The sequence below is a fragment of the Geotrypetes seraphini genome, chromosome 2 (genome assembly GCF_902459505.1).
Source record: "Geotrypetes seraphini chromosome 2, aGeoSer1.1, whole genome shotgun sequence".
NCBI lineage: Eukaryota > Metazoa > Chordata > Amphibia > Gymnophiona > Dermophiidae > Geotrypetes > Geotrypetes seraphini.
The window spans coordinates 208,792,568-209,344,577 of record NC_047085.1 but is presented as its reverse complement, the minus strand read 5'-3'; the positions used below and the strand labels follow the sequence as shown (position 1 = coordinate 209,344,577).

At 43.5% G+C, this 552,010-nt stretch overlaps 4 protein-coding genes across 7 annotated transcripts; 1 reads left to right on the top strand and 3 right to left on the bottom strand.

The window, feature by feature from the left end:
- Positions 1–7,706: 7,706 nt before the first annotated feature.
- LOC117355794 (tubulin beta-2B chain) lies at positions 7,707–17,896 on the bottom strand. Its single transcript, XM_033934836.1, has 4 exons — positions 17,774–17,896; positions 16,550–16,658; positions 16,125–16,235; positions 7,707–8,971 (listed from the first exon to the last, which is right to left on the bottom strand). The coding sequence occupies exons 1-4, from the start codon at positions 17,828–17,830 to the stop codon at positions 7,911–7,913; spliced, it is 1,338 nt and encodes a 445-aa protein (XP_033790727.1). The 5' UTR covers positions 17,831–17,896; the 3' UTR covers positions 7,707–7,910.
- Positions 17,897–34,281: 16,385 nt separating this feature from the next.
- On the bottom strand, positions 34,282–124,491 carry LOC117355791 (adrenocortical dysplasia protein homolog). 4 transcript variants are annotated; one of them, XM_033934832.1, is made up of 12 exons: positions 124,353–124,491; positions 115,601–115,722; positions 102,729–102,819; positions 79,852–79,931; positions 71,378–71,422; positions 66,824–66,867; positions 58,336–58,520; positions 55,145–55,217; positions 43,829–43,915; positions 41,237–41,329; positions 38,758–38,898; positions 34,282–35,623 (listed from the first exon to the last, which is right to left on the bottom strand). In XM_033934832.1, the coding sequence occupies exons 2-12, from the start codon at positions 115,711–115,713 to the stop codon at positions 34,818–34,820; spliced, it is 1,758 nt and encodes a 585-aa protein (XP_033790723.1). In that variant the 5' UTR covers positions 115,714–115,722; positions 124,353–124,491; the 3' UTR covers positions 34,282–34,817. The 4 variants fall into 4 exon arrangements, with proteins under 4 accessions (XP_033790723.1, XP_033790720.1, XP_033790722.1 ...); XM_033934829.1 differs by lacking the exon at positions 124,353–124,491 and adding an exon at positions 124,170–124,325; XM_033934831.1 differs by lacking the exons at positions 41,237–41,329; positions 124,353–124,491 and adding an exon at positions 124,170–124,324.
- A 193-nt stretch (positions 124,492–124,684) lies between these two features.
- On the top strand, positions 124,685–142,116 carry PSMG4 (proteasome assembly chaperone 4). Its single transcript, XM_033934834.1, has 3 exons — positions 124,685–124,890; positions 135,473–135,548; positions 141,900–142,116. Exons 1-3 carry the CDS (start codon positions 124,717–124,719, stop codon positions 142,019–142,021), a joined length of 372 nt encoding a protein of 123 aa, XP_033790725.1. The 5' UTR covers positions 124,685–124,716; the 3' UTR covers positions 142,022–142,116.
- A 21,266-nt stretch (positions 142,117–163,382) lies between these two features.
- Positions 163,383–494,712, bottom strand: SLC22A23 (solute carrier family 22 member 23). Its single transcript, XM_033934828.1, has 10 exons — positions 493,864–494,712; positions 426,891–426,994; positions 411,356–411,510; positions 257,312–257,480; positions 232,309–232,436; positions 211,672–211,774; positions 201,400–201,635; positions 186,260–186,292; positions 181,161–181,284; positions 163,383–163,974 (listed from the first exon to the last, which is right to left on the bottom strand). Exons 1-10 carry the CDS (start codon positions 494,323–494,325, stop codon positions 163,617–163,619), a joined length of 1,872 nt encoding a protein of 623 aa, XP_033790719.1. The 5' UTR covers positions 494,326–494,712; the 3' UTR covers positions 163,383–163,616.
- Between the last annotated feature and the right edge of the window lie 57,298 nt (positions 494,713–552,010).

Sequence of the window (552,010 nt, the reverse complement as noted above, 5' to 3'; positions counted from 1 at the left end):
GACTTCTGTTCACTTATTTCTTTTACATTTCCCCCCCTCCTCCATCCACCATTCTAGGCAATTTATAACATATACTGCATCTTTTATCCCTTTTTGTCTCCTCCTCCATCCCATATTCTGTCTCCCTCCTTCCTCTTCCCTTCAACTCCTATCTGCATGTAGCAGTGGTGTACCAAGGGCGGGACGGGGGGTACAGACCGCCCTGGGTGCCAGCCCTAGGGGAGTACACAGCTGGCCAGGTCCGGAACCTCCTGCACTGCTCTAAACGGCACCTGCACCTCAGTGCGGCTGCCGTACTTATTCCCAAGCAGAGTCGGCAGCCGCACTGAAGTGCAGGAAGGTCCCGCGATGACTGCGTTTGCCGCCTCTGCTCTGGAAGACGTAAGTGATGTCAGAGGGGGTGGACCAGCAGCCGCAGTCATCATGGGACCTTGTCGCAACTCCCTGCGTCTGCCGGCCCACTCCCTCCGACATCACTTACGTCTTCCAAAGCAGAAACAGTCATCATGGGACCTTGTTGGTTTGGAGGGAGAGAGGAGCATAGAAGGGTGGTGGAGGGAGAGAAAGGGGGTCAGGGTGATATGAAAGGTTGGTGGAAGGAGAGAAAGGGGGCAGATGCTGATGGAACTGGTGTTCAGGGAAAGAGGAGAGAGACATAAGGGGGAAGGATACTGGATGAAATTGGGTTGGAGGGAAAGAAAAGGGGCAGATGCTGATGGAAGTGGGGGGAAAGAGGAGAGAATGAAATGCCAGACCATGGGGGTGTGGGAGAGGGAAAGAGAGGAAAGAGATGCCAGACCATTGGAGGAGGGAAGGGAAGAAGATGGATGCCAGACCAATGGGGGTGAAAGGAGAGATGGAAGGGGGAGGCATAAAGTTTCTGGGAGGGGAATAGAAAGAGAGAAGATGCCATATAGAAGGGGCAGAGAGAGGGTAGACAGTGGATGAAAGGAAGATAATGACAAGAAGATGAGGAAAGCAAAAACCAGAAAAGACAAGGTAGAATAAAAATTCTATTTATTTATTTTTATTCCTTAGGGGAGATGTATCACTGTTTCTGTGGTGTTACATTGTGTGCAGAGTCCATCTTCTTGGTGGTTCAATTTAACCTTTGTCTACATATTTCTATTTCCCCCCCACCCCCTTTTACAAAACTGTAGAGCGTTTTTTTAGCGTCAGCCATGGTGGTAACAACTCTGATGCTCAGAATTCTATGAGAGTCTGAGCTGTTACCACCATGGCTAAAAACCACATTACAGTTTTGTAAAAGGGAGAGGGGGTAGTTTGTGATTACATATTCCATACTAGGCGAAGGTGTTTTCTGTGTTCTGTGTGTTCGAAAGACATGGTTTTCAGTTAGGATTGACTGTGTAGGATTGATCTGTACTAGTCTTGCTTGTTTAGTTTTACAGTGGGTTTATTGATGTACTGCTCACTGCAGTATGTATGTAAGACACTGCCTTTTCCTAGGTACACTCTTGTGTGACGTGTGGATTGTTACTAAAAAATCATGTTTTTCATAAAGATGGGGAAGGGTGTGTGTCAAAAAATTATGGGCCCCGGGTGTCACATATGCTAGGTACGCCACTGGCATGCAGTACTTCTCAGACGGGAGCTATGCACGTCTCTCCTTATCACAATAATGCTGAAGGCAACATCTGTGGCTGTGCTGGACTCACATATGTAGTCATGCCTGGCAGCAAACATTCCTATCAGGGAGAGCTTTCTAAGCCACTGCAATTTACTTATTTATATTTCTGTCCCATCCTCCCAACAGCTTAGAACAGGTTACAAAAGGACATTCACAATGTAGGAGAATGATGTGAAGTTAAAGACAGGGATTACAGAGGACAAAAGAACTATAAAAGGAAGAGAGGATACCGATAGAAGCATACAAGGAAACAGTTTCTTAACTATATAGGGACTAGAGCAGTGGTCTCAAACTCGCGGCCCGCCAGGTACTATTTCTGAGGCCCTCTGTATTATAAAGAATAATTCTTTATGGAAAACTTGTGCCTTAAGTATTCGGGGGTCGCGTTCTGGAACGTTGCCCGCCTCACTGCTGTAACCTCACGTAAGCGCTTTCCTGCATCTGTACACGGTTGTCCTCTCCACTCCACCTCACAATCATATACAGGCACAGGAAAGCGCTTGCGTTATGTTACAGCAGTGAGGCGGGCAACGTTCCAGAACGTAAGGTAACCATAGAAGGCAGTGCAGCTTGTGCGTGTGTCCGGTGCTGGAGGAGGTGAGAGCTGAAGGCGGTTGCGGACCACTGGACACTTAAGGCACAAGTTTTCCATAAAGGCCTCAAAATAGTTGGTCCAAAATCTTGTCTCTTGCAGTTGATACTTTGATAGTTTTTCACTTTTTACATGTTGCACTGCTTTCAGCTGTGTATAGCTGAAATTATCAGTAGCAATTAAGGAAAGATTTCTAAAGTATAGTTTATAAATATTTCCTTAATTGCTTCTGATAATTTCAGATAATCCACATTTTGGATTTGTAGGTACTTACCTCATGCAAAGTTGTCATTTCTTTAATAAGACATTAACCACGTATTTTTTCTGCGGCCCAAGTACCTACAAATCCAAAATGTGGCCCTGCAAAGGGTTTGAGTTTGAGACCACTGGACTAGAGGATACAGACAGTAGCTTTCAAAGGGGTCAATTTACAAGGAGTCAGTACCTTTCCATGTGAGTTCATCTTTAGCAAGTGGCTTGCTCAACTTTCCCTGGATCAGAGCAGTGGATGGAAGGGATGACTTTAGTAATTTGGGTGGATACAGGACAGCTTGGACCAATGCAAGGCACTGTGTGGAGACAGATGCATCAGGATACAGAGATGGTGTATGTGTGTGGCAGAGGCATCCCAAGACACTTCTTATGCTTTCCCAGTAATAGCATCAGCAACTAAACACAATTTTTGCGTCTGTATGTACCGAAGAGGATATACACAACATACCGGAAGCCGACAGGCTATATGCAGGAAACGAAGATGGGAAACTGACTGGGTTGATGGTCAGTCTAGAAGAGCTATGCAGGCAGATTGATAGGCTTAAAAGCAATAAATCCCCTGGACCGGATGGCATTCATCTGAGGCTAATCAAGGAACTGAAAGGGGTTATAGCTGAACTGCTTCAACTAATAACCAATCTGTCGATCAAATCGGGAAGGATTCCGGAAGACTGGAAAGTGGCGAATGTTATACCGATCATCAAGAAAGGTTCGAGGGAAGATCCGGGAAACTACAGACCAGTGAGTCTGACCTCCATAACAGGAAAGATGGTAGAGGCGCTGATAAAGGACTGCATCATTCACCATCTTGATGGACACAATCTGATGAGGACCAGCCAGCACGGCTTCAGCAAAGGAAGATCTTGCTTGACGAACTTGCTGCACTTCTGTGAGGGAGTTAACAGGCAAATAGACAAGGGTGACCCGGTCGACATTGTACATCTGGATTTTCAGAAGGCGTTTGACAAGGTCCCGCATGAACGACTACTTTGAAAACTTGCGAGCCATGGAATCGAGGGTGAAATACTCACATGGATTCAAAACTGGTTGGCGGATAGGAAACAGAGAGTGGGGGTAAATAGATAATACTCGGACTGGAAAAGCGTCACGAGTGGAGTGCCGCAGGGTTTGGTGCTTGGACCCATGCTCTTCAACATATTTATAAATGACCTGGAAATTGATACAACAAGCGAGGTGATTAAATTTGCAGACAATACAAAGTTATTCAGAGTAGTGAAGACACAGAAGGACTGTGAAGACCTGCAACGTGACATAAACACGCTCAAGAAATGGGCCGCGACATGGCAAATGAGGTTTAACGTGGATAAGTGTAAGGTGATGCATGTTGGTAACAAAAATCTTATACACAAAAACAGGATGTCCAGTGCAGTACTCAGAGAGACCCCTAGAAAAGAGACTTGGGAGTACTGGTCAACAAGTCGATGAATCCATCTGCGCAATGTGTGGCGGTGGTGAAAAGGGCGAACAGAATGCTAGGAATGATTAAGAAGGGGGATCATGAACAGATCAGAGAAGGTTATCATGCCGCTGTACCATGCCATGATACGCCCCCCACCTAGAATACTGCATCCAGCACTGGTCGTCGTACTTGAAGAAGGACATGGTACTACTCGGAAGGGTCTAGAGAAGAGCGACTAAAATGGTTAAGGGGCTGGATGAGTTGTAGTACAGTGAGAGATTAGAGAAAATGGGCCTCTTCTCCCTTGAAAAGAGGAGACTGAGAGGGGACATGATTGAAACGTTCAAGATAATGAAGGGAATAGACTTAGTAGATAAAGACAGGTTGTTCACCCTCTCCAAGGTAGAGAGAACGAGAGGGCACTCTCTAAAATTAAAAGGGGATAGATTCCGTACAAATGTAAGGAAGTTCTTATTCATCCAGAGAGTGGTGGAAAACTGAAACGCTCTTCCAGAGGCTGTTATAGGGGAAACACCCTCCAGGGATTCAAGACAAAGTTAGACAAGTTCCTGCTAAACCAGAATGTAAGTAGGTAAGGCTAGACTCATTTAGGGCACTGGTCTTTGACCTAAGGGCCACCGCGGTAGCGGACTGCTGGGCATGATGGACTACTGGTCTGACCCAGCAGTGGCAATTCTTATGTTCTTAGCCCACACCCATTCTGCAGAAAGTCTGTTACCTGGAAATCTTCAGCACCTGTTGGTCAGCATGTGGCCCCTCATGTTCTGCCAGCTCTCCCCAGTCCTGAAGTTCTTACTCTTTCAAGCACCTATACAACCACCTCCTGCCTGGTTCTACTTATCTCCCCACCACAATTAAATAGCAAATCAGTTCAGTGGCAAACCCTGTTTTCCTGAAAATAAGCCCTACCCCAAAAATAAGCCCTAGGTAAGACTGACCCACAAAATTCCCCCCCCCCCCCGAATGTCCCCAAAACTCCCTGACTCCATCCTTGACAGTAGTGCTGCCTGATTTGCTGAAAACATCAGACTCATTGATTCAGCAAACTCCCCCCCCCTTCTGCTTTGGGAGGCCTCTGAGCAGGGGTATGTCAGTCGCATTGTGGGGTTCTGCTGCACAGGGGGATGGGAGGGAAAGAGGGATAGAAAGATGCTGCCAAAGGGATGGGTGAGAGGGGAGGAAAGATGCTGCACTTGGGGGAAGAAAGGAGAGAGGAAGAATTGGGGTGGAGAGGAAGGAAGAGATGATCATGTACATACCCCGAAAATAAGACCTAGTGCATTTTTTGGGCCCAAAATTAATATACGACAGTCTTATTTTTGTGGAAACATGGTAATAAGGGGGTACGGACTGCCCCGAGCACCAAGTCAGTGGGAGCGCTAACCTCGCCACCACGCTCGTCCCATCCCTCCCCCCGCCACCCCTGTATTATCTTTGCTAGTGCAAGCAACTTCTGCCTGTTTCTAACACCAGCCTGGTTCCCCTCTGAATCACTTCCGGATCATGGGGCCTGGAAGTGACGTCAGAGGGAAATCCAACATTGGCACAAGGAGCATGCTGCAGAAGCCACTCGTGCTGGTGAAGATTTAGAGGTACAGGGGGGTGGGGAGGGAAAGCACAAGTGTGGAATATGGGGGCAGGAAGAAGCGGGGGTGGGGGAGGGTGCACCACCGCCCTGGGCACCTCCTACCCTTACTACGATACTGCATCAGCTTTCTGCTTTAGATGGTGTCACTCGTGGTATGAGCCAGGAAATCTCACTAGTGAGTGTAGTTCGTGGGGATGCAATCAAATAGCTTACAGTGTATAGGGGATCAGAACAAGATGGGAGGGATGGGTAAGATAGGCTGTGCTCTTAGGGATGAGACAGAGATTCTGTTCTGCAGTAGAAAATGACACGGGGACAAATTTTTCCCCACCCTTGCAGGAACTCAATTTTCCCATCCCATCCCCGTGAATGTTGTCACTGTCCCTGCCCCATCCTGTAAACTCTGCCTTAACCATACCAGCCTCGAGCACTTATGATTTTAAAGTGTTTGAAGCTTGTGCAGATGAGGATGGAGCTTAGGCATTGGTGGAATGAGGCATTATGACATCACCGTCTGAGCTCTAGAATGTTGCTACTTATGATTTTAAAGTGTTTGAGGCTTGTGCAGATGAGGATGGAGCTTAGGCATTGGTGGAAAAGGCAATATGACATCATAGTCTGAGCTCTAGAATGCTGCTACTTATGATTTTAAAGTGTTTGAGGCTTCTGCAGATGAGGATGGAGCTTAGGCATTGGTGGAATGAGGCATTATGACATCACCGTCTGAGCTCTAGAATGTTGCTACTTATGATTTTAAAGTGTTTGAGGCTTGTGCAGATGAGGATGGAGCTTAGGCATTGGTGGAATGAGGCATTATGACATCACCGTCTGAGCTCTAGAATGTTGCTACTTATGATTTTAAAGTGTTTGAGGCTTGTGCAGATGAGGATGGAGCTTGCAGGAATGGGGCAGGGACAGGAAAAGAACTCGCGGGGATGGGAAAATTTGTCCCCGCGGGGATGGGGGAAAAATTTGTCCCCGTGTCATTCTCTATTCTGCAGCTCTTATGTGTCCTTTGGAATTGAAGACAGGATGTTGCTAAGGACACTGGTCACAAACTGGGGTTAGTTCCCAAAAATTAGGAACATCTAACAGGCTTCAATAGAAGTTTCAGAATGGAGCATTTTCTATGGAATAAAAATTGCATAAAGACAAGATGACACTATATGAAGCTGAAAGGATGGAGTTTATAAAAGAAATACAAGAAAATTATATATATTCTTTTCCGAGGTGATTATATTCACCTACAGCAGACTTCCTGCAGCAGTGATAGGCACCAAAACAGTGGCAAAATTCAAACATGCTTGACACAGAGGGATCTATTTTATGGCATCTTTTTCATATCAAGTTATAACATTTTGGAATACTCTTCCAACGGTGTCCTTCTTGCAATGGGAGATTTTTGTATTACATATAGAAAGGTTAATTTGTAATTGTTCAGGATATTTGGTCCTTATCCTTTTTTTTTTTTGTAATCTGCATCAATGCCATTGGGCAACGTAACAGAATATACATTTTTTTTTATATTGTATTCTAATCTAATCTTCTATTTGTGAGTCACACATACTTATTCAGGCTCTAGGTTTCAGAGAGGGGTTGAAAGGGGATCAGGAGGAGGGAATAAAAGGGGGCCTTGAAAGGGGGGGGGCAAGAGGGGGGCGAGAAGTCTCAGTTGTCTAGAAGCTTCATCTAGAGAAAGAGGTGGAAAGGTTCATTTCTGAGAAGTCATGTAGGTTCAGCTGTCAAAGAGGAAGGTTTTCAGAAGAGTTAGAAAAGCTCCATCTCAAATATAAATGGGCAGACCAGATGGATCAAGAGGTCTCTTATCTTCCCATGTTCTACATGACACTCTTGTCAATATTCTATAAAGCCTATAAGCTACATGTATGCCTGTGTACGAAATGTGTGCTTGACTGACAATTAATAAATAGGGCCCAGTTCAAAGTGAGGTAACCTTTTTTGGTAAAACTTCCTCCCATCCCACACCAGCACAGAGCTACATATTAGGCATGCAAAAGATATGGAACAAACCAGTAGTAAATAAGTCAAAAACACACAAGTTCCAACACAGACTTTTTTTTTTTTTATGACTTTATCCATGAAAACAGAACACCTAAAAGCTGTCATTTTCATTTTCGTTATTATCAAAATGTGAACATTATTTAACTTAAAAAATATTTCAGACAATGACTTTTACTCTGATGGCAGTTAAGTTACAAAATGGTGACATGAGCAGTATTGGGGAGCACTGACAGTATAAAATGGTAGGGAAACAACATGCTTCAGAACAACTTTGAACAGACGTGGTGGCAGTATTGGAACTGTGCCTTTTTTTTTTTTTTTTCACTACAGATTCTATTGACTTTTAAGCCTCGTCATCACCTTCCTCTTCTTCAAATTCCCCTTGCTCATCGGCAGTAGCGTCTTGATATTGCTGGTACTCTGAGACAAGATCATTCATGTTGCTTTCAGCCTCGGTGAACTCCATTTCATCCATCCCCTCGCCGGTGTACCAGTGCAAGAAAGCTTTACGTCGGAACATGGCCGTGAACTGCTCGGAAATTCTCCTGAACAGCTCCTGGATGGCTGTGCTGTTGCCAATAAAGGTGGCTGACATTTTGAGGCCTCGCGGTGGAATGTCACAGACGGCGGTCTTCACGTTGTTAGGGATCCATTCCACAAAGTAGCTGCTGTTTTTGTTCTGAACGTTGAGCATCTGTTCATCGACCTCCTTCATGGACATTCTGCCACGGAACATGGCTGCCACAGTCAGGTAGCGGCCATGGCGTGGGTCACAGGCAGCCATCATGTTCTTGGCGTCAAACATTTGCTGTGTCAGTTCTGGCACCGTTAAAGCACGGTACTGCTGACTGCCACGGCTGGTAAGTGGTGCAAAGCCTGGCATGAAAAAGTGTAGACGCGGGAAAGGCACCATGTTGACGGCCAACTTTCGAAGATCAGCATTCAGCTGGCCAGGAAAGCGAAGACATGTTGTTACGCCACTCATGGTGGCTGAGACCAAATGATTGAGGTCCCCATAGGTTGGTGTAGTGAGTTTTAGTGTGCGGAAGCAGATGTCATACAGGGCTTCATTGTCAATACAGTAGGTTTCATCGGTGTTTTCCACAAGCTGGTGGACGGAGAGGGTAGCATTGTATGGCTCAACAACGGTGTCTGACACCTTAGGAGATGGCATTACACTGAATGTATTCATGATACGATCTGGGTACTCTTCCCTGATTTTACTGATGAGGAGAGTTCCCATCCCAGAGCCAGTGCCACCACCCAGTGAATGGGTCAGTTGGAAACCCTGTAGACAGTCACAGCTTTCAGATTCTTTCCTCACCACATCAAGGACTGAGTCCACCAGCTCAGCTCCTTCTGTATAGTGGCCTTTGGCCCAGTTATTTCCAGCACCACTCTGACCTACAAAAACACAAATTTGAAATATACCGCATTACAACAATGACTACTAAACAATGTTCCTTCAGAGCAATGTTCAGTATTTATTTACAATTCTTTTTTTTACAAAATCCTTGAGGTTTTATTACATTTCCATTTAAATGACAATAATCAAGTTGATCTGCTGTTGAGCTATGCAGTGAAAATAAATTGCCCAGTGGAAGCAATTACAGTAAAATGTATTGCCCAAAAGCTGAGACCAAAATATACTTTGAATGTCACTATTCCCTTATGTAACAATAATATTACTGTAATCTCATAGCTCATTAAACTGCTAGTCTACTTTCTATAACTGTTCTGGAAAATGCAAAAGAGAAAAAGAATTGTTTCATTCTACATTAATTGTGGTATCTCAGTTACTCAACTAGAAATAAAGGGGGCAGATTCTATGTACATGACACACATTTCCATGTGCAAAACTGCATGTTATCCTGAGATGTGCATGCAAATAAATTGGCTAATGAGCCAATTAGCACCAGTAATTGAGTTCTATCAATTATTGGCATTAATTTGCACCATTTTGAATTTGTCCACACATCTTGCTACACACTATTCTATAAAGATCTGTGTGCAAATTTTATAGTGTGCAACTCAAAAGGGGGGGTGGCTATAGGAGGGGCTTCAGTAGGTCAGGAGTGTTCACTAAGGATACACGCAGTATTACAGAATACTGGGGATCTGTACCTTATGTGACAGGATTTCCATCCAATTCAATCTTTCGATTTATATACAGGATCATCCTCTAAACCAGTGGTTCCCAACCCTAGCTAGTCAGATTTTTGGGATAGCCCTAATGAATATGCATGCGAGAGATTTGCATATAATGGAAGAGACAGGCATGCAAATCTGCTCCATGCATATTCATTAGGGCTGTCCTGAAAACCGGTTGGTGGTCCTCCAGGACAGGGTTGGGAACCTCTGCTCTAAACAATAGAGGCTCGACTTGGTTTACATGATAAGGAGAGGTTGTTCTGATTCCTCAGATGAAATTACTTGGGTAACAGTTTTTGAAAAAGAAAAGTCTTTAGATATTTTCTAAAGGCATAAAGAGAAAAAGTGGTTCTGATCTCAACTGGTGGTTCATTCCAGATAGAAGTAAAGATATATACAAAGGAACGAGAAACATAACCTAAAACCTTTATTCCCTTAGTTGAAGGAAAAGAAAGTTTATACAGTTGAGAAGTTCTTGGTCTTGTAGTTCATAAAGAATTAAGAGAAATCCTCTTGACCAAAGTTTGGCATGGAAATCGGTTCTAAGTGCTATTCTATAAATCGGTGGTTCCCAACCCTATACTGGGGAATCACCAGCCAATTAGATGTTCAGGATAGCCCTAATGAATATGCATGAGAGAGATTTGCATATAATGGAGGTGACAGGCATGCAAATCTGCTCCATGCATATTCATTAGGGCTATCCTGAACATCTAATTGGCTGGTGATTCCCCAGTATAGGGTTGGGAACCACCGATTTATAGAATAGCACTTAGAACCGATTTCCATGCCAAACTTTGGTCAAGAGGATTTCTCTTAATTCTTTATGAACTACAAGACCAAGAACTTCTCAACTGTATACACTTCCCCCTCCCCATTCGCGGTTTTGGCACTCGCGATTTCACATAATTGTGATTTTTGGGGGGGAAGGGGGGAACCCCCCTCATAATTTTGCCTTCCCCCCGGCATCCCAGCCTTACCTTGTGGTCTAGTGGGCTTTTGGGGCAGGAGCGATCTTCCTATGCTCCTGCCCCATGTAGATCACCAATAGGAAATGGCTGCCGTGAGCTCCCCTCGTAGTCTCGAGAGACTACGGGAACTCACAGCAGTCATTTCCTATTGGCGATCTGCACGGGGCAGGAGCAAAGGAAGATCGCTACTGCCCCGAAAGCCTGCTTGACCACCAGGTAAGGCCGGGATGCTGGGGGGGGGGAGGCAGGGGTGGGTCAGAGCTGGACCAGAAGATATTTGCGGTATTTCCCTATTTGCAGTCCGGCTCTGCCCCTATCCCCCACGAATAACGAGGGAGAAGTGTAAACTTTCTTTTCCTTCAACTAAGGGAATAAAGGTTATGTTTCCCGAGTTTTACTGTCAGCCTGACCCCTACGCTGCTCGTCTGCAAAAGCATCTAAGCAGCACCTTTGATACAGCCAGCCGACCATGATTTCAGTCTCCTCCCTCTTCCTCGCCAAGGAAGCCATGCCATAAGATGGAGGGACATGCTACCAGCATACTGTAAGCTCATAATAGGCAGGCTGAGGCTGCATGTCAAAAAGCAATGCTGTAGCACACCCAACATTGGCAAGCCTGCCACGCTGCAGAGCCAGTGTCTGAGGTCAGAGACAAGGGCGATTACTGTAACACACAAAGCAGGTGAGCACTGAGCCAGTGTCACCATTAAACAATAGCTCCCAGCCTGAAATTTCAATATGACGTGTTCTCTACCCCAACAGATTTTGAAATGAATGTACTATAATAACAGGCTACTAGCAGAATCAGAGGACTGATGTCGGAAAGCCCACTATAATGTAGGAAAGGGGCTTATGAATGTGAAGGGTGTGGGAAGAGGCTCTTAGTGGCAACAGGGAATAGGCACGGGCCTCTGCCTTACTGTACAAGTACACCATCTCTTATAATAATAATAACAGTTTTTATACCGCAGTACCGTTAAGTTCTATGCAGTTTACAAAAGATTAGTGAAGTACAAGTTGAGTTGACGTACAAGTTGAGTTAACTTAAGGGATGTGGGAACAATAGGGAGAAAGGGCAGGAACACCGTTAGAGAGGGGAAAGAGAGAAGTGGGTCAGCTGTCTAGGTATTTCAGGAATAGGTGAGTTTTGAATACCTCATAAGTGGTGGGCAATAGGAGTTGTTCTAGGTCTTTACCCCATAGAGCTGCTTGATGTGAGAGAAGATGCTCATGGTGTTTTTTTAGTTTGCATCCTCTAATCGGGGGAGAAACGAAATTCAAGTGGGAGCTTCTCTTGTATATGTTGGCTGAGAAGGAGAAGAGGTTAGTGATGTATTTAGGGGTTAGACTGTAAAAAACTTTAAAACAGAGGCAGGCGAACTTAAACTTTACACGAGCTTCCATCGGCAGCCAGTGTAGCTGTTTGAAGTATGGCGTCACGTGATCGAACTTCTTTAGACCGAAGATTAGTCTGACCGCAGTGTTTTGCATTAGTTGTAAGCTGAACTAACCACTTTGAATGATAGGATTGAAGTTCCCTTTTGAAGAAGAAAAGCCTTCAGATTAATTCTCTCCCAACCTGCACTCTTAGCCCTCTGACTTTTCGGTGTAACTGGAAAAAAATTGTTACAAGGCTGTTTGTAGCTAACAGAGGTTATGAATTTCCATTTTGGATAATATAATTTTGATACCACGTAGTACAGTACTCTCAGCGAACCTTAGGCCTTATTATTCTGGTCTTTTCACTGTGTGACTGTGACTGTAAGTACCAGCAAGATGAAAGCTTGTAATCCCAAGAGCTCAGTGTAAAAAGTCTCTTTTTGAATTATCCTTTCACTAGAATTACTGTCCTTTGAATCTTTGTTTTTTTCCTGCCTTATTTTTGTACTGTGATTGGGACTCTTGTACACAAGGAAACATCCTAAAAATTACATGTTAGGGCCCATTGGAACCTCTTCTTCATTTTTGTAAGGGGTCGCAAGATTTTAGAGGCCGAAAGATAGTCAATTCAGAGCAGCAACTGCAAGAGATCCACCAGTGTACTTTTTAACATGGTGCCATTTCTATATGATACTGACAGAATATATGAGGGGGGGTGCTGAAAAGTTCTCAGCCCAACCAACCAATTTCCTAAATTTATTTATTTATAAAATTTCTATTCCACTTATAATCTAAGTGGATTATAATTTATGTAAATTACATTATTTTAAGGCACTTTTAGACACTTCCCTGAGTGTTATTTTGCCACTGTAGCCGAAGAGTGTTATTTCGTTAAGTGCCAGTCTGCAGAAACAAAATTCTGTGTTTTTGAAATTGCTTCAGATCATTGATCGAACCATATTCATGTCATTCTCTTCTTGGCTGGATTGAGAACTTTTCAGCACCCCCTTGGAGGCTAATTTTCAAAACACATAGACTTGCAAAGTTACATATGTTACTATGTAACATTGTAAGTCTAAGCGCTTTGGAAATGAGCACTTGGATTTACTTGCATTATTTACTTCTGAGATGGTGGTTTGTATAATTGTGTTGCTAGTTTCACAGGTTTGACCAGTGCAAATTAAACTTGTATGGAAGAATTTTCTAAGGGATTCAACAGAGGTAAACTGGTGTTAGGCCAGGGAGAAGTTACTTTTGAAAACTGTTCTGGCCCTCCGTAAGTGGAAAACTGTCCTTAAGACATTATTAAGATGAACTTGGGAAAATCCACTGTTTATTTCTAGAATGAGTAGCATAAAATCTTGCCAGGTACTTGGACCTGGATTGGCCACTGTTGGAAACAAGATATTGGTCATGATGGACCTTCAATCTGTCACAGTAGGGCAGTGCTTAGGGGCCGAGGGGCTCAGTGTGGCCCCTGCTATATACCCTATTCCTCTTAAATCTCAGTGCTTGCTTGCTGCTACTTTACCCTCTACATCTGTAAATGACATGAAATAAGAACTCCTTGCTGTCAATAACCCACCAAGATTTTGAAACAGAAATTCCTCAGGAAGGTTCTTTAAAAATCAGATTTCAAACTTCAATACTTATACAAAAGTACTCAAAAGCCTACGAAGGGCTGCTGAAAAGTTCTCAGCCCAACCAACAAAGTCTCCAGCGAGGGCTATACACTTTGTCCAGCGATTTTCTACCTTTTTCATTCTATATTTTTCTTACTGAAACAAAAAAGTGGAAAATCACTGGTCTGTGTTTAGGCCTTGATGGAGACTGACCCAACTTTGTTGGTTGGGCTGAGAACTTTTCAGTGGCCCCTCATACAAGCAGAGAAAACTTAACAGAAAATTACCCTCCCCATAAATAGCCTTTACAGTGCTGAGAAAAAGCTTGTGAACCACCTGAGATGACAAGAGAGTTGAAACAGTCAGGAATGGAAAAAAAAAAAATGATCCAAGGTTGTCAAGGGTGATATGACAAACTGATCCACAGTTATAGAAAATGTTAGATAAAGTTACTGTTTCTGAATGAAGGTTCATGTACTTTTCCACATTATGAGACATAGGGCTCCTTTTACTAAGGTGCACTAGGGCTTTAATGCGCAGAATAGCACATGCTAGACCTTAACACCAGCATTGATCTGGCGTTAGTTCTAGAGGCATAGCGCACGGTAATTTCCATCGTGCGCTAAAAACGCTAGCGCACCTTAGTAAAAGGAGCCCTTACCGTTGAATCTTTTTTTTATTTATTCTAAGTTTAATATATTCTCTTTGTCTAACCTATTTAGCCAGTGGGATTAATGTATTTTTCAGGGTTTAGATTAAGATCTAATTGTGTTTTAAGTATACATTATGATATTGGCCCTTTTAGAAAGTTCACAATGGTTTTCTTGGCAATGCATGCTTTGTTACTCTTTTATTCTAGCTCCACATTCCAGCATATTATTTGTATAAACTGGAATATATTTTACTTAGGGCCTGATTTGCTAATAATTTTCCCATAGATAAAGAACAGGAGAAAAGCCATCATAAATCAGACCTCTAGTATCGTCAGTCGTCTCTTCCATGCTTTATTCCTCACAAGCACCACAGTGCCAAATGCAGGAGTCACATGAGGGGAGAGATGACAAAGACCTTAAATATTTATAAAGGTATAAATAACATACAAAACGTAATCATTCTTTAGGGGAAAGAATGTTGTAAATCAGGAATTCCCAAACTTGTCCTGGGGGAGCCCAAGCTGGTCAAGTTTTCAGGATTTCTACAATTAATACGCACAAGAGAGATTTGTATACTAAGGAGGCAAGAGTATGTAAATCAATCTCTTGAATACTGTGGATATCCTGAAAACCTGGCTGGCTGGGGTTTCCCCAGGACAGGTTTGGGCATCACTGTTTTAAGGCAAAGGGAGATTGAAAGGGAGTAAGCCAGGGGTGTCAAAGTCCCTCCTCGAGGGCTGCAATCCAGTTGGGTTTTCAGGATTTCCCCCCAATGAATATGCATGAGATCTATTTGCATGCACTGCTTTCATTGTATGCTAATAGATCTCATGCATATTCATCGGGGAAATCCTGAAAACCTGACTGGATTGCAGCCCTCGAGGAGGGACTTTGACACCCCTGGAGTAAGTGCAGGAGTACGAAGGAAGCGTCTATTCAAGAAGAAGTGAATGCATGGAATGGTTTCCTAAAGGAGCCGGTGGAGGCCAGCACACTATGTGAAGTGAAGAAAGTATGAAATGCACATAGAGGATTCTTGGCTGCACAGAAATGAGTACAAAACTATAGAACAAGCATGATTTGTAGTATTGAAACAGAAGAGAAAGCTGCACAGACTAGATAAACCTTACACTTTTACACTTAAAACCCATCCTAGAAGACATATGCACAGCTGTTGGCGGCTGTTATAGTGCACAGATCCTTGTGATTTGGAGGGGGAGGGGCAAGGAATGAGGGAGATTCTCAGGTTGAGAATATTTTCACAGCTTCAGGGTTCTAGATCAGTGGTTGCCCAACCCTGTCCTGGAGGACCACCAGCCCAGTTTGGGTTGAATATGCATGAGAGGTGACAGGCATGCAAATCTGCCCCCATGCATATTCATTAGAGCTATCCTGAAAACCTGACTGCCTGGTGGTCCTCCAGGACAGGGTTAGGAACCACTGTAGATCATGCCTATCCTGAGGTGTAGAATTCTTTATCAGAAACTAAATCTACGTACATCTGTTAAGGGGCAGGCTACATTCTTACTGCTAAGTAGCTGCAATGTTCCTGAAATGCATCTTTTCACCTTTTTTTGTTGTAATAACCGTAAGTTTAAAAAATCCTCTCCCTTGAAACTCATTTGGTGAATAAACACTATAAGATAGTGTTAGATGGAGATGCAAAAATAATACACAATTCAGACTCATGGTGGTTGAACAAATCCAGGAATAGGGAGAATAATTTTGTGGTGGGGCATGTTGAAAGAAAATGAAACGTGCTACCCTTTGGAAGACATACCAAACACGTAGTTGTCGGGTCTAAAGATTTGGCCAAATGGTCCAGATCTGACTGAGTCCATCGTTCCGGGTTCCAAATCGACCAGGATTGCACGTGGTACGAATTTATTACCTGTGGAAGGAAGGGGAAAGTAAAGCTGTTGTAAAGCTTCAGCCAGCATTTAAACAAGAGGAGCAGTGTGTGGAAAGCAACTTCCTCACCAGAACACAATCATTCAGCTCAGGGAAACCAGAAAGCCAGTCAACCACTACAGCCAAAGACCATGTTGTATAACCCTTCCCAATGATTTTTTTTTTTTTTATTGTTCGTAGGAAAACTGTCTTTTCAAATACAGATCACAGACATACACACAGAATTACACTCCTGTTACAGAAGGCAGATTAGGAAGCGAGAGTTGAACGTCAAAAAAATAATCATGAAATTACCAGTAGCTTCATTATAGTAGACGTTGATTCGTTCTAATTGCAGATCACTGTCTCCATGATAGCTACCAGTGGGATCAATGCCGTGCTCATCGCTAATAACCTCCCAAAACTACAAAAGCAAGAGGGAGAGAAGGTGCCGTTACCCAATATGCACATCAATCCCCATTCCAGATGCACAGGAGCAAAAATGTCTGTCTCTGACATAGCCTACAACTGAAAATTCCCATTCATTCACATAGTGTGTGGAAGGGGGAGGAGGGAGGGGAAGACATTTTATCAAAGGCATTGAAAATAATGTTACATTTGTAAAGTGGAATTAACTGTGTTAGAGAAAGGCTGGTGAAATGAAGTAGGTGAGGCTAGCCAGGCTAGGGGGAACAAGAGATTCTACATGTCTGATATCTGCTAGAGAAATGCTAAATTCACCATTTTGCTATTTAGAAAGCCTTTACTATAATTGGTGTTTTTTGATTATTTACAGTATTTATTACAAAACATTTTAAAATTTGTAACAGCAAAGCATAATGTATTCAATAGGAAAACATGAAGTATTAAAAACCATTATCCACATTCAGCAGCTCATCCATGGCTATATCCCCCCTTTCCCCTCCTCTGATCTCTATGTCACTAGTCATAAGATGACCCTCCCCGGAGCAATTTCTTTCTAGTACCAGTAGACCTACACCTTTCTCTAATATCACTGTGAAATATCCAGTGTCCCTCTAAAACTGGTGCAAAGAAACCCCCATGCTTAACTGTATATACAAAGTCTACTGGTTTAAAGCCATTTAAACCCCCCCCCCCCCTATCTATATGATATTTCATTTTAGGAGGGGGGGATAAGACATAAAATCCAGACAGTACAGATTTAAAACACGATTGTCCTGGGAGCAATCATAAACACAAAAATCGTCTTTGATCATGCGAAAACATTTTAAGTAAAACAAACAAACAAACAACACACCCAACCCAAAACGTGCAACTACTGTATCTTGTTCATAGTTAGGTGAATCTTCAGTAAAGCCCATTATTGAACAATAGCACGGCGTCTCTTCTATCACAGTGAACCATTCAGACAATCATCAAAGAGATTTTGGCAGTCTGCAAAGGACACGCTGGAAAAGGCTTGCTTTTTGGCCACCTATCTTCTATCCTACACACTAGATAGATGAATAGTTAGATAGGTGGGTAGATAACAAGAATAGCCATCATTCCATTTTTCACCTTGGCTCCAATCTGGTTTCCGCACTGGCCAGCCTGGATGTGCACAATTTCACGCATGATTCCTTTGCCGAGCGATGCCACTTGCTACCCACAAATGCCAATCCTGCCGGCGCCCCGCTCCTAGCTGCAGGTCTCCCGATGCCACTGCCGCAGTGAACCCCCCGGGTTTATAGCGGAGTGGGCGCGACTGTGCCTCTGAACTGTCACTCACCCCCGGGCTCGGGTGATGTAATACGAGAAGGAAGAGCCTATCGGCGTGCAGGGGAGGCGGGCGCAGTGTGCTGCATCGTCTATCTCCACTCAAGACCAAAGGGGGAGGGGCGTGCGCCGTTTAGGGAAAGAGGTACTGAGGATGGGAAATTAGAGTATCTTCAGCAGAAAATTAAGTGTTAAAAAACAGAAGGGGAGGAAAGCACGGAAAGATCAGAATTCCAGCACATGTCTTCCTCTGCCGCATTTCTGTAGTACTGGCGAACCATGGCATGCAAAGATATCCTTCTCCCGATTCATTCTACAACCTTCGTGGTTCTTTGTATTCATTCATGGTCTAAAAGTAAACTGTCAAAGGAACCTGCAACTTGTATTTTTTTCACAAAAAAAAAAGCAAGTCTATCAAAATGATCTGCACTGTGGATTTGAAATGTGCACGTTTGATTTACACATTATTCAGGATATTCAGTAAATAATAGAAGAGAACTATGTCCCTATGTCGGGTTCTGCAGAGTGGAGGGGAAGGAGAGGATGCCTGATGAACTCTTTCCCCTTTGCTTTGTAGGATAATGTGAGTTTCATCTAACCTTAGCCTTCAAACCTGACAGCATTGACATGGGATAGAAAGGCTAAGTCAGTATATAGATCCTACTGTCTGTAAGAATGAATGAAATAGTCCAGCCAAATCGGACTTGATGGCATTAACAAGAAACAATCGACCTAGTTGATTGATGGTATCCATTTTCAAATCCCTTTTATGCAATAAACATATATCAAGTGTAAACCATAAATAAATAACTGGCTTTTTCTAAGAACTGGGTTAACATTTAGGGGTGCTTTGAAGATACCCCAGCCAGGGCCCCTCCACTAATTGTCCTTTACCCTTACCCTTAATCCAACCCTATACAGGTCCTCTTTCGCCCCCCAGAGACTGCCCCATTCCTTTCATGCATTTCTTGCACCCTCCCCTCATCACTATAAATTATATTCTAGAGCAGATGTAAAATGAACACGATTTGCTTCTTGGAAAGCAGTGTTTGCTAGGACTGCAAATTGTCAGTTTCCTTATGTGTCTCAGGCCTTTAAAGTGTTCCCAGGAGCCATGTTTTCTGGCACTTTGCCCCCACAGGAGAATGAAACAAAGCCAAGCTCTCAGGAAAATGAGTCTTAACATAAAATTAAAATATAGTTGTGTGACATCAAGTCAGTATTCACAGAGGGACCCTGGTAACAACCATAGGCAGTTGGCAACTCAGGAGGCTAAAGTGGGGCAGGCAGAGATAAGACAGGCCAGTTGAAACATTAAGGCATGGGTGTACATAAGAACATAAGAAACGCCTTTGCCAGATCAGACCTTAGGTCCATCTATTCCGGTGACCCACACACACGGAGGCCAAGCCAGGTGCTCCCAGATGGAGACCCTGATCACCCGTATCCCTCAATGTGATTTGCAAGGAGGTGTGCATCCAACTTACACTTGAAACCCAGAATGGTAGTCTCCGTCACCACCTCCTCCGGGAGAGCATTCCAAGCGTCCACCACTCGTTGTATGAAACAGAACTTCCTGACATTTGTCCTGAGCCTGCTGCCCTTCAGCTTTAGTTCATGACCTCTTGTCCTTTTCACTTTTGACAATGTGAACAATGATGATTCTTGCTCTATTTTGTCGAATCCTTTCAGTATTTTAAACGTCTCAATCATATCCCCTCAGTCTCCTCCTCTCGAGGATGAACAATCCCAGTCTTCCGAGTCATTCTTTGTAGCTCAAATTTTCCATACCTTTTACTAACTTCGTGGCTCGCCTCTGCACCCTTTCCAGGAGGGTTATATCCTTTTTTAGGTATGGAGACCAGTGCTGGACACAGTACTCCAAGTGTGGTCTGACCATTGCTCTGTAAAGCGGCATTATAACGTCCGTCAATCTACTCGTGATCCCCTTCTTTATCATGCCCAAAATTCTGTTTGCTTTCTTTGCCGCTGTTGCGCATTGAGTTGACGGTTTCAGGTTCCTGTCTATCAGTACCTCCAGATCTCTTTGTTGTTCAGTTTTGGCCAATGTTACACCTAACATTTTATATTCATGTTCCTTATTTTTCTTACCCAGGTGCATCACCTTGCATTTGTCTATGTTAAACTTCATCTGCCACTTTTCCACCCATTCCTCCTCTCAAAGTCCCTCCTTGAGGGCCGCAATCCAGTTGGGTTTTCAGGATTTCCCCAATGAATATGCATGAGATCTATCTGCATGCACTGCTTTCAATGCATATTCATTGGGGAAATCCTGAAAACCCAACCGGATTGTGGCCCTCAAGGAGGGACTTTGAGATCCCTGCTCCAGAACAATCCCTCCACCTTGAAACAGCATGTAAATGATCCTTCACTTCCTTCCAAAGCTATGGAATCTAATACCTCAGCACATCAGACCATTGGAAAGCCTAATGATCTTCAGGAAAGCAGTGAAACCTATCTCTTCTGATGACCCACTACAGTCTTTGAACTTATATATACTGTATATAGACTAGTAATTGACCATATTCATATCTACATAAGCATACAAACAAATCTGCAAATGACAACCATAACCGATAGTCATGATTAAAAATGCTTTCTGGGTAGTCTTGTTGATTTGGACCTGCATTGTGCAGCATCTGTCTAGCGTTACTCCTAGGAGTTTGAGAGTGGACTGTATTGGGTATTTGGTGGCATTTATTTCTAGTTCTGTGATGGATGGGCTTTTGTCCTTTTCGAGCAGTAGAAATTTTGTTTTGTCTGAGTTTTAGCTTCAATTTGTGGTCTACCATCCATTTTTCCACTGCTTCTAGTGTTTTTTTCAGTTTTTCTGTTGAGGTGGGGTCTGGAAAATCGAAGGGTAGGAGTATGGTGATGTCGTCTGCATAGCTGAACGATGTTACATTTAGATTATCTAGGGTGGTCCCTAGGGAGGATATAAAGAGGTTGAACAGCGTAGGCGAGAGTGGTGAACCTTGTGGAACTCCACAGGGGTTGGACCAGGGTTCTGATTTAAGATCATTTGTCTTTACTCTGTATGTTCTTGATTTAAGGAATCCTTGGAACCAGTACCCTGCCTGAGATCCCTATGGCTTCAAGTATCTGTAGTAGAATGGTGTGGTCAACCAGGTCAAATGCAGCGGAGAGATCAAGTTGAATTATTAACATCCTTCTGCCTTTGCTAAGGTGCTGTCAGGCTATATCTAGTAAGGTTACTAGATATAGCCCGACTACTTCAGGGCTATATCTAGTAACTGACTACTTCAGTTGGGATGGAGTATGAGATCTGAGTATGACAGTGCTTTTAGTGAACATAGAGATGTGCCACAGAAGTCAGGAGCAGAAAGGAAACAGAAAATGACGGCAAAGACCAAATGACCTCCGACGACCAATTTCAACAAACTCCTTCCTCTTTCTTGGCGATCCGCTGTGCTTGTCCCATGCTTCCTTAAATTCAGATATAGTTCTTGCTCCACCACCTTCCCTGGGCAGCTGTTCCAAGCATCTCCCACTTTCTGTAAAATAGGCCAAATTTTTGCTCCAATGTAACTAAAACACAATTCATAAAGCTTTTTAGATCAAATATTTTTTAATCATGGAAAAGCTAGCATCACTCTTCTAGTAACAAGTTTTCCAAAGGTTTTGCTACCGATAAATCCCTTCAAAATAAACATAAATATAATTTCCCACTATCATGTAGGAAATTTGAGAAATACGATGGTATCTTTAATTGACTATAACAAGTTTTAATGCACAAAGTATCTAATATGCTGTGATAGTTCACCGTAGCTAAAAGTGTTTTCCCGCTTATTTTCATTTGTACTCTATGTCTAGTGCATCTCATTGCAGTATCCAACAATAGTTAGCACTGATAGATGCTAGTTGCCCTATTTTTTTTTTCACAGTGGCAATGTCCTGGTGAAACCTTTCACTGTGTTCGTGGCTGACTGCACCAAGATTTGCAGCGAAGAAGTCCAAGTGTGAATGTAGAAAATGCATCTTCAGTGAAATGTGGCACTTCATGATTTTGTATGCTCTAAGAGGTTTGTCAACCAGTTGAATATAGTTTTGTGGTCTACAACTGCCAAGAAAATTCTCAATGACATCCTTGAATGCTTTCCAGTTGATTTTCTCTGGCCCGACTAACAGATCTTCAAATCTCTCATCATTGATGATGTGTCTGATCTGTGGACCGACAAAAATGTCTTCCTTAATCTTGGTATCAGTTATGTTTGGAAACATCTGTCTTAGATAAAGAAAACCTTTGCCTTCCTTGTTCATCACTTTTACAAAATTTAATCAGCCCAAGTTTTATGTGAAGGGGAGGCAAAAATATCTTTGTCGGGTCAACAAGTGGTTCATGTACCATATTTTTCTGTCTTGGAACCAAATTCTTACAAAGTAGCCAGGTCTTTTGAATGTAATGCAACTTCTTAGCATGGCTGTCCCATTCACAAATAAAACAACAGTGCTTGATATATTCAAGCTGCATTCCAAATAGCAGAGCTACTACTTTAAGATCACCGCAGATGTTTCAGTTGAACTTTGTATGCAAACTGCTTTTATATAGCCTTTTCAGGCAGCATCCATCAAGTCTTAGCATCCAGTTTAACCAATTCCTAATCCACAACTGAACTTTGCCACCTATCCCTCAATTCTTTAATTTTCTCAGGAGCCTCTGAGGAACTTTGTCAAAAGCTTTCTGTCTAAATAAACTACATCAACCGGCTGGCTCACCTTTATCCTCATGTTTATTCACACCTTCAAAGAAGTCCAGCAAATTGGTGAGGCAAGATCTTCCTCAGCTGAACCCATGCTCTGTCCCATTAAATCATGTTTGTCTACGTGTTCCACAATTTTATTTTTTATAATTGTTTCCATTATTTTGCCCAGCTCTGAAGTCAGGCTTACCGGTCTGTAATTTCCCGGATCTCCCCTGGAACCCTTTTTAAAAATCAGCATAACATTGACCACTCTCAGCAGGTCACCAATTTCATGTTTGAGTTCTTTTAGTATCCTGGGATGTATACCATCTAGTCCAGGTGATTTATCTCTTTTTAACTTCTCGATTTGGCTTAGTACATCTTCCAGATTTACTGAGATTTCTTTCAGTTCCTCCGCATCATCACCATTGAAAACCATTTCTGTTTCAGGTAGATCTCTTACATCTTCTGTAAAGACCAAAGCAAAGAATTCATTCAGTCTCTCCGCTATGGCCTTATTCTCCCTGAGTGTTCCTTTTGCTCCTTGATCATCCAATGGTCCCACGGATTCTCTCACTGGTTTTCTGTTTCTGATGTACCTAAAAAAAATTATTATGAGTGTTTGCCTCTTTGGCATTTTCTCTTCATATTCTTTCTTAGCTTTCTTTATCATTCTTCTTAGCTTTCTTTATCAATGCTTTGCTTCTAACTTGCCAGTGCTTATGTCTCTTCTTATTTTCTTCATTTGGTTCCTTTTTCCATTCTTAAAGGATGTTTTTTTGGCTCTAATAGTCTATTTTACTTCACCTTTTAACCATGCTGGCTCTCGTTTCCTCTTTTTTTCCACCTTTGTTAATACATGTAATACATCTGGTCTGGGCTTCCATGATGGTATTTTTAAATAACATCCACACCTGGTTTACAGTCCTTTGCAACTGATCCTTTTAGCTTATTTTCAACCATTTTTCTCATTTTCTCATAGTTGCCCTTTTGAAAATTAAATGCTGCTAAAGTAGATAAGAGGCTATTAAAGTACCACGGGGCTTACTGTGGATTTGAACCCACCACCTTGGGAAGATGCAAGAAGCAGCCTTAACCACTCCTTTGGAGTTCGACAGATCAAGGCATACAAACATGAAAAAATTCAAGCAGAATGTACAACAACAGAGGACGTTACAGAGGATATCAGAGGGATGTGGATTAGAGAATGACACGGTGACATAATTCATCACCGTTACCGTCCCCGCGGATAACCGCGGGAAATAATCCCATGTCATTTTTTAGTGTCTATTTCAGCCTCAGTCCTTCTACACCAGCATTCTTCAAAGCAAAGCTTGAGGGTCAGTGGTTTTAGCCATTCATACTCTGATTCTTCCCTCTCTCCTTAAAGAATGACATGAAGATGGTTTACCGCGGTTATCCGCGGAGACGGGGACAGTGATGAATTTTGTTACCGTTTCATTCTCTAATGTGGATCAATACAGGGTACCGTACAGAGGCGGGTACAGAGGTCCCCACAGGGGCAGGGGGAAAACCAACCCCTATTACAAGGATTGATGAATGAGATACTGGTCATCAATTTATCTTCTCACTCATTATCAGCAACACAGATTAACGTTTTACAAAAAGGTTTATCTTTTGTTCCCACCAGCCGATATGATGCATTTCAGACACGTATTGACCTTTATAAATTCAAAAGAAAGTTACATATTCACCATTTTTTCAATAAAGACCAGTTAATTAATACATATACAGACTCATCTATTCTCAAGAAGAAGTCCAAATGGATCCCTCCAGGTATATGTGACCCAGTCATTACCACTTTTTATGAATGTGTTCTCAGAGATGTAACTAATATGGAAAAGAATCATAAATATGTAAAACATAAACAGAATATGGACCATCTAGAAATTAGAGCTATTGATGAACTCAAGAAAAATGCAGACATAGTTATTAAACCTGCAGATAAGGGAGGTGGGATAGTAATTATGGACAGAAAGAAGTATATTAAAGAGATTTATAGACAGATCACAGATGTTACATTCTACATGCCGCTAGATAATGACCCTACGCCTCATTTAATGGATGAAATAAAAGAATTGGTTGAGACAGCGCACAGTACAGGATATATTACTTTAAAAGAAAAACAGTTCTTAACTAACGAACACCCTGTTATACCAACCATATACATTTTACCCAAAATTCATAAAACACTTGTAGATCCCCCAGGAAGGCCAATCATATCAGCTAATGGTTCAGTCTTAGAACCCTTATCGGATTTTACAGATTTTTTTTCTCCGTCCACATGTACCTTTGATAACTTCATATGTCCGCGATTCAGCCCATATGATCAATATTCTAGATAAGTTCGATGGAGACCTTGAAGAAGTAATTCTCGTGACCCTTGACATCGAATCAATTTACATGAATATTCCCCAGATGGAGGCAATAAGCGTCATTGAAAGAACATTGGCTAACAGAAATACCTCTGAACGCTGAGCAAGGGACATCGACGCCTTCTTGAAAGCTCAAGGTTTGAAAAATAATAAAACATGCGAAATGACACCAGCGTAAGATTTTAAAAATTATAATTAAGATTTATTTAGGTATTGTTTCTATTTTTCCATTATGAGATCAAAAGAATAAAGCAAAGCATAATTGCTTGCATTAACAGTTGCGCTAATGGGAGATCATTATAGTTACCAAATGCTGGCCTTCTGATAACGAGCTCACCTCAGGATCTCATGACCTTCTATTATATACTTTTGGCTCAATGACATCATCAGGTTGACAACCAATAACAATTCACAAAGGAGGTGTTTCAAATTAGACAAAAACAAAAGTTTCAGAAAAGTACATTTGTTTGCTTATAGTCGTTTCTGAATATAAATCATAATTTTCACAAAAGTATATTAAGAGAAATTATTTGTTAAAAAGATGCTGAAAAGTTCTCAGCCCTTCCATGCTGAAAATTGGTCAGCTTGCTTGTCAGCTAAGTTTCATCCACAGTTCCACACACAGTGCTGAAAAGTTGTCAGCCTGAAGGAGGAGGGGCTGGTCTCCCCCTGAGCTGACAGCTTCACACAAAAGCCTGCCTATGTTAGAGCAGGAGTCTCTGACTTAATTACTTCCAGATGTTGCTTTAGGATTTCTTTAGGTTGCAAAGATATATAATGTTTTTCAAAACCCATTCCTTTGTTCAATACACAGCCATACACACACTCCAGTCATATTTGCTTGGCCAAGCTTCCATACATTCATAATTTTCATTCAAAACTATATTTAATTCCTGTTATATCTCAGTTTGGGACACGTTACTAACTTGTCTAAAGCAAGCACATGTGGTATTAACACCACGATGCTGAGAACAAAGACCTGGAAACCAAAATGGATTCCAAAAACTGAGAAGATATAACAAAGACAGAGAACCAAAATGGATTCCTCTGGTTTCCTTCATGATCTGGCCCAACAGCAAAGTACATAAAAAATATTATTATACTTTCCCTTATATTAATCTGTAGTGTGTTTTTCTCTGGCTTTAGCTACATTTATATTTAGATTTTTTATTCACCTTTTTTCGTACGCTTCCATTGGGTGTGGCCTTAACTAACACATATGCTTGTATCTAACTTAAAGTACCCAGAATCATACGAAAAACAGGCACTTTTGTAGAAAAACTCCACAAAAATACTGCACTATCATGTTCTGACATCCATTCCATTACCGTCCCATAAACATCACCCTGTAGGGATATTTCCGTATTCACACCTGTGGGTTAGGCCTCTCTGATGTTATCAAAGCCTGAACCATTCTCAAGAAATCTTTCTGCCGAACAAGAGATTTTTCCAAGCATGAATTACAAGAAGAAAGAAGTACACAGCTTTGCTGTTTCTGCCTGATGCATTATGGGTATGTACCAGAATGTTGCTATACAAGGACATTCATATGTGCTTTAATAATGGGACAGTGTGAATCTTGAATAAATTTTCCTGTTCTTATCTGTCTAACGGCCCTGGGTCTTCCAGCCTATATGATACTTTCCACAGAAAGGCTATTCATCCAAGTTTTGTTTCTGGATTGGTCCGAGAGGTCATTTGATGAGATACAAGAAAGATGGCTAATTAATTAATTAGTTAGTCTGTGATAAGGTCCGGGGAAGCTCAGATCTGCTCACAGATGTTCTAAATGTAAACTTTTTCTTTCAATAATTAGACCTGTAAGATACCTCGTGTGACTCTCTTCCTAAGAGAGAGAAATTCAGACATTTAAAACGGCTCTGAACTCAGCACGGAACGGGACTTGTTTGCGGATGATTTATAGCCTCATCAAGGATTGTCAACACGTGTACCTTTAACAACCGGATTCCTGACGTCTACCAAAGCTACCAAGAAGTTTTCCCTTCCACCTAATTTCGCCTGAGCGACTGACCCTAAGGTGAGAATACGGGATTTACAATCTTATCAGCTGGGTTAGATAAGGATCACTTGTGATAAAGGATACGGGTTGAAAAGCTCCATTGGTGATAATATAATTACACTGCACAACAATTTTTTGGTTAAGTCTTGATTCCTGAAAAGTTTTTGGTGATTATGACAGGTACCAACTTGGTATGCTCAAATATGGTTTTGGTTTTACTGCATCACGTAAGAACTATGAGAAATAGACATTTTTATGTTTACTGACAATAAAATATATAGTCAAGTTTACGTTTCGCACAAGCGACTAAATGAAACAGAATTAAAAGTGTTTTGCTCCCGAGTTTCTTTTATATTCAGTGTCTGGTGCATCACGTTGTAGCATCCAACAATAGTCGGCAAGCATTGACGGATTCCAATTGCCCTGGTATCGTTTCTCCATCGTAGCTATGTCTTGATGAAACCTTTCACCGTGCTCGTCACTCACAGCACCGAGATTTGCGGGGAAGAAGTCCAAGTGTGAATGGAGGAAATGAATCTTGAGTGACATATTGCACTTCATTCTCTTGTATGCTTTGAGAAGTTTGTCTACCAGCTGAATGTAGTTTGGGGCTCTGTAATTGCCCAGAAAATTGTCAACAACGTCTTTCAAGGCTTTCCAGCCAATTTTTTCCGGCCCAACTAACAGATCTTCAAATCGCTTGTCACTCATAACATGTCTGATCTGGGGGCCAACAAAAATACCCTCTTTGATCTTGGCATCAGTTATTCTTGGGAACATCTGTCTTAAATAACGAAAACCTTCCCCTTCCTTGTTCATTGCTTTCACAAAATTCTTCATGAGTCCCAGTTTAATGTGAAGAGGAGGCAAAAATATCTTTGTCGGGTCAACAAGCGATTCATGTGCTACATTTTTCTGTCCTGGAACTAACTTTTTACGGAGTGGCCAGTTCTTTCTAGAATAGTGCGACTCTCTGTCTCGGCTGTCCCATTCGCAGATGAAACAGCAGTACTTTGTATAGCCAAGCTGCAGTCCTAGTAACAGAGCAACGACTTTGAGGTCTCCACAGATATTCCAGTTATACCTAGTATACTGGACATACTTTAGTAACATTTCCATATTCTCATATGTTTCTTTCATATGTGCTGCATAGCCAACAGGTACTGAAGGATAAACGTTGCCATTGTGCAACAGAACAGCTTTCAGGCTTAACATTGACGAATCAATGAAAAGACGCCACTCTTCCGGGTTGTGATCACAACCAAAGACCGAGAACAATCCTTCAATGTCACAACAGAAACAGAGACTGTCGACTTGTGCAAAAAATTTGGTTATATCATGATGCCGGTCTCGAAACACAGAAATTTTCGTACCTGGTGATAGCAAACACCATTCCTGCAGTCTCGAACCTAGCAGCTCAGCTTTTGCTTTTGACAGACCCAAATCTCTGACCAAATCGTTCAATTCGGACTGTGTTATCAGATGTGGATCGCCTGATGAGGATGGTTCAAAATCCGGGTCAATGTCACTGTTAGAACCCTGCACTGCAGTTTCTTCATCTGGTTCGTCTAAGGTCCAATCCTCTGGTGGTTTCGGAACTGGAAGACTGTCATCATGTGGCATGGGTCTCATTGCTGAAGGCAGATTAGGATATTCAATTGACTTCTTGTTTTTGGCAGAGAAACCAGACACATTAGTCAAACAGAAATAACAGTCCGTCACATGGTCTTTCTGTTCTCGCCATATCATCGGAACAGCAAATGGCATCGTCTTTCGAGTACCTCTGAGCCAGGCTCTCAGACTAACAGCACATGTCGCACAGCAAATGTGAGGCGCCCATTGCTTGTCTTGATCACCTATTTTGCAGCCAAAATACAGATGATAGGCTTTCTTTACAAGGGCAGTCATCGAACGTCTCTGAGGCGTAAGTGTATATTCCCCACAGATATAGCAGAATGTGTCGCGGCTGTTACGACACCGACGAGACATATTGCCCGACACCAAAACGTCTATAGCATCAAGCTTACTTACTGTTATATTGCTACAGCTACTATACTACTATACTTTACTATACTGATACTATATACACACACGGACTATCTATATTAACCAAATGAGCAGGATCGGTGTATGGAAGCCACCATTATAGCATGGTGAGACAGTGCAAGCTCGTTCAGACCTGCCCAGACATGCCCAGGATGTCATCTTCCATAAAACAGCTTCCAACCTGGCTAGATTTTATGCATGGACATACCCAGGCGGCACAAACCGTTGTTGATAAGACACTTATGGGAGAAAAAATTGTTTGCATCCAAATATAAGAAAAAATCACGACAAAATTGAAGATTTCTCTGAAATGGTACGTGATGGGTAATTTTTGATGTAATATTCATGATCAGCACCCAAAATTCTATAAGAAACACCCAGCAGTGTTCAGGAAGCAAAAACTTTGTTGTGCAGTGTTATTTGCTAATCAGGGATTATTATTATAAGGAATTGTTTAGTGTGTATTAACAAGTAAAATTACTCAATTGTATAACAATTAGATTGTGATAATTATGTACTGAGTTTCATTTGTGTAATCAGATATTTTGAGAACAATACTTAGATTTTGCAGCTGGCTTGTGAATTATATTTTTCTATTTTCATAATAAAGATATTTCTCATTAGCCTGGGTTTTGTGTTGTATAATTAGACCATGATATTTGGACTTGGATAAGAGGTTATGGTTTTCCCTAGACAACTTAACAGAGACGTAACATGTTTATAATACTGCTAAGTGAACCATAAATCCTACTACAGATTTTGGGGGCTCGTCCGGGATATTATAATAATTATAAATTATTAATTTCAGCAGCAATTGTAACACCCAGAATGTGGTTTACATCATTATTTGCCCTTGCAAACTCCTTTATGTTGGAAAAACCAAGAGGAAAATCAAAACAAGAATCATCGAACATAGGAGCTGCATTCTAAGAGAGATCTTGACAGCACCTTTGGTACAACATTGGAGAGAATTAGCTCATACCATTGATGAATTACGCTTCATTGTTTTCAAGACCTTCAAAAACAGCTGGAGAGGTGGTGATATTGATAATATCTTGTTGCAAGCAGAACAACGTACTATCTTTGAACTTGACACTACTACATCTGCAGGTTTAAATTTAGAAATAGATTATCGCTCCTTCTTATGATATAGTTCTTTGATTATCTTTTTTTATGATACAGTTTTTGGGTTATGCTGATACATTAATTTGATTATATCTCAATTCATCACACTTTTCTTTTTGTAATTTTTATATGATGTTGTTGTTTTCATAATATGTGATTTGAATTTTAAGCAGTTTTATTATAATGTGCTGTGCATTGCTTGCTGTTTTGGATGCTTCACATCTCAGTTTTTTATGAGACCCAACTTTAATATTTTTATGTAGCCATAAGCATTCGTATGCATCATTTTTTTACTTGGTGCTCTGGTTAACATATGTCTTCTCAGGCTATAATGTTAAATCCAGTTTTATATAGACCAATATCCTTTGTTTTTAGACCACATTTAGGTTGATTCAACACTTATATTTATTTTTCTGTAAACCTTTTATGGATTCTAGATGTCATAAGATTCAACACTTATATTTATTTTTCTGTAAGCCTTTTATGGATTCTAGATGTCATAAGTTTTCTTTCTTTCTTTTTAGGTTTTTCCATTAGTTTGGTTAAGGACACGCCCACATGCACGCTGATTGGCCATCATGCCTGCCTTTCAACCCAGTACCCTATGAGACACTCTTTGGTATGCTTAGCCCCTTCCCCCCTCCTCTTTTTTATGCAGTTTTGCAGCCTCTTTTTACTAGACCAATGTCCTTTGTTTTTAGACCACATTTAGGTCGATTAAACACTTATTATATTTATTTTTCTGTAAGTCTTTTATGGATTCTAGATGTCATAAGTTTTCTTTCTTCTTTTTACATTTTTTCAGCCCCTCATAGCCTTCCATTAATTTGGTTAAGGACACACCCACATGCATGCTGATTGGCCATCATGCCAGCCTTTCAATCCAGTATCCTATGAGACACTCTTTGGTACGCTTAGCCCCCCCCCTCCTCCTTTTTTATGCTAGCTCAAATTCACAGCAGCTTTGCAGCCTCTTTTTACTGCTTCCTTGAAACGCTTTACTTTTTGCAGCAATCCTCGGCGAACACAATATACAGGCACTTTGGTAAGTTCTTTTAATGCCCCTACTTTTCTAGTCTGGCTGTTTAACATATTTTTTTTACGCTGGTTTATTGCAATTTTTTTATTATGGTCAAGCATCAAGTACGTTTTGTAATATCCATTCAGTGGGCTATGTATTCAGTGGGCTATATATTCCGGTTGGAAAGATTTTTAAATCCGCATCATCACAACTTTATGTGCCCATAATACTTGTTCAGATCTCTATGGCTATTTCATATTCATTCTGTAAGGTCATATGATTTGTTAACCATTGAGGTTGCCCCCTTTTTCTACTTATGTGCCTTTTAACATTGATCCAGTTCGTGACATAGCACTGGATGGCTCCTCAGTTAAGTTTCTTGCTTATAGGTTTGGTGCTCATGGTTTAATATTCTTTTATCAGACACTTCCTTTTATATTATATGCCTGGTTTAGGGAATCCAGGTCTCTGCAATCCATAGCACATTCCCCCTTTTTTACCTTTTTTTTTTTACTTTGTTTCACTTTTATTCTTCATTTTAATTTTTATATTGATTTTAACATATTTTATTATTACGTAGTATTGCATATGCTTTGTTTATTTATATGATCCTGTTTAATGTCATACTCATCAGCAACCATTTTATATTTAATCTTTTTATTGGGTGTTAGGTTCTCATTTCGTATGGTCTATTATTGGTTTTTTTATTGGTTTATGGTCATAAGTTCACATCAAGTTGTATCTTTATGTTTTTCAATATAGTTACTTATCTTCATTTTTTATGGTATGTCCCAACCTTTTTCACCATGGTAGGTACCTCTTTTTTACCAAACTCCTATGGGTACTTATTCTTTAATTTCTCACTTTTCCATTTTGTGTCACGTTCTTTTGTCACTAATTTCTTATAGTGTTTTATTGTTTAATGTTATCATTTTCCTTATATTATTTTTTAACTTACCTTAATGTTTATCTTACTTTGCATGTTTCCTTACTATTTCACATACCCTCTTTCTTGTCATTCACGTCACTTGACCACAAGCCTTAGTAGCTTGGCATAATAACACCATCTTGTTACTTTCCACTTTTTATAAGAGTTTACAAGAGTTTTTAATATTTTCTGTATTGTATTTGTATTTATTAGGACCCCTGACAAAGGTTTGTCCGAAACACGGACCGTGTCGGATCCCTTGATTGGTAAAAGGGTTTTATTTTACTTATTTGCATTTTAATTTTGGTACAATAAATTTTTGCCTGCATCTTGTACACAGTCTGCAGTTTTGTTTGTTTCTCATTTTTAAATAACATCCACACCTGGTTTACAGTCCTTTGCAACTGATCCTTTTAGCTTATTTTCAACCATTTTTCTCATTTTATCATAGTTGCCCTTTTGAAAATTAAATGCTGCTAAAGTAGATAAGAGGCTATTAAAGTACCACAGGGCTTACTGTGGATTTGAACCCACCACCTTGGGAAGATGCAAGAAGCAGCCTTAACCACTGAGCCACGTCAGCCACTAAACACTGATCTAGTCTATTCTAAAAGGCTAGCTAGATCTCTTCTTGTGTTATCCATACCATCCATTGTATCTACTCTATTTAAAATTGTGATATCATTGACAAAGAAGCAAATTGCAAAGGAACAGAAATAAAAGCAGCAAAGAAACAAAAAAAAAACCCAACATATGTCAACCATAAGGAGGGAGGAGGTGGAAAGGAATTCCCAGGAAAGGCCATCTGCTACTCTCCACAGTTTTGGTAATATTTTTGGGTGAGACAAAACCATAGCTACACATATTGGGGGGTTAGTTAGCAATACTAGTAATCAAAATGTTGGGGTAATTATCTCACAAAAATTTCCATAGTGTATATCCGCTGTTTATTATCCCCATCCATTGTAAAAATTCACAATCTTTAGTAACATGCTTATAATTAGTAGAATAAATTCCTGGTACCACAAATGAACCTAGTGTTTTAATTTCTCTAAGTAATGTGGAAGGTTAGATCCCAAAGTTGTATTTCCATTTCCCAGAGCCCTATACAACAATTATACAGGCCAAAAAAAACAAAACTTGGTGCCTTGGGTTTTTGACATAAAAACAATGGAAGCCAGATACCAAGAAAGATGGGATGCACAAATGATGGCAGACTATTGTTAGAATCTTATGTGGGATTGTCCTTGTGTGTTGAACGACTGGAAAGTTTGTATCATATTTCATACCAAAAGCACAAGTTTAAGTAGATTTTCATGTTGTTTACTTTTCTTTTCTTTTTTAATGTTTTCTTCATGCTTAAAAGGTATTAATTTAAACACTACATTAAAATATCCTGATTTTTTAATGGGCGAGCAGAACGAAGAGTGGTGTATGGCACATGTTCTGTATCTCAAAACCTAGAGCTGATAGAATAAAACTGGTGCCATTTTTGGAATCAGCAGGTCAAACATACCCAGAAACAGGTCTAACATTTGAGGCACCAAAATGAGTGTTGGCCAATGTTACAAATTTGCAAAATTGGGAACTTGATAGAATATGTAGGCCCTTTTTTCTTCTTTTTTTATCTGAACACTTTGTTTCCTATTCAAGAATTCCTTTTGAAATTTGTAATGTAAAATTGCATAAATTAAAACAAAGGGCTTTTCTAGGAGGAAAAAGAGATGGAAGTGTCCTGACATGAAAAGACAGGTTTATAAGCAAGACAAAATGATACCCAGAGAGTCTACAGAGAAAGATATGACTGCTGAGCTCTAGAGAAAAAAAAAATAAACTATGATAGCCACATACAACACTAGCCCAAAAGGACCTGCGTACTAGTTTCAAAAACTTTGCTGCACATTTTTAGCCAGGGCTCCATTAGATGTCAACCTAATCATGAAGTGTCCCTGGAGAACAAACTTCTCACAGCATTTGTATACCCTACTGGCATAAGAACTTCCTATTAAATACCTATAACTTAAATTCCTATAACTTAGCAAATAAGAAATCTGTAACCATATATTTTTTTATTGTCTTCCCAAAAGACAAGATTTAGAGATCATCATTATTTGTACCTTTTCTTCACAGTTTATCATAGAAGTGACTGATACAAAGAGCACGCAGAATAAAAGTTCCATTGACTTCAGTGTCCAAGTACACAACTAAGGATATATATGAACTTTAATGGAAAATGTTCCCCTGATGTATTACCAATGTTACCTTTCTGAAGTCAATTTGCAGAATGAATGAAGTAAGGAAATTTCAAATTATAGGTCTTAATTTCATTTTGCATGTTGCTTCTATTTATATACCTGAAAGGCCTGCTAAAGTAAAAGCTACAACCATCCTCAGAAATCAACGATTTGCTTCCTACTAAACCTACCAGCTGAATTCTACTTTAGAAAAAACTGGTACTTATTATAATTTTATTCCTCCTTACCATGCATTTGCTTATGTGTAAACTTGATTATGTGGGCTGTTACCCACAAATCCTTGGTCTTTATTTATGAGTGTATTAGCCCCTTATGCCTGACAGCTTGCTTTTTATTTGGAATTTAGGGCTTTATCGGTTTTATTTTTATAGCTCGTCGCATCTGTTATCTCCATCTCTGTTGCTTTATTACTCCTTTGTTGTCTCCGACAGCTTAAAAATTGTAGGATGGGTTTCTGTAACACTGGTCTCTCTTTTACTTTGCTCTTTACATTCTTGCTGGATGCCTTGTGGCTCCTGTTCTGGCTCACTGTTCCTAGCTTTTCTTCTGCCTTAGGGAAAGCATCCTCTGTCAAGTGTTTTCTCTTGATTGCTCGTTTCACCTTTTTACTAGCTACTAAATATGTCTCCTCTTTACTTCCAGAAAAGTCACTGGTGGAGGCATTAGTTTTCATCTTAGAAGACAAGGTGGATGAATTTAATGGTGCTTTTCTGCTATTATATATCCGCTTTTCCAAGTAGTACTCAAAGTAGTCCACCTTGGGGAGATTGTAGGGTACTAAGGATACAGAAGATTTGACATATTCTAAACTGAAAGATTTTAGAACATAAGGCATTCTACGGTCAGGTTCACAGGTTTGGTCCACACTGATTGGAGACTTGCACATGTCGTCACTTGCTTCTGGAGCCATGGATTTGTAAGCATAATTACTAGAGGGAGAAAACAAAGACTGAGATTCATTTTCTACTGCATCTTGAGGCGATGATCTTAAAGGTGACTGCTCTTCACAAAATGTCTCAAGAGGCAACAAATTATCTGGGGTGCTACTGTCTGGCAATGCATGGTCCATTTCTTCTGCATGCTCGATGTAGTGCTCTGTTTTCAAGCTCTGATCACATGCTGCAGACACCTGAGTTTCTAGGGGCAACAGAGAAGCAATATGAAAACCAAATCACACGTTATGAACAATGTTAAAACACAACACAGACAAGAAAGGATTAAGTACTTACCTTGATACTGTATATACTCGAATATAAACTGAAATTTTTGGGCCCAAAAATGGGGGTCTCAGTTTATATTTGAGCTTTGAGCTTTCTTGCTTCCTCCCTCTCTCCGAAGATTACATCTCTCCCCCCCCCTTGATAACCAGCACTTCTGTACCTACCATCTCCCTACCCAGTAACCTGCACTTGTTTTCATCCTTGTCCAATGGCTACTTCAGTGATATCACCTCCCCAACCGATGACTGTCCCCGCCCCCGGTCGACCAGCACTGCTCTTTCTGGTCTGAAGCTGAGGCCAATGCTCTGTGTTGAGCTGGAGTGAGGCCTTGTACATTTGCGCATGATCAAGACCTGCCAGTTCCCATGCTCTCTGAGAATCTCAGAAAGGAAAGGAACCAGCAGAGGCCTTGAGCATTTGCAGATACGCAAGGCCCCACTCCGGCTCAACACACAGTATTGGCCTCAGCTTTAGACCGGAAAACAACTGTGCTGGTAGAACAATGCCAGCCGGCCAGGTGGAGGGACAGATATCATTGGGTGGCGAGGTGGTAGTACTGAAGTGGCTGTCGGGCAAGGGTGAAAACAAGCCCATTGCTACAAATTTTCTTTAGCAAGTTAAAGGATTCATTTAAAGAAGGAAGGATTTGCATAATCTGAACTGTTATTCTCAACATATACCATTACAACTTGTATATGCTCAAATTAAACCTCGGCACAGCTTGAAAACACGTTTGTTAATAAGACAGCTGTTAACCAGCAACACAAATCATAACTTCCACAGAGGATTTGATAAGTTTTTCCTTTTTAGAGTATAACCTATGCTCCACTGAGAAGGCACTTACTCCACTGGCATTTAGTTGAAGGATCTAGCATTGGCTCCCTGGCTGCCTGTAGCCAAATGTTGTATAGTCAAGGGCCCAATGATAGTGTTCAAATCCTTGCACGACATGGCACCGGGTACTTGACAGCTAAGCTTCTTCCATACATGCTGAACAGATCCCTCCGCTTCCAGAATGAAATACACCTCAAAATGCCCCCTGGTCATGCCCTTCAACTGCAAATAGAGAATGACACGGTGGCTGTTACCGGCAGCTAGTTGCGGGTAACCCGCCAAAACGGTGAGGGGAGAAAAAGTGCTCACTGCGGGTACGGGAACAAGGCCATCCACCACCTTGTGGAGCGATGAATGGCCTTGTCCCCGCAGTTAAGGGAAGGAACGCGCGCGGTCACCAATCGCGCGCGGCCCCCTCCCTCCTTCCTACCTACCTGAATCTATCTCTCTCCCTCCCCCTTACCTTCGCAGCGCGTTTTGAGTAACTTTCACAAAACCGTAGGAGCCTGCAAGCAGTAGAATGCGTGTGTGGTTGCATCAGAAGAGATGCTTCCGCCCACACACGCACGCTACTGTTTGCAGGCTCTGACGGCTTTGTGAAAGTTACTCAAAATGTGCCACGAAGGTAAAGGGGAGGGAGGGAGATAGATAGATAGATTCAGGTAGGTAGGAAGGAGGGAGGGGGCCATGCGAGGGGTGCGGAGGGGCAGTGAGGTGGTGAGAGGGAAGGGTGGTGGAGGAAAGGAAAAGATGCTGAAGGGGAGGTGGATAGGAACATATGCTGAAAGGAAATGGGGAAGACAGAGTGGGGAGAAGACGCTGAAAAGATATGGGGAAGACAGAGTGGGGAGAAGACGTTGAAAGGACATCGGGAAGACAGAGCGGGGAGAAGATGCTGAAAGGAAATGGGGAAGAGAGACTGGGAGAAGACATTGAAGGGAAATGGGGAAGAGAGAGTGGGGAGAAGACGCTGAAGGGAAATTGGGAACAAGAGTGGGGAGAAGACGTTGAACAGAAATGGGGATGACAGAGTGGGCAGAAGACGCTGAAGGGAATGGGGATGACAGAGTGGGGAGAAGACGCTGGAAGGGAAGAAGACAGAGATGCCAGACTATGGGGGAGCGGAGGGTAGAAGATGGATGCCAGACCAATTGGGAAGGGTGAAGGGAGAGGCACAGTAACAGAGCAAATGGAAGACGCAGAGAGAAGACTGACAGTGGATGGAAGGAATTGAATGAGAAAATGAGGGAAGCAGAAACCAGACATCAAAGGTAGAAAAAAAAATTCTATTTATTTATTTTCTTTTTTTGCTTTAGGATAAAGTAGTATATTAGTTGTGTTTATAAAAATTTATAAACAAAGCCCTGCCAGTTGAACATCTCTTTCTCTAGTTCAGCAGCCAGAACTTTGATTTATAAGGAAGGAATAAGCTAAATATTGCAGTACTGAGGCTTGTATGGATGCTTCAGGGATGTGGCAGTAACAGTGGTTGTGGGGACAGGGCGGGAACAGTGGTTGTGGGGATGGGGCGGGGACAGGGACAGTGCCGTGGGGACGGGATGGGGCGGGGACAAATTTTTTCCCCGTGTCATTCTCTAGCTGCAAACTACTAAATGACATTTCTACTTCCACTTCATACCAAGCCACTGGAATCAACTGCACCCACAGATCAGATCCCTTGAAGGACTCCTCAACTTTAGAAAAGCAATAAAAACATACCTCTTCACCTAACTCCCCTGCCCATGACTGATAAATTAGAAAGAAATGTATATTGGTACCAAATCCCGGTCGGTATGTGTCATGTTGGGAAAATCTTGTATTGAAAAATCTTGCATTGTAACTATGGTAAATTTAACCTGTAAACTGTCTGTGTGTCAAGTTAGAATAAAACTTGTATTGGAAAACTTGCACTGTAAGGATAATTATAGCAAATTGTAACCTGTAAACTGTATGCTATGTATATTAGTATTAGACCTCTAGTATGTGTCAAATTAGGATAAAATCTTGTATCATAAACTTGTACAGTAATTATGGCAAATTCAGTGCAAATCTTAACCTGTTAACTGTATATTATATATGTTTAACCTGTAACCCGCTCTGAGCTCTTTGGGAAAAACAGGATAGAAAATGAATTAAATAAATAACATAAAATAAACAAACTTCATATTTGTTCTTCCCAACATAAACATTGGTTGCCCCACATTTAGAAGAGCATACCTGCAGAAGATGAAGCGATGCTGTGACACTGGAATGAGAGCTCATCCCAAGGCAATAGCTCAGGCTGTGTTTTACTCTCGCTCCCCTGTTCTTCATGGAGAAGTGAGGAGATTGAGCTCTGTGCTGCTACTGAATCTTTACCTATCAACAGGAACAAAAAAATCCACTGAATGCAATTCACAAATCACCAATGCACATACTAACAAAGCTGTTTCTCAATATTTGTGAATAGAAGAAGAAAGGATACTCAAAGGAGTAGGGAGGAAAGAGAGAAGATACGGGGGGGGGGAAGGAAAGATGCCAAGGGGCTCATTTTCAAAATACTTAGACACACAAAGTACCATACAAACCTATAGCATTTTGTTTGTCTAAGTGTTTTGAAAATGAGCCTCTAAATGTAGTTAGAAACATTTTAAACAGCAACTATATAAGGTTAAAATTTGCCATACTATACCAACAGTAAAAATTAAAATGTATTTTATGTGATGTCAATTTAGTATTTTATAAACCAGGCTACAGACTTTTAAAAAGTAAAAAAAAACATACAAGCAGGCTTCATGATCCAGAAAATAAGCTTGGTTGTTGGTTTCACAGAAGGGTCTGACATCAAAATTAAAATGTATAGGGAAGGCGATGAAATTTGGAAGAATAGAAAAACAGAAGGCAAGTTTTACTTAACTTTAACAAAGTAATCATTTGAATATAATAATGACTTAAAGTATTAACTAATACAAAAGGAAATTTAATACAGATTGTGTGGCTTTTTGACATCAGAACACTCAACCTTAAGTCTTATTTTCTATCATGCTGAAAATAACCCTTATTCTCTGTACAGTGTGAGCTAACTTTAAAGGGATGGTCTCATTTCTTTTTCTATTTTATATGCCAGGGCTGTCTGGCTTCAGTCCTCAAGGTACAAATAGGCCTGATTTTCTAAATGTGCACAATTCTTCTTGTGGTGTATAACAAATATGCACAAGTCATGTGCTCATGGACAAATCTATAAGCCACTGGATATATTTTTGGTAGTAGCATGATTTTTAGACTAGGTTACTTGCAAGTGATATAGACAGATAAGGTGGTTTAGGATCACTGCTCCTCCCCTCATTCAACTGCAAGACCAACGGACACATTCCCAAGCTAAGTCTGAGTTTATATCTTTGGAGCTGGCTGGGGGGTTCTCGGAGCGGTTTTTTCCTGGTTTATTTTGCACTTGTGTGATTGATAATTTAAATAACACTGCTGAAGTGTCCACACTTTAATTTGAGCACACATGAGGTATCCCATGATGGTGTGCTGGTAGAGGTTTGTTAACCTTTACATCTGTGTAACGCGCTGGAGAATTTTCTCCCTTCGCTGACCTCTCACACTGAGGATACCCCGTTTCACAACAATTTTTATGATTTAATTTATATCACAGTTTTGTGGTGTTTTACCCAAGAGCTTTGTTACCAGGTTGAACTTTTCAGAGAACCTATTGACTTTTTACTGCCTCTTATTCTGTGTGTCATTTGAAGTATCTCTGGCAGTTTTCTTTTGGAGAAACTGTTTTGTGTGCGTGTTACAAATGCACAATATATGACCCATAAAAAAAAGTCCCCCCATCCCACTGATGATGACCCTTCCCAATGAATCCTCCTACCCATGCTAGCGAAAATCAACAGCAAGAATAGCTATTCCCCCCTGCCATTTGCCCCCTCCTTGCGTGAGACAAAAATGTCAGGAAGGAAGCCCACTCCGGTGGCAGGAGGGAGTGAGCATCCCTCCTGCCAATTTTCTTTTACATGTGGAGAGGGGGAGACACCACGGCAGGCATTCCTCATGTCATTTTCGCTGCCACGGGGATTGGGGGGGTCGGTTCCCGATGGAGGTTCATCAAGAAGGGCCATCATCGGTGGGGGGGGGGTGCTTTTTACTTTTTTTTTCTAATGGGGCAGATATTGTGCATATGTAACATGCACAGCATCTATGCCCATTTCAAAAAAAAGGGTTAAACAGGTAAGTGACTGATCTTGACCAGTCGCTTTTTTTGGTACACTAAATGCAATCACTTTTTTTTAGTGCACCGGGAAGCCATGTTAGAGCATCAATTGCTCTACTAGTTTACATGACATTTTAATATTAATGAACTTATTTGCATGGTCAGATTGGAGAATGAGCAATTGTGCAGAAAATCACGTGGTTAGCCGTTTTCTGCATCAGGTAGGCAATGTGATCGTTGCTAAAGCTGTCAAAATAGGTTTAGCGACAATCACTGGCTTTAGTGCATCTGGGCCTTGGACTCTGTAGCAAGTTTGAAATCTGCTTAAGGAGCTTCAGTCTGCATGGCTCCGGAAGAAAGACCTGGCCCAAAGCTTGTCAAACGAAACTCCCAGGTATTCCAGGCACTGGGCAACACCAGCTGGCTCTTTTTGAAGCTGATGATCCATCCCAAGTCCTGGAGGAGTTGGACCACTTTCAAAACTGCCAGTTCACCTACCTCCTTGGACGAGGCCTTGATTAGCCAATTGTCCAAATATGGGTGCAACAGGATTTCTGCCTTGCAGAGGTGTGCTGCCAAAATCACCATCACCTAGGTAAAAGTGCAAGGTGCAATCACAAGATTGAAGGACAGCACCAAGAACTAGAAATGAGGCTCCAACACATGAAACGGCAAGTACCTCCTGAGGGTATAGGAATGTGGAGGTAGGCCTCCGTCAAATCAAGGGATGCAAGAAACTCCCCCTGTGTCACTGCCGCTATTACTGACCTGTCCCCATGCGGAAATGCGACACTTTCAGTGCAGCACTGACCGATTTAAGGTCCAGAATTGGCCTCCAGTCATCTGAGTCTTTCTTCAGTACAAAGAAGTATAAGGAGTATCTGCCCAAACCCAATTCAAGTTTCAGGTTTATTTAAAATTTGTTAATATCGCTTATAATATTTCTAAGCGATGTACATGATAAAAACAGGGATACAATATTATAAATTGAAACAGACAAAATCAGATGAGGACTAACCTGATACAAGAGGGACAGGAGTAGAATTACAATAATTATAGGAAAGAAATAAATAGGTTAGCAAAGAAAATGTCTGGAGCCTCCTGTAATTTCGAAAGAATTATTCTATTTCCTTGAAGAATGAGGAGTTTTGAGCAGAGATTTAGTCCTCAAAGGCATCTTTGTACAAAAAAAGACTTCAGGGAGCTCTTGAATCTATTAAGATTTGGTTCTCCTCTAAGGAAAGACAGCAAAGTGTTCCATAGCTTTGGTGCGTATATTGAAACTATACTTCTCCTCCATATTCGCTGTGATAGGGGATTAACAGAACCGCAAATACAGAGAAACCGCAAATAACTTTTTCATATGTTAATCCCTGTTTTCTATTAAAAACCATCGTGATTATGGTGAAACCGCGAATAACATGGTTGGAGACCTAGCCTGTTCCTGAAGGAGAGGCAAAATATGGTGAAGAAAGTGCTGAGACTCAGCGATTTTCTCTGTAAACGCTTGGAATCAGCAATTTCTCTATGCAAGCTGATGTAATTTGAGGGGAGGAGCCAGCAAGCTAAACACCATGAATAATCGAAACTGCGAATGCTGAATCCGCAAATACGGAGGGAGAAGTGTATCTCATTTCTTCTGGTATTAATAATTTTTAAGGAGGGAATTGTGAATAAATTTTGATCTATGGACCGCAAGGTCCTAAAGGGAGTATAGGGGATTAATAATTTGTCAAGGAATGCTGGTAGATTTGACTGTTGAATTTTGAAACAAAGGAGTATAATTTTATATGTTATTCAATGCTGAATTGGCAATCAGTGGGCATTTCGCAGAAGAGGCGTTACATGGTTGAATTTTTTTGAATTTGTGATAATTTTTATGGAAGCATTCTGGATTTACTGTAATCGTCTTACTTGTTTCTGAGTAGCAGTTTTACACAGTAATCCAGTTTAGAAATGATAAGGGAATGAATGAGGGTTTTAAGGCCTCCTTTTACTAAGGTGTGCTAGTGATTTTAACGCACGCACAAAATTACCGTGCGCTAGCAAAAATACTACTGCCTGCTTAAAAGGAGTTGGTAGTGGCTAGCGCGCACGGCAATTTAGCGTGCGCTATTGCGCGCAATAAGGCCCTAGCACACCTTTGTAAAAGGAGTCCTAGGTGGGGCCTAAGGCTGCTATTGTGCAGCGGAGGCCCGGGGAGTAGGAGGAAAGTCCTGCTCCCGAACATCGGCGTAGGAGCAGGAGGGTCCGGGCACCCCTCCTGCTCCTGAAGATGGGAGGATTGTCGGAAGGAGCAGGAGGGACCGGGCACCCCTCCTGCTCCCATCTATTTTCAAGGTACCGGGGTGGGCCGACCAGAGGTAGGCCGGGGGGTGGGAGGCCTAGGAGCAGGAGGGACTAAGCACCGCTCCTGCTCCCAACCTTTTGGTGCCAGGGACGAGGGCCATGCCGGGAGGGGGGAGAGGGCTGGTGCCCAATCTCTCTTACCTGCTCGCCAGACTCTCCTGCTCTCTGCCGCCGTTCCCCGCAGTGCAGGCCCGCTTTAAAACCACAGGCTTGCACTACAGGGAACGGCAGCAGAGAGCAGGAGAGTCCGGGAGCAGGCAAGAGAGATCTGGGCTGAGCCCTGACAGCAGTGACAGGATGTTGTTTCTCCTGTCACTACTGTCAGGGTGTGCGCATGAGCGGGGATCGCTCTGGCCATAGGTAGGGGGCGTGTTAATGATCGTCCCCATCTGCATGCAGGCCTTTACTGAATTTTTCAGCTGGCATGCAAACGGAACGTGCATGGTTTGGAGGTTTAGTGAATTTGGGCCCTAGGGAGGAATTCATGAAAGGGTGTTAAGCACAATCTCATTAGCATATGCTGACTTCTAAAGGCTCCCATTGTATTCCTATGGGCGTCTTTAGCGGTTAATGCGTGCTAATGTTCTTAATGCCCTTTCATGAATTCCCCCTGAATTGCCTTCTGATTCGGTTAACATTGGTTTATTTTTTATCTTAAACTCTTATCAGAAATGAAAATTTTTACAAATCAGATGGAGTTCTGTACACGTTTTAAACTTCTGACACCTTATTTATACTCACAAGGAAACTCTTTTTCTATGTACATCTTTTCCACATGCGACTCAGTAGATCTGCCATGCTCATTCATTACAAAGTCATCTTTCCATTCTAAAACAGAAAAACATTTTAATTCCATTTTCCTTTTATCAACTATGTTTGGATATATTTGTCATTGGTATATCTTCATATCACAAATAATTTTAATAATTCAACACTCCTTTATTAAATACCTAGGGATTTACTTTGGTCGCTCAATTCAAGAAACCATTAATAAAAATACTGAGGTTTTATTTAAATCATTGAAAGACTTATAAGAATAGCCTTACTGGGTCAGACCAATGGTCCATCAAGCCCAGTAGCCCATTCTCATGGTGGCCAATCCAGGTCACTAGTACCTGGCCAAAACCCATGGAGTAGCAATATTCCATGCTACCGATCCAGTGCAAGCAATGGCTTCCCCCATTGTCCAAACCTTTTTTAAAACCACTTATGCTATCTGCTCTTACCACAACCTCTGGCAATGCGTTCCAGAGCTTAACTATTCTCTGAGTGAAAAAAAATTTCCTCCTATTGGTTTTAAAAGTATTTCCCTGTAACTTCATCGAGTGTCCCCTAATCTTTGTACTTTTTGACGGAGTGAAAAATCGATCCACTTGCACCCGTTCAACTCCACTCAGGATTTTGTAGACTTTAATCATCTCCCCTCAGCTGTTTCTTTTCCAAGCTGAAGAGCCCTAACCTTTTTAGTCTTTCCTCATACGAGAGGAGTTCCATCCCCTTTACCATCTTGGTTGCTCTTTTTTGAACCTTTTCTAGTGCCTCTATATCTTTCTTGAGAGACAGAAACCAGAAATGAATGCAATACTCCAGATGAGGTCGCACCATGGAACAATACAGGGGCATTATAACATTCTTAGTCTTGTTAACCATCCCTTTTTTAATAATTCCTAGCATCCTGCTTGCTTTTTTAGCCGCCGCCGCACACTGGGCAGAAGGTTTCATCGTATTGTCTACGATGACACCCAGATCCTTTTCTTGGGGGCTAACCCCCAAGGTGAACCCTAGCATCCGTTAACTGTGATTAGGGTTATTCTTCCCAATGTGCATCACTTTGCATTTGTCCACAATAAATTTCATCTGCCACTTGGACGCTCAGTCTTCCAATTTCCTAAGGTCTGCGTGCAATTTTTCACAATCTGCATGTGTTTTAATAACTTTGAACAGTTTAGTGTCATCTGCTGGAAACAGATGCTGAGGATTCACCGCAGCACAGCCGCACTTCAGAGCAAGCTAATTTTTTTAAATTTGTTGCTGCTGTGTTGATTATATGGAAGAACTGCTTGCATTGTTCTGTTTTGATTTTTACAGGCTTCGGGATTTTTTTATCTAAAGGTTTGTATATTTACACAGCATATATTCAAGAACCAGAAAAATATATTATAGAAGTTAGCTTGGGAGTTTTTTTGGCCCATGAAGCCCATCTGAGGCCTTTTTCTCCCTACATTTGGATTGTTAGTTAGGGTTTGAAGCTTTTGTGGTGCTAAAGAAGTTTGTTTTGTTAGGCAACAGTTTCATCTTTTCTTTATATATGAGTAAAATTGTATTAACTGTTGTAATCACCCATTATTATTCTCTAAAAATATTTCTTCATCTGTCTGCTCATTTTGACCCTACCTTTATAGTCCTTCCCTTCACACAAGGAATTTCTATCTATATGGATTCCACACTGCTATCTATGTCATGCAGAATGTTAATTTTGATTCAATTCCATTTTTAACATATAGTGCAACCCCCCTCTAATTTGATCTACTCTATCTTTGCGATATAATTTGTACCCAGGTAATACAGTTTCCCATTGATTGTCCTCCTTTCACCAGGTTTCTGAGATGCCTATTATCACTCAGTGCTATATACTCTAAGGGGCTCATAATCAAAACAAAACTACATCTAAAAACCCGCCCAAGGCGGCACTTGGATGAACTAAAAGACAGTTCATCCAAGTGCCAATAATCGAAACAGGGTTTTAGATGTATCTAGAGACTTTTTTAGGCCTATGAATTCCGTTGTGTGCCCAGAGTGAAAGGGGCGTTTTTGAAGGAGTGGTGAGGGCAGGAGGTGGGCGGAATGTGGGCCGACCTACACTTAGTCATACTGCAGGGATAATCAAAAGTTTTACAAGGCTGCCTGGATGGAACTTATATGTTGTGACTTAGACGATGTAAACCCCTTATACCTCAAGGGAATTTAATTATCCAAAGTGATATACTTAAATATGTTCTACTAACTCACTTTGTTATTCAAAACAATATCATATCAATCAATCAAATAACTGAAGTTATTTAGTGAACACTCAGACCCACAGCTGAGGTCTCAGTGAAAAATTCACGGAGCAGCTGTTAGAGAGACCATCATCGTTGTTCACAGTCTCACCCTCCATACAACAGCTAAATAACTGCACAAAGATGGTAAAACAAAACCAACTTAGCTTTGAATGGAGTGGGTAATCGATATAGCTGCTCCGGTTTCCTTTTTATTCAAGTAACTGCATTCATTACAATTGCCGACCCCCCTACCCAGGTTTCGCCAACTGGCTTCTTCAGGAGGGGTACTATGAATGTAAAACAACCACATTAACACTAAGACACTTCAGTTATCACTACTGTAATTTTACACAATAATCACAATTAACTGCCACACCATTCACACTCAGACCTACCGGCATAACGCACTCCACACTACTCACAGACACTAGAGCTTTTGACGACGAATTTCCATCAGCAGGCCCACAATATATACTCCTCCCTTTCAATTACGTCATACTGACATCACTACAATCTAACCAATTAAACCTGCTCCTTCTATAAATGGAACCATTCGATTTCGTTATTTAACCCTTTTGGGGTCAAAGTGTGCCACTGGAAGATGAATTTTTGTTCCAAATATAGTAGACACTGAGTCACATCCCCTGTTTTTTTATGTGTCCTAGCTATAACTGTATATTTAACATCTTCAATTGAATGCTGCTGTTCAAGCCAATGGTTCACAAGAGGAGCCGACACTCGATTACATCTAATATCACTTAGATGTTCGGCGATTCGAGTTTTAATGGCCCGCCGAGTATGCCCGATATTAGGCCGTAATCTGGGCCAAATTCTTAAACAGCAGGCCCCCGGTCAACAGAATTATGGGGGTCCTCATGTAAGCTGTGCCCATTGTGTATATTGCTCTCATGTCCTCAATACTGACCAAGTACTCATTCCACAATCAGGAGGTAAGAAATTCTACTTAAGAACTAATACTAATTGTCTGTCCACTGCAGTGGTGTATTGTATAATATGCCCCTGCGGGCTTTATTATATCGGGCATACTCGGCGGGCCATTAAAACTCGAATCGCCGAACATCTAAGTAATATTAGATGTAATCGAGTGTCGGCTCCTCCTGTGAACCATTGGCTTGAACAGCAGCATTCAATTGAAGATGTTAAATATACAGTTATAGCTAGGACACATAAAAAAACAGGGGATGTGACTCAGTGTCTACTATATTTGGAACAAAAATTCATCTTCCAGTGGCACACTTTGACCCCAAAAGGGTTAAATAACGAAATCGAATGGTTCCATTTATAGAAGGAGCAGGTTTAATTGGTTAGATTGTAGTGATGTCAGTATGACGTAATTGAAAGGGAGGAGTATATATAGTGGGCCTGCTGATGGAAATTCGTCGTCAAAAGCTCTAGTGTCTGTGAGTAGTGTGGAGTGCGTTATGCCGGTAGGTCTGAGTGTGAATGGTGTGGCAGTTAATTGTGATTATTGTGTAAAATTACAGTAGTGATAACTGAAGTGTCTTAGTGTTAATGTGGTTGTTTTACATTCATAGTACCCCTCCTGAAGAAGCCAGTTGGCGAAACCTGGGTAGGGGGGTCGGCAATTGTAATGAATGCAGTTACTTGAATAAAAAGGAAACCGGAGCAGCTATATCGATTACCCACTCCATTCAAAGCTAAGTTGGTTTTGTTTTACCATCTTTGTGCAGTTATTTAGCTGTTGTATGGAGGGTGAGACTGTGAACAACGATGATGGTCTCTCTAACAGCTGCTCCGTGAATTTTTCACTGAGACCTCAGCTGTGGGTCTGAGTGTTCACTAAATAACTTCAGTTATTTGATTGATTGATATGATATTGTTTTGAATAACAAAGTGAGTTAGTAGAACATATTAGACGATGTAAAACCAGGTCTAAGGGCTGGATTCTGTATAGGACACCCGGTCTCAACTTAGAAATCAACTCTATCATCTACCCTTTGCAAACCACCCTAAAACTTCTAGGTATGACTATTGACAGAGGCTGCACTATGCAACCACAAATTAACAAAACAATACAGAAATCCTTAGTAGTTATGAGAAACCTTAGACAAGTCCGAAAATTCTTCGAAAAAACACAATTTCAGCTCCTAGTACAATCTCTAATCCTAAGTATCCTAGACTATTGCAACATCCTCTACCTCCCCTGCCCTGCAATAATGATTAAACAACTACAGACAATTCAGAATACAGCTCTGAGACTCTTTACTCATTGAAAAAACTTGACCACATTACTGAGGAATTCATCAATTCTCATTGGCTTCCAATCCAGGAAAGAATACAATTTAAATTCTACTGTATACTATTTAAAACTATAAATGGGGACAGCCCAATCTACCTAAACGACCGCCTCATCCAAACCACCTCTACCAGGCATAGAAAAACACCCCCCCTTTCACTTACCCCCCAATTAAAGAAGTAAAATGGAAAAAACTATATGACTGCCTACTAGCCACTCAAGCAGCAAAAATAGACAACCAAATCTCCAACCTATTGACAACTACCCCATTCTACAAGATGTTCAGAAAGGAAATAAAAACTATACTCTTCAAGAAATCCCTTAATAAAGCTTAATACCATGAATACCCCCTTCTTACCATCCCCTCCCTAACCCCAGATCCTACTTATTCCTCTCTTGGAAACCATCTCTTATCTAACGTTGTAACCCTTCTTCCATAACTCTTTTTGTAATCCGCTTTGAACCGAAAGGTAATGGCGGAATAGAAATCTGTAATGTAATATAAAAGCCAACTAAATGGCTTTTGAGATTCGCACTAGAGGTCTGCATGGGAACAGAGATTGCGGGAATCCCGTGGGGATCTCCCTAGGTCAACGTAACTTCCACGGGGACCCCTCCCAGGCCCATGGGACTCCCACAGGGACCCTTCCAAGGCTGACGGGACTCTCACGGGGATGGACCCGGGCTTCCTATTCCGAGGCCTATCTAATTTCTGGTCCGGGTCCATCACCGAGCTGAGCCACAGAGTACCGACGAATCAGCAGCAACAGTCTCTATCACATAGGCAGTGATCTCAGCACGTAGGCACACAGACTCTGTGTGCCTACATGCTGAGCTCCAAGCCTATGTGACAGAGACTGTTGCTGATTCGTGGGGAGGTGTTACGTGCAGGCGGACAGAGTCCTCCTCCTCCCCCCCCACCTGGAACAAACCCGAATTACCTAACTTCGCCAGTCACACACAGTGTGCAGGGCCTGGTTCTGCTGCACGAGCCGCAATCTGTGGCTCAGAGCTGAGCGGGGATTGGTCGGTGGAAGCTCAGGGCTGCTGAGCCGAAGTTCAAAAACCCAGCAAGGAGCTGCAACCCGGGCTCTTGGACTGCAGCAAGTGAGGATGAAAACTGCTCTGCCGCTACCAGAATGATCCAGCTTTCTGAAGCCCCGTGAGCTTGGATGGATATGCTCTGTCTACCAAAACTTGCCATTTCTTTCCCTCACTCTGGCTCTCTTATTCTACTTCTTCTTATTTCCTAGTCTGTCACTATTTCTATCATTTTTCTCTCCCATCATTCAGCATTTCCCCCTCTCTCTCTGCTTCCCTTCTGTGTAGCATTTGTTCTTTCTCTCTCTTTTCTCTCCAGCATCTTCCCTCTCCTCCATTTCCATCCAGCATCTGTCCTTGCTCTCTCTCTCCTTTCCATCCAGTATCTGCCCCTAGCCTTCTTTCCATCCAGCATCAGCCCCTCTCTCTCTCCTGCTTCTGCCCAGCATCTGATCTGTCTCTTCTCTTCCTCCTTTCTGCCCGTCACCCCATCCATCATCCACCCTTCTCTATCCCCCTTCCATCCAGCATCTACCCATCTTTCTCTCCCCCCTTTCAGCCCAGCATCTGCATTTCTCTTTCTCTCTCTTCTACTCAATGTCTGCCCCATCTTTCTCTTTCCTCCCTTCCATCCGCATCCTCCCCCTCTCCTCCCTTCCATTCAATGTCCTCCTCCCCTCTCCTTTTCTTTACATCCATCATCTGTCTTTTTCTCTCTCCCCAGGTATTCCAGCTTTCCTGTCATCTTTCCCCTTTCATTCAGTGTGTCTGATCCCTCCCCCTTTCTATTTACAGTCTGTCTCCTCTCACCTCCTACATCCAGTATCTAACTCCCTCCCACCTGACACCTCAGCTGCCACCAGACTGATGCGAAGCCTTCCCTCCGATGTCAGCTCTGACTTCGGGGGAAGACTTCCGGGTTGGCTACATATGGCGTGCAGCAGGCTGCCTCCAACCCCTACTGTTATCTGGACTCGAATGAAGGGGTGGGAGGGAGTACATTTTTGGACACAGAAGGCATGAACTTGGAAGAGAGGATGGATGAAGGGAGGGAAAGAGTTGTTGAAGCGCAGAAGGGAATGTGTTTTTGGACACAGAAGACATGAACTGGGGAGAGAGGAAGGGAGGGAAAGAGATACTGAGGTGGGGGAGGGAATAGAAATGGAGAATTGGGTGTGGGTGTGTCAGTGAGCAGGAAAGAGAGATGGTTGTGTACACACTGGGAATGGAAGAAAAAGGAGAATTTTTGGTCATAGGGAGGTAGTGAAGTACAGATGAAAGGGAAGAGAAAGATGAGAGTGAGAAATGTGGTGGAAAGGGAACAGTGGGACAGATTGAAAGGTATGCAAGAGGGAGGAATGTTGGACATAGTGGTGAAGGGAATGGAAGGAAAGATGTGGCATGGTGCTGGAGAGGGGTGATAGAATAGAAGGAGAAATGTTAAGCATGGGGCTGGTGGGCAGGCACGAAAGATGAGAAAGGGATAAATGCTGGACCATGGTAGGAGGAACCAATGGACAGCAACAGAAGAATTTACAGAAGATGGGAAAGCGGAATAAAGAAACTGGGACCAACTTGATGGAAAAATAAGTTTCCAGACAACAAAGGTAAAAAACGGAATTAGCTTTGGGAATTGTATGTTCAAATGATTTTTATTGTTCCAACAGAAAACAAAACAAGACAATCAGTATCTTATTCCAAGAAAGAACAATGCAACAACCCCCCCCCTTCCCAACCCTCCCCACCCCCGGAGTCCAATGCCATAACAAACACTGAGAGTTCGAAATCTTCCTAAATATTTAAGAGTCTACTACGGGCATGTGGAGTGAGATCCTGCCAGAAACATTCCCAGGTCTGGCGAAATCTACGACCCGGACCACGATCCAGATCTCCCACCAATCTCCGCTCTAGCGTTGCATGGATTATCATCAGGGATCTCCATTGAGCATAAGTCGGGGGAGTAGTAGACAGCCAGTTGGTGAGAATGGCTTTCTTCCCCATCAAGAGTACTCTGGTTATAAATGCGGACATTCCCTTGGGTTTAGGCGTGGCAATATTGTAAAATCCAAATAATGCTCTCGGTTGCGGAAGCCAACGCCTCCCCCAAAGCAGCGTAACATAATGTCCCAGGTGACTCCAAAACTGGAAAATTTTAGGGCAAGCCCAAAGCATGTGACCCAAAGAAGCATGAGCATGATCACATTTTGGGCACAAGTGAGACGGGGTAATCCCCATTCGGGCTGCTCGCTCTGGCGGGATATAGAGTCTCATAACAATTTTCAATTGCATTTCCCAGTGGGTGATATTAGGAGATACCTTTTGAATATGTTTCAAGACCCGTTGTAGCTGATGAGCCATAAGTGCACACTGAAGGTCTTCTGCCCACGTTGTCGCCAAGATGTTCAAGTTAGGGCCAGGTTGACAGTCCCGGACCCCCACAATATGAAAGCGAAGAGGAATTCTCTGTTGCGCAGAAAGGCTAAAAAGTTCCGAGAGTGCCTCTCTATTATCCTCATGCCTCTCTATTATCCTCAGTGGTAGAGCTTGTACATAATGGCGAATCTGGTAATAAGCATTGGGAATTGTATATAGCAGATGTCTTTGTATTGTGTTCAAAAGAAAAGGAAATGCATTTCTGGTTTTATTTCTACAGTGTTGAAGTACTTGCTGACCCTTGCTGTGGCTGGTGGGGATCTCCAAGCACTGCCAGCAGAGGACCTCCTCTAGAGACGGCCAGAACTCCCCTCCACCAAGCACAGCATCCATGAGCCACTGAGATGCCAGCATCTGTGACTCAGGGATGCGACTGCTGCCTGCCAAGCTTGGCAAAAGGGACCTCTGGCCAACTGCAGAGGAAGTACTCAGCTGAAAGCTTGGGGGTCCTCATCAGCTAAGTATTTCTATTTTATATTTACATTAAAGGCTCTGGTAGAAACCCGTTTACAAAGTATGTATTCTTCCCAATTAATATTTCTAAATTAATAAAGTGTCTTTGCTTATTTGTAAATGGGTCTCTATAACAGCCTTTAATTCAGTAGCATAATTAAATGAAATAACTATTTCTGAAGTTTATAGGGACGGGTGGGGATGGAGGGGATTCCTCGCGGGGACAAAGGGATTCCTCGCGGGGGCGGAGGGATTCCTCGCGGGGACGGGTGGGATTTCTGTCCCTGCGCAACTCTCTAATTCGCACATGGGCGTCCTATATAGAATTGCCTAACACCACGATTCTCTAACTGGTGTCTATGTCATAAGCGCTGGTTAAAGAATCAGTTTGCTGCTGAGCTGATCGTGGCAAGGGAATCTACCTGCTGCTAAACTGATCCCCCTAAGGGATCTGGCTAATCGAAGTCTTAGGCCACTCCTAGCACATTAGAAAATAACACGGGGACCGTTTACCGCAGTAAACCATGGTCACTGCAGTAAATCCGCAGGAATGGGGACAAGACCTTTCACCACCCCGCCAATCAGGGCCTTAGACTCCTCCCCGGTGCATCCCACGATACACCAGGAAGGGGCAGGCCCGCTATTCAGTGGAAGCAGCATCCCTCTGGCTGGCCAACTGAATAAAAAAAAAAAGGTACTGTGGGATCTGGGTGGGCTTGGGGGGGGAGAAGGGGTCAGGGAGCATGCCTTTCGGTAGGAGGGGCATTAGCAGGAGGGACTGGGCATCCCTCCTGCTGATGATCTTAGGGGGGGTGGAGGGGTACCGGCAGGAGCAACTGGGCATCCCTTCTGTCAGTGGATGTCTCAGTGAGGTGGTGGCAGGAGGAATTGGGCACTCCTCCTGCCGTGGACATTCGGGGGTGGGGGTGGGGGGGCCAGCTTCGAAGGTTCCAGCAGGAGGGTCTGTGCATCCCTCCAGCCGGTGGATGTCTTGGCGAGGTGGTGGCAGGAGGAATTGGGCACTCCTGCCGTGGACATTTGGGGGGGGCTGGCTTCTGCAGTTCCAGCAGGAGGTCCAAAAGGTCTTGTTCTGGGCGTTTGGGACTTGGACAAATTTTTGGTCAAGAATGCAGTATAAAGATAAACATAGTGGCGGTCTGGGCGATTAAATGCCTGGACGTACAGGTAGACAATTTTTGACCCCCCTCCATTTTGTATGTACTTTTCAAAATAGACATTTTGCCGCTGCTGACTTTGAGCAACTAGCACCCTACATGCAAATCGGATTTAGATGTTTCTTTTGATTATGCACCTCCACCTTTCCTATTTTATTTTTTAGGCTTTTAGCATTTGTATACAGACACAAATTTACTCTGCCTTCCTCTTAAACCCTCCTGGCTTTCTTTCACCATTATTGAAACCTCTCTGCTGGGACTCCCTAAATATCCTGTTTCAATAGTATCCTTCAAGGAACCTCACACCGAACCATTTGCTCCTGGACAACTGTCGGCTTTCTCCCACATCTCAGTTTAAAAACTGCTCTATCTCTTTTTTAAACGCTAGCACCAGCAGAAGGTATTTTTCCATATATATATGCAGTGAGTACATCTTTCTTGAAATGTGGGTAAAAGACATACAGTCTGCAAACCATCCTAACATCCTTCTATCTTTCTTGTGGTTGGAACAATTCTTCCTATTCATATTTGCTGCCCTCTGGTAACATCTATTGACAACCTTCTTGGGATATCCTTTTTACCTAAAACTATGTCTCATTTCATGTGATCTCTTTCTATATGTTTCTGGTTCAGTATACAAAGATTTCAGTCCCAGAAACTGGCTGTAGGGGAGGTTTGTTTTTAGTGACTTAATATGATAGCAACTTGTTTATATCTGTCTGCTTTCTATAAATGACAGTAAAGTCTAGAAATGGAATACTGGCAGAATCACATTTCATTTGAAATTTAAGGTTGCTGTTTAACTGGTTGAGCCAAAGTGAGAATTCATAAATTTCATCTACAATACTACTTGTAAATGCCTGGCCGAGAAAAGTTAATCAATACAAGAGGAAGATGCATGGGGAACCGAGTAAAACGTGAAACTCCTAGACCTACATCTGGAGTACCATTAGTTATAAAAAAAAAAAATTTCCTGCTGTAAATCCTGTACCACTCACATGTCTTCCAATAATCCTTCATTCAGCCTCCAAAATTAACTTTTTATCAAACTGCGACCCTCTACAAATCACAGGACAAAAGCGAGAGCCTTTGAACATAACAAATGGCCTAAATATTTACTTCATCACACACACTAGCAGCAGAAAACATCATCCAGGTGGCACAGATGTGGGAAACACTTTATGTGTGCAGCTCACTGCTCTGGAAAGAGCTAAATTTTGAGGGCTAGTTACCTCAAATTATTCAGAGTCAACTGGTGACACCATCTACATGTCTGGAGTGAGTAGTTCTCTTCCTTGGAGAAAACTAAGTTCCTTGTAGGCTACATTATTCTTTTGTTTGACTGACAAAAAAAAAAATATCAAAAGATAAGGATGTACTGAGCTTTCAGAACTCCATCTGAAGACCATACACTGCCTCAAAAGTTCACCTATATCCTTATCCTTGGATAACTCTTATATGGGTCCAAAAGGTGTATCACAGATTACAAAGAATTGTCTGTTAAGAGATTTTTAAATTATTTTACCTGCATGACAGTATCCCTTTAATAAAGCATTCACTCATCATGTCCAACAAAAAGCTTGCATGGAGCAGCTCGGTGCTACAGTGAAGGATACAGCATGTGTGTCACACTTACCAGGAAGGTTATTAAGAGTCACCACCTCCTCAGCAGGAATGGTCAACAAATTGAGGGGTACAGAAAAGATGACCTGCAAAGAGAATATGGGGAAAAGTTTTCACCATGTTAGCCATGGAAAGGAAAAGCATGACCAATATAGCACAATGACCCTAAAGACTTGCTGGTATCTTTGCCTACTTACAGACACTCCTTTTTTTTACCTTTACCTACACTAGATGCCGACTGAATTTCAAAATAAAGTGCCAAAACTAGCCCAGAATCCTTTTTTTCTACCCAGCTTCGGTTTCACTTGAAAGGCTATGGCCATGGTTTTGATTTTAGTTGAAACGGAATGTATGTTTTTGGTGGAAGCTGAAAATTTGTGCTTTGTCCTGTTTCTCTCCCTGCCTCCTAACAGGAATTGTCTCTCCCCCTACCTCGCTCACCTGAAAATGCCCTTCTCAGGCCTATTTTACAATCCCTGGCAGTCTAGGAGTGTAGTCAGGGAAGGAGTGATCCCCAGTCGCTTCTGCCCATGCTGGTTCTTCTCTCAAAATGACTGCCATGACTTCTCATAGTAACTTTGTGAGACTGTTGCCAAGAGGTCATGGCAGCTATTTTGAGAGCAGAGCTGACATAGGCAAAAGCAATTGGGGCTCGTACCTGCCCTGACTATACCACTAACCCACCAATGATTTTAAGATAATTGGGGAGGGGGTACTTTTTACATTCTTTTTTTGTGCAATGTAATTACAAGTGATGCATTTATAATTTTGAATATTAATTATATGGTAAACAGAGTGCTCTAAATAAATACTTTTCAGACAAAAGTTTAGCAGGAATTTGTCTGTAAATTCGGAATGATAAAACTCCTTAGGAATTAAGCTCTCTGTGGAGATATGACATCAGCTGTTACTCCAAATATGGCACAAAGTCAACAACTGTAAAAAGACTGTGACTTTTAGTTTCAGTTTTCATGTATGCAGAGGCTATTTTGCTTGCAGGTAAAATATGGTCCTCCATTATTTAAATTATTATATATATTCTGGCTTGAAAAGGAGATTATGTACTTACCCTAGTAAGGTCTTTTCCAGTAGATAGGCGAGATATTCTAGACAGTAGGGCTATTTCCCTTTAGTCGCATGCTACAGACCCCGCCAAGCCTCCTAAGGGCGCCTAACAGCCTGTGCTCGACCCCTGACTAACAGAAGGTGAGACCACATTAGGGACAGCCCTGAGTTCCAAAGAAAACTATGCAGGCTGGCCAACAGGTACCCAGAGGGATTAGCCTATCTGCTATAGACCTAAGTCTGTGAATTCTGAAGAGGGCAGAGCTTTAAAAATCGCTCCAAGCACTAAATTTACTCAAAAAGGGAATGAAATTACATTGAATTAAAACAATAAAATGAGGAGAGCAGAACACACACACAAACTGCATACACGTGTGCAGAAGGAAAGAACTGAAGGTGAAGCTAGAGAGCCCAGTGAAGTACAACAGAGGCAGAGTTTAGAGAATGACACGGTGGCTGTTACCCGCGGCTAGCTGCGCTGAAATGGTGGGGGGAGGGGGAAGTGCTCACCGCAGGCACGGGGACAAGGCCATCCACCGTTGAGCGGTGAATGGCCTTGTCCCCGCAGTTAAGGGAGGGAATGCGTGTGGTCACTGATCGCGCGCAGCCCCCCTCCCTCCTTCTTACCTACCGAATCTATCTCCTTCCCTCCCCCTTCCCTTCACGTTAGTAAAATAACTTGCTGAAGCCGGACGAGCCTGCCTGCAGTCGCATGTGTGTGGGCGGAAGCTTCTCCTCTGACGCAACTTCCGGTTGCATCAGAGGAGAAGCTTCCGCCTACACATACGCGATTGCAGGCAGGCTCGGCCGGCTTTAGCAAGTTACTTTACTAACGCGCCGCAAAGGTAAAGGGGAGGGAGGGAGATTATCGGGCCACATGAGGGGTGTTTAAGAGTGGTGAGGTGGCGAGAGGGAAGGGTGTTGGTGGGGAGAAGACGCTGAAGGGAAAAAAATGGGGAAGGCAGAGTGGGGAGAAGATACTGAAGGGAAAAAATGGAGAAGACAGAGTGGGGAGAAGACGCTGAAGGGAAAAAATGGAGAAGACAGAGTGGGTAGAAGACGCTGAAGGGAAAAAATGGAGAAGACAGAGTGGGGAGAAGACGCTGAAGGGAAAAAATGGAGAAGGCAGAGTGGGGAGAAGACGCTGAATGGAAAAAATGTGGAAGACAGAGTAGGCAGAAGACGCTGAAGGGAAAAAATGGAGAAGACAGAGAGGGCAGAAGATGCTGAAGGGAAATGGGGAAGACAAAGTAGGGAGAAGAAGCTGAAGGGAAATGGGGAACAGAGAGTAGGGAGAAAACGCAGGAAGGGAAGAAGACAGAGATGCCAGATTATGGGGGCAGCGGAGGGAAGAAGATGGGTGCCAGATCAATTTGTGGGGGGGGGGGGTGAAGGGAGAGGCACATTAACAGAGCAAATGGAAGACCCTGAGAAAAAACAGACAGTGGATGGAAGGAATTGAATGAGAAGATGAAGAAAGCAGAAACCAGACAACAAAGGTAGAAAAAAAAATTCTATTTATTTCCTTTTTTTTTTTGCTTTAAGATAAAGTAATATATTAGTTGCGTTGCTAAAAATTTATAAACAAAGCCCTGCCAGCTGAACATCTTTCTCTAGTTCAGCAGCCAGAACTTTGATTTATAAGGAAGGAATAAGCTAAATATTTCAGTACTGAGGCTTGTATGGATGCTGAGGGGATAGTAGTCTCGGGGACAGTGGTTGTGGGGATGGGGACGGGGCAGGGACAGTGGTCACGGGGATGGGGTGGTGACAGGGACGGTGGTTGCAGGGACAGGGCAGTGATGGGGACAAATTTTTTCCCAGTGTTATTCTCTAGCAGAGTGAAAAATCTCGAGTGGATTCCTTCTGGAACAGCACGTGGTTATGGGGGAATAACCCTACTGTCTAGAATGTCTTCCCTATTGCACTGGAAAGCTACTTATGTAATGGAGGATTAAGTGACTTGCCCAGGGTCATAAGGAGCAGCTCTGGGATTTGATCCCCACAACATTTGAATGGAGAGGCTGCTGCTCTACCATAGGCCACGCCTCACCTACATATAGCGTCTGTGGATGAGAAGGCAAGTCATAAAATCAGCTTCTCACATATTAACATAAGTGAAAAAATTGAAATTCAAACCTGGCTTTTTTTCCCATGAGCCTTCCGTCCTGCTGTTCTCAGACTTGCAGCTGGCTGTAATGCTCTTCTGCTGGTGGTTGGTTGTTCATCTCTTTCATGTATACTAAGGCACTCAAGCACTGTACTCTTTAATAAAGAAATGTTTTCTTCATTCATAACTTTCAAAAACCGATTAAGATGCCCATCTAATTTTTATAAAAGAAATAAGGAGAGAAAATAAATCATTCAACTTTGGAAAAGTTTATATACTTTTCTGGATCTCCTACCACATGAATTTGTACCTCCTCCTAGCTGCGAAAGTTCAGTTTAATGTCTATTCTTTATACTCTTGTTTGAATGGCACTCAAATCTTTTTCACATATAACTCCCAAGCAATGTCAATCAGAGCTTGATTTTGTAACATATTGCCTAAGTGATATTTTTAAAATCAACATGTGCACTTATGAAGATCCAGTCCCTGACACACACAAATGCAGATATACAAATTTAGATTTTCTCTGAAAAATGCAACTTTACAGATATACTCTAAGGTCTGGATTCTGTAAACTGCGTCCTGATTATAGGCAGCTGTAGGCGTCCTACAGCTGTCTAATCAAAAATGCACCCCAGGCAGACCGCCTATCTTGAAGGCAGCTTAGGGAGGCCAGCGGGAGAGGCTTACAATGTAGGCCAGCAAAATGCTGGCCTACATTGTAAGTAGACACAGCTGCTCTACTTATCGCGGCAAGGGATCTCCTGCTGGTAGGCCCCCCCCACCTATCGCCAGCAGGAAGGTGCACAACCCCTCCTGCTGGTAGGCCCCCCCCACCTCCCGACGATCGCTGGCAGAAGGGAGCCCAACCCCTCCTGCTGATAGGCCCTCCTGGCTGGCTGGGATGGCCCATGTACTTAAGGCCCTCCTACAGGAGGGGCCTTAGGTGCCTGGGCCAATCAGGCCTTAGGATCCTGTGGAGAGGGGCGGCCTGCCTCATTTCGACAGAGGTGGGCCTGCTGGATGGATGGTGGGAAGACCCGTCTGTCCAACTTTTTAAGGTTAGTGGTGGTGGGGGTCCGATGGGGGTGTGTTAGCGGGGGAGGGGGCCTACCGGCAGGAGGGGTTAGGCTTCTTCCTGCCGGCGATCATTCAGGGGGGAGGGGGCCTACTGGCAGAAGGGGTTGGGATTCCTTCTGCCGGCGATCGTTCGGGGGTGGGGGGCCTATCGGCAGGAGGGGTTGGCCTTCCTCCAGCCGTGATTGTTTTGGGGGGGGATTGGGGCTGCTATTCTTATCGCAGCAGGGAGTACCCTTGCCGCGATAAGTGTAGCAGCCATGTCTACAGTAACCCGGTTCTGTAACTGGTGTCTGTAACATGGACACAAATTGTATAAAAAAATGATTAACACCTTCTATGAACATTCTTTTTAGGAAGGGTTTAAAAAGTTTGGATAATTTCCTAAAACAGAAGTCCATACGAAATTAATAAAATGGCTTTGGGAAATCCATGGCTTATTCCTAGGATATAACATTAAATGTGAATCAAAAAATGTTCAAAGTATATCTTGAATTATTATAAAATAATTTATAGAGTGCTCAGTGTGAAATCTTATTCAAAACCAACAGGTTAATAGAATGAAGATGTAATGACATTCCATCATTGCACTCACCTACCTACCAGCCCTATCTGATTGATTATTTATAAATTATTCAAGCTGAATGATAATGAAGATAAATACTTAGCTGGATATTGTTGATATATATGTATCTTCACCATAAGGCATGTTCTTAGATTCAGCTCATTAATGCTGGAGGTAGTATAATGAAGTCTTTTTTATATATAACTCGTTGGTTTAGTAGAAAATGTGAAAAAAGTGAGTCTCCAATCCACCGTTAAAAATAGTACATTTCAGCATAAAGCTAAAACTCCTTGTAGTGAAAGCAATCCAACATTTCCTCAACACCGATCGTGTTTCACTATGTTTTGCGTCATCAGGAGGAAATAACTGAAAAAAATAATAAAAATATATAACAGTTCTCAACCAACGAGTTATATATAAAAAAGACTTCATTATACTACCTCCAGCATTAATGAGCTGAATCTAAGAACATGCCTTATGGTGAAGATACATATATATCAACAATATCCAGCTAAGTATTTATCTTCATTATCATTCAGCTTGAATAATTTATAAATAATCAATCAGATAGGGCTGGTAGGTAGGTGAGTGCAATGATGGAATGTCATTACATCTTCATTCTATTAACCTGTTGGTTTTGAATAAGATTTCACACTGAGCACTCTATAAATTATTTTATAATAATTCAAGATATACTTTGAACATTTTTTGATTCACATTTAATGTTATATTATTTACTAGGTGAATTATAAAAGATTTTTTCTCCAATTGATTTAATTTTTGTTATTCCTAGGATAAACAACATAAAATCTGTTTTACTCTTTGGGATCGTGCCAGATACTTGTGACCTGGGTTGGCCACTGTTGGAAACAGGACATGGGGCTTAATAAACCTTTCATCTTTCCCAATATGGCAACTCGTATGTTCTTATGCAGTTAAAGACCGACCAAATTTCAGTTTCAGTGTCTAAACTGGCCCAAAATCTGGAATTGGCTATGCCCCCATTCTGTACTGGCCTCTCAACCAGGTCTTTGAAGGTAGTCCCAAGGAGGGCCTATGAATGGGAGGAGGAAGGAGTTTGTGGTGGGGGGGAGGGGAGGGGAGGGGAGGGGATGGGTTGAGTGACAGTTTTGGCTTCAGCTGGAACTGAGCAGGGAATTTTGGCTGCAAATTTGGTGTTGTCCAAAATGAAAAGTGCTGGTTTCAGTCACTTTCTATATACGGTTGCTCAGTTTAATAAAAACCTCTTTCTGTGTTTAAAATAGGCTTTCTACATGGTTAATGTACAGCACTGTGTATGACTTTCAGCGCTATAGAAATGATAAATAGTAGTAGCAACAATCCAAATAAACCAAAGCAAGTAGAATAGAACATGTGAACACTCAATCCCAACAATACTACTTGGAATAAAACAAAATAAGTATACACCAATGTAACACACCAGACACCAATGATAAAAGTGAGGAGAAAAATGCTTCAGAACCCCATTGTCTCCTAAATCAAATGGTAGACAGCACAAGGGGTAATCACTGGCATTAAAAAAACCCTCATTCGATTAAATAAATTCAGTGGCTGGACAATAATAATAGATTTGTGCAATGCAAACAACTACAGAGCAAAATCATAACAAAGAGAAAATGCTCATCTGTAGCAGATCTCACACACCATTGCACAAAGCGCACAGTTACTTACTGTAACAGATGTTATCCAGGGACAGAAGGCAAATATGGGTGACGTCATCCACGGAGCTCCAGTACGGACAGCTGATAAAGCGCTCTTGCACTTTAAGAACTTTAAAAAGTTTGCGACTGACTGTACCACACATGCCGAGTGCCTTCCTGCCCGACGTAGGCGTGCGCTCCTCAGTTCAGATAGCCAGCTAAGAAGCCAACCAGGGGAGGTGGGTGAGTTGTGAGAATATCTGCCTTATGTCCCTGGATAACACCTGTTACGGTAAGCAACTATGCTTTATCCCAGGACAAGCAGGCAGCATATTCTCACATGTAGGTGACCTCCAAGCTAACCAGAAATGGGATGGTGGGAGAGTTGGCTATTGGGAAAATAAATTTTGTACATTTCTCCCTCCGTATTCGCAGTTTCAGCATTCACGGTTTTGATTATTCACAGTTTTTAGCTTGCTGGTTCCTCCCCCCCAAAGTAGAAACATAGAAAGATGATGGCAGAAAAGGGCCACAGCCCATCAAGTCTGCCCACTCTACTGACCCACCCCATTAAGTCTGAGTGCTGATGACTTAGTTCCTTTGCTCGACCCTCGTAGGGATCCCACGTGGATGTCCCATCTATTCTTAAAGTCGAGCACGCTGGTGACCTTGATCACCTGCCTCGGAAGTTTGTTCCAATGATCCACCACCCTTTCCGTGAAGAAGTACTTCCTGGTGTCACCACTAAATTTCCCTCCTCTGAGTTTAAGCGGGTGCCCCCTTGTGACCGAGGGTCCCATGGGAAAGAATATGTCGTTTTCCACCTCGACACGACCTGTGACGTATTTAAATGTCTCAATCATGTCACCCCTTTCCCTGCGCTCCTCTAGAGTATAGAGCTGCAATTTGCCCAGTCTTTCTTCGTATGAGAGACCCTTGAGTCCGGAGACCATTCTAGTGGCCATCCGCCGGACCGACTCGGCTCGAAGCACATCTTTACGGTAATGCGGCCTCCAGAATTGCACACAGTATTCCACATGAGGTCTCACCATGGATCTGTAAAGTGGCATTATGACTTCAGGTTTGCGGCTGACGAAGCTTCTCTTGATACATCCCATCATTTGCCTTGCCTTGGATGAGGCCTTCTCTACTTGTTTGGCAGCCTTCATGTCTGCACTGATGATAACTCCCAAGTCCCGTTCTTCTGAAGTCCTAGCTAGTGCTACTCCATTCAAGGTGTATGTTCTGTATGGATTTCTACTGCCGAGATGCATGACCTTACACTTCTTAGCGTTGAAGCCCAGCTGCCATGTCGAGGACCAGTTTTCCAACGTGATCAGATCTTGAGATTGCTTTCACTTACTATATTACACAGTTTGGCGTCGTCAGCGAACAGCGCTACTTTACCCTGAAGCCCCCGGGTCAAGTCCCCTATGAATATGTTGAAAAGGGATGGTCCCAGGACTGATCCCTGTGGCACTCCGCTAGTCACCTCCGATGTCTCAGAGAGGGTGCCGTTGACCACCACCCTCTGAAGTCTTCCACTCAGCCAATCATTGACCCATGCAGTTAGTTTCTCACCCAACCCCATCGATTTCATCTTGTTTAATAGTCTACGGTGCGGAACACTGTCAAAAGCTTTACTGAAATCCAAGTACACTATGTCTAGAGACTCTCCCGAGTCTAGCTTTCCTGTCACCCAGTTAAAGAAGCTGATAAGATTGGATTGGCATGACCTGCCTCTAGTGAATCCATGTTGACAGGGATCCCTCAGATTTCCCTCATCCAATATCGTGTCTAATTTACCTTTAAGTAGAGTTTCCATGAGTTTACACACTATTGATGTGAGACTCACTGGCCTGTAATTCACAGCCTCTGCTCTGCAACCCTTTTTGTGCAGAGGAACAACGTTGGCTGTTTTCCAGTCTAGGGGGACTCTCCCCGTACCTAGGGAGAGATTGAAGAGCATGGCTAACGGTTTTGCCAGAACATCGCATAGCTCTCTGAGCACTCTTGGGTGCAAATTATCCGGTCCCATAGCTTTGTTCACCTTGAGTCTTGACAGTTCTCTGTAAACATCAGTTGGTGTGAACTCAAAATTCTGAAATGGGTCTTCCATGCTTTGCTTTGCTTCCAGCCGTGGCCCGTGCCCTGATGCCTCGCAGGTGAAGACTGAACAGAAGTAATCATTCAGTAGTTTGGCCTTATCAGAATCTGTTTCCACATAGTTCCCTTCTGGCGTTCTAAGGCGTACTATCCCGTTTGTGTTCTTTTTCCTGTCGCTAATGTACCTGAAGAAGTACATCAGCTTGCATAGAGAAATCGCTGATTCCAAGCGTTTACAGAGAAAATCGCTGATTCCCAGCACTTTATTCACTGTGTTTTGCCTGTCCTTCAGGAACAGGCCAAATCTCCCACCATGTTATTCGCGGTTTTACCATATTCATGATGGTTTTTAATAGAAATCAGTAAATAACATAAGAAAAAGTTATTTGCGATTTTTCTGTATTTGCGGTTCTGTTAATCCCCTATCACAGCGAATACGGAGGGAGAAGTGTTATACTGTTTGGCTGAAATGTCCATCCTGTCTGGAATAGGATTCCAGACAGTAATGAGAAGTAAAGGTATGAACCGAGGCCCAAGTAGCAGCTTTGCATATTTCATCTATAGGCGTAGAAAAGCTACTGAAGCTGCCATAGCTCGAACCTTGTGGGCTGTGACTCGACCCTCCAGTTGCAGCCCAGCCTCAGCATAACAAAATGAGATGCAAGCAGCCAACCATTTGGAAATTGTCCCCTTGGAAACAGGGCTACTGGGCTTGATGGACCATTGGTCTGACCCACGAAGGCTATTCTTATGTTCTTAAAGGAGACAAAAAGTTGTGGAGAAGATCTATATGATTTGAGTCATTTGCAAATAGTAAGCCAATGTTTGCTTGCAGTCCAGAGTATGAAGAGCTGTTTCTCCAGGGTGAGAATGAGGTTTGGGAAAAAATACTGGAAGTACAATCGATTGATTGAGATGAAATTCAGTCACTACTTTAGATGTTGGATGGGTGCGGAGTACTACCTTATCATGATGGATTTTCAGAAGGGAGGTGCTGAGAGCTGAAGTTTGATGCTCTCAGTGGGTAATTTGGAGGAAATCGATACCAATTGAGGGTGTAAATCACCCAGACTATTCATAGAACCCACTGGTCTGAGGTTACAAGAGGTCACTTTCTTGGAAAAAATTTAGCCTCCCTCCTATAGCAGGTCATCTGGGATAGATACCTTTCTGCTGGAGCCAGTCAAAAGCTCATCACCTGCTTAGATTGGGAAGTGGCTGGGGAAATAGGAGAAAATTCCTGTGCTATTCACACGAATACAGGGGCAGGAAGAAAAAAAAAATCACCTTGAAGAAAAAAACACTTGCTACTGCAAGTAAAGACATTTCCTCATAGCTCAATGGAAAATAAACAAAAATGCTGATAAAAGCAAAACTTGACTCAGGCAAGCAGGAAGGCACTCAAGTATGCATGGTGCAAGCTTACCAAAGACTTCTAGAAGCTACGGGGCTCTGTTAGGAGATATCACCCACTTGTGAGTTATCCTATATCCTGCTTGTGCACAAAGAAAACTATTTTTTCATTTAAATAATGATCTACTCTTTTTAGAGAGTGCAATGCACTAAAATATCTTTATATATAAAACCCTAAGCGCGCATGCGCTTTTGAAACATCGTGATTCCTGGCGCCGTGAGGTGTGCTTCTGTGGAAGTATTCTACTTGACACCTCATGGCGCATGCGGTGGCTGGAGGCGCATGAGTGTGCAGCTCTTTCAATGGCGGTCGGCTTCAGGCGCATGCGGCTGTGTTTGGCGGTTTGTCGGTCCCCTATTAGTTGTGCCTAGAGGACCGGCAGGAGAATAGCGGTTTTTCAACAGCGGCGTTGCGCCTAGAGGACTGGCAGGAGAGTGGCGGTTGCGGTGGCGGTTTCACAACAGCGGCACTGGCAGTTTGTCCCCTGTTAGTAGCGGCAGGAGAGTGTCCGACAGAGGGCTCCGTTTTGAACTGCCAGCTCCCTTGCCGGAATTATTTTTCAGTTTACAGGTGCCGCGGTGGCTCCTCTCACAAGCCGCACCTGCGTCAGAGAAGACTTCCGATGCAGGCGGGGATTGTTAGAGGAGACGCCACGGCACTTTTAAACTTAAAAATAACTCCGGCAAGGGAGCCAGCCAGACCGCGGGAAGAGTAGGGGGGATGGAGAAATCCTGCTGCTGCACAGGGAAATGGAGGGAGAGGGAATGCTGTGGCTGCTGCACAGGGAAGTGGGGGGGAGGGAATAAAATGCTGCTGCACAGGGAAATGGAAGGCGAGGGAATGCTGCGGTTGCTGCACAGGGAAGTGGGGGGGTAAGGAAAAAAATGTTGCTGAACAGGGAAATGAAGGGGGAGGGAATGCTGCTTCGGCTTTTGCACAGGGAAGTGGGGGGAGGGAAAAAATGCTGCTGTACAAGGAAACGGAGGGGGAGGGAAATGGAATGCTGCTTTGGCTTCTGCACAGGGAAGTGGGGGGGAGGGAAAAAAATGCTGCACAGGGAAATGGAGGGAGAGGGAATGCTGCGGCTGCTGCACAGGGAAGTAGGGAGGGAGACAGAAAGGAAGAAAGACACAGGGGCAGGGAGAGAGACAGAAAGACAGACAGACAAATGGGGCCAGGGAGTGAGACAGACAGAAAGAAAGACAGCGGGAGAGAGACAGAAAGAAAAAGACAGACATATATTCTAGCACCCGTTAATGTAACGGGCTTAAAAACTAGTAGTTTTATAAGAAATTTGCACAACGTTTGTGGATGTGAATGCATGCATTCCCCCACTCCAATTCTGTGTGCAATCCGAGCACTTGCTTTCAATGGCTGCCGTTCTTCTCATTCCTACCCATCAAGCTACAGGTGTACTTAGTGGTCCAATCTGGTTTTGGTCCTAGGACTCTCTCCTCTAGGTAGCCCATAACTATGCCTGCTTCCAAGCTACCAATAGTTTTGTGGCTTTCACATTTGATGTTTGTCACTCTTTCCTCAGCTGTTCTGGATATCTCTGAATCTGAGGATCTCTTCTCTAGGCCACCCATGGATCAAGCTGTGGACAAGCTGATGAATGACTTTGATTATAAGTTCCTTCCAGCTTCTTATTCAAGTTCATGAGCAGCCCAGTGGGTAAATATCTGACATAGTACCTGAGCAACCTGTATTCTTCATGCAAAGTTCTTCCATGTGATCCCTACAATGTTAAAAAAAAAAAAAATCCTATTTATCTGAAAGAAATTTAAACTAGGGTCAGCATGCCACTTGGAAATAATATACAGAATTCAAAGATTTAAAAAAGAAATGTAATTAGCTTATTTAATTACTAGTATACCACTCTGAAGAATGCATGAAGACATTTATCAATCTGCATTTCAAGTTTTATTTTTTGACTTCTTATGTTCTGTACAGTTCTGCGGTCACTTTTTAAATTATTGTAAGAAAGAAATACCTTATAAGAAACTGGCAGCGTCGGCAGCAATCTAGATAGGCTGCTTCGCGGCCTGGGCCATTCCTCTGCCACGTTGCTGATGATGTCATCAGTGATGCAGCAGAGGAACGACCCAGGCCGCAAAGCAGCATGTCTAGATTGCTGCCGACACTGCCGGTTTGTTATAAGGTACATTTATTTCTGTCTTGCGGTTCGGATGGGAGGAAGAGATGGGTCGGCGGGGGGGGGAGGGGGAAGTGCGGTGGCAGCGGGGGAGATAGAAAGATGATACACGAGGAGATGGGAGGGAGGGATAGAAACTGCAAGGGATGGAAGGGAAGGATAGAAAGATAGTGCACAAGGGGATGGGTAAGAGGGGAGGAAAGATGCTGCACATGTGGGAGAGAGAAAGGAAATAGGAAGAATTGGGGTAGAGGAGAGGAAGGAAGAGATGATCATTGTACATAAAAAAATAAGATCCCCGAAAATAAGACATAGTGCCTTTTTTGGGCCTAAAATTAATAATAATAACTTTATTTTTTCTATACTGCCACAATCTTACGACTTCTGGGCGGTTTACACTGAAGAGAGCTGGACAGTCAGGGAATTACAGAATACAAATAGTATAAATACACATATTTCTCAAAGTAATCAGTATGGTGATTAGTTTTAAAATGGTATCTGATTAGGAGATAAATCTGTTGAACAGTGCTGTCTTAATTTCTTTCCAAAATGCGCCATAGGTCAACCTGGCTCTGTTGTTGTAATTGCCTAGCCAGGTCTGCTATTTACTAGCTTGAAACTTAAAAGTTCTGTCCAGAAAGGACCTGTATTTGCAATAAGTGATCCTTGGATAGGCAAAAAGATTACAATTTCTGGTTGTCCTAGTGGGGATGTGTAGCTTGAAATGTGGTAAAAGATAGGTAGGGGCCATTCCCCACACCAGTTTAAAGAAAATGCAAGAGAACTTGAACATTATTTGTGCCTCCATTGGCAACCAGTGTAGCAGTTTGTAGTAGGGACTAACATGCTCGCTTTTCTTTAATCCGAATATTAAGTGAACAGCTGTGTTCTGTACTATTCTTAATTTTCTCACTGTTTTTTTTTAGGTATACCCAAGTAAATGATTTTGCAATAATCCAATATGGATAGAACCAATGATTGAACCAGTAGTCTAAAAGATAGAGGGTCGAAATATTTTTTAATGGTCTTTAATTTCCAAGTTCGTGTGTTCGTTCATGATCAAGTGGGTGTCTAATGTGACTCCTAATATTTTTATGGCTTTTGATATTAGGTAATCGTGACCATTTAGGTGTAATGATGTTCTGGTAATTTTATCCTTTGGGCTTGCCAAGAAAATGTCTTATTTTTGGGGAAACACGGTATTTAGGTGCCACCCCTGAAAGGACTCTTAATTGGTTTAATCTTACTTGGTTAGTATTATACTACATTTCTCTTTGGGAAAATATCTGTGAGTTAACGTGAAAGACATATAATCTGTAAAGTATTAAATAAACTGCTCAAGAGTCTTTTTCAATAAATAACTAGGGCAAAAATCCCAAATACATGATGAAGAAAAATATTTTATTAAATAGAATTTAGCTATAGATACTGAAGGCAAGTTGAAAGAGGATCAAATTCTGTCAGCTAGTATTACCTCACCAGAACATAATAAATCAGTGTAGTATTGGTACTAGGCTTTCATGCAGTGACAGGGCTTGGTTTAGCCAGCAGCTCAAGTATAGTACTGTCTGTGGGCTTTCCCCTGTCACAATTGTTATTAAATTGGTATTTGTATTGTGTTTTATTGTCACAGTTACTCGCCCCTGAAGCAGCTTTATTATGCCAAACATGTTGGACATTGTTGCTGGGAACGCTCTGAATAAATATGAATTTATTTTCATATTGTCTACTGTTTCTTCTGTACCTCATTACATTTGCATTGTGCATCAAATCCAGTCTGTAGTGATAGAGATCATGATTCACATCAACAATATATTGGGGGGACAATTCTATACCTTTGCACCTATAATTAGGTGCTCAAAGGTCATCTGGTAAGAGTATTTTTTTCATAAAGAAACAAACGCCTACATTCCTTTTTAGAATACTAGCTTAAAAATGCACTTAGGCACAATACAATACACCACGCGTACGGTTTATGTAAATGCTTGTGCTTAACATAGCATAACATAACATAACAATGTGCTTATTAACCGCATAACTGTAAGTTCAACGCGGTGTACAAAAGTTATTAACAGTGAACTTAATCTAGGAAACAGAATAGATTAGTTAATCCAGGTATTTAGAAAAAAGACTGTGTTCTAAAATGTGTATAAGAATGAGCTGTAAGCAACAATGATCAAAATTCTTTGTCGTAAAGAAGCTGCCTAGAATGCTAAAGTGTGATTGAGAAGTTTCTTACTTTTGCAACCTTGTACTTGGGGGGGGGGGGGGAACTAAACAAGGTGTGGGTTTTCCTGCTATGTTTATGTGAGGCTATAGAAAATCTATTAGCCAGGTAGAGAGGGGCTGTATCATTGTAAAGCCTTATAGCAAAAACATTCTACCCCTGTGTATGTCCACCTTGCAAATACGTGCTATGCAATATGTGAGTATTTACAGAGTACCACTCTAGTGTATATGAACACACATGTGTACATGCTGGTATTCCATAGTTTCACACACACATTCAGTGTCAAAAACAACTTCTTTATAAAAACTGCCCTGTTAGTAGGCTTGCTCTTACATACCATTATTTTTGTGACTTGACATGACAACTTGTTAAATATTTTTAAGCATAAAATAGAAAAATTAAACAAGTGACCCATAATTCTATACCAAAAAATGTAACAGATGAAATTATACTTTATTTTATGATCAGTAACTATACAACAGCACAGTTTATGGGATTTTCTATTAAAGTTACTGCACTTGAGAGAAAAGAACATTTACGGCCTCTTTTACAAACATAAGAACATAAGCAATGCCTCCGCTGGGTCAGACCTGAGGTCCATCGTGCCCAGCAGTCCGCTCATTTGGCGGCCTAATAGGTCCAGGACTTTGTGCAGTAATCCTTTATCTATATCCCTCTATCCCCTTTTCCAGCAGGAAATTGTCCAATCCTTTCTTGAACCCCAGTACCGTACTCTGATCTATTACTTCTTCTGGAAGCGCATTCCAGGTGTCCACCATACGTTGGGTAAAGAAGAACTTCCTAGCATTCGTTTTGAATCTGTCCCCTTTCAATTTTTCCGAATGCACTCTTGTTCTTTTATTTTTCGAAAGTTTGAAGAATTTGTCCCTCTCTACTCTCTCTATGCCCTTCATGATCTTATAAGTCTCTATCATATCCCCTCTAAGTCTCCTCTTCTCCAGGGAAAAGAGACCCAGTTTCTCCAGTCTCTCAGCATATGAGAGGTTTTCCATCCCTTTTATCAGACGTGTCGCTCTTCTCTGAACCCTCTCGAGTAACGCCATATCCTTCTTAAGGTACGGCGACCAATATTGGACGCAGTATTCCAGATGCGGGCGCACCATCGCCCGATACAATGGCAGAATAACTTCTTTCGTCCTAGTCGTAATACCCTTCTTGATTATACCTAGCAACAGCCCTGAAGCCCTCTATGGACTTCAGGGCTGTTAGCGCAGCGGGGCCACTAGTGCAGCTTTGTAAAAGAGGCTGTAAATGTTCTTTTCTCTCAAGTGCGGTAACTTTAATAGAAAATCCCATAAATTGTGCTGTTGTATAGTTATTGATCATAAAATCTATATATATAAATCGGAGGTATGTATGTGTGTATGTGCCGCGATCACGCAAAAACGGCTTGACCGATTTGAACGAAACTTGGTATGCAGATCCCTCACTACCTGGGGTGATATGTTCTGGGGGTCTCGCGGCCCACAACTCTATGTTGCTTGCTCAAGGGTGGGTTCACCCAAGAATTTATATGTTCTTGCTCCAGGAGGTGAAACTAAAATTGTTGTTTATAATCACATTTTGCGTTAGTTGTATTGTATTCATTTTGTCAAATATTTCACATTATAATTTGAATATTGTACTTTTTATTAAGCTGTAAAAAAATAATTTCATTCACCACTATAAAGTATCTTTATTTGAATCCATTTACGGTGTTATTGCTATAATTAAATACCCATGCAACGCCGGGGCATCAGCTAGTAAAGTATAATTTCATCTGTTACATTTTTTGGTATAGAATTATGGGTCATTTGTAAAAGAGGCTGTTAATAGCTTTGAAAACTGGGATTGAGTACTTACTGCCAGAGTGTCCTTATCTTCTTTTTCACTTCAGTATGCCTGTTACTAAAATGACATAATTTCTCTTCTCAGCAAAATAGCACAAATGTTTTAAAGAACATATAACATTAAACTTAAGAAAAAAAACTAAAATTAAAAAGAATATAAACCTAGACTTAACTTTTTACCACAGTTTACAAATATGGACTGATGCAAATATGGACAAATTTTCTCTGAATCTTGCAGTCAGCCCCAAAACTTATGAAACAGTAGCTTGAGAACTCTCTTGTTTTTCCTGCACCCCACCTTTGTCATGGTGAAGTTCAAAAGCAGAGCCTTCCCTCAGAACATCTGCAGCTCTTTTAGAATCTGCTTTATTAATGATTTACCATTTTGTGTATATGAGAAAAGAAAGTTAAATCAGGCTCATGAAATGCCACTGCACATTGCTGGCAGAAGTCAACAGTCCCCAACCCCCAAATTTGCTGTGAGCAGTGTCACAATGCCTCCATGTTAGGTAAAGTAAAGAGGGAATCACCTCAGGTACAGCTATCACCATAGCCTGGGTCTTCACCCAGTCTCTCTTTCTTTCTCTCATATCTTCCCATTCCCATCTTTACCTAGTCTCTCTCTCTCTTATCCATCTCCATGCCTTCAAGTACCCAGCAAGCTTGATGCATCTCCAGATCTCAGTTCCTTCTTCCCCTTCCCATGTTGCTGTCTACTACAGCCGTTGCTACCACTGTCAAAGAAACAGGGGCCATTCTGCAGCCTGAACCACTTGGCTGTCAATCAGTTTGGGTACATGACATGGGAACTATCATGGAATCCCCAGCAATCCTCAAAAATGCAATTTAAAGTCACCCCCCAATGACAGTACAATAGCCTGTACTCACAGTTACTAATGGTGCTGTGACTGCTTTAACTGGGACTCCAGCTGAAGCACAGAGAAGACTGCTGCCTTAGACAAGCAAAAAAGTGGCTCCAAAAGCTTGTATCTTTGGGCTGCCAGTCAAACCATTAAATGTGACTGAGACCTCAAACCCCCTAACACCATGTGTATCGGGGGGTGGGGGGGGGGAGGTAAATGGTACCCAGTAAAACCCTCAGGATTGATACGGGGCCACACAGCCTGCGCTCAATCTTTGGATAACCATGAGCGAGCTCTACCATGAGGGGAATGTTAGTGCAAGCTGGCTAGGCAGGCCCCTCTAAGGGTTGCCCTGCTAGCTACAAACTCAATCCAGAGAGTCTGTGTCTTCTCGCAGTCAGAGCTGTCCTAGGATCACTGGGAACCTCTGCAGCACTGAAAGCCTCACAATCTGGATAAAGTACCAGAAAATAATAAAAATGATCTCAGAGCAAATCAGAAAACCACCTTCCAACTCGTGTGTAGAAGTAACAACTTAGGAGGAGCTGGAACTGAAGAAAATTTAACTCCTTATACACAAAATTGCGGGTGGGGATACATAACCCACATAACCCTTTGCACCAGAAATCACAATTTTGTTTCAGTCTAGCTGTTTTGACACCATTTGAAAACATTACTAAAGAGAGAAATACAGCTGGAACAAAAAAAATTTTAATTAAAAAAAAAAAAGACTGTTTTAAATCAATATGTACCTGTAACGGAAGCCAATGAAGTTCAACAAATAGGGGCGAAACATGGTCAACCTTTTTCTTCCTGAAAATTAATAGTGCAGCTGTGTTCTGAACAAACAGTAACTTTTTCATGGTTACACAGTACAAGTACTTTAACCAAAATGCTTGAGACCAAAGACATTTCGGATTTTAGAATTTTTTGGATTTTGAAATGTATTGTCACCAATGGCCGTGATGCTTCTTATTCATCACCTGCTTCAGCCCTGCAGGCTTCTCTCTGCTGCCTCCTGCCTTGCTGGCATCACTTCCTCTTTCCTTCCTTGCTCGACGCAACAGAGAAGCATGTGGGGCCACAGTAGGCAACGAATATGAATTGCTGCAGCCATTGGCAACACCTCAGAGGTACACCAAGCGCAGAGTGGTCTTAAAGTGACTTTGGGGCCAGGTTCACTTTTGATGCTAAAGGTAAGCTTTTTGGTACAAATTAGTAATGCAAAAGTGTTACAAAAAAATTTCATGTTTGGAGCTTTTTGGTTTTAAGAATTTCAGATAAAAGGATCCTTTATCAGTAACAGTAAACCCCCTCCCAGTAAAAGGAGTTGCAATGCTAAAATTGTGGCTTGAACCAGAAGTGTAAAATGCTTAGCATAAAACAGAGCAAACGGATCTCAACAGCTTCATTTTAAAAAAGCACTTCTTAACCATATTATTCACTTGGGATTCAAATGTTAGTAAGGAGTCCAATATGACTCCTAAAACTTTAGTGATAAAAAGTAGATGACAGCAGATAAAGATCTATACTTTCTCAGTCCAACCAGTCTGCCCTTACCTGAAGCAGCAGTGCAGGTCCTGACAACCTCTCTCCCTCCATTCCCAAAGCAGTAGAGCTGGTCCTGACAACCTCCTCCCTCCCTTCCTCTGTTCCCTAAGCAGCAGAATCGGTCCTGACAACCTCTCTCCCTCTGGTCAGCCCCGGCAGGGCCATTCCTCTGCCGCATCACTTCTGACAGGGCTGGCCAGAAGCTGCTTGTTTACCGGTGCTGTGGCTACATCGTTGGGTGAGTGAGGGAGGAGGAATGGAGGGAGGGAGATGGTGGCTGCCACGATGCTTTGGGAGTGGGAGGGAGGGAGATTTGTGGCTGATGCTGATGCCTCTGGGGCTGGAGGGAGGGAGGGGAAATTATTGGGTCAAGAACACCACTTTGGATGTTGTCTTAGGAGCGTGGGAGACAAATAAATATTTTTGCCGGTTGGTTGAGAGTGCTGTTTAATTGAATGCCAGTTAGCTGAGATTCTACTGTATATCATGCTTGTTTAATGCTATGGTGCTGTGAAAGAGCATTCCTAATCACAGGATTTTTGTGTTGGCAGGATTTAATTGTACTAAATTACAACTGGACCAGTTTTCAAATTTAGAAACAGTTTAAAAGTTTCGAATGTAAAGCATCTGCATCTGGAAACAACTCCCATGGAACAAAAATATTGTTAGCTTAAGAGTATAGGTATTCACCCTTATCTAATTTCACAAAATTCAATGTGCACATAAAGATGTTGAACCAAATGGGTGACAAAAGCAAGTCTTGGGAACTCCGCAACTGGGGTTCCAAAATTGAGAAAAGGTCTCAACTTTTACCAAATAAGACCAATTTTTCAAAAAAATATCTCAAATCAATCAAATACAGTTCCATCAATCCTAACATCTCCAAGAAAATTCAAAATAGTATGATCTACTATGTCAAAAGCTGCCAAAAAATCAAAATGTAGAAGATATGGCTTTCTTCCTACAATTTCCATTGTTTTAGTTGTTAGAGCAAGTAGTAAAGACTCTGTATTGTATAAACTTTGAAGACCATATTGAAAAGACTTTAATATAGAATGCTTATCAATCAACAGCCTAAGTCAGGGCTGACTAGCCCCAGGAATGTTCATACCTGCTTCTTAGATTGTGGCACTGGTACTTGTGTGATCACTTCCACCTTTCAAACCTAGGGCTTCACCTACTTTTTCTCAACAGATTACCACAGGTAATGGACTTCTTGGTCTCCCAGGAAGCATTTCTTAAAATTCGCCTTATGTTCTAGGTTATCCAGGAACACTTCCACCTGGATTAGGCAGGACCGCCAGTCCTAACTGTAAATGATGATATTGTTCAGATAGGCAACTGCCTAACTGCTATGTGACTTTAACCCTTTCAGGACCAAGGGACATATTTGTCCCATAACTTTAAAATCCTATAAATTTTGATTGGGATAGTCTACAGTTCTAAATTTGATATGTACGGATTCCATATGATACTGCCTTTATGTAAACAAACTGGTTCCGACATTCATTCATTAGCGTCGTTGCCAGATTGACGAGAAGATTCACTTGCCACACTGTCCATAAGCCAGAAGTGTGATTTTTTTTAAAAAAAATAATGATATTTCACAAAAAAAATCAATTTTTTGGCATCTGCAAGCCCTTTTTACCATAAAAATGTCGTCAAAACCACAAAAATTGGCCTACGATCCTTATGGTCCTGAAAGGGTTAAGAGGTGGTCAATGATGCACTGAAATACTATTTGTGCTCTATGAAGGCCAAAGGTAGCATTGTAAACTGGCATTGTTGGAGAAGACTGACTGCTTTGCCCTCCAACAAAGACTGCAGTCAGAGCAGCACCATCTGAACTGCTCAGAGTTCCAGTCTGTTGAGAGACCACTTTTGTTGTAATGGAGTCCATTGGCCTTATACTGGGTGACCATGCAATGAGCTACCCAGCCAAACAAGCTGACATTCTTTGTCAAGGTGACCCAGGAATCAATCCGAAGTGGGATCCCTTTTGCCAGAGACTGTGGATGGAGCCCCAGGGTGGCTTCTGCTGGAGCATCCATTGTGGCTGCCGCTATCTAGGGGAGTGGAACTTTCAGGGAGTCTCTCTGAGATGATCGAGACAGCAAAGCATCCTAGAAGGGGCGCATGTGTGCCTTTGCCCAGAGCACTACCTCTATCATGGCCACCATTGACCCAAGGACTTGAAGGTAATGCCACACAGCAGGCTCTGGTTTGATCAACAGGTCTGTAATCTGACACAAAGCTTCTGTTTCCAGAAGAAAGTCTTGGTCTTCTGTCATGTTGAATAAGACCCCCAGATATTCCAGAGACTGTGTCAGAACAAGGTGGCTCTATCAAAAGTTCACAACCCACCCCAGACTCTACAGTGTCTTCACAACTGCTGCTACTGCTTTTTCTCCTTCTGCTTGGGATGGTGTTCCCAACTATGTGTGCACCTGCCAACCTGCTCCGCGAAGATGAGTGGCCACTACCACCATAACCTTGGTGAAAGTTTGGGGTGCTGTTGCTAGTCCTAAGGGAAGTGATGAGAATTGATAGTGATTCTTCAATACATGGAATTTGAGGAATTTCCTGTGGTCCGGAAAGATGGGGATGTGAAAGTACACTTCCGTCAAATCTAAAGTGGCCAAGAACACTCCTGGCTCCACTGCTGCAATGATGGACCAAACAGACTCCACTTGAAACCGAGGTATTCTCAGGGCCATGTTGATATGTTTGATATCCAGGATGGGCCTCCACTCCTCTGAGCAAGACAAAGTATATGGAGTATCTGCCGAAGCCCACGTTGTCTGAAGGAACTGGTTCTATGACTTGGATCTAATAACCTCCGTAGTATTGTTCAGATTCCTTTTGCTTTCTCTGGCCAACCTGCCACCGAATCCATGAACCAGTCGGAGAAAGAGTGCGAGAACTCTATCTTGTAACTCTCTGATGTCAAAGACTCAGCGGTTGGATGTTATCTGTTCCCAAGCCTCCAGATAATCCAAGAGCCAATTTCCAATCTTCAAATGGATGTCGGGCTAGCGTCATTGTGGCTTTTTACATTACATTACATTAGTGATTTCTATTCCACTTGTGCCTTGCGGTTCTAAGCGGATTACAAATTAGAAGACTGGACATTTCCAGTAGCGTTGCAGTACATAGAATCAGGAAAGTGTCAAGTTACAATTGTTAGTCTGGGCATTTCCAGAAGAAATTGAAAGCAAATAGTAGATAGTGATAGGTTGTTGTGATGAATAGAAATAGTAAAGTCAGGATTCTGAAGTATTGCTATGGTGGTGATGGTGGTGGTCTGGCACTGCAGAGCAAGAACTTGAACCTTGGTTCCTCCGTGTCCCGGAGAATTTCTGTCTGGAGCTTGGAAAGGCTCCCTTGGTAAAGGCTCCTGTGGAAAACTGGCGAGAGCACCTGGAGCCACGAAAGGTCCCTCAGCTCTGGCCTCTAGCTGCTCGGGAGTCTGCTGTTTGGCAAAGATCTTGGTCGGCGATCATGCACACTGGCCATAAGATCATTCAGGCCCTTGTCAAACAGCATCTGTCTCCTGAAAGGCAGCCTGCTCAATGTCACTTTAGAAGATGAATCACCAGCTCACTGCCTGATCCAGAGCATACACCGGGCGGCAATTGGAAATGCTGAGACTTTCCCCATGACTCTGATAATGTCATAGTGCATCCACTACATAGTCTATATGTCCGCCATCACAAGCTGAGACAAGGGCTTAGGGTCCGGCAAGCTCTCATTTCTAAGCCTAGAATGACAAGTGCATGCAATGAAGGAGGTTGCAGCTGTAGCCTTAACTCCTAAGGCTAAAGCCTCAAACTGCTCCCAGAGGACCATATCCACTCTGTGGTCTTGTGAATCCTTTAGAACTCCTCCTCCTTTACTTGGCAGGGAAGTGTGTTTGGTCTCCTGGGCTACCAAGGAGTCCACCTTTGGCATAGCAAACATTTGCTGAAATTCCTGATCCATGGGATACAGTTTAGCCATGGTTTTAGCTACCCGCAGGGAGCTTTCAGGGCTCTGTGACTAGGATCCTCATATCCAGGTGCCATGGAAAAGATGTGGGTTGAGCCTGGACCCCGCTTAGCAGAGAACACTGGGAAGATGGAGGTTTGTGGATGATTTTAAATTCTCTGAGGGACTCTATAATCTCTAATAAAGCAGAAGACTTAAAAAGTCAGCAAATGGAGGGATCTTCTTCCTGATCTATAGCTGATATCTCATGGTCTTCTGAATGGGAAGCTGTTTCTCCCAGCAGGGAAGCTTCTCTTTGTGAAAGTAAAGGGATCAAATCTGACTTCTTACCGTCTGAGTCCCTGCCCAATGGACTATCATAGTACTCCGCTTTCAGGGAGGAAGTGCTGGGTCTCCAGCGAGGACTGCACACTAATCTATTTGCCTGTGGACCTGACTGGTGTATCTCTGCCTTGTGTATAAGCCTGGCAGAGAAGATTAATGAACTCTGGGGTAAAAGACTGAGAGGGAAAGTCTTTTTGTCTCTTAGGGTGGAGCAAATGCCTTTTCTTGGGCTACGAAGCTTCTATGCCCTTATGGTGGGCACAGCTGCTGTCCCGGAGTCCTAGGTTTTTCATTCCACCTGATGGGATCATCTGCCTTTCTCCAGCACTAGAGGCCTTTGAAGGGGCTAAGCTTGAAGCTCCCATCCCTCCATCCCGTGCTGCGTGGCACATGGTGCATGAATATTCTTCAGCTGCTCATTGAGCGCAAATATGGCATGATATATGGGTATTAGTGCCTGGGGACTCCATTCCTATCAATTTTGAAGCAAAACGAAGTGTTTTACAAAAGTTGGAGAATTTAGAAAAAAAAAGAAAAGAAAAAATTGGGAAATTCAAAATGGCTGTCATGGCAATGTTTTGGCGCTAAAAAATGGCTTTAAAACGCATCAGGGCTAACAAAAATAGGATTTTAGAGGGGAGGAAACAAAGCCCTAGCTGCATAAACATTCAACAGTTTTTCAGAACCCCCCTGATTTTACCATAGGCTCTCACAGCCTGTACGCATAGACCATGTGCTGGGGAAAGGGTGCTGCAGCCTGCTTTAACTCCCTGAAAAAATAGCTGGATCTGGAGGGATTTTCTGCCTCAAGCAGCCGGTCAGCTGTCACACCAAGGACTTTAGGCTGCTAGTTGGACCTTAGTCAGACTAAGCCTTCACTCCCAGGTTGCAACAAACACTGAAAGAATGGGAGGGGAATGGGGCAAACCACAGCTGGTACCCGAAGAACGCTATTGATGCCTAACAGCCTGCACTCAAGCTCCTGACCGAGTCTAGGAAGGGAGCAAATACTGAGGGCCTGAAACCCTAAGCTCCACAAATTTTTAGCAGGCTGGCTGTACAGGTCCTTGAAGAATTCCCCTGCCAACTGCTCCTTTCCAGGTAGGCACAGCAGTTGCTTGAGCCACGTAAAAACTGCAAACCATCCAACCATCCCCCTCCCCCTGAAATAAACAGCAAAATAATAAAGAAGGGGAGCAGATCAGCACAACACCTTCATGCTTGCCTGCACAAGGAAGAACTGAAGGCGGCAGCAAGACTGGGGAGGAGGAGAAGCTGAAAAGCTGTGGTTGACATCTTTTTCAGAATGCTCGTGAGCAAGCATAGACAACACTATCATTCAGCATACCATCCCTACTGCAATGGAAATTAGGATTTATACAAACAGAGTTAAGGATTGCTTTGTACTTATTTGTTCAAGTGACTGCTCACTGCTATGTAGAACCCATATATTTTTATTACTTGCTGAATATTTGCTTCAGATAAATAGTTCTGTCTTTGAATTCAAATAAATCATAAGAAAAATCCCCACACATCACATTCAAAAGGTCCTCTTTGTTTTACCATGATATATAAATTTACTCTCTAGCCTGCCCTTGTCTTGCTTTATAAATTATTATCATGCACTAGGGTTTCATGTACTTACTAAGCCTCAAGACATCAGTAGTTGCATGATTCCTGAGCCATACGCTGCCTTGTATTTGTTGAAAAGCAAACAAATGCACGAATCAACTATTGTTGAAAAAGTCGGCCTCTCTCTTACCAGTTAAACAAGTCTGTGCTGTCTGTTTCCATTGGTAACACAACAAAATGTTGAATGCGAAGATAAAAGTCACAGTTTTTCTGGAAGAAAAATTGGGTTTTGATTTTCTTGTTCAATAAATATTTACAAGTGAAGACTGTCCAACCCTGCACCCTCACACTACCTTTCCATAGTTTCTTTATACAGTAATTATATGATTTTAAATTTGGCAGAAAACTGTGTTTGTTGCCAAGATATTGCCTCTAGAATTGGCTATTACCTGCAAGATTGGAATTCTGCAATATGCCTATGGTCTTTCATGTGATATGCACTCTGAGAAAAGCAAATAACCTCCTTTATCTAGTACTGTAGAATACAATTGGTAAAATGAGGCAAAAAACATTTAGTATAACTGGGTTTTAAAAAGTTGGTTAAGTTCCCACAGGAAAAATCCCTAAAGTTATTAAGGCAGACATGGGGAAATAGATTGCTTATTTCTTGGGGTAAACAGCAAAGGATCTTGCATTTTTTTTGATCCTAAATAACCAAAAAGGTAAGTGTGATGTCCAAATCAACAGTATATCTTTCATAGTATGGCACTTTTACTAAGGCAAGTTACCTCTTTTTTGTTTCTTTTTTAGATCCTGCCACATATTTGTTATCTATATTTGGCTTAATGGGCCAAACAGTACAAACAATATAGCAGCACATACTAAAAGAATAAAAGTATAACTGCAAATGGTGACATTTATTCAAACTTGTTAATTTCCTTTCTTTGAATCTTGCTAAACTATGGGTTGTGACCCTTTCATGCCAGCAGATGGAGACAGAGACACTGAACTGTTCCAATGAAGTAACTGTAGCACAGCAGGCCCCAGAGCTTTGGCTTTAACACCCTCCCAGTGAAACCCAACCCGGACCTCAGGGCTCAGCAGATAATTCCAAACCCTCATCCCGAGGACTCATCAGGTCCCTGTGTCTGAGGTGTGGGTTTTTTTTTTTTAACTATTTGTCCAGACACTCTGAGGGAATAAAGAGAGCCAAAAAGAAATTCACAATTTATTTTTTTTCAGTGGCTATGGAGGGTGGGAGGGGGTGAATCTTACTAACTCCTTCCCTCACTGCAGGGACCTATACCAGGCATCGCAGCGAGCTACAGTTCATGAATTAAATTCTGGAGCAATGGAAGCTCACAGCACTCCTGGTACAACTAGAGCAAGGAACATGGTCCAACCCCAGGAGCTGATGGCCCAAAGACCTATGGGAAGGGGGTGTGGTCAGGCCTACCCCATCCTAAAGTATCACCTTAACCTCACCATCTGCTAGAGGTAGAAAAAAACTGAAGGATTCCACTAGCCTCCACCAGTCCTTATACTAGTGATGTTACTGGAACAGTTCAGTATTTCTTCCTCCATCTGCTTGCTTGTAGGAAAGGGTCACAACCCAAAAATATGGGCTGATGACAAGGAAAGTATATCCATCCTCTAACTGAAAACCTAACTGAATGTCAATGTTTTTAGTTGCTTATTAAATTTCCCAAGATACTTCTCACTCCTCAGTTCCTTTAGCAATCACTCTGCCACATAGACACAATATTAGGGAGAAAAGTTCTATCTTGACATTCAAATCTCATATTTTACTACTGGGATCCTGTATACCTTTAACCTTGTTGGTAATACTCCAGCTCCTGAATATTCAATTTTTATTTTTTTTTAATAAATCTTTATTCATTTCTAAAACTTTCAACTTTAGAGTTTAAAGTTCTTATGCTTTCAGGTGGACTTCCTGGGACACCAGGCCGCACAGTGGTACAAATTAATATCTGGATTTATAAATAAAAAACCAAAAAATGGTCTTCAAGACATTTGGAGCATTGAGATCAAGCATCAAATTACGGTGTCTCAATGGCCACGAATTTGGTCTTGGAGGATGAGATGTACAGTGTCTGCATCTATGAGACAAACTTGTTTTTTTCTGTTACATAAACATAGAAACATAGAAAAATGACGACAGAAAAGGGCCAAAGCCCATCAAGTCTGCCCACTCCAGTGACCCTTCCCCCATGAGTTTGCTCACCAACCTCCTGTCCTTAACTCATTAGAGATCCCACATGAATATCCCATTTATTTTTGAAATCTGCCACGCTGTTGGCCTCAATCACTTGCCGTGGGAGTTCATTCCAATGATCGACCACCCTCTCAGTGAAGAAATACTTTCTGGAGTCACCATGAAATTTCCCTCCCCTGATTTTCAGCAGATGCCCTCTGGTGGACGAAGGTCCCATAAGACGAAAGATATCCTCTTCCACCTCGATACGACCCGTGATATATTTAAATGTCTCAATCATATCCCCTCTCTCTCTTCGTTCTTCAAGTGAGTACAGCTGCAATTTATTCAGCCTTACTTCGTACGGAAGATCCTTGAGCCCCGAGACCATCCTGGTGGCCATCCGCTGAACTGACTCAACTCTCAGCACATCTTTCCGGTAATGTGGTCTCCAGAATTGAACACAATATTCCAAATGAGGTCTCACCATGGACCTGTACAGTGGCATTATGACCTCTGGCATCCTGCTGATAAAACCTCTACGGATACAACCCATCATTTGCCTTGCCTTGGAGGAAGCCTTTTCCACTTGATTGGCAGTTTTCATGTCATCACTAATGATTACTCCTAAATCCCGTTCTTCCGTAGTTCTAACTAAGGTCTCACCATTTAACGTGTAAGTCCTGCACAGATTTCTTTTACCCAGGTGCATCACTTTGCATTTTTTAGCATTGAAGTTGAGCTGCCAAGTCGATGACCATTGTTCTAATAGTAGTAGGTCCTGCGTCATACTGTCAGTGCTTTTACCTACTATGTTGCACAGTTTGGCGTCATCGGCGAACAATGATATTTTTCCTCTGAGCCCTTGGGTCATATCACTTATGAATATGTTGAATAGGATTGGACCCAAGACCGAGCCCTGTGGCACTCCACTGGTCACATCTGATGTTTTGGATGGGGTACTATTTACCATCACCCTCTGAAATCTACCGCTCAGCCAATCCTTAACCCATGCAGCTAGTGTTTCCCCTAATCCTAGCGATTTCAACTTGTTCAATAACCTGCGGTGTGGGACGCTATCAAAAGCTTTGCTGAAGTCCAAATACACTACGTCCAGGGACTCCCCGGCATCCAGTTGTCTTGTTACCCAGTCGAAGAAGCTAATCAGATTTGATTGGCAGGACCTGCCCTTGGTAAAACCATGTTGATGGGGATCACGTAGATTTTCTTCATCCAGGATTGTATCAAGTTTCTGTTTGATCAGTGTTTCCATGAGTTTGCATACTATGGATGTGAGACTTACCGGTCTGTAATTTGCCGTCTCTGTCCTGCAGCCCTTTTTGTGGAGCGGAATAACGTTAGCTGTTTTCCAGTCCAAGGGGACTCTTCCCGTGCTTAGGGAGAGATTGAAGAGCACAGACAATGGTTCTGCCAGGACTTCTCTCAACTCTCTGAGCACCCTGGGGTGTAGGTTGTCTGGTCCCATGGCTTTGTTCACTTTGAGTCTTGAGAGTTCGCAGTAGACGCTACTGGGCGTAAACTCGAAGTCTTGAAACGGGTCTTTCTGGCTTTCCCTTGTCTGTAAAAGTGGACCGGATCCCGGCGCCTCACAGGTGAAAACCGAGCAGAAGTATTCATTTAGTAGTTCGGCCTTAGTGGAATCCGATTCTGCATAATTCCCGTCCAATTTCCTGAGTCGTTCTATCCCATCTTTGTTTCTTTTCCTGTCACTAATTTACCTAAAGAAGGATTTATCCTCTTTCTTAATGTTCCGCGCTAGATTCTCCTCTATTCGGAGCTTGGCCTCTCTGACTGCCTTCTTGACAGCTTTAGACCTGTCCTGATAGTCTTCTTTCGCCTCCTGCTTTCCTAAATGTTTGTAGGCGATAAATGCTTTTTTCTTCTCCTTAACGAGGTCCGAAATTTCAGTACTGAACCACTGGGGCCTCTTGTTTCTCCGACTTTTGCTGACCGTTTTTACATAGCGATTTGTTGCTTCATGCAGGGTGGATTTCAGAGTTGTCCACATATTCTCCACGTTGTCGGTTTGTGCTTGGTTTTGCAGCTCCCGATGGACAAAATCTCCCATGCGTTCGAAGTCTGTGTCTTTAAAGTTGAGGACTCTCGTCACTGTATTCGATCTAGAGAAACCCCATCTGAGGTTAAGCCATACCATGTTATGGTCGCTGGAGGCCAGCGTATCTCCTACCAATACTTCTGTGACGCTGTCTCCTTGGTGAGTACCAGGTCCAGTATCGCCTGGTTTCTAATGGGCTCCCGTACCATTTGTTTGAGTTGTGCAACCTTTATGGAGGTTAATATTCTTCTGCTGCCAGAGGTAGTTGCAGAGAGTGTGTTCCAATCTGCATCGGGCATGTTGAAGTCTCCTAGCAGAACTGTGTCCCCGCGCAAAGTGATGTTCTCTATATCCTCGATCAGTTCTATGTCCTTGTCTTCCTGTTGTCTAGGAGGTCTATATACCACACCAAGGTATAAGCATTTTTCGTTCCCTCTGGCCAGGTTCACCCAGAGGGATTCCCCAGAGTATTTAACATCTGTGATTCTGGTAGTCTTGATGTTTTCTTTAATGTATAGTGCTACCCCTCCTCCTAACTTACCCTCTCTGTCTCGACGAAGCAAGTTGTAGCCTGGTATAACCATATCCCACCCGTGCGAGTCCGTGAACCAAGTCTCAGATATTGCCACCACATCTAGGTCTGCGCTCATTATTTCAGTCTCCAATTCCAGAATTTTGTTGCCCAAACTGTGTGCATTAACATACATTGCCTTCCATACCTTATTGTTGTTAAGTCCCTGTGAAGAGATTCCCTTCTGATTTAGTGTGACTCCCATTTTATCGTGTATAGTATGGGTACTTACCTTGGACTCACAAGTTGTGGCTCGCCACCTCAGGATAGTTTCTTACTGCTCTGGAATGTGAGTGGATACCCTCCCCCAACTTACCTAGTTTAAAGCATTTTGGACCCCTGTTCGTTTACATAAATTAGATAGCTCTAAGTCTGATAGATGTTGGCATTGCAATCTCAAAGCTGGGACTCTAGATCATCTATTATTCTATTGTCCATTTATTTTGGATTTCTGGAAATCAATATGGGGCCAAATAGTTTATTGGAGAATCCGGTGGCCCTATCATATGATACTATTTTATTTGGCATGTCAATGAGGGCAAAGAGTCAAATATCCTCAAAAAACAATAAGCTCTTGCTAATTATGACTGGAGTCGCCATTCAACAAATTACATTTAATTGGAAGAATTGGAGTAGATTAAACTTTAATTTCTGGTGGAACTCTTTGTGTCATATATATAAGATGGAAAAAATATTAGCCATAATGAAAGGACATTTTAATAAATTCAAGGATGTTTGGGAACATCTTTCCCTTAAATATACAATTGCAAATGAGAGGGTGGGGGTGGGGGGTTTCTGATCTTATATTAATTGTTTGGATTAGTAGAAAAGAATATATTATATGATATACGTGATTACATATGATATGGTAAGGGGGATACATTTCATTAATTTAAGATGATTGTAACAGAAATTCAAGTGATGTTTGTAAGTTTAAATGTTATTTCTGATTACACTTGTTATAAGTTGTAAAAATGAATAAAGAATTTAAAACTTTCAACAAGTGTAACACAAGATACAATCATTTTATACTTTAACATCACTTAATATACCATCAAATTCTAACTCACAACAAATATCACCCTCCCTTATACCCAACAATTGTTCTCAAGCATTAGAAATCATAAAAATATTCCCTCCCCCCTCCCTCCCCTGGACGTGCATGAACAAAGGGAGAAAATAATATTAATTCTGTACAATATTTTGTTAATGGCTCCCAAACTTCCCTAAATTTCCTAAAATGCTCCTGCTGTATAGCTATTACCCATTCCATTTAAAAAAATTGGCATAACGAATTCCACCAAAAATTATAATTCAACCTATCCCAATTTTTCATATTTTGCTGTATGGCAATCTCTGTCATGATGAGCAAAAGTTTATTATTATTAGAAGAGATTTGACTCTTGGCTCTCATGGAAATCCCAAATAATACAGTGTAATATGATAATGCCACTGGATTTTCCAATAGATTATTCCCTTGGCTCCAAATGGATTTCCAAAAACTAAGAGGTCCTTTTATCAAGCCGCGCTAGCAGGGTTAGCACCTCGGACATTTCATCACGCGCTAACCCCTGCGGCCGGCTAAAAAACTAACGCCTGCTCAATGCAGGCATTAGCGTCTAGTGCGGCAGGCGGTTTAACGCACGATATTACGTGCATTAAACCCCTACCGCGGCTTGATAAAAGGACCCCTAAGTATCAATGGACAATAGAATAGTAAATGATCTAACATCCCAGCTTCAAGATGACAGTGCCAGCATCTATTAGAATTAGAGCTATCTAATTTCTGTGAACAAACTGGGGTCCAAACTGTTAAATTATTCACACATTTTAGGGTTTTCCATGTATCTACTAGTATTCTATTGCACAGTTCTTCAACCGCCGGTCTGCAGAAAATTCCTGCCGGTCCGCGTAGGACCGGCGAGATCAACATCTTCAATTTCCTGCCAGTCTGCGCAGGACTGGCAAGATCGAGGAGCTGTAGTTCGCGCAGGGCCGGAGAGATAATGGGGAGCCTCAGACAGTGTGCTTTCTCCCCTCCCAGCGGCTCTCCTTACTTACAAGCGCAGTGATTCAGGAAGGAAGCCTAGGAGCTTTTGCTGAGTCAGGCCGCCTCTGATGATGCAACTTCCGTTTTCCTCAGAGGCGGTGCGACCCAATAAAGGACCCGAGGCTGCCTTACTGAATCGCAGCGCTGGCAAGTAAGGAGAGTTGCTGGGAGGGGAGAAAGCTGCTGGGCATGGTGAAAAAAAAAGGGACAGCTGCTACTGGACCTGGAGAGGGATAAGGAGAGATGCTGCTGGAAGGGGAGGAGGGAAAGGAGTCTGGGAAGCTGCTGGACAAGGGGAAAAAGGCACTCTCTGGCCCTCTTTTCTAGCCCCTGCAGACGACGTGTTCAGTATAGCTGGTCCCGATCTTTTCCTCACTCCGGTTGTTGTTAGCGAAAACGCAGGTAGACATGTCGGCGACAGTGGGGGACGATCATAGAGCACACATGTCTTCACAGCAACGGCCACCCTCACTCCCCCACTCACTCACTGTTTTTCTAAAGGAAGCACAGATAACGTTGACACTCAGTGCCAAACGCTGCAGTCTGGTCCCACTGGAAACATCCAGCCATTTCCACTCTCTCCGCCTCCTTGGACCCAGCCATTCACAAGCCTTGCATCATTCTGAAGCGGAGACCAGGTACAATAAAGAGAGAAAAAAAAAATCAGCGGTAGCAGGAAGGCCAAGCTAGTACCACTCAATACCCGCAGCATCCTCACAGAACCCCAAAAAAATGAAGGTACGTGACAGGGGTATTCGTAAGAATTCTCTGCTACCGTAGGCTGTATTACCAGCTCCGCCCACCTTCATCAACCCTTCCCTTACGTCAGTCACATACCTAGTAGGCTGGAACTTCCTTCTTATGTAGAATTTTCCTATCAGAAAGCTCATTTAAATGAGAAGGAAAAATCAAAACAAACAAATCTATGTTTCATGACAGTTAGAAAGCCAAAGACAGTTGAAACTTCCATTCCTTTTAGTTAAATTAATACTTTAAAAAGATTAACACCTAAATTCTTCTTTAAATCTCCAATGTCCAGAGAAAATTAGTTAATAAAAAATTCAACTATAACTGACAGAATTATCCATTTATTCCATTGGTGTTTCTTGTTGGGACAAAAACTTCTTTAACTTTTCAGGGTCATCAAATTGGTAAAATTTATCTTTATGAGTAACCCTCATTAGAGCAGGGTAGTACAGCCCATATTTTGCCCCTATATCCTTCAATTTTTGTAGAAATTATTTTCGAAGCTGCACTGTTTCATGTGTAAAGTCTGGGACAACTAGCAATTTTCTGGGATACAATCGTAATAGTCAATATATGTGGATTCTATACGTATTGTAGAATATAGTTATTAGCAGGGACTCATTCAAGCTGCATCCAACAGAAGCATTGACGTCACTTAGAACATATAGAAAATCAAAATAATAATAATCATAACAATAACACGGAGAAAAATAAACCTCAATTGTGAGAGGTTGGGACTACACAAGTACCCAGCCCTCAACACATCATCACGGGTTTATAAAAAAACTCCGTATACATTTATATAAATAGGATTTTCATTCATTCATAGTCACTTTTTTTCAAACACTTTTTTTTAATATATATATATATAGCAACTGTGAGTATGTCAAAGATTCGTGATAAGAACCCCAAGCTTAACTAAATAAGTGATGAAGGCTACAGCTCCGTTTCATTTGTGCAAGAGTTTTCGGAGGCACAGAATGCAAAAAATCGCAATTAAGGAAGAAATACACTCATCTGAAAAGATGAAAATTCCAGAGAGGCTTTCAGCTTCTAATCCTCTGAAAGTTGAAAGCCTCTCTGGAATTTTCATCTTTTCAGAGCCTTTCTTGCACGTTTTCAAGCAATTGCTGAGTGCCCTAAATGCAAGTTCTCGGAAGCGGGTTTGGGCCATATGATTTGGACTTGCCCTTTCATTACTGCCTTTTGGACCCACATCCTCACTTTTGCACAGCAGATCTGGTGGATTAGGATCCATCGCTCTCCTCTGTTTCTTTTTGGTGAAATTCCTAATTATCATCCTCGGCGGAAGGGTGCATGTACCTTTCTTAAGTGGACTGTGGTAATCGTTTTAAAATGCATACTTTTGAAATGACTGGATGTGGATGTCCTGGACTTATCTCTCTGGAGGACTCGTATGATTACACTCTTGATGTGGGAACGTAGGGATATTGAGGACATTTCAACAGGTGTGGGAGCCCTTCTGGACTACTATGACACCTCTGGCCCGGAGGTGAACTCATGATATCTTTCAGTTCGTATGGTTTTTTTTTGGCATTCTATCCCTTTCCTGTTGATTTCATTCCTGTATGGAGTCCCCCTGAGGGAGGAAGGGGGGAAGATGGGGTGTATGCTTGTATTTGATGATAGTTGATGTTTGGTTTAAATTTTTGAGCTTTCATTTACCTGTAAGGATTTCATGTACCTTTGCTGTACTGAGCTCAATAAAAATCTTTTGAACATAAAGAAATGACAATTTTGCATGAGGTAAAACTCTCTTTATAGTTTATAAATCTTTCTTTTTGTCTAAGTCTTAATAATAATATTGTAATTTATAGCTAAAGAGACATATGATCAAGAAACTGTTTTATTTTACTTTTGTGATTATGATAAACATACCGAGGACCTCAAAATAGTACCTGGTGGGCCGCATGTGGCCCCTGGGCCACAAGTTTTAGACCACTGGTATAGAGGCAACCAGACCAAAAAGAGTAGTTGAAACCATTCATGTCCCAGGTAGACACAGATGGGTAGTGAAAGGGAAAATTGTAAAGTAAAATGAAAACAAGGTTCTTGTTAAACAGAATAATGTTATAGGAAAAAAACAGGAATATATCCTAGTAAGGAGAGAAACTCATTACTATGGGCTGTAGAATGCAAATGGAAAGAAACAGTGGCGGACTGGGGGCAAAGCCACATGTGAAGAGTGCTCCCCTTAAGGGTTGTGTGAGAGCTCTGGTATGTCTTGTAAAATGAAAAAAGCCAGTGCAAGTAATGCAAAGGAGAAGTAGTGCTTCTCAAGAAATATGTTGGAAAAAGGGAAACCAGCAAAAGTCATTAAATAGTGAATGGGGGATAGAAATTACTGAATGCCTCCGTAAGGAAAAAATCAAAGAAAGGAATATGCAAATTTATGTGCAAAATCCGGTCATAGCCTCTACTGAAATAAAGAGTGGAGTACTGAGAACAGAAACTTGAGGACCAAGTAAGATATAGGGCTTTTTCCTACTTAAAGGAAGGAAAGAAGAGAGCTACTATGAATCTGGTTGTGAATAGTGAAGTACAGCAAGAAAAAACATGTGTCCCCCCCCCCCTTTTTTTTTTAAGTAGACATGAGAGTAGAAAAGAACTAGACCAGGGCTGCCCAAGTCCGGTCCTCGAGATCTACTGGCAGGCCAGGTTTTCAGGATATCCACAATGAACATGCATGAGAGAGATTTGCATACCAAGAAGGCAGTGCAGAGAAATCTCTCTCATGCATATTCATTGTGGATATCCTGAAAACCTGGCCTGCCAGTAGATCTCGAGGATCGGACTTGGGCAGCCCTGAACTAGACAGTAAAGGCAAAGACTTTTGGATGTGAACTCATGTGTCAAAGGTACTTATTAGGATTGACATGTAAAGCACAGTTACTTACCGCAACAGGTGTTATTCCAGGGACAGCAGGCAGATATTCTCACATGTGGGTGACATCATCCATGGTGAGGCAAGACTTCCCTTGGCTGAACTCATGTTGAGGGGGAGTGGGTGGTGCAGTGGTTAAAGCTACAGCCTCAGCAACCTGGGGTTGTGTGTTCAAACCCACACTGTTCCTTGTGACCCTGGGCAAGTCACTTAATCCCCCTATTGCCCCAGGTACATTAAATAGATTGTGAGCCCACTGGGACAGACAGAGAAAAATGCTTGAGTACCTGAATAAATTAATGTAAAACGTTCTGAGCTCCTTTGGGAGAACGGTATAGAAAATTGAATGAATGAATAAAGATTTTTAGAGCATTCGCAATTGCCCGCACTGCGCATGTGTGAGTGCCTTCCCACCTGACGTGGTACTTCATTTCCGTAAGCAAGCTAAGACGCCAACTAGGGGAGGTAGGTGGGTTGTGAGAAAATCTGCCTGCTGTCCCTGGATAACACCTGTTACGATTAACACCCATTACGGTAAGTAACTTTGCTTTATCCCAGTACAAGCAGGCAGCATATTCTCACAACCCATCCACCTCCATCTCATGATTGTCCCAATTGAACTTTAGAATGAACTTCCCTCCTCACTTCATCTGGAAGACTCCTTTCTGAAATTTAAGGCTTTAAGGTGACACTCACTTATTTACATAATGCCTGGGGGAAGGGTCAACTGTGGTGTGACAAAGTGTGATGGGGGAAGGGTTAAAAGATGTGCTATGTAACGTATAAGGAATTCTTACTGATTTGTAAACATGAAAACCCCCCAGAATGGCAGGCTGGCAATTCACTCTAATAACTGTACTATAACTCAAGCAGGGTTAACTTAAATAACAGGAGTAACCAAACACTTATCCAAAAGAGAACAAGGTATAAGGTGCATAGAATACCATGCCAGCTCCAATCCATAAATGGCTGTTATGCCCTCCAGAGGCAATCTCGCGAGTCATGTTTGGCAGCCATTTTTGCTATGGAGACAGCATGGGCAGACGTATATGGGGATCATGCCTGCCCCAGCTCACTACTAGACTACCAGGGATGTACAGTAGGCTCAGGGAGAGGGGCTTCTTCTGCTTGGCAGGAGGGAGAAGGGACCGGGGTGAGAGAGGGTAGGTCTGAATATAAAACAGAGATGCAATTTTTGATGCCTTTTTTGTCCATAAAATCTGTTTATATTTGAGTACATATGGTATGCGCTATATCTGTATCTATACATATATAAGGCCTTGATAAATTTTTATTGAATCTAAGAGCCAGACCAAAAACTTAAAAACCAGCAAACAAGATCTCTCTCACTTTGCCTTTCCCACCCCTTCAACACTGTCCAAAATGGTTTTTTTTTTTTTTTTTTTTTTTGGGGGGGGGGTTGGGCAATGGAGGGGGGTTTTTGGGGGGTGAATACCCTCCGAGGTCAGTAGTAGCTCTTTCAGAAACTGATTTACTAAGGCTCATTTCCTATTTTTGTGTTCGTCAGTAAAGAAACTTTAGTAAATCAGGCCCCGATGCTCAAAGCAAACTGGGCTTGCAACTTTTCATTTAGACTGATTTTAGCCAGCCTAATGAAACATTAAAGACTTTCACTGCATTTACCGTGTATGGAAGCAGCTACCAGAAGTCCCATTTATTTATTTATTACATAGCTTATATACCATTTTATCTTATATTCTAGGCAGTGTACAGAAAACATTGATAATAAACACACTAAATATACAAATCTAACAAATTATAATAATAATAATAAGGGCTGTTACACTGGAGAATGGAGGCACAACGCACCCTTCAAAAACCTGGCCACATCTGGAAGTGTGGCTATGGTGCTCTTATTAATCCTAAGCCCAAAACTGAAGATCTCCGCAATCTGAACTTTCTGGAAGCCAACCAGTAGGCCTTTTTCAGACCTTCCTGCAGAAAGGCGGGCACCACAGAGATTGGTGCCTAGCTTGGGTCCTTACTCCTCTGAGCGCACCAAGTTTGGAAGTACTTCCAGGCTTTCAATATGCTGCTATAGTCACTTCTTCCTACATCTTAGCAGGGTGGAGACCACTCTATCCAAATAGCCTTTACGCGCTAGCACCATGCGCTCAAGAGTCATGCCATAAGACCAAAGTGTTCTGGATCCTGCAGGGTAATTGTACCTTGCATGAGCAGCCGAGGATGACAGGGAAGTTTGAGGTTCGATAGCATCCTCTAACTAAAATTTTAAGATTCTCTATGGCATCTACCACCTCATCCACCTTGCTTCTGCCCCTCTACCCCATCTACCTTGCCTCTACCCCTCCCCATAGAATCCACCACCCCATCTGCCTTGCTTCATCCCCTCCCCTCAACATAACATAAAAGCCTTCTTCTATACAGTAAAGATCCATGCATCTTCCTGCAGTCTTCTACCCCCTTCCCATGGCACAAGCACATACCCCTTATCTACCTTTTTCCCAGCCCCCCATCCAATTTTTCCCAGCCTACCCCAAACACTCTATCTAGCTTTTTGCCAGAATACTCCCCCATCCCCTTCTGCCTACCTGCACACACAACACTGCATGGTGAGAGAGGAACTGCACAGCTGCACATTGGGCTGCTTCTTCCTGTTCTGCTGTCTTGGGCCCAACTGTTCCTTTGAGCCATGCAGGTCTCCATACAGCTTAAAGCAGGGGTGTCCAATGTCGGTCCTCGAGGGCCGCAATCCAGTCGGGTTTTCAGGATTTCCCCAATGAATATGTATGAGATCTATTAGCATACAATGAAAGCAGTGCATGCAAATAGATCTCATGCATATTCATTGGGGAAATCCTGAAAACCCGACTGGATTGCGGCCCTCGAGGACCGACATTGGACACCCCTGGCTTAAAGGAACTGCTGGGGACCAAGATGACAGAAAAGGTGAAAACAGCCTAATGTGTGACTATGCAGTTTCTCTTTCTTGCCACGCTACAGTGGTTTGTGTGTATAAGTAGGTGGAGAGAGAGGGAGGGAAGCAGTCAGCAAGAAATGAAGCATATTCAACAGACTGCACCAAATTCTGCACAGATTCAGGAAAAAATATTTCAATTCAATTCAGCCTATTGAATCGATTTTTTGATTCGATCCGATTTTCCTGCACAATTGGGTGTTTCTTTCCAAACATCCTGATGAGTTTATTTTATAGCCTCTTTGCCCTCTCCTACCCACACTGGTGCTGTGGTGTAAACAAAATAAACAAACAAAAAAGACTTTTCCTCTCTCTGTTAAATCCTAGCTCACGTTCACCAGTTCTGGCAAGATACAAATATCAAATCTGACACACTGTAATCACAAAACAGAAAATAAAATTATTTATTTTACCTTTTGTTGTCTGGTCATTTTTCAAATCATGTTGGTCCCAGGCTCTGCAACAAACGTCTTCTGATAACTTGCTTGCCAGGGTCCCATGCCCATTTGTTGTTTTCTTCTTTCTCCATGGTAACCATCCATCTTCCATTTCTGTCCTCCCCTTTAATTTCCCTTCCCTGGAGGTCTGGCATCTTTCCTTTTTTCCACCTCTATTCCCGTAGCTGCAGTCATGGACCGCCACCATCCCCAGATCCACCATCTCTCCAAGAACCCTTTCATCCAGCATCTCTCCCTCCTTCCCCACCAGCTCTCCCTTTCTCTCTCTAACTACCCTCCTATCTAGTATCTCTATCCTCTCCACACCATCCCTTGTGTCCAACTTCTCTCACTTTCTGTTCCTTCCCTCCCTAAATCCCATTGTCCACCATCTCTCTCCCTCTCCTGTTTTTAGATCCATTATTTTTTCTATCCCTCCCCATCTCCCCTCTCCATGATCTCCCCCAAGTCCATCTCCCCCCTCCATTATCCATCTTCCCCCTCCACCAAGTTCATTTCTCCCATCCATCTTCTCCACATCTTTCCCTCTCCAGTCCACCAAACTCCCCGAAGTCCATCTCCCCTCCATGATCTCCCTCAAGTCCATGTCCCCCCCTCCACCAAGTTCATTTCTCCCATCCATCTTCTCCCCATCTCTCCTCCAGTCCACCAACTCCCCCATGTCCAACTCCCCTCTCCCTCCATCTCCCTTTATTTTGACGTTACATCATGTTGCCGGTGGCAGTAGTTATTTAGCGATCCACTCCTGCCACCACTCCTTGCGTCTTCTTTCCACTGCGGCCCACCCTCAATGAAAACTTCCTGTTTCTGCTTGGGCGGCCAAATGGAGAGAAGACGCCTAGAGTAGCGGCAGGGTAGTGAATTGCATTCGCTACCACCACTTTTGCCTGGCCAGGGAGGAGAGGAGAAATACTAATGCCCGGGAAAGCAAAAGGCTTGCTGCCGCCAATCTGCACGCAGAGACCTGTTTGGGATTTCCCTCTGCCACCAGAGTCCTTGCTTCGATGTAACTTCTGGTTTTGCAAAACCGGAAGTTACATCAGAAGCAAGGACTCCGGTGGCAAATGGAAAGCCCGAACAGGTCTCTAGCAAGGGGACTGACGAATTGGTAAGTCCGATTTTCTTCAAAAACAAATCGATTTGAATCGATTAACCCAAAGTGAATCAGTGACTCGATTCGAATCGGGCAGCACTAGTCTGCAGAGGAGGGGAGTTCTGCACACAGTAGCACAGAATTCTTCTAGGAGTAACACAAACATATATAGCCTCTTGGGCTATTCAGGCAACACAAACTCGTTACAATTTCTTCACAACTATACAGGGTTCTTCCCTGGGGGATTAACAGTGACACTTTTCTCTCTGCTTAAATGACACTATATAGTTCTGTAGTTCCCAACTCAGATAGATTTTACTTTCATCAACCAGTGAACAAGCAACTGCAGTGGAAGAACTCACATCTGCAGAACAATGACAGCAGGAAGGCTCTTGTGATAGACAATGAGATTGGAATGTTCTAAAAGCTTGCCTGTACCAGAATAACTGGTGACATGTCAAAACTGTGTGGGGCATTGGCGCACTGACAATTGCACACCGATAATCCCGCGCAGGAGTACTGCACGTCGTATTTAAAGTGTTCCTGTTAGCGTTTAGAAGGTGTGTGTGTGGGGGAACCCCCTACTAAACTAACGCGCTCATGTTGGGGGGGTGTATGTGTGTGAACCCCCCCACTACAATGGAAACTGCCGATTACCTGGAAACTGAAGGAAAACGGCAGTTACAGTGTAATGGGGGGGGGAGTTCGCACCCCCACACCACCCCTAAGGAAGTGCGAACACTTGTCAGTTTAGTGGGGGGTACCCCCCAGACCACCCACTCACAGCGGTAACAGGAACACTTTGAACGTGGCGCGCCAATGTTCCATGCGCTTTCATTACGGAACCGAATAACTAATTATTTCTCCAGGGTTTTCACTCCCTCTTGGGTTCTTGGACAAAGATGTTGCTCAGCTAGGTTCTGATGAAACCACCAAATTTCTAGATTAGATTCTTCTGAATGGTCAGGATTTAACAATTGATATCTCTGTGCGCTGACAAGAAAGAGAACAGTTTTTCTTAACCTTTGTTCTCCCATACAGGTTTCTCTTTCCCTTTCTCATTCTAAACCAGCGGTCTCAAACTCAAACCCTTTGCAGGGCCACATTTTGGATTTGTAGGTACTTGGAGGGCCTTAGAAAAAATAGTTAATGTCTTATTAAAGAAATGACAATTTTGCATGAGGTAAAACTCTTTATAGTTTATAAATCTTTCCTTTTGGCTAAGTCTTAATAACAATATTGTAATTTATAGCTAAAGAGACATATGATCAAGAAAATGTTTTATTTTACTTTTGTGATTATGATAAACATACCGAGGGCCTCAAAATAGTACCTGGTGGGCCGCATATGGCCTCCGGGCCGCGTGTTTGAGATCACTTTTCTAAACCAAAATAAGCTCTTGCTCCTTTTGTATATGTTTTTCTGTCATCTGCTGGTAGAACAAGGTAATTATCTCCCCCCCCCCCCGTCCTTAACCCTTTCAGGACCATAAGGATCGTAGGCCAATTTTTGTGGTTTTGACGACATTTTTATGGTAAAAAGGGCTTGCAGATGCCAAAAAATTGATTTTTTTTGTGAAATATCATTATTTTTATTTAAAAAAATCACACTTCTGGCTTATGGACAGTGTGGCAAGTGAATCTTCTCGTCAATCTAGCAACGACGCTAATGAATGAATGTCGGAACCAGTTTGTTTACATAAAGGCAGTATCATATGGAATCCGTACATATCAAATTTAGAACTGTAGACTATCCCAATCAAAATTTATAGGATTTTAAAGTTATGGGACAAATATGTCCCTTGGTCCTGAAAGGGTTAATGAACCAGCAATCACACAAATAACCCTTAGGCAATGAATATTGTATCTCTAGGACAAGAACAGTAAACTGTTCTTAAAATGGGTGCATTCCTTGTGCAGTTCACATATCTAAACAACCTAGCTTGTCATGTGGAGCAAACAAAATAATCATACATGGCAAATCTAGCTAATTACATATTCTAACAGGAGATAACCTACATTCATTTAGCCTGCTCAGTTTACTTCCTGTTAGAATAGCAATATACCAAACACTATAGTATATGCTGCAGTGTTTGTAAGTAAACACAGGCAAACTTCACCTCTACCACTACTATATCTGCTGCCCTACAGTCCTCTTCTTAAGGAGGTAACAAGCCATTCTCAGATGACTAAAATACAGTACCTTTCTAGGAATTATATGATGCTTAAAGTTATTTTGGCATCTGTATAGAAATATGATGGCAGATAAAGTTCAAAAGCCCTATCCAGTCTGCCCATCCACAACATCCACCATCTCCTCCTTTCCCTAAGAGATCCCACGTGTCTGTCCCACACTTTCTTGAACTCAGACAGTCTTTGTCTCCACCACCTCTACCGGGAGACTATTCCATGCATCTACCACCCTTTCTGTTAAAAAAAAAAAAAAAGTACTGTAAAACCTTGGATTGCAAGTAACTTGGTTTGCAAGTGTTTTGTAAGACAAGCAAAACATTTTATTAAATTTTAACTTGATATACAAGCAATGTCTTCCAATACAAGTACATACAGTATACATGCATCACATCATCACAACTGAGCCAATGGTTCTTCTCTCTCTGACACTGCAAGAGTATAGTGACTGTTCTAAACGAGCAAAGTCTTGCAATATGAGTACAAACAGTATACATACATCACAACTGAGCCAATGGTTCTTCTCTCTCTGACGCTACAAAAGTGTAGTGACTGTTCTAAACGAGCGAGGTCTTGCAATACAAGTTGGACGCACATCTTCTTGCAGGACACATTGAGGGATACGAGTGACTAATGTATTCGCCAGGGTATGCCTGGCTGAGCCTCCGCGTGTGCGGATCACCAGACTGGATGGACCCCAGGTCTGATCCAGTGCAGGCATTTCTTATGTTCTTAATTTTGGGGTTGTGAAACGAATCATCCGAGTTTCCATTATTTCCTATGGGGAAATTCGCTTTGATATACGAGCACTTTGGATTACAAGCATGCTTCTGGAACTTATTATGCTCACAAACCAAGGTTTTACTGTATTTTCTTAGATTACTCATCAGCCTATCATTTCTTAACTTCATCCTATGCCCTCTCACTCTGGAGTCTTTTTTCAACTGAGAGAGACTTGCCTCATGTGTATTTATGCCATATAGGTATTTAAACATCTCTATCATATCTTCCCTCTCCCACCTTTCCTCCAAAGTATACATATTGAGATCTTTTAAGTCTGTTCCCGTACACCTTATGATGTAGACCACCAACCATTTTAGTTGCCTTCCTTCTGAATGAATCCATCCTATTTATATCATCCTGTAATTTCCAGAAATGTACACAATATTCTAAATGGGGTCTCATCAGAGTCTTATACAGGGGCATCAATACCTCCTTTTTCCTACTGGCCATTCCTCCCCTGTACACCCAAGCATCCATCTAACTTTCACCGTTACCTTTTCAACCTGTTTGACCACCTTAAGATCATTGCATACTATCACACCCAAGTCCTGTCCTCTTCACCCTGTAAATTGTACCCGTTCCCTTGAGTTTTTGCAACCCAAATGCATGACCTTGCATTTCTTAGAATTAAATCTTAGCTGCCAAATTTCAAACCATACCTCAAGTTTCACTAGGTCCTTTCTCATGTTTTTTACACCTTCAAGAGTGTCTATTCTATTGAAGATTTTGGTATCATCTGCAAAGAGGCAAATCTTACCAGTCAGTGATATCATTTACAAAAATGTTAAAAAGAACATACCCAAAAACCAAACCTTAAGGCACACCACTGGTAAACATTCCTTTTCTCAGTGATCTCCATTGACCAGTACTCTCTGTCTCCTTCCACTCAACCAGTTCCTGACCCAGTCCATCACTTTGGGGCCCATACCAAGGGCACTCAGTTTATTTATTAGACGCCTGTGGAACACTGTCAAAGACTTTGCTAAAATCTAAATACACCATATGTAGCGCACACCCTCTATCCAATTCTCTGGTCAACCAGTCAAAGAAATTAATCAGATTTGTCTGACAAGACCTGCCTCTAGTGAATCCATTTTGCCTCAGGTCCTGTAATCCACTAGTTTCCAAAAACATCACTATTCTCTGAAGTCTTTATAAATGCTCCCCCCTCCCAAAAATAAAAAAAATAAAAAAAAATCCCACATGTTAAATATCTAATTGCCAAGCATTTAGCATCATTAAATAAGAAAATAAATAAATTTACCATACTTGCCCTATATTTTCCCTATTTTACCATATTAAAGGATGAAATTATGACATTTCACAAACACTATTTAGTTAAAAGTACTGTTTATGTTTATATTTGCTTTTTAAATCTGCTTTATTCCCTACAGAGGATTCAGAGCAAGATAACAATAAGAAAACTAACCAATATACCTTAAAGTACTGTAAATGAGGTTTGCCGCGGTTGAATCACAGTTTGATGTGGAGCCCTTGCAGACTATTTCCTGAACACTGTATCCTAGCACAGACTCTGGCTCTTGAATAGGGCCTGCTCACTTTCAGCTTTATAGCATGTTGGGTCACTTGTTGAAACTACTGGATCAGGAGCTGCTATGGCGTTGCCTTTAACTGGACATTAGTGAAGCAGATGCCCTAGTGCTGCTTTGGGAGTGTTGGACTGTGCTCTCAGCCGTTTGAGATGAATGGGCTATCTTAAACCCTATGCACTGGGGCCTCTGGAGTCATGTTTTGTGCAGCGAGGGGTCTTACAGTTGCCCCTATTTTCAGCTTCTACTGAAGCGGGGTCCCACTGGGTCTTTTCCTTATAGTTGCATGGCATTTTACCACCAGATTTGGACTGCCTGGAATGGACAGGGGTTCTCAGCTATGTTTGCCAGGCTTGGAGAGCGAGAGATTGCAACATTTTACATCTTTCTAACCAGCTGGTAGATCTTTGGTAAGCTTATGGGTGCCATCCTACTGGGGCTAATAGACAGGCCCCGTTGGCAGTTCAAGTTGCCTTAAATGAGAGACTCCATCAATGTATGGCTAAAGCTATGGTGTATTAGCAATATAAACTCTATATTCATGGGAATAAGTGTTGGCATTTATTACCTCGGTTAATATCTCTTAAATAGAGCTGAAAGAAAATAACAGCTCTGCAGTTAGAGGGTTCACATCTGGTTACACAGGATGCGGAGATTTGTCGGTCGTTTTGTGATTATTATACTCAGTTGTTTGATGCGGAGATTTGTTGGTCGTTTTGTGATTATTGTACTCAGTTGTTTGTCCCGCAGTCTGAGTCGGGACTACCGGAAGATTTATATCTACACACCCTGGACCTACCACGATTGAGAATGTGGCATTCAGAGCTTTTGAATGCCTCGGTATCGGAGGATGAGGTGGATCTGGCTATTAGACAGAGCCCCACCTTGAAGGCTCCTGGTGTGGATGGATTCTGCTTAGAAGTCTAGGCCCCTTCATTTTATTTCAGAAAGCTCTGAAAACTTTCTTGTTTACTAAACACTTTGGAAACTAAGCTATTCTAGATTACATTCTTCTTCTATATTTATGTACTATACTTACATTATTGTAAACCGAGCCGAGCACCTTTTTGGTTGAAGATCCGATCTATAAAATTAAGTTTTAGTTTAACTTATGAAGGCAGACATTGCCCCTCCATTACTGCCATGTTTAACATTATGGTTAATGCGGAGGCTATGCCGGAATATCTCAATGTAGCTCAAATCATAGTCCTATCCAAACCAGGGTAAGATCCATCCAAACTAGAATCCTATTGTCCTATATCGTTGCTTAATTGTGAAGTTAAATTGCTAGCGAAGGTCCTGGTGAATCACATGGCACGAGTGCTCCCTGATGTTCTCCATGAGGCCAAGGTTGGGTTTGAAACAAGGCCAATCAGTGGAGAAAAATCTCAGGAAGATATTGCTCTCACTGGAGTTCTGTACATGTGCTTGTAAGTCATCTCTGCTTATCAGTTTTGATGCCAAAAAGGCTTTCAACAGGGTATGCTGGGATTTTTTATAAGCAACCTTTCACAGACATTGTTTTGAAGGACGTTTTATATCGGCTATATGTGCCCTTTATGCATCATCGATGGCATTGCTCTTGGTAAATGGTTGTAAGTCCTCTCAGTTCACGATCTCCAGGGGTACAAGGCAAGGATGCCCGCTCTCACCTTTATTGTTTCTTTTGTCCCTTGCTCCAAAATATTCATCTCAACCCTGATATTAAGGGGATTTCTGCTTTAAGGCAGCTGCTTTTGCAGATTATCTTCTTGTTCATATTATGGATCCCCAGCACTCCTTAGCTGCTTTGATGGAGATGCAGTGTGAATATGGTGATTCTGCTAGATTCAGCTTGAATTTGAGCAAATTGGAGGATCTGCCCTCTTAGCTGGGGCTGAAGGCTACAAGGGGGGAATCGTTCCCTTTATGCTGGGCAAATGACACCTTTCGCTACCTTGGAATTCAACTCACGGCTTCCGCAAGCCATCTTTACTCGGTTAATGTTCAGGAGTTGTTACATCACACTTTGAACCAGGTGGAGAGATGGAAAGACCTGCCCCTTACTTTACTTGGCAGAATAGCCCTTATCTGTATGGTAATCTTCCCACAATGGCTCTATATTTTACGAGTTTTGCCGTTGCAGCTCTTAAATAGAGATTTGAGGGCTTTAAATCGAATGCTGTCACATTATGATATCATTATCTAGTGGGTAAGTGGAGGAAGGAGGGACTAGGTATTCCAAATTTTGGGATGTATAACACTGTTTGTCTCCTCCAGCATCTGAAAGACTGGTTATTCGGGGAACAATAGTATACCCCCACAGCCCGTGAAGCTATCTTTTATGCTCCTTATTCTTTACATGCTCTGCTCCATCTCTCTGGAGAAACTCTGCCGAAGGACTTTCGAGGCAGTGTGTTTCTGACTTCTATGTGGGCGGTCTGGGATATCTTGGTTAGATGCTTGGGTGGGGACCCAAAGTTCACTAATCAATTACCATTCTCCAGGAATCCCAAGTTCAAGCCTGGGATGGATAACGCTAGCTTCGGCCACTTGCAAGAGCGGGGCATATCACCGGTGGAACATCTTCTGAGTGCTTGTGGCCCCTAGATGCATTATGGGAACAACTGGGACATTACTGGGGAGACACTTTTGCATACTGTCAAGCAAAACATTATATTTTGTCTCTACCACAAGAGAAACTTTACTATCCCACGAGACGCTGTCTCTGAGACTTTTTTGCCCAGGTTGAAGTATCGCAAACCTCAGTGGCATTACATAAAGCAATGCTTCAATTTGAGCTCTGTTAAAGACTCTCAACTCATACAAGATGGCTGGTTGATGGAGCTCCATGTAGGTTTGGATCAATGGCATATATCACAGAACATTGGAGGCCTTCCTAGTTTGATCCGGGGAGACGTGTTACAAGAATGCTATGCTTGTGTACTGTATAAGGGCTATTTTACTCAGGTCCAGCTCCACAAAATTGGGGGCATTGATCTCCCCCCTTATGTTTCAAATGTGGTAGAGCACCGAATACATTTTGCATTCACTGTGGGACTGCTGGCATATTCAGGTCTTTTGGAGGGTGGGGGGAGGTTTTCTAGGTGTGACCTTCACTGTTTATTTTGTGTTTATTTTGAGGGTATTATGCTTGGAGAGGGGAAGGAATCCCCAGGGGGGGGGAATATAGAAGGAAAGAAGGACAGAGTAGGAGGGATTGAGGTGAGTGGGAAGATGGGGAAGCAGTGGGTATATTGATATCTGTTGTAATTTCTTTTCTGCTTTTTGGTGGAATTCTGCCTTGATACTTTAATTTTTTGGGGGGGCCCTAACTGTACCTCTACTCTGTGCAAATTCTAATAAAAAATGGTTGAACATAAAGTACTGTAAACGAGGTTATGTGCATAACAGGAAGCCACCTCATTCTTTAACATGGAAAAAGCACAAACTTGCAGCCTACACCCAATAGAACATGACTAGCAACTCACCAGGTCTTCTTCAGCTCTGAATTGTACTGTAAATTCTTTCAAAATAATAATGTTGCCTTTAATGTCTGTGAATGCAAAATGTTCTTCTTCCCTACATAGAAAAGCAAACAAATACAAATTATTTAAACATCATTAACCATAAAAAGAAGTTTCTTACTTAGAGCAAGTGTTCTCCAAAGATAGTAGGACAAATATTCTTACTACTGGGTGACATCAGTGTCTTTCTCAGAAGGTTTTGCCAGTGACTCCCCATGCATGTGTGCGTCTTCCCACCTGTCATCATTGTAAGGGACCAGCTCAGTTTAATGTAAATAGTTTAGATTGTAAACAATTTTTATTGACATGAAAAAAATACACGCAGAAGTGAATACAGCAACAACAAATGCCAGCACAGAAAAAAACCCAGATACAATGTCTGCATAAGCAAAGACAACCGAACACAAACATGTCAAATATACCTACCCAAAAAATACCCAACCACCCCAAGTTCCTTCCACCCTCAAACCTTCCCCACCAGCACCCCCCGCCCCCCCACACCCCCCCATGAAGTGGAATGTAAATAGTTTAAAGAACACATCTCCAAGGGGAGGTGGGTAAGGTAGTACTTGGAGAACACCTGCTGCAGGTAAGCAATTTTGTTTTCTCTGAGGACAAGAGGGTGTAATCTTATTACTGAAAATCCTATTATCAAGCTACCTTGGAGAAAAAAAAAAAAGGAAATCAAAGCTTGCAACAGGCAAGGTCCATAACTTGAAACATGTAAATAACATGTTTTCTTTTCTTTTTTTAAGACAGCCTGGAATTGAAAACAAAGGTGCCAAAGGGTGAGGTGGGGTGGAGTTGGATTTTAGACTCCAATTAGATTTTGAGGTCTGGCTGTTACACTTGGAGTCCTGTTCTAAAGGATAATGAGATGTGAATGGATGCACTGAGGTCCTCATTGCAGCTCTGCAAACATTTTCTGAGGCTGATGTCAGGTAGGCTTCTAACACAGCCATGACATTGTAAGCCATATCATGACCTTCCAGAGTCAGACCAACTTGGCCATAAGTGAAGGAAATGCAACCTGCTAGTCAGTTCAAAAAGTGTTCCTTCATACTGCCTGTGCTAGCTCCAATTGGCTGCTGCAGGAAGTCACAGCCATTCTGACTGAGGAAGATGGCATGGGCAGGAGTAAGAGGGGATCGCTCCTGCCCTGACTCTCCACTAGACCTCAGGGCTATAAGGTAGATCAGAGAAGCCTACAAGATTGAGATTCCTGACTTGTATGGAAATGTCAGGGGGAGGATATTATGCAACTGTTACCCACCACCAACGCATCAAAGTACCTCCTGGATGGGAAGGCCAAACTAGGAGCAGGTCAGGAGAGTGACTTGATGGTATTTCTTTGTGATTAGGTCAGCAGCCTACTCCACATTGTCACCAAAAAGATTTTCACTTTAGCACAGAATGCCCAGTTTCTTCTGTACTGCTGGTTTGAGGACTGAAGTACCCAGGCAAGTCTGCACATCCCAATCCCTATGGCAAAGATTCTGAATGCTATAGTGAAGGCATTTAGGTTGCCCAGACCATGTACCCTCCAGACTCCCACTCTTTGGCTACTAGCTTATGGAGCTCCTCAGCTTCTCCCAGTGTCTGCAAACTCTGACACACTGTGCACAATTTTCTACAAATGCATGCTCATTAAGAGCTGATAAAAAAGCTATGCAGGAAATAGTATTCTGAAACATTTTCCTCTCAAAAGATTCTTAGGTCTGTACAGTGGGAGTAGAAAGGAGGGATAGACCTAGGCACCTGTATGCCAAGGGGTTGGAGGTAAGGGGGTAAGAAAGAATGAGCTGGGTGTCTATGTGTTGCAGGAGTTGGAAGGAGGAAAAAACAGCTGGTGTCTGATCCTGCAGTAGTAGTGGTACTGGTGGTGATGGGGATGAAGCAGGAAGGAACAGAGCCAATTGTCTGTGTTTGGGTGCAGTAGCTGAGGAGGTATGTTCAGGAGGAAGGAAGAGAAGGCTTGAGAGATATATGAATGGATTCAGTTTGCGGGGATGACCGTTAGAAGACAGCTATAAGGGTGTATGCTTTTGGAAGAGTTTGGAAGTGGTGACAAGAGAAAAAGCTGAGTGCTGGAGGAGGACATTTTGAGAGAGTGCTCTGGGAGGGTGCTAGGGGTTGGGGCAATAGGAGCCATGGGGAATGTGTATATGACAGAAGCAGGAATAGAGAAAGAATTGGTGGGGGACAGAAAGAGAGAGAGAGAATTGGGGGAGGAATTGTTCACATTGGAAAGTCAGCTTACATGAATCAGAAGCAGCTCATGAGGAGCATTATTACTGAGGAGATTCTCAAACAGCCAAGCTGGTAGATCAATTTACAATTTTTAAGTCTGATTCCTTTTTTTTTTTGGTGGGGGAGGAGGAGGCTATTCCAGACTTGGGGGAGGGATTGTGAGTCTAGTGGTCCTGAATGCTAGGGTTTTGTATCTAGACCCTCAACTTGATTGCAGAATGCTGTCAATCATCTTTTGAACTCTGCCTCCTTTCCAGGGAGCTGCTCCTGCCCTCTCAGTTTGTACAAAAGCAATCAAGTAGGACTGTAATGATAGACATAACCAGAAGGAGGGGAACAGGGAAAATTCCCTGAAACTACAATTCTATTCTACTCTGTAACCAATAAATACATTAACATTATAATATTCAAGTAATTAAGCAAAACAGATACAAAAACTGTGTGCAACCAGCACTAATCTTATATAGACCTCATTGCTACTCGCACGTTCTACTATCAATCAGAGACTTAAACTATATTTTACTTTCTTGAGCGTTTTCCTTTTTTCCCTTCATATCCTCTCAGTCCATCTGAGAGACAGAGAATTCACCAAATTCAGAATGATTTTAAGGCAAAAGGCAGGTGAAGTCCACGCACAGGGTGGAGATTCAGGACCACTAGACACATCTACAAGAAAGAAGATTATCGAGTAAGAATCTAATCTTTCTTTCTAATGCAATGTGTCTAGTGATCCCTGAAATATAGGGCAGGCCCGCTGAATTTACCTTCCAAACGGAGGATTCAAAAGCAGCGTCTTTCCTGGCTGCTATGTCTACCCTATATAACCTGATAAAGGTATGTATGAGAGGTAAGGAGTCAAACAGCCTACACTCAAGCTCCTGTTAAATTAGGGATGTGAGCAGCTAAGTAGAGAATGGCTCTTGAGCTCAAAATATACAAAAGCCGGCTGACTAGCTAAGTGTCCCCGAAGGCTGATCCTGCTAGCAGCAGACTTCTGCAGCGCAAGTCTGGGCACCGAGTTGCTGATCTAACACTTAAAATCGCAGAACACAGCAGAAATTCTTCTGGGCAACTTACTTAAAGAAAAAAACCCTGAGGGGGCAAAAGCAGCTCCCTGGAAAGGAGGTGGAGTTCAAAAGATGATTGACAGCATTTTGCAAGCAACTTGCAGGTTCAGATGCAAAACCCTAGCATTCAGGACCACTAGACACATGACAATGACAATGAGCATGTTATGAATGTGTGACTTATCAATGTGCATAAATAATTCTAGTTCTACCAAGTCTGGCTTCTAGATCCTAAGAAAATTTGTAAACCTACCCTTCACATGTGGTGGTGGAATAAAAAACCAAAAATGTTGCTGAGTACTGGGAATAATTACATGATCTGTTTCCCACATTACATTCTTCATTGTTCTCCCCAGAAATTTTTTCCAGCCGGGTGGCATGAAAAAGTAGCAAGGTCGGTTGGGATGGGGAAATTTGGTGGTGGGGAACATTAACCCCCTTCTTTTACTAAGGTACGCTAGCTTTTTTAGCGCGCGCAGAATATTAGCTCGTGCAAACCCCCACGCTACGCAGGAAGACTAACGCCAGCTCAATGCTAATGTTAGTGTCTAGCACGCATGGCAATTCTGCGCACACTAAGCGCATGCTAAAACCGGTATTGCAGCTTAGTAAAAGGAGCCTTAAATGTGTACTATTTTTATTAGTTAATTATTATTATTTTCAGAATATTTTTACTAAATTAAAGAAATATCCAATTCTAGAAGGGAATAATTAGATATTTGCCCTCTTTCAAATGATAGAGGTTTAAAAAAGGGAAATGCGTTAATGAAGTCATTAGGTTCAATCTAGCCATTTATTTCTGCATGAATTTAAACAAAACAAAAAAAAAGAGATAAATATAGCTCATCCAGTCATATAAGAAATGGCTCTACAGCACCTCTAATAATGTTTTGATCACTAGGTTCCTTCCTGAGGTCTCATTGAGGATATGAAATAGATACGATCCCTACTTCCAGACCTCTTCCACATAATTTATGGAGAGGTGTAACTGAGCCTTGAAGGAGACCTGCGTGATTGATCTTTATCTGCTACTTTTTTATTTTGCTGTACTGCAAATTGAGAGCTAGGGCAAAACAGTTTACGTAAAGATGCAGGTAATAATTAGCAATGCAGTGTTCTCCCCAGGGTCTTTTAGCTGGGCGCTCCGCCCGGCTAATTTAGATGACCGCCCGGCTAGCAGCAGCGGAAATAAATAAAGATGATTTAATTCCTCTGGAAAATCCTGAGAAACCAATGTTTGGACCAGAATTTCACTAATATTAAGCGGCAATACCGTGAAAACCGCGCTTGACAGATTGATGCAGCAAGTGAGTAATTTAGCGCTGAGAAAGAGCCAGCACACCCCTCCCGCTCAAGTTGTAGGCACGCGACCGGGCAGAACCTGCTACTTGTCTGACACCACTGTACGACCACACAGGTGTTGCTTCTGTTCCGGAAGTCACTTGGCCGTTCAGGTTCTCCTCAGTGGGTTTGTGTTAAAGTCCAGGCAGAAATGGACTTGTGGTCTCTGTGTTCGGGTTCCGTAACATCTGTGGTTAATACCGGCAACAATACTGAGGAGAGATGAGTAAACTGATGAAACTTTCAAGGGCATTGGAGGCTCTTCCCGGAGCCGCAGGGCTCCGACACCGCAGGAGGCTTTGGGCCGACTGCGGGACACCGAGGAAACATTGGCCAAGAAACAGGAATGAATACTTGGGAAAAAGATTGAGCAGGAGCTGGCAACAGCCCGGAAGCACGACACGAAGAACAAATGAGGTAAGGGACTCTCTGCCCTCTCTCTAACTGGCCTTTGTTTGGGGGTGGGGGTTCAGAGCTTTCAGTGAGTTTGGCAAAAAGGGCTGTTTTCAGTGTAAACCCATAGCTTGCCCTGACCTTTCCAAAATACGGTAGTCGCCTAAAATTTGTGTGGAGCATGTCTGAGGGGCAGCTGTTACTCTATCATAAGCTGATTGCCCTCTCATTTAATCGAGTGATGCCTGCTACTTTTGGGGTACATTGCAGCACGAGGGCCGGAGATTAAGTACTTTTTAATTTGGTGCATACATTTTTTGACATTATCAGATTGCCAGAAACTTCTCTTCTCTTCCTTCCCCCCCCCGGGACGTAACTTCCGGTTTCGGAGGGAAGAGAAGAGAAGCCGGTACGCACACGTTAGAGCCCCGGAGGGAAGCTTACAACTTGCTGCTTTTACTTGCTTCGGGCCTTCCTCGCTGCCGGGTCCTGCCTTCGCGGAAACAGAAAGTAGGCAGGACCCGGCAAAGAGGAAGGCCCGAAGCAAGTAAAAGCAGCAAGTGGTAAGCTTCCCTCCGTCGCTGACCTATGGAAGATAGGTCAGCTTGCAACTTGCCTAGTGACTCTGCCAACGGGTGTGTGAGCTAGGAGGGATGGGAAGAGAAATGTTGCTGCTGCTGCACCCACTTTTTTGGGGGGTGAGGGGAAGAGAAAAGCTGCTGCACCCAATTGGGGGGGGGGAGAGAAAAGCTGCTACTGCATCCAATTGGGGCGAGAGTGGGGATAAGGAAGACCAGGGAAGGGAGAGGAAGAGACAAAAGATGCCAAGACCATGGGAGGGAGGGAAAGGAAAGGAGCTACCAGACTATGGGGGGAGAGATGTCAGTGCATATAGGGGGAGGGGGAGGAGGGAGATGCCAGGGCATGGGGGGAGAGAAGGGAAGGAGATAGAGATGCCAGACCATGGGGTGGAATGGGAAGGAAGGAAGGAAAGGAGAAGAGAGAGATGCCAGAGCATAGGGGAGGGGGTGAAGCTGAAATGAATCATGTACAAAGGAGAGAAAGGGCACAGGATATACAGTTTATTGAAGGGACATAGAAAGAGGGAAGATGCCATATGGAACAGAGAGAGGGCGGACACTGGATGAAAAGGGGCAGAGAGAGGATGGACAGTAGATGGAAGGGGGAGAGAGAGAGAGAGGGCAGAGACTGAGTGGAAGGGGCAAAGAGAGGACAGATGTTGCATGGAAGGGAGTGAGGACAAACGCCGAATAGAAAGAAGAGAACGAAGAGAAGATGATTAAAGCAGAAACAAAAAAAGGTAGAAAGTTTTTTGTTGTTTTACACAGAATCAAGTAGTATTGTAACTGTATTGATTATCTCTCCCCCTTGCCCCCCATGCCATCACACCAATTTCTCCACTTCCCCGATTCTTTCCCTACCCCCTAAGCCACCACACTGATTCCTCCCTGCTGCTTCTACAAGCCAAGCCAAGCACGTACAAGCGCCGGACTCACAGGACTTCACCTCCAACATCAATTTTGACATCGGAGAGGAAGTTCTAGGCCAGCCAATCGCTGCCTGGCTGGCCTGGAACTTCCTCTCTGGCACGCAACATCCAGAGCGTCATAGACTTGGCTTTAAACTGAGAAGAAGGGGAAAGCCGATAGTCGACCTGACCTCGACACATCGGACATCAGTACCTGACAAAGATACTGAACTGGGACATTGTAAAAGAGGACTCGGGTCTGAGGGTGTATGGGTTGAAAAAGGACCTAAAGACGCATTGCAGGGATCGAGGGCACAAATGGACCAGGTAAGCGGGACCAATACAGAACAACAGGAAACAGAGGGGCAAAGTCATTGTGAAAAAGAGCCCAGGACTGAGTGGGAATTAGGAGAGCAGGAGGCGCAGGGGAAACAGGCAGAGGACGTCACACACACACAACAGGAGGAGGACGAAGCTCAGGGGCTGGCAAACCATGAGGGAAACTGCAGGAATACCAAAGCACAAGGGAAACAAAGAGAGAGGACAAAAAACTGGGTCTTAAACTGCCTATACACAAATGCTAGGAGCCTGAGGGCCAAAATGGGAGAACTGGAAATCACAGCCAGCAATAAGGACCTAGACATAATTGGAGTCACAGAAATGTGGTGGACCGAGGACAATCAATGGGATGTGGCCATACCAGGGTACAAACTATACAGGAGAGACAGGACACATAAAAAGGGTGGAGGAATAGCGCTGTACATAAAAGACTCCATACCATCAGCCAGGACGGAAACAACAGTACGGGCGGATGGCCTGGAATCACTATGGGTTAAGCTACAGGGAGGAGCAGGAGCAGACATTAAACTGGGTCTGTACTACCGCCCACCTGGACAACCGGAAGAAATCGACCAGGAGATGGAGGCTGAACTGAAACAGGTATGCAGAAGCGGAAATGTGGTGGTGATGGGGGACTTCAACCATCCTGGGATAGACTGGAGTATTGGGCACTCAAACTGCGCAAGAGAGACAAAATTCATAGAAGTCACGAGGGACTGTTTCATGGAGCAGCTGGTCACGGAACCAACACGGGGCGATGCCACTCTTGACCTAATCTTTAACGGACTAGGGGGGCCAGCAAAGGAGGTGGCGGTATTACCCCCACTAGGTAACAGCGATCACAACATGATCCAGTGCAAGCTTGAAATTGGATCATCAAAGGGGAAAAGAACCACAACGACGGCACTCAACTTCAAAAAAGGAAATTATGATGCCATGAGAAAAATGGTGGGAAAGAAGCTCAAAGGCAACATAGGGAAGACGGAAACCGTAGAAAAAGCCTGGACCTTACTCAAGGAGACTGTGCACGAAGCACAAAGCATATGCATCCCCAAGTTCAGAAAAGGGTGCAAAAAAAATAGAACAAAAAACCCAGTGTGGATAACAAGTGCAGTGAAGAAGGCGATAAGCGACAAGAAAGCATCGTTCAGAAAATGGAAAAAAGACCAAACAGAGGAGAACCAAAAAAGGCACAAAGAACACCAGAAAGAGTGTCACCGAGTGATTAGAAAAGCAAAAAGAGAATACGAAGAGAGACTGGCAAAGGAAGCAACAAACTTCAAGTCGTTCTTCAGATACGTGAAGGGGAAGCAACCGGCGAGAGAAGAAGTGGGACCATTGGACGATGGAGACCGAAAGGGAGTTGTAAAAGAAGAGAAAGAGATAGCTGACAGGTTAAATGAGTTCTTCACGTCAGTCTTCACGATGGAGAATATAACCAACATTCCAGAACCCGAGGAGATCGTAATAGGAGACCAAGAGGATAAGCTGGTCAATTTAGAGGTAAGCCAAGAGGATGTACTCAAGCAGATTGACAGACTAAAGAGCGACAAATCGCCGGGTCCGGATGGCATTCACCCAAGGGTACTCAAGGAACTAAAAGACGTAATAGCGGAGCCACTTCGACAGATATGCAACCTATCCTTAAAAACCGGAGAGATCCCGGAGGATTGGAAAATAGCAAATGTCATGCCCATCTTCAAAAAGGGCGCAAGGGGGGACCCGGGAAACTACAGGCCGGTGAGCCTGACCTCAGTCCCGGGAAAGATGATGGAGGCACTGATTAAAGACGGCATCTGTGAGCACATCGAAAAAAATGGGCAGCTAAAACCAAGTCAACACGGCTTCTGTAAGGGTAGGTCATGCCTCACAAACTTATTGTACTTCTTTGAGGGAGTGAACAGCCAGGTGGATAAAGGGGAATCTATAGACATCATTTACCTTGACTTCCAAAAAGCCTTCGACAAGGTGCCACACGAGAGACTGCTTAAAAAGATATGGAACCACGGGGTACAAGGGGAGGTCCACCGATGGATCAAAAACTGGCTGTCAAACAGGAAGCAGTGGGTTGGCGTAAAGGGCCACTACTCAGACTGGAAAGGGGTCACGAGCGGAGTTCCGCAGGGGTCGGTGCTGGGACCGCTCTTGTTCAATATCTACATAAATGACCTAGAGGCGGGAACTAAGTGTGAAGTCATTAAATTTGCAGATGACACCAAACTATACAGCAGGGCTCAAACCAAGGAAGACTGCGAGGATCTCCAAAAGGATCTAACGCAGCTGGAAAAGTGGGCCGAAAAATGGCAGATGAGCTTCAACGTGGGGAAATGCAAGGTCATGCACGTGGGGAAAAAGAACCCGATGTTCACATACAAAATGGGGGGAACACCACTAGGGGTTAGTAACCTGGAGAGAGACCTGGGAGTGATGGTAGACGCAACACTGAAGGCATCGGCGCAATGCGCCACAGCCTCTAGGAAAGCAAACAGAATGCTGGGTATCATTAAGAAGGGTATTACAACCAGGACGAAGGAAGTTATCATGCCGCTGTATCGTGCAATGGTACGGCCGCATCTGGAGTACTGTGTCCAGTACTGGTCGCCGTACCTCAAGAAAGACATGGCGGTACTTGAGGGAGTACAAAGAAGAGCAACCAAACTGATAAGGGGAATGGAAAATCTCCCATATACCGACAGATTGAAGCAGTTGGGACTTTTCTCCCTGGAGAAGCGAAGACTTAGAGGAGACATGATAGAAACCTTCAAGATCCTGAAGGGCATAGAAAAAGTAGACAGGGACAGATTTTTCAAATTAAGGGGCACCACAAGCACAAGGGGGCATTGGGGGAAATTGAAAGGGGACAGGTTTAGAACAAACGCTAGGAAGTACTTTTTCACTCAGAGGGTGGTAGATACATGGAACGCGCTCCCAGAGGCTGTTGTAGACAAGAAAACACTAAATGGTTTCAAAGAAGGTTTGGATAGATTCCTAGAAGAAAAAGGGATTGGGGGGTATAGATAGGTATAGACCATTGCTCAGTCAATGGGCCTGATGGGCCGCCGCGGGAGCGGACCGCTGAGCAGGATGGACCTATGGTCTGCCTCAGCGGAGGCAACTTCTTATGTTCTTATGTTCTTATGTTAGAATTGGGGAAGTAGAGAAATCAGTGCAATGGCTTGGGGGGGACAGGGGAAGAGAGAAAGAAAGACAGGCATGGGAAGAGAGAAAGAAAGGCAGAAATAAAGGGGGGCAGGGGGAGAGAGAAAGACAGGCAGGCAGGGGGGCAGAGAGAAATAGAGACAGAAAGAAAAGGGGAGGGGCAGAAAGAAAGAAATATTGAATTTACAGTCAGAATAAGGAAATGCAACCAGAGATTCATGAAATCACCAGACAAAAAGTTAGAAAAAATTATTTTATTTTCAATTTAGTGATCAAAACGTGTCCATTTTGAGAATTTATATCTGCTGTCTATATTTTGCACCATGGCCCCATCTTACTAAACCGCAATAGCAGTTTTTAGCACAGGGAGCCTATAAGCATTGAGAGCAGCACAGGGCATTCAGCGCATCTCCCTGCGCTAAAAACCGCTATTGCGGTTTAATAAAAAGGGAGGGGGTATATTTGTCTATTTTTGCATAGTTGTTCCTGAGGTGACATTGCTTAAAGTCATCTGCCTTGACCTCTTTGAAAACACATGGAATATAAATAATTAATAACATTTTCTCTGCATACAGTGTGCTTTGTGTTTTTAAAAAAATTATTGTTGGTAGATCATTTTGACTTGGTCATTTTAAAAGTAGCTCGCAAGCCCAAAAAGTGTGGACACCCCTGCTGTAGAGCCATTTCTTGTATGACTGGATGAGCTTTATTTATCTTTTTATTTTAGTTGTTTAAATTCATGCAGAAATAAATGGCTAGACTGAACCTAATGACTACATTAACGCCTTTCCCTTTTTTAAACCTCTATACCATTTGAAAGAGGGCAAATATCTAATTATTCCCTTCTAGAATTGGATACTTCTTAATTTAGTAAAAATATTCTGGCACAAGTGTCAAACCTTAAAAAAGGAAGTCATATTGAGCACTGGAAAATAATAATTAACTAATAAAAATAGTACACATTTAGGGCTCCTTTTACTAAGTTGCGATAGTGGTTTTAGCGTGCGCTTGGCGCGTGCAGAATTGCCACACTCACTAGACGCTAACGCCAGCATTGAGCTGGCGTTAGTTTTCCCGCATTTCCCCAATTGGGTGCAGCAGCATTTCTCTTTCCCCCTCACCCCAATTGGGTGCAGCAGCAGCATGTCTCTTCCCCCTCCCCCTCAACTGGGTGCAGCAGCATATCTATTCCGCCTCCCCCCCCCGATTGGGTGCAGCAGCATTTCTCTTCCCCCTCCCCCCATTGGGTACAGTAGCAGCATCAGCATTTCTCTTCCCCCCCCAATTGGGTACAGCAGCAGCATTTCTCTTCCCCCTCCACCCCTAATTGGGTGTAGCAGCATGTCTCTCCCCCCTCCCCTCCCCCTGATTGGGTGCAGCAGCATTTCTCTTCCCATCCCCCCATCTCACATACTCGGCAGATTCGCTACAGACAAAGGCAAGTTGTAAGTTTCCCTCCGTTGCTGACTTATTTCCCAAAGGTCAGCGACGGAGGGAAGCTTACAACTTGCTGCTCTTGCTTGCTTCGGGTCTTCCTCGCTGACGGGTCCTGCCTTCGCGGAAACAGAAAGTAGGCAAGATCCGGCAGCGAGAAAGGTCTGAAGTAAGCAAGAGCAGCAAGTTGTAAGCTTCCCTCCGTGGCTAGCCTATCTCCCGCATGCTCCGGGGCTCTAATGGTATCACTGTCCGTGCCGGCTTCCCTTCTGTTCTCTACCCCCCCCCTCCCCGGTACCTAACTTCCGGTTTCGGAGGGAAGCCGGTAAGCGCCTGATTCAAGTCACTTGCTGGGTTTTGTTTTGGGGTTTGTTTGTTTTTTAAAGTCAGGCGGGAGTCTGTCGGCGGCTCTTCAGACTGTGCGTTAAGCAGTGGCAGCAGCAGGATTCGCAGCAGATGACAACTGGGCGGGCATCTAAATTAACCGGGTGGAGCACCTAGCTAAAAAGTGCTGGGGAGAACACTGTTCTTGGTGCGAGAGGATATTGCATCCCCTGATGGGCAGACCATGGTTATAGGATTACTTCCTACTTCACCAGTGTGATGCTCTCCTTTAAGGAGACCCCATTTCTCCAAGACAGCATGACAGATTGCAGGTGGGATTTCTCTACAACGTCCCTATAGGTCTCCTCTGTGTAACTCTCTGTCTTCCTCAGCTCCTCCAAGACTAGCCTCAAAAGAACAGACTCATTCTCTGAGAGCTAGGAGCTCTTTGCATTGCAAAGTGGGAGATAATCATACGTGTGATATTGTTGCAATGTTTGTTTTCTGCCTATAGCTAATGAACTGAGGCTTCTCCCAATATTTTGACTATTAAAAAAAGCTTAGTATATCAGGGTCTCAGATTGGTATGCATAATAAAATTAGACAAGATTTTCTTCAGGCTCTTTATGTTCAAATATATTTTATTGAGCTCATCAAGAAAACCAAGCAGATATACAAGACAAAATGCATACAAGCTCAACTTTTTACATTACAAAACCCCCTCCCCCACACCTCTCCCCCCCTTTCAAGTAACCCCCCTGCCCCCCAAACGATCCCCTCTAAACCTCCCCCCCCCGGTCCTCCTTCCAAGTACAACATAAGCAAAGATATAATACAAAAAGAGACAGGCATTCCAACAGTAACATGATGATACAGAAAAACTCTTCAGGCTCTTTATTTTTATACTATTATTTAGTAAGGTCACTGCAAAACAGTTCCAGAGGAATATCACTTCCTCGTACTACAAAGAGTATAGAGCCGAGTATGTGAAGAAATATACCCCATTCTTACTTTGTTATACTTAAAACTAACCAACTTACTCTTCAAATCGCTGCTTGGCTTCTTGTGTAATAATAGCTTGTATGTAGTACCTCCTGTCTGAAACATGCACCACAGCTGTTGGACACTGCAAGTCTTCAACAATGTTCTGCATTTTGACAAACTGTGGATACAAAAAATAAAATTAGCCCTAGATCTTTCCAACTCTTATATATGTAAACTACAGATCCCATGAGTTCAGCAGAACTGCTTCCCTATGTATCTATTTTTTGGTGTTTAGAATACATTTATTGGATATTTGCCTGGCATTTCCATCACAGCACTTTGGGCTTCCCACTAGGTCAGAACTGGTGTTTATTAAAGCTACAGCATTACTTATATCTTTAAAATGGAAAGGTTTATGGCCATTCAGAAGGAATATTATAAAAAATTTATGGAAGTTTGGGAACCATTAACTAAATATTGTAAAGATTGATTTATTTGTATAACTGAGGAAAACATGCACATCCAGGGAGGGGGGTATATTTGTCATTTGTTAAGAAGTATAGAAGGGTTGATTACAAATATTTTTGAGATGTTGGTTAATGGGAAGTGGGTGGGAGAAAATAAGTTGTTTTTATTCTATTAAGTATATTGTGCTGTAATGATAATATTTTATGTAAATGCATCATCTTTTGTGCATAATTGAAGTTTTAAAAATGAATAAAGAATCTTAAAAAAAATAAAAAAAAGCTACAGCATTACTGAAGGCTCCTTTTACTAAGCCGCATTAGAGCTTTAATGCGTGGAATAGCGCGCACTAAATTGCCGCCCGCGCTAGACCTTAACGCCAGCATTGAACTGGCGTTAGTTCTAGCCGCGTAGCGTGGGTTTAGCATGCGCTAAAATGCTGCGTGCGCTAAAAACGCTAACATGGCTTAGTAAAAGGAGCCTTGAGTCTTCATGTAGTTTCTCCCCCCCCATCACTATTTTAAACATTTTCCCCATCCACTTACAAATCACAGCAACAATCATCAGCCAAGAGACTACACAGTCATCTCCAGCATCCAGTATGTAGGTCCTCCAGTATCCAGTACCTGGAGTCTGGCCTACAGAAGTAAGGTTTGAGAATCAAACTCAAAATTTCATGGTAGTGGATATAAATCCAACAAGCCATCAGGAGAGTGCTAACACAAGCATTTTAATATGGAAATTAATGTGCAAGGAAAAATTAGGTTCTTGTCTCGATAATTTTCTTTGTAGTAGAAGGGCAAAGGATTCCAGGTGATAGGTTATCTCCCTCTTTCCATGAACTGTTTGCAGAAGGATGTAAATCACATCTTTCATCTCCACCTCCTTCCCCAGTAGTGGACTGTACTACCACCTTCAGTTTGTACCAAAGCAGTTGATCACCGCCTTTCAGCGCTACAGAAATGATAAACAGTAGTAGTAGCAGCACTGTAACTAAAAAAAATACGGAGGGGTATGGGGAACATCCCCAACAAATCAATGCTGTTCAATAAACAAATAATAAATAATATTAATAATAACATCAAAGACTTAGCTGGAATGAACAACTCACCTGTCTACATGCAACCAGTACTAACACAAATGGAAGACTGAAAGTCTCATCCTATTCAAAGTTGCCTGTGATTTTCCTTGGGGGGGGGGGGTTACTCCCCTGATATACTGTTTTCTTTTCCAGCTAGCAGAGAAAATTCCCCAGCTCTGGATATACACATCTGTCCAAGTCAGAAAGCAGGCAAAGTAACTGATAAGGTGAGGCATCTTTCTACTCTAAAGAGAATTATCAATTTAAAAACCTAATTTTCCCTTGTAGTGCAAAGGATTGCAGATGATAGGTGACATACCAAAGCAGTCTTGTGTCTAGGGTGAGACAGATGAGCCTGCCCTTAAAACCGAGGACCCAAATGTAATGTCAGCTGGAGATGCTACATCCACTCTGTAAACTTTACAAAGGTATGAAGAGAGACCATGTAGCTGCCCTATAAATCTCTTCAGACAAGATCGCCCTGGCCTTCACCCATGAGGAAGCCTCACTTTTAGTGAGGTAGAGAGGTAGTTGTTTGCCACAGCCAATGTACATCTAATAAGTCACCATTCAAATCCATCTAAAAACTCATTGGTTTCTTCCAGGTAGTGGAGAAGAACTCTCCGTACAACCAGCAATTTCAACACTTTATCCTGTTTTTTTGAGCCCATGGACTGGAATGCTGACAGACAGACTTCCTGAATGACATGGAAGGCCGAAACAACCTTCAGTAAGAACGAAGGAACTATGCGTAAAGCAATTTCCTGCTGCAGTAACTTTAAGAAACTGTTCTCCACATGAGAGTGTTTATAACTCCAAAACTCTTCTTGCAGAAGCGACTGCTACCAGAACACTGTTTCAACAGAAGATCTAGCAGCAACACCTCCTGTAGAGGCTGGTATGGAGCTTTACTGAGCCCCTTCAACACAATGATAAAGTTCCATGATGAGAAAGGCATACGCACTGTAGGACGCAGTCTGAGTGCCCCCTTTAGGAATCTGGACACATCTGGAGGAGCTGCCAGAGAATCCTTTTCCACTTGAGGTCTAAAACATGAGAGACCTGCCACTTGTACCTTAAGAGAGCCAACTGACCACGGAAATCTGGGCTCACAAGGGTTCTATTTTCTCTGTCTTGCACCATTGCGAAAACATCTTCTGAGCCTTGGCCTAGACTGCGACCATTGCTGACTTCTTAGCTCCAAGAAGGGTAGAAACAACTACTTCCAAGTATCCTTTCTTCACTAAGACTTTGTGCTCAAGAGCCATGCTGTAAACTCAAAGTGTTCCCGATCCTCCATGGGAACTGGACCCTGAGTAGATTCGAATGAACTGGTAACTTGAAGCTCTTGTCCTTCTGTAGACAAACTAGATCTGCATACTGTGGATGACACAGCCAATCCAGAGCCACTAGGACCACTAGTCTTGGGCAATTTGCCATTCTGCAGATGATTCAGCCTATCATGGACCACAGAGGGAACACACACAATGTCCTTTCCTCTGGTCAAGGTTAAACCAGAGTGCCCAGTCCGGCACTTTCAGGCTCGAAGTATCAGCTATAGAAGCGACCTATTTTCTTTTAAGTAGCTGAGACCATAAGATTATTGGTTGTATCCAATGCTGAACAAAGTGGTCGAATGCCTTCTTGGATCATTACAACTCTTCTGGGTTCAAGACCTGCTGGCCAAGATAGTACATTCTCTTCTCCCACTACCTGAGCTGCTGAGAGCGCCAGTAGATGGGCGTCTGTCCAACAGAATAACATCTGGCCCTCCAGACATAACAGAGCACTCCTGGTGCCTCCCTGCCAGCTTACATAAGCTACTGCCATGGCAATGTCCGAGAACACTTGGATTGCCTATCCTTCCAGGGAGGCTAGAATTTCTCCCAAAGCAACTGCTGCAATGACTAACCACACAGTCTCCATGCGTAAGCAAGGTATTCTCAATGCCGCATTTACTGACTTCAGATCCAGAGTTAGACTCGCCATCTGAGCCTTTCTTGGTTACTATGAATTATATAGAGTATCTGCCTAAGCCCAATTCTTCACTGGGTACGGGCTCTATGGCTCGAATATTGAAGAGCCTTTTTACCGTCATCCATACCCTGACTGCTTTTTCTGGTTGTCCAGCAGCAGAATCTACAAAGGGTCTGGCAGAGATCGACAGAACTTGATCTTGTAACCTTCTCAAATAATATTCAGCACCTAATGGTCCAGGCAGATGAGCCCAAGCCTCCTGGTAAGTCGACAACCATCCTATCTGTGAAGGCATGACTAGAGACTTGGCGACATTCAGCTTTCTTGGAGGATGTTGAAGTGAGATGCAGAGGCCTGAGGCTTTCTGGTACCACTAAACCTCTGTCTCGACCCTTAATATGGTCTCTGAGTAGAGGAACTTCCATAGTATTGAAGAGATCTCCAGGATACTTGAAACTTACCCCAAGGAGATTCCTAAAGGGTCTTGAGGTCTGCTATCTGACAAGGCTTTAGGGTAATGATCTGCTACACTGGCCATAAGAGCATCCAGTCCCTCACCAAAGAGCTTCTGCCCTTAAAAAGAAGCCTGCTCAATATGGATTTAGAAGCTGAATCCCTCACCCACTGTCTGATCCAGAGCATTCTGTAGGCGGAAATCAAATAAGTAGCTTTGCTTAGGACTTTAATTATATAGAGAGCATCTCTACACTTGAATAGGACTACCAAATTCACATCTTTATCACACAAACTAATACTCATAAATTATTAATGAAGATGCTCAGTGCAAGCTCATTTACCATGGATATGGGCAGTGGACTGGCAATGATAGTTTATAACATTATTGCAGCCTTCCTTTCCTCCACCTTCAACAATGATATAAAGAAATATAGAAAAAATTATGTCAGAAAATTTTCACTTATCTTTAAGCTATTCAAAGCTCTCTCAGTACGTTTTTTTACAATATTCCAGATGAATGAAATGTATCCATAGTGCCCCATGAAAATATTATCGTGTACATAAAATCATGCCATTGTTTTTTCTTTTCTTCTTTATTTAAATCATAAAATCCCAAATATTTATTCAGTCATACCAAATCCAATCTGCAATTTTAAATCCAGCAATCCAATTGATGTAAATCACTTTACTCTTCCTCTATGCGATACTGTGTTTCACTGCTTACCCGCTGGGGTCTTCCCTCTGTCGCATCACTGATGGGTATAACACAGTGGGAGAGTCGGTGGGGTTCCGGTGCACAAAGGGATGGGAGAGAGGATTAGGTATAATACGGTGGGAGGATCAGTGATGTTCCAGTGAACAATGTCACTGATTAAAAAAATAAAAATATCTCTGAAATGGTCCTGCACAGCAGGTTCTCTTAATAAATTAGGAGATAGTCTTTCTAGGACACAGCCCTTAGCACTGCAACATACAGAGAGGCTTAAGAATTACCCCCACCTTTTATAAAACCATAGTGTGGTTTTTAGCACCGGCCATGGCGGTAACAGTTCCAACACTGATAGAATTCCTTTGAGCATTAGAGCTGTTACTCCTGCGGCCGGTGCTAAAATGGTTTTGTAAAAGGGGGGGGGGGTTGTCTTTTGAATAATTGGTTGGTGCTTTCAGTGTGTGTTGTATTGTACTATACAGTTATATGGGCATCAAGCATATTAGAGGTCATGTTAGGCTAATATCTGTTTTCAGATTACTATACTGTCAGTATACCCATGGCTGATTATTTGACATCTTATTCTCATGACTCAATTGTGTTACATAGTAACATAGTAGATGACGGCAGATAAAGACCCGAATGGTCCATCCAGTCTGCCCAACCTGATTCAATTTAGATTTTTTTAATTTTTTCTTCTTAGCTATTTCTGGGCAAGAATTCAAAGCTCTACCCGGTACAGTGCTTGGGTTCCAACTGCCGAAATCTCTGTTAAAACCTACTCCATCCCATTTAAACCCTCCCAGCCATTGAAGCCCTCTCCAGCCCATCCTCTCCCAAATGGCCATATACAGACACAGACTGTGCAAGTCTGCCCAGTACTGGCCTTAGTTCAATATTTAATATTATTTTCTGATTCTAGATCCTCTGTGTTCATCCCACGCTTCTTTGAACTCAGTCAGCGTTTTCCTCTCCGCCACCTTTCTCAGGAGCACATTCCAGGCATCCACAACCCTCTCCGTAAAGTAGAATTTCCTAACATTGCTCTTGAATCTACCACCCCTCAACCTCAAATTATGTCCTCTGGTTTTACCATTTTCCTTTCTCTGGAAAAGATTTTGCTCTACGTTAATACCCTTCAAGTATTTGAACGTTTGAATCATATCTCCCCTGTCCCTCCTTTCCTCTAGGGTTTACATATTCAGGGCTTCCAGTCTCTCCTTATACGTCTCCCGGCGCAAGCCTCCTATCATTTTCATTGCCCTCCTCTGGACCGCTTCAGATTACTACCTCCATCACAAAATCAGATTTTTTTCTTAACTTGTACCTTTGCTAGGCTTGATAGGTTTTTGGTTTTTTAAAAAAAATAGAACTGAGAGATATAAAGAACACGATGAAAACATGTTCTGTCCCAACTTGTGTCCTTGCACTTTAGAATTTTCCTTCCTATATACAGCAAAAACGTTTGCTAATTTTTGGATCACTCATGCATTTAGTTTTTGGATCCTTATGATACATATTGTTTTTGTAGTTACCTGATATACTCAGATTTATCTGTCATCTCCTTTGCTTCCATATCACTTGTCCTGTGAACTCAGATTTTCTATTCAAATCAAATCTTTTGATAATCCCTTTGGTCTCTCATAATACAGCTTTTAGCTGCATAGCCCCCTCTTTCTGGAACTCACCACTTCCTGATTTTCACTTACCCCCTCCTTTTACAAAACCACAAAAGTGTTTTCTAGTATCAATTGGCATGCTGAATGCTGTGCGCAGCTCTAACACTCATGGGAACTCTTATCTTCACTTTTCAAAACTGTAGCATGGTTTTTAGAGCCGGCCGAGGCAGTAACAGCTCTGACGCTCATAGGAATTCTATAAGCGTCAGATCTGTTACTGCCGTGGCTGGCAATAAAAACTGTGCTACGGTTTTGTAAAGTGTGTGTGTGTGGGGGGGGGGGGTTTATAAGCATTAAAACAGCGCACAGCATTCAACACACTGGCCAGAACTAAAATCTGTTTTCGTGGTTTTGTAAAAGGGTGTCTGTGTGTGTGTTAATGTCCCTCTCAAGTTCTATTTTGCACTAAAGATCTGGCTTTTCTCACAAGAGCTGCTCTCCCATACCTGCTTCTTCCCTAGGGTTCTTCTTGTCCTTTTCCCAAGCTTCCCAAAAACTGATTTTCCCTACTTCTGCTTTTTCAGAACTCTGGTTACTTTTAGTTCCCTAGGGATTACATCATGTGCTCTCTGTTGCTCATTTCATTTTTCACAACTCTGAATATTTTATTATGCTATCACCCCCTCCATCCCGTCTTCCCCAGCCTGATTTTTTTTTTTTTTTAAATCTTGTGGGTTTTTTTCTATACATTTATTGTTCTGTAAACTGTCAAGATGTTCCCATGATGCTATGGTGGTCTAACAAGGATACAAAATAAATAGTCTCCTAGGGTAGCAGCAAAAAGCAGCTGCAGCTGGTTACCATATGGCTCACAAAAAAGGAGGACGGTTTGAGAAATCCGGGTTTTACTTCCATTGAAAGCAATGGAAGTAAGGACAGATTGAGATATCTGAGTTCTATTTCCATTGCTTTTAATAGAAATAAAACCCAGATGTCTCAATCTATCATTCTTTTTCTGGAGCCATATGGTAACCCTACCCACATTCATATCAACTCACAAAAACATCTGTGCATGCATTTTAAATGGAGAGAAAATGGGTAGGAGTACCCATTTATCTGCACAAATGACTAATTATCCTCATTATTAAGAAACATGGCTTCATATTTTAAAAGGTCCTGTTTAATTACAGTGGTGCCTCGCATAACGAACGCCTCGCACAACGAACGCTGCACACAACGAACTTCATGTCTTGATTCACACAACGAACTTCGTTTCACACAACGAACTTCACACAACGAACTTCGTTTCACACAACGAACTTCGTTTCACACAACGAACTTCGTTTCACACAACGAAGTCGCCCGAGCTGCCGATGTATTGCATCCTTCCGCGCAGGCACTGCAGGCAGTCGTTAGTCACTGCGCTTAACTGCCCTCTCTCACTGTATACAGTCGTCCTTTTAAGATAAACTCAATATTTTTTATATATCATGGCTTCTAAAAAAAGCAGGAAGGTGATTTCTGTTGAAATGACACAGGAAATAATTAGAAGGAGTGAATGTGGGGTAAAACAGTGTGACCTCGTCAAAGAGTTTGGCCTCAGCAAGACCACCATTTTCACCATTTTGACAAATTTATCTTTTTTTATGTCATCTTAGCATATTTTATGCTGCAGAACGAATTATTTTTTTTAACATGTATTTTTATGGGAAAACGCGTTTCACATAACGAACTTTTCGCATAACAAACTTGCTCCTGGAACGAATTAAGTTCGTTGTGTGAGGCACCACTGGTACATATCTTTTCAAAGTATCAGGTTCTGAAGGTAGAGGTTGCTGGCTGAGGGCACCAGTGTCCTTACACCAAGCTCTGTGTAGAAGTTTCAAACAAGGTACTGCAGCCTGCATTACGAGGCAGGATAAGCCCAGATTAAGAATTTATTAAAGATGGATACACCTCACAACTTCATTGTAACATGGCTCAATCAACATAGAGGTTTGGTCATGGTACTACTGGTGAAAGAAAAGGGAATAATAATTGCTTTAATTGACCCGTGTTACTTCCGTTTATTTATTTATTAAATGGGAGACTACTACTACTTATCACTTATATAACGCTGAAAGGCGTACGCAGCTGTACATTTTGACATTTATAGACAGCCCCTGCTCGGAAGAGCTTACAATCTAATTTGGACAGAGACGACATATAAAGAGTTGGGGATGCAGAACTCAAGGTGACAGGAGTTAGGAGTTGAGGAAAGCTTTTAATCGGGCGTTGAACACTGCAAGAGACGGAGCCCGCTGTAGGCTCAAACTTACTTCCACCACCTGGGCGGGGACAGCTTTCTGCTTTCCGTCCACCGCCGCTTCATAATTGCCTAAAAGCTCCACGACCCAGGGGCGCGCGAAGCACGAGTCCACCGCCGACATAACAACAAAGCTACCTCCCCCTTGCCCGCCAGAACTCTTGACGTCACCTGACGTCCGAACGTTAGTACTTACATCACAGGCAGCGACTTGGCGTTTGGAAGGGGGTGGGCGCCATCTTGTGTCGTGTAGCGCGTTTCACCGCCACTTAGTTAAATCATGTCCGGGGTTTTGTTTCGGGTTATCCCTCTCCTGCTTCCCCTTTTGCAGTCTTAACGGTGGGCTGGTGGTGATTTTATTTTCTTCCTTGATAGTTCACGTAATGTATCTTTCCGAATTCAGCTGCAGCGTTAACTCCATCTTCTGCCGCTCTTCCGAGTCTCGCGCAGCCTTTGCACAGCGCGCCCGTTGTACTTCCTCCTGGGAGCGGCGAAAACTGAAAGTGAAGGCCGCCCGCACGTGACTTGTAGCGTAGCTTCCCGAAGGCGTGCGTGTGAGGATGGAGGGGTGCGCTGCCGCAGTTCTTCCAGCCGTCTCTCTGCACAATTTCTCCGAGAAGATTTCCGAGCAGCAAGTTCACTTCCACGTTATGGGCATGGCAGATTGCTTCTTACTATGGATTGGGACTGCACCGACACTCTCTAATCTCGCTGTGGCTATGTGTAACAGATTTGTAAGTTGCCTCAGTCGTTCTGTAGTGTGGGTCGAACATGCGAACTAAAGGGTACAAAAACATAAAGCGGGGGGTGTTTTTTTTTTTTTTTTAGCGTTTTAACAATTTATTTCTTGATTAACGTCTGGAACCTAACTTCAGGACAAAAAATATATGCGACTTATGGAAAGCATGCTAGTGATGTTATAAAGGAAAATTAGTTCCTTGCATTGGCTGCAAAAATATAAAGGAAGGATTTGCAGCAAAATGTCTTAAACCCGGGCATGTTCTTACGTGTTGGATACGTTGGCAAAGGGTTTTCAAAGCTGGTCTTGACAACTGCACAGGTTCACATTAACACTATATTGGGTCGTACCAGGGACCTCCTTCTCTACCATTATTTCACATCTCATAGCAGAAAAGTGTAGAGTCTAGCTGTGAGTTTGGTACCAGTGTGATATCTTAGTGAAACCGTTGACTGTGTTCCATATGGGTGTCTAATAAAGAAACTGAGCGCACCATGAGATGGACCCCAAAGTATGGTTACTATATTTTTTCCACAGAGAAACTAGGACAGATGGCTGCCTGTTCTATATTCTTTACATGTGAGTGACATCATCCACAGAGCCCCGTCGCGGATAGCTTTTCAAGCAAACTTGATTGAAGATCTCAAATTTTGCTAATGCTATACCACACATGCGTGTGCCTTCCTGCTCCACTAGAGGGCGCGTCCCCTCCTCTAGGTCTTCAGTTCTTAGTTTTCCACGGAGCCAGAAAGCCCTGTCTCTCTTCTCTGCGTTTTTTTCTACGTGCCTTTCTTGCACCGCAGCTTCTTATTTTTACTTTGTTCGGGAGTCGCTGTGCTCTTCTTTTTGTTTTCCCTAGTTACCGTGTTTTCGGCGAATTGGGGGCTTCCGGTTTGCCTTGGCTGCCTGGCGTGGCCGCGGCCCTCTTTTTGACTTATGTCCCGGCCCTTGATCGGGTTTTAAAAGCGCACTCAGTGCGGTCGGGTGATTTCAGTCACTGACCCGCACTGCTGGTGCAACTTGTGCCTTGGAGTCGACCATCCTACGGGCTCTTGCCCTTGTTGCTCTACACTCCAACCTCGGGCTCTCAGGAGGTGTCGAATGCGGATTGCGGAGCTCTTCGCTATGGAGACTGATCTGCCTGCGGGCCCGGTCTTGGCCTTGGGAAAATCTCCCTCGACCTCGAAGACCTCAATGGCCCCGGCCTCAAAATCCTCCACTGCAGGTAGGTCTTCTCTTCCGTCTTCAGGGTCGGTTCAGCTACCTAAGAAGCCCTTCTCGGAGTCTCTGACTGTCCAGGCGGTAACTGCCTCGACAAAACCGCCTACTAAGGCCTCCAAGCGTGCCTCCACCATAAGGGAATACTCTTCCTTGAGGTCGCTCCCGGTGGAGCGCACTTCCGCACCTGTAGGGCCGAATATGGTCTCGGTGCTGATGTTTGAGGATATGCTTTAAGGCTATCATCTCCTCGCAGCTCTCCTCTGCTTTGGCTCGGCTTGCCACGTCCTCGACCTTGCTTGCAACGGAAAAGCCTGAGCATTGCCTCGAGGGTTCTTGGGGCATCTGTCTCGGCGTCTGTCCTTTCTGACTTTCCCCGCTTCCTTCGCAGTGGGAGCCCCCGCCACTCGGCCTCGTTCGAGACATCGGTCGAGGCGTCTTGCTCCCTCGTCCCGGAGACCTGCTAAGAAGCCCCAGGATTCCTCCCCGAGGCGGGGTAGATTGCCGGACCCTCGTACTACGGGGGTCCATTAAAGCCTCGGACCTGGTGTTGTCTGATCCGAGTCTCCGGCGGTCGCCGGTGTGGTCTCGCACTCCTTCACATGGGGCACCGGCGTCGGGAGCTTCTGCCTCTTTTTCCCGCCACTTGTCATCTTCCCGGGACCTGCGAGGGGGCTTCGTTGGTCCTTGGTGCCTCGGACCCCTGCGGGGACCTCTAAGCACAAGATGTCTTCGACTCCCCCGTTCTTTCAGCGGGGCTTCTTCGACGTCTGTGCTTCAACGTCTGTGCTTCCAGGCGGCCAAACAGAACCCATGGCTAGCCCAAATTGTGCTCGAGGCCCCCACCTACCTCGACTTCAGAAAACTACTCAAAACTCATTTATTCCAAGGACAGAATCCCTAATCCCCCATCTTTCACTTCTCTCACCCCTTCCACCAATGATCTGAACTCTCCTCTTAATCCTTATTGTTCACTCCCAACCTGCTAACTCCAGTGACTTGTACATTCCCTTCATGCTTACCTCAACGACTTCGTTGCTTGTAAATCAGATTAATTGATGTGAACCGCCTAGAACTCCCTGGGTATTGCGGTATACAAAAATAAAGTTATTGTTATTATTATTATTGTTGACATTGACATGCCTGCGAAGTACTCCCGAGAGGCTTCCCCCTCTTTTTCTGCTGCCTTGCAGTCTCGCTCGCCTTTCTCCCTTGAGGGTCAGTCTAAGAGAAAGTCCTCTTCTTTCACCAGATTTGTCCTGGACATGGGGAAGACGTTGAATTTGGACCTCCAGTCGGATTCCCGCTGTACCAAAGAATATTTGGAGGAGATGGAACTTCCCAATCCTCCTAAGGAGTCCTTGCAGCTCCCCTTGAATCTGGTGTTACAACAAACTTTTTTCCGCAACCTGGAGATTCCGTATGCTATCCCAGCCATTCTGTCTAAAATGGAGTCTCGGTACCGGACGGTCCCCTGTAAGGGGTTTGAGAAGGCTCAACTTTCCCACCAGTCTTTGGTTGTGGAGTCTTCCCTCAAGAAGTCTCACCCTTCTAAGGTCTATGCGATTGTCCCGGCCGGGAGGGCAGGACTATGGATAAGTTTGGCAGGCGCCTGTACCAAAATTCTCTGAAGGCTAACAGGGTCCTTAATTACAACTTTACTTTCATGTCCTATCTTAAGCAGTGCATTAAATAAATCTCTGCCATCCTTTCAGGATGACTTGCCGGTCCACCGCCATGTGGATTTCCTTTGGCTTCTGGATACCCTTTCGCAGCTTCGGCTTTACATGTTCCAGGCTTCGTATGATGCGTTTGAACTTTATTCTAGGGTCTCTGCCTTCGCTGTAGCCATGCGTCGCTTGGCATGGATACGCATAGTTGATATGGACCCGAACCTGCAGGAGTGGTTGGCGAATCTTCCGTGCTTGGGCAACAAACTCTTTGATGACTCCATCAAGGCGGCCACCAAGCGCTTCTCGGAGCACGAGCGCTTCTTTGCCTCCCTGGTTCGGGCCAAGGCGAAGCCTGCTCCTCCCAAATCGTATAGGTTGCCTCCTTGGCGCTATCCACAGAAATCGACGCCGGCGTTTTCTAGACCTCTGAGGGCTCCGCCGAAGCCGCAGACCCCGGCTGCGGCCAAGCCGGCGCCATCCTTTTGACTGTCTGGGCGGGAGGGGGCTGGCCTCAAGCCTTCTCCTCTGCCTATCGGGGGCCGTCTCAGCGCTTTCTTTCACCGCTGGGCTCTGATCACTGCGGACAAATAGGTCCTCTCCCTCATCAGGGAAGGGTATTCGCTCCATTTCCAGTCCTCACCTCCGGACACACCCCCATAGAGTATCCTTCGAGCGGTGCGCAGCTTCCCCTGTTTCTCCGGGAGGCTCGGGCCTTCCTTCGCCTGCGGGCGGTGGAGGAGGTCCCCTGTAAGCGGGGCTCCGGGTTTTACTCCCGGTACTTTCTGGTTCCCAAAAGACCGGGGACCTTCGCCCCATTTTGGATCTCCAGGGGCTGAACAAGTTTCTGGTCAAGGAGAAGTTCCGCATGCTCTCTCTTCCCACTTTATATCCCTTGATGAAGAGGGGGATTGATTGTGTTCACTGGACCTGTAGGAGGCTTACACTCATGTGCTGATTCACCCGCCTTTCGATGCTTCTTTCGCTTTTGGGTGGGGGACCTTCATCTGCAATATCGGGTCCTCCCGTTCGGGCTCGCTTCGTCCCCACGGGTCTTCACGAAATGCCTCGTGGTGATGGCGGTGGCCCTGAGGTCTCGAGGTCTTCAGGTGTTCCCATATCTCGACGACTGGCTGATCAAGGCACCATCGAGAGAGGGGATTATCTCAGCAACCCGTCAGACTATTATCTTCCTTCAGCGTCGGGTTCGAGGTAAACTTCCCAAAGTCCCAGTTGTGTCCCTCCCAGTCCCTAGTTTATTGGAGCCGTGCTGAACACGGTTCGCCTCTGGTCATTTCTGCCTCAGTCTCGGCAAGCCGCCCTCGTTCGGCTCAGTCAACAGGTCTCCCTGAGGGCTTCGGTCTCAGCCAGGCAGATGATGATCCTCTTGGGACACATGGCCTCCACCATTCATGTGACGCCCTTTGCCAGATTGCACCTCCGGGTGCCTCAGTGGACTCTGGCATCTCAGTGTATGCAGGATCGGGATCCCGTATCTCAGCACATTGCGGTGACTCCCTCCTTGAGACGCTTGCTCCGTTGGTGGACCGACTCTTTCAATCTTTCCAGAGGTTTACTCTTTCTCGTGCCTCCGCCTCGGCATACGCCTGGGGGGCTCATCTCAACGGCCTTCGGACTGAGGGTCCATGGTTGGATGTGGACCATCACTGCCACATCAACCTGTTGGAGCTCCGGGCGATGGTGGCTTCCGTCACTTGCTGCAGGATCAAATGGTCCTGGTGCATACGGACAGGTGGTGGTGTATTATGTGAACAAGCAAGGGGGTACGGGTTCCCTGTCGCTTTGCAAGGAAGTGCTTCGGCTTTGGGAGTGGGCGATACGCCACAACGTCTTCCTTCGCGTGGTCTACATCTAGGGCGAGCAAAACTGCCTGGCGGACAGGTTATGTCGCCTCCTTCAGCCACACGAGTGGTTGCTCCATTCCTCAAATCTGCGTCAGGTGTTTGCTTGGTGGGGGACTCCACAGATAGATCTGTTCGCTTCGTCCCTCAATCACAAGTTGCCTCGCTTTTGTTCCAGGATCTACTCCCCAGATTGTCTCGAGGTGGATGCTTTCCTTCTGGATTGGACGGGCAGGTATCTCTATGCGTTCCCTCCTTTTCCTCTGATTCTGAAAACTCTCGTGCACCTCTGATCGACTCGCGCTGCTATGATTTTAATAGCACCTCGGTGGCCCAGGCAGCCATGGTTCTCCCTTCTTCTCCAGCTCAGTGTCCGGGAACCTCTTCTGCCTGTATTTCCGTCTCTGCTGTCTCAGAGTCGGGGTTCGCTGCTGCACCCCAATCTGCAGTCTCTGCACTTGACGGCTTAGTTCCTTTCCACCTGACTTCCTCCCGGGGGCTTTCTCAGTCGGTGTGCGATGTTCTAGAAGCTTTTAGGAAAGCTTCCACTAGGCAGTGTTATTCTCAGAAGTGGTCTAGATTCGCCACATGGTATGTTTCCCAATGCGTTGAGCCTTTGTCTGCCTCTTTGTCCTCAGTGATGGAGTACTTGCTTCATTTGTCTCGGTCTGGGCTTAAGACGACTTCTATTAGAGTTCATCTCAGTGCAATTGCTGCCTTTCATCGGCTGCTCGATGGGAAGTTGCTCTCGGTCCATCCGCTGATTTCTCGCTTCCTGAGGGGCCTCTTGAATGTTCATCCTCCTCTCAAGCCTCCCACGGTGGTTTGCAACCTTAATGTGGTTCTTGCTCAATTAATGAAACCTTCATTTGAACCCCTGGATAGGGCCCATCTGAAGTTCCTTACTTGGAAGGTGGTGATCCTGATTGCTCTCACGTCTGCTCGCAGGGTCAGTGAGCTACAGGCTCTGGTTGTGGACCTGCCTTTTACTGTCTTTCATCATGACAAGGTGGTCCTGCGTACTCATTCTAAGTTCTTGCCTAAGGTGGTTTCGGGTTTCCACCTTAATCAGTCTGTTGTCCTTCCGGTGTTTTTCCTAAGCCCCATTCTCACCCTGGGGAAGTGGCACTTCACACTCTTGACTATAAACGGGCGTTGGCTTTCTATCTTCATCGCACCCAGTCTCATCCATCAACTTTTCTTGTCCTTTGATCCTAATCGGTTGGGGCGTCCTGTTTCCAAGCGCACCTTGTACAACTGGTTAGCTGCTTGTATTTCCTTCTGCTACGCTCGGGCTGGTCTCTCGCTGCACGGTCGGGTCACGGGGCATAAGGTCCAAGCGATGGCGGCGTCTGTTGCTTTTCTCAGGTCCACGCCTATTGAGGAGATCTGCAAGGCCGCCACTTGGTCTTCGGATCATACCTTCACCTCTCACTATTGTCTGGATGCTTTTCCCAGACATGACGGCCAATTTGGTCAGACAGTTTTGCGTAATCTGTTTTCATAAATTGCCAACTTTCCCTCCGTCCCTTTTTGGTTAGCTTGGAGGTCACCTACATGAAGAAAATATGCTGCCTGCTTGTCCTGGGATAAAGCACAGTTACTTACCGTAACAGGTGTTATCCAGAGACAGCAGGCAGATATTCTTGCAACCCTCCCACCTCCCCGGGTTGGCTTCTTTGCTAGCTATCTGAACTGAAGACCATGAGGAGGGGACGCACCCTCTAGTGCAGGGGTGTCAAAGTCCCTCCTCGAGGGCCGGAATCCAGTCGGGTTTTCTGGATTTCCCCAATGAATATGCATTGAAAGCAGTGCATGCAAATAGATCTCATGCAGATTCATTGGGGAAATCCTGAAAACCCGACTGGATTCTGGCCCTCGAGGACCGACTTTGACACCTGTGCTCTAGTGGAATGCATGTGTTGTATAGCATTAGCAAACTTTGATATCTTCAATCAAGTTTGCTTGTAAAGCTGTCCGCGACGGGGCTCCATGGATGATGTCACCCACATGTAGAGAATATCTGCCTTCTGTCCCTGGATAACACCTGTTACGGTAAGTAACTGCTTTTCTGACCTCCAGGCGCCGTCTGGAGGGCCTTCGAGCATGTGCAGATGTATGTGATGTCATTCATATATGCTCGGAGGCCCTCCAGACATGGCTGGGAGGTCGGAGCTTTCCAAAATCCAGATAAACTACAGGGTTTTGGAAAGTCCATTTGGGCACACAGACAGTTCTCTTTTAGAGTGAAGAGTCTGGGACTGGTTTTCCTGAGTCTTGAACTAAGTTTTCTCCTTAATAAAATGCTGAATTATGTTTAATTGCAGACCTGACTTATCTCATGTTCTAGCCTGCCTACACTGAGTGGGCATTTTAGCCTCATGGTTCTCTCAGCAAACACAATATTGTATTCAACCCTCCTGGACATGTAACAGAAAGACTGCAGGGCTTAGATAAGTGACCTGCTAGTGTGACCGATGATTGTTAAGAAAAGTAACACGTGAGAAGTTTTTCTAGCGTTCAGTTGTATAGCCAGAAAAGTGTATAAATATCACTGTAACTCCTGGTTTCGGGACTTTTGAAGCTGCCACTTGGGGGTTCAGGAGTCTGCATATGCTGAATAAAACATCTGTGCTTTCTTCAAGTTTCTAAGTTTTGTTGTGGCTGACCAAAGTGACCTTTCAAGAAGACATGTCTGGGTTTTCCCAGATGGCTGGTAACCCTACTCCAAAGTAAGCTCTTTGGGTTAGGGAACTGGTTGAGTAGAAGGCAACAGAGGGTAGTAGTCAATGGAGATATCTCTGAGGAAAGGGATGTTACCAGTGGTGTGCCTTGTTTGGTTCTTGGACCTGTTTTTTAAAACATTATTGTAAGCAATGTTGCTGTGGGGTAAGATTTGCTTCTTTGCGGAAGATGCCAAAATCTGTAATAGACACCCCTGATGGTGTGAATAACACCTGAGGAAGGACCTGGTGAAATTTGAAGAACGGTCTGAGATTTGAAAGCTAAGATTTAATGCTAAGAAATGTAAGATCATGCATTTTGGCTTCAAAAACCTGAGGGAACAGTACAGTTTAGGGGGTTAAGAACTTTTGTGCACAAAAGAGGAGCGGGATTTGGCTGTGAGAGTATTTGATTTAAAGGTAGCCAAACGGGTTGAAAAGAAGACAGTGAAAGCTAGAAGGATGCTAGGGTGCATAGGGAGAGGTATGGCCAGTAGGAAAAAAGATATTGAGGCCCCTGGTGAGACCTCATTTAGAATATTATGTACAATTCTGGACAACTAATCTTCAAAAAGATATAAACAGGATATAGTCGGTCCAGAGGAATGCTACTAAAATGGTTGGTGTTCTTCATCATAAGATGTATCGGGATAGGCTTACAGATCTCAATATGTATACTTTAGAGGGGAGATATGATAGACATTTAAATACATGCGTTCATGAATACATGAGGCAAATTTTTCATTTGAAAGAAGCTTTGGAATGAGAGGGCATAGGATGAAGTTAAGAGGTGATAGGCTCAGGAGTAATCTAAGGAAATACTTTTTTACAGAAAGGGTGGTAGATTCGTGGAATAGGGTGGTGGAGACTGAGTTCAAGAAAGCATGGGGGACAGACACATTGGAGATCTCTTAGGGAAAAGAGGAAATAGTGGATGCTGTAGATAAGCCATTTGGTCTTTATCTGCCTTTGTTTCTATGTAATAGTTTGCAATACATAATAGGGCAAATAACCTGCACTGAAACTTTCCTTCACTTAGTATGTGTACAGGTCCATTTGTACCAGTGAATTTGTCCATTCCAGCCCAAATTTTCAAAGGGATGTTTTATGAGACTATCTTTGCCAGAGATACACAAATCCAATTCATAGTTACCAGATGCTAAAGAAAAAGATCTTGGTATCATCGAAGACAGAACGCTGAAATCTTCTGCCCAAAGTGCGTTGGTAGCCACAAAAGCAAACAGGATGCTAGGAATTGTTAGAAAAGGGATGGTAAATAAGACCAAGAATGTTATGTCTTTATCACGCCATGGTGTGATCTCATCTTGAGCTTTGTGTTCAATTCTGGATGCCGTATCTCCAAAGATATAGCAGAATTAGAAAAGGTTCAAGGAAGAGCAACCAAAATGTTAAAAGGGGTTGGAACTTCTATCATATGAGGAAAGACTAAAGAGGTTAGGGATGTTCAGCTTGAAAAAGATGGCTGAGGGGAAGATACAATTGAAGTTTACAAAATCCTGAGTGGTTTAGAACGGGTACAAATAAATGTTAGATTGCACCGGTTCCAGTATAAAAACCCCTGGGGTACTCCACTATTCATCTTCCTCCATTGAGAGAAATGGCCATTTAACTCTACCCTCTCTTGTTTTTCTCTATTTTAACTACTTAATCCACAACAGAACATTGCCTCATATCTCATGGTTTTTAAATTTCTTCACAAACCTCTCATGAAGGGCTTTGTGAAAAGCTTTCTGAAAATCTAGATATACCTTTAGAGAAGCACCAAAGGTTTGGTCGTTCTGAGTCATGGCCCTTTTTGTATAGAAAAAAACAACTATAAAATATAAGATTTATTTGTCTTTATAAAACGTAAGCATATCGTATTACTGCCAATGTATTAAGATCTCAAAAGATTTCTCAGTTTGGAATGAATGAGTGGAATGGAAGAGAATATTCTTTCTATGCCAGCAGAAGCTACTTCTGTTAAAAGTGAAATCATTATTTCAACAGTCTCTACATCCAAGTGCTTAAGTGGCCTCCACTAGTTCACTGGTGTGACTTTCTTTAAAACATCAGCAAACATTTTTTGAATGGTTTCTCCTTGGCTTAGTTTATTATAGTTTGCATTACAGATGGATGATTTCTGGATACCCATGTCATAGCTAACACCTCTTTTCAGTATTTAAGGTTTGACCTTGATACCAGATATTGACAATATTTGCAAGAAAATGAGCTGGAGATGGTCTTGTACTATTCATTTTTCTAATGCTTGTAATTTAATTCTGTCATTGTGCAGTTCTCTTTTTAAGTATTCAATTCCTTCCAAATTTCAAAGCATCAATAATAAAACAGCTATTTTTTGTATTTTGTTTAAAGCTTCAGAAATAAGTCTTGGGATTCTTAGCATATCTTCAGCATTTATTTTAAGCCAAAGGTTGAGGATTTTTGCTTTAACAATATCGATTTTATCTCAATTTTGTTCACAAACTCATCAGAATAGGCAAGTTCCTGATATACTGTTCAAAACTGTCCACTACAGAGTTCCGTCTAACATCTGGTGGGAGTGTTAGCTTGGTTTCACCCATTCTTTTCAAAGCTGCTGCAGCAAAATTGTTACAGACGTATTTAGCAATTTCAACACCATTGGTCTTTATTTCTGAGGCACTGAAGTCTTTGGCTAGGAGGTACAGCAAATGAGCAACTGCAACCATATGTTATTAACGTGGTATTCTCTTCCTCATTTAAATTTCATCTCATCTTGGATGCTTTTGCGGCTACTTCCTTTAAATATTCTGCTGTGTGTGTGGTATCAATTGTTTCTACAAGAAAGACATTCCCTCCTTCTGTTAAGCATACAACAGGATCATTGTGGACATTATTCCACTCATCAAAACTTAGGTTAACAATTTTACCTTCTAGACCTGTTGCACATTGCTCTATTTCTCCATCATACACTTTATTCAGCAGTTGCTCTGTGTGGACATGTAGAAAGCTTTGACAAGTAATATTTGAGCACTTATTTTGTTACAGTGATTTTTTTTTTTTTTTAAATGCTTCTGCAGTACCTGTGAGTAGATAGGATCTCATGATTGTTTGTTTTACAGGATCCAGTACCAGTGTCCACATTACTGCTTGGGGACACATCTGATACCACTTCAAGCTCTTTTGCCCAGAGATTGGGTATGTTCTTGTGATGTATTAATTGCATTTTTTAAATTGAGAGGTCCTATTTTGTATGCATTTTATAAACAAAGTAGGGAACCCTAAGGGCTCCTTTTACGAAGTTGCTTTAGCAGCTTTAGCACGCGCGATGTTTAATCACACGGTACCGTGCTAGCTGAAAAACTACTGCCTGCTCTAGAGGAGGCGGTAGTGGCTAGCGCGTCCAGCGGTTTAGCGCTTGCTATTACATGCTTTAAACGGCTAATGCGCCTTCGTAAAAGGAGCCCTAAGTCTCTACAGCTGTTTCAAGCTTAATTCATCAGAACTATTGCATCAGTTTTCTTTCCCTTTTTTTATTTGTGTGTGTACACAGCATTATTCACTGATCATAATTATTTCACATGTTTTCAATGACTTGGGTTTCCCCCTTACAAGAACATCCATATTTTCTGCAGTTTTCTTATCTGCTGCTGTGAACATCGATTAGAGGATTACACATGGGCCCAATATTTCATATGAATCTGGCCATCATTTGGATGAGAAGAGAGCAAATTAATATGCTCTGGAGGGTGGTAGTTAAAAGAAAATGCCAATTATGAATTGTAAACCATTTTTCTGTTGATTTGAAAGTGAGCAAGAGTGGGTGCCTCCAAACAACTCAGTAAAAAATGCCCAACCTTTATCTATCCTTAATAACCGACAGATGTCATAGACCTCAGTGGCGACACTTTTCACATGGGATTCATCCACTAGCTCTCCTGCCTCCCCATAGGTTCATATTTTCAATTTATTAACTAGAAAACAATTTTTGGAGGAATTTTTATTCCTAAATTTTGCAATACTCGGATTTTATAACTCATCAAATGTATTCCACATTTAATAATCAGTACTTATCTGCATATTTATCTCCACCATGGACCTGCTGCCTTTTTGACCATGTTTCGCTATCCTGCTTTAGGGTGCAGTTCTATGGAGAAAATTGCTATTAGCATAAAAAAAGCAACCTTTCACAAAAAATCTTCATACAACAATCGCTATGGCCTAGAATCACCTCGGATATCTCAATCCATCATCGTATGTTTTTTCAAAAAAGGCAATCCCAAACTAATCCCTCCTTAGAGGTCACATGACTTGAGGGAACCAATGAAAGTGCTGATATCACTGATATCACAGTAGTGGAGTCCAATCCAACTCTAAATTTAATCCATTAGGGTAGTTTCAAGTTTATTTAAAATTTAATTTGACTGCTTATCACATTTTCTAAGCAGTGTACAATTGTATCTAGGACAAATATCTATCACTGTTCTTTATAATTAAGCAAATCTTCCACAGAACCACCTTCTTCCATCTCAACATGGTCAATAATACTCCAACAGATATCCTCAACTGAATGTTTATTCACCCATTGGGATTTGAACAGAGCACCCAGGTTTTTGGTGATTATGCATGATTTATGTTCATTCAATCTTATTTTAATCAGCCTGGATGATCTTTTCATATAAACTAGGTTACAAGGGCATGTAATATGTAAACAGTGCTATCACAATTAGTATTAGATTGAATGTCCTCTACAGCAAGAGCACACCATTGGCATCTGCCACATTTTGAATATCTGTCAAATATTCAATAGTGTCCAAATAATCCAATCACTTTTAGGTCAAAATCTCATCCATGGTCTTGCCTCTCTTAAATGCAATAATAGGAAAAATAGGAAGTTGTTGAAAACAATCATGCACTGTTAAGATTTGCCAATACTTTAAAATTAGAGTAGTGACTGCTGTTTGGTTTTGGTTCTGCCTGATCTTTCTCAATCTTTTTCTGAATTATGCTGCACATACTTCAATAACAGATCTCTCTGTGCAAATAAGCCATTTTGATAACTGAAGTTGGATAATTTTTGCTTTAAAAGTATCTCTCACAGTTGAGCCTGAAATTCAAAATCCATATCATTAGAACAAATGCTTCTAATACAGAGAAATTGATTGATTAAATGGAAAATTGTTCCTAGCTACCGTTTTGTGAAACCATGTTAAACCAATGTCTGATACAGATCAAGCCCGTCTAATACAAAGAAATTGATTGATTAAATGAACAACAAAAAAGGTCTGTCACTGTAAATTGCAGCTTAGATAACGTGTTAATCTAACATATACCGTATTTTTTGCCCTATAAGACGCACCTGACCATAAGATGCACCCAAGATTTAGAGGAGGAAAATCTTCTGAACCAATTTCTCCCTGCCAGGCTCTGCAACCTATCGCCCCTCTGGTGGTCTAGAGGTGGGCTGGAGGCAGGCAGGGTCCCCCTTATCTTAACTCCTCCAGCGGTCCAGCGCTGTAGGGCAAGAACTTTCAACTTCCTGCCCTTCCCTCCGGCTTTCTTCCCAGTGGCAGCAGCAGTCGGAGCGGCAGGAAGGCAGGCGTGAGTTTTTTGTTTCCTGCCTTGTCCTGTGCTGCTCTGTGAATGGTGGCCCAGCGCTGTAGGGCAGGAGCTTTCAGCTTTCAGCCTCCTGCCCTTCTATCCTGCTTTCTCCCGAGTGGCAAGCAGGCAGGTGCGAGTTTTTCACTTCTTGCCTTCTGCGCCGCTCTGTGAATGGCTGCCTCCGTTCTTGAGAACTGGTGCAGCCATTCACAGAGTGGCGTGGGACAAGGCAGGAGGCTGAAAGCTCCTGCCCTACAGTACCGGACCGCCAGAGGGAATTAAGGTAGGGGAGAGGGGGTTAGTTAATATTCGCTCCATAATGTGCTCCCTTATTTCTACCCACTTTTTGGTGGAAAAAAGTACATCTTATAGAGCTAAAAATGAGTAGTATCCTGAAAATATTATGATATTGCTATTACCTGTGGTTAAAAAAAGTAAGTCTAAATTTACTCAGTGATTCCAAAATAGTATGATTGGTGGAGATTCTTGTGAATCTTTGGAACAAAGTACAATATATTCTAGGGGTGTTTGGATATAATGTGCAAAGAGAGCGCTTTGCATTGGATGTAATTATATTGGACAGGAATGCTCCCCTAACAATACCCCAAAACTGCAAAAATGTGAGCAAATCAACTTCCAGAGTTACTGAAGGCAGTGTGTTCAGCTCATTAACCTGACTGGCGGCACAAAGTTTGCAGGCTGCAGCATGGAGAAGCTGGATTCTGGTCTGGAACACCCCGATAAGTTGCACCCAGATCAAACTCTCCCCCCCAGTTATGCCATTATGTTCACATGAGGTCACAAAAATATTGGGAGTGCTTAGGCACCCACAGAGCTGGCACCAATGATTGCAATCCTCAAACAGTTGGCTGAAATGCTCTTCAAATCTATTAATTCTCAGACACTTTAATTTCAATCTTGCCTGCTTGATATACCGTATTTTCGCGGATATAACGCGCACCATTGTAAAACGCGCACAGGGGTATAGCGCGCAGAAATCACGATGATATGTACAAAAACTTTTCTATACCGCGCTCAGGAATATAACGCGCATGCTGCCCGACTCTCCTCTGGCCACCCCGACTCTCCTTTCGCCCTCCCCGACTCTCCTCTGGTTGCCCCGACTCACCCTGACTTTCGGTGCACTGCCCCGACTCTCCTCTGGTTGCCCCGACTCACCGTTCACCCGCCCTGACTTTCGGTGCACTGCCCCGCCTCTCCGTGCCTGTCCCCCTTGAAGATCTGCCTGTCCCCCCTTGAAGTCCTGTCCCCATCCTGAAAGCCTGATGCCCCCCCTCGACGTCCGATTCTTCTCCCCCCTCGGCAGGACCACTCGCACCCCCACCCCGAAGGACCGCCGACTCCCCGACAATATTGGGCCAGGAGGGAGCCCAAATCCTCCTGGCCACGGCGACCCCCTAACCCCACCCCGCACTACATTACGGGCAGGAGGGATCCCAGGCCCTCCTGCCCTCGACGCAAACCCCTCCCCCCAACGACCGCCCCCCCCCCCAAGAACCTCCGCCCGTCCCCCAGCCGACCCGCGACCCCCCTGGCCGACCCCCACGACACCCCCACCCGCCTTCCCCGTACTTTGTGTAGTTGGGCCAGAAGGGAGCCCAAACCCTCCTGGCCACGGCGACCCCCTAACCCCACCCCGCACTACATTACGGGCAGGAGGGATCCCAGGCCCTCCTGCCCTCGACGCAAACCCCCCTCCACCCCAGCCGACCCGCGACCCCCCTGGCCGACCCCCCCACCCCCCTTCCCCGTACCTTTGGAAGTTGGCCGGACAGACGGGAGCCAAACCCGCCTGTCCGGCAAGCAGCCAACGAAGGAATGAGGCCGGATTGGCCCATCCGTCCTAAAGCTCCGCCTACTGGTGGGGCCTAAGGCGCGTGGGCCAATCAGAATAGGCCCTGGAGCCTTAGGTCCCACCTGGGGGCGCGGCCTGAGACACATGGTCGGGTTTGGCCCATGTGCCTCAGGCCGCGCCCCCAGGTGGGACCTAAGGCTCCAGGGCCTATTCTGATTTTCCCACGCGCCTTAGGCCCCACCAGTAGGCGGAGCTTTAGGACGGATGGGCCAATCCGGCCTCATTCCTTCGTTGGCTGCCTGCCGGACAGGCGGGTTTGGCTCCCGTCTGTCCGGCCAACTTCCAAAGGTACGGGGAAGGGGGGTGGGGGGGTCGTGGGGGTCGGCCAGGGGGGTCGCGGGTCGGCTGGGGTGGAGGGGGGTTTGCGTCGAGGGCAGGAGGGCCTGGGATCCCTCCTGCCCGTAATGTAGTGCGGGGTGGGGTTAGGGGGTCGCCGTGGCCAGGAGGGTTTGGGCTCCCTTCTGGCCCAACTACACAAAGTACGGGGAAGGCGGGTGGGGGTGTCGTGGGGGTCGGCCAGGGGGGTCGCGGGTCGGCTGGGGGACGGGCGGAGGTTCTTGGGGGAGGGGGTTTGCGTCGAGGGCAGGAGGGCCTGGGATCCCTCCTGCCCGTAATGTAGTGCGGGGTGGGGTTAGGGGGTCGCCGTGGCCAGGAGGGGTTGGGCTCCCTCCTGGCCCGATATTGTTGGGGAGTCGGCGGTCCTTCGGGGTGAGGGTGCGAGTGGTCCTGCCGGGGGGGGGGATGTATCGGACGTCGGGGAGTCGGCCGGGCAAGAGGGCTTGGGCTCCCTCTTGCTCCGATCGTGGATGCGGGTGCGGGTGGGAGCGCGTGCGAGCGGTCGTTCGGGGTGGGGGTGCGAGCGGTCCTGCTGGGGGGGTGAATCGGGCGTCGGGCGGGGTGGGAACTATGTTTAAAAACTTTTGTATACCGCGCTCAGGCATATAACGCGCGAGGGGTATGCGCGGTACGTAAAATCACGTATAACGCGCGCGTTATATCCGCGAAAATACGGTAATTACTGCAAACAATCTCTTAAGTGTGATTACTCGGGTGTCTCATTAATGGAATTTTCTACTGTTGACAGACCCAAATAAAGTGAGTTTCTAAAATATGTAGAAGTGTTGTAGAATCAATATTAGCATTACTGTAATTTTTAATGTTTAATACTTAGTCTGACAAGCAGGTCCAGGCAGTTTACAAAAATAGTAGTATGTATAAGCTTTAAATCTTTTGGTGTCACTCAGAGCTTTCTCATTCATACTGCATCCCTTTATATGCAAAAGGTTAGAGACCACAGACTGAAACAGAGAATCCTATCTCTGCTGTTTGTTTCTCTAATCTATTAATTCTCAGACACTTAAATTCTCTAGCTTTCAAAATAGACATTTTCTAGCTCTCCTTATTTTCTAACCTAGATCTCTCCCACATGACCCTTTCCCTACCCGTATGGCAAGCCACACTCTCAACCTTATCCTTATTCATTGCTCAGAACCCCATACCATCTCTATCTGTGCTGCTACTTTCTTGGTCAGATCACCTGATTAGTGCTACACTTCTTCCTCTTGCCATGTGGTCTACTGCACCCCAGTTTTTTATTTGTTCCATGCCCACCACCCTAGCCCCTACAGTCCCAGTGGTTTAACTTGTGCCTCTATGGATGAACTTTTACAATTACTCTGCCTTCTTTTGACCCATTCCCACTAACCAGGAATACTGTTCTGTATTTGTGGCCCAGATTGGCTTGTTTTGCGAGAGGATGCTGGGCTTGATGGACCTTTGGTGTTATCCAGCATGGCTCTCACATAGCTTTCCAATTTAGTTACCTTTTACAAAGCAGGAATAAAAAACAGTAGTGTTATAAGCAGTTCAGATGTTTAGACACATCTGTGCATAGTGTTACAGTAGCATGTATTCCTTTTCAGTTAAAGAGGCAATGGAATTGTTGAGATATACCAGTAAGTGCACCCAGTCATGGAAGCCCATAGCATATTTACTGTTTTCTCCATAAGAAGGATTTGATCTGAAGAGTAAAATGGAAACATTTTAAACCATGACTGTCTTATCTTTTTTAGCCAAGAAGACAAAAAAACAAGTTTTTGTCAGCTACAATCTTCCACTTGCAGATGGTAACTTCATACTACTCGTTGAAAATAGAATCAAGAAAGAAATGGAATCTTTTCCTGAGAAGTTTTGATAATTTTTGCACTCCGAAAGACATTCATATTATATCTCTTTTTAATAAAATGATAAAAATACGGTATACTTTTTTCTGTTAAGGGCAATGCTTTACTTTTTTGATTCTCTGTAATATTATGCATAAGATGTTCCAGCATGTTGAGCAGGGCAAAGCAGCGCCTGATCCTTAAGCACTGTAAGCAAGTTTGTATTTTTACAAAAAAACTTTCAGACTATCCACAATAAATATGCATTTACAAAAACAGTGTCTCATGCATTTTCATTGTGGATAGCTTGAAATCCTGGGTTGCACTACTTAAGAACCAAAGGGATCATAAGAACAGCCATATTGGGTCAGACCAATGGTCCATTGAGCCCAGTACCCTATTTCCACAAGAGCCTAGCCAGGGACCTTTTACTAAAGCTTAGTTTGTGCATTAATTTTGTTAGTACGAACTAAGCTTTAGTAAAAGGGCCTAAGATACTTAACATTGCCATAAAACATTGGTGCAGGTGTACATTTCACACTTTGATTACTAAGGAGCTTATGTTGACAGAATTCCACTTTTCATTATAAAACCTCTTCTATCACTTCCCTTTGAAAGCACTTAATCACTAACATCTAAGTGTGGAGTACAAGCATTAGTCTCAGATACTAAGTTTTGCTTTGTATCTCAAGGATCAATCCTTAATTATCTCTGTGAATCTGAAAAGACATACTGAAGTAAATTGACATTTCAAATAGTAGCAAATCCCTAGGTCCTAATGGTGTTAATTTTGAATAATGAACTCATATGAACTTAAACCTTGTACTAATAACCTACTATAAAAATCTAAGGCCTGGAACTTAGTAGACAATATAATAATAATAACTTTATTTTGTATACCGCCATACCCAGGGAGTGCTAGGTGGTTCACATCAGTTAATTAAGGTTACAAACAATGAAGTCTTTTTAGAGTTAACAGTTTAGGAATGTACAGGTCATTGAGGTTGGCAGGAATATACATTTTAGGAATGTACAGGTCATTGAAGTTGGCAGAAATATACATGAGTGTACAGGAGGAAGGTAATATTTATTTACAGGAAAAAATAGGAAAAAAATACAGGTCCTTGAAGTTAACGGGTTAGAGTACAATAAGAAGGAGTAGGTGGAGATTCACGTGCATTGATGGGAGTTGAAGAAGTATAAGAGGGTGTGTTAAGGGTTCTGTCCGTGGAATAAGTGCGTTTTGAGTTTTTTCCTGAAGTCAAGGTAGGTGGGGGCGTCGAGCACAATTTGGGCTAGCCATAGGTTCAGTTTAGCCGCTTGGAAGGAGAAGGTTTTGTCAAGGAACCTTTTGAAATGACATAGTTTTAGGGAGGGGAAGGCGAACAGATGGATTCTGTGGGGGTTCTTATTGTTGTAATTTAGGTTGAAGTGTGGGTTGAGGTAGCTTGGGGCTATACCAAATACTGTTTTGTAGCAGAGGCATGTGAATTTGAATGGAAGTAGGTGAGAAGTGGTCTAGTGATAGAACTGCCTGAGGTTGTAGGATTGAATCTCAGTGCTGCTTTTTGTGACCCTGGCCAGAAGTTTTGCTACCAAAGGTCTAATTAATGAATATCCTTTTAAATGGCAATCAAATGGCAGTAAAAATATTACTGGACATATTCTACATTAATCATAACCAAAATATTATAGACAAAGTTAAGAAACTCTATTTCAAATGGAAACCTAAATGGCTCTCTCAGTGGAGCAGAATTGAAACAATATGTCCATTGTTCCTTTGGCATTATATATGCTTAATATGATACCAATATTTTAAGTCACATTAGAGAATGACACGGGGAAAAAATCTGTCCCCATCACAGCCATTCCCTTCCCCGCCCTGCCCCGCTGCATCCATAGAAGCCTCAGTACTGCAATATTTAGCTTATTCCTTCCTTATAAATCAAAGCTCTGGTTGCTGAACTGGAGAAAGATGGTCAGCTGACAGGGCTTTGTTTATACATTTTTATCAACACAACTAATATACTACTTCTTTAGCACTCTCCAGACCAGTAGAGGTTAACTTTACGAATGGGTATATATCTAATCATGACCAGCAGGTGGAGACTGAAAACAAAACTTTGGGACAGTATATCCTAGCCCCTCCTCTCTATTTCCCTCAGTCTTCTTTCAGTCTCCAGCAGGTGTTGATGTGATCTGTACCCATCTCCCTTGGTAGGGCTGTTGGAATTTGTTTATGGGGTTTATTGTCCCTGTTTTTGGCCGGACGGAGCTTGGGCGGACTCTGTTTGGGGGTTCGTCCGACCTCGGGGGTGTCAAACCCGGCGGGTCACGAGCGGGGTCCCTCCCCCCACTTCCTCCACCTCCCCACATTTTTTTAGAGGAGCCTCAGCAGTAAGCCTTGCCCCCTAAATCAAGCAAGGCATATTGCTTCGAGAGCCTGTGGAGTCTGTTCTGTAAAAAAAAAAAAAAAAAATCCTGAGGTAGTGCTGGTCTGAAGGGTTGTTTCCCTTTAAGAAAACTGTATTTTACTGTATTTTTTCATGTAACCGGCACTTTTTTCTAGCTAGGTCGCGTATGGAGCAATTGTGCCCTTCTCCGGGGGAGTAGGACACAAATTTAGTCCAGCCGCGAGGCACTCGCGGCCGGCCTGAACTCGGCTGTTTGGGTCGGTGAGGTGGTGGAGCTCCGTCGGCAGCGGCTGCAGGCGCCCAGAGCTCCCCGCCGATGGTGCCTCGCGAGTCGGCAGGGAACGGTGGGGAAGCCCGGTCTTCTCCGTCCGCCCACGGAGGGAATCCCCGAGCCGCCGACGGTCGGGTTTTAGAGGATTCCCTCTCAGCTGATTTTTTGACAGCTGATGCCGGCTTGCCTGCTTTAGCGGCTGAGACTATTCAGGTTTCTCAGCCGCTTCAGGCTATGGAGGGAGTTTTTTTGGCGGGAAAACCGCCATCTTCTCTGTCTGGCCCCTCCATTTTGTCTTCCACCTCAGGTGACCTTCCCCCTGTTTTGACTATGCAGGGGCAAGGTTCTGCTGGGTCCCCTGCTGCGGCTGGGGGTCCCGGTTGCGCCCAGGGGGTTTCGGGGGATGGGGTTTCCTCCGCGCTCCCTGCGGCTTTGCCTCTCTCGTCTGACGTGACGTCCCCTCCGCCGCCTCCCTTGTCCAAGCGTCCGCGGGTGTAGTGGGACGAGAATTTGTGGTCGGAGGAACGTGTCGGTCTGGAGGAGGACCTGGACCCTTCGGAGGAATTCCAGGACCCTCTGGAGGGGACGGAAGCTGGCGGCGGGTTGTCGGATTTCCCGTTCTCCAGTGACGAGGCGTCCGTTGTGCGCCTTTTTCAGAAAGATGAGCTGCCTGACCTTATTCAGCAGGTTTCTTCGGTTTGGCGTTTTGAGGACGCGCCGCCGGGGACTCCGCGTGTGGGGGACCCCCTGTTACGGGGGATCCGTTCCGTTTCCCGCTCTTTTCCTATGCATCAGGATATTCGGGATATTATTCTGGAGCAGTGGAAAACGCCGGAGACGCCGTTTCGGCTGGCGCGCAGCATGGCTCGCCTGTATCCCATTCCTGAAGGGGATCGGGCTACGTTAGCTTCGCCAGTCGTGGATGCGGTGGTCTCGGCACTTTCCTAGCGGCATACCGTGCCTGTTGAGGGCGGTTCTGCCTTGCGGGACTCTGAGGAGCGCAAATTGGAGAACATCCTTAAGCAAAATTTTCAGGTCTCTGCCTTTGGGGTCCAGGCGGCTATTTGTGGGGGACTGGTCGCTCGCGCCGTGTTTCGGTGGGCGGAGCGGGTCTTGGATCGAGAGTCTGACGACTGGTCTCTGGTGGATCAGGAGGTAGCGAAGATTGAGATGGCGGCCTCATTCCTCTCAGATGCTCTCTATGACTTGGTGCGGATCTCGGCTAAGTCTATGGCTTTTGGCGTGGCCGCAAGGCGTGTGTTGTGGCTGCGCGCTTGGGCGGCGGATGCTGCGTCCTAAACTAAGCTTACTAAATTTCCCTTTCGGGGGTCGTTTTTATTTGGAGAGGACTTGGATAAGTTGATTCAGACTCTGTCGGACTCGAAAGTTCCCCGTCTGCCGGAGGACCGTGCCCGCCCGGCGTCTCGGGGGGGTGCGGCCCGGGGGCGTTTGCGGGAATTTCGCAAGTATCGCCCTGGGCGTGGGGGCTGCTTCTTTCCAGTCTCCGGGGTTTTCCCGGGGTCGGTTCTTCCAGCGCATGCAGCCTTTTCGGGGGGCCCGTCGGGGGGCAGGGAATCCCTCCGCCGGTTCCCCCGCTTCCCGTCCTGCGCAATGACTCCTTGCCGGCGCCCCCTTTGGTTCCGGTGGGGGGCCCGGCTGCGCAAATTTTTCCCCAAATGGGCCGAGATCACGTCCGATCAGTGGGTCCTTGAGGTGGTGCGGGACGGTTACGCTCTGGAGTTCACCCGCTCTCTGCCGGACCTTTTTCTCGCTTCTCCATGTCAGACTCCATGGAAGACGCAGGCTTTTCGTCAGATCCTTTGTGGTGGCCATAAAGGAGGGGACCTTTCGGCCCATCCTGGATTTGAAAGGGATCAACAGAGCTCTCAAGATTCCGTTTTTCCGCATGGAAACGCTGCGGTCGGTCATTCTGGCGGTTCAGCCGGGGGAGTTTCTTACGTCTCTCGAGCTGACGGAGGCCTACTTGCAGGTTCCAATTCGGGCCTCTCATCAGCGCTTCCTTCGCTTTGCGATCTTGGGGCGGCACTTTCAGTTCTGTGCGCTTCCCTTTGGTCTGGCCACGGCTCCTCGGACGTTCACTAAGGTAATGGTGGTCGTCGCAGCAGCCTTGCGGTCGGTGGGCATCCTGGTTCACCCCTACCTGGACGACTGGTTGATTCGGGCAAAGTCGTTGCAGGAGAGCTCCCGGGTTACGGCTCGGGTGGTGGAGTTTCTCCGGTCGCTGGGCTGGGTGGTCAACCTTTCCAAGAGTCGGTTGGTCCCGGCTCAGCGTCTGGAGTGCCTTGGGGTTATGTTCGACACCTCCTTGGGGTAGGTCTTCCTTCCAGAGGCCCGGGTGAGCAAATTGCAATCTCAGATTCGCCTGCTTTTGGCGTCCCGGGGTCCTCGGGCGCAGGATTTCCTCCAAGTCCTGGGGTCAATGGCGGCGTCCCTGGACGTGGTGAGGTGGGCGCGGGCCCACATGCGTCCTCTTCAGTATGCTCTGCTCCGGAGGTGGTCTCCCCGGAGGCAAGATTTGGATGTTCCGGTTCCCCTGCGAGGCTTGGCGCGCTGCAGTCTGCGCTGGTGGCTCCGGACCCCTCACCTGGTTCAGGGGGTGGGTCTGGATCTCCCGCGGTGGACGGTGCTCCTTACGGATGTGAGTCTCCTCGGTTGGGGGGCTCAGTTTATGGGCCACTCAGCTCGGGGCACCTGGTCCGCGGAGGAGGCCTCCTGGTCGATCAACGTGTTGGAGACCAGAGCGGTCAGGCTGGCGCTGTTAGCTTTCCACTCCCTTTTGCTGGGCAAGTCGGTCAGAGTCCTGTCGGATAATGCCACGGCGGTGGCTTATGTCAATCGTCAGGGGGGCACCAAGAGCACTCCTGTGGCGCAGGAGGCGGCTCGGCTCATGGTTTGGGCGGAGTCCCCTCTGCTGGACCTCTCGGCCTCTCATATAGCCGGAGTAGAAAATGTTCAGGCAGACTTCCTCAGTCGGCACTTTCTAGATCCAGGAGAGTGGTGTCTCGGCGCCGAGGCGTTTCAGTTGATAGTGCAGGCTTGGGGGCAGCCCCTGATGGACCTGATGGCCACGGGTGGCAATGCCAAAGTGCCCCGCTTCTTCAGTCGTCGCGGGGACGGTCTGGCCGAGGGTCTGGATGCTCTGGTCCAGCAGTGGCCAACGGAGGGGCTGTTGTATGTGTTCCCTCCTTGGCCGCTGGTGGGCAGAGTACTTCTTCGCATTGTTCACCATCCGAGTTTGGTGGTGCTGGTGGCGCCGGATTGGCCTCGCCGTCCGTGGTATGCGGATCTGGTGAGGCACCGGGTGACGGATCCTCTTCCTCTGCCTCTCTCGGACGACCTTCTGATGCAGGGTCCCATTCCCATGTTCGACCCGTCTCCCTTCTGTCTTACGGCGTGGCTCTTGAAAGGGGTCGCCTTAGCAAGAAGGGATATTCAGACAAGGTGATCTCTACACTGTTGGGGTCCCGGAGGCTTTCTACCTCTCGGGCTTATGTGCGGGTTTGGCGTCTATTTGAGGAATGGTGTCGGGCGCGGGGAGTGACCTCTTTTCGCGCTTCTCTGCCTATCATTCTAGAGTTCTTGCAGGATGGCCTGGATAGAGGCCTGGCTTGGTCTTCTCTCCGGGTTCACCTTGCGGCCCTGTCGGCCTTTCGAGGGTTGGTGTCAGGTCAGCGTTTATCGGCTCTTCCTGATGTGATTCGATTTTTGCGGGCGGCCAAGTTGCTTAGGCCTCCCCTACGGCCCTCGGTTCCCTCTTGGGATCTTATTCTGGTTCTCTCTGTTTTGGTGCGTCCGCCTTTCGAGCCCTTGGACGACTGTTCTTTGATGGACCTTACTTTGAAGGCGGTCTTTTTGGTGGCCATTACGTCTGCTAGGCGTGTTTCTGAGCTACAGGCTTTCTCTTGTAGGGCTCCCTTCTTGGAGTTTTCTAGGGAGCGGGTCGTCTTGCGGCCTGTTCCTTCCTTTCTGCCGAAGGTTGTTTCTCCTTTTCATGTCAATCAATCGGTGGTTCTCCCGGTCTTGGGTGGTCGGGAGGGCTCTTCTGAGCAACGGCAGCTGCGCAAGTTGGATGTCGGTCGGGTCCTTCGCTCTTATGTGCAGCGGACCCAGGAATTCCGGAAGTCCGATCATCTCTTTGTCCTCCTGGCTGGTCCTCGTCGGGGAGCTGGCGCTTCTAAGGCTACTATTGCGCGCTGGATCAAGGAGACGATTGCTTCCGCTTATCTTCTGAAACAGCAGCCTGTTCCGGAGTTTCTCAAGGCTCATTCCACTCGGGGTCAGGCGGCTTCTTGGGCTGAGTCGTCGCTCGTGCCTCCAGTGGATATTTGTAAGGCTGCGGTTTGGTCCTCCTTGCATTCCTTTGTTCGTCATTATCGGGTTGATGTGCAGGCGCGTCGGGACGCGGTGTTCGGTGAGCGTGTACTGGTATCGGCCCTTCGGGGGTCCCGCCCGTGAGAGGGACTGCTTTGGTACGTCCCATTCGTAAAGTTAACCTCTACTGGTCTGGAGAGTGCTAAAGAAGGAGAAATTAGGTTCTTACCTGCTAATTTACTTTCTTTTAGCTTCTCCAGACCAGTAGAGGTCCCCACCCTGTCTGTTGTTGTTGTTGTTGGGGCTGTTGCGCGGGCAGTTTTTGGTTTTTGCTGCGGGTTCTAGTATTTTTCTAGGGCCGGGGAGAATTGAAGAACAGCGGCTGTGGCTCGGCTGGCTTAGCTGGCGAGCTGTGGGGACATTCTTCCTTCGGGAATTTCTCCTCTGCATTTTCCAACAGCATTTTTGGGTATGTTATTTGTTACTCCTTTCGGAGTATTGTGTTTTCTCTCTGTTTTTTGTCCAGTTCTTGGTTCTGCTTGGCTATTCGGCAGACTGAGGGAAATAGAGAGGAGGGGCTAGGATATACTGTCCCAAAGTTTTGTTTTCAGTCTCCACCTGCTGGTCATGATTAGATATATACCCATTCGTAAAGTTAACCTCTACTGGTCTGGAGAAGCTAAAATAAAGTAAATTAGCAGGTAAGAACCTAATTTCTCCTTTTTCCTAAAGAAAAAGAAAATAAATAGAATTTTTTTTTTCTACCTTTGTTGTCTGGTTTCTGCTTTCCTCATCTTCTCATTCAATTCCTTCCATTCACTGTCTGTCTTCTCTCTGTGCCTTCCATTTGCTCTGTTACTGTGTCTCTCCCTTTACTCCACCCCCAGTTGGGCTGGCACCCATCTTCTTCCCTCTGCTCCCCCATAGTCTGGCATCTCTGTCTTCTTCCCTTCCAGCATCTCCTCCACACTCTTCCCCATTTCCCTTCAGTGTCATTTCCCTACTCTCTTTTCCCCATTTCCCAGCGTCTTCTCTCTTTCTTCCCCAGTTTCCTTTAGGCGGCTTCAGCTTCTTCTCTCCATCCCCCCAGCACCCTTCGCGCAGTCCAGCAGCTCCCTCCCACCGGCCAACTGTATATCTCCCTCCCTCCCTTTCCCTTTTGTGGTGAAACTGGCGATTTCTATAAGGCTATGTGTGCTGTATTACAGCCGGAGCATTGAAGTCGCGTTGTGTTGCCTGCTGGAAAAGTCTCCTCCGATGCAACCGGAAACAGGAAGTTGCATCAGAGGAGACTTTTCCAGCAGGCAATGCATCGTGACTTCAAGGCTCCGGCTGTAATACAGCACATAGCCTTATAGAAATCGTCAGTTTCGCCACAAGCGAAGGTAAGGGAAAGGGCAGGAGGGAGCTGTTGGACTGCAAAGGGTGCTGGGGATGGGGGGATGTAGAGGAGAAGGTACAGTTTTGGCACAAGAGAGAGTAAGGGAGGGAGGGATGGAGATGCACAGCCGGCAGGAGAGAGGGGACTGCTGGACTGCACACTTGTTAATCGCGCATGCTCACCATTCACTGCTTCACAGGAAGGTGAATGGCCTTGTCCCCGATCTCAAGGTGACCTTTTTTTTGGTCACCATTTTGGCGGGTTACCCACAGCTAGCCGCGTGTAACAACCACCATGTCATTCTCTAGTCACATTTCTATAAAGAGATTAATAAATTATCATTTATTTGGAATGATAAAACACCAAGGATTGCACTAACAAAATTATACCTGCCCAAGAATCAAGGAGGAGTAAATTTCTAAACTTTTACCAATAGCATGAGTCATTCATTTTGGCTCAAGTATGAGATGGAAAATACATAGAAACATAGAAAAAAAGCTGCAGAAAAGGGCTATAGCCCACCAAGTCTGCCCATTCCAAGTATCTCCCCCCCTGAATTTACTCCCTTAAAGATCCCACGTGAGTATCCCATTTTTTCTTAAAATCTGTCACGCTGCTGGCCTTTATCACCTGGAACGGGAGTCTGTTCCAATGAGAAAAAAGCAGCAGAAAAGGGCTATAGCCCACCAAGTCTGCCCATTCCAAGTATCCCCTCCCCTGAATTTACTCCCTTAAAGATCCCACGTGAGTATCCCATTTTCTCTTAAAATCCGTCACGCTGCTGGCCTCTATCACCTGGAGTGGGAGTCTTCCAATGATCCACTACTCTTTCGGTGAAGAAGTACTTCCTGGAGTCGCCATGAAACTTCCCTCCCCTGATTTTCAGCGGATGCCCTCTGGTGGTCGAGGGTCCCATGAGCCAGAAGATATCATCTGACTTGATGCGTCCCGTGATGTACTTATACATTTCAATCATATCTCCCCGTTCTCCTCTTTCCTCAAGTGAATACAGCCGCAATTTCCTGGTGGCCATCCGCTGAACCGACTCGATCCTCAGCACTGTCCAGGAAATCAGCACGCAAGTGTAATATCAAGTTTCAAGTTTATTAAAAATTTGTTTGACCGCTTAATCCAACTTCTAAGCGGTTAACATAATAAAATTACACAAAAACATATTAAAACAGGGAAGACAAATTGTTTTTTACACCTAAGCAGCAACAGGACCAGCCACCACTACCGAGAGCCCTTTGCCTTTGACTGTCTGCCAAGTCTCTTCCCTGAAGAAGCCCTTTCTGGAAACGTCAATCGCTCCTCCTAAACTTACTTGCTCCACTTCATCACTGACGCTGAAACCGTGGATTGAAGACAAAGTTTTATTTTATTTTTCTTTCCAGCTTATGATTTATCTTTAATCTTATCTATTGTTTTGCCTTTTGTCTTTGTTTTGTTCTATTTCTATCATTTAAATTTCTCCAGAATTCTACTGTTCAACGGCTCCCCCTTCTGCTTCTATTCCTTTCTCTCCTCTCTTCTACCTTCCAAAGTATTTAGATCAATGCTGTCTTGTTAAAATGTTTATTTTATTTTTATTTTTCCTCTAACTCTACTTTTCACTTCTCTATTACCCTCCAGGTACTTTAGTTAGATTGTGAGCCTTCGGGACAGTAAGGGAATTTTTCAAGTACCTTTCTTATTTCTAATCTTAATGTATATTTTCTGTAAACCGCTTAGAACCTAACGGATGTAGCGGTATATAAGAAATAAATTACATTACATTACATTACAAATGACTTACTCAAAACATACTGCAACAGTAGGGCAGATGGGGAGGAACTACAATAAGTATAGGATAGATAAGTCATAAAGGCTAAAACAGTAGGTTAGGTAAAAAATTGAAAAGAAAGAAGAGTGGCAATTTAACAAAAGGCGTCTCGGAATAGAAATGTTTTTAATGCTATTTTAAATTGTTTTATATCTAATTCGTTGCGGAGATTTATAGGCAGTAGATTCCAAAGTGAAGGGGCAGTGACAGCAAAGTTGTTGGTATGTAAAGTATTTATTGATTTTAATGATGGTATAACTAAAAGATTTTGAGAAGTGGAACGTAGGGATTTAGTTGTTACATACGGGATTAAAAGACTGTTAATGAAATCAGGTTGGTTATTCATTTTAGTGGTAAATGTTAAAAATATAATTTTATAATTGATTCTGTATTCGATTGGCAGCCAATGAGCATCAACTAAAAGTGGGGTGACATGATCATATTTCTTTGCCCCGCTAATGATTTTAATAGCGGTATTTTGAATGATCTGTAATCGCCTTATCTCCTTTTTTGTGATTCCCTTATATCAGGCAACAGCAGTTCGATGAGATGGATGACAGGTATGCATAGTAAGCCACTGTGGTAGAATTGTTAAGGTCCCAGAATCTGCTCCTGGTAGAAGGCAGGCTGAAGAAAAAGGAAGATGGATTGAGACAAATTAAGAGTTGATTGGTGAGTTTTAGGCTGTGTTTTACAAAGATGCGCTAAATCCACACATGCTGTAACTACTAATGCATTCATAGGATAACATGCATGTGTTAACCTTTAGCACATACTAACAGTGCCTAAATGGTGCCTAAACGGTGCCACTTCAGCGTGCGGTAAAACTTGGAAGAATATGTCACATACCAATCTCAGAATAACAGCTAGAATGAACAGAAGCAAAAAAACTTCCTTTTTTATAATAAGGATGCCTATCAATTATGATTCTAAAATGATTTACCTTTAGCTCTATAAGGAAAAGCACTGCTTCCATCTTCCCAGCATCAAAGGAGAACCAAAAAGTGCACAAAGAACACCAGGAGTGTCACCGAGTGGTTAGAAAAGCAAAAAGAGAATACGAAGAGACTGGCAGAGGAAGCAACAAACTTCAAATCGTTCTTCAGATATGTCAAGGGGAAGCAACCAGCAAGAGAGGAAGTGGGACCTTTGGATGATGGAGACAGAAAGGGAGTGGTAAAAGAAGAGAAAGAGATAGTTGACAAGTTAAATGAGTTCTTCACGTCAGTCTTCACGAGGGAAGATACAACCAACATTCTGGAACCCGAGGAGATCGTAAAAGGTGACCAAGATGATAAGCTGGTCAATTTAGAGGTAAGCCAAGAGGATGTACTCAAGCAGATAGACAGACTAAAGAGCGACAAATTGCCAGGTCCGGACGGCATTCACCCAAGGGTACTCAATGAACTAAAAAACAAAATAGTGGAGCCACTTCGACAAATATGCAACCTATCCTTAAAAACCGGAGAGATCCTGGAGGACTGGAAAATAGCAAATGTCACGCCCATCTTCAAGAAGGGCTCAAGGGGCGACCCAGGAAACTACAGGCCGGTGAGCCTGACCTCAGTCCCGGGAAAGATGATGGAGGCACTGATTAAGGACAGCATCTGTGAACACATCGAAAACAATGGGCAGCTAAAACCGAGTCAGCATGGCTTCTGCAAGGGTAGGTCATGCCTCACAAACTTATTGTACTTCTTTGAGGGGGGGTAAACAGCCAGGTGGATAAAGGGGAATCTATAGACATCATTTACCTTGACTTCCAAAAAGCCTTAGACAAGGTACCACATGAGAGACTGCTTAAGAAGATATGGAACCACGGGGTGCAAGGGGAGGTCCACCGATGGATCAAAAACTGGCTGGCGAACAGGAAACAGAGGGTTGGCGTAAAGGGCCATTACTCAGACTGGAAAGGGGTCACGAGAGGAGTTCCGCAGAGGTCGGTGCTGGGACCGCTCCTGTTCAATATCTACATAAACGACCTAGAGGCGGGAACCAAGTGTGAGGTCATTAAATTTGCAGATGACACCAAACTATACAGCAGGGCTCAAACCATGGAAGACTGCGAAGATCTTCAAAAGGATCTAACGACGCTGGAAAAGTGGTCCGAAAAATGGCAAATGAGCTTCAACATAGGGAAATGCAAAGTCAAGCACGTGGGGAAAAAGAACCCGATGTTCACTTACAAAATGGGGGGATCATCACTAGGGGTCAGTAACCTGGAGAGAGACCTGGGAGTGATGGTAGACGCAACACTGAAGGCGTCGGCGCAGTGCGCCACGGCCTCAAGGAAAGCAAACAAAATGTTGGGTATCATTAAGAAGGGTATCACGACCAGGACGAGGGAAGTCATCATGCCGCTGTATCGTGCAATGGTGCGGCCGTATCTGGAGTACTGTGTCCAATACTGGTCGCCGTACCTCAAGAAGGACATGGCAGTACTTGAGGGATTCCAGAGAAGAGCAACTAAACTGGTAAAAGGTATGGAAAATCTCCCATATGCCGACAGATTGAAGCAGTTAGGACTTTTCTCCCTGGAAAAGCGGAGACTTAGAGGAGACATGATAGAAACCTTCAAGATCCTGAAGGGCATAGAAAAAGTAGGACAGATTTTTCAAATTATGGGGGAACACAAGTACAAGGCGGCACTTGGAGAAATTGAAAGGGGACAGGTTTAGAACAAACGCTATGAAGTTCTTTTTCACTCAGAGAGTGGTGGATACATGGAACGCACTTCCAGAGGCTGTGGTAGACAGGACCACATTAAATGGTTTCAAAGAAGGTTTGGATAGATTCTTAGAAGAAAAAGGGATTGAGGGGTATAGATAGGTATAGACCACTACTCAGGCAATGGGCCTGATGGGCCACCATGGTAGCGGACCGCTGGGCAGGATAGACCTATGGTCTGCCTCAGCGGGGCAACTTCTTATGTTCTTATCATAGGTTCCACATATTCATGTTACTTGCATATCCATTTAAACAGCATGGGGGGGGTTTCAGCCAAGACTCCTGGAACCAAATTTTATCATCACTAATTCTCAGACCTGCTAATGACCCTGTGGAATGGAGAGTTGTGGCAGATATCAGGGGGACAAAAAGTTAATGGAGAATCACCATAAGTAATAACACAGAATGGGAGTCCAAAAGAAGAAATTAGTTCTGTCTGAGCTTTTATCTAATAAAGACACCTAAGTAGCTAGCAATATATCATTCTCACCTAGATTTGTTCCTGGAAAGATGAAAAAGGTTAGACAAACATCAAAATTGCAAATTACTCTAGCTGCTAATGGTCCTATGAAATGGAGAGTTGTGGCAGATATAGGAATGAAAAGGTTAAAAGATAATCAAGAAAAGTAAAGTCTTAGAAATAAGCATTAACACAGGAGTCCTAAAAGAGAAAACACTGCTCTGATTAATCTTATACTAAGCATGCCTAAGTAGCATCTGATGTCATAGGCACCGTTTGGACTTCCCACCAGAAAACTTACAAATCTGATTGAGCGTGCTTTAGGTGTGGTTTGGGCAAACACAGCTGCACTGACTGACTTTTAATCAATTCCTTCACTTCTCAAAGCTTTTACTAGAAGCCATTTGTCATCTGCTTAGTCTGTAGAGGCTCTGTTACCAAATTCTAAATGAAGTTCCCTCTATAACTCTATGCCTCAAGGCACTTCTTTTATCTTCCATATGTCAGGGGTTCAAGTCTTGAGTGCAGTTAGCAAATATTTGATATTCATATTTCTACTTTCAAACTCTAGCCATTCCTTTGCTTAAACATATTTGAGTTGATCTTTAAAATGATCTGCAGCAATTCTCAGATGTTTAAAGCAGCCTGTTCTTTCTCATCTAACCCCCCTCCCCCACCCCAACACACACTCCTCAAGCATGAAACCACAAACAGCCAAGCTGAATATACCAACAGGAATGTCTCTAGGATACATCTCAAAAACATGTACCTTCCTTCAATACCTGTCAAAGCCCTCTGAAGTTTTAAGTAAACTGTTATACCTGTTACCCTGTGCGGATATTGCATAGAAGGAAATCCATTCCTACCACAATGTAGCAGAGAGAAGATGAATGTATCTGATGCACCTGTGCCTGCAAACTGCAGAATGCTGATGAAAACCAGCAGTCCACCACTTATGAGAGCTATTAGGATGTTGTTAAAATGAGTGAAGGGGAGGGTAGGATTTGAACTGGGGAGCTTCAGAAAATGGACAAGGTGCAACAAGGCACATTAACCTGGTAAGCCACAAATGGCATCTTTCTGTCAGAGAAGTTTCCTCCCATGACAGTGTAGGATGTCCTAGCTATGAGAAGGAGAAAATAAGTTTGCCTGGAAAGGGAAATGTGCTGATAAAAACGGCAAAGTCCACCATCTAGACCAGTGATTCCCAACCCTGTCCTGGAGGAACACCAGGCCAATCGGGTTTTCAGGCTAGCCCTAATGAATATGCATGAGAGAGATTTGCATGTGATGGAAGTGATAGGCATGCAAATTTGCTTCATGCATATTCATTAGGGCTAGCCTGAAAACCCAATTGGCCTGGTGTTCCTCCAGGACAGGGTTGGGAACCACTGATCTAGACCACAGGTGTCAAAGTCGGTCCTCGAGGGCCAGAATCCAGTCGGGTTTTCAGGATTTCCCCAATGAATCTGCATGAGATCTATTTGCATGCACTGCTTTCAATGCATATTCATTGGGGAAATCCTGAAAACCCGACTGGATTCCGGCCCTCGAGGAGGGACTTTGACACCCCTGATCTAGACCAAGGATCTCAAAGTCCCTCCTTGAGGGTCGCAATCCAGTCGGGTTTTCAGGATTTCCCCAATGAATATGCATTGAAAGCCAGATGTCTACATTTTGATTACTTACTACTCTGAGGGGAAGTTTGCCCTTGGTGTTTAATCCAAATATTTTCATTTTGTTAAATATTTCATAAAATCAAAATGTATCTAAGAGTTTTTCATTTTGTTAAATAAGATAATACCATGGGAATTTTGTGCAAAATGTAAAGCTGCTACATACTATTTTAAAAATGCTACAAATTTTGCATATTTATCAAAACTATAATACAACAAAGTTATTTGTAACAGATGTCTTCCACAATCCTCATGATTACCAACTACAAAAGTGTGCCATGTCATCAAGGCAGAAGAACCCTCCCAGAGGTCAAACTAGCACGCATGGCCTTTCTGACCTACAGCACTCCCATCAGTTTAAAGTTTGGAATGCACACCCTAGGAATTGAGTGGGATTGTATGTCTGATCATATTTCCTCCTACAACTGCTAGCCTTCTGTGGCCAGTTCACCTGTCCCTCATTTAATTCCACTCCAGATTTTCACTGTAGGTAGAGAATGACATGGGGACAAATTTGTCCCCATCTGATCTATCTCCATCCCCATCCCTGCAAGCACTGTCGTCACCTGCACAAGCCTCTAACACTTTAAAATCATAAGTGTTCGAGGCTTGTGCAAATGAGGACAGAGCTTGCAGGGATGGGGCAGTCACAGGGACGAAATGGAGATGGATCCTGTGGGGACAAGGACAAATTTGCCCCCATGTCGCTGTTTATATTTATTAAAATTTGATAGCCTGCAGAACTAAAACATATATTCAATAAAAAAGGAACTCCATAACATTTAGGAAAGACCTATGCAATCATACATGAGAGAAAAAGCGGCATGCTTTCTCAAACAACACACCATAAGAATTACATTGATATCTTCTTAATAAATATGCTCATTTTGAAGAATGTCTGACCCAAAAGCAGAGTGAAAAAAGTAAGTCTTTAATAGTATCTTGAAAGCTTTAAAGTTCAGTTCAAGACAAATATTATTAGGAAGTTGGTTCCAAGAACTCGGCGCCAGATTTAAAAAAGTGCTTTACGTCTGGTGCATTCTCAATTTGTTCTTTTGGGTGATGGCTTTCCTTGTGAGCTTGTACTGGTGCCCAAAATTCTGCACTGTTCTCAAAACTCTTGTGACAAAAGCATGGGACTTTGGGCACTCTACAGCATACAATGACAGTTGCACAATGCAAGAAGCTGACAGCATGGACTCCTTAATTGCTCTTCAATAGGACACAATTGCGTTGGATCATGTCTCCCATGCACCCCCCCCCCCAGATTATGAAACCTGCCTCCTCATAAAAAAAGAAGTATGTTTTGTGCAAATTCTGTATTGTGCAGTTGCATAGAATTCTACCAGGAGTAAGAGACTGGATACTCCAGTAAAAGAAAGTTTTCTCCAAGAACTCTATATGACAGAAGGGTACTAAGATTCCCCTGAGGACCAGGAAAAGCAGTTTTAATGCACACACAAAAAAAAGGACTAGTGTTGGCAACAGATTTTTTTTTAATTTCTGTACATTTACAGTACAAATAATTTTCAGTAGATTGAACATATGTAACATCATGCAAATATTTAACTTAAGACATTTTCAGTACTTGATTTAAGAGTCTGTGCTATGGATAAGCACCACCACGTTAATCAAAGACAGCCATTAACATACGATTGTTTAAGACTTCACTAAATACACTTGCAAGGGAGGGGCTATTCTTGATCTCCCTCCCCCCAGGACATAACACACCAAACTCTTCATTGTCTTCATCACTGGTTATTTGTTTGCTTACAGAATACAGTTTTAAAAAAATGAGACTTGTTCTCAGAATTCATGAAGATAACAAAGGAGTCCAGTAAAATTCCCCCCTCCCCCCTACACAAATTACACATATCAGCAGCCTTTGGGCTGGTTTTATACATTTGTTACAGGTGTCCCTGGACATTCACAAAGTTCATATAATGGCACTTCTGCTTCCAATTTGGTGACAGTTTGATTCTAGGCAGTGGCAACAAGAAAAATACTTTTTCTTCAGCTAAGCCCCTTCATGACCCTCCTCCCCCCCCCCCCCCCAATAATAAGTATTAGGAAAAAACCCTAAACAGTTGCACGCTGACTTCTAATATTTCGGTGCTTGTTTACTTCTGTGCTTGTTGCTCAACTTTTGCATTTAATTTTTAATGGTTTGCATTGATGTAGATTTACTGGTTTTTAATGGTTTGCAAAGTCCTGCTATTTTCACATTTCTGTTTCAATTTTTAAAAGACAACAATAACAAAAAAAAACCAAACCACACCACATGAAATTAATATGACATAAATCATGTCCATGGGAGATTAAAATAGTATGTTTCTGGAGCCAATAGTGTGGCTGGCAGGTAATTAATAGCTGAGAGGAGCCCTTTCTATACAAAGTTATGCAGGGCAGGCTTAGTATCTCAAGCTGTGTGTTTATTCACATCCTGCAGCTTTGCAATACTTTGCACGACCTGTCGATTGCCTTTTGCCATCTGTACATGGTTTCTGCAGCAGCAAAACTGAACAAGAGATTAACAGACCGAGATTTTCTGCACGCCACACAGTGTAAAAAACACAGACATGTTTATAAACTGTAAACTGATCTATCGTCAGGAGAGTATGTCAAACGTACGTTTGCTATAGAAAGCAGCACAGGGAATACACAATCGGGCCAAGTTAAAAAAAAACCTGTCAAAGGGTGTTATTTCATATAATGTGCTACAGATGATGTGGTTATGGCTTCTAAACCCAATTCAGAACAAATACAGAATACAGCAGGGTTTTCCCAAACCTGTCCTGGGGACCACCTCATAGCCAGTCAAGTTTTTAGGATATCCACAATGAATACATATGAGACAAGTCTGTATATGCTGGATATCCTTAAAACCTGATTATACAGGTTTGGGAAGCTCTTTACGCCTCTTCCAACTTGGAGACCTTTTTACAGCATCACTTGGCATACATCAGTGTCTAAGCTAGGCTAAAGGCAGCAAGAACATAAGGAAAGAACATCGCATGGTATCTTTTATATAGTGAACGTTAAGAGCAAACTTTTTTTTTTTTCTATTCAACCCACTTTATTATTCTAACAAGATCAGAGGAACCACATCATCGTTTCCAAAATCCAAGGCACAATATGCAATTGTTCACATATTTAGCGCAATGAACATAAGTGGTATCCAACAGGCGCTGGCTGGGCAACAGGTTGTGCTGTTAGAGTGGACACAATGACAACTCTACCTTGTGATGCATCAGCAAATCTTCCAGAACCCAGACTTCAAGAAAACGTCTGTCCTAGATGCCCATCTAGGACAGACATAAGCCCAGCTGTGTATCGCACCACATCTTAGCTGCTTCAGACTGCACGCTTCTTTCTTACTGTGAACATCAAGGCTACAGTGGGATTTCACTACCAGGCTGACTGGGAATGTGCAACTTCAAATAAATCTTACAAAACAGGGAAGGGTATTCTACAAGTTTGGCACGTGAATATTAAAACGCTTGTAAAGAAAAGAATATTCCTATCTACAGTCAGGACAACGTAATACAAGAAAAATTTGGTTCTATCCTTTTATTTTTTTTTTCAATCAACACAATCCAGACTACAATAGAGCAGAAGAAGTTTTACTAAGTTAAACTGGAACTGCCACTTTATTTTCAAGTGTTTGCTCAAGTAATCCAGGAGTCCCTCTCCTTGCCTTATACGTTTGTGCAGTTTAATCCCAAATATACAGGGTGCCTACCAAACACTCCTTGATTTTAAATGGTTACAAAAGCAAAACTTGTTGGAATATGTTTATAAATAATATGACAGCAAATACAAGTCCCAAAAAGCACAGTTAGCAAGATCTTACACAATCGCTTGCACTTTCACCCTTATAAGCTGCAATTGGTGCAGAAGTTACAAGCTTCAGACAATGCAACGTGACAAAATGACTAGCCCCCAAGATCACCGGACATTACTGTTTGTGACTTTTTGCTTTGGGGGGTACGTGAAAGACCGTGTACGTACCTCCACTACCTGCAGGAACAGATCACTGAAGCTATAAACGCGATCACGCCGGATATGCTTCGGAGAGTCTGGTCCAAGCTCGATTATCGCATCGATGTTTGCCGAGTAACAGGTGGGAGCGCACATTGAGTATATGTAATCAACAGATACCATATGAAACTTTACGAGTTGATGAAACTGTAGCCTCAAAGGTGAAAGAATATTCCAATAAATTTTGGTTTTGTAACCATTTAAAATCAAGGAGTGTTTTTGTGGGCACCCTGTACATTTTTGTTCCATACAAGTCACTGTACAATGCTATATGCCGATACAGTGGTGCCTCGCATAACGGCCGCCTCGCACAGCGGACGCTGCGCACAACGAACTTTATGTCGTGATCCGTATAACGTACTTCGTTTCACACAACGAAGTCGCCCGAGCTGCATCCTTCCGGGGTTCCTACGGGGTTGGATCGCAGCGGGGTTGGTCGAGGGTAGTCTCCTTCTCCTTACCTGCCCTGTCGCAGCACACAGCCGAACGGAAATCTTCCCGATGTCAGCGCTGACGTCGGAGGGAGGGCTTAAGCAAAGCCCTCCCTTCCTCCGACGTCAGCGCTGACATCAGGAAGACTTCCGGTCGGCTGTGTGCGGCTGCGGCAGGGCAGGTAGGAAGAAGGCAATGGCGAACGAAAGAGGGGGGAGGGGGCGGTCCGCCCCGAAGAATGTGCACAGCTGGTCAGGTCCCCCGATCGACCGACAACAGGCCCGGCCGACAAACCTCCCTGCCCTGTAGCCGCGAATCTAAATTACCTCTTACAGCAGCTTCAATAATCCAGCTGCTGTAAGAAGGTAATTTAGATTCGCGGCTACAGGACAGGGAGATTTGTCCGACCGGGCCTGTTCTGTTGTCGGTCGGGTGCAAAAGCGCCACAAAGGTGGAGGCAGGGAGGGAGGAAAGGTGGAGTGGAGAAGAAAAGACGCTTAAGGGGGGAGAAGGCCGCTGAAAGCACATGTTGGAGCAGGGGATGAGAGGGAGGGAGAGAAGGGGAAATATTGGACAAGGGCAGAAGGGATGCTAAATCATAGGGTGACAGGCAGAGAGAACAACAGGAAAAAGAGTGGAAGCAATCTTGAACCCTGAGGGTGAGGGCAGAGAGAGGTGGTGAGATGATTGATCATGGGGAGAGGGACAAAAGGGAATAGAGATGGGATAGGAAGATAGTGGAAGTAAAAGGACAGGGAGATGTATGTTTTTAGATGTATCTAAATAAAAATAATAACAAAAAATTTATCTTTTTTATGTCATCTTAGCATATTTTATGCTGCAGAACGAATTATTTTTTTTTACATGTATTCCTATGGGAAAACGCGTTTCACATAACGAACGTTTCACATAACAAACTTGCTCCTGGAACCAATTAAGTTCGTTGTGTGAGGCACCACTGTACTATCCTTTACGGGAGCTCTGACCATATCAATGCGATATCACTAGTTCCTTGTTCTGTTTCATATACTTGAACTCAAGATTAAGGAAGCGAGAAAATATTACACTACCATCATGGAATCAACCACTAGCAAGCCAACTACTTTTTTTTTTTTTTCATTCCTGCTTCAGTTTTTATACATTTTAAATAAAATATCAGGAACAGCACGCTAAACTGATCCCTCCTTTAAGTGAACTGTGGTTTAAATGTTGCATTATTTTCAAGTTTTAAAAGATCACTTAAAAAAAGGGTACATGAGATTATCAGAAAAGAAAAATCAACTCTGTACTATTGTTCGTAAAAGGAAAAACACTACCACGTGGTTCAAAACAATTTCAGAATAACCTCCCTGGTGCTATAGATTTTGAGGACCGTAAGGTCCTTAGTCACAAATGTATTCACACTTACATTTGGCTTAATGCTTTGAGGAGTTTTGTGTAAGGAATGATTACTATGGGTGCAGGTGTTCTATCTATTAAAAAGTGAATGCTCCTCTTTCTATTAAGAAATAGAATCCTTCCATTATACAGACTGTTGCAGAAATCATGACTCTCTTTAGGCATCATTATTAATCCTGCTTCCCATCTGGAAGAACTGTGGTTTCCATCTCATGTAGTGATACTTCCTGGCAAGCTGAGGAACCCAGAACAAAGTGTTCTTGGCTGGACTATACCACAGCAGATCAGGTGAACTGTACATTTCACTGTATAGCTAAATTCTTTTCTTTTTCCCATCAAGAGAGTTCGTATTATTCTTAACAAAACAAGGAGCTAAACAAAGTGCTAAACCATTAATGCAAGGAGAACATTGAAAAAAGCTTATCTTCACTTATTTGTCTCCTTACATTTTTCTTCCCTAGGACTTTTTTTTTTTTTTGTAACATTCTCCAAACAACTTTTCATACCAGTCAAAGTCTCCTATAGTAAAACTGGCTTAGCAGCATGGTTGAATTCTCCCCTTTCTTTCCATCCCATTTCCTATCACCAGTCTGCAAATTTGTGCAAAAATTAAAAAACAAAACAAAAAACCAACCCCAAACCCTGAAAATGTTTCTTCCGAGTCCCTGCTCTGTTATGCAGACTTCATCCCGTTGGCTGTCACATTCTCTAATACACCATCATTCATGGCCGCAGAGTCATGTAGGCCTGAGTAATCTTTGAGTTCTGAACTGGTTAGTAAAAGAGGCTGTTCCCCTTTCTTATGGGACAACAAAGGCTGTCTGGTATAGTTTTCACCATCGAGAATGGTCTCAGGCAGGTTCTGATTTCTGCTTTCAGGCAGGAGGAGGATGCAAATGATGCAGATGAGAGTACAGCAGGCAAAAATTACGTGGTGCAGGAAGTAACCTTTCTGGTTGTGGAGTTCCATAATAGGTGCCGTCAGCATGCCAAAGCCTGCACTGGCTAGAACAAGGCCCAAGCCGCCTCCCCTAAAACAAGAAAGATAAGATCATTAACTCAACAATATTCAAGGTAATGTTATATTGTGTTATCTAGCCTTCAAGATTCAGTAGCCCAGGACATGGTCCCTAGAACAGATTGAAGGGGGGGAGAATTCATAGCGACAGTAACATTTCTAGCACATTTCAATTTCTTTCATATTTCAGCCTTCCATAAACAAGTCAAGCTCTGCGCTGTAGTAATCAAATAAAGAATCTTGTGCAGCCCTTTAGTCAGCCAGTAGGTGGTGCTTGGTCAGTATTTTACTATTCTTGTCTCTTCACCTTCAGAAGATCTTATCAGTTCCAAACAGAAAGCAACTCATGTCTTTTCCCAGACAGGATACAAATAAGTAGGGCTGTACATTGATTAAAATTTTTAATTGTGTGATAACTCGTAAAAAGTACCCCTTCACACTTCCTCCTATATAATGCAATATAAAACCGGGATGAGACAACCTTGGCTGGAAGACAGAGTGGAACGGAGAGCTCTCAGGCTTCCCTCGAGGCAGTCAGCCTCTCTCCAGAGTGGAGATTGCCGTAACAGCCACTCCCCTGATTGTTATCGGAGAGGAATGAAGCAGCAATGTCTGAGAGCTGCGAGGAAAGTGAAAACCTCGCAGTACACAGGATCTCCACCAACTCAGCATTGTTTTTGCCAACAAGCGAAGACTTGGGATTGACTGGTGACTTGCAGGAATTATCCTCAGCTAATTTGCCTTCAGGTACTGTGAATACTAAAGATTTTGAAATAGCTTTTTCCATTTTTCCCTTGAAGAAACCCCCCAGTAATTGACTTGAACTCAATAAGGGAAGCTATTTCCACATTGCAAACTTCCCTTGGAACTCCAATTCAGAAATTAGCCTCTCATTGTTCTGGATTATTATTGGAAACTTCTAAGTTACAACAGAAAGTGGGAAAACTAGAAACTAAAGTTCTGGACCAAGAAAAAAACTAGAAGTTTTAGGAGCACAAAATCAGCTCCTAATGAAAGATAATGGATATATTAATAATAAACTTGAGATATTGGAGAATGCAACAAGGAGACAGAATCTTAGATTAGTTAATTTTCCTAAACCATCTACAGCGTCTGCTCTTGACCTGTTCAAGAGATATTTCTCTGAGGTATTAAAAGTGCCTGAATCTTCTAACCCTCCTATCTCAAAGATTTATTAGCTCTCTTTGGGAAAGAAGAAATCAACAGAGAAGCAATGTGGTCCAGTAACAGATGTTCTAGATTTAACAGATATATTGGAAAAATCAGATATAGAACCAGTAAAAACTGCTACTTTGTTTGTTCAATTAGCATTAGATTCAGATAGGGAATGGCTATTAAAGATGTTCTTTAAAATAAAAGATAAACTGTTTGAGTCAAAAAATCAGAATGTATCCAGATGTGTCCAGAACTACACAGAAAAAAGGAAGCAGTTCCTATTATTACAACCTCAAGTCTTAAAACAGGGTGCATCTTTTGTTTTAAGATTTCCCTGTAAGTGTTTGGTTAATTTTCAAAGGGATAGATACATTTTCTTCGAATCTTTGCAGCTGTCTAGATTTATTGTAAGTAAAGAGGTGATTTCGTCTAGTACACCTGTTATCATACAAGAATGAAGCTTGTAATGGATAAACTAGGCTGCCTTCAGGATACCTTTTTCCTTTAATTATTGAAAATAATTTTCTCCGTTATATCTTGGGTGCTGTTTCCCCCCCTATATAGAGGAATACCTAACAGTATAAGCAAACAACTTTGTATTACTGTTTTTGTAAATTTCCTTTATATTTTTATTTTGCTTAACTGTTTTTTTTTCTGTAAATGATTGTTTTTGATCATGTTAAACTGAAATCTCAATAAAGAAATAATTGAAACAAAAATGTAAGCAGGGCATAGCAGCCCATGGAAAAATCTATGAGAACTGCTCTGCATGCTAGACATTACCTAGTAATATAATTTGAGCCATAGTAGACCAACGAGATCACCAACCACCAAGAAGACAATGAGTTTAACCTTGTGACTACTATGGTATAAACTCATATCTATGAATCAAAACATATTCCACTCTTCAGCCATACTAAAATGTTAGTTGAAATACTGCTCTTCTGTTTGCATGTCACATGTCATTCATTCTGCTGCCACTAGGAGGCATACTTTATCCATAGTAGTTTAGGTTCTGCTTAGCAATGAATCATCGTTAGAGCTCATTTTGAACTGCAAAATTAAAAAAACTGCATGTACTTGAATTAAATAGGGTAGTTGCCTTCTACATGATGTAACATCTATTATTACAATATACATTTTAAAAGCTCTATTTTATATATTTCTATTAAATATACACATTTGTTAAATAAGAAAATGCTACAATATGTTTTTAAACTACAAAATTTTGTTTCATGATTAATTTTATTTTTATCTTAATTTTAAACTCTTTTTATTGAAGGAACATGAGAAAACAAACAAACACTGCAGAATCAAAACTGTTCCAATAAACTCCACAGCCCATGGGGGGTCTAGGCTCTAAAGACCCCCACGTTACAAAACATTCCCCCTCCCTCACAAACTCCCCCCCCAACCCAAGTTAACTATCATGAAAGAACATCCACAGGTAGGTGTGAACACGATTATAACTTATTCAAAACTTGGCTGTGACTTCTCGGAGCCAAAATATTCAAATATGGAGTCCAAACATTTAAGAAGTCTTTACAGTTCTCGCTTCCCACTTCATCAACTCATGTAACTTGTTTCTCCAGTGTTTCATACTTAATTTTAATCCAAGTAACCTTTCCAAAATATGAAAGTCTTGAATTACATGAATACTAAAATTCTTTAAAGAACTTTTAAAAACTGCAAGTTCATTGTAACTCATAATATACCAATCTGATACAAGAGAGTGAGATCAGTTGGCCTGTTCAGTTGTTATTTTGGTCCATACTCATAATATATCCTGGTTACAGGCCATATACTGTAAACTTGACTACCTGTAGGATCATTGTTTTATTTATTTTAGTTATTTATTTATTGCCTATTAATTGTCAAAGTGGTTTACATTCAGGCACTCAGTCATTTGTCCCTGTCTGTCCCGGTGGGCTCATAATCTATCTAATTTAACTGAGGCAATGGAGGATTGAGTGACTTGCCCACAAGGAGCAGCGCGGGGTTTGAATCCACCTCAGGGTACCGAGGCTATAGCTCTAACTACTAGGCTACTCCTTCCTTTTTGATTGTCCTTTGAGGACAGATAAGCACACAAGTTCCACATTTACGCTGGCTTTAATCAAACTGTGGACTGGTGAGGTAAATGATCTGACACGTGTAGGAACTGAATGAGCATTGGAGCATTTACCTTGCCAGCCTATGGTAAAAACCTCTACTCAGTGGCCAAGGTGGTGGCACCCCTCCCTTCCCTGATCGCGCCTGCCGTGTGCCCCCCCACTCCATCTCCGAACCCGCCTGCTGTGCACGCCCCCCTTTCCCTTCTCTTAAACCTCAAGTTGAAGTTGTTGCTCGCAGCGGTCAAGAACGTGCTTCTTGCGATCCCTGGAAGTGATGTCAGCGGGAGCGTTGATGGGGTCGCAAAGAACATGTGGTTGACCGCCACGAACAATTTCAACTAGAGGTACAAGGGAAGGGGACTGCGCATGTAGAGGGAAGGGGGGAGCGGAGAGGAGGAGGGGGACTGACGCCCCCACCAACATGGCACCCAGGGCGGGGTGTCCCCTCCTTACTACGCCACTGCCTCTACTGTAGTTTGATAAAAGGAGCTCTTAATTCCACACTCAGGCCTCCCGTGTCTTATGAACAAACTTTGCAATCTGAACAACTACTAAAATTAATCTTGTCCTAACATCTAGAGCTGTGCCAAAGAATGGGAATACACATTAAGAGGCCCTTTTACTAACCTGCAGTAAGCATTAGCATGCGGTAATGCACTACCACAAGCACACTCGGGCATCCTACAGCAGTTTTGGAATTACACTTCTCCCTCCGAATCTGCGGTTTCAGTATCCGTGGATTTGGTTATTCGCAATTTTTTTTTACAAAAAACTTATTTTCATTTTTTGGCTATTATTAAGCTGTCCAAGCCTTCCTGGAACCTTACCTGGTGGTCTAGTGGTGAAGCGGGGCAGGAGTGATCTTCCTATGCTCCTGCGCCATGCAGAGCCGTCATCAGAATGTCTGCCGTGAGTTCCCGTTGTAGTCTCGAGACTACAACGGGAACTTATGGCAGCCATTCTGATGATGGCTCTGCACGGGGCAGTTGCATAGGAAGATCGCTCCTGCCCCACTTCACCGCTAGACCACCAGGTAAGGTTCTGGGGACGCATGAGGGAGGTGGGTCAGAGCTAGCTGAGAAGTTATTCGCGATTTTTCACACTTTGCGGTCCGGCTCTGCACCTAACCCCCGTGAATACCGAGGGAGAAGTGTACAGTGTGCACTACCCAAAAGCTAAAAAAAAAAAAAAAAGTTTTTAGCACTGCTGCATGCTGATTAGGGCATGAGCCCTTATCACCTACAAAATAGGTGGCAGCAAGAGCTCACATACTAATGGCCACTTGCTAATGGGGAAATTAGCACATGGCTATCATCAGAAAAATCTGCCTTTTATCAGCAGCTAAAAGTGGCCTCAGCGTTTGGGAAAGACCTGCCTCAGGGCTGCTGCAAACCACTTTTTAGCACTTCTTAAAGGGTCCTTAAGTTTGGCATGATCCTTCCCCCTCTGTAAATTCTCCAACTCTGATCATGCAGTCAGAGAGGATGTTCTTGCTTCCCAACATCGGCTCTCCATCAGAGTGGAAGCTGAAATAGTCATGCTAGCTGCCCTATACATATATTATGAGGTCCTTCTGGCTTCCAGGAGAGACTCCGCTAGATCATCTTACAGTTTTAAGTGGCAGGGTTTGCTCTGCATGAGACAGTAAGGCCCTAGGATGCCTTTTTCATGCCTCCCACAACTGCTTGAGTATCTTCTACATCTCTCAATCAGGTTTAAAATTAACTCCATCAGTGTTCACCTTAGTGCTTATCACCACCACAAAGAAAGCAAACCCATCTTTGTACAATCTTTAGTTCACTTTATACTGGGCTTGCTTCTAATGTTATTTAATTTCTCTATTATATCTTGCTTAATCACAAAGTTCCAAGTGGGTTATAATAAAAGATAATACAATATCAAAAAAAATTTACAAACCCTTAAATACATCTTAAATATAATCATAATATACAAGCCTCTCTTCTTGTCACCCATTGTCTTGGGTTCTAGCTCATCTGCTGAAAACTCCCTTTGAGCCACTAAACTCATGTGACCTACAGTACCTACACTCTGGAAGGTCTTATTTTTTTTTATTATAGTTACATAGTAACATAGTAGATGACGGCAGATAAAGACCCGAATGGTCCATCCAGTCTGCCCAACCTGATTCAATTTAAATTTTTTCTTCTTAGCTATTTCTGGGCAAGAATCCAAAGCTCTACCCGGTACTGTGCTTAGGTTCCAACTGCCGAAATCTCCATTAAAACTTACTCCATCCCATCTAAACCCTCCCAGCCATTGAAGCCCTCTCCAGCCCATCCTCCCCCAAATGGCCATATACAGACACAGACCGTGCAAGTCTGCCCAGTAATGGCCTTAGTTCAATATTTACTATTATTTTCTGATTCTAGATCCTCTGTGTTCACCCCACGCTTCTTTTAACTCAGTCACCATTTTCCTCTCCACCACCTCTCTCAGGAGCGCATTCCAGACGTCCACCACCCTCTCCGTAAAGTAGAATTTCCTAACATTGCTCTTCCACCCCTCAACCTCAAATTACTTCGATACACAGTGCTAGTAATGTCAGGCCTTCATGATTGATTCTCCCTATGCAAAGTTTTTCAACCGTGCACACGTCCAGTTGCTTCTTATGTGTGTGTGGGGGGGAGGGGTAAACTTTCAATCTTTGTCAGCTGTCCTACCAACATTTTTCAATGGGCCAAATTCCCACTATAGTGAACATGTCTTACAAATTTTAGACTTCAAGAGAGCCTTAACCATCTATTTGGAGCAGATGAAAGTTCTTAGAAAGTCTATCCAACTTTTTGCTTCTTTTGATTCAAGTAAACCTGGGTTAGCTACTTATGAACACACATTAACCAACTGGCTAGCCAAATAAATTACCTTCACTTATGCCTGAGCTTAGCGGGTCATGTCAAGGCTCACAATGGCAAAGCCTTGGCTGCATCAGTAAACCCACTTAAAATTGGCCATCTGTAAAGCTGCAACCTGGATATCACGCCATATATTCACGTCTCAGTTTTGATCAATCTGTTCTGCAAAATCTGAAGTATAGATAGAATCCATCGCCATCCCCTTTTAGGGTCCATTTTCTTTTAGGCTGCTTTTGTAAAAACCAAACCTGAAAAAGGCTTGTTACCACCAGAAACTATATCAGTGTCTGCCCACTGGCAGTATTTTTTCCATTCCCCCGTCCACTCCCCTTTTGTTTCATGAAAGACAACCTGTAGTGATAAGATTTGACATCATGTTTGTTCTAAAAGAAAACTCAAGCTACTTACCTGTAGCAGGCATTCTCCATGGAGAGTTAGAGTTAAATTCTCACAGCCTCTCTCACTTTCCTTAAGAACTGTTTCTAATACAGTAAAACCTTGAATTGCAAGTAACTTGGTTTACAAGTGTTTTGTAAGACAAGCAAAACATTTTATTACATTTTAACTTAATATACAAGCAAGGTTTTGCAATACAAGTTCATACAGTATACACACATCACAACTGAGCCGAAGGTTCTTCTCTCTCTGACACTGCAAGAGTGTAGTGACTATTCTAAACGAGCAAAGTCTTGCAATACGAGTACATGCAGTATACATGCATCACATCATCACACTGAGCTGATGGTTCTCTTTCTGACACTGCAGGAGTGTAGTGACTGTTCTAAGTGAGCAAGATCTTGCAATACAAGTGCGTATAGTATTTTGTATTAAAGTTTTTGGGTTGTGGAACGAATCGTCTGAGTTTTCATTATTTCCTATGGGGAAATTCACTGATATACAAGTGCTTTGGATTACAAGCATGCTTCTGGAACTAATTATGCTCGCAAACCAAGGTTTTACTTTATAAGCTATTTAAGAACTGAGGGGACCCTGCAAGGCAAGTGGTGCACATGGTGTCAGGTCAAAAGCGCGCCGGGACAAAGGCACGAGCAGACAACTGAGTGCAGCGTGGAGGTGCGCGCCGAAGAAAAAGACTGTTTTTAGGGGCTACGGTTGGGGGGGAGAGAACCCTCCCACTTTACTTAATACAGATCGCGACGCGTTGTGGGGGCGTTGTGGGGTTGTAATCCCCCACATTTTACTGAAAACTTAACTTTTTCCCTGTTTTTAGGGAAAAAGTTACGTTTTCACTAAAATGTGGGGGGTTACAACCCCCTAAACCCCCCACAATGCCGCCGCGATATGTATTAAGTAAAGTGGGGGGGCTCCCCAACAAAACCCCCCGTCGTAGCCCCTAAAAACAGTCTTTTTCTTCGGCGCGCGCCTTTGTCTTCCATGTTACTGTCTATGAACCAGTGCACATACACAGTGACATCTCAAAAAATTCTAGAAGCTGTTCTAAGTTGTGGAAATTTTTTTTTCTAGCACAAGCCTCGTCAGGGTGCAATTCACTTCTAATGACTTGAATCAAGCCGTCCTTGGAGAATACAAGATACAAGTCACCTGGATTTCCCCATGTTGCTACTCCATGACCTGCACTGCCAGTAGCTTGTACTTTTCTTTAGCAATGCAATATTTCAAATGGCAAAACTGTAACCAATTTGGATTATAGTTAAAGGCAGACCAATAGCTGGTAAAGACTGGATTTCAGTTTGAGATTAAGAAATACCAGTTTCTCTTTTTTCATCCCTAGGGCTGGGGGTGGGCACCATGGGGGGGAGGGGGAAATTTGGTATTTCTTTAACTCAAATTGAAAGCTATCTGGCTGAGTCTGGCAGCAACCAGGCTGCATTTCCCTATAATCCAAGTCATTCACTGTTTTTATCATAAGAACACGTATGCCTCTTTCCCCACCCATGATACCCTCAAGATTTTTTTAAAAAAACCTTCTTGGTGGTTATCAGCTATGGCAAATCTCAAATGTACTTACTGTATACACTCGCATATAAGCCAATCCAAGTATAAGCATACTGGTAATTCTTTCTCCCCTGCAATGTCCTGCATTTCTCCCTTTTCCTATCTTACCTCTCCCCCCCTCACCCTGCATGACCATTACTTCTCTCTCCACCCCCCCTCTTGTTCCTTCCCCTCCCACCGCAGCAACAGGAATCTCTCTCTTGTTTTCTTCCCTTCCCCCCATGACCAGCACTTCTCTCTTTCTCCCCCACTCCCCCCCAGAGATGACAGGCATTTCCTTCCCTCCCACTGTGGTGATTGGCAATTTGGTGTCTCTCTCCCCTTCCCAGGCAGCTGGGTCATCTGGTCTCTGATTTAACAGCTGTGACAACGGTGGTGGGAAGGGGGTGGTTTGAGAGACTGGATGGCCTGGCTGCCTGAATGGGTGAGGGAGTCACTAGATTACTGGTCTGGCTGCCTGAATGGGTGAGGGAGTCACTAGATTACTGGTCTGGCTGCCTGAATGGGTGAGGGAGTCACTAGATTAGTGGTCATCAGGGTTGAGGGGTGGGGGTGGGTGAGGCAAGAAGCAAAGCTCAGTTTTCTAGCTCAACTATAAGCCGAGATCCTAATTTTGAGGCTTTTTTTTTTTTAAGCCCTAGATCAATGTTTTTCAACCTTTTTACACCCGTGGACCGGCAGAAATAAAAGAATTATTTTGTGGACCGGCAAACTACTAGGACTAAAATTTAAAAACCCCGTTTCCGCCCCATCTCCGTGAGCTCGGTCACCTCAATAACTATAGGAAAATATAGTGCGAAATATAGACAGCAGATATAAATTCTCAAAACTGACACGTTTTGATCACTAAATTGAAAATAAAATTATTTTTCCTACCTTTGCTGTCTGGTGATTGATTTCATGAGTCTCTGGTTGCGTTTCCTTCTGTCTGTGTATCCTTTCTTTCATTTCTTTCTTTCTGCACTCAGGCCCAAGAATTGTCCCTTTCTATTCCCTCCCTCTTTCCTTCCTATGTCCTTAGTTCCCCCAGTGCTTCCTTCTTAAGTCCTTAGTGCCCCTTCCTATGTCTTTAGTGCCCTCCCGTGCCTCCTTCCCATGTCTTTAGTGCCCCCAGTGCCTCCTTCCCAAGTCCTTAGTGCCCCTTCCTATGTCTTTAGTGTCCCCAGTGCCTCCTTCCCATGTCTTTAGTGCCCCCTTCCCAAGTTCTTAGTGCCCCCAGTGCCTCCTTCCCATGTCCTTAGTGCCCTTTCCTATGTCTTTAGTGCCCCCAGTGCCTCCTTCCCATGTCCTTAGTGCCCCTTCCTATGTCTTTAGTGCCCTCCTGTGCCTCCTTCCCATGTCTTTAGTGCCCCCAGTGCCTCCTTCCCAAGTCCTTAGTGCCCCTTCCTATGTCTTTAGTGCCCTCCCGTGCCTCCTTCCCATGTCTTTAGTGCCCCCAGTGCCTCCTTCCCAAGTCCTTAGTGCCCCTTCCTATGTCTTTAGTGTCCCCAGTGCCTCCTTCCCATGTCTTTAGTGCCCCCTTCCCAAGTTCTTAGTGCCCCCAGTGCCTCCTTCCCATGTCCTTAGTGCCCTTTCCTATGTCTTTAGTGCCCCCAGTGCCTCCTTCCCATGTCCTTACTGCCCCTTCCTATGTCTTTAGTGCCCCCAGTGCCTCCTTCCCATGTCTTTAGTGCCCCCAGTGCCTCCTTCCCATGTCTTTAGTGCCCCTTCCTGTCTTCCACTAGATTCCAGAAACTATCCTCTGTTTTAAAAGTGTTTTCATTAATTCAGCTTATAGTTGAATATATATGGTATCTTTTAACATTTAAGTAGCTTATTTTAGGCACTTAGCCACTATTTTTTGAGATGGGCATCTGAAAACCATATTAACTTCACTACCGGAAGCAAACCTAAATTATAAGAGAACCTTGGATGTATAAATAATAATCCAAGCGAAGACATTCATGGAAATTTTTGAACGAGTGAAGCCCAAGGTTTCAATACCTGCTCTCATCTGTCCACTGTTTTGAGTTTCATTTTCCTCTTGACCTTCTTCTGCAGTTATCCCTAAATTAGAGCAGGCCAAAAAACCCTGCAAGTCTGTTTCTAAATGAAGTCCTTTATTTGTTGTGGGAACAGGTTTAGCAAAAGCAAACAAAGGTGGAATAAAGTACAGTTACTCACCTTTAGCAGGGGTTATCCGAGGACAGCAGGCATTCTTACATGTGAGGTGACATCATCCGTGGAGTCCTGACAGACAGTCAAAAAAGCATGCTGTCACTTTAAAACCATCCGTACTGTGCATGCACTGGTGCCTTCCTGCCCAATGTTGGCTCACGGGGCCATCAGATTAATACAAAAGCTAAGAAGCCAACAAACAAAAAGTATGAATCGAGGACCAAGTGGCTGCTTTACAGATGTCTTCAATGGGAGTGGAATGTAGATGAGTTACTAAGTCACCATTGCTTGAATTTTGTGTGTAGTGACATGTCCTTTAAGCATTAGCAAAGTCCAAGCATAGCAAAATGAGATATAGTCCGCCAGTTATATGGAGATGGTTCTCTTGGTGACAGGAGTCCCAAATCTGTTGGGATCGAATGACAGGAATAGTTGAGTGAAAGTTTTGTGAGGTTGGCTTTGATCCAAGTAATAAGCCAGAACACATTTAAATCTAATGTGTGGAATGCAGCTTCACCAAGGTGAGAATGTGGTCTTGGAAAGAAGACAGAGAGAAATATAGGCTGGTTTGGATGAAATTTTGAAACAACCTCTGGGAGGAACTTCAGATGAATTACCCTATTGTGTTAGAATATTGTATACGGTTGATCTGACACAAGCGTTTGAAGTACTAGTACCAATTTTAGCAAAGGTACAGTCAGTTTAAAAAGCAGTGGTACTAACTTTGTAAAAAGGTAAATTATACAGTATGAACCCTGGTGGCATAGGTCCATGAGGCACTGGTAGCGTCGGTACCAATCTAAGCAAAGGTCGAGTCGACCACTGAGGTGTTAGAAACTTTTAATGCCTAAGGATGCCTTATAACTAATACCCACTCTGAAAAGACAGTTGTGAGGAGAGATGATAGGTTAAGTCTTTCTTGAAGACTGTTCTGATAAGCTTGAGCGTATAGACATAAGAACATAAGAATAGCCTTACTGGGTCAGACCAGTGGTCATCTAACCCAGTATCCTATCCTCACAGTGGCCAATACAAGTCAAAAGTACCTGGCAAAAACCCAAATAGTAGCAAGATTCCATGCTACCGATCTAAGTCAAGCAGTGGCTTCCCCCATGTCTGCCTCAATAGCATATTATGGACTTTTCCTCCAGGAAATTGTCCAAATATTTTTTTAAACCAGCTATGTTAATTGCTCTTACCACATCCTCTGGCATGCGTTCCAGAGCATAACTATTCATCTATTCAATAGGAGTGAAAAAATATTTCCTCCTATTGGTTCTAAAAGTATCTCCCTGTAATTTTATTGAGTGTCCCTAGTCTTTATAATTTTTGATGGAGTAAAAAATGGATCCATTTGTATCCGTTCTACACCACTCAGGATTTTGTAGACTTCAATCATTATCTCCCCTCAGCCATCTCTTCCAAGATGAAGAGCCCTAACCTCTTTAGTCTTTCCTCATACAAGAGGAGTTCCATCCCCGTTTATCATCTTGGTCGCTCTTCTTTGAACATTTTCTAGATTTGCCATATCTTGTTTGAGATAAGGTGACCAGAATAGAGTGCAATACTCAAGGCAAAGTTGCACCATGGAGTGATATAGAGGAATTATAACATTCTTAGTCTTGTAAACCATCCCTTTTCTAATAATTCCTAGCATCTTGTTTGCTTTTTTGGCTGCTGTTGCACATTGGTGGGAAGGTTTCAGCGTATTGTTTACAATGACACCCAGATCTTTTTCTTGGGTACTGACCCTCAAGGTGAACCCTAGGATCTGGTAACTATGATTTGGGTTATTATTTCCAATGTGCACCACTTTGCATTTGTCCACATTAAATTTCATCTGCCATTTGGACACCCAGTCTTCCAGTTTCCTAAGGTCTGCCTGCAATTTTTCAGTCTGAATGCATTTTAACAACTTTGAACTGTTTAATTTCATATGCAAATTTAATCACCTCACTCGCTGTTCCAATTTCCAGATAATTTATAAATAACATAAAAATATAACATAAAATTATATTTGTAAAACACAATACACTGTGGAGTTTAACGTGGTTAACAAAAAAATCAAATAGAGACCAAACATAAATGGTGTTGATACAAATACAAACTGCCTAGAAGCAGGACAAGATCTGCAAAAGTTATATTTGTGGCAATTAATGTGAAGATCCACATAGGTATACAGCCTAAGTTGCAGTAGAGTTATAGATAGAGGTACCCAAATGCAGGGAGCAAGAGAGGGGTAGGACATAGTGAATACTAGATGAATCTGAGCATGGAGCATTTACAGTTGTCTGAGGGTGGGGCATGAGGGATATGCGGAGAGAGCACAAGGTCTAATGCTCTGCTAGAAACTTATTGAACAGGTAGGTTTTTCAAGCTTTATCTAAAATGCATGTAGGATGAAGAGGACATTATGACAGAGAATAGTTCCCGACTTAGATGAGCTGCTTGGTAGAATAACAGTTTTGTAACGTAGGCTGTTTTTAAAAAGATGGCGTACAATAAGTATCTAAGATGCTCCAGCACTTAATAAAGGATGGTAAGTGATTATGTTTTAAAGCTATAATTTCTTATTTCCTGTATGCATATAAAGTATTCCACCATTTAAAAAAGGAGACATTGATTTATTCTTCCAATGAAGAACAATAATATGCAAAGCCAAAGCTATCATAAGATCAAATAATCTGAAATAAGAGGATGCAATATCAATATTAGGATTGGATGATTGTAGTATAATAGCTTCATATGATAATGGATCAGATATGGAAAATACAGTGGCGATAGTATCCCAGATTGGAGACCAATATTGCAATAAATTATTACAGTAAAAAAATCATATGCAATAATGTACCTATGGAATTATTGCATGACCAACAAATATCAGAAGTTTTTCGTGGAAGCTTAGCAAGTTTCCCCAATTTTTAATCAGCGTGTCATTGAGAACATTGTGAATTTGGATTTTTAGGCACTCTTTAGGCCAGTCCTCATAATCTAGGCACTCCATTAATTGTGCCCTTGACTCTTCTTCTGACTCAGTGTTGATATGAAGATCTTGGCTAATCTGGTGGATAAAAGTAGTGAAAGAAATATTCTTTGGAAGAGACCATCTGCGTTGCATTGGAGAAGGGTTTGAAGATATACCATATGATTGGTGGGAAAATGTGAAGTTTTTCTACTAAAGCAACAAGTCCGATGATCATGGCCTATCTACGATGATCGGGGATGAGAGCATTGGGAGGAGCATCTAGATGAATGCCTGGAATGTGTCAAAGAGCATCTCAATGTTGTGGCCTCAATGCTTGATAACGTGCCAAGTGAGAGAGGTCAATGATGAGGTGACCTGGAGTGGCACCACACTCGATGTGTAAGCACATCAGAAGGTGCTGTGGAGAAGGCTGGTAGCGAGCCTGATATAAGATGCACCAATGAAGGTTGTACCATGTTAGAAAGCTCTTGCTGCAGTAGCCACTTGAGTTGGTCCTGAACCAATGGCACTGATACTGACTTTGTCAGTGGTGCAGAAGGCGTTGAAGTCTCTGGACGTCGAGATCTGGGTGAGACCAGAGGTAAAAATCTACATCGAGGAGAAAACAGTTGAAGTGAAGGAGAACGGGCATCTCGACATCGACACTTGAGATGCGTTGAGGTGGAAGAATGAGAAGATTCAGACGGAGTTGGCTGTAACCCATGTCTGTACTTCTTTGCCTTTTTCTTAACATTGGAGGATGGTGGTAGCGATGTGGAGGATGAGTATGGTGGACCATGGAGAGGACTGACATGTTCCAGTGCCGAGGGAGACAGTGCAGAGTCGATGCAGCTGTTGATGCTGGGATATAGTGAGCATCAGAATCAGAATTCCCAGGCATATTCGATGCTTTCGATGTTGCGCTGAAAAGCTTCTCATATCGAAGGTTCCTTGATTTTAATGTTCGGGTTTGTAAACAGGTGCAAAGATTATAGGTAATGTCCCGGTGTTTGGCCCCAAGGCAATGAATACACTAAGGCCCAGATTCTCTAAAAGTGCGTCCCGATTTTAGGCAGCTGTAGGCGTCCTACAGCTGTCTAATCAGCCAATCGGGATGCACGTTTTTAAAAAAAAAAAATGCTCCCCAGGCAGGCCGCCTATATTGAAGGCGATAGCCCCTGATTCTGTATAGGACGCCCGGGAGAGGCGTCCTATTCAGAATCGGCCTAAACTAAACCCCGATTCTGTAACCGGCGTCCATGTTACAGACGCGGGTTAGAGAATCGGGTTAGATTAGACACAGCCCGCTACACTTATCGCGGCAAGGGATCTCTCTGCCGCTATAAGTATAGCGGGCCGCGGCCTGTCCGATCGGATGCCCCCCCCCCGACAATACCGACCGCCCCCCCCCGACACTACCAACCGCCCCCCCCCCAACATTACCGATCTCCCTCCCACCCCGACACTACCGATGCTGGCAGGAGAGTGCCCAATCCCTCCTGCCCGAAGACAGCGCACCCCCCTCCTGCCCGAAGACGGCGCACCCCTCCTGCCCGAAGACGGCGCACCCCTCCTGCCCGAAGACTGCACACCACCCCCCCGGCGCTAACAACCCCCAAAGTAACCTGTTCTTCGGGCCAGACGGTTCTTTCCCGTCTAGCCGGTAAGCCCGCCTCGTCGAAATGAGGCGGGCTCGCCCCTTCCCGGCCCATCCCACCGAAGCCTAAGGCCTGATTGGCCCAGGCTCTAGAAGCCTGGACCAATCAGGCCTTAGGCATAGCGGGTCCGCCCATCCCCACTAAGTCTAAGGTCTGATTGGCCAAGTGGGGATGGGCGGACCCGCTATGCCTAAGGCCTGATTGGTCCAGGCTTCTAGAGCCTGGGCCAATCAGGCCTTAGGCTTCGGCGGGATGGGCCGGGAAGGGGCGAGCCCGCCTCATTTCGACGAGGCGGGCTTACCGGCTAGACGGGAAAGAACCGTCTGGCCCGAAGAACAGGTTACTTTGGGGGTTGTTAGCGCCGGGGGGGGGGGGGGTGTGCAGTCTTCGGGCAGGAGGGGTGCGCCGTCTTCGGGCAGGAGGGGTGCGCCGTCTTCGGGCAGGAGGGGGGTGCGCTGTCTTTGGGCAGGAGGGATTGGGCACTCTCCTGCCAGCATCGGTAGTGTCGGGGTGGGAGGGAGATCGGTAATGTCGGGGGGGGGCATCCGATCGGACAGGCCGCGGCCCGCTATACTTATAGCGGCAGAGAGATCCCTTGCCGCGATAAGTATAGCAGCTGCGTCTACTTACAATGTAGACCAGCATTTTGCTGGCCTACATTTTTAAGGTTTCTTCCTCTACTAGGGAGACGCGTAGGGCCACCTAGGTTCGCCTAAGGCCCTTAGGCGAGCTTAGGCGTCTTGCGGGTCTCCCTAGGCTCCCGGAGGTGCCTTCAGGCCTGCCTGGGGAGCATTTTTTTTTTTTAAACGTGCATCCCGATTGGCTGATTAGACAGCTGTAAGACGCCTACAGCTGCCTAAAATCGGGACGCACTTTTTGAGAATCAGGGCCTAAGAGTATGGGTTGGTGGCTAAATGAATCAGTTACGCTGAGAGCACTTCTTGAACCCGCTAGACGGTTTTGACATCAATAGAAACACAGCTGACAAGAGGTCAAAGGACTCAATTGTGAGGGAGCTCGAGTAAGAGTAGCTGAAAATCGTTGATGCTCCCGGGCGTGGGGAAAGGTCCCTGGAGGGACAGAAGGCCCGAAAAATGGAAACATTTAAAAATAAACAAAACCTTTCAGGAATGAGAAAAGAGAATAAAAATTAGGGAAAATATTCCAGGAAGGCATAAAAAAAAGTAAAAAAAACTAAGGCACACAATGAAGCAACTTCTTAGCTATGCAGAAAACTAAGAGCTGATGGTCCTGCGAGCTGACATTGGGCAGGAAGGCACTAGCACATGCGCGGTGCGGGAGTTCTTAAAGTTTTTAAGTGACAGTACACTATTTGAGTGTCCGTGCCAGGACTCCATGGATAACGTCACTCCATGTGAGAATATGCTGCCTGCTTGTCCTCGGATAACTGGATTTTTCCCTGTTAATCACAGGCACAGGTGCTTGCACTACATTATAGGCAGCCTGTGGAAAGACCATATGGTACAATGGTGGCATGCTCAAAATGTAAACATCCTGCTTCAGCTGCAAGTTCTGAATAGCCTTCCAAAGTGCAAGAGACTCCTGGGATGATTTCCACTTGGTATGCTGGAAACAATTACCCAACTAATGAGTGAAAACAATGTTAAGAGTTGATCTGGCAGATAAATAACTGTCAAAATTTAAAGACTTTATGGTTTAACCTTGTAAAAGTCAGCTCCCCAACACCTGAGAGAGAGAACTAAGGCAGCAAAAAGGAAAAAAAAAAAAAAAAAAGGTCGAGTCACCCATGTTGCAAAGCCCTCTGCACAAAAATAACTTTGGACTTTTTAGTCTCAATCTGCTCTTTTGTAGTTCCAAGCCCAGTCAGAACTAGGACTGGGTTCGGATACTATAAGTTTTTATCACTGTCTCCTGAGGATTTCTCTCCCCCAAACCTTTTTTTCCTAAGTCCACCCATCCTAGTGACTGATGTCCCTCAGCCAGGGAACACAAAACACAGCTCTGTCTGAAACCCATGGACTGGCCACTAGGTGCCACCACTGAGTGATGGCTGATATTCCCTGCTTATCCTCTTCCCACCACCATTACCACATGCTTTGACTGCAAATCAAACCAGGTGGAACAACACTTCTTGAACCACAAAGTAGGCCCATAAAATAACAACTTCTTGTTTTCCTGTTTTAAGCTTTTACTGATTTTCTATAAAACCTATAGTAAAGCACATTATAATAAAATATTCAGTTCTGAAGGCTCTGACCAAACCTCCCTCAAAACAATGGCAAAGTAGGCATCCTTACCTGATAACTGTTGGTGTAATTTCAGCACAGAAGAAAACACTTAGACTTCCTACTGCATGTGATGCAAACATCCCCACAATGGAGAAGGCTGTGGAGAATTTATCCTTTACACTGTCACTCATACCTAAGAATAACCAAGAGAATATACCATGATATAATAACTTACTAAAGACTGGCAAAATTCTGGTCATTGTGTAGCAAGTTCTGAGATCTGTAGAAATCCAAACATGCAATCTCATGCATTTTCTCTCTCCATTTCTGTAGAAGAGGTTGACAGTTTACAGTTCAACAAAACCATGTTTAGTGTATTGACTTCATACAGAACCAGTGCTTCCATTAGCCAAACCAGGCAATTGCTTACAGTGATGAGATTAAAGGAGAATCAAAAGTCAGTAAGCAGTCCAGGCAGGTATGTTAAACATCCCCCCCTAATTTGTAACAAATGGAACAGCTAAAGCTCAACTGACATACTAGCAGCTAAAGGATATGTGCAGCCTTCAAACATATGCAAACTGAAGGTCTACTGCAGTGTCTCTCAAACTGTGCGCCAACGCACAGTAGTGTGCCCCGAAGAGATTCTAGGTGTGCCATAAGAGATTCCAGAATTTTACTTTATTTTTTAAAATTCCCTTTATAAGTATACACTAGAATAGATGAGATGTACGTCATGTATGCAAGAACCTGTCAATATTATGAGCGTCTTTGTGCGTAAGGATACAACCACCCAGACAAGCATCGTTCTTTGACATGATTGGTCTACTGTTTCAATGCCCACTGATGCAGACTTCCTTTATGGAGTGGGTGGGGATATGGCAGGTCTTCAGTGTGCATTTGAACTGAGGCCCTATGCTTTCTTTTTTAGCTACTGGTCTGCCAGGTAAACTATGGCCATTCCATCTTCTTTGGCACTGATACAATGGCAAGGAAGAGGGGAAGGAGAAAGGAGAGCTATTGGACTACGAGATGAGAGAATAGGGTATCCTGGACTATGAGAGAGATCCTGGATTGAAAGCGGTGGGGGTAGGGAAGGGGGGATTTCTAGTCCTTGGGGGGATGGGAAGGTGCTTGACTATGGGAGGTGGGGGTGGGATGCAAGATTAAAGGTTCATCTAGGGCGCCTATTACCCTTGCACTGGCTCTGACTTGATAACATGCAAGTATGGCATGTTATCAAGGAATAAATTATTACCTTGCAGCAGTACATTACAATAATCTAGTCCCAGTGGCATAGCCATGAGTGAGCTCAGGCCTACTTGCTTTGGGCTCAGAGTCACCCAGCAGCAATGAACGCCATCTTTGTAGCTGGCAGAGATCCCAAGCCCTGCCAGCTGAAGACATTTTCTGCTGAATCCTAGGGCATTCTTAACACTTTGTCAGTCAGAGATTGTGCTCCTAGCCGCCAGCACAATCTATGCATGTATAGTTCATGCATGAGAAAGAGCAGGTGCAGCTGGGCCACCAACTGCCATGGCATTCAAAAAGCCCAGTGGAGAATGTCTTCAGTTGACAGGGCTTGGGGGATCTCTGTAAGCCAAAGTAGAAATTGTTTACCTGGGGGGTGGGGCTTGGAAAGAAGGATGATCAAAGATAAAATGTGTGTGCTACTCATCCCATCCCTACTCCCCCAGGAATTGCTCTCTGGCTATACCATTGATCTAGTCTACTTATTATTAAGTAAAGAATAAGGGCTAGATTCTCAAAAAAATGCATAAAAAAACTGACGGGATACTGTTGCAGCCATTATAGTAGCAATTTTAAAAAAGCGAATCATTCTCCAAAAAATTCTCATGTAAATGAGGTTGGCAGAGAGTAGCAAAGACTCGCTAAATTTGCACATGCCCATCGTTGCTGATAGTGATGGGCACATGCGCAGAATAAACATTAAAAAACTCAACAGCGGGAGAAATGCCCAATCTCTCCATCCACCAACCAACACAACCTTAAACAACCTCGGCAATCAGCCTTAGGATCCTCCCCGGTGGATCACAGGATGGGGAGGGGAAGGTCCGCCATTTTGATGAGGCAGGCCAGAGGGAGCAGGAATCCCTCTGGCCAGCCATCTGAAAGTAAGGGAAGGGGAAGAAGGAAGTGATCATCAAAGGCACGGGGGGGGGGGGGGGAGAGGGGTGTTGCATGGCAGCAGGAGAGCGTGGGTATGCCTTATTTATGGCACAATTAGATTATGCAAATACAATACTGGATGGATTAATGAAGGCAAAATCTGTTAAGTCGCATACTGCAAAATACCGCAATATGGATGCTAAATGCTGGATAAGAGTCTATTGTAGTTGGAAAAAAATACAACATTTATTACTTCTAATACAGTAGTTTATCTGCTAGCTTAATGACTCAAAATTCACAAGTTTGACCTGTTAAGAAAAAACTCAGTGTGGGTAAGCTAGAGTACTACCAAATAGCAAAACTGTTCAGCAACAGCATAAAAGGGAAAGACAGAAGAAAATTCAGTCACTAAGCAGGGGCTTTTCCTTCCCAGATGGAGGAGAGTGTGGTATAGTGGTTAGAGCTATAGCCTCAGCGCCCTGAGGCTGTGGGTGCTCCTTGTGAACCTGGGCAAGTCACTTAATCCTCCACTGCCCCAGGTACATTAGATACGACTGTGAGCCCACTGGGAAAGAGGGAAAATGCTCGAGTACCTAATTTGTAACCCGTTCTGAGCTCCTTTGGGAGGACGGGCTAAAAAATCAAATCAAATCAATAAGAACATAAGAACTGCCGCTGCTGGGTCAGACCAGTGGTGCCCAGCAGTCCGCTCACGTTGGCGGCCCTTAGGTCAAAGACCAGTGTCTTATTTGAGTCTGGCCTTACCTGTATACGTTCTGGTTCAGCAGGAACTTGTCTAACTTTGTCTTGAATCCCTGGAGGGTGTTTTCCCTTATAACAGCCTCCGGAAGAGCATTCCAGTTTTCCACCACTCTCTGGATGAAGAAGAACTTCCTTATGTTTGTACGGAATCTATCCCCTTTTAACTTTAGTGAGTGCCCTCTCGTTCTCCCTACTTTGGAGAGGGTGAATAATCTCTCTTTCTCTACTAAGTCAACTCCCTTCAATATCTTGAATGTTTCGATCATGTCCCCTCTCAGTCTCCTCTTTTCAAGGGAGAAGAGGCCCAGTTTCTCTAATCTCTCACTGTACGGCAACTCCTCCAGCCCCTTAACCATTTTTTCTGGTTCCCACTGTAAAGAGTGCAGTCCGCCACTCAGGAAGAGACTTCAGACTGCAAGGGATCTGGCATAGTCGTCTCAATTTGGAACCCTCCACTCCAAGGTCAGCTGTGCCTGCCTGCCAGTATGCCAAAAATGGAGCAGTAAGAGCAGTGCATCTCCTGGGATCACTGAACTTGTAAAGTGCTGTCTGTCCCTACACCCACCAATTCCTTTAATCTACCATCCATGCTGCTTTCACTTGGGTAGGACAGGAGGTGGGAAGAGAAAGGTACGATGGAAAGAAGGGGAGGAAGATATGGAGAAAAGGAAGGAAAACATAACAGTTGTCATACTGGAACAGACTGACGGTCCATCAAGCCCAGTATCCTATTTCCAACAGTGGCTAATCCAGGTCACAAGTACCTGGCAAGATCCCAAGGAGTAAAACAGATTTTATGCTGCTTATTCTATGAATAAGCACTGGATTTCCCTGAGCCATCTCAATAATGGCTTATGGACTTTTGTTTTAGAAAATTATCCAAACCTTGTTCTTTTAGGCTTCTGCGGCTGACATCATGATTGTTGTCTGGGTCTTGCTGCATCTGGGTAGGTAGAACCAAAGTTTCAGTCATCATGCTGTGGATTTCTTCAAGTATACTGTGAGGGCTGCAGTTTGTGGGTAAACCCACTATATATAAAGACAAAGAACAGACCTCAAAGCATACCCTGAAGAAAGCCACAGCATGATGACTGAAACTTTGGTTCTACCTACCCAGATGTGGCAAGACCCAAGAAACAGCAACAATTATCCAAACCTTTTTAAAACCCTGCTAAGTTAACTGCTTTCACTGCATTCTTCAGAAACAAAACCCAGAGTTTAATTACAAATTGAGTGAAAAATATGTTCTTCGGTTGGTTTAAAATCTGATACTTAGTAACTTCATTGCATGTCCCCTAGTCCTAGTATTTTTGGAGAGAATAAACAAGTGATTTGTATCTACCCTTTCCACTCATTAATTTATAGATCACTATCATATCTCCTCTGAGCTGTCTCTTCTCCAAGCTGAAGAGCCCTAACCACTTTAGCCTTTCCTCATAGGGAAGTCGTGTCATCCTTTTCATCGCCTTTCTTTGTACCTTTTCTAATTCCGCTATCTTTTTTGAGAAAGGGCAACCAGAATTGCATAGTATTTGAGGTGCAGATATACTATAGAGCAGTGTTTCTCAACATGCGGTATGCGTACTCCTGGGGGTATGCGGAATGGTCGCGGAGAATATTCCTTGCCAGCCTGTCCAAGCCACGTTGCCGCCAACGGGAATTCCTTCTTGCTGCCCATCTCCCCTTCTCCCTCCCAAAGCTGACCCAGAGGAAAGCCTTCTAGGTCAGCTGGGGGGGGGGGGGGGAGGAGAGAGGTTCCCAGTTACCCCCTTGCCGCACTCGCTCCTTCAGTGGCTTGTTTGGGAAACGAGCAGCCAGCAGCGGTTCACATGGCTTCGATGGCTGGGCAGGCAAGGAATATTCTCCGCAGAAGCCAAGCTGCGTACCCACAGCAAGCGGCCCGCATACCCCTGTGTTGAGAAACACTGAGCTACAGTGACGTGAACAGGTGCATGCCAAAAACACAGTTCAAGGCCCTTTGGGCAATCACAAACTCTGCCTGTCTGTACTTGTGACGTTCTATGATGTGATGTGATGAGAACATTGAAGTGGCAAGATGCAACACACAAACATTTGGTAGGTAAGCATGTTATATACTTGTAGATATATATATATATACAACATAAAATGTAATTAAATAGTTGCTTATTAAGGAATAAAAGAATATAGGACAAGGTTTTCTTCCATCATTACTACTCCAAATACAATAGATCAGCATTCTCACCAGCATATTTTCCCTTCAAACAATGCTTGCTGTGACCACAAATTACTCCTACCTGACTCTGGATTTTGACTGTATTTTCCAATCACTGGGTCCCGAAGTAAATAAAAAAATAAAGTGAGAGAGAGAAAAAAAAAAAGATGTTAATAAAGCAAAAATTACATTCAAAAATATAATTTATTTATCAGCAAAGACCTTGTGAAGAGGATGTGTCTTTTGGAAATACTAACATAACATGCAGCTTCCAATTCTGATTACATTTTGGGTACAGGATTCTAATATGACTGCAATACTCAGACAAAAATAAAGCAGCAATCTCCGACACCTGAAATTACTGCTCAGGGGAATAGGTAGAAATAAATAAATAAAAAAAAAATTGTATCTTTTTTTAAACTAGCTCAATACCATTTCAGTACATTTTTTACTGTATCTTCTTTGGGTCAAAAAAATGTATTAAGTTAGTTCAATAAAAAGATACCATTTTATCTTCTTTTTTTTGTTTTATTTCTGTTTCTTACCTTTAAAAAGTGGACTAACACATATCATTCCAACTTGCTCAAGAGAACCATACTTCTCTGTGTAACAACAAACTACAATCCAGCCATGCTATGCTATAGTTCTGAGAGAATGAGTGATTGGGACTGTGTTAGAAGACTCTTTTTCAAAGTGCCTTGGTCTTTACCATTATTGCACAAATCTTCAAGAAAACAGACTACTATCAATTTGGAGCTCCTAAGAGCTCTGGCTCCAGAAGTCCTCAATATACCTAGAGTAAGGCAAAGACAAATCTGGAGAGGAAAGACCACTCAAGACGGCCTTAAGATTCTCCATATATTTGCTTGCTTATGTCCTTAACTTATAGGCCCAGAGATAAAGGGAAGGAATAGTGGAACTAAATTCAGTATAGCTCACTTTGCAAGAAAGTTATAGAACAGAACATTAAGGGGGCAGGAATTTCTAACAGAGCACTTATAATGCTTAAAGAAAAGCACCTATTTTATAAAGAAAATAGGTGCCTTTATAAAATAGGCCTTTACAATAACAGGTGATCTAAGGGGACAATTCAATAAATGGGTATCTACTAAGAGCCCATTCTATAAAGAAAGAGAGGTGCCTACATGCCTTCAGAGAATATTAGCTAACCGTCAAAGCACACATCTACCCTGTTTCCCCGATGGTAAGACACTGTCTTATTTTTTTTGGAAGGCCAAAATATGCTCTAGGGCTTATTTTCGGGGGGATGCCTTATTTACCCATGAAGAAGACTACAGTACACAGTTATTGTTGAAAAAAAACAGAATTTTATTACCTGTATATGGTACAGTATAATGGTAATACCGGTAGTTGTCATTACAAACCAGCATAACCAGACAATGTCTCCGACTCTCCAGTCGCCCGCCCCGACTCTCCTCTGGCCACCCCGACTCTTCTTTCGCCCGCCCCGACTCTCCTCTCCCCCTTGAAGTCCTGTCCCCACCCTGAAAGCCTGATGCCCCCCCCGACATCCGATTCATCCCCCCCCGCAGGACCGCTCGCACCCCCACCCCGAAGGACCGCTCACACGCACCCCCACCCTGAAGGACCGCTCGCACCTCCACAGCCTCCCGACCCCCCCCATCATGTAGAAGCTCCTACCGGTGTCCTGCTGCTTCCCCTCTTGCCCCGCCGACTCCCCGACACGATCGGGGCAAAAGGGAGCCCAAGCCCTCTTGCCCCGCCGACTCCCCAACTCCCCGACAATATCGGGCCAGGAGGGAGCCCAAGTCCTCCTGGCCCTGGCGACCCCCCCCTAGTTGTTCGGGCCAGGAGGGAGCCTAAATCCTCCTGGCCACGGCGACCCCCTAACCCCACCCCGCACTACATTACGGGCAGGAGGGATCCCAGGCCCTCCTGCCCTCGACGCAAACCCCCCTCCCCCCAACGACCGCCCCCCCCAAGAACCTCCGACGCCCCCCAGCCGACCCGACCCCCCTGGCCGACCCCCACGACACCCTCACCCCCCTTCCCCATACCTTTCTGTAGTTGGCCGGACAGACGGGAGCCAAACCCGCCTGTCCGGCAGGCAGCCAACGACGGAATGAGGCCGGATTGGCCCATCCGTCCCAAAGCTCCGCCTACTGATGGGGCCTAAGGCGCCTGGGCCAATCAGAATAGGCCCGGGAGCCTTAGGTCCCTCTTGGGGGCAGGGCCTGAGGCACATGGTCGGGTTGGGCCAACTACAGAAAGGTAAGGGGAAGGGGGTTGGGGGTGTCGTGGGGGTCGGCCAGGGGGGGTCGCAGGTCGGCTGGGGGGGCGGTCGTTGGGGGGAGGGGGGTTTGCGTCGAGGGCAGGAGGGCCTGGGATCCCTCCTGCCTGTAATGTAGTGCAGGGTGGGGTTAGGGGGTCGCCTTGGCCAGGAGGGTTTGGGCTCCCTCCTGGCCCGAACAACTAGCGGGGGGGGGGGGGGGGTGTCACCAGGGCCAGGAGGACTTGGGCTCCCTCCTGGCCCGATATTGTCGGGGAGTTGGGAAATCGACGGGGCAAGAGGGCTTGGGCTTCTTTTTGCCCCGATCGTGTCAGGGAGTCGGGGGGGCAAGAGGGCTTGAGCTCCCTCTTGCCCCGATCGTGTCGGGGGTGCCAAGGTTGGCTGGGGCAAGAGGGCTTGAGCTCCCTCTTGCCCCGATCGTGTCGGGGAGTCGGCGGTCCTTCGGGGTGGGGGTGCGGGTGTGTGCGAGCGGTCCTGCGGGGGGTGAATCGGACGTCGGGGGGGGGGAACTATGTAAAAAAAATTTTGTAGGGAGGGATGAGGGAAGCTGCCTGTGTTTCCTGGCACGGAGTCACGTGCGCGCGCTGCAGTCCTGTCACTTCCTCCTCTTCACTTCATGACAAGGCGTGGCACGCAGCCATGGAGGCAAATACGGTAGACGGAGGGACCACACGGAGTCACCCACCGTACCACCCAATTCGGGTAAGCGCAGGTATCGGTGGGTGGCTTATTTGCGGGGGGGTGCCTTATTTTACATTTTTTCCTAAAAAGGGGGGGCTTTCTTATTTGATGGCCCTGCCTTATCATCGGGGAAACACGGTATTATAATTTATTTATTCCATTTTCTATACTGTTTTCCCAGGGAGCTCAGAACGGTTTACATAAATGTATTCAAGTACTCAAGCATTTATCCCTGTCTGTCCTGGTGGGCTCACAATCTGTCTAATGTACCTGAGGCAATGGGGGGATTAGGTGACTTGCCCAGGGTAACAAGGAGCAGCGTGAGGTTTGAACCCACAACCTCAGGGTGCTGAGGCTGTAGCTTTAACCACTGCACCACACTCTCCCCATAAGGCAAATGCGCTTATGGCCAACATAGAGCTGGTGTATGTGCACCTAAGTTCTGGAAATACGCACATAATATACAGTACTAGTCTTTAAGCCAGTTACATTAACGGGTGCTAGAATATATGTCTGTCTGTCTTTCTTTCTGTCTCTCTACCTCCTGCTGTATTTATCTCTGGCCCCCTTTCCCTGTCTGTCTTTCTGTTCCTCTTCCTGCTCCTGTGTCTTTCTTCCTTTCTTTCTGTCTCCCTCCCACTGTCTGTCTGTCATTCTTTCAATCTGTCTCTCTCCCTGCTCCCTATGTAGCATTCCCTCCTCCTCCATTTCTCTGTGCAGCAGCATTTCCCTCCCCCACCCCATTTCCCTGTGCAGCAGCAGCATTCCCTCCCCCTCTATTTCCCTGTGCAGCAGCATTTCCCTCCCACCACCCCACTTCCCTGTGCAGCAGCAACAGCATTTCCCTCCCCCCACTTCCCTGTACAGCAGCTGCAGCAGCATTCCCTCCCCTTCCATTTCCCTGGGGGGGGGGTTTGAAAAGTTGCAGTGGCGGTGCTGAGAGGGGGGGTTGAAAAGGTACGGTGGCGGTACTGAGAGGCGGAGGGGAGGGGTGTTTTGAAAAGGTGCGGAAGGAGGGTGTTTTACAATGCTAAGAGGGGGTTCAAATTTTGTGTCTTCACTACACTCACTGTGGTCAAGGAGATCCCCTCCTCCAGAATAGACACACTGATGTCAATATTGAGCTCCAGTGAGCCATCAACCGGAGAAATTGCCACATGAGGAGATGGTGAGGGTGTCGCTCATTCACTGAAAGAGAGGGCACAGCAGGAAAAATGGCACTACCGGTCGAAGTTTATTTTTAAGTTTAAAGGTGCTGCGGTGGCTCCTCTCACGATCGCCGCCTGCATCGGAAGCCTTCTCTGCTGCAGGTGCTGCTCGTGAGAGGAACCGCTGCAGCACCTTTAAACTTAAAAATAAACTTTAGCCGGTAGTGCCGTTTTTCTGGATGGAGGTCTGGAGAACAGGGAGGCCAGTGCTTTCCAATTTGTCTGGCGGCCACTGGCAAAGCTAACACGCATGCGCACTCCTACCTGCCGGGGACCTACTGATCACAGAAAATGGAACACGCAGGTAAGAGTGCGCATGCGCGCTTAGGATTTTATTATAGTAGATTCTCCAAGTTACATTTGAGTCACATCCATGCTCTGCCCAGACTTCACCTCCGTACATGCCTACCTGAAAAATATATCTTACATGGTATGCATGTGCATTTGAAGAATAGTGCTTAGGCAGAATTTTAGCTTGCATGTGCACATGTTCAAGTTCCTTTATTTCTTGATGTAGGGCCTACAGAAGCAGTTTGCAACTTCAATCATAATCCAATCAGACTAAAATCAATAGGGGGAAAGAATCACAATCATATTAAAGAGGAAGAAAAAAGACATTTATGTAAGAGTATGTATGTATAATATTAGTGTAATCTGAAAAACAATCAAATTACTCTGTGTATACGTGTATATTTTATGTAACATATGTCACAATTCTACTGGTACAAAAAAAGAGGGTAGAAAGATGTCAAAACCAACCGTTACATTTATTTAAAATATAGTTTATAACATTGAAATAGTCCTAGGTCTTAAAAAGACAATATGAAGTCCCAACCAGGATCCGGGTTTCGGCAACTAGAGTTGCCTTCCTCAGGGGACAATAAGTAAGCAATGTGGATGCGATTAGTAAAGTTGCCTTGGGTGTGTAGATGTCTCTAATTCAGCTTACCATATTGTCCCCTGAGGAAGGCAACTCTAGCAGCCAAAACCCGAATCCTGGTTGGGACTTCATATTGTCTTTTTAAGACCTAGGACTATTTCAATGTTATAACCTATGTTTTAAATAAATGTAACGGTTGGTTTTGACATCTCTCTAGCCTCTTTTTTTTGTACTGTTCTATTTTCGAGGCCAGCCCCCTCCTTCTGTTGTCCTCTCACAATTCTATCCACCTACCTCTCCAAGAAGGCCTATGTGGCCATGTTGCACTTTTACACACTTGCACACACTTTCACAGTCTCACAAGAGCCCGTTTCTGCCTGTGCAACATGCTTTATGAGGTACAAGCAGATGAAACTCGATAAGATTACCCCCCACAGTGATTTACCCTGTGACCTATATCCCACTAAAGAGTGAGAACTCTCTCACTGCAGAGTGACTAGGCATGCTCAAATCATCTGAAATATTTTATATTCCTCCTACCCAGTGCTGTATTTAAATTAGTCAAACTCAAACAAAAACGAAAGATAGCTATAGGCATGCAAGCTGAATGCCCAAATACACTTTTGCCATCTCTGCGCACAGCTATTGGCTGCTATATCTTTTAAGAAGCTAAAGTCTCTCCAGGGAAATTATACATGACTTAACACCCCACCCCCTTCCCATCACACCTAGTGTTCATGGCAATTTAAAGGCCAGCTGAAAAATAAAAGCAAGCTCATAGTTTGGGAAAGACTGGATTTAAGATACCAGTCTCACCCTTTTAACAAATATACCACAGTTCTTTAATATCAGGGATTATCTATTCCTACCAAGCCAAAAGTTGACATATCGGTCTGCACAGGCACCTGCACATGGTGAAGAAACACGCAGTAATGAGTGTCTTGATAGGCTAACCAAGGCCAGGAGGGTGATTGGATGAGAGTACAAGGCATCTAGATGGGGACCAGTGGTGTATGAATTGTGTGCCCCTGTAAGTAGTGTGATGTAGAGGATGACACGGGGACATATTTTTCCCCGTCCCCGCGGGAACTCATTTTCCCATCCCTGCGAGGTCTTTTCCTATCCCTGCCCCATTCCTGCAAGCTTTGTCCTCATCTGCACAAGCTTCAAAACACTTTAAAATCATAAGTGCCCGAGGCTTGTGCGGTTAAAGCAGAACTTAAGGGAATGGGGCAAGGACAGGGACAAAACTCACAGGGACGGGGAAATTGAGTTCCTGCGGGGGCGGGGAAAAATTTGTCCCCGTGTTATTTTCTAGTGTGATGTTTAAGTGTGTGGTAGAGCTGAGAAGCTGCCTGAAGGATTCTAGGGAAAGACTTATAGGTGACTAGGTGAAAGTGAGAAGATATATAATGGGGACATTAATAGAGGTTAGGGGGTATGATACAGGAAATGCATAGCTGAAAAATTTCCATTCAACATGGTGACTGAACTATAGTGAAGTGCTGCCACTGTGCTTTTAGCATGGCTAGTTGTATAGCAGTGGTCTCAAACTCGCAGCCCCCAGGTACTATTTTGAGGCCCTCAGTATGTTTATCATAATCACAAAAGTAAAATAAAAGTTTCTTGCTCATATGTCTCTTTAGCTATAAATGACAATATTATTATTAATACTTAATCAAAAGGAAAGATTTATAAACTATAAAGAGTTTTACCTCATGCAAAATTGTTAATTCTTTAATAAGACATTAACTATTTTTTTTGCGGCCCTCCATGTACCTCCAAATTCAAAATGTGGCCCTGCAAAGGGTTTGAGTTTGAGACCACTGTTGTAGAGGTAACAGAACTGAATGTACATGAAGTATGGAAACCGCACTAGCACTGTTAAGAAATTAAATTAACTTTTCTGATTAGCTGCTAAATAAATAATTTTTAGGGCTACCTTTTTCTCAACCCTTCCCCTAACTCAGGGGTGTCAAAGTCCCTCCTCGAGGGCCGCAATCCAATTAGGTTTTCAGGATTTCCCCAATGAATATGCATGAGCTCTATTGGCATACAATGAAAGCAAATAGATCTCATGCATATTCATTGGGGAAATCCTGAAAACCCGACTGGAATGCGGCCCTCGAGGAGGGACTTTGACACCCCTGCCCTAACTCAACCCACAATTATACAGACACTGGCTGAAATTTAAAGTTATTTAACTGGCCAGAAATGTTACTACCGTATTTTCGCGGATATAACGCGCGCGTTATACGCGTTTTTATCTACTGCGCATACCCCCCGCGTGTTATATGCCTGAGCGCGGTATACAAAAGTTTTTAAACATAGTTCCCACCCCGCCCGACGCCCGATTCACCCCCCCAGCAGGACCGCTCGCACCCCCACCCCGAACGACCGCTCGCACGCGCTCCCACCCGCACCCGCATCCACGATCGGAGCAAGAGGGAGCCCAAGCCCTCTTGCCCGGCCGACTCCCCGACGTCCGATACATCCCCCCCCGGCAGGACCACTCGCACCCCCACCCCGAAGGACCGCCGACTTCCCGACAATATCGGGCCAGAAGGGAGCCCAAACCCTCCTGGCCACGGCGACCCCCTAACCCCACCCCGCACTACATTACGGGCAGGAGGGATCCCAGGCCCTCCTGCCCTCGACGCAAACCCCCCCCCCCCCCCCCCAACGACCGCCCCCCCCAAGAACCTCCGACCGTCCCCCCAGCCGACCCGCGACCCCCCTGGCCGACCCCCACCCCCCTTCCCCGTACCTTTGGTAGTTGGCCGGACAGACAGGAGCCAAACCCGCCTGTCCGGCAGGCAGCCAACGAAGGAATGAGGCCGGATTGGCCCATCCGTCCTAAAGCTCCGCCTACTGGCGGGGCCTAAGGCGCGTGGGCCAATCAGAATAGGCCCTGGAGCCTTAGGTCCCACCTGGGGGCGCGGCCTGAGGCACATGGGCCCAACCCGACCATGTGCCTCAGGCCGCGCCCCCAGGTGGGACCTAAGGCTCCAGGGCCTATTCAGATTGGCCCACGCGCCTTAGGCCCCGCCAGTAGGCGGAGCTTTAGGACGGATGGGCCAATCCGGCCTCATTCCTTCGTTGGCTGCCTGCCGGACAGGCGGGTTTGGCTCTCGTCTGTCCGGCCAACTACCAAAGGTACGGGGAAGGGGGGTGGGGGGTCGTGGGGGTCGGCCAGGGGGGTTGCGGGTCGGCTGGGGGGGCGGTCGGAGGTTCTTGGGGGGGGGCGGTCGTTGGGGGGGGGGGGGGTTTGCGTCGAGGGCAGGAGGGCCTGGGATCCCTCCTGCCCGTAATGTAGTGCGGGGTGGGGTTAGGGGGTCGCCGTGGCCAGGAGGGTTTGGGCTCCCTTCTGGCCCAACTACACAAAGGTACGGGGAAGGCGGGTGGGGGTGTCGTGGGGGTCGGCCAGGGGGGTCGCGGGTCGGCTGGGGGACGGGCGGAGGTTCTTGGGGGGGGGGGCGGTCCTTGGGGGGGGGGGGTTTGGGTCGAGGGCAGGAGGGCCTGGGATCCCTCCTGCCCGTAATGTAGTGCGGGGTGGGGTTAGGGGGTCGCCGTGGCCAGGAGGGTTTGGGCTCCCTCCTGGCCCGATATTGTTGGGGAGTCGGCGGTCCTTCGGGGTGGGGGTGCGAGTGGTCCTGCCGGGGGGGGGGGGGGAATGTATCGGACGGGGGGGGGGCATCAGGCTTTCAGGATGGGGACAGACCTTCAAGGGGGGACAGGACTTCAAGGGGGGACAGTGCACGGAAAGTCAGGGGGGTGAACGGAGAGTCGGGACAGCGCACGGAAAGTCAGGGCGGGCGAAAGGAGCGTCGGGCATCATGCGCGGTATACCCGTGAGCGCGGTATACAAAAGTTTTTGTACATATCATCGTGATTTCTGCGCGCTATACCCGTGTGCGCGTTTTACACGGGTGCGCGTTATATCCGCGAAAATACGGTACTACTAATAATAATTTCTGCAGTGCTATCAGACATACGCAGCGTTGTACAGAGTTACAAAGATGAAAACAGTCCCTGCTCAAAAGAGCTTACAATCTAAACAGCCAAGACAAACAGGATGTCATGGATACAGTTAAAGGGAACGGTTAACCAGCTGACTGGGATGGTGGGCAGAGGAGTAGGGTAAAGGCCAGAAATGGCCACAAACTTGTTAAACTGCCAATATTCAATGTGAGATAGTCAGTTATCTCCTGAATATTCCCGATTAGTGGCTAAAAGTTAATCGGCTATCTTGCATGATAACCAGTCAAGATTAGTGGCCAAATTGGTCTGCATAAATAACAGGCCTATGTTTGGCCATTATTAACTTAACCGGGCAGTTAATGCCAGCCAACCTCCTTCCCCCTCCCCGGATATTCAATGCCAATCACTGGAAACAGTCTAGCATTGAATATCTGTGATCAGTGCAGACTATGGGAATTAACTAAGCTCCCTTCTGTAGTCGGAATATCAGCCCCACAGTATCTTACCATTTAGTGGTTTAAATACCAGCATAAGTTTTGGAAATATATAGATAAGCAAATTATGCATCTGCCAGATCCTGGCAAATACATGATTTGCTTTGCAGCTGTAAAATAGAGAGATGCATGGGAATGGGAATTGTGGGAATCCTATGGGATTCCTGTGAGGATGGAAGAAGTGATGACTCAGAATGAGGTCTGGAATGCCCAGAGAGCAAGCCGGAACACCAGACTGAGGCCTGGAACACTAATTGGTTGAATAGTGAATATCATCCAAAAAACACAGGCGGCTGTTGGGGTTGGGAGGAAACAGAAGGCTGCAAGCAAGTAAAAAATAGCATGGACTCCTGCAGGTTGTGATAATATGGCTTGTGGGCTTGAAAGCAGTTGGGAGAACAGCCCTAACAAGCTTTTCAGAACCAGGAGTAACCCTCAACACCAGATGGCAAACAGGGTTTCTTCTCTACCCAAAAGGAAAAATTATGTTCTTACCTGCTAATTTTCTTTCCTTTAGATGCAGCAGATGAATACAGTGGGATAGCACACATCTACCAGCAGGTGGAGATAGAGGAGGTGGAGATAGAGGAGCACCTGCAAATCAGTTCTCTATCTCCAGCAAGTGGATGGATGCCATTCCTCTAGCTCCTGGCTTGTGTTGCTAGAAAAGCTCTCTTCTCTTGTTGCTTGTGTTTCAATGGAGTCTAGGGATGTTTGGCTGAGTGGTGCAAACTTTAGGGGCTACACCTGGGCCCCCCAAGGTCCATTCCCCACCCATGGATTGAAGGGGTTCATTTGGTCCCAATTTTTTCTTTCCTAATAAAAAAGGGGGGGGAGGAACAATTCTGGCGCTACAGTTTCTGTGCTGTCAATTCTAAGCAGGCTGCAGCTACCATCAGTGTTTGGGACGGCTAGCCGGGTGCACGTGAGTACAGTGCTTTTCTTTCAGTGTTGAGTTTGGGTGTATTTTTAGTCACGAAGCAGGGAGCATGGTGCGCATGGTGGCTGAGGCTGTAAAATGGTGGGAAGCGCCCCTGTAATTAGAGTAAACCATGCAGGGGGATGTGGCTACTAATTTACATATGAAGCTGGAGTTCTTTAGACTTGCCTTTTTATCTGACTAAGGAGGGCACAGTGATAATGGAAGCTCCATACTATTAGAAAGTCATGCTCTCCCAGTGACTATGGGCTAGATTCACTGAGCAAACCGATCATGTACTGATCGGTTTGTGATCCCTTTGTGACTTGATTTTACTTCGGCTCGATTCACCTACCTCTCTGCCGACCATTCTCTGATCTGCGCATGCAAATGAGGGGAACGGCATGCAAAGTAGGCAGGGACGCGATTCACTAACCAAAACCCTGCAACACCAACTGGGCTGGCCGATCACAAACAAGCGACTGCTGAGGACCAGTCGCTCAAGCCTTTTCCGACTGCCCTGCCTTCTGCCGCCCTGCTCTTTGCCCTGTTTTTCTGCTCTCTGCCCTGAAACTCCTGCTTTCAGCCCTGCTTCCTGCTTTCAAACTCTCCCGCCTGCCATGATCTCCCGCTACCCTGATCTCCTGCCTGCCCCGACTCTCCCACCCTTCACCGCAGTGCGAGCCCATGGTTTTAACCTGCAGGCTTAAAGCGGGTTAAAACCACGGGCTCCAAAAAAGTTTTTAAAAAATTCTCTGCTGGGCCCGGAGGTCCAGCACATGCGCAGACCATCTACAGATGCTAGTTTTTCTGATCATGGCACTGACTCTCTGCAGGGTTTATTTTATTCTTTTCTAGTATTTGATATCATGCCTCACTAACATAAGAACATAAGAATTGCCTCTGTCGGTTCAGACCGGAGGTCCATCGTGCCCGGCAGTCCGCTCACGCGGTGGCCCCTCAGGTCCAGGACCTGAAAGTGCTCCTACCCTAAAACTCACATACGCTTTTCGCTTTTGTCCTGTAGAGTAACCTTCTATCTATACCCTGCAATCCCCTTCGCTTCCAGGAAGTCATCCAGTCCCTTTTTGAAACCCAGTATTGTACTCTGTCCTATTACCTCCTTTGGAAGCGTGTTCCAGGTGTCCACCACCCTCTGAGTGAAGAAAAACTTCCTTGCATTCGTTTTGAATCTGTCACCTCTCAGTTTTTCTGGATGACCTCTTGTTTTTGTTGTCCCCGCTAGTCTGAAGAATCGGTCCCTCTCCACTCTCTCTATGCCTTTCATGATTTTATACGTCTGTATCATGTCTCCTCTCAGTCTCCACTTTTCCAGGGTAAAGAGCCCCAGTTTGTCTAACCTTTCGGCATATGAAAGGTTCTCCATTCCTTTTATCATCCTAGTTGCTCTCCTCTGGACCCTCTCAAGTATCGCCATGTCTTTCTTAAGGTACGGTGACCAGTAATGGACACAGTATTCCAGATGTGGTCGCACCATTGCTCGATACAATGGCAGGATAACCTCCTTCGTTCTGGTAGTGATACCTTTTCTGATAATGCCCAGCATTCTGTTCGCTTTCTTTGAGGCCACTGCACATTGCGCCGCTGGCTTCATTGTTGTATCCACCAATACCCCCAGGTCTTTTTCTAGGGTGCCTTTCCCCATCACCCTTCCTCCCATCGTATAGCTGTACATGGGGTTCCCTTTCCCCATGTGCAAGACCTTACATTTCTCCACATTGAAGCTCATCTGCCATCTTTTTGCCCACTCACACAGTTTGTTCAGGTTGCTATACAGTTCTTTGCATTCCTCAACAGTTTTGACCCTGTTGGAGAGTTTTGTATCGTCCGCGAACTTGATAACTTCGCACTTCATGCCCGTTTCCAGATCGTTAATGAATATATTGAACAGCAGCGGTCCCAGCACTGACCCCTGCGGGACACCACTCGTGACCCCTTTCCAGTCAGAGTAGTGTCCTTTTACTACTACCCTCTGCTTCCTATCCGCCAGCCAATTTTGGATCCATCTGTGGACGTCCCCTTCCACCCCGTGGTTCCACCGTTTCTTCAGCAGGCGCTCATAGGGTACCTTGTCAAAGGCTTTTTGGAAATCCAGATAAACTATGTCAATGGGGTTACCTTGGTCCAAATGTTTGCTTATCCCCTCAAAGAAATGTAGTAGATTCGTTTGGCACGATCGTCCTTTATAGAAACCGTGCTGGCTTGTTCTCATCAGTTTATTTTTTTCTATATGCTCATTGATACCTTCCCTGATCAGTGATTCGACCATCTTCCCCGGAACTGAGGTCAAGCTCACCGGTCTATAGTTCCCCGGGTCGCCTCTTGATCCTTTTTTGAAGATTGGTGTAACATTTGCTATCCTCCAATCTTCCGGGATTATCCCTGTTTTCAAGGATAGGTTGCAAATATGCCTGAGTAACTCCGCTATTTCATCTCTGAGCTCTTTCAGTATTCTCGGGTGGATCCCATCTGGGCCAGGAGATTTGTCAATTTTTAATCTATCTATCTGCCTTAGAACGTCTTCAAGGCTTACCTCCATGCATGATAATATACCCTCATGATCCCCCTTGAAATATGTTATAGTTATGATCTACAAAGCACAATTTCCTCACTGCCACAGTGGCAGCACTGCTTCCGCCTTCAGCTGCATTAGGGTTTGGAAACCCTGTGGCTCCAGGCACTCTTTTATGCAAATTAATTTGCATGTGCATTTATTTGCATTTGGATGGACAGACAGAGAAGACAGACAGACACACCTCAATAAGTATTTAGAAAATCCCAAACCAGATTGGCTTATTCTAGAGAGTCACTTTATCTCCCCATTATGTCTAGATCATTTATTGAGAATCAAGATGCCTAGATTATATAAGGACAATAATAGACATTAAAATATAATAGACATTAAAATTCATTGACAACTTAACTTCTATTCCAGTACAACAATCCATGTGTCAATCTCTATGGTTAAACTTCCAAGATTCAAATTGGCGAGTCTAAGATCCTCTGGAAACATTGGCTGTGGGCAGGCATACGTACATTAGATGATATTCTATCAAATGGAAAAATGCTTGATTTTTCATGACTGCAACAATCATTCGGTATCTCCAAGTCTCAAGCATATAAGTGGTTGCAGTTGAAGCAGGCCATTCAGAAGGGGTTCCCTGAGTGGCGTAATTTTAATTTAAAAAAATCAGTATAGTTTGCCGGGCCTAAGCTTCCAGACAGACAGGCTTTCCTAGGGCATCAGGCCGCCAAGTGGTATAAATTAATATCTGAGTTTTTGAACAAGAAACCTAAAACTGGTCTAAAAGACATTGGAGCATTGAGATAAAGCAGCAGATTTCTGCTACTCAATGGCCACGGATTTGGACTTGGAGGATGAGATATAGAGTGTCAGCAGCTATGAGACAAACATGGTATTTTTTGTTACATAGAAGTTTCTGGACCCCTGTTCGTTTGCAGAAATTAGATAGTTCTAAACTAATAGATGCTGGCACTGTCATCTTGAAATAGAGACACTGGATCATCTGTTGTTCTATTGTCCTTTGGTACTCAATTTTTGGAGGTCGATATGGGGGACAGATTAATACCATACTTGAGTCTTTGATTCCATTGACATATGATGTAGTCATAAGTGGGATGATATTACATATTAAACCCCCATTGGACAGATATAAATGTTGGCTTTTCCTTATTATGACCGGGATAGCCATGCAAATGGTTATTTGCAATTGTAAAAATTGGGATCGCCTTAGTTTTACTTTTTGGTGGGCGAATTTATGCTTATGTTATAAGTATGAGAAGATGAACGCTGGCATGCTGGGGCATAATAAGTTATTTAAATTAGTTTGGGGTCCATTAACGACTTTTGTGGCTTCGTTATAGTTGTCTTTTATCTTTATTTTCTGTTGTTTTAGCACACATCCAGGGGAGGGAGGGTATTTCTTTTGTTTGGTTTTATTCCCTGACTGAAAACGTTGGAAGGGAAAGGGTTTTTTTTTATCCTTTCTGTATTGTTACTGATTGAGTATAAGTGCTTATTATGATTATTAATACATGTATGTATATTGTTTAGTACTTCTTGTTAGCTTTGAAAACTTAATAAATATAAAAAAAAAGAAAATCCCAAACCATTTGAGAGGACTGGGCTTTGTTCCACCAGTAGCATGATCTCCCTAGTGTGCTTGTATAAAAAAACATTTTTAGAAAAGTTCGATTTTAGAAAAGTTCTTGTTTCTAAAAATAAAGCACCTATCCATAAGAGTGTGAATTCAGATTTCATGCAACGTTCAAACAGTACATGTTTAACCATCTCTGGTGTGATGCTCAATTTCAGGATTCAGTGGGGGCGGGGAGGGGAGTTGTTCCAGCAGCTCCTCTTGACTCTTTGTGTGGTGTCCTTGGTAGCTAAAACTGTAAGTGTCATCCCTTTGTGCTTTGTTTCACATAAGAAACTGACCATTTGACAATTAGAGAGCCGTTTCAGCAGCCACCTGAATTTCCAAAACAACTGCAAATGCTTCAAAAAACTTCTCCTGTCCTATTTCATCATGCGCAGCAGTAACTGTAGTGTATAAGGTCCACAAACAGGACCTTATAACACAATACCTGCTACATCAGATAAACGGCAGACTCTATATCTGCATATTTATCTCAGGTTTGTTGCAGGTGTTCAGAACATCTGGCTGCTCTTGTAAAGCATAGAAGACAATCTAACTTGGCTAAGCCATAGTGCTTGGACCTGCCCAATCACTGCCTCCACTTACGGTTGAGAAGGCCAAGCTGCAGCAGTGACGCCAGAGCTGTGAGAATCATGAAGAGCAGAAGTCCTCCCCTCCGCCCCAGGAACCCAACCACGGGACACATGGCAAGGCAGGATGCCAATGTGATCCCTGCCATGGTGTAGTAGTCGGCGTAGAAATTGTGCAGAATCGTCATGATCTTCATTTCAGGGTCCATCATACTCCTGGCAAAGCAGTGATGTATCCCAAAGCCGGTCAGCCTGTATGACACACAATTTAAGCATCCATGTCAGTATCTGGAGGTTAAATCCAAATCAACTCATACCACAGTTCACATGAGAGAAAAGAACTAGAGAATGACAAGGTAGCAGTTACCCACAGTTAGCCGTGGGTAACCTGCTGAAATGGTGGTGGGGAGGGAGGGGGGGGAAGTGCTCACTGTGGAGCGGTGAATGGCCTTGTCCCCGCAGTTAAGGGAGGGAAGGCGCGCGGTCACCGATCGCGCATGGCCCTCTCCCTCCCTATGGCCAAATCTATCTCCCTCCCTCCCTCCCACCTTTGCGGCGCTTTAGTAAAGAAACTTGCTGAAGCTGGCGAAGCCTGCCTGCCATCGCGTGTGTGTTTGGGCGGAAGCTTCTCTGATGCAACCGGAAGTTGCATCAGAGGAGAAGCTTCCGCCCAAACACAAACGCGATGGCAGGCAGGCTTCGCCGGCTTCAAAAAGTTTATTTACTAAAGCCCCACAAAGGTAAGGGGGAGGGAGGGAGATAGATTTGGCCATAAGGAGGAAGCTTCTCTGACGCAACCGGAAGTTGCGTCAGAGGAGAAGCTTCTGCCCACACACACGCGACTGCAGGCACAGGTAGGCTTCGCCGGCTTCAGTAAGTTTCTTTACTAAAGCGCCGCGAAGGTATGGGGGAGGGAGATAAATTTGGTCGTAGGGAGGTGACCATGTGCCTTCCCTCCCTTAAGTTTCTTTATTAACGCGCCGCGAAGGTAAGGGGGAGGAAGGGAGATTCTCGGTCTGCTGAAGGGCGGTGAGGTGGCAAGAGGGAAGGGTGGATGCTGCGGGGATGGGGACGGGGCGGTAAAGAGGACGGTTGTCTGGTGACGGGGCACTGATGGGGACAGATTTTTTTCCCGTGTCATTCTCTAGAAAGAACCTAAAAGTAGTAACAAAGACTAAAAGAAATCTTCTTCTTCTAGGTATGCCTAATGCTAGACTCTTTGAATACTCAAAGGTAATGAGGAGTTTAGAAATCAAGGTGCTCATAGATCACAAGAAAATGTATGAGGGTAAATCAAAAAGTAAAGGCAAAATACATTTAATGGCTTTAATAGAAGCAACTGTGAACAATTGAACATATATCACTTTTCCATTTGTTGTATTGTTCATTTGTTGTATTGTTGTGTTGTTCCATTTGTTGTATTGTTCAACTAGCTTCTGCATTCCTGCAGAGAAGTTTTTCGGCTGCTCCCGAAGCCAGGTGAGCACCACTTCCTTTATTTCATCATGCTTCATCTTGTGCTCTCTGGGTCACAGTGATAGACCCATGTCTCATTGATGGTGACAATTCTCTCCAGAACACTCCGATCCTCTTCATACTGTCTCAAGAACGGGTTCACAACCTCTACATGCTGTTGCATGTGCAGATCAGTAAGCTGTTTGGGAACCCATTTGTGAACAGACTTTCCTGTATCCCAAGTCATCATGCATTATGGCACATGCAGATCCATAGCTGATATCCAAATTTGCAGCCGAAACACCGCTATTCCTCACTCTTCTCTAATCAAGGCATCCACCCTGTCAATGTGCTCGTGTGCGTAATGTTGATGGGCGACCACAATCTGTGGCATTGTAAGGGTGGTGGTCCACCCCAGATGCCATCTTGGTGAGGGTGTAAGCCCCCGTCTGCCTCTCCACCCCCTGCCCCTTCCCCCTTACCTCTGTAATGTTCCTGGCGTGAGTAGCAGCCCCCAACAGCTCTTCCTCTGATGTCACTTCCTGGACCTTCACCTAGGAAGTGATGTCAGAGGAAGAGCCAATGCTGGCACAACAGCAGCTTGGGGGTTGCTGCTCATGCCAGGAATGTTACAAAGGTATGGGGAAGGGAAGCAGTGTGCAGCAGGAAGGGGCAGGGAAGGAGTGTGTGGAGTGTGTGTGGGGGGGGGAGGCAGAGAAGAGGGCAGGGGAGGTGCGCCTCTCACCCTTGCTACGCCACTGACCAGAATGACCTTTAGTGGTTACACCTGTTCTTCCCGCTTTAAACTTTTTACCCACTCATAAACCTTTTGTTGATTTATGGTGCTATGTCCATAGTCAATATCCAACGGTGAATTTCTATAGGTTTCACTCCCTCTGCCCAAAGAAAGTGAACTACTGCACGTTGTTCTTCGATAAAGCAATCTTAAAATGGAGTGGTCCATGTTTCTGACCTTGTGGCTGCCACACGACTAAAGGTCGAGTGCTGCACTGTGTGTAGATGAACTATCCAACAGGCAATGAACAAGTACATATGTTGCATTTCGCTAATTCTGTTCCGGTTATTGTGAAATTTAACAATTGCCTTTAATTTTTGATTTGCCCTCGTATTTATAGTTTATTATTTATATTCTGCTTTTATTCAAAGCAGATTACAACATTACATACATAATTACATACAATAGAAATTTCACATCATTCAAACATTTTTAATTTAGGAAACAAGAGAGAGATGAAAAAAAAAGGACTACATTCATTTCTAATATGAGCTTGTCCATATGGCTTGCTCTTGATAAACAAAGGTTTGTGTGTGAGAAATAAACGTGATAGGATTTAATTGAGATGCAAGCCAAAAGTTACTATTACTTTTATATAACAAAGTTGAGCACATTACTTCTAGGATAGTTTAATTACATTTTTCAGTCCTATAAAACTTCTATATTCTTATGAATTTTATACACAGTTTGTCACTGTGAGAATTATGTTCAATAATTATTTTTAAAAGGTATATGCCTGGCATTCACATCCAAAATTTAGTTTACTTCCATTGTATGTAAACTTGTAACCCGTTCTGGGCTCTTCTGGAAGGACTAAATAAATAAATAAATAAAGGTAAAAAAATACTTTGATAATGTCATAACCACCTCACCTTTGGCTTGGGCCCCATCTGCTTTAATGGGTGGCGAGAATACCAAGCCCTGACAGCTGAAGAGGTCTCCTCGGGGAGTTCCTCCTGTGCTTTCGAGCAGCATTTAAGTCAGCAGGGGTGCTTTGGCCTCTGATGCTAGCTTTCGCATGCATGCTCAGTTCAACGACTGCACTGAGTGCCAGCCATCAGCAGCTGAAGTATGCAGCACAGGTGGGATTCGCAGATGTGTCAGTTGCAGTGGGGGAGAGGGGGGGGGAGAATACCTGCTCGTCCTTCCCCAGTCCACCTTTGCCCCTCCCAGATGCACTTCAGGCTATGTCCCTGCTTTGATGTATATTCAGACATGGCTCTATACTAACCCCCTGTTTTACTAAGGTGTGCTATGCGTTTTAGCGCACACTAAATATACACACACGCTAACGTGTCCATAGACTAACATGCAAGTGTTAGCATTTAGCGAATGGTTAGCACGCACTAATATTTAGCGCATGCTAAACACTTAGCGCACCTTTGTAAAAGGAGCCCTAAGACAATTAAAAACCAAATACTTATATTAATTTACAATCCTGTGTCAAAAATAGACTTGCTTCCTAGAAATAACTAAATGACTAGCTTTGATTATAAACCTCACAGTCGTAGCCTAGAGAGATGATCTAGGAATCCTACGTTCTTATTGGCCGACACCCAACTTTTTATTTTCTTTAGAGACCCACTGACTCATTATTAAGCACATTAAAAGCAAAGAGCATTCAACATGGGAGAGTTTGAAAACTTTGTTAATTAATGTATTGCATTATTTCACTCTGAAGTTACAATTTCTAAAGATATAAATCAGCAAAACAAAAAAGGAAAATAAGATGCTGTTCAAAACATTTTTTGACTGGCTTTCAAAGGCCAGAACCTTCTTCCTCCGGTCAGGACAATAAACAAAAGACCACAATATCAGAATATGCAAGTTAAACTTAAAAGCATTCAAATGGGAAAGGTTGGGCGGGGAGTTCTTTTCATTACATTACATTAGAGATTTCTATTCCGCCATTGCCTTGCGGTTCAAGGCGGATTACAAAAGAATAACAAAAAATGTATTACAAGAAAAAGATATCTGGTAATTTCTAGAGGAGATAAAGAGTAGATGAGGTTGCTTTGGAGAAATCGGGAAAGTTTTGGGATGTGGTATTGGGAAGGAAATTTTTAGTTAATAAGAAATAGAAAGAATATTTTCTGTTGCTGATACCCTTGTGGGTTTATCCTCCACTGGAATGTGTGGTAAATTCCAGAACATGCTCTCCCTTCCACTCAGTCAGCAGTCAGACTTCCTGATTCACATGGAATGCCAACACCGCCTTTGACAGAAAACAGGGAACCATATGCAGAGACACTCCCGCCTCCATAATTCTGAGGAATGGCTCTCTGCATAACAAGGCCTGGAGCTCTGAAACTCTTCTAGCTGAAATGATGACTACCAGAAAGACCATTTTTACCGTGAGGTCCGTCAGCATGGCATTCTGCAAAGGCTTGTATAGGGCCTTACTCAGGGCTCTCAACGCGATGTTAAGGTTCCATGATGGACAAATAGACGCACTGTCTGACATAACCGCACTGCTCCCTTCAAGGACCTGGAAATGTCAGGGTGAGAGGCTAGTGAACCTCTTTCCAAACGAGCATGAAAACAGAAAAGACTGGCCACCTGAACCTTTAAGGATCTGACTGCCATGCCCTTTTCTAGGCCTTCTTAATGAAAAGATAGGATCGCAGCAATTGGAGCTCTCACCAGCTCCTATTTGTTGCAATGAACACCAGAGTTGAAATGATTTCCAGGTCTTCATGTAAGCCACTACTGTTGCTGGCTTCTTGGAGCAAAGTAGGGTAGCTATACCCACCTTCAAGTATCCTTTTCGTACTAGGGATGCATGCTCAAGAGCCATGCCATAAGCCTAAAGCGTTCCAGATTATCTAAGGCGATTAAGCCCTGTGTGAGCAGCGTCAGAAAGAGAGGAAGTCTCAGACTCTGATCTCTTTGAAGCTGAATTAGATCTCCATGCATGATCCTCTACAGCTATGAGGATCACCAGCCCTCAATGCATCGATATTCTTCAAATTACTTGACCTGGTAGGCCAAAATATCCCTGGTAGGCCAAGTTTCTACTAGAGAAACCACACTGCCGTTTCCCCACTCACACTTTTGACTGAAGTATCGTTCAGTCTTGTCATTGTGGGGTAACGCCGACAGGTTGAATGTCAGATGTCTCCAGTGCTGAACAATCCTGTTGAATGCTACTCAAGACAGGGACCACTCTCCCGGGTCCATCATCTGTTGACTGAGAAAGTTGGCCTGAATATTGTTTACTCTCGCTACATGCGCTGCTGAGATGGCTAGCAGATGGTTCTCTGCCTACCGAAATAACAGCTGGACCTCCAGTTTTAACGGCGCACTCTTGGTGCCTCTTTTTTTTTTTTTAGTTCAATAAGTTTTTATTATAATTTGAATAATACATTATCCAATAACAAAAGGAAAAAAAGAGAATCAACAATCAAAGTACATGATGCATCATACATAAATTCTTTTTAAGCCCACTAAAAAGGGGGGGCAGGGTACTTATACAACAAGAAAAAGTAAAAGAAAAGATACAGGAAAAATTCTCAGCTCGTCTTCGCGAACCTTGTGCCATTCCTTACTATTTTAGGAATACATTCCTCCTCAAAATCTTAGGAATGAAACAATGCAAATAAAGTAAAGTAATACTATTTCTGCTCTCAAGCGACTAAAAATTGTTGCAATTGAATGGGATCCCAAAAGACATATTCAACGTCATGTAACTTAACTAAGCATTTACAGGGAAACTTGGTGCCTCTTTGTCTGTTGATATAAGCCACTTTTGTGGCATTGTCTGAGAAGTCTCTAATTGCTTTCCCTTCCAGGGTCTCTTGAAAGGCTCATAACGTAATTTGAATGGCTCTCAGCTCCAATTTGTTGATGGATTATGTTCTCTGCGAAGGCTTCCAGTGAGCATTGAGCCAGATGACCCTCGCAATGACCTCCCCAGTCATAAAGACTGGCATCTGTAGTCAGGATTATGCATGTTGCTCTGCATAGAGGCAATCCTTTGGACAGCATTTCCAGCCCCAGCCAACATCACAAACTTTGACGGGCTTCCTCTGTTCACTCCAAAGGCAACTGAAAGGAGTCCATCTGGTGACCAGCGGTACAATATTGTGTTCTGGAGAGGTTGGAAATGAGCTTTCACCCACAGTACCACCTCTTCTGTCACTACCATAGATCCCAACAACTGCAGGTAATGCCACTCTGTTGGGGCTGGCATCACTAGAATATCTAAAATCTAACACCTCAGCTTATGTTTGTGAGCCTCTGGAAGAAAGACACGATCCTCTGCTGTGTTGAATACAATCCCCAAGTACTCTAGAGATCCAGATGACTCTTTTGGAACTTGATGATAAAGCCTAGTTCCTACAAGAGGTGGACAACTTGCACCACTGCCCTGTGGCCCTCTGCCTGGGATGGAGCCCCGATAAGCCAGTTGTTCAGGTACAGATGAACCTGAATCCCGACTCTGCAAATGTGCTGTACCACTACCATTACTTTGGTAAATATGTGTGGCACTGTTGCAAGTCCAAATGGGAGCACTGAGAACTGAAAATGTTTCTCTTACACATCGAGTCTGAGAAACCTTCTGTGAACCAGAAAAATGGGAATATGCCAGAGAGGCTAAATAGTCCCCCAGAGCAATCGAGGCAATAACCGATCTTACTGTCTCCATATGGAACTTGGGCATTTTAAGGCTGCATTAACAGACTTGAGATCCAGAACTGGCCTCCAATCATCTGACTCTTTCTTTGGCACGATGAAATATATAGAGTATCTGCCCTAGTCTGATTCGGCCTCCGGGACTTCTATTGCCTGGATCTGCAGCAGTTATTGCACTGTTGCTCGTACCCTGGCTGCTTTCTCTGGCCTTCCCACTGGGGAGTCTATGAAAAAATCTTGAGGTGGCTGAAAATATTTGAGCTTGTATTCCTCTCAAATTATGTCTTCTCCCAGGCAGAGGTCCTAACAAACAGAAACCTTTGGGCTCCAAGCTTCAAACTAAAAATGACAGGAAAACTCTAAAAATAATAAAGCCGCAGAGCAGATCAGAAACACATCTGAGCAACTTGCTTGCAGAAGAAAAACTGAGGGGGCAGGAGCAAGCCTACTTGGAAGGAGGCAGAGTAGAAAGATGAGTGATATAATTTTGCAAGCACCTTGTGGGTTCAAATGCAGAACCCTAGCATTCATGACTACTAGACACATTACAATAGAACATCATCAAATACTTTTGATCTTTTCTCGATCTTAAGCTTCTCTCCTGTAATCAGAACTAATTCAGTACAAGGGAGCAAATCATAATCAACAAACCATAGCAATCTGGTCTTAAGATTGTTAAGCTTTAGAAAATTCTTCTGTGTCCACTTATTCAAATCTTCTATAATACTCTGTATAATATAATGTGAAGTATCCTCAAAATAATCTTTTATCAAACAAAGCAGAAAAATGATATCTGCAAAAGAGAATACATGAACTTGAGAAAAGAAAATTTTATACCCAGGGTTTTCAAACAAATATTAAACAAAGACAGATTAATGGAGAGCCCAGCAGTACTCCACAAAAACCACTCGAATAAGATTTAAGCAATTAGACATATTGCAATAAATCTGTTCTTTTTTTGCTTTTACATTACATTAGATAAAAGAACTTGACCTTTACCGTATTTGATACTTTTTAGACATCCCTTTGTTCTTTTTACTTTCTACTGGTTTGTCTATTTTTTTATGCATAGATCTTTAAAGTTTTCCTAATATATTTCAGTATCAGTTTTAGGGAGGAATTCATCAAGGGGCGCTAACCGATTTAGTGTGCACTAAACGCTAATATGGCCATAGGAATATAATGGGTGTCTTAGCATTTAGTGTATGCTAAATCAGTTAGCGCCTTTTGATGAATCCCCCCCTCTCTCCCCTTAGTGTACATAAAAGTTTTCTATTTACATAATTTGAGGGGGTTTTTAACAGTGGAAGTCATGTATATATTATGTCTCACAGTTGATTCAGTCAAAGACCAGGAGAAAACCTCCACATTTCGACCAAAGACAAACTAACCAAAGTGGAGATGTTCAATATTGTTGTTGAGCAATTTTATTTCACAATTATGAAAAAATCTGTGCGATTTTAAGGTTGCATTAACAGACTTGAGATCCAGAAATGACCTCCAATCATCCGACTCTTTCTTTGGTACGATGAAGTATATAGAGCAGGGGTGCCCAAATGGTCGATTGCAAAGGCAACGTGAGTCGATCGCGTTGCCTTTGCGATTTTGTTCTTCCTGCCTCCCCGAGCCAGGCCAGGCAGGTACAAGCGCCGGACCCATAAGCCTTCATCTCCGACATCAATTTGACGTCAGAGAGGAAGTTCTGGGCCAGCCAATATGCCTGGCTGGCCTGGAACTTCCTCTCCGATGTCAGAATTGACGTTGGAGGTGAAGGCTTGTGGGTCCAGCACTTGTATGTGCCAGGCCTGGCTCGGGGAAGCAGGGAGAAATTGGCATGGTGGCTTGGGGGGGGGGGCAGGGGGAGAGAAAAAAGACAGGCAGGCAGGGGGAGAGAGAAAGACAGAAATAAAGAGGGGGCAGGGGGAGAGAAAGAAAGGCAGGCAGGGGGAGAAAGGAAGACAGAAATAAAGAGGGGGCAGGGGAAGAGAGAAAGAAAGACAGAAAGAAAGGGGGGGGCAGAAAGAAAGGCAGAAAGAAAGAAATATTGGATTTACAGTCAGAAGAAGGAAGTGCAACCAGAGACTCATGAAATCACCAGACAAAAAGGTAGGATAAATGATTTTATTTTCAATTTAGTGATCAAAATGTGTCCGTTTTGAGAATTGATATCTGTTGTCTATATTTTGCACTATGGACCCCTTTTACTAAAAAGTGATAGTGTTTTTTAGCGCAGGGAGCCAATGAGCATTGGAGCTGCGAGGGGCATTCAGTGCAGCTCCCTGCGCTAAAAAACGCTATCAAGGTTTAGTAAAAGGGGAGAGGGTATATTTGTCTATTTTTGCATAGTTGTTACTGAGGTGACATTGCATATTTTAAAGTCATCTGCCTTGACCTCTGAAAAAAAGCCTCGAATATAAATGAGAATTAACATTTTCTCTGCGTACAGTGTGCTTTGTGTTTTTTAAAATCTTATCGTTGGTAGATCATTTTGACTTGGTCATTTTAAATATAGCTCGCAAGCCAAAAAAGTGTGGGCACCCCTGATATAGAGTATCTGCCCGAGCCTGATTCGGCCTCCGGGATGTCTTCTATTGCCCGGATCTGCAGCAGGTGTTGAACAGATATCTGTTTCATTTTTGTGTGTGCAGAGGTCTTCAAGGATTTTCTGAAAGCATCTATAGTGCTCTGCAGAGTTTTCTATCGATTATATGCTACATCTTACAAGGGATATTACATTAGTGAAGAGACTCCTGAGGCAGGCCATATTGGCCGAAACATGTGCATATGTCGATCCATCACATAGGTTTTTCATAATTGTGAAATAAAACTGCACACCAACATTATTGAACATTTCCACTGTAGTTTGTTTGCCACAGTTGATTCATACATCAATTTCTTCAGTAACTGACTTGATTAAAAAAATGAGGTCCATCTAAGAAGGTAACGATACTGTATATTTTTTTGACATGAAACCATGAATTTTATTATAGTTTTGATTTCTTTAAAATAATCTGCACCCTATTTTGAAATAAATAAATGTTGTTTGTCCTTTCAGTGTCTGCATATTTGGTTGTCACTACATAAAACCACTATTTAGAGGGAAAACAACAATAACCAAAATAGGAAATCCTCACTGAAAATATTTTGAAACTGCAAATTGTATACCAGTGAAAATCTTATTATATAAAAGAAAAATAAATTTAGTGAAAAAATGAGGAGGGACAAACAGTGAACAATGGCCTATGATTTAAAATAATGCTCAAACCACCCCCATAACACTAATGAAAACTATTTAGTACCGAATCTAACACCCTTTCCTGGGAAGCCAGGACACCCTTCATATTTCTGTACCTACAAATTTAATAAAAGCTTTTTTTATGCTGACAGGAATGTTGGACTTACGAGTTTACACACAGTACTACGATGTTCTTCCACAGGTTCCTGGTACCCACCACTTTCACAATGCAGACCTTCTTGGGTCTTCTGGCTAGCTCCTTCTCCAGTTCTGAAACGAGAACAGGTATCACTATGCAGGTAGGACCACTAACAGCCAGGCAAGAGTACTACTACATTTACTACAAAGGAAGATGAAATCCAGCATGTAATGTTCTTTAAGCATCACATAGTTCTTAAAAAACATTTAACTGATATCAGTTCAAACCATGTGTTTGAGGAAGGGCTGTGGCTCACTGGTTGGGCTGCTGCACCCAGAGGTTGCGAGATCAAATCCTAGTACTGCTTCTTGTGACCCTGGGCAAGTCACTTAATCCTCCAGTGCCCACCACTTTGAATATCAGCCGTGAAATGCCAAAGCGACAAAAAGGCAGTATACGTCCTCATTCCCTTTCCCTTAAGGTCTCCATCAAACTTCCTGGATGCACATTCCCAGGCAGAAACTGCTGCTGAAAGGATAGAGAATGACATAGGGAGGAAGACAGAGCCTGCAGGGACAGGGAGGGAATAGAGCCTGGGGTCACGGGAACAAACTGTGCATCTGTGTCATTCTCTAAAAGCTGGAGACTAGCCTTAAACAGGCTGTTGCAACTAGATGGAACAGCATCAATATGTAAAAATTTAACACAACTTAGACAATTGGTACCTGAATTCAATGATATAAAAAAAACCGAGGAAACTGTCAAGGATAAAGGCCAGGGCAGAGAAGCTTGCATTTTGGAGATGAATGCATAGATGGTATTGTTGAGAGCGTTTCAGCTTCCTGGACCATGGGATGATTTTCCAAGGGTTGCTGAGCAGGGATGGTGTGCATTCATCAAAGAAGGGAATAAGTGTCTTCATCAACAGTTTGGTTAATCTACTGAAGAGGGCTTTAAACTAGAATCGTTGAGGTAGGGTGATCGAAGTCCCCAGGTGAATATAAGCCCTCAGGTAAGTGAATCACTAAATACTTCTACACAAATGGGAAAATGGGACAATGTCTGGAAAGCAGTATACCATATACTAATGTTCAAAGTATGGGACATGCATTTGGGTTGCAAAAACCCGAGTGAACGGTACAATTTAGAGGGTGAAGAACTTTTGTGCACAAAGTGCAGCAGGATTTGGGTGTGATAGTATGCGATGACCTTAACATGGACAAACAGGTTGAAAAAGCAATGGTGAAAACTAGAAGGATGCTAGGGTGCAAAGGGAGAGGTATGGCCAGTAGGAAAAAGGAGGTATTGATGCCCCTGTATAAAACTCTGGCGAGACCTCATTTAGAATACTGTGTACTATTCAGAGACTGCGCCTTCAAAAAAAGATATAAACGGGATGGAGTTGGTTCAGAGGAAGGCTACTAAATTGGTCGTGTTCTTCATGGGGACAGACAAATAAAGGTGGGATGGGGAGATATGATAGAGACATTTAAATCTCAAAATCACAGCAATGTTATTAGCCAAGTGGTAGAGATACCCACTGAAGCACATTTACAAATAGTGAAAAAGCAGCCTCAACTGCATTCAACCCACTGGGCTGCCGTCTGACATTGAATGCAGTTGAGCTTTTTTTCTCCACTATTTCTAAATGCGCTTCAGTGGGTATCTTCACCACTTGGCTAATAACATTGCTGTGATTTTGAAACTGAATTTTTGTTATTAAATTATTTTTCTTGAGAGACATTTAAATACCTATATGATATAAATGCGCATGAGGCGAGTCTCTTTCAATTGAATGAATGATGGAGACAAAGACTGTGTCTGAGTTCAAGATAGCATAGGACAGGCACGTGGGATCTCTTAGGGAAAGGAGGGGATAAATGGATGCCATGGATGAGCAGACTGGATGGGACATTTGGCTTTTATCTGCCATTATGTTTTTATGTTTCTTTGTTTTTGGATTTAAATGAACTACTGTTAATGACATTTGTGTCTTGTCTGCCTTGGATGTAGCAACAAGTCTTGCCTGCTGATCAGATTCCAACCACCTGCAACATCCTTCTATCACTGCTCAAGCATCTTATTGTTGCTACAACAGATTCATCTTTCGTTGCTGGCATCAAGGAGCATTACTAATATTTAATAGACACATATTTTCTGGTTTATCCCCTAAACTGTATTGGTTCTTTTCTACACCCATGTCAAAGACAATCCAATTATCTTCCCAGGAAAACACAAGTAACTGAATCTTTTGTAAATTTGTACCAAAACCAGATCTAAATGGAAGACTATTTGAGATTTACAAACTAGAGTTGAACAGAATATTGTCCCTGTTTATACTTTAATAAAAAGATTTAAATATAAAACATGTGTTTGAGACTTGTCCAGATCAGGACAGAACCCACAGGAGTGGGGCAGAGCCGGGATAGGGGACAGAGCCCACGGGGACAAACTTTGCGCCATGTCATTCTCTAAGATTCAGAACTGTATTCATTACTAAGCAGAAACAGACCTTTTCCAGGGAAAGGAACTTGGGACATGGTATTACAGTGTTACATTTAGTAATCCAAATTAGAGACAAACAGGATTTCTGAGATCTTATGGCATATCTTTAAAAAAAAAAATGAAACGCTGCTTTGTGAACATGTTTGAGGAAAAAGTGGAACAGGTCTATATCAATCTTAAGACAGAAGAGGTTGTGTGTGTCTGTTTTTAAACCAAAATGCTATACAGCTTTAAAAAAAAAAAAAAAAATCTGTTCTTTTCAAGAGAGAACATTTTTTGTTACTAGACAGTGTCCTTGGGAGTTTGATTAGGGTTACTGTACATGCATTTTTCTTTTCAGAAAAGAAAAATTACAAAGGAAATCTTTCACAGTGCATTCCCAAGCTCCTGCTATTTCAGGAACTTAGTGAAAGCTAATCTTGTTTGCAGCTAAACAGCTAGATTTTGATATTTCAGTAGAAGATCCCAAATCAGGTTCAGAATGCATGCTATGACATCTACTGCAAAAAGGTCCTCCTCTTCCAACATCACCACTTCTCACACCTTGTTCAGACAGCAGAGAATCAGCATATTCACTTCCAACGTGGCAGAAACATGGGACTGAAAAGTGAATGTCAAATCTAGCTATGTTTTCAGCTGAAGGGTAAAGGGTCATGGATTTGATATACAATAATGCCTTTCTGTGGGTACAAACATAGAAACATAGAAAGATGACGGCAGAAAAGGGCTACAGCCCATCAAATCTGCCCACTCTACTGACCCACACCATTAAGTCTGAGTGCTGATGACTTAGTTCCTTAGCTCGACCCTCGTAGGGATCCCACGTGGATGTCCCATTTATTCTTAAAGTCGAGCACGCTGGTGGCCTTGATCACCTGCACTGGAAGTTTGTTCCAGTGATCCACCACCCTTTCTGTGAAGAAGTACTTCCTGGTGTCACCATTAAATTTCCCTCCTCTGAGTTTGAGCGGGTGCCCCCTTGTGACCGAGGGTCCTTTGGGAAAGAAGATGTCGTCTTCCACCTCGACACGTCCTGTGACGTATTTAAATGTCTCAATCATGTCACCCCTTTCCCTGCGCTCCTCTAGAGTATAGAGCTGCAATTTGCTCAGTCTTTCTTCGTATGAGAGACCCTTGAGTCCGGAGACCATTCTAGTGGCCATCCGCTGGACCGACTCGGCTCGAAGCACATCTTTACGGTAATGTGGCCTCCAGAATTGCACACAGTACTCCAGATGAGGTCTCACCATGGTTCTGTAAAGTGGCATTATGACTTCAGGCTTGCGGCTGACGAAGCTTCTCTTGATACATCCCATCATTTGCCTTGCCTTGGATGAGGCCTTCTCTACTTGTTTGGCAGCCTTCATGTCTGCATTGATGATTACTCCCAAGTCCCGTTCTTCTGAAGTCCTAGCTAGTGCTTCTCCATTCAAGGTGTATGTACAACCAAAGCAGTTTACATATATTATACGCAGGTACTTTCTCCGTCCCCAGTGGGCTCACAAGTTTTGAACATTTTCCTAAATCTGTCTGGTCACATTCTGACTAGATTTAGGGTTTCTATTCATGCCAATGCGGTTTCCTACCTACATTGAGCCATATAGCACTGAAAATAATTGTTAGTCTTAACCTACTCTGAACTCAACAGGGGATGCCCCAAAGCTGACTGAATATATTTAGCTTTAAGCCAGTCACCCTTTGAAGCCACATCCAGCAGAATAGGGAACCCTGCTGCGGAATGTGGGCTTCCTTTAAATGCTCTACTGACATTGGGTACAGATAAGTATAGTTTTGAATGGTATGTTTTTGAAACAAATATAAAAAAAAAACACAGCAGCAAGAATGTGAGAGTTTGTCATGGCAAAAGGGCACTACTTCATTGTGAATTTGAAACCAGTTTTTGTTTGATTATTTCATTGTGGTAAACCTGGAATTTTATTATGTATTGTTGAAATTGAGTGGAATTTTTTTTCCTGACCAAAGATAACTGTGAGCCTATTCAGACAGTGTACACTGCAAACATATAACTCCTTTTTGACTGAGTTCTTTCTGTTATTATTAATTTTAATTTGGTTTTTTTTTCTCTGGATTCCACATTGAATATTGGTTTGATATTATTAAAATTTCAGGTAATTGGAATCACCCATTATTATTGTATTACCCAGTCTGTTAGTTTCCTTAATTTCTGCATCAGTCTGTTCTGACCAGGCGGATGGTAATATAGTTTCAAGTTTCTCAAGTTTTATTTATTTATTTTAGTTTTATTTGGATCATCTGCTATATTTTTGTCCGTTTATATTTTGGAAGTCAATTTGGGGACAAATAAATTTAGTTTTGGATTCAAATGTTCCACTATCATATGAGGCTATAATTTGTGGAACAATATTACATGCGAAACCCACTCTAGCTAAATATAAGAGTCGTCTATTTATGATCATGACTGGTATAGCCATTCAATTGATAACGAATAACTGGAAGAACCATGACAGAATAAGTTATACTTTTTGGTGGGTGAACGTGTGCACCACATACAGATATGAAAGAATTAATGCAGAGCATAGGGGATTTAGTGGTGTATTTAATAAAGTTTGGAGCCCATTGACCAAATTTGTAAAATTATAATAATGTATATTTATCTTATCTTTCCTTTTTTTTTTTCATTTACCTTTACACATCCATGGGGGGTGGGGGGTTGGAGGGAGGGGAATAAATATTGTTGGGGACATTTGGGTAACTTTATTCTTTATTTATACTATATATTATGTTATATTATGTTATTATTATATGTAGGATAACTGAAAATCTTGAATGATATATATGTTACCTGTACAGATATTAGTGTAATGCATATAATACCTACTGTTTGTTCCTTTGTATGACACTGTTTTAGATTAAAAATCAATAAAGATTAAAAAAAATAATAAAATTTGATTAAACGCTTATTAAAATTTAAAATTTGATTAAACGCTTAGTAAAATTTCTAAGCAATATACATCGATTAAAATGGGGGGGGGGGAAGACACCAAATTTAAAAAATGTACATGTCTGAACATTCACCAAAACTAGACTGACTACAGACAAATTGGAAAAGAGGGGGGGGGGGACTATAATTTTAGAATAAAGGAGACATTTAAGGGATGAACAAAAGGAGGATTGAGGAAAAGAATTAGGGTGCCTTGATGGTTAGGCAAGTAAACTTAGTGGTACTAACGCTGGTCCACCCCATATGTCTTTTTTTTTCCACCCTCATAGGGGGTTCCTGTGTCTTAGACAGCTGCTCCTTTTGCTCCCTTCTCTCCCCTCCTAGTTATGGTTCCAGCAACTTTAGTCTCAACCCAATCTATTTCACCTTCACTCCCTTGCCTCTGTGCTTTATTCACCTCATCACACAATTATAGAAAGGTACAAGTTCCTTTGGGAGGACGGACTGTAAAACTAACTAACTAATTATGATTGATGGGCTTTAAGTCAGATAAACTCTACCACTTTTCTTGGGGCCCTGAGGAGAAGCAGAATTCAATTTAGCTCTTGAAGGAGCAAACTGATCTGGTTTCCAGGGCACCACTGATAATATACAAATGTATGCAAATATAATCTGATAAAATAGTCAGTGTAGATACACAGAAAACCAGCTCTGTTTCAAATCTAAAGCCTACAGTTGACCATCCCTGCTTTATATGGCTGAAGAAAGAAAAGCCATGTGCAGGAGAAGAAATTATTTAATGATATGGCTCAAAGTATGCAGGAAAGGGAGATGCACTTTCTGAAATTTCACCATGCAACATTTTCTATGTAGTCAATTCACAGCTCAGTAGAGTAGAAAGCTGAGCTTACCCAATGAGCTAATCATTTCCTCTATTCTCCTCTACTGCAGCTGGCTCCTTACAGTCTGATTTTAGGATAAGCAATGAATATTCATCAAATATGTTTAACACACATTTGGTCAAAGAACCTAGTTAATTTGCATATTGCTTTTTCTGGAAAGCCAGCCCATTCCTCAGTTCTCAAGAACTAAATTTTGCTTGTTCCATCCTAGTTAAACTGAAACACACGCCACTTTGTAGTCATCTCCCAGGTTCAGCCTTTTCCAGGTATAAATTTTCATAGAGAGAATTAAGGAACGGAGAGAGAACCTCTACAAAATATCAAATTAAGCCAATATGAGTAGATAGTAGACATGCATCAACAGGGACTTTTATTGATTTCTGACAGTGAACAACTGACCACACAGCCTGTGATTCAGCACTTATCAACGAAACCAGGGTGGAAAAAACAAGAGGAAGGCAACAATATTGTGCAGCTCCTCAGAATCGATCATAAATGATACAGTTGTGATCAACTTATCTTCCAGAACATTATCTGATGTGGAGATTAATGTTTTGGGTAAAGGTTTTTCTTTTGTGCCCTCCGTTCATTTTGATCAATTCCAATTAAAAATTGATATTGAGAGGTTAATCAGATCTCTGCAACTAAAGATCTTTTTTGGCGATAGTTCAATTTCCATTGATTGTTGCAGAGTTTTTGACAAATCTACATGGTACCCACCAAGGTCCACTGGATCCAATATTGGGTGTGTTTAAGAACATAATTTTTTATGAAGTTAAGAAATTGTATTTTTCATATCATATTAATAATCTAACAAAATCAGAGTTTAAGTTTCAAGTTTATTTAAAATTTGTTATTCCACTTATCAAATTTCTAAGTGGCATACAATGATAAAAACATAAAATTTATGGGGTGTACAGACTGGTATCAATACTAAACATATGGTTACATTAATAGACTAACAATATCATACAGTAGGTTAGGGGGTGGAAATATAATAATGAATAGGATAGAAAGACAGGCTTTATCTTTATGGAATCTGACCTTAATAAATTTTCCAATGACCTGTTCTTGGCCAGATCCAAAGGCCTCTATTCTATCCTCATCCTTCTCGATCTGTCTGCCACCTTTGATACTGTTGATCATTGCCTACTCCTTAATATGCTGCCCTTGTTGGGATTCCAGGGTTTTGTCTTCTCCTGGTTTTCTTTCTATCTCTGGTTATCTCTCCCATCGCACCTTCAGTGTATGCAATGGTGGTTCCTCCTCCACAGCCTTCCCACTATTGATTGGTGTACCTCAAGGCTCTGTCCTGGGACCATTCCTTTTCTCAATCTACACTTGCTCACTTGGAGCATTGATCTCCTCTCACGACTTCCACTATCACCTCTATGCTGATGACTTCCAGATCTACCTCTCTGTGCCCAATATCTCTACTGAATCCCAGACCAGAGTCTCTGCCTGCCTGTCTGACATTGCTGCCTGGATGTCTCACTGCCATCTAAAACTGAATATGGCTAAAACAGAGCTGCTCATCTTCCTGCCTAAACCCACCTCTCCGCTTCCCTCATTCTCCATCTCTGTGAACAACACTCTCATCCTTCCTGATTTCTCTGCTCATAATCTCAGGGTCATCTTTGACTCCTTTCTTTCCTTCATCGCCCAGATACAACATATCGCTAAAACCTGAAATCTGACCCTTCCTCTCTGAGCACACTACCACGCCCTTATCTCCTCATGCTTAGACCACTGCAACTCGCTACTCTTAGGCCTTCCGCTTAGCCATCTTGCTCCCCTCCAATCCATCCAGAATTCGGCTGAACGACTCATATTCCAGGAGAGTCACTTCATTGGCTTCCCATCAATTTCCAAATACAATTCAAACTCCTCTTACTGACCTACAAATTCACTCACTCAGCTGCCCCTCACTATCTCTCCACTTATCTCCTTCTATGATTCTCTGTCCCCTTCCCCCATGAGCTCCACTCAGCTGGTAAGTTTTTCCTTTCTGTGCCCTTCTCTTTGGTTGCCAGCTTCAGACTCCGTCCCTTCTGCCTTGCTGTGCCGTATGCTTGGAACAAGCTGTCCAAATCCCTACGGCGGGCTCCATCTCTGGCAGTGTTCAAGGCCCAGTTAAAAGCCCACCTCTTTGAAAGTGCTTTCGACTTCTAATTCCTTTCATCTTGGGTTCTGTATCCCCAACACTATATGTCATGTCTGTCCATCCAAGTTAGATTGTAAGCTTTTCTGAGCAGGGACCATGTATAAATGTCAAAATATAGTGCTGCATATGCCTTTCAGCACTATAGAAGTGATAAATAGTAGTAGTAGTATCTGCAATCATCTACTATGTTAGGTTAACTCTCCCTTATGCCATGCAACATCTCATCTCTCCTCTCTCTTCCACCCCCAGCAGTCAAGTATCTCTCTTCTCCCCCCACCCACCAAGCTGCATGGCCCCATTTTTCCCCCTTTCCTCACCACCATGACCCTGTCTCACTCCTCAACCCAACAATTCAGCATGGTCTCATCTCCCCCTGACCACTATCATTTTGTATTACCCTGTCTCCCTTTCCTCTCCCCTTTGGTTGATGGGATGCTGCTTCACCCAGTCTGCACTTGAATGATTGCAAACGAAGGGACACTCTCCTATGTGCTCTGCCATTGATCCTGACAGTTTAAAAAAAAAAAGTGGTAACAGAGCTTGATGTCACTTCCTGTTTCTAGGACCAGCAGGCTCAGCAGCTCTGTGCACAGGAAATGTTCTGCCCCCCTCCCCCCCATGATAAGTTATTTGGTTCAGCAATCCGGATATTGCTCAGGCGACACAGAAGAGGCGAATAGAATTTCTCCTTTATAAGCCCAGAGCTTTGACCCTGGGTGCAACCTTCATTTTGAAATTTCCAGCAAAATTCTGTGTTTCACTACAAGGAAAACACTTTTTAGTTTTTGAACCAAAGCAATTGTTAGAATTTATATCGGCAAAGGAAAAGGGGGGGGGGGGGAAGTGGTGATTGGTCCAATAGCTCTTCCAGCAGTTTAAGTTCAGGTTATTGGGGGGTTTCCATCATTGTTTCCTGAGCTGTTCTTATAATTAATATGTATATTTTCTTTTATTATTATTCTAATACTTGGATCCATATCTTTAAGTTAGTGGACTAAATAATGTATACCGTATATAGTCAAATATAAGTCGATCTGAATATAAGTCGGGACACCCATTTTTCCCCTCAAAAAGGAGGAAATATGGTTGACTCGAATATAAGTTGGGCAGCTTAATATTGAAGTGTCCTGCCCTGCCAGATTCTGCACTCAGCCCCCCTCCCTGCCAAGTTCTGCATCCAGCCCCCTTCCCTCCCTGCCTTGCGCTCAGTCCCATTCCCTACCAGGCTGTGAACCAAGCCCCCCTCCCTGCCAGGCTCTGAACACTGTCCCACCTTTCTTCCTTGTACCCTCTTCTCCCTAAAAAGAGCCAACCTCATCAGTGATGTCACAATGGCTTGATTGTCCCATATTCCCCTCTGCCCTCTAACCCAGCCAGCAGATTAACCATTCCCCTTAACTTAAACCACCTAGTGGTAGGCCAGGACAGGAGGGATCCCTCCCGTCTCCTGGCCCGGCCGACACTAATCCCGCACTGAAATCTTGAAGACTGTAAAGGTAGTAAACAACCGGGCTGGCATGCAAGAGCGAGCTTTTTGTGCTCCCGGCCGGCCCTGCACTGCTCCTTGATAGGCTGCCGCGAGAACTTGTGACAGCCTATCAAGGAGCGGTGCAGGGCAGGCTGGGAGCATGAAAAGCTTGCTCCTGCATGCGGCCCCGGTGTGCTGCTGGCTACTACCTTTACAATCTTGAGGATTTCAGTGTGAGATACATGCTGGACCACCAGGGAACAGGTATGCGAGGGAGGGTGGTAATTATTACTATCAGCCGGGGCAGGAGATGGGAGGGATGCCTCCTGTCCCGGCCTAAAGCAGGCCTGCAGGAAGTCCGGGAGGGTTTCGGGTGGTCACTGGAGAATAACCCGAATATAAACCGGGACCCCCATTTTTGGGCCCCAAAATCCCAGTTTATATTCGAGTATATACGGTGCTATTTCTTCTCCTTCATTTACTGTTGTAAGTGATGTTAGGTTTATTAATTTCTTTGGATTAATGGTGTAAATCTGTATTCAAGTATTGAAGTGCTTGTTTAATAATTTGAAAAATTGAATAAATAAATAATTAAAAAAAGGAAATGTTCTGCTCCCCCCCTTTCAGTGTAGATTGATTAAAGTAGCATCCCAGCAACCATATGAGTAAACAAGGAGGGGTGACAAAGAAAAGGCAGAGAGAAAGGACATTACAGAACGGTGTTGGTGGGTGGGGAGACAAAGCATGCTGGATTGTGTGTGTGTGTGTGTGGGGGGGGGGTGTGGAAGAGAATGAAGTGATGCAGCTATTAATCATGTAATTAATGCGATAAATTTGCAGCCTTACTAAGTCAAAAGTAGCACCGGATCTGAAAGCCATGAAAGTAGCTCAACACAGCTGTACTAGAGAAACAAAGAAAACAGCTGCAAAAGCACAAAACTGTACTGTATATAACATAATTAGTGGTTTCAACAGCTCCAAGATAGATAGCTGTTCTTAAACACAATTTTCTTTTCAAGTTTCTTTACATTTTTAATAGCAAACAATTCAAGTGCTACAATTTATTTGCAAGTTTTATAAACTCATTGTATTGTCTACTATTTTGCACCCATTAATTATTATAACATAAAAGTATTATTTTGTTACTCCCCCCACTATGCATTTATAAATGTATTGCTCTATTTATCTGTGCAGAAGTTACACATGCCCTTAGGTATAATTACTACACAGACTGTCCCTGGGAGAGAGACTCTCAGCTACTGCTTAATGGTAAGGGAATAGGACTTGATATACAGCCTTTCTGTGGTCACAATCAAAGCAGTATATATATATTACTAGTCTTTAAGCCCGTTACATTAACGAGTGCTAGAATAGATGTGTCTGTCTGTCTGTGTTTCTTTCTCTCTCTCTCTCCTTGGCCGCTGTGTCCTTCTGTCTCCCCCCCTCGAGCAAAGCTGTCTGCCCTCAGCACACCCCTCCTACCAAAGCAGCCCCCTTTCTCTCTCCCTGACTGTCTCTCCATGGCCCTCCTTCTGTATTCCCTCCAGAGTAAAGCTGTCTGCCCCCCAGCACACACCTACCCCCAAAGCAGCCCCCTTTCCCTCTCCCTGACTGTCTCTTCATGGCCCCTTCTGTCTTCCCCCTAGAGCAAAGCTGTCTGTCCCCAGCACACCTCCCCCTCCAAAGTAGCCCCCTTTCCCTCTCCCTAACAGTCTCTCCATGGCCCTTTCTGTCTTCCCCCCCAGAGCAAAGCTGTATGTCCCCAGAACACCTCTCCCCCCAAAGCAGCCCCCTTTCACTCTCCCTGTCTCTCCATGGCCCCTTCTGTCTTCACCCCAGAGCAAAGCTGTCTGTCCCCAGCACACCCTCCCCCCAAAGCAGCCCTTTTCCCTCTCCCCCTGTATTGTTCCCGTTCTTACCCTCCCTCCATCCCGGCGTCTTCTGGCCTGCTCCTCTTCAAAGCAGCCTGCGATTGTGGCCAGCTTTAGCGAACCTCGCAGGCCACTCTCCAACTCGGTAGCACGTTCCCTCTGATGTGATCCCGTGCATCAGAGGGAACGTGCTACTGAAGTTGAAGAGCGGCCACGATCGCAGGCTGCTTTGAAGAGGAGGATCAGCAGCGGTGGCGGTTGGTGAGTGAGGGCGGGAGGGGGGAAGCTCCAGTGTGTTCCCTGCCGAGGACGCGGGCAGGGAGAGAGCTTGCCTGCGCTTCCTCCAGCAGTTGGTGAGTGAGGGCGGGAGGAGGGAAGTGGCCAGAGTGATCCCTGCCACTGCGTTCTAAAATAGAATATAGCCACGGATCACAACTCACAGCAGCAGGGATCATGCCGTTTTAAAAGTGCATGCGTGGGTAAGGTTTTATTATATAGGATATGCAGGTACTTATTTTGTGCCTGGGGCAATGGAGGGTTAAATGACTTGCCCAGTCACAAGGTGACACCTACTTTCTAGATTAATATTAACCCACACCAAAGGGCATTCCAATCTGTGACACTGCACTGGCTGTACTAAATAAATTGGGAAAAGATATAAATGGGGAAGAAAAATCCTAGCTAGTTGCAAATGAGCATAGTACCAATACAGGCTCGTTCCAACTGAGCCATACGATCAAGAAAGCAAGACAATTGTCGAATTAAAAAATAAACCCTGAAACAAAACATGAGCAGGCAAGAACTATAACATTCTTTGAGAGTAATTTTATAAGGAAATGTCTTGTTTTAGGCATTTCAGAACTGTTAGCTAAATGCTTCTTTAAAATGAAAAAGAAATAAACTCATGTCCATTCTATAAAACCAAACAATCTAGACTACTGCAATGCCTTATATCAAGGTTTTCTTGCAGCAGTTCAAGAACATTGCACTTAAATTCATTATGAGGACAAGAGCCCAAAAATATGACCACAACATCATAATTCAAAGAATACCACTGGCTAACAGTTTCTGCCATTGAATACTATTCAAAATCTTAATACTAATACACAAATTTTCATTACTCTAGCCTACCTTTATTTTATCACCACTGCTGATCCAATACCTCTCACCTAGAGCATTACCGGTAATACCTTCAGAGCAAAATCTTCTTGTGGTTCTATCTTTCTGAGAAACTTCACTGGACAGTACAAGGGTTTCTGTATTTAGGGAAATCATTCCATTACTGTTGAATAATCTCCCTTTACACTGGCACTTGGAATCATATCAGAAATTCAAGGTGACTCTTAAAACATATTTCTTTAATCAGAATTTTTCCGAGTTAGTATACCCCACCCCCCAACTCAATTTGTAAGCAGTTCCTTGGTGGAGACTTGTGCCCGCCTCTTCTTTCATGAGCTTGCTTTTCACAAATTTTTCTTTAGATTTAGGGACTGACAGAAGGTTAACAGGATGGAGCTAGGAATCTCAGCAATTTGTCCTCTTGAGAACAGTGGTTGTAGGTCTTAGGATTTTCTTAGTTTTTCCACTATAAGATGGATTCTAAAGTTTTCAGTTCTTTGTACTGCTTGAAGTAGACGCCTCCAATTAGGTAAAGTTCTTCCAAGTCTCCAATTTGCTTCCTTCTGCCATACAATAACAAATTTCCAACTTTTGTGTGACTATTATTATTATTATTTTTTTCATTTTTAGAACTGTTCTCGTCTCCATCACTTCCTTTGCAACCTCTACTTCTAATTGCAGACTCTGGTGTCATTCCCTTTTGATCTTCACAACATGACCTCTTGTTTTATGATGTTTTGCAAAGTTCAATATACTGTATCTAGATCAGGGGTGTCAAACTCAAATCACATAAGGAGCCGAAATCTAAAACACAAGCTAAATCGTGAGCCGGATTTTTTATTAAGATACTTACCCCCTCCTTTGCTGACGCACAGCGTGGGCTGGGCTGGATTAACCAATAGACCCAGTAGGCACGTGCCTAGGGCCTGAAAAAGTCAGGGGGGCCCAATGAAGGAGGGCATCAACATTGTTTTTTTTCCAAACGGCGATGGGCCCCTCCAGCATCAATCGGCAATGCGGCCCCCCAAAACAATGGCCGATCAGGGACTTCCTTAGACTCCTCCCTAAGGAAGTCTCTGATTGACTGAAGTGTCCCAGGCCCCTCCAAAGGGAGGAGCCTGAGGTGCCTCAGCCAATCAGGGCCAAAGGCCTCTCCCCGTGCATCAGATGATGCACTGGGGTGGGGCCTAAGGCCGCTATTGGGAGGTGGCCAGCCTGAGAGTAGGAGTAGGAGGACTTTCCTCCTGCTCCCTGAGATTTTGGAGCGGCGTAGGAGCAGGAGGGTCCGGGCACCCCTCCTGCTCCCGAAGATGTTCGGAGCCTCCAAGGAGCAGGAAGGATCAGGCACCCCCAACTGCTCCCAACTATTTTAAAGCCCCACCCCTACCCCCTGACTGCCTGGACCGGGGGTGTGTGTGTGTGTACTCAGCAATAATAGAAACACCCATGGGGGGGGTGTAAGGCTCCATACAAATTACAGAAAGCTTTGCAGAGATTTTAAATGAAATCCTCCATTTCCTTAGTAGAAAATCAGGCAGCTCTCTGCTCCCTCCCTGCTCTCTGCTGCAATTCTCCTGCCGAAAAAAGCTCTCTGCTTGCCGCCCTTGCCTGCAGCGCGAGCCCGTGGTTTTAACCCGCTTTAAACCCATGGGTTAAAACTATAGGCTCGCACTGCAGGGGAGGGCGGCAGGAAGCAGGAGAGTCGGGATGAGTAAAAAAAAAGACAGCAAACGCATGCGCAGACCATCTATGGGCAAAGTAGATGGTCTGCGCATGTGTTGGAATTGCTCTCCAGCGATCTGTGTCGTCGGTGAGGGGCGTGCCTCCGATCGCCCCCATTTGCATGAAGATAGTTGGTGAATCAGTCGGCCTGCCTCGGATTGCCCACGGATCAGATAAGATCGGTGGGCTTGGTGAGTCTAGGCCCATGCCAGAGTTTTTCTGACGGTTAGGATCCCACCCCTCCCTTGTTCAGTTCATAAGCAGTTCTTTGGCAGGGATTTGAACCATTCTCTTTGTTTTGATCTTCTGTTTGGAGCTTATTTTCACAAATTTTTGCTTTAGATTTGGTGGTTGTCCCTTGAAAGTCCATTTAACATATGAAACGCAGTCATCTGTAAATTTCTTACAAACCCTTAGCACAGCTTTGAAGAGATACGGATGGCATGCTTCTAGGATATGAAGAATTACACACAGGTATAGCAAATAATGAAAGATAACATGTGTTTCTTTCAAACAAATTTTGACCACCATAAACCCAATGTAATTTTGTGTTTGCTTTGGAAATAAGAACACTCCATCCATAACCAAACTCAGGAGTTGCCAGAACAAACACACTTTGTGTGCTGATAAGGCTGAAGGCAGGGCTCAGTCACAACCCAGTCCAGTTTTGGGGATATCCACACTGAATATGCATGTTATTGATTTGCATACACATTTATTTAATCCATATTCATTGTGGGCATCCTGAACACCTGACTGGCTAGGCGTCCTAAGCACTGATTTAAGAACCAGTTATTTAAGGACATGCAAAAGAGCAAAGGCATAATTTTGTTTTTCAGGTTGAAAAAAAAAAAAACCACCACTCAATAATTCTAATGCCCACCCTCATCAGGACCAATGTTTACCCCTTTAATCATACATTTATCAATATTTCACAGCAGTTCATACAAATGCAAACAAAGGTGGCTGAAATCACGGGAGTGTCTTCTTGCTTTGGGGCAGTCTGCCATGCAACAGAAAACATTTAGCACTTTCAGAGCCAGATATTTCTGTTTTACTATATCTCATTATTAACACAAAGTAGATGCCATTAATTTTATTTTATTTACTGAATATACATAATAATAATAATAATAATAATTTTATTTTTTATATACCGCCATACCCGGTGAGTTCTAGGCGGTTTACATCAATTAGAATAGGATCTACGTTTTCAAGCAGATTTACAAACAAATAAACAATTAAGAAACAAGTTAATTACATCAATTTACTTCGGTTTACATCAATTAGAATAGGATCTACGTTTTTCAAGCAGATTTACAAACAAATAAACAATTAAGTAACAAGTAAAAACCGAAATTGACAGAGGATGGAGGGAGGTTGTTGAAGAAAGGGAAGAGAAAAGCTATAAAGGGAGGAAAGAGCTGGGGGGGGAGGAAGGGGGGAGGAGAAATGAGAGCGGGTGGGGCCGCTAGGGGTCTTGTTTGGTGAATAGGTAAGTTTTGAGAGATTTTCTGAAGTCAAAGTAGGAGGGGGCCTCGAGTATCATTTGGGCCAGCCATGTGTTGAGCTTGGCTGCTTGGTAGGCGAAGGTTTTGTCTATGAATCTTTTATAGTGACAGAGTTTTAGCGAGGGGAAGGCGAACAGTTGAGTTCTACGGGATTTCTTGTTTATGTGATAGAGGTTAAAGTGTGGGTTGATATAGCTTGGTGTAGAACCATTAACCGATTTGTAGCAGAAGCATGCGAATTTAAGCAGGACTCTTGAATCGAATGGCAGCCAGTGTAGTTGGTGGTAGAAGGGGGTGACATGTTCCCATTTCTTTAGGCCGAAGATGAGACGCACGGCAGTGTTTTGGATTATTTTTAATCTCCTGGTGGTTTTCTTCGTGGCGTTTAGGTATATGATGTTGCAGTAGTCAAGAATGCTGAGGATAGACGATTGTACCAGTAGGCGGAACATAAGAACATAAGAAGCGCCATCTCCGGATCAGACCTTCGGTCCATCAAGTCCGGCGATCCGCACACGCGGAGGCCCTGCTAGGTATTCACCTGGCTTATTTTATAGCCAACCATATCTTTATATGCCTCTCTCAAGGAGATATGCATCTAGTTTGCTTTTGAAGCCTAGGACTGTCGATTCCGCAATAATCTCCCCTGGGAGAGTATTCCAGATGTCAACCACTCTCTGTGTGAAGCAGAACTTCCTGACATTAGTCCTGAACTTGCCCCCCCTTAGCTTCATTTCATGTCCTCTTGTCCGTGTCAAATTGGACATTGTAAATAATCTTCTCTGCTCTATATTGTCAAGCGGTGTCGTCAAAGTATTTTTTTATTGTGCGTAGTTTCCATAGTACGGAGAAGCTTTTCTTGACCAAGTGGTCAGTGTGGTTTTCTAAGGATAACTTTTTGTCCAGAGTGACTCCCAGAATTTTTAGGGTGGGTTCAAGAGGGAAAGTAATTCCTTTCAACTGAATAGAAGTGTTTTTGATTTTGTCATTGGGGGAGACTAGGAAGAATTTTGTTTTGTCGGGATTGAGTTTTAGTCTGAACGAGAGCATCCATAGTTCAATCTGGTTAAGAATATTTGTGATGTGGTTAAGTAGTTCTTGTGAGAAATTGGTTAGAGGGATGGCTATTGTGATATCATCTGCATATATGAAGAATTTGAGCTTGAGGTTGTGTAGGAGGTTACCTAGGGAGGCCAGGTAGATATTGAACAGGGTGGGTGACAGGGGGGAGCCCTGAGGGACCCCACAGGTGTTGTCCCAGCTGTATGAGAACGCATTGTTTTTGAAAACCTTGTAGGATCTATTTCTTAGGAACCCCTGGAACCAGTTGAAGACCTGATCAAAGATGCCGATGTGTGCCAGGCATTCTAGGAGAATAGTGTGGTCGACCAGGTCAAAGGCACTACTCAGGTCCAGTTGTATAATCAGGGCACTTGAGCCTTGGCTGAAGAGCGTGTGGAGGTGGTCAAGGAGGGAGGCTATGATGGTTTCGGTGCTGTGATCTGCGCGGAAACCTGATTGATTGTCACTTAGGATGTTGAATTTTTCTAGATATACTGCGAGTTCCGCCTTTACCAACCCTTCTGCTATTTTGGTAAATAAGGGGATGCTTGCGATCGGTCTGTAGTTGGATGGGGAATCTGGTGGTTCTTTCATATTTTTTATAATTGGGGTAATCATAATATGACCTTGCTCAGACGGGAAGTTTCCTGTGGATATAAGGGAGTTAACCCATGTCATCATATTTGCTTTGAAGTGGAGCTTTCATAATGTTCGGAGGGCATGTGTCCAATTTGCAGAAGGTGTGTGAGTATTTGTTGTAATAGGTATTAAAGGTGTGCCAGTCGATTGTTTTAAATTGTTTCCAGCTTAGGTCTGTTCTAATTCCTGGGTCAGGGTTAGATAAATCCGGGTCTGGGAGAATTGGGAACTGCTCGAGGGGGTTGGGTATGGTGGGTAGAGTGGACCTTAGTTTTTGAATTTTGGTGTTAAAGTAGTCTGCAAGTGAATTTGAAGTTAGCGTTGATTCTTCGTGTGTGTTTGTGAAGGTCTCGATGTTGTAAAGGTCATTGACCAGTTTGAAAAGGTTACTATTGTTGGTTTTAGTGTTGCCGATTTTGTGGGAGTAGAAATTTTTCCTTTTTTCATTAGTGAGGTTTTTGTAATTTTTTAGTTTTTGTCTCCAGGCCAATCTGTGTTCTAGGGTTCCTGATTTTTGCCATAGTCTTTCTGCTTTTCTGAGGTCCTTCTTAACTAGCAGCAGTTCTGAATCAAACCAGCCCTCTTTTTCTAATCTAATTCTGCGGGTTTTGAAGGGGGCTATCTCGTTTAGAGTATTGGTACTATTTTTGATCCAGGTGCTCATGAGTTGTTCTGTTTCTTCAGTTGGATTAGTGTTGATTTCGAAGTGGGACCAAAATTCCGTAGGGTCAATTTTTCCTCTGGTGGTGTGGGTTTTGGTGATTCTAGTTTTACTATTTTTGGGGGGTTTGTGTTGGCATCCTATGGTGAAGCTGTATAGACGGTGGTCAGACCATAAAGAGTCTTGTTTCCAGTAGAAGGTGGGGTTGATCTGTTCCTTGGTGGAGAGAGTCACCAGGTCTAGTTGATGACCTCTTTGATGGGTTTTGATAGGGGGGTGTTTGTCGTAGCCTAGTTGAGTGAGCAGTGACCAGAAATCCGAGATTTCTGATTGGTCAATTTGCTCGAGATGGATGTTAATGTCTCCGCATAGAAGGTTGTAAGGACTAGTTAAAGAGTTGGTTAGTAGCGTTTTCGCAAAGTCCTCTTTGGACATGGTCCATTTTTTTTGGAGGGATGTAGAATAGGTCATGGTTAGTGCGGAGGGCAGTGGTTTTGATGTTAGAGAGATGGTTAGAATTTCTGCATTGGGCGAAGATATTGTGTTGAGAGTGGTGCAGTTTAGTTGGTCCTGGAAGATTATTGCCAGGCCTCCTCCTCTTCCCCAAGTTTTGGCTAGTGAGAGGATCTTGAATCCTGGGGGAGGACAATCTTTAATGATGATATCTTTGTCAGATAGCAACCAGGTTTCAGCAAGGAGGATGAAGTCGGGGTTTGTTTCGATCAGCCAATCTTTGATCAGAGTCGATTTGTTCCTCATTGATCTGATGTTTAAGTAAAAACCGCGTAAGATCTGTTGGTTGGGGTGGTTGATTGGGGAGTAGTGGGTGTATGTCACTCTTAAGAACTCAAAGCAACTTATAATTATCAAAGGAACACAAAAGTTTTTATCATCTCTACCACCACATCTTACTCACAACAACCAAAACCCCCCACCAGCCATCCCACTCCAGCTCCAAACTGTTCAAGGAGGACAAAACACACCAGTTTCTGATCTGTTTCTGGACAGCTAATATATCTGTCATTATCCTAATTTCCCTGCAGTGAGTTGCACCATAACGGAACGGCTGCTGAGAAAGCCCTTCCACGAGTCAGCTGTAAGCTCACCTTGGAATCACTTGTCTCCTATAAATTACTTTCAAGATATATACTACTACTTAATCATTTCTATAGTGCTCCTAGATGTATACAGTGCTGTACATTAAACATTTAAGAGACTGTCCCTGCTCAGCAGAGCTTACAATCTAATCAAGCAAGCAGGACAAGGAGATATAGTTTCTCAGAGAGAGAATGATGAAAACAGGCATGGGATCTTTATAAGTGAGTGGGAGTTATGAATTAATAGCTATCTCAAAAAAAGTGGGCTTTTAGCCTAGACTGGAAAACTACCAGAGATGGAACTTGACGTACAGACTCAGGCAGTCTGTTTCAGGCATAAGGCACAGCAAAAGCGAAGGGACGTAGCCTGGAACTGGCAGTATAGGAGAGGGGTACAGATAGGAGAGACTTACCCGATGAGTGGGGTTCCCAAGGAGGAGTACAGGGAGAGATAAGAGAGGAGAGATATTATGGAGCTGCAGAGTGAATGCACTCGTAAGGAGCTAAGAAAGCACCGTCCTCTATGCTTTCACTGAATGGGTCCACGCCACAGTACCGTTACTGTGTATTATCTGGATTTACTGATTATTCAGCATGATTTTTAATTGTGAAGACTTTAGGATCTATCTATTGACCTGTATCATTTTCAATAAACATTTACATCAAGATAGTCGACTCCACAGTTCTTGTCCTTTGCTTTGGTTTTTCCTGTGGGCCAACTGGTGAATTTCTTTGACGCCCAGCATGGTATCAAATAGTCCAGCATTTCTTGCAGTGAAGCAACAATTCATATTACATACAGTACAAGCAAAATACAGCCCAAGTGTATCACTATTCTAACTTGATGAAGCGATATTAGGAAAGCTCTTACTGTACTTTTACTACAAGCAAATTAGGTGCTGGAATGATTTTACAGAATATTCTGTGTTTAACGTTAAAGCTATCAATCTCATATCCACAGTCAAGAAGCTAAAAAGCAGATCAATGGCTGGCATGCAGATAAACATAGAGAAGTGCTCACCAGGCAACAATCCCTTTATGTCACTTTCAGTGTTTATCCTGTTTTTGCACACTACATGAAGAATCAGCTTCTTGGATGCCTCATACTGCTGTGTCGCCATCAGCCACCTCAGAGATTCTGGAAATATGCTATAGAAAACAACAAATACATATTAGCAGGTATCCTGCCATAGCAGTTACTAAAAGCCCAGTATTTCCGGTCCAACTTTTCAAAAGAGGTTCTTTAGTTTATATAGCAAATTCTTGTTGCTGGTAGTGGCTATTAACACAATGCAGCACAAAACTGTATGTAAAAAGATGATTAAGCTGGGAGGTCAAACATATGGAACTAGTGTTTTTGCCCGTTACATTAACGGGTGCTAGTAAAGCCTCCTTCCCTCACATGTCCCCTATTTTAAGACCCAGCTCCAAACACATTTTTAACCCCCCAGCCCCCTTCTCCCATCTGTTCCCTTTCAGCCCGAGCCCCCTTTTCTCACCAGCAGCATTTCCCTCCCCACTCCACTTTCCTGTCCAGCAGCACCTCTTCCCTGCTTCCCCTGTCCCTCTTCTCTGCTCTGCCAAACACACCTCAACACCAGAGCCTGCACCAGTTCAACCCCAACCCCCTCCCTGGCCACTGCACTGAATCTTTGGGCAGGCTGCCCGTCCCCAACCCTTTACCCTGATGGTGGACCCTCCACACACTCACACTTGGTCCACCATCCTCACAGGTCTATCCTCTCTCCGTGTGGGTTTTTTGCTTGTTCATTATTTTGTTGCGTTTCGTTAAGCAGCTAAGGAGGAAGCGTTGAAGTTGCCAGTGTGCAGCTGCCTATTTCGGGAGTTGGTCATCCTGCCCTGCTCACACAATGTCTGCCTTCCGTGCTCCCGCACCATCGCATTGCAGACCCCAGATGCCCGGCCAGACAAAGTTCATTTTTTAGTTCAAAGCTGACGCTGCATCTCCTCTCGCGATCCCCGCCAGAGTCGGAAGTCTTCTCCAACTCTGGTGAGGTTCGATAGAGGAGCCACGACAGCGGCTTTCAACTAAAAAATGAACTTTGTCTGGCCGGAGCTGGCAAGCCCGCATGCACACTCTGCCGGCCACGGAACTACAGTTCAGGCAACACGGCGGAAAGAGTGCGCATGCGCGCTTAGTGTTTTATTATAAGAGATATCCAAAGCACACACTCCACAAAAAAAAGACTAAAAATGAGTTATCACACATATGGCCCATGGTGGCAGTTAGCTTAGCAGGGTTTAAAAAAAGGTTTGGATAATTTCTTAAAACAAAAGTTCCTAAGTCATTATTAAGATGGACTTTGGAAAATCCATTGCTTATTCCTAGGATAAGCGGCATAAAATGTTTTACTCTTTGGGATTTTTTTTTTTTTTTTAATAATTCTTTATTCATTTTCACAAATTACATTAAGTGTTAATATTTTCATTCACAGTAACAATAAATACATCACTTATAAACAATCATTGGTATATTACACAGTACTCTTTGGGATCTTGCCAGCTACTTGTGACCTGGGTTTGCCACGGTTGGAAACAGGATACTGGGCTTGATGGACTTCAGTCTGTCCCAGCTGGCAACTCTTATGTTTTGCTATAAAGAGTTACTTGATCCCGATTATGGTGGCAGGTGATAAAGGAGCATGAGCCAAGAATGAGCTAAGCTTACCTCCAGCCTGAAAGGCATGAAGGTAAGTGGGTCACTGCAGGGCCTGTAAACCCACACTAGACTAGTCTCCTGACTGCGCTTCTTTACTATCTGCTGTCATTACCATAATCAGGACTAGGACTGGCCCACATAAGAAATTTGCAAGGGTTCATGAGAAGGTGGCCTGGGAATGAGGAAACAGGGTCTTGGGTCCTTGGAGGCTGCCACACCCATTCACTTGCCACAGAGCATGAGCAATTCTCAAGTCAGGGAGGGATGCTTTACGGATACTGATGATTTCATGCCTCGCTCTGAAAAAACATAATACTAATGTACACCGGATTCTGTGAAGCTCTTGGAGATACAGGGCGGCAATCATAGTACCTATATATTAAACAATAAATGTAGCTGCTGCACTTTGTACAAGTTGCATTGCTTTTATAGAAGCATCAGGTAAATTATAAAAACACAGCATTACATTAATCAAATCCAGAAATAACTAATACTTGTAGAACTGCCCAAAATCCATGTAATACTAAACTAAGGATGCCAACTGGATCCAGATTTGCAGGACAGGGTTGATCCAGTCCTGGGTTTACCCTAGTGCAGGGGTAGGCAATTCCGGTCCTCGAGAGCTGGAGCCAGGTCAGGTTTTCAGGATATCCACAATAAATATGCATGAGATAGATTTACATCTCAAGGAGGCAGTGCATGCAAATACATCTCATACATATTCACTGTGGATATCCTGAAAACCTGACCTGGCTCCGGCTCTTGAGGGCCAGAATTGCCTACCCCTGCCCTAGTGCATGCCAGGGACTTGTAATCTTGCTTTTCTTAGGGACTGCAACAGGGAAATCGGTGTCAGGTCAAAAGCGCGCCGGGACAAAGGCGCGCGCAGACAATTGAGCGCAGGGCGGAGGTGCGCGCCGCAGAAAATTACTGTTTTTAGGGCTCCGACGGGGGGTGCACCCCCCCACTTTACTTAATAGAGATCGCGCCGCGTTGTGGGGGGTTTGGAGGGTTGTAACCCCCCACATTTTACAGAAAACTTCACTTTTTCCCTGTTTTCCCGCCTTTGTCTTTCGCGGGGTGTCTATGAACCAGGAAATCAGAACTACAAATCCCTGCATGCAAGAGTAAACACAGGACTGGATCAACCCTGTCCTTCGAATCTGGATCCATTTGGCAGCCTTATACTAAACACAAACATAATTTTCACAACAATCCAATTTAAAAAATATGCCGATTGTGCAATGCTCAAATGAGCTCACGTAAAGAGGAATCCAGAACTCCCAGATTCAGTATCTCATCCTGAACTTTCCAATCTGCACTCATAGCATAAGGAAACTCCTTCAAAAGAACAACATGAGCAGAGAAAGACAGAGCAGTTTTGTTGCTCTTTGAAGCATAACTTGTTAATAGCTTAATTCAGGGGTTCTTAACCTAGTCCTTGGGACAAATCCAGCCAGCCAGGTTTTCAGGATACTCAATGAATATGAATAAAGCAGATCTGCATACAAGGGAGGCAGTCCGTGCAAAGTTCTCTCATGCATATTTAGTGCGGATATGTTGAAAGCCAGACAGACTTGACATGTCCTAGGGACCGGGTTGAGAATCCCTGGTTTAATGGGATAGACGTTTGCTAAGCTATATGCAGAAAACTATAGTGAACAGGGCCAATTCAAGCACTCCCAGCCCCAGAAGGCCTAAGGATCAGAAACTGGGCTCAGGAATCAAAAGGGCTCAAATTTCATAACAGAAGCTTTATAGAAGCTAATCACAACATAAAATGTGAAAGGCTTTATTTTTTTTTAGGAAAATGGACTGGCTTAAATGTGAACCAATTTTCTTGTACATTAAGTCTCAATTAGTACTCTGCTGCACTGAACAAACAAAAAATTATGCTTTTATAAATGTGGCTACGCACAAGATTCTTACAATCCTGTCCTCCTCTCCTTCATACATTCACTTTTAAATTATACCAAAGCACAAGAGAAGCTCAATTAGTTGATGCTGGGTCATTTGCCAAATAGCACAGTTACTTACCGTAACAGGTGTTATCCAGGGACAGCAGGCAGATATTCTTAACACATGGGTGACGTCACCGACGGAGCCCCGGTACGGACCTTTTTAACTAGAAAGTTCTAGTTGGCCGCACCGCACATGCGCGAGTGCCTTCCCGCCCGACGGAGGAGAGCGTGGTCCCCAGTTAAGATAAGCCAGCTAAGAAGCCAACCCGGGGAGGAGGGTGGGACGTAAGAATATCTGCCTGCTGTCCCTGGATAACACCTGTTACGGTAAGTAACTGTGCTTTATCCCAGGACAAGCAGGCAGCATATTCTTAACGCATGGGTGACCTCCAAGCTAACAGAGAGGGAGGAGGGATGGTTGGCCATTAGGAAAATAAATTTTGTAACACAGATTGGCCGAAGTATCCATCTCGTCTGGAGAAGGCATCCAGACAGTAGTGAGTAGTGAACGTGTGAACTGAGGACCAAGTGGCAGCCTTGCAGATTTCCTCGATGGGCGTGGAACGGAGGAAAGCCACAGTAGCAGCCATAGCTCTGACCCTGTGGGCCGTGACAGCACCTTCCAGTGAGAGACCGGCCCGAGCATAACAGAACGCAATACAGGCAGCAAGCCAATTGGAAAGCGTCTGTTTAGAGACAGGACGACCTAGACGGTTAGGATCGAAGGTCAGAAAGAGCTGAGGGGACGAGCGGTTGGCCCTGGTACGGTCAAGGTAGTATGCAAGGGCATGCTTACAATCCAGCGTGTGCAACGCCTGTTCCCCAGGATGAGAATGGGGTTTAGGGAAAAAGACAGGCAACACAATGGACTGGTTGAGGTGAAAAGCCGAGACCACCTTGGGAAGGAATTTAGGATGGGTACGCAGAACCACCTTGTCATGGTGAAAAACAGTGAACGGTGGATCGGCGACCAGTGCATGCAGCTCACTAACCCTCCTGGCAGAGGTGATGGCAATGAGGAAAAGCACCTTCCATGTTAGAAGTTTGAGCAAAGTTGTGGCAAGAGGCTCAAAAGGGGGTTTCATGAGGGCTGATAAACCACATTCAGGTCCCAGACGACAGGAGGAGGCTTCAGAGGTTGTTTGACATTGAAGAGGCCTCTCATGAACCGGGAAACCAGTGGATGAGCCGTGAGAGGTTTTCCGAGGATAGGCTCATGAAACGCAGTGATGGCACTGAGGTGGACTCTGATTGAGGTAGACTTGAGGCCAGCGTCGGACAGAGAGAGCAAATAGTCCAGTACAGTTTCCACCGCTAATGAGGTAGGATCGTGATGACGCAGTAGACACCAAGAGGAGAACCTGGTCCACTTCTGATGGTAACATTGGAGGGTGGCCGGTTTCCTGGAGGCATCCAAAATGCGACGGACAGGCTGAGACAGACTCTCTGGAGAGGTCAGCCCGAGAGAAACCAAGCTGTCAGGTGGAGCGAAGACAGATTGGGATGCAGTAGAGACTGACGTTGCTGCGTAAGTAGAGTAGGAAACACAGGAAGAGGAATGGGCTCCCTGGAGCTGAGCTGAAGCAGGAGGGAGAACCAGTGTTGGCGAGGCCACCGAGGAGCGATGAGAATCATGGTGGCCCTGTCCCTGCGGAGTTTGGATAATGTCCGCAACATCAGAGGTAGTGGAGGAAAGGCATAGAGGAACCGATCCGTCCAGTCGAGCAGGAATGCATCTGGGGTCAGACGATGAGGAGAGAAGAGTCTGGAACAGAACTGGGGTAGCTGATGGCTGTGAGGCGCTGCAAAGAGGTCCACCTGCGGAGTGCCCCAGCGAGCAAAGATGGAGTAGAGTGTTGAAGGGTTCAGAGTCCACTCGTGAGGTTGAAGGATGCGGCTGAGATTGTCGGCCAGGGAGTTCTGTTCGCCCTGGATATAGACAGCCTTGAGGAAGAGATTGCGGGCCGTGGCCCAGGTCCAGATGCTGAGAGCCTCCTGACAAAGGAGGCGAGATCCGGTGCCGCCTTGCTTGTTTATGTAGTACATGGCGACTTGATTGTCTGTGCACAGGAGAAGGACCTGAGGGCAGAGAAGGTGCTGGAAGGTCTTGAGAGCATAGAACATGGCTCTGAGTTCCAGGAAATTGATGTGATGTTGACGCTCCTGAGGGGTCCAGAGTCCCTGGGTGCGTAGATCTCCCAGGTGAGCTCCCCACACATAGGGGGAGGCATCCGTGGTTATGATCATGGAGTGAGGGGGTAGATGAAAGAGTAGACCCCTGGAAAAATTTGAGGAGTTCAACCACCATTGAAGAGATTGCTGAAGAGACGATGTCACAGAGATGGGATGAGAAAGAAGATCCGTGGTCTGTGACCATTGGTTGGCAAGAGTCCATTGAGGTGTCCTGAGGTGGAGTCGCACCAGAGGAAGCACATGGACCGTCGAGGCCATGTGGCCCAGGAGGACCATCATCTGTCGGGCAGGAATGGAATGATGAAGGAGCACCTGACGACAGAGGTGGAGCAGGGTCCGTTGACGGTCGGAGGGGAGAAATGCCCTCATTAGTGTGGTGTCGAGAACTGCTCCAATGAACTGAAGTCGCTGTGTGGGAAGCAGATGCGACTTGGGGTAGTTGATCTCGAACCCCAGGAGATGGAGGAAAGAGATGGTGTGATGAGTGGCTTGTAGCACCAGTGGAGACGTAGGTGCTTTCACCAACCAATCGTCCAAGTAGGGGAACACCTGGAGGTTGTGAGACCTGAGGAAGGCCGCCACCACAATAAGGCACTTGGTGAACACCCTGGGCGATGAAGCGAGGCCAAAAGGTAGCACTTTGTACTGATAGTGACGGTGCTGTATCTGAAACCGTAGGTAGCGATGTGAAGTCGGATTGATTGGGATGTGAGTGTAGGCCTCTTGGAGGTCCAGGGAACATAGCCAGTCGTGTTGAGAGAGAAGAGGGTAAAGCGTGGAAAGGGAGAGCATTCTGAACTTCTCCTTGACCAGACACTTGTTGAGGTCCCTGAGATCGAGGATGGGACGAAGGTCTCCTGTCTTCTTGGGAACCAGGAAGTAGCGGGAGTAGAATCCCTGACCCCTGTGGTCCGGAGGCACCTCTTCGATGGCATTGAGAAGAAGGAGGGATTGGACCTCCCTCAGGAGGAGGGGGGTTTGGGAGGAGTGAGAAGCAGACTCTACGGGAGGATTGTCTGGTGGAAGAGTCTGGAAGTTGAGAGAGTAGCCGTGGCGAATGATGTTGAGGACCCATTGGTCTGATGTGATGACCTCCCAACGGCTGAGGAAGATTTGGAGGCGACCTCCGATAGGCTGAGGAAGAGGCAATGATGATGGGAGACTGGCTATGCCCTGGAGGAAAAAGTCAAAAGGGCTGAGATGGTTTTGACGGAGGGAGAGGCTTGGCAGGTTGGTGAGACTGTGAGCGAGCCTGAGATTGATGCTGTTGACGAGGTCGGCGAGGCTGCTGTTGAGGCGGGTTGAGAGGTCTGGCCGAGAACCTGTGCTGGTATGAAGACTGCTGTCTGTAGGTGCGAGCAGGTGGAGTCTTCTTTTTAGGTTTAATCAGAGTGTCCCACCTGGTCTCATGTGCTGAGAGTTTCTAGGTTGTTGAGTCCAGGGACTCTCCGAAGAATTCATCACCCAGACAAGGTGAGTTAGCCAGGCGGTCCTGGTGGTTAATGTCCAGGTCAGAGACTCTCAGCCATGCCAAACGTCGCATAGCCACCGCCAGGGCAGATGCGCGAGAGGTCAGCTCAAATGAGTCGTAGATGGAGCGAACCATGAATTTCCTGAGTTGGAGGAGGCTGGAAATATGTTGCTGGAAAAGAGGGACCTTACGTTCAGGAAGGTATTTCTGTAAGGAGGAGAGCTGTTGCACCAGATGCTTCATGTAGAAGGAGAAGTGGAAGGTGTAGTTGTTGGCTCTATTGGCTAACATGGCATTTTGGAAAAGGCGCTTACCAAATTTATCCATGGTTTTTCCCTCTCTGCCAGGAGGGGTGGAGGCATATACACTGGAACCCTGAGATTTTTTCAAAGTAGATTCCACCAGGAGGGACTCGTGGGGCAATTGAGGTTTATCAAACCCTGGGATTGGAATAACCCGGTACAAGCTATCCAATTTACGAGGGGCTCCAGGAACCGTGAGGGGAGCTTCCCAGTTTTTATAGAAAGTTTCCCGTAAGATGTCGTGGACGGGCAACTTCAGAAATTCTTTGGGAGGTTGCTCAAAGTCTAGGGCATCGAGGAAAGCCTGAGACTTTTTAGAGTCGGACTCCAAGGGAATGGAAAGAGCTGCTGACATCTCCCTAAGGAATTTGGAGAAAGAGGATTGCTCTGGTTTGGAGACGGTGTCGGTCATGGAGGGTTCTTCATCGGTTGATGAAGCGTCCTCCTCGGTACCGTGAGGGGAGTCTTCCCACAAATCTGGGTCCCTAACGTCGGGGTGCGTACGTTTGGACATCGGTGTGGAGGGCTCGGCATGGCGGGTCTTTGAAAGAGATTTGCCTGAGCGCACCGAGGCGGTACCGGGTGAGGAAGACCGATGTCGTTCCTGGGACCGGACAGGATCGGCAGCATCACAGGTACATACTGTAGGTGTTTCTGCCAAGAGCACCAGCATGGAAGTATTAATTGGTACCGAGGGGGTCGACACCGATGGGACAGTGTGAGGCTCGGACCGGTCCTGTACCGGAAGGTGCGGTGCCAGCAACGCCGGCAACAGTTGTTGGAGCTGTTGTTGCAGCTGCTCCTGTAACTGTGTTTGGAGTATGGCCGCGATGCGGTCGTCCAGGGGAGGCACCGGTACCGCTTTTTTCTTCTTCGGTACCATAGGTGCCGCTCTACGCTCCGGCGATGAGGAGGCCGATGATGAGGCACTCACCGAGATCGGAGCGGAGCATTTGTGGGGCCGGTGCGGCGCCGGGAGGGCCGGTGTCGCAACCGTGGCCGGAGGGCGCTCAAGGGAAGTGGAAGGCTTCTTAGCCGGCTTACCTGGGCCCAACGACCCCGAGGAAGGGTCCGGTTTTGTCGATGTCGTCGGTGCCGACTTTTGTGGTGCCGTCGACGTCGCAGCCGGTTCCATGGCAGATCTGGTACCAAACAGAATATTTTGCTGGATCTGCAGATTTTTCAAAGTACGCTTTTTAAGCGTAGCACAGCGGGTGCAGGTGTCAGCCCGATGCTCTGGACCCAAGCACTGGAGGCACCAATTGTGTGGGTCGGTGAGGGAGGTCGGGCGTGCACACCGCTGGCACTTCTTAAAACCCGGTTGAGGGGGCATGAAGGGAAACACGGCCTCCGCAAAATTGAATCCGGAGGCCTGTATGATGGCAACAGGCCCCGCCGGGGCTGGCCTGAAAAAATAAAGAAAACTCGATGAGTTTTTTTTTTTGAAAACAAAAATAAAGGGAATCCGATAAGAAAAAAGGAAAAAAGTGAGAAAATACGCGAGCGGGAAGGCAAAAAGTAGTTTTTCAACGGCCGTTGAAAACACATGCGTCTTCTTTGCTCCGCGGAAAAGAAGAAACTGGGGACCACGCTCTCCTCCGTCGGGCGGGAAGGCACTCGCGCATGCGCGGTGCGGCCAACTAGAACTTTCTAGTTAAAAAGGTCCGTACCGGGGCTCCGTCGGTGACGTCACCCATGCGTTAAGAATATGCTGCCTGCTTGTCCTGGGATAAAAAATACTACTGTCAAGTGTGCAGCAGTTTCTCAGCGACATTGAACTCTAAATGAAAAAGAGCAATTCATCGCCACTCCCTATTGAGAATTATGGAAGAGCTTCATCAAGCATACATAGGAAGTCACTGTTCTGTTGACCAAGAGATGTTGACCAAGAGATGTTGACCAAGCCAAACAGGTATCTGGTTAACCTAGGAATATGCAAACTGGTGCTCCTCAGATCTCTGGTAATCATAACATTTTGTATTTTTAGTCCAACTTTCCAGTTTTAGCTCAAGGTGGTTTACAAAAATAAGTCTCTGCCTAAAAGATTACTCAATCTAAATCAAGGGTTTTCAGTCCAGTTCTTGGGATACTTCTAGCTAGTCAGATTTTCAGGATGCCCACAGTGAATATGCATGTGACTTAAGGGCTAGAAAGAGTGGGACTTGGGTATGATTTATGTAATGATCTTAACGTGGCCAAACAGGTTGAAAAGGTAACGGCGAAAGCTAGAGGGATACTAGGGAGAGCAGAGGTATGGCCTGTAGGAAAAAGGAGGTATTGATGAGACTGGTGAGACCTCATTTGGAATATTGTATACAATTCTGGAGGCCGTACTTTCAAAAAAGATCTAAAAAGGATGGAGTCTGTCCAGAGGAAGGCTACTAAAATGGTGTGGTCTTCGTCGTAAGGCATATGGGGACAGACAAAGATCTCAATCTGTACACTTTAGAGGAAAGGTGGGAGAGGGGAGATAGAGAGAGAGAGAGACATTTAAATTCCTACGAAAAAGCACATGAGTCGAATCTCTTTCATTTGAAAGGAAGCTTTGGAATAAGAGGGCATAGGATGAATTTAAGAGGTTCAGGAGTAATCTAAGGAAATACTTTTTTACAGAAAGGGTGGTAGATGTATGGAACAGTCTCCCGGAAGAGGTGGTGGACGACAGAGACTGTATCTGATTGCAAGAAAGCCCGGGATAGTTATGTGGGCAGACTGGATGGGCCATTTGGCCTTTATCTGCCATCACGTTTCTATGCATATTCATTATGAGTATCCTGAAAACCTGACTTGCTGGATGTCCCAAACAGGGCTGTGGAGTCAATATATGGACTCATACCAAAACCTTCAACTCCTCTACTTTTTCACTGTCCAATTCCAGCTCCATCTGATATTAGGCTTTACATTTTTTTGTTCTGGATCTAAAATGCTGGTAAATATAACTTTAGATCCATGACAAAGGTGTGTACAGTATATTTAAGTATAAAATTATAAATTTACCATATAATGTTTTGTTATTTTGAAGCTGGGGGTCAAAGTCAGTATTCCACCCAAAATTGCATCTGACTCCAATCCACAGCTCTGGCCCTAGATTGAGAGCCCCTGGTCCAGGTGGATACCTCAGGCAATGGGAGATAAAATGACTTACCAGGGTACAAAGTGTGGATTCTGAACACAGTTTTTTTTCTGTTTTGCAGCCCCACTACACTTGCCACTAGGCTAAATCTTTCCAAACCTGCTGTTCAATGATCCCATGAATCAACTGAAGCGACACAGTGCAGTTCTCCTGATTTTTCCTGGTGACCCCTCAACAGATAAAATGTGCTTAAACTGGCTTTCCAGGCCACGCAAATCTCTTGTGGATATCAAAAAGAAAGCCACAAGGATGTAAAATCTGTCCCTGGATTGGTATGCAACAATAAGTATGCTGTTAGCTTAAAATCACGATCCTCACAAACTATTTTCTATGTTAATTTTATTTTTTTAAAAACCTCCTGTCATAGAAACATAGAAAAATGATGGCAGATAAGGGCTACAGCCCATCAAGTCTGCCCATATCATTGACCCCCTTTTAAGTCTACTGGCCCCCTTAACTCTACTGACCTTAAGAACATAAGAACATAAGCAATGCCTCTGCCAGGTCAGACCCGAGGTCCATCGCGCCCAGCAGTCCGCTCACGCGGCGGCCCAACAGGTCCAGGACCTGTGCAGTAAACCTCTATCTATACCCCTCTATCTCCTTTTCCAACAGGAAATTGTCCAATCCTTTCTTAAACCCCAGTACCGTACTCTGCCCTATTACGTCCTCTGGAAGCGCATTCCAGGTATCCACCACCCGCAGAGTAAAGAAAAACTTCCTAGCATTTGTTTTGAATCTATCCCCTTCCAATTTTTCCGAATGCCCTCTTGTTCTTTTATGTTTTGAAAATTTGAAGAATCTATCTCTCTCTACTTTCTCTATGCCCTTCATGATCTTGTAGGTTTCTATCATGTCTCCTCTGAGTCTCCGCTTTTCCAGGGAGAAGAGCTCCAGCCTCTCCAATCTTTCAGTGTATGAAAGGTTTTCCATGCCCTTAATCATTCGTGTCGCTCTCCTCTGGACCCTCTCAAGTATTGCCATATCCTTCTTAAGGTACGGTGACCAATACTGAACACAGTACTCCAGGTGCGGGCGCACCATTGCCCGATACAACGGCAGGATGACTTCTTTTGTTCTGGTCATAATACCATTTTTAATAATACCCAACATTCTGTTTGCCTTCTTCGCGGCTGCTGCGCATTGCGCCGTTGACTTCATTGTTGTATCCACCAGTACACCCAAATCTCTTTCAAGGTTACTTCCCTCTAATACTAATCCCCCCATTTGGTAGCTGAACATCGGGTTCTTTCTCCCCATATGCATGACCTTGCATTTCCCTACATTGAATTTCATCTGCCATTTATTCGCCCACTCCTCCAGTTTGTTTAGGTCCATTTGTAGGTCCTCACACTCTTCCGTAGTTCTAACCCTTCTACAGAGTTTAGTGTCGTCCGCAAATTTTATAACTTCACATTTCGTCCCCGTTTCCAAGTCATTTATAAATATATTGAACAGCAGCGGTCCAAGTACAGACCCCTGCGGAACTCCGCTCGTGACTTTCCTCCAGCCCGAGTAGTGACCCTTCACTCCAACCCTCTATCTCCTGCCTGCCAACCAGTGTTTGATCCATCTGTGTACGTCCCCTTCCACCCCGTGGAATACCTTCTCTATTAAGTCTATATCCTAGCGACCCTATTTATTGGTATGACTCCCGCAGTGATCCCACATAGGTATCCCATTTATTCTTGAAGTCTGGGATACTGCGGGCCTCGATCACCTGTACTGGAAGCTTGTTCCAATGCTCTATCACTCATTCCGTGAAGAAGTACTTCCTGACGTCTCCACGAAACTTCCCTCCCCTGAGTTTGAGCGGATGTCCTCTTGTGTTCGAGGGTCCTTTGAGAAGAAAGATACCATCTTCCACCTCGACCCGTCCCGTGATGTACTTAAATGTCTCAATCATGTCTCCCCTCTCCCTACGCTCCTCGAGAGTATAGAGCTGCAATTTGTTCAGTCTCTCTTCGTACGAGAGACCCTTTAGCCCAGAGACCATCCTGGTGGCCATCCACTGAACCGACTCAATGTGGAAGAAATTACAGAACACTGAAATAACTCTGAATGATACTGTTTTAGAACAGTCTGACTATATATTGGAGTTTTCACAAAAGCATTCAGTATTTATACATTTACAGTATAAGATGGCTCCTTTGCATTATATACCTGTTTCAAGGTTTTATTAAAAAATTTGATTAATCGCTTATTAACATTCTAGTTGATGTATAATACAATTAAATTGAGGGGATCAAAATAAAAATAATTAACGAGAAACCAAAACACGAACAAGACCCACAGACAAACGGAAGAGAAGAGGGTAGAGGGTGAAATACAATATTTTAGAAAAGAAAACAGTTAAGGATAACAACCTGTTTAATTACGTATACATTTAAAATAATTGTTTTAATGTGCCTGTTTTTATTTTCATTTATAGTTTTCTCATACTAAAGGCCCCCAAAGTGTTGACACTTTAATGCAACATACTATGTCACGGTTTGTATTGCACTCTGCTGAAATTGTCTATTGCTTATGTTTGACTTATTTTTGTTGTACAACGCACTGAGTGAACTCCTTCAAAATGGCGATAAATCCTAATAAATAAATAAATTATATGTATATCTTAATTTATTTTCATTAAAATGAAACTGTTAGTTGTAGTTTATACTATATTCTTATTTATATGAGCATCTTAATTATAGTTTGTATTATGGACACCTTGCCCTTAAATCTCACTCTTTTGGGCAGTCTACCCTTGGAATCTCTGGTTTATATCGGAGGCAAGAATGTGAAAATGACTTACCCAACTTCCCTGGTTCCACTGCACAACAAAGTTTTTGCTTCCTGAACACTGCTGGGTGTTTCTTATAGAATTTTGGGTGCTGATCATGAATATTACATCAAAAATTACCCATCACGTACCATTTCAGAGAAATCTTCAATTTTGTCGTGATTTTTTCTTATATTTGGATGCAAACAATTTTTTCTCCCATAAGTGTCTTATCAACAACGGTTTGTGCCGCCTAGGTATGTCCATGCATAAAATCTAGCCAGGTTGGAAGCTGTTTTATGGAAGATGACATCCTGGGCATGTCTGGGCAGGTCTGAACGAGCTTGCGCTGTCTCACCATGCTATAATGGTGGCTTCCATACACCGATCCTGCTCATTTGGTTAATATAGATAGTCCGTGTGTGTATATAGTATCAGTATAGTAAAGTATAGTAGTATAGTAGCTGTAGCAATATAACAGTAAGTAAGCTTGATGCTATAGACGTTTTGGTGTCGGGCAATATGTCTCGTCGGTGTCGTAACAGCCGCGACACATTCTGCTATATCTGTGGGGAATATACACTTACGCCTCAGAGACGTTCGATGACTGCCCTTGTAAAGAAAGCCTATCATCTGTATTTTGGCTGCAAAATAGGTGATCAAGACAAGCAATGGGCGCCTCACATTTGCTGTGCGACATGTGCTGTTAGTCTGAGAGCCTGGCTCAGAGGTACTCGAAAGACGATGCCATTTGCTGTTCCGATGATATGGCGAGAACAGAAAGACCATGTGACGGACTGTTATTTCTGTTTGACTAATGTGTCTGGTTTCTCTGCCAAAAACAAGAAGTCAATTGAATATCCTAATCTGCCTTCAGCAATGAGACCCATGCCACATGATGACAGTCTTCCAGTTCCGAAACCACCAGAGGATTGGACCTTAGACGAACCAGATGAAGAAACTGCAGTGCAGGGTTCTAACAGTGACATTGACCCGGATTTTGAACCATCCTCATCAGGCGATCCACATCTGATAACACAGTCCGAATTGAACGATTTGGTCAGAGATTTGGGTCTGTCAAAAGCAAAAGCTGAGCTGCTAGGTTCGAGACTGCAGGAATGGTGTTTGCTATCACCAGGTACGAAAATTTCTGTGTTTCGAGACCGGCATCATGATATAACCAAATTTTTTGCACAAGTCGACAGTCTCTGTTTCTGTTGTGACATTGAAGGATTGTTCTCGGTCTTTGGTTGTGATCACAACCCGGAAGAGTGGCGTCTTTTCATTGATTCGTCAATGTTAAGCCTGAAAGCTGTTCTGTTGCACAATGGCAACGTTTATCCTTCAGTACCTGTTGGCTATGCAGCACATATGAAAGAAACATATGAGAATATGGAAATGTTACTAAAGTATGTCCAGTATACCAGGTATAACTGGAATATCTGTGGAGACCTCAAAGTCATTGCTCTGTTACTAGGACTGCAGCTTGGCTATACAAAGTACTGCTGTTTCATCTGCGAATGGGACAGCCGAGACAGAGAGTCGCACTATTCTAGAAAGAACTGGCCACTCCGTAAAAAGTTAGTTCCAGGACAGAAAAATGTAGCACATGAATCGCTTGTTGACCCGACAAAGATATTTTTGCCTCCTCTTCACATTAAACTGGGACTCATGAAGAATTTTGTGAAAGCAATGAACAAGGAAGGGGAAGGTTTTCGTTATTTAAGACAGATGTTCCCAAGAATAACTGATGCCAAGATCAAAGAGGGTATTTTTGTTGGCCCCCAGATCAGACATGTTATGAGTGACAAGCGATTTGAAGATCTGTTAGTTGGGCCGGAAAAAATTGGCTGGAAAGCCTTGAAAGACGTTGTTGACAATTTTCTGGGCAATTACAGAGCCCCAAACTACATTCAGCTGGTAGACAAACTTCTCAAAGCATACAAGAGAATGAAGTGCAATATGTCACTCAAGATTCATTTCCTCCATTCACACTTGGACTTCTTCCCCGCAAATCTCGGTGCTGTGAGTGACGAGCACGGTGAAAGGTTTCATCAAGACATAGCTACGATGGAGAAACAATACCAGGGCAATTGGAATCCGTCAATGCTTGCCGACTATTGTTGGATGCTACAACGTGATGCACCAGACACTGAATATAAAAGAAACTCGGGAGCAAAACACTTTTAATTCTGTTTCATTTAGTCGCTTGTGCGAAACGTAAACTTGACTATATATTTTATTGTCAGTAAACATAAAAATGTCTATTTCTCATAGTTCTTACGTGATGCAGTAAAACCAAAACCATATTTGAGCATACCAAGTTGGTACCTGTCATAATCACCAAAAACTTTTCAGGAATCAAGACTTAACCAAAAAATTGTTGTGCAGTGTTCTCAGCCCACCGCTGCTGAACTGCCAAGTTACCCAGCTTCAGGAGGGAGACTTTTTGGTCAGTCCTGTTTTTGAACTTATATTCCAAGTCAGTGTTCTATTTGTAGGTTCGGATGCTACCAACTGAAATCAGCAGTTGGGGGGGAGGTCCCCATAATGTACCAGGATAGGGTTGCAGAAATCCAGGACTGGCTCAGAATTTCCCTCTTGCAACTCGGTAACTTGACAGCTCTCACCTCTAACCACTAACCCTCTCCATTCAAAAAATGCGCTTACATAGTTCCTATGCTCACTCACAAACTATTACTAGTATAATATACTCACAGCTAGTTCTTTGCATGTCTCCTTGCGACTTCTGAAGTGAAATGATGGTAGGATATGGAGTCCCTGGTGGGGGAGGGGAGCCCACAAATATATATTTGCCTAGGGCTCAATATAGTGTTACTCTAGCCCGAAAATGAGGCACACTATTATTAAAAAGGAAGGTATCACCAGTGGCCCCTCCCCTCCCCCATCTGTCCTTCCCCGCCCCTTCCTGCCGCGTGCCCCTTCCATCATGCCTTTTAAATGTTTGTGGCACGAGCAGCAACCTCAACCTGCTGCTCGCGCTGGCTCTTCCTCTGATGTCACTTCCTGGGCGCAGGTCCAGGATGTGACATCAGAAGAAGAGCCGACGCTGGTGTGAGCAGCAGGTTGGGGCAAGGAAAGCGGGGTGCGTCCAGTACTAGGGGGAGGGGGCGGAGAGGAGGATGGGTGCTGGCACCCCCACCATGAGGGCGTCCAGGGCGAACTTACTACGTCACTGGGTATCACCAAGTACCACATGCACATGGTTCTGAATGGCTGGGAGGAACTAAACTGGAATGTGCAAAACATCACTATTTGCTCAGCAACTAGGCTCACCCATTGTGGCTCGGATTTGCTTCCTTAAAAGAAAGGGAGACAAGTCTTACCAAAAAAGGGGTCCTCAACTGTGATATTTCCTCCTATCCTGGGTGATCCATATAACTTAAGGGTACTATTCTAGCATCAGAGGCTTGGATACTTTTCTCATCTTTTTTTAAACTCTCTTTTACTGCTAAATACCAATTCTCAAATCTCATTTACCAGATCTCATTATTTAATACAATATCTTACTCATAAAAGCTGCAAAGAAAATATTTTCATTTATTTAACAAATCTTTTACATAATCATTATACCATATTCTATAAATAATTCAAATATCCACTGAACATTATTTATTTAACATTATCTATAAATACTTTTCTATAGAAATAGTGTTCCCTTCCTAATTATAACAACTAAGATAATTGTCCTGTGAAACATTCAGTTCTCACAGTACAGTGGTACCTTGGTTTACAAGCATAATTCATTCCAGAAGCATGCTCATAATCCAAAGAAATCGTATAGCAAAGCAAATTTCCCCATAGGCAATAAAGGAAACGCAGACGATTCGTTCCACAACCCAAAAGGTTTACTATGGTGGCCCAGGGTTGGGTACCTGCCTGGATGATGCCTGGGTGCCGCAGCCCCTTCAGCCAGGGTGACTTCCTTCAGGTGGCCTCGGGGTCCCCATACAGCTGCCCTCCTGCTTCAGGACAATGCCTCTGCCGTCTGCCAGCTCAGGCTCAGGTCCCACTGCCGGGCTCTCAGCTCCCGAATTAAGCCGTCCCAATAAAGATCACGTACGCACGTGTCATGTGTATGCACGCACGTCGATGAGCATGGCACAGCGCTCATCAACATTGTGTGTGCTTAAACGTGACGTGCACGGATGCGATCGTTTATCGGGACGGCTTAATTCGGGAGCTGAGAGCTCATTTATCGGGATAGCGCTCGTTTTGCGAGGTAAGATTTGTGAGAGTTTTGCTCGTCTTGCAAAACACTCGCAAACCGAGGTTTGATTGTATTTCAAACTACAATCTTCTTCTTTGCATCTCCTTAAATTCAAAACATACCAATGACGGTGTATAGCTTGATGAATTTGCTGTGCTTGTTTAGAGTATGGTAATGCACATGTTATCCTGTTATCTCAGCTCCTGATGACACCTAGAAGGTGAAATACAGTCTTGTGTTGAGCTGGACAATTACAAGTCAATTGAAACATTCATTTTGCCACCAGTGGATTTTGGAAACGAGATAGCTAGCATTCAATTACAACATCTTACAGCAAACAAGATACTTGAATTTAAGGCGATACAAAGGAGAAGATTGTGGTTTGAAATACTGTGCGAACTGAATATATCACAGGACAATTATTATAATTAGGAAGGGGGCTATTTCTATTGTTACGTGGATATTTGAATTATTTATAGAGTATGGTGTAATGATTATGTAAAAGATTTGTTAGATAAATGAGAATATTTTCTATACAGTTTTTTTGAGTAAGATATAGTAATATATATAGAAGCTGATTTGAATTGATTTTCCACAATAGTTTGTTGTATTGGTACCCCATCATTTAATACAAAGGAGAAGCCAAAATAGAAAAATTTCATCCCGAAAAAACAACAACAAAAAAAAAAGCAGCTGTAGCAGAAGTCACAAACCAAGCCAAGTGCCCTGCTACTAATAGCCAAATCCTTTTACAGATAAAAAAATATATCCTGTTATTTCTCTTCCTGGATTAAGTGAGATTATTTAAAAACCAGTTCTCTTTGTTTTAGGATTAAATACGTGGCCGTTATTATGTATAGTTACTGAGCAGAAAGTTCTTAAGGAAGAGTTGACACACAGCAAACTTGGAAACCCCTCAAAGGTTGATAAAAGGGACATTTGGAAAGCTGATTTTTTTTTTCCTTTGTCATTTCTACAGGGCTGAGTGTAATTTTTTTTCCAAAACTCTCCTAAAATCACCGAAACATATGTCTGTGAAATGTTTCAGGGCAAAGTTAGACAAATGAATAAGTGTCTAAAAGGTGCCTAAACTGACCAGATGACTACTGGAGATATACAAGTGTGACCCCCCTCCCCCACACACTCCCCACCTCCCACCTCCAAAGATGTGAATGAAATGGTATACACCTGCTCATATGATAGCTTCAGATGTTATGGTTAGTCCTAGTAGAGCATCAAGGAGGTTCCTGGAGTAGACTGGCATGCAGTGTAGGTAACCACAGAGATGGGGACAAGGAATCCCTCTAACCATTTTGCCTGGCACGGACACTGGGCTCACTAGTCTATAATTTCCCATTCAATAGAGCAGTGGTTCCCAAACCTTTTCAGTTCAAGGCACCCTTAGTATGTCAGTTAGGTATTTATTGTGTCTTGGGGGCACTCTCCTTCTCCCTTCCCTCTACAGTTTGGTATCTCTCTCCTCTCCTTCTCCTCCCCTCCCCTGTGGTCTACCATCTCTCTCCTCTACCTTCCCTTCCCTGGTCTAGCATCTGTCTTTCCTTCTTCTTCCTTCCCTGATTTGGCGGTTTCCTCACTTTACCCTCCCCCTCCAAATTGGGTGGCATTTCTCCCCCCTCCTCCCCGCAGTATCCGGTACCTCTCTCTCTCTTCCCTACACTGCAGCTTGTGATCTTCAGGCCACCGGCAGCTTAAACACACTGGCTTTCCCCTCTGCTTCAACTTCCTGTCCCTATAGAGGCAGGATGCTGCAGCAGAGGGAAAGCTTCCCATGTCTTCGAAGGCAGCACATTTAAGCTGTTAGTAGCCCATGGGGAAGGGAAGTAGGATGCCAGACTGGCAGCTTGTTTGTCTTCCTCCATGGCACCCCAGGACGCCACGGCACAGTTTGGGAAACAATGCAATAGAGAGCATCCACCAGCACTGGAGTTGGGGGTGTATATGAAGTGGAGGGTCTGGTGTATTGAAGTGCAATGTATGGAGAACGGGAGAAGAGATGGTGAGTTTGGGAGCCCTAAGAGACAAATATGGCTTAACTAACTAAAATTTCCTGAACTGTCTGCAGCTAAGGCATTAAATTAGGGAAGAGAAGAGTCTGAGAAGTTAGCACACACACAAGACCGTTTTTGAGGAGATATATTTGAAGCAGAGGAAAAGTAACAGTATGCTATTATTTATGGGGCTTTGATTTAGACTCTCATGGAATAATCCAAAATAAAGATCTGGGAAGGGAGGGGGTTGTCTGGGATGAGAAAACACTGGCAGAGTGTGCAAAGCCACAGCTAATATGTTGGAAAACAGATACAGTGGTGCCTCACACAACGAACTTAATTCGTTCCAGGAGCAAGTTTGTTATGCGAAAAGTTCGTTATGTGAAACGCGTTAAGCGCAGTGACTAACGACTGCCTGCAGTGCCTGCGCGGAAGGATGCAATACATCGGCAGCGATCGTGGAAGCTCGGGCAACTTCGTTGTGTGAAACGAAGTTCGTTGTATGAATGATGACATGAAGTTCGTTGTGTGCAGCGTTCGCTGTGCGAGGCGTTCTTTATGCGAGGCACCACTGTACTTAGAAAACACATTACACTGGACAGAATAGTTAGTGGTTTAAAGAAGAGCTGGGACAAACTGAAAAAGGTATGGGCTGGGCATTTAAGGGGGGGCATCCAGTGGTGAAAAAGCTCTGAAGGTAAGTGATCCTCTTTATTGAGGAAGTGACTATGGTAGGTAAGGTCAACCTGAAACACCATCTTCTGAATGTGATGGCTGAAGATCAGCATTTTCCTGTAGAGAAGTACCGTATTTTCACGCAGATAACGCGCACCCGTGTATAACGCGCACACGGGTATAGCGCGCAGAAACCACGATATTATGTATAAAAACTTTTGTATACCGCGCTCACGGGTATAACGCGCATGCTGCCCGACTGTCCTTTCGCCCGCCCCGACTCTCCTCTGGCCACCCCGACTCTCCTTTCGCCCTCCCCGACTCTCCGTGCGCTGTCCCGACTCTCCGTTTACCCGCCCTGCCCTGCCCCCCCCCCCGGCAGGACCACTCGCACCCCCACCCCGAAGGACCGCCGACTCCCCGACAATATCGGGCCAGAAGGGAGCCCAAACCCTCCTGGCCACGGCGACCCCCTACCCCCACCCCGCACTACATTACGGGCAGGAGGGATCCCAGGCCCTCCTGCCCTCGACGCAAACCCCCCTCCCTCCAACGACCGCCCCCCCCCCAAGAACCTCCGACCGCCCCCTCATAAATGCTTTTATTAGAAGCTTATGGCTTGCCCACTAAATATCCTCCCTTCTGGAAGACACAGCAGAGAGTCTAATAAGAGCCCACGAGATACAAAAGTTTTTCTATATAGTTCCCACCCCGCCCGACGCCCGATTCACCCCCCCCAGCAGAACCGCTCGCACCCCCACCCCGAACGACCGCTCGCACGCGCTCCCACCCGCACCCGCGATCGGAGCAAGAGGGAGCCCAAGCCCTCTTGCCCGGCCGACTCCCCGACAATATCGGGCCAGGAGGGAGCCCAAACCCTCCTGGCCACGGCGACCCCCTACCCCCACCCCGCACTACATTACGGGCAGGAGGGATCCCAGGCCCTCCTGCCCTCGACGCAAACCCCCCTCCCTCCAACGACCGCCCCCCCCAAGAACCTCCGACCGCCCCCCCCAGCCGACCCGCGACCCCCCTGGCCGACCCCCACGACACCCCCACCCCCCTTCCCCGTACCTTTGGTAGTTGGCCGGACAGATGGGAGCCAAATCCGCCTGTCCGGCAGGCAGCCAACGACGGAATGAGGCCGGATTGGCCCATCCGTCCCAAAGCTCCGCCTACTGGTGGGCCTAAGGCGCGTGGGCCAATCAGAATAGGCCCTGGAGCCTTAGGTCCCACCTGGGGGCGCGGCCTGAGGCACATGGTCGGGTATAGTATTCAAGGGTTGTTGAGAGTTGATTATGTGGATCCCCCTGAGTTTCACTTGGGAAGAGAACATTCGGTTGATAGACAAAATCACGCGCCGACAACTGAGTGCAAGGTTGACAGCGCGCCGAAGAAAAGCACTATTTTAAAGGGTTCCGACGGGGGGTGTTGGTGGGAAACCCCCCTATTTTACTTAACAGACATCGCGCTGGCGTTGTGGGGGGTTTGGGGGGTTGTAACCCCCCTCATTATACTTGAAACCAAACTTTTTGCCTGTTTTTTAGGGAAAAAGTTCAGTTTTAAGTATGAGGGGGGTTACAACCCCCCAAGCCCCCCACAAAGCCAGCGCGATGTCTGTTAAGTAAAGTGTGGGGGGGGTTCCCCCCCCACACACCCCGTCGGAGCCCTTTAAAATAGTGCTTTTCTTCGGCACGCCATCAACCTTGCGCTCAGTTGTCTGCGCGCCGTTGTCTTGCGTGATTTAGTCTCGTCACCGAACATTCTCCTGTTAAGATGGTGGAAAAGAAGTGGGGAAGCTTTATAGGATATCTACAAAATGTATAAAATCAGTGTAATTAGACATTGAAAGCTCCACACTTTCTACAAAATACAGGGGCATTTTTAAAAGTGATTTACAAAAAGAGATGCCTTATAGATTGGAAAATGGGGGCAAATGGCGGAATGATTCATGAGTGATGGAGGGTAGACATGGGGAGTGAGGTTGGATCTCATTTCAGTATATGTTTAATTTATGTGCATTTGTAGAATTGAGTTCAATTTGCTTGGAGGTGGGAGATGGGGGCTAGGAGTATGGGGAGAGAATATTTAAACAGAGGGACTAGTTAGCTGTATGCACTTGCATATTTCTGAAGGAGCTTTTATTTAGAAAGAAAAAACCCCCCAGAAGGCTGAATCATCTGAGCAATACATGTAGATGTTATGTACTTATAATAGCTATTGATTCAATAAAATGTTAATGAAACAGAAAATCGCTCTGCCTTCCTCCAAACCATGAATTTCCTCAAAGGGGCAGTAATTACGCACAGCTGCATCAATTGTCTTTACACATTTGATCGGAAAACAAAGAACCATTTTTAAAATGCAAACCTTTTTTTGCAAAAAAAAAAAAAAAAAAGTCCAAAATTCCAGTGCTAAACGTGGTAATTTTCAAACCAGAAAAACATCTACCTTTTGGCTAAAAACTATTTAGATGTTTTTGTGCTCAGTGCATCTTTCTTTAAGGGCTGATTTTAAACAAAAAACATCCAAGGAAAAAACACAAAAACAAGCCACTGGGACAGCTGGAGACCAACTGACTTATTTGACTGCACACACAGACAACACACAGCAGAGCAGAGGGGCAGCTGGGAGGGGGGGCACTGCAGTCGATTTCACATACAAGGTCCCAGGGGTTCATAGACAACCCCGCGAAAGACAAAGGTGCGCGCCGACAACTGAGCGCAAGATGGAGGCGCGCGCCGAAGAAAATTACAGTTTTTAGGAGCTCCGACGGGGGGTTTTGTTGGGGAGCCCCCCCCAGTTTACTTAATAGAGATCGCGCCGGCGTTGTGGAGGGTTTGGGGGATTGTAACCCTCCACATTTTACTGTAAACTTAACTTTTTCCCTAAAAACAGGGAAAAAGTGAAGTTTTCAGTAAAATGTGGGGGGTTACAACCCCCAAACCCCCCACAACGCCCCCACAACACGGCGCGGTCTCTATTAAGTGGGGGGGTTCCCCCCCACGCCACCCCGTCGTAGCCCTAAAAACACTAATTTTCTGCGGCGCGCACCTCCGCGCTCAATTGTCTGTGCGCACCTTTGTCCCGGCGCGCTTTTGACCTGACACCGGTCCCAGGTACAAATCACATCATAAAGCCCTATATAGTATGGTGAGCCCTGCAAGAATAGCAAAAATATGCTGTACCAAGTATACATTACATTGGTGTCTTCTATCCCGCCAAAACCTTACACTACTAAAATAACCTGCAGGTTGTCACCCACATGTTTGTTCAGTAGGTATCTTGTGGTTTTTGGAGTGCTCACACTTTTCACCACACGCACACGAGTTAGAGTGGGATATGGGCCTAGGTCCCCTTCTCTATAGTCCACTGCACCAACCCATTAGACTACTTCAGGGACCTCCTTGTTACTCTAAGAAGAATGATCGTTATATCTGCAGCTGTTGTAGAGCTTGTATGTACTGTCACTTTTATCTGGTTAAGGAGTTGGGAGGGGGGGGATCATGCCTTCAATCCATCCAGTGATTATTTGATCAGTTTGGGCTAGGGGTACCAGAAGTCCGGGAACCGGACATGTCCTCTTCTTAGAGGATTGTCCTGGTGTCCGGAGAGATTTCCAAAACCTGGCAGTTTTGTCCGGGTTTTGGAAGTCTCCGCGCTCAGGGCTCTATCTGGAGGCCCTCTGCGAATGCGCAGACGTCAACATGATGACATCACATGTGCATGCATGTGATGTCATTGCGTCAATGTTCTCGCATGCAGAGGCCCTCCAGACCTCGGGGAAAGAGACAGGAGGTTTGGCTGGGAGCGGGGCTAGGAGTGGAGTGGGGCAGAGTTGAAGGTGGAATGGGGCGGGGCCAGATGTCCTCTTTTTTTAAAGAGGATATTTGGCAAACCTAGTTTGGGCACCTTTTTGGCACTTCATCGTTATTGAAACGAGTCCAGCTCAAAAATCCTACTTTTTGTCCTAGAAGTTTTTACAATGTTCCATCATCACAGAAAAATATCCAAATCATAAGCCTAACCTAGTCCCACCCAAGACATGCCTCCAACACCCCCCCTTGAGTATTAGACAAATTGTGGAGAAAAACATCTTAAAAATGAGTTTCAAAAGTAGCAAGTTGGATGATTTTTGTGAAAAAAATGTCCATCTGCCGCTTTATGCCATTTTTGGGGGGGACTTTTGTTTCAGAAATGAGCCCCTTAATGTCACTTAAGCCAGGAAGAGAATTAAGAGGACATATTGTTACTTTGTTAATGCCCCACCAGTGACTAGAAAGGAATTCGTGTTCAGGGCATTCGGCTTTCTGATTGGCGACCTGGACTTCTGCTGAAATTGCTATCTCCCGTCAAAGAAGCTCAAATAGAAAAACAGTTTGTTCAATCATTGCTTCTTTTAAGAAAATGATTTTTAAAGAGAAAATGCACATTAAATTCTGTCTGGTCTGGAGATTTGAGTGTTCCAACAGTGAGCTTTTGGTCTTTCTTCAACGTCATAAATGCTAGAAAAAAAGGCAGACGCATTTCTCCTGATAGCAAGACTTTTTGCCGCTGATCTGTTTTTTCCCCAGACTTCAGAGCAGACTAGCACATTATACATACCACCAGTAAGGTAACATCAGAATGAAAGGACAGATGATGATGGCCTGGAGAACTTGCCAGTCCCTGCAGAGAGCAGCCAGGCCTGGCATGAGGAACTGCCCCGCCATTGCAATGAAGCTCGCTACCATCGTGACCATGAATCTGGATCCAGGAGGACAGAGCTCTATTCCTGAAACAAATCCATACAAAAAGCCAGGGTTAATGAACTGCAAGGAAACTTTTATTAGCGGTAAAGAAGAACGCTATCTTGTCTGTCGGTCTGTTTTAGTGTCGATCAAATTTTTCAACACACAGTAGGGATCAGTGTCCAGAAATTCTTAATTTGTTATATTAAAAGACCAGCATCCACAATTTAGTCGTCTTATTTTTTTAATGATTTTTTTCATCTCATTTGGGAAAACACATTTGAATTCACTGCTTTAACATGTTTACTACCGTATTTTCACTCATATACCGCGCACCCGTGTAAAACGCACACACGGGTATAGCGCGCGGGAAACTGTAATTTATGTAAATAAATTTTTATATACCGCGCACGCCGCCCCGACTCTCCTTTCGCCCGCCCCGACTCTCCTCTGGCCAGCCCGACTCTCCTTTAGCCCGCCCCGACTCTCCTCTCCCCCTTGAAGTCCTGTCCCCCCTTGAAGTCCTGTCCCCACCCTGAAAGTCTGATGCACCCCCCGACGTCCGATTCACCCCCCCGCAGGACCGCTCGCACCCCCACCCCAAAGGACTGCTCGCGCTCGCACCCGCACCCCCACCCCCACCCCGAAGGACCGCTCGCACCCCCACAGCCTCCCCCCTCCATCATGTAGAAGCTGCCTACCGTCGTCCTGCTGCTTCCTCTGCCGGCGGTCCTGCCCCGTCTCTTAGCCCTGTGTCTACGCTGCTTCCTCTTCCGGCGGTCCCGCCCTTTCTCTGACGTCAGAGAAAGGGCGGGACCGCTGGAAGAGGAAGCAGCGTAGACGCAGGGCTAAGAGACGGGGCAGGACCGCTGGCAGAGGAAGCAGCAGGACGACGGTAGGCAGCTTCTACATGATGGGGGGGGGGGAGGCTGTGTGGATGCGAGCGGTCCTTCGGGGTGGGGGTGCGGGTTCGAGCGCGAGTGGTCCTTTGGGGTGGGGGTACGAGCGGTCCTGCGGGGTGAATAGGACGTCAGGGGGGGGGAACTATGTAAAAAAAAAAAAAGGGGATAACGACCTCACGAATATAACGCGAATGGTTATACTCGGTTTGTAAAAATTGTGTATAACGCACGCGTTATATGCGTGAAAATACGGTAATCTTTACAATTTATTTTTCTATTTTTTTTTGAATGGCAAAGTTATTTAAAATGCCATAAATCTATCTTGTGGATTTCTTTTTAAGAAGTGCTATTAAACCAAGTTGATTTTGCTAACATGCTGCTTATACTGTACCTATCTTCAAAACTGCTGTATGCATTTACAGTGTATTTTACAGCAGGTATCAGAGTTCTGTATAAGTGATAGATCATTAAGAAATGTTTAAGAGCACATAAAAGTAATACACAGTAATTTTGTAAGGAGGTGCCTAGGTTAATAAGACAGGAAGGTGACTATTTTATAGAAGCTATTTTATTTTATAGCTTATTTTAAGAAATTGGAAAAACTGATAGGTTGAACTACACATTCTGGTGGGAATCCCTGTGTTATACATATAAAATGGAGCGTTGCATGGTTGTACAACAGGGACGATTTAAGAATTTTATGGATGTTTGGGAGCCATTGGCTAAATACTGTAAAGAGAAATAATTAATTTTATTTTATAGACAAGTAAACATACACATTAGAGAATGACACAGTGACAAAATTCATCACCGTTCCCGTCCCCGCGGACAACCGCGGGAAATAATCCCATGTAATTTTCTAGTATCTATTTCAACCTCAGTCCTTCGACACCAGCATTCTTCAAAGCAAAGCTTGCAGGTCAGTGGTTGTGCCCAATTATACTCTGATTCTTCCCTCTCTCCTTAAAGAATGACATGAAGATGGTTTCCCGCGGTTATCCGCGGGGACGGGAACGGTGATGAATTTTGTCACCGTGTCATTCTCTAATACACATCCTGGGGGAGGAGGGGGGGGGTAAGGGAAGGGAGTGGAATTGGAATTGATCCGGGGATTTTATGAATAGTTTGATGAAGGTTTTGATATATTTGTTTATTAACTGGGGGGGGGGGTAGGATTTCTTTGTGCAGTACTATTTGTAAGTTTGTTGCGCTTATTATATAATGTACAAAAATGTAAATCATTTATTGCGCATTTGTAGTTTGAAAATCAATAAGGAATTAAAAAATAAAGAAATACAGAGTCCATTTACACATAAACGTTGTGTTTGTTTTTAATGGTAAAAAGTATTAGGGAAAGGTCAAATTTTAGATTTAGGTTTCAGTCCCAAACAACCTTCAAAAAAAGTAAACTCAATTTTTGGCTTAATATGTTTTGAAATGATTTGTATAGCACATATCAGATGTGTGCAGCACCACAGAAAGACATAAGTGTGTGTAAGAGTTTCAATAAAATAGTAAATCACTTTCCTCTTTCCTTTCTCTCTGAGTATAACAAATGGATATGAAAAATATATTCTTATTTCTCCTTCTTTGGACTTGTTCAATTTTTCTATTTGATTCAGATTAAAAAGATTGCTAAAAATGTTTGAAGATGTAATAAAATGACAATGTTTTTGTTCTCTGCCACACAAGGATAGTTTAGTTAAAACTGTGCAATGATGTGAATAATAGAAGTGCAAGCACATGCCTCATACCATTCCAAGGCCATAACGGGACAGTTCCATGAACTGCTATGGTGTCAACTACCATACTAATGACAAAGAGACCATTGAACAAAACAATATTGCTACCCTCTCTGAATTATCTGCTAAATGTACACAATTTCATCTCCCCTCCCTTGAAGAATTAAAATCAATAATCAGGACAATCAACAGTAAAGGTATGCAAAATGAAATTATTCCTCCTTTTTTTCTTAAACAACATTTCGACTTTTTCGGACCTTTAATACTTTTTATGATCAAGGAAAGTCTACAATATAACACTATGCCATTGGCCTGGAAAACATCTATTATCTATCCCATTATCAAGGATCACAAACTAAGCATCGAAGATAAAACAAATTATAGACCAATTGCTAATATCCCATTTCTCGCAAAAATAATTGAGAAAATTGTTTTTACTCAGATATCAAATTATATAGAGCAAACAAACATCTTACACCCCAATCAAACTGGTTTTAGGCAAAATCATTCCACCGAACATTCCCTGATAGGTATGACATCTTCAATACTCTATCATCTGGACCACCACTCTTCTGTACTTTTGATCTCATTAGACCTGTCGGCAGCATTTGATACAATAGATCATAACCTATTATTAAATAGATTAGAATCTATTGGTATCTCCGAACAAGTTCTTCAATGGTTTAGGTCATACTTGGACAATCGAACTTCTATAGTTTCCTTTAACGATACTGTTTCTGCAAGTTTTTCTAATACTTACGGTATTCCCCAAGGTTCTATTTTATCCCCTCTTCTCTTCAATATTTTTCTTTCACCCCTTTTGACTCTTTGTCAATCTATCGGTTTTACAGTATTCGCATATGCTGACGATGTTCAACTTTTACATCCTATCGACCCCAATAATCAATTTGATATCATTACTATCAATGACAAACTTGAACAGATTCATTTATGGTTGGACAACAATAGACTCTCTTTAAACATTAATAAAACCAACACGTTACTCTTCCCTTGGAAAGAAAATCATAAAATATCTGTTCCTATTAAAATCCAAGGAGTAACGCTCAAACAAATTAATAAAATTCGGATCTTAGGCGTCATCCTTGATGAAAACTTAACATATCATGACCACATCAGTTATGTGGTAAAAGCCTCTTTTTACAGACTACGTCAAATCCGTTCTATTTCAAAATTTCTCTGTGCAAAATCTTTAAATACATTAATTCATTCATTAATTATTGCAAAAATTGATTATTGTAATGCTTTATTCAAAGGAATGGCCCAAAAAGAAGTCAGAAGATTACAGATCATACAAAATACTTCAATTAAATTAATTACTGGGGCCAAAAAATTTGACCATGTAACCCCATTATTACAAAAAGCACATTGGCTACCAGTGGGACATCGAATTTTATACAAGTTATCTTTACTCACCTTTAAATCTTTATCATCCAAAACTCCATCATTCATTTATAAAGTTCTAATTCCATACACTTCTCAAAAAACCTTACGATCTAATCAACAACTTTTATTAGTTGTTCCCTCTCTCAAAATCATAAATACCAGAAGACAGTATATTTTCTCAGTTACAGCACCACAAACATGGAATTCTCTCCCACTTTATTTAAGGGAGGAAAAAAACCTCGACAAATTCAAAAGCCAACTTAAAAGTTTTCTTTTTATAGACGCTTTTAATCCTTAATTTAATTGCTATTTACTCTGTACAACTCCCTTTTACTTCAGTCAGCTACATATTTATTTTGTTTTCCCATCCATTCTGTGTATTTACCCTTATTTACCCCTTCTTTCCTATTATAAATTGTATTTCTTCCCCCTCTTTCCCAATGTTTCCTGTCCAGATTTGTCTGGTTTGTTTTAAATTGATTTTAATATTTTATTATATTATTGTTAATTTTTATTATGTATTTTCTGTAAATGTAAATCGCTTAGTAGTTACGATAGGCGATTAATCAAATATTGAATAAACCTTGAAACCTTGAAACCTTGAATGACAAAAGGAGAGCCTACAGAAATAGAAATGGTAAAATCCCATGCACTGCCAACAACTTACCCACAAGAGTAAGGGTGTATTAAAACTTAAAGTAAGTTAAAAAAAACAACAAATAATATATACACAAACCCACAAAAACATGTTTTCAGTTTGGACTGGAAAATGAATCTAAAATACAAAAAGCTCATCAGTTTGACCACTTCTAATAATTGCATGTGTCATGTCTGACTGGTGCTCATTTGAACTGGAGCAGCCTCAAAACTTCTTTGGGAAAGAAGAACCCATACTATAGGGAAAGGGATTGGGACTTGTATACCGCCTTAAGTGGCAGATTTAAAATAAACCGGAAAAAGTTTTTCTTCACTCAAAATGTAGTTAAAACCTGGAATTCATTGCCAGAGAATGTGGTGAAAACAATTAGCTTAGCAGGGTTTAAAAAAGGGTTAATTTCCTAAAAGTCCATTATTAAGGAGGACTTGGCGAAATCCACTGCTTATTTCTAGGATAAGCAGCATAAAAAGTGTTAACTCTTTGGGATCTTGCCAGGTACTTGTGACCTGGGCTGGCCACTGTTAGAAACAGAATACTGGGTTTGATGGACTTTGGTCTGTCCCAGTATGGTACTCGTTTGTTCTTATGTACAGGCGCATACCCGTTCTGCTCTTGAGAACTGAAGTACTGAGTGTAGATGGGAACCTATCTTATGAGAGAGTAACTGAAGATAAAATCCATCTTTTATTAGCTATATTTTGGCACTTGCCCTCATGGGGAGGAGCACAAGTGGGTCTGTTAGAAGCATGCCATAGGAGAATTTTGATGTCTGTTCAGTTCATTTTTCTCCGAGGATGGTATTCTATTATGATGTACTGTTAATCTGAATATTTTTACTGTTGTTAATTGTTGCATAGCTCTGGGTTATACTTACTGCACAGTACATTGCCACATGCTAATGTCTTCAAAAAGGCAGTAAATAACTTTAATAAAGATGTTTTTACTTTTAATTTTTGTCCTTTTTTATTTTATGCTTCTTGTTTATATTTGCTCTAGTCTTCCCCTACCCTCCAAGACCTTTTATAATTTTCTTTCTGGCGCACTGCTCAGTTGTTCTTCCCATCCTACTCACTATTTAAAATAACAGGTATCCATTCACAAGTGTTTCTGTAGGGCCTTCAGGGAAACCTTCATCCCCAACCCAGAAAGAGGATCTCAATACAAGAAAACCGAAGTGCAATTAGACTTGAAATGCCATTTTCACAGACTGGAACATACAATGCAGTATTAAACTAAACTAAACCTTAGGTTTGTATACCGCGCCATCTCCGCAAGCGCAGAGCTCGGCACGGTTTACAGAGTTAAGAGGAAAGGAACTATAAAGAAAGGATATAGGAGAGGGACTAAGAAGATAAAGAGGGACAAAATACTAGAGAATAGGAAGTGATTAGATTTTTGAAAAGAGCCAAGTTTTCAAGTGTTTGCGAAAGGATTGGAAGGAGCTTGAATTTCTGAGTGGGGATGAGAGGTTGTTCCAGAGTTCTGTGGTTCTAAAGGGGAGGGATGTTCCAAGTTTTCCTGTGCGGGATATACCTTTTATAGAGGGGAATGATAGTTTCAGTTTTTGGGAGGGTCTGGTGGAGTGTGGGTTTGAGAAATTCCAAAAGAGTGGGATAACGGGAGGAAGGACGCCATGTAGGATCTTGAAGGCTAAGCAGGCACATTTAAAGAGGACTCTGGAGTATACTGGAAGCCAGTGAAGCTTGGAGAGGAGTGGGGAGACGTGATCGAACTTGCCTTTTGCGAAAATAAGCTTAGCCGCGGCGTTCTGAATTAGCTGAAGTCTATGGAGGTTTTTCTTAGTTAGGCTTATATAGATGGAGTTGCAGTAGTCCAGTCTAGAGAGGATGGTGGATTGAACGAGGACGGCGAAGTGAGAATGATGAAAGCAGGATCTCACTTTCCTCAACATATGAAAGCTAAAGAAGCATTTTTTTACCAAGGAGTTGAGGTGATCATTGAAGGAGAGAGAGGAGTCTATGACGATGCCTAGGACTTTGCTTGAAAACTCAAGCTGAAGAGTGGTGCCGGAAGGTAGTGGGATGGAGGTGGGTAAATGATCTAGTGTTGGGCCGAGCCAAAGTAGTTTTGTTTTGGACTCATTCAGTTTCATTTGTACAGATTGGGCACAGGATTGGAGATTCGTTATACATGTGGATATGTTCTCAGCGAGGTTAGAGAGGTTTGAGTCGGTCTTGAGGAGGATGAGGATGTCATCAGTGTAGGTGTAGAGAGTTTCTAGGGGGGATAAATGAAGGAGTTTCAGAGAGGACATGTAGATGTTGAAAAAGATAGGAGAGAGGGGTAAGTCTTGCGGGACTCCACATTTCGGCTTCCAGGGGGGGATGAGGTACCGTTTATGTTAACGGTGTAGGAGCGGAAGCGTAGGAATTTCGAGAACCAATCTAGGACTGTGGAGCTTATGCCTATTTCGGAGAGTTGGAAGATTAGGATATCGTGATGGACGACGTCGAAAGCTGCGGAGAGGTCGAATTGTAGGAGAAAAGCGAATTTGTTACAAGAATGGAATTGTTGCACCTTAGAGATTAGTGAGGCCAAAAGGGATTTGGTGCTGAAGTTGGGTCTGAAGCCGAATTGGTGGGGTAGGAGAATAGAGAATCTTTCTAGGTAGGATGAGAGTTGAGTGGATATAATGGATTCTAATAACTTGGTTAGGAGAGGGATATTTGCTATTGGACGGTAATTTGATGGTATGGAGGGGTCAAGGTCGGCCTTTTTCAGTAGAGGGGTCAATGAAATGTGTCCCATGTCGGAGGAGAAAAGGCCTGATGTTAGGGCAGAGTTTATAAGTTCGGTGAGGGAAGCGATGGCCTGTGTAGAGATATTCTCGAATAGATAGGAGGGGAAAGGATCCAAGGTGCACTTGCAAGTTTTTAGTTTGAGGCAGAGTTTGGAGACTTGCGATTCGGAAACAAGCTCGAAGACGGTCCAGGATCTGTCAGCTGGAATGAGGGTGGAGACAGGTAAGGTAGGGTTGAGGTTAGTAGAGGCCAGGGAGTTGTAGGAGACTGTGGGTGGGAAGAAGCATCTTACGGTGGTAACCTTTTCATTAAAGAAGTTTGCAAGGGCATCGGCTGATAGAGACGGTGGGAGCAAGGATGGGTCTTTTTTTGTAGTTAGGGAGCGCCAGATGTTACACAGCGCACTGATCTGGTTGTTGGATCTAGAGATCTACCGAAGTTCAAAAGGGATCAATAAGCATCTGAAGTTTAAGGGGGATGACCGTGATATTGGCAGCAAGTATGAAAACTCAAATTTACTTACCGGTAAACAGAATTGCAAATGAATGTTTACTAAGTATTCAAACTGATTAGCTCCCCAAATCTTCTGGCAGCAACTTTAAATGGCAAAAAGCAGCAAAATCAGATGCTCTTGGCAGGCCTGAATATAGACCGTGCCAATAAAGCAACAGCAGCTGCACCAGAAGAGATAACTTTGCATCCTTACACCGACTTAAACTGTTTTGCAAACACATGCTACCAAAGGGACAGTCAAATTATATCATATTGCCCCTTTCAACTGTGTAGCTGCAAAAAAAATTAAAATGGCATTAAAACTTTTTCTTCTGAAATAGACTCACAGAGGACCCACCCTTAGGGCTCCTTTTACGAAGGTGCATTAGCATTTTTAACGCGCGCACCGGATTAGTGCGCGCTAGCTGAAAAACTACTGCCTGCTCAAGAGGAGGCGGTAGCGGCTAGTGTGCGCCATTAGGCGTGTTAAGGCCCTAACGCACCTTCGTAAAAGGAGCCCTTAGTCACATTATGAATGCCAAAAAGGATAACGAGCCCAACTGATTACTCAATCAGATCTTAGGCGTGCCTTTCTCTGTAGAGTTATTTAATTTAGATGAACATGCACAAAAAGGAAAATGTAGTGGGTTTTTTTAGCATACAGTTAAGGATGCCTTCATTTGTTCCTAATAAATTTTTTGGGCAAGACAACAATAGGACAAACCCACAGATAATTTATAAATTGGCCAAATGAAAATAATACAAAAATCAATGGAACATGGTGGTAAAATGAGCCTGTCCCAAGGAAAGAATGACCACGGGGATCAGAATAGGATGCGGGGTGGCGAGAAGCAGCATGTGCCCCTGAAAATGATACAGGAAAATTTGAATAATACTCTGGCCTCCAAAGGCAGCCAATGAAGTAAGCGATAATATGGACTAATACGGTCATTCTTTTTTAAACCAAAAATCAATTGAACAGCTGTATTCTGAATTATCCTTAATTTCCTTCAAATTTTTTTGGGTGCTCTTAAATATCTATATAATCTTAGAAACATAAGAGCATGGTTGAGAGAGATATCATCAAAGGAGCCTATAAATCAGGTAAGTTGGGGCATCTTGATAGAAAGGTTACAAGAAAGGCAAAAGTAAGCCTGGTATTAAGGGAAGGGAAGAGTAAAGATCGCAAATTATCCTTGTAAACTGCTAATTGGTTATATTTGCAAAAATACTTCATAAAAATATTTTAAAAGTCTGTATAAAAATGCTAGAAGCCTAAAAAAAATAAAATAGAAGAGCTAAGAGTATATACAACTAAATGAAGATGTAGATGACATAGGCATCACAGAGACCTGGTAGAAGGAGAATAACCAACGGGACACTGTCATAAAAGGGTACAAATTATACTGCAGTGATAAGAGTAGATCACACTGGAGATTGGGTAGTGCTATATACATTATTTAAGAGGGAATCAAGTGTATCTGAAAGCTTGGGACAAGTATGTTGGATCTCTAAGGGAGAGAAAGAGATGATAGAAGGTATGGTTACGCAAACTAGATAGGCCATATGGTCTTCATCTGCCTTAATTTTTCTCTGTTTCTGAGTGAAATTGAATAAATATTCTGAAGGGCATAACAGAAAAGAAAACCTTGCTAAATAACTCTTGCTTTGGAAAGTGATAGAGAATATGTACTACGTCTATATTTTCGTCATATAAATGATCAGTTTTTAGGTTCTAATGTGCAAATATTTCCAGACATGTCTTTAAGATTTCAGAGGCGCAGAAAGGAGTTCTTGGCATTGAGGTCAAGAGTCTTAGCCCTGGGAGCAAATTTTTTGCTGAAACTTCCTGTAAATTGTTTTGTTACCCATCAGAATAAGAGTTATCTAATTTTTTTACCTAAACAACTGTTAGGATTTATAGAATCAAAAGAGCAAGTAGTGTCCGTAGCTGATAATGTATAACTGTCATGAAAGGCTGTAGTAACTGCAGATAAGTGCCGCTTCCTAGGTTGAATAAGATTTGCTTCATTTATTAATATTTTTCTAAAATCTCTCTCAATAATATGGTGGACTAAATAGGTTGAATTAAAGGAATAACTTAAATCACTGAGTTAAGTGGAATTGGGTTTATACATTTTCTGTTAAAAATGTTTGTAAATCTGTACACAAGTATTTGATTTGCTTGTTTGAAATTTGACAAATGGAATAAATAAAAAGTTTAAAAAAATATTCTGAAGGGCAAGAGAATAGTGATAGGGATATATTATTAGCTGTGTGGTCAGACTGAACAGATGATTAAATTTTAATAAAAATTAGGGAACCTACAAAACACTAATAGTTTATTTCAACTACTCCAATATTGATTGTATAATTGTCCTGTAAGGAAATACTAGGGAAGTAAATATTCTTAGTTGGAATAAATGACTGCTTATCCCTGAGGGGGAGAGCAGTAAACAGCATGGAATCTTGTTACTTTTTGGGATTTTGCCAGGTACTTGTGACCTGCTTTGTTTGTTTTTGTGAAGCGAATACACTTCTCCCTCCGTATTCGCTGTGATAGGGGATTAACAGAACCGCAAACACAGAAAAACCGCAAATAACTTTTTCATATGTTATTTGCTGTTTTCTATTAAAAACCATCGTGAATATGGTGAAACCGCAAATAACATGGTGGGAGACCTGGCCTGTTCCTGAAGGAGAGACAAAACACGGTGAAAAAAGTGCTGGGAATCAGTGATTTCTCTATGCAAGCTGATGTAATTTGGGGGGGGGGGGGGAGGAACCAGCAAGCTAAAAACCGTGAATAATCAAAACTGTGAATGCTGAAATCATGAATACGGAGGGGGAAGTGTATTATCTTGCTGACAGAGGGCTAAGGGTTTTTTTTGTGGGGGTAGGTGTTACTAGGTGATCAATCCCAGTGTGGGTTTATTAAAGATGGAGGGTGTTTGGGGAGGACAGTTAAGTTAGGAGGGAGAGGAGGTGTATGGCTGGCTTAGGAGAGACAGTATAGGAGGGGGATGGAATTGTTTGATGCTTTGGGTGTTCTTTGTGCTGAATCGCCTTCTAGCTGTTGTGGGATGCTTCCATAGCTGTCCTATCCTATAAATCTCAGGCAGCAAACAGTTTCATATGAATGCCTCGCCAAACAAAACAAAACAAAAAAAATCATCTCTGGTGGGTTGACAGACTGCAGTTAAAGTTTTAAAACTCAGCCTCTAACATCTCATAGCCTGCAGGCAAGGAAACCCAGCCTGAATTCTAAGCCACAAAAGGAGTATCTCCCCTGTTTGATGAGGAATCTCTAAGAGAGGACCTCAGGGGACATTCATCTTCATAAAGGAGAATAAACTACATATATCATCTAACTTCTACACCCATCAAGTATCTCAAAAGCTATTAAGGATTAAAAGGAAATTATCCCTCTCTCGGATGAAAACCATTCAACAGCATTCCCGTGGCACCCTATTCATAAATCCACAACTGCTTGTATACATGCAGTTATTCTGAATTATAGCAGAACGTGCTTTGGTGCGATTTCTATTTATTTGCTTTTGGCATTACTGATCATAAATACACCTCAAATTGAAGATCGCTGCCTTGAACTCTTCAGTTTTGCTCACGTCAAAAAGAAGCAAGACGTAGTTCTGTAAGAGACATTGAAACATTGCTAACTATATTGTTTTTCTGAGATTCTCACTCAGCCCTGAGTTACTATGTCCTTGGATTTGAATCATTTCAGGATTCATGGAAGCTCTTGTGGGTTGACAAGATTTGGATCTGCATTCGTTTTTTAAGATTATGTATTCCACCTAAACTTCAGAGTCGCATAAAAGTATTGTCACAGATCTGTGGGTAAAAGCTAGCAACGTGCAAATTACTTTATAACAGAACCAATTGAAATTGCAAACAATTTTCTTTGGTAATTAACCAAGGCATCTCTTTGTGAAAGTTAAGTCATCACAGATCGTTCTTAACACACATCTACATTTCACCTTGAAGTTCTCAAATGCAATATTCAGCACTTTGGTTCAAGGATCGAGACTGGCTTAAATTCCTTCTTTATTCAATTTGCAAAACGTTATGGATGACAAGATGCAAATATTAAAAAGTTAATGAATGGTATTTTGAATGTGTGGTAAAAACCAAGCCAACACATAATCGTGTCCCTACACTATCATATATTTATTTATTTTGTATTAGGATCATCTGAGGTTTCCAAGGTGAGCCTCATATAAAGATCTAATGAGTTCACCAGCACACCTTCATCGATCCTGAATTTCACTCTGGTGAACTGATCCTCATTAAATTTTTATATGAGGCTCACCTTGGAAACCTCGAATGATCCTAATACAAAATAAATAAATAATAGTGTAGGGACATGATTATATGTTGACATATTTCATTGACTTAGAGAGTGCCCTGGAAAAAACCCCCGTATATTTAATTGCGCACTATTTGCTAACATAAAACCAATAAAGACATTTACACAAGGTAAATTAGCTTTTTCACTAGCCTCTATTAATGTGTATTTTACCTAGAGGAATAAAGTTCATTTATTTATTTGGTTGAGTGATTAGGATTTATTAGCCAGCTTTATGAAGAGTCACCCAAGGAAGTGTAGAAGAATAGCTTGACAAACATCTTACATAACTGAATCACAATACTACTATTAATTATTTCCATAGTGCTACCAGATACAAATAGCGCTGTACAGAATTTTGGTGATATTGAAGAGATAGAAGCGACAGGTCTTAGCAGCTTGTTGGATATATGTAGAAAATGAGAGGTCGGAATCGAAGACGACTCCAAGGTTGCGAGCAGAGGAGACTGGAACAATGACAAGTATTATTTATAGAGATGGAGAAAAGAGGAGGAGGAGCAGAGGGTTGAGGAGGAAAGAGGAGCAGCTCAGTCTTGGACATATTTGTTTCAGATGACGGCAGGACATCCAGGCAGCAATGTCAGCCAAACAAGCAGAGACGTTTTCTTGGACTTTAGGACAATAGTAAAGATCAATAAAGCTTTGGGTCCGGATAATTTACACCCCAGGATGCTTCGAGAATTGAGAGATGTCCTGGCGGAGCCATTAGCCGAGATTTTCAATTTATCCTTTAGCAAGGGAAAAGTTCCCTTGGATTGAAAAATCGCTAACGTTATTCCTCTTCACAAAAAGGGATGCAGGTCAGAGGCTGAGAATTACAGACCGGTAAGTCTCACTTCAATAGTGTGTAAACTAATGGAGACAATAATCAAAAACAGATTAGACACGTTTCTGGACGAGGAAAAATTAAGGGACACCCACCAACATGGTTTTATGAAGGGAAGGTCTTGTCAATCCAACCTGATAAGCTTCTTTGACTGGGTAACAAAAAAGCTGGACGGGGGGGAGTCCCTTGACATCGCGTACTTGGACTTTAATAAAGCTTTTGATAGTGTTCTACACCACAGGTTATTGAACAAGATGAACGCAATAGGACTAGGAGGAACGCTGACTGCATGGGTAGAAGACTGGCTTAGCAACAGACTTCAAAGGGTAATGGTAAACGGTACTCGCTCTGAATCATCAAAGGTGACCAGTGGAGTGTCGCAGGGATCGGTCTTGGGCCCAATGCTATTTAATATCTTTGTAAGAGATCTGACTCAAGGATTTCAAGGCAAAATTGCGTTATTTGCCGACAATGCTAAACTATGCAACGTTGTGGGCAGGGCAACTAAACCCAACAGCGCAACCGCGCAAAACACTATGAAACAAGACCTACTTTTGCTTGAACAATGGCATTAAACTTTAATGCCAAAAAATGTAAGGTGATGCATCTTGACAGCGGGAATCCTTGCACTACATACACCCTAAATGGAGAAAACTTAACAAACACTAAAGTAGAAAGGGACTTGGGAGTAATCATCCGTGAAGACATGAAGGCTGCAAATCAGGTGGAGAAAGCCTCAAAAAAGGCTAGACAAATGCTTGGCTGCATTAGAAGAAGCTTTATCAGTCGAAAACCCGAAGTTTTTAATGCCATTATACAGATCCATGGTGAGACCGCACCTGACTGTGTCCAGTTTTGGAGGCCACATTACCACAAGGATGTGAAGAGAATTGAGTCAGTTCAGAGAATGGCCACAAGGATGGTTTCAGGACATATGAAGATCGTCTGAGCAGTCTGCGCTTATACTCGCTTGAAGAGCGCAGAGAAAGGGGGGACATGATAGAAACTTTCAAGTACATAACGGGCTGCATCAAGGAGGAGGAGGAAATCTTCACTCTTACGGGTCCCACGGTGACAAGAGGATATCCGCTAAAACTTAGGGGAGGAAGATTTCATGGGGACACCAGGAAATACTTCTTTACCGAGAGGGTGAATTATAGATGGAATGGTCTTCCACGTCAGGTAGTCGAGGCTAGTAGCACGCTCGACTTCAAGAGACGATGGGACAAACATGTGGGGTCGCTACAGAGGTATGATAGGGGATAGTTTCTCGAGGGTAGAAGGGATCATGATTTGGCAGACTTGGGCCGTCAGCCCTTTTCTGCCGTCAAATTCTATGTTTCTATGTTTATATGACCAAATGTAAGCAGAAATATACACATTAAAATAGCACAGTAGAACACTAGCATAACAAAGGAGACAAATGCCAGCAGAATACAAATGATACCTCATAAAAGGCAATGTGGAAGAACATTCAAACAGAAATAAGAAGCACAATACAGTGTTTGCTGGCTTTGCTATTCTAAGCACTAGAGCTGCTCTTTGAGTCGCTCTTTAAAGCTTTCAAACTCACGCTGAGGATGCTCCTTATCTTAAAAATTTAGATTTGAGGTTTATATATTTTTGGTAGAGTCTAGGGAGTTAACTTTCCTGCAATGCCCTAGGGCACGCCCAACTTATATTCTGGTGTCTTTTAAGGATATTTTGTCTTGGGGTTTTGCTATACCACAATACAATGAAACATCTTAATAGGCAGCTGAGAGGCCAAGCAAGATGGTTAAGACAAAATTACTACTACTACTACTAATTATTTCTATAGCACTACCAGACGCATGCAGCGCTGCACAGAGTCACAAAGAAGAAGAAAACAGTCCCTGCTCGAAAGAGCTTACAATCTAAACAATTACTGGGAGAAACAAACAGGTGGCTGAACTGGAAGCAAACTAGTGTTAGTTGCAGGGTGTGTAGCAAGTTAATCGCCACAGACATTAAAGGCTGGGGAGAAAAGCCACGCTTTCACCTACCGCTAAGCTACCAACAATGAATCTGTGCTAGCATGCAGAATTTATATTTCAAGGTTGCTAGCCACAAATGAGTTAACAAGAACATTTTTTAAAACCTGTTCAGTATTATACAACACTCATAGCTTTTATTAAAGAACCAAATAAAGGAGGTATAGGAAAGGGTCTAAAAATTCCATACAAAAGTATGTACAAACCAAATCATGTCCTTCAGATTTCGAAACTGGTTGATTTTTGCACTGCCATTTATATTGGTCTGCCCATAAGGTTGGTAACAAAATGACCTTCAAAAGATGAAATAAAATAGCCAGAAGCTAGTTGAAAACCACATGCAATGGCAGTACGATACCATAAAACAAAATCAGATACGGCCACATTTCGGTTTCCACCTATTTCAGGGGCATATGACATCTCCTGAATGTGCAAAGTCAAATTATACCTTCCCAATATAAAACACCTCCATGTGCATTACAAGGGATTCCTTTTTGCACTTTCTAATTAAAATTAAAGAAAAAGATGATTGAGTGTATTCAAAGTGTTGTTTGGCATGGCAACTGTTTACCTGTTTCTATGCTTTGAACGTTATAAACCTAACAGAATTACCCGAGGGCAATATTTATTTGTTATTCCAACCATCAAACCTTGTCGATATAAGAGATTTTTTTATAAAATGCTCGGTTTTCAGGCAGGTAAAATGGACCAATAACTATTTCCAGGGCCTACTCTTATATGTCCTTTAGGAAATTACTAAAAACGGATCCATTCAATAAATTTATAAACTGATGTTCCAGAATACTGACAGGCAAATAGTATATTGATCTTAAAGCCAGAAGGTTCTCAAGATTTTTCACTGTATTTTAGCAAATTGTATCTTATTTTATTGTATAATTTTAGAATTTTATAGCATAATTTTAGTATTTTTATTGTACAATTTTAGTATTTTTAATCATCTACTATAATAAAATGCTAAGCACACATGCGCACTCTTACCGGCGTGTTCCCTGATCCCTGATCTGTAAGTCCGTGGTCGGCAGAGTGTGCATGTGCGAGTCTCCAGGACTGTCTTCTGCACCTGTGCTGTGCCAATTGCGGGGTTTAAAAGCCATGGTGTCGCCTCCTCTCACGAGCCGCACCAGCGTTGAAGGGTTCCACGCTTGCAGAGATCATGAGAGGAGCCGCGGCGGTACCTGTAAACTTTAAAAAAAACAAACTTCGAAACGCGGTAAGGGAAGGGGGGGGCCGACAAAGAGGACTCCAGCCGCGAGCCGCAAGGAAGAAGCTGGACCTGCCTGCCTGCGGGGAATGCTATAAGGGAAGGGGGAGGAGCCGAACGGAGCAGGCCAGATCGCGGTAAGAGAAGGGAAGGGGTGGGTGGGAGGAAATGCTGCTACTGCTGTATAGAGACCTGGAGGGAAAGGCAAATACCGCAGCTGCTGCACAGGGATGTGAGGGGAGGGGGAGGGAAATGCTGTTGCTACTCCACAGGGAAGTGGGGTGGAAATGCTGCTGCACAGGGAAATGGAGGGAAAGAATGACAGACAGACAGCAGGAGGGAGGGAGACAGACAGAAAGGAAGAAAGACACAGGGGCATGGAGAGGGACAGAAAGACAGACAAAGGGGGCCAACAAGAGAGAGAGAGAGACAGAAAGAAAGACAGACAGACATATATTCTAGCACCCGTTAATGTAACGGGCTTAAAGACTAGTTGTTTGTATAAAGTTATTAATATATGTAAACCGCCTAGAAATTTGCGGTAGGGCGGTATATAAATTAATTATTATTATTATTTTTGTTGTTTTCATCTAAGTGAGAAAATGCAGAAAGGAATCCCTTGTGATACACACATACGTGTTTTATATTGAGAAAGTATAATTTGACACATTCAGATGTCGTTCTATGCCCTTACAGGAGGCGCAAACTGAAACATGGCCTTGGTCAGGTTTTGTTTTAATAAACTGACTCGTACCATACTGAAATTACATGTGGAGTGGAGGAGTTGTCTAACAGTTTGTGCAGTGGACCCAGATCCGGAGAAACTGGACTTGATTCCCACTGCTGCTCCTTGTGACCCTAGGCAAGTAACTTAACTCGCCATCTCCTCAGATACAAAAACTTAAGGTTGCAAGCCTGCTAGGGACAGAGAAAGTACCTGCATATAATGTGTTCAGCACTACATACATCTAGCACTGCTACAAAAATGATTAGAAATAGTAGTAGAAGTACATGTGTTTTTTGACAGACTTCTATCATTATTTCATTTTGTACTGCTCAATGCTTCTTTGTACAATTCCAAAAGATGAAAAGCTGTCGCTCAAATATCACCATCTCTTTACTGGCTGTTCATCTTAAAAACATAGAAACATGACGGCAGATAAAGGCCAAATGGCCCATCTAGTCTGCCCATCCATAGTAACCATTATCTCTTTCTCTCTCCGAGAGATCCCACGTGCCTATCCCAGGCCCTCTTAAATTCAGACACAGTCTCTGTTTCCACCACCTCTTCCACGCATCTATCACCCTTTCTGTAAAAAAGTATTTCTTCAGATTACTCCAGAGCCTATTACCTCTTAACTTCATCCTATGCCCTCTCATTGCAGAGTTTCCTTTCAAATGAAAGAGACTCGACTTGTGCACATCTTATTTAGGGTTTACTTCAATACACCTACCCTTATTTACAAGGCCTTACGTGGTCTAGTCTCACCCAGAATGTTTCAGAAAAACCTCTCAGGCCAGTCTCCAAACAAAGGCTTCAAGTCATTCTATGAAAAGAGGAAACATTTTTTCCACTCATTTATGCACCTCTCCAGTGATATAAAGCGGATCATGAACAATTGGCGGATTTTAGAATTGCATAAATGTTTTAGAAATACAAAACCAACTATTGCACTGACCAAGAATCCCAATCTCAGAGACAAATTAGTACCGTCTGCCCTTCCTCAGATCACCAGCACTCAAGGCAACCATTCTGGACATTAATCTTGTTCTAGCTACTCTATCAGTCCAATTCTTTATATGTGAGGTTGCAAACCATTGGACCCCTGAGGAAGGCGTGTTTGCCAAAACATGGACCGTGTAGGGTCCGGTTGGATTTTTATCACTGTATTTTTTATCACTGTACTTTTCAAATTGAATTTTCATGTTTTTATATGACAGTGTTTAATAAATTATCTCCAGAACATCTGTATCCACAGTTTTTTTGTTTCTGTCTGTAGACATACCATATGCCTCACTACCTTTGTTCACCCTAAGATTAGCAAGAGATATAAACTTAATTTCAGTTGTGACTGTAATATAGAACACATTGTATATATCATAATTTGTCCTTGTAAACTTCTTTATGTTGGGAAAACCAAGAGGAAAATTAAAACTAGGATTATAGAACATAGAAGTTGTATACTTAGAGAAGTCATGTCAGCTCCATTAGTGGCATATTGAAAAGACTTTGGTCACACGATAATCTCCAATTCTTCGTTTTTAAGACTTTTAAACTCAGATGGAGAGACGGAGATATAGACCATATTCTATTACAAGCGGAGCAGAGGGCCAAATTTGAAATGAATACTATCACTCCCGCAGGACTTAATCTCAACATTGATTACCGTCCTTTTTTATAGATAGGGACTCCGCGCTTGGATGTTGCTCCTCTCGTCATCATTTAGATACTGTTTTTATTCTTTATCTGTCACCTCACGTTATTGTTTTCAATAAAAATTTTATCATTTTAATATTTTATGTTTTATACATTAATTGGAATGCAGGCATATTTATCATTTCATTATATTGCATATGTATTTAACCACGGTTAGGTATTTATGGATTATTTTTACGTATTTTATAATATGTATCAGTCTTTCATGCATCATTTATTATTCATATTCATTCATTTTTTGTTCTTTTTATATATTTTCTATTTATTATGTGCATACTGTTTTTATAAATGTTTGATTTATCATTATAGAACTTTTTCATTGTTATAATATGTACTTTCATGCTGTGATATGTTGCACAAATAAGCTGTATATGTATGCATTATGTTTGACTTCTTCATGATATGATATGTATATCATACGTTTCAGGATAGTTTTATAGTTTCTCTGCATTGTTTTATCATTTCTTACGATCCTTGATGCAGTTCGTTTTAACATTTATTCATATATTTGTGCATTATGATGCTTTTTTGACATTTCAAGATTTCAGTTCACATTTTTTATTTCAAATGTCTATCTTTGTCATGCATTATTACCTATACCACTTCTAAATACTTCTTATTCTTACATATGCTTTTTTATGTTTCCTCTCTTCCCTTATCACACCATCCATTTCACTTAGGTCTTTCACATACTTATGTCTCATTTGGCTACGTATGCCATTATTTGCTTTTTCAATGTCCTTAGAATTAGTCCTACTGTCCTTCAAAATGATCCGTTAGTGATCATTAATTGGTAATTCTCTCTTATGAGTTATTATTGCTTTATTGGATCATTGTTTACATATCTTATGTTTTTAGTCTGGGTTTACACTTTTTATATTTCAGCCTTCCCCACACATTCCTTTTGGCTGGTAAACCCCCTTTTTCCTCACACTGCTTTTCTTAGGTATTCATTGTATTGGTCCCCCCATTGACACTTCTTCCACTTCGACGACACATTTTTTATGTCCTTAACGCTTTTACGTTATTATTTTTGCTGCATACGCTTTATCCTATGTGACCCCTACTCTTATAAGCTTCCGTTTCCTGTCGCGACTGTTTTCATTACGGCGGAGTAACCAAGTGATCGTCTTGCTATTGCTGCTTTCGCGCACAGGCTTTGCTTCCCAACACATATCTTTTTCGGGACCGTTCCCTTTTGGTTTTGGCATTTTTGATGTTGTTCTTAGCTTTTTAGCTCTTTCCCTAAGGTTTCCCTTTTTATTAGAACTGAATTACACATAGCATATGTATTTTTTTCCCTTGCGTAAGATAAGCGTTTTAAATTTCATAATGTTTTAAATTCCGTAAAGGTGTTTTAATTCCATTAAGTCATTTTAGCGTTTACGTACATTCCCTTCTTTCTTCCACCCCTGTACCCATAGCCGGGTTGTACTTGTTTAGGTCCTCTCCTTCTCACTCACCCCTTCCTTTCCCCTTCCGCCCTCCTTTTTTTAGCACCGTGCCTCCATGTTGCTCTTTTATTTTAGATCTCCTTGATGTTTCATATTTTTAGGACTGCTCAATATATCATCATTCCTGTTTTAGGTCTTTTGAGGCATCAAATCTTTTTAGGTTCTGCTTATTTTAATTTACACTTCTGTTAGTTTCCGTGCTGCCCCTTTATTTTAGAGTTTACCTGTTGATTTTAATTCTAGGACTAACAAATATGCCTTTATATTCATTTTTTGTTTCTCTGTTACTTGAGTTATTAATTAAGTTTTAATTCTACAGTTTTTTTGTCTGCGGTTTTATCTGATACCTTATCCACCTGGGTAGGTTGGCATTATACATATTTTCAGCTTATATATATCTTTTATTTTCTGGCTTGCATATATTTGTATATTTGCATGTTTTTTTTCAGCACTTTTCTCACTATCTTCCATCACGTTCATGGTTACCACTGAATTTTCTGCATGACACTCGTCATTTTATTTCTTTAGTGTCACCTAGTTTGGACTCTGACTCAAATACTTGTGATAGTTGCTGCACATTTTTACATACATATATGCACATATCTTCTACATATTTTATTTTTTATGTATAATTTAAGTTGTTTTATTTTGGTTCATTAGGACCCCTGATGAAGGCGTTTTTACCAAAACACGGACCATGTCGGGTCCTTTGGTTTAGTTCAAGGTGGTAACATTAACCACATTCATGATTTTGGTTTAATAAATTTAGTTTGCTTCTTTGTACAGCTGTCTGCAGTTTTCTTTGTTTTTTGTTTCAAAATACCCTTAAGACACGTTTTTCCCTCTCCCCAATACTGTGCATTTATCAAGTTGTTTCAGACTGTGAACATGGTTTTGCTTGTTATGGTTATAGAATCTAATGTGGTGTTTGATTTATTATGTTATATGGTATTTCTATTCCACTTTTACCTATTTAGTTCAAAAAGGGATTACAAGAGAGAATTAAGCAAGTCCGGGAAATGTGGTTAGGCTGGTAATTTCCATGGTAAGTGGGCGAGTCTGTAATAGATTCGGGAATCACTGAGTGGGGAGGATTTGCCTGTAGTAGATAGATATGTGGTCCTGAAGTGGTTTCCTATCTCTGGGTTGGCGTGGGTTTTAGTCTGTGACGAGTTCATGGTCATGGAACAGGAAAGCTTTTACTAGTTTTCTGAATCTGAGGTAGTGATCACATAGTCACTGTTTCAGAGGAAGATTGTTCCAAAGATTTGCAAGTTGATATTGAATGGACAGAGATTTCTTGTAGAATATTTGGTTGAGCTTTGTAGCAGTATTGCTATGTCACCACTTAGGATTTTGTAGACTGTGATGCCTACCTTGAACTTTAATTCTGTTTATGACAGACACCTTCAGCTTCCAACAGGCTTAGGGGCTCTCTCTGGGCAGGGGGAAGTTGTCCTAGCTGTATTCCTCTAGCACCATCCCTGGCATATGTGATCTTTAAATTTTGCACAGTATAGGTGAGGTGGAAATGTATCTATTTCTTTGGTGTTGTGCTACATTGAAGGTGTGGCTTCCTGGGATTTTGGTTTAATTTATATTTATCATATGCGGTCAGCTATTATGTAAATAGTTGGCATTTGTTTTCTATGTGTGTGACCAAAGTTATTCTGTTAGAATTAATTTTTTATGTAGCATTCTGTAGTAATTTGGCTTGTTCAGTTTTCCCAGCAGTGGATAGGGATATTTGTTCTGTATTTGTGATTTATAAAACAGTTTAATAGGATATTTTTTTTATACTTTAATAAAGTGATTTAAATATAAAATCATACCTGTTTAAGGCTTGTGTGGATGGGATCAGACTGAACTCGTTGGAGGATGTGGACAGAGTTCACAGGAACAAACTTTGTCCCCATGTCACTCACCCACCCAAACACAATCTCTTACCCCAATCTGGCACTGGCACCAACACCAACGCGAGAATCTCGGAGAGAGCGAGAACTAGAAGGCCTTGAGCATGCGCAGATGCTCAAGGCCCAGCCCAAACAAGTGGGAGGATCTTCGGGCACCAGCATGTCCTGTGCGTTGGTGCCAGTGCTAGATTGGGGTAAGAGATTGTGTTTGGATGGGTGGGTGGGTAAGTGGGGGATGCTGGATCGGGGGGGGCTCACAAATCGAGTCAACGTTCGGTTTGCGAGGCATGATTTGCAGGAATGTTTTGCTCGTATTGCAAAACACTTGCAAACTGCGTTACTCGCAAACCGAGGTTTGACTGTATACTGGTCGATATCCAAAACAATTTAACAGGCAAGAAACAGCCACTGACTGGTTAAATTGCTCGTTTGCAGCTATACGGTCATTTCCAGTGGCACTTTACTGAAAATGCCCGGTTAGTGCCCAAGTGAAAACTGGATATGCTGAGGGCATTCTAGGGCAATCAGCACTTGGCCACTTACGTTCTTTTCAATGTCCTTCTTCCCAACTAAAATATTTAGGCATATTATTTAACAAAGATAGAGAAATAATGATGTCTTTAAATTTAAAATCACTTCAACCCAAAATAAACTCATTAATCAATGGTCACCTTTCAATCTTACTTGGTAGGGATGCATAGAAGTGATCAAAATGACCATTACACCAATAAATCCCTCTTTAAGTATGTTACCTAAATTAGCTCCTTACTCTTTATATAAAGAAATGGCCAAAATTCTTACAAGATTCATATGGTGTAACAAATTGCCGTGTATTGTATTACGCTCTCTTAAAGCCCCAAGAAAACATGGGTGAATGAGCTTTCCTGATTTTTTACAAATACCATTTAGCAGCATTATTAAGATACGGCAGGTTTTAGATGGATGATTCCAATAACCAAGTAGTTCTTCCAGCTTGGCACACAATTGAATCCAATTTATTAAACCCAATTCCTTTAAAATACATACCTTATATTACAAAATTAGTTCATCCTAAACTTTTTTTTTAATTTCTTTATTGAAAATTTTTCAAAACCAAACAAGCACAACTTGCACTGTAACACATTGTTGTAACATAGTTCTTTCAAGTTTCAAGTTTATTTAAAATTTCAAATACCGCTCAATCAGCCTTTTAGGCGGTGTACACTGTCTTAAAAACATATATGAGATAGCAATACATCATTTAAAACAATAATAGTTATTAAAAACAATTTCAAAATAACCAAAAAGGGAAACAGGGTAGAACTACAATTATCAAGTAAAACCAAAGAACATATAGGGAAAAACCAAAAGGAGGGGTGTGAAAAGGTAGAATAAAACTATGTAGCCCTGAAAAGGACATTTAGGCCTCAAAAGCAAACCAAATCAGCACCATATGGTACAATAATCCCCCCCCCCCCCTACAAGTTCCGTGCAGGCCAAGGATCACTAGTTAGAGTTCGTATATTGCCCTCGTTTTTCACACCAGTCAATGTATGGCTTCCAACATTGGAGCATCCTCAGCAATCGATGGTGTTTCATAGCCTTGAGCTTAGACATACTAAAGTCATAGTCAACTTTTTGCAGCATCTGAGCCTGTGATGGAGTTGATACTTGACGCCATGCAGCTGCCAGCACCAAACGCACAGCAGTAACTATAATATCCTAAACTATTTATTAATTAGTTTTATATCCCATCCTCCCCAGAGAGCTCAGAATGAATTACAAAGTAACATACATAATAATTAGATAAAACGAGTTACGTGGTAATTAAGTCAAAATGGGTTACAGTGACATTCATACAATACAATTTGTTCATCTTAAATTAACATTCACAGAGAGAATTTAGCTCAACATACATACATTTGCTAGGGAATTACAGACTGAATGGTTGTTTAAACTAGAGAAGGAAGATTGGTGGGTTAGATGCTCTGTCAATCTATTTAATAATGTTGGGGTGTAGAGGGTGCTGGGAGTCTAGGTACTTTACCATAAGGATGCTAGGCTAAGGGAATTAGGTGAAGAGGTACCTTTTTAAAGCTCAAAAGCCCTTCGAGGGATCCGATATGTATTCATTTACTGAAGACTATTTATCTAATCAAAGTAACAAAACTCTGAATGCTCCTATTTGGCACAATTCTGAAATTCTCATTAATAATAAACCCTTATATTGGCCACAATGGATGAACAAAGGCTTCTATTAATTAAGCCACATAACTTAACAAGTCATTCATAACTTTCTCTCATCTACAAAAGTAATTTGATCTTCCTACTACTGATTTCTATAAATGTCTCGTGTTTTCATTATTGCCTTGTGACTCTTTCCGCTTTCAATAAGCATATGTAAACCCCCACCCAAAAAAAAACAAAACATTGGTTGTCTATTTTAAAATGGTCCTTAAAAATTATAACCTCGTATCTTCTGAATTCAATTAACTTGATAGAATAGGGATCCACAATGGAACATACTACCTCGTTATACTATAAAGATTTTTGCAAATCAATGTGCCCACTCAAAAACAGAACAAAAAAATGGCGGGGGTCTCATCTTATATTTGGGTCTGTGCCTAACCGCCCCCCCAGTCCCCTGCCCCGGACTTGTGGCAGGCCTCCTCCGGGCCTGCTGTATGACCTGATGGGCCGGGACAGGAAGGATCCCTCTCGTCTCCTGACCAGGCCGACTCTGGTCTGACAAATTTTTTTACCTCTCTCCCACCTCCCCCGTGTACCTTTTTGAATCCCTGATGGTCCAGTGGCATAGTAGGCAGCAGTGAGTTTTCTGCGCTCCTGCCTGGCGGTGAGCCAGTTGCTGAATGGCTGCTATGTTAACTTGCGGCAGTCATTCAGGGAGTGGCTCAGGGCCAGGCAGGAGCATGGAAAGCTCGCTCATGCCCCGTACACTGCTGGGCCGTGAGAACTAGAGACAGCCATTCAGGAAGGGGTTCAGCGCAAGGCAGGAGTACAGAATGCTCACTCCTGCCCGTTATACCACTGGATCACCAGGGATTCAAGAAGGTACACGTGGGAGGCAGGAAGGAGATTAAAAAAAAAAAAAATTGTCAGGGTCGGCCGGGACAGGAGACGAGAGGGATCCCTCCTGTACTGGCCCACCAGGTCATACAACAGGCCAAAAAAGATGGAATATCACATACACAGTGCTGTACACAAGCATGTAAGAGACAGCTCTTGCTCAACAAAGACTACAATCTACTCAAGACAGACACAGCACTAATAAGGAATAAGGGATTACATTTATTACAGAAACAAAACATGTAATAAAAACTATGCAGTGAAGTGAACCTGTTTAAGCAATTCTCTTTAAACGGTGTATTGGGGGTCATTTCCATCCTTCTTCCATCATAAAGGTAGGGACAACTTCAGTGGCCTCCTATTACAAAGTCATGCAGCCGAGTGCTATGCAGCAAATTCTCCGACACCCATTCAAGTCCTATGGGCGTCGTAGCATTAACTGCGCTGGCCTGTGCTGCTGGCTTTTGTAAAAGAGGGTGTGTGTCTTTTTCCCATCTAGGTTTTGAAGGCTATTCTACATTTATACGTGAAAATGTTTTGCTTCATTACGAGGATAACTTTTTACTTTTATCAAAGGTTATTTAAACCGTTTTGTTTCTATATTATGTATGTTAACCTGTAACCCATTCTGAGCTCATTGGGGAGAATGGGATATAAAACAAAATAAATAAAATCAGAATTATGTATTAAAAGTCACCCTGGTGATTAGCAGTATTTCCCTCAGATTCATGAAAGATTGCTGTACACATCCAGGAGGGGTAGAGGGGAGGGTTAGGGTGTGTGTGTGTGTGGGGGGGGGGGGGGTACATAGCTAGATATTATTTGTTGGAATAGAGTACAGTATGTTATATTACATGATTGTTAATCTGTTTGCACTATGTATTTGATTTCAAAAATTAATAAAGAATATTAAGTCACCCTGGTTTTATGCCTGCAGATATGTTCACTGCATCCCTGGGGAAAAAAACGATCATACCTTATACGTGGTCTTACAAAGCACCATAAGCATTAAAATCCCAATGTTATACAAAGTGAAGTTTTCAGTAAAATGTGGAGGGTTACAACCCCCCACATCCCCCCACAACACGGCGCGATATCTATTAAGTAAAGTGGGGGGGGGGGTTCCACCCCCCGTTGGAGCCCTAAAAACATTAATTTTGAGCGGCGCACGCCTCCGCGCTGCGCTCAATTGTCTGGGCGCGCCTTTGTCCCGGCGCGCTTTTGACCTGACACCGATTTACACAAACTGAAATCCGGTGTAAACTACAGCTAGAGGCACAAAATGCTGCATTCCAGATTAGGAGCCACCACCCAAGAAAAAGATCTTGAAGTCATTCTGGACAATACAGTGACATTTTCAGCCCACTGTGCTACAGCACATACCAAACGTATTGTCAAGACATTATGCAAACTAGAGAGCTGTGCGGAGAGAGAAATCAAACCCGTCACCAGTGGAAATTGTATCCGTCCCCACTGAAATCAAATCCATCCCCTCCGTCCCCATAAACTTCAGAAGTAGTTACAGTGGTACCTTGGATTACGAGCATATTCCGTTCCAGGAGCATGCTCGTAATCCAAAATGCTCGTTTATCAAAGCGAGTTTCCCCATAGGAAATAATGGAAACTCGCTTTGATGCGTTTCCCCCCCCCCCCCCGAGAACCAGCATTGCTCCCCTCGAAGGCCCCCCCCCCCCCCGCGATCAGGCACCCCCCACTGCGATCCGGCACCCCCCCGCCACGATCCGACACCCCCCCGACACGATTGGGCACCCCCCCTGTCACGATCCGACCCCCTTCCGACACAATTGGGCACCCCCCGCCGCTTCTTACCCTCATCTGGGCACTCTTGAAAATCGGCCTTCTCCTCTGCTGGGCCTTGAGCATCTGAGTATGCTCAAGGCCTGCGAGTTCAGAACTCGCAGGCCTTGAGCATGCTCAGATGCTCAAGGCCCAGCAGAGGAGAAGGCCGATTTTCAAGAGTGCCCAGATGAGGGTAAGAAGCGGCGGGGGGTGCCCAATTGTGTCGGGGGGGGGGGGGCGTTCGAGGCAGGGGGGGTGCCGGTTTGGGGGGGGGGGGAGGTGCTCATAAATCGAGCCATGCTCGGTTTCCGAGGCACCGATTTTGCAAATGTTTTGCTCGTCTTGCAAAACACTCGCAAACCGGTGCACTCGTAAACCGAGGTACCACTGTATTTCATTTAATTATACTACTGAATTGCAGGCTCTGGTAGAGACCCATTTACAAATAAGCAAAGACAGTTTATTAATTTGGAAATATTAACTGGGAAGAATACATACTTTGTAAACGGGTCTCTGCCAGAGCCTCTAATGTAAAAACTCCAGCTGATGAGGACCCTCAAGTTATGTCAGCTGAGGACTTCTTCTGAAGTTGGCCAGAGGTCCCTTTTGCCAAGCTTGGTAAGCAGATGCTGAGTCACAGATGCTGGCACCTCAGTGGCTCAAGGATGCTGCCAGTGACTGCTACGTGTGATGGAGGGGAATTCTGGCCACCTTTTGGAGGAGGTTCTCAGCTGGCAGTGCTTGGGGATCTCCACCAGCTATAGCAAGGGTCAGCATGTACTTCAACACTGGAGAAAACCAGAAACGTATATCCTTTTCCGTTGAAAACAATACAAAGACATCTGCTATATACATTTCCCAAAGCTAATATATTTGGGTCAATAAATTCCTTTTTTTTTTTTCTTTTTTTAACCTTTGCTGTCTGGAGATTTATTTTTCCATGAAGCTCGTTATAGTTTCTCTTTTTTCTGCTTTCCTGTCTTCAGCAAATTCTTCTTCAAGCGGTTACTGTCCATTGGTTCCTCCTACCATGGTCCAGCATCCTCACTTCCTTCTATCCTGGATCATTCTCCCTCTTTTTTCCCTCCCCACTGCTGCACAGCAATTTTTCCTCTCTCCTCCACCCCCATGTGCAACATGTCTCCCTCTCTCTCTCTCATTCCCTCCCTTGCTGCAAAGGGAGTGGAAAAAGAGAGGGGATGAGGAATCCAGGATGCATGTCCACCCCTCCCCTTTTTACTGCCACATCCATTTTCCCGCTCTCATTCCCTGGATTATGTGCTCACCAGCCCCATGTCCAACATTCCTCCCTCTTGCATCCCTTTCAATCTTTCCTACTGTTTCCTCTCCACCACCATGTCCAAACATTTCTCTCTCTCATCTTTCTCTTCCCCATGCATTTCTACCTCATTCCTCTCCCTCCCAATGTCCAACAATTCTCCTCTTTCTTTCTTTCCCCATGTGCACTCTTTCCCTCTCACTCACACACTTATGCCCCAAAATTCTCCCTTTCTATTCTTTCCCCCACCTCAGCATCTCTTTCCCTCCCATGTCCCAAGTTCGTGCCTCCTTCTGTGTCCAAACGCGCTCTCTCCTTCCCTTCTACGACCCGAGTTCGTGTCTCCCTCCCTCCTTTCTTCCCTTCCAACCTTTGCCCCAAATTCATGCCCCTCCCATGTTCCAACACGCTCCATCTTTCCCCCTCCCTCCTTCCTTTGTTCCACATTCATGTCCCCTCTCTCCCTTACTTGTCCCAATGTGCTTGCTCACTCCCTCCCTCCGGTACCAGGGTGATCCAGGTGGGCCCTCCTTCCTGCCTTCAGCTACACCTGCTTCTTTGCAGGGCCGTGGATAGTGGTTTTTGCATGCTCCACATGGCTGACCCGGAAACCTTCTCTTAGACGTCAGCTCTGATGTCAGAGGAAGACTTCCGGGTTGGCTTTGGCAGTGTGCTGGGAGCACTGCATGCATCTTTGTAAAGGGCGCATGCGGGTGGAAGACAGGAAGAAGGAGGGGTTTCTGAGCTAACACATGGGAACCCCTTTAAGGTGCCTCCATCCCCGTGGGATCCCCATCAGCCCCGTTCCCATGCAGCTCTCTAATGCAAACTGAGAATATCATTTTGCCCCATGTAAGTCCCTGATGCAACCATATATTAAATCCTGTGCAAAGTTCCGGTTATTCCATCTCAAAAGGGATGTGGCAAACTAGAACAGGTTCAAATCCGTGTGGCAAAAATGATAAAGGGAATAGATCATTACTTTTATGAAGAAAGTTGGCACAGCTGCATTCTGGAGCTGTAGCAACGGCGCCGTCAGAGACAGCTTTAGCATCTTTCTGCAGGGGCTGCTCAGAGCTGTTGCCTTCAGCACTCCGATGATCTATACCCGCTCATTAATGCTCCCCTTATAGTAATAAGAGGCAGTGAACCTATATTCTCTGTCCCAGTAGCAGAATGGGGTTGCTTCTAGACTGTGTGTGAGAGGACAGCGCATGGCAGGGCCAGACGGAAGTCGAGGCAGCTTTGAGAGTGTAAGCCTGGCCAAGGAACAACGCTCTTGCAGCCCAGAGATAAATCCAGAGCTTGCAACATTACCGAGGGACACAAGAAAGAAACCCCAGCCCCAAAAGAGGCTTTGATAATCGCCAAGCCATTTCAAGGTTCAAGTTTTATTAGGTTTTTATATACTGCCTATCAAGGTTATCTAAGCAGTTTTACAATCAGGTAATCAAGCATTTTCCCTGTCTGTTCCAGTGGGCTCACAATCTATCTAACGTACCTGGGGCTATGGAGGATTAAGTGACTTGCCCAGGGTCACAAGGAGCAGCGCAGGGTTTGAACCCAGCCCAGGGTGCTGAGGCTGTAGCTTCAACCACTGCGCCACACACTCCTCCCACACACCCTCTCTTGGTCCAATGGCTGCAAACAAGTCCCAGACATTCCCATCAAGAGGTCATCGGACATCAGAGGCCTAGATTACAAGACACTGGAGAAGGTTGTCGACATTGTGGAGGAGAGAGAATTGCTGCAAAGTGATTCATGGATCAATGGCTCTAGTACAAATGTTGTACTATGAACAAATTATAATAAGCTTAAAAATATACACAAGTATTGCATGAAAACTGCTGGAGGTAATTGTGACCTTAATTTTAACTTCATTCTGAGGTGTACATTTACTTGATTATAATGTTGTGGTTAATACTTTCAAGCCTATGGCTGATGGCTGTCAGGGGCTTGTTAGGCCTGCAGCCTGATCCTGGATTTCAAGAATGTGATTCCAGTAATTGTATTTGATTTAAAAAAAAAAAGTTTCAACAAATTTTACTGGACATTTCATCACAGAGATGTCTGATAAACTGTACTGATAGGATGCCATCCAATATAGATGTGATTACTTCACATAGTAGGATAATTCGTTATAGATACCTCACTAATAAGTATAGGAATTTGAAAACCATTGCTTCTGAAAAATCAATCTCATCTGCCATCACATGTTGCTATGTGAATGCAAGATCTGCTTGTAACAAAACCTCTCTGATTCGAGATATAACAGTAGAATCTGAATATGGAATTGTGTTTATTTTATTTATTAAGGTTATTAACTGCCTTTATGAAGGGAGACATGGCTAAATAACTCTGATCCTTCAATGCTAGAGGTGTGCCCAGCAGGCTATAAAATGATACAGATCAATAGACAGATGAAAAGGGGGGGGGGGGAGAGGAGTAGCAGCTGTGATATATAATAGTTTTCTGGAAATGGAAAAAGTTAGTTCATTGTGTGAACCAGATATAGAGTTCTTATTTTGTCAATTTAAGAGAGATCCTGCACAACAGCTTTTGGGCCTCATGCTGTGGTTAAAATGTGCTCCAAAGGTGTAGGAGTTTATAGCTAATGCTGCACTATCCTGTCCCTCTCTGACCTTATTAGGTTGACTTTAATCTACCTCTAGAAAACATTTTGGTTGCAAATGATCTTAGACACTTCCTCAACAACTTTTCCTTTTTATATACGGGTATCAGGCCCTATGCATGAAAAGGGCCATTCGTTGGATATAGTTACAGTAAATGAACCAGGTCTGCTGTTTTTAGTTTGGTCAGATCATTATTTATGTAGATCATCTTACAAAAACTCATGTCCAAAAGGAAAATCAATTAGGACTCGAGGGACAATCGATGTTCAGCTGTTTTGGAAAAGGATGGGATCTTCTCTACAATTAGTGGGAAATTATACAAATGGTGCCACACAGGATTTTAGTTAGACAGTTTATAGATAAATACAGTTCCGTGAAGTAAATTCAGATTAAGTCCAAACTGCTATTGACAACCCTCATCGTGCACATCATATATGTACCTTACCATGTGGAAACCATAGAGCTGAAAAGAAAAATCTGTCCCGTTCCTCAAGGGATGACAAAAAAAAACCATAACGCAAGGAAGCACAACAGACTGACCATTGAAACTCCAAGTCTATAATTTTATGGTATAAGATTTTGTGATTTTTATGCTACATGAACATTTTCACATTCACTTGCTGCATCTGCTGCAAAACCACTTAATCAAATTTTCTGAAAATTGGCATACCCATAGGGAGCAGAAGGACATTTTTTTTCATCCTTAAACTTACATGAATTTTCACAAGGAAATAATAACTAAGGACTCTTTTTACGAAGGTGCACTAGCGTTTTTAATGCATTCACCGGATTAGTGTGCGCTAGCCAAAAAACTACCACCTGTTCAAGAGGAGGCGGTAGCGGCTAGCGTGCGTGGCATTTTAGCATGTGCTATTCCGCGCGTTAAGGCCCTAATGCACCTTTGTAAAGGAGCCCTAAGTGAATAATCACTGTCTCTGTGAAACCTATTCTCTTCACAGGATTGCCATCCCTTAGCTCAGTGTTTTTCAACCTTTTTTGGGCAAAGGCACACTTGTTTCATGAAAAAAATCACGAGGCACACCACCATTAGAAAATGTTAAAAAATTTAACTCTGTGCCTATATTGACTATATATAAAGTAATTCTCTTGAATAGGAATCAAATAAACACAAAGAAAGTATTTTATAATGCTGCCACCGCCAACAACACCGTTGGCGGCGGTGGCACTCAAGTGGCTAAAGAGCCGCAGTTTGCCAGCCTAGGGACAACACTGGAGGGTGGCCAGCTGTGCACCCCCTTGGGACGTAAACCCGGGGTGGGGCAGACTGCCCCCCCCCCCCCTGGTATGCCACTATCTGTACCTCACTCCCTCCCTATGACCAAAAATTCTCCTTTCTTCTATTCCCCGTGTACACAACCATCTCTTTCCCTCCCTTCCTCTCTCCAAAGTCCATGCCTTCTGTGTCCAAAAACCCATTCCCTCCCCCACCTCAGCATCTCTTTCCCTCCCTTCCTCTCTCCCAAGTCCATTTCTTCTGTGTCCAAAAACGCATTCCCTCCCCCACCTCAGCATCTCTTTCCCTCCCTTCCTCTCTCCCAAGTCCATGCCTTCTGTGTCCAAAAACCCATTCCCTCCCCCACCTCAGCATCTCTTTCCCTCCCTTTCTCTCTCCCAAGTTCATGCCTTGTGTCCAAAACGCACTCCCTCCCCCCTTTTGTGTTCCGTGTTTGCCTCCCAGCCCATCTTTGCAACTTTCTCAGCAAAACGAAGCTCAAGCCGCGAGGCTTGTCTTCTGCTTCCTGTCTGCCCTGCCGCACACAAATAGCCGAACGGAAGTATTCTCCGACGTCAACGCTGACGTCGGAGGGCAGGCTTTGCTTAAGCCCTCCGTCCGACGTCAGCGCTGACATCGGGGAACGCTTGCGATCGGCTATATGTTAGCTGCAGGGCAGGCAGGAACAGAAGACGAGCCTCGCGGCTCGAGTTGTATTGAACTCCGCGGGTCCCCCGTCCAGCTCTCTCCTGTCCACGTGGGGCGGACCGCCCCTCTCCCTAGACTGGTGGTACTGCCCTGATGGCGGCCCTGACTGTACGGCACACCAGGCAACATCTCGCGGCACACTAGTGTGCCGCGGAACAGCGGTTGAAAAACACTGCCTTAGCTGGAGCAGGAATTCAAGAGTGGTTGCTTGACCTCTGATAGGGTATTTTGCTCCAGAGTCCAAGAATTGATGAAGCCAGAAGAAGAACCAGTTTTGAAGGCAGAAACATCATCTACCTAGCAGGATTATGCAAACACTTCCGGAAACTAAGCATCATCCAAAACACTGCAGTGAGGCTCATATTCAACCTGAAAAAATTCAATCACAACCAATGTTCCCTCTAAGGATTGATGAGGTGTGTGCCAAAAAAAATATGCATGAGTGACAAGTTACATACTCCACAAATTTATGAGCAGGCGTGGAGGACGCATTTTTAAACAAATGTAGTTTATCCTTGTACTCCTTATGTAATTTTAATCATCTATGGATATGTTTGTATGTTTATTGTTCAAATGGTTTTATTTATTTCCCCAAATTTATTTTTGTTATACGCATTGAAAATATTTGATATTGCGTTTAAATCAAAATCTCAATAAACTTGAAACGAGTGCCCGTGAGATTGTGGGAGGGTTAAATACTCAAAGCTTAGAAGAATAACAATTTACTTAAAGTTTTTGCTACGCCAGCTTTCTGGTATCTTTACATACAGTGGCGTACCTAGCATATGTAACACCCAGGGCCCATCATTTTTTGGCATCCCCCCCCATCTGTAATAAAAACATGATTTTTAATAACAAACCACACGTCACACATGAGTACCTAGGAAAAGGCAGCATCTTACATATTGCAGTGAGCAGTACATCAATACACCCATTGTAAAACTAAACAAGCCAGACCAGCACAGATCAATCCTACACCGTCAATCCTAACAGAAAACCATGTCTTTCGAACACATAGAACACAGAAAATACCTTCGCCTAGTATGGAATATGTCATCACAAACTAACCCCTCCCCCTTTTACAAAACTGTAGTGTGGATTTTAGCCACGGTGGTAACAGCCCTGATGCTTATAGAATTCTGAGCATCAGAGCTGCTACCACCACGGCTGGCGCTAAAAAAACGCTCCACAGTTTTGTAAAAGGGGGGATAAAATAGAAATATACAGTTTCAACGCTCTAGTTCAGAGGTGCCCAAACTTTTTGGGCTTGCGAGCTACTTTAAAATGACCAAGTCAAAATGATCTACCAACAATAAAATTAAAAAACACAAAGCACACTATACGCTGAGAAAATGTTAATTATCATTCCTATTCTGGGTTTTTTACAAAGAGGTCAAGGCAGATGACTCTATGCATTGTCACCTCAGTAACAACCATACATAAATAGACAAATATACCCCCCTTCCTTTTTATTAAACCACAATAGCAGTTTTTAGCGCAGGGAACTGCGCTAAATGCCCAGTGCTGCTCTTGACGCTCATAGGCTCCCTGCGCTAAAAAACACTATTGCGGTTTAGTAAAAAGGGCCATAGTGCAAAATATAGACAGCATATATAAATTCAGACACATCTTGATCACTAAATTTAAAATAAAATCATTTTTCCTACCTTGTCTGGTGATTTCATGAGTCTCTGGTTGCACTTTCATCTTCTGGCTGTGCATCCAATCTTTCTTCCCTTCTTTCAGCCTGTATGCTTCCTCTCCTCCAGACCTCATTCCCTCCCCTAACTTTTTCTTCCTCTCTCCTTTCTTTTTTTTTCCTCTTGATGTCTCCCTGCCTGCCCCCTTTCTTTCTCCCTACCCTCCACAAAGCCACTGCTGCCACCATCGGGGGAAACAGGCCCCAAAGCCACCACCACGGCTGCCCCAAGCTCTCTCTGCTTCCCATCGGGCCGACCAGCATTCCCCCGACGTCAATTCTGCCTTCGGAGAGGAAGTTCCCCCCAGCCAGGCAGCGATTGGCTGGCCCGAACTTCCTCTCCGACTGCAGCCTTAGGGCGGGTGCATAGCCGGGGCGGACCGCCACCCCCCCCTTGGTAGGACACTGAAGACGTGGCAGCGGCTCCTCTCACGAATCCCCACCTGCGTCGGAAGTCCGATGCAGTCGGGGATCTTGAGAGGAGCCGCCGCTGCATCTTTTAACTTTAAAATACAGGCCGCCGCCGCTTCCTCTCACCTCCTCCCGCCCTCGAGTGAGCGACAGAGGAAAGCGTATGAGCGACGCCACTGAAAATAGTGAGCGATCGCTCATGCGCTCACCTTAGAGGGAACACTGAATTCACAACGCACCTTTCTACAAAAAACTTTACTGGCTAAAAATTGAGAGCAGAGTACTTTTCAAATTTGGATGTCTCTTCTACAAAGCTCTGTATGATCTACTGCCCAAATACCTCACCAATCAGTTCACATTCGCCAGATCCGGACAATCTACTCAGCCTCAATCATTCTTCACCTTTCCCTCAATTAAAGGATGCACCCATTAGAGATTCATCAACAGAATCCTACCCTACCAAGCAGCATCCAAAGACCCCGAATGGAGCCAATTGGTCAGAACATCAACCTCTTACATGAACTTCAGAAAGCTCCTAAGAACGCTCCTCTTCTCCAAACAGGACGACGCACCTTAAATTTTTCCATGAAAAGACTCCCGACCCACTGACTCTCTATTCCAAGTTGTTGCTCTAAGATTATGAACATCCCTACCTATTTATTTATCTCCTTCCTTATCAAACCCTGCTTAAACTCCCTCTATGCAATCTATACAATTTTCAGTCCTTTCGCCATTGGTGTTGTCCGCTGACTCTCTTCAGCCACTTTTCTTGTAAACCGCCTCGAACCGAAAGGCTTTCGCGGTATGCGCCCCTCTCTACATAACAATACATGTTAGGAGCAGGTGGAGGAGAAGCCTAATAGTTAATGCAATGGTCTGAGAACCAGGTGAACTAGGTTCAGTTCTCCCTGCAGCTCCTTGCAAATCTGGGCCAGTTACTTAATTCCAACACTATTCTCCCCAGTCTAAATTCAAAAATTGTTAAGAATCTTGTCTCTTATTTCACTGAGATTTTCTTTTCAATGATAAGATTTATTATTTTCTTATACTTAATTCCCCATTTCCCCAGGTACAATATATATATATATATAATATGTAATCACAGAAAGGCGGTATATCAAATTCAACTCCCCTTTAGGTCTGCTCTGGTTACCAGGGTATCTCTGAGAAGCTGCCCTAGAGCAGACAGACTTCTGCCATGTGGAAAATCATTTCTTCCACGTCATGATGTAAAGCTTCTAAATCTATTTTGAAATTGAAGCTGAGAGGAAAGGAGCAACCAAGGGTCACTGCTGTCCCTGCTAGATCCCCATAGATATGCTGGTAGATATTGTTTGGGGGAGGGGGGGCAGGGTACGAAAGAGTCAGAAGATAAAAAGATCAGAGAGGGATACTGAGATTTTTTTTGTGCCTGTTTGTTTTTAAAGGAAAGGGCTCGGGACAAACAGGTTTTTATATTTTTTCAGACTGGGTGCAGCTGCAGGTAGGATTCGGAGCCTTGATTTTCTGCAGACTGAACAATGTTTGCAGGGAACGTTTAACTCATTTCTTGAGCTGTGAAGGACACAACTTGTGAATTTTTATACATGCAGTGCTACTGAATTTGTGTACTAATGAACCACATATTGGGTCCAGTTTTCACACACTACGTAAAATAATAAATATTAAATGCACTTTTCCCCAGAGACAGGGAAGCAAAACTAGAGGACATGAACTGAGGCTGCAGAGGGGTAGACTGATGACAATTCTAGTTGTTGGACAGTAGTGAGTCCCCAGCAGGCTTCTCCAATCTCAAAACACAGAGCAGGCACGTTTACGAGTGTGTGTGCTGTGCATCTCAATGGGGGGAGGGGAAGACATCTTAAAAATTGAATTTAGCAAGTAAAATGTTGTTAGCTAGAAATACTGTTGTATTGTTGATTTAATCATAAATTGATAATGAATGTGGCTATTGGGCAAACTGTATAGGACGTGCAGGTCTTTTTATCTGTCATCATTTGCTACGCTAATGCCATAATGTAGCTTAACAATTAAGCCCCAGCTGTAGGTGCTGTTTGTATGTTGGTCTTGTGTGGGAGCAAAGAGCCTTTTTTCTATAAGTGCAGAAATAACAAGCTGAAGTGCTTTCTCAGTGCTAGGGATTTCTGTTGCCTTGCACAATCTCCTGAGTCATACCAACACATGATCTACCGTAAGTACAGCCACAGAACATCTGACAGGAGATCTCCACTGAACTTCCGAAGTTTTTGCCAGGTCAGCTGCCTTTCTAAGAAGTGTCAACAAAATTACTTTTGCAGCTACAGCACTGAGACTGTAAGGTAGAATTTTCACTTGGTTACATCTTAGAGTTAGTCTGGGGCCTCTGTCCCAACAGGGCTTGTGGGTCCAGGCATGCTGGAAAAATAGGCGCGAGTACTGTCAGCACTTACGTCGAGAGTCACAGAAGGCAATCAAGGTCCAAGCTGCTCTGATCTGAGGTCTCAGACATAGCTCAGAGGGGCCAGCAAAACTAGCAAACATAAATTTAAGCCACTTTATTTTGGATTAATTTAAGAGGGTGGAGAGGTTAAGGTTTGGAGGAGTACATTTGTAATTGCCTATGTTTTCCCTCCCTCTCCATTTAAATCACTGTCCCCTTCTATCTACTCTGAGTATTTGCAGCGATAATCTCAGCCAGGGGCTACACTACCACCCTCATTCCCCCCCCCCCCCCCCAGGAATTAGACATGAAGCCAGTAGGTGCTCCATTATACAGAATAAAGTGTCCTCCCCCCTCCAGAAGCACGAACTCTGCCTCCATGGTATTCTTAGCATTGCCCAGATAAAGGGAGACAAAATCAGCTAGGTATGTACTTTTTCTGATTATTTTTTTTTTGGGGGGGGGGAATAGTTGTGCATTAATGTCTATAAGTTTAATGTGCATTTCGTGTAATATTATGTATATTGAAATTGTTTGCACAATGGTAGTTTGGAAATTTAATAAAGATTAAAATAAAAAAAAGGTGCACCAATAAAAACAAACGGACTTATTTACTACATTTTTTTTAAACATAAGTGTATCAAGCTTGACAGGCAATCTGTCTCTTGAAATGAATACTTGGAATATGGAAGACTGGCACAGGTCCACGTTCTCACTGTGCTCTGCCAGAAAGAGAAAGCTTAGACTGCAAACACCCCTATAAGAAATCTAATCCTTTGCCTTAGGCATCAGGGGATATCCGACACTAACTCCCAACAGAGTTAACTACCAGTCATCACTCCTAGTACCCAGGATCGGCATGGGGGGGGGGGAAGGTGGGTAAATATGGCAGCTGTCCTGAGTTCCACAGTTCCAGGAGCCTGGCACCTTTTCCCTAGCACAGACCAACATAGGTGCCGGCAACTTTCTTCTCTCTTTCCATCCCCCTTAATGCAGTTTGATAGTGCTGGCTCACCTGCCTCAAATCGGTGTGGGCAGTGATGCTACAGCTATTGACAGAAGCTGTGCTGGAGTCTATGACGTGTCCTGCCTCCTCTGATGCAACTTCCTGTTCCAAATGGGCAGGATGCGTCATGGGGAAGACTGAGGCCCCAGTGCAACAGAATGGAGAGAGATGCTGGTACCACGAGGATGGGGAGGAGAAAGATGCTAGATTTGAAAGGAAAGAAGAACTAAGTGCTGCTCTGCTAGACCAGAAAGGAGGGACAAACAAGAAGAGTTGAGGGAGAGATGCTGGACCAACTTGGAGGGGGCAGAGCCTACAGTGACCAACCGACTAGGGGAAGAAAGGGAAAAAGATGCTGGAAGGAAGAAGGGGCAGACACCCTGGAGACCTATGGAGACATACTGAACTGGGAGGGGGAGAGTGGGATAAGGGAGAAATCCTGGCACTGGGGATGGGAAGAGGGGAGGGATAGTAAAAAGATGTTAGGTATGGAGGGAGAAGTGATAGGGACAAGGAGAGCAATGCTGATCAAAGAAAGGGTTAGGGACAAAGAATATGCAAGGCAGAGCAAGACAAAGACACATAGGGAAACTGATGAATATAATGGCTGGATCAGATCAGGACACTGAGGACAGATGCTGAAACTGGAGGAAGCAAAGGGACAGGGACACAAAGGGGAATTGTTAAATAGGATAGATAAGGATGTAAGTGGATGCTGGACATGGAGAGAGAACAAATATCAAATGAAAATAAGATATTGCAAAGACAAGAAAACAAACAAACCAGATACTGGGACTATAATGAAATAGAAACCCACAATGCTCAGTACTTTAATCAGAATTTATAAATTGAAATATGTTAACTTTTGGAAATGTGCATATCTGATAGTTTGTATTTTAGTTTGTTTCTCTGGTACTGCTGTTTGCTGAGATTGATTTCTTGAGGTTTCCAGTTCAGTTTTTGGCCTTCATATCTTTTATTGATCTCCCGTGTAGCCTGAGGCCCTTGGCCCTCTGGAGACCGACTAGATACGCATACCACAGCCTGAGTGGCCAACTGGGCACCACTAAGACTACCAATCCTTCAAATGACTTGCCTGAGCATGGGCCATGGAGGGAACACGTATAAGAGCTCCTCCTTCAGCCACGGCTAGACCAACATGTCCAACTCCTCGCTTCTGGGCTCGTGTCTCCAGCTGTAGAAGTGAGTCATCTTTATATTTGCTGCTGAGGCCATCAGATCCATCTGTAGAGAAGTACGTCCTGCATGGATTTCCGCTTCCGAGGTGCATGACCTTACATTTCTTAGCATTGAAGCCTAACTGCCAGGTTGAGGACCAACTTTCCAATGTAAGCAGGTCCTGCGCTATATAATTCTGTAAACTGCATTCACTTACTATATTACATAGTTTGGCGTCATCGGTGAATAGTGTTATTTTACCTTTTTTTTTTTTTTTTTTTTAATTCTTTATTTATTGGATTATTCATTACAATATCTTAGTAACAAACATTCAAGAATGAACACAAAAATTGCAAATGTAAATTCCATTCAAGGAACAACAAAAATATATGAGGAAACTAATCAATCATATCCTAGTCCACATTAATGTTATTTTACCTTGAAGCCCTTGAGTCAGATCCCCTATGAATATGTTGAAAAGGAGTGGATCCAGGACCGAGCCCTGCGGCACTCCACTGGTTACCTCCAATGTTTTAGAGAGGGTACCATTAACCACCATCCTCTGAAGTCTGCCACTCAGCCAATCATTGACCCATGCAGTTAGTGTCTCTCCTAACCCCATCGATTCCATCTTGCTTAGCAGCCTGCGGTGTGAGACCCTGTCAAAAGCTTTACTGAAGTCCAGGTACAAGACGTCCAAAGACTCTCCCAAGTCCAACTTTCTTGTTACCCAGTCAAAGAAGCTGATGAGATTGGATTGGCAGGACCTACCCTGATTGGTGAGTAGGAAACAGAGGGTAGGAGTGAAGGGCCACTACTCAGACTGGAGAAGGGTCACGAGTGGTGTCCCGCAGAGCTCGGTGCTCGGGCCACTGCTATTTAATATATTTATAAACGATCTAGAAACAGGGACGAAGTGTGAGATAATAAAATTTGCGGACGACACCAAACTATTTAGTGGAGCTCGGACTAAAGAGGACTGCGAAGAATTGCAAATGGACTTGAACAAACTAGGGGAATGGGTGACAAGATGGAAGATAAAGTTCAACGTTGAGAAATATAAAGTACTACATGTGGGAAGCAGAAACTGGAGGTACAGCTATACGATGGGAGGGATGCTATTGAAGGAGAGTACCCAAGAAAGGGACTTGGGGGTAATGGTGGACATGACAATGAAGCTGACGGCACAGTGCGCAGTGGCCGCTAAGAGAGCGAATAGAATGCTAGGTATAATCAAGAAGGGTATTACAACCAAAATGAAAGAAGTTATCCTTCCGTTGTATCGAGCGATGGTGCGTTCGCATCTGGAGTACTGCGTCCAACATTGGTTGCCGTACCTTAAGAAGGATATGGCGTTACTCGAGAGGGTTCAGAGGAGAGCGACACATCTGATAAAAGGTATGGAAAACCTTTCATACTTTGAGAGATTGGAGAAACTGGGACTCTTTTCCCTGGATAAGAGGAGACTTAGAGGGGATATGATAGAGACAAGATCATGAAAGGCATAGAGAAGAATGGAGGGACAGATTCTTCAAACTTTTGAAAAATAAAAGAACAAGAGGGCATTCGGAAAAGTTGAAAGGGGACAGATTCAAAACGAATGCTAAGAGGTTCTTTACCCAATGTGTGGTGGACAGCTGGAATGCGCTTCCAGATGACATAATAGGGCAAAGAACGGTACTGGGGTTCAAGAAAGGATTAGACAATTTCCTGCTGGAAAAGGGGATAGAGGGGTATAGATAGAGGATTACTGCACAGGTCCTGGACCTGTTGGGCCGCCGTCGTGAGCGGACTGCTGGGCACGATGGACCTCAGGTCTGACCCAGCGGAGGCACCTCTTATGTTCTTAAGCCGACAGCACAGTGTGCAGTGGCCGCTAAGAGAGCGAATAGAATGCTAGGTATAATCAAGAAGGGTATTACAACCAGAACGAAATAAATTATCCTGCCGTTGTATCGGGCAATGGTGCGTTCGCATCTGGAGTACTGTGTCCAATATTGGTCACCATACCTTAAGAAGGATATGTCGATACCCGAGAGGGTTCAGAGGAGAGCGACACATTTGATAAAAGGTATAGAAAACCTTTCATTCGCTGAGAGATTGGAGAAACTGGGACTCTTTTCCCTGGAGAAGAGGAGACATGATAGAGACTTACAAGATCATGAAGGGCATAGAGAGAGTGGAGAGAACAGATTCTTCAAACTTTCGGAAAATAAAAGAACAATAGAGCATTCAGAAAAGTTGAAAGGGGACAGATTCAAAACGAATGCTAGGAAGTTTTTCTTCACCCAACGTGTGGTGGACACCTGGAATACGCTTCCAGAAGGCATAATAGGGCAAAGTACGGTACTGGGGTTCAAGAAAGGATTGGACAATTTCCTGTTGGAAAAGGGGATAGGGGGTATAAATAGAGGATTACTGCACAGGTCCTGGACCTGTTGGACCGCTGCGTGAGCGGACTGCTGGGCACGATGGACCTCAGGTCTGACCTAGCGGAGGCATTACAGTGGTGCCTCGCATAACGGACGCCTCGCACAGCGAACGCTGCGCACAACGAACTTTATGTCTTGATCCGTACAACGAACTTCGTTTCACACAACGAAGTCGCCCGAGCTGCATCCTTCCGCGCAGGCACTGCGCTTAACTGCCCTCTCTCCGCCTGGTTCCCTCTTGCCCCCCCCCGACTCCCCGACACGATCGGGGCAAAAAGGAGCCCAAGCCCTCTTGCCCCGCCGATTCCCCAACTCCCCACACAATATCGGGCCAGGAGGGAGCCCAAGTCCTCCTGGCCACGGCGACCCCCTAACCCCACCCTGCACTACATTACGGGCAGGAGGGATCCCAGGCCCTCCTGCCCTCGACGCAAACCCCCCCTCCCCCCAACGACCGCCCCCCCCAAGAACCTCCGACCGCCCCCCCAGCCGACCCGCGCCCCCCCTGGCCGACCCCCACGACACCCCCAACCCCCTTCCCCGTACCTTTCTGTAGTTGGCCGGACAGACGGGAGCCAAACCCGCCTGTCCGGCAGGCAGCCAACGACGGAATGAGGCCGGATTGGCCCATCCCTCCCAAAGCTCCGCCTACTGGTGGGGCCTAAGGCGCCTGGGCCAATCAGAATAGGCCCGGGGGCCTGAGGCACATGGGCCCAACCCGACCATGTGCCTCAGGCCCTGCCCCCAGGAGGGACCTAAGGCTCCCGGGCCTATTCTGATTGGCCCAGGCGCCTTAGGCCCCACCAGTAGGCGGAGCTTTGGGACGGATGGGCCAATCCGGCCTCATTCCGTCGATGGCTGCCTGCCGGACAGGCGGGTTTGGCTCCCGTCTGTCCGGCCAACTACAGAAAGGTACGGGGAAGGGGGTTGGGGGTGTCGTGGGGGTCGGCCAGGGGGGTCGCGGGTCGGCTGGGGGGGCGGTCGGAGGTTCTTGGGGGGGGGCGGTCGTTGGGGGGAGGGGGGGTTTGCGTCGAGGGCAGGAGGGCCTGGGATCCCTCCTGCCCGTAATGTAGTGCAGGGTGGGGTTAGGGGGTCGCCGTGGCCAGGAGGACTTGGGCTCCCTCCTGGCCCGATATTGTCGGGGAGTTGGGGAATCGGCGGGGCAAGAGGGCTTGGGCTCCCTTTTGCCCCGATCGTGTCGGGGGGGCAAGAGGGCTTGAGCTCCCTTTTGCCCCGATCGTGTCGGGGAGTCGGGGGGGCAAGAGGGCTTGAGCTCCCTCTTGCCCCGATCGTGTCGGGGAGTCGGGGGGGCAAGAGGGCTTGAGCTCCCTTTTGCCCCGATCGTGTCGGGGAGTCGGGGGGGCAAGAGGGCTTGAGCTCCCTCTTGCCCCGATCGTGTCGGGGAGTCGGGGGGGCAAGAGGGCTTGAGCTCCCTCTTGCCCCGATCGTGTCGGGGAGTCAGGGGGGGGCAAGAGGGCTTGAGCTCCCTCTTGCCCCGATCGTGTCGGGGAGTCGGGGGGGGCAAGAGGGCTTGAGCTCCCTCTTGCCCCGATCGTGTCGGGGAGTCGGGGGGGGCAAGAGGGCTTGAGCTCCCTCTTGCCCCGATCGTGTCGGGGGTGCCAGGGACCACACGGAGTCACCCACCGTACCACCCGATTCGGGTAAGCGCAGGTATCGGTGGGTGGCTTATTTGCGGGGGGGTGCCTTATTTTACATTTTTTTCTAAAAAGGGGGGGCTGTCTTATTTGATGGCCCTGCCTTATCATCGGGGAAACACGGTAGAAAAAAAAAAAATGAACAGTTAAGTCCCAGTTTTTGCCGCTGAGACTCTGCCCTCTCACTGTAAAATTAGACTCTACTTAGTCTGTCTTTAAATTTAAAAAATGTGTGTTGTTTTAAAAAACAATTATGTTTTTAGATGTATCTAAATAAAAATAATAACCAAAAATTTATCTTTTTTTATGTCATCTTAGCATATTTTATGCTACAGAACGAATTATTTTTTTTAACATGTATTGTTATGGGAAAACGCGTTTCACACAACGAACGTTTCACATAACAAACTTGCTCCTGGAACGGATTAAGTTCGTTGTGTGAGGCACCACTGTACTTATGTTCTTATGCTCTGAGCCTTTCTTTGGCAAGATAAAGTATATTTGAGTATCTGCCCAAGCACGATTCAGCATCTGGGACTGGCTCTAATAGCACGAAGGTCCAGAAGCATTTGCACCTTTGCCTTGACTCTGAGGGCTCTCTCTGGTTGGCTGGCTGGTGAATCTACAAAGTATTAGAAAGATTAAAACCAAATTTGTTTTAGCTGATATCTTTATATATTTGCAAACTTTAAAATCATGATTAAGAATGCAAAAGCATTGAATATAGATTTGTTAATAGAAATTAATAGTGATCAGGTATCTTCCAGTATCAAACCTGGAGAAAAACATGAGATTGGCATTGATTTAAAAAAAAAAAGTGTCAATCCCAATTGATTATTTTATTAACTGAATGGTAAGAAAGCCTGAAATATCATGAAATGCAGTCATAGAGTAAGAAAATACAGCAGAAAGATACACAATTAATTCCTATTGAGTTCCAGAGGCCTGATTAAAAGCAACTTTTAAATACTGTACAGAAGGAAGCTCTCTTTTTGCATGATGCAAGTACTACACTGAATTGTCAGCTGTAAATCTGGGAGAATGAGATCAGACTCGTACCCTGGAGCTTAGGAGTGAGATGCATTAGTGTCTGGGGATGCATAAAACTAAACACAACCACCCACTTCACACCCCTGAATAATTATGTTAGTGACCGTGATAGTAAGAGGCTATCAATTTTAATGTACAATGTGGAGAGTATTTCTCTTTGAAGAGGTGGAAAAGCCTCAGACTCCAATCTGCTGCAGTATATTGTTTAGCAGACAGATTATTTTCACAACAGGAGCAACCTCATTAGCATACAAACCTCCTCTCCCCCTGCCTCATGCCACTTATGCTCATCAAAAAAGATGGAAAAAATATGTTCTTACCTGTTAATTTTCTTTCCCTTAGATGCAGCAGATGAATCCAGAGACCAATGGGGATAGCCCACATCTACCAGCAGGCGGAGATAGAGAAACTGATTAACAGGTGGTCCTATTGGCTGGCACTCCTCCTGTCTCATCAATATAGCTCCTTGCCCAAGCACATTTAACCATCAATAGGCATAGCATGTAAAAAACTTCTTTCCCAGAACAAATCGCAAAAGGCAACGATACAGAATACAACCATCAACAACAACCAATCACGAAAGTCGCACACGAAAAAACCGACAGCCAAATACCAGAAAGGGTGGGGCTCTGGATTCATCTGCTGCGTCTAAGGGAAAGAAAATTAACAGGTAAGAACATAATTTTTCCTTCCCTAGCAACAGCAGCAGATGAATCCAGAGACCAATGGGATGTAGCAAAGCAATCCTCAATCAGGGTGGGAAGTAAACGCCGGCTCCGCAACAACCGACGCACTAAACGCATCTACCGCATGCGCCCCCACATCCAATCAGAAATGCCGAGAGAAAACACTCTCTGAAGACCAAGCAGCCGCGAGACAAAACTCCTCCAAGGAAAAAACCTCTGGACCGAGTCCAAGAAGTAGCCACCGCTCTGGCGGAATGGTCATGAAGTGCTTTCGCCAATCGCTTTCCTGCCATCAAGCAAGCATAAAGGTAATCTAAACAACTAAAAGTCATGAGAAACCCTGCTCGCCGAGAATGCTACGCACTTTCAAAGAATGCAGTGAATAAAAGCACCGCTCCCCATTTCCCCTCCCCGGAAGAGGGAAGAAAAAGTGAGCATGTCATAAAAGAAAGGATGACACCTCCTTAGAAATAATTGCAGTACCAGCTGAACTGATACCCCAGAGTATGGAAATCAGAAATAGGAATCCCCGCTGAGCAAGGCCAGCAACTCGGAAACTGCAGAGCCGAAACCATGGCCACAAGACATCCCGTGTACCACAGCACAAGGAGGAAATAAAGTCCTTGGTAAACAGCAAGGAAGAACCTGAAAATTGTACTCCGGACAGGGCTTTCCAAGAGGGGTACAAATATACCGTACTCCAGTTAGGAACTGAACTACATGAAGCTGAGAAGTAATCGAAGAGCAATCTACCTAGCCCTTGTAACAAGATAAGAATGGCACTTGAAGCTGAAGGGAATTGAACGCTAAGCCCTTGGCCATACACCTGTGCCAAAAAGGAACCATGGAAGGGAGCAAAGTTGAGAAGTATCCAAGAAAGGAAAAAACCTCCAACAGGAAGCAGAAGCCACAGGCAAGAGTCTGCAGCGCCTGGATAAGAGAAGAAACAACCTGCTCCGCATAACCCTTACACGTCAGTCATGACCTCACAAAAGCTAGGTCGTAATACCAAAGAAGTACGAATATCCATGTTGATCGGACCCCAGGCGAGCAAATCAGGAGATTCCAGGAAACTTAAGTCCGGCTGACGAAAGACTCATCAGATCCACACAGCAAAGATGGCGCAGCCAAGCCAGAGATTCTACAAATACTGCGCCTGGAAAGCGAGCTTGAGATGTCAAATCCCAGCCAACATCAGCCAGGGGTAAACACTGAAAAAGAGAACCAGAGGTGAGAAAGAAGCCACGCTGTTACCCCCTCTAACTCCCACTCAGTGTCCGCTGAAGAAGCTAGGAAGCATAGAATTGCGAGACTAGGCCATGAGGTCTAGTTCCAGGAGATCTCACGTCCATAACAAAAGCTGGCACGCCTGAGCCAAAATTCCCAATATCCAGGATGTAGAAAATACACTACTACCAACGTGTACACGTCCAAGAGCGTACACAGTGCTGTACACTGCAACATACAATAAACGGGCCATGCTCAGATTACACAGAAAGAAAGACTATCCAAACTCTTTGCCTGACCCGTAAAATGAGCCGACAACAGAAGAGGAAGATGAGGGTCCACCTATTGAAGTAGAACAATAACTGTACCTGGCAACCGAGTACATCACCTACTGCCCAAGCTGTAGAGAAATACCCCCATCACAATACTTACTGAAAAGACCCTCAGGGGTATTCAGTAAGAAGGGTCTGAAGCTCTAGAAAGGTAGCCAGACCCTGCTCAAGAGTAGAAGAATGAACAAGTACTGAGGCGCCTCATAAGACCAGACTCCTGGAGCTGAGGATGGAAGGCACCGAGCCCCCCCAACCCGACAGCCCGGGATGTACTGAGGCCCTGAGCCAGTCCAGTAAAGACCGAGGTATGCCATTTAAAATAGAACTCTTGCTGAGCCATCAAATCATACAGAGAGATGCATGAGGAGCCAACCAAATAATTGGAGCCCTGAAATACCGGGAACCACCGGAACAAAAGCGACTGCTGTAACGCGACAATGGGAAGGCAAGCCGAAGTTCCCAGTGGAGTCAGCAATATGGATCCTATAACCTGCACAGAATCCCAGACGCTGGGTCATGGGGACCAAAGAAGAATGCAAACGCGAGACTGTGACTCATCACCCTAGTCTCTGTGAAGAACACATACCTCTTCTATAGGACTAAAACCTTTCCTTGATATATCTACAAATAGTACAGGAGAAAAGAGCGTTGTGCAAATTCGAAGATTCACGTCCAAAGATCTGAGGAAAAGAAACCACCTAGTTCGTGTCAGTCAAATGGCCCGACTGGAAGACGTCCAAATCAAGCAGTCAGGCAAGAATAAATTAGGTGAATCACCTGGTAGCGCCAAAACGGCACCACCGCCTACATTTTCTAAAATGTGCCTGAAGCCTTGGGTAGGTGAAAAGGCATGTGCCAAAACCGAAAGCGCTGCTTAAAGAGAGGCAAGCAAACCTAGTGCCGACACGGAGACCATAGGGAAAATGTAAATATTCTCCCAGAGTTTCTGCAGAAACGTGTAACCCTGAGAAACTAATTCAGCAGAATGGGATCCAATGCCCATATGTCCCTAAAAGGAAAAACGCTATATGAAAGCTAGAAATGCCTCCAACCCCCAAAGGCCGAAGAGCTGTCCTTCGCCACCTACCACAGCAAGAACCCAAACCCAAAGAAAAATCATAGGGATGGAACTAACTACCAAGTTATGGATTCCATGAATGCCACCCCTCCAATACTATATCATTAAATGGATGCTGTCTATCCCGCCAATACCTTTCAGTTCTTGGTGGATTACCACAAGAGCTAGCCTCAGCACTGCCATGGAGAAAAACATGGGTAAAAGAAGTATGTGGCGGAATCATGGAGGGCAATCAGGAATCGTGAGATCATTTAACAAATGTCTGGAAAAGAAACCGGAAAAGCGGCAATGACAGGTTGACCAGAGTGAGGCGCTATCAAGCTAATGGCGATATATCAAATACAATATATGCCAGTAATGCCCCTAGACCGTCCCATTTAGGGGTCAGATTTGAAAAGAGAGAGCGCCTGCATGCAGCTCGGGTACAGAAAGAATCGGAGCAGAGTAGCCTTTACCATGAACTATGGAAACACCAGAAAGGCCTATTCAATAGCGTAGGAACAGGAAAAGCATAGGAAAGGAATAAAGGTATTCCACCCACCATAAGCGGACAAGTTCCGCCAGGGCACCTAGCACAGCCACCCCAAAACTGTTCCAATCCCGAACTCCAAATAGTACCACTAATAACCAAGTCTATAGCGCCACCAGACCCATGCAGTGCTGAATAAATGCACAAAGAAGCCTGAAAACATGCAATGCAGTAAATCCATGCCATGCATGGACCCCGGGAGAGAGTAAGAGATACCCCTGAATAGAAGACACGCTTACCTCTGATCGCACTCTGCAGCGCTCTGCCTTCCCCTGACACAGGCCAGAACAAGCAGAACCTGGAAGCAGGGAACAGAACCGAGTCTTCCTCCAAAACGCCCTCATGCAGATCAGAATGGGCCACAATGAAGAGGACGTGGCTGCGACTCAAATGCCAACTCATGAGAACCAAAGAACCCACTGAGGCTGCCCGCAGCACGAACAGCAAAGCCTCCCCGATTGAACATAACAAGAGGGACGTACAATCCCGCGGAACCTTGAACCAAGGCCGCGCTGGAGAAGAAGAGCGCCAATGCAACGGCATACTGCAGGGAAATAACACACTGCGCGCCTCCCGCCCGTCCTGCGATGCCAGCAAGCAACTCGGGAGAAAAACACACTCCGAGCTCACACGGCTCAGCAGCAGCTGGAAACCGCCCATGCCTCTGACCCCGAAGTCACCGGGGCCGCGGCAGACGGGAAGCAAAGCCAGCGGTCAATGAAACTCCCTGAACGCTGTGGCGGTCCCACCAGCGCAGGAGCACGAGCGTGAGCCCCATGCTCGCCAGAAGATACCAGCCCCAGCATGCCTGAACATCAGCTTACCGGTGGAAACAAGCAAAACCCAGCCGCCGTACACCCTGACGCATGACAGGTCCGAGGAGAACACCAGTAATACCGTTTAACAAGGAGAAATGTGCCTGCTCCATAGAGTGGCCGTAATAACACCCCCGTAGCCAACTGCCACACAATTGAAAAACACCGGGGCACGCAGTAAACACAATGGCGCGAAGCCACGACGTGCTCTACAGGGCAGTAAACAAACATGTGCTTCCCGCGCACGGGAATGGAACAACTCTTCAAAGTAACCCGAAGTATATACCCGGGCCCTTCCTTGAATACAATACACCAATCCGTCATACCCGATAGGCAAAAAAATATTGTCACCATCGCACCTAATTCAGCGCGGCAACGAGAAACCACAAAACCGCCATGCCACACCACAACAGGACAAAACCCGCAAACGCACAGTTCCAACCATGTGAGCAAATATTTACAACCTCGCTTTCAGTGCAGATAGATGCCTGAAATACCGGTCTCTCAGTACATGCAGGGTAGAAATGCAATTCTGCCCATGTGGTCTCTTTTTTTTTTTTTAAGGGAAAGAAGAAATGAGAGACCAAGGCAGGCCCTCTATCACCGGAGGGAGGGTGAGGCAGGGACAAGGGAGGGCCCAAGTGTAACCTCTAAAGCCGTCACCGTCCAGCCGGACACCCCTGTCTCACTGAAGAGGGAAACCTCAACAGGAGAAATTAGTTATCCAGCCACCGCCATAATCCAGGAGCTAGTTGAACAGCGACTTGCACCTGCTGGGAGATAGAGCATACTGATGAGACAGGAGGAGTGCCAGCCAATAGGACCACCTGTTAATCAGTTTCTCTATCTCCGCCTGCTGGTAGATGTGGGCTATCCCCATTGGTCTCTGGATTCATCTGCTGCTGTTGCTAGGGAAGTGCAATTTACCTTGCCTTACCTTAGATTTTATGCATAAAACTAACCCATTTAGAGATGATGTCCCTTCACCCCCAAGAAGAATCCACCTCTCTTTACAGCAGCGTCCATAAGAGTACAAGGGTATTTTGACTAAGAACATAAGAATTGCCGCTGCTGGGTCAGACCAGTGGTCCATCGTGCCCAGTATTATGCTAACGCGGCGGCCCTCTGGTCAAGGACCAGCGCCCTAACTGAGACTAGCCCTATCTGCGTACGTTCTGGTTCAGCAGGAACTTGTCTAACTTTGTCTTGAATCCCTGAAGGGTGTTTTCCCCTATGACAGACTCCGGAAGAACGTTCTAGTTTTCTACCACTCTCTGGGTGATGAAGAACTTCCTTATGTTTGTACGGAATCTATCCCCCTCTCGTTCTCTCTACCTTGGAGAGGGTGAACAACCTGTCTTTATATACTACAGGGGTAGGGAACTCCGGTCCTCGAGAGCCATATTCCAAACGGGTTTTCAGGATTTCCCTAATGAATTTGCATGAGATCTATTTGCATGTCTGCTTTCAATGCATATTCATTGGGGAAATCCTGAAAACCCGACTGGAATACGGCTCTCGAGGACCGGAGTTCCCTACTCCTGATCTACTAAGTCTATTCCCTTCATTATCTTGAATGTTTTGATCATGTCCCCTCTCAGTCTCCTCTTTTCAAGGGAGAAGAGGCCCAGTTTTTCCAATCTCTCACTGTACGGTAACTCCTCCATCCCCTTAGCCATTTGCCCCTTAGTATTCAACCCCACAAAGCAGACATCATCCTCCATCATTATCCATCATTTTAAGGCAAAATTGACCATCCCCTACCAGCAAACTCTTTTCCCTTTGACTTGATCGTGTAGAACTAGAAAGCAAGAATTCAATTTCCAGGTGAAAATGGGATAGTAACACTGTCAAATGAGAGTAGTCGTATCCATCAAATGAGCAAATTATTTATCTTTTTTTGATCCCTTCAAGTTTTGGCTTTGCATATCTGCTTTCTTTACTTTCAAATAATGGAGAAGACACAGGTCCACTGAAGATGGGAAAAGAACTGGAAAACGGTATAGAAAATTGAATGAAGAAATAGATAAACTACCTCCAGTGTTTTGTGAGCCTATTCATAACTGGGCAAGAGGGACATGAAAAAACAAAAAGAATTGACCCCAAGATATCCACAGAGAAGAAAATCCAGAGGAAAATGAAATCATTTAAATTTATTTTTACAACTTTTTTTTTTTTAAAGTGCAGGTTTTACTAGGCTTTCAGCACATTTAGGGGATGGGGGAGTTATCAATGTGAGCTACAGTTAAGATGGGTTATTTTACCATGTTGTGCTATTTTAGCACAAGGTCTCATTGTATAAACCCATTGTACAGAAAAATTGCCCACATTGATAACTTTCCTCCTTAGTGCCCCTAGTGTGTGTTAATGCTCCCTTGATGCTTGGCCCAAGGTACAATTTTTTCCATTTTATTTGAATTAAATAATATGATGAGCCATCATATCGTCAGAGAAATGACACATGCCAAAAGTGTGTTACTCAATATTTTGCACATCCTGGGAATTTATTTGAATGGTTCGTGTTAAGAACTGGACTAATTTTCTTGAGACTGCAAAGGTTGTACTTGCCTCTAGAACACAACATAACTTTATTCTTCTATACCGCCAACAACCGAACGACTTCTAGGCGGTTTACACAGAAGAGAAACTGGACAATCAGCGAAGGAGAAAATACTGGTAGCAAAAGTACAACATATTTACCTAGAGTATATACAGTATAAGATTTTTTGTTATGAATAAAACTTTAGTTAAGAAATAAATTTATCAAATAGTACAGTCTTAATCTCTTTTCGAAATGCGCAGTAAGACTGCTTGGTTGCCTAACCAGGACTGTTGTTTACTTGCTTGAAATGTTAGCATCCTATCCAGAAAAGACCTGTATCTGCAGCACATTCCATTACCAGATTTGACTGATGCACTCAAGGGAGCCTATTAATCTTTGTATATTTATTTCATATGCATGGGTCATAATACTTGCTAAAATTTAAAAGAAAATAATTGTACAGCCTTTGCTTTCTGAATAGGAGCTCCTGGTTAAATTATTTTACAAATAAATTACTGACAAAGCCTCTTCATAAACCGGGAAGCATATTATCAGTAATCACACAGACCATCTCTCCAGAGCAGATAGTCTCAACCCAGGACACACCCAGCAAGTCAGAGGTATCAGGATGCCCACAATGAATATGCCTAAGAAACCTGCCTGTACTACCTCCATTGTATGCATGTCTATCGCATGCTTTTCAGAGGCTTTGTTGAACCATTGCAAAGAAGTGATAAAAATAGGCTCTCACTATTTTCTAATTCAGCAATAGCTATCATCCATAAAAAGCAAAGAGATGCCCAATTATCTGAATTATCTCTAAATTTCTTAAAATGTTAGCAAAAATTATAGCTAATACAAAATGAACAATGGGAGACCACATATCTATTTTTCTGTGCATTTTCTGTACTCATCACAAGCCGCCACGTGCTTTCATTTAATTACAGTTCTATAAATATAGTGTACACAATAGCTTCTGTTTCAAATATACTAATAATGCATATAAATATTGTAATAGGATGTTCAGATGTGCCACCAATCTAGCTACTCTTGCACCAATTGGAGTTATGCACAGTAATCCTCATTGATCCATTTGCAATCAGCTATCTCATTATCTTACTTCCACTACATAAATATTTTGTTTTTCAACTTAAACATAAGCAGTTTATCTTATCTGAGTGCTAGTTCAATGATGTTTAAAATGTCGGCCGGGGGGAGGGGGGGTTGAATTCCTCCGACTTGTTTCACCTGCCCACCTGCTTCAAAGCATGTCCCCTCACATTGCGGCCCATTTCTCCGCTGTGTATTTAAATCAAAGTGTTTTGCTTGCCTGCTAGATAGACATCCTTGAGAAAAATGTTTCAATGAATTGCCCATGTCTAGGTCTGTATTGCTTCTCTACAGAGGGGGCATGACCCTGTACCCCCTTATTTGTTTACATAGTTCATGGGCAACCACTGGGCTAGAAGAACAAATACTTAGATTTGAGGAGAAAGTTAAGACCTAGCTCTTCAGTCAGGCATTCCCGAGTCTTCTGCCTAGGCCCTACTAGACTATGCAGCACAGAAACAACTAAGCAGTTTAGGCAGGCCGGTAGAATTGGGAATTTGTGGCGAGAGGAGAGTGGCTGGTTTGATTGTTTTTTGCAGGGTTCATAAAATGATATTCAATTGATTGTCTTGATTTTATGGACTGTAATCTGCTTTGAGTTCATAAGATAAGGTGGAAAATTAAATTAGAATAAAGTCGTTTCATCTCTGGTAAGTACTCTTTTGAGAAAGGTTTTAAATCTTTATGCCTAAGGCACGATTCTTTAATAGCTCAGAAAGCTTGATTCCTTAAGCATCCATTATGCCTTCTAAAAGCTATTGTTCATATTCAGCCACACAGTTGTATTTCAGGAAAGATGTGGAGAAATTAGCAAAAGATCATAGCCAACAAAATAATTAGCAGAAAGAAAACTGATTAACAGCATGGAGAATATGCTTCAAGAGATGGGCTAAAAGAGCTGAGTCCATTAGATCAGAAACTAGAAAACTGAGGGAAAGCCCTAATCCTAGCTTTAACTTAAAAAAAAAAAAAAAAAATCAAATATACAGTATATTACTTATACATGGCAAAGCATAAATGTAATTATGGAGGATGGTGTTTGGCTGCCCATCTTTTACCTTTCAAAGGAAAGGACAAGAAATAATGGGCCAAAATGCATTTTTAAGTTAGATGTTAGAAATAACTTTTTATAGTTTACAGGTCGGCCAAGCACTGAAACAAGCTGTGTAGGGAGGTGGCAATCTATATTGGAGTTGTACAGGGGTTTTCAACCTAGTTCTCAGGATTTTTTCACAATATCCACAATGAATATGCTTGAGAAATAATGGAGGTAGTACATGCAAATCTCATGCATATTCATTGCAGATTATCATGAAAACCCGACTGGCTAGATGTGTCCTGAGAACCTCTGGGTTAGACAAACCTATATCCGAGGGTCATACATATAGCCACATCAAGTCTCGTGTAATCATCGGTTTCTGTGATTCTATGAAAGATACAAAGTGTTCATATACAGAAAGAACTATAGAAAACTGCCTTCTTCCAAAAGCACGCGGTGACATACTGTTTGGACCTCCTGAAATCAAAAAATGTGATATCATTTATCACACCCACACCAGGGGGTAGGCAACCGTGACCCTAGAGTGGAACGATCCAGTTGGGTTTTCAAGATTTCCACAATCAATTTTCATGAGATTGTTTTGCATGTACTGCTTCCATTGTATGCAAACAGATCTCAAGCATATTCATTTATTGTGGAAATCTTGAATACTTAAACTGGGTTGTGGCCCTCAAGAGCCATGGTTGCTCACTCCTGCCCTACTCTGAGCTGTGTTACCCTGTCACTTGGGAGCTAACATCCAAACATGAACCACTAAGTACAAATTTGGGGGATGGTCTTCGAGGGGCAGAAGATTCTCACTGTGACTAGCCAAGGAAATGTTGCTGCCTCCTGTGCCTTTTCTAGGCCAGTCAACTTAGCAAACTCGCCCTCCTTGAGATGACACCAAGGATATTGCTTGGTCTCCTGTTGGCTTAATTTACAACAGAACTCAGAGGGTGGGGGAAATTAATTCTTTGACTAAAAGAAACTAGAAGTTACAAGCAGTGGTGTAGTGAGGGTGAAAGGCATCCGGGGCGGTGGTACCTCTCCCTGCCCTATTCTCTGTCCCCCCCCACCTCCACACGCTCCTTCTCCCGCCCCTTCCCTTCCCCTGTACCTTTTAATGTTCCTGTTGTGAGCAGCAACCCACAATCTGCTGTTGCGCTCTTCCTTTGACATCACTTCCTAGGCGTGGGTGCAGGAAGTGATGTCAGAGGAAGAGCTGACGCTGGCACGACAGCAGGTTGGCACCAGGAACATTACAGTGGTACGGGTGAAGAGAAGCAGCATGCATGCAAGACATGAGGGGTGGAGGTGGGGAAGAAGCGGGAGGGTTGGAGATGAGAACGGTTGCCTTCACCCTCACCAAAACGGAGCCCGGGGAGGACCGCCCCACCCCCACACCCCTTACCACACCCCTTACTACTTAATATAGAAAAATAACAGCAAGACAGAAAAAAACAGTTATTCTATTAATTGAGAAGACAGAAAATAGACCTAAATAACTGCTCTATTATAAAATCTTTGTTGAAAGCCAAAGCCCAAAGACATTCCCAACCCTTTTACAAAGCCACAGTAGCAACTCTCCTGCGGCAAATACACCGAAGCTCATTCAATTCCTATGGGCTTAAACGTATTTGACGTGGGAGAATCGCTACCGCAGCTTTTGTGAAAGGGAACCATATTATTGCTGCTTCTCAAACACTGAAAAATATGTCCAGTATTTGACTAATAAAACTGTTTCAACAAGGGAGAAAGGTCTTTACTCCATGCATTTTTTTTTTTTAAAGACCTACTGCCCCCTCCACCCCCCCCCCCCCCCGAAATAAAAACAACCAAACAAACAACAACCCAAAACACACTGGCTTGTTTCTTGGAGGAAATCCAAGGGAAAAAATTTAGAGAAACAGTGAAGTTCATACCCAGAGACAATGGAGAGAAACAGTGACATCAGATTTAGCAGCTTAAAAGTACTACTACTATTATTTATTATTTCTATAGCGCTGAAAGGCTTAAATTCTAACACACAATGTCCCTGCTCAGAAGAGCTTACAATCGAATTTAGACAGGACATTTCAGGGTTGGGGAGATTATAGTGGGTATAGGTATGTGACAGCAGTGAGGGGGAGTTAAGAGTTGAAAGCAGTTTAAAAAAAGTGGGCCTTTAGCCAGGGGTGGAGCACAACATATTGATTCAGGAAGCCTGTTACACGAATATGGCGCTGCAAAAAAGAAAGAACGGAGTCTGGAGTTAGCAGTGGAAGAGAAGGGTACAGATAAGAGGGGCTTGAAGGAAAAGGAGGGGGATGTGTATAAGCCACTCCGTAATAGACTTCATATATGAAAAATATCTTTGGGAAGTGTTAAATGATCAAGTTAAGGAAGAACGGAGGTGGATGAAATGAGGCTACTGAATAAATGTTCCCTAGTACAATGTTAAAGTTTGTAAATTTGGAAAATAAAAAACAAGTACCGTTCTTTCTCACTCACACTGCAACACTTACAAACGAGTCAGCACCCAAACACACTCAAAAGTGCTTCAGCATGGTTTCAAAGTGATCAGAAGTGGGAAAACCTCACAACTGACCATATTACAACAGCCGTCTAGACCCTGATCAACTTCACTGTCTTTTGCTGTGGAGCTAACAAAGGGATCTAACAAAGGGATGATTCTATTAGGTCAGGGATCTCAAAGTCCCTCCTTGAGGGCCGCAATCCAGTCGGGTTTTCAGGATTTCCCCAATGAATATGCATTGAAAGCAGTGCATGCACATAGATCTCATGCATATTCAGTGGGGAAATCCTGAAAACCCGACTGGATTGTGGCCCTCAAGGAGGGACTTTGAGATCCCTGTATTAGGTAGATTTGACTATAAGGCTTCTATTTCATGGTTAAGCCACTTATTGGGTAAACAATTAATAGCAGTAGCATCTGCTGTTGTGACTGGAGATTAGAAGCAGACTCTGCTTTACCTTCACAAGTTCTCCTCCCCGGAGACTGAGCAGCAGAGAGCACATAACGCTGGCTGGCATCCCTAATAAGCAAAATGAGTGTTTTGCCAACTCGCACATCTACATCCTGTGAGAGAGGTTCTCATTTCTTCATCAATTTTCTCTTTTTGTTTGTTTCAGAGATGAAATGTTATGACAATGAATGATGGGCTGAACTTGAGTGTAGGGCATATAAATCAAGCCTTAGTGACCCACCACCATCTCCCTCCAAGTACAGAGTATTTACAAACTGAATATTTAAACCTCACAGCACAGATTCAGACGCACAAGCCCTTCTCTCTTAGCCTGAAGGGAAACCTCAGGAAGGACCAGAGATTTTCGAAAGGGAGACAGGAGACTAGATGGTAGAGTTATATCAAAACAACTTCATCGTGCAGAGCATTTTACTACATTTGATGGAAACTAATCGTCACCTAGTTGAAAGATTTTACAGGTATTACTATGCTTAGACGTATGGGATTCCTGTTTCCAGTCCACGTGGGGCCCTTATGGATTTGTATGAGATCATTTATTATTGCAAAAAGACTACAAAGTATGGCATCATGATTAACATTATCTGTGCAAATGAAACTGAACTAAATCAGATAGTCCCGCTGGGTACTAAGTGCACATCAACATCCAGCAATTGTAGCTGGCTTGCACCCAGATTTCAACATTGCGATACCCCTATCACTGGGTTGGTAGTCAGTCATTTTCGTGGTAAGTATGCTCAGAGCCTTCACCAAAGACCTTGTAAGTAGTGCAGGTTCATTCCTGGCTTGCCCAGTACATGTCCACTAAGCTAAGTAGTGCAGGTTCATTCCTGGCTTGCCCAGTACATGTCCACTAAGCTGGATTTACTGATCCGTTGTTTCTTTGCAGTAAACTAGTTACCAGAATTTCAAAACAGGCCCAAGTTTGTTCCTAACAGCTCAGTGGTGAAGGGGAAAAGGCAAGAAGATTAAATTTCACTTCACAGTGAAGGACAGATTCATAAATACACTTCCCTCTCCATATTCACAGTGATTAGGGGCAGAGCCGGCCCGCGAATATTAAAAAACCGCAACTAATATTCAGGCCGGTTCTGCCCCTAACCCCCCGCTTCCCCCGGCTATTTTAAGCCCTGAAAGCCCTTCCTTAAGCCTTACCAGGTGGTCTAGCGGGTTTTCAGGCAGGAGCGATCTTCCCACACTCCTGCCCCATGCACATCGCTTACAGGAAATGGCTGCCTTGAGCTCTCGTAGTCTCTCGAACCATTTCCCGTGAGCGATCTGCATGGGGCAGGAGTGTGGGAAGATCGCTCCTGCCCTGAAAACCTGCTAGATCACCAGGTAAGGCTTATTGGGGGGGGGGGGATTACAGGGCTTAAAAATAGCCTGAAAAAAGAAAAAGGAATTTTTGGTTTAAAATCGTGAAGAAGTGAATCTGTAGATACGGAAACTGTGAATACGGAGAGGGAAGTATACTCTTTAAAAGCTTAAAGAGGGGCTAGCCTGGTAACTCAATACAGAAAAGTTTTTTTGTTCAATTCCCAGTTAGGCCTGCCACACCCTAATAGGCCGATTCTCAGAATGCCCGCAGTAAAACCAACAGCGCATACCCCATAACACCAGTACAGCAAACTAGCTCTCCAATGCTCAAAGTAAGTGAATTGAGTTCAAATTATAAAAACAACAGATTGTGGATGTTCTGAAAGATGATTTTTATTCGCTCTTCACAATAAAAATACAAATAAAAGTCTGAATAAATAATACACATATGATTTGTCCTGACGGATCCTACACGGTCTGTGTTTCGGCGAAACCGCCTTCTTCAGGGGTCCTAAAGGGGATAAGATATAATGTTATTTATAGCTAAGAACATAAGAATAGCCTCACTGGGTCAGACCAATGGTCTATCAAGCCCAGTAGCCCGTTTCCACGGTGGCCAATCCAGGTCATCAGTACTTGGCCAAAACCCAAGGTGTAGCAATATTCCATGCTACCAATACAGGACAAGCAGTGGCTTCCTCCGTGTCTTTCTCAATAACAGACTATGGACTTTTCCTCCAGGAACTTGTTCAAACCTTTCTTAAAACCAGCTACACTATCTGCTCTTACCACATCCTCTGACATATGATCAAGAAACTGTTTTATTTTACTTTTGTGATTATGATAAACATACCGAGGGCCTTAAAATAGTACCTGGCGGGCCACATGTGGCCCCCGGGCTGCAAGTTTGAGACCACTGGGCTATGGTCTTGTCAAGACTTGACTACTGTAATGCCGTTTATCTTGGAATAACAAAGATTAGATGTAAAAACGTTACAGGTTACACAGAATGCGGCAGCAAGATTGATAATAGGTTTGTCTAAATATGATCATATTTCGCTTCATCTCCAAAAGTTGCATTGGCTGCCAGTCGCCTTCAGAACACAGTACAAAGTTTTAATGCTCTGTCATCAATTTTTGTACGGAAATATTCCAGAATTGATTAAAAATAACATATCTAGTTATATTCCAAAAAGATCTTTGCATTCTGAGAATTTGGCCTTGCTGAAGACAATTGTGAAACCAAGGTTAGTTAATACTAGCAAAAAAACCTTTTACCGTGCAAGAGTTAAGATTTGGAACTCTCTGGTAGGACAGCTATGGATTTGTGGTGAGAGAGGTATGTTTAGAAGGAAAAATTATGTTCTTACCTGTTAATTTTCTTTCCCTTAGACGCAGCAGATGAATCCAGAGACCAATGGGATAGCTCACATCTACCAGCAGGCGGAGATAGAGAAACTGATTAACAGGTGGTCCTATTGGCTGGCACTCCTCCTGTCTCATCAGTATAGCTCCTTGCCCAAGCACATGTAACCAGCAATAGGCATAGTATGTAAAAAACTTCTTTCCCATAACAAATCTCAAAATGCAATAATACAGAAAACAACCTGCCATAATAACAAACTGCGAAAGTTGCAAAATAAAAAACCGAGAGACAATATCCAGAAAGGGTGGGGCTCTGGATTCATCTGCTGCGTCTAAGGGAAAGAAAATTAACAGGTAAGAACATAATTTTTCCTTCCCTAGCAACAGCAGCAGATGAATCCAGAGACCAATGGGACAGCAAAGCAATCCTCAATCTGGGTGGGAAGCAAATGCCGCCTCCGCAACAACCGAAGCACAAAACGCCCCTACCGCATGCGCCCCCACATCCAAGCAGAAATGGGGAGAGAAAGCACGCTCGGAAGACCAATTAGCCACGAGACAAATCTCCTCCAAGGAAAAAACCTCTGGGCCGAGCCCAAGAAGTAGCCATCGCTCCAGCGGAATGGTCATGAAATTCTTTCGCCAACCGCTTCCCTGCCAGCAAGCAAGCATAAAGAATGTCCTCCTGGACCCATTGAGCGATGGAGGCTTCGGACGCCGCCATACGTTTGAGGCGTCCCTTGAAGACTGCAAAGAGGAGATATAAACCACTAAAAGTCGTAAGAAACCGAGCTCACAGAGAACGCTACATACATATCAAAAAATGCAGTGAATAAAAGCACTGCTCCCAATTTCCCCTCCCAGGAAGAAGGAAGGAAAAGCGAGCATGACATAAAAGAAAGGATGACACCCCCCTAGAAAGAAATAATGGTACCATCCGAACTGATACCCCATATTTCGGAAATCAGAAATAGGAATCCCCGTTGAACAAGGCCTGCAACATAGAAAACTGCAGAGCTGAAGCCATGGCCACAAGAAACCCCATGTTCAACAGCACAGCCCTTTAGAGTCCCAAAAGACAAGGATGAAATGAAGCCTTCGGTATACTGAGAAGAAGTACATGAAGATTGTACTCCAAACCGGGCTTTCTAAGAGGCGCATGAATATACCGCACTCTGTTTAGGACCTGAACTACATGAAGCTGAGAAGTAAGCGAAGAGCAATATACCTAGCCCTTGTAACAAGCTAAGAATGGCACTAGAAGCTGAAGGGAATTGAACGCTAAGCCCTCGGCAATACACCTGTGCCAAAAAGGAACTCTGGAGTGGTTCAAACGTTAAGAAGCACCCAAGAAAGGAAAAACCTCCAAAAGGAAGCAAAAGCCACAGGAGAAGACGTCCTTAGCACCTGGATAAGAGAAGAAACAACCTGCTTCGCATAATCCTTACACGTCAGCCAAGATTTTTTCAAAAAACTAGGTCTTAATACTAAAGTAGTACAAATATCCATGTTGAACGGACCCTAGGCGAGCAAAGCCGTAGATACCAGGAAACTTCTTAGTCCGGCTGTCGAAAGACTCATCAAATCCGCAAAGTAAGGATGGTGCCGCCAATCCAGAGATTCTACAAATACTGTGCCCGGAAAGCGAGCTCGAGGTGGCAAATCCAAGCCATCATCAGCCAGCGGAAAACACTGAAAAAGAGAAGGCAGAAGCGAGAAAGGAGCCATGCAGCTACCCCCTCTAACTCCCACTCCCTGGGCCCGCCGAAGAAGCTAGGAAGCTTAGAATTGAGAGACGAGGCCATGAGGTCTAGGTCAAGCAGATCTCACTTCCATAAAAAGAGCTAGAATGCTTGAGCCACAAATCTCAATATCCAGGATGCAGAAGATTACACTAACATGCACACTTTCCAGAGCGTACACAGCGCTGTACACTGTAACATACAAGAAATGGGCCATGCTCAGATTCCGCGGAGAGAAAGTCTATCCAAACTCTTATCCTGATCCATAAAAGGATCTGCCAACAGAAGGCGAAGATGAGAGTCCACCCATTGAAGCAGAACAACTTCAACTGCCAATGAGTACAACACTTACTGCCCAAGCAGTAGAGAAAGACCCCCATCCTAATACTGACCAAAAGGACCCTCAGCGGCAATCCGGAAGAATGATCTGAAGCTCCAGAAAGATAGCCTGACCCTGCTCAAGAGCAGAAGAATGAACAAGTACTGAGTCGCCTCTGAAGACCAGACTCCAGGAGCTGAGGATGGAAGCCACGGAGACCCCCAACCCGACAGCCCGGGATGGTCGGTGGTCATGAGATAGTCCAGCAAAGACCGAGGCATGCCTTGAAAAGAGAAATCGCGCTGAGCCACCAAATCATACAGAGTGATGCAGGAGGAGCATACCAAATAATTGGTGCCCTGAGATACCGGGAACCACCGGAACAAAAGCGACTGCTGTAGCGTAAGAAGGGGAAAGCAAGCCGAAGTCCCCAGTGGAGTCAGCAATATGGATCCCAGAAACTGTACAGAATCCCATACTCTTGGTCATGGTAAGCGAAGAAGAATACCAATCTGAGACCGAGACCCCACGCCCAAGTCTCCGGAAAGAAACACATGTCTCTCCTATATGAATAAAAACATCACCCCGATATACCTATCAATAGTACAGGAGAAAAGAGTGCTGTGCAAATTCAAAGATGCACGTGTAAAGAACTGAGGAAAAGATATCACCCTTTTCATGTCAGTCAAATGGCCCGACTGGAAGTCGTCCGAATCAAGCAGGCAGTCAAGAAGAAATTAGATGAATCGCTTGGTAGCACCAAAACGGTACCACCGCCCACATCACCTAAAACGTTCGTGAAGGCAAAATGGCATGTGCCAAAACCGAAAGCGCCGCTCCAAGAGAGGCAGGCAAACCAAGTGCCGATTCGGAGTCCATAGAGAAAATGTAAATATACTCCCAGGTTGTCTGCAGAAATGTGTAACCCCGAGAAACTAATTCAGCAGAATGGGATCCAGCCTGCCCAATGCCCCCTATCTCGGGCACCATGCAGTAAGTGGAACAACGTCCCTTAGTTCCCGAAGAACTACAAGAACCGTCCTGAGGACCAGTAACACTGAAAAGGGAAACACAAAACATAGAGACTCCAAGAACGAACTGGAAAACCTGAGGAGAATGCAAAGATGCAAGCATCCTGAAAAATCTTCACAGCCCTCTGACCTGACATTATAGTGTCTTCTCCCTCATGAGAAAGCCTGAAGAGTCATTGGAAGAAGTCAAGATCCCCTCAGAATGAAGTGCAGAAGGTCAGGGAATGGCAGAATGAGACTGTAGGATCTGCAAGAAGATTCTCCTAGGAAAAATCAAGGTTCACAATGTAAAGAGGAATATACTGGAACCATGAAAACAGTACTAACCCCATGCAACATGAGCGAAATACGTATGTCCTTTAAAGTGAATGCGTACTAGACTCAATCAAGATGCTGCATCTACCGCCCCGTGGAAAACAACAGCATTTTTACAGGTATCAGACAAAGCTCACATCGTTAATGAGAGCTTCAGGGATGAGGCTAACAGCCACATAGTGCGTGATCCTCCGTGGGTTTGATAGAATAGGTAACTGGCTCCTGGTTAAAAGGAGCTGTACAGCCCTTTCTGTCTGGTCGGGAGGCCCGTCTAGCATGTGCCATGAGAAAATGGTGACAGGAGAAACCAGCGTGATAAGCATGGAAATCTGAAGTCCAGGCCCCCTCAGAAATAGAGAAAGAGAGTCCTGGCCGCAGGAATATGCGCAGTGTCATTATGCCCATAGAGACAGCCCGAACTTGGAAACTGCTTGTACTACCTTTAGGCATAAATATCCTGTGCCACTACTAGACACATGCAGCTCAGCACAGAGGCCTAAATAAGGACAGTTACCAATAGACAAAGGCTCAATCTGCAGGGACCCCAAGAGAGACAATGAGATATCTGTGTGAAATACAGGGCACTATTTTACTGCTGATCTCACTGTGCCGTGAGTTGCCGTATGTCGCCCCAGTCTGGAGACAAACCGAGACTGGGTGACCTAGCACAGGTCAGAGTTTCTCTGGTAAACCCCTTGAATGCTAACCCCAGAGTCCCATTAAACAAGCAGCTTCCTTCAAGGGAGTACAGCAGGAACACAGACATAGACATATAAAGCTGCCCAAGCTTGTCCCAAAGCTGGTGAAACACATACAACTTGTCTGAACCGGAAAGGAGAGAAGCCCCGGCATACCCTGACCAAAGTCAGCTGGAAACAAACTACCGGAACGCTGCAGCTCTCCCGCCATCGCCGGAGACCCATGCGCACACCTGATTCTCGCTGACACGTGGCCGCTGCATCAACGCTCCTAGAAACATAGTTGGATTCGAGCCCTGCAAAATTTACCCTGCCGCGGCTTGCATAGAAAGAAAATCAGACTCGGGGAATAACCACAAGAACGGCCCACAGCGCCGGAAAAAACATATCCCATCTCATGCGCGCTGCTATAAACCGGCACCTTCACAATCAGCTGCACATGGCCGTGACAAACACTGATGAAAGAGAGCCTCAGAATAAACAGGACTACTGCTGCACTGAAACCCAACAATGAGAACAAGTACGAGCATGAAATCGCATCGCTACTGCTGCGCTGTAACCAACAAGGAAACAAAGCGCGTGCATGCAAAGGGCGGGAAGTCCCGGCTCCCTCCATGGATTTCTAGTCATAAAACTTAGCCTCAATAAAATATCCATACCTTAAATGTACGATGACCGAACCCACAGTACTAAGACTCCCAAACCGAACCTGAAGTTCAAACAACCGTAAAAGCCAGACATACTCACAAGCTAGTTGTTAGGGCCAGTTGAAGCCAGTTTGCAGCAAAAGCATGGCAGAATATAACAACTGTGGTCTCTTTTTTTTTTTTTTTTTTACAGAGAAGGGAAAGAAGAAAAAAATTGAGACCCAGTCAGACCCTCTAGCAATGGAGGGAGGGTGAGGCATGGATAAGAGGGGGCCCAAGTGTAACCTCTAAAGCCGGCACCGTTCAGCCGGACATCCCTGTCTCACTGAAGAGAAAATCTCAACAGGTGAAATAGCACTGCCAGCTCACTGAAGAGAAAATCTCAACAGGAGAAACAGAATGGCAGTCTCACTGAAGAGAAATCTCAACAGGAGAAACAGAATGGCAAGTCTCACTGAAGAGAAACCTCAACAGGAGAAAATAAAGTTCCAGCCACAGTCAGAATTCAGGAGCTAGTTGAATAGCGACCTTTTCCTGCTGGGAGATAGAGATTACTGATGAGACAGGAGGAGTGCCAGCCAATAGGACCACCTGTTAATCAGTTTCTCTATCTCTGCCTGCTGGTAGATGTGAGCTATCCCATTGGTCTCTGGATTCATCTGCTGCTGTTGCTAGGGAAAATTACTTAAAACACAGTTACCATATATACTCGAATATAAGTTGATCCGAATATAAAGAGGAAAAATGGTTGACTCGAATATAAACCGAGATTAGAAACTTGGGTAATCCTGATGAGCCAGTCTACAAAGACTGGACAGCCTTGTCATAAATTTTAACACAAATTTCTTTTAACATGAAATTTTTTTTGTGTAAAACCACACAACTTTTACAACAACATCAGTTTAAACCAGGGGTGTCCAACCTGCGGCCAGATGGCTGCATGCGGCCCAGTGAAGTATTTTGTGCGGCCCTGGTCGAGGGCGATGCAGTGTTTTACTCTGCTGCCCCTGGGTATTTACCATCTTGCCAGCTCCCTCCTCTGTCTTGCTGCAGCGTTTGCGCAGCCTCAGAAACATTTTTTTCGGCCAAAAGGTTGGACACCTCTGGTTTAAACAATATCCGTTTAGATAAACAATCCCTCCCACCACAATCCCCCTGTTCCCTACCCCCCTCTTCCCCAAGTTTCAACATTTAAAATCCTTCAAAACAGGATTCCTCATCATCAGAATTCTCAGACAGTGGAAGTCAGCTTCTGTGATGTCATCAGCATAGACATTGTCATCAATGTCATCATTGTCATCACTGCTGTTGTTGCTCTCATACAGTACATCATCATCACTGCCATCCATGGCATTGCTTATACCACATTTTTTTGAAAGCATGTTGAACTATATCTTCTGGAATGTCTTCCTAAGCATCTCTGATCCACTTTGCAATCAGTTTGATGTCTGGTTTCATCAGATTACTGGCTTTTCTCAAGTGTGTTTCACCAAAGGACACCCATTCATGCCTCATCTTTCGCACACGATCCTTGAAAGGTTTATTCAAACAAACATCTAGCGGTTGTAAAATAGATGTAAGACCTCCTGGTATAACTGCCATGGTAGTATGAAGAGACTTTGCCTTCTGTTTGATGTTTTCAGATATGTGGGCTTCAACATGTCCCAAACTCGATGGCTTTTTCTTCAAAGAAATTCCCGGTTGTCTATTCCAAATCTCGTCAAGCCATATTTAGGTTCCTTCTTCATCCAGCCAGCCTTTGGCATGTGCATACACAGTAATTCGTGGTGGAAATGTGACATTTTTTGTCAATGTCTTCCTTTTAAAAATGACTACAGGCCTCAATTTGATTCCATTTGCCAAACAAGAGAGAACCACAGTAAAATGGTTCTTTTCATTCCCAGTTGTCCTCAAAAAAACAGTTTTATCACCTACGTTTGCCACAGTTCTGTTGCTGGGAAGGTCAAACATCATCGGTGTTTCATCCATATTTCCAATTTCTCCAAGCTCAAAATTGTGTAATTTTCATTGTTTTATCATAAATTTATGAAATAAAGATACAGTCAAACCTCGGTTTATAAGTACTGCGGTTTACGAGTGTTTTGCAAGACGAAAACATTTAAAATCTGCGACTTGTAAACCGAGCTTGACTCGCTATACGAGTGTGTCCCAAAGTAAAACATCCCGCATCCCCTTCTCCATACCTTTCAATGCACACACACCGACTGCAGATTTTTTTTCTGATTCTCTTCCACTTCAGTTTTGCCTTTTAGGGTGTCCAACCTGCTGCCCCGTGCGGCCCGCTTGAGGGCAATGCGTTTCTTCCCTCTGCCGCCCCTGGATGATTGCCTTCTTGCCGGCTCCCTCCTCCTTGCTCTGGTGTTCACTCAGGGCTGCGGGCAGCAGCTCCTGCATGCCTCCTGCGGCTGGCCCGGAGACATTCCCTCTGACGTTGCGATGTCAGAGGGAGGGCTTTGGGGGTTGGCCATGGGGGGGCACGTGGGAACCGCTGCCCGTGGCTTTGAACAAGCACTGCGGCAAGAAGGAGGAGAAAGCCAGCATGAAGGTAGGCATCCACAGCACAGGGAGGGCTTCCGGGTCGGCCGCGGGGGGCACGTGGGAACCGCTGCCCGCGGCTTTGAATGAGCACTGCGGCAAGAAGAAGGAGAAAGCTGGCATGAAGGTAGGCACCCACAGCATAAAACGAACAAAAAAGAAGTTAAAGCTGCAAGGCCCCAGTGAGGTTGGTTCGGCTGTGGTAAGAGCCCCAGTGCCCCAGTTCTGATATGTTCATGTCGGTTGCTGGCAGCAGTAGCAACGAATTGTCCGAGTCTCCATCATATCCTATGGGGAACTTTGCTTTGATAAAAAAGCGTTTTGGATTACGAGCATGCTCCTGGAATGGATCATGCTCGTAAACCAAGGTACCACTGTACTTTTTCTTCAATATCCTGTGGCAGTTTCTGAGAAATTTTTGTTCTTTGTCATAAACAAAGACCATACCTGTTCATGAAGTGGCTACACCAGCCTGCAGACACAAGTTTGTCTGTACCTTTAGCTTTATATTTATCCTGTCTTGCCATTTGAAGGGCATGTAAGCGAATTCCTGTGCGTGTAACGCAGTATCCATTTTGTCGGCACTCTAGAACCCAGCTATTCAAGTCATCTTCAAGAACTGAAAAGGATGTAGCTAAACCTCGACAAGCCTTTTTGGATTTTGGTATCTTCTCTAATTCAGCCTTCTGCTTTCTCCAATCTCTTACTTGCCTTTCATTAATACTAAATTCCCTGCTTGCAAGTGAATTATTGCTCTCTTCTGCTCTCAATACAACTTTTAATTTAAATCCGGCATCATATGACATCCGTTTTCGCTTTCCATCAAGACTAGCCATTCCCAATAGAAAACACAAAAAAAACCCCAGTGAAGTAAAAAGTTGGTTTCCTTAATGTCCTCCAGATATGCTATAGACAGGGCCATCCGGTATTACTGTATTTATTCATGACACACACCCTGGGTTTGCATATTGCCCAAGCCAGACTGCAGAAATTATTCAGGTACTCAAGCATTATTTCCTAACTGTCCCAGTGGGCTCCCACTCTAATATACCTGGGGCAATAGGTATTACCATAAGTGACTTGCCCAGGGTCACAAGGAACAGTTTGGGATTTGAACCCACAACCTCAGGTACCAAGGCTGTAGCTCTAATCAATGCACCACACACTCCCCACTAGAGCATTAATTGAAATATTTTACCGATAGTTTCTTTTATTTGAGACACTGTGAGACCGATTCACTAACGTGTAGTACCACAACTTAGACTTAGGAGAACCACTGCTCATTCCTGGACTTGAACTATGAGAGAGGTCTACGGTTTGAGATCTGCTGGTACTTGTGACCACATTTTATATCAACTGACCAGCTGGTGCTTATTGTGGCAGATGTGGACAAGCTTCAGGATCAGCTTGCTCAACTTTGTCAAATCATCAAACCAAAGTTAGAAACAAAAGGCTTCAAGAATTGGTCTTCATTGTCAGGTGCATTAGAACAGTGTTCTTCAACCGCCGGTCCACAGTGCGATCGATGCGGCGTTATCTTCGAGCCAGCTCCCTCTTCCTAACTGATTCAGTGCATAAAGCCATGGGCAGTGGCTCCTACGGGCATCCTGCACCTGAACCGGAAGCCTTCTCTCTGACATTGCAACTTCAGAGGGAAGGCTTCCAGATGAGGCACGGGACGTGCAAGGTGCAATTAGTACTATTATGGGGGTAGGGTCTGGGGTGGACATCGGATAGAGATGGGCAGGGTCTGGCCCACGACTTAGCCCAGTGTTCTTCAATCGTCGATCCACGGACCAATGCCGGTCCACAGAATAATTATTTTATTTCTGCCGGTCCATAGGTGTAAAAAGGTTGATAAACACTGCATTAGAAGATTCACAGAGCTCCCCCCCACACTGTGCTCCCCCCCAGAGCCGTTGACATCTATACACCGTTGGCGATCTGCTCTATGCTGAGCTAGTATGAATTTTAAGGCTTGTTTGTATGTTTATTTTATTATGCTTTAAGATTATGTATATTCTGTTAACCGTTTAGCTGTAAACGGTATAGAAATTCTTAAAATAAATAATGGATTTTTTTTTGTATATGAGGGGTGGAAGCTGGAGTTGTAGAGGTAGCTGCATCTGTCTGTAGTTTTCTTATATACGCCCATTGTTGATAAAACTGTGGTGTCTAGACAGTTGACTTTCTGTGGCGTAATCAATTTTGAATTTCATCGTAGGATGGTATGTATTGAAAGAATTGCAAAATTGTTTGAGAGTCTCTTCTCCCTCAGTCCATATCATAAAAATATCATCAAAATACTGGTGGTATTTCAGGGGTTTTGTCCGATATGTATTCAAAAATGTATCTTCCAGTTCTGCCATTAAGAGGTTTGCATACTGTGGTGCCATTCTGGTCCCCTTAGCAGTGCCCATGGTTTGTAGATAGATATTGTTAAAGCAGAAATAGTTGTGAATTTGAATAAATTTGATTAATGCTGTAATAGCTGCCGGTGATGTTTTTGTTTCAAATATTCAATAGGGATTGTGATTTAATACTAATATCTTTATGAATATATATATATATATAGTTTCTAGAATTCATTGATCTAAACTTCATCTATTAGATGCTGTGATGGCCCTGATATAGTTACCAGTATAGTTAGAATTGATTGTTTAATAATTCCATTCATTCATTCACATTATATTCCCTTCTATCTTTTTTTTTTTATCAATTATTCAATTTTCAGGGATGATATATATTTAAGGCCATACATTATCTTTACGGCATTTTTCACATGCAGAAATATCAGCATGGGACATGTTTGCTGTATAGTAATTCTACATTTCTTGTGACTAGAAGTGCACCGGGTAGTAGCTGTTTGCTATTATTTAATTTGTTCAGGAAGTCCATGGTATCTTGTATGAAGCTCTTTGTCTTAGCACTAAGGGCTTAAAGAATCTCTTCTATGAATCCAGATGATATTTCCTCTGTGAGTGTGCCATGGTCTGCCCGAGTTGCCAGGTTTATGTCTTTTTGGCAACATGTAGAATGTGCCCACAGAAGGATGGTTAGGTATGAGTTTCTTTAAATATGGTTGTACTAGCTTTGGAAGTATTTTGATTAGGTTTTTTTAACTGGTTAGTATAACCTTTTGTGGGGTCTTCAGTCAGTTTCTAATAGTATATGTTGTACGAGAGCTGTCTGTGTCCTTCTCCAGTGTAATTTTCTGTGTCCATAATTACTACAGAGCCTCCCTTTGTCTACAGGTTTTGATGACAAACCACCAATACACGATGGCAGCCATCAACAATGGTCATATACAATCATTTATATATAAAGAAGCCTACAAACATATACAGCTACCTCCAGAACTCCAGATCCCACCCCTCACAAACAAAAAAATCCATTATACAGAGCCAAGCCACGTGATACTACCATATCTGACCTGACCCAAAAGACAGAGATAAACACCTAAAAATCCTGACTGAATCCTTCAAACAAAAAGGATACAATACTAAAATAATCTCCAAGAATATTACCTTATCTCTTAAAACATCCAGAGAAAAACTATTGTATTACAAGGACAAGAAAAGCACAGAGAGGTACCCCCTCCAGAGCTGGAAAAACTAAGAAAAATAAGAGATTTACAACTAGTACTCCAAGATGATGAATTACTAAAAGAAATATTCTCAGCTCCACCTATGCTGACCTTCTGTCAACTACCTAATCTAAAACAGAAACTGGTTAAAAGCAAACTCCCTACACAAACACACACACAAAAAAAGAGAATGACACATATCCTTGCAATATAACACTATTCAAACATCTCAAAGGATCCCACAGTCACTCATATGGGAAAAAAATTCAACATAAGGGGATCCTTCACATGCTCATCTTCTAATGTGGTGTACACTTCCCCCTTCGTATTCACGGTGATAGGTGAACGGCAAGGCAGCGAATAGAGAAAAACCACGAATAACTTTTCGTATGTTATTCACAGGTTTTCTGTAAAAACAAACAAAAAAACAAAAAAAGACACAATACCGCGAATAACCTGACCTGTTCCAGTGAAGAAAGTGCAGCTGGGAGCAGCAATTTTCTCTGTGCAACGCCAGGAGCAGCGATTTCCTGTGATGTAAATTTGGGGGCGGGGCCTTCGATCAAAAACCGCGAATAACCGAAACTGTGGACCGCGAAACCGCGAATATGGAGGGATAAAGTGTATATCATTCAATGTGAAAAGTGCAATGAATAGTACTACAGTGGTGAAACAAGCCAGATGCTAAAAACTAGGATCAATTTACAGAGACAGAATATTACCTTGAAAAGTGGACTAACACAGCCATCACACCATTGCACTCGCGCTTCTTTTCAGAATCCAATCTTCAGAGGTTTTGAGGCTATCAAATGGAAAAAGAGCTATACCTGGGCACCACAAGGTCCCACACATTTAGACTGGCTATGTAGCCAACAGCCAAGTAGGAAAAGCTTGGAAAACAAATCCAAATTATCTTCCTCTTCTAAGAATAAAATACAAAGTAAAATTTTTTAACAGCCAAGAATCTTAGTGAGCTTGATTGCACAAAGTACTGAGAATGCTGTAAAAATACAGAACATTGAGGAAAAGAAATTCTAAGTTAACGGCATTATGGTTACTGCAACTCACGAGTTTTCCTTTTGCATAATAAAAGTTTCAATTGTCTGAAAATGATGCAACATCATCCGGTTCAGAAGTAACAGGTGGATTTTTCTCTCTAATTATTTGTTAATTACAACAAAAAGGTTCATTTCCTTTTCCTACATTAAAGCTGGGTCACCATTTTTCAGCACAGTACACGATGAACTGAAAGGTCCCATCATTTTCAAAGACCACTTGAAAAGCACTGAACGCAAGAAGTTAAATGTGTGCTATGGACAATGTCAGTAATGCAGATACTGTGAAACAGCAAACTTTAAGCTTCTTAAGTAGGCTACCATGATTTTTTTTTTTTTAATTTCTTGTTTTTTTTAATACCAGGAGAAGAGGGATCAGATTTGGGAATAGAGATATATCTATTTACAAATACAGTAGAAATCAAAAAAATCCAGACTAATTGCATCATCCAAATTCAACCACCATGTTTTAATTACCCTCTCCCCACAGTCTGGTATCTCTTCCACTCCCTGCCCATGGTGCTCCTCACATACCCACATAACCCCCAGTGTAAGGTATTGTACCTTTTCATAGCAAAGGAAGTCGTCTTTTGTGCAGCGCTAGTGACAGCCTTACTCACAGGATGCCTTGGGCTTGCCATATGGACTTGTACCACTGTTTTGTCGGCCTTTGAAGGGACTTGGATCAACCAATCATCCACATATGGATGCACCTGGATCCCTGCCCAGCGTTAAGTGCACTGCCACAAATGCCATCACCTTCGTAAAGGTGTTAAGTGCCACTGGGAGCATCACGAATTGGAAATGTCTCTCCAACACATGAAATTTCAGGAACTTCCTGTGAGCCGGAAATATGGGAATATGTAAGTAAGCCTAGCGAGGCTAGAAATTTCCCCAGCATCACTGAAGCAATGATCAAATGAACAGTTTCCACCCGGAATTGGGGCACTTTCAGTGCTGCACTGACCAACTTCAGATCCAGGATTGGCCTCCAGTCATCTGACTCTTTCTGGGCATAATAAAGTTTATAGAGTGTCTACCCAAGAATGATTCCTCAGTTAGTACCGGTTCTATGACTTCAATATTCAGAGCTGTTTCAATGTTGCTCAGTTCATCATCATTTTCTCTAGATGTCTGGCTGGACAGTCCAAAAATAAATCCAGAAGGACAATGGAATTCCAACTTGTAGTCCTCTCAAATGTCCAGAATCCAGTGGTCTTAGCAAATTCTCATCCAGGTCTCCCAGTACAACAACTTCCCTCCTATCCATGGGAGTTCAGCTACTAGTCTGGCATAATTGTGACTTCTTGGAGGCTGCTGTGGTGTGTGAACCTGATGGTTGAGAGAACCTCAGTGAGTACTGACAAAACCACTGAGACCCACAGAAAGCATCATGATCCGTTCCCCCCCCCCCCCCTAGCGGCACGTCATCCACTGTCTGGCAAAGACTTAGGGCAATGACTATAAGATCATCCAATCTCTTTGCCAAAGAGCATACGGTCCTTGAAAGGTAGCCTACTCAAAGTGGTATTTGAAGCAGAATCTCCCACTCATTGCTTGATCCAGAGCTTTCTATGGGTGGAAACAGAATAAGCCGAGACTGCTCATGGCTCTGAACACATCATAATCCACCCCCAAAATTAGTAACTGGGTATACGCATCCTCCTCCACTACTGGAGTCTGACGCAGGATAGTAAGGCAGGCACGTGTGTCAAAGGAAGATGCTGCTGCCACCTTCAGCCCCAAAGCTAAGACCTTAAATTGACTTTTGAGGACTAAATCCACCCTCCAATCTTACGCATCCTTTAAAATTACTCCACCTTCACTAAATCCATTAAATCTTTTCTCTAATCAATATAATATTTTTTGTAAAATTGATTTTTATGGCGTTTCTGGGTTTGGAAAGGTATTTTAATCCTTTGCTTAAAGGCTTCAATTCGTACCCAAGAAAAATATCCAACATTTATTTCCTTTTACCATTTTTTGTTTCTCTCTTCTTTTAACTTAATAAAATTCCATCTCAATGTTAACTGTAATTAAAGCAAAGGTAGAAAGGACATCAGCCTCAGTTAAGTTTAAATGCCTTATATTAATCTAATTCTTTTCTCAAAATCACTCTTTGTATACTGTCTCTCAGTGTCAGGTCAAAAGCGCGCCGGGACAAAGGCCGCCCAGACAATTGAGCGCAGCGCGGAGGCGCACACCGCTCAAAATTACTGTTTTTAGGGCTCCGACGGGGGGCGTGGGGGGGAATCCCCCCACTTTACTTAATAGACATCGCGCCGCGTTGTGGGGGCATTGGGGGCATTTGGGGGGTTGTAACCCCCCACATTTTACTGAAAACTTTACTTTTTCCCTGTTTTTAGGGAAAAAGTTAAGTTTACAGTAAAATGTGGAGGGTTACAACCCCCCAAACCCCCCATAACGCTGTCGCGATGTCTATTAAGTAAAGTGGGGGGGGTTCCCCAACAAAAACCCCCGTTGGAGCCCCTAAAAACAGTAATTTTGAGCGGTGCGCGCCTCCGCGCTGCGCTCAATTGTCCGGGCACGCCTTTGTCTTTCGCGCCGTTGTCTATGAACCCTGTCTCTCTCTCATACTAGCTGATGAATATATAACTTGGTCAGAAGGAACAAGGTGGTCAACAAAGAATCTCCACCAGTATGGCACAAGATGGATTTTACCGACAATCAGACCTTACATGACCTCAGTTCAGGAAATGCCTGCATCAGAAGTGTACAACAAAAAGGGATTTATAATAAATTTAAAAAGATTTGGGGGCCATTGACAAATTATTGCAATGAATAGATACCATTTTCCATTATAAGTACAATTGCAAATGTAGGGAGGGGGGTAGTTATATATTTTATTAAATGTCTTGATCAATAGAAAATAATATTTATATGATATTTTTGATTGATTTAGTTAAGGGATAGGTGGGAGGGAAGGGAGAAAACTTTATGCATTGAATGTTATAATAGAAAGAAATTCAAGTGATGTATTCAATTTCAAATGTTTTATTATTTATACACTTGATGTAAGATGAAAAAATGAATAAAGAATTATTAAAAAAAAAAAAGTGTACAACATGATATAAGTAAAATTAACATATCTCAAAATCTATTTTGATACTAAACAAATCTCTTATGTGAATTATACCAGATTTCTGGCACGACCCCTCGTACAACAAGCATTAAAAAAACCACAAACCATAGAGAGTAGCTATAGATAGCTATCTAGTGCCCACAGAACAGAGGGAACCAATCAGGTAAGCAAAATTAAATTGAAAAGGTTGCTTAACATTTTTCTATCCAGAACCACTTTTATCTACGATTGCAATAGAGTCTTACATGCCCTTTCTAATAGCTCACCTTTGCTAGCATAATTCCTGGCTCTCCTCTTCCTGAAGCTTCTAATCTCTTAGCCATCATCTTGAATTCCAACTACCCATAAGAAATCAATAAGAAAATCCTATTAAGCATGTATCTTCTATCAGCTTCAGGAGCCAATACAGAAAGCATTATTATGGGTTTAACCACAGATTTTGTACAAGCTAAGCAATGCAAAAAGGGTTTCAGCACAGATGTTAACTCATGTGGAAACCTTTGCCACATTAAAATGCACAGTAATGTGTTCATTATGGATTTTGCACCAATGCAATTTAAAGAGAAAAGGTTTCTCACACAAACTTTTTGCCAGTTCAAGGACTGTGTAAAATCTGTGGGGTACTACTCTGCATCAGGGCAGAAAAATTAAACCTGCTCCGGGCGAATTTTTTTTAAAAGTTTAAAGGTGTTGCGGCGGTTCCTCTCGATCCCCGCCAGCGTTGGAAGCCTTCTCCGATGCTGGTGCAGCTCGTGAGAGGAGCCGACACCACGATCTTGTGGAGAGCAGGGAGTCCAGCGTTGGCGGCCAGTCCTGCCGGCGAGCGTCGGTAAGGCTGGGGACTCGTGCATGCGCACTCCTGCCGCCACAGACCTACTGATCATGGAACACGCAGGTAAGAGTGCGCGTCTAGGGTTTTATTATATTAGATAAGGACCACAAATATTTTAAACTAGAAGGAGATGGGTGAAAGGTTGTATTGCACGAATGAAAAGATTTTTTAGCAAAGACAATTCTTTCAAGCATCAATAAGACCTAGAAATAATGCCACTGAAGCAACCTATAAAGTAGCTTATATACTTGGAGGAGGGGGGGAGGAAGCCATTCAGTGATACAGAAATTGTGAAAGAATGCATTGTCGAAGTTATGCCTACAGAGGTTCAAGGCGACTTACAGAACAGTTGGAGAATCAGAAATGCATTACAAAACAGGTATGGATAGTCGCTATAGTTCAAGGGTGTATTAGCACCTTAGCTTACATCTGCATCCCTGACTGACCTTTACGTCGGACCACCGGACCAAAAACCCACCATACTTCAATGACGCACAAACCTACAAAGCTATTTTAGCTCATGTTAGCCTACGACCATACAGAAAATGATGTAATTTAAACCACCATAGGCTATGTCTTCTCGGAAAATGCTGCAATTTTTAAAACATCCTATGTCCACTCTCTGTATCTCCAAATCCGTATGTTATGACCATACTCTAAAAGCTGACATTTATACCTCTGTGTACACCAAGTTTGGTTTTCCCACCAAAGTTTGTCTTACTTATACTGTGAATGTAATCTTGTAACCCGTTCTGGGCTCCTTTGAGAGGACGGGCTAAATAAATGAATGAATAAATAGAAATTCATTAAGCACAAGCAACTGCCTCTTTCAAGGAGAACCATAACTGATCGGCAGCATGAGTTAGCTTTCAACAGAACAACTTGAGGCAATACTTCAAAAGGAAAATGTACGAGTATTATTCAGTCGCTCTGGATGAATCAACTGATACTACTGACTCGACACCGATTTTATACTTCATTTAGCTCATAACTGAAGATTTTCTTTGCTACAAAGAGTTACTCGCTTGGGCACTCTTGCGAACAGAACAAAGGGAATAGATATCTTCAACAACTTTAAAGATAAATGTCATGAAGTTGGACTGAATTTGGTACATTTAGTGAGTGTATGTTCAGGTGGTACACATTCCACGACAGGAAAACAAAGGGTTTATTAGCACAGATTAAAAAAAAAAAGTATTAACAGATCCAGATGCTCTAATTTCTTTTCATTGTATCTTGCATTAGCAAAAATCTGTGCTAAAGCTAGTATTTTAAGTGACACTTTGCAACAAGTTATAAGTATTGTTAATTACTGTATTTTTTGCTCCATAAAACACGCTTTCCCCCTCCCCCCCAAAAAAGTGGGTGGAAATGTCTGTGCATCTTATGGAGCAAATATTGTGTCACAGACCGTGATGTGCAGTGTTCTCCTTAGCATCTTTTAGCCAGGCACTCCACCCGGCTAACTTAGGTGAGCACCCGGCTGTCTGCCAGGGAAACTTATACCTTTCTTCATCTTTTTAATCCGGGTGGTCTAGCGAGCTTTCCGCGCTCCTTCCTTCGCTGGATGGCTGCGTCAGATCTCATGAGAACTGAAGGCAGCCATTCAGAGGGTGGTACGGGCCCAGGCTGGAGTGTGAAAAGCTTGCTCCTGCCTTGTGCGCCGCTGGCTGTGAGATCTTAGATAGCTGTCCAGCGAGGGAGGGGCTCAGCACGGGGCAGAAGCGCGGAAAGCTTGCTCCTGTTGATGCACCACTGGACCACCAGGATTTAAAAAGATGAAAAAAGGTATGGGGGGAGGTAAAAATTATTAGTCAGCTGGGATGGATCCCTCCTGTCCTGGCCTACCACTGGACCACCAGAGGGGAGACAGGGGACAGGGCAGGGAGGTGGGACAGGGTACAGAAAACTAGAAGTGTTTGAACCTTAAAGTCTCTCCTCGTTTGTTAATGACACGTGATGATGGTTCTTAACACCGCTGTTGACTTTACATGGTTGAATTATTATTCTGCTATATTTTATTAAATATATCAGTATACCATTTGGTTCAGAATATTTTTTTTCTTGTTTTCCTCCTCTAAAGCTAGGTGCGTCTTATAGTGCGAAAAATACAGTATATTCGTGCAAATGCATTGTCAGTTTTGTAACATGCTAAAGTTGAACGATGAGGTATGCATGTGGATTTGCCATATCATTCTAAAGTGTGTTGGCTATCGAAGGGACAAATATTAGCTAAAATTCTATCTGTACAAGAACAGATAGTTAAATTTTATGAAGAACAGAATCAGCACTATGAATTATTGAAAGAAGATTTCTATAGGAATGCTGCATTTCTGTGTGATATCATGTCAGATCAAAACAACTTGAATATTTCTTTGCAAGGTAAAACTAAGGGGTCCTTTTACTAATGTGTGCTAAATTGGTTAGCATGCCTTAGTAAAAGGACCCCTAAGTCTATGTATGATATGTGGCAAAAAAAATTAAAGCTATCTTTTTTCAAAACACTTCTTCAAAAGGAAATTTCAGATGAACACTTTCCCCAGTTAGCAAAGGTCATTGTTGAGCAGGATGATCCATGCAAATCATTTAGGAATATGCAGCTGTTATAGACCTATTAATTGGAGAATACAATGAAAGGTTCACCGACTTTGAGAATCAAGACATCACATACAAATTAGCATTTCAGTCTCACCTAGCTGATATCACCAAGACACCTAAAGAACTACAGACGGAATTGATTGAGCTCTCAGTAGATGACATTTTAAAGTTACTGTTTAATGTTAAGACAAATCCAATTGAAATGTGGAAAAATGCAGTAGAATACCCATGCCTTTGGCAACATGCCAAAAAATGCATTCTTGCTTTTCAACCATTTATTGATGCAAATCTGCATTCTCCTACCTAACCCAAATCAAGATGCCCTTAAGGTCACAAATGACTGATACCCATCTAGAGGATTAACAAACTGCAACTAGAGAATGACACGGTGACAAAATTCATCACCGTTCCCGTCCCTGCGGATAACCGCGGGAAACCATCTTCATGTCATTCTTTAAGGAGAGAGGGAAGAATCAGAGTATGAATGGCCACAACCACTGACCTGCAAGCTTTGCTTTGAAGAATGCTGGTGTAGAAGGACTGAGGTTGAAATAGACACTAGTAAATGACATGGGATTATTTCCCGCGGTTATCCGCGGGGACGGGAACAGTGATGAATTTTGTCACCGTGTCATTCTCTACTGCAGACCTCCATGCTGCAACCAAATATTGAAATGCTTTCAAACAAAAAGCACACACAACAAAGGCATTAAAAGGTTAACTTTAAAATTAACAAATAGTTTTCAATTTTTGAAATTATTAAGTACATAATAATTAGATTTTTGCAAAATAATGTACACAGTGGTAAATGACAACATAAAGACCTGAACGGTCCATCCATTCTGCCCGTGAGTTATTTTCATTAAAAATGCATGAATAAATTAACTTGTCTCTTCTTTGATATTTCTGGGCTATAAACTAAAGTCCACCTGGTATTCTCCTAGGTTCCAACTGCTAAAGTTGCTATCTAAGATCATTCCAGCCCATCCAACTATCCTGTTGTTTGCAGGATATCTGCTGTAAAGTCTGGCCAGTAACCAGGGCTGTGGAGTCGGAGTTGGAGTTGGAGTCGTAGACATTTTGGGTACCTGGAGTCGGAGTCGTGGGTACTAGAAACTTAGGAGTCGAAGGATTTATCTACTGACTCCACAGCCCTGCCAGTAACGTCCTCATGTTCCAAGTTAGTGGAGTTCCCACTGATGCCCTCCCCAGCCCATCCTACACCGAATCACCAAATATGGGACACAAACCGTAAAAGTCTGTCCAGCCTTAGTTCTTTAATTTATATCATTTGTTTTCTATTTAGAGATCCTCTGTGTTTATGCCACGCCTTTTTGAATTCCATCACAATTTTCTTCTCCACTACCAGGAGGGCATTCCAGGCATAAACCACCCTCTTCGTGGAAAAGAATTTCCTAACATTACTCCTAAGACTTCCTCCCCACAACCTCAAATCATGCCTTCTAGTTTTACCATTCTCCCTTCTCTGGAAAAGATTTGGTTCTATACCAATACCTTTCAAGTATTTAAATGTCTGTATAGTATCTCCCCTGTCCTTCCTCTAATTGAAGTTTCTTGAATGCAGCCTTATTTGATTACAGCTAAATGAATAAGGCCTTTCAATGTGAAAAGGTTCCCCACCCCGGTCTACCTTGTGATGAACCAGTTTCTGCATCGTTCGCCATTCCTCTCATTTACCATGCAGTTCTGCCCTCAGTAGCTTTATGCATCAGCCCCACAGGCGGCTGTTTCAAAATTTCACAAGTCCTTCACCCCTTCTTGCAGATATCTGATTTCAAGGCAACTCAGCGGGTATAGGATATATTCTTGTAATATTCCTTGTTCAGAATCATTCTCAACAACTTTCATTCCCTAAAGTAGAGTTAGGCTCAGTATTATTCTGTTGAAGTTCTTTCATATATCTAAATTAAGGTTATTTTAAGTAAAAAAAAAGAAAAAAGAGCCTGTTCTTGTTTTCTTTTTAAGATACTTTTCAGAACCCAGGACAGCTCTCTGTTATGTCATCTCTGTTCACATAAACTGCCTGTTTCAAAACCATAAGGGCAAAATATTCAAAAGCATTTAAACAATATATTTAGCAGAAGCCACTAAAGGTATACATGCCTTACTTGTGAATTCAGTAGCACTATATAAGTACACTGGTGCTAAAAATGAATACTAATGCCTCTGCACTGCTTGCATAGTACTAGGGTAGAATTGCAAAGGAATTCTGGCTATGCATGACCGTGGCAATATTCAGCCACTATCCATACGTTATGTGGTTTAAGTTAAGACAGAAAAAAATACTATCCTAGCTTAAAGCTCTGTATATAGTGGCACTGAATATGTCAATGTTTTAAAGTTTACTGCTGATGTTTAAAAAAATGCTAATTGCAGGATTTAAATACTGGTCCATATTGTTTACCACTTACTAGAAAAAAATATCCACATGAAATGACCAGCAGCCCTCTTGCCTATCCCCAATATCAACTATCAAATCTAAGAGTCTAATTATCAAGAGCCTTTATAACTCAACCCTTCTGCTTTCAACATGCACCATTGTATTGGCTCGTTAGGTAATGTACCAAAGCAATGTCAGACATCTAGGGTGGGACAAATGAGCCTGCTCACAAAACCAAGGCCCAAAAATGGCATCCTCACGAGCTGCCACATCCATTCTATAGAATCTTGTAAAAGGTGTGGAGAGTCAACCAAGTCGCTGCTCTACAGATCTCTGCAGGCAGAACTGCTCAGTACTCTGCCCATGAAGAAGCCACACTTCTGGTCGAATGTTGTTTGCCACAGCCAATGTACATTGACGAAATTGCCAAACACACCCATCTGGCAATAGATGCCTTGGAAGCTGGTCTGCCTCATCTTGACAGACTAGTCGCCGTACATGAAGAAGGACAAGGTACTACTCGAAAGGGTTCAGAGAAGAGCGACTAAAATGGTAAAGGGGCTGGAGGAGTTGCCATACAGTGAGAGATTAGAGAAACTGGGCCTCTTCTCCCTTGAAAAGAGGAGACAGAGGGGACATGATAGAAACATTCAAGATACTGAAGGGAATAGACTTAGTAGAGAAAGACAAGTTGTTCACCCTCTCCAAGGTAGGGAGAACAAGCGGGCACTCTCTAAAGTTGAAAGGGGATAGATTCCGTACAAACGTAAGGAAGTTCTTCTTCATCCAGAGAGTGGTGGAAAACTGGAACGCTCTTCCAGAAGTTGTTATAGGGGGAAACACCCTCCAGGGATTTAAGACAAAGTTGGACGGGTTCCTGTTGAACCAAAACGTAAACAGGTAGAGCTGGTCTCAGGGCACTGGTCTTGAACAGGGGGCCACCGCGTGAGCGGACTGCTGGGCACAATGTACCACTGGTCTGACCCAGCAGTGGCAAATTCTTATGTTCTTAACCCTACACTTCCCGGTTTGTCTCTTCAGCTATAGAAGCGATTCGACAAGAACTGGGTCGGCTCTAGATGACTCTTCTCAAAGCTGACTATCCAGTAAAGATCCTATAGGAGATCCACAGCTGCACTGCCTGCTCATCCTCCAGACATGATCAGCCAATCATCCAGAAATAGGCATACTTAAATTCCCATCCTGCAAAAGTGAGCTGCGATCACCATCATCACCTTGGTAAAGGGGCGTGGGGACACTGCCAACCCAAAAGGTAGAGCTGCAAATTGGAAATGTCTTTGAAGGACATGAAATCTCAAATATTTCCTGTGATCCAGGAAAATGGGAATAAGAAGGTATGCCTGTGTCAGATCTAGGGAGCCACCACCACAATAACTGACCAAACCATCTCCATGTGGAGGCACGGTATCCTCAGCGCTGCATTCATGGACTTTAGAAACATAGAATATGACGGCAGATAGGTCTCCAGCCTTCTATGCCTTTCTTGTGCACTATGAAGAATATGGAGTATCTGCCAGAGCCCGATTCTTCTTTGGTTGCTGGCTTCTGGAGTTGCCAAATCTCTATATGGATCCCGATAAGATCTCTGGTGGGAATGTTGTGAGTAATGAAAATTGCCTCTGCTTGCCCAGAATCAGTGACATCTGCTGTCTGGCAATCGACTATAAGGTCGTCTAAATCCTTACGAAATAGCATCTGTCCTTTGAAGGGCAGTCTGCTTAAAGTGGTTTTGGAGGCTGAATCGCCCAGAGCTGATCCAGAGCATCCTGCGGGCAGAAACAGTATAAGCTGACACCTTGCTCACGACTATGATGATATCATATAGAGCCTCTGCCACATAATTCACCCCCTCCAGTACTAACTGGGGGCAGACATCCTCTTCCCAGCAAGACTCAGCCTTAATCTAGTGTGGCAGGCACATGCCACAAATAAGGCTGCCACTGGCTTTGATTCACAAAGCTAGTGCTTCAAATTGCCTCTTAAGAACCACATCCAACTTGCAATCTTGTTTCTTCCCTTAACATCACTAGGGAGGGAGGTACATTTAGTTATTTGAGCCACCGTGGAATCCACCTTTGGCTGACTAAACAGCTGCTGGAATTCTAGGGCCACAGAGTAAAGTTTGGACACAGTTTTTGCCACCCTTTGGGGGCCTTCCAGAGACTCCCATTGCTCAGTGACCAGCAAGTTGATATGCGGAAAAAGAGGTGGTCTGAGTTTTTGTGTCGCTCATAACCATGCACTGTAAGGTGGATGGCTGATGGGGCTCCAACTTCAACTTCCTGAGTGTATCTGTAATAACATGTGGGATGGTAGCCAACTTGAAAAGCGGCCATACCAATTGCTTTGTCTCCCTGGTCGAGTGCAACTATTGCCTCTTGACGCCTAGTCCCTGACAGGGAATTGGAATCCTCCAGGAAAGATTCTGAGCTCTGGGACAATAAAGGCATGCAGTCTGACCTCCAATCCTCCCAGTCCTATTCCATTTGGTCATTTAGGTTGGGAGACAGCTTTCTCCATGGTGGAGACTTCCAGTATCTCTCCCCTGGTCCAATGCCGGTTTACCCCCAGGTTGTGCAGCCCATCCTGGACCCACCAAATAAGCTTTCCAGAGGATATTCACAAACTTGGGTAAATCCTTGAGCAGGTGGCCCCCACAGACCCCCTTGCAGGACCTCAGACTGGATTCTCTTTGGCTCCACAGCATCCATGCACTTGCATTTCATGCCTTTACTATTTGTGGTCTCCAGAAGGGATTTTCTCCCTACCACTCAGACCTCCTGTGATTCCCCAGCCCTAGAGGACTCAGAGGAGGCTTAGCTCAAGGCTCCCACCCCTACAAGCACACGAACGCTCCTCAGCAGACCATCCAGCACAAAAATGGCATGATATAGGTGGCAGAACAGCTTGAGGAGTCCAACTCAGTCAATTTTGAGCCAAATTGAGGGTTGTGAGGCAGATGGAGGCTTTAGAAAAAAAGATTGTTTAAAATCCAAGATGGCTGCTGCCAGCGAATTCACACCATAAATGGCCCGCAAGGGCTTCCCTTAAGTTCTAAACACAGGGGCACCACAGCCTGCACTCAAGCCCCTAATAAATCAGAAGGTGAGCTAGCTCCCAGGGGAATGGACCCCGCGCCCTGAAAAAGCACAAAGCAGGTTGGCTCAACAGGTACACCTGGGAGTTGAACTGCTTGCAGGGTCTGCATCCTCTCCCAGGCAAAGTAGCCCCAAATATGGTGTCCTCTTGGCACTGAATCCTCAAAAAAAAAAAAAAAAAGGAAGAAACCTCCTGAAAATAATAAAAACTGAACAGAGCAGGTCAGAACAAACCTTCTCAGTTCACTTACAGAAGGAAAAACTGGAGAGGGAGCTTTATTCCACTGGTGAAGGAGGAGGAACTTAAAGATGTGATTGACATCCTCTGCAACAGTTCACGAGCACAGATTAATCACCTAATGTACAGACTCCTGTGTTTATGCAACAGAAACCTAGTTTTCCACTACTGAAAAACTGGTGGATCAAATCCACTATATTTGTTCAGGAGGATGAAACTGGGATCATGAGGGTTCTTTTTTTGTAAGATGTCTGAAATGTCTGTGAAGTATTATTTTGTGTGTGTTGTGCTCTGCCTTGAAAAAGGCGGATTATAAATAAACAAACCATAAACCAAATCATCCACATGCATTTAAAAACTTACCCCTAGTCTGAAGGTCACATTCTAAAGTGCACATAAAGCACAGTTACTTACCGTAATAGGTATTATCCATGGACAGCAGGCAGATATGCTCAACATATGGGTGACATCATCCATGGAGCCCTGATGCAGACAGCTTCACAAGCAGACTTGCTTGAAGAACTTTTAGAAAGTTTGCAACTGTCGCACCGAGCATGCGCAAGTGCCTTCCCGCCCAACGTAGGGCGCATGTGTCATCAGCGTCTCCTCAGTTCAGATAGCTAGCTAAGAAACCAAGGTGACAGGTCAAAAGCGCGCGACGGCAAAGGTGTGCCGACAACCCACCACAGACAACTGAGCGCAAGGCGGAAGCGCACCGAAAACAGTATTTTAAAGGGCTCCGATGGGGGGAACCCCCCACTTTACTTAATAGAGATCGCGCCGGCATTGTGGGGGGTTTCGGGGGTTGTAACCCCCCACATTATGCTGAAAACTTCACTTTTTCCCTAAAATAGAGAGAAAAAGTTAAGTTTCCAGTAAATGAAGGGGGTTACAACCCCCCAAACCCCCCACAATGCCGGCACGATCTCTATTAAGTAAAGTGGGGGGGGTTCCCCACCAACACTGCGTGCAATTCTGGAGGCCACATTACTGCAAAGATGTGCTAAGAGCAGAGTCGGTTCAGCGGATGGCCACCAAAATGGTCTCGGGACTCAAGGATCTCTCATAGTAAGAGAGGCTGAACAAATTGTGGCTCTACTCTCTCGAGGAACGTAGGGAGAGGGGAGACATGATTGAGACGTTCAAATATATCACCAGACGTATTGAGGTGGAAGAAGATGTTTTCCTTCTCCAAGGACCCTCAGCCACAAGAGGGCATCCGCTTAAACTCAGGGGAGGGAAATTTCATGGCGACACCAGAAAGTATTTCTTCACCGAAAGAGTGGTTGATCATTGGAACAAGCTTCCGATACAGGTGATTGAGGCCAGCAGCATGCCAGATTTTAAGCGTAGATGGGATGCCCATGTGGGATCCCTGAGAGGGTGGAGTTAAGTATGGGTCATTTGGGCGTCTCTAGAGCAGACTTAGGGGGTGAGTCTATGGAGTGGGCAGACTTGATGGGCTATGGCCCTTATCTGCCGTCATTTTTCTATGTTTCTAACACCCCCGTCGGAGCCCCTTAAAATACTGTTTTTCTTCAGCACGCATCCACCCTACGCTCAGTTGTCTGCGCTGGGTTGTCGGCATGCCTTTGTCGTCGCGCGCTTTTGTCTATGAACCGAAACCAACCAGGGGAGGTGGGTGGGTTGTGAGAATATCTGCCTGCTGTCCCTGGATAACACCCATTATGGTAAGTAACTGTACTTTATCCTAGGACAAGCAGGCAGCATATTCTCAACATATTGGTGACCTCCAAGCTAACTAGAATGGGACGGTGGGAGTGTTGGCGATTCAGGAGAATAAATGTTGTAAAACTGCCTGACCAAAGTAGCCATCCTGTCTGGGAAAAGAATCCAGACAATAATGAGAGGTGAATGTATGATCCGAGGACCAAGTGGAAGCCTTGCAGATTTCCTCAATAGAAGTAATCTAAGGAAAGCTACAGAAGCTGCCATGTCTCTAACTTTATAGGCTGTTCCTCGACCTTCGAGGTGCAGTCCAGCCTGAGCATAGCAGAATGAGATGCAAGCAGCCAACCAATTGGAGACTGTTCTCTTGGAAACAGGATGTCTTAACTTATTTGGGTCAAAGAAGACAAAAAGTTGTGGAGAAGATCAATGTGGCTTGGGCCTTTGCAAGTAGAAAGCTAAAGCATGCTTGAAGTTCAGAGTATGACGAGCTGTTTCTCCAGGGTGAGAATGAGGCTTTGGAAAAAACACTGGAAGTACAATGGATTGGTTGAGATGAAATTCTGTGAGCTGAGAATATGAGGAGAATTAATTAAATTAATATCCCAATTTAAGGAATGATTCAAGGTTCTCTAGTGTGAACCGAGAATTATTGTCCTTTATTTTCCTGAAATTATTGAAGAGAAATAGTAACATGTGCTCCCCATTAATGTGGGCTTAAAAGGAATTATGTATGTATGGTTTGATTTTGCATTGTTTTATATGATTTCCTTTCTCCTTTGGAATTGTTGGATATTGTAAAGTATTCAAAATTATAAAAAAAAAAAAAGATGAAATTCTGTAAAAGCTTTTGGTAAGAACTTTGGATGAGTGCAGAGTACCACCTTGTCGTGATGGAAAACTGTGAAAGGTGGGTCCGCTACTAAAGCTTGTAGCTCACTGATTCTGCAAGCAGATGCGAGAGCGATGAGAAAGACTACTTTCCAAGTGAGATATTTGAGATGAGCCATAGACATTGGTTCAAATGGAGGCTTCATCAATTTAGCAAGAATGATATTGAGAACCCATACCACTGGAGGTGGTTTGACATTGAAAAGTCCTTTCATAAACCTGGAAACCACAGGATGAGCAGATAAGGGTTTCCATTCCAATGGTTGATAAAAAGCAGCAATTGCACTGAGATGGACTCTAATGGAGGTTGATTTGAGGCCAGATTGAGATAAATAGAGAAGGTAATCCAAAACTGAAGACAAGGAGGTGGATTGAGGCTCCTCATGAGGAAGATTGCACCAAGCAGAAAACCTAGTCCACTTCTGGTTGTAACACTGCCTGGTGGTAGATTTTCTGGAAGCATCTAAAATGTCCTTGACAGGTTGAGAAAACTGAAGGTGTGAAGTCATGTCGAGAGGTACCAAGCTGTCAGATAAAGCGTTTGTAGCTTGGGATGAAGAAGAGAACCATGACTGTGTAAGCAGAGATGGAAAAATTGGCAGAAGTAGTGGCTCCCTGCTGCTGAGTTGAAGTAGAAGGGAGAACCAAGGTTGTATGGGCCACTGAGGAGGTATCAGAATCATGGTGGCATGTTCATGTTTGAGTTTGACGAGTGTCTTGAGAATCAGAGGAAATAGCAGAAACGCATATAGGAATTTGTTCGTCCATTCCAGGAGAAAAGCATCTGCCTCCAGGCAGTGAGGAGAGTACATCCAACAAAACTGACGCAGTTTGTTGTTGTGGGGAGATGCAAACAGGTCTATTTAAGGAGTTCCCCACTGAGAAAAAATGAGTCGGAGTGATGGAGAATTGAGTGTCCATTCGTGAGGTTTCAGGAGACGACTCAATTTGTCCACCAGCACATTTTTCTCTCCCTAAATGTAGACAGCTTTTAGAAAGGTGTTGTGATGAATTGGCCAAGTCCAAATCTTCTGAGCTTCCTGGCAAAGGGTAAGAGACCCTGTACCCCCTTGCTTGTTGATATAGTACATGGTGACCTGATCGTGAATAAGATGCTGAAAAGCTTTGAGAGCATTGAAGATTGCTCTGAGTTCCAACAGATTGATGTAATGTCGACGTTCTGTGGTGGATCAATAACCTTGAGTATGGAGACTGTCGAGGTGAGTCCCCAAGCAAAGGTCGAGGAATCTGTTGTTAGGACCTTCTGGTGAGGGGGGGGTTTGAAACAGCAAACCTCTGGAAAGAATGGAAGAAAGCATCCACCAGCGAAGAGAGTGCCAAAGAGAAGGAGTCACTATAAAGTGCTGAGAGAGAGGGTTGAAAGCCTGCGCCCATTGAGAAGCCAGGGTACACGGAGGAATTCTGAGGTGAAGTCTAGCAAAAGGAGTCATGAGAACTGTAGAGGCCATGTGACCTAGGAGAACCATCATGTGCTTTGTTGAGAGTGAAGAGAAGGTAGACACTTGTTGACAAAGTTATATGAGGGCATCCTGATGTTGTTGAGGAAGGAATGCTCTAAGTTCTACAGTAGCCAGGACAGCTCCAATAAACTGGAGAGTCTGAAGGTTGTAGTTGAGATTTGGGAAAGTTGATTTTGAATCCCAAACTTTGCAGGAACCAAATAGTCCGTTGGGCCACTACAGTAACCCCTCGAGATGTTGAATCTTTGATAAGCCAGTCGTCTAGGTATGAGAATACATGGAGACCATGGCTGTGCAAAGTTGCTGCTACCACTACCAGGCACTTGGTGAAAACTCTGGGAGATGATGCCAGGCCGAAATGTAGCACTCTGTATTGATAATGATGATTTCCCAACCAAAATCTGAGGAATCGTCACGAGGCTGGATGAATGGGTATGTGAGTGTAAGCCTCCTTGAGATCCAGAGAGCATAACCAATCTTTGTGATCCAGAAGAGGATACAATGATGCCAAAGACAGCATCCAAAACTTTTCTTGGATGAGAAATTTGTTGAGAACTCAGATCCAATATTGGTCGCAGACCTCCCGTCTTCTTCGGGACAAGAAAGTAACAGGAGTAAAACCCTGTGCTCTACTGCTCCATAGAAACTGGATCGAAGGCGTTGAGAGCTAGCAAAGCTTGTACTTCCTGGAGAAGGGAGGTCTGCGAGGAATTGGAAGGACACTCTCTTGGAGGGTAACCTGGTGGAATTTGATGAAATTGAAGAGAGTAACCCTCTCCGAGGATGGATAGCACCCAGAGGTCCTAAGTGATCACTTCCCATCGATGAAAATGATGGAGATGACCGCCGATGGGAAGAGGGGAGGATAGAGGCAGAAGACTGATGTTATGTCCTGTGTGAGATTGTCAAAAAGGCTGCATCGGTTTGGTCGCAGCTGGAGACTGGGGTTTTCATTGACGCTGCTGTTGCAGCTGTTTCCTAGGTGGTGGTCTGGAATAGGCCAGTGTTGACTTTGCAGATAATGTCTCTGATAAGACAAGGTTGGCTTATAACCCTTAACAGCCGAGGATCTAGGCTTTGACCTGATGAGAGGCAAAAGACTTTTCGTGCTTAGACAAGCGTTTTGTGGCTGCCTCGATGGACTCATCAAACAGCTCGTTTCCTTTGACAGCATATGTTGGCATGACAATCCTGGAGATTGGGATCCATATCGACAATCCGCAGCCAATCTCACAGCCACAGAAAATGTAGTGACCCGTGATGACATCTCTAATGCATCGTATGCTGTTGGGACCATGTGCATTCGAAGCTGGGACGGAGTGTGGTGTAAGTGCTGAAACTCAGGCAAATGATATTTTGGTAAATCTGTGAAAAAAGAAGGCGAAGTCTTAATCCAATGTTTTAGATAAGATGTAAAAACAAAGTTATAGTTCAAAATTCTATTCATCTTCATGGAATTTTGATATAGACGACAGCCAAATTTGTCCATGGTCCTTCCCTCTTGACCTGGGGGAACTACTGCATAGACCTTAGCCGGGTTAGTCTTTTTTAAAGAAGATTCAATCACCAGAGATTGGTGAGATAATTGTGGTTTCTCAAACCCCTGTAACGAGATTTCATTTTTGCTGGCACCGCCAGGATGGAATATGGGGTTTCTAGATTTCTCTTAAAAGTCTGGCAAAGAATGCCATTCATGGGTAGCTGCAGAGTCCTTGGGAGGGTGTGGCATCTCCAACTCCTCCAAATATTCTGCTGTATACTTAGAATCAGATTCCAAATCAATATGAAAATCTTTACTCATCTGATAAATAAATTTGGAAAAGGACTCCAGCCCAGAAGATGTTTGTTCTTCCTGAGGAGAAGAAGAGCGAGACCTAGGCACCACAGAAAAAGAAGGTGAAGCCTCTTTGGAGTACTGGAAATAAAGATCAGGATCCAAAGTCAAGGACACAGAAGAGCCTCCACTCTGTGAAGGAGGCGGAGTAATCGAATGTTTGCGTTTGGAAGAGTGTGCTGGAGAGCCATGAGGAGGCTGAGACACCAAATGCTCCAGGTCATGCCTCGGAGAAGTAGGTTTTGATGGATGGGAACCAGATGTTTGGAGTTGACGAGGGTCCGCTGGAGAATGCCTCGAGATAGGCGTATGGAGCCTCGAAGAGCCTCGAGTTGCTAGTGAACGAGGTGCACGGACTCGCCAAGAATACTTGGACAGGCTATGCTGCCTGGAAGAAGCAGTATGAAAATCCTTGAAAAGTCTCAAAGAACGAGGTATAGATGAATCCGTGGCATGATTCAAGTGCAAGAGACATCCCGATGGCAAGAGATGCCTCGATGAGGACTGAGAGAGAGACACTCCAGGAGCTGAAGCGAAGTGGAGATAGAGACCTTCTGAAGTCGGTGGTAGCTGGAGATCGAGACCTGCAGCACTTGGATGAAGTTGAAGGTCGAGATTTCTCAGACTTGATCTGAGCTTGAGTCTTAGACCTGGAGTGTCGAGATGAGGCCTGAATGCTCAGGCTGGACTGTAGGAAGCAGTGCCGAGACTGGAGTGAATTTGGCAAGCATAGTGCTGAACTCTTTATGCAGGATAGCTTCAAGCATATCCTGGAAAACAGGCACCGATACCAATGAAGCTGGTAATGTTGGAAAAGCAGTGCGCTCCAGAGAGGGCGACCTCGAAGATTAGTATTCCCTAACTTTTGAGGCACGCTTCGTTGGAAGTCTCGAAGTGGCTGGCATGACTACACTCATTGCCTGGATTGCCTGAGACTCCACCTGGAGGACTGGGGGCTTCTTAGCCACCATAACTGGAGAGACTGTAGTAGACTTGTCTGAAGATGGGGCTTTAGTCCCAATTGGGGTCGAGGCCTTCACTAACAAGGGTGATTTACTCGAGGCCGAGGCCTTTACTAGTGAGGTCGAGGTCAAAGTCTTCTCTGGAGACTGTAGTCTTCTCTGGTGTAAATTGTAGAGGGATCCATAACCCCGAAGAGTTTTTGAAGTTAACTCGACGTCTCTTCAGAGCTCGGTTTTGAAGAGTAGCACAGCGTGCGCACGATTCCAAACAGAGTTCCAGTCCCAAACACAGAATGCACCAATTGTGCGGGTCAGTAATGGAGATCACACGATTACACTGGCTACACTTCTTAAATCTTGTAAGATGCTGGGGCATGGAAAAAAAAGATGGCCTCAGCCAAGTTGAAGACTGCCGGCTGAGGCCGCGGGGCAGGCCCCGCCATCGAAAAACCAACAAAGTTTGGGTTTTTTTTACGTGCTAAGCAGCGACTTGCTATTTTAAAGAAAAAGAAAAGAAAAAAACAAGAAATAACAGAAGCTGCGGCGATTGAGAAAGCAATAATTTGCACAGAGCTAGAAAGAAGGGATTCTCAGCTCCGTGGAAAAACTAGAAATGAGGAGATGCTGACGACACGTGTGCCCTACATCGGGCGGGAAGGCACTCGTGCATACTCGGTGCGACAGTCACAAACTTTCTAAAAGTTCTTCAAGCAAGTCTGCTTGTGAAGCTGTCTGCATCGGGGCTCCGCGGATGACGTCACCCATATGTTGAGAATATGCTTCCTGCTTGTCCTGGAATAATAAATTTTAAAAGAAAAGGAGAAAGCAATGGGACCCCATATCTCATGCTCCAAGGAGCTGTAAACCCTACCTGCCATCTTCACCATACAAGTTAAATAAACAAACAACCCATAAAACCAACTGAGACCTTATTTGATCTAATCTGTACAGAGCTAGGTCAAGCTGTATCAATAATACCTGCTGTCCGAAAGAAAATAGCTCATGAACATCTCTTTATAAGGAATCTCCAAGTATATCTTCCATTTTTTAAAGGTATAAAGGCCTTGAATGAATCCCTTCAAAAAGGTGGTAAATAAACCCTAATAAACAAACAGGAATTCTTAACATTGGCAGACGACAGCAATGGAGAAACTGAAGAGTGAGCAGCAACAAACATTTTTTCCTTGCCATTTCTCAACCAAGGGAGCAATGGGACTATCACGTTTTCATGAACTACCATCCTCTGAGAAGAGAAGCAAGCTGGTGTGAAATGGAGTGGAAGGTAAGTCAACCACTCCCTCTCCTTCTGAAATCACAAACGAGTGCAGTTCTCAGTGCATGGCGATCTGCTGCTATGGCAGCCGTCTCACTTAAATACTCAAAACCCTATTCCAGGCTTACCAAACCTCGAGTTCCAGATTGCCATGCTGACTATAACTTTCATTGTGGAGCAAACAGCCAAATGGGCCAACCAGGAAAAAAAAGATGGCAGCCTAAGTGGGTCATACAGGACAAAGAGGGGATGGAGTGTTGATGACATTCGTGGTTCCTAGAGACCAATAAGACAACTTCAGCATCAGGGTGAAGAATCACCATCTATTAATGACATACAACATGATAAAAATCATCTCGCATTCCCAACATATAATATACTTATTTAAGATTAACCACTTTTATGAAGCGCTCTCATAGCCATTAACTTTGACTCATCTCTGCCTGGTTTCATGGCTTCTAGATTTCTTGCCTGGTTCTTTGATTGAAAGAGAAATTTGTTAAATTGTATTAAATCTTATGAAAAAATGCAGGCCTTAACACCTACAAATCTCTGGTTCTTCCCCCAAGTTTTCCGAACTCCTAATGGAAAGCCAGGCACTGGATCAAAATCACTTACAAGCCACTACCGTTGTAAGGGAGCTTCTGACAAAGGCTATTGCTACCAAAGAAAACTGAAAAATGCTTAAGGGGGAAATTGTCTCACCCCCACCAGAAAATATTCTTCTTGGATCTGTCGGAACTTTAATGAGGGCGACAGCCTACATTAATGGAGGCAGTTCAAGGTTGCATTCTCATTCCTGATGCATTGTCTCAGTCCACTAGTTTTCAATTTGTCTACATTAGTTTTGGTTCTTTGTTATTACACAATCATTTTTAAATACTTTCTGCATTGTTACATGACCTTGAAAGGGAAAGCTTTTCGACCTAACAATAACTGATGTGTGCTAAGAAAGGATTTGTAAGGAAACTAAATGCACGGACCTCTAAAATCTCCTTGAATCCCTGTCATCAATCAGTGCACCAGGTTTTCTTCTTTGCTGTTCTGGTTTTAGTACATATGAACTCTTAAACATTAACTGAAATCATCTGTTATTGCTGGACAGGGTCTGCTAACTCTGCATTTCCAAGTCCCTCTAGTGCTCTCATTCATTTAGCAATTGCCTCAAGCAACTGGCAATTTCTCATGTAAAACAACCTATTAAGGTCAAATTTTCCCTTTTGACATTGAGTACGTGTTACAACTATAATCCAAACCTCTTTTTTTTGTGGGGGGAGAGACAAGACAAAACTGTTCCACATGAGCACCTAAATTCACATACTGAAGAAAGACTCCACTCCCAACCATAAGAACACAATTTTTCCCACCTATATAATCTGCCTACTTTAGATTTCCCCCAGTCATGCCCCTTGCTTAATGTTTTGGGGTGGTTTTTTGTTGGGTTTTTTTGGTCAGTTCCGACTAGACTGTAAGCTTCAAAGAACACTAGGGCCATCCATTATGCAGCTCTATACTGGGCTGCGCATATCTGCGTTGCACTAGCTCCCAAATTCTATTAATAGCGCCCAAAGTTATGCACGTAGCCAATGTACATTCACAACTTAATAGGCCGAACTGGCACTGATAATTCTGAGGTGTTAATTACCAGTTAACACTAACTGGAGCTAATTGAAAGTTACACACACGCACAACTTGGTAGGCGCACTGCCCAAAATTTATGCGCCAGATTGGATGGTAGTGATGCCAGGTTATCCAGTCACAGGCTGAAGATTTTGTGACCACCTCATCCAGGTGCCTTATGGGACTTGCAGCACTGCTTTCAATGGGAAGGATCAGGTACTATGAATTAGAGAATGACACGGTGACAAAATTCATCACCGTTTCCGTCCCCGCGGATAACCACGGGAAATAATCCCATGTCATTTTCTAGTGTCTATTTCAACCTCAGTCCTTCTACACCAGCATTCTTCAAAGCAAAGCTTGTGGGTCAGTGGTTGTGCCCAATTATACTCTGATTCTTCCCTCTCTCCTTAAAGAATGACATGAAGATAGATTCCCGCGGTTATCCGCGGGGACGGGAACGGTGATGAATTTTGTCACCGTGTCATTCTCTACTATGAATCCCACACTGCTTTGGAACGTAAGTTCAAAATACAGGAGTAATCTAGATTACAGGATTACAAAAGTAATCTACATTTCAGATTACAATCTGAAATGTATTAACTGCTCAATCCCAACCAAAAGGTCCAAAGTAGTTGACAGTCAAAACTTGACCAATACCAAAAGTTTGGCAACACGATCTGGAAATTACTGATCAAACTGTAAACCAGAAATACTTTTGGTATAAGGTCAACAGACTTATACAACCATTTAGCCTATTACAGTCTCCATATTATCTAGCTCATAAGGCAATATGGACTCCAGTTAGAAAACAGAGAGCAAATATTGCCAATACCAAACTTTGCTGGCATTGTAAACTTTAGCTCTTATGATCTTTAGCTCATATGATCTTTGAATGCCCATGTATTAATATTTTCTAGCAAAAGATATGGTCAACTGGCCCAAAATTTCTGAAAATGAACAATTTGATTTTGCTGTCATCTTGCACATCCTTCTTTACAATTAGATGATACACAGCCTTTATTTGACAAATTAATTACACTTGCAATCCAAATGATTCTTGGTTATTGGAAGCCTACCACAACTCTGAATGATATCTTTCGGTAGTACTGTATACAATTTGTCCTATATACAAATATGAACTTAAGGCTGCAGAAAAAAAAATAGATACCATAAAATTTGTAAGATTTAGAAACCTCTTAAAAATTAACTTTGTGCTAAATTGGAGAATGTAGTGAAATCAGTTAGTTTAGCGGGGTTTAAAAAAGGTTTGGCTAGTTTCCTAGCTAGGCCATTATTGAGACAGCTTGGGGAAATCCACTACTTATTCTTAGGATAAGCAGCATAAAATCTGTTTTACTACTTGGGATCTAGTTAGATACTTGGGATGTGGGTTGGCCACGGTTGGACACAGGATACTGGGCTTGATGGACCTTCAGTCTGTCCCAGTGTGGCAATTCTTATATACTCTCTCATCAATGGGGATTAAGATTGCGTTTCTGTTTATTATAAACCGATTGTGTTTTATTTACATGCTATGTTTTATATAGTTCTCTTTAGTTATATTTTTCTTTGTTATAAAAATTCAATAAAATGAACTGGAAAACCCCCCAAACTTAACCAATACAATTATTAAGAATTATAATTTTAAAACCAAAATAAACAATTACAATAGAAACCATGAATCCTAAAATTTTATAATTTAAAAACCAGGACTGCCCCAAAGTCTTCAACCTGGAAGTGGATAACTTAATATCTCTGGGATAGACTGTTAAGGGCTATGGAAAAGTTGTCAGTCCCATCCTGGAAACACTATAGCTTTGCTGCTCTATCATACCTGCACTATTAAATCAGCCAAATAGATGCCAGGCAGAAATACTATCAGAAAATTGCATGATCTCAGCCCACTGCTGATCAGCAAATCATATACCAAGAATATAGCACATATAGACTCGCCAGTATGTCACTGTCCCCAAGGTTCACATGGCTGGATACCTGCAGTTATCTTATTTCAAATGCTCAAGACTTAACCAACTAAAAATAAACCAAAACCCTTCCATTAAATTTCCAGTAATGCATTTTAGAGCCTATGAGCAGAGAAATGCGACTGAAGTGCTGAACAAACATTTTCTTGTATGAGCATCTTTTGCTAATGCAGCAGATGTGGGGAGGGGGGGGAGGAGAACAAGATGAAGAAAATTGTAATGTTACAGAGATAAAAAAAATTCATAAGGTAATCTAAATACAGGAAAGTGTAAAGACTGGATAAGAGAAACGGTTACGTCTGTATGTATCCAAGTACACAGTCAAGTTGTTTCTTTCATCCACGAATCATCAGTTTTAACCAATGCGCTCATCACCTACTGGTTACTTACAGAGAAAGTTCATTCCAAGGATCCTCTTTCAGAATCCTCACCCAGATTCCCATATACTGTCCCAATATTAATTTTAGGATACTGGGCTCGATGGACCACTGGTCTGACCCAGTATGGCTATTTTTATGTGCAGAAACATGACAGAAGTGATATGCTGGAGAAATGCTGCAGATAGGCTCTCCATGGAAACTTATTTCTATAGTGCTGCCAGACGTACGCAGCACTGTACATTAAATGGTTCATAGACAACGGCGCGAAAGACAAAGGCGCGCGCCGACAACTGAGCGCAAGATGGAGGCGCACGCCAAAGAAAATTACAGTTTTTAGGGGCTCCGACGGGGGTTTTGTAGGGGACCCCCCCCCCCACTTTACTTAACAGATATCGCGCCGGCGTTATGGGGGGTTTGGGGGGTTGTAACCCTCCACATTTTACTGTAAACTTAACTTTTTCCATAAAAACAGGGAAAAAGTTAAGTTTTCAGTAAAATGTGGGGGGTTACAACCCCCACACCACCCACAACGCCCCCACAACGCGGTGCGATGTCTATTAAGTAAAGTGGGGGCGATCCCCCCACGCCCCCCCGTCGGAGCCCTAAAAACAGTAATTTTGAGCGTCGCGTGCCTCCACGCTGCACTCAATTGTCTGGGCGCGCCTTTGTCCCGGCACGCTTTTGACCTGACACCCTTTAAATATGTAAGAGACGATCCCTGCTCAATAGAGCTTACAATGTAATCAAAACACAGTGATATTTACTACTCCAAAGTCTTTGGGTTGCAGCTGGGTCACATTTTCAGGATATCTCAAAAGGGATATGAACGACAGAGGGGAGTATGCATACAAATTTTTCTCCCCAGTCTCATCCCTGCAAATCTTTTTTTTTCCTATTCCAGGTCTCGAAATCCTCCCTCATTCCCCCTCCCTCTACTCTTCGCTCTCTCCTCCTGGCCCATATCCTCTACTTCCCGTTATATACATGCTGCTGCAGACAAGGTGAATATGGAAGAGCACAGTTTTCTGTGGGCCACCCTGCTCTGCTCCCACCCGTCCCAATACCATATTGAAATGAGAGAATACAAAACAACAGCTGAGGATAGAGAAGTAAATCGAGCTCGGTTTGGCTTTGGCTGGCTGCTCCTGTTTTAGTGCTATACTGACACTGATCTAAATCAGGAAATCTAGTAAACTTTCTAGGAGGCAGAAAGAATAGGAGAGAGAGAGACTCCTAAACCAGAACTGCAAAGAGAAACCTATAAGGAAGAATTTATTAACCAAACAACATATGGACATATTAAAAGTCCCAACATGGCCATGTTTCACCCTAGGGCTGCATCGGGGCACTACACACAGAGCTATAAAAAGCAAGCAATTTAAATAACCCTATTTCCATAATAAAACGACTTTAGCAACTTGCATACCAAAAAAAACATGATAAAACTTGCTTTTAAAATAGAAACATAGAAACATAGAAATAGACGGCAGATAAGGGCCCACGGCCCATCTAGTCTGCCCACCTTAATGTCCCTCCCCTACCTTTGCCCTGTGAATAGATCCCACGTGTCTATCCCATTTGGCCTTAAAATCAGGCACGCTGCTGGCCTCAATCACCTGTAGTGGAAGACTATTCCAGCGATCAACCACTCTTTCAGTGAAAAAGAATTTCCTGGTGTCACCTCGTAGTTTCCCGCCCCTGATTTTCAACGGATGCCCTCTTGTTGTCGTGGGACCCTTGAAAAAGAAGATATCTTCCTCCGCCTCGATGCGGCCCGTAAGATACTTGAACGTCTCAATCATGTCTCCCCTCTCTCTGCGCTCCTCGAGCGAGTATAGCTGTAATTTGTCAAGCCGTTTTTCGTATGGTAGATCCTTGAGTCCCGAGACCATCCGGGTGGCCATTCTTTGCACCGACTCCAGTCTCAGCACATCCTTGCAATAATGCGGCCTCCAGAATTGCACACAGTATTCCAGGTGGGGCCTCACCATGGATCTATACAATGGCATAATGACTTCCGCCTTACGACTGACGAAACCCCTTCGTATGCAGCCCATGATTTGTCTTGCCTGTATCTCTAACAAAACATGCTGCATACTGCAATATGCCAACTGCATCGAAATGAACGCTAACAAAAGAAATTCAGGCAAGTCCCTTGGGGGGTAGGAAACAGGGTCTAGGGCAGTGGTCTCAAACTCAAACCCTTTGCAGAGCCACATTTTGAATTTGTAGGTACTTGGAGGGCAGAAAAAAATAGTTAATGTCTTATTAAAGAAATGACAACTTTGCATGAGGTAAGTACCTACAAATCTAAAATGTGGATTATCTGAAATTATCAGAAGCAATTAAGGAAATATAAACTATAGCATATAAATCTTTCCTTAATTGCTTCTGATAATTTCAGCTATACACAGCTGAAAGCAGTGCAACATGCAGAAAGTAAAAAACTATCAAAGTATCAACTGCAAGAGACAAGATTTTGGACCAAATATTTTGAGGCCCTCGGTATTATGATGATTCTTTATGGAAACTGGGGACTTAAGTGTCCAGCAGTCGCATCCGCAACCGCCTCCATCTCTTACCTCCTCCAGCACCGGACACACGCACAAGCTGCACTGCCTCCAATGGTTACCTTATGTTCTGTAACATTGCCTGCCTGACTGCTGTAACCTCATGCAAGCGCTTTCCTGTGTCTGCATGCAATTGTAAGGTGGAGTGAAAAGGACAATCGCGTACAGACAGGAAAGCGCTAGCGTCAGGTTACAGCAGTCAGGCGGGCAACATTCCAGAACTTGACCGCTAGACGTGACTTCCGGACACTTAGGGCACAAGTTTTCCATAAAGAATTATTTATTACGAGTGTTTAAGCCCGTTACATTAACGGGTGCTAGAATAGATGTGTAAAGTTTTAGCACAATGGGGCGCTGAGGCCTTTCTTTATTTCTTTTTTCTTTGCTTCCTGCTCCCCCTGTCCAGCAGTAGCCCTTCTCCCTTCCTTTTACCTCCTCCCTGTCCAGCAGCACCCCTTCCCTGCTCCCCCCTGTCCAGCAATAGCCCTTCTCCCTTACTTTTACCTTCCTCCTGTCCAGTAGTACCCTTTCTCCCTTCCCTGCTCTTCCTGTCCAGCATCCGCTAGCCCGGGCAGCCTCAGGGCTTTTGTAGGCTGGCCCGCCTTGCATTATCAAACTGGGACAGCCTAGCAAATGCCCCGCAACTGCTTGATGAATCCGCAGCTGCTGCCGCGCTGGTCCGGGGTGAGAAGAGGCATCCCGGCAGCGTAGTCAGAAGGCAGGAAGTCAGCCGGTGTTGGAGATCGGGGCAGAAAATCAGCTGAAGCAGGCACTGGGCATGCGCAGCACGCTACCACAGAGGCACGGAGCTTGAAATGTGCATGCATGCTAAGGGTTTTATTATAGTGGATAATACCAAGGGCCTCAAAATAGTACCTAACAGGCCACGAGTTTGAGACCACTTGCCTAGGGTCTTTCCATCATTCAAATGGGAAGTCTAGAAGCCCAAAGGCTTGGTGACCCACTATTTGGCCAATTCAGGGACTGAACATTATCACCTCACAACCAGGCAGGAAAAACTAGTTCAGGTGCAAGAGAAAAATGTAAATTTATCAGAATTTCCTACTCTTTTATTTTTCTCTATTTCAAGGGTTCTGTTTTATTGATTACTTTGTGTCCTTTACTTATAAGCATTATAATTGATTTGTATTTTTAATTGTACACTGTTAGAGAAATGAAAAAAGGTATATCAAAGTTGAAATCTGAACCTGAACCCTCATCCATAAGTTCTTTGATTCTGCCCAATTAGGACTGGGAAATATCCCATAAAGATCATCTCTGTTAATAAAGGACTATGGATTGGATATATGCTTTTTCTGTAGTAAAGGGAGCTTTGGGTTATCATCGTTCCTTGGTTACTTCTGAGTTTTAGCAGAGTGAGTACCACTAAAGGAATCGGGCAATTCACATACAAATCAGACCCTGCCTCCCACCCCACCTTCAGTTCCTTCCCTTGAGTAGAATGGAGGAACCTTTTTGTTCAGAGGATATATAAACAGATCGAAACTTGGGTGTTCTCTGCTCACAGAATATTTTGTTTGCTACCCCTCAATCTACATACCACTTTCATAACGCAACTCAGTTTTTCCATTAGGATGTTGTCCTTTACTACCAGGTACAGTAGGACGCTGGTTATCTGGACTAACATCAGCAGAATGCAGTCTGGATAATGGAAAATCCGGATGATTGGACATTCCTTTTTGAAAAGAGCATTTGTTGTTGTTTTTAATAACAAAATGGGAAAAAAAGCAAACTGATGTTAACATTTTTTTATTTTATTTTACTGAATTTCAAGCATAATGATACCTTTCATCATTTCTCTAGAAAAATTAATAAATGAACAGCAGTAGTCGGGATAATGCCTGAACATGCCTCCGAGGGTCATCCTGTGTATGAGATCCTAGAAGCGCATCCTGACAGTCTCCAACACTGAAGGTACAATTCTATTCCTCTCACTTGTTCAGGTAGAAAACCATTAACATGCTCCAGGAAGTCTCTGCACTAGAGAACCTGTGTGCAGAGACTTTTTACAGGCATACCTCAACCCAGTTTGCATTGTTAAGATAATCTGAGTTAAGAGGAATTTGGAAGAAGATACCATGGCCACCCATACACAGACACTAGATCTCAGTCTGTCTCGGAGGCCTGCAAGTATGACTGGAAGCATTTCATAGAATGCTAGCCTTTACTTTCTGAATTTTAGTTTCCTATATACTGTCATAAATTTAGGTCCTAACTTTCCTCCTGCACCCTCATGAACACGGAAGTCAACAACTCTCCAGCACACTAAGAAATAATTCAGAATGTAGGATTTTAATTCATATTCTGAGCTGCTCTCAAGAAGTTTTCAATAATTAGTATACGCTATAATGCACATATTACATAATAGGTTCTGACCACCCTAAGATACAAAACAGAAATTGGTGCTCTCTAACCACAAATGTTAGTGTACATGCAGAAAACATTAAAGACAGATGAGATCAATTCCCTTAAGCTTTCAAAATCTTTTTTCAGTGCTGTGTTAACACCTCCTTCGGCCTTGTTATCTGTCTTAGCATAATGTTACTATCAAAAAATAGGATAAACCCTTCTGAATACATTCCCAAATCCAAATAGTAAAATGTACAGACAAGAGACCACATAACACCGGGATGAATAGATAGCAGAAGAAATATAACTAAGGAAAAATATTACATTGTACATATAACGATTTATTTCAACTAAAGATACATGATCAATTTATCATTCTGCTATTATTTGCATCAGATGACCTTAAAACGGTGTCAGGTCAAAAGCGCGCCGGGACAAAGGCGCACGCACACAACTGAGCGCAGCGTGGAGGGTGCGCGCCGAAGAAAATTACTGTTTTAAAGGGCTCCGACGGGGGGTGTTGGGGGAACCCCCCCACTTTACTTTATACAGATTGCGCCGCGTTGTGGGGGCGTTGTGGGGGGTTTGGGGGGTTGTAACCCCCACATTTTACTGAAAACTTAATTTTTCCCCTAAAAAACAGGGAAACAGTTAAGTTTCCAGTATAATGAGGGGGGTTACAACCCCCCAAACCCCCCCAACGCCGCCGCGATCTGTATTAAGTAAAGGGGGGGTTCCCCAACAAAACCCCCAGTCAGAGCCCCTAAAAACACTCTTTTTCTTCGGCGCGCGCTTCCGTCTTGCGCTCAGTTGTCAGTGCGCGCCCTTTATCTTCGGTGGTTTTGTCTATGAACCCCTTAAAACCCACTGTTGATAGGTCAACACAACTTTCAAAAGATTACACAAGTCTCTCTCTAGAAAACATTTATATACACTCACATACACCTCCCATATTCCTTAACCAGCTCAGCAATCATGCTTGCAGTCTGCATAAAAACCATTTCACAGAAGCTCTACATCAGTCACTCACATATACACAGGTACAAATACAGTACAAGTCAAAAATTTAGACTGCTTGGGAGTTTGGGTCAGTCCAGTTTTCCAGATCTTCAAGTGGTAATTCAAATTTAAGGAAGACTAAAAGAAGAGATAAACAGGCACATTTTGTTGTTATCAAAATGGGTACATTTACAGGAAAAACATTAAATACTTAAAGATTATGTCTCACTGAATATATCACATTAGGAGAGTCACAGAAAAAAAGGTACATCCCTGAAAAATTTGTTTTTGAATGGTCTTTTTTTCTGTTTGTAACATTTGCAATAAAAGCTCCAGCATCATCTTTTTCTCTCTTTCCCCCATCCAGCATCACTCCCTGCAGTTTTGGAAAATGCCCGTCTAAAGGAGGGGAAACATGTCCCCAGAGCTCCCTCCCATTGATACACTCTCCCTGTCCTGTCCCCCCCACTTATCCATTCCTCCCCTCCTGGTCTGTCTCACAGCTCTCCCCTTCCCCTCTCCCACATGTACCTTTTAATAAGCAAGTCTTCAGTACTGCAGTGCCAGCACCAGCCTTACTCACAGGCTGTCTGTGGCCTGAACTTGGTCTTTTCCTCTGACCCATCACGCCCTGCCGTAACTTAACTTCATCCTATGCCCTCTCACTCTGAAGCTTCCTTTCAAATGAAAAAGACTCACCTCACGCGCATTTACACCCTGTAGGTATTTAAACATCTCTATCAAATCTCACCTCTCCCGCCTTTCCTCCAAAGTATACATATTGAGATCTTAAAGTCTGTCCCCATATGCCTTATGACAAAGACCACTGACCATTTTAGTAGCTTTCCTCTAGACCATTGGTCTCAAACTCACATGTGGCCCGCCAGGTACTTTTTTGTGGCCCGCAGTCTGGACGCAATGATTGAGTGCTCCCTTGCTGCAGTCGGTTGTTCCGTTCAAAGCCGTGGCCGGTGGCCACTCCTCGCACAAGGAGCCGTCACCCAAGGCTTTGAATGGAAAAACCGACTGCAGCAAGGGAGCTGGCCAGAAATGCTGCTGCTGCACAGGGAAGAGAAGGGGGAAGAGAAATGCTGCAACACAGGGAAGGAGAGGGGGTAGGGAAGGGGGAAGAGACATGCTACTGCTGTTGCACAGGGAAGGGAAGGGGAGGGAAGGAGGAAGAAAAATTCTGCTGCTGCACAGGGAAGGGGAGGGAAGGGAAAAGAGAAATGCTGCTGCTACTGCACAGGGAAAGGGAGAGAAGGAGGAAGAGAAATGCTGCTGCACAGAGAAGGGGAGAGAAATGCTGCTGCTGCTTCTGCACCCAATTGGGGAGAGAGAGGGAAGGAGGGAGAAGGAAGACAAGGGAGAGGAGATAAACGAGAGATGCCAAGTCCATGAGAGGGAGGGAAAGGAAAGGAGATAATACAAAACACTGCCGTAAAAATCATATTCAATGCAAAGAAATCCAACCATGTCACCCCCTTGTTGCAAGAAGTCCACTGGTTGCCAGTGGAACACAGAATCACTTACAAAATTCTTCTGTTAACATTTAAGACTAGACAAAACAATCAACCTGAATTTATAAATAACCTTCTTACCCCATATATTCCTTCTAGGTCCATAAGATCAACAGCGAATAACCTTTTCTCTATACTGTCACTAAAGTTTATATATACAATGAGGTCTACTATCTTCTCTGTCAATGCCTCCTCTCTTTGGAATTATTCCAAATTATTTACGCGAAGAATCAAATCTTAATAACTTTAAGACGAAGCTAAAGACATTTCTCTTCCTTGATGCCTTTGAGGCCTAACTGTCCTTTTAAGGGCAATCAAGTGAAAATACTATTGAGTTTAACAGCAGCCCTCCCTCTTGTTTTTTTCCTTAATTGTTCTCTTTTACTTTACCTAATATAGTTCTTGCCTTTTTCCTTTTGTTCTTGTTTGTCTTTGTTTTTAATAGTTTTTAAAAGTTTTTATAGTTATAGTTTGGTGACGTATTGTCACCTCAAACCTGTATTTTAGTTAAAGTTTGTCCTCTGTTTTTACAAATTTGTACACCACCTAGAAGGCTGATTGGACGTGTAAGAAATTTTAAATAAACCTGAAACTTGAGATACCAGACCATGAAGGGGGAGGAAGAGATGCCAGACCAGGGGAAAGGAAGGAAGGAAGGAGGGAGGGAGAGAAAGGAAAATGTCAGACCATGGAAATAGGGAGGGAGAGAGATAGGAAGGGAAGACATGGAAAAGTAGATTTTGAAAAGAAAGCAAAAAAAAATGGAAAAATTGAATGTTAAATTAATGCCAAAGATAGATGCCAAAGGTAAGTGGTCTATTTGATTATTTGGTGATATCTCTGTGTACATGCAAATCAAGATAAATTATTATTACAAAGAAACGAAAAGAAAAATTTATTAAAGAAGAAGTTTAACAAAGTTATAAATAATACAAACTATACTATTTTGTCTCAGAGAGTGATCAAACATTATGAAGTTCGCAATGACTGGACAGTAAACTCATACTGAGAGAGGGTCAATCCCCTCCCATCTTAGAGTTTTATATCTCTGAGAGTACTATAAAATCTTGATCACTTTCTGTAGACATTTTACATATTGAAGTCAGTTTCATTCATATGTATTGCAAAAAGATGGATGCAAGGCAGAAAGTGAAGACAGAGAGAAAAACAGTCAAAGGACAAGAAGGCCCTAGAAACATAGTTAAAAACACCGAAAAATAAAGTCAACAGACAACAAAGGTAGGGAAAATGATTTTATTTTCAATATAGTGATTGAAATGTGTCAGTTTTGAGAAAGGAAAGATATTAAACTTTAACTGTGAGGGCTGCAGAAAAAAATAGGGTACTTGGAGGGCCACAGAAAAAAATAGCTAGTTTTATTAAAGAAATGGCAATTTTGCATGAGGTAAAACTCTTTATAGTTTATAAATCTTTCCTTTATAAACTATAAAGAGTTTTACCTCATGCAAAATTGTCATTTCTTTAATAAGACTAACTATTTTTTCTGCGGTCCTCCAAGTATCTACAGATCCAAAATGTAGCCCTGCAAAGGGTTTGAGTTTGAGACCACTGCTCTAGACCGACCCCTAAAACAGGACAAACTTTTGCACAAGCTAGATGTGCACAAGGCCCTGCTTATCTACCTGGAGAGGGTTAATGACTTCAGGCTTTCTAATCATCTTTTTGTGCTGACCAGTCACTCAAGATGGGGAAGGCTAATTTCCTAAGCGCCTATTGCCAGATGGATCCGTATGGCGATTTCATCTTCCTGCATTTCCTGTGGGAAACGGCCTCCTAATTCTCTTGTAGCATGTTCCACAAGAAGTGTAGCGACCTCTTGGACAGAGTCTCATGCTATTTTGCCTGTTGAAATCTGTAGAGCAGCTAGGTAGGCTACTCTTCGCACTTTTATAAAGTTCTACAGAGTGAATGTGGCTTCTTGAGAGGATGCCAAAATTAGGTCTCCGGTTCTGCAGGCAAGCTCATCAGCTCAGTACGGACTCCTGTCTATCCGTAACAGAATGACGATTAGGTTCTTACCTCAATAATTTGGGTACTGTTAGGACACAAAGGAGTCCGTATTACCCTTCATGTCTGGATTTTTTGTGATTCACCCGATTTCTGCCTGGGACATTGCCAATGTCCATTTTGGGACCGCTTCTTCTGTATCTAAGATTAAGAAAAGAGGTGTTTTCAAGTACTTGGGGGTTTTCCTTTCTCTTTCCTCTTGGGAGGGTCCTATAGCCCCTGCTTGTTACCCTTAGCAGATTGACTCATAGTTACTCATGTATGTGATTTATTGTTCACTGTTTACTTATTAATTGGTTATTAATTATTGTTCTATTTTCCAAGTTTCAGAGCAGAGCAGAATATGTTTATTGCTGAGGGAGTTCCCCATACCTCATCTCTTTTCTTATATTTCAGTGGAGTTCGATTGCTTTGGTACCAACTGAGGAGGGTTCTGTGCTCCACTGCAGAAAGGGAGGAGTTTGAAATTCTTAAAGTGATACCCCTCTGCAGTTCGCAGAAAATGGTAATCAACAGCTACAGTACGGGACTCCTGTATATCCTAACAGAACCCAGATTATCAAGGTAAGAGCCTAATCTGTTGTTTTTCAGCCATTACTTTTGAGAAAGTCATTCCAGATTTTCTTCTTTCTGTACAGATGTATTAGTCTCGTATATAGCCCCGTTTAGCTTCATCCAGTATAGTTCTATCAGAATAGGTAAAAGTCAAAGAAGCAGACCTTGTAAAGAAAACCCGTCTTTTTATTGGTACCAGAACTCATTAAAACTAATGTGACATTTTCTGGGGTTGTTTACACTAGCTAGTTCTATTTCATTAATGCAGCTAGATTTTGGCTAAACGTTGCCATGTCAGACAACTGTTTATAATTCCTGGGAGTTTTTAAGTACCAGTAAAAACTGCTTTTCTTTACAAGGTCTGCTTCTTGGGTTGGTTTTATTTTTTTTCCATGTTGGATCTGCCTTGTTTACTTAGTTCTATTAGAATAACCAAGGAGCATAACTATGTATATGATCCCATTTGTCTCAGTTTCATAGTACAATGGGCTAAAAATAGAGTGTCAGTCTCTGGGAAAGACCATAAAATTTCAATGAGCTTATCATTCCAGACACTGCATGTGTCAGCCTGCATGGCACAAGTGCCAGCTTCCTCTTTATTGCCGCTCACATTGTGCAGCTGATAAATATAAATAAGACACTGCGCCACTGGTTAACCTACTGAAGAAAGAGAAAGGCCAAGAGTACATTTTGCTTTATTTCTCGTCAGCTTTTTATACTACATTTCCTGTTCTTAACAGAGGCAGTGGTCCCCTTGGAATGTACAGAAGCAATCCTTTGCTTCACTGATTCAGGCTGCACATGTCGCTTCTCCCAGGATTGTGAAATGTTTTGATTAGGCTATTCAGTCTCTGCTTCTTTTTGTCCTTAGAACAAATATTCCCAGGCTATGGATCAGGACCCCAAACTGGGTCATGATCTTGGTGGACTCTCTATAGATTCTTCATCATTCTGTACCTCTGGGGGCTCACAAATCATGGGGTCACAGCCTTCAATATTAAAATTCATCTGGCATCTGTATAATGTGATGGTTTAGCCTGTTTTATATCAGGAGATTTTAGGATTCATGTTTGACCTTATAGTGGCTGAGTGGGAGATAAAGGGGAAGGGGTGTGTGATAGCTTTCACCTTAATTCTCTCAATCTCACTTGGACATGCAGAATTACAGTGAAACATAGTACCATCACCTCCATGAACATCCTCTGTTTCCTCTGACAGATTCACAGAGACAGCACAATTACACACAAACACTTACCTAAAGGATTAGAAAGAATTCTATGAGCCATACTTTGTATGCCCTCCCCACTTGTTACTTCTAATGGCAATGTAGCACTACAGGATGATGCTTTGTGATTCAGAAAGGGATACCAAGCAGTGTTCCTCTAAGTTGTATAGGAGTTCTCCAACCACATTATTGCCAATTTCTAGCCCCCTATGGTCAACATTGGGCCCCCATCTTCTTCCACTGTGCCTAATTCTGGCACTGTCTCATCATCTGAAATCACTTGACCCAGTTTCCTCCCATTCACCCCGCCCACTCAGTGATATATAGATAGAGAGATAGAGAGAGATCTATGGCAGTGTTCTTCAACTGCTGGTCCGCAAACCTTTCTTGCAGGTCCGTGAAGGATTCGGGTCTTCACAAACTGCACACTAGGCAGGAAGAGAGGCTGTGGTGCCTGTGTCAGCTGACTTGCAACTTCCTGTTGCCGCCAGGACTGCTGCCTTTGCCGGGTCTCCTGCCTCCTGCTGGGTATGTCTCCGCACCTCCAGACTAGCAGCAGCAGCTCTGTGTGCTTTTAACGTTGGCACATAGGCCTTTGCTAGGCCGGCCTGCTTCAGTGATGCAATGTGGGCTGGCCTACCAAAGGCCCTGAGGCTGCCTCATGAAACCGCGGCTAAACTACTGCTTAAGGGCAGCTGTGAGGTGAAGTTAAAAGCACACAGAGCTGCCGCTAGGCTAAAGAGGAAACACTGGCTAGAGAAGGAAGGAGGGGAGGGAAGGGAGAAGGGGTACTGCTGGACAGGAGAGGAAGGAAAATAGGAAGGAAACAGCTGGCAGGGAGATTAGAGGAGGGGAAGGAATTAGGATGGAATGGAGAGATCAGATGAGGGAAAGGGGAGAAACAGAGGAATGAGAAAGTAGAGAGAGATTGATGTTGGGAAAGGGGGGTCAGATGAGAAATAAGGAGAGAGGGACAAAGATGCTAGATCTGGTGTAGGAGAGATAAAAATGAGAGCAGGATGAATCATGTAAAAAGGAGAAAGGGAGTATAGGTTGGATGGAAAGGGGAGAGGGGCATAGAAAGAAGGCAAATACCATATGGAAGAGGGCAGATGGAAGAGAGTGAAAAGATGATGAAAGCAGAAACCAGAGATGACAAAAGGTAGAAAAAATAATTTTATTTCTATCTTGTGATTAGAATATATCAGATTTGAAATATGTATGCTGCTAGGGCTGGTGTTTGATATAACTGGGGGCTCTCTCTGACCAGGGGGCAGTTGCCCTAGTTGCACTCCCCTAACACTATTCCTGTCATATGTGACTGCGGTATTCTGTTAGCATGATATTTCTGTGTACCATTCTGTCATAATTTGGCTTATTCAGTTTTCTTGATAGTAGAGGGGATATATATGAAGGGGAGGGGAGACAGGGGTTTTGTTGATCCTTGCTCTGTATTATTTGTATTTATAAAATGACAATTGTACAGAATATTGTTTCTTTTTATACTTTAATAAAATACGTTCAATATAAAATCATAACTATTTGAGGCTTGTACGGATAGGATCAGATGGTTTGCGGGACCGAGCTCGCGGGGACGGGGCGGAGATGGTTTTTTTAAAATTTCAGTCTTAGTAGTTTGCTGGTCCATGAAATAATTATTTTATTTCTGCCTGTCCATAGGTGTAAAAAAGTTGAAGAACACTGCTCTATGGCACCCTCTTTCCTTCCTCCTTCCTAACAAAACTATTGCTCTAGTGTCTAGTGGCACTCTTTCCTTTTGCCCCAGCCCACCATAATTAAAGGAAAAAAAATCCCTGGTGTCTAGTGGCACCCATCTAATCTCCTGACCCCCCTTTCTAAACCCTCCCCATATCTTGAATGAGGCAAGAACAGTGCCCACTTGCTTCTAACTTCAACCCATCCTCTCCAAAGTGGCGGACCTCTGCCCCACACTGTACATCCTTATGGCAGACTAGCTCTGCACAGTTCATCCAAAGATGCATCACATGTGGCAGCGGCTGCCATTTTGCAGAGGGATTGGCTGGAGGTATGAATGAGTGGGCATCACGGAGGGCTTGGACAGGGGGTGGAGTGGGTTCCACTAGATATTATGGAGATAGCTTTAAATAGGGAAGGAGAGAGGTGATGGGAAGGAGAGACTGGCTTTTGCATATATTTTTTTAACTCATGCATATTTTGTATACTGTTCTAATTTGATGCCTAATTAGTTTGGTTGCCTAGGTGAAACCTATGTGGGGTTCCAGTGATCCTTCCATTTATCTTCTCTTGGGCAGCCTCAATAATTTTCAAGGTTTTATTTTAAACTCTCCCTTACCTGTACTTTCTCATACAAAGGATTGCAGGGAGCTGTTGTGGTTGAGAGAAAAGGTGTGGCAGTCTCGGGTAATACTTCCAGTGCTTTTGTTCTCATCAGGATATGTTACTGTAATAACTATTTTTCTTACTCTTTCCTCCCCCAAGACTTTCAGTGCGGTTTGTACTGATCAGCCTGAAGCACAGCAGCCTCACCCAGGAATTAAAGATATTATCTCTTGTTTGGCAGTAGAAAGTGCAAACTTTGAGAAGTCAACAAACACTTCAGCCTACAAACAAGATTTCATTCACAGAAGCTATTCTGTTGACAGATCAAGTGAGATAATTAGTACCACAGATTCCATGTTCCATGACTCGCAGCCAGGGCCTGTTATGGATGTTGGGCTATATAGATGTGGCAGTTCATATAGTGCCCCTTGCCAGCCTTTTTAGAAAAGGAGAGGACTTTGGGGTGATAGTGTCTGAGGATCTGAAGGCAATGAAACAATGTGACAAGGCGATGGCTGTAGTCAGAAGGAAGCTGGTCTGTATAGAAAGAGGCATAACCAGCAGAAGAATAGAGGTGATGATGCCCCTGTACAGGTCGTTGGCGAGGTCCCACCTGGAGCACTGTGTTCAGTTTTTGGAGGCTGTATCTGGCTAAGGATGTAAAAAAACAAAGTGGTCCAGAGAAAAGCAACAAAAATGATAACAGGCTTGCGCCAGAAGACATACAAGAAGGGATTGGAAGACCTGACTATGTATATTCTAGACACCCAGATTTTTTTATTGGGCACTAACCCAAAGGGGACCCTAGCATTCTTCCCAATGTGCATCACTTTGCATTTGTCCACATTAAAATTTCATCTGCCATTCGATGCCCAGTCTTCCAATAATTTCTCATATTTGAGAGAGGAGAAGCTTTTGAGAAGGTTTATTGTCAATCTTCTATTTATATTTAGTAACAAATGATTTTCAGCACAGTCTCCTGCACTGTCTTTGTACCTCCTGTATATTTGCAGTATTGTCTAATGTGAAAGCCACAATTAAAAGCTGGAGAAATGCCTGGGATACAAGTGACAGCACATTCTACTGTTGTCACTCTGTGTGACTGATTCACTTTATTACTGTAACCTTGTCACAGACTGACACTTTCAAGCTAAAACTGTTTCATTAGGCCATCCACTAACAAGTGAGGCAAGTGTGTGGTGTACAATGCTCTTACTGCGTATTTGTATTTTCTGCAGTCCCTGAGTATCTCTATGATTATGACTTGCATATCCTGGTCTGGCTCCCTCCGCTTTAATGACCCACTTTAGTCCTGCGGAATGCCTTGTGCCATCTTATTTGAAGGTTTTTTTTCATCCTTTTCTCCGTGTTTTTCTTTGTTTATTTTCTCTGTTGCTCCTTTTCATAGGTGTTGCACCCTACCACGTCAGTGAGGCTCCTCTTTTCTCCTAGCTTTTTGCTTTATTGGGATCCTAAACGTATCAGACAACACTTTGGAAAAACAGACCACTGCACTAATGATTTTATGGTGAGAATACTAAAAGGGAACTTTAAGAATCTAAAAATGTAAAACTTTTGAAATCAAAATAAGGTATTTTGACACCTACCAGACAGGACTTAAGAGATCTGGGCTTTCTTTCCCACTTTTCTTGGCTTTTCTTTCCCACATTTGAAACTGTTCTGCCATCTTTCTGTCTCCTACCCATCCCTCCCTCTTCCTATCCCTAAAATGCTTTCACATGTTTTCTTTATATATACTGATATAGAAACATGATGGCAGATAAAGGCCCATCTAGTCTGCCCATGGATAGGTGAAATTGTGCATCGTGAATACGCAACTAACGAGAACAGACTGTATTCTGAAAGAATGACCAAAACCAATCATCCACAGCCCTCCAGTGACAACTGATTGCTGAAAGATCAGTTATGAATCCTGGCCTTCATCTGCACGAATTCCGAGTTGATCCAAAAAGATAACATCTGGTTCAAAACCCTAGCAAAAACCAAACTAATGAATTTGAATGAAGCTGGCTACCTCTAATCTGCTAGGTAATCAAACTAATCAATTTATTCAAGACCAGTAAATAAAAACTGGGCAATAATTTACAAACCCACATTAGGATCCAAACTATCCTTTTTCACAATAGGTTTAACTACTGTCCATTCCAATATCAACGGCAGTTGCCCTTGGTTGAACTGAGCATTAACAATGGAAACCAACCACGGCAACAAGCATTGCCCTGTTTCCTCGATAAAACGGAAGGCACGGAATGTAAACAAGAGACAATAATTCTAGAAACCATCTTGGCCAAACCTGGGACTGGCATGCTTGACAAGAAAGAAAAAGGTCTACATGTGCAACTCAAGTGATGCTCCTTTTCTTTTTTAGCACTACCCAAACACCCTGTAAGTGAAGCTGAAGCCTGTGCCTTCCCAACTCCTTGGCAATCTCATCTGCCCTTGCCATAAACGAGCTCCTTCAAACTCAGGAAGCTGCTGTTCCCTCCACCCCTTCTTCTGCCTTATCATACCAACCATAGTGAAATTACAGACAACTGCTTAATCTCTCTGTAGATGAGTAACTTTATTCCTTAGTTAAATGAAGAAATAATTTTAAAACCGTCATGTGTTTACTGAGGTTCCCTTTGTCTAATATTACATTTTGATTAAAGGTCAGAAACCATTCACTCAGTGTGACACATATGATATAATAAGGGAAACCAACTGGGGAGAGGGGAACGATTTTTCACATCACTGAAAGAGCAGCTGATAGGATCCTCAACAAGAGCACCAATGTTCTAAGATTTATGAGTACACTTCTCCCTCCATATTCACGGTTTCGATTATTCACGGTTTGTAGCTTGCTGGCTCCTCCCCCCAAATTAAATCAGCTTGCATAGAAAAATCGCCGATTCCAAGTGTTTACAGAGAAAATCGTTGATTCCCAGCACTTTGTTCACCGTGTTTTGCTTCTCCTTCAGGAACAGGCCAGGTCTCCCACCATGTTATTTGCGGTTTCACCATATTCACGATGGTTTTTAATAGAAACAGCAAACAACATATTAAAAAAGTTATTCGCGGTTTTTCCAGTATTTGCGGTTCTGTTAATTCCCTATCACAGCGAATATGGAGGGAGAAGTGTATAAAGCCCGACACACAGGTTTCTGATTTTCCACAAGATAGCATAGAACAAGCGGCACTTTGGTCTTGAACACAAACAGATAAAGCCACCATTTTAAAAATCAAAATAGGAAGGCTTCCTTTTCTAACCTCAGGGCAGTTAATATCCCTAAAAAGGCTCATCAAATGATCCAGACAGCGTAAAGTAAAATTTTAAAAACGGGAATAAACAGATGCTGTAACAGTGCCTGTGGGATACATTTTGGTTGCCAGTCTAACTTTTGAAACGAAACGGACGGCAGAGAACATGCACTCAGAAACAGGTATATATAGAGACCATGCACTCAGAAACAGCTAATAGTATGACTTCAAGCCTTCAACAAATATGAAACAAGAGGGTGGGCTACACATGAGACAATAAGAAAGAACTATGCCAACTCAGCTGTCATGCCTACATGAGATACTCTCTCTAAACGTGACAAGAGATCGTGAACAAGAAAAACAAACATTCATCACTTCTTTAGGAAGGAAGTCCCTCGCAGGAGAGGAACAAATACAAAGTTAAAAGAATCCTAATCTCCAGATCAGACCTGGAAAATAAATAAGGGGAAATAGGAGCCTATAGAGCACAACAAGGGAAGGAAGATTCATGTATCTGAAAATAAGGAAGACATAGACCAAATCATAAAACGTAGGCAACCAGACCCAAAAATAATTCACAGGAAAACAAAACTCTACCATAGTTATATCTAATAACTGTAATATCCTAAAGGGATGAGCTTTTCATATACAAATATACAACAACATACTATATCAGAGTGACTACCACTTCCCCCAGACTGAATAAACATGTTTGGCAGGCACATTCAAAGAGAAATGCAAAAGAAGCAGAAAACATTATAGCAGCTATAAACCCTGTTAGCCAGGAACTGTACACAAATGCATACTCGTTGAAACGCTTAGCAGATGGCAAGAGCAATGAACCAAAACAGATACCCACTCAATTTACTGTGCATTCCAGAGCCTACTGCTCAGGAACCCATTAATGGAAGCCACGCTAAACTGTGTATCTGCCAGACACGCTCCATGAGATGCTTCCTCTACTCACAAGCTTAAATTTATAACCCTGCATTTCTGACAGACTGAAAAGCTCATGACTTGGAAGTGAGTAGCGCATCTGTTCTCAGAGGCAAGATAAATTAATAAAGCAGTCCCCTCATCCTATTTCTAATAGCTGTTTTCAGAACGACTCTCCCATTTCATATGATTTCTATTTGCATAATACAAATAAATTGTTCCATGACATTTAATCTTCTTCAAAAATGTGCCAAAATCACTCCGCAAATTCAGTTGCTCTAATTCAGTCTTGAAACATCATATGGGGGGGGGGCACTTACAAATCTTTAAACACTCGAGTCTTTTTCACATGAATGGAAGCTATGAGGCAACTAAAAAGTGGAATCAAAAGCAACCTCTAGAATATTTCTTCACAGAATTGGTAGGTGCCTGAAATATTCTGCTGAAGGAAATGGTGGAGGTAAAACTGGTATAAATAACTCGGATGACGTGAACAGCCAATATAAATTTACAACAACAAAGTCACACGCAGCGAAGAGACATAGCTAGACAAGAGTCAGGAACAGACCACTCAGGAAGAAAAAGCCTCAGAAAAGGCCCTCCCACCGCCACAACAGTGGCTTAAAGTGTTCAGGTAGGAAACCTCATTGGCACAAAGAACCTCCCGAGGGTCTCTCAAGACTGTGCGATGCAACAAGTCCGGGAGGGGGGCGGGTGGGCGCTGGCCTGAATATAAAACAGACTCTCCCATTTTGGGCAATTTTTTGGTCCAAAATCTCAGCTTATTTTTGAGTATATACGGTAATATGCTACATGGAAAGTATTCATATACTCCCACTAAAATTTCAGCAGGAAGGTTTTCTTCATTAACACAAAGCAGGACTGCTGATTAAAATGGGTAAACATCATGTTAAATGCTCTGAAAACCGTCATCGCTCTCTCACTGGTTGCTAAGTATGAGGTTTCAAGGGATCAGCACCCAACTTTGTAAGAATTGATTAATAGGCAAAATAATAATAAAGAAATGTGCCTAGGGGAGAATTCATCAAGCAGCATTAGGGCCTTCATGTGCTTTAAAGCTCATAGATTAAAAAAATGCATTTTTTTTTTAAAGAATTTAGCACATTAGGGGAAATAACACTGCTTGAAGAACTCCTCCCTTTGTCTCTCCAGAATCTGTTGCTAAAAGTATTGGTAAAATACTGGTATTTTACCAATTGGTAAAATACCAGTTACCAATTAGTAAAATTGGTAAAATTGGTATTTTACTAATTGGTAAAAGTATTAGCAGGCCATCTTGAATACCCCTGCAGAATTACAGTCTATAGCCCTGTAAAATTACTTACCCTACCTTTTTAAGCTCTGGTACACTAAATGGAGCAAATGTTTTTCGCAGCACATTATAATTGAAATTATAAAATTGCAAAACCAACAAAAAGTTAAATTATTATGTAATGGGTACTGGTAATTGTAACAATGGTGAAACTAGATAGAATAGAATTGCTAATCAATGCAATGGATGTGCTTGTTTTTGAGTGCAAATTAACTCAGAATGCGGCTCGACCAAAAGAAAAGCAAACACGCATTTCATCACATTATTCGCCGATGACGCCAAACTAAGCAATGTAGTGGGCAAAAGCACAACAGACCTAAATTCAATATCCGACAACATGATGCATGACCTACTCCTACTGGAGCGCTGGTCTAGGTCCTGACAACTCAGCTTCAATGCCAAAAAATGCAAAGTCATGCACCTGGGCAGCCAAAATCCATGCAAGACTTACACCCTTAATGGCGAGATCCTAACAAGAACTGAAGCAGAACGAGACTTAGGGGTGATCGTCAGTGAGAACATGAAGACTGCCAATCAAGTGGAGCAAGCTTCATCCAAGGCAAGGCAAATCATAGGTTGCATACGCTGGAGTTTCGTCAGCCGTAAGCCTGAAGTCATTATGTCATTGTATAGATCCATGGTGAGGCCCCACCTGGAATACTGTGTGCAATTCTGGAGGCCGCATTACCGTAAGGATGTGCTGCGACTGGAGTCGGTCCAGAGAATGGCCACCCGGATTGTCTCGGGACTCAAGGATCTCCCGTACGAGGAACGGCTGGATAAGTTGCAGCTGTACTCACTCGAGGAACGCAGAGAGAGGGGTGACATGATCGAGACATTCAAGTATCTCACGGGCCGCATCGAGGTGGAAGAAGATATCTTCTTTTTCAAGGGTCCCGCGGCAACAAGGGGGCATCCGTGGAAAATCAGGGGCGGGAAACTGCACGGGGACACCAGGAAATTCTTTTTCACTGAAAGGGTGGTTGATTGCTGGAATAGTCTTCCACTTCAGGTTATTGAGGCCAGCAGCATGCCTGATTTTAAGGCCAAATGGGATAGACACGTGGGATCTATTCACAGAGAAAGGTAGGGGAGGGTCATTGGGGTGGGCAGACTAGATGGGCCATGGCCCTTATCTGCCGTCTATTTCTATGTTTCATCTGAAGTCGTTCTCTTTTTTTCAAATTAGCTTCTTTCAGAGCTGAAAATCCAAGTTTGCAGAGATAAGAAGATCCAAACAGTAACAAAGCCTTGACTGCTTTGTTACTCAAGTTAGGATAACTACTGCATACAAAATAGAATTACTTGCTGTTAGTTTTCAAGGACAAATCACGTCATTAGAACGATGCTTTTCTGGACAATTGTATCCATACATGCACAGACGCTCATAACATTGATAGACTTGTGTACTTGATGTACATGTTATCTATTCTAGTGCATACTTATGAAGGGAATTTTTAAAAATAAAGAATAATTCTGGAATCTCTCGTAGTACACCCAGAATCTCTTTGGGGCACACTACTGTGCCGTGGCACACAGATTGAGAGACACTGCTATAGAGCATTCAATTTGCTCAAAAAGTACATACAAAAAATATGGCACTGTTGCATCACAGACATGCTTTTGTTTTTACTGAATAAAAAGAATAGGAAGAGCGTTGAAAGCAGCTGGAAAGAAACAAGTTTCATAGCAGGACCCATCCTTTGTTCCTATCACCACAGCACACAAAGGGACAATTCAGTTTATTCACACATGCCCCATGCTTCAGGAGCAAACTCATATAATAAAAAGCAACACATTTGAACTAAAATATATTTGTTATAGGAGGGAGGGTGAAAGGAAAAATGTGAAGGGAAGATCACACTTAAATACTAGGTACCGATAAGTAACTCTTATATGAGATGTACAGAATTCACATTCACAGCAATGACCAAAACCAGGATGTCAATGCTCTTCTAATGGTCCCTAGAACGAGATCACAGGCCACCTGAGCACGGGGCCAACTGAAACCTTGCAGTGATTTTTAAGAACTTGCCTCGGTGATCTCTATTGAAATTATGCTTCATATCTCACCAAACTGACTAGCCACCATTGCAGGAGTGCTGTCAAGGTGCAATTTGGAGATGTGTGGCTGTATACATTTTGAGGTCAATATAATAAGTTATATATTAGACCTGTATGTTGAGCTTCAGCACAGCTTCTTATTGCACAGACTGAAAAAAAGTAGTTTTACTCCTGATGAATTAACCAATGGCATGAAAATTAATGTGGATTAAAAATATTTAAGCTGAGAGAAAAAAACAGCACACTGCTGTGAAAACCTGCCCTTTTATGCACGGGGCATGGGCCCTTTTCTTTCTTCTTTCCTGTCAATAAAATAAGCCAATCCCTGTTTTGTACTGAATACTGAACAGGGATTTTCTCACACTGGCAAAACATTAAAAACAAGGAACTCACCCCCCCCCCCCCCAAATTAGAAAGACTGGTAAAGATCACCTCTGTCAAGCACCAGCACTTGAGGGAGGTCCTCAGAGATTTAGAATCTGAGGTACCCCATTGTTCAACAATATCCGTGGTAAGCCTGCAAGTCTCTGAATCATATTATTTAATTGTCCTGGGGAAATGTCCAGCAGCATTCTCTTTGTATTCTGCCATCTTGAAGAATGGTGCCACCTAACCCCAAGTACCACTAAGGGGCAGGCATGGTCATTTTTCAAAATGGCAAGAGAGAAAGGGGTGTAAAGGCATTGCTCCTGTCTCTCAATCAAAGGATGGATTGGAGGAGAGCGGTGCAAACCACCAGGGGACCTTTTCCCCCTATTACGGTCATCTGAGGTAAAACAGATTATCACCTCAGGAAACCCTTTTGCTCCTGCACTAAAATCTTTAAATTTTTACTTACAGCAGGTCTAATGCATATGCCCTGAAAACCCAATTGGTTACAAGCCCTCATGGACTAGAGTTTGAGATCCCTTAAGTTTTCTCAATGCCTTCCTTTTCTGAGTTCATTACGTGATCTCAGGCTGAGGTCTGTAGAGGATTGGAAGGAAACCAGTTACAGTAGACGCTCAATTAACCGGCACCCACGGGGATCGATAAATGCCGGATAAATGTAGTTTCTGATTACTTTAGAATTACTATTGAAAATAGGCCTAACTAATACTATACCCTATAATATACCATACTATACAAGACAAACTACTAGACATATGGTAAGCAAAGCATGGGTGTACTCAGGTGTGGCGTGCCAAGCTTACACTTAAATTTTAACCAGAAATTATTATTTTTTTTTTTTTTTTCCCATTTTTAAAGTATTACAGTATTTCTTAGATTTTTTTTATCTGATTGCTTGAGAGTTCTGGTTAACTGAGTTCCAGTTAACAGAGAATCTACTGTACTTGTATGTGTAGGGTGGGTCAGTTTGTCTAAAGTAAACATTGGTTGGTGGGTTAGATCAATACTTGTCTAGTGCCACGCAGATGAAGTATAGGAGCAAGAAAACAAATAGCAGAAACCTGTACTGCAGGTGCTACTCATTCTGGGCGTTTACATCAAGATAAAGAAGCACAGTAAAAATGCTACCACAAGACATGGAGTGAGACATCAGGAAATATGGTATTTAAATAACTGGAAAAGAATGCTAAAGGTGCAAGAAAAGAAAAAAAAGGTTCAAGTATGCAGCATGGCTCTTGGAATTTCTTCCAAACCTTCTGCATGTACATGCAGATGGGTTAGAATGGGAAGGAGCAACATGGGGTGGCGGAGCAGTTGGGAAGAGAAAGAGAGATGGTGGACAGGGACTTGGGGGTGGTGGGGAGGAAGGGCAGGAGATATTCTGGATGGGAGGGCAGTTGAGAAGAGAGAAGGAGAAATGGTGGATAGACTAGGGGGGGAGGGAGGGAGAGAACAGTTGAAAAAAGAGGAGAGATGGTAGACCTGGGGGTGGTGGGGAGGAAGGGCAAGCGAGTGAGATGCTGGATGGGAGGGCAGTTGAGGAGGAGAGATGGTGGATCTGGGGGTGGTGGGGAGGGAGAGATGGTGGACCTGGGGATGGTGGGGAGGGATTGAGAGAGAGATCCTGGATGGGAAGGCAGTTCAGAAACCAAGTCAACTGAAGATCATCTCCTCCAGTACAGCAGCCAGAAATTTCCATGTTCCTGTATCCCCAATACACATATTCAGTTTTCATGTATGTGGGAAAGCTGAGCAGGCGTGGGGAAGGGGGTGGCAGCAATTCCAAAATACTGCTCCTGGCTGCAGAGCTTTTAGAGTTCTGGTTGCTGGACCTGTTGAGGTGGTCATCAGCTGGTAAGAGTGGGGGATTCCCACCAGCCACATCAAGGGAGATATTAATTTTGAAGGGGCCTAATTCCCCCCCCCCTTCGTAGCTATGCCACTGATTGTGTTCAGTACAAAATAAAGTGCATTACTGTTTTTATTTCTCAGTTCAGTTTTGGTGTTCATATCTCTAATTTGTGAATCCTTGTGCTGTATTTGATGAAGACCTGTTTGTGTGAGGAAGAGTCATTTATGTGTGGTAATAATAGCAGGTGGGGAGATCAGAGACCTAACTCTTTAATTTTTGCCCTAGGCCTGAGCATATCTAACACTGGTCCTGTGAGTATGTGCATAGATGGACATATCTGCAATACATAATCATAGTGTGCCAGTTATTCAGTGTACATATGCAGCAATTGGGAACCACGTTTCCCACAGAAAAGTATTAGGGCTTTTTGGTAGAGAGTGGGCCTTCATTTATTTCCATCCCCACCACATCCAGAAACTTTTACAGCACAGAACACACCTCTTCACTTCCTGCGACTAGGGCTGCCTTCTAGTGCTCCATCCTAATGGCTGACTCTACCCACAATCTCTACATCCAGTTATTTATTTCATTATTGACTTTGATACACCATTCAAGGAACAAAGCAGTGTACATAAACAAATCATGAAAATGAAAGAACTCCAATGAATAAAGGAAAGAATAAGCACACATTCATTCAAATCTAGGGTTACCATATTTATTTAATTTGTTTTCTCTCTTGTCCTCAAAGAGCTCAGAACGGGTTTTTGTTGTAAAATCCCGGATGAGTGCCCACTCCCCGTTCCACCTCAGCCCTGCCCCATTCTGCCCCCAGCAACTTTATTTTTTACATTTTCGACCTACGGGCCATGTCTGAGGGCCTCCAGGCATGCTCAGACACGACCAGAGCTTTCCAAAACCCGAACAAACTGCTGGGTTTTGGAAAGTCTGACCGGACTTTCCGGGGTTTCCCAGATGTCAGGTAACCCTATTCAAGTCCATACTGGAAACAGGCAGAAAAGGCTTACACACATGGGGAAGGGAAATAGAAAACTAAAGATAAGAGGTTAACACATGGTGAAAGCATGGTTCATGGAGAATATCCATACGTGCTAGCCATCCTTCTCCCTTCTGGGCATTAAATGCAAAATTCTGTGGAATCCTGAAATTAAAAGTCAGATGGCAATCCTTACCTCTTGTCTCACAGGGCCTCCTTAATATCTAGACCAAACTCATGCATATAGTTTGCTAATGTTTTGATCTGGCTCTGCTGACAGCGGGTATTAACAGTACGCATAACCAATAAGAAAACTGTAGGATTCAGTCAGTTTTCACAATAGAATTAACAAAGAAAATTAAATATAGATCAGAATAACAAATGCAACCCATAGGGGATAGGACAATCCGTGTGCGCGCACACATGTGTATATCTGTTGTGTATGCTGCGAATGTGTTGTGTAGTTAGGGGTGCTGGAACAGTTGAAAGGGTAGTTTTTTAAAGGTAGAACAGTTTGCATAATGAAAGACATCTGGAAAGAGTCAGTAATAAATATCTGTAAAGATTAATAAAGGCAGGGGGGGGGAGAGAGTATAGTATCAATTGAAGAAAGTTTTGGAACTGTATCTGAGCCTAGGCATTCCAAAATCCTCCAATAAGATGTGAATAAGCCTGTAATGGAGTAGACTGCCTTTGATCTGTAACCTTTTCCTGCCACACAAGTACAATCGACTCCGCTTAAGTGCAAGGCCTCCGGACTGGACCGCCATGTGCGCTTAAATCGGAGTACCACTTTTTAGTCATGAAAAATCACAGTATGCTATAGTCAAATGCAATAAAACTTTTATTCAGCAAAAACAAACACACCGAATACAATTTTACACAGTTCAGTTATAGAAACAGCACTGTTCCGTGTAATGCAATACACTGTAAACCTTTTTTTAGGGGAAAGGGGAAAGGGATTGGGACTTGTATACTGCCTTTTTGTAGTTATACAACCACATTCAAAGCGGTTTTACATACAGGTACCGCAAACATTTTCCCTCTCTGTCCTGGTGGGCTCACAATCAATCTATCTAACTATTAAACCAACATTCTACTGAAATAATCAGGCATTGTTTTCTGCACGCAGATTGCGCAATTCAGGCTGTGTATCCGACTACTGATGCTGTAAAACTGTCCATAGTCGTGACATCCATTTATCTCCAGATAACAATGCAGCGCGTGTAGGGACTTCAGCACATCCGAGAAGGAAACAATCTCTGCAGGTGTTTCATTACTCATGATGACCGCAGCAGTTATCTCCGTCCTCATCAGACTCTTGGTTGTCTGCAGTTTCCTTTATGACTGTACAGATATCGGAATTAGTGCTGTCAGATGATGTGGGCACATCATCAACAGCAACATACAGCTCAAACTCTTGTGGTGAGAGTCCAACTAGGAGTTCAATGAACAAAGTGTCAGCTTCAGTTGTCTCATCAGATACGTGAACGAAGCTCACCCGTCGATAGCAATTTGAAACTGTTGATGAGACTCGACTCCACGCCTCCCGTACCATGTGAAGAGAGTCGAGCACCATCATTCTTCTCACGAGCTCAGCAGCTCGGGGACTGGATTCCGTGCTTGCATCAATCACTGCCATCACATATCTTTTCTTAAAAAAAGATCTTTATTCATTTTAAAGCTAAAAATAAGTGCAACCTATTATACAGACATTTTACACTTTAACAGCACTTAAATTCTATCAACATCTCTTAAGACGAGCGACCTGTAATGACGTTTGAAGTTGGTTGGATCAAAGAGGTCGTATTTTGCGGAAGAAACAAGTTTGAAGTTGGTTAGTCTTACATCATTGCAGTGTGCTGCACAGTTATTACACACCATTACAATGTGCCCCCTACGCCTTTCATCAGATTGTCAAGCTTCTGCAACCATTCAATACACGGTGTCACCGTCATCCATGCGTTTTTGTTGCTTTCATATTAAACAGGCAGGCGTTTAATGTTTTTGAAGTACCGAGGATTTCGATTCTTCCCAATCACCAGTCACTTGAACTTTTCACTACCGTCCATATTGCAACTGAGCAGCAATGTAAATCGTTCCTTTGGCACCTTGAAGACAACAGTTTTGCTGCGTTTGAAAGCCAATGTTCCATCAGGGATGGCACGCCAGTACATGCCTGTCTCATCGGCACTGAAAATGTCACATGGTTCATATCCACCAATGACTGATGGCAACACTTCCGTGATCCATCTTTCTGCACCAAACTCGTCTGCGTCTTGTTTTTCACCACGCTGCTTCTTAAATTTTATGCCATTATGAACTTTCCACCTCTCTAGCCACCCGTTTGTTGCTTTGAAGTCTTCTACGCCCAGTTCTTCAGATAGCTGTGCTGCTTTCTCCATCAGCAGAGGCCCACTGATTGGCAGTTGACGACTTCTAGCTTCAGCAAACCATCACAGGAACACCTATTCAACATCTCCAGCCTTCCCAATTCTTTTCCATTTCCCTCCATAGCTGATGGATTCAGATTTAGCCTAACGTATTTCTCGGCGGTGCAAACAAGTTACATTTAGGTATGTCCCTATCCCCAGAGGTTTGCAATCTAACCCCCTCCCTTATTATCAAGTTGCACTGTCGAGCAACGCAAACTAAATGCAGAGCCACCCATTCTAGTGCTCCATGCCTAAAAATCACAAGGAGCAGCAGTAGGATTTGAACCAAATTTCCCAGGTTTTCAGCCCATTGCTCTAACCCAGTGTCCCGCAAACGTTCTCGAGCCGTGGCGCACTAAAGGTAGTGTCCGCGGCTCGAGGCACCCAGAGGTGCGCGGACATCACCGTGAAGATGTCATGCACATGCATGATATCATCACGATATCTGCGCATGCGCGAAGGCCTTCCAGACGAGACGCCAGTGGGGGGTGCCAGCAGGGAAGAGGGCCAGAGAGAAGGAGAGGTGCTGGTGCCCGATTTCCTAAAGGAAGTGCTTCTCGCCGTGAGAGGCACGTCCTGTAGGTAGTCAGCCAGCGCCTCTTCTTCCCCAATGTGCCGTGGCACACCTGACATCTACTGTAACTCTACTTTTAACTATGCCTTGCACCTCCCACCTACCTGCCTTCTCCCTACCTGCACCTCCCACCTACCTGCACCTGACTTCCTAAGCCACGCTGATTGACTTGTTTATAACCTCTCTATCTCCTTCTTGCCTGCTCCCGACTCACTAAGTTATATTGATTGATTGACTTATTTGTAAATTTCGCTGTAGATGTACAGTCTCTTGTCATGTAAACCGCTCTGAACTAGTCTGGTACTGCGGTATACAAAAATAAAGTTATTATTATTATTATCTCAGGAGGCACAGAGTTTGCGATGCACTGCTCTAACCATTAAATTACACTTTTTAGGATGATCTATGCTTTGTAACATAAGTAAATCCTTATCAAGCAAAATGCTACGGACTAATTACTGTATATTTTCAATTTATGACAACTTTATTGGGGGACTTGAGTTTCTTTTTAAGTTTTGCCATATTGTATTACACCACCTTGCCTCTTTTTAAAAGCATTATTAAAAATAAGCACAGTTCTAAATTTAGCTTTCCACAAATCAAGTGTCTTCTTTTATACAATTCCTGCATCCAAAGCCTCAGTCAAGAAAAGCAGTTTCAGGAATGCCACTGAGTAATGCATAGTCAGCTCCTGAGAGTCTTGAAAACAAGAACTAGTGCCTGCACCCCATGTTCTCATTACTTTAGCTCTATGGACTTACACAATTTAAAAAAAAAAAAAAAATGTATTTGCACGCACTGACTGCCATTTTATCGATCAAGAATGAAAATTCAATGTAAAATGCATTGGTTGTTTTCCTGCTGACAAGTCCCACACTGAAAAGAGCAATGCAACATTTGTGCAAAATGCTATCAGTTACGAATATAAACTCAAGTATAAAACTGAGATACCATTTTTACCCCCCTTTTTAAGGGAGAAATGGTTTATATTCTACCATTCCTCCCCTACATCCCCCAGGAATTCCTATCCACCCTCCCTCCCAATGCAGTCCCTCTCCTCTGCCCGCATTGCATCACACTGGCATCATACTCCTGAGTCCCGCACCTGATTTTTGCATATTTAACGGCTCCCACCTTCGCCAATCCAAACTCATTGCTTTCGGTACTCTGGTATTATTACATGGGCAAATATCCAACACGCACTGCGGATGAAATATCTACTAAATCTGCTAGGAAAGATTGTGATTGCCCACACATCCGAGAATGCATTGCTTAATCACATGGAATGTAGAGGGTCAAAAAGAGAAAATGGACAACTCAGAGTCCAACAATACAATTAAGTTCACGGAAAAGCAGGTATGTTTGATATGAATTGCTCAGAAGATTTTTGTATTTTCTCCCAGAGTAGGGGTGAAGGGGAAGAAGCAAATTTCTTAACACGAGCAGCAGGCTCATGGAACTAGTTCCTACCTAAATTTGTAGGGTTGAGAGCTGGGAAATATTCCTAATAAAATGAATGGGATGGAATTTTGAATTTTGGCCATGCCACTCAGTAGTCATTCAAGGCGAGTTACATTCATGTACAATAATAAATGTTTCACTGTCGGGCTCACAATCTAAGTCTGTACCTGAGGCAATTAAGAGTTAAGTGATTTGCTCAAAATCATGAGGGGTATTAGTGGGATTGGAGCCCTGGCTTCCCTGATTCTCAGCCTGCTGCTGTTAGGATGCTCCTCCACTCAGTGGTGTAGTAAGGGTAGGCGGTGCCTGGGGTGGTGGCACCCCTCCCAGTGCCCTCCTCTCCGTGCCCCTGCTCCTTCCGTGCCCTCCCTCCTAGCTCCATACTCGTGCTCTCCCTTCCCCCTCTCTAAATCTTTGTCAGCACGAGTGGCTTCTCCATCATGCTCCTTGCGCCAGAACTGGATTTCCCTCTGATGTCACTTCCTGGCCCCATGACCTGGAAGTGATTCCGAGGGGAACCAGGCTGGCATGAGCAACAGGCAGGAATAATTGCTCACGCTAGCGAAGATCTACAGAGGTACGAAGTGGGGGGAGACATGGCACGAGCGTGGCGTGGCAAGATGGTGCCGGCGCACGGGGTGGTCCACCCCCTTTACTACGCCACTGCTTCCACTCCTCATGGGGAAATTAAGGAAAGGAAAAGGATACATAACAACAACTAAAAAAGCTGGAAAGATGCAGATGGTGAAGCTTCTAGGGCTGATATCTAGAATATTTTCTTACCTAGAATAGCATAGGCAGGGCCAAAATTGGACTTGATGAGCATCATCTACTGCATGTCTAGGTTAGATAAACAGGTGAAGTTAATTTTTTTCCTCATTCTTGTCCACAGAAGCAGAGGGAAACTGAGTGAGCCTGAAAATTTGAACCCGACTCTTAGCATCTGAAGCACATTTCATAGATGTGCCAAAAGTAGCAGCTGAGCATGACGTAGCCCAGGAGCTAAACGTACCTCTTTGTCCTGCAGCACCGTGGGAAAACTCACCGTTTCCTCCAAAGCAGCTTTTAGTTATTGCTAAAGTACTGGATTTCAGTGGTTATATAAAAGCCTTCATAACAAGAGTGAGATACAGTGATTACTGAAAAGAGAGCTTCTGTAAAGAACATGAGATCCTTAAAGAAAGGCTAGGGGGAGGAGTCGGTCTGTAAGGAAAAGCATGGAGACAAAAGAGAATGCTTGATCATTTAAACCCAGATTCGTGAAAATAGTCGAGTAATTTCAAATGGTCCTTCACATTTCTATCTTGAATCTCTCTAATGATCATTTGTGTAGATGGAGTTCCAATAGCTCTGTGTTTGTCCTGCAATTTGGGCATCTTTATTTAAACACAAGAATTATGCAAGAGAAGCCTCGGAGACTATTCAGCACCTATCAAATGTGTGCCTGTTAAAAGCTTACAAAGAAAATAAGCTGAACAAGGAAATAGCTGTTGATCAAAGCCTCTGCTTTCCACATGTCTCTCTTTTCTCGTTCCAAAGGGAAAAATAAATCAATCTAATAGGTCTTCTAACAGCATGAGAGAAATAAGAGAAATGATCTGGGAAGAAAGTTATTAAAAGCTAAGGATTATAATTTTTTTTAAAAAAGCATCCATGTACTATGTTTTTGTTCAACCGAGATAAGTATTACAAATCAGCAGAATCCTTTTGATCGGGTGATATTTTGTAATGTTTTTGTTAATTTGAAGTACACTGCCAGCTAGGGTGAAACTATACAACATATAATATGCTACAAACCATAGTCAAGTTGGATTGTCTTCAGTTGTCAGTACTTATGCACTACACATCTGGTCAGGAAAAGGAGGGCCGAGGTGGTGATGCCGCTGTACAGGTCCATGGTGAGACCACATCTGGAGTACTTTGTACAGTTTTGGAGGCCACACTATCGGAAGGATGTGCTAAGAATGGAATCGGTTCAACGATTGGCCACCAAGATGGTCTCAGGGCTCAAGGATGTCCCTTATGAAGAATGACTAGATAAGTTGCACCTTTACTCTCTCGAGGAACGCAGAGAGAGGGGTGACATGATAGAGACGTTCAAATACGTTACTGGCCATATTGAGGTGGAAGAAGATATCTTCTTCCTTACAGGCCCTACGGCGATAAGGGGGCATCCGCTGAAAATCAGGGGCGGGAGATTCCATGGTGACACTAGGAAGTACTTCTTCACCAAAAGAGTGGTCGACCGTTGGAATAATCTTCCACTTCAGGTAGTTGAGGCCAGTAACGTGACTGATTTTAAGATCAAATGGGATCAACACGTGGGCTCACTTCAAAGAGGAACTTAGAGGGGAGGGTTATTTGAGTGGGCAGACTTGTTGGGCCACAGGCCCTTTTCTGCCGTCATATTCTATGTTTCTAAGGATTACTGTATATGGAACCGTTTCTACCTTTAAATGTCCTCTGGTTTTGCCCATCCAAGGGAAACAGAAAAATGAATGTCTGAGCTTTGTTTTGCCTCATATTGTATATCTGGATCAGATGGGTTTTATCCAACACAGGCAGCAGATAATATTCAGTGAACGATAACACTGTTTTTATGCATTTGATTCCCCCATCTGTATTATTCAGTGTTTAATTCCTTGTACAATCTATCGTCACCTTCATCCTATTCAATCCCCTAGCTCTTTAATGTTCACACTTTTTGTGAAACAGCTCATGCTACTTGGAGAAAACAAAATTCCCTCAGATTAATTAATATCAGCCTTGTTTTATTAAACAGATCTGCAACTTACAACTCAAAAGGGCCAAAAGACAAGAGGAGCAGAGATTTCCTTCAACCCCCTCTTCCCCACTATTCTGAGTCATCACCATGAAGGCAGAACAGATTACAATCTGTAATACAGTACGGTGTCAGGTCAAAAGCGCACAGGGACAAAGGCACGCCCAGACAATTGAGCGCAGCACGGAGGTGCGCGACGCTCAAAATTACTGTTTTTAGGGCTCCGACGGGGGGGCATGGGGGGAACCCCCCCACTTTACTTAATAGACATTGCGCCACGTTGTGGGGGCGTTGTGGGGGGTTTGGGGGGTTGTAATCCTCCACATTTTACTGAAAACTTCACTTTTTCCCTGTTTTTAGGGAAAAAATTAACAGTAAAATGTGGAGGGTTACAACCCCCCAAACCCCCCATAACGCCGGCGCGATGTCTATTAAGTAAAGTGGAGGGGGGGTTCCCCAACAAAACCCCCTGTCGGAGCCCCTAAAAACTGTCATTTTGAGCGGCGCACACCTCCGCGCTGCGCTCAATTGTCCGGGCGCGCCTTTGTCTTTCGCGCCGTTGTCTATCAACCATACAGTACTTAACCCAATGATAGGTGTTAATTGCTCTCTTGTATCCAAGAAAGAACACTAGTATTACTACTGTAAATAATGAGGAAACAAATTATGTCAATTCTAGGTATCTAGCTATATGCATTGGATTTATATGGAAGCCTAAACTTTTCAAAAGCAAGCATATATCTATCAATTAACATAGGTACAATTGATTTGCATGCAAAAAACATTGTGTAAATACAACACATACAAAAACCGCAATAGGGACTGGAGGTGAGAGGGGGAGGAGAGATTATATTGGGGAATGGTTTCAAATTAATATGTTTGACATGTTAATTTCATACTTTTGTATTGTTTTAATGTTTGTATGATTTTGATTATCTACTTGCATATTATAATTTTGTTATTATTGCATTTTTTTTGTTGTTGTTGATTGGGATTTATTAACTGCCTTTTCATGAAGAGATTCACCCCCAAAAAAGGTCTACAATACACTGAATAGAAATCAGGCACTCTAAGGGCTCCTTTTACTAAGCTGCAATAGCGTTTTTAACGCACGCAGGATTTTAACACATGCTAAACCCACGCTACGCAGCTAGAACTAACGCCAGCTCAATGCTAGCGTTTAGGTCTAGCGTGCGTGGCAATTCAGCCTGCGCTAAAACCGCTATCGCAGCTTTTTAAACGAGCCCTAAGTATTTTCCCTATCTGTTCTGGCAGGCTCACAGTATAACGGTGGCACCTGGGGCAATGGTGGATTAAGGGACGGATTCTCTAATATTGCTGGTAAAATCCGATGGGTCACTGTCACGGCTGTAAATGTAGCAATTTCTAAAAGATGAGTCATTCTTGAAGAACTGCACATGCAATTGAGGTTTGTGGAGGTTCACTGAGGGTCGCCAAATTTACATGAGTCGCTGGTGATAGCGATTGGCACATGCTCAGAATAGTCCACGGATATGCGCATGGGCCAGGAAAAAGCTACACCGTAGGCATGCATATCGTGGGCGTGCCTTATTGGAGCGCAATATATGCACACGTCAGAGGCTTACTGTGGCAACTGTGTCAATTATAGGCGCGCCAGCGCTCTAGGATGGAGAAGGGAAGGGAGAGGAAGTGTGTCGGCTTTCAACGAGCATGCACAAGACATCTTTCTTACACGTGCCCGAGATGCATGCTTTCAAGATTTCCCCCCCTCAAAAAAAAAAAAATATTATACAACTATATACTACTACTACTATTTATGTAAGGTTAAAAAAAAAACAAAAAAAGTCATGAACATGCGCTTTTCACAGTACCAGCACCTCTGGACCAGCCGGTAATTTTTGGTCATAAAAAGCCGGTGCCGCGCTTGGAGAATCAACCGGAGTGCTCGTTTAAATATCAATGCATCCATTTCACTACCATATTTATGACCTAGTTGTAATACATTTGCATGGCAGAGTCAGAGGTTGCTAGGAAGCTCAGAAAAGACCACAGTGAGAAAATCAAATCCAATTCTTCAAAGAAACGACAAAAAAATGCACACGACATTCACACATATTATGTGTGACTGCTGTGTGCGGGGGGGGGGGGGGGGGATGGGGGTGTCTTTGATTTTCTTTCTGTGTTTCTAGTGGTTCCCCAGGGGAAGCAATCGTGAAACAGGGGCCCTGTTGGGAATCTGGAAGCTTTGGAAATGCAGATATTTTGGGATATGAAGATAGCGGCTGTGTAAACACTTGGACACACACTAGCCTGTGATCTTTGCTATTTACTGAGGATCAAGGCTTTTTCATCCAAAGATAAGTTAAAATATTTTTGGCTTATAATTACTATGCAGTTAAGATTAGTGATAAAAAGGAAGCCATAGTATTATTAATGGTGGAGTTTCTCTGACCAAGGATGTTACCTCCTACTTCAAATTTAAATTCTTTGAAGCACTAAAATGTTTGCATGCAAATTTTTCACGCGGATGTTTGCCATAATCCCTGACTCTCCAATCCGATGGATCACTGTAAGAGCGACTCTCATACATTCACAGAGCTGGTAAGGGAAAAAGCCTCTTGCCACTGAGCTATTCAGGGCAGGAAACCATTATTTTCTCTTTATTTTTAATGGGCACAGATGCTGTGTGAGTTACATATGCACAATATCTGACCCCATTAAACAAAAGCCCCCCTCCACTGATGACGGCCCTCCCCCAACGACCCCCCATCAAATACGGCACCAGGAATCGCCCCTCCCTCCCATGCTAGCAAAAATTGGCAGAAGGGGTGGCCATTCCTTCCTGCCATTCACCCCCCCTCCCCGTGCGAGACAAAAATGGCAGAAAGTATGCCCACTCCCTCCCTGCCATGCTGATCCCCCTCGCAGCAGTAAAATGGCAAGACAGATGCCCACTCCCTCCTGCCACCAAAGGCCCACCCCCAAACATCCCCTACCCTTCCTCCTCCCCTCCCCCCGAAAAAAAGGCATGAGGGATGCCAACTCCCTCCTGCCACCGGAAGTCCCCCTGAAATCCCTGTACCTTTTCAGAGAAATTGGAGCAGGAGGGAAGCTCAGTCCGTCTTGCTTGTAGGCAGGGCAGGATTAATTTGTCAAGGGCCCCTAGGCACACAAGTACACTGGGCCCCCTGCCCTGCCCCACCCCACCATGCGCCCAGGTGGAAACAGGAAGCTGCGTCAGAAGGAAACTTTGAGCAAGCAGCACCACTTGCAAAATTACAGTTCCTGTTGCTTTTCTTACCCGCGTTACTTGCTTGTTTTACTTTCCATCGACGGGGGGGGGGGGAGGGAGAACCGCGTTGCTGATCAGGGGGGCCCGCATTGCCGATCAGGGGGCTCCCGCATTGCTGATCGATGCTGGAGGGGCCCATCGCCATTTGGAAAAACCAATGTTGACACCCTCCTTTATCGGGCCCCCGTGACCATTTCGGGCCCTGGGCCTATTGGTTTGTCCTGCCCTGCTCGTAGGCTCGCCAGTCTAAAATAGTGGGTCTTTCCCTCCCCGTGCATCATGTGATTGGCTCAGATGCCTAGGCTCCTCCCTCTGTATCCCAGGACACATGGGGGAGGAGTCTAAGACTCTGAATGACTTGAATGAGCCAATCAGGGCTTTGGCTCCTCCCCATGCATCTGTGTACTTTTACCTTGAAAATGTGTATAAAGTCCTGTGTTACTCTGCCACTAAGCAGGCAATATGAAAAACTGCTGCCACCTCCAAGCACATGACTGCCTGCAGCAAGTTAGGACAGTAACAGACAATCATCCTCCTCCAGTGCAGAAAATTGACTCCTCTCCTGATTTTCTACTGAGTCTGTCAAGTTACAGCAGAGAATACCAAGAGGGATGAAGGTGGAGATCAAGAAAAATATACATAAAGAGATAAGCAGACAATATTCTCTCATTTTACTTTGTTATACACTACACATCAGAAACTCACCCCATTAGCAATTACCGGGTCCAATGCAAGTTCCTTTACCAGTTGCTGGAACGGTTTCTCCATGAAGAGAATCCAGTTTCTTCCTACTTGTACATGACACTGCAGTTGGGATGTTCCAATCAAACTATTTAGTGTAGAATCTTAACTGTATCCATGACATCCTGTTTGTTTGTCTGTCTTGTCTGTTTAGAAAGATTGTAAGCTCTTTCAAGAAGGGACTGTCTTCTTTGTGATTCTAGGGCGCTGTGTACATCTGGCAGCACTATAGAAATAATTAATAGTAGTAGTAGTAGTTATAGCCAGCAAATTTAAGATACCAGTCAACAGTACAGTATTTCGCCTTTCATAGCATACTGTACAAGTTTTCAATTAAATCTATATTTATCCTGCATGTGAGGAAGGTCTATATATCACATCAGTGTAAATACATGTTCCACTTCCTCTTTCCAGTTTGAGCACCAGGAAATATTTTTTCAAAGAAAAGGTGCTGGCAGCCAGGAATGCTCTCTTGGAAGTGGCGGTGGTGGGAGAAAAACCATTCTCGTGGTATTCAAAAATAGGGGTGGGATAAATAGATGGTCCCATAATGACAAGACAATAGAAACAAAAGATTAACCTGCAAAATATTTCCTCCCAAACAGCAGTGAAATGGCTTTACTGTAATTCCAAGAAGACATGGGGCAGGGGTAACCTGTCAAGCAATCAATTAACACCACTCTCTTCAAAAGACACAGGGACACAACTGTAATCCAACCTCAATAATGTGGAGAAAGGAGACCTCAGTGCACACCCCTGAATTCAAGTCACAGTCAATTACCGTATTTTCACGTAGATAACTCGCACCCGTGTAAAACGCGCACACGGGTATAGAACGCGAAAAACACAAATTTATGTACAGAAATTTTTATATACCGCGCACACCCGTATACCGCGCATGCTGCCCGACTCTCCTTTCGCTCGCCCCGACTCTCCTCTGGCCACCCCGACTCTCCTCTCCCCCTTGAAGTCCTGTCGCCACCCTGAAAGCCTGATGCCCCCCCGACGTCCGATTCACCCCCCCCCCCCCCCCCGCAGGACCGCTCGCACCCCCACCCCGAAGGACCGCTCGCACCCCCACAGCCTCCCGACCCCCCCATCATGTAGAAGCTCCTACCGGTGTCCTGCTGCTTCCTCTTGGCAGTCCCGACTCCCCGACACGATCAGGGCAAGAGGGAGCTCAAGCCCTCTTGCCCCAGCCAACCGCGGCACCCCCGACACGATCGGGGCAAGAGGGAGCTCTAGCCCTTTTGCCCCAGCCAACCGCGGCACCCCCGACATGATTGGGGCAAGAGGGAGCTCAAGCCCTCTTGCCCCCCCCCGACACAATCGGGGCAATAGGGAGCCCAAGCCCTCTTGCCCCGCCGACTCCCCAACTCCCCGTCAATATCGGGCCAGGAGGGAGCCCAAGTCCTCCTGGCCCTGGCGACCCCCCCCCCCCCGCTAGTTGTTCGGGCCAGGAGGGAGCCCAAACCCTCCTGGCCATGGCGACCCCCTACCCCCACCCCGCACTACATTACGGGCAGGAGGGATCCCAGGCCCTCCTGCCCTCGACGCAAACCCCCCTCCCCCCAACGACCGCCCCCCCAAGAACCTCCGACCGCCCCCCCCAGCCGACCCGCGACCCCCCTGGCCGACCCCCACGACACCCCCACCCCCCTTCCCCGTACCTTTGTATAGTTGGCCGGACAGACGGGAGCCAAACCCGCCTGTCCGGCAGGCAGCCAACGACGGAATGAGGCCGGATTGGCCCATCCGTCCCAAAGCTCCGCCTACTGGTGGGGTCTAAGGCGCCTGGGCCAATCAGAATAGGCCCGGGAGCCTTAGGTCCCTCCTGGGGGCAGGGCCTTGGGCACATGGTCGGGTTGGGCCCATGTGCCTCAGGCCCCGTCCCCAGGTGGGACCTAAGGCTCCCGGGCCTATTCTGATTGGCCCAGGCGCCTTAGGCCCCACCAGTAGATGGAGCTTTGGGACGGATGGGCCAATCCGGCCTCATTCCGTCGTTGGCTGCCTGCCGGACAGGCGAGTTTGACTCCCGTCTGTCCGGCCAACTACACAAAGGTAAGGGGAAGGGGGGTGGGGGTGTCGTGGGGGTCGGCCAAGGGGGTCGCGGGTCAGCTGGGGGGGCGGTCGGAGGTTCTTGGGGGGGGCGGTCGTTGGGGGGAGGGGGGTTTGCGTCGAGGGCAGGAGGGCCTGGGATCCCTCCTGCTCGAAATATAGTGCGGGGTGGGGGTAGGGGGTCGCCGTGGCCAGGAGGGTTTGGGCTCCCTCCTGGCCCGAACAACTAGCGGGGGGGGGGGGGTCGCCAGGGCCAGGAGGACTTGGGCTCTCTCCTGGCCCTATATTGTCAGGGAGTCAGCGGGGCAAGAGGGCTTGGGCTCCCTTTTGCCCCGATCGTGTCGGGGAGTCGGGGGGGCAAGAGGGCTTGAGCTCCCTCTTGCCCTGATCGTGTCGGGGGTGCCGCGGTTGGCTGGGGCAAGAGGGCTGTTCCAAGATAGCATCATATTTAACTGTCTACATGTGGTTGGCATGATGGCAAATTGCCAGCCAGTGTTTAATCACAAATGACTGGAAGCTGTACAAAGTAACAGAGGCGTCTCAGGCCACCTTGTTGGACAAACTGGATGACCATGCAGGTCTTTATTTGCAGTCATTTACTATGTTATTTGTGCTACATTAGCAAAAATTCATAAACAGGCAAGAGTTAAAAAATCAGAAATGGAACAGGATATCTGAAATATTTAAAAATATACATTTCCTTGTTATTTTCTTTAGATAGATGCCCAAACAGAACCCCAGTGCCAGTCTAGTAGGCCTTGAGTACCAGGGCCTTGTATTCCCAGTGTTCATGGCCCCAGGAAAAGGTGTGTGTACGGGCGGGAAATACAAAGGGTTGATAAGGTGAAACAAGGACCACAGGAATGTGATTTTATTTTAATTATATGCAAAGATTTCTGAAGACAAAGCAAAAACTGCTCAACAAACAGCACAAGGGTTGAAAATATGGCATTACAGAATACTGGGTCAGGTGATAGTGGGTGCCTTATCTTTAGGGTTACAGGGGAGTCCGGCTCAAGTGTAATATTAAATAGCATGAGAAATCCAATTCCCCCGAGTGGAGTAATGATTGAACAGCAACACTGCACTCTAATGTGCCTGGTAATAGCTCTCGAACAAACCACTTCACATGTGCCAGACTATGACAATTCCAAGGGTGTAAATCAACGGCACAACCACTTTACAATGAAGACAGCACATCTCAGAATAGGACGTGTTAATCTCAAAAAGAAATCTTCAAAATTCCAAGTATGAAAACAACCACTTCTCATCAACATTTATCACATTACAATCGCATTCACGTTAAGGGGCTTGTACAATGTGTTAAAAGTATCACACTGGCATTACGATGGACATGTGCTCAGAGGTGGGAGGAGCAGAGTGAGTAATATGCTTCACGCTCAAGGGCAGAGTAAGCAGTTTTCCTATTATTGCTTAAATTGCATTTGCAGGACTGCCACAGCATCACTTAGAAGCTGCTTTTATTCAACCATTTTACATTAACTAACCTACAACGCAGGCATTTCCAGAAACTACCCCCCCCCCCTTTTTTACAAAAACGTAGTGTGGTTTTTAGCGCCGGCTGTGGTGGTAACAGCTCTGATGCTCATAGGAACTATATGCACGTTGGAGCTGTTACCACTGCGGCTGGCCCTAAAAACCACACTACGGTTTTGTAAAAGGGAGTTAAGTATCATCCAAATTACCACGGTGAGGCTACCCTTTAACTTGAAAAAATGTGACCACCTAACCAGGGCTGTGGAGTTGGTAGATAAATCCTTCGACTCCGACTCCTCAGTTTCTGGTACCCAAAATTATCTCTGACTCCGACTCCTCAGCCCTGCACCTAACTCCATCCTACCAAGAATTATACTGGCTGCCTGTCAAGGCGATTCCTCTTTTACAAAGTACTTCATGGCCTACTACCTAACTGCTCAGTTCCTGCTCTCGTTTCCAAGATACTCCATCACGCTATCATCCAAAAAAGAAAAGGAAAAAACAACCCCATGAAGGCAAAGTAATATCAAAAGAATGGGTGGGGAAGGAAATATTATGCTCTTACCTGTTAATTTTCTTTCCTTTAGTCACAGCAGTTGAAACCAACTATGAGAATCAACAATTTATTAATAATGTAACACCTAAAGCATACAGTATACACAAGAAAATTGTCACGTGTAGCATATACAAAAAATATTTATGTATAGTAAGGCCTAAGATAGTCTTGGAATCCTCTGTTTCCTGGACCCCAACACGGTCCGTGTTTCGGCTGAAAAAGCCTTCCTCAGGGGTATGTTAAAGGGGCCTCCGAGACAATTTGTCAGGGCTCGCCTCTCACACATGAAACTAAATAAAGATTTGCTGAAAAAAAACACTGGCGAAGTCAAGTAGCGCTGCTGTTAGATCACGCTATCAATCAATTTTTTACCTTCTCTTTAATCAAAGCCTGTACTCAGAAACGATTCATTAACTGACTCTTATCATACCGAGCCACTTCCAGGGACCCTGAACTGGGCCAAATGGTTAGAATATCAGCCAGCCTCAGACATGCATTTCAGAAAGCTAGTAAAACCCCAACTGTTCTCAAAGTTCTTATAATCCCTCCAAAGTAGCATATTGATGTAAAACTACTGTTAACTTGTCAGTACCAATTTTCTATTTATTATAGTTCACTGACAATGGTCCATTCACCTCTTCTGTAAACCGCATAGAACCAAAATGCTTTTGCAATATATAAATAAGAATTTGTTATGTTATGTACATAATAATATTTAATCAAATATATATACATTCACTAAGGTAAGGGTGGTCTCATGCAATATTTATTCTTGCAAGTGAAAATGAATAAAGGTTTTGTTTAAACTGGCATTATACTACGTTTAATAACTGAGAGGTTAAAACAGATTGTGTCTTCTCTTGTCTGTCGTTGCCGGTGGGGGAAATTGATTCAACCCACGAGGAGGAGAGTTATTAGGATTTCATTAGCTGCTGCAGCTCAAGGTACTGTAACTGCGGGGAGCTCAGGATGGAAATTGCTCCTCTGCAGAGACCCAAAGTCTTTACTATAGAAACGATATGGGAGGCTATATCCACCCTCCAGTTCTCTTTGGGCAGTCAAATGCATCAATTATCTAACCGGTGTACGTCAGTACTATCGGAACACTTGGAATTAAAGAACAAAATCTCAAGCTTGGAGGCACAAGTCTTAGTCTGGGTTAAAGACAGAGGAAATTTGCATTTCAAGTATGAAATGTTGGAAAATGCAGTTAGAAGGTGTAACCTTAGGGTTATTAATTTTCCTAGTGTCTGTTTCTGCATTGGATATGTTTAAAAGGTATTTAAATGAAATCTTGAAAGTACCTGAGACATCATACCCACCTCTCTCTACAATTTATTTCTTGCCTAAGAAGGTAAAAGTCTCAGAGGCCTAATCAGCAGAATCTTTCTGCTGATAGTTTGGACTTGACTAATTTCCTGGAGAGGTCGGAGATGGATGCGCAGGTCCCTGCAACTTTACTAGTTTCTCTCGCTATTGACTCAGATAGTGAATGGTTGCTAAAATTGTTTTTTTAGATACAGAGATGTTTCCTTTATGACAAATAAAGTGAGGATGTTCCCAGATGTATCTAAGCCAGTGGTCTCAAACTCAAACCCTTTGCAGGGCCACATTTTGAATTTGTAGGTACATGGAGGGCCGCAAAAATAATAGTTAATATCTTATTAAAGAAATAACAATTTTGCATGAGGTAAAACTCTTTATAGTTCATAAATCTTTTCTTTTGGCTAAGTCTTAATAATACTGTCATTTAGCTAAAGAGACATATGATCAAGAAACTGTTTTATTTTACTTTTGTGATTACGATAAACATACCGAGGGTCTCAAAATAGTACCAGAGGGCCGCATGTGGCCCCCGGGCTGCGAGTTTGAGACCACTGATCTAAGCCTACCCATAAAAGGAGAAAACAGTTTTTGCTTTTAAGACCGCAGGCTTTGCAATTAGGAGCAACTTTCATTCTGCGGTACCCTTGCAAATGTGTATTAATGTATCAATAGAATAGATATGTTTTTTATGAGCCGCAGCAGTTATCTAAATTATTACATTACATTAGTGATTTTTAGTCCACCATTACCTTGCGGTTCAAGGCAGATTACAGAAGAGAATTTCTGGACATGTCCAGAGGTGTTACAGAGTAGAGCGGGTGGCTTCAGAGGATTGAAATGTTTCATACACTGTTAGTAATTTATTGCTACTAAAGGTCAATTAATCTCCTCACCATGAGGATTGAATCCAATAGATCTGTTCATGATAAATGGTTCTGGAGTTATCAAGCTGAGTCTTTATTTTCTTCTTATTTTTAGTTATCCCTATGATGTTTCTCAGTCTTTTCTTCAGCTCCGTTCTCCGTTATTGTGGACTAACTATACTTTGATAATGTTGTTTATTATCCTTAAAGTAGGGATCAAGTGTCCTTGGCACTTTATGATGAAAATGATTTCAGTTCATTGTATTTTTTTCTTTTTGACTGATATTATTGTCAAATGTTAGAAAATTATAAATCATGCCGCTGTATCGGGCCATAGTGCGCCCTCACCTGAGTACTGCATCCAGCACTGGTCGCTGTACATGAAGAAGGACATAGTACTATTTGAAGAGCGACTAAAATGGTTAAGAGGCTGGAGGAGTTGCCATACAGTGAGAGACTGGAGAAACTGGGCCTCTTAAGAACATAAGAAGTTGCCTCCGCTGGGGCAGACCAGAAGTCCATCCTGCCCAGCGGAGAGGAGACATGATCAAAACATTCAAAATACTAAAGGGAATAGACTTAGTAGATAAAGACAGACTGTTCACACTCTCCAAGGTAGGGAGAACGAGACGGCACTCTCTAAAGTTGAAAGGGGATAGATTCCGTACAAACAAGTTCTTCTTCACCCAGAGAGTGGTGGAGAGCTGGAACGCTCTTCCGAAGTCTGTTGTAGGGGAAAACACTCTCCAGGATTTCAAGCAGGCAGGATTAATTCATCGAGGGCCCCTAGGCACACAAGTACACTGGGCCCCCTGCCCCGCCCCACCCCACCATGCGCCCAGGCGGAAACAGGAAGGTGCGTCAGAAGAAAGCTTTGGGCAAGCAGCACCGCTTGCACAATTACAGTTCCTGCTGCCTTTCTTCCCACGTTGCTTGCTTGTCTTACTTTCCGTCTATGGGGGGGGGGGGCCCCGTGTTGCCAATCGATGCTGGAGGGGCCCATCGCCGTTTGGAAAAAACAATGTTGATGCCCTCCTTCATCGGGCCCTTCTGACCATTTCGGGCCCTAGGCACTTGGCCTATTGGTTAATCCTGCCCTGGTTTCAAGACTAAGCTGGACAAGTTCCTGCTAAACTGGGACGTACGCAGGTGAGGCTGGACTCATTTAGAGCACTGGTCTTTGACCTGGGGGCCGCCGCGTGAGCGGACTGCTGGGCAGGATGGACCACTGGTCTGACCCTGCAGCGGTAAAGACATTGAATATAAAGTCTGTATAACTGAATCTCGGGTGTATGTATGTTTCCTGTAAGTGTCCTATTTGAATTTGTATGTTTTATTGCAATCCAGTTTGATTTAAAGCAGAATAGAAATTTTCTAAATAAATAAATCTTAAACTGTGCATTTTATCAGTTGTCCTGCACTGAAGAAAATGCTCTAAATGTGGAAATGCACAAAGAATCAAGTTGTGACAGCTGGAAGAAAACTTAAGTCACTTCCCATGTTGTACCCTTACATTTTAAGATATACAGTACAACAAGGCACCTGTTGGAATGGAGTGCATTATTTTGAGTTTGTTAGGAGGACCAAACTTCACACAAGAGTGCTAAATATTGTGCTTTTGAAGCCCAGCTCAAACTAATTACTGCATTAAAAATATTCAGGGGAAATGCAGGCGATATCAGGCTCTGTTGTTTATTTTTACCCCAACCTCTGAACTTTGCAGAAAAACAGCTCAAACTCAAAATTTAACCTGTTTACTTTTTGCCTCTGACTCCACAGCTATGTGAACTACTGTATGTACAGCACTGTGTACAGAAGCGGTGAGGCACGCCACATCTATCATTATAAGGGGGGTGCTGAAAAGTTCTCAGTCCAATCAACTTCCTAAATTCTGAGCACTATTTTGCCACTTTAATTGAAAAGAATGTTATTTTATTTTGCAACGTGCCAATTGTAAGAATCGTAATGCTACATGTATGTTTTGACATTGTTTCAGATAACTGATTTGAACCATGTTAACGAAAAGTGTGGAATTCTCAAGTGTGGAACTCCAAGATGTCATGAAGTTCCTACTCCTGCAAAAGGAAACTCCAAAGGAAATCCATGAATGCATGATGCAAACATTGAGTGATATTCGCCCATCATACTCCATAGTGAAGAAGTGGTATGCAAACTTTCAGCGTGGAGATTTTGAGACTGAAGATGCTGCAAGGTCTGGAAGGCCTCAAACAGTGTCAACTCCTGAAATTGTTGGCCATGTCTATGATGTGATTTTGGCAAATAGGCAAATATTGGCTAAAACAATTGTTGAGACACGATAGATATCCAGGGAATGGATTGGGTGTTTAATCCACGAGCAGATGAGTATGCAGAAGCTGTCAGCCAAGTGGGTGCCCTAAATGTTTGCATGATGACGAGAAACAAAGTTGAGTGGACAGTGAACTTCCAAGTTGATTTTGCAGCATTTTCAGTGAGTTGGTGCCAACATTTTGGAATGACTCTTTACTGTTGATGAAACATGGTTACAGCACTATGATCCTGAGACAAAACAACAGTCCCATGCAATGGCGGCATTCAGGTTCTCCAAGGACAAGGAAATTCAAGATCCAAAAGTCAGCAGGAAAGATCATGGTCACAGTGTTTTCGATCAGAAGGGTGTTGTAATGACTATCTTCCAAAGGGCCAAACAGTTAATGCAGAATACTACTGTAATTTGCTGTGCCGATCAAAGGAGACATTGAAAGAAAAAGGAGAGGGAAGCTGTAGAAAGGCACCCTCCTGCCGCAATCGTTGGAGGGGGGGTCCTCTGGCAGGAGGGGTTGGGAATCCTCCTGCCGGCGATCATCAATGGTAGGTCGGGGGTCTTTCGGCAGGAGGAATTGGGCATCCCTCCTGTCTTGTTCATTTAAGGGAGGGGGGGACTGGCGGCTGCAGCCGTGGCCTCTATACTAATCACGGCAGGGAGATCCTTTGCCGCGATTAAGTATAGCAGCCGCGTCTAAAGTAACCCGCTTCTGTAACTGGCATATGTAACATGGACGTCTGTTACAGAATCGGGTTTAGCTTGGATGTGTGTAGGCCCAATTAGATGCGGCCACTATACTTAATCGCGGCAAAGGATCTCCCTACCGCAATTAGTATAGCGGCCACAGCTGTGGCCGCCAGTCTCCCCCCTCCCCCTCCCCTATACGAACGAGGCAGGAGGGATGCCCAATCCCTCCTGCTGAAAGACCCCCCCCTCACTCGCCATCCCAGGCATCCTATACAGAATCCGAGCCGATGTGTTGAGGTTGCTGAACTTAGGGGTGAATATGTGGAATAACTTGTAAGTTTCACGGCTCCACATCATTCCCTTTACGGTTGGGATGAGAACTTTTCAGCATCCCCTCGTATTGACCTCTGGAAACCTTGTAGATCTGGAGGCATTGTAATCTGCGTTAAGAAATCGAATGTAAGGGGTTTTTTTTTACTCTGAAAATAATGAAAATGACTGCTGTGGAAAATGAAAGCACACCATAAATTAGCAGCTCACTCAAATGCTCTGACAGCTCTCTGGGTTAAAAATCTTGTTGGCTTTAACCACGTCATTACTTGAGATCTGCATGCACTATCTTTCAAATAAGTCCTATCTCTCAGGCCATAAAGCACAGAGCACAGGAACTCAGTGCATGCAAAGTGATCATAAAAAGGTTAAATAAAGGATCCCTGCCAATGGCTTCAGGACTCAGCCTGCGTTTAGAAGTGTACTATAATGTACTCTTGGCAAAGAAGCTGAAATTGCTGCTTAATTAGCACAAACCTGCAGTTGAGACTCATTACCTCTCAACCTGCCTAAGCATATTACAGGTCGCAGCAACAAATTTTTATCGTTAGTTGCGTTCTCTCTCTGAACATGGCCTTTGGATTCCTGCCATAATATGGATAATTCAATAGAATAAATTAAGGAACATAAAGGGAAAAAAAAACCCAATTACCACATGCAGGAAAAGAAGCTATTACTGGGCTCGTTTTCACCTATTCCATAAGGAATAAAATGAGCTTTTTATTTTTTTTTTAACTTTTAGAAGACACAAATATGCATTCTGCCTTGCCTTCAGGAAATCGTGATGTCTGAGTCCCATGACCTATTTATTTTCTCCCTGGAGATTTTGCACTTTTTTTTTTTTTTAACTTTACTCACTACAAAAAGCTGTGGAGTCAGAGTCTGAGTTGGATTCAAAACAAAAAACTTACAACATTATAATGTATGGCAAATCTATTATTTTAAACTTATATTTTTGGGAGGTTCTTTGCTCAAACTTCAAATAAATATATTTTGTGGTCTATTAGTCCTAATTTGTACATTAAAAATATTGTTTCTATAATTAAATCAAATTTCTCCTAGATTTACTATAGGAATTGAAATTGGACAGTATAAAAATAGAGGAGTGAAAGTGAAAGGTTTAATGTACTGACTCCACAGCCCTGTCACTACAGAAATTAGTCTGATGGTTGTGACCAGAAATTGAGCTATCATGATCAAATGAGTTCACTTGTTAGGAATTGTTTCTACAGGCTAAGGCAGATTAGATCACTATCCACATTCCTGGATGAAGCATCTCTAAACATCTTAATGCACTCCTTAGTCATATCAAAAATTGACTACTGTAACGCTTTGTATAAGGGAATAACTCTAAAAGAAATACGGACTACAAATCCTACAAAATACAGCAATAAAAATAATCACTAAAAGGGAAAAATTTGATCACATGACTCCCCTTCTGAAGGAAAAACACTGTTACCTGTTAACCGTAGAATCATATAATATATATAATATCATATAATATATGATTATATAGATTATATAATTTTATATAATCATATAAAATAGCATTACTGTCACATAAAATTTTAACGAACAAAGCTCCTGCATTTTTAGAAAGATTCTTAATCCCTTAAAATCTTTAAGATTGGAAGAGAAATCACTCCTCCTAATCCTCTCATTAAGAGTCATCTATTCTAGGAGAGACACAATATTTTCCGTCATGGCCCCCCAAATCTGGAATTCGCTCCCAACTAATATAAGGGAAGAAAAATTATTTGGCAAGTTTAAAAGTCTCCTGAAAAACTGGCTTTTTAAGGATGCTTTTAAACGAGTTATGCTTATTTTTAATCCCCAGGATACTCATTAAAGTAATAGCAAGGTCTAAAAGCGAAAATTGAGCGGGTAATCTTTCCCCCATCCTTTTGTTCCATTACCTTACCCTTTTTTATTTGATTTACAAATTGTACTTAATCCTTTTTTATTTCCCCCTTTTGTGTTTGTCTAGTACACAGGTGTGTGAATTGTCTTGTTTGAGTAATGTGTTTTTTCTTTACCCTAATTTTACTAGTACTTGTAAATCGCATTGAATTAAGATTTTGCGATCAAAATCAAAACTTTATTAAACTTAAACTTGTGAGAGAGAATTGTATTGTTTTGCCAGACCTTTGGTGCAAGGAAAAGTTGTAAATTTTTGCCAGGTTCAGCTGTTCCGATTCTGCCCTGCCCAGTCCCCCTAATAAAGGCCTAGATTCACTAAGCCCACCGATCTTACCCGATCCAAGGCAGGCTGACCGATTCTCCAACCCTCTGCATGTAAATGGGGGCAATCGGAGGCACGGCCCCATCCAATGACACGGATTGCTGGTTAGCAATCCAAACACAAGCACAGATCATCTACTTTGCCTGTAGATGGTATGCACATGCGTTTGCTGTCCGTTTTTTCTTTTTTTACTGGCCCTGACTCTCCTGCTCTCTGCCGCCCTTCCCTGCAGTGTGAGCCTGTGGTTTTAACCTGCGGGTTTAAAGCGGGTTAAAACCACGGGCTCGCAGTGCAGGGAAGGGCGATGCCCGGCGGCAGCAGCCTCTTCCCCTTCGCTGACTCAACACCAGGGATCCCCCTTCCTCCTCTTCCTCCTGGAAGCCCCCGATGACGGGGCAGTAGAAGACAGCAGTGAGCTCCGTTCAAATAAAAGGCATTTCTTTAAAGACACTCTGGGACAGAGGCTCGCAGAGAGGCAGCAGCCCACACAGCTTCTGAATTTTTACCTAGCCTGCATGGCTTCTGAAACTAACAGGAACAGGAGAGTCTGGGCAGAGAGCAGAGTGGTCTGAGCAGGGTTTTTGCGCAAGCGACTGGTCCTCACCAGTCACTCCTTTTTGGATCAGCCAACCCAGTCGGTGTACTTTCTTTACTTTAGTGAATCGAGTCCCTCCTACTTTGCATGCCATTTCCCCTCATTTGCATGCGTGGATCAGAGGTTGATTGGCACAGAGGTTAGTGAATCGGGTCGGGGGTCACAAAGGGATCGGAGCAGTGCAGTGGCGTACCAAGGGGGGGGGGGGAGGTCCGCCCCGGGTGCAGCCTTAAGGGGGGTGCACAGCCAGCCCAGTCCCTATCGCGCTCCCACCCTCCCAGCGAGAGCAGCAAACCTAACCTCCAGTAGCGTCGGCTGCTTCGCGGCTTTCTCCTCCCTTTGCCACATCACTGATGACGTCATCAGCGACGCTGCACCGGCAGGAGAAAGCCGCAAAGCAGCCAACGCTACTGGAGGGAGGTTTGCTGCTCTCGCTGGGAGGGTCGGAAAGGTTCACTTGGGGGGGAGAGATAGGAGGGTCAGCGGCGGTTCGGCTGGGAGGGGAGAGAAGCGGTCTGCCTCGGGTGCTCCAAGGCCTGGTGCCATTATTTTCTTCGGGCAGCAGCAGCGTTTACAATTTGCTGCTGTTGCCGGCTTCAGGCCTTCCTCTCTGCCGGGTCCTGCCTACTTTCTGTTTTCATGAAGACAGGACCCAACAGAGAGGAAGGCCTGAAGCCGGCAACAGCAGTGAATTGTGAATGCTGCTGCTGCTGCCCGAAGAAGTTCAGGACACCAGGCCTTGGGTGACAGAAGGAGGAAAGAGAGCAGAGCGGGAGAGAATTGGGGAGAGTGTTGCTCTACCCAACTGGAGGGAATGAAAGGAGATGCCAGGGCTTAAAGGGAAGAAGAGACGCCAGGGGGAAAGGAAGGAGGAGATGTCAGAGCATGGAGGGGGAGGGAGAGATGGAAGAAAAGGAAAGGAGAGAGATGCCGGGAATCAGGGAAGGGATGATGCCAGACTGTGAGGTGGGAAGGAAAGAAAGGAGAAGAGAGAGATGCCAGAGCATAGGGGAGGGGGTGGTGACAGAGAGAGAAAAACAGAAAGGTGACAGAGTTGAAATCAATCAAGTACAAAGGAGAGAAGAGGCACGGGATAGATAGATTATGGAAGGAGCATAGAAAGAGGGAAGATGCCATATGGAAGAGAGAGAGGGTGCACACTGGATAGAAAGAGCACAGAGGGCAGTGAATGGAAGGGGCGAGATAGAGGGTGAACAGTAGATGGAAGGGGTAGAGAGAGGGAAACAGACACTGAATGGAAGAGTGGGGGAAAGGGGGAGCAGATGCTGGAAGGAAGTGGGGAGAAGAAAGAAAAAAAGTTCACAAGCAGGATTGAGGGAAGAGGATAGGTTAGTTACTGGAAGGAGTGAGGGAAAGAGGTGGTATAGGTAGACACAGTGAAAGAGGGAAATTGAGGACTGAATAGTAAAAAAGAATTTAGACAAAGGCAGAAAATAAATTGAGAAGTAAGACCAGGGAAGAACAGGAGGAAGGGAGTGGAGAGAGAGATGCCAGAGCAGGGGGGAAGGAGAGGAGACAGATACCAGACCAATGGGGTGAAAGAAGAGATGGAAAGGGGAGGCATACAGTTTCTGGAAGGGGCATATAAGGAGAGAAGATGCCATATAGGAGCGTTTTTTAGTGCCAGCCGTGGTGGTAGCAGCTCTGATGCTCAGAATTCTATGAGCGTCAGAGCTGTTACCACAGTGGCTAAAATCCACACTACAGTTTTGTAAAAGGGGGAAGGGTAAGTTCGTGATTACTTATTCCATACTAGGCGAAGGTGTTTTCTGTGTTCTGTGTATTCGAAAGGCATGGTTTTCTGTTAGGATTGACTGCAGGATTGATCTGTATTAGTCTGGCTTGTTTAGTTTTACAATGGGTGTATTGCTGTTGTACTTCTCACTGCAGTATGTAAGATGCTGCCTTTTCCTAGGTACTCATGTGTGACGTGTGGCTTGTTACTAAAAATCATGTTTTTCATACAGAAGGGGAGGTGCCAAAAAATGATGGGCCCCAGGTGTCACACATGCTAGGTACGCCACTGGAGCAGTGCAGGAGCTCAGGATGGAAAGACTGAACAAAGAATAGGTGAATGGTAGGTAAGATGCGTCTCTTAAGAGGGTTTCTGAATAGCTCTGGATGAGGGAGGAGTGAATTAGCATAGAGACAGGCTGCTAAGCTTCCACATGTAAAGCCTCAAATGTTCCTTAAACATTTCCTGGCCTCCTTTAGTTCAAGCACTGCCCACAATACTCTTACTTTCCACCTTTTTTGACTGAGAATTTTCAGTCCTAGGATACACCAAGCAGGTCTTACCATCCTGTAGTTCAGCTACTGTGCTCTAATGTAGGGCAGAACATTTGACTAGTGACAATAGGGTTGAGCTAAGAACCTGGGAAGCTGGGGTTCAAGTTACTTAAACCTTCAATGTCTCAGGCACAAACAAAATTGTAAGCTTCTAAGAACAGGAAGGTGCCTATTGTACCTGAATGTAACTTATTATGTATGGTAAGTTAACCTGTATACTAAATGAAATCATCTAAGTATGTCAAATTAGGATGAGCACACTGAATTATAAGAATGACAAATTGTAACCCATTTTGGCTATATACCGTAATTTTCACTCCATTAGATGCACCTGACCATAAGACACATCCTAGATTTAGAGGAGGAAAACAAGAAAAAAAAACAACACACACATTCTGAACCAAATTCTTCCTGCCAGGGTCTGCACCCAACCCCATACTGCTTGCCAAGCTCTGCACCCTGTTCTCCCTCTCTGCCAGTCTCTGTACCCTGTCCGCCCCCCCCTCCTCTGGTGGCCTAGTGGTAGGCCGGGACAGGGCAGGCAGATAGGCCCCGCCCAGGCCTCTCCCAGCCGGCATGCTCCGGCCTCTCCCTCCTTATTTTTAATTCGGCGGGGCAGGCAGGCAGAACCCGGCCTCTCCCTCCCTACTCCCCAGGCAGGCAGCAGGCAAGCCCCAGCCTCTCCCTCCTCATCCCCCAGGCAGACAGCAGGCAGGTCCGATCTCCCTCCTCCCTCCCTATTTTTAATTCGGATCAGATCGGCAAGGCAAGGCAGGGCAGGCCCCAGCCCTTTTCCTCTTCCTCCTCCTCCTCCCCCCCTCACGTACCTTTTTTTTTTTAAACTTCTGGGCCTTCCCTCGCTGAAAGCGGCGCACAAGGTTGGCTCGCTGTTCCCCGCCGCTTCCCCCGAGAATGGCTGACGAGGATGCCTCCTCTTCTGATCTCTTGCGGCACAGCGGTGCACCAGGCAGCCTGGTGCACCGCTATGCCGCATGAGAACAGAAGAGGAGGCAGCAGTGTCAGCCGTCAGTTCTCTGGGGAAGCAGCGGGGAACAGCCAGCCAGCCTTTTGCGCCACTCTCAGCAAGGAGGGCGCTGCGTCCAGCGAGGGAGGTCGGAAGCATTTAAATAAGGTAACGGGGGAGGGGGGGGACGCTTTGAACATTCGCTCCATAAGACGCACCCTTATTCCCACCCACTTTTTTGGGGGAAAAATGTGCGTCTAATGGAGTGAAAAACACGGTATTTGGTACGTTAACCTATAACTGTTTTTTGTCTTTATTTTATGTATATTAACCTGTAACCCGTTCTGAGCTTGTTGGAAAGAATGGGATATAAAACAAATTAAATTAAAATAAACAAACTTAGCCAAGGCTCATTTTATTGATGAATACAGACTATTGCAGGAAGTTATCTAGAGGCCTCTCTTCCTGAAAAGTAGTAAACTGCTTCCAGAATGTAGGCACCGTGATTTCTTTCTTATGCCTACAGACAATTAAATATTTATCATCCTATACAAACAACATACAATTATATCGTCATTATCGGTATCTAGTGTGGTCAAATCATTACTACGGTCTCCGTAAGTGCCATATTATAGAACATGAAAATGAGTATAGTGATAGAAAAATCAATTATTGCTCCAACGAGAGGCTCATCAATATTAAAAATTAGTAAATAAAAATTTTCCATCTGAATATTAAAGATAAATTGCACTAGAAAATTTAGGCATTGTTCAATTCCACTGGGGGGCTCGATGTACATCCCATAGGCTTCTCTTATGCACAAGACAAATTTCAAGCCCAATTGGGCGTTTTACTACAATTCTGACATGCGACAGTTATGAGCACTGATCAAGGCCTTTTCATGCACATTCACCCCTTGTAATTTCACACACTACTTTTGTCACGTGACCATCCTGGATATTATTCTGTAAGCTCGTATTCAAATACCAATACTGAGGGGTGGGGAGGAATTCCTTTTCTACTCAGTCCCACAACATCAACCTGATGTTAAAATACAAAGGGATGATTTCATAATGAAGGAGACAGACAATCATGTCAAAATTAAGGTGGGGGGAAAAAAGGCACCCAACATAAGCGGGGGGGAGGGTGCTGGATCACAGGGGGGCCTTCGGGGGGAGCAATGACGGTTCTCGTGGGGGGGGGTGATAGAGCAGCGCCGCTGGCCTCAGGGGGTGGGAATGTATCAAAGCGAGTTTCCATTATTTCCTATGGGGAAACTCGCTTTGATAAACGAGCATTTTGGATTATGAGCATGCTCCTGGAACGGATTATGCTCGTAATCCAAGGTACCACTGTATGCTCAAATATAAACTGAGATTTGGGGGCCAAAAAAATGGCCCAAAAATGGGGTTCTTGGTTTATAATTCGAGACTCCTTTGGATGATGGTGCTTTTTATTCCTCTCCTCCTCACCCAATGACCAACAATGCTATTCTCTACCCCATCCAGATGCCCGGCACAACTATCCTCCACCCCCTTCTCATGACTGGCACTGCTATCTCTCCCCCCCTCCCAATGACCAGCACTGCTATTTCCTCCTTCCCCCCCCCATGACTGGTACTCCTATTGCCCCCCCCCCCCCGATACAGGCACTCCTATTGTTCCCTCTCCCCCCCCCCCCCATTGACTAGCAGTCCACTACCTGCTCCCTTTTGCCCCAGACTGACATCGCACTTACAGTCCCAATGCACCAGAAGCCAACATCGACACTCTGTGTTGGGCTGAGAGGCCTTGAGCATCTGCGCATACTCAAGGTCTACTGGCTCCCGCCCTCTACAGGATTCTCGAAGGAAGTCCAGCAAGCCTTGAGCATGCACAGACACTGAAGGCCCTTCAGCCTGCCACAGAGAGTCGTCGTCGACTTCCAGAGCATCGGGACTGTAAGTGTGATGTGGGTCTGTTCCTTTCTTTTGCCGCGATCCACCCCCCTCTGAAACAACTTCCAATTTCCACTTGGGTAGACTACAACAAAGGAACGGTGCATAGGAGGCCTTAGACAGAAGAGGAAGGAGATGGTGCACACGAACGGAGGGAGGTGGAGGAGGAGGGAAGAGATGGTGCACATGAACGGAGGGATATGGTGGAGGGAAGAGATGGTGCACATGAACAGAGGGAAAGGGAAGAATTGGAAAAATAGATTTGAGATGGAGGCAGAAAAATGGAAGAAAACTGAATATGAAAATCAGTGCCAAAGAAGGATGTAGTGCAAAAAGTGAAGGAGAGGAAAGAAACAGCAAATGCATGAAGAGGCCTTGGAAACAGAGTTAAGAGCACGGATGGAACAAGATGACCAAAAAACTAAAAAATTGCCAGATAAAGTTAGGAAAATGGTTTTTATTTTCAATTTAGTGATTGAAATATGTCAACTGAAAATTTACATCTGTTGTTTTTATATTTTGGATTGTTCAGGAAGAAATGCATTTCTTTCTATTTCTCTTGTGGTGTATTGGGTGCAGAGTCTGGCCTATTAGGGTTTTGTTTGTGTACAATAGTTCTTTTAGTTTGTGGGTTTGCATTTGAAAAGATTTGGGGGGGTTTTCCGTTTTCTACATGTGTGACTAAGCCAAATGTTTTAGGGGGGATGACAAATGATACTCACATACCCAAATTTCTAACCTCGGTTTATATGCAAGTCAACCTTTTTCCTCCTATTTTGGGGGGAAAAGATTACCTCAGTTTATATTCAAATATACAGTATACGGTACTTATATGAACATATTCAGCCACTTACAAGAGCTCTTTTCTCTATGTAAAGTGTAAAATGTTTTCTAAAATTATTATACTAAAAGTAATGTCAACAACAGTAAGAAGAGAGCGAATAGAATGCTAGGTATAATCAAGAAAGGTATTACAACCAGAACGAAAGAAGTTATCCTGCCGCTGTATCGGGCAATGGTGCGTCCACATCTTGAGTACTGCGTCCAGTATTGGTCACCGTACCTTAAGAAGGATATGGCATTACTTGAGAGAGTTCAGAGGAGAGCGACACGACTGATTAAGGGGATGGAAAGCCTTTCATACGCTGAGAGATTGGAAAAACTGGGACTCTTTTCCCTGGAAAAGAGAAGATTAAGAGGGGATATGATAGAGACTTACAAGATCATGAAGGGCAAAGAGAGAGTAGAGAGGGCAGGATTCTTCAAACTTTCAGAAAATAAAAAAACAAGAGGGCATTCGGAAAAGTTGAAAGGGGGCAAATTCAAAACAAATGCTAGGAAGTTCTTCTTTACACAACGTGTGGTGGACACCTGGAATACAATTCCAGAGGACGTTATAGGGCAGAGTACGGTACTGGGGTTCAAGAAAGGATTAGACAAATTCCTGCTGGAAAAGGGGATAGAGGGGTATAGATAGAAATTTACTGCATAGGTCCTGGACCTGTTGGGCCGCCGCGTGAGCGGACTGCTGGGCGCGATGGACCTCAGGTCTGACCCAGCACAGGCATTTCTTATGTTCTTATGTAACCAAATGAATAAAGGACAAACCTTCCAAAATCTCCATGTCCCAAAAATGGGAAAGAGGGCCTGCCTTATTCTGCAGCCCCACGTTAGCATCACCCCTTCAAACCCAAACAAATTAACATTCTAAACAGAGACTTCTCCAATTCAGTTTCATCTGCCCCAAAGAAAATCATCTCAACCCTAACAGTTCATGCATGAAAAATATTGCTCTGTTCTGAGGAAGTGCTTTGAATTTGAGAAACCTTGTGCATTGTGGATGAACTCCAGGCCTTCATACATTCACCAGTGGAAGCCAGCTCTTCCTCTAGACTGCAGTGCTGCACATACCAGGAAAGAACTAGATGAAGACCAACTCATGAGCAAAATTTCTAGTAATTTCTACCATGAAGTGGTACTAATTGTACTTCCGTATTCCATAAAAGCCTCCAAATCTTCAACTGAAAACACCTGTGGCAGCTTTTGGAAATGACTATGTTTTGACCTCTGACAAAAACACCTGCACACTGGGCATGGCAGATCTTAACAGCCATGTTACCTGCATAACTGAGAATCCACAGCCAAAGATTTATTTATTTAAAAATTTATAGGATGCACAAATCTACTATTCTTGGCATGTACTGAATTTAATAAAGAAAAAATGGACAGAGGTGGTCTAAAGCTGCATTATGATGATATTTTGAAAAGTAGCATAAAAACATTAGTACAGAGAACCAAGAGATGTAAATGGATTCAGGGGGACCAAATTAGGTAGTATGTACACCAAAGGAGTCTGTACATCCACAGCACTATTTCCAGTGGCACAATATTAAGCAGTCATCCTATTCTACCCAAATTATTGCAGGTGCTTCATTGCAAATGGGCATAGGGCGGTGGAATGGTACATCTGAGGTCTTGGGAGTTCATCAAATGGATTACAGTATTTTCACCCATATACCACGCACCCGTGTAAAACGTGCACATGGGTATAGCGCCCGGGAACACAAATTTATGTAAAAAAAATTTAATATACCGTGCACACGCATATACCACGCATGCTAAAAGAAAAAATGCGCAAATGCTCAAAGCCTAGTCCAGCCCGGCGCAGGAAGAAGGAGAATCTCTCCCGCACCGCACCGCCCAGCCCAGCCCAAACCAACGAGGGAGGATCTTCGGGCACTGCTACTGGCACGTCCTGTGCATTGGTGCTGGTGCCGGTGCCCAATCAGGTAAGAGATGTTTTGCGGTGCTGGGGGGGATGTAGGATCGCGGGGGAGGGGGAGGGTGACGCGAGCGGGGGGGGAGGATGCCGGTTCGCAGGGGGGATGCCGATCGGATTGAAAAAAAAAGTTGTAAAACGCGCTCACACGTATAACGCGCACGGTTATGCACGGTTTGTAAAATCATGTATAACGCACGCGTTATATGCGTGAAAATATGGTAAATGAATTGAAATGAAAAATTGATGAAATGCAAATGAATTTAAGTGAAAACATTTGTCTTAGAGTTTCATAAATTATAAGGATCATTGCAAATGCTGGCATGCACTAACTTAACATTAAAATTTCCCAAACGCAATCCTGTCAGTGTATGGTATCTGCAGCACCCTGGGTAGATTACCTTGAAACACAAACAGCTCCCCAAACAATAAGCAAATCACTAGAAAACAAAGACGACATGCTAACAATACGGCTATCGCTCTATAAACAGACCTAGAAAGGGTTAAAAACTGCTTTTCCGTAGAATAAAGAAACCAAAATCCTAAAACATTTTTTTGTCTCAAATTAAGTAGTGCAGAAAGCTTATATCAGACAAGGCAAAAGATTAACACACTCCCCTTCTCTATCGAGCGGTGTCTCTCAAACCTTTTTAGCTCTGGCACACTAAATGGAGCAAACGCTTGCCAAGGAAAATTATAATTGATATTATAAAATTGCAAAACCAACAAACAAATTAGTTATTTACTTAAAAGTTCTTTAAGCTATGTATGGGTAATTGTAACAATGGCGAAACTAAGGTAGAATAGAATTGCTAATCAATACAGTGGATAAGCTTGTTTTTCAGTGCAAATTAACTCAAAACACGGCTCAGCAGTCGACAAGCAAACATGCATTTCATCATCCACCATCTGCAGTCGCTCTCTTTTTTTTTTCAATTTAATTTCTGTCAGAGCTGAAAATCCAAATTCGCAAACCTAAGATCCAAACAGTAACAAAACCTTGATTACTTTATTGCTCAAGTTGGGATAACGACTGCATAAAAATAAAACTAAAATTGCTTGCTGTTTAAGTTTTCAAGGACCAATCATGACAAAAGAATGATGCTTGCCTGGGCAGCTGTATCCTTATGCACACAGATGCTCATAACAACACTGACAGACTCGTGCGTACGCAATGTACATTTCATCTATTCTAGTGTATACTAGTGAAGGGAATTTTAAAAATTACAGTAAAATTGTGGAATCTCTTGTGGAACACCTGGAATCTCTTTGGGGCACACACAGTTTGCGAGACACTGGTATAAACAAACTTTTTAAAAGGAAGAGTCTCTTGAGCATAAAGTAAACCTTTTTGTTTATTCCAAATGCCCTCCATTATTACTCATCCCAACCCTCAAGCTCCCAGCCTGAGGCCATTTATTTGATTTTTTTTTTTTTTTCAGACGAGAAAAAAGGTGCTTCTCTCCATGCAGGCAAAAGCTATATGTTAAGAGTCATTTGAAGGGGCTGCAGAGGTGCACCAGACAGCAATGTCTATTCTGCAACTTCAAGAACAACTTTGTCATGGGTAAACACCAAAAGACACCGACAGCAAGTATATAGTTATAGAGAAGCTACTTACGTAGTGCAAACAGAGAGAGGATTACTCCTGCCAGGCAAAACCCTTCAAAAAACCTGAGTGTGCTGAACATTGTGACGTTCACAGAGAGGGCCACACAAAGTCCAAAGACGAGGATAAAGACAATGGAGAAGAGCAGAACTAACCGCCGGCCAACCCTAAAGAAAAGGCAAACAAGAGAAGGTGGTAAGCACAAAACAGGCTTTGCTTAAGAAAAAAAAATTCAAATTAAGAGCATAATACTAAACACCCAAGACTAAATCACAATGTTAATTTATGCAGAAGAAAAATGATTGCAATCACACTTTTTTTTTTAAAGGAAGTCTAAGGGGTCCTTTTATCAAGCTGCGGTAGGGGGTTTAACGTGCGTTATACTGCGCGTTAAACAGCCTGCCGCACTAGCCGCTAACGCCTGCATTGAGCAGGCATTAGTTTTTTAGCCAGCCGCAGGGGTTATATCCCACAGTAAGAAATAAGACTAAAGTACTTTTCCCCTAGCATTAACCTTTGATATCACAGGAACATGCTAATATATAAATGATTGTCTTAAAAAAAACATGAATACAATATAGGACCAGGACAGTAGCTTGGCAGCAAATGTAGTGCACTGCCAAGCAACAGACTCGGGATCAACTGCCAGCTTGATTGGGGTAGGGAATACTGAGCCACAGCATAAAGAGCCGAAGAGAAAGGCAGCGTTTCACTGCTCAGTGGGGAGGAAGACAGCGTTGGTGCCGAGCACCGAAGAAAGGAGGCAGTAACAGCAGGCAACCAGGCTCGGGGAAGCGGCGAGAGTTCGCTCCGCCCCCCCCCCGCGTCAGAGGCAGCGCCGGACTACCCCTTAAAGGGGGAGGAGCCAACGGCGCCCAGCTGTTCGGCGCGCGGCAAAGGCCTTAACGAGAGTGCCTTTGCGAAGGGCTTCAAGAAGGGCCAAGTTACTACACCCAGGAACACCAGTGAAAGACTGAAAGGTACAGAAGAAGCAGGCGCAGAAGGAACGACACACACAAACAACAGTAAGGTAAGGTAGAGCAAAGGCAGCACACACAAGAAGAAGGCAAGAAGCAGGCACACAAAGAACAAACACAAACAAAGTATAGTAAGGTAGAGCGAAGGCAGCACACACAAGAAGAAAGCGCTGAAGAAAGCAGGCACACAAGGAACACGTAATCTTAAGTGTTATCTTAAAGTAGGAATGACTATGGAAGCAGAGGGAAACCAGAAGATGAGCTTTCCAGTGTTCTGCACCGACTGTCATATGTATGACTACCTCCCCTCGGGGAGACAGTCGTATGCATGCGGTCGGTGTCAGGAGCTGGAAAGCTTGAAGAAGGAAGTCAAGCGACTAGAGGACAAGATACAGGAACTAGAAGGACTTTACACCACGGAAGACCCAGTCAGGACAGCTGAAGATTTCACGAGCGAGAGACACATCGAGGAGGAAGTCAGGGAACTTGAGAAATTCATTGAAGAAGCGTACAAGAGGAGGGTGGAAGAGAACGAGCTTCAGATGATAGAAGAAGCTACACCTACATCGAAGGGAGAACAAGAAGCAGAAGACCTCAAAGAAGACACCCACAAAGAGAAATTGGCCAGTCGATGCCCAGAAGAAGAGAGAGCGAAGCACACCGAGGACATTGACCTGAGACCGAAGCGAACATTGAAGAAGGGAAAATCAGCGATCCTAGTGGGGGACTCGATCCTGAGGCATGTGGACAGCCACATAGCAGGAGGGAGGGAGGACCGACTAGTGACCTGCCTCCCAGGAGCGAGAACCAAGGACATCGTGGACAAAATTGGAAAGATCCTGGAAGGAGCGGAGACGGGAGAGACTGCAGTAATGATCCACATTGGGACGAATGATGTCAGCAAGAGAGACTACAGAAGAAGTTCGCTGATAGAACAGTTCAAGATTCTGGGAAGGAAGCTGAAGATGAGGACCCAGAAGATAGCGTTCTCAGAGATCCTACCGGTACCGAGGGCAGATGTGAAAAGGCAGGAGGAACTACAATCAATAAATGCGTGGATGAGGAGATGGTGTGAGGAAGAAGGATTCCACTTCGTGAGGAACTGGACGACGTTCTGGGGCAAGAGCAAGCTTTACAGGAGAGATGGATTGCACCTGAGCACAGCGGGAACTAGACTTCTAGCAAACAATGTCAAGAGAGGAATAGAACAGGCTTTAAACTAAGAAGAAGGGGAAAGTCGACAGTCAACCAAGCGTCGATGTTTCGGAAGAAGGTATCCCATGAAGATACTGAGGGGAAAAAAGGCTGGGAAGAAACAAGGGACAAATTACAGGAGTCGACTAACCAAGAAGAGGAGGTTAGAAAGATTGTAGCCAAAGAGAAGAATCTAAAGACCGAAGCACAGGGAAAGGAATTAAAGGCAACAAAATTCCAGGAGCTAAATTGCATATATACTAATGCAAGGAGCCTAAGAAACAAAATGGGGGAATTAGAAGCCATGATCATTGCGAAGGACAGACATCATTGGAATCTCTGAAACATGGTGGAATGAGGAAAGCAAATGGGATACAGCACTGCTGGGGTACAAGCTCTATCGCCAGGACAGTCAGGACAGAAAGGCAGTGGAATAGCACTATACATAAAAGAAAGCATACAATCGACAAGAATGGACACAGCGGAGACGGCCAACAAGCTAGAATCGCTATGGGTTAAAATACCAGGAAGGAAAGGGCCTGAAATAAAGATAGGCCTATACTATCGTCCACCCGGACAAACCGGAGATATCGATGAAGAAATGAAAGCCGAGATGAAGCGAGAATGCAAAGGCGGTAACACGGTTATTATGGGAGACTTCAACTACCCTGGGATAGACTGGAGTCTTGGAAGCTCAAGATGCGCTAGGGAGACAGAATTTCTGGAGGCTGTACAAGATTACTTCATGGAACAGCTTGTTAGAGAACCGACAAGAGGAAATGCCACTCTGGATCTAATCCTAAATGGGCTAAGGGGACCTGCAAAGGAAGTGGAAGTAGTGGGACCATTGGGAAACAGCGATCATAATATGATCAAGTTCAAGATGGAAGTAGGAATACTGAAAGGAAAGAGAACCATAGCGACAACTTTTAACTTCAGGAAGGGAAACTACGAAGCAATGAGGGGAATGGTAAAGAAGAAACTTAGGAACACTTCCCAAAAATGGCAGACGGTAGAACATGCCTGGTCCTTTCTCAAGGACACGGTGAGCGAGGCGCAAAATCTATATATCCCCAGATTCAGAAAAGGGTGCAACAAGAGTCGAATAAAAGACCCGGCGTGGATAACTAAAATAGTGAAGGAAGCGATAGGCAATAAGAAAAATTCATTCAGAAAATGGAAAAGGGACAAAACTGAGGTAAACTGGAGAGAGCACAGGAAGTATCAAAAAGAATATCACCGTGTGGTTCGAAAAGCCAAAAGAGAGTATGAAGAGAGACTAGCCAGGGAAGCACGAAATTTCAAACCGTTCTTTAGATATGTTAAAGGGAAACAGCCGGCTAAGGAGGAGGTGGGACCGCTGGACGACGGAGACAGGAAGGGACGGTGAAGGAAGAGAAAGAGGTCGCAGAAAGACTTAACATGTTCTTTTCGTCTGTATTTACAAGTGAAGACACAACCAACATACCGGAACCTGAACAAATCTTCAATGGCAATCAAGCACAAAAGTTAACATCCATAGAAGTGAGCTTTGATGATGTGCGCAGAAAGATAGAAAAACTAAAAACTGACAAATCCCCGGGTCCGGATGGAATCCATCCAAGGGTGCTGAAGGAACTAAAGGAGGAAATAGCGGAACTACTACAGCAAATTTGCAACCTATCTCTGAAAACAGGTGTGATTCCGGAGGATTGGAAGATAGCCAACGTTACGCCCATCTTTAAAAAGGGATCAAGAGGAGACCCGGGAAACTACAGACCGGTGAGTCTGACCTCTGTTCCGGGGAAAATGGCGGAAGCACTGATAAAAGAAAAAAAATCGATGAACATTTTGAAAAACACGAACTTCTGATAACCAGCCAACATGGTTTCTGCAGGGGGAGATCGTGCCTGACCAACTTATTGCACTTCTTCGAGGGAATTAACAAACAGATGGACAGAGGAGACCCCATAGACATCATATACCTAGATTTCCAGAAAGCCTTTGACAAGGTGCCTCATGAACGTCTACTCCGGAAACTGAAGAACCATGGGGTGGACGGAGACGTGCATAGATGGATCAGAAACTGGTTAGCGGGTAGGAAACAGAGGGTAGGGGTGAAGGGACACTACTCAGACTGGAGGAAGGTCACGAGTGGTGTTCCGCAGGGCTCAGTGCTCGGGCCACTGCTATTTAATATATTCATAAATGATCTAGAAACAGGAACAAAGAGTGAGATAATAAAATTTGCGGACGACACCAAACTATTTAGTGGAGCTTGGACAAAGGAGGACTGCGAAAAATTGCAAAGGGACTTGGACAAATTAGGGGAATGGGCAGAGAGATGGCAGATGAAGTTCAATGTTGAGAAGTGTAAAGTATTGCATGTGGGAATCAGAAACCCGAGGCACAGCTATACGATGGGAGGGATGTTATTGAATGAGAGTACCCAAGAAAGGGACTTGGGGGTAATGGTGGACATGACAATGAAGCCGACGGCACAGTGCACAGCGGCCGCTAAGAGAGCGAATAGAATGCTAGGTATAATCAAGAAGGGTATTACAACAAGAACGAAAGAAGTTATCCTGCCGCTGTACCGGGCAATGGTGCGTCCGCATCTTGAGTACTGCGTCCAGTATTGGTTACCATACCTTAAGAAGGATATGGCGTTACTCGAGAGTGTTCAGAGGAGAGCGACACGACTGATTAAGGGGATGGAAAGCCTTTCATACGCTGAGAGATTGGAGAAACTGGGTCTCTTTTCCCTGGAGAAGAGAAGACTTGGAGGGGATATGATAGAGACTTACAAGATCATGAAGGGCATAGAGAGAGTAGAGAGGGACAGATTCTTCAAACTTTCAGAAAATAAAAAAACAAGAGGGCATTCGGAAAAGTTGAAAGGGGACAGATTCAAAACGAATGCTAGGAAGTTCTTCTTTACCCAACGTGTGGTGGACACCTGGAATGCGCTTCCAGAGGACGTTATAGGGCAGCGAACGGTACTGGGGTTTAAGAAAGGATTGGACAATTTCCTGCTGGAAAAGGGGATAGAGGGGTATAGATAAAAGATTACTGCACAGGTCCTGGACCTGATGGGCCGCCGCGTGAGTGGACTGCTGAGCGCGATGGACCTCAGGTCTGACCCAGCGGAGGCATTTCTTATGTTCTTATGAGCCTCTGACGAAGGGGAGGGGCCCAGCCATTGCTCATAGACATCTATGAGAAAAATTCAGGGTGTACATATATCAGGTTTACGACCAAACTGACCAAGGACTTCCACGTCAATTGCTGAGCAAGGGAAATGTAAAAAAAAAAAAAGGGGGAAAGGTACCAAAGATAATTGTAAAACGAAGGTTCCAAGTACTGTAGTCCAAAAGAAAATAATTTCACTCAGCTGCAAGCACAAAGGAGGAAGAAACTGCAGAGTTAAAAAATGCAATCAAAAACAACCAGGAAGGGGAGGATTCAAGATGAGGAACAGACAGCTGTCTCAGCTTCACTACTTGCTAGAGGCTTTTGAAAAATGAAGGGCAAGATTCATATTTACTCCAGTTTGGGATCCAGTCTATTCCATTGTGCAGTGTGGGGGGTCACCTGGAGAACCACAGGAGATTCAAGACTTGGAATATACTGAAATTTGGTCTTTTGTCTTCCAGGGTCTTCTTAAGGTTCAGTGGGAGCCAGGGCTGTGGAGTCAATACATAAAACCTTCTGACTCCTCTAGTTATGGTATCTCCACTTTGACTCCTTTATTTATATATCTATATAGGAGTTTACGGGGACAGAGCTCACAGGGACAAACTCTGTCCCCATGTCATTCTCTAGGTGCCATTTTCATTAATCTAATATAATAAAACCTTAAGTGCGCATGCGCACTCTTACCTACGTGCTTCCGTTTTCCATTTTCCATGATCTGTAGGGTCTGAGGCAGGCAAGAGTGCGCATGCGCGTGTTGACTCCCTCCCTCACTCACTGTAAGATCGCTGCTGTCATCACCCCCCTCCCCCCGTGCCCCCTTTCCCAGCGCAAATGAACCCCCATTGACCCTCCCACCGCGAGACGCACAAACCTCCCAGCTCCAGCAGCGGCCACATCACACTAAAGATGCTGCTTCGTGGCCTTCCCATGCTCTGATTTCCTCTGCCGCGTCTCTGATGACATCATCAGAGATGCCGGCAGAGGAAATCAGAGTTTGGGAAGGCCGCGAAGCAGCATCTTTAGTGTGATGCGGCCGCTACTGGAGCCAGTAGGTTTGATGGTCGTCTCACGGTGGGAGGGTCAGTGGGGTCAGCTGCACGGCGGTGATAGTGGCGGGAGGGGGGATGGGGGAGAGGGTTCTACTGCTCAGGGCGATGGCTGGCAGGCAGGTACAAAGATCCACTGCAAATCATTTTGTAACTGCAATGCAATATGGCACACTTCTGTTTTAGGCCATTTTACAAATATGTGAAGAGGGACCGGGGACCAGGGAAGAGGTGCTGCTGGCGGGGGGGGGGTGGGGGGGAAGAGTTCTACTGCATAGGGGGATGGCAGGCAGGCAGGCAAGCTGGTTTCGGAGAGTGGGGGTGGGACAAAGTCTGGAAGGCAGTGAGGGGGAGCAAAGAAGAGGTACTGCTGGACCAGGGGAGCAGGGAAGAGGTGCTGCTGGACCAGGGGAGCAAAGAAGAGGGACCGGGGGAGCAGGGAAGAGGTGCTGCTGCACAGGGAAGTGGGTTGGGGGAGGGAAATGCTGCTGCACAGGAAAATGGAGGGGGAGGGTATGCTTCTGCTGCTACTGCACAGGGAAGTGGAGTGGGGAGGGAAATGCTGCTGGTAAGAAAAGGGGGCTGGGGCTGAAAGGGAAAAGATGGGAGAAGGGGACTGGGGGGGTAAAAATGGGTTTGGAGCTGGAGCTGGGCCTGAAAATAGGGGACATGCGAGGGAAGGAGGCTTTACTAGCACCCGTTAATGTAATGGGCTTAAACACTAGTATAAATATAAAATACTGTATATTACATTTTGTAATCAAAGAACTTGATATCAAAATATATTCTAAAACATATCCTGAAACAAATGGGTTAATCAAATTATCATCTGTAAAATAAGAAATTTAAGCATTATAATATTTGCACAGCATACAATTTAACTCTATTAGGAGTCAGAGTTGGCACATTTTCACCGACCCCGACTCCATAGCCCCAAAACTGCTTCCGATGCCAACTCCACAGCCCTGTAGGAAGCTCTACTCCATCTCTGCCATATTTAGCAGTGGCTGCTGGTACTGACCCTGCAAATTCTGCAACATTGATGGATAACAATGGAGGAGGGTGGTGAATTTGGCATCGGCATATTCTTCTCTGCAGGGCAAGAAGACTCTGAACTCATGGGCATAATAGTTCAATGGTGGTGTGCTGGAACTAGAAGCACTTGTGGAAGTAGGAATGCCTTCAGTGTGGTCAGAAGATGGCAAAGTATTAGTAGTTGAAATGTTTTCTGTAACCCCAATGCCATTCCTAGTTCAGTTCATGAAGTTTCTCATCTGTAGCAGTTATTCTCCTAGGACAGCAGGACACATTCTCACATCAATGGAGCCCAGTACAGATTCACTCCCCAGCTTCTAATATTAATTTTTAGAAGTTGCACCATACATGCATACACCTTCTACCTATGCATGCCATGCAGTACCAAGGCAATATAGTACAATAGCTGAGAGAATACAACTCCTAAGAGAGAGGGTAGGCATGTGAGACTATATGTCCTGCTATCCTCAGAGAACATCTGCAGAGTATGAGTAACTTCACTTTCTCCAAAGAAAAACAGGATTATCATATTTTCACATGTGGGAATCCCTAGTTATCAGACTTAGCAAGCAAAAAAAAAAAAGGGGAACATTCGAGGCCTGCAACAGGTAAAAGCTTAAGACTGTTTTGATCAGCCTGGAACAAGAGCAAAATGGGCCTAGGAGGGTAAGGTTGGGTTCTAGTCCCCCCAAAAAATCTCTGCAGGATTGACTGACCAAACTGGCTGTTGCATCAGGAATTTTGTTCAATGCAGTAGTGAGATGTGAAAGTGAGGACAGAAGACCACATCGCAGCCTTGCAGATCTCCTGAATAGAGGCTGATCTCAGTCAGGCTACCAACGCAGTCATGGTTCCAACACTGTGAGCCATGAAGTGGCCCTCCAGAGTCAGCTCAGCCTAGTAAAAGAGATGCAATCTGCTAGCCAACTGGATAAAGTTTGCTTCCCGATGGCTGGCCCCATCCTGTTTGGTTAAAAAAAACAACAAAAAAACTAGGTGCTCTATAAGCATTAGTTCGCTCCAGATAGAAGGACAAGGCTTGTTTGCAGTACAAGATGTGCAGTGCACTTTCTCCAGGATGGACAAGAGATTTGGGAAAGAACGTTGGTAGAACAATTGACTGGCTAAGATGGAATTTCAGCACTACCTTAGGAAGGAACCTAAGATGCACACAGAGAACTACTCTGATGACATCTAGTATAAGGTGGATCAACTGCCAGAGCCTGTAACTCACAAACCCTGTGTGCTGAAGGAACTGCCACCAAAACAAAATTTTCTAGATCAGAAACTTTAGGTGGCAAGTATTTCAAAAGGAGTTTTCATCAGCTGGGTGAGAACACTGTAGGAGGTTTCATTGCTTCAACAAAAGCAAACCTCTCAAAGTGAACATCTAAAGGCTGTACAGAGGCCACAGTCACACACTGGCAGAAGATTTCAGCATAGTGTCTACAATAACACCCAGATCTTTTTCTAGGGTGCTGACTCCTAAGGTGGATCCTAGCGTAACATAACTATGATTTGGATCATTCTTCCCAATATGCATCACTTTGCATTTGTCTACATTAAATTTCATCTGCCATTTGAATCCCTAAGGTCTTCCTGCAATTTTTCAGTGTCCTCGTGTGTTTTGACAACTCTGAATAGTTTTGTGGCATCTGCAAATTTAATCACCTCACTTATTTCAATTTCTAGATCATTTATAAATATGTTAAATAGCACCAGTCCCAGTACAGATCCCTGTGGCACTCCACTATTTACTTTCCTCCATTGAGAAAAATGGCCATTTAACTCTACCCTCTGTTTTCTGTACAATAACCAATCCCTAATCCACAATAGAGCATTGCCTACTATTTATTTATTTACACTTATATACCAATCCAAAGTTCTTGGAATTTATAAGAAAACACACAATAGACCAAACAGACATAAGGATACATATTGGAATAAACACTTCCAAACTCATCTAAAGGTAGTATATTCATTAGCTAATAGAAAAATCTCAAGATGGGAGGTTAAGAGACAGAAAATAGCAAGGGGCCTCATTACCAGATAGAAATCCCCAACACCAGCATAAAAGATAGAAATCCCCAACACCAAGTTACATATAGGGCTACAACAATTCAGAATTGCTCTATCCCATGACTCTAATTTTCTCAGAGGTCTCTCATGAGAAACTGTCAAAAGCTTGCTGAAAATCTAGATACACTACATCACCTTTATCCACATGCTTATTCACACCTTCAAAGAAATGCAGCAAATTTGTGAGCCAAGACCTCCCTTGGCTGAACCCATGCTGATTCTGTCCCATTAAACCATGTTTGTTTACGTGTTCTGTAATTTTAATTTTTATAATAGGTTTCCACTATTTTGCCCGACACTAAAGTCAGGTTTACCAATCTGTAATTTCCTGGATCACCCCGATGTAACATTGGCCACCTTCCAATCTTCAGATACTACAGATCATTAACAGCAGATCAGCAATTTCATGTTTGCTTTCTTTTAGTATCCTGGGATGTACAGTATTATCATGTGCTCCAGGTGATTTATCACTCTTTGACTTGTCAATTTGTCTCGGTACATCTTTCAGGTTCACCAAAATTTCTTTCAGTTCCTCAGCATCATCAACCTTGAAAACCATTTTCAGTTCAGATAGATCTCTTACATCATCTTCCGTGAAGACTGAAGCAAAGAATTCATTCAGTTTCTGTGCTATGGCCTTATCCTCTCCGAGTGCTCCTTTTGCACCTCACAAGTTTTCTGTTTCCACTGTACTTGAAAAAGTTATTTCTATGAGTTTTTGCCTCTTTGGCAAGTTTCTCTTTATATTCCTAGGATGATCTCATCTATCATTGCAATATAATTTGTACTCTGGTAACAGTGTCCCATTGATTGTCATCCTGTGATCCTACCGTCCTGTCTCCCTCTACCAATTCCTATCAACTACAACATATGCTGACCAACCATTGTTGATTTGGCCATTATCCCATTATTCATTTAGATAATCTCCTTCAGCAGTTGCTGTTCGCACTGCCCAGATTCGTCCAGCCGCCACTGCATGGTCTCCAGCGGCACTGGCAGCTGTTGGTCCTCCTCGTCCTGGTCACGCCACAACGGGCTTCTCATGACTGCTCAAGGTATTACATTTGGGTACAGTAGGTATTTTTCTACAATAGCAAGCACAAGATGCTCAGGGGTGGGGTGGAGTGGGTTATAGTCACTCCATTAGACGCACCTTCATTTCCACCCACTTTTTTGGGGGAAAAAGTGCATCTTATGGAACAAAAATATGGTAGATGCAGTTCTGACCTTAATCTAATTCAATCCATTCATATGCCTATACACATAGCAGGGCACATAAGAATATTAGCCTTACTAGGTCAGACCAATGGTCCATCAAGCCAAGTAGCCTGCTCTCATGGTGGTCAATCCAGGTCACTAGTTCCTGGCCAAAACCCAGGAAGTAGCAATATTTCATACTATCAATCCAAGGCAAGCAGTGGCTTCCCCCGTCTTTGTCAATAACAGACTATGGACTTTTCCTCCAGGAACTTGTCCAAACCTTTCTTAAAACCAGCTACGCTATCCACTCTTACCACAACTTCTGGCAATGCATTCCAGAGCTTAACTATTCTCTGAGTGAACAAAAAAAATTTCCTCCTATTGGTTTTAAAAAGTATTTCCCTGTAACTTCATCGAGTGTCCCTCTGTATACGGTCCTATCATCTTCCCTAGCCACTATTCATCTCACTTCATTTTTAATGTGTCCTCTCCCTTGGGCTGAACACTTCCTGATCATCTTATGTTCTAATAATTTCCAGGGCAGGATTAATTTGTCAAGGGCCCCTAGGCACCCAAGTACACTGGGCCCCCTGCCCCGCCCCACCCCTCCCTGTGCCCAGGAAGAAACAGGAAGCTGTGTCAGAGGGAAGCTTTGGGCAAGCAGCACTGCTTGCACAATTACAGTTCCCGCTGCCTTTCTTACCCACGTTGCTTGCTTGTCTTACGTTCCGTTGATTGGGGTGGGGCCCACGTTGCCAATCGAGGGGGGGGGGGGCCCATGTTGCCGATTGATGCTGGAGGGGCCATCGCCATTTGGAAAAAAACAATGTTGATGCCCACCTTCATCGGGCACCCCTGACCATTTCGGGCCCTAGGCATGTGCCTACTTGGCCTATTGGTTAATCCTACCCATTTTTGAGCAGAGGATGGGGACGTGGAAGAATCTGTAAGAGTAGGGAGTGTAGTGAAAGATCTGAGTATGAAGTAAAGGCTAGAGGTGTTAGAGGCTCTAGTTATACGCCACATAAAGTAATCCTTTTTGTTTTCAAAATACTGCTCATATATAATGAATGATCAGTGAAATGTATACACCAGTATCATAGAAATACAAACAAATACAAATTTCCTTCCAACTCATGTTTGATGTCACCCATGACTGGCCCTGAAGTTTCCTGTTTGTATTTTCATGATACTGGTGTAAACATCTGTCTGATCACTCATTATATGTGAGAAGTATTTTGGACCCTGTGTTGGGTCTTGTTATGAACAACTGGGTGTTTTTTGCTCAAGTGGATGTCATTACCTGTTATTTGAACTTGATCTCTTAATTAACGATGATCCAAGAACATTGTTTTTCCATAGTCTCTTTTGGTTTTTTGGATTTCCGTTTCTTACTGTGGAACCCTTGGGCTTCTGTTGTTTTTTTCTATTACATAACAATGTCAGATCATTTTCATTCCCTCTACCCCTTATATGGCACCCAAAAAAAGGGGAAAAAATTAACAGTCCAAGCCATCGTGGTCAATGCACCCCATGCTGCAATCTACACGCACAGCATGAAGTGGTCCAGTGCTGGAGATTAGGTTTGGAGAAGCTGGCGCTTGCTTCCTGAGCTTTGAATTCCTACTCTTGCATATCTACACAAGCTTCAATGGACTCCCAATTGGGAACCACTGATTTGGCAAATTTTATTATACTGTAATTTCCCTTACTACCTAGCACTACCAGTTTATTATCAATGAAGCTTTGGCATATGCTCCACTGATGCACAAGCTGGAACATCACATTCGTAATTTAAATAATTTGTACATAAGAGGGTTGAAACTAAATCTATTACAGCTTTGATTAATGGCCATTTGCTTTGGCCAAAAGAGTAGGAGATACAATAAAACCATTAATTAAAATAGATAAAGCTCAATCCAGCCTCAATGTCCCAGAACTACAATAAGGTAAACAGATAGGAAAATAGACAGTTTTAGAAAGACTTGAAAATAAGAGCCATGATCCAAATTTCACACCAATATTTCCACCAGTACGACATTTTGTTGTGCATGATCAAACACAACAGAATATCCTGCGCCTAGTGGAAGAAAGGCATACTAATTACATTACATTACATTGATGTCTTCTATCCCACCAATACCTTTCAGTTCTAGGCAGTGGCGTACCAAGGGGGGGGCGTGGGGGGCGGTCCGCCCCGGGTGCCAAGCCCTGAGGGGGTGCTCCCAGTCCGGTCCGGTTCCCCCCCCTGCGCCGGGTGTCGCGTCTGGAAACAGCCTGCAGCAAGATCGCGATGCCAGCGATCTTTGCCTGCTTCGGCTGTTTCCTCCGCCGCGGTCCCGCCCCTCCTCTGACGTCAGAGGAGGGGCGAGATGGGAGAGATGGTGGACCCTGGGGTGGTGGGGAAGGAGAGAGAGCTGCTGGATGAAAGGGTAGTTAAGAAAAGGTGGATCTGTGGAGGGAGACAAAAAAAGGAAAGATGCCAGACATCCGGGGGAGGGAAGGGAAACGGAAGGGGAGGACAGAGATGGCAGATGGGTGGTTAGCATGGAGAAAGAAGAAAGAAGGAGACCCTGGCAAGCAAGTTATCAGAAGACAACCAGAGCCTTGGACCAACAAGATTTGAAAAATAACCAGACAACAAAAAGGTAGAAAAACTAATTTTATTTTCTGTTTTGTGATTGCAATATGTCAGATTTGAAATGTGTATCCTGCCAGAGCTGGTGTTAGACCGCAAACGTGAGCTGGATTTAACAGAGAGGAAAAGTCCTTTTTGTTTCTTTATTTTATTTACACCACAGCGCCAGTGTGGTTAGGAGAAGCCAAAGGGGGGGTGAAAAAGCTATAAAATAAACTCACCAGGATGTTTGAAAAAAACACCCAATTGGGCAGGAAAATCGAATCGATAAACCAATTCAATAGGCTGAATCGAATCGAAATTTTTTTTCCTGAATCTGGCAGTACTAGTTTGCGCTACTGTCTTAGACTTTAGGACCTGGGATTGGGGAGAGATGGCATCCTCAGTACTTTATAATGCAAGTGAAATGAGGATTTGGTCAGATTTTTGAAGGGTCTGCACTCTGCAGAAGAAAAATATTGTATAGGCCGGGGACATGAGACAGCAGGAAATGGGAACTTTTCTTCCTTCTATTTTTGTGAATGGCAAGGCTGAGGATGTCAGAGAGTTCAGTTAAAATATGTGCTTTATAAGAAAATAAAATAATGTGTTTTATAAAGTTTATAGCATAGCTGGCCTACCCAGTGAGGTGTTCCTAGTGGTGGTGGTGGCAGCGTGTCAATGTGTTGAGAGGAAGAGGTGGTCTGGGAAATTCTGCTGAGCAAACTCCGGGCCCATTTCCACCCCCCAGTTAGTCCACTCCACTCAACTGGTTCACACACTGAGTGGGTCTTTGGGTGTTGTTTTGGGATCTCTTCCAGTGGTTTATCAGTATCTCCTTCTGGTCCAAGGAAGGAAACTTTGTTAACCTTAGCACTGACCTACAGAATATGTTTGTAACAGCGCTGCTTGTGTGGCATTAGTCTATGTAGTGATCGAAAGAAAAAACCAGACCTTTGCACATTTTTGCACTATATGGTGGGTGTATGAGGAGATTCACATTTCCTGCACAGCTAAGTCCGTGTGAAGTTACCTTGTGCTGTATTTGACATCTAGCAAAGTCTCTGTTTGGAAGGAAAGATCTCAGCTTAAAAATGAAGTGGCCAGAAGTTATGGTAAAAGCAGATAGCGTAGCTGGTTTTAAGAAAGGTTTGGACAAATTCCTGGAGGAAAAGTCCATAGTCTGTTATTAAGACATGGGGGAAACATCTGCTTGCCCTGGATCAGTAGCATGGAATGTTGCTACTCTTTGGGTTTTGACCAGGTACTAGTGACCTGGATTGGCTTCCATGAGAATGGGTTACTGGGCATGATGGACCATTGGTCTGACCCAGTTAGGCTATTCTTATGTTATGTTCTCATCTGTAGGGGCCTTTGTTTTCACTTCTTATTTTAATGTATTTTTTTTCTGAGAACTTATCAGTATTTTTATATAATGGGAACAAAAATGGAAGAGAATTAATGTGTGTGGAATGGGGGGGGTAACTAATTTCTTCAGCTAAATAATTTAATCCACCTCAACCAGACATAGGAGAACTCACGCACCATTCAAACACCCTCCAACCAAAAACGTCAAAAGAAAAAAAACAGTTCGACAACCTCCTAGCCATTCGAGCTGCAACACTCGACCCCCAACTCTACAACCTATTGACCTCGACCACAAACTACAAAACCTTCAAAAAAGAAATAAAAACCCTTCTATTCAAAAACACATAAAACCGAACTAACACAATCAGAACTGTCCCAAGCATCACCTGCAACTACTCCATATGTACTTCTGATGTCATGACAATTCAGACATAATTTATGTTATGTTATGGTATGTTTGGAATAATGGTTACATATATGAGGTTCAATAAAAGAAAATTTTCACTGCCTGTTTCTATTATGACCATTTATTCAGTTTCATGGTTATTACAAAAAATATTTTTTTACATGGGGGGGTGTCAAAAAATTATGGGCCCCGGGTGCCACATACCCTAGGTACGCCACTGGTTCTAGGCGGTTTACAACAAGAAATTAGCCTGAGCATTCCCAGGGAGATTACAAGGTTGATAACTATAGTATGTGTCTGGATCTGGGAATGGTCGATATGGTTTGGTTAGATCATGTGATAAATTTCTTGAATAATACAGAGGTGAACTCGTACTATAGCTATACTAAAAGACAACATTTTAAATTGTTTAAATTTTCCATTAAAAAATATAACCCCAAAATCTTACCAGTCAGCAATGCATCCCAGTACCAGGTAGCCAACTATTAGTCCAACAACTAAAGAGAACTTGGCAATATGGACCTTCCAAGCAGAATCACAAACGAGATCCCACTAGAAGATAAAAGAAAAAGAAGTATATTTAAGACTGACTTCTATCCCCAAACACAAGTGGAAAAAACAGTGTTTCATCAACTATCAAATTCTCAACAAGCCTTGTACATGAAGAGCCAGGATACCTTTTCCTCAGTTAGGGTTCAATAAGTCACCCTAAGACCTTTGAACTCATTTAAGGAAAAATGTTCTCGTTCTGTGAGATGGTGAATATACAAATTCTTAGCAGTATGGTAAAACTATATACAGTATGTATGTGTATTTATACATTCATCAAGATTTACTAACTGTCTTTATAAAGATTTTCTTCCAGGGCCATAGCAAGTCATAACTGCACCCGTGCAACCGTACACTATGGCACCCCCCCTCCCCGCAAGGTATATTTACTTTGATCCCTCCAAGCTTGAAAGATTACAGATTTAAAAAGAAGTTATCTATAGAGGGGTATTCTGTGTGGATATAGAAATTTGAATGACTAAAGATGAAAGGTGGGATTTAAAGTCCTAAATTTAATTTCCTATATATTATTTCAGCTGTTTCTTCCCACTGATGTGAACTATAATTTCAGTATATTATAAATGCAAACAAAAAAAACCAACAAAAAACTAGAATAAGCAGCATAATATCTGTTTTACTCTTTGGAATCTTGTCAAATACTTTTGACCTGGATTGGCCACTGGGCTTGATGGACCTTCAGTCTTATGATGTTAGACCACAAATGGTTTACACTTGAGTAGAACTGCAAGTTTAGTCGAAGTTAACACTGCAATTAATACATTATCACGATTAAAAAATATATCATTTTGCAGTGTCTCCAGTCTGCTTCAAATATCTAATCTCTTCCATCCCTATCAGAACAATACAATAGCTTTACCACCCCCACTCCCCATCTAAAAGTGGTCTTCTATTGGTCCCCAGCAGTAGCAGCATTGCATAAACGCTGCTTGTGGCCTGCTCCAAAGCTTTCCCTCTGACATCACTTCCTGTTTCTGCTTGAGTAAGCCAGGTCAGAGGGAAAGTTTTGGAGCCGAAGGCAACAAAATGTACAATGCTGCCACTGCCAGAGACCAACAGAAGACCACTTTTAAGGCAGATCTGCAGAATTCATGGGGATAGGTGCTCAACCCCAGGTGGGGGTTGGGAAGTAAACTCCATACCCAAGGTTAGAAATGGAAGAACCCCTAGTGGAAGGTATGGCCATGGCAGTGAAGTTCAGCGGCATGAGAAGAGCTGGGTGCTGGCTCATTCCTCAGATTTATGTCACTGCTCATAAGGGGTTGAGAGAAAGAAAGATAAAAGTCCTGAGGGAAGAGGAAAGGGAGATTTGTCGGATCTGGAGGTGGGAAGGAGGGAGATTATCAGTCCTTAAGAGAAGGGAAATGGAATGGGACTTGATATACCAACTTTCTGCGGTTACAATCACAATGATTTATATATTATATGTAATACAGGTACTTCATTTTGCACCTGGGTCAATGGGGAGTTAAGCTCTGAATCACAAGGAGCTACAGCAGGAAATAAAATACCTTTAATTGTGTGATTTAAAATTGTCAATTCTATAAGCACAGTGTCAAATCTGTCAGTTTTCCTTTCTCCTGTCTTTTTTCTAACCCCACCAGAGATGCCTAAAAACAGGAAACTTGCTGGGCCTCAGAGCCTTGACCAACAAGCCCCCAGCCTCTTGGGAGAAGAATCAGATGCAGGATAGCCTCAAGGCAATCTGCTGCCTGAGAAGAAACATGAGATGTTGCCTCTCCCTGATGCCCCCCCAAAAGGGAGCTTCCTTATGGAGTGTGTTGGGGTGGGTGGGGGGAACACCTGTCAAGCAGATGCCACAAGATAAAAGAAAGCAACTTACAGTCTCCAGCTATAAGTTAAAATAGCTTTGCAATCACTGGTCATATTCAGCAAAAACAGCAGCAGCTTAATTATGTAACTTGTGATTCTAAAATAAAAAATATTGACCCAACACTGTACATTAAATCATGTTAATTGTTGTATTCACTGAAGTTACCTTCATTCAACACTGGGTACAGAGCAGAACTAACATTTTCCCAATGATGGCACAAAAAAAAAATTCTGATCTTGGTAGTCTCTCAGTAGAAATCACTCAGGACCTACAGAGCAAATCTTATAATACATAACACCACAAACTTACAGAAGTCACACAAGCATCTCCTCTAACCCCCTCCCCCCCCAACACACACACAATCACCCAGCATCATCCCCCTCCCCAACATTTCAGTCCAGAATCTACCATCTTTCTATTTCCACTATGTACAGCACTATTCTTTTCTTCCAGCTCCTCTGTGCTCCAGTCCCCCCCCCTTAAGTTCAGAATCTTCTCATCTTCCTATGTTATATCAAGCTTCTCCCCTCTGGTGTCCTACTTACAGCTTTGCCAGAATATCCCATCTCCCTACTTACCCTGTGTCTAGCATCTCCCATCAACTTATTCAAACCCCTCCTTATCCTTATTCTTTATTCCCATCCCCTCTAAGCCCGCATATCCCCTCTGACACTATATTCCACCTCTCTTGTGTCCAGAGTTCTCCTCCTGCCCAAGCCACCATATTGCCTGTCTCCCCCACTCTAATGCAGGACATCCTATTTTTTTCCCTAGCCAGACTCAATGTGTCTCCCCCCCCCCCCCCTTTCTGAAAAATGTGGCAGTGGCATGAAAAGTGCTGAGCCTTTGTAACTCATCAAGGCTGCTGCTGTTTCTGCCATAACTCCCCCATTTTATTTTTATTTTTTTAAGGATCTGAACCGGCAGAGCCATTGGTGGCGCAGATAAATGCCAAAGGCTCAGAACAAAAGTGCAATTTTATTGCAATTGTCGTATGTCCCTGGAAGTGGCATTGATGGGAAGGTTCTAAGGCTAACTGAGAATCAAATTAGGCTACCACTGCAGGAGACCTTGGAGAACTTATATTCATGAACTAGGTGGAAGTAATATGACAAAGGCTTGTCGCCTGTCTGTCCTGAACAGGCCAGCAAAATCCCAAAATGGGAGTCTCTTTCTTGGGAGATTTAAACCAGTGCTGGAAGCACCTGTTTTCCTTCCCCTTCTCCCCAACTATTTGCAGTGCAGGTATTTTGCACTGTGCCATACAGATTGATAGGTCAGTTACAACAATTTCATCAAATCCTAAAAACTTTATTATTTACACAATATCTGAACAGTATATACCTAAAGATTCAACGAACTGATAGCCCTATAATACTTATTTCCTTTTATGCCAGGGGTGTCCAACCTTTTGGCTTTCCTGGGCCGCACTGGCCGAAAAAAATGTTTCTGGGGCCGCGCAAACACTGCAGCAAGACAGAGGAGGGAACTGGCAAGACAGTAAACATCCGGGGGCAGCAGAGGAAAACACTGCATCACCCTTGACCAGGGCCGTACAAAATAGTTCACAGGGCCGCAGGTTGGACACCCCTGTTTTATGCCCTTTGTTCTTATTTCTCTGGTCTTTAATTACTTGTAAACCGAGTCGAGCTCTGTTGGGAGATGACCCGGTACATAAATCGAAGACCAAATTAGATTAGATTAGATTTAGGGTTGTTGTGAAGAGATGATGGATGGAGAAAAAAAACAAACAAACAAACTATTGCTATGTTAGCAACCATATCATTTTATACTCAGACCTTTTCCTCCAAAATGCTTTTTGATGTTCACACTTGTTCTGCCAGAGTTTGACAGGATAATACTAATATTGTGCTGTTAACACTAATATTTTTTTGGTTGCTGGCAATATTTAGGGCTCCATTTACGAAGGCATGTTAGAGCCTTAACGCGCGGAATAGTGTGCGCTAAATTGACGCGCGCTAGCCGCTACCGCCTCCTTTTGAGCAGGCGGTAGATTTTCGGCTATCAAGCACTATAGCACGCGCTAATCCGGTGCGTGCGCGCGCTAAAACGCTTAGCGCACCTTCGTAAAAGGAGCCCTTAACTGAAAGACCCAACACCAGCCCACAATTTTTTTTTTGTTTATTTTCTTTTTTTTTTTACTTGCCTATTCGGACATTGCTCCTTTTGTCTTTTCTTATTTTGTTAATAAATTTTGGGTTTCTAGTTAAAAATTGTGCTCTTACCTTTTGACACAGAATCCAGAAAAGGAAAAGGATCCGTGATGATTTTAGCCTCCCACCCACCCAGAAATGGCTTTTGCAAGTAAGAAAATGAGGACTTGTTTTTATCTGAACAGCTTTCTGGTATCAGCGTATCTGGTATTTTTGTCCCCTGATGAAGACAATTGTTATATTGTTGAAACTCAGATCCTTGTTGGGACTTATACAATAAAGGCTTCCCTTTTGGACTGAATTAACATCTCATTTGACCCATTTTTGGGTGTCTTACCTTTTGAGCCAGAAATGCTTCTTTTGATCCAGCTCAATTGGAACCGGACTAGAATCTGACATCATGAAGCCTCCATTCTCTCCTATTTTTGTTTCCTTCCCTTCCTCAAAACATTGTCCTATCCACTGCATTTAGCATCTTGGGCCAGGTGCCAACTAGCCCGACATCCTTTGGCACCTTATACCCATGGGCTGCAACTTGGACCAACTAGGCACTAATTTCACATAAACACCTAGGAGCTTGAAATTCTGTCTGGAAGCAAACAACTGTGCAAAAGGTGAATTTAAACATGGCCATATTTGGTGCAGGGGGAAGAACCAGGAAAAGATATGTTGAAAATGTGCTAGATTGGACTGGGGTGAAGGGTTGTAGGGCAAAAGAAAGTCACTAGAAATATGCATTTCTATGAAAGAACAAACTGCACATTAGACGGTATAGGGGATAGCGGTATATAAGAAATAAATTATTATTATTATATAAACCAGGGATCTCAAAGTCCCTCCTTGAGGGCCGCAATTCAGTAGGGTTTTCAGGATTTCCCCAATGAATATGCATTGAAAGCAGTGCATGCATATAGATCTCATGCATATTCATTGGGGAAATCCTGAAAATCCGACTGAATTGCGGCCCTAAAGGAGGGACTTTGAGATCCCTAGTATAAACCAATCCAGTCATACTGCACCTCCTACCTTCCCTTCTGGTCCCACCCACATTATTACAGCTTAACAAGGAGATAGAGGGAGAGGAGTTGACCAATAGTTTATAGTTCAAAGGTCTAAAATGGTTGAAAGAGACAAAGTCCTGTGTGTGCTTCAAACTGTTTGATCACCTTAATGTAAAACCATTGAAATTATCTATTCCTAAAATGTCCTTTTTGTTCCCTGAGATCATTAAAGGGCACAGCTGTCCTTTTGAGAAATGTTTACTTACTGAAGTGCCCCTATTCTCTGCAATGTGTTATCTTGTGGTTGTGAAAGTTTACCTTTCTGATTTGTATCACTGAGGTAGCATTCCACATCACATTTTGTTTTGCTTTGAATCATGTACTCTACATTCAGCTTATAAATTTAGCACCCAGTACTCTCATGCAAGCATCTGCAGTTTCCCGTGTGAAGTGCTGATTCAGCTCACATTAATGATATCATGTTATCCAGGGCTATGATGTCAGAATTAGTAAAAATGTACAAACTCTAGCTTTAAAATAAAAATATATATGGTAAATTTACCATTCTTTACTTACATAAACATATTTTTGTCTTGGATCTAAAGTTATATTGTCCTGGATCTAGTTATATTTACAAGTACTTTTAGATCCAGAACAAAAAAATGTAAAGCCTAATGTCAGTAGAAGTTGGAATCAAACAGTAGAAAAATAGAGAAGTCAAGAGTTTGGTGTACAACTCCATAGCACTGGTGTTATCATGAGTGAAGATTTGTGAAATTTGGCTCCTGAAAAAGAAATATTTAGCCACGCAGAGAAGGCAGAGATAGGATATATATTTAAATACCAGAAAACCAACAATGCATAAGAGAAATTTTTTTCTAGTAGAAAGGAAGATCAAGAGCCAATGTTTGATTTAGAGCAGTAGTCTGAAACACGCGGCCCACCAAGTACTATTTTGAGGCCCTCGGTATGTTTATCATAATCACATGATCATATGTCTCTTTAGCTATAAATTACAATATTATTATTAAGACTTAGCCAAAAGGAAAGATTTATATAGAGTTTTACCTCATGGAGGATTCCAGAACTTGAAGGCTGAGTGAATGGCTAGTTAATAGCTGAGCTCCCTCCTTTGAGCATCAACAATAGGGGGGAAAAATAATAATCTTCACCCTTTTTGGAAATATCTACTAAGATGACTTCCAACAAACAAAAGATACAAGAAAATCCAGTAAAATCTTTGGAAAAGAATAAAGGAAGACCCACAGACATCTAATGGAAGTTCATTATCTATGGATGCACTACATATTATAGAAGTTATGGAAAAATTGGAAAACATCAATTTATTCCTGATTGAGATGAGGAAAGAAATGAACCATATGAACAGCAAATTTGATATAACTAACAGAACTGACAAAATGGAGAACAGAGTAGGAAAAATAGAACAGACAAGAAAATAAAGAAGATCATAAAATGTTAAAAGAAATGAAAAAGAAGCTGACGGATCTTGAAAATCGCTCAAGAAAACTGAATTTAAGAATAATAGGATTAAAAGAAGGAATTGAGGGGAAAAACATGATTTCTTTTCTAGAAAAAATTATACCAAAAATTCTTCCACTTCAATCAAAAACACCAATAGAAATTGAAAAAGCTCATAGAATTGGAGCAAAAACATCCCACAATCAAGGTAAGCCAAGAACAATAACATTTAAATTAATGAGATTCCAACATGTTCTTGATATTTTAAAAGCAGCCAGAGAAGCAAAAAATATAGTATATAAAGACTTTAAATTGCTCTTCACTCCAGATTTGGCCAAAGAAACTGTTCAAATAAGGCAGAAATTTTTACAACTTAGACAACCATTAAAAGAACTTGGAGCAAGACATGGATTATTCTATCCAGCACAAATGAGAATTACATATAAAGATAAGTTTCATTTATTTGAAGACCCAGAAAAACTTAAAGAATTCCTATCTTCTCAAGAAACATCAATGGAATAAAGAATAAAATAATGGTAAGAACATAAACCTAGACTTGAAAAATATAATAATTTCAGAATTATAGAAATAGATAATACCTATTAATATTTATTTTAACATTAAGATGGATCTAACAATTGGTTTTTAAAACTGATTTAGAACTGTTGGAATTCGATCTGATTCAAAACAGGAGAAGATTCTAAAATTGAAAAAATACCTGCTGAGGTAATTAATATATTTAGGAATATTCCGACATCTGACAAATCCAAAGGTGGAATTATAAAATTTCAGGTTCTGAGGTTTCCATGGAGATTAAAGGCAAAGATGAAGGGCTGAAAAAGGAAAGATAGATGGCGATGGAAAGATTGAGGAAAGATCGGTGAAGGAGATACAGCAAACCCCAAAGGACACACTGCAGCATAATGGATGACGTGCAAAAGTGAGACTTTGTTATTGGTGCTTAGTGTTGTGCTCAGACGCTGCCGTTCATTTTGTGATTGTCTCCTGCATTATGCCAAAATACCTGTAAGTAAGAGATCTTACAAAGCCGCCTCCTCCCTGGTTCTGCTGCGCGGCCTGGAATAAATCCACTGCCACGGCGTGCTCCATTGCCGCCGACCTACTAAACTGGAAGGGGGCCTAAGCGGCTAAGAGTTGAACTTCTGTACTGGGCCGAGATCTCTGTTAGTGTATGGACCCTGGGGCTTCCTTTTTCCTGGATATATGGCGTGCTCTAAACTGGTCAGAAAGAGATGGAACGGATGAGGGGTGGCATACCAGACAGTGTCAAGATCCCTACATCTATGGGGGAACAAAAAAACAAAACCTAATACTAATGGCACATTAGAGTTTTTAGTTTACATTAGCTAACCAATGAAGCAAGCACAAAGGAAATCTGGCCTCTCCAATGCAAGTCCCTCCTGCACAATTCAATCACCTCTGCAGCAAGGGCTGATTTTGCAGCACAAATTTTTCATCTAGTTAAGTAAAACAGCCCATGAAATGTTGGTGCTCACCTCTCGATGGATTACATTTTCTTGTACCATAAGGCTCCTATTTAAAGACTTCCTACGACTTCCATCGTACATGTTGGGATTCAAAAAATGATCTCAAGTGGTTTCAGATGGCGGCAGCTACCATTTGTTCCTTTTGGCAGGATTGGTGGGATGGTTTGCTCATGTATTTATAAATATGAAACATGTGCTTCCAGAGCTATTTTGAAAATGTTTGTTTGTTTTTTCTGTATATCATATGCTGAATAGATGCATGCAGACCAGCTGCATCCCAGGATTGCACCTAGGTTTTCTGTCTGCTGTTGCAAGCACCGTTTCCATTTTAGAGTTCATCCGCATTATTTATATTTGCACACAGTACACATCTCATATACTTACGCCAGCCAATTATGCTACAGAAATAACAGCCAGCGCAGAATGCTGGAATTGTGGCTTCGAATAAGATGAATGTCATTTTAGTGGACCTATCTTGGCTTTTGTGCTGTTGCCCATAATCTCAGTCTGCGGGAATACCTTCCTGCTTCCACCAAACTACGCTGGTCTTTACAGATACCAACTTCTCTCCCAACAGAGGAAAATGAAAATAGGAGCGTGCTGTTCGTTGTTTACAGATACTTGCTGTTAAGGACAAAAAGTTGCTGTTTACTTATATCTGTTTTGCTAGAAATAGTCATGTGCAGAATCAAAATCAAAATGCCACCATTCTTCTCCCTCCCTTACCATTCTAAAATGTGACCATTAATGCCAGGCATATTGTACCAATTCATGTAATTATTCACCTTTAAAGTGATTGGATGATATGCTATGTTTGCAGGTAGTCTGAAACATGCTTTTCATTTCAAATTATTCTGAACCCTAGTGGGTTTTTTTTAGGATTTGATGCATTGAAATATTTTAATGCACTTGTGGTTTTAAATATTAATTTAATATTGTTAAGGGGAATGGTAAAGGAAATTCTAATATATTTTGATATTGTTAATTTAATGAAATTTTAAATTATACATTTCTTATTGAATTGAACTAAAGTAGATTTTTATGTAATGGGCTTGGGATATAATTAAAGGAGAAATTAAGGGGTTTTAAACATACAGATTGATCAAATTTTATTGTATAAGAAAAATGGTAAAGTAAGATGCTTGGGGGGGGGTTTGCTGGTCTGATCTTATATCTTCAAGCTGTCGTAATATAAGGAGGGGAGGGTTATGAGTGAGAGCAGGGAAGGGATTTTGGAATCTTAGAAATATAATATTTAAGGAATCAAGGAAAAGGGGGGATGTTCCATATAGTAAATTAAGGGGAAAGAGTATTACACAGGAAAATTATAAAAAGATGAAGTGTTTGTTGAGTTCATATGTCATAGGAATAAATATCTAAATGGAGCTTAAATTATTTTCGTTAAATGTTAATGGCCTCAACCATCTAATAAAAAGGAAGAAAATACTTTTGTTTTTAAAACAGCAAAATATAGATATATGTTATAGTCAAGAGACTCATCTATCAGCTTTAGAGTCCAAAAAGCTAGGAGATTGGGTAAAGCATTATTTTTTTGCCCCAGCTGTGAAAAAAAAAAAGCAGGTGTAGCAATATTAATAAATAAAAAATGTAATGTTATGTTTAAGTTGATTGCCGCTGATCCTGCAGGAAGATGGATACATGTAGACATGAGCATGGGAAATACTACCATGGCGCTATTCAATGTATACGCACCTAATTCGAAACAAATTGAATTTTTTAAATTCTCTACAACCATTGTTACTACCACTGGCTGCTTCTAATTTAGTTGCGGCAGGGGATTTTAATGCTGTTATGGATCCTTTAATGGACAAAAAAACAAGCAGAATTATGAAATCATTAGGATTAGATAATTTAGTACAAAATTGCGATTTGAAAGATATATGGCGGATATTTCATTTTAATGATCGGGAATTTTCGTTTTGCTCCCATGTTCACAAATCATTTTCAAGAATAGATTATATATTTGTTTCAAATGCATTAGTTCAGCAAGTAACATAAGCCTCCATTGATCCAATTATTTTGTCTGATCCATGGTGGGGTGTTGATTAAAATTAAAATAATTGACCAGGAGGATAGTAGATCTGTATGGAGATTCGATAATACATTGTTTGTAGAATGAAATTTTGAGGAAATTCAGTTAAAAATAAATGATTATTTTCAAATTAATAATACGGAAGATATCTCAGTAGAAACGTTGTGGGATGCTTTTAAGGCAACCATGAGAGGTCAAATTATTTCTTTTTTGGCATATATTAAAAAACAAATTAAAAGCCAATTTTCCAGGTTAGAACAAGAAATTAAGATATTAGAATCAAAATTAATTGATAAATGGGAATATTCTAAATTATAGGATCTCTTGAAAGCTAAAGGGAAATATAATGAGATTTCTTCTAAACTGATAAGAAAAGATTTATTTTCTCAACAGGCATTGTATTATGGGAATTCAAATAAGGCAGGAAGATTATTGGCAAACTATCTAAAAGCAAAAAAAACGAAAAACAAAAGTAATGGCGGTAAAAGATGAAAGAGGGATTACTCATTCTCAAATTGGATCAATTTTAAAACAATTTTTAAATTTTTATAAAGACCTGTATTCTTCTGAGCCTTATTTAGATAAAGAAAAGCATGGTTTAGAATTTTTAAAATTAAGGGACCAAAATTAATGCATTAATCGTAGAGGCAACTGTGACCAAATTACAGCCCCTAAAAAAAATAAAATAAAAAAAGCCAAGACATCCTTAGATTACTCCTGAAATTATCCCCTTTCACCATCATCAATTGCAGAGTGTTCTTTAATTTGAAAGAAGCCTGCCTCCTGCGTATAGGTTGGAGTAAAGTCTCTATTCTGCCTTTGTTCCAGGGTATAAATATGTTCAGATCTTTTACGCTTTATAACAAAGATCATTTTAGCAGCCAGCCTCTAGGCTAACTTGCATCCAGTTTATATCCTTTTGATTGTGACTTGTCTTAAAACTGCAATATTACTCCAAAGGTACTATCAACTTCTGCCTGCTAGTCATTCCCGTCATTACGCACTCAAGAATTCTTCTGCTGTTTGCCATCATGTTACCTATTTGGCCACTTAAATCCATCAGACATGATCTCTCAGCTTTCGCCTGTTTTATGATCAAAATTCATACGGCAATCTAAATAATGCATATGAATAGGCAACTAATAAGAACAGCTTGTAAGTTACTCAACAAAAGATTTGGAATTCATTATCAAGTGGAATGCCAAAAATATTCTTAGATCGGATGATCTGATTAGCATACATGTCAAAAAGGAAAAAGGTAATATTAATTGCAATGTCATTCATTGTTAATGAATGTTTCAATTCTCTGATTAATGGATTTCCATACAGAGGGATTCAGGAAAGATAAAAGTAGGGAGGTGGCAGCAGCAGGAGAGAGCAAACTGGCTACCGCACCTCTCACGCTGAAAGCTGCAAACCAGTGCCAAATTCCACCCATGTCATCATCTTGCACAATTTCCTGGCATAAAAGAAAGGATGTGGACTGAAACTGGCAGTATCAAAGGCATTCTCCAATTGCTATCAAAGAGTGCCTAAAAAGTTAGCCAATTACTGACAAGCAAGTAGCTTCACAACAAAAAGCTGTGTACCAGCTCTAAACCAAATCCAAAAATCTCTTGCAAAAGCCAAAGATAGTAATTAAATTGGAGGAAAAAGGGTCTCAGTAACTCCACGAACCATCCACAAATGATAATAATTGTTCGCAAATATCAAGGGTTCCGGTGTCTATCATTGACCCAAAAAACCTCCAAATAATTCTCTATTTTCAAAACAATTTTTTAAAATATTTTTTAATGAACAGCTGTAATTCAAATTCAATTTCAGACAATGATGATGCAAAACCTGAAAGCACTCAAATCCTGCCCACAAGTCTGGCCTAAATCCGCTACTGCATTCTGTCCCGTAATTAGGAAAGGCTGAGTTGTAAGCAGGTAAGCTCTGCTATGCTACGCTAACATATATGCATCCCCCTCCCAGTCGCTGAAGGGGTGGTGCCCTCCCTCTGCAGATAAGTGGAAGTTGTAAGAAGCCCCTTTTTTAAATTTTACAAAGGTAGTAGTGATGGCTCAGAAGGATCAGCAGTAGCAGCAGCAGAAGAAACGACAATACAGGATAGGCTGTGAGCTTCTTTGAGGCAGGTGTTTTACCTTATACAGATGACAAGTGGAGGGAGGAAAATTTCCTCTTCTAAGTCGCTCAAATTCTCATGCACCCCCTTCCTTTTTTTTTTTGATTCAACAATCTGCATCTTATTGCACCTTTATTTATTATTTTTTTTATTGATTTTCAAACTACAAATGCACCATAAATGAATCACATATATGTACATTCTATAATAAGCGCAGCAAACTTTCAAATATTACTGCAACAAAGAAATTTCCCCCTCCCTCCCAGCGAATATACAAACAAATAACTCAAACCTTCATGAAACCATTCATAAAATCATAAAATTCCATTCACTTCCCTACCCCACCCCCCAGGATGTGTACATTTACTTGTTTATAAAATAAATTAAATTATTCCTCTTTACAGTATTTAGTCAATGGCACCCACACCTCTATAAAATTCTTCAATCTTCCCTGTTGTATGGCCATACAACACTCTATTTTATATGTATAACACAGAGATTCCCACCAGAATGTATAGTTCAACCTATCCCAATTTTTCCAATTTCTTAAAATAAGCTACATGGCAACCCCTGTCATCACTAATAGAAGCTTGTTATATTATTCATTGATAGTTGAATTTTGGCTCTCATAAGAGTACCAAATAAAATGGTATCATAAGATAAAGCAGTGGTCTCAAACTCAAACCCTTAGTGGGGCCACATTTTGGATTTGTAGGTACTTGGAGGGCCGCAGAAAAAAATAGTTAATGTCTTATTAAAGAAATTACAACTTTGCATGAGGTAAAACTTTATAGTTTATAAATCTTTCCTTTAACAGTTAAAGGAAAGATTTATAAACTATAAAGAGTTTTTACCTTATGCAAAATTGTCATTAACTATTTTTTCTGCGGCCCTCCAAGTACCCTATTTTTTCTGCAGCCCTCACATTTAAAGTTTAATATCTTTCCTTTCTCAAAACTGACACATTTCAATCACTATATTGAAAATAAAATCATTTTCCCTATCTTTGTTGGCTGGTGACTTTATTTTTCTGTGCTTTTAACTATGTTTCCAGGGCCTTCTTGTCCTTTGACTGTTTTTCTCTCCGTCTTCACTTTCTGCCTTGAATCCATCTTTGGCATTAACTTAATATTAAATTTTTCTGCTTTCTTTTCAAAATCTACATTTCCATGTCTTACCTTCCCTTCTATCTCTCTCTTCTTCCATTCCTATTTCCATGGTCTGACAACTTTCTTTCCTTTCTCTCCCTCCCTCCTTCCTTCCTTTCCCCTGGTCTGGCATATGTCTCCTTCCCTCCCCCAACTTATTTCTTTCACCCTGCCCCCTTCTTTCTTTCTCTCTCTCTCTCCATGCCCCCTTTCTTTCTATATGCCTGTCTTTCTCTCTCTTTCTTTTTTTCTTTCTCCATGCTCCTTTCTTTCTGTCTTCTGTGTCCCTTCTTTCTTTCTTTCTTTCTGTCTCCCTGCCGCCCCCTTTCTTTATTTCTCTCTACCCTCCCCCAAGCCACCACCATTGGGGAACAGGCTGCCACCGCCACAATCGGGGAACAGGCCAGCGCCGAGGTCTTAGCTCTCCCTGCTTATCTTCCACAGCGCGGGGCCGACCAATTCTCGCCACCCGACATCAATTCTAACGTTGGAGAGGAAGTTCCGAGCCAGCCAGGCAGCGATCGGCTGGCCCGGAACTTCCTCCCCGACATTAGAATTGACATTGGGTGGCGAGAATTTGTCGACTCCGAGCTGGGGAAGATAAGCAGGGAGAGCTAAGACCTCGGCGCTGGCCTGTTCCCCGATTGCGGTGGCTTGAGGGAGGGCAGCGAGAAGGGAAGCAGATTGGGGACCCCTTCTTTAGGCGAGCCACAGTCGCGGTCTGTATGTGATTGTCCTCTCTACAATCGGAAAACTTGTGAAGTGGAGAGGACAGATCGCAGGCCGCAAAATAGTCCCTGGGGGGGGTGCGTTTTTGAGACCGCGGAGATAAAGCCACTGGATTCTCTAACATGTTAATTACTTGATCCCAAACAGACTTCCAAAACTGCAGAATCAAGGGACAATACACCCCCATCCCTAACATCTGACCCTGGGCAACCCTCCATTGCCTCAGGTACCATAGCTAGATTGTGAGCCCACCAGGACAGATAGATAAATACTTAAAGAGTACTTGATTAGATTGTGAATCGATTATGAATTGCTCGGATGGCTTCACTGATGGGCGGTAAATCAGATACAAATAAAACTTGGAAACTCAGCGCTCCCAGCCCTGCTAATAATAATAACAACAGTTTATATACCGCAGGACCATGAAGTTCTATGCGGTTTACAATGATTAAAAGATGGTACAGAATGAGTGAACTTAAAGTTAAAAGCTAGTGATTAACAGCTCTAGGGATCAGTTATTGTAGAGAAAGAGTTGTGTGTTTCCTAAATTCCCCATAAGTAGTAGGCGTAAGCAATTGTTCTAGATTTTTACCCCATAGTGCTGCCTGATGTGAGAAAAGGTGTTGTCGTCTTTTGAGTTTACATCCTCTAACTCAGTGGTCTCAAACTTGCGGCCCGGGAACCACATGTGGCCCGCCAGGTACTATTTTGAGGCCCTCGATATGTTTATCATAATCACAAAAGTAAAATAAAACAGTTTCTTGATCATATGTCTCTTTAGCTATAAATGACAATATTATTATTAAGACTTAGCCAAAAAGAAAGATTTATAAACTAACTTGAGGGGAAACAAAGTTCAAGTGTGAGCTTCTCTTATGTCTGTTGGCTGAGAAAGAGAAAAGGTCAGTTATATATTTAGGGGCTAGACCGAATAGTACCTTAAAGCAAAAACCACCAAACAAACTTCACACATGCCTCCATCGGCAGCCAATGCAGCTGTCGGTAGTAAAGTGTCACATGATTGATCTTCTTCAGCCCGAAAATCAGTTTGACCGCTGCTTTTGCATTAGTTGTAATCGTTGCATATTCTTTTGAGAAATCTTACCCAGGCGATGGGATCTCTATAAAAGTACATTTTCTTCTAGAACAAATAGATGTATGAAGCTAACACAGAAAACTGGTTTGCAAGTTTCTCTTGACATTTTATTTATTGGGATTTATTAATCACCTTTATGAAGAGATTCACTGAAGGAGGTTAGCAGAGGCTTCATATGAGGATTAAATGGCTCAGAAGGATAATATAAAATTTGAGTCGCATACCTCCTGAAATTTGTACTAATCCTAAACAAAGCAAAAACTAATAAAATACATCAGTTTTCATCCACTTATTTCCCAGGATACATATGCTCATTAGAACCTCTGTGCACTGATCTACCTTACTTCATGTTTAATGGTATACAAAATTAGGAAGAAGCGGCTCCTAGGTGCAAATTGTTAAATCACCTGGCATACTAGATCAACTCAAAAGAAATAGTGAAACTAGAAAAGGTTCAGAGAAGGGCAATGAATGATAAAGGGAATAGAACTCTCCTAGTTAAAGAATGATCTACATTCTGGGATCCTGATAGTGTCCAGTACATGTCACAAGCACCTATCAAATGAGATGTTGATCAGTATGGTGCTACTTGGGTAGAGTACAAGGGTAACCCCCACTAAAATTCCTCAAAACCTCCACTATCGCACTGGCCATTCTTCGGTTTGCGTTTTCAGAGACTTACTTTGTGCAACTTCTTAAAAAGGTTCAAAAGATGCAGTTCCAGCAGCCAAAAATTTTCAGGGTTTTTTTTGGGGGGGAGGGGAAGAGTCGTGTGGTTGTGCAGGTTGGAACAGTAGCAAAGAAATTTCAACAGCATTCACTTGGGATAATGAGCTAAGAATATGTGGTCAGATGCTATGTCTGGCCTCTGGAAAACTCGGAATCCCCATAGTGGTAGCCATATTTGTACTTCTAGTAAGAACAACAAGAAGTGAAAAATAATCATAACTCGGCCTAATTGTAAAATGCTGATGCATGAAGTACATGCGTAGGACATAAAGGTGAATGTTCAGGCGCGCCCGCAGATGCTCCTGTAAGAATAGTGCAAAGGGGAAACAAAACTATGTAAAGGGATGTTAGTTAGCACTTTGGATATAGAGGGATATTTTCAAAACATTTAGACTTACAAAGTTTTGTACCGTGTTTCCCCCCAAATAAGACTAAGTCTTATATTAATTTTGGGTCCAAAAAACACACTAGGGCTTATTTTCATGGATGTCTTATTTTTTTACATGTACAATGATAGTCTCTCCCTTCCTCTCCTCCACCCCAATTTTCCCTATTTCCTTTCTATCCCCAACATGTGCAGTATCTTTCCTCCCCTCTCACCCATCCCCTTGTGACTTCCCTTTGCAACATCTTTCTATCCCTCTCTCCCATCCCCCCATGCAGCAGAACCCTTGAGCAGCATCTTTCTATCCCTCCCTCCCATTCCCCCCCCTCGTGCAGCAGAACCCTTTAACAGCATCTTTCTATCCCTCCACCCCCTCCTACCACTGGTCATTACCACCCCCCGGCAACTCTCCTGGCAGGAGAGATGTCCACTTCCTCCTGCTGCCAGTGATGCAACCCCCTTCCGATCTACTCAGTCCAAGGCCTGCCAGAGAGATGCCTACTCCCTCCGGCCAATAGGCACACCTCTTAAAAATGGCATGCCTTCCCCTTCCTTGTGCATCCTGGGATGCACCGGAAAGGGGCCTAAGGCTCTGACTGGGCAAGGTGCTTAAGGCCCCTTCTCTTCCCAATGCATCCTGGGATAGATACACTGGGAAGGGGAAGGTCCACCATTTTGAAGAGGCAGGCCTTCCAGTCTGAGGGAGTAGGCATCCCTCTGGCTGGCCTTGCAATGAGAGGTACAGGGGTTGGACATCACCAGCAGCAGGAGGAAGTGGGCATCCCTCCTGTAGGGGGGGATAATCTCTGCAGGCAGGAGGGAGTGGGCCAAGGGTGTCAGGAGGATGGAGAAATCCCTCCTACCATCCTTTAATTTGAGGGGGGTGTTTCTTAATGTGTATTCTGCACATATGCCGATAGCCATCACCAGCGACTCGGCACATACAAATAGTGACCCTCTGAGACTCTCCACGAATCTGATTTGCATATGCGGGTTTTTGAGAATGACTCATCTTTTGCAAAACGTTATTTTTACGCCCGTGACAGCAGCCTGTCGGATTTTACCGTGAAGTTTTGAGAATCTTTCCTTTAGAGAAGCACGCCTGGTGCCTCCCTGTCAACTAACATAAGTCACAGCCATAGCATTGTCTGAGAAAACAAGAACTACTTTGCCTTCCAGAGTCAGCAAGGCTAGCCGAATGGCCCTTAACTCCAAAAGGTTTATGGACCCCCTCCTCTGCATTGGGATCCAATGGCCGTGGACTGTGCGCCCTAGGCAATGCCCTCCCCAGCTATACAGACTGGCATCAATCATCAAAAGAATCCAAGAGGAGATCTGGAGTAGAACTCCTTTTTCCAGGGACTCTGGCTTCATCCACCAACTCAAGCTCTGCCAGGTTTCTACCAACCACGCTAGAGGTTTCTGGAATGTATCCTTCTGAGGAAACCAGTGGGACAAGGCATGCTGGAGCAGATGCATGGGTGCCCTCGCCCATGGAACTACTTCTATGGTCGCTGTCATGTAGCCCAGAATCTGGAGGTATTACCACACTGAAGGAGCAGACATCACCAAGAAGTCTGTGATCTGTCTCGTGAGCTCATTGTGCAGTTCAGGAAGAAAGACATGGTTCTCCGCCGTGTTGAAGCATACTCCCAAGTACTCCAATTTCTATACTGGCTCTAAGTGACTCTTGCGGAAGTTGACAATCCAACCCTGACACTGCAAAAGCTGGAATCACTGAGTCACCGTCTGTTCCCTTTCCTTTTTGGATATTGGCTGAATCAGCCAGTTGTCCACACAGGAGTGTACCTGAATTTCCATCTTTCTGAGATGGGCGGGCCACTGCCACCACAATTATCTTGGTGAAGGTATGAGGTGATGTTGTCAGCCCAAAGGGTAAGGCAGAGAACTGGAAGTGTCTCCCCAGAACATGGAATCTTAAGAATTTTCAGTGTTATGGATAACTTGGAATATGGAGATAGGCCTCCGTCAAATCTAAGGAGACTAGAAACTTTCCTGGTGCAACAGCCGCAATGATTGGCCATATTCTCTCCATGCGGAACTGCAACACCCTTGAGGCCTCATTGACTGATTTCAGATCCAGGATATGCCTCCAGTCTTTGGAGTCTTTTTTGGGCATTACGAAGTATATAGAGTATCTGTCCAAGCCCGATTCTGCAGGCAGAACGGGTTCTATAATTCAAATGGGTAAGAGCCTGCTTACTGTTGCTTGGACCTTGGCTGCCTTCTCTGGCTGTCCGGCTATCGAATCCACAAAATGATCCCTCAAGGGACAGCTAAATTCAAGCCAGTATCCTTCTCAAATGGCGTCCAGGACCCACCAGTCTGAGCAGATCCACACCCATTCCTCCCAGAATTCTGTTAGCCTTCCTTATATCCACGGGAGGCTGGCTACCATCTTGGCATCATTGGGACTTCTTGGAAACTATAGCTGAGCAAGATCCAGAGGACTGTGTACACCTGGAGGTGCCTAATCTATAACGGAACTCCTGCCATGCTCTCTAGACGAAAGATTTTCTGGAGTACCGACGAATCTGTCTGGATCTCTGGAGCCACAAAAATCATTTCAAGCAGACTCCCTAGAGTTCCAAGGTCTGTTGTCCGGAAGAGTCTGCAGTCAACAATCAGCCACACTGATCATACAATCATACAGGCCCTTTCCAAACAGTATCTGTCCTTAAAGGGAAGTCTGCTCAAGGTGGCTTTAGAAGATGAATCTCCCACCCATTACCTAATCCAGAGCATTCTGCAGGCAGAGATGGAATCAGCAGAGACCTTACTTAGGACTCTAATGATGTCATACAGGGCATTCTACCACATAGTCAATCCCCGCCATAACCAGCTGGGGACATACTTTATTCTCCATGCTGGTAAGCCTAAGGACTCTGGTATGACAGGCTCAGACCACAAAAGAGGCTACCAACCCGGGGCCAAACAGCCTGCACTCAAGCACCTGATGAATCAGGATGTGAGCTAGCTTCAAAGGGAACGAACTCCAAACTCAAAAGGTTAAAAGCAAGCTGGCTGGACAGGAGCCCAAAGGTTATCTTGCTACCTGAAGACAGAGTCTGCATCTTCTTCCAAGCAGAGCTGCCTCCAGGGTCACTAGGGGTCCTCTATAGCATCAAAAGACTCAGATAGAAAACCCAACTTGCTTACAGAAGGAGGTGGAGCTGAAGAATATAAATTTCATTCTCCTGCAATCAACTCACAAGTATGTGATATTCACCTATTATCAGGACTTGTATAAAAGAAACCAATGAGTGAATTTTTTCATGAAAAGGTGGTTAATAAATCCCAATAAATAAAATATAAATCATAAATGTACTGATATCAGAAGATAGTCCCTTAGGATAACTGCTTTGATGGCAACCAAGGCCTTTCAATCTAAAACAACATTGTGGATACACCTGTTAAGCAGGTATGAATCAAAAATTTAGCAATACAGGTTATGCATGTTAAAACTCTTAATATACAAAGCTCCAACTTAGTCCATTCTTAAAGGCAACTCAATTTTATAAGCAGAAAAAAAAAAAGGAGTAACATTCATTTTAAATTGCCTCCTCTAAAGAATCTAGCTGACAAGCGACAGAGTACCTGAAAAATTTGGAACGGCTTAGTCAAACTTGTGCAGATGTTCAAAACTGTCTCCTAGATAATTTTATTTAGCAATCTACTTTAACACTTGCTTTAAGACCTACTGGCTAGCATGCTGGATTAGAATAGAAAGTCTAAACTTCTGATATGGTTCTCGCTTCCAAATTTATCTGAGAGTAGAGAAATCTGGCTAAGCCACACCTGGCCAACAGGAAGTTGGTGTAAGGGAATGTGGGAAGGTGGGAGGTGATGGAAATGAGGTAGTATATGAAGTTATGGCTTTACCTGATTGACTGCACAAGTTGCAATCAGCAGCCAAACTGGGGAAGCCATGTTGACAAGTTAAAAGCAGGCTTGGTGGGGTTTATATGGAGCCTGTGCTGAGAGGAAGAAGTTTTCAATTTCCTGTGAGGAAGAAGTTCTCTATATTTTAAGTGGGGTTTTAGTATTTTATTGGTGCTTACTTTGTGGTGTGTGGGATTTGGGGGCGAATGCTGTGGCATTCTTGGGCCCAGGTTCTTCTGTTTGCTCAGGGGCAATTTGGAAGTTTTGGAATTGGGTAGGGGCAGGCAGATATTTCTTGAGGTGTCTGCATTTAGGGGTTCAATTTTTCTTCTCTATGGAAAGAGCTGGATATTTATAGCTGGTCTGGGGTTATAGCTTCTTCAAAACAGACCAAAAAAGGGCAGCCTAAGAAGGTGCAGGGTAGAGGTAAATAGATAAGGAGGCTCCTCACATGGGGTTGAGGATCTAGGTTTTCTAGTTTACGTGGGGGCTGTGCAGAGGGGGTGCTTGGGTTAGGTTAGGAGAGTCAGGTTCATTGGGGTAAGGGTGATTTTGCTACAACTTCCTCAAGTGATGTTTATTCAGCCCAGCAAGTGTGCAGACTTCTTGTGCAAAATGACCACTCCAAAGTAGATGACAGCAGTTTGCTTGCTGGTGGGTCCAACAACAAGGGGGAGCTTGGTCAGCTGGTTGAAGCTCTGGCAAGGGAATCCAGAGGATGGGAGTGTGGCAGGCAGCGGGATAGTGGTCAGCATTTGCAGAAATGATTATGGGATAAGGAATTTTTGAGGCGTGTTTGGAAGATAGTGAAGCCTCAACCGGGAGAAGAAATTACGTAAGTAGGGGATTAGTCCTTTACAAGTTTGAGTCTTAAGAGTCTTTTGAATCTACTTTTTTATCTGACTGATGCAGAAAATTTGGGCAAGGGGCAAGAAGCGGTGTCTGTGGGAGTTAATGCCCAGGTGTCAGATAAGGCACAGTTGTAAAGACGAGGTCATACCCTTTGCATAATTGCTCCACTGAACCATTAGGTTCCTAAGAAATTGTGTAGTAAGGTTTTACAAGGAAAGTACAGGTATATGGATTTGTTTTTCTTGTTGGCTACAGATGGGGAGATGCAAAAGTGTAAAAAGGAGAAGATAATGAGGAAAAGATCCTAGGTCCCTAATTCCATTTTTAATTGGATATTGACTTTTCAATATTCCAGTATCTTGGGGTAAATGAAACCGGCTGTACATCCTGACCTTTTGCATTATTTGGATCTTATTTTAAGGGATTATAGAACCTTTGGAAGTTGGGCCTGGGTCAATTATGATGAGCAGTTTAGGAAAGGTTTGGCTAAGGATGCATGGGGTTTTAAAGATGTAGCAGTGTGATTGGCTGAAATGACTCCAGCAAGGCATTGGGTTCTAAAGGGTGAGTTTCATAATACTGTTTTACTGCAAATAGGGTGGTTTGGTGGGTACTCCTGTGGGATCAGGGTGTATTGGCAAGGTGCGACCTTCAGTAGGTCCTCAAGCTAGGTTGTCAAGAGTTACCTTCATTGGCGCCAAAGACTGGTGTTCCGTCGCATCTGTGTTTTCATTTTAATGCTGGTTAGTGGTCAGTCCTTCCTACCAGTTTTGTCATTGATGTTTCATCTGTTGGACATGTCATCCAGCCTCAGTCTTAGATCCCAGTAGAATCAGGAATTTTTGTCCTCTCCCAGGAAGTTCAGAGGGGGAATGTTTCCACAAAGTTTCATTCTCCATTAGAATGGATGTTCTGCAATGGTGGTTGCATGTTTATCTGAATTGGAGTATGGCATGTTATTTTTGTGAGATGGGTTTTCTGATGACTTCTGTATTCCTTTTTTGGGTCCTCAATTGGTTCATCAGTGTCACAATATCCCCAATGGTATTTATTCACTGGGACATTCTGCGGAACAAGATTCATAAGGAATGAGAACTCAGGCAGTTTGCAGGTCCATTTCTCACTACTACTTATCTAGATTTGGTGGTTTCCCCTTTAGGCCTGCTACCAAAGAAAGAACAGGGTCTTATTGTTTAATTCATAATCTGTCTTTCCCCTGGAGTGGCAGTGTGAATTTTATTCCAGCAGATTTGTTCATTTAAGCCTCTTTTGATCAGATGAAGCTGATACAGTTATAAGGAAAAAGGGCTTTGATGGTAAAAGCTAATATTGAGGCAGCATTTCATTTTTTACCCATTCACCCCAATTCCTTTCATCTTTTGAGGTTTAAGTTTAAAGAGCACTTTTATTTTGACTGTCGCTTGTTTGTGGTGGTGGACTTTGTGTGAGGAGTTAGTACAAGCTTTCCAATGTGTGGCAACTGTTTTGGAGCACCTTTAGCGGTGGATAAATCGGATGGCCCCATGTCTAGATTTACATTTTTGGGTACTGAGCTGGATTCTGTGGCTATGAAATCTACTTATCACAGGCTAAGGTTAAGAAATTGATTCAAGCAACTGAGGAAGCTCATTTGGCTAAGAAACTTAATTTGCAACAGGTTCAGTCTTCAATCGGTTTGTTCAATTTTGCCTTCAGGGTTATTCCCTTAGGGAGGGTTTTTATTCGGCAATTGACAAGGCTTACTTCGGGGATTAGGAGGCGACATCATTTTATCCATATTCCTTTATGGGTTAAGGAGGATTTGTGAATTTGGCTTTTATTCCTCCATGACTTTAATGGGATCCATATATGGCCTCTCCTTATCCCTACAGCCTTATGATTTGAAGCTGTTCTCAGCTGCGCCCGGTGAACTGGGGTTTGGCGTTTGAGGGGCTTGGAGCACTGAGAGATGGCCTGTGGAATAGATTGTGAAGGGGTGGTGTCCCAACGTGGCTTCCTGGAATTGTTCCTGGTGCTGGTGACACTGGTACTATGAGGAATTCAGTTGTCTAATAGAACGGTTATTTAGAGATCTGATAACACGCCTGTTGTGGAACTCAATGGCCTTTGCTATGTGAGTTCCTTAAGTGATCATTCTGCGATGTTTATGGTTGAATGACAATTTGTGCTAAACATATCCCAGGAGTTTCTAATGACATGGCAAACTCTCTTCCTCAATTCCAGTGGCCACATTTTAGAACTTTGGTGTCCTTTGCAGACTAGCAGCCAACCGAGATGCCAGCTAGGCTATGGAACATCATCCAACAGTCCTGAAGAGTCTTTTGCAATCACTGGCAGGCAACACATTTTTGTTCTTTCTTGTTTTGAACTAATCGGCAGCTGGTTATCCTGCCATTATGGCAGATGCTGTTTGAATTTTTTAGTTTTACCCAACAGGCAGGGTGGTCTTGGCCCATAGTGTCTGCTGCTTTGTCCAGTGTCTGGTTCTTTTGTTGTTTACAGGGCCAAGTAGATCCTATTTCTACTTCTGTGGTGCAGAAATTGCTTCAAGGTTTTATGCTAAATGGAATGATGTAGCGATTTGCCTAGATCTAAATTACCTATTACATATGACATATTGGGCTATCTATTCACAGCTTTGGAGATGGTGTTTGTATGTCAACATATGAAGTACAGTTGTTTCAGGTCTCCTTTTCATTTGCACTTTTTGGAGCCTTGAGAGTCTGTGAATTAGTGGCAGCTAAAAAAATGGGATACCGAGACCGCAGGTCTGTTGAGGGGCAATATGGATATCGGTGACAACTGGATACATTTATGAATTCAACATTCTAAAACAGATCAGTTATCTAAAGGCAGTTATGTGATTTTACATTGGGTGGCAGGAACGGTTACTTGTCCTTGGAAATGTGCAGGAGTATTTCAAGCCCAATGGCCCTCTGCAGCTGTGTTCAGGTTAGCATACTGCATGTGGACGGTTCACCATTAAGTACGTTTCAATTTGCCTCAGTTCTGAGGCGTTATTTTACATACTGGGAGTTTAAATGTCTCAGTCTTATGAGACTCACTCCTTCTGTTTTGGGGCTGCCTCTCCAGAGCTCGAGCGGGAAGAGGGCAATCTGGAAGGTTTCATCAGACTTCATTAACTGGTTTAATTATTTCTGTTAGTCTCTTTCACAGAGTTTCTAGATGCTGAGATCTGCTCTGTGGTTCTGGGCACAGAAGAAAGCTACCGAAACTCATCAAGGGGATATCTTCATCTGGCTTCCTTGGGAGTACCGATTTATTGCTTGGAATAACTTTTGTATATTACAAGTTCAGTATTTTTCTTCTTCAATTACAGTATTTTTCGCTCTATAAGATGCACATGACCATAAGACGCACCTAGTGTAGGGGAGGAAAAACCAAGAAAAAAAAAATTCTAAACCAAATGGTGTATCCTGCCTGCCTGCCTGCCACTAAGTCTGCCCTGTACCTTGCTCCCCTCTGGTGGTCTAATAAATGGTAGGCCAGGACAGGGCAGGCCTAGTGGCTGGCAGGCAGACAGCCCCCCCCCCCCCCCCCAGTACCTTTTCTTAATGTTTAAATATTTTTATTAAGAGTTTGCAATAAAGTGCCAGCAAATAATACAAAACGAACAAAAGTCTCATGTATGTGCACAAAACACACCATTGTCCCAACCTCCCCCCTCCCACCCCACAAACCATCATCAAATCAAGAGCAGATGTGAGAGAGAAAAAAAAAAGGATAATCATAGGTTTAAAAGTCTACTGCAGGCAGAGTAAGGTCCATCCAAAAGTGTTCCTAGATAGCGCAAAAGCGTCTTCCAAGCTTAGAGTCCAGGTCCCCAAGTTGTCTATGCTCCAGGGAGGCATGTACAATCATCAACAATCTCCATTGAGTGTAAGACGGAGGTTCAGGGGACAACCAGTTAATCAAAATGGCCTTCTTACCAAGGAGTAGCACCCTTGCAAGAAAAGCAGTCAGTCCTTTAGGTTTTGGTGATGCAATAATATAGTGTCCAAAGAGTGCTCTGGGGGTCGGTGTCCAATGTCATCTCCACAGGGAGGTATTGTATTGTCCCAAATGATGCCAAAACTGGGAAATACGCGGGCAAGACCAGAACATGTGTCCCAGAGAGGCACTGCTACAGAAACATTTAGGGCAGGTGTGCACTGGAGTGATGCCCATCCGATAAGCTCGCAAGGGGGATATAAAAAGACGTAATACAAACTTTAATTGTAGTTCCAAATGTGTAACGTTAGCAGATACCCATCTCATGGATTTTAGCACTCGCTGTATCTGCAATGTTGTCAGAGAATACTGCAGGTCCTCTGCCCATAAAGTTAGGACCTGACTGTGCATCCCAGACGCCCACATGATGAAATCGGAGTGGTATCAATTGTTGAGCAGAGAGACTAAAAAGTTCTGATATGGCCTCTCTGCAGTCTTCTACCAAGTGGTCGGCTGGCAGGGAATGACCATAAGTGTCAAACTTGGTAATATGCAAAAATGTCCAAGGCTGGTAAATTAAACATGTGTTGTAAAGATGGAAAAGACGCCAGGCAACCGGCTTCATCGAACAGCTGAAATATGAACTGTAGTCCCTGAGTAGACCAGCGCCAGAAAGACTCATTTTGGAGGCCTGGAAAAAATCACAATTGCCTTGAATCGGTAAGTATGGAGAAAATACAGATGAGAGCCTAGCACATTTACACACCCAGCGCCACATCCATCTTGCTGGGGCAAAAACAGGATAAGATGCCACCAGGGGACTGACGACTGCAGCAGTAGAGTGTAAAAAAACTACTAATATGATAAGGGGTTAACAAAGACAATTCTAATCGTGTAGAGGTAAAATAGGAGGTACCTCGAAACCAGTTGTTAATATGTCACATCTGGCAAGCCAATGCATACCAACGTATATTCAATAACCCATATCCTCCCCTGTCCCGTGAGATGCACATCCGAGAGTAAGTCATGCGTGGTTTTTTCCCTCCCTATATATAGTGCTGAAGCCCTCTAGTAAGCTGATGGTTATGAGTTTGAGATAATAAAAGTGGAAGAACCTGGAACCTATATAACCATTTGGGGAACAATACCATGTTAAGTAAGGCCACATGTCCCGCTACGGACAAGGGGAATGTGGTCCACAGTTGCAAATGCCTCAGTGTGTCATCTAATAAAGGAACTATATTACAAATATATAAAGTGGTAAGCTCTCGAGGTATCCACACCCCCAAATACTTAACAGCAGTAGGGGCCCAAGTAAATGGAAAATCACCATGCCAGGTATCCTGTAAGGAAGAAGGAATCATTAATGCATTGGATTTTTGAAAATTAAGGGAAGAAACCCGAATAAAATCGGAATTCTTCAAGTGATTGCAGGAGCTGAGTAATAGAAGTGTGTGGGTGGGTTAACGTAAAAAGTAAGTCGTCTGCAAAAGCTAACACCTTTAACATGCGATCAGGAAAGGCCACCCCAATTATCCCAGGGTCTGCAATAACTGTCCACAGGAACGACTCTAAATATAATAAAAAGAGCAGTGGCGATAATGGGCATCCCTGTCGGGTTCCCTGTTCAATGGGAAAAGCCTCCGTAATGGTATCATTAACTAATAAACGGGCCCTTGGAGACACATAGAGTGCTCGTACAGCTTGTATATACCACCTTGTCATCCCTATATAGTCTAGTACCCCAAATAAAAATTGCCAATCCACTTGGTCAAAAGCTCTAGCTGCATTTAAACCATGGGCTAATCATGTGCTACGGTCAGTTTAGCCTTAAGGACACTGAGTCGCCTGGCGACCTTGCACAAAGCCCACCTGTTCTGGTTCTATGAGGTTCGGAAGGATAGGAGATAGTCTATCTGCTAGGAGTTTGGCCAAGATTTTAATGTCCACATTCAAAAGGGAAATAGGGCAATAAAGAGTCTGATAAAGTTGCCTCCTTTCCAGGCTTTAAAATCATGGTGATCAGCGCCACATGACCTCCCCAGGGAACTCCCCCTGATCTATGATCTGATTATAATAGTCTCGTAAGGTGTGCCAAGTTGAGAAGAGAGAAGTTTGTAAAATTTGGCTGTAAAACCATCAGGACCTGGGGCCAAATAGTTATGTTGAAACTGAATTGCCTTAGAAACATAGAAACATAGAAATAGACGGCAGATAAGGGCCACGGCCCATCAAGTCCAGTGATCCTCGCTATCTATCTTTGCGGATAGATCCCACATGTCTATCCCATCTGGCCTTAAAATCCGCCACACTGGTGGCCTCAATAACCCGAAGTGGAAGACTATTCCAGCGATCAACCACCCTTTCAGTGAAGAAGAACTTCCTAGTGTCACTGTGCAGTTTCCCGCCCCTGATTTTCCACGAATGCCCCCTTGTTGCCGCGGGACCCTTGAAGAAGAAGATGTCTTCTTCCACCTTGATGCGGCCCGTGAGATATTTGAATGTCTCGATCATATCTCCCCTCTCTCGACGCTCCTCGAGTGAGTAGAGCTGCAAATTCCCCAACCGCTCCTCGTACGGGAGCTCCCTGAGTCCCGAGACCATCCTGGTGGCCATCCTCTGGACCGACTCCAGTCTCAGCACATCCTTGCGGTAATGCGGCCTCCAGAATTGCACACAGTACTCCAGGTGCGGTCTCACCATGGATCTATATAGTGGCATAATGACTTCAGGTTTACGGCTGATGAAACTCCTGCGTATGCAACCTATGATTTGCCTTGCTTTGGATGAAGCTTGCTCCACTTGGTTTGCCGACTTCATGTCTTCCCTGACAATCACTCCCAAGTCTCTTTCTGCTACAGTTTTTGTCAGGATCTCGCCATTTAGGGTGTAGATCTTGCATGGATTCTGGCTTCCCAGGTGCATGACTTTGCATTTTTTGGCATTGAAACTGAGTTGCCAGGACCTAGACCAGTGCTCCAGCAGAAGTAAGTCATGCACCATATCATCTGTCATTGCTTTTTTGTCTGTTGTGCTTTTGCTCACTACATTGCACAGTTTGGCATCATCGGCAAACAATGTTATTTTACCTCGAAGCCCTTCTGTCAGGTCTCTTATATAGATGTTGAACAAGATCGGGCCCAGGACGGAGCCCTGTGGCACTCCACTTATCACCTCCGACATCTCGGAGGGAGTGCCATTCACCATCACCCTCTGAAGCCTACCTCCAAGCCAGTTCCCAACCCATTTGGTTAAAGTGTCGCCCAAACCTAAAGAACTCATCTTGTTCAGCAACCTGCGGTGTGGCACGCTATCAAATGCTTTGCTGAAATCCAGATAGATGATGTCCAGGGACTCACCAACATCCAGCTTCCTCGTCACCCAGTCAAAGAAGCTGATCAGGTTGGATTGGCACGATCTCCCCTTAGTAAATCCATGTTGGCGGGGATCCCGCAGATTCTCCTCGTCCATGATCCTATCCATTTGGTGTTTGATTAGGGTTTCCATTAGTTTGCTCACTATTGAAGTGAGACTCACTGGTCTGTAGTTTGCCATATCCACCCTGGAGCCTTTCTTGTGTAGTGGAATGACGTTAGCCGTCTTCCAGTCCATCGGGACGTTACCTGTACTAAGGGAGAGATTAAAGAGCGTGGATAGTGGTTCCGCCAAGACATCTCCCAACTCCCTGAGTACCCTAGGGTGTAGGTTGTCAGGCCCCATTGCCTTGTTGACCTTGATTTTTGACAGCTCACAGTAGACGCTGCTGGGTGTAAATTTGAAATTACTAAACGGGTCTACTGATTTAATCCTTGTATGTGGTTGAGGGCCGATTCCCGGCACCTCGCGGGTGAAGACTGAACAGAAGTATTCATTTAACAGTTGGGCCTTTTCCGAGTCCGTCTCCACATGGTCTCCGTCTGGTTTTCTGAGTCGTACTATCCCACCTGAGTTCTTTTTCCTGTCACTAATATACCTGAAGAAGGATTTATCTCCCTTCTGGATATTCTTTGCTAGAGACTCCTCCATGCGGAATTTGGCCTCTCTAACTGCCGCTTTGACGGCTCTTGATTTGGTCAGATAATCTACTCTGGAGTCCTGTGTCCCTGATTGTTTGTAAGAGATGAATGCTTTTTTCTTCTCTTTGATGAGGTCTGAGATCTCCATAGAGAACCACTGTGGCTTGTTGTTCCTACTCCGTTTGCTTACTGATTTAACATAGCGGTTTGTTGCTTCCTGTATGGTGGTTTTCAAAGTTGACCACATTTCTTCCACGCTGTCGGTATCTGCTTGGGTTTGTAGCGCCTGGTGAACGAAGTCTCCCATGTCCTGGAAATTTGTGTCCTTGAACTTGAGAACCTTGGTCAATGTGGTAGATTTCGTGAAACCTTTCCTGAGATTGAACCAAATCATATTGTGGTCACTGGAGGCCAAAGTTTCACCCACCGAGACCTCTGTGATACTTTCTCCGTTGGTAAGTACCAGGTCCAAAATTGCCTGATCCCTTGTTGGCTCAAATACCAGTTGCCTGAGTCCTGCTCCATTCAAAGAGTTTAATAGCTTCCTGCTGCTGCCTTCTGTAATTCTCTGATAGTAAGGGGTCTATTTAGGGACTCAACGTTCCAGTCCGTCAGGGTAGACATACCAGAATCAGTTATGTAATCTAGGATTGGCGAATCGGAACTCGAGCCCCCACTCTTATATACACTCTGAAAGTTTTCCAAGAGAATCCCAGCTATCTGAGCAGTTTTATGTTGGAGTCTATCCAATCCATCTTGCAAGCCCATGATACAGCGCTGTCCTCTGGCCCGTTTGGTCAAATGTGCTAACAATTTTCCTGACCGATTCCCATATTTATGATATTTGAATTTCTGATAAAACAACATTTTAACTGTACGTTCATGTATATGAGAATTAAGTGCAATCTCAATAGATTGCCAATGTTCCTTCGCGGCAGGAGACGGATGGAGAGTATATTGACGTTTGGCAGCCGCCAATTTGCTTTCTAGTCTAAGGATGCCCTGGGATAGTCGTCGATTGCGCGCGATAACATAAGCTATACAATCCCCCCGCAATACTACTTTTGCTGTGTTCCAAAACAATTCTGGGGTATGACGATGTTGGCCATTCTAAATACTCCTCCCATTTAGTATGCAAGTATTTTTGAAAATGATCATCTTGAGACAAATAGCTGGGGAAGCGCCAGCGCACAGGGCCACACAGCCCAAAGCCCACGTTTACATCTACCCAAATCAACGCATGGTCTGAAATTATTGAGGGACCAATGACCACGGAGTCAATAGTTGGAAAGGAGTGACTAGTGGTAAGTATATAGTCAATACTGGACTGCTTCCCATGAGCTCGAGATCGGTGAGTATAATCTCGCTCAGTAATGTGAAGTGTATGCCAGGGATCGACCAGATCTAGGGCCGCACAAAGATATGGAATTCCTCGAGTATCCACTCCCCCCCCCCAGGAATCCCCAGATTGGAGCGGTCGAGACTCTGATCAAAAACCTGATTAAAATCCCCCACTATGTACACTGGTGAGTCCAACCGCTCTATAAATAAAGCAGTCAGTCATTCAAAAAAGGAGTGATCATATACGTTAGGGGCATAGACGTTCAAAAGGTAAAACGAATAAGTGCCCACTTTAAGATGAAGTAACAGATAACGGCCTGTGCATCACTCAAGTAGAGTTGCTGTGTAAGGTAAGGTTTTGTTGATCAATATCACCACCCCCGCTTTCTTATGTGGGGAAGAGGCTGCAAATACCACCCCCACCCAATAGTGACCCAATTTCAAATGTTCTAAATCAGTCAATCGAGTTTCCTGTATACAGGCAAGGTCAACTTTATGATTCTTTAACTGGTTCAAGATTTTAGTTCTCTTAATAGGGGATGTGATGCCCGATACATTCCAGGACATGATGCGTAATGTAGTGGCTAGCGGCATGAAATAGTGGGAAAACACACTACTATCATCCCGGATCTCCAGCCTAACCCAAAATGATTGCCAGAGCCACCTGGAGGTGCAGACGAACTCTTCCCTGCCCACAGGCTGCAATGAACCCTCTCTCTCATCAAACCCATATCTGTTTGTGAAAAAAATATTCATATATATTAGCAGTAAGAAATACTCCTTCCACTCCCCCTTCCGTCTCGATTGCTTATATTGGTGCAGGATTTCAATCTTGTGATTATAGTTAAGCAGCTTGGCATTAATCATCCGTGGGCGGGCTTCTCGGTTTTGTTCCCGGCCCAGACGATGCGCCCGTTCTAGGCGCAGTAGGCCCAGGGCCTCCCGCAAGGGAAAATTCTCCCACAACCACATCTCCAGGGTCTGTAAGAGAGCAGGTCCTGTGGGACCTGTTCTCCATATCTTCTAGCCGCTCTGTGTGCGCAAGTGTCAGCTCCTGGAACTCCCGGAATGGCTGTTGTTGGGCCCCCTGAGCATCTTCAATGCGAGACACACGCGACTCCAACTCGGTGGTGCAGCGGGTGGTGTCTGCGATCATTGTCTCCAGCCGCTGTAGTTGTTCTGACAGCCGGACAAAGCCGGGTTGCATCGCCAGGGTGACCGTCGAAGTTATGTCTCGCAGGGCTGATCGCTGCGGCGGGTCCCGACGCCATTTTGTCTGCAACGATGACCGGGCGGTCACGATCTTTTTTTGTGGTGCACGTCGCCACCGTGAGCCCCGGTGAACTAAAATATTTGTCCATGTACTAGTGCAGTACCATGGACGAGTTTGGGCGGTTTCCGCGAGCGCTTCAGCGGGGGGGGGGGAGAAGCAGTTTGAGGACTCGGGGCCCGGGAGTTCAGACCAGATGCGTCTGCCTCAGTTCACAGCATCACGTGACCTCAGTACATTTTCTTTAATTCCGGTGGTGCATGCAGGCAGACATCCCCCAGTACCTTTTTTCAAAAAATTCTGGCGGTCCAGGCAGGCAGGCAGATACCTCACTGGTACCTTTTTTCTAAATTCCAGCCGTCCAGCACTGTATCTCCTGCCCCTTTCTCGCTGAATGGCTGCCTCCATGCTTTGCGGTAGCGGCTGAGTAAAGCACAATGCAGACGAGAGCTTTTTGCCATCTGCCTGGTCCCGTGCCGCTCACAGAATGGCTGCTGGATGTGCTTCTCAGCCATTGCCGCAAGGCAGGAGATACAGCGCTGGACCGCCGGAATTTAGAATAAAGGTAGCAGGGGGGGGGGGGGGGTTGTCTGCCTGCCTGGACCGTCGGAATTTTTTTTTAAAAGGTGTGGGGGGGTGTATATTCGCTCCATAAGACACACCTTCATTTCTGCCCACTTTTTAGGGGGGGAAAAAGTGTGTCTTATGGAGTAAAAAATACAGTATGTTTATTCATTTTTTTGGGGGGGGGGCAATGACTTGTGTGCCATGAAAGGAGTGGAATTAATATGTCAGATAGTAGTAGTAGTAGTAGATGAAGCGAGTATTGCTAGTGACACATTCTCATTTCCCACATACTTGGCTGATTTGGTCTCAAATCATTCAAAGATGAGTTTGGCTGGCTACACAGAAAGTCAAGGCAGTTGAGAAGTTGAGAAAGTGAGTGAAATCTGATATGTCTCGATTTGTTAGTATGCTGGTTTGAGCATATAATTTACTCAGTGCAGATTGCCTAGGTTTATACCAAGAGGATAACTGGGATGGATATTTTTCTGTCTGGTGTTCATGATTTGTTAGAAGCTTGTGTTCAGCCCAAGCAGTCAGCACTCTGTTTTTGTGAGGAATGGTGACAAAGTAGGCCAGTATCTTTCCATGTGGGACCATGACAATGCTGTCCAATGAAGTCCAACCCTTCTAGCTGACCTTCATACCCTTATTGAGAGTATCCTCAATGAGGTAGGTATTTCCATTTGCATTCTCTTCTACTATTGAGAAATGCCTTGTCCTTCAAGCATGTAGCTCTTTGCCCATCTACCTCCTCCAAGTTTTCAAGACAGAGAGGCTTAAAAACACCAGAATCTTGACGACAGCCACCCCACCAGTCTCCAGGGGCCGCCATCGGCCCTGGGCCTTGCACCGAAGAACACTGAGCTAGGCTGTCACCATTTGTGACTTTTTTTTTTTTTAATTCTTTATTAAATTCGCAAGCTAGCAACAAGTACAAACACTATACATACATATATAAACACAATAAGCACTGATAATCTGTCAGTAACAATACATAAAGAATATCCCCCTCCCCCATCAAATATTTTCAAACAAGGAATAAAACCAAACAAAAAGATAGCCCCCCTCTCATCCTCCATCCTCCCTAAAACAGAAAATATAGATAAGACAACTACTGTATAACAAAGCCACAAAAGATGTCAATGGACCCCAAACTAATTTCAATATGTCCTAGCATATCAGCATTCATTTTCTCATACTTATAACTTAAGCATAAATTCGCCCACCAAAAAGTTTAAAACTAAGGCGATCCCAATTTTTCCAATTACGCGTAACCATTTCCATGGCTATCCCGGTCATAATAAGGAAAAGCCGACATTTATATCTGTCCAATGAGGGTTTAAGATGCAATATTATCCCACATATGACAACATCAAATGTCAATGGAATCGATGTCTCCAGTATGGTATTAATCTGTCCCCATATTGACTTCCAAAAGTTGAGTATCAAAGGACAATAGAACAGCAGATGATCCAGTGTCCCTATATCGAGATGACTATTTTTAGAAAAAATACCTCTGCCACAATTTGGTACGCCTGAGGTTTTCAGAGAAGACGTTGGGATGGAGGATGGATAACTGGTTCATGTGCAGTACCGCCATGCATCTGGGGGAGGGAAGGCTTGGTTCAGCGGTACCACGGATCAGGCCTGTGGGACAGTATAGAGAATTATATTTGGGGGGGTCGTTTTGTTACCGTCTGATCAAAAAGGGTTTATAAGACAGGGTTTCTTGTTTCATGTGAGAATTTAATGGAAGTTTATAATTGCTGAAATGTAAGTCAATAAAGCTGTGAAGGTTGAGCTACAAGTAAAGACTGACGCCCTTTTATTCAAATTGAGTTCTGTTAAGAGATGAAGGGGTGTGTGAATGTCAGTGTTATGAATCCTGGTTCTTCAACTGCCTGGCTGTTAACAAAATGTAAATTTTTTTCTCATTAAATATATTCACACAATCGCAAGCAGCTTAAGACTGTCTAGTGAACACCTCCAATGAACTGCAATGAATTATGTCTTAAAAGTAATTCCTTCAAAACTCCCAAAAAAGGAAAAACCTTAATGGGATTGTCCAAGGGAAAAAAGGGAGATTAAAACCACCAAATAAAAGAATAAATGTTGTCAATATCAGAATATACATTTTAGAATAATTTTCCAAATCATGGATTTACAAGCCAAGGAAAACATTAATCAAGCTCTCAGACTCTACATTGCCACTGAGATATTTTGTGGTTGAATGCGGCCTACCATTTCAATCCATTTATTTTAACAAGAACATCTCTTCGCACTTTAATAGGGCATTTTATTACCCTTTTCACATCTGATGACTATTACCACTTAAAGCTATTTATTCAGCATGCTGTAAGAAAAGAACACTACATTTAAACTGCCATCCTTAACACTGCTGAGCAAATTTGCAACATGCTTTATTATTTATAAGATATTTCTTCAGTTATGAACTGTCTTTCCAAGGAATTGCTCTTTTAAGAGACCCCAAAAGAGAAGGGACCTGCTTCTGAAATTATGAACCCATTGCCAACTGGATAAAATTAACCAGTTCAATATTTTTGAAGGTTAAAAAAAAATTCCTAAAAGGCAAAAACCTCAAGTGAGCAGATATGTGCAAGCTGTTAGGAAGCAGATATAAAGATTCTGTAGGTCACAAAGCTGGCCCCTTCAAAAAGCATGTAAGATTTTTAAAATTTCCCCTGTGGATTTTGAGCCTACAAGAAGGAACTCAAAAGAGCTCTGGATGATTCATCACTTTTTTCCTTTTAGTAGAAAAAGGTGATGAATGATTTTTTTTTTTTTGGACTCTGTATCTTATGCTTCATTTGAACAGATGTGGTTAACTTGATTCAGAAATGGATCCAAGGAACCAGATCACTTTTTTTTTTGACGCCTGAAAGTTTACTCCAACAATTTATCTGCTGAGTTTTCAAAATTCAAGGAAACTAGAGCAGCTCAGAATGTCACCAGCACACCAAAGAAGAGAGGTCTCACACAGGTTTTATCATGTCTATCGCAGTGGTCTCAAACTCAAACCCTTTGCAGGGCCACATTTTGGATTTGTAGGTACTTGGAGGGCCTCAGAAAAAAATAATGTCTTATTAAAGAAATGACAATTTTGCATGAGGTAAAACTCTTTATAGTTTATAAATCTTTCCTTTTGGCTAAATCTTAATAATAATATTGTAATTTATAGCTAAAGAGACATATGATCAAGAAACAGTTTTATTTTACTTTTGTGATTATGATAAAAATACCGAGGGCCTCAAAATAGTACCTGGTGGGCCGCCATACCATTTAGTTCTAGGCGGTTCACATTCAAGAAAAATTTAACAGTTCAATCACAAATACATTCTTAGAGAATACGGAGTATAATTGACATTTAATGTACAAATTTTTCAAAAAAGATAAGTTTTCATAGATTTTCGAAAGGTGTAATAAGACTGGGTTGTTCCAGGGAGATTTGAGAAAATGCTAAAAGTACTTTTTTTCTTGGCTTTTTATTTATAATTTGGTTTCTCTTCCTTTTTGTTTATTTGATCTTTGTGTATACCTCTTATGACCTTTTTTAGTAAGAAAATTAACTATAAGAATATAAACACCTGGGTCTAAATTTGTGGACAAAAGGAAGTGATCTATGGAAGGAGCTGAATTAGGAAACAGAGTCCTTTTGTTCTGTGATCCTCTGCAGACTCATCCATCCCTGCTGTTCCCTGCAGGCTTCCTGAAAGGGAGGGGTTGGAGTACAGCACATGCACTGCTCCAACTCTGAAGCCTGGAAGAAGTCCCAGGCCTTTCCTTCAAAAAATTAAGCCTGATTTTAGACTAAAATCAGGCTTAGGAAATGTCCCAGTTTTAGATTAAATTCTAAATAAGACACTGTCATATTAATTTAGGCACCTAAAAAGATTAGCATTTAGGCCCTGATTCTCCAAAAGTGCGTCCCGATTTTAGGCAGCTGTAGACGTCCTACAGCTGTCTAATCAGCCAATCGGGATGCACGTTTTTAAAAAAAAAAAATGCTCCCCAGGCAGGCCTGAAGGCGCCTCCGGGAGCCTAGGGAGACCCGCAAGATGCCTAAGCTCGCCTACAGGCCTTAGGTGAACTTAGGCGGCCCTACGCGTCTCCCTAGTAGAGGAAGAGACGCTTAAAATGTAGGCCAGCAAAATGCTGGTCTACATTGTAAGTAGACACGGCCGCTATACTGATCGCGGCAAGGGATCTCCCTGCTGCAATAAAGTATAGCGGCCGCGGCCACCTGTCCCATCACCGACAGGAGGATGCCTAACATCACCGACAGGAGGAACCCCGGAACCCCCTCCCCCCCCAAACTCGTAATCACCGACAGGAGGATGCCCAACTCCTCCTGTCGGAACCCCGGAACCCCCTCCCCCCCAAACTCGTAATCGCCGACAGGAGGATGCCCAACTCCTCCTGACGGAAAGCCCAACGACCCCCCGCCCCAACTAATCTCCCTCCCCCAACTAACCTTTCAATGTTGGTCAGCTGGACGGGTCTTGCTGCCGTCCAGCCGACGGGTCTGCCTCGTGGAAATGAGATGGCACGCCCCTTCCCGGCCCATCCCCGCTAAATCTAAGGCCTGATTGGCCCAGGCTGTAGAAGCCTGGACCAATCGGGCCTTAGGCATAGCGGGTCCGCCCATCCCCACTAATCCTAAGGCCTGATTGGCCAAGGTGCCTAGCCTGGGCCAATCAGGCCTTAGATTTAGCGGGGATGGGCCGGGAAGGGGCGTGCCGTCTCATTTCCACGAGGCAGACCCGTCGGCTGGACGGCAGCAAGACCCGTCCAGCTGACCAACATTGAAAGGTTAGTTGGGGGAGGGAGATTAGTTGGGGCGGGGGGTCGCTGGGCTTTCCGGCAGGAGTTGGGCATCCTCCTGTCGGCGATTACGAGTTTGGGGGGGAGGGGGTTCCGACAGGAGGAGTTGGGCATCCTCCTGTCGGCAATTATGAGTTTGGGGGGGAGGGGGCTCGGGGTTCCGACAGGAGGAGTTAGGCATTCTCCTGTCGGTGATGGGACAGGCGGCCGCAACAACCGCGGCCGCTATACATATTGCAGCAGGGAGATCCCTTGCTGCCATAAGTATAGCGGCCGAGTCTAATTTAACCCGATTCTCTAAAGACGCCGGTTACAGAATCGGCGTTTAGTATAGGACGCCTCTCCCGGGCGGCCTGCCTGGGGAGCATTTTTTTTAAAAAAAATGTGCATCCCGATTGGCTGATTAGACAGCTGTAGGACGTCTACAGCTGCCTAAAATCGGGACGCACTTTTGGAGAATCAGGGCCTTAGTGTGCACTAAATCAGTTAACGTGCCTTAATAAAAGGATCCCTAAATTTGATGCACACTGGTCATCAGTGTCATGCCCCTCCTCTCCAAAATGGGAAGATATTCGACAGCTCTCCAGCTTAACAAGTTTACAAGTTTATTAATATTTGATTGATCGTTTTACATAAAATTCTAAGTGATTTACAGTTAAAATGAGGGGGAAACAAGTAATCATATAAAACATGACAAAAGACAGACTTCAATTACAATCTGGAACATAAGGAAAAGGAAGAACTACAATTTGTATAGTAAAGAAACATATAGGCAACACGAAAGGTGAGGGAAATTAAAAATTAATTAAAGTCACTGCTAAATTAATGAAATTCTGCTAATTCTTTGGCATATTTTCTGGAACTGTCAAAGACGGCCTGAATTTTATTTTTTGCCTCTTTTCATATGAAAAAAAAAATAGATGTTTCAGCTTCAAGTGGCTTAAGCATTACTTTTATGCTTTTTGTATACTGGTAGTTCTATTTCCATTCCACAAAGTCTCCTACTATTCTACACATTTCCTTTACCATCTCTCCACCCAGGGGTGGGGGAGGGGGAGATTTGTTGCTCTGCAAAAGTAAGTACAGCATGAGCAAAACAAAAAGCACCAACTATGAGAGAATGGACCCTGCCAGAGCTATTTAGGCAGAAACAGAATCAGCAACACCAAGGGACTGACGATCACCAGTAAGATGACCCGTCTTGAATGGGTACATGCCTGGAGGAATCCCAACAGCATACTTGAATGTGACAGAAGAGTTGAAAGGAGATGTTAACTGTTTACGCAATGGTGGGGAATGAATGGCCTGAAACATCAATCCAGAAATCAAGTCTAAGGGCTCCTTTTATCAAGCTGCGGCTAGGCGGTTAACGCGCGTAATACCGCGCGTTCAACCGCCTGCCGCGCTAGTCGCTAACGCCTCCATTGACAAGGCGTTAGTTTATTGGTGTGTCGCAGGGGTTAGCGCATGATGAAATGTCCGACGCGCTAACCCCCCGTAGCGCACCTTGATAAAAGGAGCCCTAAGTATTATGGTGTGTTCAAATAATTAGAATTCTCTCTCCATGGAAAACCTGATCAATCTTGCAGCCCTTAAAATAAAGCTCTGCCTACCTTAAACTCCCTTGTGACATGATCCTCCCTCTGTAAGATTCCAAACCTAAGGCAGGTCTGCTTCCTCAGAGCAGATTTGACATGGTACCACCATGAAATCCTTACAAAGAACTGCGGCCACAAACACAAAAATTAAACATTCCACTCCATAAACCCAGCAAAACAGCGAGGAAATTATACTACACACAGATTTTGCTTTCAGTAAAGGGGTAATTTTACGAACTGAATAGTTTTAGGCACTAGGAATCTGCTTAAATGCAGATATTTTTGCACCTTACAAAACAATTATTCTGTAAGATACAGACTACTGTGAAATTGTGTGTTACTCTCACTGTCAGAATGCACAGAGGTGGAGGATGGGCAAACATGGGCAAAGTCCACATATACAAAGGTTACAAAATTCCTTAATTTATATACAGTAAAACCTTGGATTGCAAGTAACTTGGTTTGCAAGTGTTTTGTAAGACAAGCAAAACATTTTATTCAATTTTATCTTGATATACAAGCAATGTCTTGCAATGCAAGTACATACAATGTACACACATGTACATGTACATGTACAATGTACACACAATGTACATGTACACACATGTATGTATGTACAATGTACACAAGAGCCGATGGTTCTTTTCTCTCTGATGCTGCAGGAGTGTAGTGACTGTTCTAAATGAGCAAGATCTAGCAATACAAGTACGCATAGTATTTTGTATTAAAGTTTTTGGGTTGTGGAACGAATCGTCTGAATTTCCATTATTTCCTGTGGAGAAATTTGCTTTGATATACAAGTGCTTTGGATTACAAGCATGCTTCTGGAACGAATTATGCTCGCAAACCAAGGTTTTACTGTGCATACTTGCACAAAGTGTGCACTAACATTTACTACAGCTCTGGAGCTGGAGTAACTGCAAGCACTTATATGTATGTGAGTTTTCACGTTTACGCTAGTACTTTGAAAAGGTGTCTAGGTTGATTCAGCACAGGTGTAGGGTACACAGATTCCAAAATATGTGTCATGATATGTAGGTATAACATGCAAAAAGTGTTTGGAAGATGATATGTTTTGTATATCAATTACTACAGCTCAGACTATTAGTAACTTCAAATAATAGTAGGAAAGCTCTGGAATTCTGTAGTGCTCATTGGTAATTTTGTTGCTTTTACTTGAATTCCTCATGGGGCAGAAAACAATTTTCAATCTGTTTGAGAGAGAGAGATTTGACTTGGGGGAAGGAGTGGGGAAAGAGATGTAAGGGATGAGGGATAGATGTCAGATTTGTGAACGGGCAGGGCTGCCTGGCAGCTTTTAGAATAAATTAAAGTTAGACGCAGGGGAATTCTAGCCCCCCCCCCCATCCCAACCAGGAGAGGTAGAAAGCAGAGACAGAGATATATTTGACTTGGGGGAAGGACAGAGGGAGGTAGAAGGGGAACAGGGAGAGAAGGACTCACGATGAAACGGAAAGGGATAAAAGAGGAAGGAATGTTGATCAGGTAGTGGCAAGAAGGGAGGAAGAGAGAGTTGATGGAAGGAGAAATGTTGGGCATGGGGCTGGTGGGGAGGGGCAAAAGATGCACTACAGGAGCCAGAGGATGAGCGAGGGAGAATTGTTGGACTTGGCAATAGAGGGTGGGAGAAATGTGCCCTGGATCCTCCCTCTCTCTCCCCTTTCCCATTCTCTTTTCAGCAAGTGAGGGAATGAGAGAGACAGACAGACATGTCGCACATAGAGGTAGAGGAGAGAGAGGAAGAAACGCAGAAGACATGAAATCAGAAAAAAAGAGAAACTGGAACCGACTTGATGTAAAAATAAATATCCAAAAGGTGAAAAAAAGGAATTTATTGACTAAAATACATTAGCTTCAGGACATGTATATAGCCAATGTCTTTGCACCGCCAGTTGAGGACCTCCTCCAAAAGGTGGCCAGAATTCCCTTCTACCAGCGTAGTAGTCGCTGGCAGCATCCTTGAGTCACCAAGGTGCCAGCATCTGTGGCTTAGGGACACTGATGCCAAGTTTGGTAAAAGGAATTTTTGGCCACCTTCAGAGGAAGACTTCAGCTGACATAGCTTGAGGGCCCTCATCAGCTGGAACATTTATATTTTATATTTACATTAGAGGCTCTGGCAGAGATCCATTTACAAAATATGTATTCTCTTCAATTAATATTCCCAAATTAATAAAGTATCTTTGATTACACTGGCAACACTCATTTTGGTGCATCAAATGTTAGACCTGTTTCTGGGTATATTTGACCTGCCAATTCCAAAATTGGCACCAGTTTTCTCCTTTCAGATCTAGTTTTTGAGATACAGAACTTGCCATGCCATAAACACTTCTCCCTCCGTATTCGCAGGAGATGCGGGCGGACCACAGATGCGAATACTGAAAAATTGCGAATAACTTTATATGTTATTCGCGGTTTTGTGAACACACAGTCATTTTTACCATTGAAACCGCAAATAACTTTTCAATTGTTATTCGCGGTTTGGAGCAGCGATTCCCAGCTATTTTAGAGCTTGGAGCAGGACATAGACGATTAAAAAAAGTTAGAAGACAAGAAGCGGAGGGGAGGTAGACAGGCAAGGCAAAAATACCGAACAGAAAAGAAGAGGAAGGGGGTTCACATGTAAACTATTGAGCATCTGCTTCTTCCGGTTTGACTGAGAACATAAAAGCTGCAATGCTGGGAGAGACTGAAGGGGTCCATCTGAAGGAGTCTGGGACTGGTTTTCCTATGTGTTGAACTAAGTTTTCTCTTTAATAAAATGCTGGATTATGTTTAGCTGCAGACCTAACTTATCTGATGTTCTAGCCTGCCTGCACTAAGTGTTGTAGCAGGGCGTTTTAGCTTCTTATGGCTATCTCAGCATAAACAACATGTAACAGAAAGACTGCAGGGCCTAGATAAGTGACCTGCTAGTGTGAGCTGAGGACCAATGATTGTTAAGAAAAGTAACACGTGAACATTTTTTTCTAGAATTCAGTTGTTTAGCCAGAAGAAAGAATAAATAGCTCTGTAACTCCCGGGTTTCGGCACTTCTGAAGCCAACTTGAAGCTCAGGAGTCGCATACGTATGCTAATAAACCATCTGTGCTTTCTTCAAGTCTCTAGGCTTTTTGGCTGCCCAAAGTGACCTTTCACATCGAGCCCTGTATCTTGTTTCCAACAGTGACTAACCCAGGTCACCGCACCTTTAACACCGCTAGTCCCCGTGTTGGGAGTTGTTCGGAAACTGTCCTGTTAGGGCGCAGGACCTGCTCCCGAAATCTTTTAGAGAGCTGCCATAGACTGTGTGTGTGCGTAGAGGATTTCTCTGCCAGCAGCACCTGTCACCCGTCATAACAAACGCTGAGAGGTTTCTCCACATCTGAAAAGCTTAGTTAATACTCAAAACACTTGCGCTCGAGAGTCCACAGAATTACACTCTCTCCCCGCCCCAAACTAGTTCTTGGCGGTATTTCCTAGCTTGGCAAGCCTTTCCCAACCCACTCTCACCATGCTGCGATAGTCAACGGCTCTCTCCTAGCCAAGGAATTAGCAGAGTTATCGGTCGGAAAAGCGAACACTGCATGGAAGCAGTGATTTTCAGAGTGAATGGTAAGTAATAAACTTTTTTTTTTTATCGGTACAGTAAAAGAAAAAGGAACTTTAATGATGATGTAATTTGGGGGGGCGGAGTCAGCATCCGAAAAATCGCGAATAAGCGAATCCACAGATACAGAAACTGCAGATATGGAGGAAGAAGTGTAAGTTAAGGACTAGAGGGCGAGAGAAAGGTAGAGTGAGGGTAAAACCAAATGGATATAAAAGCAGAAAAGAGAGAAGTGGGGGAAAACCTGAAAAAGAGAAGACCAGTGGCAAATAAGTAGAAAAGAAAAGGAAAAGGGAATGCAAACCTGGAAAATATTTTGTAGAAGTCTTACAAAAGAAAATTGGAAGAGAGACTGGGACCAGTTCCCCCAAAAATGCACGAAGGTAGAAAAATTATTAATTTAATACTTTTTGTAAGATTGAAATGTATATGTTTTGGGAAATGTTTCTCTCGTCACTTGTATTTTGCAGAGTACTGGAGAAAATGCATTTCTTTTTTTTTAATATTCTTTATTCATTTTCAAAATTACATTAAGTGTTAAATATATTCATTCAGATTAACATTAACTACATCACTTAGAAACAATCATTGATATATTACATAAAAACATATCCCTTCCCCTTTCCCATCCCACCCACCCTTATATTCCATTATCATATAAAACATGTACTAACAAAAATTCCCCCCTCCCTACCCCTTAAATCGATAAGTATAAGGGAAACAATTTCAAATTAATCTTTACAATACTTTGTTAATGGTTTCCACACATCCTGAAACTTCTTAAAGTATCCCCGTTGCAATGCAATAAACCTTTCCATTTTATAAATATGGCATAAAGAATTCCACCAGAAGTTATAATTTAATCTCCTCCAATCCTTCCAATTATATGTAATTTGCAGAATGGCAACACCAATCATTATAAGTAGTTATTTATTATTATTCGCAGAAATCTGACTTTCTATTTCTCTTTTACCAGTACTACACTGCTTCTAGAGTCTGGAGGGGAAAGGGGTCTCCATTACAGATTTTTTTATGCACATGTTTTTTTCTAGTTTCCACTATTTTGCATCTGGTGAGCATCTATCCATGTTCAATATGTGCAACCGAGGTGAAGGCTTGTGCTGGCATATAGTGTCCTACAACAGTACAGCTTGGTGAGTTGGGGCTGTTATGGTTTAGTACATTTCCTCAAGTACCGTATTTTCACGCATATAACGCGCGCGTTATACACGATTTTACAAACCGTGCATAACCATGCGCGTTATACGTGTGAGCGCGTTTTACAACTTTTTTTTTACATAGTCCCCCCCCCCCCGACGTCCGATTCACCCCGCAGGACCGCTCGCACCCCCACCCCGAAGGACTGCTCAACTCGCACTCGCACCCCCACCCCGAAGGACCGCTCGCATCCCCACAGCCTCCCCACCCCCCCACCCCCCATCATGGAGAAGCTCCTACCGTTGTCCTGCTGCTTCCTCTGCCGGCGGTCCCGGCCCTTCTGTGATCCCTATGTCTGCGCTGCTTCCTCTTCCGGCGGTCCCGCCCTTTCTCCGACGTCATGATGGGGGGTGGGAAGGCTGTGGAGGTGCGAGCGGTCCTTCGGGGTGGGGGTGCGAGTTGAGCGGTCCTTCGGGGTGGGGGTGCGGGTGCGAGTTGAGCGGTCCTTCAGGGTGGGGGTGCGAGTGGTCCTGCAGGGGGTGAATCGGATGTCGGGGGGGGGGCATCAGGCTTTCAGGGTGGGAACAGGACTTCAAGGGGGAGAGGAGAGTCGGGGCGGGCGAAAGGAGAGTCGGGGTGGCCAGAGGAGAGTCGGGGCGGGCGAAAGGAGAGTCGGGGCGGCATGCGCGGTATACGGGTGTGCACAGTATATAAAAATTTCTTTACATAAATTACAGTTTCCCGCGCGCTATACCCGTGTGCATGTTTTACACGGGTGCGCGGTATATGAGTGAAAATACGGTATATACGTTTTGAATGTCTTTTTCAAGGGTTTTGAGTTGCTTTGCAAAGTCTGATCCTATTTGAAAGCAGGAACTTGACACCCCTTTATAAAAATGCTCTCAAAGAGTCACCACAGAAACAAAAACTCAAGACTTAAAATGTCTGCCAGTGGAAGGAATGTGAGCTAATTCTACTACTAGTAAAGCACAGTTACTTACCTTTAACAGAGAATCCAACTTTCTTGGAGCTACTGGAATAAATAAAGGAGTCTCCCAGTTTATAAACATAGCCTCTCATATGAGATTATGGAATGGGAGCTTTAAGCAGTCTTTGTTCAAAATTCAAAGGATCAAAAAGTTCAGCTCTTGGTTCAGATTCAGACTCCATTCTGACAGGAAAAGCTTGACCCATTTTCTAATGTGAAGGAAAGGCTTTCCAAAGGAGATTTATTTCTAGGCATAGGAGATGGATCTGAGGAGATTCTACATGATTCTAAAGCAGATAAGTCTGGGTCAGAGAAGTCTTGAGTAGAAAGGTCCAAGTCAAATTTTTCAATGTCCAGAGATTTTGTAAATTTGTTTTTAGGAGGAGGATGAAACTGTGAGGTATGTCGGCTATGGTGCCGATGGAAGCATCGAGAAGAACTCCCGTCTCTCCTCTGATGACGAACAGGTGTCAATGAGGAGGAGGTGCTTTGACATCAAGAAAAATCGAGATCTGTATTTGTGACACCGGGAAGGAGATCGGGACTTGGTACTATGAATCTCAGTCAGGTTTCAGACCTTTGTTTAGTACGGAAAGTGATTGCGGCTATTCTGGACAATTTACGTTTTTTGTTCAGTAAGGGCCTCAATGTCTTGATCATGCAATTTGATATGAGTTTTGCATTTGATTTAGTGGACCATGAAAAACTGTTACAATGTTTAGATGCTATTTGGCATTAGAGGAGCGATGTTAGATTGGTTTCGGGGCACATACCAAGTTTGTTTTAATTTTGATTACTCTGGTACTTAGAGTAATCCATCCAGTGTTCCACAAGGTTCACCGTTATCCCAACTGCTTTTTAATGTTTATATGTCATCTTTAGGAACGCAGTTATCCCAGTTGGGGATAAAGTTATTTAGTTATGCAGACGACTTCACGATTATTATCCCATTTGCTACCTCTGTTTTTGAAATTATTCCTAAGGCAACAGAAGTATTGGATTTGATGAAGCAATGGATGATTGAATTCAGGTTGAAGCTTAACTCAGATAAAACAAAATTTTTCATCGCTTCACCTCATCTGTTTGACACCAACATATCATTGTGCATTAATAAATTTAATTATCCTGTTCAACCTACTGTTAATATTTTGGATGTAATATTAGACCAAGGATTAACAATGAAGGACCAAGTGGACTCTTTGGTTAAAAAGGGTTTCTTTACTGTTTGGACGCTCCGAACCATTAAGGCATATTTTGAGGTTTCATCATTAGCGTTAGCGGTTTAACACGCGCTAAACTGCCGGCCGCGCTAGCTGCTACCGCCTCCTCTTGAGCAGGCGGTAGTTTTTCAGCTAGCGCGGGGGTTAGCGCGTGATGAAAAGTCCCGTGCGATAAAGCCGCTAATGCGGCTTTGTAAAAGGAACCCCTAGAGTTCTGGTGCAATCTCTTATACTGAGTCAACTTGACTACTGCAACATTGCTTATTTAGCAATTGCTCAGAAATATATGCACCGATTACGGATGGTGCAAAATACAGCGGTCAGGTTGATCTTTGGATTAAAAAAATATGATCATGCGACACCCTTTTATCGGGTGTTGCATTGGTTGCCAATGGAGGCGCGCATGAAATTTAAATTCAGTTGCTTTTGTTTTAAGGTTTTATTTGATCTGACTCCTAAATATATAAATGAACTTTTTTCTTTTATAACTAATAGACATACATTACATTAGTGACTTCTATTCCGCCTGTACCTTAAAAGAAGCTCACATTTGATTTTTGCTTTTCCGCCTGTTAAAGGAAGCAAACTTAAAAAATATCAACAGCATCTAGATCAATTGCTCATTTTTACTGAAATTTATGGGGAATTTAGAAAACATCTAAAAACTTTTATTTCTGAAGTACTTAGGTAGTTAATTTATAAAAATTTTATATTATGTAATTATCAGATTTTAGGGTTTTAGTCATTAGTTCTTACTTTCTAATTTCCTTCTGCTTGTATTGTATTTCAAATGTATTTTAAATTGTGTAAACCGCATAGAACTTCACGGTTTTGTGATATATAAATAAAAACTTATTATTATTACTATTATTATGATGAGGCCTTGCAGAGCGTTGCTCGGACTGGGCCACTACCGAAGGAGGTGAATAGCAGCCGATGTTGATTGCTTTTGAAGCATTACAGCTAACTTCTTTTGAAGCAGCTCCTGAAGCCGATCCTGGATGGACTGTTCCAGTACTGAGAACGTCATCGGTATAGCCGGCATTGTAGGGTGTCAAGACATTGGTGACCTCAACAAGGAGGCATGCCTTTGAGGGGAGACAACGCGCAAAGACGGGGAGAGAAAATACTTACGTCATTTGGCATTAATCGACTTACTCAATGTTAAAGATGCCGGTGATGTATGGTGAAAAGGTGACTAAACTATAAGCTCCTCTAAGTTTGCCAAAAGGTGCTTAAAAAGATACAAAAAGGAGGCAAAAAATGTCAATAAGGACTCTATGAGTGTGTCTATCAGCTAATCACTCCTAACAAACCAAACCACACAGGTACCAAATATCAATTGAAGGATAGGGGCGCTCTCAGTGTGAGGTTGTTAGCGACGGGAGAACAAACTCCAGCGCTTCCACTTACAAAGACGGAGGTGAATCACCCCGCCTGCACACCATCATCGGACGTCCCTAGTGTGCAAAATCAACTGTGCAGAATTAATAACAATAAATAAGTCACAAACAGTGAACTAGTGAGAGAGTGAATCAAACTGAAAACCCACTCATAGAGTCCTCCCCAGCCTAATCCCCAAGATACAAAATGAAACCACAGCCAACTTAGCTTTTTAAAGCGAGCCAAATGAAGTCAATGAGCATTGCGGGAGACCAGAATAGTCATAGGATCAACCGGTTTCGGGTGAAACCCTTCATCAGGATCTTAAGGCTGGAGCAGAACCGGCTGGGAGGGAAGCAGGTGAAAAGGTGAGGCATGGGAATACTTCTTAGCAGAAGGTTCTGAAAGTGTTACAGATGAGGCCAACATTGAGCGAGGCACCAATGGTGGGGTCAATGTTGACAATGCCAGAGAGCGAGTTTTACCACATCAGACACGGCAGACATCGTCAATGGTTCTGGAGTCCCAAATAACTTTTCCTGTTGCAGACATCGAGCCTTTGGGGGGGGGGGTTTGAGCAGCGAGAACAACAGTCAACCCAGTGCTCAGACACCAATTATGCAGATCATTGACTGATATGGCCCTGTTGCACCGAGAACACCTCTTGAAACCACTAGAAGGCTCTAACATTGATGGGAAAACCGCCAACACAAGACTGAAGAAAGAAATTTTCCTCCAAGGGTCGACTAAATTTGTGACCGAAAATGGCTCAACGCCCCCAGCCGGAAAACAGGTAGATGGAGGACCAAAGGCCCGAAAATATGGGAAAAGAAAAATTCTTGAACTAAATGAAGAAAAAAGAAAAATATGACTAGAAGGCACAATTTAGAGAAAAAAATAGCGTTTTGGGATTGATTCCAAAGAGACACTTCTTAGCTCCACAAAAAACTAAGAACTGATGGTCCTGCAAGCCAAAGTCGGGCGGAAGACATCAGCGCATGTGCAGTACAGACAGATTTGAGACTTCTAAGGAAGTTTAAAGCGACACTAACTTTTGCATTGTCTATACTGGGTTCTGTGGATGAAGTCACCCACGTGAGAATATGCTGCCTGCTTCTCCTGAGATAATCATCATTTTTATAGCACTACTAGATACACACAGCATTGTATATCAAAACATAGAAGAGAGTCTCAGCTCAAAAGAGCTTACAATCGAGTAAGACAGACAAACTGCACAAGAAGGTGCATCAATACACAGTGCTCAGATGGGGGAATTACAGAGAGAATGATTAGACAGATATTGGTGCTCAGAATGTGGGTTGGAGTTTGGAATTGAAAGCATCTTCAAAAAAAGTGGGCTTTGAGTCTGGATTTGAATACTGCCAGAGACAGAGCTTGGCATACCGAGTCAGGCAGTTTGTTCCAAGCATACAGGTGCAGCAAAGTAGAAGGGATAGAGTCTTGAGTTGGCCGTAGAGGAGAAGGGTACAGATAGAGACTTTTCTGATGAGTGGAGGGCCCAGGGAAAGTGTGGGGAGAGATGAGAGATTCTGAGAAACTACAGAGTGACTACATCTGTGGAAACGGATAGGGAGCCAATGAAGTGATTTGAGGAGAGGGGTAATGTGAGATAGCGACATTGGGAGAATATAAGGCGTGAAGCAGAGTTCTGAACAGATTGAAGGGGAGAGAGATGGTTTGGCGGAAGGCCAGTAAGAAGCAGGTTGCAGTATTCTAGGCAAGAGGTGATGGTACGGATGAGGGTCTTGGCAGTGCGCTCAGAAAGGGTGGGTCCAATTTTAGCAATTTATAGACAAAAATGACAGGTTTTGGCAGTCTGTAGGATATGTGAAGAGGAGAAAGATGAGTCAAAGATTACCTCAAGGTTATGAACAGATGAGATGATGAGGGTGCTGTTCACTGAAAGAGAGATCAGGGGAAGAGGAGAGACAGGTTTGGGTGGAAAGATAAGGAGCTCACTCTTAGGCATGTTCAATTTTAGGTAGTGACGAGACATCCAGGGAGCAATGCCAGAAACGCAGGTTGAAACCTGGGACTGAATGTCTGCCGAGATTTCAGGTGTAGAGAGACAGATTCGCAAGTCATCTGACTAGAGGCGATACTGAAAGCCTTGGGAGGATAGAGCCCTGACATGTTCCTGAGGTGACGATTACAACTGTAATATTTTTTGTATGAGGAGTTGAAGGGGAATATAGAACCGGAGGTGCAAGGTTTATATTGAGATTCTATCCCAGGGTGAGTAATCTGTAGCCCATTCTTTAACTTTATGCAACCCACAAGAAATATAAACAGAAAACAGCATGCACAAATGCCATTAACCAGAGCTTTCATGATCTTAAATACTGTATAGCAGCATTGCCATTCTAGCAATTTGTTTCCATTATTCTTAGTTAAATATTTACTTGTTTATTTATCACAGGTGGTCTATGGAGCTCTACGCATTTCCAGTTCCAATATTAATGTCATTTTTACTCATATCTGCTCATCTGTGATCTGCTAGGAATAGTGGCCATCTGTGTATAAAAGTTGCCCACCCCTGTTCTAGCCAATCTTGTAGAAAATCAGATTTCACTCCTACACAGAAGAATTAGTTAAATAAGGGTATCAATTACAATAATGGGTTTACCCGGCAGCTGAAACTAGCTGGAAGAGAGGGTTTCTTATTAGAGAATGACACGGTGACAAAATTCATCATCTTTCTCGTACCTGCGGATAACCGCGGGAAATAATCCCATGTCATTTTCTAGTGTCTATTTCAACCTCGGTCCTTCTACACCAGCATTCTTCAAAGCAAAGCTTGCGGGTCAGTGGTTGTGGCCATTCATACTCTGATTCTTCCCTCTCTCCTTAAAGAATGACATGAAGATGGTTTCCCGCGGTTATCCGCGGGGACGGGAACGGTGATGAATTTTGTCACCGTGTCATTCTCTATTTCTTATCTACAGAAGTGCCTGTTATCTTATATTGCTAATTTAAAAACAGAGGTGAAAGGAAGTATATATGATGTGAAGGGCATGATATCAGCAATGTCGCTTTGGCTTTTTCCCCTGTTGCTACCCCAAATATTTCTATCTAGAGATGTATCGGTAGCATGGAATATTGCTACTCCTTGGGTTTTGGCTAGGTACTAGTGACCTGGATTGGCCACCTTGAGAACGGGCTACTGGGCTTGATGGACCATTGGTCTGGCCCAGTAAAGCTATTCTTATGTTCTTATGCCACTGTTGTTATCAGTCCATTATCGGACTAAAATTTAAAACCAATTTTTAAGGGTCTCAGACAAAATGGGTCAGAGTACTTAAAGAATAAATTAATCCTCTATGCACTTTTGCGGCCTCAAGTTCTCTCAAGGAGCATCTCTATCTGTATCCTCATCAAAAGAAATTGCATGATGCAAGAACCGCCAGCATGCCTTCTCAGGGGCTCCCCCACACTCTGGAACTAACTCCCAGAGAGGCTATATCTAACTCAAAACTGCCTTTACTTCAGAAAGTAGGTGAAAGCCTGGCTCTCCTCTCGAGCCTTTAATACAGGGGTGCCCACACTTTATGGGCTTGCAAGCTACTTTTATAATGACTAAGTCAAAATGATCTACCAACAATAAAATTAAAAAAAACCACAAAGCACACTGAAAGGCAGAGAAAATGTTAATTATTCATATTCCGGGTTTTTTCAAAGAGGTCACGGCAGATGACTCTATGCAATGTCACCTCGGTAACAAAATACAATAATAGACAAATACACCCCCTCCCTTTTTACTAAACCACAATAGTAGGTTTTAGCACAGGGAGTTACGCTGAATGCCTCGTGCTGCTCTCAATGCTCATAGGCTCCCTGCGCTAAAAACGCTATTGCGGTTTAGTAAAAGGGAGCCATAGTGCAAAATATAGACAGCAGATATAAATTCTCAAAACCAACACATTTTGATCACTAAATTGAAAATAAAATCATTTTTCCTACCTTTGCTGTTTGGTGATTTCATGAGTCGCTGGTTGCACTTTCTTCTTCTGACTGTGCATCCAATCTTTCAGCCTCCTGTATGTTTCCTCTCCTCCAGAACTCATTCTCTCCCCCAACTTTTTCTTTCTGTCTCCCTGTTCCCCCTTCTTTCTGTCTCCCTGTCTGCCCCCTTTCTTTCTTTCTCCGTGCCCTCCCCCAAGCCACTCGGTTTGCTGCCACCGCCATCGGGGAACAGCCCCCAAGCCACCGCCGTCCCAAGCTTTCCCTGCAGAAGCGTCGCGCTGACCAGCATTCCGCTCCCTGACGTCAATTCTGACGTAGGAGAGGAAGTTCCGGGCCAACAAGGCATTTCTCCTCATTCCATCCAGCCTGAGCCCCATCTCTCCTTGATCCAGCATTTCCCTTCTGTGTCTGTCAGAATTACCATTCCACCTATTTTCCAGCATCACCCTTCTTTGTGTCCATCTCACCTATATCCCTATCTCACCACTTTTTCAGAATCTTCATTTGTCTCTGTCCTTGTCTTTACCCCATGTTCACCATTTGCCCTTTCAATGTCTTTACCTCCCTCCCCCACACTTTTTCAGCACTACTTCTATGTCTCTATTTCACCTCCTCTTCATGTCCCCTCTGTATCTTTATCCTTATTCAGTAGGTCCTGCTTACTTTTTCTCTTCTTTGTGTCACTATCTCCATTTTCAGCTTTCCCCCCCTTTTCCTTTGTTAATGCACCCTGTAGCCAGAATCTTTCCACCCTCCCTCCACTCCGGCCCAGCCCAGTATGAAATATTTCCATTTGTTTCCCTCCCCTCTCTCTTTCTCTCTCTCTTCTGCTCCCTCACCCAGAGCCCTGCATCTGGCCCTCTCCCTTCTACCTGCACCTGGCAAAACCCCCCTGCTCCGCGGCTCTCTTAAGCAACTCGTCAGCAGCGGTGATCAAGACAAGCTGCCGACATCGAGGCCTTCCCTCTACGAGTCCCGCCTTTGTGGAAAAAGGAAGTTGAAACAAGCGGGACTCGCAAAGGGTAGGCCCAGACGTCAGAAGCTTGTGTCGATCGCTACTGCTGAGTTGCCGAAGAGAGCCGCGGAGCAGGGGGTGTGGCCGGAAGCAGGTAGAAGGGAGAGGGCTGCTGGAAGAAGTAGAAGTTCCGGAGTATTGACACCGACCCAGGCCAAGATGATTTCTTTTTCAGGCTGTTGCTGCTGCTGCCGCCACACCACTCCTCCCCCCCCCCCCCGAAATGACAAAAACAGCCTAATGCCCGGCGTCGGCGTCTTTGACGTCGGGGAGAGGAAGGCTGATAGGCCCGGTAGATCGGGACGGCAACACGAGTCTATCTCAGAGCCCGGGATGGGCTCTGCGATCGACTCACGTTGCCTTCCTGAGCTACCGGTCGATCGCGATCAACGCGTTGGGCACCCCTGCTTTAATACATGTGGTGATTGTCTATCCACTTACCAGAATACCTTGCTGCACATACCGTAGCTAAACCAGTACCTTATTCAACTTATGCAATTTAGCCAATCTTAGTGGCATTGTCCTACATTCAATTTAGCCAACCATCTCTTTATCCTAGTGGCATTGTCCTACCCCTTCTCTGCATGTCTCAACTGCACTTGGCCCCTCAGCTGACTATTAATAATGTTTTATCATACTTATATTATGTCTTACCTATGTTATTTGAATATTCTCCCATACTGCCTAGGGTGATAATGCAGAGAAACTGAAAGAAATCTCTGTGAATCTGGAAGATGCACTAAGCCAAATCGACAAGTTAAAAAGTGATAAAATCGCCTAGACCGGATGGTATACATCCCAGGGTACTAAAGGAACTCAAACATGAAATTGCTGACCTGCTGTTAGTGATCCGTAACCTATCGCTAAAATCATCTGTAGTACCTGAAGATTGGAGGGCGGCCAATGTTACACCAATTTTTTTTAAAGGGTTCCAGGGGAGATCCGGGAAATTACAGACCGGTAAGCCTGACTTCGGTACCGAGCAAAATGGTAGAAACAATTATAAAAAATAAAAATTGTTTAACATGTAGACAAACATGATTTGATGAGACAGAGTCAGCATGGGTTCAGCCGAGGGAGATCTTGCCTCACCAATTTGCTTGACTTCTTTGAAGGTGTGAATATACTTGTGGATAAAGGTGAGCTGGTTGATAGTGTTTCTAGATTTTCAGAAAGCTTTTGACAAAGTTCCTCATGGGAGGCTCCTGAGAAAATTACAGAGAGTCATGGGATAGGAGGCAAAATTCAGTTGTGGATTAGGAATTGGTTATCGGATAGAAAACAGAGGGTGGAGTTAAATGGTCATTTTTCTCAATGGAGGAGAAAAAACAGTGGAGTGCCGCAGGGATCTGTACTGGGACCAGTGCTATTTAACTTATCTATAAACAATCTGGAAATTGAACAATGAGTGAGGTAATTAAATTTGCAGATGACACTAAACTGTCCAAAGTTGTTAAAATGCATGCGGATTGTGAAACATTGCAGGCAGACCTTAGGAAAATGGAAAACTGGGCATCCAAGTGGCAACTGAAATTTAATGTGGGCAAATGCAAAGTGATGCATATTGGGAAGAATAACGCAAATCACAGTTACCCGATTCTAGGGTCCACCTTGAGGGTTAGCGCCCAAGAAAGGGATCTGGGTGTCATTGTAGACAATACGATGAAATCTTCCACCCAATGTGTGGCGGAGGCCTAAAAAGCAAACAAGATGCTAGGAATTATTTAAAAAGGGATGGTTAATAAGATTAAAGATATTATAATGCCTCTATATCGCTCCATTGTGCTCCCCTGGAGTATTGCGTTCAATTCTGGTCTCCTTATCTCAAGAAAGATATAGCGGCACTAGAAAAGGTTCAAAGAAGAATGACCAAGATGATAAAGGGGATGGAAAGCCTCTCATATGAGGAAAGACTAAAAAGGTTAGGGTTCTACAGCTTGGAAAAAAGAAGGCTGAGGGGAGATATGATTGAAGTGTACAAAATCCTGAGTGGAGTAGAACAGGCACAAGTGGATCTATATTTCACTCCGTCAAAAATTACAAAGACTAGGGGGACACTCAATGAAATTGCAGGGAAATACTTTTAAAACGTGTTGCCAGAGGTTGTGGTAAAAGCAGATAGCAAAGCTGGTTTTAAGAAAGGTTTGGACAAATTACTGGAGGAAAAGTCCATTGTCTGTTATTAAGACATGGGGGAAAGCCACTGCTTGCCTTGGATTGGTAGAATGAAATATTGCTACTCCTTGGGTTTTGGCCAGGTACTAGTGACCTGGATTGGCCACCGTGAGAACGGGCTACTGGACTTGATGGACCATTGGGCTGACCCAGTAAGGCTATTTTTATGTTCTTATGCTACCACTTGTATTCTGCCGATGTTGATTATATAATATTATATAGTGATGTATTTAATTTTAAATGTTTTATTATTTGTACACTTGTTGTAAGATTAAGAAATGAATAAAGAATTTTTAAAAAAAAAGTTCTACTGTGCTGTTTTTAATAAGTTTATTTCTGATACTGGATCATGTACATAAGAACATAAGAGTTGCCTCCGCCGAGGCAGACCATAGGTCCATCTTACCCAGCAGTCCGCACCCGCGGCGGCCCATCAGGCCTATTGCCTGAAACAGTGGTCCCCTGACTAATTTTTTAACTTACCTCTACCTCTTATCTGTACCCTTCTATCCCTTTGTCCTCCAAGTACCTATCCAAAGCTTCTTTGAAGCCCTGTAGCGTGCTCCTGCTTACTACATCCTCCGGCAGCGCATTCCATGTATCCACCACCCTCTGTGTGAAGAAGAACTTCCTGGCGTTTGTTCTAAACCTCTCCCCTTTCAATTTCTCTGAGTGCCCCCTTGTACGTGTGGTTCCCCTTAATTTGAAAAGTCTGTCCCTGTCTATTTACTAGGACTTATATTTGATTATTGATAATTTTAGCTTACATTTGATCATTTTACTATTGTTATTGTCAAGCTATAATTGCGGTATACCAATTTGGGTGAATTTTCCATAAAAGTGTTTAATACATCCATATCAACCCAAACATCCCAGTAGTCAGATAAAGTGTGTGGTAGGAGGAGGACGGACAACAAACAGGCAAGTCACTAAGGGCTCCTTTTACGAAGCCACGGTAGCAGTTTAACGCGCGTAATAGCGCGCGCTAAACCACCAGCCGCGCTAGCCACTACCGCCTCCTCTTGAGCAGGCAGTAGTTTTTCGGCTAACGCATGATTAAAAAAGTCGCACGCGCTAAAGCCGCTAACGAGGCTTCATAAAAGGAGCCCTAAATTGCTTTACAATAACCAGGGAAAGCCGTTCAACTGACATAATTCATTCCAGTAGGATTTAGACCTTTATATAGCACAGAGACAGTACTGGCATCTCTAGTTAGACAATTTGTGTAGCCTAGGGGGTGCCAGTGCCTTGATTTTGCAACTGGATTTAAGCAGTGCATTCGATCTTGTGGACCATGATAAATTAGTAGAATGTCTGGTGCTATAGGTAGCCAGCTTCACCTCCTGGTTAACTAACGCTCAATTCCCTGATGAAGTTCGGCAGATAGAAAAACTAAACTGGCAAATCCCCGGGTCCGGATGGCATACATCCAAGGGTTCTGAAGGAATTAAAGGAGGAGATAGTGGAACTACTGCAGCAAATTTGCAACTTATCCCTGAAAACAGGCGAGATCCCGGAGGATTGGAAGATAGCCAACGTTACGCCCATCTTTAAAAAGGGATCAAGAGATGATCCGGGAAACTACAGGCCAGTGAGCCTGACTTCAGTTCCTGGGAAAATGGCAGAAGCACTGATAAAAGAAAGCATTGATCAACATTTTGAAAAGCACGAACTTCTGATAGACAGCCAGCATGGTTTCTGCATGGATCGTGCCAAACAAACTTATTGCACTTCTTCGAAGGGATTAACAAACAGATGGACAAAGGAGACCCCATTGACATCATATATCTAGATTTCCAAAAAGCCTTTGACAAGGTGCCCCATGAACGTCTACTCCAGAAACTGAAGAACCATGGGGTGGAAGGAGACGTACATAGATGGATCAGAAACTGGTTGGAGGGTAGAAAACAAAGGGTAGGAGTGAAGTGCCACTACTCCGACTGGAGGAGGGTCACGAGTGGTGTCCCGCAGGGCTCGGTGCTCGGGCCGCTACTATTTAATATCTTCATAAATGATCTAGAAACAGGGACGAAGTGCGAGATAATAAAATTTGCGGACGACACTAAACTATTTAATGGAGCTCGGACTACAGAGGAATGTGAAGAATTGCAAAGGGACTTGAACAAACTAGAAGATTGGGCGACGAGATGGCAGATGAAGTTCAACGTTGAGAAATGTAAGGTATTACATGTGGGGAGCAGAAACTCGAGGTACAACTATACAATGGGAGGGATATTATTGAATAAGAGTACCCAGGAAAGGGACTTGGGGATATTGGTGGACATGACAATGAAGCCGACGGCACAGTGTGCAGCGGCCGCTAAGAGAGTGAATAGAATGCTTGGTATAATCAAAAAGGGTATTACAGCCAGAACGAAAGAGGTTATCCTGCCGTTGTATCGGGCAATGGTGCGCCCGCATTTGGAGTACTGCGTCCAATATTGGTCGTCGTACCTTAAGAAGGATATGGCGTTAGTCGAGAGGGTTCAGAGGAGAGCAACGCGTCTGATAAAAGGTATGGAAAACCTATCATATGCTGAGAGATTGGAGAAGCTGGGTCTCTTTTCCCTGGAGAAGAGGAGACTTAGAGGGGATATGATAGAGATTTATAAGATCATGAAGGGCATAGAGAGAGTAGAGAGGGACAGATTCTTCAAACTTTCGAATAATAAAAGAACAAGAGGGCACTCGGAAAAGTTGATAGGAGACAGATTCAAAACAAATACTATGAAGTTCTTTTTTACCCAACGTGTGGTGGACACCTGGAATGCGCTTCCAGAGGACGTGATTGGGCAGAGTACGGTACTGGGGGTTCAAGAAAGGATTAGACAAATTCCTACTGGAAAAGAGGATAGAGGGGTATAGATAGAAGATTACTGCACAGGTCCTGGACCTGCTGGGTCACCGCGTGAACGGACTTCTGGGCACGATGAACCTCGGGTCTGACCCAGCAGAGGCATTTCTTATGTTCTTATGTTCGAGATTGTGGAGATACACAGCAAGCGGCAAGGAGTTTGTAGCCGCTGTGCCTGGCTCAGGCTCCACTGTGCGGGTTGTTTCCTGCTTCTATATCCCAGCACTAAGATGAAGCCTACTATGAACACCATTTTTTAAGATAAGTGTGATTTGATTACGGTATTCTTTAATCATAATTGAAATTTGTATGATAGTTTTCCACTTATCTTGGAGTTTTTGACCAAGGATATGTCTGCCTGCCTCAAAGTTGGTTTTTTGAGATGGGCTTGTCTATTTGGGCAATGTTTTTGTATCCCTTTTAGAAACTGAGGTCTTTTCTCCATTTATTGTGCATGAATGTCAATAGTGTGAAGGTCATTTGGATGTAGTATATGAGTATTGAATTTTTTGACATCCTTTCTTGTGTGGGAGTTTTTTTGGTGCTATAGGTATACATGGTCAAGTTTTGAAATGGTTTGAGGGTTTTCTTACTTAGATCTTATCAAGTAAAACTTAACAATGAGCTCTCAAACAGTTGGAGTAACCCATGTAGAGTACCCCAAGGGTCTCCTCTGTCTCCGTTGCTTTTTAATATCTATTTGGCTTCCTTGTGTAACAGATTATCTCAGTTTAAAATTAAACTATTTAGTAATGCTGACGACATCACTATTCTAATTCCTGTGTATACTTCCCTTTTTCAAGTAAACCAAACTGTGGTAGGGATTTTACAGATAGTCAAATTTTGGATGTCAGATTTTAAATTGAAAATTAACATGGAAAAACTATATTTTTCTATGCATCACCAAATTTAAATGAAGATGTTACATCTATTGACTTAAATAATACAATTTATAACATTCAGTCAACTATAAAGAAACTTGAGGTAGTTTTAGATCAGGGGTGTCAAAGTCCCTCCTCGAGGGCATGAAATCCAGTCAGGTTTTCCCCAATGAATATGCATGAGATCTATTAGCATACAATGAAAGCAGTGCATGCAACTAGATCTCATGCATATTCATTAGGGCAATCCTGAAAACCCGAATGGATTGCGGCCCTCAAGGAGGGACTTTGACACCCCTGGTCTAGATTGTACCCTTACAATGAAAAATCAAGTCGATTCATTGGTTCGAAAGGGTTTTTATACTCTATGGAAATTAAGAACTATCAGAGCATATTTTGATATTAACTCTTTTTGTTTGTTGGTTCAATCACTTGTCCTTAGTCAGCTGGACTATTGTAATATTATTCATCTTGTAGGTACTCAGAAAAACCTTCATAGACTACGCATAATTCAGAATGCAGCAGTTAGATTGATTTTCAATTTAAAGAAGTATGACCATGTTACTGATTTTTATTGTCAACTGCATTGGCTTCCAGTTGAGGCATGGGCTAAATTTAAGCTGGGCTGTATTTGTTTTAAGGCACTAACAGGCTCAATTCCTGAGTATCTTATGGAATCTTTTATTATCACAAATTCTAAACATCATAGGAAAACTCATTTATTGTTTTCTTTCCCTTTTGTGAAAGGATGTAAATACAAGAAATTTTAGGAATGACTTATCTTTTCAGGCAGCCTCATGGACTAGAAACTTAACATATATTTACACTCCCAATTTCATATCAACAATTTTGACGTGCCTTAAAACATATCTTTTCAGGGAGCACTTTGGAAGTTAGAAATCGGATGTCTATTAATTCGTATTACTAGTCTTTGTGAACTGCATAGAACTTAATGGTATTTGCGGTATACAAGTGAGTTTTATGTTATGTTATGTCTGCACACACACACTGTGCTTTCTAGACTAGAACTCAAGAAATCTGTCAAATTTAAAAGATAACAGAAGAGATTTTATATTAGGATGTCCAAAATACAACTTTCATTACTATAAGAACCATAAAGGAAAAAAAAAACCTCTTTGAATTCAATTTTCCTGCAGTACAGCTGACTGCTAATGACATCCAGAGAGAAATCTTAGCAGTTCAGAAAACTTTCCTTCAGTATTTTGTTAAAATTAAATTCAAATACAAGTTCTTATGTACTAATGTGAGAAGTAACTTTGCAAAAGCCTGATTCATGTGAAAAAGAACACACCTAGAAACCTGCAAAACCATCAAGTTTCAGGCATTTCATTTTTCAAGCAAAGCACATTTTAGCCAAGTCACTTTGCAAAAGTACACTTCACAGTCATGAACTTTCATATAAAAGGTCTGTTTCATGTGAAAAGCTTATGGAAATTTCTCATTAGTAAGCTGCCATGATGCTAAGTTATGCAAAGCCGATCATTAATAAGATGTTTTGCAAGAGCAAGTGTGTGAAAGACTTCACAGGCATGGATTTTTTTTTTTTGCATAAACCACACAGCATCTCAATAAATGTCATTTCCCCCAATAATCGAAGACAACCTTTCATGTGCCAGCAGTACAAAGTAAAGTAGGCCCTAATGACATTTTGGAGGCATCCTGGACTCTCACCAGGGGATCTCACATCCTTAGTGGGCCATCAGCCTCTTCTTCCTGCCATGAAATAAAGTGATTGCAAAAAAGCTCTCTCCCTGGTCTTCCAATTCTTGCCACTAACACCACATGTGGAAAATGTCTTAATTCCTCCCCTCAAAAAAAACAAACCAAACCACAACCCAAAAACACACAGCTGAAGCCTCACCCCTTCAATAAAATATCTGACAGGTTGCCTCGATTCACTCAAAGGGTGAGGGTTAACACAATTCCAACTTACTCTTGCCCTAATGGTTACTTCTAAAACCACACCACCTGACCCCTGGAAGGAGTCTCATGGTACTACTGCTAGAAGTCGGACAACACCAATGTAAACAAAGCACTAACTGGGCAAGTCAAAGTCCCAGAGGCACAATAGAATATAAAGACACACCCCAGATTTAAGTAGTGGGGTAACACATTAGACCAGAATGGACTGGGGTTCCCCCCAGGGGAGTAAGGATCTTTTTGCAAATTCCAACTATTAAGACAGCTTGTATGGCATCAACTATAATTAGAATGTATTCAATTTGTAGCCAAAATTTATAGAATAAGGTACCATTAGATCATAGAAATGAACAGTCTTACATAACAACCCCGTGTTCCTTAAATACAAGAGTGTGTCCAAAGATCTGTCTGCTTAATCCTTAAATTATACTTATCAAGAGAGTCCCATGGGAGTCAAATGCTTGAAATATCCACTCTAGCAAAATTACTACACATCTCCCTCCGTATTCGCGGTTTCAGCAATCGCGGTTTCAATTATTCACGGTTATTATCTTGCTGGCTCCTCCCCCCCCAAAATTACATCAGCTTGCATAGAGAAATCGCTAATTCCCAACATTTTCTTCACTGTGTTTTGCCTCTCCTTCAGGAACAGGCCAAGACTCCCACCATGTTATTCGTGGTTTCACCATATTCGCAATGGTTTTTTACAGAAAACAGCGAACATATGAAAAAATTATTCACAGTTTTTCTGTATTTGCAGTTCTGTTAATCCCCTATCACAGCGAATACGGAGGGAGAAGTGTACTACTATTATTAACAATTTCTAGAGTGCTAAGCATACACAAATATCCCCACCCCAACCAAAAGCTGGGGGTGAGGAGGGAAGAGAATACAATAGAAGCTTGGGGGGGGGGGTGAAGACTGGGCCAAACACCCTCTGAACTTCACCACCTCCTTACTAAACCTGCAGGAGCACCACCACCACAGAAGTAGACAGAAATGTTTTTACATTCAACCCTAAGGAAGCTTAGCTGGATAAGTTTAAGCCACCAGATCTCTATTGGCAATCTCTAGAATTTGAAGGACATGTGATTATATACAGTTTACAACACAAGACCAAAAAAAAATAATCTGATCAATCATCTGGCCTGCAGCTTTTACAAGTATGCTTTTCATAATAGCTACAATACCAAGAAAAAGGCTAAATCTCATAGGCTTGTGATATTCAAAACAATGATTAGATCCTAACTTGAACCCTGATAAAGTGGCAAAAAGTATACTGTATATTCAACAGCAAGTAGTCTTGTGGTATGTCCTTGAGCAGCAAATAACTTCAAGTAAACTCTGTAACTGCTGATCAACCTCTTACAGTGGATTCTGGAACATTCTTACAATGAAATCCTGACATCTGAAGGCTTCCTTGCATGGTCTTGAAAATTCGCTCTAAATCTCAAATGTGTTATTTGTTGAAATTGAAGACCACCTAATGATTGCAAAACCGTACCAGCCTGCAATATCAGCTCATAAGATGTTTATGTAGGTTCCTCAACTACACAAATATTTTAAGGGAAGAGTATTTAATTACAGGACACAGGTTAGATTCACTTCAAGTCTTGCCACAACATTTCAATAGTAGTTAAGCTGGATTGACAACTCAAAATACAAGATCTCCTCTTCAACTATTCTGTAGTGTAATTGAATATTTAGATTGTAGTTTACACTTTATGTTTTCTTTACTTTTAAATTGTAGTTGCCCCCCCCCCCCACTTTCCAATCGTTTCACATTTGTGAGTGTGGTGCAATGATTAAAGCTACAGCCTCAGCACCCTGGGGTTGTGGGTTCAAACCCACGCTGATCCTTGTGACCCTGGGCAAGTCACTTAATCCCCCCATTGCCCCAGATACATTAGATAGATTGTGAGCCCACTAGGACAGACAGGGGAAAATTCTTGAGTACCTGAATAAACTCATGAGCTCTCCTGGGAGAACAGTATAGAAAATTGAATAAATAAAGACACTTTAGTCGGTATTTATATGTTCAGTGTTTTCCCCTTATTTTAATACAATTTGTAAAACGCTTAGAAATCTCGATTTGCGTTTTATCAAAAATTTTAATAAACTTGGAAACTTAAGAGTCATCTTGCTTTAAGACCTACTTTTGGTTCAGTCTCAGCTCACTGGATGGATGGACTGGCACTCTCTAGGATCTTCTGATATGAAGCAGAATTCACAGCTTCATCGGTGATGACAAATCACCCAAAGTCTGATAGAGCAAAGCAGCCCACACTATTATGTAGGATGAAGTTGTCACTTTAGAAAAATCAATGTTCCTTGTTTGTCAAACAAAATGTTTGGTACTTGACCACATAAAAGTTCAATTTTTGAGTAATCCAGAGAACCTTCTTCAAAAATATTTCTGTTTTATCCAGGTGTTCTTTTGAGAGTCAGCCACAGTTTTTTCTAACTATCCTCTCATGAAAACCATTCCCATTTTATTTCTTCCTTAACATAGAAACATAGAAATTGACGGCAGATAAGGGCCACGGCCCATCCAGTCTGCCCACCCTAATGACCCTCCCCTGCCTTTACTTTGCGAATAGATCCCACGTGTCGATCCCATTTGGCCTTAAAATCAGGCACGCTGCTGGCCTCAATCACCTGAAGTGGAAGACCATTCCAGCGATCAACCACCCTTTCGGTGAAAAAGAATTTCCTGGTGTCACCATGCAGTTTCCCGCCTCTGATTTTCCACGGATGTCCTCTTGTTGCCATGGGACCCTTGAAAAAGAAGATATCCTCCTCTGCATCGATGCGGCCCGTGAGATACTTGAACGTCTCGATCATGTCTCCCCTCTCTCTGCGCTCCTCGAGCGAGTATAGCTGCAATTTATCTAACCGTTCCTCGTACGGGAGATCCTTCAGTCCCGAGACCATCCGGGTGGCCATTCTCTCGACCGATTCCAGCCTCAGCACATCCTTACGGTAATGCAGCCTCCAGAATTGCACACAGTATTCCAGGTGGGGTCTCACCATGGATCTATACAGAGGCATAATGACTTCAGGCTTACGGCTGACGAAACCCCTGCGCATGCAACCTATGATTTGTCTTGCCTTGGAAGACGCTTGCTCCACTTGATTGGCAGCCTTCATGTCCTCACTGACAATCACCCCTAAGTCCCGTTCTGCTACCGTTCTTGTTAGGATCTCGCCATTAAGGGTATAAGTCCTGCATGGATTTTGGGTATCCAGGTGCATAACTTTGCATTTTTTGGCATTGAAGCTGAGCTGCCATGTCTTAGACCAGTTCTCTAGTAAGAGTAGATGGTGCATCATATTGTCGGGCATTGAATTTTTATCTATTGTGCTTTTGCCCACTACATTGCTTAGTTTGGCGTCATCGGCAAATAATGTTACCTTACCTTCCTTGATGGTAGATTCCACAAACCCTCACATCGGCTGCAGTGAGCAAACTCAGCAGAGTAGTAGATGCATGGAACAGTCTCCCAGAAGAGGTGGTGAAAACGGACTGAATTCAAGAGGGCCTGGGATAGGCACGTGGGATCTCTCAGAGCGAGAAAGAGATAAAGGTTACTCCCAGATGGGCAGACTAGATGGGCCATTTGGCCTTTATCTAGCATCATGCTTCTAGATCTTTAAGGCCCCCTTTTACTAAACTGCGCTAGCGGTTTTTAGCGTTGGGAGCAGCGCTGAATGCCCCGCACTGCTCCTATGAGTGTCAGGACAAGCGCAAGGCATTCAGTGTGGCTTCCTGCACTTAAAAAAATGCTAGCGCAGTTTAGTGAAAGGGGGCCTGAATGTTAAGCTCTTTATTACTGTATCATCTTGTTTGCTTTTGAGGTGCTCTTGATGCGATGACAGCTCCTGGGTAGAGTCACCTTTAGTTTTCAGCCTTTTCCAATCCTAAACTGATGAAGTTGAAACCTCGAATGTTCCTGTCCACACAAATGAACAACAGCTCCTCTTTTGGAGCTCCTCTGAAATGTATTTTCTCTGCGACATGTCCCAAAGTCATGTCTTGATCTCTTCAAGAGATTTTTGACAGCTAGTTGATACACCATATAAGAAAATTTGGAAAAGTTATCTTTAAAAAACTTCCAACAAGTTTTATGCAAACTCTTGTTAAAAACAAAAACCAAAACGCAAATAATCAGTTTTCACACCTGTTCCAGTTTTAGGTAAGATCCCATTTAACATAATGTAAAGGGTGAGTTACATTCAGATACAATCATTATTTTTTTACCATTTCCAGTGGGCTTACAATTAAGGGATCAAGACCCTTTCTGTCAGTGCATAGGCGGGAATTAACTCATACACTGACAGCAAAGGGGATATTAGGGGGGAAACACTGCCAAGTTCTATGTCCCCTCTTCCCTCAACACCCCATAATAATCCCCCGTGGTCTACTAGACCAGTGGTTCCTAACCCTGTCCTGGAGGACCACCAGGCCAATCGGGTTTTCAGGCTAGCCCTAATGAATATGCATGGAGCAGATTTGCATGCCTGTCACTCCATTATATGCAAATCTCTCTCATGCATATTCATTAGGGCTAGCCTGAAAACCCGATTGGCCTGGTGGTCCTCCAGGACAGGGTTGGGAACCACTGTACTAACTAGACCACATCCATCAGAACCCCCTTTTCTGCGCTCAGCTCCAGCACACCAGTATGTTTCAGGTTCTGTCATTTTGGGCATTGTTCCTGCCTTGTAGACCCATCTAAAAAAAGCTGTTAGACCACCAGCTATTTATTTTTGGGCATCAGAAAACTCAGGTTCACCAGGGCTTATTTCATGCGTAACAGGGGAGGGGATTCTGGTCTATTAGACCATCAGGAACTTGATTTATCCGAGGTGAAGCATCACACAACCCTTTTACTCTGCTGCATCGTTGTATCTTGAATTGGCCTAAAGATTCAGCACTACAAAAATCATTAAAAAAAAAAAAAGAGAGAGAAAGACAGAAAGAGAGCAAGAAAGACAGAAAGAGAGATAGAGAGAAAGAGAAAGACTGCACTAGATTTTAGCACCTTTTTTTTCACCAGAGAGCAATTTTTAATGCTGCAATCCACATGCATTTGCATGTCCACTTTGCTACCCTTTGGGGCAGTGGTTTTGCTCTGGTTTCTTGCGCTAATCTCTCTGCCTGCATTGGGGAGTAGCATTAGCTAATAGATAGTGCAGCTTATTGTATTGGCCCTTAAAATTGTAGCGGAAGTAATGGAATATTAAGTAACTTGTTTAAGACCACATGGAGCCAGTGATATTTGAAAATAACAATAGCCAAACTGGGTCAGACAAAATGGTCCATCTAGCCCAGTATCCTCTTTCTAACTGTGGTCAATTCGGGTCCCAAGTACCTGGCAGAAACCCAAGTAGTAGCAACATTCCATGTTACCAAGCCCAGGGCAAACAGCAGCATTCCCTATGGATCTTTCCTCCAAGAACTTGTCCCAACCTCTTTTAAACCCAGTTTACCACAGTTTACCATGGTTACCACAATCCTCTGGCAATGAGTTCCAGAGCTTAACTATTTTTTTGAGTGAAAAAAATATTTCCTTCTATTTGTTTTAAAAATTATTCCCGTGTAATTTCATTGTGTTCCCTGGTCTTTGTACTTTTTGAAAGAGTGAAAAATTGATTCACTTTAACTCATTCTACACAACTCAGGATTTTGTAGGCCTCAATCATATCCCCCACTCCACCCAGCCATCTCTTTTTCCAAGGTGAAGAGCCCTAACCCTTTTAGCCTTTCTTCATACGAGATTTCATCCCCTTTATTATTTTGGTCACTTTTCTTTGAACCTTTTCTAATTCTGCTATATCTTTGAGGTTTAGCAACCAGAACTGAACACGGTACTCAGTGAGGTTGTACCATGGAGCAACACCGAGCATTATAACAGTCATTTACCATCCTAATGGTTCTTAGCATCCCGTTTGCTTTTTTGACCACTGGTCACAATGGGCAGAAAATTTCAGTGTAGTGTCTACAATGACAACCAGATCTTATTCTTGGGTGCTGACTTCTAAGGTGAGCCCTAGTATCATAACTATGATTTGTATTATTCTTCCCAATGTGCATCATTGAACCCAGTTTCTCTGGTTTACAATCCATCGCTCTAACCCAGGGGTAGGCAATTCCGGTCCTTGACAACCGGAGTCAGGTCAGGTTTCCACAATATCCACAATGAATATGTATGAGATGGATTTGCATGCACTGCCTCCTTGAGATGCAAATCTATCTCATGCATATTTATTGTGGATATGCTGAAAACCTGTCCTGGCTCTGGAGGACCGGAATTGCCTACCCCTGCTCTAACCTAACTAGTAAAGTACTGAGACTCCTGTCAAAACTGTATAAAATAAAACAATGAAAAAATACTATAACCAACCTCTTTACAATAGTATTCCCTGGGATACAGGATTGTAATACTTGACCTCATAGGTGTCAGGTCTGTGTGTGTTTGAGCACCCATCTTATTGAGAAAACATTGACTGTGTCCATAGCAGGGTAATTTTCATTGGCACCCCCAATCATTTTGAAATGCTGGCTTTTATGCTTATAAGACCTGTCTAGAAAAACATTACAAATTTTGGCGCTAACCATTAAAACACATACCGGTATACAGTATTTTCATATAGTCATATCTATGGTTTCTCAAAAGGTGATTACTCAGTAGTGTAATATTTTTTTAAAGTCTTCTCATACTGTACAGACTGTTACACACCCTTAGTTAAAGCTTGATGAGCTAGAGCAGTTTTCTACTTTATGAGGGTGTCAGGTCGCTTGGCACCTATTTCAGATCCTGACCTAGATCCACTTCCTAGCCAACATCCAGATTCCCATGCGCTGAATGTGGGCGCTGATAAACAGGGCTGATGTTAAAAGGGCCAGGGGCAGGCTTGGAGAAATCCCCCCCCCCTGCATCAGCCCAATGGTCCCATCCAGCCCAGTATCCCTTCTTCACGGAGGCCAATCCAAGTCACCCCATGCCCCCGCTCCAGGGCTTCCCCCTCACCTCTTACCTTGCTCACCACGTTCTGGCCGAGGCCGGCGCGGATGCGGTAATCCCACTGCTCGCACTTGCAGTCGTCGCGGCTGGAGTTGGGCAGCGCGGGGCCCTGGCCGGGGTCGGTCGCGTGCCGCAGCTCCCGCGAGGCGGGCGACGGCGGGGGAGCGGTGGTGGCGGAGGGGGGCCCGGGCTGGCTGCCGTTGTGCCCACGGCACGCGTAGTCGGGCAAGTCGAGCAGGAAATTGTCCGAGAACTGGGTGAAGCCGATGAAGAGCGCCGGCAGCCAGGTGAGCAGGAGCAGGCGCCGCTGCCAGGCGCCGCCGAGCCCCCCCAGCGCGGGCAGCACGCGGCCGTCGTAGTCCAGCGGCGGCGGACGGGCGGCGGGGGAGGTGGGGGTCGGGGGCAGGGGGGCGGCGGGCAGCACCGAGCCGTTCTCCTCCGGCGGCGCGTCCTGGCGCCTGCGCTCCGTGGCCATCCCGAGCCGGGTCTGCTGCGGCGGCGGCGGCGGCTTCACCCCCTCCCCTCCTGCTGTGGCTTCTTTAATCGGCGGCGGACGGCATGGAGGAGGTGCGGCGGATCCCGCCTCCCCCCTTCTCTCTCGCGCCCGAATACAACGAGAGCGAGCGCCCGACGTGCAGCCTCGGAGCGCGACACCGCAGAAGGAAAAGCCGCAGCAGGAGCTGGGAAAAAGTCACGTTTGAACTGGGAGAGGGGAGGGAACTGTGCCCCCGGGGGGGGGGGGCGGAGAGAGCGGAAGATGCCGCCTCGACCCGACCGGTTCGCCTGCTTGTAGGAGTTTCCAGAGAGGAGAAGCTTTTGGGATTATCCGGCTTTGCCTGGGCTTTTCTCTCTCTCTGCATGTGCACGCCTCCCGGAAGCGGCGTGAAGGAGTCCCGCAGAGCCGCCCCCTCCCTCTCCCCTTCCCCAACCCACACCTCCCTCCGGCAGGCCAGGTAGCGGCACCTGCTAGGGGAGGGGGGGGTCGCTCTCGTGGTTACCAGGTTTTCTACAGCGGAATCTGTCCTATTTGCCCCCTATAGTTAGCAAACGATTTAGGAGAGCCCCTGCCCTCGCAGTGCTTGGTCCCTGTGGAAATCCGCTCTTATTTTTTTTTTTTAGTCAATGTTTATTTATTGAATTTTTACAAAATTACAAAGTATGGAATAAAATAATCCATACCACAGGTTCAGTACCCCGGTGGTCATGTCTTGCATAGACGAGTCAATTATGGACCCCAAAAAGTTAAATCGTTCCACCCAATCCAGCTGTTAACCGCATGGAAATTCTATGTGGAAAACACATCCGGGTCCTAAGGCTTTTTGGCCCCAGGATATTTTACACAAGTTATTAGCATTCAGTAAAGCACAGTTGCTTACCTGCAGCAGGTGTTATCCAAGGAGAGCAGGCAGATACTAGAGAATGACACCCAGACAATATTTCCCCGTCCTAGTGGGAACTCATTTTCCCATCCCCTGTGAGTTCTTTTCCTATCCCTGCCCCATTCCTGCAAGCTCCATCCTCATGTGCACAAGCCTCAAGCACTTTAAAATCATAAGTGTTTGAGGCTTGTGTGGTTAAGGCAGAGCTTACAGGAATGGGACAGCAGCAAAACTCATGGGGAACTTGAGTTCCTGTGGGGACAGGGACATATTTGTCCCGGTGTCATTCACTAGCAGATATTCTCACCTGTGAGTGACGTCATCCACGGAACTCAGCACAGACAGTGCAAAGTGAACTGTCACTTTAAAAAAACAAAAGACTGCCCATACTGCATATGTGCTGGTGCCTTCTCACCTACTGGTGACTCACAGGACCATCAATCAGTTCAGTAAGAAAGCTAAGAAGCCAGGAAGGGGAGTTGGGTGGGTTGTGAGAATACCTGCCTGCTTTCTTTGGATAACATCTGTTACAGGTAAGTAACTGAGTTTTATCCCAAGACAAGCAGGCAGCATATTCTCACTGTGGGGACTCTCCAGCTTACGAAAAGGGATGGAAGGAAAAATTGGCTTCTAAACAGAGAACTGTTTGTCTGAACTGACTATGGCATTTAGAAAGATTCTCTAAACAGTAGCAAGTTGTGAACGTAAGAAATGAAGATCATGTGGCTGCTTTACAGATGTCCTCAACAGGAGCAGTGCATGGACAGGTTACTGAAGTTGCCATTGCTCACACCTTGTGTGCGATAACATGACCCTCTAGTGTTAGTTCAGTCTGAATACAGCAGAAAGAGATACAGTTCTCTTGGAAACAGGGGTTCCTAGCCTATTTGGCTCAAATGACATGAACAGTTGAGTAGAAGATCTGTGAGGCTTGGTTCTATCCAAATAGTAAGTCGGAGTACGATTGCAATCCAAAGTATGTACAGCTTCTTCAGCAGGGTGAGAATATGGCTTTGGAAAAATATATTGGAAGATTTATGGATTGATTTAAATGAAACTGAGAAACAACTTTTGGGAGGAATTTTGGATGAGTTCAGAGAACCACCTTATTGTGATAGAAAGTAGTATAAGGTGGGTCTGCTACTAGTTCTTTAAGTTCACTAATTCAACGTGCAAATATGAAAGCAACGAGGAATGCTATTTTCCAAGTAAGATGCTTGAGGGATGAAGTCGAGGCTTCATGAGAGAGGAAAGCACCACATTAAGATCCCAAGGCACTGGAAGAGTTTGGTATGGTTAAGGCCTTTCATTAATTGGGATACCAGAGGATGCAGTGCTAATGGTTGTTTGTCCAGTAGTGTGTGATAACTTAAGCACTGATTGCACTGAGAAGAACTCTGATTGAATTAGTCTTTAGATCAGAATTGGAGAGATGTAGGAGATAATCCAGAATGGATGTAAGTGAACAGGTAACTGGGTCTAGAGAACTGTCGCTACACCAAAGTGAGAAACGAGTCCATTTGAAGCAATAGCAACACTTGCTGAAGGGTTTCCTAGAAGCTTCAAAATAGACTGCAAAATGTTATCTACTTGCTGGGAGAGAGATACCATGCTGTGAGAACGAGCAGCCGTAGGTTGGGATATGGACGAGATCCCTTGTTCTTTGTCAGTAAAGTCAGAAAGATTTGCAGATCTGTCACCCAGTTGTAAGAGGAGAGGAAACCAAGGTTGATGTGGCCACCGAGGTTCTATGAGAATCATAGTGACTGGTTCCTGATGAAGTTTGAGTAGTGTTTTTTTGAGTAGAGAAATCGGAGGGCATGCATATAGGAACTTGTCTCACCAGATGAGTAAAAAACATCTGACTACAGACAATTGGGAGTGTCTGGAACAAAAAACAGGGAGTTTGTGATTGTAGGGAGAGGCAAATAGGTCTATTTCTGAGGTCTTCCAAGTCAGAAATATCTGTCGTAAAGTGGTGAGGTTGAGAGACTACTCGTACGGTTGCAGAATCCTGCTCAATTAGTTGGCCAAGATATTCTGTTTTCCTGCTAGGTATATTGCTTTTAGGAAAATGTTACGAATATTCACCCAAGACCAACTCTGAATGGCTTCTTGACAGAGACAGCAAGATCCTGTACCTCCCTGTTTGTTCACATAGTACATGGCAACTTAGTTGTCTGTATGCACTAGAACTATATGATCGAGGAGGTGTTCCTGGAATGTGAGCAGGACTTTGCATATTGCTTGTAGCTTTAGGAGATTGATACGAAGATATGTCTCTGTAGAGCCCTAAATAACTTGGGTTTGGAGGCCATCAAGGTGAACTCCCCATCCAAGCTTGGAAGCATCTTTTGTCAAAATCTTTTGATGAGATGGTACTTGAAATAGGAGACCTCTGGATAGATTGGTTGGAGACATCCACCAACTAAGTGATTCTTTGAGTTGGAAGGTGTCACCTGCCGGGGTCTCGGTAAGGTTAAGAAGACCTCCGGTAGAGTAGAGGGTAGCACACCCCCGACGTGGCTCCCAAAGGGGGAGACCTCACTGGTGTCTCACTATCTTGGGCTTTGCTAAAAATAAAGCACCGTGAGTCAAGTTGAACCAAAAAATAATGTGTAAAGTTTAATTAGTCACTTAACACATAAATCATATCAGATATTATTATAGTCCAAGTTTCCTTTCTTCCCAAACAAGGGCAACAAGAAAGAAAACAGAAAACAAAAAGACTTTTAACTTTCACCCAGTCCAGTGAAAGCACAGCAAGCTTTCTATCAGGTATACTTCCAGTCCAGGTTTTAGGGCTTGCTCTACCTGATCACACAGTCTCTGAAAAACACAGCACAATTAGTCTCTTAAGCAATTATCCAGCCTTGAGCTGGAGTCCTGGGCTTACTAACCAACACAGTCCAGTTTCTTCACCAGGTATTTACATTCTTGAATATAAAGTAAACTTTAAGCAAAAACAAAAGACAAAAACTGAAGCCTTACTGCAGACTCCTAAACTTCCAGCCCTGATTAGCTCACAGTCCTTTGGGCTTCTCTTGAGCTCCTGCACAGCTGCAGTGTAGCCAGATAATCAGGCTGCTGCAGCACTGCTCTAAGCTTGTGTTACAGCACAAACAATCAAAATCAGTTCTGCCAAAACTCCTCTCCACTATTATTCCTGTACAGCCTTGTACCTGCAGTGTTTAGTGGAAAGTTGCCAAGCCCACATCCATGGCTTCTTCCATAACGGTCTCTGACATACACCCTTCATCCAGGTCCATGCTTTCTGGTGTATCCAGCGGCTCTGCTGGCTCCTGAGGCATTGGAGCCTCACACTCCATTGGCTCTGGAGTGAGGTCTGGCCTTCTCCTGACCCGGAGAACTCTCTCTCCCAGCCTCTCTTGGACAGCCTCCTTTAATGCTCTGGAGAGCTGCTTAACAGGCTTAGGGCCACGCCCTACACTGGGTGATTGTGTGCCTAGCTTGTGTGTTCTTGGGCTCCCCCTCAGGCTACAGGGCAGAATATCACTGGGAGCTTGATTAAACCTCTTAGTGTGACTGGAAGCTTTTCTGGGCCGGGCAGTTAACCTATACTCAGGGTACTGCTCTAGGCTAGAAAGACTCAGGATAGGCAGCTAGGCTTTCAGGATCTTCTTCCTGATCCTTCTCAGGGAGAGTCTGGTCTCGAGTAAGAGACTGAGACCAGGGTTTCACTCTGACATGACCGTCTCGGGGAGCGGAAATGTCACAAAGGTCACTGTCAGACACTGGGACAGAAGACCAGTTGCTTGTGACCACTGGAATGATAATGCCCATTGAGGTTGTCTGAGATGGAGACGGGCAAATGGGACTACATAGGCCATGTGACAAGAAGACGTGACATTTGACGTGCAGTCAGATGGCGATGAGAAGAACAGAACAACAGAACAGAGCAAGTAATTTCTATACCGCATAACCGATAAGTTGGATGCAGTTTACAAAATTTAACAAATAATACAATCTAAAGAAAATTGATTAATTTGATAACAAATGTGTCTTCAGTTGCTTTTGAAAATGATTGTAAGACATGGAACTCAGTAACAAAGGTTTCAGTTCCTTGTCCCAGAAAGCCGCCTGATAGGAAAGCAAAGATTGGTGGTAATTTGTGTAACGACAGCCTTTAACACAGGGGTGCCCAACGCGTCGATCGCGATCGACCAGTAGCTCAGGAAGGCAACTCGAGTCGATCGCACTCGTGTTGCCGTCCTGATCTACGGGCCGATCAGCCTTCCTCTCCAGTATTCTCCCTAGGGCCTTTTAGCTGGGTGGTCCACCCAGCTGTCATCTGCCGCTGCTGAACATTTAAAAAAAATACCCAAAAAACCGGCTTGGAGATTTCAGCCCGTAGCGAACTTATGCTCCGGGCTCTAACGTGTGCGTGCAGGCTTCTCTTCTCTTCCCTCCGAAACCGGAAGTTATGTCCGGGGAGGGGGGGGAGGGGAGAAGGGAAGCCGGCACGCACATGTTGAGAGCCCTGAAGCAAGCGTTCGCTACGGGCTAATGCGGGAGACAAGCATTTGTTCTTCTTCCTGCCGGGTCCTGCCTACTTTCTGTTTCCGCGAAGGCAGGACCCGGCAGCATTTCCCCCAATAGGTTGATCACGATCTTGGGCTGATCAGCCTTCCTCTTCCCGACGGCAGAATTGACGTCGGGGAGAGGAATGCTGGTTGGCCGAAGCAGGGAGAGCTTGGGGCCTGTTATTGGTGGCGTTTGGGTCCTGGTCCCCGATGGTAATGGCAGTGGCTTGGGGGAGGGCAGGGAGAAAGAAAGAAAAAGGGCAGGCAGGGAGACAGAAGGAAAGAAGAGAAACAGAAAAAAATGAAAAGGAGGCAGAGAGAAAGAAAGGGCAGGGAAGAGGAAGGAAAAGTTGGGGGGAAGGAATGAGGTCTGGAGGAGAAGAAGCATACAGGCTAAAAGAAGGGAAGAAAGATTGTATGCACAGTCAGAAGAAGAAAGTGCAACCAGAGACTCATGAAATCACCAGACAAGGTAGGGAAAATGATTTTATTTTAAATTTAGTGATCAAAATGTGTCTGAATTTATATCTGCTGTCTATATTTTACACTAAGGTCCCCTTTTACTAAACCGCAATAGAGGTTTTTAGTGCAGGGAGCCTATGAGTGTCGAGAGCAGCGCTGGGCATTCAGCGCAGCTCCCTGCGCTAAAAACTGCTTTCGTGGTTTAGTAAAAAGGGAGGGGGTATATTTGTCTATTTTTGTATGGTTGTTACTGAGGTGATAGTGCTTAGAGTCATCTGCTTTGACCTCTTTGAAAAACCCTGGAATAGGAATGATGATTAACATTTTCTATGCATACAGTGTGCTTTGTGTTTTTTTTTAATTTTATTGTTGGTAGATCATTTTGACTTGGTCATTTAAAAAGTAGCTCGCAAGCCCAAAAAGTGTGGGCACCCCTGCTTTAACAGATGGAAAAGTAAAAAGGTTGTGTGAACTGTGTGAATGCTTGGATTGAGTAAAGGAAAATAATTCAGATAGGTAAGCGGGCGCCATGCCAAAGAGGACTTTGTAACAAAGGCAACCAAATTTAAATTTAATTTGAGCCTCCACAGGAAGCCAGGGCAATTCGACAGTAAGGACTCACATGATCAAACTTTTTCAATCCATAGATCAGGCAAACCGCTGCATTCTGGACTATGCGCAACCTAGATAGATTCTTTTGAGCAGTGGTTCCCAACCCTGTCCTGGAGGACCACCAGGCCAAATTGGGTTTTCAGGCTAGCCCTAATGAATATGCAAGAGAGAGATTTGCATATAATGGAAGTCACAGGCATGCAAATCTTCTCCATGTATATTCATTAGGGCTATCCTGAAAACCCGATTGGCCTGGTGGTCCTCCAGGACAGGGTTGGGAACAACTGCTTATGAAGACCTGCCAAATATTGCAATAGTTCAGTTGGTTCAACACCAGTGACTGAACCAGTAGTTTGAACGATGCAGTGTCAAAATAAGATCTTATACTATGCAATTTCAACAGAGTATAGAAGACCTTCCGCACCAAAGCATTTACCTGATCCTGCATAGTCATATGTTGATCTAGAACAGTGCTGTCCAAGTCCGATCTTCGAAATCTACTGGCAGGCCAGGTTTTCAGGATATCCACAATGAATATGCATGAGAGAGAGATTTGCATACCAAGAAGGCAGTGCAGGCAAATTTCTCTCATGCATATTCATTGTGGATATCCTGAAAACCTGGCCTGCCAGTAGATCTCGAGGACCGGACTTGGGCAGCCCTGATCTAGAATAACCCCAGATCTTAATAGTGGGTTGTATAAGGTAAGAAGTGTTATTTAACACAAAAGATGTTTCTGTAAAATTCTAACCTGAGGATGCAATGAAAAATGTTGTCTTATCTGGGTTCAATTTCAGCCTAAATTCTAACATCCATGTTTCAATGATTTTAAATATATCTTCTATTTTATTTCTGATGAAAAAATAGAAAGGGTGAATGGCAAGATAATAAGAACATAAGAACATAAGAACTGCCATCTCCGGATCAGACCCATGGTCCATCAAGTCCGGCGATCCGCACACGCGGAGGCCCAGTCAGGTATACACCTGATGTAGTTTTAGTCACCCATATCCCTCTATGCCTCTCATAAGGAGATGTGCATCTAATTTGCCTTTGAATCCCAGCACAGTGGATTCCTTGATAACCTCCTTTGGGAGAGCATTCCAGGCGTCTACCACTCGCTGCGTAAAACAGAACTTCCTGACATTTGTGATGTCGTCTGCATAGCTAAATATTTTTAGTACCAAGGAAGCTAATTTTCAGCCCAGAGAAGACAAATAAACATTAAATAACAAAGAGGAAAGTGGGGAGCCCTGCGGCACTCCACATGGACTTCTCCACTTTCCAGAAAATTTGTCATTAAATCTAACCTGATACGAACGAGTTGACAAAAAGCCTTCAAACCAATTGTACACTTTTCCATGTATCCCAATAGAATCCAAACAATTCAGAAGTTTAATGTGATCCACTAAATCAAAGGCACTGCTCAGATCAAGTTGCATGATTAGCGCATTAGAAACTTACAAGATCATGAAGGGCATAGAGAAAGTGGAGAGGGACAGATTCTTCAAATTTTCGAAAACTACAAAACAAGAAGGCATTCGGAAAAGTTAAGAGGGGACAGATTCAGAACCAATGCTAGGAAGTTCTGCTTTACCCAGAGGGTGGTGGACACCTGGAATGCGCTTCCAGAGGGTGTGATAGGACTGAGTACGGTATTGGGGTTTAAGAAGGGATTAGACAATTTCCTGAAGGAAAAGGGGATAGAAGGATATAGATAGAGGGTTATTATACAGGTCCTGGACCTGATGGGCCACCGCGTGAGCGGACTACTGGGCATGATGGACCTCTGGTCTGACCCAGCAGAGGCACTGCTTATGTTCTTATGTTCTAAAAGCATGTACTATGCAGGTCATGAATGTGACAGAGCCATAGAAGCATGGTGAGTCTCTCCTGGGAAAAGACGGCACGAGTTTGGTTCATGTCCAGAAGAGCTCCAATAAATTCCAAAGATTGAGTGGGCTCCAGATGGGATTTTTGATAACTGATTGCAAATCCAAGGAGCTTGATGAGTTGAATTGTTGCATTGAAAGCGTGTTGAGCCTGTTGAGGTGTAGAGACTTTGATTAAATAATTGCCTAAGTAAGGGAACATGTGGTAACAGTAAGAGCAAAGGATTGTCGCTACCACCATTTCCCCAATGAATATGCATGAGATTATGTGCATGCACTGCTTTCAATGCATATTCATTGGGGAAATCCTGAAAACCCGACTGGATTGCGGCCCTCAATGAGGGACTTTGAGATCCCTATTGTATAGAGTATCCAATGAAGCACAAAGGTAAGTGGGCTAGAAAGAAAATCTATCCCAGTGTTACAGTTGAAAATGGCTATATTGAAAAATTTATGACAAGGCCAGCAAAACAGTGGCTGTGGTGCAACAGCCACTGAAGTCAAAACCAGAAAGAGATGATTAAGATTGGCCTTTTGGCCCGAGGTCACTTTAAGTTCAGAGGCACACTCCCTGCCTCCACAACCATAAACAACGAGCTCCCCTTCTTGGAACAAAGGTTTGGAACCTTGGCAGAGAGAAGCTGAACCCAGCAAGCAGGGTGGAAGGGAAGTTTATTCTTTGCCTTCTGTTGAGAGTGCCGTGGGTACAACTTCTGGATCTGTGGCAGGTGTACCAGCATCTACTGAAGAACTAGGGTTACCAGACATCTGGGAAAACCTGGACATGTCCTCTTGTTAGAGAGCTGTCTGGGTACCTGGGTGGACTTTCCAAAACCCGGTAATATATCTGTGTCTGGAGGGCCTCTGAGCATGCACGGATGACGTTATATGCATCTACAGATGCTCGGAGGCCATCCAGACATGGTCCAGAGGTCAGAAAAGAAAGATAAGGCTTTGTGGGGGCAGTGCTTGGGTAGAATGGGGCGGGGCCATGAATCTGGGTTTAATTGTGGAAAAATCTGGTAACCCTATGAACAAGTAAAGTTGCAAACCTCCGTGGTGGGCCAGGAAGTTGCTGCAGTGGACTCCTCAGCATTAAAGGGGTCCTTTTACTGAGCTGTGGTAAGAACTAATTCATGCTTACTGCAGGTTAAAATGCATGTGGCATGCTCAGGCATCCTGTGGCAGTTTTTGCACATGTGTGCGGGAGGTGAGGTGGAGAATAGGCTACTCCTGGTGGAGTTCTGGGCAAAATATTTGCAAATTCTACAAGTTTACTTGACAATATTTTTGCTAATTATTATCCAGAATTTCAGTACAATTCAGTATTAACTTTAAATTATACTAGAGAAAAGAGAGCCTTCAAGTTTTTCTCGCTTAGTGATTTTCTTCTAGCAGCACACCTTTGTAAAAGCCCACGTTAGTGAAGTTTAGTTGGTTTGTTTTCATATTACTTCACTGTTGAAAAACATTTCTGAAAGCTGACACATTTCAATAAATTTAAAATAAAACTTTTTTTCTATCTTTTGTTATCTGAGCAGTTTATTTTTCCTTTCACTTAGGTCCCAGAGTCCCTTTATCTGTTTTTATTTGTTTTTGTTTTTTTGTAACTGTCTTCCTAGGATAGCCTGTTCACTTTACATTTTGTCCCTATCTGTCCCATTTAGCATCTGCTCCCCCCCCCCCCCCATCTCCATCCTGAGCTTCTCTCCTCTATGTCCCTCTCCATTCCCCTGCATCCATCATCCCTCGGTCAGAATCAGCCTTTTTCAAGCAATGTCCCTGTGCCTAGCAGTCCTTCTATGCCCCTGTCTCAGTGCTCTCTCCACATCATTTCTTCACCATATACGTCTTTCTCCGTACCCAGCATTGCTTCAGTGTCCCTGTCTTTGTGCTCAGTCCCCATCTAGGATCTCTTCTCTATGTTTCTATGCTTCTCGTTGTGCAGGATCTCCCACCCCTGAGCCAGTCTCTCTCCCCTACGTTTGCATCTCTCACACATCCCTGTTCTCTCCCCTTTCCCCTCCCATGCATGAATCTCTCTTCCTTCCAACACCTCCCCCCTGAGTCAGCATCTTTTGCTATCTCTCCCTGTCCCCCTGAGCCAGCATCTCTCCGGTCAGCATCTCTCACCCTGACCCCCAGTCAGCATATTTCTCACCCCTGTCCCCCCAACCAGCATCTTTCTCACCTCTGTCTCCCCCAGCCAACATCTCTCTCAGCCCTGTTCCCCCCCAGCTAGCATGTCTCTCACTCCTGCCCTCCCCCAGCCAATATCTATCTCACCCCTGTTTCCCCCAGCCAGTATCTATTTCACCCCTGTCCCACCCACCCCAAGCCAGCAGCTCTCATTCTATTCCCATTGTCCAGTATTTTAGCAATGCCAATTTCAATCATTGGCAGCCTGCTACCGACTCTGCAGGCTTCCCTACTGCAGTCCTGCCAAAGAACAAGGAAGTGACATCATTGAGGATGAACATAAGAACATAAGAAGTTGCCTCCTCTGGGTCAGACCAGGGGTCCATAGCGCCCAGCAGTCCGCTCCCGCAGCAGCCCATCAGGTCCATGAACTGTAAGCGATCCTTTGTCTAAAACCTCTCAATCCCCATTATTCTTCTATCTATACCCTTTCATGATCCTATTTCTACCTCTATTTATATCCCTCAATCCCCGTATCCTTCAGGAACTTGTCCAATCCCTCTTCGAATCCCCTTAATGTACTCTTATCCTATCACATCCTCCGGAAGCGCATTCCAGGTGTCCACCACCCTCTGAGTGAAGAAAAATTTCCTAGCATTGGTTCTAAACCTGTCCTCTTTCAATTTCTCCGAGTGCCCCCTTCTTCTTGTAGTTCCCAATAGGCTGAAAAATCTGTCCCTTTCCACCTTCTCTATGCCCTTCATGATCTTGTAAGTCTCTATCATGTCTCCGCTGAGTCTTCGCTTCTCCAGGGTGAAGAGCCCCAGCCTTTCTAGCCTCTCTGCGTATGAAAGGTTTTCCATACCTTTTATCATTCTTGTTGCTCTTCTCTGGGACTGCAGTAGAGGGAAGCCCGCAGAGCCCATGCAGGCTGCCTGAAGATTTTTGTCCCGAATCACAGAGAGGGATTGCCAACTTGATACCAAAATTCTATGCAGACTTCGGGTAATTATGTGTCCCTGAGGAATTTGCGCAAATTCTGCATTGTGCAGTAGTACAGAATTCCACAAGGAGAAATAGGCATGTCTGCACTAATCAGCACAGCTAGATTGCCACGTGCTAACTGATTAGTGCATGAGCCCTTACCACCTACAAAACAGATGTTGGTAAGTGCTCATGCACTCATGGGAAAATTAACACATGGCCAGAAATTGGCCATTTCCGGCTGCGCTAAAATTGACCTTAGCGTACCAAAAAAGATCCATACAGGGCCATTTTAAAGGGTCCCTTTTACAAAGCTGCAGTAGTATGTCCATAGGAATTGAATGGGCTGCATTGCATTTGCTACACTGGAATCACTACTGTGGCATTGTAAAAGAGGCCTAAGAGAGGTAAGTTTGGGTGTACCATCTGCTTTGTTGAATAAGGCCAATGAAATTATATTAAAATCAATATGGTTATCTTTATCAGATCTAATGAAGATGTTATTTGCCAGTTTGAAAATAATGGTGATGTAGATTAAAATGACTCAGGCTATAATTATATCAGATATTTCTGCTATTAAGTTTAAAATAGAATCTATGACAAACTCAATTAGGAGTAGAAATCTGAGATCATTGAATTCTTCCATATGAGAAAAATAGACATTTGTTGTGGAACTGTTGAAAATGCCAGTTGATATTATACCTGCAGTTAAAAGAATTTATTATGTTCCCGATACTAAAGGTTCAACAATAGAGGAGGGAGTGGAAGAACTAACTTTAGATTCATTGGAAGCTTCTAGAATATCAGATGGAGAAAGAGAAGCCACCTGCAAAACACTGATTGACTAATTTTCTACTAATGGTGATTGAGATGTAATATTGAAGTATAATTTTAAGTTGAAGGGAAGTATTTTTTTGGGTGGGAAAATTATGCTTTTTACCTGAAGTGTCTCGAGAAGCGCAAAGCAGAAAAAGGCATTTTTGCTGCTTCGTCCCAGAGTGCTTCAGTTAGAGGCTACTTTTTTCCCTTAAATATTCTTGCAAGTGCATAATTCATTATTGCTCTGCAAAATATACCCCCCCCCCCTTTTACAAAACTGTGGAAGCGGTTTTTAGCACATGCCAGCGCACTGAATGCTCTGTGCTGCTCCCGACACTCATAGAAACTCTATGAGCATTTAGACTCAACACTTGACAAATTTCATGGCTACTAAGAGATCTTCTGCTATGGCATCTGAAGTATTGGGGATGGGTACTAATGGGAGTTAAAATATTATGTCTGTCATGTATCATGCATCAATGACATTTTTTTAGATAATTTCCTTTTATCTATTTTTCCCTATTAGATCCCATTTTTTACAGACTGGAGCAGATTTAAGTTACATTCGCTCAGGAGTCTGTACATTAGGGGCTCCTTTTACTAAGGTGTGCTAGTGTTGTTAGCGCGTGCTGCATTGCCGCGCGTGCTAACCCCACGCTATGCGCCAAGAACTAACGCCAGCTCAATGGTGGTGTTAGCGTCTAGTGCGTGCAGCAATGCAGCTTGCGCTACACATGCACTAAAACTGCTTACGCAGCTTAGTAAAAGGAGCCCTAGGTATTCAAGTTTATTAGGATTTTATATACAATCAGGTACTCAAGCATTTTCCCTATCTGTCCTGGCGGGCTCACAATCTATCTAACGTACCTGGAGGATTAAGTGACTTGCCCAGGGTCACAAGGAGCAGTGTGGGGTTTGAACCCACAACCCCAGGGTGCCGAGGCTTTAGCTTTAACCACCGCGCCACACACTCCTCCATTCCCATGAACCAGGTTTTACAGAAGTGTGTCACAACTTTCAGCACCTCCCATATTGCTCCTTTCAGTTTTTCCTTCTGCAAGCAAACTGTGCAGAAGTGTTTCTGATATGCTCTGCTTAGTTCAGTTCAGTAAGGGACTTTAACGCCCTGATCATGCATTTCGATATGAGCTCTGCGTTTGACTTAGTAGACCATGGGAAACTGCTACAATACTTAGGTGCAATTGGTATCAGAGAAGAGGTGCTAGATTGGTTTTGAGGTTTCTTTATGTCTCGCACCTATCAAGAACATTTCAATTACGATCTCTCTGATACCTGGAGCAATCTATCTGGCATGCCGCAAGGCTTCTCAATGTCTACATGTCTTCATTAGGTGCGCAATTGTCCCAGCTGGGGATAAAATTATTTAGTTATGCAGATGGCTTCACGATCATTATCCCATTCACTAACTCTCTCTCGGAAATCACTCCCAAAGCAACAAAAGTACTAAATTTGATGGAGCAATGGGTGAAAGAATTCAGACTGAAACTTAACTCAGAAAAAACTAAATTTTTTGTAACTTCGCCACACTCGCTTGATACCAAAACATCTTTATACATCAATAAACTCAGTTATCCTATTCAATCTACTATGAAGATACTGGGTGTAACACTGGACCAGAGCCTAACCATGAAAGACCAGGTGAACTCCATAATCGGAAAGGGTTTCTTCACTCTCTGGAAGCTTCGGTCCATTAGAGCATATTTTGATGTGTCATCATTCAGAATTCTGGTACAATCCCTCATACTGAGTCAACTTGATTACTGTAACATCGCCTACTTGGCAATTTCCCTGAAGAATATACGGCAACTACAATTAGAGCAAAATACAGCGATCAGACTGATCCTCGGGTTGAAGAAGTTCAACCATGTTACACCTTCCTACCAACTTCTGCATTGGCTGCCAATGGAGGCACGTGTGAAGTTCAAGTTTGGTTGTTTCTGTTGGTTGTTTTAGCCCCTAAATACATAACTGACCTTTTCTCTTTCTCAGCCAACAGATATAAGAGAAGTTCACACTTAAATTTTGTCTCCCCTCTGGTTAGAGGGTGTAAATTCAAAAGACATCATCAACATCTCCTCTCAAACCAGGCAGCATTATGGGGTAAAGATCTAGAACAGGGGTGTCCAATGTCAGTCCTCGAGGGCCGCAGTCCAGTCGGATTTTCAGGATTTCCCCAATGAATATACATGAGGTCTATTTGCATGCACTGCTTTCATTGTATGCTAATAGATCTCATGCATATTCATTGGGGAAATCCTGAAAACCCGACTGGATTGCGGCCCTCGAGGACTGACATTGGACACCCCTGATCTAGAACAATTGCATATGTCTACTATTTATGGGGAATTTAGGAAATGCCTAAAAACATATCTGTTCCTAAAGTACTTAGGCAACCAACCTCATCCCACAATAACTGATCCCTAGAGCTGTTAATCACTAGTTTCTAACTTTGTTAAATCCACTCAACTTATAGCATCTTTCAATCAATGTTAACTGGTAGAACATTGTTAAATCCATTCAATCTGTAACATCTTTTAATTATTGTAAACCACATAGAACTTCACGGTCCTGCGGTATATAAACTGTTATATTATTACTAGTCTTACATTAACGGGTGCTAGAATATATGTGTGTGTGTGTGTCTGTCTTTATTTCTTTTTCTCTCTCCTTAGCTGCTTTCTGTGTTTTTTGGGGGTTTTTTTCCTTGGCTGTCCACAACCACCCCTTGCCTGCTCCCCGTCCATTATCCCTTCCTTTTACCTCCCCTGTGTCCTCCACCACTCCATCACTGCTCACCTTATCCAGCAGCAGCCCCTTTGTTTTACCTCCCCCCTGTCCATCATCACCTTCTTCCTGCTCCCCCTGCACGGTCTAGTCACTGGCCTCATTAACAATTTAAAGCAGCTGTAAAATAACCCTTAGCATATCCTCATAAGCAAAATACAAAATATCAAACCATAACCAACCTACCGCATCACTGCTTATCCTCTCCTGTATTGCATCGCAAATGGCAATGTGCCTGCTGAACCCTTTCAGCCTCGACTACATTGGGAATGCTCCAGACTGTGTTATAACTCTTCCTTTCCCATCTCACCTCCTGAGAGTGAAAAGGAGAGTGTTTGGACATTTAAAAAGACCCCGGGGGAAGTTCTGAAGTGGAATTTTTGTTGTTAGTATGTGCAGAGAGGGAAGGTATAGTCCACGACACCAGGATGTTAACTTTGTAGTTGCGGCCATTTTGAAGATCGTTCTGCCCTGCTCCTTGCCTTAGTATATTTTTAAGTTGAAAGACACGGTGGCGGCGGCTCCTCTCAAGATCCCCGACTGCATCAGACTTCTGACGCAGGTGGGGATCCTGAAAGGAGCTGCTGCCTCCGTGTCTTTCAACTTAAAAATATAGTAAGGCAAGGAGCAGGGCAGACCGAAGAACATTGATTCCCATAAGATCATCTGCCTCGAGGGAGACAGCCGCCGCACCCGACATCCGCCTCGGGGGAGACAGCCGCCGCGTCCGACATCCGCCTCGGGGGAGGAGAGAGGACTTCAGGCAAGGAGCAGGGCAGACCAAAAAACAGCACGGGCCGACAGCCGCCGTGTCCGACATCCGCCTCGGGGGAGCAGAGAGAGTGTTTCGCGTGCATGTGCACTCCTATCTGAGATGCCCTACATCTCACGGAAAACGGACGTGCACGCGATGGGAGTGCACATGCGCGGCCTAGCGTTTTATTAGATTAGATTTTTCTTATTTTTGGTTATAACTTAATTTTTTCTGAGGCTTTGGTGCCCTGAGGACCTCCCCCCCCAATATTTGGGGATTCTCTGCCTGGGAAAGGACACAGATTCCACGGAGATGGACTGTAGCTCACAGAGCAAACCTTTGTGTGGACCTGTGGAGCCAGCAAAAAACAACGAACAAACTGCAGATGATGTACAAGATGCAGGCGTTGTTTATTAAATCAATAAAAGTGCAGTAAGATATACAACCTTATTACCAACCAAGGGACCCAACACGGTCCGTGTTTCGGACAACACGCCTTCCTCAGGGGTCCTAATGAATATAAACATTAAACCTAAGACAATATAGTTTATACTAAATGACAGAACAAAATGGTGTGACATGGTGATAGTCTGTGTTTGCCATGCAAAGAAATGATAATGTGACATAGTGATGAAGTGTAGCGACATATGTATAGAGAACAGTAGCACTAAAAATATTATAAAGATATACAGTGATATGAATATTTCAATACTAAACATGCAGGAACATAGTATGAACGAAGTGAGACTGAATGATAGAAACACAGAGTGATATCAAAATTAGTGAACCACTTGAAAAATAGAAAATAAGAAATAACAGATAACAAAAAATTAAAAGTGAGTAGATGATGTACGAACCTTTTCGATATTTGGTCTCAACTAGTGCTGATGATCTATTTTGCCTGAGATGCCTGCAGCCATAATATAATTTTTATTTACCCTAGCACATTTTTATCTATGTGCAGAGGAAATTCAATCCCTATGTTTTAATTGACTCGCTAAGAAAATATTACTTTTTAAATGTTGTTTCCTCACTTTTTTATCTATTGATTTATTTATTCACCTTTTTTAAACAAAAGCCCCTAATTAAATTATCCTGGTACCCTCGCAGTGATGCCGCTTCGTATTAGGTGTGATTGCTCTGTTGCACTAATATTTCATCAATTCTCTTCGGCAGTCTTGTCTTAGGCTGGCAACCTTTACCACCATCACACATGTTATTGGTGATATCATTGCTTATGTATTTCTTAGGTATTTTAATATGGTTATGTGAAACTGTTTTTAACTTTTTTATGCTTTTTAAAGTTCTGACTATCCATATTTGGATATTGCAATTGATTTATGTGTATTGTTTTTATATAGAGATTTTAGTATAGAATATGCTACTATTAACCAGTCTGGATTAAAAACTGCCATATGGCGATTTGATTTTAACATTATATTTTGGGATGGTTTTACAAATAGTTATTAGTCAAGAATACAGAGATCTCTACTAGTTTGTTTGCTCTTTAAACTTCAAATCATAATGATTTGTTAGAAATTAAACTAAATAATGTGTCTTATCCTTTTTAAGAATAGAAATATGGGTACCATCTGTTTCTGTTTGTACTTTATGTTCAAACAGGCATTAGCATTAAGTAGCCATTACTCACACAACTATGCTTAAATGTTTTTATTCGATGCCCATTTTTATGCCCCACTGTTTCTCAACTGAAGTTCATTTGGTCTTATGCTTTTATCTATATTAGTTTGATAGTTTGATATCTTTTGTGCGGTTTGCTTCATACCTTTAACACCATGGTAGGTTTTGTTCCCAGTCATTTTTCATTCATACGTCACCATTTCACCCACACATTCACTGTTTGTATTATGAGATTAGCATGATGCACTTTCATTATGCCCAGTCACTTTCAATGTTGGTTTCATTTCATCATCTACTCACTTTTAATTTTTTGTTATCTGTTATTTCTTATTTTCTATTTTTCAAGTGGTTCACTAATTTTGATATCACTCTGTGTTTCTATCATTCAGTCTCACTTCGTTCATACTGTGTTCCTGCATGTTTAGTATTGAAATATTCATATCACTGTATATCTTTATAATATTTTTAGTGCTATTGTTCTCTATACATATGTCACAACACTTCATCACTATGTCACATTATCATTTCTTTGCATGGCAAACACAGACTATCACCATGTCACAGCATTTTGTTCTGTCATTTAGTATAAACGATATTGTCTTAGGTTTAATGTTTATATTGGTTAGGACCCCTGAGGAAGGCGTGTTGTCCGAAACACGGACCGTGTCGGGTCCCTTGGTTGGTAATAAGGTTGTATATCTTACTGCACTTTTATTGATTTAATAAACAACGCCTGCATCTTGTACATCATCTGCAGTTTGTTCGTTGTTTTTTGCTGGCTCCACAGGTCCACACAAAGGTTTGCTCTGTGAGCTACAGTCCATCTCCGTGGAATCTGTGTCCTTTCCCAGGCAGAGAATCCCAATATTGGGGGGGGGGGGGGGTCCTCAGGGCACCAAAGCCTCAGAAAAAATTAAGTTATAACCAAAAATAAGAAAAATAATAATATAACAGTTTATATACTGCAGGACCGTGAAGTTCTATGCGGTTTACAATAATTAAAAGATGTTACAGATTGAATGGATTTAACAATGTTCTGCTGGTTAACATTGATTGAAAGATGCTATAAGTTGAGTGGATTTAACAAAGTTAGAAACTAGTGATTAACAGCTCTAGGGATCAGTTATTGTGGGATGATATGGAGAAGGTACAGATATGGAGAAGGTACCTCAGTTAATATAAGTTCCCAAAGCAAATCTTCCTGAAAACCCAAACAGGAAGAAGACATAAGAGTCTCAAAAAACAAAGCTGAGAGAAGCCCCAGAACTAGAGGGCAGTGCTGGAGGAGAAGCAGCCATGGCTGTAATACTTGTTAAAGGCTTCACTATTAAATGCTTGTCTATTGAACATTGACTTTGAGTATCTGCTGACGGAACCGTCTTAAGCTTAGCTTTCCCTTTACCCATTGTGGCCATGCTTCAGGGAGATTGGATTTTTATCTCTTCTGACAGTACGCTGAAATCACAGGCAGGAGCAGAGTTAACTTCTCTGCTTGTCAGCCTGGAAATACACTAACATCCAGAACACCCCTGTCGGTTCCCCTTCAACTGCCAGCATCAGGTACAAAAGTTCAAGACAGCATCTTACCTTGCAGCCCTCTTGGGGAGACTGGATTTTCTCTCTGCCGGCAGTCTACTGACATCACAGGCAGGGGCGGAGCTAACTTCTCTGCTCGTCAGGCTGGAAATGCTCTCATTCAGAATACCCCTGTCGGCTCCCCTTCAACTGCCAGTGGTGAGTGCAACAGCTCAAGGTAGGAACTCACCTTGTAGCCCTCTCTGGGAGATTAGATTTTATTTCTGCTGGCAGTTCACTGACATCATAGGTGGGGTGTAGCCAACTTCTCTGCTCATCAGGCTGGAAATGCTCTCATATCCAGAACATTCCTGTCGGCTCACCTTCAAATGCCAGCATCAGGTACAACAGTTCAAGATAGCTTACCTCGCAGCCCTCTCAGGGAGACTGGATTTTATCTCCGCCAGCAGTCTGCTAACATAAAAGGCAAGGGCAGAGCTAAGTTCTCTGTTCGTCGGGCTAACAATGCTGTCAGACCAAACACATCCCTGTCGGCTCCCCTTCAACTACCAGCAGTAGGTACAACAGCTCAAGACAGCAGCTCACCTCACAGCTCTCTTAGGAAGTTTAGATTCTATCTCCGCCGGCACTCCTCTGACATCACAGGCAGGGGCGGAGCTAACTTCTCTGCTCGTCAGACTGTAAATGTTCTGACATCACAAGCATCCCGATTAGTTCCCCTTCAACTGCCAGTATCAGGTACAACATTTCAAGACAGCAGATTACCTCGCAGCCCTCTCAGGGAGACTGGATGTTATTTCCGCCAGCAGTCCACTGACAGCACAGGCAGGGGTAGAGCTAAGTTCTCTTCTCTTCAAGATGGAAATGCTTTCACCTCCAGTACACCCCTCTCAGGTCCCCCTCAACCGCCAGCATCAGGTACATCAGCTCAAGGCATTGCAGCTTGCAGCCCTCTTTGGGAGATTGGATTTTCTCTCCGCCAACAGACCCCTGACATAACAGGCAGGGGCGGAGCTAAGTTCTCTACTCATGAGGCTGGAAATTCTGTCAGATCCAGAACATCCCTGACAGGTTCCCTTCAACTGCCACCATCAGGTAGAACAGCTCAAGACAGCATCTTATCTTGCAGCCCTCTTAGGGAAACTGGATCTTATCTCCGCCGGCAGTATACTGATATCACAGACAGGGACAAAGGTGATTTTTCTGCTTGTCAATCTGGAAATGCTCTCGCATCCCAAACACCCATTTTGGCTCCCTTTCAGCTACCAGTGTTAGGTAAAACCGCTGAAGGCAGCAGTTCACCCCTTTTGGAGACAGAATTGTATCTCCGCTGGCAGTCCCCTGACATCACAGATAAGGGTGCAGCTAAGTCCTCTACTCATCAGGTTGGAAATACTCTCACATTCAGAACATCCCTGTCACCTCCCCTTCAACTGTCACTGCCGGATACAAGAACTCAGTGCAGCAGCTCACTTTGCAGCCCTCTTGGGGAGAATGGACCTAATCTCCTCCAGCAGTCCCATGCCATCACAACTCCTCAGGCTGGAAATGTTCTCATATCCAAAGCATCCCTGTCAGCTCAAGGCAGCAACTCACCTTGCAACCCTCTCAGGAAGACTGGATTATATCTCCGCCAGCAGTCCGCTGACATTACAGGCAAGTGTGAAACAGACTTTTCTGCCTGTCAGGCTGGAAATGCTCTCATATCCCAAACTCCCCTTCAACTACCAGCATTAGGTACCACAGCTCAAAGCATCAGCTCACCTTGCAGTCCTCTCGGAGACACTGAAGTGTATCTCCGCTGGCAGTCCCCTGACATCACAGACAGGGGTGGAGCTAACATCTCGACTCAACAGGCTGCAAATGTTCTCGTATTCAGAACATCAGCTCCCCTTCATCTGCCACCATCATATGCAACAATTCAAGGCAACAGCTCATCTTGCAACTCTCTCAGGAAGAGTGGATTTTATCTCCGCAGGCAGTCCACTGACATTACAGTTATGGGTGAAATTGACTTTTCTGCTTGTCAGACTGGAAATGCTCTGACATCCCAAACACCCCTGTCGGCTCCCCTTCAGCTACCAGCATTAGTTACAACAACTCAAGGCAACAGTTTACCTGGCAGCTCTCTTGGGGATACTGGATTATATCTCCGCTGGCAGTCTTCTGACATCACAGGCAGGGGCGGAGCTAACGTCACTCATCAGGATAGAAATGCTTTCATATCCAGAACATCCCTGTCGTCTCCCTTTCAACTGCCATTATTAAGTAGAACAACTCAAGGCAACAACTCATTTTGCTGCCCTCTTGGGGAAACTGGATTTTATCTCCACCAGTAGTCCGCTGACATCACAGGCTGGGGCGAAGCTGACTTCTCTGCTCATCAGGCTGGAAATACTCTCATATCCAGAACACCCCTGTTGCCTCCCCTTCAACTGCCAGCATCAGGTACAACAAATGGCTCAAGGCAGCAGCTCACCTCCTTTTTCAAATTTTTTATATGAATCATTGAGTCACAGATACTGGGTCAGATTATTCCAAAGTGTGAATCCAATGCACAAAATAAAGATGAGCAAATATCAGCAAATTGGATTTGGTGAAACATCACAGGTACTACAATAATCTGATGTGTTTAAAGCAATACACATGTTTCGTAAGGAATAAAAAAGGCGATAAAATAAAGGAAAGCTTGTATTCTATATATTATGAACTACTGTTAAGATTTTGTGGGAGATTCTCACCAAAATTGGTAGCCAGTATTTTGACTTTAGAGGTGTGGGTGACATGATACTATTGTTTTGCCTCATAATCATTTTAACTGCAGTATTTTGCAATCTCTTAATATTTTTCCAATGAAAGCTTTGAAAAAGAGTTACAGTAAGCAAATATTCTAGAAAGTGAAGTTACCTACCTGCAACAGAAGTTGTTAAATATAATTTTATATCTCACTAAATTCTCACCAAGTGGAGTTCGAGGTGGATTACAATCAGCATTATCGCTACACAACGGTAAACATTCAGTGCAAAATCAAAACTACTACTACTACTAATCATTTTTATAGCACTACTAGACATTGGGTTACAAACAGCATTTTTGTTATACAAAGATAAACAGAGCAGAATCTAGGTCAAACTAAACCTCTAACAAATATTTTTTTGAAAAAGCCATGTTTTCAGATTTTTGCAAAACAGAGCATACATAGTAATACAATCTCTACGGGAAGTGAATTCTAGATTTTTGTAGTTTGATAATTGAATAATTTGCAGTGAGATGACTTGTGTTTTACACCTTTTAGAGATGGAAAGAATAAAATTAAATGATCAGAGTTATGATGTTCTATAGATCTGCCTAATAGTTCAATAAATCTGTTCTCTGTGGACAGCATGATAAGTCAGCCATTAGAGAGGTGATGCCATCTGATGGCTCCCATTGGACAGAGATTCTCTCCAATAGTTCAGACAGATATTTTTTCTTTTTTTTTCTTGACCACTCTGAGCTCAGACACTCATTCATTGTGACTCAGGTATTTATTTTTAGGCAGTTTACAGAATACAAGCATAAAAACTTGGGAATAAACATCACAAAGCAAAATCTTTACAACAACAACTACTCTTAAAATAACCCACTGTGCCACTAAAAACTTTGGACATTTCACAAAAATACTGTAACAATTGTGTTTTCAATTATTTTTAAAATCTTAACTGCTCAGAACTGTCTAAATGAAATATTATTGTGTGGCTAATGCACAGAGGCTTTCCAGCCATTGCTTTACCATGCATGGAAGCCTTGACTGAAAGTCCTACGCTAATGAGCTTAGTAGTATTAAAATTAGCTCATTAGCAGATTCTGTGCAATGCTCAGAATAACAACGTATGGAAATCCCTGCCAAACTAGACAGCTCTGAGCTGTCATAGGGTGTTGTGCTTTATTTTCCTGTCAGTGCCTGAGCACTGATTGCTTCCATTACATTCCTGTCAGTACCTGAGCCAACCACAGCCCCTCACCTGCAAACCCTTCCTTGAGCACAAGCCTCCCCCAAACTAAAAAGAATCCCTGGTAGGCCGACTGACCCTCCTCCCAATCCCCTCCCCAAACAAAAAAATTGCCTCGTTCAGTGAACCCTAACCAGACCTTCTGTTCCTGACCTTGCTCTAGCCCTGACCATCCCTCATATGTACCTTTGGAAAAATGCAGCCTACTCCCTCCTACCTCTTGGACCTGCCCTCTTCAAAATGGCGGCACCCTGCCCCTGTCTGGTGCATCCTGGGATACACTAGGAGGGGCCTAAATAGCATATAAGGAGTTTTTCCCCTTACATGGAACTTAGACTCGGTGGGGCACTGCTATTTTGAAGAGGGTGTTCTTAGAAACAGGAGGGAGTAGGCATCCCTCCTGCCTCCTTCCAAAGGTATGTGGAGAGGCTGAGGCTAGTGGTGACTAGGATATCAGGTTGTTAGGCTCACTGGACCACCAGACAGTTTTTGGTTTAGGGATATCAGGAGGAGTCCACTGAACCACTGTGATTTTTTTTTTTAGTTTGGAGGGTTGGAAGGGATCCGCTGAACATGTGCACAGCATGCCCCAGGAATCTTCTGACCCTTTTACCAAACAATGCATATAATTTGCATGCTATTAGTGTTGAGCACTGGAGTTTTGTGCATCGTCCCCTAGCCAGGGGTGGTTCATCCACCTAGAGGAAGAGAATGGGTTGCAGTGCTGGTTCAACCTATGGACTATATGAGGCCCTGACCCATGGCGCTAGTGATAAAGGGTACCAAAATTCCAGCCTGGTTTACCTTCAGACTTCTAGATGGACTGGGAGGGGGAGACTAGAAGAAGGAAAATACTGGATCATTTGGTGGGGGGTAGGGGGGAGAGAAAAACCAGATTTCGAGGTGGGGAGGGCACCAATGCAAAAGTTAATTCAGCGTGCCACTGTTCAATGATTCAGTCCTGATGGGTTATGTGGCTGAATTATCCTACTATCCATGGAAAATTCCTATTACAGGTACATAACTTAATTTTCTCCTGGGGACAAGCAGGAAGAGTCTTCCACAGATAAGTGATTCCCCACCCAAGGGGCAGAATAGGGGGCCAGCTGCGGCTCTCTTTGCCCCCTTTTTGGTGGTTGAATTGGCCCAATATTATAAGAACACTGAGATTAAACATAGTATGGAACAGTTGCAGTTTTTAAATATAACCAAAGAATAATCATTTGTATTGAAATATAGAAAAAATAGTCAGAAAAGGAAAATAAATAACTATAACTCTATGAATATAATATTCTTAATTCAGTCCACAATAAAAGGAAAATCACAAGCAAATAAAAAAGAAAAAATCTACTATGAATATAGTCCCGCATGTGGCAAGAAACAAAGAAGAGTGGCCAAATCCAGCATAGAGGAACAAGAGCCCAATGATGGACTGACTTGTACAGTCTGTGTCCTGCATATGGCAAGAGATAGGTAAAGGTTCAACAACTCCAGTGTGTTGATCATTTTATTGTCGTTTACTGTGAGGGGGGGTGGGGGAACAGTACAGCATAGGAGGGAAGGGAAGGTATCTGGACTGATAAGTTGAATACTGTCAGAGATACACCATGTATCATTCTCATCATGTTTGGCTGCATATATGGTTGGCATGGTTGTGACTTTACAACCAACATTTAAACATGGGTGACCTGGTCCTACACTAGGGTGGTCCATAAGACTATGGTCAAAATTCAATCTTATCAGAACATGTCTCCATAAGTCTGAATATGTTCTACCTCATCATGTAGATTAAAACTTATACCTAGAAAACCACAACTTACTCCTCCCCACACAGTCTGGCTTCAGAACCAACTACAGCACTGAGACCCTGCTAGGAACACTCATGGACATCGCGAGACAACACCTCAGCACAGGCAAGAAAATGCTGATCATACAATTAGACCTCTCCATAGCCTTTGATCTAGTAGACCATGACATCCTCTTACAAACTCTAGACTCAATAGGAATTACAGGAAAGGTACTAACATGGTTTAAAGGATTCCTATAATCCAGAACTTATAGAGTCAAAACAAATAAAGAAAAATCAGAACCATGGTCCAACCCATGTGGAGTTCCCCAAGGATCACCCCTATCCCCCACACTCTTCAACCTATACATTGCCTCCCTAAGCTCCTACCTAGACAAACTAGGCATTACCTCCTAAAGCTATGCAGATGACATCACCAAACTCCTCCCCTTTGACCAACTTGAGCCCTCCATGATAGGCACAATACACAGAACACTTGAAACAGTAGCAACATGGATGAAAGAACACAAACTAAAACTTAACCCTGACAAAACAAACTTCATCCTCCTAGAAAACAGCAAAACCCCAACCTTGACTAACCTAGTAATAAACTCGATCTCATACCCCATTCAACCCACGCTAAAACTCCTCGGAGTATTGATAGACAGGCTGTACCATGCAACCACAAATCAACAAAATAATAAAAACATCATTCGCAACCATGAGAAACCTAAGGCAAGTCAAAAAATTATTCGACAGAAAACAATGCCAACTAGTGGTTCAATCACTAATCCTAGGCCTAATAGACTACTGCATCATACTATTTCTCCCCTGCCCAGCAACCACGATAAAACAACTTCAAACAATACAAAACACAGCCCTAAGACTTATCTATTCATTTAAAAAATACGACCACATCACAGAAGCATACCATGACTCACACTGGCTCTCAATACAAGCCAGAGTACACTTCAAATTCCACTGCCTAATTCAAAGCTATAAACGGAGATAGCCCTACCTACTGGAACAATCAATTAACTCAATCCATCTCAACCAGACACAGGAGAACCCACACAATATTCACACATCCGCCAACCAAATGTATGATAATCTATTGGCCACCAGAACAGCGAAACTGGACTGACAAATCACCAATCTGCTGACTTCGACCACAGACTACAAAACCTTCAAAAAAGAAACAAAAATCCTACTCTTCAAAAAATACATAAAACCAATATAATACAACCACACATGTTCCGAACTCCTCCTGCAATTACCAACTATTCCTTAGCAGATTAGAAAATATTCAAACTATTCTTAAAGAACTTCTTAATATCTTAACAATATTCCAGGACAAATATCAGGAAGTTCTGCTTCACGCAACGAGTGGTGGACACCTGGAATGCCCTCCCAGAGGAATCCACCGTTCTAAGATTAAAAGCAAACTAGATGCACATCTCCTTACGAGAGGCATAGAGGGATATGGGTGACTAAAATTACACCAGGTGTACACCTGGCTGGGCCACCACGTGTGCGGATTGCCGGACTTAATGGACCAAAGGTCTGATCCAGAGTTGGCAGTTCTTATATTCTTATATGTACTTCTTAATATCATGACAATTCTTATGTAATCCGCCTTGAACCGCAAGGCAAAGGTGGAATAAAAATCACTAATGTAATGAAATGTAACATGTCTCCATAAGTCTAATATGTTCTACCTTATGTAGATAAGGTTAAAATCTGAAGTAGTTTGGAACAAATTTAGAAGTTACTCATGGTCCTACTATATCCTCATAATGTGGCTGACAATTCATAACAATGTGGTAATGTGGTAATGTGTTACTTAATATTGGTTGGATGCTAATTAGTTATTCTTTTAAACTCTTGAGGGGTATTTTCAATAGGATATCTAAGTTCGGAAGCTGAGAAATAGCCATTTTTTAAGCCGTTAGATGTCCAAATTTTATTTCAAAATCTGTCTACTTAGATGTCTTGGGGGCTTTGAAAATGAACCCCTTAGCTGTCAGGACGTCCAAATATAAAATGCCTAACTTTGTTAGCCATTTTTGGCCACAGAAATGTCCAAGTTCAAAGCATCCAAATCTAGATCATTTGGATGTGGGAGGGGCCACCATTGTAATGGCCACATAGACATTCCAATAGAGCAGTGAGGCACCTTAGAGGGCACTGCTATGAACTTCACATAAAGGGTGCCCGGCGTACATTTCACCAGAACCTTATATTGTATGGTGAGCCCTCCACACACACCCCCCACCTACTATACCCACCTGTCTACCACTCCATTAGCCTTTATGTCTGCAGGTGGCACCTATATGGCAGTATAGTAGGATTTTGGTGGGTTCACATTTTCCACCATAAATGTAGTGGTTAGAGTGGTTTATGGGCCTGGGTTCTCCTCTCTAAGGCTCACTAGGCTTTCCCATTCCAGGTGCTGCTGTTCTAGAGACATGTATGTACTGCTTCATTCAGAGTTTTGGGGGTGGGAAGGGTTCAGAACCACTGGGGAAGTGTGGGGGGTCATTACTTAATCCCTCCAGTGGCCATCTGGTCAGTTTGGGTAGCTTTTTGGCACATAGATGCTTTTAAAACAAGTCTAGCTCAGAATGTCTAAGTTCTGTCCAGGACGTTTTGGGAAACATTTCAATTATTGCTGCAAGTTATCCAAATCTAAGCATGCCCAAAGCCTGCCCAGGACATACCTCCAACACAAACCCTCCAGAAAGACAGTTTCGAATATCAGCACTTGGATGTTTTGGCAAGAAAAACAGCCAAGTATCAATTTATGCTGTTTTTTGGATGCCTTACTGTATATTCTCGAATATAAACTGATCCGAATATAAACCGAGGTGACCCTTTTTCCTCCTAAAAAAGGAGGAAAAAAGGTTGACTTGAATATAAACCGAGATTAGAAACTTGGGTGATCCTGGTGAGCCAGTCTACAAAGACCAGACATCTTTGTCATAAGTTTTAACACTTTTTTATACATTAAATATTTTTATTAGTGCAAAACCCCTGAGAAAGGGGATTTTGATCTCCAAAAGTTAGTTAAAAAGTGAATTAAAATTAGTCCAATAAAAAGATAAACTTATTTCCATTTTCTATTTACAAATGTTTATCAATACTGCTATAAAAGTACTTTATTCTAAAGCAACAAAAAAATCTTTTCTCTACCTTTTGTAAGCTCTGGTTTCTGCTATCCTCACCTTCTCTTCACTCTCCATTCCATCCAGCGTTCTCCCTCTTTCTCTGTTCCTTCAATTTTTCTCTGCTCCACTCCCTTCTCCATGCTCTGGTATCTCTCACTTCTCCTTTCCTTCCTTCCTTCCCACCCCAACTCTGGTCAGAGCAGCCCTGTGTGCAGGAAGCTTCTAAGAGGGTGGTAGGACCACCCTGGGAGGTGTGAAGGGGCCGACCCAGGAGAGTCATGGGTTTGTTGTTTTTTTTATTGCTACCAGTGATCATGAGGGGAGGGCTGCTGCTGTACCCATGATGGGGAGAGGTAGTTGCTTGGGCTGTTGAACCAGCTGAAGGGAAGGGGAAACAGGTAATGGACCCATGAGGAGGATGAGTGGAGATGGAGGGAAGGGAGATGTTCCAGACCCACACCTGGGTGCTGAAGGGAGGGGAAAGAGATGTTGGACCCATGAGAAGGGGGTTAGAGGGAAGGGAGAGAGGTGCAAGACCTGCAGGGAGGAAAGAGAAAAGCTGAACCAAGGGGATGAAGGAAGAGTGAGTGAAATATTGAACATAGTGGATGGAGGGAGGAAAAAGTGAGTGTGAGAGACACATTGCTGTAAGGGAGTAAGAGAGATAGGAGAAGCTGGACACAGGGAGATCTACAAAAAGAGGGTAGATGGTGGGCATGGATGGGAGCATAGGAACAGGGACAAAAAGGGGAATGCTGTATGGGGGGGGGTGATATATGGACACAGAGTGGTAATGCTAGACAAGGGAGTGTATATGGACACAGAGAGAAGATGGCTTGACATCGGGAGAATAAAAATGCAGAAGGAAGATGCAGGACAAGGGGGCATAGGGATATAGAAGAGTGATACTGTACACAAGAGAAGGGGATCATAGAATGGTGAGATGATGAAGGCAGAGAGATGGGCACAGGGGAAATACTAGAAAGGGAAGTATAGGAGACAGAGAAGATAGATGCTCGCTGAACATAGGGGAAAAACATACACAGCATGGAGAAAGAAGACATGTCAAATGGTCAGAAGACCCTGCAAGTGAGTTAAGAGTAGATAGAAATAGAAACCAGTGCCTGAGACCAATGTGATGTGAAGAATAAAATGACCAGATAGAAAAAACATTATTTTCTATTTTGTGATTAGAATATATCAGATTTGAAATATGTATCCTGCTAGAGATGGTGTTAGACATAACTGGGGACTGCAAAGCTGTGATTCTTTAACTTCCAGCTGACTTAGGGCTTTCTCCGACCAGGGGGTAGTTGCCTTAGTTGCACTCCCCTAACACTATTCCTGTCATGTATGACTGAAGTATTTTGTTAGCTTGATTTTTCTATGTAGCATTCTGTAGTAATTTGACTTCAGTTGTCTCAATAGTGGAGGGGATATTTGTGAGGGGGAGGAGAGAGGAGACAGTGGTTTTATTGATCCTTGCTCTGTATTATTTGTGATTTATAAAATGACACTTATACATAATATTGTTTCTTTTTATACTTTAACTAGTCTGTAAGCCCGTTACATTAATGGGTGCTAGAATATATGTCTGTCTGTCTGTCTTTCTTTCTTTCTGTCTCTCTCCCTGCCTCTGTGTCTTTCTTCCTTTCTTTCTGTCTCCCTCCTGCTGTCTGCTGTCTTTCTTTCTATCTGTCTCTCTCCCCTCACTTCCCTGTGCAGCAGCAGCAGCATTCCCTCCCCCTCCATTTCCCTGTGCAGTAGCATTTCCCTCCCCCATCCCACTTACCTGTGCAGCAGCATTTCCCTCTTCCCCCCAGTGGGTAAACAGGAAAATTACAGATTTCACTTCTCCATTGTTATAACTGTGGTGCTAAATGTTGAGGGTGTGACCTAATAATAACCATCCAGCTAGCAGAGAAAGGACCTTGGACTCGGTGCACCGGTGTTCTGACCTTTATAGGGATGCAATGGAAATCTTGGTGCATAAGAAAGGTCCCCTTTAAATTGCTTAGAATGTGTAGAGATGCTCCAAAGAGGTGCAGATGTGCAGAATCTGTGGGGAATAAGCAGAAATCCAATGAAGGGGGGATACATGACCAAAGTTAAGATTTTGCAGCAGCAGTTTTTAAAAGTCAGAGCAGCTAAGCTAATGTGTATCGACCCTGTGGAAGAATAAGGAAACACGGCGGTGAGGGAACGATTGAACACGAAGTTAAGTTATATGTCCAGCTTTCTTAGTTGTTATCCTATTTGTAATATTGCCTAGAAATGTCCAATACTTATTTGTTATCTAATTCGCAATATCTCCTAGAAATATCCAGCATTCTTATCTCACTTGTAACCAAAAAATTGTAACCATCCTGGAAATGTCCAGTTAGCTCTTTTGTAACCCCCCTCCCTCACCCCCCCCGGTAAATTCCCTTCTCAAAGCCTCCACTTCTCTGGTAATTTTTTCCTATTCTAAATATCAACCAAAAATACTGTTCCCTAAAATTGTAAAGCTCCTGGAATGTCCGGCTTTCTTAGTTGTTATCCTATTTGTAATATTTCCTAGAAATGTCCAATACTTATTTGTTATCAAATTAACAATATCTCCTAGAAATATCCAGCATTCTTATCTCACTTGTAACCAAAAAATTGTAACTATCTAATCTAATCCTTAGGTTTGTATACCGCATCATCTCCACGTTCGTAGAGCTCGACGCGGTTTACAGTAGGAGAAATAGGAAGGAACTACAACAGAGGGTTAGAGGTAGAAGTGTGAAGAAAATTTAGAGGACTTGAGATGCCAAGATATAAGAGTTTCCTTGATTCCTAAGTTGGAGGGAGACTTACATTTTTTGAGAAAAGCCAGGTTTTCAGATGTTTGCGGAAAACTTGGAGAGAGCTCAAGTTCCGAAGAGGGGAGGTAAGGTTGTTCCAGAGCTCAGTGATTTTGAAGTGGAGGGAGGTCCCTAGCTTTCCTGTGTGGGAAATGCCTTTTAGCGAGGGGAAGGATAGTTTTAATTTGTGGGAGGATCTGGTGGTATTAGGGTTTGAGGAATTCCAAGAAAGAGGGATAAAGGGAGGGAGGATACCATATAGGATTTTGAAAGTTAAACAGGCGCATTTATAGTGGACCCTGGTGATTATCGGAAGCCAGTGGAGCTTGGCCAGGAGCGGGGAGACATGGTCAAATTTACTTTTAGCGAAGATGAGTTTGGCCGCGGCATTCTGAATCCGTTGGAGTCTGTGGAGGTTTTTCTTAGTTAGGCTTAAGTAGATAGAGTTGCAATAGTCCAATCTGGAGAGGATGTTGGATTGGACAAGGAGGGTAAAATGTTTTTGATGGAAGCAGGATCTAACTTTCCTCAGCATGTGAAGGCTGAAAAATCATTTTTTTACCAAGGATTGGAGGTGGTCATTGAAGGACAATGTGGAATCAATGATGATGCCCAAGACCTTGCTCGAGAACTCAAGCTGCAGAGAGGAGCCAGAGGGTAGTGGGATGGAGGTGGGTAGGTGAAATGTCCAGTTAGCTCTTTTGTAATCCGCCTTAAACTGCAAGGTACAGGCGGAATAGAAGTCACTAATGTAATGTAATAAAAACCACATTATTATTTACCTATTGTTCAAATTCACTCTTACATCACAGAAGAAAAGCAATGAATCAGGAAGTTCTATTTGAATTCATCAGCAGGAACTATTTTGTAACAGGGAGTCAATTGCCATTCAGTGCGGAACTGCAAACTGTTTTAGAAAACCTAATCAGGCACCCAGCTAAAATGGTCGCCTAGTCACGCAGGGGCAGCGCGTTTGCATACCCTTCGGTGCATGCTCGGCAGGTTGAGAAGCCATGGCTGTAACCAGGTTAGAGGGTAATCGGGAAGCTGTTTAGCGGACTAGTGGGTGTGAGGAGCAGCCGGGATCACGAGGAATTGCCGATTTCTGTCTCCGACTGTTACAATTGGGGCCTCTGGAGACATGACTCCCTTAGTTGTGGTGGAAGTTATTTTTATGTTCAAAGCCGCCACCGCGGCTCATCTCTCGATCCCTGCCTGCGTCAGAAGCCTTCTCCGACGCAGGTGAGACTCGTGAGAGGAGCCGCGGCGGCGGCTTTGAACTTAAAAATAACTTTGGCCAAAACATTACCTTGGGGGTCTGATGAACTTACAAATAACTTCTGCGTGCCGTTTTTCCTTCCAAGCTAATAGAACCCTAAGCGCGCATGCACTCTCCTGCCTGCCATGGACATACGGATCATGGAACACGCAGATAGGAGTGCGCATGTGCGCTTTAGCGTTTTATTATAGTAGATAAAATAAGTTCAGTATAAAACTATTCGAGGCTTGTGGGGATGGGGCAGGGACAGGGACCGAGCTCATGGGGACAGGGCAGGGATGGGGATTGAGCTCATGGGGGTGGGGCAGGGATGGAGACTGAGCTGGCAGGGACGGGGCCGAGCTCATGGGAACAAGGTGGGGATGGGCACAAATCTTTCCCTGTATCATTCTCTATACGGAGGTCAGCGGCTCTAGGGGGTGCATGGAGGACAGCAAATCTGTGGTGGTGGCACCAACAGGTATATGGGGATCAGTGACTAGGGGGTGGGGGCATGTATGTGGATAGCGGCTCAGAGGGGAGGACGCTCCTGTAGTTTAGCAGGAACAGGACAGCTGTACCAAGTAGTCAGGTGGTGGCTCGAATATAAACCAAGACCACCATTTTGGGGACATTTTTCTGACCCAAAAATCTCGGTTTATATTCGAGTTTACCAGTAGTTTTTTTAAATTGCCCATTGCTCTGAACTGTCAAGGTACTGCGGTATATAAAATAAAGTTATTTTTATTTATTACTGACAACATTTTTATTGTTATTTGAATAATAACAACTTAGTACTAGTACTGCTGCAAAGCAGAAAATTAGTTTAGTGATAAATAGGCAGTTAAAACTGAGTTGATGCCACATTTTAGGATAAAAACTAAGAAGTAAGAATGTCAAAGACTAGAAGCAGTGCTGAAGTATGGCTGCTAGGGAAGGGCACTGATGAACCATCCAATTCACATCTTCCAACCAATGGGGATGTTCTTCGATTGATGATGTACTTATACATTGACAAAAAGGCTACTTTGAAAGAGCGAGTTCATCTGACTATGTTCAAGTTCTTGGAAATTTGGTAGCTTGCAAGAATACCACATCAGCAAATAGACTCAGGAATATGAGAAACTAAAAAAATGAACCAGCACATCTTGTCCATATTTTTTATATTCCTACTAGTGATGCATTAATCTCACTGAAAATCAAAGAAGACAAACAATTTCTAGTCATGCAGAGGCAAGATGTTTTGTCATGCATCATTGACACTGTACTCACAAATAAGGAGGCTAGAAAGAGAATGTGAGAAGAATGATTTAGTAAGTTTGCAGCCAAAAAGGAGGCAGAAAATGTCATTGTCAGTAGTTCTACACAGCCAACTGCTACTTCTCTCCCGCTGACTAGTGGATTTTCTGATTCCAAAAATATTACTGAAGTTGACTCTGACAGTTGTTCAAATACAGATGCTGATTTTGAAGTCAGCAGAACCCCTTGTTCCAGTTCTTGGTCAAAATGGCCAAAGGTGAACATCCTTGCACATCCTGAAGTTGCTGAGCATTAGATTGTGTTAATGGGTGCCACTTTTGTAATAGGGAGGACATGGTGTACAGGGATGGGATAGGTGGGGAAGGACAAGGGGAGAGTGAGGAAGGAGGTGTTGCGTAGGCATGGGAGGAGTGGGGAAGGGAAGAGAATGGAAGAAATACTGTTTATGGAGATATGAGATTAGGGGAGAAGAAAGAGGGATGAGATGGCACACATGGATGATAGGGAAAGGCCGAGAGAAGGAAGAGATAGTGCACATGGATAAATGGGAAGGGAAGACATGGAAACATAGAAACATAGATTTGAGGAGGAAGCAGAAAAATGGAAGAAAGTTGAAAAACGTTAATGCCAAAGATGGATGTAGAACAAAACACAAAAAACCCCTTCTCATCAATACTAGGCAAGTGTCTCAAATAGTATCTTCATATAACATTTAAAGGCTTTTAAATATTTAAATGTACTCATAAGCTCTTCAGCAAGGCACCACAGCAGCGGTACAATGTCGCTGGAAATTTGCTTGAATTTTAATCATAACACATTGGATGGAGCAAGGATACTTGCTTCTACTGGAATGGCAAATGTTATGGCTCTACAAAAGTTGTTTAACAGTAGACCACTTATCTGAAAAGGTCAGTTCATGGCTCCAACACAGTCTGTGTTTCGCTATGCTACATCAGGAAGCCGTAAGGATGAGCTTTTTATATTGATTTTATTCGCAATGTGCAGTGCCTGAGTCCTTTGGTCTACACACTTGATGTTGAAAAAAGGGCATCAAGTGTGTAGAGGTTTCGGGGGGGGGGAGTGGTTTATGACATCACAAGGTTTTGAATTTAAATGCGAGCCAAGGACGCCGCCGCCATCTTTCACATATACCTTACTTGTGAGTCGGATGACAACGGCGACCTCGGTAAGACGGAGTTGAATGAGGGGAGTGGATGTAGGAGAGGCGGGGGGAGGTAGTGTTTATAGAATGATCCACTACAGCTTCCTTATACTTTTGTTTTTCACACAAGGAGACCCTTGAGACAGCACTATATGTGCGAAACATGTCGGATCAGACTCCCAGGTTCGGCTGTGTTTAAGCTAAGTATACAAGCTCTTTAACTTTTATACACACACACTATTTAACTATTTAACTTGAAAAATTTAAAAATTTAAAAATTGGATAAATATTACGCAGCACTTAAGATGGATGACCAGTGATGAGGCACCATGTAAATCTCCCGCTTTCTTGAGACGGTTTAGCGGTGGAGTGGTGGGGCTGAGGTGTCCTTCTGAAGAAAAATACACTTTTGATACTCCAACCTAGTGTTTTGGACATATCTAGATGATTAAAATTCAAGCATCTTTCCAGCGACATTGTACCGCTGCTGTGGCGCCTTGCTGAAGAGCTTATGAGTACATTTAAATATTTAAAAGCCTTTAAATGTTATATGAAGATACTATTTGAGACACTTGCCCAGTATTGATGAGAGGGTTTTTTTGTGTTTTGTTCTATTTTGAAAGTATTGCCCCCTCAAGTGGACTGTAATTTAAAATCCCTGGTCTGTTTGGATCAAAGATGGATGTAGGGCAGAAAGTGAAGGAGAGAAAAACAGCAAATGGATAAGGTGACCCTGGAAACAGAGTTTAGAGCAGTGTTCTTCAATCTTTTTACACCTATGGACCGGTGGAAATAAAATAATTATTTTGTGGACCGGCAAACTACTAAGACTGAAATAAAAGACCCCGTTTCTGCCCCGTCTCTGTGAGCTCGGTCCCCGCAAACTATCTGATCCCATCCGCACAAGCCTCAGTTATGATTTTATATTGAACGCATTTTATTAAAGTATAAAAAGAAACAATATTCTGTGCAATTGTCATTTTATAAATACAAATAATACAGAGCAAGGATCAACAAAACCCGTCTCCCCTCCCCTTCACATATATCCCCTCTACTATCAAGAAAACTGAATAAGCCAGATTATTACAGAATGGTACACAGAAGTATCATGCTAAAAGAATACCGCAGTCACACATGACAGGAACAGTGTTAGGGGAGTACAACTAGGGCAACTGCCCCCTGGTCAGAGAGAGCCCTAAGCCAGCTGGAAGCTAAAGAAGCACTGCCTGGGCTTTGCAGTCCCCCAGTTATGTCTAACACCAGCTCTAGCAGGATACATATTTCAAATCTGATATATTCTATAACAAAATTGAAATAAAATTATTTTTTTCTACCTTTTGTTGTCTCTAGTTTCTGCTCTCATCTTCTTTTCACTCTCTTCCTTCCAGCGTCTGCCTTCTCTGTCTCTTCAATCCAGCATCTGCCCCTTCCATCCACTGTCTGCCCTCTCCCCCTTCCATATGGTATCTGCCTTCTTTCTATGCTTCTCTCACCTTTCCATCCAGCCTGCACCCCCTCTCCTTTTTACATGATTCATTCCAGCTTCACTGCTCTCTTCATTTTTATCTCTCCTATACCAGATATAGCATCTTTGTCCCTCTCTCCTTATTTCTCTGCTGCTCCCTTTTCCAACTTCAATCTCTCTCTACTTTCTCATTCCTCTGTCTCTCCCCTTTCCCTTTTTATCTCTCCTATATCAGATCTAGCATCTTTGTCCCGCTCTCCTTATTTCTCTGCTGACCCCCTTTCCTGCATCAATCTCTCTCTACTTTCTCATTCCTCTATCTATCCCCTTTCCCTCATCTAATCTCTTCATTCCACCCTGACCCCTTCCCCTCCTCTAATCTCTCTGCCAGCTATTTCCTTCTCCCTTCCCTCCTCTCCCTATCCAACTGTAACTCTCTTCCCTTCCCCTCCTCCCCTCCCAGCAAAATCTCTCCTCCCTCCCTCAAGGTCCAGTAGCAGCTCTCCCTTTATCCAGCAGCTTCACAGCCTCCAACAGTGGCTTCCTCCCCTTCCCTCCACTCTCCAACCAGCAGCTCTCAGTACTTGCCTATAGCAGCAATTCACTTAGGCAGTCTTGGGTCCTTTGATGGGTCGCACCTGCCTCTGAGGAAAGAGGAAGTTGCATCATCAGAGGCGGGCTGCGACTCAGCAAAAGCCCCAAGGCTGCCTAAGTGAATCGCTGCTGCAGGCAAGTACTGAGAGCTGCTGGGAGGGGAGAAGAGAGGAGGAAGCTACTGTCGGAGGCTCTTGCCGGCCCTGCACAGACCAGCAGGAATTTTGCGCACCGATCTCGCCGTCAGACTGGCACCGGTACGCGAACACTGGTTTAGAGCACAGACAGAAAGAAATGCAACCAGAGACTGAGAAAAGAAGAGTAAAAAAAAGAAATCACCAGACAACAAAGGTAGGAAAAGTGATTTTATTTTCAGTTTAGTGATTGAAATGTGCCAGTTTTCAGAATTTACATCTGCTATCTATATTTTGAACTGTTAAGGAAGAAATATATTTCTTTCTATGGTGTTGTACTGCATGCAGAGTTTGGCATCTTAGGGTTTCGTTATTGTATATTAGGACTTTTAGTTTGTGGTCCTGTATTTGCATTGGGTTTATCTGTGTTTTGCACGTGTGACCAAGGCCAGGTGTTTTGGTAGGAATGAATATTATACAGCATTATTAGTGTCATGGCCCCAAGTAGGAAGATATTTGTTGGCAGTTTGTCCAGGCTTTGGAAGGCCCTGAGCTTGGGACCGTGTCTGGAAGACCTCTGCGCATGTGTGGATATTGACGTGATGACATCACACACGCGTGCGCATGAGCGTGATATCGTGTCGATGTCCACACATGCGCGACATGGCCCGGAGCTCGGGGAAGGAGACATGAGGTGCATGTGGAGGCAGGGCTGGTGCGAAACTGGGTGGGGCAATGTGTCCTCTTCTTTTAAAGAGGAAATCTGATAACCCTGCACTAACCAAATAACTCACAGTTCCACACCAGATTCTGCTGCAGCACTGCCAAAAAGTACCAAGGCAGTCAGACTGGATTATCAGGTCAGACTATTCAGGTGTGCCAACTGAAAATCTGGGTACAACCTGGTGTGTGAGACTTATCGGGGTATCCTTAAAGACCTGCTGAATATTAGGCTCTCACATTCTTAAGATCACACACTGAATTTCTTGCTGACTTTTTTGTAAGCCTGTGGGAAAGAAAACTAAAAAAAGGTTAGACATTTTAAATAAGTCTATGAAAACAGAGAGAAAAACTACTCTATTTGCCAAACATTTTGAAAATTAATTCTTTTGAAATTTTGCTATTATCTTCTATTTATCGTTTGTAAATCATTCCCTGTTTATTTAATTGCTGTAAACCGAGTCGAGCCTTCTCAGAATGATGACTCGGTAGACAAAGTTAAGCTTTAGTTTAGTTTAGTTTAGAAAACACGCCAAACATTTATTTAGAAAGAAAAGAAAAAAAAAACAAACAAACAGATTATACAAAGAAGCCTTCACTTTACAAAAACTGTCACTTATTGTAGAGCTGGGTAGTATTCAGGGTGACTAAATATAATGTTACCGCACCTGTGAAATACAATAAAAAGAAAACCTGCATGTACGAGGGGTGCTGAAAAGTTCTCAGTCCAACCAACCAACTTCCTAAATTCTGATCGATATTTTGCTGAAAAGTGTTATCTTATTTTGTTAAGTGCCAATTTGCAAAAACAAAATTCTGTGTTTTGACATTGTTTGAAATCATTGATTGAACCATTTCCACATTATTCTCTTCTTGGTTGCACTGAGAACATTTTAGTACCCCCTCGTAATAAACATTTATACGTGAAAATGTTCTCTATATGTTTTGTCTTATAGCTGATAAAATTCCTCCAAATACTGAAATGCTAGGGCTCAGGAGAAACATGCCAAAGTAAAAAAAATAATATCTAACATGTTTAATAGATGCTAGCAACATTCATATAACTAAGGCAAAAACAAAAATAAAACGAAATATATATATAGAAACAACTTAGGTTAACCTCCCTCCCATCACATCTTAAACCTTCAGCATTCAGATGGCATGGCTTTTTTTTGCTGCACCATAGATTACTGTATCTAAACAGGCAAAAAATATATATAATAGTAGCTTGTTTGAAAATGAAAATGGAAAAAATAGCAACTTGAGGTGAGAAATAAGAAAAGCATAACTCACCAGCCTGATTTTATAAACAGAGCCATCAGCCCACTGTAGCCAGCTTTGATCCTTAATAGCTATACTGAGGTTTCAAAGAGCCAAATATAACCATGGTTTCCTGTGGTTTGCATTCGAGCTACATCCAAGATGGTAAAGGATATGGACTGCATTAAAAAACAATGTGGCGAAAAAATAAAACCACACTGTCAAAAAAGCCTTTTAAAATTAAAATGTGATTTTTATTGTTTAATTTTTTTTTTTTTAAGTCTGTTATTTATTTTAGTTTAAATTAGTCTAATGAAACAGCTCGGAGTTGAAGTGACACACTGTTGTCCGAGTGCTCATTTATTTCAGTGGTACCTCTTTAAAAATTCTGTTAGTTGACCTTCACTTCCTTTGTTCGCAGACAACTCTGGGATAATTGAGATGCTCTTTGTTTATTTATCACCTGTGTAATTTCTTCGATATTTGTTGTCACTGCTGCTGCCCAGGTGGGGTGGGTGGGGGGGATGGGGGGGTTTGGGAATTGTGGTGATTTGGAGAAAATAGTTTTGACTTTCTGTATGCTGTTTATATTTTGTTGGCTTAATAAAAATGTTTACACATAAAAATTCTGTTAGTAAATGTGTATTTTAACATAAAGAGCTGCACTGGACTAAGGTACCCTTTCACGATGCCTTGGTAGCAATGCTGCTGCAGTAAATGCACTGAAGTTCATTCAATTTCTATTTTGGTGCATGTACAACAGCCGCAATGCAACCGTGTCTTTGTAAAAGGGGCCCTAAGTTTTTCCAAGGGATTGTGTATACCAGTGTTCTTCAACCGCCGGTCCACGGACTGGTGCCGGTCCGCATAAATCTCCTGCTGGTCCATGAAGGATTTGGGTCCCCTCTAGGCAGTTACCTTCAGTGTATCGCAAACTGCACACTGGGCAGGAAGAGAGGCTCCGGTGTCGGCGTCAGCTGACATGCAACTTCCTGCTGTCGTGTATGACGGGATTCCTGCCTTTGTGTATCTGCCAGGACTCCTGCCTTTGTCTTGCCTCCGCACCCCAGGACCAGCAGCGGCAGCTCTGTGTGCTTTTAACTTTGCCATACAGCTGCCCCTAGCAGTAGTTTAGACGTGGTTTCATGAAAGCCTCATGAAAGGCCAGCCCGCTTCGATGTTTCAAGGCGGGCCGGCCTAGCAAAGGCCCTGAGGCTGCCTAATGAAACTGTGGCTAAACTAATGCTAGCAGCAGCTGTTTGGCGAAGTTAAAAGCATACAGCGAGCAGCCGCTGGGCTAGAGAGAGAAAAGATTTGCTGGAGAGGGAAGGGGTACTGCTGGACAGGTGAGGAGAAAAAAAGGAAGGAAACAGTTGGCAGGGAGATTAGAGGAGGGGAAGGGGTCAGGGTGGAATGATCAGATGAGGGAAAGGGAGAGACAGAGAAATGCGAAAGTAGAGAGAGATCGATGTTGGGAAGAGGGTCAGCAGAGAAATAAGGAGAGAAGGACAAAGAGATGCTAGATCTGGTGTAGGAGAGATAAAAAATGAAGAGAGCAGTGAAGCTGGAATGAATCATGTAAAAAGGAGGGAGGGGACGCAGGCTGGATGGAAAGGGGAGAGGGACATAGAAAAAAGGCAGATACCATATGGAAGGGAGAAAGGGCAGATAGTGGATGGAAGGAGCAGTTGCTGGATTGAAGAGACAGAGAAGGCAGACGCTGGAAGGAAGAGAGTGAAAAGACGATGAAAGCAGGAGTGGGATGCCCACTCCCTCCTGCCTCAGCAAGTTTCCAATTTTCCAAGTTTAATAAAAATTTGATTTTGATCGCAAAATCTTAATTCAGTGCGATTTACAAGTACTAGTAAAATTGGGGTAAAAAAAGAAAAAACACATTACTCAAACGAGACAACACGCCTGTGTACCAGTCAAACACAGAAGGAAAAAAAAAAATGAAAAAAGGATTAAATACAATTTGTAAATCAAATCAAAAAGGGCAAGGTTGTGCATCCGGGCCACCTAGACCCCCCCCCCCGGCACTCCCTCCTGACTCTACACCTGGCATTCCCCCATGCTTCCCCTGACACCCCTCACTCTACATGAAGACCCACCCTCCCACCAACCCACTAACAAGACCCCAAAAGACAGCTCTGGTAGTCTAGTGGGTTGGGGGGGTCAACTCAGAACCCCCCTAGCTCAAGCAAACCCAATCCCCTACCCCATACCTCATTGTAGAAGTTGTTAAGAAGGATGCCCACTCCCTTTTGCCAGAAGTCCTACCTCTTTGAAATGGTGGGCCTTCCTCTTCCCGGTGTATCCTGGGGTGCACCGGGAAGGGGCCTAAGGCCTCATTGGCCTGGATACCTTACGCCCCTCCTATGGTAGGGTCCTTAGGTATCCGGTCCAATCGGAGTCTTAGGCCCTTCTCCAGTGCATCCCAGGATTCACTGGGAAGGAGGTTTAAGGTCTTTGTACATTAAATAAATCCAATAAAAAGGATATTATTTTTTTCCTTTATGTTTTTGTTTTATTTCTACATATTACCTTGAAGAGTGGACTAACACAACCACCACACCTTTTCTCTTGACAAAAAAAAAAAAAAAAAAGGAGCTGAAGAGGGATTTGAAAATGGGTCCCTTGGTTTAACATCCACTGCACTAATCACTAGGCTGCTTCTGAGACTTGCTTCCTGCTTTGCTAGGAAAGTTCATAATACCCGAAGCTGTCATAGAACCTTGTAATCCTTTTCAGTTTCACTTTCATGGGAAGGCAGGAGGACAGCAACCATTGGGGTATTAAGGAGGTGGCATGCCTTAATCCCTCCAGTGGTCAGCTGCTCAAGCAGCGCATCTTTATGTACCCTGGACATGACTGAAACAGGTCTAACTTAGGACGTCCTTCTTTATAGATTTGGACATTTCTTCTCATTTGGTTATTATTATTGGACATCCTGATTTTGGACTTGCCCAATCATGCCCCCTTGCTATTTGGACATGCTGCAGTGTTGGAACGTCCCTTTTCTGCCTATGAAAAATTGAGATTTGGATATTTCAAGCACATAGATGTCCATTTGGGCACTTTGAGACATGTATATGCTTTGAGAAAAAACCTCTAAAGAGAGTACACATGTAGAGGAGAAAATTTCCATGTTGGGATTTATACCTGTTAAAAGGCACATATGGATTTTAAACAAGTGCTTATCTTGTCCAGGGTTTTACATGAGAGATTAAAAGAGTCATTCTCCCTAATCCCATACTATAGTTTTTTTCGTCACCTTTTTAAATGAAACAATGTTAAAATTCCAGCCTCATTATTTAATTGTGGCACCTACACAGGGAAGCTGCTAGGTCTATGACATTTATATGGCTGCACTGGTTGCATGGGCCAGAATAAGAACATAAGAACATAAGAAATGCCAAACTGGGACAGACCGAAGGTCCATCAAGCCCAGTATCCTTTTTCCAACAGTGGCCAACCGAAGTCCCAAGCTCAGGGCCTTCCAAAACCCGGACAAACTGCCAACGAATATCTTCCTACTTGGGGCCAGATCCCAAATAGCAAAACAGATTCTATACTGCTTATCCTAAGAATAAGCAGTTTTTTCCCAAGCCATCTCAATAATGGCCTATGGACGTCTCTTTTAGGAAATTATTGAAGCCTTTTTTTAAAACCCCACTAAGCTAATTGATTTCATCACATTCTCTGGCAACGAATTCCGGAGTTTAATTTCACAATGTGTGAATAAATATTTTCTCCAGTTTGTTTTAAATCTACTACTTAGTAGCTTTATCGCATGCCCCCTAATCCTAGTATTTTTGGAAAGAGTAAACAAGTGATTCACATCTACCCTTTCCACTCCACTCAGTATTTTATAGACCTCTATCATATCACCCCTGAGCCGTCTCTTCTCCAAGCTGAAGAGCCCTAGCCACTTTAGCCTTTCTTCATAGGGAAGTCATTCCCATCCCTTTATCATTTTTGTCACCCTTCTCTATACCTTTTCTAATTCTGCTATATCTTTTTTGAGATATGGTGACCAGATTTGCACACACTATTCGAGGTACGGCCATACCATAGAGCAATTACAAGAGCATTATAACATTTTCATCTTTGTTTTCCATACCTTTCCTGATAATTCCTAACATTCTATTTGTTTTTTAGCTGCCGCCATACATTGAGGTGAGAGTTTCAACATGTCCTCAATGATGACGCCTAGATCTTTTTTCCTGGAACCCTGCATCATGTAGCTCCTGTAGGTATGTTAGAAAAGGCTCTTTGTTGGCAGATTCTTTTCTAAACAATACTATTGGAATTAAGCATCTTTTGACCTGTATGTCTTAATAGGGTGGTCCACAGTAGTATGCAAAAAAAAAAAATCAACCTTGGTAAATCTTGTCTCCACAAGGCTTATTTTTGTCCACTTGGAATGTCTTACTTATATGTAAAAATTCAGCTTCGTTAGACAATATTTAGAGGTCACCCAAGCATGCACTGTTTGCTTGTGTGTTGGTTATAAAGGTGATTGTGCATAATTAGTTTGTGTGACGTGGAATGAAGCGCCAATGGGAATTAGGGCTTCATACAATGACATTGAACTATTGTTAATGATGCATCAGAATGAGGGATAAGTCTCATTGAAAAATATAATGATACTTTGACAAAGGATTTATGTATTTATTTAAAAATTTATATACCGTATATTATCTATATGGGTTACATAGTCACAGCCATAAATGTTGGACAAACAAATATTTTAACTAATTAAAAAACCTTTCCATAAAATTTGATCATTAATCAGATAATACATTAGCAGGTATTTACATTATGTAAAATCTCAACTCAGAAAGGCCCTTACAAATAATTGTGTCTTCAACATCTTCTTAAAACCCATTCTGACTGAAGCAATTTGTTCTTAGGCTAGTGGCCAGCCCCTGAAAGAAGTTTCCTTTTGCATCAAAGGCGGCTCTTATGTCATAAACCAGTGATTATGTCTCACGTACACAAGAATTACAATATACTGTTAAGCTTAATGGTAGTTTTACAAAAGAGTGAGGTAGAGGTGACCCTTAAACTTTGTTTGGTTGTTTTAAGTAAAATTTTGTGTGATTTTCATTTTTATATAAAGGAATAAAAATTAGCTTTGTGGACAAACAACCCCCCTCCCCTTTTACTAAAGCGTGATAGCGGTTATTAGTGCAGGGAGTCACACTGAATGCTCCGCACTGCTCCTGACGCTCAGAATTCCTATGAGCATCAGGAGCAATGTGGAGCATTCAGCGCAGCTCCCTGCGTTAATAACCGCTATTGCACAATAGCAAAAGGGGGGGAAATGTGTTAATTCATTTTTTTTGACCACCCTAATGTCTCAATTCTGATCTCTGTGTTCTATTCAGGTGGATTCTAAGGGCTCCTTTTACAAAGGCGCGCTAGTGGTTTTAGTGCACGCTTAGCACACGCTATAATGCCGGGCGCGCTAGCCGCTACCGCCTCCTTTTTAAGCAGGTGGTAATTTTTTGGCTATAGCGCGCTAATCTTGTGCGTGCGCTAAAAACGCTAGCACACCTTAGTAAAAGGAGCCCTAAGTCTCACAATTTGATATAACTGGTTAAACATATCCAGATAATTTTAGACCTGCTCTTTGTGTGGCCTGCAGTAACTGGTTATATTTATCCAGACAGGACTGGCTACCAACAGCAAAGAGTTGTTCAGGGACTTGGGGGTAATGGTGGACTTGGGGGTAATGGGGGACATGACAATGAAGCCGATGGCACAGTGCACAGCAGCCGCTAAGAGAGCGAATAGAATGCTAGGTATAATCAAGAAGGGTATTACAGCCAGAATGAAAGAAGTTATCCTGCCATTGTATCAGGCGATGGTGCGTCCGCATCTGGAGTACTGCGTCCAATACTGGTCGCCGTACCTTAAGAAGGATATGGCGATACTCGAGAGGGTTCAGAGGAGAGCGACACATCTGATAAAAGGGATGAAAACCTTTCATATGCTGAGAGATTGGAGAAACTGGGACTCTTTTCCCTGGAGAATAGGAAACTTAGAGGGGATATGATAGAGACCTACAAGATCATGAAGGGCATAGAGAGAGTAGAAAGGGACAGATTCTTCAAACTTTCAAAAAATAAAAGAACAAGAGGGCATTCGGAAAAGTTGAAAGGGGACAGATTCAAAACGAGTGCTAGGAAGTTCTTCTTTACCCAATGTGTGGTGGACACCTGGAATGCGCTTCCAGAGGGCGTAATAGGGCAGAGTACGGTACTGGGGTTCAAGAAAGGATTGGACAATTTCCTGCTGGAAAAGGGGATAGAAGGGTATAGATAGAGGATTACTGCACAGGTCCTGGACCTGTTGGGCCACCGCGTGAACGGACTGCTGGGCACGATGGACCTCAGGTCTGACCCAACGGAGGCATTGCTTATGTTCTTATGTTAGGAAATATAACATGAGCAATCTCATCCTGTATTAGTACTGTACTATACTATATAATTCTTATATTCTGCTAAATTCTATCTGGATTCCAAGCAGTGCTCCCTCTAAGCGGGCGGGTGTTGTGAGCAAAATTTTTTTCGCTGTGCGCTAAAAATATCGGGCGCCAGCAAGTTATGAGCCAACTCGCCCAATTCTCCTCTCGCCGCCCTGCCCGCCGTGCGCTGTGACGTGAAACTTGTGCGCTGGATGTAATATTTTGTGCGCCAGCGCACGCCAGCGCAGCTTAGAGGGAACACTGATTCCAAGTAGATCACAGCACACCACATCCTATATTTAGGAGAATTATAGTAAACGATATTTTATAAATCAGCTGGGCTCTGTTACTTCATTAAACAAGTTTTTAGAGCTTTATGAAATGCCATATAAGTCTGGATTCCCCTAATACTTAAGGGGAGCCTCTTCCACACTTTGAGTCCCTGATATAAAAAAGAAAAGCTTAAAAATGATTTAAACTGCCTTTACCAATGGATAATTCAATATTGAACAATGCTCTTTCCAGGCTGTACAGAAAGATGAATGTACTGTAAATCTAAACTATGAACCAATTGACTAGAATTACATCCATAAAGTGATTTAAATATTAAGCAAGCAAGTTTAAACTTAATTCTAGAATCAAAAGAAAGACAACGCAATTTATTCAGTAACGGAGAAGTCCTCTCAGATCTTCCCAACTGAAAAATCAATCTTGTGACTGTATTCTGCAAGAATTGCAATCTGTTGAATAATTTACCAGTAATCCCAATGAATCACAATAATCTAAACAGTGTAACAAAGTATCCTATGCAATAATAATAATAATAATAATAATAATAACTTTATTTTTATATACCGCAGTACCACAAACAGTTCAGAGCGGTTTACAGAGCAAGAGACTGTACATTTACAGCGATGATACAATGCGAACTGTACATATTCAGTATAGGTATTTTATACAGTAAAGAAACAAAGTAGGTTTATCATACAGGGGACAGTACATATACAGCAGGGTTGAGTTTGTAGTGGTGAGGCAGTGCGAGAGGCCAACTAATGAGGTAGTCTTTAGTTATTTGGTGATGGGGGAGGTTCAAGAAATTTGTCGTAGAGGAAAGATTTGAGAGATTTCCTGAAGGATAAGTAACATGGGGCCGATGAAATAAGGGTGGTCAGGCAGTTTGACCATCTGCCAGCTTGGTATGAGAGAGTTCTGTTGAAGAATCTTTTGTAGGTGCAATATGATAACTTTAATATGAAATAATATGAAATATTTAATATGAAAATTTTGAGGGTTTAATATAGATATCGCTCTCGCCTTAATCTGAAAATGAATTTCCTAATCAGCACTTTTATATAGGGCTTAAAAGATAATTTTGAACTCAAATAACTCCAAGTACTTTGGAGCGATCCGCTATTGCTAATGTTTCTCCTGACACCACAACTCGATCTTTCATAAGGAAGTGTTAAGAACATAAGAAGTTGCCCCCGCTGAGCCAGACCAGAGGTCCATCCTGCTCAGCGGTCCGCTCCCGCGGCGGCCCATCAGGCCTAGTGCCTGAACAGTGGTCCCTGATTAATTTTATAACTTACCTCTAATCCCATCCCTATAATTTACCTCTACTCTTATCTGTACCCCTCGATCCCTTTGTCCTCCAAGTACCTATCCAAAGCTTCTTTGAAGCCCTGTAGCGTGCTCCTGTTTATAAGATCATAGGCAAATTTGAACCACACTATTTTATTCTTCAATCATTCATTTTCTTTCAGAACGTTATCCCGAGCAGATGGCACAAGAGTGCAGAACGTTTTTTCAAATCCATGGCAGAGATTCGTGGAACCCAGTTCCCGCCAGCTGCCAGCAAAAAAGCTAATGCTCAGTTGCTAATAGTCCCTGCTGAAATTAAACACTGCAACTCTGTTATTTGATTAGCGATGAAAGCTATTGACTTGGCAGCATAAATAACATTTGCAGACTCTCCAGAGTCTAGAGCTGAAGCAGAATTACCAGTGAAGCGTAGACTCTTCACGCAGGCATCAAGAAGGTTGATTACAGGAATGGCATGCAAGAAAGCTGAGAATGTAGCAAGGAAAAGCATGCCTGACAGAGAGCACAAGAAACACACAGAAACTTCTAAAGCGAAGTTATTTTTAGAAAACACTGACAGTAGTTTTACCTTCAAAGATCTATAGCAATGTCCCATGCCAAGCATTTGCACAAAAGTCACTTGATAGTTAATTATGCTACAATGCAGCTTTAACATCTCAGATAAACAGGAAAACTGAGAAGGAGTGAAATTGCTCAAGATAAATAAATCATAAGGATTTTAAAAAAAAAAAAATAAAATCTTTATTCATTTTCAAACTTAAAATAAGTGTGACAAGTTAAAACATTTTAACATTAAATATAGCACTTAATATTCAGCAATAATATAAATCATATAACCTTATCTCCCTCCATAGGAACATAGAAACATAGAAGATGACGGCAGAAAAGGGCTACAGCCCATCAAGTCTGCCCACTCTGCTTACCCACCCCCTGTCTATGCCCTAATGACCCAATTTCCTTATCTTGACCCTCGTAGGGATCCCACATGGGTATCCCATTTATTCTTAAAGTCTGGCACGCTGTCTGCCTCGATCGCCTGCACTGGAAGCTTGTTCCAATGATCAACCACTCTCTCTGTGAAGAAATACTTTCTGGTGTCGCCATGAAATTTTCCGCCCCTGAGTTTGAGCGGGTGCCCTCTTGTGGCCGAGGGTCCCTTGAGAAAGAAAATATCATCTTCCACTTCGACACGTCCCGTAAGGTACTTAAATGTTTCGATCATGTCTCCCCTCTCCCTACGTTCCTCAAGAGTGTAGAGCTGCAATTTGTTCAGTCTCTCTTCGTACGAGAGACCCTTGAGCCCCGAGGTCATCCTGGTGGCTGTCCGTTGAACCGATTCAATTCTGCGCACATCTTTACTGTAATGTGGCCTCCAGAATTGCACACAGTACTCCAGATGAGGTCTCACCATGGCCCTGTACAACGGCATTATGACTTCAGGCTTTCGGCTGACGAAACTTCTATTGATACAACCCAATATCTGCCTTGCCTTAGATGAAGCCTTCTCCACTTGATTGGCAGTTTTCATGTCTGCACTGATAATTACTCCTAAATCTCGTTCTGCTGAAGTCCTAGTTTAAGTTTCTCCGTTCAAGAAGTACGTCCTGCATGGATTTCCGCTTCCGAGGTGCATGACCTTACATTTCTTAGCATTGAAGCCTAGCTGCCAGGTTGAGGACCAACTTTCCAATGTAAGCAGGTCCACTTATAATTCTGTAAACTGCATTCACTTACTATATTACATAGTTTGGCGTCATCGGCGAATAGTGTTATTTTACCTTGAAGCCCTTGAGTCAGATCCCCTATGAATATGTTGAAAAGGAGTGGACCCAGGACTGAGCCCTACGGCACTCCACTGGTCACCTCCGATGTTTTAGAGAGGATATCATTAACCACCACCCTCTGAAGTCTGCCACTCAGCCAATCATTGACCCATGCAGTAGTGTCTAACTCCATCGATTCCATCTTGCTTAGCAGCCTGCAGTGTGGGACACTGTCAAAAGCTTTACTGAAGTCCAGGTACACGACGTCCAAAGACTCTCCCAAGTCCAACTTTCTTGTTACCCCTTCCCACCCTTTCATAACAAATATTTAATATCCTATATAGAAGATGATATACTAAAATTCCCCCCCTCCCTGAATATTGAACTTATAAATTTAAGGGAAAAATGGCATCTATTCATTACAATATTTTGTTAACGGCTCCCACACATCTTGAAATTTCCTTGAATAGCCCTACTGTGTAGCTATTGCTCTTTCCATTTTACATATATGACACAATGAGTTCCACCAATAATTATAATTCAGTCTATTCCAGTTTTTCCAGTTACAAGTAATTTGTTGTATGGCAACCCCTGTCATTATAAGCAAAAGCTTATTATTGTTCAAAGATATCTGGCTCTTTGCCTCATTGACATGCCAAATAATATAGTATCATAGGTCAATGCCACTGGGTTTTCTAATAAACAATTAATTTGGCCCCAAATTGATTTCCAAAAAGCCATAATAAATGGACAATAGAATAATAAATGATCTAAAGTCCCTGCTTCGAGATGACAATGCCAACATCTATTAGACTTAGAGCTATCTAATTTTTGTAACCAAACAGGGGTCCATAATGCTTTATGCAACAAAAAAAAAACAAGTTTGTCTCATAGATGCAGACATTGTACATCTCATCCTCCAAGTCCAAATTTGTGGCCATTGAGATACATAAATTTGATGCTTAATCTCAATGCTCCAAATGTCTCTCAGACCAGTCTTTGGTTTCTTTTTAATAAATCCAGTTAACAATTTATACCACTGTGCGGCCTGGTGCCCCAGGAAGTCCACCTGAAAGCATAAGAACTCCAAGCTATATTGATTATTAAGATTATTCTATTCAGGGAACCCCTCCTGAATGGCCTGCTTCAGTTGCATCCATCTAAAACTTTGTGATTTATTGAGGTCATATTTATGTTGCAACTGTGAAAAATCAAGCAGCTTACCATTAGAAATAACATCATCTAACACACGTATGCCTGCTATCATCCAAAACTTCCAGATGACCTTAAATCCGCCAATTTGAATCTTGGAGTTCATCCATATAGTTTGATTTGTGAATTGGAATAGGTGTTAAATTACTCACATATCTTAATGTTTTCCATGTATCTACTAATATTCTATTTTCTTTATATAATCTAGGCATTTTGATACTGAGAACATGGCATAATCGCAGAGGAAACATAAGGCGCCATTCCAGCCATAAGCAATCTGGGATATTTTCAATGAGCTCTGGTAATAATAAGGATTTTCTTTGCATGGCAATCTGCAGAATCAAATTCAGTAGTTCATAATTATTACTACTACTATTTCCCATTTCTACAGTACTGAAAGGCATACTCAGCGCTGTACATTTAACATTCAATGGATGGTCCCTGCTCTGAAGAGCTTACAATCTAATTTAGACAGACAGGACATCTGGAGGTTGGGAAGATTCTGGTAGAAGGAATGATCCAATCTGACAGTGAGTGGGAGTTTTTTTTTAAAAAAACAAACAAACAATATCTTTATTCATTTTAAAAACCAACATCAAGTGCGACATATTATCAAACAATGTACAAATAAACCGCACTTAATTCCTTCAAATGATATAAGGTATAATAAATACCTATCACTTCCCACCCACCCACCCTTTCATACAACCTAAAGACAATCAAGAGTAACACAAATGATCAAAATAAACAAAATTACAATCAAATAATAATTAAAGGCATATCCCTTCCCCCTCCCCACCCCACCTATCCTGGAAGTGTATAATCAAAGGGCTAAAATTATTAATCAATGGGTCCCAAACCTCCTTGAATTTCTTATAATGTCCCAATTGTATTGCACTCATCCGTTCACATTTATAAGTTTGGCATAAGGGTTCCCACCAAAAACTATAGTTTAACCTGTCCCAATTTTTCCAATTTTTCAAAATAAGCTGCATGGCGACTCCCATCACGATGAAAAGTAATCTATTATTACATGAAGTTATTGGACTCTTGGCCCTCAATAACGTGCCAAACAGCACTGTATCATATGTCAATGCCACTGGAACTTCCAGTATTCTATTTATTTGATCCCAAATGGATCGCCAAAATTTAAGTATCAAGGGACAAAAGAAGAGCAGATGATCCAGTGTCCCTATATCGAGTGACAGTGCCAGCCTCTATTTGACTTAGAACTATCTAATTTTTGTAATCTAACAGGGGTCCAAAAACTTCTATGCAACAAAAAACAAACAAACCATGTTTGTCTCATAGATGCTGACGCTGTACATCTCATCCTCCAAGTCCAAATTCGTGGCCATTGAGACGCAGAAATCTGCTGCTTAATCTCAATACTCCAAATATCTCTAAGACTAGTTTTTGTTTTTTTATTCAAAAATTCAGATATTAATTTATATCACTTGGCTGCCTGATGCCCCAGTCTGAAAGCACTGACCCGGCAAGCTATACTGAATTCTTAAAGTTTCGCCAATCAGGGAACCCCTTCTGAATGGCCTGCTTCAACTGCAACCACTTATATACTTGAGATTTTGCAATACCAAATGTTTGTTGCAGTCGTGAAAAGTCAAGCAGCTTTCCATCTGATAACACATCATCCAGTGTGCGTATGCCCGCCTGCAGCCAGTGCTTCTAGAGGATCTTAGACTCGTCAATTTGAATCTTGGAGTTCAACCACAAGGACTGACATGTGGATTGATGAATCGGAATAGGTATTATGTTATTAATAAATTTTAATGTCTGCCATGTAGATAATAAAATTCTATTGTCCTTATAAATCCTTGGTAACTTAATACTTGGTAAAAACTTGATACTTAAAATGTGACACAATCGCAAAGGGGACAGGAGTTGCCATTCTAAATAAAGCCAATCAGGGAGATCTTCCATGAGCTCAGGAAGGATCCAATACATACCCTGATGCATTATAAAAGGTTGATGGTATCTATATAAAATTGGGAAAATTTACCCCACCTTCCGCAATTGGTTTTAGTAAGGATACTAAAGCAATTTGAGCAGTTTTACCCAGCCAAATACATTTCCTGAGAATACCATTCAATTTTTTTATAGAAGGACCCCTGAAAATAAATCGGCAACATGCTCTAACAAACTACAAGCAAAATCATCATTTTTACAGTTTGGACTCTCCCCTACCAAGAAACATAGGAAGGGGCACTTAGGACATAGGAAGGAGGCACTAAGGACATAGGAAGGAGGCACTGGGGGCACTAAGGACATAGGAAGGGGCACTTAGGACATAGGAAGGAGGCACTAAGGACATAGGAAGGAGGCATTGGGGGCACTAAGGACATAGGAAGGGGCATTTAGGACATAGGAAGGAGGCACTAAGGACATAGGAAAGAGGCACTGGGGGCACTAAGGACATAGGAAGGGGCACTTAGGACATAGGAAGGAGGCACTAAGGACATAGGAAGGAGGCACTGGGGGCACTAAGGACATAGGAAGGGGTACTAAGGACATAGGACATAGTGCCAATGCTCACACATTTCTTTGACAATTTAGATTGAATTTCAGTTTAATGAACAAGATTCTACTAGACCTGTTTGGAGATTCAATAATGCATTGCTTGCGGATTCAAACTTTTTAGAGGAAATTCAAATAAAAACGAATGAATATTTTCAATTTAACACCTCGGAGGAAATCTCATTGGAAACAATATGGTATGCTTTCAAAGCTACAACTAGAGGGCAAATAATTTCGGCTCATGTTAAAAAACAGCTAAAATTGGAATTTTTTTAATCTGGAAAAAATTATTTTTAATTTAGAATCACAATTGGCATCAAAATGGGAGTACTGTACTTTGCAGGCCCTTTTGAAAGCTAAGTATAAACATAATATCTATGTTACAGCACTGCTCATTTCCTTAACATGTTCCGCCCATATGAATGCTCTCCTTGCATCCCGGATTCTATAAAGTTTGCTAAAGGTTAAGCACCGAAATGTGCACTACGCTAGTATTCTATAAAGGGTCGCTTAACGCTGAGCGACCTTTATAGAATTCACACTTAGCACAGACCATACCAGCACCTAATGTTGGTCACCATTTACAGAATCTACCCCATACAGTAGTTCAAAGTTACAAGTGCATTCACTCTGTAGCCCCTCAATACCTCTCCTCACTTATCTCCCCCTATGCTCCCCCTCCTCCCTGCAAATTCCATTCACCAGGTAAGTCCCTCTTATCTGTACCCTTCTCCTCCACTGCTAACTCCAAGCTCCATCCCTTCTTTCTTGCCATGCCGTGCACCTGGAACAGGCTGCCAGAGTCAGTACGTTGTGCTCCGTCTCTAGCGGTATTCAAATCCAAGCTAAAAGCTGCTTTCAGGTCTTTTGAAGCTGCTTTCAGGTCTTAACTCCCACTCACTTTTTTTGACTATTGGATGCGCTTCCAAGTTCACATGAATTATTCATTAGGATGGGGTGGGTTATGGTGGTTTTAGGGGTCCTGGAAGTGTATAGGAGCTTAACTAAAGGAATTAATTATGAGTTGAAGAGTGTTCACTTGGTTTTATTCGTAAAACAAATAAGATGTCTTTAAAAATTTATTTTCTCAATGTTAAAGGTCTCAACCATCCTATAAAGTGGAAAAAGATATTCAACTTTCTTAAGAAACAAGAGTCAGATATTTGCTGTTTGCAGGAAACGCATTTATCATCTGTCGAGGCTGCGAAGTTGTCTGGTTTTTATGCTGGGTTGGCCCCATGTGCCTATGTCCTTAGTGCCCCTTCCTATGTCCTCAGTGCACCCAGTGCCTCTTTCCTATGTCTTTAATGCCTCTTTCCTATGTCCTAAGTGCCCCTTTCTATGTCCTTAGTGCCCCTTCCTATGTCCTTAGTGCCCCCAGTGCCTCCTTCCTATGTCATTAGTGCCTCCTTTCTATGTCCTTAGTGTCCCTTCCTATGTCCTTAATTCCCCTAGTGCCTCCTTCCTATATCCTTAGTGCCTCCTTCCTATGTCCTAAGTGGCCCTTCCTATATTCTTCGTGCCCCTTCCTATGTCCTTAGTGCCCCCAATGCCTCCTTTCTATGTCCTTAGTGCTCCTTCCTATGTCCTTCGTGCACCAGTGCCCCCTTCCTATGTCCTAAGTGCCCCTTCCTATGTCCTTAGTGCCTCCAGTGCCTCTTTCCTATTTTCTTAGTGCCTCTTTCCTATGTCCTTAGTGCCCCAGTGCCTCCTTCCTATGTCCTTAGTGCCTCCTTCCTATGTCCTTAGTGCCTCCAGTGCCTCTTTCCTATTTTCTTAATGCCTCTTTCCTATGTCCTAAGTGCCCCTTTCTATGTCCTTAGTGCCCCTTCCTATGTCCTTAGTGCCCCCAGTGCCTCCTTCCTATGTCCTAAGTGCCCCTTCCTATGTCCTTAGTGCCTCCAGTGCCTCTTTCCTATATTCTTAGTGCCTCCTTCCTATGTCCTTAGTGCCCCAGTGCCTCCTTCCTATGTCCTTAGTGCCTCCTTCCTATGTCCTTAGTGCCTCCTTCCTATGTCCTAAGTGCCCCTTCCTATGTCCTTAGTGCCCCCCAGTGCCTCTTTCCTATGTCCTTAGTGCCCAAGTGCCTCCTTCCTATGTCCTAAGTACCCCTTCCTATGTCCTTAGTGCCCCTAGTGCCTCCTTCCTATGTCCTTAGTACCTCCTTCCTAAGTCCTAAGTGCCCCTTCCTATGTCCTTAGTGCCCCCAGTGCCTCCTTCCTATATCCTTAGTGCCTCCTTCCTATGTCCTAAGTGGCCCTTCCTATGTCCTTAGTGCCCCCAGTGCTTCCTTTCTATGTCCTTAGTGCCCCTTCCTATGTCCTTAATGCCCCCAGTGCCTCCTTCCTATATCCTTAGTGCCTCCTTCCTATGTCCTAAGTGGCCCTTCCTATGTCCTTAGTGCCCCCAGTGCTTCCTTTCTATGTCCTTAGTGCCCCTTCCTATGTCCTTCGTGCACCAGTGCCCCCTTCCTATGTCCTTAGTGCCCCTAGTGCTTCCTTCCTATATTTTAAGTGCCTCCTTCCTATGTCCTAAGTGCCCCTTCCTATGTCCTCAGTGCCTCCTTCCTATGTCCTTAGTGCCCCCAGTGCCTCCTTCCTATGTCCTTAGTGCCTCCTTCCTATGTCCTAAGTGCCCCTTCCTATATCCTTAGTGCCCCCAGTGCCTCCTTCCTATATCCTTAGTGCCTCCTTCCTATGTCCTAAGTGGCCCTTCCTATGTCCTTAGTGCCCCCAGTGCTTCCTTTCTATGTCCTTAGTGCCCCTTCCTATGTCCTTCGTGCACCAGTGCCCCCTTCCTATGTCCTTAGTGCCCCCAGTGCTTCCTTCCTATATTTTTAGTGCCTCCTTCCTATGTCCTAAGTGCCCCTTCCTATGTCCTCAGTGCCTCCTTCCTATGTCCTTAGTGCCCCCAGTGCCTCCTTCCTATGTCCTTAGTGCCTCCTTCCTATGTCCTAAGTGCCCCTTCCTATATTCTTCGTGCCCCTTCCTATGTCCTTAGTGCCCCCAATGCCTCCTTTCTATGTCCTTAGTGCTCCTTCCTATGTCCTTCGTGCACCAGTGCCCCCTTCCTATGTCCTAAGTGCCCCTTCCTATGTCCTTAGTGCCTCCAGTGCCTCTTTCCTATTTTCTTAGTGCCTCTTTCCTATGTCCTTAGTGCCCCAGTGCCTCCTTCCTATGTCCTTAGTGCCTCCTTCCTATGTCCTTAGTGCCTCCAGTGCCTCTTTCCTATTTTCTTAATGCCTCTTTCCTATGTCCTAAGTGCCCCTTTCTATGTCCTTAGTGCCCCTTCCTATGTCCTTAGTGCCCCCAGTGCCTCCTTCCTATGTCCTAAGTGCCCCTTCCTATGTCCTTAGTGCCTCCAGTGCCTCTTTCCTATATTCTTAGTGCCTCCTTCCTATGTCCTTAGTGCCCCAGTGCCTCCTTCCTATGTCCTTAGTGCCTCCTTCCTATGTCCTTAGTGCCTCCTTCCTATGTCCTAAGTGCCCCTTCCTATGTCCTTAGTGCCCCCCAGTGCCTCTTTCCTATGTCCTTAGTGCCCAAGTGCCTCCTTCCTATGTCCTAAGTACCCCTTCCTATGTCCTTAGTGCCCCTAGTGCCTCCTTCCTATGTCCTTAGTACCTCCTTCCTAAGTCCTAAGTGCCCCTTCCTATGTCCTTAGTGCCCCCAGTGCCTCCTTCCTATATCCTTAGTGCCTCCTTCCTATGTCCTAAGTGGCCCTTCCTATGTCCTTAGTGCCCCCAGTGCTTCCTTTCTATGTCCTTAGTGCCCCTTCCTATGTCCTTAATGCCCCCAGTGCCTCCTTCCTATATCCTTAGTGCCTCCTTCCTATGTCCTAAGTGGCCCTTCCTATGTCCTTAGTGCCCCCAGTGCTTCCTTTCTATGTCCTTAGTGCCCCTTCCTATGTCCTTCGTGCACCAGTGCCCCCTTCCTATGTCCTTAGTGCCCCTAGTGCTTCCTTCCTATATTTTAAGTGCCTCCTTCCTATGTCCTAAGTGCCCCTTCCTATGTCCTCAGTGCCTCCTTCCTATGTCCTTAGTGCCCCCAGTGCCTCCTTCCTATGTCCTTAGTGCCTCCTTCCTATGTCCTAAGTGCCCCTTCCTATATCCTTAGTGCCCCCAGTGCCTCCTTCCTATATCCTTAGTGCCTCCTTCCTATGTCCTAAGTGGCCCTTCCTATGTCCTTAGTGCCCCCAGTGCTTCCTTTCTATGTCCTTAGTGCCCCTTCCTATGTCCTTCGTGCACCAGTGCCCCCTTCCTATGTCCTTAGTGCTCCCAGTGCTTCCTTCCTATATTTTTAGTGCCTCCTTCCTATGTCCTAAGTGCCCCTTCCTATGTCCTCAGTGCCTCCTTCCTATGTCCTTAGTGCCCCCAGTGCCTCCTTCCTATGTCCTTAGTGCCTCCTTCCTATGTCCTAAGTGCCCCTTCCTATGTCCTTAGTGCCCCCAGTGCCTCCTTCCTATGTGCTTAGTGCCTCCAGTGCCTTCTTTCTTTGTCCTTAGTGCCCCCTCCCTCCCGAAGCAGTGCCGAAGCCTGCCTGCCCTCAAGCCTATCCACTACTAATTTAAATTTACCATTGACTTCCTCAATTTTACATAAATCAGAAGTATAAAGAATCTGAATATCATCTGCGTAGACAAACATAGTAAAACCTAATCTACTTTTCCTCCAGCCCTTCCTCCTACATAGCCCCCAGCCTGACTACCGTCTCTCCTGTGCTCACTTCTTGTCCCCTTCCTGGGTCTAGCTTTTCCTTGAGTGCTGACCCCCTCAAACCTTACTTCCAAACTTTTGAGTTTCTCCCTTACTATAAGGCTAATGGGTGGAGCAGTGGCATTCTGTGTATTAGCTACTGCTAAATCTCTTTAAGGGCTGTGGTCCTCTTCTCATAGCTGCAGGGGACTGGCCTCTTCACAGGGATGATTTGTTGCATGAGATCAGGAATAATTTGATAGATTCTAATCTATGTAGACTGTATGACTTTATAAGTCTGTACACAAGGTATTCTATGCATGGGTCTTATCCTCTATCATTCCCTCCTGTTACAAACTAAAAGCACTGAAAATTCCTGTTGCATTATTGGGTTTTCTTGTTTACATTATTTATGCCTCAAATTTTTTATGCATAATCTCTGTTCAGGCAGATTGGGTGCTGTAGACTGATAATTAATTGAGGATTTTTCTCCCATGTGGCACCATTTCCTACAGCTTTTTCAAGCTACAGGCAAATAGAACATTTGAAGAGATTTTATTATTATTGCCTAAATTATTCCTCCTCTACATGAGTTTTTTTTTCAAGTAGGTTATAGCAGATGGCGCAGCAGTGAACATAAGAATATAAGAATTGTCATATCGGGTCAGACCAATAGTCCATCTAGGCTAG

Excerpts from the sequence above, each read along its gene's own strand:
- LOC117355794 (XM_033934836.1), bottom strand. The coding sequence starts at position 17,830 with ATGCGTGAAATTGTGCACATCCAGGCTGGCCAGTGCGGAAACCAGATT. Across the intron at positions 16,236-16,549 it reads CTACTATAATGAAGCTACTG|GTAATAAATTCGTACCACGT; the intron begins GTAATTTCATGA and ends TTCCTTCCACAG. Across the intron at positions 8,972-16,124 it reads ACCCGACAACTACGTGTTTG|GTCAGAGTGGTGCTGGAAAT; the intron begins GTATGTCTTCCA and ends GTGTTTTTGTAG.
- SLC22A23 (XM_033934828.1), bottom strand. The coding sequence starts at position 494,325 with ATGGCCACGGAGCGCAGGCGCCAGGACGCGCCGCCGGAGGAGAACGGC. Across the intron at positions 232,437-257,311 it reads CTGATGTTACCTTACTGGTG|CATATTTCCAGAATCTCTGA; the intron begins GTATGTATAATG and ends TGTTTTCTATAG. Across the intron at positions 201,636-211,671 it reads GTAGTACTGTGTGTAAACTC|GCTGACCGGCTTTGGGATAC; the intron begins GTAAGTCCAACA and ends TGTGTCATACAG.
- LOC117355791 (XM_033934829.1), bottom strand. The coding sequence starts at position 124,280 with ATGTCGGCGGTGGACTCGTGCTTCGCGCGCCCCTGGGTCGTGGAGCTT. Across the intron at positions 102,820-115,600 it reads GCCAAGCAGCGATTTGAAGA|GGAAGAAGAACATTTTGCAT; the intron begins GTAAGTTGGTTA and ends TTTTCTATGTAG. Across the intron at positions 55,218-58,335 it reads CTCATGGGAAAAAAAGCCAG|GTCATCTTTTCTGTACCCCT; the intron begins GTTTGAATTTCA and ends TTCTCTTTGCAG.
- PSMG4 (XM_033934834.1), top strand. The coding sequence starts at position 124,717 with ATGGAGGGGTGCGCTGCCGCAGTTCTTCCAGCCGTCTCTCTGCACAAT. Across the intron at positions 124,891-135,472 it reads TGGCTATGTGTAACAGATTT|GATCCAGTACCAGTGTCCAC; the intron begins GTAAGTTGCCTC and ends TTTGTTTTACAG. Across the intron at positions 135,549-141,899 it reads CTCTTTTGCCCAGAGATTGG|CCAAGAAGACAAAAAAACAA; the intron begins GTATGTTCTTGT and ends TATCTTTTTTAG.